The sequence below is a fragment of the Salmo salar genome, chromosome 03, assembly GCF_965601325.2.
Source record: "Salmo salar chromosome 03, fSalSal1, whole genome shotgun sequence".
Classification (NCBI taxonomy): Eukaryota; Metazoa; Chordata; class Actinopteri; order Salmoniformes; family Salmonidae; genus Salmo; species Salmo salar.
In genome coordinates, this window is record NC_138293.1 from 60,538,129 (window position 1) to 61,114,844 (window position 576,716).

Below are 576,716 nucleotides of genomic sequence, written 5' to 3' on the forward strand. Positions count from 1 at the left end.
CTATATCCACAGTAAAACGAGTCCTATATCGACATAACCTGAAAGGCTGCTCAGCAAGGAAGAAGTCACTGCTCCAAAACCGCCATAAATAGCCAGACTACGGTTTGCAACTGCACATGGGGACAAAGATTGTACTTTTTGGAGAAATATCCTCTGGTCTGATAAAACAAAAATAGAACTGTTTGGCCATAATGACCATCGTTATGTTTGGAGGAAAAAGGGGGAGTGTCACGATTCCTACCAAAGGTAGCTCCCCTTCCTGCTCGGGTGGTGCTCGGCGGTCATCTTCACCGGCCTACTAGCTGCCACTGATTCCCTTTTCCCCCTTTCTGTTTATTGTTTGCACCTGTTTTGTGTTTGGCTGATTAGCTGGGTTATTTTAGCCCGTAGGCCCGCCTGCTCTGTGTGCGGGATTGTTTTGTGTATTTTGCTTCTGTGCACACTCATGTTTGAGGTGCTTGAACGTGGGTTTCCTCGGACTGTTTCAGTCCCCAGTGTTTGGGGCACTTTGTTTTTGTGTGCGCCCTGTATCTCCGTGGGGTGGCTTGTGTTTGCCGTTGTGTAACATTAAAGCACTACCCTGTACTCTCTGCTTCCTGCGCCTGACTTCGCACCCACTACGCCCAGAGCCTTACAGGGAGGCTTGCAAGCCGAAGAACACCATCCCAACTGTGAAGCATGTGGGTGGCAGCATCATGTTGTGGGGGTGCTTTGCTGCAAGAGGGTCTGGTGCACTTCTCAAAATCGATGACATCATGAGGCAGTAAAATTATGTAGATGCATTGAAGCAATATCTCAAGACATCATTTAGGAAGTTAAAGCTTGGTCACAAATGGGTCTTCCAAATGGACACTGACCCCAAGCACACTTCCAAAGTTGTGGCAAAATGGCTTAAGGACAACAAAGTCAAGGTATTGGAGTGGCCATCACAAAGCCCTGACCTCAATCCTATAGAAAATGTGTGGGCAGAACTGAAAAAGCGTGTGCGAGCAAGGAGGCCTACCAACCTGACTCAGTTACACCAGCTCTGTCAGGAGGAATGGGCCAAAATTCACCCAACTTATTGTGGGAAGCTTGTGGAAGGCTAACTGAAACGTTTGATCGAAGTTAAACAATTTAAAGGCAATGCTACCAAATACTAATTCAGTGTATGTGAAATTCTGACCAACTGGGAATGTGATGAAATAAATAAAATCTAAAGTTAATAATCCTCGCTACTATTATTCTGACATTTCACATTCTTAAAATAAAGTGATGATCCTAACTGACCTAAGCCAGGGAATTTTTATTAAGATTAAATGTCAGGAATTGTGAAAAACTGAGTTTACATGTATTTGGCTAAGGTGTATGTAAACTTCCGACTTCAATTGTATCTATCTACAGCGAGAATTCCTATCATAGTCTTCTCTTTAAAGCTACAGTCTGGGATTTGGGAATCTGTTCAATGGTAATCTCAATTCTTGATATACCCGTTGATTCTTTGAAGAATATAACAAAAAAATGACTCATGACCGTACCACAACTGTCTGTCTTTATCATATTACTCCATTGTTTACAAAAAACACTGTAAACAAATCTATCATGTGGTTAAATCTATCATGTGGAAGTTGGTCCTTGCATCTAGAACACTGTCTATGAATTTGAGAAGAGTTGAATTTCCCTAGCCCTCTACCTCAGCTGTTTACCAAAAACAAGTGGCGGGGACCCCATTTAATTGTATTCCAAATCACATACTGTAGCTTTAACACTCACTGGTCCAAGATGTCTTCTGTTACACTTGTATGGCCACTCCCATGACCAACCTTAGAAATAATCCACTCTTTATGCTGACCTGTTAACACATTGAACTGGTTTTCTGACCCATTTTTTCCAAACATAGAAGTCAAGTCCTTTACAAAAAATCTGATGTTCAATGCAAGTTTTGCATTGACCATCCTTTTTAGTCCAGAACTAGGTTTCATTTTGGATACATTTTGATCTAACATCAATTAATAATAGAGGGTTTCATAGTATGTCAAATCTAGGCCTATACATAGCAAGGAAACTATGTCAAAGAAAGATTTGCCTAAATGAAAAACCAATACACGCAGCAAATAACAGATTTGTGTGACAGTGAAGTTAGTGAAGTGCCCTGAAGGGAGTTACATTATATTTTGATTTATACCAGTGAGATAAGGACCATGTTAAGGACCATAAGGACCATGTTACAAAGATGTGACAAGACAGCTGAAAATGCCTTCAGGCCCAACAAACACAAAGTTGATGATGATGAGGAATATTTCAAGAGAGCAGATAATCTGTTGAAAGGATTCATATTACATCTGATTGATTTATCTTGAATATGGGTGTTGGTAATTAAAGTTGTTGTTCAGACTGAGGCGTAGGTCATGCCAAGCAACACCACTTAAGAATGTTCACAAAATACCACCATGCCCCATTGGGCCTTATTGCTTGTATAGTCATGACAATGACCTTTTCATTTCCTGGCTGCCATCCATTTTAAAGGAACCTTTCTTCTGAGCATTGACAACGCAGGACTGGCCCATGATGACTTCAGGGAGAAGGAGGTTTTCAAACCTTATGTCACCCATGTGATCAGTACATTCATGTAAACGCATGCAGGTATTAATAAAATATAAACTATGGACAAATCAACAACAACAAAAAATCCTATTATCATGACATTGAACACTTTTAATAAAATCATATGCATATGATGATGTGCTTGATGTTATGTTTTGGATGGTATATTATATGGTTATTGATAATAATAACAACAACCTTGGCTTCTGAAAAGATGAAGAGGACCCTGAAAAATATGATACGCGGTAGGTCTCATATGATTTTGTTGACTTTTATCTTACATGTTAAAATCTATTGAAGTGCTATGTACATGCTAATAAAGCTCAATTCGATTTGATGAGTTGTATGCAGTAAGGGGAAGCAGCACTCCCTCTGCTGGCTTTCAGACACTAGATCTAGCTTTCAGACACTAGATCAACTCCAGTCCCAGTTTCTCAAGTACAAGATCTTTTCATATACAGTACAGTGCATTCGGAAGTTATTTTGTTACGTCACAGCCTTATTCTAAAAACAATTCTATCAATCTACGTACAATACCCCATACTGAGAAAGCACTAACAAGTTTTGAAATTGTATTATTTTTGTATTTTTTTTAAAATGAAATATTACAGAAGTATTCAGACCCTTTACTCAGTATTTTGTTGGAGCACCTTTGGCAGCGATTACAGCCTCAAGACTTCTTGGGTATGATGCTACAAGCTTGGCACACCTGTATTTGTGGAGTTTCTCCCATTCTTCTCTGCAGATCTTCTCAAGCTCTGTCAAGTTGCATGGGGAGCATCGCTGCAGAGCTATTTTCAGGTCTCTCCAGAGATGTTCATTTCGGATCAAGTCCGGGCTCTGGCTGGACCACTCAAGGACATTGAGACTTTTCCCAAAGCAACTTCTGCGTTGTCTTGGCAGAGCGCTTAGGGTCGTTGTGCTGTTGGAAGGTGAACCTTCGTCCCAGTCTGAGGTCCTGAGCAGGTTTTTCATCAAGAATCTCTCTGTACTTTGCTCCGTTCATCTTTCCCTCGATCCTGACTAGTCTCCTAGTCGATGCTGCTGAAAAACATCCCCACGGCCTGTTACTGCCACCATCATGTTTCACCATAGGGACGGTGCCAGGTTTCCTCCAGACGTGACACTTGTCATTCAGGCAGAAGACTTCAATCTTGGTTTCATCAGAACAGAGAATCTTGTTTCTCATAGTCTGACAGTCCTTTAGGTGCCTTTTGGCAAATTCCAAGTGGGCTGTCATGTGTCTTTTACTGAGGAATCGCTTCCGTCTGGCCACTCTACCAAAAAGGCCTGATTGGTGGAGTGCTGTAGAGATGGTTGTCATTCTGGAAGGTTCTCCCATCTCCACAGAGGAATTCTGAAGCTCTGTCAGAGCAACCATCAGGTTTTTGGTCACCTCCCTGACCAAGGCCCTTCTCCCCCGATTGCTCAGTTTGGCCAGGCGGCCAGCTCTAGGGCGAGTCTTCGTGGTTCCAAGCTTCTTCCATTTAAGAATGATGGAGGCCACTGTGTTCTTGGGGACCTTCAATGCTGCAGACATTTTTTGGTACTCTTCCCCAGATCTGTGCCTCAACACAATCCTGTCTTGAAGCTATACGGACAATTCCTTCGACCTCATGGCTTGGTTTTTGCTCTGACATGTATTGTCAACTGTGGGACCTTATATAGACAGGTGTGTGCCTTTCCAAATCATGTCCAATCAATTGAATTTACCACAGGTGGACTCCAATCAAGTAGTAGAAACATCTCAAGGATGATCAATGGAAACAGTCTGCATACGTATGTAAATAAGGTATTTCAGTTGTATTTTTTTTTAAATAAATTTGCAAAACTGTCTAAAAACCTGTTTCACTTTGTCATTATGGGGTATTGTGTAGATTGATGAGGACATTTTTTTTATTCCATTTTAGAATAAGGCTGTAACGTAACAAATATAGAAAAATGGAAGGGGTCTGAATACTTTCCGAATGCACTGTATATACAGGTAACTGCCAAAATAAAGTTACACCAGGGCCAGGCACAGGGGCATGGTGCCGGTGCGCGGGGCACGTGTGGAAGAATGCACACTACCGCAGCGACAGCCGCAGGACCCAAACGGCCCCCCCCAGGAAAAACAGGCTGCCTAAGTATGGTTCCTAATCAGAGACAATGATAGACAGCTGCCTCTGGTTAGGAACCATACTCGGCCCAACACAAAGAAATACAAAAACATAGAATGCAAAACATAGAATGCCCACCCACCTATCACACCCTGGCCTAGCTAAACAGAGAAAACACAGCTCTCCTAGGTCAGAGCGTGACGCCATGGCTGAATACCCGTACCTGCATTTTAAATAGTAGGCATTTGGGGTATGCAAAATAATTACATTTTATAGCATGTGAAATATCAAAAATGTTGTATGCTTTAAATGCCAGGAAGTCATACTCATTTCGGCTTTTCATTTAGTAGAATTCGCAGCATACTATCGAGGAAGAGAATTGCCTTTTGAAACCCAGGTGTGTTTGACAACAGCTCTTAATCAGCTGAGGGGACCAGCTGTACCAAAATGAATGAATGGCGAGAATCAACGTAATTGCACATTAGATGACGCGTTGCAGTAGGATGAGCCTAGCATGCTGATATTTGTTGTTTACTGCATTCGTTTTTTACTAAACAGTACATTCTAAATAGTATGCAGTACAATAACTACACATTATGCAGTTTAAGTAAGTAGTAGGCAAGCCAGACTTTGGACACAGCCAGTGTCTAAAGGCGCCTGCATACTATGTTTGGTTTGCTCGTAGCAGAACTTGGCTAGGTGAAGCGACCATCTGTGCCTCGCATACTCCCTTAACTAAAAATCTAAGCCGTTGCGGGGAATTGTTTTAAGATGGTCATACCATGGATCATTTAGCTATTTGAATTTTAGGCCCGCTTTAGGTATTAAAAAAATTAATTTAACAATTATTTGATAAAATATAGAATTTGCCCTTTACCACTACAGCCCATAGAAACACATTGAATAACACATTAACTTCTTTGGGATAGGGGGCAGTATTTTCACGGCCGGATAAAAAACGTACCCGATTTAATCTGGTTACTACTCCTTCCCAGAAACTAGAATATGCATATAATAAGTGGATTTGGATAGAAAACACTCTAAAGTTTCTAAAACTGTTTGAATGGTGTCTGTGAGTATAACATAACTCATATGGCAGGCCAAAACCTGAGAAGATTCCATACAGGAAGTGCCCTGTCTGACAATTTGTTGTCCTTCTGCAGCCTCTCTATTGACATTACAGCATCTGTGCTGTAACGTGACACTTTCTAAGGCTTCCATTGGCTCTCTAAAGCCGCCAGAAAGTGGAATGGGGTGTCTGCTGTCTCTGGGCAAAGTACAGCAGCAGAGTTTGTAAGTGGTCAGCCTGGGGACAGTGAGACTGGAGATGCGCGTTCACGAGAACTCGCCATGTTTTTCTTTCAGTCTTTGAATGACTACAACGTTGCCCGGTTGGAACATTATTAGCAAAATAGCATAAAAATTGGTTTTAAACAGCGTTTGACATGCTTCTAAGTACGGTAATGGAATATTTTGAAAAAAAATTGTCACGAAATGCGCTCGCGCATTACGCTTCGGATAGTGACCTGAACGCACGAACAAAACGGAGGTATTTGGATATAACTATGGATTATTTGGAACCAAAACAACATTTGTTGTTGAAGTAGAAGTCCTGGGAGTGCATTCTGACAAAGAACAGCAAAGGTAATCCAATTTTTTTAATAGTAATTCTGAGTTTAGGTTACCCCGAAGTTGGCGGATGTCAAAATAGCTAGCCTGTGATGGCTAGCTATTTTTAATATTGCAAAATGTGCTTTCGCCGAAAAGCTATTTTAAAATCGGACATAACGATTGCATAAAGGAGTTCTGTATCTATAATTCTTAAAATAATTGTTATGTATTTTGTCAACGTTTATCATGAGTAATTTAGTAAATTCACCGGAAGTTTTCGGTGGGTATGCTAGTTCTGAACATCACATGCTAATGTAAAAAGCTGTTTTTTGATATAAATATGAACTTGATTGAACAAAACATGCATGTATTGTATAACATAATGTCCTAGGAGTGTCATCTGATGAAGATCATCAAACGTTAGTGCTGTATTTAGCTGTGGTTTGGGTTTATGTGACATATATGCTTGCTTTGAAAATGGCTGTGTGATTATTTGTGTCTATGTACTCTCCTAACATAATCTAATGTTTTGCTTTCGCTGTAAAGCCTTTTTGAAATCGGACAATGTGGTTAGATTAACGAGAGTCCAATCTTTAAAATGGTGTAAAATAGTTGATGTTTGAGAAAACTGAATTGTGGTATTTTAGTTGGTTTTGTATTTCGCGCCGTGCGATGCCATTGGCTGTTGGCTAGGGGTTCCGCAGGCGGAACGGGGTTCCGCTAGCGGAACGTCTGTCCTCAACAGGTTAATAAATGTAAAAAATAAATCAGAAGGAATAAGGTTCTGAAGTGTCTGTACTATATTTTAGAGATATAAGAAAGCTCAGGAAACATTTGTGTCTTTTTTACACGTATTTACCCCCTCATTTTTGTTGGCACAAAACTACCTCCATACTTCCATTAATTTGTATGGGTTACCTTCAGACAAGTCATGTGACACTTCTGGGGGTCGTAGAGCAAAACAGAGAAAACATTACGTTCGCGAGAGTCTCCCTTTTCCATAGAGGGGTCATAATAGCTCATAATAGGTCAGATGCTACAAATGTTTTCGTGAGAAGACTGGTTTTTGTGATGACTCTTAAGGATTAAAAGACCGTCGCTTGAAAAACTAGATATATATTCTATCGTTAATGCTGTCTTTGGTGTGCTTAGGCGTGCTTATCAAAACACAATTACCTTTTTCCCACTCCTATCAAAATATTTTTTTTATTGAGTCATACAAAAGTAATACATTACATGAAGTTTAAAATGCATTCTGTGTAATGTAATATATTTTAATATGACTAATTTTTATAAAATAATTACATTTGATTAACCTGTTTGGGATAGGGGGCAGTATTTTCACGGCCGGATAAAAAACGTACCCGTTTTAATCTGGTTACTACTCCTGCCCAGAAACTATAATATGCATATAATTCATAGATTTGGATAGAAAACACTCTAAAGGTTCTAAAACTGTTTGAATGGTGTCTGTGAGTATAACAGAACTCATATGGCAGGCCAAAACCTGAGAAGATTCTATACAGGAAGTGCCCTGTCTGACAATTTGTTGTCCTTCTGTTGCATCTCTATCAAAAATACAGTATCTGTGCTGTAACATGACATTTTCTAAGGCTTCCATGGGCTCTCAGAAGGCGCCAGAAAGTGGAACGAGGTGTCTGCAGACTCTGGGCGAAGAACAGCAGGAGATTTTGTTACTGGTCAGCCTGGGAACAGTGACACTGGAGATGCGCGTTCATGAGGATTCTCCATTTTTTTCTTTCAGCCTTTGAATGAATAAAACGTTGCCCGGTTGGAATATTATCGCTATTTTACGAAAAATAGCATAAAAATTGATTTTAAACAGCGTTTGACATGCTTCGAAGTACGGTAATGGAATATTTAGATTTTTTTTGTCACGAAATGGATTGTGACCTGAACGCACGAACAAAACGGAGCTATTTCAATATAACTATGGATTATTTGGAACCAAAACAGCATTTGTTGTTGAAGTAGAAGTCCTGGGAGTGCATTCTGACGAAGAACAGCAAAGGTAATCCAATTTTTCTAATAGTAAATCTGAGTTTGTTGGTTTGGTTTGGTTCCAAATAATCCATAGTTATATCCAAATAGCGGCGTTTTGTTTGTGCGTTCAAGACACTAAAGAAGGGTGATGCGCCCGGCGCGTTTCGTGACAAAAAAAAATCTAAATATTCCATTACCGTACTTCGAAGCATGTCAAACGCTGTTTAAAATCAATTTTTATGCGATTTTTCTCGTAAAAAAGCGATAATATTCCGACTGGGAAACCCTGTTTTCGTTCAAAGACGAAAAAATAAAAACATGGAGTCGTCTCGTGCACGCGACCCCAGTCTCATTGTTCTCAGATTGACCACTATCCAAATGCGCTACTGTTTTTCGCCATGGCCTGCAAAGTCATCATTCAACGTTCTGGCGCCTTCTGAGAGCCTATGGGAGCCTTAGCAAATGTCACGTTACAGCAGAGATCCCCTGTTTTGGATAGAGATGATCAAGAAGGCCAAGAAATAGTCAGAGAGGGTGCTTCCTGTTTGGAATCTTCTCAGGTTTTGGCCTGCCAAATGAGTTCTGTTATACTCACAGACACCATTCAAACAGTTTTAGAAACTTTGGAGTGTTTTCTATCCAAAGCTAATTATTCTATGCATATTCTAGTTTCTGGTAATAATCAGATCAAATCGGGTACATTTTTTATCCGGCCGTGAAAATACTGCCCCCCTATCCATAACAAGTTAACAAGGCACGCCTGTTAATTGAAACCCAATTGAGATGGTTTAGGATGAGTTGGACCACAGAGTGAAGGGAAAGCAGCCAACGAGTGCTCAGCATATGTGGGAACTCCTTCAAGATTGTTGGAAAAGCATTCCTCATTAAGCTGGTTGAGAGAATGCCAAGAGTGTGCAAAGCTATCAACAAGGGTGGCTACTTTGAAGAATCTCAAAGACAAAATATATTTTGATTTGTTTAACACTTTTTTGGTTACAACATGATTCCATATGTGTTACTTCATAGTTTTGATGTCTTCACTATTATTCTACAATGTAGAAAATAGTAAAAATAAAGAAAAACCCTGGAATGAGTAGGTGTGTCCAAACTTTTGACTGGCACTGTATATATATACATATATATATATATATGTTTTTTTATATATTTTTATCAGTCGTCTTCCTCAAATGAAGGGGATGATGACACAATCTTTGCAAGATGGAGGAATCTGATTTCATTGGTCCTCAACTTGCGGTTTAGTCATTTAATTTATGGTAAGTGAAGTTAGCCGTGAGTTAGTCTGCCCCTGAGCAGGTTGGTTCTGAAGTATTCATTGCCATAAAAATGTACCTGGCTAAAAGGTGAGCCACTTTCGTATGACCGGTTATTACCTCGCTAACTCCTCAAACATGCTTCGTAGGATACCCCTCTGATAACTGAAACACACACACATTAAGCCCCTTAAAAACCCCTATGCTCCTTTGAGACCCCTCTTCAAAGTCACTGAGATCTATTCTTCTAGCCCTGGTAGCCAGAATAATGGCAACTGGGCATTTTTATACATGACCCTAAGCATGATGGGATGTTAATTGCTTAATTAGGTCAGGAACCACACCTTTTCGGAAGCACCTGCTTTCAATACACTTTGTATCCCTCATTTTCTCAAGTGTTTCGTTTATTTGGGCAGTTACCAGTAAATATATATATACTACATGACCAAAAAGTATGTGGACACCTGCTCATCAAACATCTCATTCCAAAATCATGAGCATTAATATAGAGTTGGTCCCTCCTTTGCTGCTTTAACAGCCTCCACTCTTCTGGGAAGGGTTTCCTATAGATGTGGGAACATTATTGAGGGGACATGCTCTGTTCAGCCACAAGAGCATTAGTGAGGTCATGCACTGATGTTGGGTGACTAGGCCTGGCTCGGAGTCAGCATTCCAATTCATCCCAAAGGTGTTCGATGGGGTTGAGGTCAGGGCTCTGTGCAGGCCAGTCAAGTTCTTCTACACCAATCTCGACCAAATATTTCTGTATGGATGTTCGCTTTGGGTACGGGGGAATTTTCATGATGAAACAGGAAAGGGCCTTCCCCAAACTGTTGCCATGAAGTTGGAAGTACAGAATCCTCTAGAATGTCATTGTATGCAGTGGTGTTCAGATTTCCCTTCACTAAAACTAAGGGGCCTAGCTGGAACCATGAAAAACAGCCCCAGATCACTATTCCTCCTCCACCAAACTTTACAGTTGGCATTATTTATTGGGGCAGGTAACGTTCTCCTGGCATCTGCCAAACGCAGATTCGTCTGTCAGCCTGCCAAATGGTGAAGTGTGATTTATCATTCCAGAGAACGCATTTCCACTGCTATAGAGTCCAATGATGGCGAGTTTTACACCACTTCAGCCGACGCTTGGCATTGCGCATGGTGATCTTAGGCTTGTGTGCGGCTGCTCGGCCATGGAAAACCATTTCATTAAGCTCCCGGCAAACAGTTATTGTGCTGATGTTGCTTCCAGAGGCAGTTTGGAACTCGGTAGTGAGTGTTGCAACTGAAGACAGATGATTTTACGCGCTGTGCGCTTCAGCACTCGGCGGGCCCATTCTGTGAGCTTGTGTGGCCTACCACTTCGCAGCTGAGCCGTTGTTGCTCCTAGATGTTTCCACTTCACAATAACAGCACTTACAGTTGACCACGGGAGCTCTAGCAGGGAAGACATTTGAAGGACTGACTTGTTGGTCATCCTATGATGGTGCCACGTTGAAAGTCACTGAGCTCTTCAGTAAGGCCAGTCTACTGCCAATGTTTGTCTATGGAGATTACATGGCTGTGTGCTCAATTTTATACACCTGTTAGTAACGGGTGTGGCTGAAATAGCTGAAATGTCCACATACTTTTGTATAAACAGTGTATATATAAATATATATACTGCTCAAAAAAATAAAGGGAACACTTAAACAACACATCCTAGATCTGAATGAAAGAAATAATCTTATTAAATACTTTTTTCTTTACATAGTTGAATGTGCTGACAACAAAATCACACAAAAATAATCAATGGAAATCCAATTTATCAACCCATGGAGGTCTGGATTTGGAGTCACACTCAAAATTAAAGTGGAAAACCACACTACAGCTTGATCCAACTTTGATGTAATGTCCTTAAAACAAGTCAAAATGAGGCTCAGTAGTGTGTGTGGCCTCCACGTGCCTGTATGACCTCCCAACAATGCCTGGGCATGCTCCTGATGAGGTGGCGGATGGTCTCCTGAGGGATCTCCTCCCAGACCTGGACTAAAGCATCCGCCAACTCCTGGACAGTCTGTGGTGCAACGTGGCGTTGGTGGATGGAGCGAGACATGATGTCCCAGATGTGCTCAATTGGATTCAGGTCTGGGAAACGGACGGGCCAGTCCATAGCATCAATGCCTTCCTCTGGCAGGAACTGCTGACACACTCCAGCCACATGAGGTCTAGCATTGTCTTGCATTAGGAGGAACCCAGGGCCAACCGCACCAGCATATGGTCTCACAAGGGGTCTGAGGATCTCATCTCGGTACCTAATGGCAGTCAGGCTACCTCTGGCGAGCACATGGAGGGCTGTGCGGCCCCCCAAAGAAATGCCACCCCACACCATGACTGACCCACTGCCAAACCGGTCATGCTGGAGGATGTTGCAGGCAGCAGAACGTTCTCCACGGCGTCTCCAGACTCTGTCACGTCTGTCACGTGCTCAGTGTGAACCTGCTTGCATCTGTGAAGAGCACAGGGCGCCAGTGGCGAATTTGCCAATCTTGGTGTTCTCTGGCAAATGCCAAACGTCCTGCACGGTGTTGGGCTGTAAGCACAACCCCCACCTGTGGACGTCGGGCCCTCATAACACCCTCATGGAGTCTGTTTCTGACCGTTTGAGCAGACACATGCACATTTGTGGCCTGCTGGAGGTCATTTTGCAGGGTTCTGGCAGTGCTTCTCCTGCTCCTCCTTGCACAAAGGCGGAGGTAGCGGTCCTGCTGCTGGGTTGTTGCCCTCCTACAGCTTCCTCCACGCCTCCTGATGTACTGGCCTGTCTCCTGGTAGCGCCTCCATGCTCTGGACACTACGCTGACAGACACAGCAAACCTTCTTGCCACAGCTCGCATTGATGTGCCATCCTGGATGAGCTGCACTACCTGAGCCACTTGTGTGGGTTGTAGACTCCGTCTCATGCTACCACTAGAGTGAAAGCACCACCAGCATTCAAAAGTGACCAAAACATCAGCCAGGAAGCATAGGAACTGAGAAGTGGTCTGTGGTCCCCACCTGCAGAACCACTCCTTTATTGGGGGTGTCTTGCTAATTGCCTATAATTTCCACCTGTTGTCTATTCCATTTGCACAACAGCATGTGAAATGTATTGTCAATCAGTGTTGCTTCCTAAGTGGACAGTTTGATTTCACAGAAGTGTGATTGACTTCGAGTTACATTGTGTTGTTTAAGTGTTCCCTTTATTTTTTTGAGCAGTGTATATATATAAACAATGTCTACACTGTATTTCTGATCAATTTTATCTTATTTTAAAGGACAAGAAATGTGCTTTTCTTTCAAAAACAAGGACATTTCTAAGTGACCCCAAACTTTTTAACAGTAGTGTATATACAGTTGAAGTCGGAAGTTTACTTACACTTAGGTTGGAGTCATTAAAACTTGTTTTTCAAACACTCCACAAATTTCTTGTTAACAAGCTATAGTTTTGGCAAGTCGGATAGGACATCTACTTTGTGAATGACACAAGTCATTTTTCCAACAATTGTTTACAGACAGACTATTTCACTTATAATTCACTGTATCACAATTCCAGTGGGTCAGAAGTTTACATACACTAAGTTGACTGTGCCTTTAAACAGCTTGGAAAATTCCAGAAAATGATGTCATGGCTTTAGAAGCTTCTGATAGGCTAATTGACATCATTTGAGTCAATTGGCGGTTTGCCTGTGGATGTATTTCAAGGCCTACCTTCAAACTCAGTGCCTCTTTGCTTGACATCATGGGAAAATCCAAAGAAATCAGCCAAGACCCCAGAAAAAAATTGTAGACCCCCTCAAGTCTGGTTCATCCTTGGGAGCAATTTCCAAATGCCTGAAGGTACCACGTTCATTTGTACAAACAATACACGCAAGTATAAACACCATGGGACCACGCAGCCGTCATACCGCCCAGGAAGGTGACGTGTTCTGTCTCCTAGAGATTAACGCACTTTGGTGCGAAAAGTGCAAATCAATCCCAGAACAACAGCAAAGGACCTTGTGAAGATGCTGGAGGAAACAGATACAAAAGTATCTATATCCACAGTAAAACGAGTCATATATCGACATAACCTGAAAGGCCACTCAGCAAGGAAGAAGTCACTGCTCCAAAACCGCCAAAAAAAAGCCAGACTATGGTTTGCAACTGCACATGGGGACAAAGATCGTACTTGTTGGAGAAATGTCCTCTGGTCTGATGAAACAAAAATAGAACCGTTTGACCATAATGACCTTCGTTATGTTTGGAGGAAAAAGGGGGAGACTTGCAAGCCGAAGACCACCATCTCAACTGTGAAGAACGGGGGTGGCAGCATCATATTGTGGGGGTGCTTTGCTGCAGGAGGGACTGATGCACTTCACAAAATAGATGGCATCATGGGGAAGGAAAAGTATGTGGATATATTGAAGTAACATCTCAAGACATCAGTCAGGAAGTTAAAGCTTGGTCACAAATGGGACTTCCAAATGGACAATGACCCCAAGCATACTTCCAAAGTTGTGACAAAATGGCTTAAGGACAACAAAGTCAAGGTATTGGAGAGGCCATCACAAAGCCCTGACCTCAATCCTATAGAAAATGTGTGGGCAGAACTGAAAAAGTGTGTGTGAGCAAGGCCTAGAAACCTGACTCAGTTACACCAGCTCTGTCAGGAGGAATGGGCCAAAATTCACCCAACTTATTGTGGGAAGCTTGTGGAAGGCTATCCTAAATGTTTGACCCAAGTTAAACAATTTAAAGGCAATGCTACCAAATACTAATTGAGTGTATGTAAACTTCTGACCCACTGAGAATGTGATGAAAGAAATAAAAGCTGAAATAAGTAATTCTCTACTATTATTCGGACATTTCACATTCTTAAAATAAAGTGGTGATCCTAACTGACCTAAAACAGGGGATTTTTTACTAGAATTAAATGTCAGGAATTGTGAAAAACTGAGTTTAAATGTATTTAGCTAAGGTGTATGTAAACTTCCAAATTCAACGTGTGTATATATATATATATATATATATATATATATATATATATATACACAAACCCTGTGTTTACTGTTCGGTAATTCATAAAACTAGAATAATTGGATAGATTCTATTTATATGATCCAACTCCTAACAGTCCTATCTTGTCATTCGATTTTTGATTGATGTTCACACTTTTCTACACAGAGTGAGGTACTATCGAAGGAGGTGATGAAAATGTTTGGTGGGAAAATGTTTGAAGTGAAATTACATTACAGTAATGAAGGTTTTGATGCCCTGTGGTATTTTAATTTCATTTACTTACTTTTCTCTTATATGTTTTGCAGTAACAGCAGAATGTCGTCATCCTCCACCAGAACCACGACCGTGATCACTACGATGGAGGATGGAGAGGCTAGTCTGGACCTGAAGTGGGAAAACTGTTTGGACTTAAAATTGATGATATGCTGTAGGTTGTGTAGCGGTGCAATCTTATTTGTCTTGCAGTAACATCGGTGGAAGTTCCTCCACCACAACGCAAGACAGTGACCATGGTGGATGGAGGAGAATCAATGTGGTGGGAAAATATTTTAAAATAAATAATGAAACTTTTTTTTAAAAATGAAAAATACAAGATATAGGTTTGTGACTCACCTTCTCTCCTGTTTGTCTTGCAGCAGTAGCAGCTCCACGGTGGTATCTGTGATAAAGGAGATGGCGAGGTGGTCTCATGCCATACCTAGTCACACACCGAATGAGGTTCTAGTCATGGCAAGGGTCAACCCAACTAAATTAACTAATCAAGCTATTCTTTCTCTAAAAAAATGAATTCCCTTCATTTTCAAGATAAACCTGTTACATCTTAAACATAAGTGTGAGTTCTAGTGAATCTATTATAAAGGTATAATACTCAGGAAGTGTGATATATGTGTGTAAAAGTCCATTTAATTTGTTCCAATGATATTGTGAACCTAACAGTGCTGCTGGTGGTTGGAGGATTAAAATGATCAATGATAGTGTGAACCTAACAGTGCTGCTGGTGGTTGGAGGATTAAAATGATCAATGATATTGTGAACCTAACAGTGCTGCTGGTGGTTGGAGGATTAAAATGATCAATGATATTGTGAACCTAACAGTGCTGCTGGTGGTTGGAGGATTAAACTGATCAATGATATTGTGAACCTAACAGTGCTGCTGGTGGTTGGAGGATTAAAATGATCAATGATATTGTGAACCTAACAGTGCTGCTGGTGGTTGAAGGATTAAAATGATCAATGATATTGTGAACCTAACAGTGCTGCTGGTGGTTGGAGGATTAAAATGATCAATGATAGTGTGAACCTAACAGTGCTGCTGGTGGTTGGAGGATTAAAATGATCAACTGACCTTGTCTGTGGTTACTGGTATCTTAATTCTGTATCTCAGAGCAAACATATCTATAGTGCCATAGTACTAGTGTGCAATAAAGTGTCTGTTACAACTAAGAATTGTAAAAACAACCATGAAATCACATACCTAGCAAGCAGTGGCATAAAGTACCAAAGTCATTTGTGTTATCTATACTTTACTGTACTTTACTGTCCCGTGTGGCTCAGTTGGTAGAGCATGGTGTTTGCAACGCCAGGGTTGTGGGTTTGATTCCCACGGGGAACCAGTACGGGGGAAAAAATGTGTGAAATGTATGCATTCACTACTGTAAGTTGCTCTGGATAAGAGCGTCTGCTAAATGACTAAAATGTAATGTAAAATGTTACTATCTATATTTTAGAGAGCTTTGACCTCACCACATTCCTAAAGAAAATAAGGTACTTTTTACTCCATATGTTTTCCCTGACACCTAAAAATACTGATTACATTTTGAATGCTTAGCAGGACTGGAAAATGGTCCAATTCACACATTTATCAAGAGAACATCCCTACTGCCTCTGATCTGGCAGACTCATGAAGCACACATGGTTCGTTTGTAAATTATGTCAGTGTTGGAGTGTGCCTCTAGCTATCCATAAATGTAAAATATATTAAAATTGTGCCCTCTGATTTGCTTAATATTAGCAATTTGAAATAATTTATACTTAAGTATATTTAAAACCCCAAACTTTTACTCAAGTAGTATTTTACTGAGTGACTTTCACTTTAGTCATTTTCTACTAAGATATCTTTACTTGTACTCAAGTACAAAAATTGGGTACTTTTTCCACCACTGCTAGCAGGGAAGTGATGGTGATCACAAACATATGGGAGTGTGTGTGAGTCAGCTTTTTTACAATGAAAATACTACAGTACCCATTTTTACTACAGTGCTACCAGTATCTATACTACTTTCTCAGCTCTGTATACGTCAATAATAATGAGCATAGTGGCGATAGAGTAGTGTGCAATTGTGGTACAACATTCAGGGTGCAACATTCAGTCTTGAACTGTTACCAATGTTCTAGTAAAGAGATTCATTTGCCGCTCCGGTTGACAATATCATAATTCAGGATCATATTTCAGGACGAGACAAAAGAAAGGTGAGATTTGGTGTTGCATTAGTTTCTTTAATAATGAATTCCAGTACATGGTTTAGGAATTACATGTTATCAATAAGTGATTTTTCTGGTTGGAAAGAAACTGGAATGGCACTCACTACAACACAGACCAGACGAGATACAAAGTTTTCTATAAGTCCCTCAGTAACTTCACTGATCCCAACATACAGACATTTGCATAATAGCAAATCAGTCAAGTTCACCCCCAAAGAACATAACTCAAAAAGCACAAAAGGTATGAAAAACGTAAGAAAAGTGTAAGGAAAAACATATATATATATATAGTATTTATATAAAAAAAGGAATAATACTTAAGAGGTTAAAGGTATTTAGCTACTATCAGTACTGCGGCTGCTGCTGCCACCACTGCTGCTGCTGCTGATGCTGGAGCTGCTGCTGCTCATGTCTGATCTCTCTCTTTTGTGAATTTGCTCATGTGCTTTGAGATGGCCTGACTGGCTGAAGTTCTTCCCACACTGGAGGCAGGCGAAAGGTCGCTCCCCAGTGTGGATTTGCTGGTGTGCTTTAAGATGTCCCAAACGGCCAAAGCTCTTACCGCACTGTGTGCAGCCGAATGGCCTCACCCCGGAATGTATCTTCTCGTGTGTTTTAAGGACCCCCGAGTTGCTGAATGTCTTCCCGCACTGAGAGCAGCAGTACGGTTTCTCGCCGGTATGAATCTGCAGGTGATTGTGGTAGCTCATTTCCTTGGTGAAGCTCTTCCCACAGTGTTGGCAGCAGAAAGGCCTCTCTCCGGTGTGGCTTAGCTGGTGGGCTTTGAGCTCCTTGGACTGCCCAAAGCTCTTCCCACACTGAAGGCAACAGAAGGGCTTCTCGCCGGTGTGTAGCCGCTGGTGTGAGCGGAGGTCATCTGCTTTGGTGAAGCCCTTGGGGCAGTGGGCACAGATGTAGGGTTTCTGACCTGTGTGAATGAGCTGGTGCCTCTTCAGGTTCCCTGCCTGGCCGAAGCTTTTGCCGCACTGCGAGCAGGTATACGGCCTCTCTCCTGTGTGAATGCGCTGGTGTGTTTTGAGGTTCCCCAGAGTGCTGAAATTCTTCCCACACTGGGTGCAAGAGAAAGGCTTCTCCCCACTGAGGTTACGAGGTTTGCGTGGAGTTGTGCTATGCCCTTTCGTGCTTGTGTGACCTGGGCCTTTGCCAGCATGGGTGGACTGCAGCTCGTAGAGGCCTCCTGCACCAGGGAACTCGTTGTCCAGCCTATGGCCTTCCATGACCCCGTCATGGCTGAGCTTGTTTAGCTCGGTCCGGAGCTCTGCCATGTGGATGGACTCTAGGCTCATCTCGGTCTTGATGTGGCTGGACATCAGGTTGGGCTCGTACTCAGTCTTGATGGCCCCGAGCTCGGTGGTGTAATAACACTGCAGGTCAGCGTGCTGCTCCGACCTGATGTAGTCCAGGCTGTCGGACACGTGGGTGATGTAGTCGAACACCAGGCTGGGCTCGTAGTGAGACTTCATAGAATACGAGTCGCTCTCGTACTCGGAGCTGTGGAAGCAGTGGAGGTCGTGGACGTGGTGCTCAGACTTGATGTAGTCCAACCCACTGATCTCCATCTTGATCTGTTCGTGGCCCAGCTCCGCCGTACTCAGTGGCTGGATCTCTGACAGGTCCACGGTGCGGATGGGGTCCAGGTCGTCTGCGGGCTCAGTCTTCACGCAGGGCAGCATGACCATGGGCTCTGCAATCTCTGCCGCCAGCGTGCCGAGCGTGGGTGTACTGCAGTCGGACGAGAGCAGGTGGAGGGTTGGCGAGGTGCACTCAGGCCGAAGTGGATCCAGCGGTGGCGAGCCACACTCTGATGCATGCAGCGTGTCGAGTCCTAGCGTAATGCACTCTGTCTCTAACTCTGCCATGGCTGCAGAGTCCTTAAGCACCCGTCTCCAGTTAGTCCCGTAATGGATCAGAGAATAGTACTACTTTGCCCTGAAAAGAGCCTTGGTCCACTTCAGTGTCCCTCTGACAGTACAGCTTGTTCTGATGCCAAGCCTTCTTCCTTGGGTTAGGAGCAAAACCTATCTTTGAAGCCCCTGGAATGAAAGAAGACAAGGGATATGAAATAATTCAGTTTAAAAATATAACCCATTGTCTTCTACAGGCCTCACTTCAATTAGAATATAGCAGTGGTAATGTAACTGATAGGCCTAGTTGGGAAAGTAATAAAAAAATAACAGGTCTGTCAACTCATAACATTGGCTTATAATTACACAAATAAAACAAGCACACAGAATACTAAAAAGATAACTACACAGACTCACAATAACTAGTGACAAGCAAGCTATATGTATGAGAAAACACAAACGTGCAATGACAATAGAGATGTGCAAACTTCGAGAACTGTTTGTATTTTGTATCTCGAAAAGTTTTAATGATGGCTGGTGAGAAGTTGGCAGCCAAACGTCCTGAAATAGTTTTGGCTACTTCTTAACTTCACAACATTCATGCTCATCAATTCGATGACTATACAATAACTCGCCTTGAAATCTAAATATCACATGCTACCAAAATTAAGGACTTTAAATGTTACCTTCAACATGAGTGTTCATGCAATACCTGCATGTTCTGACCAGCTAGGTAGAATGACAAACCCGCCACGCACATCATGCACTAGTCGGCTGCAAGAATCTGGCGGTGATTTTTTTTCTCAGCCAGTTGGTTGAGGATGGCAATAAGCAAGCTATTGGGTGACATATGAAGCGCTTACAACCAGCACAAACTTTTCGGAGAGGGGATTTTTTTCACCAGCCAACTCTTTGCATAATTTTTAAAAGACATTTCAGTTTACCAGCTGACTACTATCATACAAAGACAGGGCAAGATGCCATTTCTAGCTAACTAGCTAGCCAGTGGCCATCTTGTTTATCGCTAACGTCGATGCTGCTAGCTAGCTTTACAGATGCGTCTAACTAGCTCGATGACATGTAGCTAGGAAGGAAAGAAAGTGAGACGGCTATACTGTACTGTTACTAGCTACTTTTTTTATTCACCTTGAGCGTGCATCCTGAACCCTTGCAGGTAGTACTAGGCAAGTGTCGTTAAACTAAATAAATTGTGTCGAATTACGAAACCTGTGTTGGGCCATGCACATTCACACACTGGCATATGAGGAAAGAGGTGGAAAAAGAAGGAAATCAGTATATAAAAAAAACAACAAGCTAGCAATAGCTACCTGCGGTTTCTCCGATTCATGGCTTTTTTAGCCTTCGGCTCGCTGTCGCCACAGTTGCTTGGCTTCAAACTGAACCGGACCCGCCACGTCCACCTCGACCGAGCAACCCTGCAGCCTCCGTATTGCTTTCTCCTTTCTTTTCCTTACTCCCTCTCTCCTCTCCTCCCTCTCCCCCTCTCTCTCATTGACTAATTCTGCTTCGTTTTCACTCCCTTGACGCTTTTCCTCGATGTTTCTGCTGTGCACTTCCGTCGTCTGATGGAAATGCGCGCGCAGCATGCGTTCATCTCGCTTCATATATTGCTATCATTCTCTCCACTGATCAATGGACTCGGCTCGTAAACGCAGTTGTAAATCAATCAGAGTATTGTCAAAGACCAGCCCTGTCAGAGACCACTCTTGTAAATCGTCCAGGCTACATCATAGGCCAGGCTAGTGCTTGCAAAAACATAATTACAGACATAAAGACAGTAACTGAACTGTAAAGGAACGTCTTTGATTTTATTTTTTCCAATAACGTATGTATAACATATTTCAACTATTCATGTAACTTGACATAAACTCAAAGTATAGCAGTAGTTCAATAGCGACTAACTTGCACTTTGTGTTGCAGTACCTCTCTTTATTTCTACTTCTCTCCACTATTTATTGTTCAAATTACATTTTCACTCCAGATGTATATATATACCCATGGTAAATAAAAGCAACACATGACCAAGTGTTTACATTACATAGACATTAGAGTTGGTACTAATAACTGGGTCCCTGATTTGAGTCAGAATCTGATGCAGCTTTTTTTTGTTTGAGCACCTGGACCAGCCTTAAATGTCTGCACACATCCCTGCTGAGAAGACAAGCACAAAGACCTCCACTGACGCCAGGTACCTAAAATCACGAGACTCAGACATGAGACACTTTTCATGACTTTTACCTGCTTGGCTTATATTGGCAATATAGGGTGCACAACCAATCAATTACACTATCGGATCAATTACTGTAAGTGCCAGGGAGAAAAGAAGGACCAGCAGGACTGTGGCCTTCGATGATTGCAGTTGTGCACTTCTAATTTAAACCCATTTAAATAATCTGTTTCTCTGTATCCTGACCTGACATATAGCAACACTTGATATAGCCTACAATAAAATAGCCTGCTGCCATGACACAAGGCAGTATGAGAGAAACTATCACTTTAACAAAATATAAATGTTCAATAAAGTATTGTATCATTTTTTTTTCATGGCATGATTTAAAGCAGCGATTCACAACTGGTGGGTCCCGACCCAAATTTGGGTCGCAGGAGGTTTCGAATGGGTATTGGGTGTTTTGAGTCCCCCAAAAAATATATTTCTTTTTTTAAATGAAAAATACACCAGTCTGAACATAAACGACTTACACCATGGTAGAAAGTGTGAAGAAATACGGAACTTGCATTTTTTTTATTATTTAATCTCTGAAAATGTTTTCTTCAATCACAGTATTTTAAATATAGAGCTATTAGCAGCGCTATTTTGGTTGATTTTGTGCTCTCAAACCAGTGATTTAATTATTGACAATGAAAGAGGTGGGAATGTTGTTCCCTTGTCATATAATTGCTACATTTACTATCAATATAGCATCAAAAATAGTTTTCCAGATTGTATTTTGGCAATTATTTTTTCGCAATGTGAATATTGAGACAAGCTGGATGAGAACCACTGTTTTAAAGTGATAGTCTACTCAAAATACAACAAAAACATGATTTCCCACTTACCTTGGCTGTTATTGATTCACCAAGACAGTTTTGGTACATACATGTCACATACCTGGGTTCATCATAACCATGTGTGTACACCACCTAACAGTAATGTCCCAGAGCATTTATTGGCCGTTTTTATTAACAACACTTAAGGGATTTCCAGACTGTAAGCGATTGGCTGGAGTGGAGTTCGCCCAACTAGAGTAGATTCTTATTTTCTCCGCCTCGGCTGAGCGGCTTTCACGTGCACGAGCACCGTCGACCGCTCTGCCTGGATATAATTCCGCCAATCGCCATTATAAATGAATGCTAAACTCTGCTACCGCTTCCTGTCTAAACACAATACCAGAATATTACTTTATTTTCAGGTTTACCTTAAGATGTATGAGGAAAATTGCCTCCCATCCCACATTTAGATAGTAATTGCTCACCAAATGCCTTGGAAATTATTCTGAATAACAAGAACAAATTAAATACATCTCATTGGATGACATCCAAGTTTCAAATCAAATAACATTTTATTGGTCACACACATGGTTAGCAGATGTTATTGCAAGTGTAGCAAAATGCTTGTGCTTCTAGTTCAGACAGTTCAGCAATATCTAACAAGTAATATCTAACAATTCCACAACAAATACCTAATACACACAAATCTAAGTAAAGGAACATTCTTTATATAAGAATATATAAATATATGGATGAGCAACGACAGAGCGGCATAGGCTAAGATGCAATAGATAGAATACAGTATATACAGTTGAAGTCAGAAGTTTACATACACTAAGGTCGGAGACATTAAAACTCGTTTTTCAACCACCCCACAAATTTCTTGTTAACAAACTATAGTTTTTTGCAAGTCGGTTAGGACATCTACTTTGTGCATGACACAAGTCATCTTTCCAACAATTGTTTACAGATTATTTCACTTATAATTCACTATATCACAATTCCAGTGGGTCAGAAGTTTACATACACTAAGTTGACTGTGCCTTTAAACAGCTTGGAAAATTCCATAAAATGATGTCATGGCTTTAGATGCTTCTGATAGGCTAATTGACATCATTTGAGTCAATTGGAGGTGTACCTGTGGATGTATTTCAAGGCCTACCTTCAAACTCAGTGCCTCTTTGCTTGACATCATGGGAAAATCAAAAGAAATCATCCAAGACCTCCGAAAAGAAATTGTAGACCTCCACTAGTCTGGTTCATCCTTGGGAGCAATTTCCAAATGCCTGAAGGTACTACGGTCATCTGTACAAACAATAGTACACAAGTATAAACACCATGGGACCACGCAGCCGTCATACCGCTCAGGAAGGAGACGCGTTCTGTCTCCTAGAGATGAACGTACTTTGGTGCGAAAAGTGCAAATCAATCCCAGAACAACAGCAAAGGACCTTGTGAAAATGCTGGAGGACACTGGTACAAAAGTATCTATATCCACAGCAAAACAAGACATATATCAACATAACCTGAAAGGCCACTCAGCAAGGAAGAAGCTACTACTCCAAAACCACCATAAAAAAGCCAGACTACGGTTTGCAACTGCACATGGGGACAAAGATCGTACTTTTTGGAGAAATGTCCTCTGATGAAACAAAAATAGAACTGTTTGGCCATAATGACCATATTTATGTTTGGAGGAAAAAGGGGGGAGGCTTGCAAGCCGAAGAACACCAACCCAACCATGAAGCACGGGGGTGGCAGCATCATGTTGTGGGGGTGTTTTGCTGCAGGAGGGACTGGTGCACTTCACAATATAGATGGCATCGTGAGGAAGGGAAAATTATGTGGATATATTGAAGTAACATCTCAAGACATCAGTCAGGAAGTTAAAGCTTGGTGGCAAATAGGTCTTCCAAATGGACAATGACCCCAAGCATACTTCCAAAGTTGTGGCAAAATGGCTTAAGGACAACAAAGTCAAGGTATTGGAGTGGTCATCATAAAGCCCTGACCTCAATCCTATGGAAAATGTGTGGGCAGAACTGAAAAAGCGTGTGCGAGCAAGGAGGCCTAGAAACCTGACTCAGTTACACCATCTCTGTCAGGAGGAATGGGCCAAAATTCACCCAACTTATTGTGTGAAGCTTGTGGAAGGCTACCCAAAACGTTTGACTCAAGTTAAACAATTTAAAGGCAATGCTACCAAATACTAATTGAGTGTATGTAAACTTCTGACCCACTGGGAATGTGATGAAAGCAATAAAAGCTGACATGAATAATTATCTCTACTGTTATTCTGACATTTCACATTCTTAAAATAAAGTGGTGATCCTGACTGACCTAAGACAGGGATTTTTACTAGGATTAAATGTCAGGAATTGTGAAAAACTGAGTTTAAATGTATTTGGCTAAGGTGTATGTAAAAACTTCCGACTTCAATTGCACATATGAGATGACATGTAAACATTATTAAGGTGACTAGTGTTATATTTATTAAAGTGGCCAATGACTTCAAGATTGTATATAGGCAGCAGCCTCTCTGTGCTAGTGATGGCTGTTTAACAGTCTGATGGTCTTGAGATAGAAGCTGTTTTTCAGTCTTTCGGTCCCAGCTTCGATGCACCTGCCCTGACCTCGCCTTCTGGATGGTAGCGGGGTGAACAGGCAGTGGCTCGGGTGGTTGTTGTTTCAATTATCTTCTGGGAATACCTTAGTGCCCCATGGCAAAATGAATAGAATTGTATGAAATTAGTAATACAATTGCAAAATCTTCTCTCCGCCCAATGGCAAAAATGTGAAGAATTGCCGCAAACTTGCTTTAAAACAGCAACATTTTCTCTCCGCTGTCAACAGAGGGGCCGCTAAAATGTTTTGCTCGCAAGGTGAGGGGTCCCATCAAAATTTCCCCCCAAAAGCTAGGGCCAGTTCTGATTTTATGTGTGGGTATGGACGTGGATATACAGACTGGCAAGCCACTGCGGTCCCTCATGATGAGTTCAGATTTTTTGTGGCCTCCACCCTCATCAAAGTTGCTAATCTCTGACCTAAATAATAAGGATAAACAATAAGAAACAAAAAAGGTTGATTGTTAACATTTATTCATTTATTTTTCTTACACTAAGTACCCAGTTGTTATTTTCTAATATGTATAACACAACGTCACATTGCCTACATAATTACATTATCTTGGCAGAGTTGACTTGGCATGAATGGCATTTCAGAAGTGCTCTCTTGTTTTTAAGAAATCCAGAAACCAAACTACTTTACAATTTGGCAAAATCTAGCTTCAGCATGCCAAATTATAAAAGAAATACAGATGTAGGATCTTCATTCGATCACCCTGTTGCAGGATAACTTTCTTACAATGCAGGACACTTAAAACTTGTCGATAATTTGAGGTGTAAAAAGGCTTCTGAAATTTGTCATTTCCACTTTGAAATTTCCGACTTGATTTTCCCTAATGAAAAATGTATCAACCCCTACAAAAATGTCCATTAATTATAATCCACATAATAATTCAAAATTTCCTGTTGCTGCAGGATTATTTTCCTGCTGTAGCAAACTGGCTCAAATTAATATCCTACATCTGTATGTCCTACAATCGATCACATCTTATCAGAATAGAATTGAGTAAAGAATGTCACAAATGGAACATAAAATAAATAAAATCCTTACTTGAAATAATTTTTGAATTTGGATGTCAATTTGAAATCTGCACGTTCCCTGGATTACAAACATCATTCTAATACTTCTAAGAAATAAAACATACAACCAAAATCACAAATTCGAAAAACACAAAATGTCTACTCCCTTTAATTCCCTCTTTCAAATGTAGCATCACAATTCATTTGAAGTCCCTTCTTTAATCATTTTGCGCCTCCTCCTTCACGTTTGGTTGAAATGAGGATGAGGAGGCTTTTACTCAGTTCATATTACTTTTAAAAGGGAACCACTCAACCACTTTTCAGGAAATAGCCTAAATAAATATGTCTAGAAGCAGATACACAATATTTCTTTACCATAATGCAATGCTTGAGTGAATGCACTTCTTAATGACTACCAAACTGTGTGCATGCTTTTAGTAGGCTATAACTGTATCCCTCTATTACATGCATACGGATAGAACACTATATCTGACGAAATATAAAACATATTAATAAGGCCGCCATCTTTCTGCACATCTTATATTGTGATTGTACAGTTATGCAATTGTAACAAATAGTTGTCTCTGTGACAAATGTGTATGAAATTAAAATGTCCTATATTTCTTGCCAGGTAACTAAATAAAATTAATTCTGTGGTCCCATCAATGTTTGCAACCTTACAAACAGGTAACTGCCAAAATAAAGAAAACACCAACATAAAGTGTCTTAATAGGGTGTTGGGCCACCACAACCCAGAACTAGCTTCAATGCAACTTGGCATAGATTCTACAAGTGCCGGGAACTCTATTGGAAGGATGAGACACCATTCTTCCATGAGAAATAATTGTCCAATTGGGTTGAGATCTGGTGACTAAGACAGCCAAGGCATACAGTGAGGGAAAAAAGTATTTGATCCCCTGCTGATTTTGTACGTTTGCCCACTGACAAAGAAATGATCAGTCTATAATTTTGATGGTAGGTTTATTTGAACAGTGAGAGACAGAATAACAACAAAAAAATCCAGAAAAACGCATGTCAAAAATGTTATGAATTGATTTGCATTTTAATGGAGGGAAATAAGTATTTGACCCCCTCTCAATCAGAAAGATTTCTGGCTCCCAGGTGTCTTTTATACAGGTAACGAGCTGAGATTAGGAGCACACTCTTAAAGGGAGTGCTCTTAATCTCAGCTTGTTACCTGTATAAGAGACACGTGTCCACTGAAGCAATCAATCAATCAGATTCAAAACTCTCCACCATGGCCAAGACCAAAGAGCTCTCCAAGGATGTCAGGGACAAGATTGTAGACCTACACAAGGCTGGAATGGGCTACAAGACCATCGCCAAGCAGCTTGGTGAGAAGGTACCAACAGTTGGTGCGATTATTCGCAAATGGAAGAAACACAAAAGAACTGTCAATCTCCCTCGGCTTGGGGCTCCATGTAAAATCTCACCTCGTGGAGTTGCAATGATCATGAGAACGGTGAGGAATCAGCCCAGAACTACACGTGAGGATCTTGTCAATGATCTCAAGGCAGCTGGGACCATAGTCACCAAGACAACAATTGGTAACACACTACGCCGTGAAGGACTGAAATCCTGCAGCGCCCGCAAGGTCCCCCTGCTCAAGAAAGCACATATACCTACCCGTCTGAAGTCTGCCAATGAACATCTGAATGATTCAGAGGACAACTGGGTGAAAGTGTTGTGGTCAGATGAGACCAAAATGTAGCTCTTTGGCATCAACTCAACTCGCCGTGTTTGGAGGAGGAGGAATGCCGCTTATGACCCCAAGAACACCATCAAACATGGAGGTGGAAACACTATGCTTTGGGGGTGTTTTTCTGCTAAGGGGACAGGACAACTTTACCGCATCAAAGTGACGATGGACGGGGCCATGTACCGTCAAATCTTGGGTGAGAACCTCCTTCCCTCAGCCAGGGCATTGAAAATGTGTATTCCAGCATGACAATGACCCAAAACACACAGCCAAGGCAACAAAGGAGTGGCTCAAGAAGAAGCACATTAAGGTCCTGGAGTGGCCTAGCCAGTCTCCAGACCTTAATCCCAGAGAAAATCTGTGGAGGGAGCTGAAGGTTCGAGTTGCCAAACGTCAGCCTCGAAACCTTAATTACGTGGAGAAGATCTGCAAAGAGAAGTGGGACAAAATCCCTCCTGAGATGTGTGCAAACCTGGTGGCCAACTACAAGAAACGTCTGACCTCTGATTGCCAACAAGGGTTTTGCCACCAAGTACTAAGTCATGTTTTGCAGAGGGGTCAAATACTTATTTCCCTCATTAAAATGCAAACTTTTGTTGTTATTCTGTCTCTCACTGTTCAAATAAACCTACCATTAAAATTATAGACTGATAATTTCTTTGTCAGTGCGCAAACGTACAAAATCAGCAGGGGGTCTAATACTTTTTTCCCCTCACTGTATGGTTTACATAATTTTCATGCTCTTCAAACCATTCAGTGACCATTTTTGCCCTGTGGATTGGGGCATTGCCATGGTAGCCAAAATAATATCCTGCCCAGCATTTTTATGCATTACCCTAAGCATGACGGGTTGTGAATTACCTACTTTCACTATACTTTGTATCCCTCATTTACTCAAGTGTTTCCATTATTGTGGCAGTTTACTGTATGTCCATGTGACAAGGCAAGATAACATGCTAAATAGTGAACTGTTTTGGTAGGAATCCTTAAGGTTGTGCCAGTTAATGCCAGTCAAACACTTCTACTGTCATGCAGACAAATATTAATATTTGTGATAATATTGTAATAATATTGAGGTAATGTTGTTTCAAATAACCAATTTGCTGTGTTTACTCTTTTCTGATATTCAACATGAGGTACGGAGGTCGTGTAAAGTAATGGAAAAATAAAAAATAAAACATGTCAGTAGGCATTTGAAGAAAAGTGGCTGGATGATTCATTAGCAAAAGCAAAAACAACTAAGTGAGTTACCTGTTGAACACAGTCGTCACAACTGTGTTCGAGCATTAGGAGACAAAACAGCTGAATGCGAGCGCGAAGTGCTAGATAGGAGAAAGACAGGAGTGGGTTATGGCTGTCTTTCTCCTAACATAGAAAAGCAATAAACAAATTCAGCACTGTTCAAGGTTAGCTTACTGAGGAGCACAAATGTGTTTTGAGTGGTGATGTGACTTTACAAGACACTGCTTTTAGTGGGAATGAAGTGCACTATGTGAGTTCTAGATACTAGGACAAAGCATAGGCTAATAATCAATAACAACACATTAATTGCAAGTGTGCAGCACTGGCTGCAGATACAATCAGCAACATACATTTTTTACCACTTAAAGCCTTTGAGGGTTTCTACAGTGTTTCAGTCTTAGGCTGCTTTTACACAGGCAGGCCAATTATATTTTTCCAATAATCAGTTCAGATCTTTTGCCAATAATTGGGGAAAAGATCAGAATTGGGCTGCCTTTGTAATGCAGCCTGAGAGACAAGTCTTTAAAACACTTCAAAATCATACATTTGCACATTGGTTACAACCCTAAAAGACACGGAGGGAAATTCTCTCTCCATATATTTTCCTACATTTTACCGCGTGAAAATGTAAATACGTTGCATGCAATTTCTTTAAATTGGTTACAGTTGAAGATGAGAGGTTGTGTACCAAACCATTTTTAAAATTGTACCCATGTAAACTTTGATGCTGGTTTGACCTGAATAAAAGACCCAAATCTTTTGGAATCCATTGTCTTCTCAGATTCCGATAGAAATAGAACACATGGTCCTGATACATAGCAATTAAACAATCTACACTTATATCAAGGACTTACATGAGGCAAAGCACAAGGGAATGTAAACTAAGATGTAATCTGTGGCTACAATTAACCAAAACACAAAAAGATAGCACAGGAGGAAAAATTCGAAACAGCGTAAGTACGACTACTTTAACAGAAAAAGTCAGTGGGCACGAGGGCACTTAAAAAAAAAATATATATATATTATAATGGATTGGGACATTACCATGGGTTTCCCACTCTAGTGTAGAAGTGTGACCTGATATCTTGGAAACAGAGCCACAGAAACAACCTTCCCTGAGGAAGACAAAAAAGAATCCTGTGGATTACAGAACCGATTTGAGGATATCTTTCCATCGATTGTTGTTTGAAGTACAGGTACATCTTCAACAATAGGTTACTGGCTTTGCCACAAATAGGTAACATTACCATGTTCTCAATGGTACACAGTATTGCTTGCTTTTACATTAATGCCTTGTGCAGAGCGATTAACCATCATTTCAGTTATTTTGACCGATGGTAAAAAAAAAATTGAATTCCATTTTCTTCCTTTGAGCTCAATGTGCACATTGCAACGTTTCTCTGCAGATAAATTAGATCAAGCCTAAACTGTGCGATATAGTAGGGAGTTGCAGTTACAAACAAGCCAATATTCTACATTGTTTAGGTGCAGAAAACAATGGTAATTAACTACTATGACCATAATCCATTGTGTGCCTACTTGTCCCACATGTGTGTTTATTTTACACCTGCTAAGGTCAGGTTAGTGTGGGGCAGACAGAGAGAATGCGCGATCAAGAGGGATAGAGAGCAGTTGCTTCGCGAGGTATCTCTACCTGAAAATACATGATCTAAGTGATTGATAGTTGGTATTTAGCAGTCATAAAATTATACCTTACTTAGAAGAACTACTAAAATAGTAATTTTGTCAAACAGCTTAGGCAGCAGCTCTATAGAGATTTGAGATGACTTGGAATTAAATAAAGCCATCAAATAAAACATGTAATATACACAACTGAAATATTTTATTAAAGTAATGTGAATAAATTATGGTTAAGTGATAAATGGGCAGTCGCTACCATCATGGGAATTGTATTAATCATTTTATTATGTGTTACAGCAATCAACCTACATAATGCATGTAACGTTATTTTTTTCCAACTTAAAACCGTGATTATTTTTTCATAATCGAACCAAAACCATCCTCAAAAAGCACTAAATCACTCAGCACTACAAACTGCAGACGCATCTACAAGAGACAAAGCACAATCAAAATGGGAAGACGTTACGATACTTAAGGAATCTGGCAGAGGGGCTTAAACAGTGTTTGCCTTTCTACAGATATCTTTTCGGAGGCAAAGAGCAGTCCTGCAAACACCTGTAAGTCTCTACAACCCTGCCCCTCAACCCCCCACCCCATCCATCCCTTATTTGAATGACCCATCCCTTCAATATTTTTTTTATGTTCCAACAAAGTATTCTGTTAGGCATGGCCATATGAGCAGAAACAATATTCCCGATGTCCAATCAGATGCTCCACATCCATTTGACTCATCCGGAGGTCAGACAAGACAAAGCAAACCAAAAAGTGTTTCTCATCAATGTGGTATTTCTCTACTTCCCATGACACTTCAGAATCCAGCCTTCCACAATTAGCACGAGGGCAAGATTCCATTCTTCACCTCAGTTTCTTCTTAGACTTGTGTCAGGAATGGTCCTTCCAGGGCAGACAGGATATAGAAAAGCCCAAGAGGGACCACTGTGATGTCATCACACAGCTTGTGCTAGTCATCAACTATAGGTCTACAGACTCTGAATCTGTTGTTCTTTATGAAAACAAAAAAAGGGCTACCAACGTAACAATACCTTTATCAAACATATTAGAGTGTTTTTAAGGAGGTATTTATGTTGAGTGAAAAATAAAAATACTGTCAAGTGAGGACTGTAAATAGTGAATTGCATGAAGAAGGTAAAGAGAAATACCAGGTTATTTCCATCTGTACAGAGATTCACATTCAGAGGTAAGCAAAACAAAGGTATTACATCTGCTATTGACTCCAGCAGTCCGTCTCTCTCCCCCTTTACCCTGGGCACATAAGCCCTTTGAAAGTGAGTCACTGCTTGTAGCACCGGAAAAAAGACGAGTTGCGATTCACATTCGACTTGAGACAACGCCTCTGCCACTGAAAGATAATTCTCACAAATCAGTGTAATGTTTATTGAAATTGCAGTCCACAAAAGCCAAGATTATGGCCTCTGGTATAGCAAATAACCTTGATGTGAAATAATAAAGCACAAAGAGACCAGTTTGATATTCCCAAAAAATTTAGAAAAGTATACTGAGAAAACTAAAAACAGCACTTAAAAAGGTCACTTCATTGCTTGTTGTGAGCGCCACTGTCCCATGTTATACATAATGTAAAATGGTGATACTAACCACAACTTCCAGCCAGATCCAATCCCAAATGATTACAAAGTCTTTACCTTGTCGCCACATGTAAGGAATCAAAATGGTGGTAACAATTAAGAAACATACAGCAGTCAGCAAAACTGTACCTTCAAATCAGCAACATGAAAAAAATGCCTCTGATTCCCAACTTGTAAGGTACTTAAAGTGAACTCAAATGTATGAACTCGAATACCGGTGACCATCCTGCTACTAATATGGCTATTTGTGAGATATGGACTGAAGAGCGACTGATTCCAATTCTCTTTTTTTTTCTTCTTCTTCAATCTTCCAATTCCCTTCTCAGGACTTTTTCCCGGTGTGAGTTCGTAGGTGCGCCTGTAGCCGGGATGCCTGGGAGAAGCGTTTCCCGCACTCTGAGCAGCAAATTGCTGGCGTCGTCGCCATTGCTGTGGTGATATGAGTCTGCTGGTGAGCTTTCAGGAGCGGCGCCCGGCTGAACTTCTTGCCGCATTCTTTACACTCGTGAGCCTTCCTGCCTTTGAGAGACACGGTCTTCACCTTTGAGTCCAGCGTCGTCGTCCCTTTGTCTTCCTTCTCTTCATCTTCCTCCTCTTCCTCCTCCTCCTCCTCCTCCTCCAGTAAAGCAGCAACCTTTTTCTTGGGAGGAGATGGGCAGCTCTGGTAAGGCGATTCTGTGTTTTGCCGTCGCACAGCTGCTCTGCCAGTGGAAGCGTCGGCGAGCAGGGGGATGGTTTCCATGGCGTTCTCGTCCTCGTCTTCCTCTAGGAGCTGGGCGGGGAGTGTGAGGAGCCGGTGAAGCATCGACGGAGACCTGAGGGACTCCTCAACTGAAACACAGACGGAGGGATAGAAATAAAAGAGAGCAAGTGAAATAAAGATTAAAGGCAATAAAGGCTGACAGAGTTTTTAATAATAGGGAAGGATATCCAATTGGTCCAGGAGGATGTGACAAGGAAGCTACAGCTGTCTTGTTTTGTACTAGACTAAGAGAATACACATTAAGGAGAACACATATCTGAATATAATACAAAATGAAGCATAAAGAGTCATGGGACTTAAGAGTAAGCGTGCACGCAACTGGCCATGTCACGTAGGGACATCAGTTCAGTTGTTCCCATGCGCACCTGTAGTGCTTATGGAAGCAGGAGGGTCTTGCGGAGTGTCCAAGGTCGAGGAGAGGACCTCCATGTCCTCCAGAGGCATCCACTGGGGGTCCTGCAGGGGGCTGGTGGGGGAGGGCTCCAGGTTCTCACGGATCAGGGCGTTCAGACTGGGGAAGGAGCCCACAATCCCCAGCCCAGATCCCCCAGTCCTCTCCTCACCCCCCTTCCCTGAAGCCAGCTCTTTGATCTGCCACAGGTCGCTGCACCACTTCTGCCCAAACACCTTGTCCAGGATGGGGACCCAGTCCTGGGCAACGGTCAGTACAGCCTGCTTGTCACCGTCTACACACAGAGAGAGGGAGAGAGAGCAACAAATCTGAGAAGACAAACCTGAACTGGAAAACAAGTACAATTCATATGGGCTGTGGTCATGACAGATTTCTTGTCACTGTCTGCACAGAGAGAGAGGGAGAAAGAGACGAAACAAACTTGAGAACAAGACAACTGAACTGGAATAAAAGTGCAAAACCTATCCACGATGTGGATACAAACATTGACAAATATTTATAAAAACAGCACGCGGGCATGTTTGTGTTCATACATCATTGCACCTGAGGAAGCAGTTAACACATTCAGTGATTATTTCCATCATTATAGCAGTCATTTCTAACGCAGTACATTTTAATATTGATCCATTTTACAAAAATGCTTACATTAAAAGACCCAAGGCAATACACACATAGCAAGTGTTTGCTTATAGTGACCCGGCTTAATAATATCTAAGCAGTATTACCAGCACAAGTATAAGACTGGACCCTTAAGAGTAGAGGGAAACCTATATCTACTGTACATGGCATACCTAACATGGCACCATATATTCGTAACAGATTGCAGTGGTTTAACTGGAGCAACTATTTGGCACTGACACGGTTAATAGTTAACTATAACAGGGGAGCTTCAGCTCCCATTTTGACAGCTACTAAATAGGTCAATTGACCAGTTCAACTGATTCAAAGGACTGGTGTGTGAAAGCCATGGCTTATAACATGGTTATGAAACACATGAACATTTTCATTTAGAAAGATGGGACCTCGGTGCTCTGGTTTGGCCATATTGACTCCTATTCATGTTTCCCCCCCCCCCAGTCTGACTACTTAGACACAAGCTTATTTTCAGCACCAGAAATGAAGGGAACACTTTATGTGCTTCAACTGATATTTGCCAAGTGTTTAATCAGACATAACATGGTAATTATGTGTACTTTCTGGCAATTCAAAGAATTCCACACAATTGGTAACCAACTGGTATGTACCGGCGCTTGTTTCAATGTAGAATGACTCCCAAAATAACCTTCATTATTAGGTCATTACTAATCTATCGATCAAGAAAAATAGCAGCTCGTAAAATGAAGTGTGCCCTTGATTAACAATACTCTTGTATTCATTTTACTATGTTGTGCAAATCCATTTGAATTCAATCACTTTTTGACAGCATCCCTTTTAATTTAAATAAAACTTTCCATTCATGTTTGCCCATGGAAGAAGTGGTCAGAAAGTAACTTTTCGGACGTGAATGCCAAAACATTCATAAGATAAAGGTGCTCAAAGTTGACCCATTTTGCATACCATGAGACATCCATGTCTTCATCACTGGAAAAGATAAATGGTTGAGTTTGATATGATTTAAAAGCTTACAAAAAAAACAGCGTTGTCAAACTATTTTACAATTTCTCGATAAATGTCAACAACAAAAGAGTTTTAAAAATGTACCTTTAACGTCAATTATATAAAAGCGTGTGCCAATTTTTTTCTTCATATTAGCATATGTTGTAACTTAGACCTGACTTTACATTATCTGGAGGTTTTTATGTTGTGCCCGCCATCAGTTGAGTCACAACATGCTCTTAAATACAGGTTGGGTGAAATTTCAATCATGGAAATCAGAATGGACATGTCCCTTCAGATTACTGCAATTTAGCTGCTACACCATTCACCTTTAAATTCAATGTTTTACTTCTAATTAGTACCAGAAAGACTGCCATCGGTCCATCCACTGTCAACTTAAATGGTTGTCTATTATCTAGATTTCTATGATTTCAATAGGTTTCCTATGAAGGATTGACAGTATATTTTAAAACAGATATTCCCATTCAAGTCAACATTCTCTGAGGTGTGGACCTCCAACCATCTTTGTGGTACATTTATCAGCTAAAACATGACACCCATGCTGTATTCAAGAGCATGCTGTGTCTCAAACGATGTCAGGCACACTACAAAAACCTCAGATTATGTAAAATAGGGTCTAAGATACAACACGAGAATTTGAAGAAAAAATATATATATTTATGTTTAAAGTTTAAAAAAAATATAAAAACTTTTCCCCCCAGGAAATTATCAAATTGTTTGACAACCCTGTTTGTAAGCTTTTAAATGAAACTCAACCGTTTATATTTTCCAGTGATGAAGACATGGAGGCCTCATGGTATTTTCTTAGCACATCTACAATGAGCAAATATGTATGGAAGGTTTCATTCAAATCAAAAGAGGTGCTGTCAAAAAGTGATTGAATTGAAAATGGATTTACCCTGTGGCATTGCGTTGCAACTTGAAAACATATGAACAGGAAGTTAGTGGCCTCTCATGAGTAATTGAATGTATAGGCTGAGGAGGTGCCGAGACCTGGCACTTTCCATCCCTATATTTTCCATAACAAAGCATAACCTCCAGTGCTGTGGGATTTGACTGGTATCATAGCAAGCATCCCCAGTTTCTGTGTGTGTGTTACATTTGGGACTGTAAATAAAGCATGGAGATAATTACCATGTTGACTAGAACATCATGTTAAGGTTAAAACACAGACCATTTGTTGTCTCAGTTTGCTCTCTTTGTCCTCGGACAATTTTGACTGTGACGTTTCTGGATTCCTGCCGGGTGTCCTCTGAGCCGCTGGGGAACGCCGTGTTGTTTTCCGACCCACTCCTCCTCGACACCCCGCCCTTCCTGTTCTCCTGATGCGCCAAGCGGCGCAACTGCTCCTCCAGAGCGATGTGCTCCCGCTCTTTCCTGGTCAGCTCCAGGAGCAGGTCATCGAAACTGGCCTCCACAATTTTGGTCAGCTCGCACACAGCAAACTCCAGCACATGCTCCATGACCATCTTGAGCTGACCTACAGAGAAGGACATGGAGACAAAAATAGTCATCAGAATTAGTCTACTGTCTTTAATGATAAGGAAATAGTTATGTAAATAATGGACAGGAAAGTAGAAATAAAAACCTGTTGTGTGTAAAGAGGAAATAATGAGGCATAGGTCAATAGCTGGTACGCTTGTAGATAAATAGTGACACATTTGAAAGCTGCCACTGATCAAGGCTAAAAAAATTAATAAATGCGTTGCTCACAATGCTGTCATTCCAGGATATTTGTTGAACACAGTAGGCAAAAACAACCCTGCATCCGTACAAGGAAACTTCTCGCCAAACGACTCTTTTTACTATACAAATGACTAAGGCTGCAATTATTTGTGCAGCGGTTTTAATCAAATAACACAAAAGTGCATTGTGCAATGAAATTACAAACCACACTATTTCCAAATTCGAGTCCTTTTGAATGTCCATGCCTGCTTTACACAAATTAGACTTGAGAGCCTTTGGTTGTACAGCATTGTTATTGTAAGCATTTCTCAAGCCTACATATGTTACCCACACACACACACACACACCACACACAGTGACCCTTTTTGGGGGGGGCCCAAAACAAAGAAAACATTGTCATCCCATAATGAGTTTTACTTGGCATCCTTTGAGATTAACCGTTTTTTAGCGACCAGCAACGTGCATTAATTTTCGCCTATGCAATACAACGACTCAAAAGTTACAGATTTCAGCCATGTTAAATGGCTCTTGATTGAATTGTTGTGGCACTGCCAGACTGTGAAAATCACTTGATTGATAACAACCATATAAGACCCAGAAAAGGCATGTGTCTAGGGGACAGATTTGAGCTTTCCTTATAAATGCCAATTTCTCAGTTTTAGATTGGTGTATTTGTAACAGTAACCAATCAAAACAGTTTAAATGTGAGGCAGGTTTTATTGGGCATTTCATCCATGGTGGCAATGCCAATAAATTAGTTATATTCAATATGAGTGCATTACTATAATTAAATCTACTTATAAAGAGCAGTAAAATATTGAAAGGAATTATTTATAATACCATGAGAAGGCTTTATTGCTCAGATAGCTAAGTCACGTCCTCATTTGCAATAGGTATAATTTGGGAGTGGTAAACATTCCCTGAAGTAGTCGAGAAATCTCTCACCGATCCCATAATGGTTTTGAAGCTAAATCAATTACCACACTTGATATTTTCAAACATCTCCAATCAGAGAAAATGATCAGCTTTTCATCGCATACACTGTAGTGCAAATATCTCCATGACGATATCTGACAAATGAGCAAGGCTACTCTAAGAATTAACACCCGTGTAGTAGAAAGCCTAGCCGACATGCTGAATCACACAATGGCCTACACACACACACACACGATGACTCTCACCCCCTGTTCGTAACCACAAGTTGTAAATGTAAAACAAGTCGTCCAAAACATGGTGAGGAAACATTTCACATATCCATCACCACACATAGATGGTGTTAGGTCTTAGTTACAGATGAAGCTGAGAATAAACTGAACTAAACTACTTAGTCATTGATCACAGTTTCATGCACACAATAATAAGATTGTGGATAGTCAGATTAATAGAAGCGATTGTTTAAAGAGGCACTATGCAGAAATCGCTCTGCCATTACCTGGGTGCTAAAAAAAAAAAAAAAAAACGAATAGTTTGTGACAAAATAAGCAACCATAGTGTAGAGAATAATTGTATCATCCAAAACGCTGTGAAAGACATCTTCCATAATCCAAAAATATTGTATTTTCAGCTTTTTGAAGATGTTGTGCAAAACCGAAAGTAAGACAAAATAACGAAATTTAAGAATGGGATGCATAGAAATAATGCACATGGAACAGATCTACGCTTTCAATATGAATGACAGATCAGTAGCTCATATTTCTATGCGAATTTGGTCGGGACGCCCAAGAGGTTAAATATTGCAGCTTTAAAATGTTTACACGCTTTGCAAGAAGAACAATTTCACTAATAATGTTATTTCCATGACATCTGAAAATCAGGCTTCTGATGGGACTTTTGCTGATTTCTTTGCATTTATCAATCAAAATAAAAGTTCTTCCACAGTGACCATGTTACTTTTGCAAAGACTTGTTCTAAGTTTGGACATATAAAGTTTGTGTGTGAAAACAATTTCTAAGATGCATACATTCAGCTTTCCCAAACTCAATTCACTTGCGCATAAAAAGGAGGCTTGCGCTACCGGTGCTGGCAAATGTGTAGACCAAATACCCTGCTGGAATGCCGATTACATGTCCTAAATATTCAGATTGCTCAGAAAACCAGGCGTTTTAATCAAACGCATGCTTACTTCGATTATGACCGTACACCGATTAAGATAAGCAAAGTAAGGTGTTTACATGATTAATGCCATACTCGGCCTTCTGCCATAAATCAGTTTAATATGAAATGATTTGTGTGCATGTAAACGTACTCATTGATGTGATTTAACTAAAGTAGGAGTGGGATGGCAACTGCTTTTAAGCTGTGGTGAGCAGCAGAGCACTAAGCTGCTGCAGACAATGACAGCATAGGCCTAGTTGGTTTCTGGCAAACTTGGGTCATCTACAATGCCGTTTTGACAAAGCAAACAGGGTTCTACACAGACACCTGGTTTGTTTTACAAACACACAGGGATTGATAATAATAAATAAGCATTTGTTCTTAAATGACTTGCCTAGTTAAAGGTTAAATAAAAATGTAACTTACATAACTAGAAAAGAGAATGGATTACATGTCCAAATCCCTGAGGAAGAAAACAAATCAAGTTGGAAATCAACAGTGAAAACTGTGTGCAGCATGGTCTCTACAAATGCCCCTTTTGTTAAAACCACAGAATATAAATAGTAATTGAGCTGAGTCAGAGGAAGACGCCTACTAGCCTAATTGTTGTGTTGCATTGTGTAAGTGTGACATCATGCTCTGTATGAGGACCTACCTGTGTGGGTGTCTGAAGTATGAATGTTGCTGCCAGGATTCATTTACCTATATCAAAATGGCATCCCTGGCCATCGCAACCTAAACAAGAGCCATGGCTATATGCTAAGTGGTGAGGTACAGCTCCAGCCTCAGCTTTGTCCAAAATGTGCAAATTGAGTTGAAGGCCTGCCAATCACCTCAGCATTTTAGGGCACAATGACACAGCTTGCCCAGTGTCTCCTCTTGCCCCCTTTTATATCCCACACACCTCCTCTCCCTAAATGTATCCCCTCTAAGAACTGAGTGGGTGTGGTTTGCACTTGTGACTTTCATTGGAGAATTATTGGGGGGGGGGGGGGGCATCCGTTCCTTTGCCGCCAGCGCTAAGGAGAGGCTCAACAACAATAGCATCAGTGATAGCCCTCTCATCACAACCCATCTTCAATTACAGAGAATAATGTTTTATGGGGTAGTCAATAAGTAGGCCTGTCATTTTCACTGATAGGAAAAATGAATGAGGATGGATGTGCTGCCTCTCAGTGAACCGTTTGCTCGACATAACCAGTGACAAGGTTGGTGATGTTGTCACTGGTTGTCATTCCACAACGGTACATTGTAACAATCGCAATGGCAACAATGTCACCACAGATAACAATGATTAAGTGTCAGGAGGCCAATTTTGGCAAGTGTACACCTCTTGAGACAAGAGACCCTTGTTCACAAGGACACATGCCTGAGTCAAACAGAACCCAAGTGAAACAGAGACACCAAGGTAATAGAACCAAAATGAAAAACCACCGTTTTTCATATCCTGAAGATTTTACCACACGTCATTGATTCTCAGTGTGCTACAGGCTACTACTGCACGTCATCTTAACAAATCAACTCTGCTTATTATCATAATCAAGACTTTCCGCTCTAGGCGGAAACCCATACCAAGATACTGGTGCTTTGTCCTTTTTGTTGTTGACTTCAACACTATGTACACGGAGTGTGTGGATACGTTGTGCCACAGAAACATAAACAAACGGTCTACGATCAAACAGACTGTAGGGCTACATAATGGTGTTATTGTCTTGTGTTTCAAACGTATAAGATGAAACCTCTAGGTGCCACGGTAGTAACCTTACCCACTACTCGACATTTTTGATCCAGTCTTAGAGTGTTTGCGTGCATGCTGCGCTCTGCGCTGTGGCTGAGGGTGTGTGTCTCGGGCTTTGTTTGATCCGTGGCCGCGTTGTCTTCCCTGCCACCGTTGAATTCGGCTCCATTTTCTACCCCATTACATTCAAACTCCAGTGATTGAAGCTTTAACTTAAGTCGTTGGTTTTCTTGTTCTTTGACGGCCGTTTTCATTAACATAGAAGTCAAGCTTGACCCAACAGTCTTTGTTATTTCCTGTACTGCGACGTGCACTACTTCCTCAAGTGCAGATTCCAGCTGACCTTGAAAAAACGAAATGTATACGGCGCCGTTCATGATTTCGTCCGTTTTGGTGGAAGACCTCTTTCATTCTTCCCTCAACGCCCCAAATATTTAAAATAGAAGTCAGCACACAACTGATTTACACGAGAAGTAGCTACCTCTATCAACACATCGTGTGTACGCCCCTTTGATGCTACCGTAGTATCACGAGTGCAAACGCAATGAAGTTCCCCCATCTCACTAATGCCAATTGTGTTTCCAGTCAGGAGAGGCTATAGGGACACGCCTGGTGCCCACATTTATGACGTAGGATATGTCGTGCACGTGAGAGTGCAGTGTGGAGACGATTCGGTTCAGTCAGTCGTCCTGATAACTCTTCCCAGCTAGTTTATGCTGGCTAGCTGGCAACTGCAGCTATACTGAACAAAAATATAAACGCAACATGTAAGTGTTAGTCTCATGTTTCGTGAGCTGAAATAAAATATCCCAGAAATGTTTCATATGCACAAAAAGCTTATTTCTCTCAAATTTTGTGCACAAATGTTTCATATGCACAAAAAACTTATTTCGCTCAAATGTTGTGCACAAATGTTGTTTACATCCCTGTTAGTGAGCATTTCTCATTTGCCAAGATAGTCCATCCAGCTGACAGGTGTGGCATATCAAGAAGCTGATTAAACAGCATGATCATTAAACAGATGCACCTTGTGCTGGGGACAATAAAAGGCCACTAAAATGTGCAGTTTTGTCACACAACACAATGCCACAGATGTCAAGTTTTGAGGGAGTGTGCAATTGGCATGATGAATGCAGTTATGTCCACCAGAGCTGTTGCCAGATAATTTAATGTTAATTTCTCTACCATAAGACGCCGCCAATGTCATTTTAGAGAATTTGACAGTATGCTCAACCAGCCTCACAACCTCAGACATCGTGTAACCATGCCAGCCCAGGACCTCCATATCCGGCTTCTTCAACTGTGGGATCGTCTGAGACATGCCAACCGGACAGCTGATGAAACTGAGGAGTATTTCTATCTGTAATAAAGCCCTTTTTTGGGGAAAAAATATTCTGATCGGCTGAGCCTGGCTCCCCCAGTGGGTGGGCCTGGCTCCCAAGTGAGTGGGCCTATACCCACCCATGGCTGTGCCCCTGCTCAGTCATGTGAAATCCAGGGCCATTAGGGTCTAATGAATAATTTCCTTATATGAGCTGTAACAGTAAAATCGTTGAAATTGTTGCATGTTGCGTATATATTTTTGTTCAGTATAGTTAAGAAACTAAAATAAAGTCATGTTTATTTCGATGGGCAAGGATAAATAACATGTCGAAACGTCACAATCTCCAATTTGGTCCATCCCACTTGATTTTATTTCGAGTAGTAGGATAGCAGCCTCCACAACAAATAACTTGTAATATTGGTCGTAACCATTTGGATGCCACGGTCATACAGTCTACACTGCTCAAATGTGAGAGTTTGCTCTGCAAGCCAACAGACAACACAACTACACCGGGCAGAGTGTCCTTCGCTCCCGCAGTAAGGAGACGGAAAAAGCTAGATAGTGTACGCAATATCAGGCCAGGGTGACGGCTGAACCTCATTTATTGTTGTTTTCAATGAAAAAAATATACATCTGTGGGATTAACGTCTAATGTTACATTTTTGTAAAAAAAAAAAAAATACTCTGATCTTAAATGAATGATTCGGAACACTCCCAAGTTCTAACTTCGGCTGACAAGTTAAACGTTCTCTCTAGAGTTTCTAGCCACAATCATTATTTAATATTTTTTTATAAACTAGAAGGGCTCATCAGAACTACTGACTGAAGTGGACCAAATAGTCACATCCAGCTCGAGACAATTCCGATATAGTGTTATTTTCTTCTCAAAGCTGACGGGATGTCACGTGTCCTACTTATATCAGTACACTAGTGAAACCTGAAGCATTACGAATTTTCATTCGATCAAATAAACCTCATGTAGCAAATAAACCATCAATGTATATGTTGACCTAATTCCAGACTCTCATTGACGTCCATACAAAAACACCTCGCTTGATGGGCGAAACAACGAAAAAATGCCACCTGCTGGAGGGAGACAGATTTTCCGCCGAGTTGGGCCTCACAATTCAATTTAGTTCAATGGGCTTTATTGACATGAGAAACATATGTTAACATTGCCAAAGCAAGTGAAGTAGATAATATACAAAAGTGAAATAAACAATAAAATGAAAAGTAAACATTACACTCACAGAAGTTCCAAAATAATAAAGACATTACAAATGTCATCATGTGTCGTTACAACACATGACATACAGTGTTGTAACGATGTGCAAATGGTTAAAATACAAAAGGGAAAATAAATAAGCATAAATATGGGTTTTATTTACAATGGTGTTTGTTCTTCACTGGTTGCCCTTTTCTTGTGGCAACAGGTCACAAATCTTGCTGCTGTGATGGCACACTGTGGTATTTCACCCAGTAGATATGGGAGTTTATCAAAATTGGGTTTGTTTTCAAATTCTTTGTGGATCTGTGTAATCTGAGGGAAATGTTTCTCTAATGTGGTCATACATTTGGCAGGAGGTTAGGAAGTGCAGCTCAGTTTCCACCTCATTCTGTGGGCAGTGTGCACATAGCCTGCCTTCTCTTGAGAGCCAGATCTGCCTACGGCGGCCTTTCTCAATAGCAAGGCTATGCTCACTGAGTCTGTACATAGTCAAAGCTTTCCTTAAGTTTGGGTCAGTCACAGTGGTCAGGTATTCTGCCACTGTGTACTCTCTGTTTAGGGCAAAATAGCATTCTAGTTTGCTCTGTTTTTCTGTTAATTCTTTCCAATGTGTCAAGTAATTATCTTTTTGTTTTCTCATGATTTGGTTGGGTCTAATTGTGTTAATTTGGATAGCAGACCCTCATGCCAAATTGAGTCGAAGGCTTTTTTGAAATCAACAAAGCATGAGAAGACTTTGCCTTTGTTTTGTTTTGTTAGTTTGTCAATTGGGGTGTGCAGGGTGAATACGTGGTCTGTTGTACGATAATTTGGTAAAAAGCCAATTTGACATTTGCTCAGTACATTGTTTTCACTGAGGAAATGTACGAGTCTGCTGTTGATGATAATGCATTGGATTTTCCCAAAGTTGCTGTTGACGCATATCCCACGGTAGTTATTGGGGTCAAATTTGTCTCCACTTTTGTGGATTGGGGTGGATCAGTCCTTGGTTCCAAATATTGGGAAAGATGTCAGAGCTAAGGATGATGTTAAAGAGTTTTAGAATAGCCAATTGGAATTTGTTGTCTGTATATTTTATCATTTCATTGAGGATAGCATCAACACCACAGGCCTTTTTGGGTTGGAGGGTTTTTATTTTGTCCTGTAGTTCATTAAAGGTAATTGGATAATCCAGTGGGTTCTGGTAGTCTTTAATAGTTGAAATCTAAGATTTGTATTTGATCATGTATATGTTTTTGCTGTTTGTTCTTTGTTATAGAGCCAAACAGATTGGAGAAATGGTTTACCCATACATCTCCATTTTGGATAGATAATTATTTGTGTTGTTGTTTGTTTATTGTTTTCCAATTTTCCCAGAAGTGGTCAGAGTCTATGGATTCTTCAGTTACATTGAGCTGATTTCTGACGTGCTGTTCGTTTTTTCCCTGTAGTGTATTTCTGTATTGTTTTAGTGATTCACCATAGTGAAGACTCAGGTTTTCCGGGTCTCTATGTTTTTGGTTGGACAGGTTTCTCAATTTCTTTCTTAGGTTTTTGCATTCTTCATCAAACCATTTGTCATTGTTGTTCATTTTCTTTGGTTTTCTGATAGAAAATGTTTGATTTGATAGGGAAGCTGAGAGGTCAAATATACTGTTAAGATTTTCTCCTACCAAGTTTACACCTTCACTATTACAGTGGAATGTTTTGTCCAGGAAGTTGTCTAAAAGGGATTCAATTTGTTGTTGCCTAATTGTTTTTTGGTAGGTTTCAACACTACATTCCTTCCATCTATAGCATTTCTTAATATTACTCAGTTCCTTTGGATTTGATGCCTCATGATTGAGTATTGCTCTGTTCAGGTAGACTGTGATTTTGCTGTGGTCTGATAGTGGTGTCAGTGGGCTGACTGTGAACGCTCTGAGAGACTCTGGGTTGAGGTCAATGATAAAGTAGTCTACAGTACTACTGCCAAGAGATGAGCTATAGGTGTACCTACCATAGCAGTCCCCTCGAAGCCTACCATTGACTATGTACATACCCAGCATGCGACAGCACTGCAGGAGTTGTGACTCGTTTTTGTTGGTTATGTTGTCATAGTTGTGCCTAGGGGGGAATATGGGGAAGGGAATTCTGTCACCTCCAGGCAGATGTTTGTCCCCCTGTGTGCTGAGGGTGTCAGGTTCTTGTCCGGTTTTGGCATTTATGTCGCCTCAGACTATAAGTAGCACACAGGAGGACATTTTTCTCTGTTAAGATAATTTCCTTTTGAATTTCAAGCCAAATGTCAAATGTTCCTGTTTTGATTAATTTAATGGAGTGAGTTAGGTCTGCTCTATATCAAATTAGCATACCCCCTGAGTCCCTTCCCTGTTTCACACCTGGTAGTTTGGTGGATGGGACTACCAGCACTCTGTAACCTAGAGGGCAACCAGTGGGTCCGTCTCCTCTATACCAGGTTTCTTGTAGGATGACAATGTCTGTATTTCTGATTTCAGGTTCCTGCTTTTTAGGCCAAAGGCAGATGACCTCAGGCCTTGGATATTCCAGGATGAGATAGTGAAGGCTTTGTGTTCCATAAAGTGTCCAATGTTGTTGGTCGTGTGGTTTGGCCTCAGGCCAGTAAGTGTGAGCAGAGGCTGCTGAGCATCTGGTACATATCATCGGCTTGGGCTAGTGTAAGAGTGGGTGATGGGCCTGTTTGCCTGCTCACGGCCTGGGCGTATTTTTTAGTTTTTATTTATTTCACCTTTATTTGACCAGGTAGGCAAGTTGAGAACAAGTTCTCATTTACAATTGCGACCTGGCCAAGATAAAGCAAGCAGTTTGACACATACAACAACACAGAGTTACACATGGAGTAAAACAAACATACAGTCAATAATATAGTAGAAAAATAAGTCTATATACAAAGTGAGCAAATGAGGTGAGATAAGGGAGGTAAAGGCAAAAAAGGCCATGGTGGCGAAGTAAATACAATATAGCAAGTAAAACACTGGAATGGTAGATTTGCAGTGGAAGAAAGTGCAAAGTAGAAATATTAATAATGGGGTGCAAAGGAGCTAAATAAATAAATAAATACAGTAGGGGAAGAGGTAGTTGTTTGGGCTAAATTATAGATGGGCTATGTACAGGTGCAGTAATCTGTGAGCTGCTCTGACAGCTGATGCTTAAAGCTAATGAGGGAGATAAGTGTTTCCAGTTTTATAGATTTTTGTAGTTCGTTCCAGTCATTGCAGCAGAGAACTGATAGGAGAGGCGGCCGAAGGAGGAATTGGCTTTGGGGGTGACCAGAGAGATATACCTGCTGGAGCGCGTGCTACAGGTGGGTGCTGCTATGGTGACCAGCGAGCTGAGATAAGGGGGAACTTTAACTAACAGGGTCTCGTAGATAACCTGGAGCCAGTGGGTTTGGCGACGAGTATGAAGCGAGGGCCAGCCAACAAGAGCGTACAGGTCGCAGTGGTGGGTAGTATATGGGGCTTTGGTGACAAAACAGATGGCACTGTGATAGACAGCATCCAATTTATTGAGTAGGGTATTGGAGGCTATTTTGTAAATGACATCGCCGAAGTCGAGGATCGGTAGGATGGTCAGTTTTACGAGGGTATGTTTGGCAGCATGAGTGAAAGATGCTTTGTTGCGAAATAGGAAGCCAATTCTAGATTTAACTTTGGATTGGAGATGTTTGATGTGAGTCTGGAAGGAGAGTTTACAGTCTAACCAGACACCTAGGTATTTGTAGTTGTCCACATATTCTAAGTCAGAACCGTCCAGAGTAGTGATGCTGGACGGGCAGGCAGCGATCGGTTGAAGAGCATGCATTTAGTTTTACTTGTATTTAAGAGCAGTTGGAGGCCACGGAAGGAGAGTTCTATGGCATTGAAGCTCGTCTGGAGGGTAGTTAACACAGTGTCCAAAGAAGGGCCAGAAGTATACAGAATGGTGCCGTCTGCGTAGAGGTGGATCAGAGACTCACCAGCAGCAAGAGCGACATCATTGATGTATACAGAGATAAGAGTCGGCCCAAGAATTGAACCCTGTGGCACCCCCATAGAGACTGCCAGAGGCCCGGACAACAGGCCCTCCGATTTGACACACTGAACTCTATCAGAGAAGTAGTTGGTGAAACAGGCGAGGCAATCATTTGAGAAACCAAGGCTGTTGAGTCTGCTGATGAGGATGTGATGATTGACAGAGTCGAAAGCCTTGGCCAGGTCAATGAATACGGCTGCACAGTATTGTTTCTTATTGACGGCGGTTAAGATATCGTTTAAGACCTTGAGCGTGGCTGAGGTGCACCCATGACCAGCTCTGAAACCAGATTGCATAGCGGAGAAGGTGTGGTGGGATTCGAAATGGTCAGTAATCTGTTTGTTGACTTGGCTTTCGAAGACTTTAGAGAGACAGGGTAGGATAGTATGTGTATGTGTGACTTCCATGTTGAGGCCCTCTTTGCCAGGGTGGGGTGCATGGGGTGGGCAGGAGGGGCATAGGTCTGATCTGAGGGGGCCTAAATGGGGTGTGGGCATGGTTGACTTGGGGGGGTGTTGATTGGTTGGGGTGTGGATGTGGCTGGTGATGTTGTGGTCTGGATGTAGGTCCTCTTGGCGTGGGTCCTCTATGTGTAGGTCCGGGGGGGTCCCGCAGGTCTGGGAGAGTGTCTCGCTGGTCTGGGCGGGGTGTCTATTGATCTGTTTCTCCTGTGTGAAGTTTTGGGGCTGTGTTTGAGAGCGATGTCCTTTAGGGTCCGGGCGAAGGTGGGCACTGCTGCCTTGTATAGGTGGACCTGGTCATAAAGGCTGTTCAAGTCCAGGGTGGAGTGGTGGGCCAGGTAAACATTTGGTTTTGAGGCACAGTCACAGGAAATACTTGCGTTTTCCCACTGTATGGTAGCAGGGTGGAAGTCTTTTCGTGGTAGCAGGGTGGATATATCCACTTGTGCATTGGGGAAAGTAGAAGAAGCTTTTTCAATCACTCCCTTCAGTGCTGTGGCCACCCTTTCCTGCTGTGTTCTCAGGTCGTTTGTTCCTGTGTGTATTATTATGTGGCTAGGTGAACCTAGTTGGTCCTCAGACAGAAGGACTAGGGCACGCTGGGTGTTTGGACACCAGAGTTTAGACACACTGTTTGGGAAAAAGGGTTTTTTTTCGTATATATTTCCCGTTTGAGTCCATAAGGAGTACAATCTGTGTACTCTGTGTCAGGAGGGCTATCAGGGTGGCTGACAGGGGGGGTGCTCAAAGGGGGTGAGATCCCCTGGGCTTGGGGTTCTTCATTTGTCTGTCCCGCTGTGATGTCGACGCTATGGTCAGGGTCTGGGGTGGACTGTTCTGCAGTGATGTAGACGCTATGGTCAGGGTCTGGGGTGGACTGTTCTGCTGTGATGTAGACACTATGGTCAGGGTCTGGGGTGGACTGTTCTGCTGTGATGTAGACGCTATGGTCAGGGTCTGGGGTGGACTGTTCTGCTGTGATGTAGACGCTATGGTCAGGGTCTGGGGTGGACTGTTCTGCTGTGATGTAGACACTATGGTCAGGGTCTGGGGTGGACTGTTCTGCTGTGATGTAGACGCTATGGTCAGGGTCTGGTGTGGACTGTTCTGCTGTGATGTAGACGCTATGGTCAGGGTCTGGGGTGGACTGTTCTGCTGTGATGTCGACGCTATGGTCAGGGTCTGGGGTGGACTGTTCTGCTGTGATGTAGACGCTATGGTCAGGGTCTGGTGTGGACTGTTCTGCTGTGGTGTTGAGACTTTTGTCGGGAGCTGAGGTGGGCTGTTCTGCTGGCTTCTCTGCGGGGGTGGCCACCTTTCTAGTAGGTTGTTCTCTCTCACACGCCATCCCCTCACCCTCTCCTCCAGCACTCTGATCCTCTCCTCTAGTGCTCCGTTCTTCTCCTGCTCCTGCTTTCTCTCCTGTTGAAGTTGTCTCACCACAGTCCAGAGTGCAGATATGTCTCTCTCCACCTCCAGCTCTCCGGGTCTGGTTAAGGGGGTGTTGTTGTGCTGGACTGTTGTATGAGTCTGTGCTGACTGGAGTGTAATCACCTGATGTTTCAGCTCCACCTGCCTTACCTCCAGCTGGGTGAATGTATCCTTCATTTCAATAAGGGAGTAGTACTCTGTGCTGGGAGGTTGACTTTCAGCTTGGGGTTGCTCGTCTGTGGCGTTACATAATGAAGAGGTCTGGTCTGACCCGCTCGGGGTAGGGGTATCTTTCTCAAGGGAGAGCTTCTCCTGCTGAGCTAATTCTTTGATTAGGTGAAAGTCCAGCTGAAACTGTTTGGGGGGGTTGCCCTGTACCAATACTGTTCCAGACTTATAGAGATTTATATTAGCTGACTCAGAGTCCTCATTGTTTCCACCCCTCGGTAACACCCCCCCTTTTAACAGAGAGGTAGTGTGCTAATATAGCCATGCCAGGGGATGGTCTGTGTGGAAGATGAGGTCACTGATGTTCCCATTTTTATAATAGTCAGCAAAAAGCTTCATTTTGTGCTCTTTTCGTGTCTTATCATTCTTTACATACACAGGTTACTGTATTTTAATTACCTCTGAACAGCGGGAGCTAGCTTCTAAGGCCTCTCTATTTGGTTGGAGTAGACTGTGTGACTCTCCTGCCATCGTTGGGCTAAAGGGCTTTGACACCTCTCACTTGACACGTCAGTGCTAATTGAAGTTGTATCAAGCTTGGCAGCCTTAACTTAGCATTCAGTCCTTATAAGGTAATGTAATGTATTTTTATTCTTGGCTTTTGGAAATAAAATATACTGTATCTTCAGACTAAACATTACTCACTCAGTTCCAGGTTGGATGGTGTTTTCAGGTTTCTGTTGTTTTCCAGAACATTTGCTGTATAGCTTTGGAATAATTATATTTGGTAGTTGTAAGCCAAAATCAGTTTGTAGGTTTTGAGTTTTGATTTGGAGTGAAGGTTATGTTGTAGAGGGTAGCATCCTGTATATGTCCCTGACAAAAAAATCCAAGTTTATCTAACTCTAAATCTATCTTTTTTTAAGAACATGCTGAAAAATGCAGGAGCTCATCTGCTCATGACCTCTCTTCCTCTGACTAAACTAACTGAACCCAATGCGTTTGTCTCAGCTCGACTTTCGCTGCACAACAAACAACATCAATTTTGGCACCAGGCGTATCCATATAACCACAAAATTGGGGAGAAAAAGGGGTAAAAAAAAAGAAAGAAAACAAAGTATTAAAATATGAATAACATTTTTTAAATATAGCCTTTTCCTTTACGATCGGCCACGTGTGCATGCCATTTTGCTTAAGTAGACTCAGTCAGAGAGACAATCCCTGTCATATACGTACCATAACATACATTTCCCACTATTGAAAATTGTAGTAGATTTTAATATATATATATATATATATATATATATATATATATATATATATATATATATATATATAAAATAAGGCTGTATTACACAACACTTTACATTATGGTATACTTACAATAATGTAAAGGCATGTTTAAGTAGTTTATAAACTGTTAATATTTGATATATTATTAGTTTATAAATAATGTATAAATATGTAATAATCTATAACCCATATGCCTAATATATTTATCAACTAATAATTAACAGTTTAATTAACTAATATGATTTAACTTATTTAACCAGTTATCAACTACTTAACTGGGTTAATTAATAAAATAAAGTTCAATCAATATAAAGCAACTCAGTCAATATTATCGATCATACCCCAGACTACATTCCAGTCACTCAACTTTGTCTCCAACTATGAAGCATTAACGATGACATTCACCATTACTAAAGATGACTTGTATGTTAATTGTTGTTGTTGATCATAATAAAGTTATACATTTTTAACTATTAAAACTATTCTTTTCACATTAACCCCTTCTTTACATTGTTTGCTATGCTTGACCAGGGTTTCCCCTCAGCTTTGCCCCCCCAAAAAACATTTCCTAGAATGCATGTAATGCATTGTCACAACCAAACTAAACATAAATTGCTATGGTAGCAAAATGCACACTGCTGCTTTGTTATGAAGTGGTGGGGTTTGGGAGTCAGTTGTAAGGACTGTCTGCAATTTTGAGCATGTTAGAGGTAATTGTTTTTATTAGAAATCTCTTCAGCTGAGGCTTATTCTGTAAGATCTGGGTAGTTTAACGCAGGGCTCCAATAAATAAACGTCATGTCTCTTGACCCGGTGTCTGGCCTCTCCTTTAAGAAATCCTCAGATCAGCTAAAATGTTATTTTGTCATCTAATGTGTTGATGTCTGGTAGGAGGGAACACTGTTTGCAAGTGGTTGGCCGATTTATTGAACTAGCACATTGTAGTCTACATGCACGACTTAATGTAAATACCACCACAACTAACAATGTCCATTGTAATGTCCTCTGCAATGTCCTTTGTCTTTTGCGCTGTCTGTTACATTTTACATAAAGTATTGAAATATAGGTCTATCCTTTGACTTAGAAATACTTGAAATAGCAATATATTTCCTATTTACAGGGACTTGAAATATTGTTATTATTTAAGCCTACCTTTTTCTACCTCTGAGAACCAAATAGGCCTAGTAAATCTAGAAGACTGGTTTTTGTATAGGCCTACTGTTACAAAGTAAGCTGGTCTGGCCAGTCTGTAAGTAAACAAGCAGCTTTCCAGCTTCAAATAATGTAACATGTTTTTCTCTCAAGGAACTTCATTTATATGCTTTTACAGCTACAAATAATGTAAAATGTTTTTCTCTCAAGGAACTTCATTTATTTGCGTTTACATAGATGCTATGATAGATCACCTTTAACTTCTTTCCCTGTTCCTATGTCTAAAACAATAACTCAATAATGCTTTACGTCAGTGAAGAAGATATAGGCTTATAGCCTATGTTGCTATCATAATTATATCACAGTATATTATTATTATTATATGATGTCTGCACTTAAATGATTCCCTTTTTCTTATTTGAATTATAGATTCCTCATTACCCTTAAAAGTTTAATGTGCATTTAATGTGCTAAACTATGGGAATTTTGTAATTAGTCTACTACACTACAGTCCCTGGTTCAAATCCAGGCTGTATCACATCCGGCCGTGATTGGGAGTCCCATAGGGCGGCGCACTACCCCGGGTTTGGCCGGGGTAGGCCATCATTGTAAATAAGAATTTGTTCTTAACTGACTTGCTTAGTTAAATAAAGATTCAATAAAAACATTTAAAACAATTAAATACTAAAAGATCCGTGACTGCGTTACATAAGTGCGCGCCACTCCCCCTTGCAACTAGAATTTATCGCGCTCTTCTCTCTACGCTACCGTACAAAAGAAAAACGACCATTCACAACACAACCGGAAAACAGGGCTAGGATCATGGTAGATCATTACACTCCCTCGTCTTGGTTTCAATAGGATCTGGCTCCAGCAGATACCTTCTCACTCCACAGACGCTGTGAGACGTAATAGATGAGACAGGATGTCGGGTGGTGAAATTACATTCAGAATTAGAAGCTAGTGTATTAGCGCTGCACAATTAACAGTGGATAACATAACGCCCTGGACCAGAGCAAATCCGCCGACTGGTATGTGCACAGCACACTAACGCCCTGGAACAATGCTACAGACTCACTCGATACAGGAAACCAAAACGTTTACAGGTTGCGTGCGCACATACCGTTTGAGACGCATGCGCATTGTAGACCACACAGCCTCAGAGCAGACTGCAGCTGGATGCTTCTCCTTTAAAGCCGCTGCATGGTCAATCCGACCAGCATTTATGGTGATATGGCCTCTGCAGAAGTCAGGGCATTCATACTTCTTGTACTTTGTTCAGCAGCGCAGAGCTGTTGTCAAGGAAGTGTGTGTTTATACAGGACCTCCTGCTGTCAACCAGTCATATCATTGCGAAGCTATATGGAGCACTCCGCAATGTTATACAATTTGGGAGGCGCATGGCAATGCAGTACCGAGCTCAATTTGTGTGTGGTAGTATGACAAAATAACAAGTCACCCTCCCTGAATCAAATCCGTCCGAAGAAGGAGGGGCCAGTAGAGGAAAATGTTCACGCTAGTCTTAAAACAAAATCTTGGTTCTTGCAAAAAGTAGGCATCTCACGTGATGTTGAATGATTTTATTTTGGTTTTAAAATGGTGTGTTCACAATTTTTGCCATTTCAAATCAAATTGTATTGGTCACATACACGTGTTTAGCAGATATTGCAGGTGTAGCGAAATGCTTGTAAATGTATGTGGTAGTAACTGTATGCTACCAGACAGGGGCCTTTCCTCATTTGGGCAAAAGTCCTTCCTCTCTCCTCCATGACCTGGAAACCGATAAGTGGCCGAGAAGAGTAAACAAAGATAATCTATAATCTATTGTGATCTATTATAATCGAGGGACCACTCTAAGGGCTCACACACCAATAGCATTTGCTGGCCTCGAGTACTTAGCACCTCTGAACGTAATTTGCGAACCGAGTGTGCACCGATTTTACATGCAGAATCATGTTAAAAATGTCAGCAGTCAGACTTATACAATACAGTGTGTGATCACAGAGCACTGAACGATCTGCAGATGAACTCTAGATCCACATCCGGTGCGATGTGTGTGAGCCTTAATAACAATGGAACTACATGTCCTCAAAGATGGGAGGAGGCGAGATCAGGTGGGACCATTCTAGCCAATGAGAGAGTAGATATGCGTGTAACAACAGGCAAAACTCCGATATAAAGTTGTTTTTTCAAAGTTGCCGAAATGACATGTTCGTCCACCTATCAGTGCATTCATAACCTAACCATTACGAAACTTCTATTCGGTAAAATAAGCCTCACGTAGCAAATTAGCAACTACATTTTCTGTTGACCGAATTCGATACACTCATTGACCTCAATACAAAAATTCCTCACATTGTGGGCATATTATGATCATTTTTTTCTCACTTTATGGACAGATCCTGGACGGAGTAAACCCTTACGCTTTTCCACTTCCTCTCTGGTGTAATTGTGTTTGTGGGTGGACCGAAGATAGCCACATTTTATCAAGGACTGTCATGTGTATCCTACCTGAGTCCTTTGTGAAAGAATTTAGATATTTGCCACACCCCATTTGAAGCAGATATTTTCTCAAAGTAGAAAGGCATGCAAACATTTTAAAACGATATGCTACTTAACCTATCCTTTTTTCTATAAAATGTTTTTCACAACTAGCTAAATTAGTTTTATAATTGTACACATTTGTTTTGGGATACCACCCCTGTAAACGTCATTTGCCTGATGACACGTGAGTGGAGAGGTGTGTCATTTCATACTAGTGCATTTTCATCCACGTTCCTTTTAATCGTTGCCTCTCCTCGATTACCTTTGACCTTTTTCAAAAGTATGTCAGAGAGGACACAGGAGTTGAGCAAACCAATAGAGAAAAGGCCATTGTTTTTATCCCTGAACATGCCTTATCGACCAAATCTTTTACTTTCATTCAATCAACTTCACTTTAAAATGTAGCCTGCCTGCCTGTATACGGTTTGTTTTCAAGAGAAGAAACTGTCTGTTAAATTGCAGAGTGCACGCAGGCCTACCCTACACAAAAATGATTGTGCAGATGTGTTTGGCTACTCCCCAGAAATGTCACAGTTTATGTAGGCTATAGATATGGTACAGCACTCCCTCAGCTATACTTTGGAAAGTGCATGAGCATTTAACTATCCAATACAGACAATAGGGGAGGGGGGTTAACAACAAGGATTATGTAATAGCTTATTTCCTATAATCTGTATCACCAACAAAATGTTTATTACCAACACTGTAGCAAACTGATAAAGAGTCAAATCAATAGCAGTGTTGGGGATCTACATAATTTAACAACTTTTTGCAGTAGCTTGGTGGTAGTTTAACTAAATAAAAAATACTGGTAGTGTTTTCAGTAGTTAATCACTTTTTTTGTCATGTAGCTGTGTAGCTAACTACTGGAACTACACATCTTTTTTTTTCTAAAATAAAATATTGGGGAAGTAGGCAAGAATTTCTCACTTGAAACAGTTTTTATGTTTAATAGGCAAAATTCCACATTCTGTTAACATCTGACTACAGAGTGATCAGCTATTCCAAGTTGTAGTCTATGACATTTCAGATTTAGATATGATAATTTATCACAAAGTAGTTTGGATGTAGTGAACTACTTTTTCAAAAATAATGCTAGTTAAGTAAACTGTATTTTTCTAAGGGTATCTTTAGTGTAGCTTAACTTCCACCAGTCGGAAGTAATTGGTAGCTTTTTAAACTACACCGAGTGTACAAAACATTAGGCACACCTTCCTAATATTGAGTTGCACCCCTATTTGCCCTCAGAACTGCCTCAATTCGTCAGGGCATGGACTCTACAAGATGTCGAAAGCGTTCCACAGGAATGCTGGCCCATGATGACTCCAATGCATCCCACAGTTGTGTCAAGTTGGTTGGATGTCCTTTGGGTGGTAGACCATTCTTGATAATCTAGAGGCGAAAGAAACGCACACCTATTTAGGCGAGGTGCTGGATAGCGGAGTGGATCACTTAAAAAATAAAGGAGAACCGCACACTCTAGGAGCTCAGATGCAAAAATATTTATGTCCAACATTTTGACAGACAAGCTGTCTTCACCATTTTTGATACACAGGGGAAACTGTTAAGCGTGAAAAACCCAGCAGCTTTGCAGTTCTTGACACACTCAAATCGGTGTGCCTGGCACATACCCTGTTCACACATACCCTGTTCAAAGGCACTTAAAATCTTTTGTCGTGCCCATTCACCCTCTGAATGGCACACATACACAGTCCATGTCTCAATTGTCTCTAGGCTTAAAAATCCTCTTTAACCTGTCTCCTCCCCCTTCATTTACACTGATTGAAGTGGATTTAACAAGTTAAATCAATAAGGGATCATAGCTTTCACCTGGATTCACCTGGTCAGTCTATGTCAGGGAAAGAGCGTTTTGTACACAGTGTGCATATTTTCAGAGTAGCTTCCCCAACACTGATCAATACAAACTTGGAATATTTTTATATTCTCCATCAGTAACTAGAATGAAAGTATTCAGACCCGTTGACTTTTTCCACATTTTGTTACATTACAGCCATATTCTAAAATGTATTAAATGTTTTTTTCCCCTCAATCTACACACAATACTCCGGAATGGCAACGCAAAAACAGGTTTTTAGAAATGTTTGCTATTTTATAAAATCAGAAAAACGGAAATATCACATTTGCATAAGTATGCAGACCCTTTACTCAGTACTTTTACAGCATCGAGTCTCCCATTCTTCTCTGCAGATCCTCTCAAGCTCTGTTAGGTTGGATGGAGAGCATTGCTGCACAGGTATTTTCAGGTCTCTCCAGAAATGTTCGATCGTGTTCAAGTCCAGGCTCTGGCTGGGACACTCAAGGACATTCAGAGACTTGTCCCGAAGCCACCCCAAACTGAGGTCCTGAGTGCTCTGGAGCAGGTTTTCATCAATAATTTCTCTGTACTTTTATCAGTTCATCTTTGCCTGGATCCTGACTAGTCTACCAGTCACTGCCGCTGAAAAACATCCCCACAGCATGATGCTGCCACCACAATGCTTCACCGTAGGGATGGTGCCAGGTTTCCTCCAGACATGATGCTTGGCATTCAGGCCATGATCTGAGAGTCTTTAGGTGCCTTTTGTCAAACTCCAAGCCGGCTGTCATGTTCCTTTTACTGAGGAGTGGCTTCCGTCTGACCACTCTACCATAAAGGCCTGATTGGTGGAGTGCTGCATAGATGGTTGTCCTTCTGGAAGGTTCTCCCATCTCACCAACCTCATGGCTTGGTTTTTGCTCTGACATGGACTGTCAATTGTGGGACCTTATATACATTTATATATAGACAGGTGTGTGCCTTTCCAAATCATGTCCAATCAATTGAATTTACCACAGGTGGACTCCAATCAAGTTGTAGAAACATCTCAAGGATGATCAACGGAAACAGGATGCACCTGAGATCAATTTCGAGTCTCATAGCAAAGGGTCTGAATACTTATATAAGTAAGGTATTTCTTTATTTTTTTATATAGATTTGCAAACATTTCTAAAAACCTGTTTTCATTTTGTCATTGTGGGGTATTTTATGTAGATTGCTGAGAAAAAAGTAATATTTTATCAATTTTAGAATAAGGCTGTAACGCAACAAAATGTGGAAAAAGTCAAGAAGTCTGAATACTACGACCTGCAGTAGTGTTTAGCTGTTGAATGTGTCATTTATCTGTACAGTGTAGTCTACAACTTTATATGTTTGTGTAATTTAATTTGATCAAATCTGTCATTTAAGAAATTAGGAGACACATCTAATGTAGATACTATTAATATTCAAATGGTCAACTAGATTTTGATTTAATAGCATATTTCCTTCAATCAGGCTTGAGGGTTGTTTCTTTGACATACCTCTGTTAACTCTTTTGATTAATAGGGTATTACAGCCCCTCATGCAATATACCCATTCCCAATCTGGTAGCTTTTGTCTCTGTGGTGGACAGATGGCATTTGGCATTTAAATAGTCTCTCAGTAGGCTCAGTGAGAGCAGTGGAGTGACTGCTAAAGAACAATCTGTGACTCAGTGGAGGTCAGATGAGGAAGACCTATTAATATAGTCAGGTTACCTCATTTATGATAACCACATATTTACATTTTATTGGTTATCATAAAGTTTAGTCGAAAAAACCCCCAATTCAAACACAGTCACTTTTTTTCATCATGTATTTTAATGTGATTGTTATATTTTCCCCCCACCAGAAGACTTGACCCACTTAGTATTTAGTATTTTATTAGGATACACATTAGCTGTTGCCAAGGCACCAGCTACTCTTCCTGGGGTCCAAACAGAGATAAAAACATTTAATCAAACAAAGCAATGTGCATTATACAAATTTACATTATAATATTACAACACTACATTACTAAGAATAATGTTTAGGTGTGTGTTTTATAGTGTGTGTTTGTGTGTGTGTAAGTGTGTGTGTAAGTGTGTGTCTCTTCACAGTCTGCATTGTGCCGTTTTATCAGTTTTTTCAATTAAATCAGATTTTACTGCTAGCTTGAGTTACCTGAGGTGGAAGAGAGCTCCATGTAGTCATGGCTCTATATAGTACTGTGCGTTTCCTAGCCTCTGTTCTGGACTTGGGGACTGTAAAGACACCTTTGGTGGAATGTCTTAGGGGGTATGTATGACAGTTTGGTACTTAAAACACGTCAATACCTCTCACAAAGACCAGTAGTAATGCAGTCAATATCTCCTCTACTTTGAGCCAAGAGAGAGTAATATGCATGCTGTTGATATTATCCCTCTGTGTACATTTAAGGGCTAGACCTGCTCTGTTCTAGACCGACTGTAATTTGCCTATGTCCTTTTTTGCCACACTTGACCATACATACTGGGCAGTAGTCCAGGTTTGATAAAACTACGACCCGCAGGACTTGTTTGGCTGATTGTGATGTCAAGAAAGCAGAACACAGATAGACCTCTCCCCCATTTTAGCAACCGTTGAATCTATATGTTTTAACCATGTCAGCTTACAATCTAGTGTTACACCAAGCAGTTTAGTCTCCTCAACTTGCTCAATCGCCACATTTTTCACGACTAGATTTTGATGAGGTTTAGGGTTTAGCGAATGATTTGTCCCAAACACAATGTTTTTGATATATTTAGGTCTAGCATATTACTAGCCACCTATTCAAAAACTGATTGCAGCTCTTTGTTAAGGATTGCAGGGATTTCACTTGCTGGGGTAGTTGTTGTGTACAATGTTGAGTCATCAGCATACATAGACACACAGGCTTTATTCAAGGCTAGTGGTAGGTCATTAGTAAAAAAAAAAAAGATAACAGTAGCGGGCCAAGGCAGCTGCCTTGAGGTATACCACACTCTACCTGGTTTACGTTAGAGAGGCTTCCATTAAATAAACCCCTCCGTGTTATATTAGACAGGTAGCTCTCAATCATTAATATGGCAGAGGATGCAAAATCCATAACATATTCAAAAGTCTAACAATACAGCTCCCACAATCTTCTTATTATCAATATCTTTCAGCCAATCATCAGTTATTTTTGTCAGTGCCGTGCATATTGAGTACCCTTCACTATAAGCATGCTGAAAGTCTGTTGGTAATCTATTTACAGTGAAATAACATTGTATCTGGTCAAAGACAATTTCAAAAGTTTACTAAGAAGGCTGATTGGGGCTGTTTTGAACCGGTAAAGAGTGCTTTGCTACACTTATGTACACTTATGTAATGTAAGTGCAAAAAATGCAAAAAGACTAAAGGAATAAGGTAAAGTCCTATGAGGTGATGGCAACTGATGAATGGCACAACAATGGGCCTCAGGATCTCATCACAGTATCTCTGTGCATTCAAATTGCCATCAATAAAATGCAATTGTGTTCGTTGTCCTTAGCTTATGCCTGCCTGCCCTTACCAAAACCCTACCGCCACCATGGGGCACTCTGTTCACAACTTTGACATCAGGAAACCGCTCGCCCTCATGACACCATACACATGGTCTGCGGTTGTGAGGCCGGTTGGACGTACTGCCAAATTCTCTAAAATGACGTAGGAGGCGGGTTATGGTAGAGAAATTAATGTTCAATTCTCTCGCAACAGCTCTGGTGGAAATTCCTGCGTTAAGCATGCCAATTCCACACTCCCTCAAAACCTAAGACATCTGTGGCATTGTGTTGTGTGAATTTTTTTTTAGAAAGGCCTTTTATTGTCCCCAGCACAAGGTGCACCTGTGCAATGATCATGTTGTTAAATTAGCTTCTTGATATTCCACACATGTGAGGTGGATGGATTATCTTGGCAAAGGAGAAATGCTCACTACCATGGATGTAAACAACCTTTTGTGCAAAATGTTGTGCATATGGAACATTTCTGGGATCTTTTATTTCAGCTCATGAAACATGGGACCATCACTTTACGTTTATATTATTGTTCAGTTTAAATTGCAATCCACACTGCGCTCACCCACCTAGACAAGAGGGGAAATACCTATGTGAGAATGCTGTTCATTGACTACAGCTCAGTGTTCAACACTATAGTCCCCTCCAAGCTCATCACCAAGATTGGGACCCTGGGACTGAACACCTCCCTCTGCAACTGGATCCTGGACTTGCTGGAGGTCACTTCCAGGACAAAAATCTCCATCTTAACGTCAGCAAGACCAAGGAGCTGATTGTGAAAAGGGGGCACCCCCATCCACACCGACAGGGTGGAATGGAAAGGAGAGGGTCAAGCGCTATAAGTTCCTCTGTGTCCCCAACACTTGATAACTTAACATGGTCCTCTCACACCGGCACAGTCGTGAAGAAGGCGCGACACCGCCTCTTCACCCTCAGGAGGCTAAAGAGATTTGGAAAGGCCCCTCATATCTTCAAGAACTTTTACAGATGCACCATTGAGAGCATCTTGACTGGCTGCATCACTCCCTGGTATGGCAACTGCACCACCCTCGTCCGCATGGCCCTACAGAGAGTGGTGCGGATGACCCAGCACATTGAGCTCCCACCCATTCAGGACATACACACCAAGCAGTGTCTGATGAAGGCCTGACAAATGTCCAACGACTCCAGTCACTCCTGCCATAGACTGTTCTCTCTGCTTCCGTCCGGTAGGCGGAACCAAAGTATCAGGTCTCGGACCAAAAGGCTCCAAGACAGCTTCTACCCCCAAGCAATGATAATTTTAAACAGATAGACAATAGATGCCCACCCCCACCAAGGACTATATACATACTCACAGGTCTCCACCCACACACTCACACACACCTACACTGACACTCTTGCACACACACACACAGACTCACCCACTCACTCACATTAACACCCACACACATACACTCATGTGCCTTCAGAAAGTATTCACACCCCTTGACTTTTTACACATTTTGTGTTACAGCCTGAATTAAAAATTGATTACATTTAGCTTTATGTAAATGTCCTACACACAATAGCCCATAATGTCATATTGGAATGATGTTTTAGACATTTTAACAAATGAATAAAAAATGAAAAGCTTTAATGTATTGAGTCAGTAGTCAACCCCTTTGTTAAGGCCAGCTAAATAAGTTCAGGAGTAAAAAATGTGCTTAACCAGTCACGTAATAAGTTGCATCGACTCACTTTGTGTGCAATAATACTGTTGAAACATGATTTTTCAATGACAACCACATCTCTGAACCCCACACATTTCAAACACAGATTCAACCATTAACTCCAGGTAGGTTTTCCAATGCCTTGCAGAAAAGGGCACCTGTTGGTAGATGGGTAAAACTTCAAATAAAAGCAGACATTGAACATCCCTTTGAAAATGGTGAAGTTATTTATTACACTTTGGTTAGTGTATCAATACACTCAGTCACTACAACGTTACAGAGTTTAATGGGGGTAATAAGAGAAAACTGAGGATGGATCAACAGAATAAAAATATTTTAAAACATCCATCCTGTTTGCCGTAAGGCACTAAAGTAAAACTGCAAAAAGTGTGACAAAGAAATTAATACAAAGCGTTATGTTTGTGGCAAATCCAACACATCACTGAATACTACTCTTCATATTTCCAAGCATAGTGGTGGCTGCATCATGTTATGGGTATGCTTGGCAAGGACTAGGGAGTTTTTTTAATGATACAAATAAATGGAATAAAGGGTTACTCTTTCTACCACACTCCCCTTTACAAGTCCCAAAATACAACATGTTCTCATTTCTCACCCAATTTGCCATCCCAATTGCAATGCTATCTTGACAGTTTAGAATGCACCGAGGGCTGCGAGTTTGGAGAGAGCACTGCACTGTACATTGATATGATGTGGCTTCCATCATTAATGCTTGTATCGCCATTCCCAAAAATAACTAACATCAAATATATGTTGACACAATTAAAAAATCTGATATCTATAGGAAATAACAGTTTAATTATATTGAAAAGCCCCCAAAAAATCTGTAAATTCAGTAAATAAAAACTTAAGAAAATCAAATGTAGAATAATAATCTAGTGTCAATAATATATTTATTTTGAAAGTGATCTTGTAATTTTTTGTTGTTGTTGCTATATAACCTCTATTCAGCCAAGTGATACTGTGATACACGATTCGACCAGCAGGTGGTGCCGTTTGGAGGAATTGTATTGTGGAAAGTAAATTTTGTATGCATCCTGCATATAAAGCTCATTGAAATTGAGCTTTGTATGCAGTGTTTTAGAGCAAAAAGTTACAGGGCGTTTGGGAAGTTTTCTTAGGGAAGGTTTGTCCTCTCACACAGATGCCACTGGAATTCCTTAGTTCATAAGGAGCTGACACACACGCCTGCACAAACACACACACGCTGTCTGGCGCTGTCTGGCAGCCGGTCGTCTCTCTTCCTGTCTTTCAGATGTCACAGAAATGCTGGAAGACGGGAGTGATGTTTCAAGGTAAAGACCAGGCCTCTTTCTCAAGAGCCTGATCGAACATCTTCATTGATCCAGGGGGACAGACAATGACGTCATTGGCCTTAGCAAGCTCCCTTACTGTACTCTGGGTCTGTTGTTGTACCTGCAAAGAGCCGGAGGGGACATGCGCACTTAATGACAGGGATCTCCCAAACATGTCTGTCTGAGCCTCGGGTCACCTTCACCAGAGACAAACATAATGCCTCCCCAAATAGAGTTGAATAAGGATTCAATTGTATAAGAAGCCTACATTGCAACACTATTGGAATTGTATTGTATACTGTCTACCCTTGGAAACCTACTTTAATAACTGACAATTGAACAGTTTTAAGAGCTCCCATCTGATTAAATATATTTGAATATATTTAAGTAGGTGTGGGATAAATATACTTAAGTATATTTAAAATGATCTAAATTGGAACAATTTAAATATATTTAGTGCATTTAATGTCAATTGTATGTACTACAAAAGTATATCTCATATTTGAAGTATATTTAGTGTACTTGTAATATATGAAAATAAAATAAAAAGTTGCTTTGGTAGCTATCATCCCCTTACCGGCAGAGGCAAGTTGCTTTACATATGTTCCTGAATCCTTAGAAAATGGACATGGAAGTGTGACCACAAGGTCAAATAATTACCTTTGACTCTTTGTCATGCATGGAGTTACATTACATATTTAAACATTTACATAATATTATCTACACAGTTGTCCTGTCAAAGGTGTTACAGAGCCTTCTTTGAAGTTCTACTTTTAGGCTGATTTGTTTTTGCAAGACTGTGAGGCCATTATGTTGATTTCCCTATTTTCAAGCCAAATATAGGCTAAAGTTGATTATTTATAATTATTTCCGACATGTAAAACTCACAACAACAAAAAACATCTTGACCAAGTGATAGAGCTAACTATCTTGTTTAGAGCGGAGGAAGGCTTCCTCCTGCCAAACCAGCCTACACATACTGTAGCCCTCAAGGAATTGATTTAGCTGTTCCTGTCATATACTGTACTATAATTAGCTTCAGGTCACAGTTACAAAAACTCTGTAGGATGGCCTCCCTCGCATCCCAATGTAATTATTTATCTCTGTTACCTACAAACACACCGTAAGCCAATGTGTATTTAGTACAGTTATGTATGATAGGGGGATTAAGTGCAGTGGTTGATACACAAGCAATAGCATCACTGTAGCAGTGTTTTTCTAAATAGGCCCACTCTCTGTGTGAGTGAAAGAACATCGCCTACCAACAGTACATTACCAAGCCACTACCTCTGTTTTGGTTAGAGCATACAGAAAAGGACACAGCCAAAGACTGAGTGTTTTTTTTTCTTCTTTTTCATTATCTCAAATGCGCTGGATCATTCTGCTAAATGTAGCACTGGTATCTCCTTGCTGGCATCAGTTAATCCTCAACAGGGAGAGACAGGGTCATCGCGGCAATCTAAGATCCTCCACATACCCGCGGTTTTGGAAAGATTCACTTTTGAAAACCATACCACTTGTAGATATTATTATTATTTAACCTTTGTTTTGACAGAGAAGTCATACTGAGACTAAGGTCTATTTTTCAGATGAACCCTGTATAAATATATCAGACATACTGTATATACAGTGCATTCGTAGAGTATTCAGACCCCTTGACTTTTTTCACCTTTTGTTACGTTACAGACTATTTCTAAAATTGATTACATTTTTATTTTCCCTCATCAATCTACACACAATACCCCAATATGACAAAGCAAAAACAAGTTTGTAGATATTTTTGCAAATTATATTAAAACAAAAATATCACATTTACATAAGTATTCAGATGCTTTACTCACTACTTTGTTGAAGCACCTTTGGCAGCAATTACAGCCTTGTCTTCTTGGGTATGACGCTACAAGCTTGGCACACCTGTATTTGGGGAGTTTCTCCCATTCTTCTCTGCAGATCCTCTGAAGCTCTGTCAGGTTGGATGGGGAGCGTCGCTGCACAGCTATTTTCAGGTCTCTCCAGAGATGTTCGATCGGGTTCAAGTCCAGGCTCTGGTTGGGCCACTCAAGGACATTCAGAGACTTGTCCCAAAGCCACTCCTGCGTTGTCTTGGCTGTGTGCTAAGGGTTGTTGTCGTGTTGGAAGGTGAACCTTCGCCCCAGGTTAAGGTCATGAGTGCTCTGGAGCAGGGGCGGAAATCCCAGGGGGGACGGGGGGGACACGACCCCCCCATCCTGGAAAAAATATGATTTGTCCCCCCCAATATATCACTGAAACATAACTATGTAATTTAAATAATATTAATAATACGCAATGAAAGCAATTGTGCTGATTATAGACACTTAATAGCGCGTTTTTAAGTTTCAAAAGATTGCAACCCCCCCACCCTTTGCCTCACAATGGTTTGATCCACTGCCAGTTCCTTAGCTTGCTAGGTAACAGAGAGGTCGTATCTACTGTCTGAAAGGCACTCAATGAACGAAACTGATGTGAGGTTAATCCAGTCAATCGCGCACACACACTAGCTGAATATGCAGAACTAGCGCGCAAATATTAACTATTAAGCTAGCTAGTACCTATTCCATTTATGTGGCGTCGTCAAAGATGGAATCAGCATGCAGATGATGTAAGTTAGTGCTTCAAAGTCCCTGTGATAAGGTTAGCGATAAACTGAAATCCAAACTGAACAGAACTACACTCTCTTCTACCATTGTCTTAAATATATTTAATGGCCTCATTGCAAAAGCTAAATTGTCGCAAGTGAACTTTTATTTATTTATTTATTTTATTTCACCTTTATTTAACCCGGGTAGCAAAGATTATAGCAAACACCACTGAAACTGAATTGGTGCTCGCTAGCTTTACAAATTCAGCTATTGTTGGAAGCCAGCCAATATGAAACAAACTATTAAAATTACAAAAGGTTGCAGCATATGTTGTGTAAATGGTGAACTCATACAGCTGTTAACTCTTGTCATTTTAATCCGTTTCACATTTGCTAGCTACCTTTTAGATCGAAGCCCAAATAGAATGATTGAAGATGATAGAAGCCCATCTCCTACTGTAAATAACCTACACACTGTGTGTGTAGCCAGCCAGCCAGGTAGAAAAATAGCAGAAAAACAAAAGACGGACATCAGAGTATTTTTCAATACACCAAAACGCATAGTAAGAACCCTAGTAGCCTAATATCTCAAAGACTAGTTGATAAAATGTTCATAAGAAAGAAATTAAATTCTAATGGAAATGTTTCACAATGATGTCATTAGGCAGAGCAGGCAACAGATGGCACACAGACAGCAGAGTTGGGGACAGATATGCAGGGACAGACTGGCAGAGACAGGGAGTCTCAGGTAAGTTTGTTGAGTCTTTGTTTGGCAACATTATGAAAGGTTCTCAATTTTTTTGACTTGTAAAATAGGAACATAATTGGAAAATGCCATGGATACCCCCACTCTCAACTTAAACTGGTGACTGAACTAAGATTTGTTAAAGGCAATGGTATTGCTGTTGTGATTAGTTGTGTAGTTTTGGGTACCGGTAGTTAGGAGTACGGCAAACACCTTATTTCTTTGGTTCCTCAATATACATTTACCATATTACAATGGAGGCTATGTGTTACAGCACTACTTTTGGTGTCCCCCTCAGGAATTGCTCTTGAGAAAATGTCATGTAATTGTCCCCTCCAAAGTTGATATCAGATTTTCGCCCCTGCTCTGGAGCATGTTTTCATCAAGGGTCTCTCCGTACTTCGCTCCATTCATCTTTCCTCTCGATCCTGACTAGTCTCCCAGTTCTTGCGGCTAAAAAACATCCCCACTGTATTGTGCTGCCACCACCGTAGGGATGGTGCCAGGTTTCCTCCAGACATGATGTTTGGCATTCAGACCAAAGAGTTCAATCTTGGTTTCATCAGACCAGAGAATTTTTTTTCTCATGGTCTGAAAGTCCTGAGAGTCCTTTTGCCTTTTGGCAAACTCCAAACGGGCTGTCATTTGCCTTTTACTGAGGAGTGGCTTCTGTGTGGCCACACTACCATAAAGGCCTGATTGGTGGAGTGCTGCAGAGATAGTTGTCCTTCTGGAAGGTTCTCCCATCTCCACAGAGGAACTCTGGAGCTCTGTCAGAGTGACCATCTGGTTCTTGGTCACCTCCCTGACCATGGCCCTTCTCCAAACAATAAGAAAATGGTCACCCCCGCCTCTGTTTTGATAAAAAGCTGGGGGCCTGGTGAAATGTAACCACTCTTAGAAATTAAACCACTCTCAGATTAATAGACTGTAACGATCATCTGAAAGAGGGGACCAAGATGCAGCGTGGTGAGTGTTCATATTGAAGTTTTAATAATACAAAACACTTGAACATAAGAAACAAACGAACACCAACAGTTCTGTCAGGTGCAAACCACACAACAGAAACAACTACCCACAAAACCCCAAAGGAAAACAGGCTGCCTAAGTATGGCTCCCAATCAGCGACAACGATGTACAGCTGTCCCTGACGCCAACCGGTAAGTCCAAAACAGTCCAGCTCGTACACGGTAAATCCAGCCAATGTAGATTGTCTCTTTCTCTATGGTTCATAGATCCTTCCCGCCCTCTCTCTCTCTTCCTGGTTTTTCTTGACCTTTTATCTGTGGGTAGGCTCCACCTTCTGAGGGTTCCCCTTGCTTCTGGGAATTGTAGTTTTGGCAGTCGGCCATTTTGTGATCTGTAGTTCTGATCGGGGTGGCCATTTTAGTGATCGGGCAGAGCCCGTTTATTAGTTCTGCCCTCACATATCTGCCATTTATCACTCGACCCCCTTCTTTGCCACAATATATATATATATATATATATATATATATATATATATATATATATATAATTTCTAATTCCAAAAATGGATGTAGAAACTACAGATTGCCCCTTTTAAGTCTTTCAAACATGTGCGAGTTTGAATTAAATTGAGCAATAAAAGTCCCACTTTTATTTCATAGGCTGGGATCCGCACTATGCAGCTGTTGCAAGAGCGCATTTTTCACTGGCTGTCTGTAACGGCTGTCGGAAGAGAGAGTAGACCAAGGTGCAGCGGAGTTAGTGTTCATCTTGAAATTTAATTCGAACAAAGAGAACACTCCAAAAATGAACAAAACACGACAGCAAAACAGTCCTGTTAGGAAACACTCTAAACAGAAACAATCCCCCACAAAACCCAAAGGAAAAACAGGCTCCTTATGTGTGACTCCCAATCAGCAACAACGAACTACAGCTGTGCCTGATTGGGAGCCACACACGGCCCAAAACAAAGAAATACAAAAACATAGAAAAATGAACATAGAACAATGTAACACTCTGGCCTAACCAAAATAAAGAACAAAAACCCCTCTTTATGGCCAGGGCGTTACACTGTCCACTGGTTTCAAAAACAATGATTGATAGGCAGCTTAAACTTCTTGAATTCAGCCATTATTCGGTTCAAATACACATTTAGATTTGTGAACAGCCACAATCTGTAAGGCGCAAATAGCTAAATGAGAGAGCAGCTGTGTGATTCACATCAATGTGCTATGTAGATATCAATAATAAGTGATATCCGTATCACTGTAGACTACACCACTACTGTCATCCTTACCTCCAAGCGTTTATTAATGTTGGACAATCTTTGGATGCCGACAGCAGTCGCACCATTGAAAGACATAGTTTAAACTTGCACCTTTTTTCAATGCTGATTTGAATGTCAATGAGAAAACAGAGATTTTTTTTCTCGCAAACATCCTTTCTGAATTTCAAAGTAATCCAAGAGGTAATCATCTAGTTTTCAAAAGTATCTGGTATCTGATTACAATATTTTTTCTGGTAATTTAACAGATTACAGTTACCGTTTTTTTTTGTAATCCCTTACATGTAATCCGTGACTCCCCAGCCCTGACAACAAGCACGGTAGCCGTAGTGGTACTATGTTTAGGTCTGAATACGGATTGATTAACATTAAGAACACCATTTACAGATAGCTAATAATGTAGCTGTTTGTTGACAAATGATTCTAGGATTTTCGCATGACAAGGGAGATTGGAAGTGGGTCGATAATTTGCGAGATCACTACTATCCCCGACCTTATGGAGTTGAGTGGCAACACAAAAGCTGCTTTCCACACCTTTGGAATATTTCCTGATACTCAAGTTAAATAAAAAATGTGTGTTACTGAGCCAGCAATGGGGGGTGCTGCATACGTAAGCAAAGACGGATCCAAATTGTCAGCCCCTAATGACTTCTTGGTGTCAATAGCTAATAAGGCAGCGAGAATTTCTGTTTCTGTGAGTTGCCAAAAAGAAAAACCCTGATAAAAATGCCCTTGCTAATCAAACATGAGATGGAAACCACCATTTCCATCTCAAGCTATTGCCCACCCGTCCTAACCTTAAACCTTCAAACCCAAGGTGAAAATCTACATTTTTAGCACATGGAAGAGCGTGTCTTTGCCCTCTTTTGCCTCTAGGTGGAGCAGGGCCTGCAGCAGCATGATTCAGTGAACTTTTGACTTGAAGGGCCAGAGGAGCTGAGGGATGGAAAGAATGACTGTGACCAAGGAGGCGTGCCAGGGAGCTGTAATGGGACAATATAACACCATTTCACCCACACAGACAATTGGCCCGTTGGTCAGTTAAGCGTAACGTGTTGCAGTGCATTGTGGGTCCAGCTGGCCTGTGACTACACTGTGGAGAGGTGATAAGGGATTAGACAAGTATGTTGACATAGGCCCTAATTTGGTGTTTACAATCACTAATTGTTATTTGGATTTAGATGGGGAGGGCTAAAAAAATATATATCTTTAATTTCTGCTCATTCTTTTGGAGCAGTTCGCATGACAAGTATTATTTTCAAGGCACTGTTCCATCTTGCACTGTCACAAATTAACAGTTTTAAATTCTCCCATTCTCGTCCCCTTTCTGAAGACGTTTTGGAATAAATCCAATGAGACGAAGGTTTTTTTTATAGCCTCCCATTTCTGCCATGACTATGTGAAATAGTACATCATCATAGCAGTATCAGGGATTTATCTGAACGCATGTTGCAGAACTAAGAATTAAAGTCTCATTCTGGATTTTTCCATTCACTTCCTGGTTTGTTTCCTTGTCTTGGCAGCATCTTGCGCAGAGTGCTGAGGTGTCAGTAAAGTACTGCAGTGGGCACCAGGCCCTGGCCTTTATTTTGGCATTCTGTGACATTGTTTGATGGCTTTGGCTTCTACCTGAAACTGAAACAGTAAATCTATATGTCTGTCATCAGTCCTCTTACGCCTCTGCGTCCTGCCGGTTAGACTGAACATAATTTGATCTCTCAGAGGCCCTGCGTGCTTATGTGTCAGATTCGGATCTCGGTTTAATCTGTAACCAAGTACAATTCCTCACATTAAACATAGTTTACCTTTAACTATGGCACATTTAACAAAAATATGTACGTTTATAAATAGACTGTCACGTCCTGACCAGTAATAGGGGTTATTTGTTATTGTAGTTTGGTCAGGACGTGGCAGAGGGTATTTGTTTTATGTGGTTCGGGGTGGTGGTTTGTTTAGAAGGGTGTTTGATTGATTATTTCCGGGTTTTGGGTTATGTTCTATGTTTTTGTATTTCTATGTTCTTTCTAGTTTAGTATTTCTATGTTTAGGTATTAGGTGTTGGACTCTCAATTGGAGGCAGGTGTTTTCTAGTTGCCTCTGATTGAGAGTCCTATAATTAGGTATGTGTTTGTGTTTGGAGTTTGTGGGAGATTGTGCTAGGTATAGCTTAGTTGCCTTACCAGCCTGTTATGCGTCATTGTGTTTTGTGTACATGTTTATTTTGGTTTCACTTCTTTTCCTAAATAAAGAAGATGAGTACACATGATCCCGCTGCGTTTTGCTCCGACAATGATTTTTCCTTATCGTCTGACGAAGAAGAATGTGACATAGATATATTTATTGTAAATCTGCTGAGGTCATATCTCAGGCCATGTAAGCATCAGGGATTTCCTCTGGCTTCTCAGACAGTTAGAGGATTCTCCTGTGCTAAAAATGTAGCGTTAGTTAGTTCCATGACAAGGGCTGCAGTGCATATGTAGTTCATATTTTAAATTGCTTACAACATTGTGGTCTGAATTTGAATTTAGCTTATATACTGTACATTTGGAAGTCTTTGAGGTCTTCAATCATCAGTCTTGTATCATCATAGAACGTGACAAGCTTCTCCCCCCACAAATGGATTGAACAACCCATTTTACTAGGCTACATATCAATAACCACTACTGCAACAGACAGACTACAGTAGACGGACATGGAAACATGGAGACCCACACCCTCGTTCAAACCAGGCCAAGCAGACAGCAATACGCAACAGGTATTACAGCATGCTCAGCAAAAACCATGCTGGCAGGCAATTTGTCCGTTGGCCGACAACCCTTGGCCACTTGGGGTGAAGTGAGAAGTAAAGACAAGCAGATGAAGGTAATTTTGACTGAGTTGCCATAAAAAAAGGGAACTAAGGTCCTCTTTCTGTTATAAGAGAAGGTGCCGTCTCGGCAGAGCCATTTGAGAGGTGTGACTTTTCGCAACTTTTCTGCTGAGTCATGTATTTGTCTTCTTCCCTTTCAACACATCTGAGGCTGTTCTGTACACACACACACACACACATGCAAATTCTCACACACACAGTTACACTCTTACAAATATACCCAAGCAATGTGTCGACTGTAGGCATTTCTACTACTAGACCAACTAATACTACCGACCACTACTACTACTACAACTGCACTACTAGATCTACTAAATAAATGAAACAACCATTTTGGAACCTAACAATAAAACTCCTATCTCTACTGTACCAGCATCACAGCTGCTGTAATGAGCTGATGGAAACAAGTTGTACCCCATGACTAATGGTGCTTTTCCATTGAAACTTACCCCCACGCTAGTCGGCCGCCGGTGTTTCATGTTAATGTAAGCTCTAGTGTTATTTTGGTTCTATCAGGAGTGTGATCGAGCAGAATCAGCAACTGCATCATGCAAGACTGTTGCTTTGTGAGAAGGTGTTAACATTCACAGTTAGCCATTGTTATGTAATTTTTTAATTTTTTATTTAACCTTTATTTAACTAGGCAAGTCAGTTAAGAATTGTATTTTATTTACAGTGAGGGCCTACCCCGGCCAAACCCTAACAATGCTGGGCCAATTGTGCGCCGCCCTATGGGACTCCCAATCACAGCCAGTTGTGATACAGCCTGGAATTGAACCAGGGTCTTTAGTGACCCCTCTAGAACTGAGATGCAGTGCCTTAGACAGCGCCACTCGGGAGCCAATTGAAAAGTAACCAGGGCCTTGCCTTGACTCCTAGATAGAGCAGGTCCGCTGGAGCCATGGCCCGGTGAGACACGGGTAACATCACGCGTAGACGGAAACAGAAAATTCTGAGCCTTTTGGGTAAAATACTGGGGAAATGCACCATGAGTGAAAATGACTCAAGGATATATCTGCTGCTCAACAAACCCTGTTTCTGAAATCAATGTTAAGAGCCATATTCAATACATTTTCTGTATATTAGTTGCGTAATTCATGTAACACATTTATAATAGTAACACATTATAATAGTAACACATTTTAATACAAAGTTGTATTACATGTTTGTGTGTGCGTACTAAACAATGTGCCGGAATACATTTGTCACACATACAGGACAATCTGTATAAAATGTCTACAGTATTTACGCAAGTTCACTACAGACACAACATTAAAGTGCCAATATGCAACTTTTTGGGTGACCCAACAAAATTCACATAGATATGTGCGTTATAGATCTATCATTCTACTTGAAAGCAAGTCTAAGAAGCTGTGGATCTGTTCTATGTGCACTATTTCTATGCTTCCTGTTCTTAAGTTTGGTTTTTGTTACTTGTTTTGTACATCAGCTTCAAACAGCAGAAATAACAATATTTTGGGTTTCAGAAAATATATTTTAGATAGTACAATGATTCTCTACACTATACCAGCTTATTTTGTCACATAAACTGAAATTAGGCGAACTATTAGAGGTTTAGCATCCAGGAAATGGTGGAGCGATCGTGCATAGTGCAATGAATTGGAAAGCAACAGTTACTGATGTGCACACTCCAAAGGTATCTTGAAGGATGCAACATTAATGAAAATTTGGCACGTCTGGTTTTATACTCCTGACCATTAATTGTTCATTAGATAAAAAACCGAGGGCCTGATCAAACTCTCAATGTTCAGGGCTGGGACTGTCATAAAATATGCAGTTAGAGGGAACAAGAAAGAGTGTGTGTCAGAACTATTTTACTGGTCTGTCAATGGGAAATCGTCAAACTAAATAAGGCTAAATAAAGCAGTGAAGTTAATTTTTTATTTTTTAAGTATGCCTGTCCCCTTGTATCTGTGTTGTGTTTATGGGTGTATTTGGGTGTTAGAGAGGTTGTGATAAAGTGTGTGTGTGTGTGTGTGTGTGTGTGTGTGTGTGTGTGTGTGTGTGTGTGTGTGTGTGTGTGTGTGTGTGTGTGTGTGTGTGTGTGTGTGTGTGTGTGTGTGTGTGTGTGTGTGTGTGTGTGTGTGTGCTTAGCTGGTTGTTTGGTTTGTCACAGGCTACTCCATAAATGGGTATATCTCTGTTAGCCACTCCCCATTCACCAATCTGTATGTTGGTATATAAAGATATAGGTTGGTTTACTGTGCAATATATTTCACCTCAAAATACCAACGTCTCTGTGTAAGGTGAGTCCAAATAATTTGATTGCATTCCTCTTGTAGAGAACTCACTATTGTTGTTTCATTGCCAGTCAATGTACATATTTTATGAATCATCACACTTGATATAAAGTACTAGAAATGAAGTCATGTTATTCTGAATTTCAGTTCTATTTTCGTTATCTACATGTTTGTCATATAGTCACTATTGTGAACCCTTGAACTATTGTTAACTCACTTGACTATTTCGAACAGAAAATATGAGAAATACTCACAATCCAAAGAATTTAAAGAGCTTGATTGTCCAAAAGGCCATACTGCCTAATATAAGGTTTAGTTATTTGGATTCTCGAAGACAGTTCAAATGAGAGAGCCATTCAGTCAGTGAAGAGTATGAATACTGTAATCATTGTTGCACAGTACGGAGAAATTGAGAGATAGAACACCATTGTTAGTACTAAATCGTTATTTATTTATTTTTTACTAGAAAGTCCACTTTAGGATATGATGGAGGCTCAGTAAATCAAGTATCAATCCATTTGCTCCTCAAATTAACATGAGTTCTAAAATAACTTATATTCACTATGAAACTGATTTTAATAAGATATACTTTATGAAAATGATTCTCTCATAGGTACAGCAACTCTTCCCATTAAATGTCAACCTTTGCATGGCTTTAGATCTGAATCCAAGATGTTTGCATCAGTAACTCCTCTTATATCCAATGTATGATCTATGTTATATTGTTTTCCAGTTCATTAACTTTAGTGACCTTTTAAAGGCAATGTGGGAAATACATATCTTGGAATGCCTGAACCTCCGTGTGGTTTTCACAGTGACCTGAGACGTTTTATAGATTTTGTCCTATAATAATACACCCAAATGTAGTAAATACACCCGTTTTTGTGATGTTGATAAGACGTCTTTGCCCAGTGGGATGGCAATTGCAAAATCTTATAATAACTTTATTTCTAAAATCCCTCATGATATTCTTTCTGTCTATTCCCTGCCTTTGTCACACCACATTTGCCAATTTTCTCTCTTCCCAGCACCTGCCATGCCTGTCAACCTTCTACTTTTCCTCCTCTTCCTCCCTGTGTGTCACGGCTGCCAAACTGGCTCCTTCACCGACTGCCAGAATGCTCCGTTCGTCCCCGGCCACAACCTGGCCGGAGAGGGTTTCGACATTGTCAAGATGCAGACCTCCGGCGCCTTTGTGGTGGATGTGCGGAAGTTCATGGTGGGTGGGCACGACGGTAACTGCACCCTGTGCACCAACACTCTGATGAACAACCAGGTCCAGAAGTTACCGCTGTCCGTACTGGACTGGCGCACAAAAGTGAGGTGTCGTCGGAGCCTCAGCAGCCAGATATATGAGTCGAGCAGCTCCGTTCTGAAGGAGACCGCTAACTCTGCCAGCGTCAGCTGGAAGGTTGGCCTGGGATTCAAGGGCATTGCTGGGGTTGCTGTTGGAGGCACACACTCCAAAACTGCCATGTTCGCCAAAGGCCACTCCACCAAAGACAAGTTCTCTTTCACCAGCCATGAATTCAAATGCGAATATTACACGTGAGTCGAGATTTTGATTTTAGTGCCATAGGATGTAAATTAAGGCGGTCTAAAGCAACAAAAAAAAGCCAACAGCTATTTATATAAATTGTGTACGGAAAAAAACTGTGTTCTCCATGTTGTTGAAGTTGTTTTTATTCATCATACCTCTCTCCCTGTCCTTAGCTTTCGCCTCCGAACCCAACCTCCCCTGAGCCAGGAGTTTCAGGACTCCCTAAAAAAACTCCCCAGCACGTACACTCACAAGACCGACCGTGCCTACAGCCACTTCATCTCCATCTATGGCACCCACTACATCCGCAAGGTGCACCTGGGGGGCCGGGTGCACTCCACCACAGCCATACGCACCTGTAAGATGGCCATGAGCGGCCTCTCCCTCCATTCTGTCAGCAACTGTCTGGGGGTGGAAGCCAGTGGCACCATCAAGGGTGTCACGATCAGCGCCGAGACCAAGTTCTGCAAGTCCCAGAGCAAAAAACTGAAGACAGGCGTAAGCTTCGGAGCCACCTTCTCGGACCGCGTCACCGAAGTGCAGGGCGGCAACGTCCAGGTTGAGGACATCCTCTTCAACCCTGACAAGAAGTCTGGCTATAAAACCTGGCTGAAGTCCCTGAATAAGGCCCCTGGTGTGGTCTCCTACCAGCTCAGCTCCCTGCACTTCCTGGCCAGAGACAACCCCATCCTTAAGTCCAACCTGCGCAATGCCATCAGAGACTACATCCAGAAGTACGCTGTGTCCACCTCCTGCCCTTCTGCTTGCAAGACAGGGAGACGCGACAAAGACTGCGCCTGTAAGTGTAGCGGTCACAGGAACGTGGACTCCAACTGCTGCCCCGGTAAACCGGGCGTGGCCAGGATGAATGTGACGGTGGTCCGAGCTACGGGGCTCTGGGGCGACTACTTCTCTAAGACAGACGGCTACGTCAAGGTCTTCTACGGAAAGCAAGGCGGTTCCACTCCTGTGATCTGGAACAATGACTTCCCCTACTGGAACTATAGGATTCAGTTTGGAACGGTGGATTTGAAAAGTAAACAGTGAGTTTTTTTCAATTTTTATGTTAAATAGTCAGCTCCGTCTCTTGAGAGTTACTATGTATAGTCTTCCTGTACAAAAGAACATGTGGAGCAACAAGACATATGATAAGGGTGTTTTGGGCTCTCTGTGTCTTTGTCGGTGGGATCTCCAGGGTAGTTTCCAGTTTTCTAATTATGCTCCCTATTCTATAAAACCTTGTAAGAGTAAAAAAAAGAATTTAGAAAAGAAATTACATTTAGCCAGCATTGTGAATATTTTGTGTATTACCACTGCTCTTACTTAGAGTGCTCTCTCTCATTCACCCACTCTCTGTGTTCCCTAACAGAGCCTTGAACTTTGAGGTGTGGGACCGCGACAACAGATGGAACGATAACCTGCTAGGAAAGGGCTCCATAACCCCTCAAAGGGGCATGAGCGTCACTCAAATGTTCAAGTTGAAACACGGCACGCTTTATGCCTCCCTGTCTGTGGTTTGTGGCCCCAGCCTTAAAGGAGCCTTCTGTGATCAGTATGCCCCCTCGCCTGGGTCCCAGGGTAGGCTGAGTTACGCCCATGACTGGGACAGAGAAACAGAGACGTTACCCACCCTCTTCCAGGGTTCTCACAGTACCCGGAACAGGACCTTCCTGTGAACGGTGCCCCTCATGTTAAATAACTTACTTAATTATAATAATATAATAACATATGCCCTTTAGCAGATGCATATATCTTTTGGATATGTGACCCCAAGCGGGAATCAAACCCACAACCCTCTAACCAATGTTCTTACCATCTGAGCCTCATAGGACTATTTACTCCTCTTCACTCTCTGTGGAGCATAAGGACGCAACAACACACGCCATGCCAGACAGTCCTTTGCCGTTTTCTCTCTGCTTCACCTTTGTTACATGAAGCTAATGGTAAATCAGTTTTAAAAATGCATTAAATCGATAGGTCAACCAATTAGCTTGCGTTGAGAAGCTCGGTCTTTCCTTTCCAGGGCGATAAAATGATTCATTGCCTCAGGGTTGCCTCTACATTCATATCTTTTTTCTTTCTGTCACAAAACTAAATTATTTCTCAATATTGACCTTTTTTTGTGTATTTTTTGTTGTACAATTCTATGTAATGTCTGATACATCCAAATAGTTGGGGTTTCAGTATTACTCGTATAACTGTGACACACAAAAAAAACTTATTGAAAGTAATGTGAAAGGAGGGATTTTAGATCTACTTGAGGCCTGCTTGAAGAGGAACATTACCCAAGTGCTTTTGCTGATTCATTACCACTCAGATGAAGTGGGTGAGACCACTGACTCTGGATGCGTCGCAAATGGCATCCTATTCCATTTATAGTGCATTACCTTTGACCAGGGCCCATAGGGCTCTGGTCAAATGTAGTGCACTATATAGGGAATATGGTTCCATTTGGGACTCATGCTCTGCATTAGACCAAGGTAACAGGAACATGACCACATTCCTCAACTGACATGACACTTGGCAATAGCTGAGAAAGCGAATGTGGCTTACGTACGTCACTTACATTTAGTTTTCACTGTATTTTTTTGTTGTTGGTGTAATTATGTTCCTTTCCTTTCACATTTGTTTAAACATTTTATCATTGAATTTTCTATTTTCTGCTTGTACTGTCATTCAATAAACTGGCCTAGTCAAAAGGCCTATCATGGTGCCAGTGATTATTTAACTACTCAATAATTTCATACCTGTGGGGTGAATCCTATCTGTGGGCTGAATTTACACACGTTAACCCCCAATAGATGGTTTACATGAAAGTATGGTAGGTGTGTCTGTATATGGTATGTATGTATGTTTGAATGTATGTGTATATATACAGTGTGTATGTATGCACAGTGGCACGGAAAAGTATGTGAACCCTTTGGAATGTGAACCCTTTACCTGGATGTGAACCCTTTACCTGGATTTCTGCATACATTTTACATGAAATTTGATCTGATCTTCATCCAAGTCACAACAATAGACAAACACAGTGTGCTTAAACTAATAACACACACATTATTGTATTTTTTATTGAATACATAATTTAAACATTCACAGTGTAGGTTGGGAAAAGTATGCGAACCCCTAGGCTAATGACTCCAAAAGCTAATTGGAGACAGGAGTCAACTAACCTGGAGTCCAATCAATGAGATGAGATTGGAGAGGTTGGTTAGAGCCACCCTGCCCCATAAAAAACACTCACAAACTTTGAGTTTTCTATTCACAAGAAGCATTGCCTGATGTGAACCATGCCTCGAACAAAAGAGATGTCAGAAGACATAAGATTAAGAATTGTTGCCTTGCATAAAGCTGAAAAGGGTAACAAAAGTTTCTCTAAAAGTCAGTCCACGGTAAGATAAATTGTCTATAAATGGAGAAATTTCAGCACTGTTGCTACTCTCCCTAGGAGTGGCCGTCCTTCAAAGTTGACTGCAAGAGCACAGCGCAGAATGCTCAATGAGGCTAAGAAGAATCCTACAGTGTCAGCTAAAGACTTACAGAAATCTCTGAAAGATGCTAATATCTCTGTTGACGAGTCTACAATACGTAAAACACTAAACAAGAATGGTGTTCATGGGAGGACACCATGGAAGAAGCCACTGCTGTCCATAAAAAAACATTTCTGCACGTCTGAAATTCGCAAAAGAGCACCTGGATGTTCCACAGCTCTACTGGCAAAATATTCTGTGGACAGATGAAATTACAGTTGAGTTGTTTGGAAGGAACACACAACACTATGTGTGGGGAAAAAAAGGCACAGCACACCAACCTCATAACCTCATAACCTCATCCCAACTGTAAACTATGGTGGAGGGAGCATCTTGGTTTGGGGCTGCTTTGCTGTCTCAGGGCCTGGACAGCTTACTATCATCGCCGGAAAAATGTATTCCCAAGTTTATCAAGACATTTTGCAGGAGAATGTAAGGCTATCTGTCCGCCAATTGAAGCTCAACAGAGGTTAAATTATGCAACAGAACAACCCAAAAGACAGAAGTAAATCAACAGAATGGCTTGAACAGAAGAAAATACGCCTCCTGGAGTGGCCCAGTCAGTCCTGACCTCAACCCGATTGAGATGCTGTAGCATGACCTCAAGAGAGCGGTTCACACCAGACATCCCTAGAATATTGTGGAACTAAAACAGTTTTGTAAAGAGAAATGGTCCAAAATTCCTCCTGACTGTTGTGCAGGTCTGCAACTACAGAAAACATTTGGTTGAGGTTATTGCTGCCAAAGGAGGGTCAACCTGTTATTAAATCCAAGGGTTCACATAGTTTTCCCACCCTGCACTGTGAATGTTTACACGGTGTGTTCAATAAAGACATGAACAATTATAATTGTTTGTGTGTTATTAGTTTAAGCAGACTGTGTGTGTCTATTGTTGTGACTTAGATGAAGATCAGATAACATTTTATGACCAATTTATGCAGAAATCCAGGTAATTCTAAAGGATTCAGATACACTTTTTCTTTTTCTTCCCACTGTATATATGTTTGTATATTATTTTACTGCTCTAGGGATGTAGTTATTGTTTGGATAACCTTATTTACTAATATGTATTGATTTTCTTTCTTTCTTTTTTCACTCTTTATGCAATGCACAGTGAGTGCAGAGAACACCAGAAGAAGAATTATCATTTAATTACCATAGTAAATTATTGTAATGTTTATATATATATACTGCTCAAAAAAATAAAGGGAACACTTAAACAACACATCCTAGATCTGAATGAAAGAAATAATCTTATTAAATACTTTTTTCTTTACATAGTTGAATGTGCTGACAACAAAATCACACAAAAATAATCAATGGAAATCCAATTTATCAACCCATGGAGGTCTGGATTTGGAGTCACACTCAAAATTAAAGTGGAAAACCACACTACAGGCTGATCCAACTTTGATGTAATGTCCTTAAAACAAGTCAAAATGAGGCTCAGTAGTGTGTGTGGCCTCCACGTGCCTGTATGACCTCCCTACAACGCTTGGGCATGCTCCTGATGAGGTGGCGGATGGTCTCCTGAGGGATCTCCTCCCAGACCTGGACTAAAGCATCCGTCAACTCCTGGACAGTCTGTGGTGCAACGTGGCGTTGGTGGATGGAGCGAGACATGATGTCCCAGATGTGCTCAATTGGATTCAGGTCTGGGGAATGGGCGGGCCAGTCCATAGCATCAATGCCTTCCTCTTGCAGGAACTGCTGACACACTCCAGCCACATGAGGTCTAGCATTGTCTTGCATTAGGAGGAACCCAGGGCCAACCGCACCAGCATATGGTCTCACAAGGGGTCTGAGGATCTCATCTCGGTACCTAATGGCAGTCAGGCAACCTCTGGCGAGCACATGGAGGGCTGTGCGGCCCCCCAAAGAAATGCCACCCCACACCATGACTGACCCACCGCCAAACCGGACATGCTGGAGGATGTTGCAGGCAGCAGAACGTTCTCCACGGCATCTCCAGACTCTGTCACGTCTGTCACGCGCTCAGTGTGAACCTGCTTTCATCTGTGAAGAGCACAGGGCGCCAGTGGCGAATTTGCCAATCTTGGTGTTCTCTGGCAAATGCCAAACGTCCTGCACGGTGTTGGGCTGTAAGCACAACCCCCACCTGTGGACGTCGGGCCCTCATACCACCCTCATGGAGTCTGTTTCTGACCATTTGAGCAGACACATGCACATTTGTGGCCTGCTGGAAGTCATTTTGCAGGGCTCTGGCAGTGCTTCTCCTGCTCCCCCTTGCACAAAGGCGGAGGTAGCGGTCCTGCTGCTGGGTTGTTGCCCTCCTACGGCCTCCTCCACGTCTCCTGATGTACTGGCCTGTCTCCTGGTAGCGCCTCCATGCTCTGGACACTACGCTGACAGACACAACAAACCTTCTTGCCACAGCTCGCATTGATGTGCCATCCTGGATGAGCTGCACTACCTGAGCCACTTGTGTGGGTTGTATACTCCGTCTCATGCTACCACTAGAGTGAAAGCACCGCCAGCATTCAAAAGTGACCAAAACATCAGCCAGGAAGCATAGGAACTGAGAAGTGGTCTGTGGTCCCCACCTGCAGAACCACTCCTTTATTGGGGGTGTCTTGCTAATTGCCTATAATTTCCACCTGTTGTCTATTCCATTTGCACAACAGCATGTGCAATTTATTGTCAATCAGTGTTGCTTCCTAAGTGGACAGTTTGATTTCACAGAAGTGTGATTGACTTGGAGTTACATTGTGTTGTTTAAGTGTTCCCTTTATTTTTTTGAGCAGTGTATATATAACTTTCCTTTCGGCAGCCATGAGAATTCAAGTTATTCATGGATACCAAGTTACAGTAGGATTTGGCCCTGTATTCCTTTACAGAGAAACTCAAATATTTCACATGTGGAAAATCACATGATTTCACCTGAAATTTCACATGTGAAATCATGTGAAAACATGTTTTTGGAAAACTTCACATGTGATCACGTTTTCACATGTGCAGTTTCATGATGCTTTACATGTTGTCACATGTTATGACATTAACTTCACATAAGATCATGTGTTCACATGAAATTCATGTTGTTTTTCCATAAGGGTTTTGTGATGACAGTTTAAAATTCTAATTATAACGGCTGATTATTTGGAAAAGGATGATCACCTCTAAAGATGAATTCCTGGAGTGAAATGTTTTTACGACTTTTTGAAGGGAGCACTTAAACTGCCAGAGATATTTGGGGTGTATACGACAGGTTTTATCTCTGACTTAACTACTTCCAGATCATGGGTTTTTATTTCAACTGTAGGCCTTAACTCCGAGTCCTTTTCAGCAGGCCTGGTTTTGTGAGGACAGATGGGAACTTGTTAGAAGTGAAAAGAACAGGTTACCCAGTTACCCAGTTAAAACAGAGCAACGTGCACAATGGATTTCATTACTGTATCTATTTCAGCCTACTCAGACAAACTGAGCTGAGCCAAACTGTGCCTAGCCAAGCCAAACTGTACTGGGCTGAACTGGTTACACATCCACCATAGTGTGTATCAGGCATATGTGACATGTAATGACTGTCAGGGTCTCCTTCAGGATATACCCCTTTTAGTGAGATGGACCCCCACTCTGTCGGCTATGTTTTAACCCTGCCTCATCTCTGCTTTTTTCTTTCTACTCGTTGCCAGCTAAATGGAAGACATTAAGGTGGGTTATTGTTACGTGAATTAAGTTATCAATGTTCTTAAACCGAACTTCAATTAAACTACTCAGTCTGCCCCCCAGAGTGTGTAAGATTCTGGTTGAATGAAGCAGACGGAGAACCAGCCTACGAGGGTCAAAACGTTTATTTATGAGAGCTCTGAAATCCTTACAATGTACAAAGCCTTTTATATTAACACACACACACACACACACCAGTAGAGAACTCCACCCAGCTTTAGGCGGCTGTATTTTTCCACAGTACCCAGACCACCTGTCTCCTTATCTTTTGCCAGCCGTTCCCAGGCCGTTGTTTCTCTCCCTAACTTAAGGAGGCCTCTTCTCCTGTTCCTTTCCCAAGGTCGTCTTATCAACTCTGCCCTGCTCATTTTTTGAAGTGGTTACAGTGTCTTACTCACACACAGTATTGGAATATAGTTTTTAACCCATTATTATAGCCTTATTTCGAATACATTTCAACAGGTTATAAGGTTTCTGAGTGAAATCATTTAGTCAAACCTTTAATCATATCATTTCCCTTACAGTTATACAGTACAAGACTGTTTGTCACTGGGCATGCTGCCACTTCCAAGGAAATTAGAGTAGAGCGTGAGTTCATCACGATCATAAAAGCCTTATTTGAAATGACTCTGCACCTTGGCCCAATTTATTAGTGATCTTACTGGATATAAGACGGCACTGCATAACATAGGTACTGATCAATTGGTAGATAGTATATGTTTATCCTTTGAATTTCTCCCATGTAATATTGGTAGCCTAACAACTTCGGTCTAACCTCAGTACCTGTTACTGTAATTAAAACTGAGAAGTATTTCAGATAGTACTGGACCATGCCAAGCCACAGGTTGGGTCATCTGGGCTAGACTAATGATTCCACTGAATGACGATATCGTGTGCATTATAAGGACATGAAGTCCATACATTGCCTTGAATACAGGCATTGAATAATGTTAGGAGCTCTTATTGATTCTTCTTTGCAGTAGGCTATGCTCAAACAGTCAGGGGCCATTCAGGGATACTGTCAATATGGAATGTGAGGGCACAACTCTGATCAATTGAGTCAACATGTGAGGAAATGGAATTGTAACACAAGGTTGGAGACAATATTCATGTTATGTTTAGTAATATGACCCCTTCTGTTGGTTTGGGGGGAAAGGCCACTGAATACGGTATACAATAAGATAACTTTGACACAAGATTTAGACTTATAAAGAAATCTAACATGGTAGCCTATTGTAATTTAATTAAACAAAGATGTCTGAAATGTTGAAACAACTTTGATGTCATTTGCCTCGGTTATAGGCTATTAGAATGCAGGTCTAGATGTATAACAATCTAATAACTTATATTTTTTCACCGTATACAACTATGTTAAGGTTTACAAAATCTGCCTATCAGTAAAATAGTCTGCTGTAGCCTAATATTAAAACAGAAAGTAAAGTCTGATATTGAATTCTCTAAATCAGTAGGCTACATTGCCTTTTAGCCTACAGCTGACTTCTATTCCAGTCATTATGATGGCGTTTGCCAGTTAGTGGTGGACAGCTCATAAATAGAGCTCTTGTGCATTGAAGTGGGTGGCTTCCGATAAAAAAAAAGTGTTTAATGGGGGTAGCATCACCTCATCCTCTGATTATCTCACTTCCTTCTGCCTGCCACTATAGACCACCCTGAGCCCCTTGAGGAAACCGCTCCTTTGGGAAGGGAGGCTGGGGTTTCCGTTGCCCTACCCAGTCTCCATGCGCGTGGCTGGAATTCCACCAAATTATTTTAATTCACCTAAAACAAACTACAGTTCACTGGTTGGCTTGGAGCGCCGACCGATTACGCGCTGCGGATAGACACCGAAGGGAAAAAAGGGCGGAGGGGGAGGGGTAGCAGGTAAAGTGATAGAGATGGAGAGAGGGAGACCGCGCGTGCGCACAGAGTTCCATCCCTCCGCATCGCTTCTTTTTTCATCCTTTTTTTTTTTGCAGCATCAGTACCGCGCTCGTATCGCATTCGTTTGCTGGAGTCGGAGCGCGCTGCGGGGCGACACTGCACCGCCAAGGAGGACGCACAAGCACGGTAGAGGGGGGACTAGAGAAAAGGAAAAAAGACAGAGAAGGTAGCGCACAGGGGAGACTCATAAGCTACCCCCTCATTTGAATACTGGAAGAAAATATCAAATTGTCGGACCTTTGGACATAAGAAGACAACGAGGCGGAAAAACCCAGGCGATTATATTTCAGCCAGCACGGCGGGGAAACAATGAAGGATCGTACACAAGAACTACGAAGTGTAAGCTTATATATCTATACTATTCCTGCCCCCTTCCCTTGGTTCCACTCTCTCTTCCCTTCCGATTCCTCACCGCAATCGGGCGTCAGCGTCTGACATCTCCTTGCTGAGCGCTACTTCACGGCAAACATAACAAATATGTGAGGTTTCGGTTCTTACCAAAAATACAGAGGCGGGTATCTTTAGGCTATTCATTTATATTTTACGCATTCGAATGTGTCTTCCCATCAGTGTCAATAGCCTAGTGGTGCCCGCATGCGTGCACTGATGATCATACACGTAATATGAGCAGGATAAAATATGACTTCTCTATTAAATGGTCCGTTAAAATGCAGTGATTTGAGAAAATAGTATAGGGCTATTAGCATTGCAGGCAGGCAGGCAGGCAAGAATATAAAACAAACACATCTACCATAGATAGTCTACTGCTAGAAATCACCCAAATCAATATAAGCTTATGAATTCTTATTGCTGGCTAATAAGGATGGACAGCTACCCTTAACAGTGGTAAAATACAGTGGATGAAAGCTATCCTAGCCTATAGTCCTCATAGCCAAGCAATCCCTGAAAACACCGTTAAAGATTGTTCTTCAACCCTTGGTAGAACGAAATATTTGTTCAGAATTGCCTCAGCCCATCGGATGTATCTTTTTCTAGATAGTTGATGGAGAGAGCGTTTTATAGGAGTGGGATGGGGCCGAATAAGGTGGGGGTGGGGGGTCATATTATGAGATTGTACATTTTGTTATAACTGGCCTCTACAATGGGGTATGGTTTACATTATTCCTTGTATTAGACCCAAATTCGATCAAGGAGGACCGAATTGTAGCTCTCTCCCAACTATGCGTCTGTAGGGTTCAATTGGGTTTGCTTTGGCGACACCATGCTATGGCAGGATCTGCACCACGGTTTCATTTTTTCCCTGCATTGGAAAACCCCATTCATACCGGTTTACAACACATTCGGTGACTAGTTATATGCCATGAGGATAGCCACTGTCATATGTTTGTGCAATTTGTCTGTGTAAGGTTTAATTGAAAAACAAGGCAATAAAATCGATATGAGGCCCGAAGCATGCGTGGCTTTTTCTGGCGTAGCCCAACCTCCAACGTCTGGAGATCAATAAAAATCAGAGGAAACGCCTGGACTCACTGCCGCTCTGCACCTATATCTAAAGCGTGTGTGCGTGCGTGCCTGTGTGTGATTGTTATATCCAAATGTAGAGCCAATACAGGCTATACTGCTGTGAACATTATAGCACATGATTGTGATTGTGCCACCGTTCCCGAGATAGCCCGTGGTCAGCGGATTCACCTTGCATGAATTCTGTGCCTACTCCAGTGTCTTCCCACTGAAACGCTGAGCACAGCTAGATCCATACTCAGTCAGACACTAGGCACTTGCCTCACTGCCCATTGTAGATTCAACGAGACTAGGCTACAGAAATCTCTCGGCTGTGATGCTTTCGTGTCCAAACGAACCATACGAGCGTTTATTAGACGTGTTCATTTTGTCGATTATCTTTCTCTCTGAGACGGATTTTCGTTCTTTCTTTACCTGTGATTTATGGTTTTGTATCCCCAACCCAACCCCCTCACGTTCCCGATATAATGGATGCCATCTGAAGTGAAATGGATAAATAATCGCTACCGTCAGTCTAAATTCTATGAAAATAATATTGTTGGTGTTATATTATAATGATAGAATATCACGTAATTCTGGCAACAGATGTTATATGATTGGGTAATAATTACATTTTATGTAATCGTCAACATCACAGTGACGTATACGTCGCGCGCTCCATCGTCCTACTCTGAGCAAGCCGTGTCTGCACGGGTTTTACCGAATGTGCTACGTGTGTGAGTGAGCAAAAGATTGGCCGGCTATATTTACTATGTCTATACCGACTGTTCCGGTGTAATCCAAAGAGACTGCTGATAGACCTTCGATTGAGGGTGCGCGCGTGCGTTGCTGCACAATATCTGTACCAATTTTATTGATTATGAACTGGGGTAGGGGTTGCTGAGAAGGGACATAATCGAAGCTCAATCGCACTATATATCATATACCTAAGATGAAACTGAAACCTTGAGCCAAATTCTGGGGGTTGAAAAGGCACAGGCATAGTTTTGTTATTCTAAAACATATTTCTAAGCATTATAGGCTACAGATGTCATAAAATGACTATTGCTCTCTGTCATTGACACACACACACACACACACACACACATATTATTGATTTGTTCTCCCAAGACCAAAATATATCACTCACTCAATGTCCTTAACATTTCTGCATGATGACACAATACATTTATTATGTGCAAAATTGTGTGTGTGCATTTTTATTTTAATTGGTTATATGCTGCATTTCAACAGGCAACCCAATTCTGATTAAAAAAAACATTTTCACCACTTATTGGTCTTCTGACCAATCACATCATATCTTTTCATGTTAGATCTTTCTCAGAGCTGATCTGATTGGTCAAAAGACCAATTAGTGAAATATCAGAATTGGGCTGCCTTTCTAAATGCAGCCAGAGTGTCATTTTAGTTGCAACGTGGATACTCTTCTGGACTGTTTTATGTATAGGCCTATAGCATTGCCAACCTCTCACATATTGGTAGTCTATAAGAGCATTATGTAATTCATACTGTCTTGAATATCAGTAACAATACTTATGGCCTTGACTGGCAAAGCCATAAATTCAATACATGCATCCAATTTGTACCTACTTGGTAAGGTAGTGAGCTTATTTAGAACAGTTTTAAATCATATCAAATCAAATTTATTTATATAGCCCTTCTTACATCAGCTGATATCACAAAGTGCTGTACAGAAACCCAGCCTAAAACCCCAAACAGCAAGCAATGCAGGTGTAGAAGCACAGTGGCTAGGAAAAACTCCCTAGAAAGGCCAAAAACCTAGGAAGAAACCTAGAGAGGAACCAGGCTATGAGGGGTGGCCAGTCCTCTTCTGGCTGTGCCGGGTGGAGATTATAACAGCACATGGCCTATCAGTGACATATTTGTGTCAGAATTAGCAAAACATTCTGTTATTCCAGTTACTGTATATTTTGTGTCGTTTTGCTTAAAGCTTTGTGTGCCTCGATTCCCTGTGTTGCTTTATTTAGCCCCACATGTATTTAGCGTTCATATTCACCACATGTATGCCATGACGGAAGTTTAAGAGTGAGAAAAACAGCTTTCACCTCCCTACCATGCAATGTGTCCCACATAAACAGAGATTTTAGTAAGACACAAGCTGGAACTCCCTGATTGTGTCAGAGGAAAGGACTGTTTGACTTCTGTGTCCAACCTAGACAGCACACCTTTATTTACATTGAGGGGCTTATTCATGTAGAGGTCTGTGGTACTGTATATAAAGTGCTGTCAGAAAGCATTCACACCCTTTTACTTTTTCCACATTTAGTTGTTTTACAGTCTAAATTTAAAATTGATTACATTTAGATTTTGTGTCACTGATCTACACATAATACCCCATAATGTCAAAGTGGAATTTTGTTTGTAGAACATTTTAGAAATGTATAAAAAAAATAAAAAGCTGAAATGTCTGGAGTCAATAAGTATTCACACATACAATTATCTGTAAGGTCCTTCAATCGAGAAGTGAATTTCAAGCACAGATTTTCAATGCCACGCAAAGAAGGGCACCGAATGGTAGTGTAAAAAAACCCATCTGAGCTGAATATCCCTTTGAGTATGGTGAAGTAATTTATTAGGCTTTGGATGGTGTATCAATACACCCAGTCACTACAAAGATACAGGCGTCCTTCCTAACTCAGTTGCCGGAGATGAAGTAAACTGCTCAGGGATTTCACCATGAGGCCAATGGTGATTTTAAAACAGCTACAGTGTTTAATGGTTATGATATGAGAAAAAATGAGGATGGATCAACAACATTGTTGTTACTGTACTCCCCAATACTAGCCTAAATGACAAAGTGAAAAGAAGGAAGCCTGTACAGAATACAAATATTTCAAAACATGCATTGTTTGCAACAAGGTACTTAAGTAATACTGCAAAAAATGTGGCAAAGAAATGAGCTTTTTGTCCTGAATTCAATGTTTGGTGCAAATTCAACACAACACATCACTGAGTACCATTCTTCATATTTTCAAGCATGGTGGTGGCTGCATCATGTTATGGGTATGCTTGTCATCGACAAGCACTACAGAGTTTTTTAGGATAAAAATAAATGGAATACAGCTAAGCACAGGCAAAATCTTAGAGGAAAATCTGGTTCAGTCTTCTTTCCAACAGACAATGGGAGACGAATCCACCTTTCAGTAGGACAATTACCTAAAACACAAGGCCAAATCTACACTGGAGTTGCTTACCAAGATGACATTGAATGTTCCTGAGTGGCCTAGTTACAATTTTGACTTAAATCGTCTTGAAAATCTATGGCAAGACTTGAAAATGACTTTCTAGCAATGATCAACAACCAACTTGACAGAGCTTGAAGAATTAAAAAATTATAATGTGCAAATATTGTACAACCCAGGTGTGCAAAGCTCTTAGAGACTTACCCAGAAGGACTCACACTGTCAAAGGTGGTTCTAACATGTATTGTCTCAGGGGGATGAATACTTATCTAATTCAGATATGTTAGTGTTTTATTTTTCATACATTTTTCGTAAATGCTAGAATCTTTCTTCCACTTTGACATTACAGAGTATTTTGTGTAGATCGTTGACCAAAAATGACAACTATATCAATTTTAATTCCACTTTCTAACACAACAAACTATGGAAAAAGTCAAAGGGGGTGTGAATACTTCTTAAAGGAACTGTATATTGAAACATTCACTTGTACAAACATGTCCCACACGTCTCCGTTAGCAACACGGTTAGCTCAGATTATACAGTATCATACTTAAATGTTGCAAAACATTGTTATTGCAATGATATAACAATGAAACAACTTTAAGATTATATTGTTCATATTTTTATCAAGGCTGTTGAGAATTAGGCTGGAAGAGGAGACATTTATAGCCATCTATTCTGAATCAAAAGCCTATGTTTTATGACAATCCATCATCGAAATGGATACAATCAAACACAGATAGCGGTTGATGAATGAGTGAACCTTCTATAACCTTTTGACCTTTAACAACAAGGGTTAATTAAGGCTCCCTCAGCACAAAATGATACTAAAGCTAATAGGGCTAACATGGTGTAATGACAGTAGAATACAAATGATAGCAAAGCACAATTTGCCAGCTGTAATAAAGATTATGCCACATGAAATTTGCAATATATCTTGCCTCTATTGTGCCTTAAGCTGTCCTTGAGTCATTGAAGGGCATGGCACAAACCACCACTTAAAAAACACAGAGCAAAACAGTGTACAGAGGAGTGGAGGGAGACACTAACGTATTATACATGCTGAATGAGGTTTGGTCAAAGTGTATGACTGAATTCTGTTGGATGTACTTCAGAAATGATCATATTTAGGTAAATAACAGCATGTTAAAATCTGTGTGAGGGAAGTTCTGTCTCTAAGCCATGGCCTAGCATTTCTGCTGTACTGAATGCATTTGACATATTTGCATCTATTTGTAGCGGCTTTTGTAAAGGATTGTATTGGCATATTTGAAGTTGAAATGTTCATCTACTTTTTATGTTGTCTTTTATTTGAAGTATGCATCTTTTATGTTACACAATTCCATATTAGGATATTTCTATAAAGTTTCTAGGAGACAGTAATCCTACCTGACCCTAAAATGTCAACATGCTCACTGCTAAACAAATGATATCAGAGACCACAGTGGCGATTTGCATTTGATGCAGTTAGTAGATGTATAGGCTATCACTACCCCCCTAACACACTGTTTGAAAGGATTCTTATCCTTTAGTGGATTTTTTTCCAAAAGGAATGGGGTCATAAAATGTATAACAGAGCATCTCCATTTGACGGCCCTCCAATAGTCACTCCCCATGAGTGATTACCGCAGCTAGTAATACATTATGTATGAGCACCATCCCTGACTACATGCCACATCAATGTAATAGCGGATTGCACCAGAGAATACTGGTCGCTCCGTGTTGAGTATTTTCCTTAAGGCATGATGCTTTGTGGATGGAGAGTAGATTCCAGGAGAGGTCAAGGATGTGCATTATCTTTTCTAAAGATGTGTTTGTATCAAATGGTGAGTCATAACGGCAGCCATGTTGGAAATTAATAACCCAGGAAAAGCCACAGTTTCCTGGTTTAGCCTAAAGTCTGGCGCGTCTGTGGTAGAGTGGGGGATGATGTGGGACGGGCGCAGTGTTCTGTGAGGTCATATGCAACCAAGGGCAGAGACAGCCACTATATTTAAAACCCCAGTGCTTTTCAGTGGTACACACAATACAAACACAAACCTAGAACTACCGGTAGATAGGTCCTAAATTGTATTTATTTCCCAATAAACAAGGTTGCGCAGACCCAAGCTGAATGAGTTGTGTGTTTTGAGTCCTCCTCCACAAAGTCATTTAAGCAGAGGGATCTCATTTGCACTCTGTCAACCCAAAAAGTAATTAAGCCTGAAATTGTAGTCGTAGAGACACAAAAGTTCAACAATGAAGTAAAAAAATGCTCATCAGGATTAAATAGCAGGAGGGAATGTGACGGATTTCTTCCAGCTAGACGTCTTTCATCTGACCTAGGGATCTGTTTGCCCACTGGTACTTACAGACTGGTACACGTGCCCTTGACGTGGTGGACACATTAGACAGTAGAAATACCCCTCCAGGGCATGTTTTAGCATCTATATTCCTCTCAATGGCAATGAACTGGACAATGGAGGGACAATCCCTTGAGGTGGGCAACAAATAGCTTTTGTTTTCGAGTGTAGTATGTATTTTGTGTGGATTGGTTTTGGGGGTATTGTTAAAGGCTAACCCTAGTCTAGTAGGCCTAGGGTACTCAGGAACAGTCTCTGTCTCTGTCTTTGAGTCTTACTCACCTCACACTGCTGAATCTGTCACATGTTGTTTATCCCCACATATTTGGACTGAAGTATTTTTTATTATATAGAAACTACCTGGATGTCTGCCCCGCCTTTTTGTGATATAGTTAAGTTTATCTCAATACAGCAAGTCATTTCTCCTAGGAGTTATAACTTCAAATGAGTTCTAGAAAGTCCTTAAACCATCTGATAATTCCTACTCCACTTTTACTCAATTGTTTTTACTATGTGCTATATAAAGAATAGCTTGCATTTTTTAAATGTCAACGTAGGTTAAAGAAAGACATGCTGACTGGCCATTCCAGGCCGGACCACTTCCTCCCGTCAACAATTTTAGCCACTAAATGAACACGCTGAAGAAATACTTTCGCTCTGGCATCCATCCTACTTTTCGGAGAATTGTGTGTCCGACTGTGCCCATACAAGTCAGAGAGGATCGGGTTGATCAGTCAGATGACATCATGTGGCTATCTAGCGTAATTCTGTTCATAGCCTACCTCACATCCCCTTTCACTCAGACGGAGCTAAACACAGGTGGAGCAGTGAGATCACCACCAACCACACGGAGCCGTCTCAGGATGTCGTACCGTTGGAATTTATTGTGAATCACACTGCTTTAAGTAATAAGATGTTCCAAGGACTATCATCTTATCGTTCAAGCTCTGTAGAATTTAAATCTCTTTGGATATTGAATGCCCATGATCATTCAAGTCCGTTTTTGTACGTTTTGAAACACGGAATCCGAAGTGTTGTGTATGCCATCTCTTTGCCACAAATGCAGACTTTAATTTAACCATTTACACTTGTGAAAAGGGACCTATATGAATAAGGAGGCATTGAAATGTTTCTTACGGAAGAAATATGAAAAGCATATGTATAAGCATGGCTGCCATTCAAAGGGTTTGGAAAATGTAATTATGGGAAAATTATAAGACCAAAGTTTAGGACACAACAGTTCACCTGACACAAGACTGAATCCAAACATTACACTATTGATGTTATGTACATTTTACATTTGCTGTACTTTTTGCCGCATTTGTTGATAACAATATCATAAAATAGTCTGAATACATTGTCACATGATAAGAATGTTCTTGGAGAATGTGGGGTAGGTGCAACATAAGATTACAAGGGTTCGAGTGAGAGGACTAACTTGTGTATTCAAGTGGCCACACACCTCTCCAAAGTGTGCACAGTTACTTTGTCATTTCAATGCACTTTAATGACTCAAAGAAGAGTTGTCAACTATAAGGTTCTTTTTTTGAGCTCTCCTAGCTGTGCCGTTGAGGAACTAGAGCAAGTACAAGTGTAGTTGTTTTGGTTGGAACACAACCCTGCATCCCCGCCATCAAACAATTACTGTTGTTTATGCAATCCAAACCCGCCCATTATAAATCACAATCTGGGTCAGGTGGGCATCATTTGAAAGCTTGTTCTATTGCCAAGCTAGACTAGATATGTTATAAAATACAATCTTACCGTGTAGGGCTTTCATAAGGCAATTCAGCGAAACAGACTGTAATTCTGGTGCGCATACGCTCTTGAAATAAAAGGGTTCTTCGGTTGTCCCAATAGGAGACCCTTTGAAGAACCCTTTTTGGTTCCAGGTAGAACCCTATTGGGTTCCATGTATAATCCTTTCCCCAGAGGGTTCTACATGGAACCCAAAATAGTTCTACATAGAACCAAAAAGGGTTCTACCTGGAACAAAAAAGGGTTCTCCTATGGGGACAGCCAAATAACCCTTTTGGAACCTTTTTTTCTTAGAGTGTAGAAAGGAGTCATGAGTGCATTCAGGTGCGTGTTCCGCCTTAAATGTTCTTTACAATAGACAAACATAGGCTCATTCTGTTCAGAACAACCTAGGGTATAACATCACGTCATCTTGTAACTGTACATCAAACATAGTGATCAAAAACGTTGACACTGCGTATGACATGAGTTTTATGATTATGGAAATGTGAAGTGCACATTTGGACTCACAGGTGTTTGGCTTGCTTGTATGACATCAAAGCGGTATTCATTATAATCCTCATTGTCTCATCTTTCAAAATACACAGAGTCCTCTTAATTTAAAGCATTTCCCTTACTCAGACAAACAAGCATCTGCAAAAGTTTCAAATAGCGGGAGAGATGGGGGCAACTTCTTGTCACGTGCTGTGCTTCAGTTCAGAACGGCTGTCAGTCATAACCCTCACAGCGCTGTGAAGCTTAGAGCGAGAGCTCCGATGTCATTTATAGCATGTTACTGTACAGCTACTTTGTTCCAATTTAGGAGCTTATCAGTGCCCAAATCTGCCATTTTCAACCTGAGTATGATTGTAAAGGACTACATCTCGTGATATGGTTTTAATCTAACATCTTTAAATGACTCAGCACAATGATAGGACAAAGGAAGGACAAGAGTTCAGCAGCAACATGTCCCTTATTAAGGGAGGGGAGATGTTATTGAAGTTTGATTATCACCTGCTCTCTCAGTTTGCATGATCACCATGTTATCGGTGCGGAATATTATTTTGGAAATTGCTAGTTGGGGAAATTGTCTTGGAAATTGTCTTGGAAACAATCTAGGAATGTCAGATGGTCTGATTGTGTTGTATCTTTTAGAGGTCAGAGTTTAGCCACTTTTGGGGCGAGGAGATACAATGTCTGTTTGGATTGTGAAGGATAAATGTCAGATCTATTTACTGTGGAGCAATCATACACCCTGATGACAAACACATTTAAAAGGTGTTCCCAGGTATATCAATCCAACCACTAAAGTGAGTAAAATAGTTTTACAATAGAGGGACAAAACGTTTATATTATGACCGATTTAGATTGATGTACTGTATATTTGACATCCTCAAGAACCAATGCCTGCAGGTAGCCTAACTATCAATAAAGCTACAGACGTATGACCCCAATACATAATCAATCTCTCTCTCGACTACAGTACATGAATAAGTTAAGCACTTAAAGCATTTTGATGGGTGAGAAGCTACTTATGGCTGATGTTAAGTCCTCAGAAAGTTGCAAAGAAGGGTGACCCTTCTGTAGTACTACCCTTTACGTAGAAACTATACTATAACAACATTGTAATTGCTGACAATGAAATAATCAAACAACCATTGAATCCTGCATTTAGGGAGGAAATCCAGGGTTGAGAGTACCATTATAACTGTACAATCAAATCCTGATACGAGAAACAGCTTTGAATTTATTTGTCCCATACTGTCACTTTCATTCCGAATATCCATCCTCATTTGTGTGTTTATTTTTCTAAAAGGTGGCATCACTGGTTCTATCAGCATAATGCCCCTCGCGTCCTTAAATGACCTAGTTTCTAAGTATTGCTGATCTCACATTGGTATGATGGTAGTAGCAGTACGCGTGGAATATCCCACATTACATAATAAGTTGTAGCCGTTGAATTTTAGTCTGAACATCACTAAGTAAATTACAATGAAACAGCCTTCAGATGCTATACTTAAGTGGGTAAGCTCATTTACATATAGTTCAGACTGTTCTTTTTTGTGTAAGTTGAATATGTAATTGATCACCCACTTCCTGTTGCATTCATGAGGCGAGGGATGGAAGGAGGGAGGGGAGGTGAAGAAATATGCAGCTCACTGCTCCCTATAACGTCTTCTGCAAGGGGATTTGGCAAGGCAGCAGAAAACCAATCAATCAATAAGTCAATACAGCTTAATCTTCCTAATTGGGTATTTGCTTTTAACACAAGGGAACAATTGGTGACACTTTACTGTAGGTGTCCTTATGTATACATTCATAAAGCCTTTATAACAACTATATAACACATTATAACATTAGTCATAATCTGTAATAAGTAGTTTTAAATAGTTATGAGTAATGAAATAAAATGTTATAAAACTAGGTATAATGGGCGTTATATAGATGACTGTTCATCCTGTTGTCATATGCGCTCATGTCACTGTTAATAACAACTGCTATTACACAGTCTGCATGACAACTTATGTCATATATTATTACATGCTACACAAGAGTCTACATACCAGATGATATTACAGGGTGTTAACTCATTTACCAACCTCTGTGCCACATTATTACATTGAATGGAATGATGGGTGTCATAACCATGTCATTTACCGTTATAGAGTGTGTACAGACACCTTAAGTAATGTGACATTCATTTGAGGTCTCATAAAACAGTTATGAATGTGCTTATACCACAGGATGAGTTGAGAGTATCACAACGTTGTACCATTCAAAGGATTAAAAAAACATGGGCAAATGGGAGCACAGATGTACTTAGGATTTTTTTATTTGGACGAGACAATAAACTGCTCTGAGTTGAACAAATTGGACCGCGTCCATATATAAAAAAGGAAACATTATAATAGCAACAACTTGCCCAAAAAACACACACCATTTTTTTAAAACAAAACAGAATCTATAAAACATTACAACAAAATCAAGGTTGCTGGGCACAACAGGATTTGTGACAGCTGTGAAAAAAGGAAGATGAGCAGGCTACAATAAAAATGACAGCTATATTATAAAGGAGATGTGTAATTAGTCAGGTTGCCAGCTAGCTAACTAAGTAGTTGATGGTGCAATTGCAACATGTAGCTCTCCAGGAGCAGAGTTGGAGAGCCATGCTTCTCACAATCCAAATATTGCCTGTAGCTAGCTAGCCACAGACGTAGGGCCACGACATGAGAACAAACAGCCCCACTGTGCCCCCATCTATGCATATCTAGATAGTTAGCTAGCTACCGGAGGAATTTCAAATTATAAAGCAAATTTTGCAGCACATCACACAATACATTCTCTTTCAGTATACTTTAAACACAATTACTTTTTAATTTAATAATTTCTCATGCGTTGTTGTTCTGTTATTAAGTCTTCCGATTTCAGCGATATGATACGCTGACACAAGAGCTGAAGCTAAATAACTTTTCATAGGATCTGCAAACTGTCTTCTTCTTCATGTGGTTTTCCGGCAGACTAGACGCTTTGCTGTGTATTGCTGCTTTTCACAGTTCAGAAAGTGCTTTGACCATTTGTTCACAAAAAAAGAAAAAAGGAAATTGCACCACCATCTAACCCTACATACATACCACTATCCCCACCACACCTTTCCACTACAATTGCCCTAACAGATCATACACCAGGCCGTTGGCCTGGGAGGCTGGAATCCCTTCTCTCAAAACCCCCTGTAGTTCTTCTGCATTAAAATCTATGACATCCAAAAACGCTGCTGCTGCTACTACCAATTCAATCTTCTGGGATTCCTTTTCCATCTGTGCAGTACAATTAATGACCATAGCAATAAACGCCAAGAAGCCAACCTTACTAAAGCGCAAACTGTTTGGGTCACTCTGTACTGGCCTACTACTTAATACTCTCAGGCTCCCTCACCCTTTTCCCACAATCCTCTACTTTCCTCACTGCCTCAGCATATAACACTTTCTGCACTACCCTCACCCTGGAAACTTAAAAACGGTCTCACTCGCACAGGACATTTCTAATCCCCAGCTACATGGCCACCCCCACAATTGAAGCACTCCACTTTGTCTCATGTCCACCTGCACACTTCTCACACCTCGGAATCTCCCTCCTACATACTGCTGCATCATGACCATAAACTTGGCATCGAAACACTGTGGTGTGTTCAGAACAAAAGTTCTCATGGGATAACTTATATACCCTAGCATGACTTTATCCTGCAAACACTCTGCATCTAAACAGACAGTCTCCTCAGTCTCATGCTCGCCACTGGGTCTGTGTTGTACCAAACGGCGTGCATCGCAGACACAGGGGATCCTCAACTTCAGTGGATCTACCTCAACACTCAGGAAGATCACTCCTTTCAGCGGCACTCTGTTCCGGAGCGCAAAGCAGGACACAGCTACGAAACGCGTATTGCCCTCTCCCTCTGGACAGCAAACACAAAAAAATCAACACAAGTCCACTTCTGGATACTTTGACCGAATTTACAGAACCCAACTCCTTCTTCACCCAGCCTGATACTATCACATTTCAGGTATGACCTAAATGCAGACAGTGTCGTCGAAACAAAAGTTTATTTCTAATACAGGGGCAGGCAAACGACAGGTCAAGGCAGGCAGGGGTCAATAATCCATAAAGGGTGCAAAGGGTCCAGAATGACAGGCAGTCTCAGGGTCAGGACAGGCAGGGGTCAATAATCCAGTTAGGTGGGGCAAGGTACAGAACGGCAGGCCGGCTCAGGGTCAGGGCAGGCAGAACGGTCAAAACAGGGAAGGACTAGAAAACAAGAGCAAGAAACAGGCAGGAGCAGGGGAACAATCGCTGGTAGATTTCACAAACAAAACGAACTGGCAACAGGAGACAAAGGGCTGTGAGACATGGATTATCTCTGAAAGGTGGGATGTATACGAAGGGTACGGGGCAACAGAAGACAAACAGCAGAGGGGCTAATGACTTTGGAGATGGGAAACGGGCTGGCCGCTGGACTGGGGGTGGAACCCGGAGGACAGGCTGGCCGACGACCCAATGAGGGTGCAGAACGCCTTCCAAAACCAGGATGAAAACTGAGGACACCGGTCGGAGACCATGTCAACTGGCAGTCCATGGATCCGGAAGACATGCTGCACCATGAGCTGGGCCATCTCTTTGGCAGAGGGTAGCTTGGGGAGAGGAATGAAGTGAGCGGCTTTGGAAAACCAATCCACAACGGTCAGGATGGCGGTGTTGCCATCCGACGGGGGGAGACCTATGACAAAGTCCAGGGAGATGTGAGACCAAGGACAGTGAGGGACCGGCAGAGGTTGGAGGAGACCAGCCGGAACTTGCAGAGGAGTCTTGTTCTGTGCACAGACCGTGCAAGCGGCGACAAATGCGGAGACATCAGGAACCATGGTAGGCAACCAAAAACGTTGTCACACAAAAGCCAGGGTCCGACGGGAGCCCGTGTGGCAGGCAAGCCTGGAGGAGTGGGCCCACTCCAGGACCACAGAGCGGACCGTGTCAGGCACAAACATCCGGTTATCTGGACCCCCCCCCCCCCCCCCAGCTGAGTGTCTTCGCCAGGCACGAGGTGGGAGGATGGTCTCAGGTTCCAAGGTAGTAGTCGTGGGGCTATAGCAATAAAAACACAATGACAGCAACTGTAAGTGCTGTTATTGTGAAGTGGAAACATTTAGGAGCAACAACGGCTCAGCCGTGAAGTGGTAGACCACACAAGTTCACAGAACGGGACCGCCGACTGAAGCGCGTAGCGCATAAACATCATCTGTCCTTAGTTGCAACACTACCGAATTCCAAACTGTTCGTCAGGAGCTTCATGAAATGGGTTTCCATGGCCGAGCAGCCACACACAAGCCTAAGATCACCATGCGGAATGCCAAGCGTCAGCTGGAGTGGTGTAAAGCTTGCCGCCATTGGACTCTGGAGCAGTGGAAACGTGTTCTCTGGAGTAATGAATCACGCTTCACCATCTGGCTGTCCGACGGACGAATCTGGGTTTGGTGCATACCAGGTGAACTCTACCTGCCCCAACGCATAGTGCCAACTGTAAAGTTTGGTGGAGGTGGAATAATAGTCTATGGCTGTTATTCATGGTTCGGGCTAGGCCCCTTAGCCCCAGTGAAGGGAAATAAAAATGCTACAGCGTACAATGACATTCTAGATAATTCTGTGGCAACAGTTTGAGGAAGGCCCTTTCCTGTTTCAGCATGACAATGCCCTCATGCACAAAGCGAGGTCCATACAGAAATGGTTTGTTGAGATCGGTGTGGAAGAACTTGACTGGCTTGCACAGAGCCCTGACCTCAACCCCATCTAACACCTTTGGGATGAGTTGGAACACTGACTGCGAGCCAGGCTTAGTCACTCAACATCAGTGCCCGACCTCACTAATGTTCTTGTGGCTGAATGGAAGCAAGTCCCTGCAGCAATGTTCCAACATCTAGTGGAAAGCCGTCCCATAAGAGTAGGGACCATCTCCGTTATAATGCCAGGATAGGGAGCAGCCCCCTATCCACATCGACGGGACAGTAGTGAAGAAGGTGGAAAGTTTTAACTTCCTCGGCGTACACATCACGGACAAACTGAAATGGTCCACCCACACAGACAGTGTGGTGAGGAAGGTGCAGCAACGCCTCTTCAACCTCAGGAGGCTTGTCACCAAAAACACTCACAAACTTTTACAGATGCACAATCGAGAGCATCCTGTCGGGCTGTATCACCGCCTGGTACGGCAACTGCTCCGCCCACAACCGTAAGGCTCTCCAGAGTGTAGTGAGGCCTGCACAACGCATCACCGGGGGCAAACTACCTGTCCTCCAGGACACCTACACCACCCGATGTCACAGGAAGGCCAAAAAGATCATCAAGGACAACAACCACCCGAGCCACTGCCTGTTCACCCTGCTATCATCCAGAAGGTCAGTACAGGTGCATCAAAGCTGGGACCGAGAAACTGAAAAACAGCTTCTATCTCAAGACCATCAGATTGTTAAACAGCCATCACTAACATTGAGTGGCCAACATACTGACTCATCTCTAGCCACTTTAAACAATGCCACTTTATTTAATGTTTACATACCCTACATTATTCATCTCATATGTATATACTGTACTCTATACCATCTACTGAATCTTGCCTATGCCGTTCGGCCATCGCTCATCCATATATTTATATGTACATATTCTTATTCATTCCTTTACACTTGAATGTATAAGGTAGTTGTTGTGAAATTGTTAGGTTAGATTACTTGTTAGATATTACTGCATGGTCGGAACTAGTAACACAAGCATTTCGCTACACTCGCATTAACATCTGCTAACCATGTCTATGTGACAAATACAATTTGATTTGATTTGATTTGCTCATGATTTTGAATGAGATGTTCGACGAGCATGTCCACATACTTTTGGTCATGTAGTGTAGCATCCGCAATCCAGGCTTCATATAATCATTGGGCAAATCTAGCAGGAAACGGAATCCTTGGGATGTCCTAACTCTGATGTCACCCCACTGAAATATACATTTTAAACGGTTAAAGTAAGGGTTAAGGTTAAGGTTAGGTTTGAGGTAAGGGTAGGGGTTAAGGTTAAGGTTAGGGTTTAGGGTAGGGATGTCCCAAGGATACTTGATATCACTAACCCTAATCTAGCCACAGCACATAACATTGTTAATAGCTAATGACATTAATTAGATTGTGTAAAATAATGTGTATTAAGATGAAAATGTTATTGCGTTTAAATTGTGAAAGAGGGTGTTAATGTGCAATGTGCTACAGAGTATGTTTTTTATTTCCACCAGTAGCTAGTGAAGTTAACTTGCTAGTGCTAGTAGATTGCTAGATAGTAAGCTATCTAGCCATCGGTGTAGTAAGCTATCTAGCCATCAGTAGTAGTAAGCTATCTAGCCATCAGTAGTAGTAAGCTATCTAGCCATCGGTAGTAGTAAGCTATCTAGCCATCGGTGTAGTAAGCTATCTAGCCATCAGTGGTAGTAAGCTATCTAGCCATCGGTGGGTCAACGAAATGTTGCAGTTGCAACATCAACTAATTAGCTAGCTAGATACCTGACTAACTAGCCATTGTTACTGTAGCCTGCACATCTTCCTTTTTTCACACCTGTCACAAATCCTGGTGTGCTCCAGCAACCTTGATGTTGTAAAATTCAATTTGCTTCCGTTTTATTATAACATTTTTGTGTTTTGGCAAGTTGTTGGTATTATAATGTTTCTTTTTTATATCTATATATAACAAATATTTATAATCCTAAATACATCTGTGCTCCCATTTGTCATAGTTTCTTGAAGATCCTTCGAATGGTAACGTTTTGTGATTCTCAGTTTATCCTGTGGAGCAACCACATGCATAACTGATTCATAACGCCTCAAATGACGCTCACGTTACTTAAGGTGTCTGTGCACACTTTATAACGGCATATGACATGGTTATGACGCCCATCATTCCATTCAATGTAACAATGTGACACAGAGGTTAGTAAATGACATAACACCCTGCAATATCATCTGGTATGTACTCTTATGAAGCATGTAACAGCATATGACAGAAGTGGTCATGCAGTTGTTATTAACAGTTGACATAAGAGCATATGACAACAGGATGAAGTATAATCTAGGTAGACACTCCTATAGGTTCCTAGGCTACGTGATGTAAAGATAATTTAAAACACGCAATCATAGATTTGTTAAACCCTCCCATCATGTCGAACTGCTTTGCTTTATCTTGGCCAGGTCGCAATTGTAAATGAGAACTTGTTCTCAACTTGCCTACCTGGTTAAATAAAGTTGAAATAAAAAAATAAAAATAAAAAAAAAATTCACCGTTTTATATATTGATTACATGGCTCATTGAATTCTGGGAATTGGTCATGTACAATGCCCCAAAAAACGTCCTGGCAGCCTCACGAACCTGTTTCCATTTCTCAGCTGTGATTCCATGAGGGAGACCACAGACTTGGTTAAATGGTGATGAAGTGAATTTAAGTAAGTCTAAATGAATTTTGGGGGCTTTGCGTGCAGTTCAGAGAGGGTCTAAATTGAGTTTGAACTTAGCACCGTGCCACATGTTTCCAAAAACACCTCTGGCAATACTTCTACTCCTCTTATCATACTTGTTGATAACACACAAACTTCTGATAAAAAAACTGATAGTGATAGTCATTAAGGTTTTATAAATTAATTTAAAGGGGAATTAGAAGATTGTCATTTTGTGTTAGGGTTTTAGAGATATGGCTCAGCCGACACTCAACCTTTCGATTAGCCCTCTTTCATTAGTTACTTTAACCCCTAACCCGTTCCACAAAGCAAATCATAAACTGGGTGGTACAAGCCCTGAATGCTGATTGGTTGACAGCCGTGGTATATCAGACCGTATACCACGTGTATGACAAAACATTTATTTTTACTGCTCTAATTACGTTGGTAACCAGTTTATACTAGCAATAAGGCACCTTTGGGGTTTGTGGTACACTACATGACCAAAAGTATGTGGACACATGCTCGTCGAACATCTCATTCCAAAATAATGGGCATTAAACGGAGTTGGTCCCCACATTGCTGCTACAACAGCCTCCACTCTTCTGGGAAGGCTTTCCACTAGATGTTTGAACATTGCTGCAGGGACTTAATTCCATTCAGTCACAAGAGCATTAGCGAGGTTGGGCACTGATGTTGGGCGATTAGGCCTGGCTTGCAGTCGGCATTCCAATTCATCCCAAAGGTGTTCGATGGGGTTGAGGTCAGGACTCTGTGCAGGCCAGTCAAGTTATTCCACACCGATCTCAACAAACCATTTCTGTATGGACCTCGATTTGTGCATGGTGGCATTGTCATGGAAACAGGAAAGGGGCTCCCCAAACTGTTGCCACAGCGTAAAGATTTCCCTTCACTGGAACTAAGGGGCCTGGCCAGAACCATGAAAAACAGCCACATACCATTGTTCCTCCTCCACCAAACTTTACAGTTGGCACTATGCCTAGGGGCAGGTAGCATTCTCCTGGAATCCGCCAAACCCAGATTCGTCGGTCAGACAGCCAGATGGTGAAGCTTGATACACCACTCCAGCCAGAGCTTTGCATTGCGCATGGTGATTCTTAGGCTTGTGTGTGGCTGCTCGGCCACAGAAATTTGACGAACTGACTTGTTGAAAGTCACTGAGCTCTTCAGTAAGGCCATTCTACTGTCAATGTTTGTATATGGAGATTGCAGGGCTGTGTGCAAGACTTTATACACTTGTCAAAAACGGGTGTGGCTGAAATAGCCCAATCCCCTAATTTGAAGGGCTGTCCACATACTTTTGTATATATAGTGTGTATTGCCAATATACCATGGCTAAGGGCTATATCCAGGCACTCCACGTTGCGTCGTGCTAAGAACAGCCCTTAGCCATGATATATTGGCTATATACCACACCCCCTCAAGCATTATTGCTTAAATATAAGATTAATACTTTCCCATTTGTCACTAATTATATTTCAGGATTTTGGGGGGATGCGCAGTACAGTGGATCTTACAGTGCAAAATACTCTGGGAAGAGCGGTTGATATGACTGTGCATAGTATTGATGGATTAGTGATGTGCGTCCCGATTCTCCACACTTCTCCCAAAGTGTGCACTTCCTGTCATGGATTTAAAAGCATTGGAGTGGTGTAAACGTAGACTGGCGGGAGTTTCTACCGTGGTGAGTGTGAAGTGCACACTTTGGGAGAAGGGTGGAGAATCGGGACGAAACCTGTGTCTCTCTACTGGAGCCTCCCTCTCTCTCTCTGTGAGCCTGTGGGTGCTGCCTGTAGCCCAGGTTTGGCAGCCAGTGCAGCTCGCACATCACATCCTGACCTTGTTTGTTACTTCACTTAAGACACTCCCCTGAGTTTTCGCTGAGTCAGTCTGGAAGCCACAGCATCTATTTCTATCTAAACATCCCTTCCTCCATCCTCCATCCTTCCCCCCTCCATTATGAGCCATAAAAAAGACAGCTCGCTTCCATTTTCTCCCTTGGCCCCCTCAAAGCATCAGAATGACGGTTGATAAAGGAACATGGACACTGACAATCAATGCTTTTTATAGCCCTGGAAGTGGAAAAGCGAACATGGATTGACAAAAGATGGACATGAAGTGGATGAGGGTTGACGTGTGTATACATCAGGGCTCTTTATTTAATCTCTCTCCTCTCCATGCCCTCTACCTCTCCTGCCACCACTCAAACCCCCCAAGTCTAACCCTAACCCCTGTGTACTACATTGGGACATTAGTTAATGTTGTTACCAGGCCCAAAAGACATGGGCAGTAACGGCGGACAGGGGGCGTCTCTCTCTCTCTCTACGATGGCTTCTTCCTCTCCCAGTACAGATGGACTAAGGGTTGGGCAAGGCGCTCGTGGCATTTGTATTCACCCCCACACCTGAGGTCGCCCAGGCTTATGTAATTCTCCCTGACAGGGAGTTGTGTGTCGTGGATGCAGAGGGATGGCGTTGTGGGTGGGATGACGTATGGAATGGGCGACCCCTGGTTGGGTCACAATGGCTGTTTGATCCCCTGTGCTGGGAGCAATGAGATTTTTTGTAGGTAACAGATGCTGTTTAACCTGCATCATGTGTGTTAGCTAGCTACAGACGCTCTCCTCTCTTCCCCTCCCCCACATTTTCCAATTTCTCTCCCTCCCTCTTTCTATCTCCCTCTCCTTCTCTCTCCCTGGATCTCTTCCGCCCTCTTCCTCCCATCCCCCACTCTCTCCCTCTCTCTCTCTCTCTCTCCTCTGTCCCCTCCCCCACAGCCGCTCTCTCTTTTCTCTTGACCCTTTCTCTCTATCTCTCTCTCACATTCTGCCTCACTCTATCTTTCTCATCCCATCCCCTCTGCTCCTCCTCCTCCTCCTCCACACTCACCATAGCTCCATCTTTGTCGCAGGGCTTTAGCTGTCAAAGTGCAGTCAGTCAAATGAATCCAATTAATATGCACATAAGCACACTCATATACATATATGTGTACACATTTACACAAATAGGTTTATAAGCTGTATGACCAAGCATCTGCACATACATGGGCCCTATCAATCCATCCATCCTCCCAGCAGCCCATTTGTTATAGCATCAGCAGCAGGGATCGCAGCAGTATGCATCCTTCCTCTGTGGTTGAACTGATACACTCACTGCCTCTGTTTGGTAGCTGTCCGGATGCTACTCACATTATTCCTGGTGGATCCAATGCTGTCCGCAGGCTAGCAGGCGATCACGGATGATGTTTGCTGCAATATCTCCCATTGTCACGTCCTGGCCAGTATAAGGATTAATTGTTATTGTAGTTTGGTCAGGACGTGGCAGAGGGTATTTGGTTTATGTGGTTCGGGGTGGTGGTTTTTCTAAAAAGGGCATTTGATTTATGTATTCCGGGGTTTTTGGGCACTGTTCCTTGTTTATGTAATTCTATGTTTAGTCTAGGTAATCTGTTTCTATGTTGAGTTAATTGGGGTGGACTTCCAATTGAAGGCAGCTGTGTGGTGTTGCCTTTGATTGGAAGTCCTATATTAGTTGGGTGTGTTTGTCTGTGTATTTGTGGGAGATTGTTTCTTGTTTTGCCGAGTGAGCCTTTCAAGACTGTTTCGTTGTTTGTAAGTTCGTTTTGGTGTGTTCATTCTGAGTTAATAAATGTCAAGATGAGCGTACACATACCGGCTGCGTTTTGGTCCTCCATTACCAACGACAACCGTGACACCCATAAAAGTCTCAGTTGTTGTTTTTTAAGCTGCTGAGTTTGATTTACTCAATATGATCGTTTTGCGAGCCTTCAGTTTCAAATGGTTTTCAAGAACGTTGCAAGAATATAATTCTGCATTTCAAATGTGCTTGGGCTGTTTTCTAGGGTGTGTGTTTTTAGGAGATAATCAATACTTGTGTGTTTAGGCTATCTCAGAGATCCAGACTGCAGTGGCGGTTCAAGACCATTTCAACTGGGGGGGTTCAAGCTGGGGCCAGTTGTATTGTTAGAGGGGCCAGTTACATTGGACGTTATTGTTGTCATATCGTTTTCTTCACTGCATTGCAGGCATTAGCAGGCAAAAGACCATGTTCATAATCATTAGTGTTCCGCATTGCCACTGTCTAATAACGGATGTAAAAAAAGAACGATAGCAAAAATGTGTTATGTAAAAATTATTTCATACTCCACATTTGGGGGGCCACAAATGCCAGACTGGAGTTTTGTGAATAACACTTCCACATCCACATAAATATACACTTGCAATGTTACACATATAGACACGTACATACACATGAAATGTACACATATACACACATACGTAATACTCACGTTCTATGCATCCATCCTCTCTTCCCCCATCCATGCACTCATCCATCCACTCATTAATCCACTAATCCATCCACTCACAAAAGCAAAGCAGAGAGTGGTATTGCATGTTATATTTTATGTAGACATTTGTACTACAGGGCCAATGTCATAGCTTCATGTGATTCCATGGACAACGGCATTGTAACTTCCCTTCTCCCCCACCAATAAAACAATATAAATAGACGGATGCTCCCTTGCCACTAGATCAAAAACAGCTGGTTAGGCTGTCAACGGCTTGATGAATAAGCGATAAGTTAAATATTTGCTTATGTAATAGCGAGTGAGATGGTGTACATTTTTCCGCGTTTACGTACAACCAAAATGTGTAGTGGTGTTCTAATGAGGCGAGGATCATTTATTACACAGACGTATTGGAGGTAATTAACTGATGATTTAGTATACATTTCAGATTATTTGCCTTTAGTATCACTAAAGTGCTCCATAAGGGTAACATTGCCTGTAGTACAACATACTGTACAGTACATAGTCATTTCTCTGGTGGGAGGGATAGGCCTATTGAAGGTTTTTAAATTACTACATTTTCATTGAAGGCTAGCTTTTTATTTTTTACACAACATCCAGAGATACAACATTGGAATTCATGCTTCCTGCCTGGCATTTTATCTCCATGAATATAATGAATGAACTACTTGAAAAGGCGTGCTACAGTCTGCGAGCAGATAACCCCCACGGCTAGCTTTGTGGTCGCTAAAAGTTTCATTGTGTCACAAGTCGCTGGCATGCATCTGGACGGGGCTGGCTATTTAAAGGGGGTGAGGGGGACACAGACAGGGCTTCTTCATGTGGGTTACCCAGTTGAAATGCGATTGTGTATGTCTTTGGATCACATGAAGAGTACACACACTTTTAACTAGGGCAACTTTATAGATCCCTAAACAGTTTACTGAGACTCACATGGCAGGTGTATTAGGCCTGCCCTACATTGCTCAGAGCGACACACCAGCATTTCCCTGTGGTGCCCTCAAGAGGCCTATCTCCCAGATGTGCAATGTTTTATGTACTGCTTTGTACACTATGAGGTTGCATTCACACCTAGCAATGAATGTGTTTTTGAATGTTCTGGTAAATCTGAAGGGAGGGCAATGGTGGAAGTACTGTGCATCCATTACATTACTATCAAATCCTTTTTGCTGCTTGTTGTAACTCAGAATAATGTGTACAGTGAAGATTAGGTTGTCTGGAGTTAGCTTCAGCTATTGGGTCTACATTAGCTATAGGCCCTACTTAACATTAGATTAAATATGATCTGGTTCAAGCCCTGATTAGCCAGTCTAGCCATTTAGCCTGTTCAGTGTAACCTGAATGCTAGCGTGATGGTTTGTTTAGTCCAGCTGTTACAGCAATCCATTGCCACAAGCAAGTGAGCGGTACACTTGGTGCAGTAGGTACATTGGTTATGCTAAACTGTGTATGACTGCATTTATGTGGATCGTTCTGGAACCCCATCTGATTCCACCAACCATGTCTAACCGTATTCAACCATATCTTACCTCACAGCATCTTTTGATGTCTATTCTCTGCTAAATAATTAGCATTTCATTTCCTCAAAAACCCTTCAAACAAACCAGTGTCTACATTGTACCATTGTTGTCCATATGAATTTGAATACTAGATTGATCAATCTAGTACCAGTTGCAACACAATCTAAAGATATTAATTCTTTATATAGATCCTGTTGCTGATGTTACTGCAGCAAACCTCTCTCAAAACTTATCTCTGCAGCCCAGACATGTTATTACATTTACATTTAAGTCATTTAGCAGACGCTCTTATCCAGAGCGACTTACAAATTGGTGGATTCACCTTATGATATCCAGTGGAACAACCACTTTACAATAGTGCATCTAAATCTTTTAAGGGGGGGGGGGGGGGGGGGGTTAGAAGGATTACTTTATCCTATCCTAGGTATTCCTTAAAGAGGTGGGGTTTCAGGTGTCTCTGGAAGGTGGTGATTGACTCCACTGTCCTGGCGTCGTGAGGGAGCTTGTTCCACCATTGGGGTGCCAGAGCAGCGAACAGTTTTGACTGGGCTGAGCGGGAACTGTGCTTCCTCAGAGGTAGGGAGGCGAGCAGGCCAGAGGTGGATGAACGCAGTGCCCTTGTTTGGGTGTAGGGCCTGATCAGAGCCTGAAGGTACGGAGGTGCCGTTCCCCTCACAGCTCCGTAGGCAAGCACCATGGTCTTGTAGCGGATGCGAGCTTCAACAGGAAGCCAGTGGAGAGAGCGGAGGAAAGGGGTGACGTGAGAGAACTTGGGAAGGTTGAACACCAGACGGGCTGCGGCGTTCTGGATGAGTTGTAGGGGTTTAATGTTATGCACTATTGTAGTCACATTCCTATCGTCAGTTGAATTCCATCTAAACTCCATTCCATTAAACATAGTCTTAGCAGATTTACCTGCTCATATATGCAACTATTCATACCATACCCACCTACGTGCTCTCTCTCCTCACGAATATCTGTTGTCATGGAATGTTTTGCCCCTTGGCCACTTATCATTAGTATGCGCATACCTCTCATATGGAAGATAGGAGCTGTGAACTAGCTTATCTGCCCATTGGCAAGCAAGAGCTAGAGAGGCTGCCATTCCCCCGTCGGGTGAAACAGGATGCAGGTGGAGTGCTGGGAGGGCCTGGGAGGAGTAAAGGAAGAAAACAGCCAAATATAGCTACATTGAGTAGACAACACACACAAAAGTGGAAATGTAAAAATGCCGACCAGTTCAAGATGAGATAGCTGTAGCCTAGCCGACATAGCTGCCGCTTGTGATGAGGATCCCCCCCAGAGGCATCTGGCAACAGAGCTAGCAATGAGTTAGCATTAGCCCTGCTGCTCGTTTCACTACACATTTTAATACACATTTCACTACACATTTTAATACACATTTTAATACACAAGTTGGGTGCTTTCTGTCTGACTTTAGGTAGGCGCCAAGAGTAGTGATTGCAGATTATATCTACCTTGTAGTGACACCAGGGGGTGAATGAGGTACATATGCTACTCACATCGTAACATAATACTTCTGCATAACATTTGCCATATTTAATTAATAATTGTTACGGGGTCAAACACAGGTGCTGCCTGACCTCGAGTCATGAAGGGCTGCTGGTTTTCATTCTTACTTTTTTTAATCAGTGGCTGATTTAGACCTGTGTTACTAGGTGTGTGGACTCTCCGGGAAATCAGTGACATTAACTGATCAATTAGGGGCAAGGGCAAAATGGAAAACCTGCAGCACTGCTGTCCTAGAGGACTGTTCTACACCCCTGGGTGAAAAGCTTGATTGGTATCCTTCTCTTTTCTTGGCTAAACACATAGTTCAAAGCCACCACTAATGCACACACACATACGCAAACAATGCATAGTGTTGTAGTGTGATCGCTAGCAAACAAATGCAGCTATTCAAGCGCAGCTATTTATGGCTGTATTGATTTAGCAGGGGTCTGTGTTAGTGTGTAGGTAGGATGCTAATGTGATAAGAGATGGTGAAAAGACTCCAAGTTGTAATACAACCCTGACATTGTGAAATATGAGAAGACATTGCCTCTCTGAAGAGATCTGTTATCTTGGACATTCTGAATATCTTTGTTGTTACCTGACTCTTTTACAATCAAAGCTACTTGTCATATAAACATTTTCTGCAATCACAATTTCACAAGCCTTTTCAAATAAAGCCAACATGCTTTTGTGTGATGCTGCAAGTGTGTGTGCATATGCATATTTGTTTGTGGCTTACCATATACAGCACATTCGGAAAGTATTCAGACCCCTTCCCTTTTTCCACATTTTGTTTTGTTACAGCCTTATTCTATGTTTGACTAAATAAAAAATGTCCTCGTCAATCTACACACAATACCCCATAATGACAAAGTAAAAACAAGTTTTTAGAAATTGTGGTCGCTAAAATAAAAAACAGAAATACCTTATTTACTTATTCAGACCCTTTGCTATGAGACTCAAAATTGAGCTGCTGTGCATCCTGTTTCCATTGATGATGCTTGAGATGTTTCTACAACTTGATTTGAGTCCACCTGTGGTAAATTCAATTGAGTGGACATGATTTGGTAAGGCACACACCTGTCTATATAAGGTCTCACAGTTGACAGTACATGTCAGAGCAAAAACCAAGCCATGAGGTTGAAGGAATTGTCTATACAGCTCTGAGAAAGGATTGTGTCGAGGCACAGATCTGGGGAAGGGTACCAAAACATTTCTGCCGCATTGAAGGTCCCCAAGAACACAGTGCCCTCATTCTAAAATTGAAGAAGTTCGGAACCACCAAGACTCTTCCTAGAGCTGACCAAACTGAGCAATCGGGGGAGAAGAGCCTTGGTCAGGGAGGTGACCAAGTACCCGATGGTCGCTCTGACAGAGCTCTAGAGATGCTCTGTGGAGATAGGAGAACCTTCCAGAAGGACAACTATCTCTGCAGCACTCCACCAATCAAGTATTTCTGGTAGAGTGGCCAGACGGAAGCCACTCCTCAGTAAAAGGCACATGACAGCCCACTTGGTGTTTGCCAAAAGGCACCTAAAGGACTCTCAGACCATGAGAAACAAGATTCTCTGGTCTGATGAAACCAAGATTGAACTCTTTGACCTGAATGCCAAGCGTTACGTATGGAGGAAACCTGGCACCATCCATGCGGTGAAGCCTGGTGGTGGCAGCATCATGCTGTGGGGATGTTTTTCAGCGGCAAGGACTGGGAGACTAGTCAGGATCGAGGGAAAGATGATTGGAGCAAAGTACAGAGAGATCCTTGATGAAAACCTGCTCCAGAGCACTCAGGACCTCAGACTGGGGCAAAGGTTCACCTTCCAACAGGACAACGATCCTAAGCACACAGCCAAGACAATGCAGGAGTGGCTTCGGGACAAGTCTCTGAATGTCCTTGAGTGGCCCAGCCAGAGCCCGGACTTGAACCCGATCGGACATCTCTGGAGAGACCTGAAAATGCCCGTGAAGCGACGCTCCCCATCCAACCTGACAGAGCATGAGAGGATCTGCAGAGAAGAATGGGAGAAACTCCCCAAATACAGGTGTGCCAAGCTTGTAGTGTCATACCCAAGAAAACTCGAGGCTGTAATTGCTGCCAAAGGTGCTTCAACAAAGTAGTGAGTGAAGCGTCTGAATACTTATGTAAATGTGATATTTCAGGTTTTTTGCAAAAATGTGCACAATTTCGAAAAAATAGTTTTTTCTTTGACATTATGGGGTATTGTGTGTAGATTTATGAGTTTAAAAACGTTCACCTTTTGTGCAATACGTAGGTGTAGGCTATAAGCTTAGGATTTAACATACATTGATACCTCTTACAACATCATGATCTATATAAAATAAGCCCAGCTAAGATTGTGTGCATCTGTGCAGTGTAACAGTCAGGTAGCCATGAAGATGGTGGGCTGGGCAATATGCAGCAGAAGCTGCTCCATCATCCCATGAATAATACATAGAAAATGGACTGAATATTTCAGCTCTGGGAAGGAGGAAATTTGAGCAGTTCATTGTGAACAAACCATTGGGGGGATCCCTGAAAGTAATGGTAGAGTTTTTGGTAGTTTCAACATGGATTAAATGTTAAATCTGCATCAGCTATCTTAATTGGAAATGATCTAGGAATAGGCCACTGTCTCTTATCAAATGAATTATTTACTTGCAACACTGCAAGCATAGTATATTACTATGTCTGCTATATGGTTTTTACTTGCTACTTTACACCTATAAAAAAATCTACCTCATATCCAGTTTGGTGGAAATCTGAAGGCCTATTATAATCAATACTTTGATTGATTGTATATTGTAACCATACCCTTTTACGTTGAAGGCTTGGAGGACAACACAATGCACATATGAACACAGTCACTTGATTGTACACAATCAGTCATGTTCATCTTACTCCAACATGCTCCAGTCCAAGGCCTTTTGAATGAAACGGACCACACAGATGAACCACAGTTCCAGATCTGTGGCCTTTGATAAAAACCAAGGGAACCTAAACTGATTCAGGCGAGACTGTCAGAATCGTGGTTCTCTGTGGAAGCCTGTCGGTTGTTTATTCTGATTGAACATATCTTTCTCTTCGATGATCATATGGAGATGTGAAACCAATTACTCATTAACCCAAATTTGAGCAACATCTCATTCAATCAAATAATCGCAGCATTTTTTTTTTTGCATAGCAATGGCCATTTAAATTGAGCTGGTACTAAATGCTTCAGAAAATAATTGCTAGAAATTGATACGAATATGGTAGGTCATTGATATTGCCTGTGTGAATGTTAGCACGAATGTGAGTCACCGCTCATTAGCCTGAAAGCTACTGTGAAAACTCAACACATTATAGTCTCTATTATGTGCTTAAATGGAGCAAAAAATTAACAAAAGGTCCATTTGTCATGGCATGTTTTTCAGAAAAGTATTTAAATGACAAAAAATCTATACAATGAGGTGAAAAAAAAAAAGTGGCTAAATGGTGCTGTGTCCTCCAAGAACTGCAGCAAGTATCAATATCAAAGCTCCGTGCACTGAAGTCATATTAATCCTTTGTCACACACTCCATATACACTAGCATCACATTACATTGGACAGTGAGTGATCTAACCAGGAACCGTCTCTCATCATACCATACAAGGCAGAGTGGGGGACTGTCATCCGAGGGCACAGAGGGCAGGAACCTGAACTGCACATCCTCGATGTGGAGCTAGCTAGTTAGAGGTGGGCACTGGAGGGAAATGTTTCAAACCCTAACCAAGGCAAAGCCAGTCCCAACCGCTGGAGTCCCAACCACCAGTCCCAACGCATCCAGCCTCTTCCTTGGAGCTATTTTTCCCTCCCATATGCCCTTATGAAAAAACATTGTCTCCCTGACACACTTGTCTGCTGCTGTATCTTTTGGCATGAGATGCGATTTAGAGGAATTAACTCTCCTGTATTTTTCTGGCCAAAAGACACACAGGAAGCAATGAAGAGTGAAGGGAAAATGTTGACTAGAGTGTGCCCAAGTAGATGGCTGCCATTTTGTACATTTCTCTGTTTGCCAACAGTTATAGATAGGTGTCCACTAGCTGTGTTTACGACTAAGCTATTCAGCAATGACTGTTCTTGTGGTGTGGACTTAGTAGACAACACTGTAGAGGTCTTGTCGATTTGTTGTTTTGTTGTTTTTCTCCAGGTGAACTGGATTTGTCAACCCCTCTCCCCCTCACAATGTGATTCAACATAACTGTCATTAGGTTACAAAACACTCTAGGGGCTCGATTTAATCCGTATCGTTGAGGTTTAGCGTTATAGCGTGATTGAAATGTAAAGGTAATTTCAGATTGAGCCGACATATGTAGCGTTTTCTGTGAATGCAGTCTCCGCTAACGCGGGAACATTGCCTTTAAATGTCTATCGCGCTATAGTGCAGCTCTTCAGCGCTACGGATTAAATAGAGCCCTAGATCTAACTGTTGCTTGTCTGTTAATTGAACATAAGTACTATGCCCTTCTCTGGCGCAAATAAGCAAAATACCCATCAAGCTATTGCCTAAACAGTTCATCAATTTGACCATACACCATACACACGCGGTGATCTATCTCTGCCCTATCTATTGCCCGGTGTCACATTTTTCGTTGGGTGTGTAATTTGTAGTGCCCATAATACTGTATCAGCAACAGAATGAGCTGTGTGCTGCCCTATGGCAGACGGCCCACGCTCCACCTTGCCAACACTGCACACCTCAGGCCCTCTCCATGGGCCTCTGGCAATTCATCAACGCTAAGCGCGACAAGAATCCGAGGACACATCTTTATTATTTTAGTGCAAATGTAAGGTGTTCCATCGATTCTCCTGCCATTTTCAACAGCTTCGTATACAGCCTCTCTTTCTCACTGTCTCTTAGTCCTTGACCCCTTTGAGGTCAGGTCACACAGCTCACATCACATTAAGTCGAAGAGGGTTTATGTAAGGGTTTGTGTTATTTAAAAAAATATATATATAATTTAGAATTTAACCTTTATTTAACTAGGCAAGTCAGTTAAGAACAAATTCTTATTTACAATGACGGCCTACCCCGGCCAAACCAAGACGAGGCTGGGCCAATTGTGCGCCGCCCTATGGGACTCCCAATCACGGCCGGATGTGATACAGCCTGGATTCGAACCAGGTACTTAGACTGCTACGCCACTCGGGAGCCCCTGAGGGTCACTCCCTTCACTCTCTTCAAGGGTCTCTCCCTTCAAGGGTCACTCCCTTCATATCATGAACTGTTTGAAGTGACAGCGCAAATATAGTACATATTTCAAATACTTTTTTGTGGCTTTATCTAAAATGGTTGCCATGCATGTCACCAAGCAGTATGGATACAAGGGTTTTCCTTTTTATTCTCTACTCCTTACCCCCTTCCATCCTTACTCCTTACCCTTCCAACAGTTAGGAGAGATCTATAGCCAAGTGTGGTACTGTGTTATCTGCAGTTTGCACAGGTCACAAATACACAATCAACAATAAATAGCAATATGCCAGTGCAGTGCATGGGGGACTGATTTTGTGTTTCGCCTCTTCTGTTTCAGGCTAAGGACAGCGATGATGATGAAGAAGTTGTCCAGGTTGACCGGGATCACTTCATGGATGAGTTTTTCGAACAGGTCAGTGCAACAATCAACTGTAATACATGCCGTTGAATGGCATAAGAAATATCCTAATTATCGTTATTACAAACTTAACCTGGTAGTTCCTGTATCCACACATCTACAGGTCATGTTCAATTAAAGGGGGCAAATGGCTAATTAAGGTCTATGCATAGTGTCATAATTGCCGATTAACTGGTAGTAAATGCCTTAATAGTGCCATATCTCTAAAGTTAAGGTATTACTGTTTTATGTGTTCCCCATTTAATAGTGTTTCCAAGAGGAGCACATATTAATGCCATATCATTAAGGGTGAAATCAAGCCACATAATGTAAAAACAAGAAAATAAAATAGGCCTTCTGGCTACATTATCTCCAGGTCATGTTCCCTTCAGCTTTATCTTTCAAAATTGAAAGTGATTAAGAATCATTTCTTTCCACATTCATCCTATGCAACCAGGAACATGCTATGAGAGGAAAAGGAGGAGGGGAAGGATATGCAAATAGAGCAACATTATGTTTGGTGTGTTCAAACACAAGAAATTAGAACGATTTGCATACTAATTGCTGATCCAATGGCGGGGGAAAGCTAATAAAAGACCAGGGTGTGGAGGAAGTAACAGCTTTTATTTCCCTCCCCCTGGGTTTCATGTGATTTATTTTGAGTAGTATGCCAAAATCGAGTGACCTTACTCTTCTTCCTACCATAATAAGACTGCAATGAATCAATCAACTCTATCAGCGGAGGTATATTTTATACGTTGGAGATGCTGCCAGAACTCTTTATCGCTGTGTGTTAAGTCTTAACGAAGACATTAACACACTGGATGTCTGACAATATGGCTACAGAATGTCCCAGCATTTATGGGAGTACAGACAATCTGGGGCTTAACATTTCCAGTAGTTGATTTTCTTGTGCAAGACGCTCAGAACGCGGCCTCCATTTTTTTACACAGAGGAATTGTTTTCTCTCTTTGAAAAGGCTGTTAAAGCAAAAATCTTGAACAGATACACAGTTATCTGCAATACAGCACCAGGAATCGCAAAAAAAATCCACAACTCTGGTCCTTGTCTTTTGATCAGCATCTTATCAAGCCTGGAAGACCAGGTAAGCAGACTCTCTGGCCCATCAAGAAGCAGTAGACACTGTTAGTGGGGCCCTGAGGGGCTAGCTGGGATTGAGGACACCTGCCTTTGAAGAGCTCTGCTGCTGGTGCAGGCAGGGTGCAGTTATTGAGCCTGGCTTAGCTGTGCTCCTCACTGCCTTATGGGCCGTGGCTCAACGCCTCCGTCCTAACGGAGACAAATCTGTCTGCTTTACAAAGCTCTCCTCTAAAACTATTACGTGAACACTATAGGGGAAGGGGAATTGGCTCAATCTGGGCTAAACAATGATTCACTATAAAGAATGAGTTGATTCGGGATGCCTTAGCTTCGTTGAGGAAGTAGCTCACAAGCTGTTGTCATTGAACTCTCTGTCCCCTAGAAAGAAAAACAGGAAGAGCTTTTAATAATTGAGTAGAGAATGAATAGCAATGCAAAGCACATATATGCTCATATCCATACAGTCAATGCAAAAGTATCCGCATATCCACAAACAGGGCCAAGACACATCTGTATTGGGAATTGGATTACATAACACATTCAGATGGAGAAGTGGGATGAATGCAGAATGTGTGGTTAGTCTGACTTTGCACAGGCTTTCAGGGGATAGTCAGAAGTTCTTGGAAATGTATTATCTGCAGGCGCCTCTGCACATTCTGTGGGGTTGGAGGAGTTTGAACACCCACCATTAAAACAGCGGCCATCTTGTATCATACCAATGTTCGATAGAGATATTGATCCACAACGAGTGACGATATATAGCTAGTACTGTAATAAGGCATTAACAATCAAATCAAATCAAATGTTACTTGTCACATACACGTGTTTAGCAGATGTTATTGCGGGTGTATGTATGTAAACAGGTCACGCTGTGACGTCTCAGTGTGAAAACCATTTAGACTAAATAACATACAATTCCCCCAACGATGGCTAAGAAACAAGCCTCCAAACCCTAAGGCAGCAGAGATTATAATTATCAGTCAGTAATTGACTTATGTGGCCTTATGGAGAGTCCCTGCTCTCCCACCCATCAGAAAGTGCTTCCATTGGGCCATCATGTCAGTCGATGATTGAGTATGTGAGGTAATCCTGTCCATGATGAGGTTCAGAGGCCTCAGCTCTCCCATGCTGTACACACATGCTTTCCATGTGGTTGGTCGATACCATAGAAATATAATTACTAGAACGGAAAAGCTCCTTAGACCACGGCCATTTGACAGTACACTCATTTAAAGAGTACAGGAATGAAGCCCTCATGTATATTGCCTCTGCCCCCTCCTTCTCATTCCCTGTGCAGGTGGAAGAGATCCGAGTCTGTATAGATAAGCTGTCAGAAGATGTGGAGCAGGTCAAGAAGCAGCATAGCGCCATCCTGGCAGCGCCCAACCCTGACGAAAGTAAGTCTCGGTGCCGACGAGCCACATCCATGAGCCCGAATGGATACTTTTAAGATGGGGCCCAATTCCATACCAGTTCCATACTGCTTTCCCTCAGTCCTTATGGACTCCACCTTGCAGCACTGACAGGACTGGATAGGTAGAAGTGATATGCCAGAAAATTCAACATTGCTTTCCAGTTTACTATCTGTATCAAATCCTTTCAGGTCTGTGTGAGGGGGAGTCAGTAAGGGCCTGAGGATAGCGGAGACAGATTGGTTTAAGTGTGTGCGTGACCCTGGCTATATACCTGTGGGAGACACTCCACCCACGCACCCAGTGAATGTGACCCCACCCCCGCATCTCTTACTGAGTCACACCCGGCCCACGCACCCACACCCAGCCAACACACACGACTCAACAAATTCATTTGCAAGGGTGGGACTCCACCCACTGGTTGACGAGGGTTCACCACCACACTCACTGAATACTCAACGAAAGTTTTTTTGTGTTTATTGTGACAATACTATCACTATTATAACATATTTTAATCTAACGGTCAATGAAGACAGCACTTACATTTGCCCTAATATGAAATGAAGTTGTTTTGAGGCAGGCTTTCAAAAAAAGAAGAGCACTAAGGTATTACCTTGCATAGCACTTATAAGTGTGCAATAAAACAGACATGAAGATATGTGTATAAATATTTAAATAATATTGTATTTTCTCCAATAATTTGATTGATATCCAATCTTGTTAACCTTCAACCACTGCTTTTAGGCCCTGATGACTGTCTGGCATTTTGTCAAAACCTCAATAGGGCCCAAAATATGCCACAATCAATCAGTCAAAAACCTACAGTGGAAGATGTTTCAGAAAATGGCCCCTTCATTGTTGCCGTGCTGCTGTAGGGCCGTGCGGTTGTTAGGAGATGAGTGTAGTATGTTCTTTAGAGTTCACAGTGACCCAGGCTGCTAGTGACTCAACTGGAGAGAATGAATGTTTAATTGCTAATATTAGGCCTTGTCAGACAACCTCTAGTCTGGGTTAACCCAGAGTCTCAGGGCAGGCAGTGGCACAATACCGACTGTACCCTCATCACGGAATCCTTCAGATTTCACTTCCTTTTCTCACACATCCCTTTTATTGCCCAATCACTTTTATTGTAGCTCCTCAATGTGTTTTTGCACGCAATTCTTTTTTGCCTTATGATTTCAATATTTGATTTGAATTTCTACACATGCATGTTTTATCTTCTGTAATGTTGTTGGACTGCTTCTGTCTTTTTCTGTCTGTCTTTTGTTCCTTCTTTCCCCCCTTTCCCTTCCTTTTTTTCTTGTCATGCATGCTTCATGAAGGACTTGCTCCAGGGGACTAGTTGTCGGAGTTCAGTTTTTGTGAGTGAGCTAGCTGGTTACTAGTTATCTACCCAGGTGGTTTAACTAGTAAGTATGTGGTTGCTATGCTATGTGTGTGTGTGTTGTGTGATTTCTTTATTTGATAAATGTGGGGAATCTGGCCATTTGAAACATTTCTTTGTGACTGAAGTGTCTGAGTAGGAAGGTCATTGCTTATATATACAGTTGAAGTCGGAAGTTTACATACATCTTAGCCAAATACATTTAAACCCAGTTTTTCATAATTCCTGACATTTAATCCTAGTAAAAATTCCATGTCTTAGGTCAGTCAGGATCACCACTTTATTTTAAGAATGTGAAATGTCAAAATAATTGTAGAGATAATTATTTATTTCAGCTTTTATTGCTTTCATCACATTCCCAGTGGGTCAGAAGTTTACATACACTCAATTAGTATTTGGTAGCATTGCCTTTAAATTGTTTAACTTGGGTCAAACGTTTCGCGTAGCCTTCCACAAGCTTCCCACAATAAGTTGGGTGAATTTTGGCCCATTCCTCCTGACAGAGCTGGTGTAACTGAGTCAGATTTGTAGGCATCCTAGCTCGCACACGCTTTTTCAGTTCTGCCCACAAATTTTCTATAGGATTGAGGTAAGGGTTTTGTGATGGCCACTCCAATACTTTGACTTTGTTGTCCTTAAGCCATTTTGCAACAACTTTGGAAGTATGCTTGGGGTCATTGTCCATTTGGAAGACCCATTTGCAACCAAGCTTTAACTTCCTGACTGATGTCTTGAGATGTTGCTTCAATATATCCACATAATTTTCCCTTCCTCATGATGACATCTATTTTGTGAAGTGCACCAGTCACTCCTGCAGCAAAGCACCCCCACAACATGATGCTGCCACCCCCATGCTTCACAGTTGGGATGGTGTTCTTTGGCTTGGAAGCATCCCCCTTTTTCCTCCAAACATAACGATGGTCATTATGGCCAAACAGTTCTATTTTTGTTTCATCAGACCTGAGGACATTTCTCCAAAATGTACAATCTTTGTTCCCATGTGCAGTTGCAAACCGTAGTCTGGCTTTTTTATGGTGGTTTTTGAGCGGTGGCTTCTTCCTTTGCTGAGCGGCCTTTCAGGTTATGTCGATATAGGACTCATTTTACTCTGGATATAGATACTTTTGTACCTGTTTCCTCCAGCATCTTCACAAGGTCCTTTGTTGTTGTTATGGGATTGATGTGCACTTTTCGCACCAAAGCACGTTCATCTCTCAGAGACAGAACACGTCTCCTTCCTGAGCGGTATGATGGCTGCGTGGTCCCATGGTTTTTATACTTGCGTACTATTGTTTGTAAAGATGAACGTGGTACCTTCAGGCGTTTGGAAATTGCTCCCAAGGATGAATCAGACTTGTGGAGGTCTACAATTGTTTTTCTGCGGTCTTGGCTGATTTCTTTTGATTTTCCTAGGATATCAAGCAAAGAGGCACTGAGTTTGAAGGTAGGCCTTGAAATACATCAACAGGTACACATCCAATAGACTCAAATGATGTCAATTAGCCTATCAGAAGCTTCTAAAGCCATGACATGATTTTCTGGAATTTCCCAAGATGTTTAAAGGCACAGTCAACTTAGTGTATGTAAACTTCTGACCCACTGGAATTGTGATACAGTGAATGATAAGTGAAATAATCTGTCTGTAAACAATTGTTGGAAAAATGACTTGTGTCATGCACAAAGTAGTTGTCCTAACCGACTTGCCAAAACTATAGTTTGTTAACAAGAAATGTGTGGAGTGGTTGAAAAACGTGTTTTAATGACTCCAACCTAAGTGTATGTAAACTTCCGACTTCAACTGTATTCACATAAACATAATATCTTGAGATTCACTGTAATTATTGATTATATTAAATATTCCAAATCAGACAGTCAGTATGTTGTCCCTACAGAATTGCTGGCATATTTCTGTTTCTGTTATGTTTTTTTATTATATTCATGTGTTCTAGCTTAATCTTACATGTTTGTCCTCAAAATGAATCAAAAGCTTAAATTTTGCCTCCCCTCTATGTCAAGCCATTCCAAATAATGTTTGGCAGTCAGTGGATGATACAAAATGCATTCCAGTGTACTCCCTTGAATAATGCATGCTGGGAAGTGTAGTTGCTTACTGAAGAAATCCGTGTAGAGAAATCATCTTAATTTTTCATCAGTTGGAAACCCAATGCTGTAGCCTGTAATTATTCAGATTGCACTGTCACACTTTGCTATTTTCAAATGAATTGTGAATCGTACAGTGAAGAATCATTCTTGGACTTGGCAACGGGACATGTTTAAATCTCATGCCTCTCTCCAATCATGGCCGAAGGGCATCTCCATAATGTATAGTGAAATCCCGAGGAATCACTCCATTTGAGTTGAGCACAGAATTCACTTATCATGTCACACACAGGGTGTACACAAGGACAGGGCGGACCCGTCAACAGAAGGCAATACACAGCAGCCAAAATATTTAGTAAGCTATTTAGTTGTAGTCTATATCCAGTTACACTTACACACATAAAATGCCTTATAGGTAAGGGTTCAGGGTTTTTTCTTAGAGGGAAAAAGCTAAATCTTTCAACTGAAATGGCTGTGTGTTGTAGCTAGCTCATATGCTTTGAAATATAAATTGCGGATGCTAGTCCCAGACAACAGTATTGACCCACAAGGAGGTGTCGTTGTGTGCAAATATGAGTTCCAGTTCAGTAACATAGGACACTTTTTGCTTTTGGACAATCGATAGACAGGGAAAGTGCAGAGGCATAGAGTAGCTACAGGACACATGTAATACACAAACATTTTGTTAAAAAACAGCACAGGATTCAAAACAAAACCCAGCAAGCAAGGCTCCCAGTGTTTACCTACTGTATGAAGTACCAGACAGGAGCTTGTTAGCGTCTGATTGGTTTGTTGATATCACCTAAACATTGCCCAGTAATTACAGGCTAATTGGCACTAACTAACTCTAAATATACCCCAATCAAATATCACAAAACTACAATGGCTTTCCTTGCTGATACCGTACTTTGAAAGGTAATTGACCTATCTGTGTTTTCTGTATACAAATGACTGGTTATCTTAATTTTCCTGTAAATATATAATTGACTTACTTGTGATGGACAGAACAGTCCCTACATTTCAATGCACATAATAATGCTGTAGAGCAGTGGTAGAATACTGTATGACTGTAGCAGCCTACTGTTGTCTATATGATGAATATCCTTTTCTACCACAAAAATGTGATTTTAAATTATATTATTTTAGCGTGTTGAATGATTTATTGTAAACATTTCCAATTTCCGACTCATTTCCAACTTTTTTGGTTACAGGTAGAACACTTTTGGGTTCCATGTAGAACCCTCTACATGGAACCAAAAAGGTTCTACCTGGAACCAAAAAGGGTTCTTCAAAGGGTTATCCTATGGGGACAGCCGAAGAACCCTTTTAGGTTCTAGATGGCACCTTTTTTTCTAAGAGTGTACTTCCTGGCTTCACATAATTAGATATGTTGTTTCTTTATGGTTCATGAGGTACGAGGCTACAAGGCCCATGTTTTAAGATTAACCAGAGGATTGAGGTGCTGCACTCTTGTGAAAACTCTTAGCTTAGGTAAAGCGCAAACTATCTTATTCAGCCAACAGCCAGAGAAACATGCCGGTAATTAACTCATTAGTTATGTATAATCATGGGTAGACGTTATACATTTGTTGTAGATAAACAAATGATGCATATGAGTTTCTATTACCAGTTAATTATGTGTTAGGAGATAGTCTTCTTGTTAGTGGAGTGTTCTGGAAAACAGACTTTTGCACTAGACTAGATGAGTGTTGGGGTGTTTGCGGAGGTGGGCGATAGAGAAGGGAGTGATTGAGGGAATTACGGGTGCGAAGGAAGGAGAGGATGAGGTACTGTAGGAAGTGAAGTGTGTGGGAGGGAGGGAGGGAGGCGAGGAAGAGAGGAGAGAGAAAGGGCTGAGCTGGTTTCCAGTGACTGAATGAATGGCACTGCAGCGGTAATAAATCAGCCCAAACACTGCAGCTGAGTCGTCGTCCCCCCCCCCCCCCCCCCCCACACACACACACACGCACACAGTATGCACTGTTGCATGCATGAGTGCATTCTCATATAGACGCTAACACGCACACACACAGGCTGATTAACACACTGACTTTAAAACACTGTCACACACACTCATCCACTCCAACCTACACAATCCCATATTCTTAGTCAAGATAATAAAACTGATGAATAAACTGATTTACACATACAATATCTCTTCTCAATTCGCCCACTTGTATCTTTGCATACTGTTACATACATGAGAGCATTTGCAATAATCACTCACATATGGTACATTCATTTACTGACAACCTAAGTTGTTTTATAAGTGGTACTGTAATTGACACAGGTTGTGAAATGCGATAACTGAATATTGTTGCCATAATGTTATAACATGAAACACAATGCTGAGCGTGGCATAATTCTGTCTCTCTTTCTGTATCTCAGAGACCAAGCAGGAGTTGGAGGACCTCACAGCTGACATCAAGAAGACAGCCAATAAAGTTCGCTCAAAATTAAAAGGTAAGTATAAAATGAAAATGGAAAATGTTGTGTGAAACACTGGAAAACATTGCGTCTGAAAAACACCATGTCAACCAATACCGCACGGTGTTAAGTTGTCCACGCCTCAGCTAGATGTTGAACACAAGATTAGAACCTCTTGGCTATGAAGGAAATTATGTCAACCCGACCCTATATATTTTTTCCATTTTCAATCTGAACTCGCTACTAAAACACTTGCTCAGAGCCAGAACACTTGCTTCATTAGATTACCTGACTATAACGCTGATGGTCAGATAAAGCCATTTATGTAACGGCAACACAGCAGATTTCTATAGCGCAAATAAAAACACAAGCCAATGTTTAGTCTTTATCAGCTCCTTAAATCAAAGACTGTTTGTCCTCAAGGGAGTCCCCATGATTTCAGGCCCAACATACTAAAACAAAATGGTTACGATGGACAAAAATAAAGATATTTGCTACATCTAGTGGCCCCCTGCAATAACGTCGAATGAGCGTCTCAGGGACTTTTGTTAAGGACAAGATTCAACTGGGGTCAGAGTATCATTTCCAACAATTGTATTTTTAATGAGGGGAGAATTATAGCTAAGAGCAAAGCTGAGGCGGCTAAATGTTAACTGCATTGAGAGTTAACAGTTCAAGGACATTGCTGCATTAATGTGTGGCGGTCGAGCAGTGAATTCATCTATCTGGGAGTTCCAACCAACCATTCGCCCCAACACACATCCCATTCACACTTGCACATGCACACTGAAAACAGCTTTGATGGTGCATATCGGTCTATAATTTCTATCCCCACAATGTCTTTCTGTTTTTGTCCTTTAACGAACATGGATCTGCTTTTCATGTTTTCATTTTCCATATGTATCTCGAACGTACAGACAAATATTTGCATACGTTGAGTATACAGAACATTCTGCAGTCTTGCAAGTGTGTGTTTGTTCGAACCTTATCCGTGATATCGTTTGTAAATACAATAGTCTCTCTCATGTGGTATATTTATAATATAAGTGAGTAGGAAGTAAAGGTCAAAACAGAGAGCATACAAAAATCTTGGATACTCTTTGATTTGACGCTATACATTAAAAAAAAAAAACAGAATTTGTCAGTTAACTCTCAAATTATGTCTTTTTTTTACAGTATCATTACTGTACATTTCAACCCTACCCACTGTGAACATGTGAATATATGCAAATCATTTGGCAATTACATCAGCTCGTCAGCTGCCTAGTTATACATACAGTAGAGAACAGAGAATATACTTCGGGGGTTTTGCTGTAGAAAATAGGTCGTCTCTGGTGATCCCCCCCAAAGGGGCATATTGTAAAAAGCAAAGCCGCAATGGAGCAGACATCAGTCTTGTCATCCAAACACCTTCTGCCTCCAGCCTCTGTCCTCAGACTGCCAGCATGTCAGGTCGCATATCAGTTCACACCGGGATCTAGGAGCAATATGTTGCTTTGCTCACCATTTCTTAATAACTAATAAAGTGAGAATTGACAAATGTCCTTTACAAACTGTAATAGGACTTGATGGTGTAGCAATTTATATTTTAGGCTTTGGGTTCTTCTTAGGAATACTGTCTTGTGCCTCATAACATTTTATTGAAAATGCTTTTTTTTTTTTACAAATGTAAGAACTACCATTTACAGTTGCTCACCAGTCTAGTCTGTAAATTAAGAAGCAACCTTTTTAGACTCCCAATACACTGAATAGAGCATTCAACCACCATCAGTACAGCAAAGGTAATAACATTTAGATGAATTGAATGCCAAGCTGCATTATACACTGCGCTCCAAAAAGGCACCATTTTCCATCAGACCTCGTGTGAAAGATCAACTTAGGTTGACAGTGACCGCTACACTAGGCTACCACTCTGCTTCCTTATAGAGTATGTCATGCGGTAGCTTTGCAGTCCAGGAGAGAGAAGCAGCTCCTGTCTCATCCAGTCAGACAAAGTGTTTAACCAACAAAACAACAATGATCAATGACCTTTCAACCAGCCAAGTAGTGTTGATATTTACTGAAAGACAGGTAAACCCCTTGTTTAAGACCACGTTAAGGAGATCCCCCCCCCCTTGGCATTATTATGCAAATCAGCTGAGTCATGACACAGTGAAAAATGAAAAGGCAGCAAGCCAGAGGAAGTGCCTCACCGGGGAGCTCTGCTGTACTGTAGCTAGGTAGCCGACCAACCGTAGATCCACCACTAAAGATAGATGCTCAACTATACTGTAGCTTCTCTGGATTGGTCAGGATGTTATGCAACGATAAGGAAACCATCATAGAGAGATACTGTATGACCTCATAGATGCTGTGGGTAAGTACGCTATAGATTCCCCGCGTTATCCACATTACCACAGGTGCACTACACAAGATACAAGACCAAAGATAGGTCAAGAATACGTAACCTAAAATCAATCATTTCAGAGACACAAACTAAAACAAATCATACTTATTATATGTAGTTGATACCAATATACCTGATGCACCACGAGGCAAACATCTCAAACATCTCAAACATCTCAGTGTCCAACCCACTCGCTGCTGATAGACCACTACTAAGATACTATACAAACGTGCACAGAGGTCTGATTTTGGGACGTGAATTCAAATACCGGTAGGCGTTTTAGACTAATCTCCTTTGATGTATAAGCTCCCTCTGAAGCCAGATAGGAAACCGCTCACTCAAAGGTGCTGAGTCGCATTCCTCTAGCTTCGTTCTTTATTTTAGTCCAATAATCTAGAAGACTCCCACTCATCTGGTTGTTTCTTCTAAATTGCATCACAAAATACTTTGATGCTGAGAGAGAGCTTCCTCTATCAAAAGTAATGAACGGTGATGGGACATTGGCATCTGGGCACCATGCAGCAGCAACAAAGCATCCAATCAGCAATATGGAAATCTCCTTTGTTATTGATCTAAGGTGGGTTCAAAATCAGCCTAGCTTATAGAGACACCAGCGGAGCACTGTGTCTTTGACCAGGGCGCACAGTAGTCATAAAGACAAATTACAGGAAGAGTATGCGCCATATGGTGAGACAATTCATCTGGAATATAACAGGGGAACTCTTTGTTATTTATTTTAATTTTATTTATTTAACATTTATTTAACTAGGCAAGTCAGTTAAGAACAAATTCTTATTTTACAATGACGGCCTACCTCTAACCCTCCCCTAACCCGGATGACACTGGGCCAATTGAGCGCCGCCCTATGGCACTCCTGATCACGGCCGGTTGTGATACAGCCGGGATCGAACCAGGGTCTGTAGTGACGCCTCTGGCACTGAGATGCATTGCCTTCGACTGCTGCACCACTCGGGATCCTAAAAGAGATTAAGAGGTGGAGATATTGTGAGGTGGGTTGAGCAGTTATATTGACAGCTTCTTATGAAGCTTAATGAAGCCTTTATAAATCCTACATAGATGATTCACAAATGCAAATGTTATACTATGGGTGATATAATAGGTCCTTACATCTGGTGCTTTCGTTTGACATTCTTTTATTTCTCCATTTTCTCTTTATTGTTTTTGGAAATGCTCTTGGGGAAGGTCACACAGAGAGAGAGAGAAAACCAATGTTAAACGATGGTGCACAAAAGATGTTTGAGTAATCACATACAGTACACAATAGATTATATTGGGAATCACATTATCTGGTAGTTGTGAGAAACCCAACATTTGCCCATAAATATGCATCAGGAATGACCTGTTTTTTCCACAAGCTTTTTAAGGACACTGCCTCTATTTAAAAGGGTCTTGGCAGGATCCCCCAAATGTGTTGTTTGGGATCAATATTTAATATTTTTGGGAACATTGCATTTGTTCAAAAGGAGATGGTATGTCATAAACTGACAGTTTGACATCCCAAAATCCTGCTATTTCTCTGTTTTGTTGATCCAAATTAAATGCACCAAGGGCATTTTACACAGTTACATCACATTTAGAACACAACTGGAAAATAATGTTTGGTTTGTGGTCAGCAACACTATGGGCCCGATTCACACAAAGGAAATCTATTCCTTTTTGACACATTTTGATTTAAAGAGCAACTGCCCCTAAAAAGCAACTTCTCGTTTTGAAAATGGCCTACAGTGCCTTCAGAAAGTATTCACACCCCTTGAATTGTTCCACATTTTGTTGTGTTACAGTCTGAATTTGAAATGGACTACATTCAGATTTTGTGTCACTGATCTACACACAATACCCATAATGTCAAAGTGGAATTATGTTTTTAGAAATGTTTACAAATTAATAACATTTTAAGTTGAAATATCTTGAGTCAATAAGCATTCAATCCTTTTGTTATGGCAAGCCTAAATAAGTTCAGGACTAAAAATGTGCTTAACAAGTCACATAACATGACATTAAGTATCCAGACATTGAGTATCCCTTTGAGCATGGTGCAGTTGTTAATTACACTTTGGATGGGGTTTCAATATACCCACTCACTACAAAGATACAGGCGCCCTTCCTAAATCAGTTGCCGGAGAAGGAGGAAACCGCTCACGGATTTCACTATGAAGCCAATGGTGATTTTAAAACAGTTACAGAGTTTAATTGCCGTGAAAAGAGATAACTGATAATGGATCAACAACATTGTAGTTACTCCACAATACTAACATAAATTACAGAGTGAAAAGAAGGAAGCCTGTACAGGACAAAAATATTCCAAAACATGCATCCTGTTTGCAATAAGGCACTAAAGTAATAGTGTAAAAAATGTGGCAAAGAAATGAACTTTTTGTCCTCAATACAAAGTGTTATGTTTGGGGCAAATCTGAGTACCACTCTTCATATTTTCAAGAATGGTGGTGGCTGCTTCACGTAATGGGTATGTTGGTCATCTGCAAGGACTATGGATTTTTTGGGGGATAAAAAGAAACAGAATAGAGCTAAGCACATGCAAAATCATTGAGGAAACCAAGTTCAGTCTGCTTTCCAACAGACACTGGGAGATAAATGCACCTTTCAGCAGGATAATAACCTAAAACATAATGCCAAATACACACTAGAGTTGCTTATCAAGAGGCCCTAACCACATAAAGTGAAGTGCTACAAAAAAGGTTTTCATGTGATCATATGTGAAGTTAATGTGATAACGTGACGACATGTAAAGCAACCTGTGATAACATGAAACTATACGTGAAAATGTAATCACAGGTGAAGTGTTCCATGAACACAGGTTTTCACATATTACATTTTATATAAAATCATGTGATTTTCCACATGTGAAATCATGTGTTTTTTTCTGTAAGGGCGACATTGAATGTTCCTCAGTTGCATAGTTACAGTTTTGACTTAAATCGGCTTGAAAATCTATGGCAAGACTTGAAAATGGTTGTCTAGCAATGATCAACAACCAATTTGACAGAGCTTGAAGAATTTTGAAAATAATAATGTGCAAATGTTGCACAATCCAGCTGTGAATTCAGGCTGTAAAACAACAAAATGTGGAATAATTCAAGGGGTGTGAATACTTTCTGAAGGTATTGTATATTTATAATCCCCTCATCCAAACTGATTATTCATTTACCTAGGTCTTATCAATAGCTCTTATCAGTTTATGAATTACAGTGCATGGAGATGGTGTTATTTCTATCGTAAAGAAGATATTTTTCCACTTGGAACCGACAGGTTCCTCGACCTTATTAATGATTTCCTTGCGCGTAAAGGTGGTGGAATTATGAGGGAATTAAGTCAAGGTCAGAATAAAGCGTATCGGTAAACACACCTCTGCCACACCTCTAGTTCCCCCCCCCCCCCCCCCCCAACCGAACAGGTGGTTTAAGTTCAAGGTCAGAATACGCTTAGAGAGAAAAGTGCATAAAAAGGGAATTAAGTTCCATTTACGCCATAACTCGGGTCAGAATCCTCCCTATCAGGTTTGGTATTGTATTAAGTAAAACACCTATATCTGTTGTAAAATAGCATACTTTTATCATTAGGCCTAGGCCTATTTGTAATTCTAGCATTAGCACATTGCCCATGACATACTAATTGCTCCACCCAAGATGGCGAAATGTTAGCATATTAGCATGCTAGCTATAGTACCTGACTGTGATGGGGAGGTAACTGACTGAAGTTCAGTGGAAGATGAGCAATCTCCTTTCCGTTTGGCGGTTCCATTGTTTATTTCTCACAATTTCTTGCCTCTTTCCCAGCAATCGAGCAGAGCATTGAGCAGGAGGAGGGGCTGAACAGATCATCTGCAGACCTGCGAATTCGTAAGACACAGGTGAGTCACTCACTCTATCTGCTGCACATCCACTGAGGAGATGCCAAGTACCAAAAATGTGTTGATCAAACATAAAGCTTCTGGTGTATCATAAAGAAAGAGAATACACGGCTTCACCACAACTTTAGCCTTCTGCCAATGTAACCGATGTGAAATGGCTAGTTAGTTAGCGGTGGTGCGACCTGAAGGAGTTGTTCCCCTTGCACTGCAACGGCCGTGGCTTTTGTGGCGCGATGGTAACGATGCTTCGTGGGTGTCAGTTGTTGATGTGTGCAGAGGGTCCCTGGTTCAAGCCCAGGTTGGGGCGAGGAGAGGGACGGAAGTTTTACTGTTACACCAACTACACTTTTGCAGACCTGGCTTTGAAAAAGAAACGAAAAAAAAATACTATTTGAATACAGGTCTGGATTTAAAGCCTTATTGTTATTGTACCATGTGGCCTGATGCCTACCCATAACACCACTACTTAGGCCTAGAGTATAAATCTTCATATAGTAGGAGACTTAAGGGATACCTCTATGAAGCGGGAATTCCAAAGGCCTTCATGAGCATGGACTGTCATGCACCACTGAATGTAAACGCTCATTGACATCCATTTATCTTTTGACATGATAGAAAAGGTGTTAAATTGATCATGTCATTTCAATGACTGATGAACTAAGTGATTATATAGCACATAAGAAAGGCCCTATGAAAGATATATTCAAATGTACTTTTAAGATTAAACAACTTGGCATATATCAAGTGTTTCAGAGTCGAAATGTGCTAAAAGAACGAATGATTAAAGATTAGGATAAATGTTCCGCTGGCTTGGGGTAGGTCCTCCCCCTTGAGTTGTAACCTGTTCTCAAATTAACCGGTGATGGTGAATGAAGCTTCATTCTCAAATTATGATTCATTAGGTTATGACGTCTGCATGAGGACTAATTATCTTTCACATAAAAACACATTTAAAAGTCTTTGTTTAGAGTAACACAAAAACCAAAGGTATGTTCTTTGAATATGAAGTGAAATTATGATGGCACCACATTCTCTGAATGGAATTGTGAAAGATTGTCTGACTGCTCAATGACAAACAGTTATCAATTGTGGTAGGAGGGAGAGTCCTTTTTACCTTTTACCGCGGTGGGCTAAATCAGGGTCACAGAGTGTTTCTTGGTAGTTTAAACAAATCTACTTTGAAATCAAATTATACACCTCACACACACATGTTATGGGCTTTAAAAAAGAAGACACCTGTGCCATGTTAGATATAGAGTTGAAATGTATTCAATTTTGAGTTTACACCCCAATATTACACATTTTATATACTGAACAAAAATATAAACGCAACATGCAACAATTTCAAAGATTTTGCTGAGTTACAGTTCATATAAGGAAATCTGTCATTTGAAATAAATTCATTAGGCCCTAATCTATGGATTTCACATGACTGGGCAGGGGCCACCCGCTTGGGAGCCAGGCCCACCCAATGGGGAGCCAGGCCCAGCCAATCAGAATGAGTTTTTCCCCACAAAAGGGCTTTATCACAGACAGAAATACTCCTCAGTACCGGTGCCACTCCCCTCAGACGCTCCGACTTGTGTAGGACCCCAATGTGGAGGCCCTGGGCTGGCGTGATTACACGTGGTCTGCAGTTGAGACCTGTTAGACATACTGCCCAATTCTCTAAAACAACGTGGTAGAGCAATGAACATTGAATTCTCTAGCAACAGCTCTGGTGGACATTCCTGCAGTCATCATGACAATTGCACGCTCCCTCCAAACTTGAGACATCTGTGGCATTGTGTTGTGTGACAAAAGTGCACATTTTAGAGTGGTCTTTTATTGTCCCCTGCACAAGGTGCACCTGTGTAATGATCATGCTGTTTAATCAGCTTCTTGATATGTCACACCTGTCAGGTGGATGGATTATCTTGACAAACGCAACAATGCTCACTAACAGGGGTGTAAACAAGCATGTTAGAGAAATACACTTTTTGTGCATATCGAACATTTCTAGGATCTTTTATTTCAGCTCATGAAACATGAGACCAACACTTTGCATGTTGCGTTTATATTTTTGTTCAGTGTACATCACAGAAGGCGGAACTACAACAAAACCATTTGACATAGAAACACCAGATTTTCAGCAGGTTAAAAAAAAGACATGTTTAGGAATGATGAATTAATGAAAAATAGTATTAGCATTTCACCCAGGAGACCACTAGTCATTTGACTGCAGGAACGGGCTATGAGACCTTTGAATAAGCCGCACCACTACCCTGCAGTATGAAAAGGAGGAGGTATAAAAAGGAGCGACACAGCGACACTGCCAACATTATTCACATACAGTGGGGTCTGAAATTATTGACACCCTTGATAAAGATGAGCAATAATAACTGTATAAAATAAATTATTCAAATACTAAGCTATACTGTGTGTTCGAAACATTTGGAAAATATGTTATTTTATACTAATACAATTGCTCTAAAAGGTAAGGGTTAAAATTATTGACACCCCCTAAAGATTCTTATAAATAAAGTAGTCAAAAGTTTAGTATTTGGTCCAATATTCCTAGCACGCAATAACTACATCAAACTTGTGACTCTACAAACTTGTTGGATGCATTTGAAGTTCCTTTTGGTTGTGTTTCAGATCATTTTGTGCCCAATAGAAATTAATGGTAAATAATGTATTGTGTCATTTTGGAGTCACTTTTTTAAATAAATAAGAATAGAGTATGTTTCTAAACACTTCTTCATTAATGTGGATGCTACCATGATTATGGATAATCCTGAATGAATTGGGAATAGCGATGAGTGAGAAAGTCACAAGAGGGTCAAAAATCATACCCCTAAGACATCTCACCGTTACCAATAACAGAGGAGTAGGATTTTTGACCCTCTGTGACATCATTATCCACGATTCATTCGGGATTATCCATAATGTAGTCGTTGCGCGCTAGGAATATGGGACCATATACTACACGTTTGACTACTATATTTATAAGAATCTTTAGGGGTGTCAATAATTTTGACCCCTACCTTTTTGAGAAACAATACTGTTACTTGTTAAACAAAATCATCTCTTTCTCTGAGCAATTGTATTAGTATAAAATAATATCATTCCCCCTATTTTTGAGCATCTAATATAGTTCAGTATTTGAATTATTATCAAGGGGTGTCAATCATTTCAGAACCCACAGTGTACCAATACAAGTACAATGGCAAAGGTGACATTTGCCATATCAAATCACATGAACAACTCTAGATACTCAGTATTACCCACCTAAACATTCAATCAAGCTGTGCACTGAATTGTGCCTTTTTCAAAACAACACCACTTTCCTTTAAACCACCCAAATGTTTATTCATTTGAAATTCAGATCATCTCACTGTGAACCAATGTTCTTCAGAGGTGGCCAGAAAGGACATCTGTCATTGTAGGCTCTTGACTCTCTCAACCACCTGATCCTCTGACTCACTGCCACTAATCCAGCCTCTCTTCCATCCTCACCATAGCTACACTTAGACAAAACGGGTTCCGAAAGGGTTCTTCGGCTGTCCCATTAGGATAGCCCTTTTTGGTTTGAGGTAGAACCCTTTTTTGTTCCAGGTAGAACTATTTTGGGTACCTTGTAGAACCATCTGTGTAAAGGGTTCTACCTGGAACCAAAAAGGGTTCTTCAGAGAGTTCTACTGTGGGGACAGCCGAAATAACCCTTTTAGGTTCTAGATAGCACCTTTTTTTCTAAGAGTGTACCTCGCCCTTATTCTCTGCCTTGCATTGTTAGTGGGTTATTCAGGCAAGCGGAGAAGGAGACACTGCTAGGCTGAATCTCAGGCCTTCCCTCCAGCACACAGTATTGAGCCATCCTTGCTTTGACCCCTGCCTGTATTATTTTCAGCAGTAATTCAATGCACAAGGCTCAGTGATACTCAATGATCCCCTCTGGTGGTCGGAACGTTCAACTGCCACTGTCATTGACTTTGCAGCATCAGCAAAATCTCTAACGCAGCAGCCATTATTTGAATGGAGGTGCATGTGTGCATACATATGAAGGCGTTTCTGCCATTTTCATCAAGGGTATGATTGATGTGCACTGCAAATGGCCAATTAGGCATCATCACAGTATCAGATGGTGTTGATTTACCTTATTTGTGATTTTCTTTGCTCCAGTGGCCACTCCCTAACCCCCCCTCTCATCTGATCTCCCTGTGTCTGACCTTTTAGCACTCGACGCTGTCACGCAAGTTTGTAGAGGTGATGACCGAGTACAACACCACGCAGTCCAAATACAGGGACCGCTGCAAGGACCGTATCCAGAGACAGCTGGAGATCAGTGAGTATCTGTAGCCCACCATCCTCATAGGGCACAGTTAATACACCCCTGACATTAGATACTATACTCTACATCAGGGATCATCAACGAGATTCAGCTACGGGCCGATTTTCTGTTGAGCGGATGGTCGGGGAGCCGGAACATAATTACAAATCATTTGTGGACTGCAGATTAATCTCATGAAGCCCAAACCGATATAATGTTTGACTAAAACATTATAATTTCAAGCCTTGCTTACACTTGTATACAATCACGTGTCTCTCTATTATGCGTGGGAATATTTGGGAATATCCAAATATTTGGGAATATCTTTTATATCCAACAATTATTTATTTTTTATGTAAACTTTTTGTGGGGGCGGGGAGGGGGGCAGAAAAATTGGGGGGGACAAATGATTCCACCCGCGGGCCAAATTCGGTCCGTGGGCCGCCAGTTGGGGAATCCTGCTCTATATAGTATCTATGTATGGAGATACTATACAAGTACAGTTCATAGTGAATAAAACCATACACAGACATTACAGTATATTGACATTATCAACCTAGATTCTCTCTTTTAGGGTGGATTAGGCCTAGATTTTGTTTAGCATTCTTTGTCAATTACTTTGTTAAAATGGCTGCACAAATACAACACAATTGATTGGTTGATTGATTTTGTGATTGGTAATAAATCAACAAGACTAATGCCATACACACACATGCTGACAGCAGACAGGGTAACACCGACTGACAAGGAGGTACATTAGTATCTTACACAAGAAATAGCCAGAGTTCTTACTAAATATACACTGGTACCCAACAGTGCAGACACAAAAATGGGCTTTGCAGACGTAAGGATATTTTCAAGGCAGCCCCACTGACCTGCATATGAGACAGACTGGAAATCACAGACAGTGAGTATCCTTTTAATACTGAAGTACACAGATACAGACACTGGCAAGCGTTTCATACACAACTCACAGCCATAGTGACATCTGAGATCCAGACATCATCTACTATTATGCCTAGACACAGTATTTTTCAAAGACTGGGACAGATTTAACAGAATAGATGCATTTGAAGTTTATTGAGACGATACTAAGTAGACAAGAGATTTGAATGGCCACATATGACCACATATTAGCCAATGATAAGTTGTATAGTCATGCAGATTGCAAAAACAGAAGACCTTCCTTATAGTACAGTGATAACTTCATTGTAATTCAGCTCGCACATTTTATTTAAAAGCTGTATTTTCTTTCATATTATTTCATTTTGAATAATATTTTTCGGATACCTTAGAGCTTTAAATTGATCTAGATTATTCTAGACATCTGGTTAGAGATACATGCTCTTTTTTAATTACTGCCCAGAATCTGTGCTGTGCCTCAAATTGGCACTAAAACGGTGGAAATGTGTTGATTTAAATAACTAAACTGTAAGTGCATCAGGCAAAGCATTATGATAATTTGTTGGCAATATATTTCATTGTGTGTGTGTGCGTGCGTGTGACTGTGTGTGCTCGGCAGCTGGGAGAACAACCACCAACGAGGAGCTGGAGGATATGCTGGAGAGTGGCAAGCTTGCCATTTTCACCGATGATGTGAGTACAACACCTGAGCCTGGCCATTCCCCATGGCAGACATATATCCACAGTGAAGGCCTGGGGACCACAGACACTAATAACCTGTGTTGCTAGTCATAGCTAACTCGCTACACCTGTCACGTTTGCATTCAATAAACTACTGCTATGTTGACTAGTATTAGTCCTCATATGAATTTTAACAGAAGAAGAATGTTGATTATTACAGGTGGCAAAAGAACACATTCGAATCCTCTTCTCTCCTCATCCTCGGTCTCCTTCTCAACCCTCTGTTTTGGGTCCTTAGATCAAGATGGACTCTCAGATAGACAAGCAGGCCCTGAATGAGATTGAGACCCGACACACCGAGATCATCAAGCTGGAGAACAGCATCCGCGAGCTGCACGACATGTTTGTGGACATGGCCATGCTGGTCGAGAGCCAGGTAAAGTTTTGTTTTTATTTGAAATGTCTTTAAAAGATGAATGAATGAATAAAAGCCCAGTTTTATGCCATTAGCCTTATGTTGAGCACAGAATAGATTTGAATTGGCCTAACTCACACCAATATCAAGGGTGTGGTTGAATTCTGCACCAATGGTATCAGAGTCATTTTGTGATGTTAAAATGAAAACATTGGGGCATCTATGTATCTTCAAACTGAGCCTTACATCTTTCATAATGAAATTCGTCCAACTGTGATTTGGTTTTTGCCACGATTGACTGAGAACGGGGCAGATATTTGGAGCTGAGAGTTGAACATATGACATTTAGCCTCGGGCGTGTGGGTTCACAGGCATATTTGAGTAATTGTGCTTTGAGACTAGAGAAGTGTTGCATGTTATTATTCTATATTTAGATGGAGACTGTGAGTAAACACACTGTTGCCTAAACTAGTTCCACACCAATAGGCAATGCTGTGTAGCCATTCAGATAAGCCCTGGCTACAACTGTAGCGTTTTTACATCCTGGTTTCATCAGTGTAGCCAGCTCTCTGCTGCTAGTGTTCAGTTATCTTAATGAATGGGTTCTTACAGTATGTTCAGGGTTGTGGCTGTACGCAGTGGTTGCACTTAAGTTGAAATGGTATAGCAAAGACAGAATACCTCACATGAATACTGGATGATATTCTAGATTTTTTGTCTTAAATGTGTTAGTAACATACTACAGTTTATTCCCAAAATTATGACAACTTAATTAAGTTACATTTTCAAATATTGTCATATTTACAGAACATTTGTTAATATTACATAGAATCTCTATATGTGAGATACAATATGAGAATAGTATGCTGCCAATTTCGATTCTCACTGTGAAGAAATGACCGTTGACTTCCACTAAGAGCCTATGAATATCATCTGGACGACCTAAATTAGAAAATTGCTTCTGGGTAACAGGGAAATATGGTTTCTAAGTTTAGCTCATGCACTATAAACCGTTGGTGAGTTGGATTATTTCATCCAAACTACAATAGGGAGGAAAAATGCTTTTGAGTGATAATTCTTCTCTTTCTCTGGGGGCTTTTCCTCATGGACAATATGCAATTGTGTATGATGAATAAACATAGGTACTTAGCTACGCTCATCTCATTTATGTATCAATACCGTTGTTTCCTTTGGCAACATTATGCAGCACACAATATTAAAAATCCATCGTTAGACGGAAGACAACATGTAGATGAGAATTGGCTTTATCAATATCACTTACAGTACTTTGTAACTGGAATAAAAATGAATAGAAAACGTATATTTGTGCTAGAAGCTTTGTTTTGGATTCGAAAGAACAGAAATACGATACCACACATGAGCCTTAAAAAAACATGGGGCGGAAACATATGCGCACAACGTGGTTGAGGCTAACTTCAAGTGGTAATAGGTATTCTCCTCAGTCCGCTTGCATTTTGATGACGGTGCTTTTTGCTGTTTACAGGGAGAGATGATTGACAGAATTGAGTACAACGTGGAACACTCCGTGGACTTTGTGGAGCGGGCGGTGTCTGACACCAAGAAGGCTGTCAAATACCAGAGCCAGGCTCGCAAGGTAAGTCACAGGCTCTCCGTATAACATGGCTAACGCATATATTGTGTATACGCATAAATACAGCCACATGTTTTATCACTGTTACGTTGCTGTAACCCACATCCCATACTCTCATGAGGATGTATACATACTGTACATTGTAATATACATACTATACGTATGACATCATATAAACACACACACACATACTAAAAGAGGCACAGCATCCTCCTACAGTCAATCATATCACAAAAGGTTCATGCCCACCACCCCCTCATACTATATTATTAAAGAGTACACACACACTCACACACACACACACTCGAATAATAATAATATCCGCCACCGCTTCATGTACAGCGCATTCCACCCTCACTCACACAGTACCTCAGTGATTACCAAGCGACCAACCTCCACAGACACATGATAGCTCCAACCTCCACAGACAATGTACACACTAATGTGTTGTATAGATAAATGATATTGTACCTTACCGTAAAACTGTCCCGTAGCATGTATACAATCACAAGTGTGTCTCCCTGTGTCTTGCTAACACCATCACCGCCTTGTCGTCCCCCCCCATGCAGAAGAAGCTCATGATCATCGTCTGCTGTACTATTTTGGGAGTCGTCTTGGCATCCACTATCGGCGGATACCTGGGCTTTTAATGACGACAACGACGAAAGGCGGCCACAAGAGAAAGAAAAAAACACACAGAGAGAAAAATATCATATACAATATCAGATAAGGAAAATGTTCTAAAAGGGGTGGGGTTGAAAAAACAAAGACAAAAAAACAAAACCGACATTATAGCTGACTAAATACATAACATATACAAAAAAAGAGGGTACAAATAAACAAACAATTTGCAATGTACATGTAAATGTATTGAACATAAGAAACAGCACATGGGTTAGCTACCTGGAAAGAAATATGACGTAAAACATTTGTTTTTTAACATTTGTTTTTTTTTTGGGGGGGGGGGGGCTCCAGGACAGTGCCAATGACTGCTAAATTGTGTGTTGTTCCAGCAAAGGTAGTTCACTTGGATGCGATTTTAGAACATAATGCACAAAACTGGAGAAGGATTAGGAGGATCGGTGTAGTTTATTTCATAGATACAATAATCCCGTTACGTTGGGAGAGACTGACTTTGGTTTTGCTTGAACAGTGTCTTTTAGAGACTTCTCATGGGTTGATTATTCCTGTCAATCACGTTAATCAGCCAGACAAATTAGTGTAGTCAACTTGAGTAACCCGGCAATAGGCTGATCAAATCTCCTAGATAGGCAACAATGTCTTTACTTCGACCAATAGGGACAAGAGCTTACACCCATGGAGCTGTTACTACGGCAGATGAAAGGCCCTGGCTGACAGACAGATGGAGGCGTGTACTTTAGGGCGTGGCACTGCAGTAGCAGGTTTGAAAAACAACTGACAGTTTGCAGGTGCTCCATCAAGGCCCTTCTCTGCTCTTATCCATACAGTAGGAGCTTGGAGAGAGGAACGTCTCTGGGCCTTCAGCTAATTCCATATGCCTGCGGCAGAAACCAAATTCAGAGAGAGATTAGAGAGGTGAGACGGGAGGGGTGAGGTAAACCGACGGTCGAACTATGCAGTTTTGACAAAGAAAGCCGACCAGCTCGAGTTTTCCCAAGGATGTTAAGAGAGAACAGACAGAGAGAAAAAAATGATATTATAAAAGGTTGCAAGATACACCAGAGAGGGAAGGAATAGAGGGAGGTGAAAGAAAGAGAGACCTATAGCCGTCATGCCTGTTCTACAGATTAGGAACATATTAAAAAGTAAAGATGAAAATTGAACAACGGAATCTCAAAACTTGAAATGCTGGCAAGCCCTGGTGCAGAGTGTCATGTCTTACTTTGGAAGTGGTTAGTTCTACTGTGGTCGTGTAGTGTGTGACGTGTCCTGTGACAAATAGTCTGGCCTCATATTTCCTTTATGGATCTTTAGCTATATTTTGCATTTTGCCGTTTTGCTTTATTTTATTTTCAAAGATACAAAACATATAAGCAAATGGGTACTGTGAATGGAACACGTTTGTGTGCCCCTCTTGTGAAATTGTATTTTTACTAAGCAGAGATATAATCTTAAAAAACACGCAACTATAGAATCTATTCATAAAACATGTTAGGTATTAATAATTGATCAATCGGTCGGTCATGTTGAGTTTTTAGGGAACCTATTCAACCCTCCGCTTGAGTTGTTTGGGTGCTATTTCACGAAGATGGGCGTTTCCCTCTTAATTTCCATTGATGGTGCTAACCTATTACCAGTTCAGAATGGCAAGGTCAGGAGAGAATACTGGGCTCTACGATTGCACATTCTACAAACTAATGCCATTTGAATTCAGGCCCACGAACAAATATGAATGCTGCTACATTTATCTGAAGGAGACAGCTCTACCTTGCCAAGGAAATATGCATGGCAACATGATACGGATGTCATGGTGACTCTGTTGAAGCCAGCACTGTAATGTCGCAGATTAAAATCCAATTGCGGGAATAACTGAATCAAAATCATGACTCACGAGCCTCTTGCCCTCAAAGTCCCAATTCCCTGGCTTGCGTTGACGGTGTTGGCCCCGACTAGATGAACTAAAGCGTTCTGACTGTTTGGGGTCACCTTCATGGAGTAGTGTCCCAGTTTAGTTCATATGACAAGGCCTTACCCCCTGTGATCTAGATTGGACATGGACCTAATCAGAATGTAGAATATACTCTACGATCAATAGATGTTGAGAAAGCAATAACTTTATTGCTGGTGTATTGATTTGATTTGAATATAGTCAATTTAAAGATGAACCCAATTATCCTTTGACGTTAGCTTCCTATATGTAGGAACTTCATAGGATATAAGTTGTAGCCTAGAGGTTAAGAGCGTTGGGACAGTAACTGAAAGGTTGCTGGTTTGAATACCTGAGCTGACTAGGTGAATAATCTGTTTATGTGCTCTTGAGCATGGCACTTAACCCTAGTTGCGACTGTACTACGTTCTGGATAAGATTTTCTTAATTTCAAGTGCCCAAACAGACTATGCTAGTCCCCGCAAGATGAAACTGTGTTTTCTTGTAATTGATACTTTGACTGTATAATTGTAATAATTGTAAGGAAAAAAACAATGTTGTCAAATGTTTTCGGGAAAATACTCATTTTGTGTTGAAAATGTCCTTAATATTGTAAATTCAAAGGGAGGAGACAGCTCTCAGTTTTCTGAACTTGGATTTTAAGATGGAAATGTAGCTAAATTCAACATTTCCAAGTGCCAAAAGTGACTCTGTTCAGTGTAAAACCAAAGGCGCATGAGTTTACTCCATGAGTGCCCCAACACAGAGAATCACGTTAGTTTAACCTTTGGACACTGAATTGTCCATTAATGCACATCTCACAGGACATTGGATAGGAATTAGCATACCTAATTCATCTTACCTATTGGCGGCTACAAAATCAATACACACCCACCCACCCTTCACAGTTAAATGGTCATTCCCCTGTCATTGTCATCAGCAAGGAACATTATTTTCTAAGTCATCGGTTTCTTGGTGAATTTCTAAGTCAAGTGGCCCAATGATGGTCATCCCTGACTGACTGTCTGTCATTGAACTGTCTCTGTTGTTGTCCAAACTTTAAACTATAGTAACTACATTCAAGTTATGTTCCACTTTCAGCTCGGTGGCCAACCAAATCATGGCCCTTTCCAGTGCTAAGTAGTAGTTAGCTGATGCTTTGTGCTAAAGCCTGCCATTTCATCATAAGGACAATACTTGCAATAAATAGGAAGCTGAAACCTTAAATGAAATGTTCAGTCATTTCACATATCCATGCAAAAGGCTCTTTGGTTCTGAGTGTGAAACAGTGGCCTTTGATAGTGGGCTGTCCTTTCAGAATGGGAGTTTGCATTGCTGACTTTTTTCATGAACAACCACATAACTTTGGGAGATTGGCACTCACACCTTGGAACACAGTGAGCAAGAAACAACAAAAAAGGGCCTCTATTTAAACATGATTTAACTTCAGGACTAACCCATGTCACTGTTTTCTACGTGCATACCGGTAACCACTTTTGAGTTCTGTACAATCTCGATCACCACGAGACGTGATATTTCAGTCCCACCATGACTTAAAGGCTCTAATATTACTTTGGTGAGCCTCTGAAGTCCAATTTGTATCTTTCCATGGCAAGAATGTCTTGCTGCAGCAAGAGACATTGAGGGCAGAGGAATGGCGAACGGGAAATGTAGGTTCGTTCGACCAACATCTCCAGCCACAGATCCAGGAGGGAATCTGACTGTAGTCCTCAAGTCATTCCAGCACTGGCCAGCATGTTCTTTTTAAAGCTTCTGTGTATTTAATTGTGTCCAACCACTTACATGTACAGTTAAAATGGGGTTATATTGATGTCGTTGTTGTTTTTTTAAAAGGAATATGGCTAGGGAGCCCTTATTCTTATTAAGGCATGCAACTTTCGGCTTTGTGAGTTTGCATGGTAATTTCTGCTCTCAATCATGTGCGCACTTTACACTCTTAAGAAAACACTGTCTATCACGTTCACGGTTTATTTATCGATCGATTATTTATAGTTACTCACTGGGGACGGGGTGAGGGGTTGTAGTTATATCGCTGCTGGTGTCTGTTTTATCGCAAGTCTACAGAGACACCATATTGACAGTGGTACGTCCAGGGGGGTGATCTACGTATGTACGAGTGTTTGTAAACCTCTGGGTACTGTTTGGTGCAAAATGTCGTCCCTCCCTTCCTGCAGAGTACTGTAGTGTGCGGTTTTCCCCCACCATGGCAGAACCCCGAGTAGTAATTCTGATACATTCCATCCTGTAGCCCTCTTTCTCTCCCATGGCATCTATCCCACTTTGCTTCGTGTGCTTCTATGGTGGCGTATGCGTCCTTTGTGAGGAAACGTTAATCGTGAGTCTTTAAGCTGCGACTGCAACTTGTGAGCTCCTAGGCCTTGTGTGCATGCCCCTCGTCCCTGGCAACAACAAAAAGATGGTGCGTGTGTGTGTTTGTGTGTGAGCATGAACGTTTGTTTGTGTACAGTATGTGTGTGTACGTCTGCGATCGACGCAGGCCAGTTGCATCACACTCTGAGCACGCGACTAGGCATAAGGGCTGTTCGGGTTTAGCAGGTCCATGGGTTGTAGCTGTTGAGTTCCAGTTTTATGTTGAAAACAGAACAACAACAAAAAATACACTATTTTAATATGTAACCAAATTCAAACCAAAGCATTTTGCCCCACGTGTTCTCAGTCACCTGATCAAAGAGCACAAAGAAAGTCAAGTTTACAAAAAAATGCTTATAATATAATAAGAGTAATCTAGAGTTATCATCCAGATTATCTCCCCCCCCCCTTCAAATCATTGTATGTTGTTCTGTCAGCTAATTGATTCAAACTTCTGAGTTGACTTGTTGAAAAGACTTCACAAATTGTCCTTTAATCATTTGTAGTTTGTAGTCTTTGTGGTTGTAATAGTGAGAAGAGATGCATAGTCATGTGATGTACAAGGAGTCCTCTTACACGTGGGTCCAAAGGAGACAACAGTGACGATTATTATTTGGTGAGACACATATCCCTATCCAAACTTCTGTGTCGTCTATACACCTGTCTTTATGCACACAATATATACATGTTTTTTGTTATGGCCTCTTTAACACCCAATTCAACGCTCACTTGCTTTGCTTTCTCTGTGCTGGCAACACACCTGAGCTGAGTGTACCCAGATCAACTTTGGTGAATATAAGGGCACTGACCTGGATGAACCAAAGTATTCTGTTTTTATTCCTGTATTGTTTTGAACTTAAAAGATGTATCGGGTGTGCGGAACATCGGAATGACCTCCAAACGTAGTGAGCATAGAGAAAGCATTCTGTAAATGAGTGGAGAATAAATGACGGTAATGACCTTGCCATCTAGCTTCTGTCAGTGCAAAGCCTTATCAGTGCAGCCAATGGAAAGGAAAACCTCTTCTGGAAAGGGTTTGAATATGGTCTTGAACTGCAAATATAACCAGTTCGATCTTTCAAAATGAATTACCTGTTTTATATTATCATGGTTCATATTTGGGGTTTCCCTGGCTATATATGGGCACCCTTACATATTTGCTTGTTGTAGCCACAAGAAATTCAAGGCCCTATGCAATGGCCACTGGCTTTATCCTCACCGTTATGTCAATATTCAAACTGCTTTCACAGAAGAGGTTGCTCAACCAACTAAATCCTCTTCGGAGATGCTACTTTCTATTGTGGTTTACTAATGTGCTACTGTTATTTGCCACAATGAAAGCGTTTGTTGTTTTCTTTGCTTTATGGTCCTATTCTGGAACATACTCACCATATCTCACAACAGTATTCCTTTGTATCAGTGTTCTAATTGGGAGTGGGGTTGGCGGTGTAGGAATGATGCCCCCGAAATTGTGACTTCAGAAAGTTGATTATTATCTGAATGGTCATAACAGTAGGTTAACAGAAAACTGAATAGATATTACATATATTATTATAATGAAAAGAAAGTGCAGTAACATTTGCAAACTGAGGGAGATGGCAAAATGATCAAATGCTAAACTCAAAAAGTGAGTGATTATATTATAGCAATGATTTAAAGAAATAAAGGAGTTATGTTAACAAAAATAATAGTAGTAATATTGAATGCTCGCAATTTTGTTAAACTGAACTGGATCTTTGTGTCTTGTAATTATTGTAAATACTTCAAAGAGAGAAAAAATGACTTGCATGTCCATGTATAAAACTACTGAGAAACTTGTTCCTGTCAAAGTTGTGAAGTGGTTCGATCTCTGCCCTATCCCCACTGTCCCCCCTCTTTGGACTGACCGTCTGTACATATATGTTCTTTCAGTTTTAATGCGTGTTTGGAGAGTGTTTGGACAAAAGAAAGAATAATTTGTGTGACCAACCATATCAGTCAAAAACCAACCAGTTTGATTTCATTCAGAGGTATCCGTCTCTGATGAATAGTGCTTCCCTCCATCCGTAGTAAGAAGGGAGTGGCAATGTACATATTGCCATGTTGTCTCAGTTTCCTGCTTCCAGGCCAAATATGAACTCAAACACTTTCTTTGTCTCCAATTATTAGCTGGAAGTCAGCCAAAAAGAGCCCTGTCATTATGATTGGTATTGTCTTGTATAATGACAATGTCAACCTTGTCACTTGGCTTTGGGCTTCTTCTCATGGGCCCAGGGTCTCTCATCGCTGTGGAAAGTATACTGTGGTGAAAAAAGAAGTCCTTCTCTTAATTGAACCTGCCATTATGTAGTGGTCATGACATTTAGAGTCATTAAGTACTAATTTGTGTGATCTTTAATGTCTGGCAAGTGTTGCAACTCTCCTATATTCGTGTGCATAGGAGAGAAAATGATTTCCATTGTCAAAATTGTAAGAAGAATTTTTGAAATGAGTTAGGCTCTGCGTTGAGTTTTGTCCTCTTTTGTATTGATATCTTAGCGCGTCAGATGCGAACAACTGAATCACCTTCTTAGGAGTTTGAGAGGATTTGTCCCAATTGTGAGGCAACCCAAGGAGGTCTGATCCTCAAAGGGAAAATTGTGGCTCATACTGAAAGATTGGCCTGTGACAATACAGAAATCCACTTTTATGTGCAATACAAAAGAAAAAGGGCTTTCTCTAACATGCAGAAGTGAGACAAAATTATTTCAGACCTCGGTCGACCACAACACAGTTTTGGTTGCAGATTGAAAGCCACAGTTGGTGGAAGTGATTTGAAATGTGTAACAACACAGGCAGAAGAGAACAACTCCATCTTGTTCAGTGAAAGTCAGTTAGAGGGGGTTGTCAGGGTGGGAGAGATCGAAGTGAAACAAGAAAATGATACTGAGAGAGACTGAAAAAAAGAGGACAGTTGGATCGCTTGCTGCAACTTTGACTGGAAATGCAACTTGTGTCCCGTTTTTTTTGTGTGTGTGTGTGTATGTGTGCGTACCGTAATGTAAAAAACTATCTGTCCCTCTCTCTCCCTCTCTTGTACTGCTGTTTGCTGTTCTGTTTAGTTAGTGTGATGTGCCAGTATCTCCCCTCCTCTCGCTCCCTTTTCTCCATGGATCTTTAAGATGACAACTCTATGCAGATGCTGTCTTTTATAAGTGTGTCAAATTTTAATTTAAAATAAAAACTATTAAAAAAAAAAAACTAACCCGACAGACATATTGAAATGATAATAAAAAAATGAATAAAGAAAAGGATTGTTCAGTGTACCCTCGCAGTGGTTGGTCTTCATTACTGTTGTCAGTCTCCATTGCTATAGTACACAATGGCTCAAATTCAATTGTATTATTTGCCAATTATGTTCTTAGATCATAATCTACCAAACATATGGCAATGTAATGTTATTTCATGTTATTTTGAATTAGGAATATGGGATATTAGTTTGTGTTAAGCATCCTCATGTTATCCTATCAACACCTTGTCATGAAGCATTAAGTGGGTCTGAAGTCCCTGGGGCATATTCACTGGGTTTTGAATGAAGTCACAGTGAGTATCTCTGTAGACCCTGATCGCCCTCCACTGGATTAGCAACATCTCAGACAACTCTTCACTGTGATATGCGAGACTTGGCAAGCATTCGGACACAAAAATGGCTGCTGTGCGTCACTCCGGTAAGTCAAGTGTTACAAATTGGTTGTGGGTGAGGTGACTGAGTTCGCTCCTTACAATTTAACATGTTTTGACACCTAGTGAAACGCACAATATAAATGTCATCCATCATTATTGTATTATGTCAGTGTTTTTCCTTGCCATCCAGTGTGTTTTTAAAGGTGGACTAGGCCATATTGAGGAAGCATCTCAGAGCAGATCTATGATCCGGCCCTGTCCATATTATTCATTAATATCCAATAGACAAAACTGATCCTATATCAGCACTCCTGCTCAGACCCTTTGAACAAAGTACTTTGAACAGCTGCTCAGCCATGTTGTGTGGGTTAGCTCCTCCAGCACACTGCCCATCTGGTTCCCAGCCTCCCAAAAGGACCATTAGGAATCCATGACTCACGGTCCAGTCTACACATTATGACCTCATCATTAAGGCATGCAAAGACATCCCCACTTTGATCACTCACCCTGGTGCAAATTCTATCCCCATCACCTCATGATGGCTACTTACCATTGAGGAGGGATGAATGTTATGTACAGTACACTGCTGTTCATCTGTCCTCTATGTGCTGATTCTAATTAGTTAGTATGGGCATCTGTTAAATGACACGGCGCATACTTTAACATTTGAATGTACGATACTTTACACAAGGTTTTGGTGAAAGACTGACACAAAACCACAATGAAATGAGCTGAATGGGGAATTCAAGATGGGGATAAAAGGAAATGCAAATAAAAAGGCCTGTTTTTGATTAACTAAACCATTCCCATCTGTGTCAACCACACTAATCTAGCTCCACCAATCAACAAAGGAAAACGGCAACAACCAATTTGAACATTACTGAAAAGAACACCTAAATAAATACAGTACTCCATTTTGTGCAGGGATTCAATAGTCTGTTACCTCCACATCCACATGCTGTACTCCCCCACTACCCTCTCATGGCTGCACACCCAGACTCTGTCTATATCCCAAATGGCACCTTATTCCCTACACACTGGGCAAAATCTGGTTGAATCAATGTTGTTTCCACATCATTGAATTCACGTTAGTTGACAACTCAACCAAATGTAAATTAAAACTGGATGTTGAACTGATGTCTGTGCCCAGTGGGATCGACCCTCGTCAAAAGTAGTGCACTGTAGGGAATAGGGTGCCATTTGGGAATCTGTAGTGCCTCCTTCATGGAATCAACAAAACACCAGGGACACAAGGCCCCAGACAGTGATGAATGGCTTCCTCTGACTGAACTCTCAGGACAGTCACAGTCCTTGTTCCCCAGGGGGATTTGCCTTGATGCTAGACTCCTCTACTCTCCCATGGTACATGGGGTTTGGGTCACATCCATCATTCCGAATGGGCATGGACATTGGGAAACGGATGTGGGATTCACTGCAGACCGCTCAGGTAAACTGACTGAGAGAGCACAAATGAACAAAGCCTTAAGTGATCATGATGGTGAATATATGTGTTCTTTATTCTATGACGGGCCTTCCTGACTGAAGGGAATGCACTGTCATAGAATAGAGCCCCCAAAACAGGCCTACTTTAACCCTGCTTTTAACAGTTCATGATTATATCAATTAAATACTATAGGAGTTTTGGAAATATTGAAGCAACCTTCAAAGACATTGTGACTGTTATTAAAAACTTAAATACATAAAGTGTGAGGAGCTGAAGGACAATTGTAATTCACAACACATTTTTCCAGCTATTTATTTTCAGTACTCAGCATTAGGGATAATAATATGGACAAGTTTTGTTAAGAAATTAATTATCAAAACATAGTTTATAAAAGTGTATAGTAAGCATTACATATATACTTGAAACAAAAAGTAAGAACTTGAAATGAATACTTGTTCAAAGCAATTCTATCTAAACTAGGTTCAAAAATTTCCATTTTGTATATATTTTTTTTTAGGTTTAACTAAAATATAAATGTGGTCTAGTTATCACATTACTACTAAATCAATTCACTGTGACTTTATTTCACTTACTAGCAGTTCTCCTAGTAAAATATGTACACAGAGCTTTGAATAGTTGAATATAACACAATTGTATAAGGAAATACTCACTAATGAATGAATTCAAAGGTTACAATACAAGAGTAACAAACTAAACATAATAAATGTGCTAAACTTTCACAAAGTTATGTTTGTAAGTGTGGTTTCTTTTATTTTGTGTGTGTGTGTGAGAAACAGAAGTGTCCGGTCTGAGTTGAGGGAAGACAGTCACATCACTCAAAAGGCAAACATGTCAACAATAATCCTTAATCTTCATACCACAATCAAAACACACATAGCAGCTCCCTGTTCGTTGTACAAAGGAAACTTAAGGAAGTACAGTCAATTTAAAGTGTCAGAGTCCTTCATCCTTGACTCCATGTCAATTATACATACATGATGAATAGTCAGGGATATGTGTAAGGACAAGGGGTGGTTACAACACTTCTCCTAAACTGAGAGATCACTAAAACTAGCATTTCTGTTACAAGTGCTGCTACAAATAAGCATACTATAATGATTTATAAAAGCTGTACTGTTAATAATACAGTCAGAAGTATAATTACGATACATGATAAAAACCAAATGCCGGCACCGGCCTAACAATATACATTTCTTTACTTTTATCCATGTTTTTTTTTTTTTAAATCATCTATACGCGCTTGCTGGTTAGGCGTAGTGTTTAAAATATTGGGGCCAAGAGCCATTTTGAAATAATGGGAGGAATACAGAAATGTCAGAGTAGCAACCCATTAAGAGCATTGTCGTCATCTGCAGAATAATAAGGTTTGAAGTTCATCTTCGTGCTGCCAGAAACACACAAGTTAGAAAACGATTAGAACCTCACAAGAGAGCGATACACCCTCAGGTCAGTTCTATATTACAGAAATGTGACGTCTCCAACCACTACATTAACCGTTAAAACTACATTTTTACAATGTCAAAGTACATCTACTCTTTAATCCAACATATTGCGCATGTTTAAAATCCATTATTTACTCTTCAATACTGTATGACACAACAAAAGCTGCACATTTTTTTTTGTACATTTCTTTTTTTAAATGTATCTAGGCAAGTCAGTTAAGCACAAATTCTTATTTGCAAGCAAAGGCTTCATTGAAGATTAACAGATGGGATGTTATGATGTGTTTCAGTCAAAAAGGATATTGAAGGTTTTTTACCAGTAATCCTGGTGTACCGTTGCTTAATATTGAAGGTTTTTTACCAGTAATCCTGGTGTACCGTTGCTGGCGGAAGGGTTGCTGTCCCCTAGCAAAGGCCATCGAGTGAATGCAGAAAGCACAGCTAACTGATTGGGTGGGATGAAGGCAGACGGGTGAAGATTTTGCAACCCGTGTCCTAACCAGTGTAGATATCGTCCATGTCAAGTCCACTTTTTCCCCTTGTCTGGGGTTGCATGCAGGGCCTTGAGTGTCTAGACCACATAACCTGCTCTATGAAAATCACAGTCTATAACAAGAGGGAGATGGTGGTGAAGGAGGAGGGTGAAGAAACGTTTTGGCACCTCCAGAACCTTGGCATTTCAATGCTTCCCCTTTCCCCACCCCCACCCATACTTTGTACAGATATGGGTCTGAGGTAGAGCCAAGAGGGTGGAACTGGTAGCAGCCACAGACACATTGGTGCGCACAGGGCGCGCTGAGCTGCCCCAATGCAACTTCATGTGGTGGCGCAGGTTGGACTTGCTGGAGAAGCGTTTGTCGCACTGCTGGCAGGAGAAGGGTTTCTCCTTGGTGTGGATGCGCCGGTGGATTATGAGCTGGGTGGACACACGGAAGGACTTTCCGCACTCCGGGCACTCGTAGCGCTTGGTCTCCGTATGGATGCGCCGGTGGTTCTTGAGGGCGTTCAGATTGTGAAACTCCTTTTGACAGGAAGTGCAGAAATAAGCGCCAGTCTTGTGGATGGTCTTGTGGTTGAGGAGGGAGCTGGCGTGGCGGTAGGCACGGCCACACTGGTCACAGACGTGCGATTTGGCCCCCCCACCAATTACCGATTTACCTGAAAATGTAAACGTTGAACTTGTATTAAACCAAACCTCCAGAAACCTTGGCTTTTCAATGTAAATCACAGCAGCACTTTCCCTTCCCCCACCTATAGAAATGGGACTGAGCGCATACCCAGGAAACTGGAAGGTGCTGAGCCGCTCCAGTGCAACTTCATGTGGTGGCGTAGGTTGGACTTGCTAGAGAAGCGTTTGGTGCATTGCTGGCAGGAGAAGGGCTTCTCCTGGGTGTGAATGCGCCGGTGGACGATGAGTTGGCTAGGCGCACGGAAGGCCTTTCCACAATCTGAGCACCGGTGGCGTTTGACCTCAGTGTGGATGCGCCGATGGGTCTTGAGAGCCATCAGGTTGGAGAACTTCTTCTGACAAGAGCTGCAGAAATAGGCGCCTGTCTTGTGGATGTTCTTGTGGTTCTGGAGGGATCCGGCATGGCGGTAACCACGGCCGCACTGGTCGCAGACATGCGACTTGGGTGGTCTTCCTGCGCCAATTGGTGGATGACCTGAAAATGTAAAATGTAGGAATTGTGTCATGCCATAATTCTGATATTTCGTTTGTATACACATTAATGCTGGCTTCACATGCTCGTGGTATATGGGGAAACTGGGGAGTCATAAGCTCGACATGGTTGTGTTCAAGCAAGTGCTTTTGAACTTGGAACAATTCTTAATGAAGTAAGCTAGCTTGCTTAACATCAACAATATGGTCAGACTAGCTACATTATACATACTGATAAGGTTGTAATTGTCATAAACAGATTTGCTGTCAAAGGGAAAAGGTCAGTGGTGAAACGTCACAACTTGGGTAACAAAAATGTCTCTGAGTTTTCCCTCTTGTAATTCCGACATTGACAGTCCTTCAAGTGAAACTAAAAGCTTCTGATAACTCCGACAGCATATGAACGTTGCATTAGAAACAGCTTCAGCCATGGGGGGAAAAAAGTAATTCTTCAACAATTCAAAGTGCATTCCGTAACATTTCCACATGGACATAGATCTTGATATGTATCGGTAGTAATAAATGAATACTATTAATTGAGACATAAACAAAAAGAACTGTCAGAGAGGCACATCCTGGCCAGCCTCGGTGTATACAAAATGCAGCGTCGTCTTGATTCAATATTGGATCTAGTTTTCTGAAGTTGAAATAGTCTCTACAAAATAATATTTTGGAATTAATAATATTCTTCAAAATCAGAGGGGGGGTCAAAAATATTACTGAAATGTTAAAGATGGTACATTTAGCAATAAATTGTTTATTTCGGGCAATTCACCAGAGCCTTTTCAATATGTCAATCAAACCATTGGGCAAATCAAATGGGCCTTCCCTACACTGATGGTGTACTGAGCCTTGAGCCAAATGATAAGGCTACATGTGGTGTAAATGTCACTCTCCCACTGTACACTGCAGGCATATGGGTTTATTATGCATTTCCACTAGCTAGCAGTATTTAATATGGTCGTTTACATAGTTTGGTAACCGTACCTTGAATTTGGTAGAACAAAACTGATGCCTCAATTTGGGAACAAATGTATAGCTACAGTTAATTATATTCAACACGGATGGATCTTTATTAAGCACAAACTATCATGCATATATAAAAGACGAAATGTACATGAAAACAAAACAAATATGGCATAGGCTGGCAGAGTTACATGTGTAGGATTAAGGGTGAGAGATTTGTATCTTCAATATCTGCGCTAATTTCATCTTCATGGTGACAAATACACACAAATTGGGAGACAGCCATATTGCAATGTTGATTCTACAGCCCTTAGGACAATTTACTCAAAAAACTATTTTCTTTGGTTTCTGCCAGTACTTGAGTGTTTCTTAAATCAACCCAAACAAAAATATTTTATTTATTTAGTTATTTTGAGCAGCCACTTGTTAGTTTAGCATGCTAATCCAAGAGTCCACAGGAATCTTAACCACCATGCAGAACCTCCATTCCAACGTGTATAGTGACCATATCACTCTTGAACAATGCATTATAATAGAAAGGCCATTGTGGTTGCTAGACGTTGGCATCAGCTCAGATTCCATATGGACACTGATGTTAGCGTGCTAAGCTAACTAGCAGAAAATATGCACTCTCTGGGTTGACAAAACAAAATATCTATCTATCTTATCTATATATATATATATTTATTTTTTTAAAGCTACGTGGAACAATGAAGTTGGTCTAAATATCACTGGAAAAACTAAAGAAAGGAGTTTTGGGAGGATATTCTTCTTCTTCCAAGGATGAAAGAACTCCAAACCTATTTGGCTGGTTATAAAATAAAAGGTATATTTTCAACAACCACATTATAAACTTGATATCATTTAGTGATTTTTACGTGTTGCATAAAACTCAATATTCTAGCATCAGGATAATGGAATGCATATCAAACATTGCACCTTATAGATTACATATAGATGCATTACAGTGTCCATTTGTCTTATTGTTTGGACTAACATGAGTAAATGACATTTTCAGAGGTCTAATCCTCTAGGGCTGTTTATACAGGCAGCATTATTCTGATATTTTTTTCACTAATTAGATCAGCTCTGAATAAGATCTGATGTGAAAAGATCTGATGTGATTGGTCAAAATAATATCAGCATTGGGCTGCCTGTGTGTACACAGCCGAGGTGTATGATATGAGGGCACCCGCCTTTCTAGAGGCAACAAGGTAAATCACATTATCAAACTTCATCCTCAGTCTGCATCATTTGCTTAAAGCTCTGCAATTGTATACCCCCCTTCCTTACATTCCTCCAACAGGTCAATTATTTGGCCCCTCAACTAGACATTTTAATTTGACCAAATCACTGAAGTGAAAATGTTCAAGCCAAGTCTTTAACAAGGTTGAGTTAACGAAGTTGATTTCACCTTCATCACAGATTAAAAATTGCCTGTGTGAAAACGTGTTGATTATTAAAACACTTAACACTTTCAAAAGTACATTAAAAGTGTGGAGTGAAAGGACAATGGATTCACAACAATGTTCTTCACTAGTTTTCCAGCTATTTATTTTCAAATACTCAGCATTAGGGGTTATAATATGGACAGGTTTTGTTAAGAAATTAATTATCAAAACAGCTTATAAAACTGTATAGTAAGCATTACATATATGTATGAAACAAAAAGTTAGAACTGAAAATTACTCATTATAGTCCTTTCTAATCTAGCCATAATGATGGTTGGAAGTGTCCACTTTTAACCAATTCAGGAGAAAAACGCAAGAGTTCAATTAAAATATAGTTAGTTGTCCTGTGGTCTAGTCATCACATTACTCTTAAGTCACTTCACTGTCACTTTATATTTCACTTACTAGCACCAGCTCTCCCAGTAAAAAGGTGTTCACACAGAGCTTTGAATAGTCAAAACGCAATTAAATTAAAAAAAATACTAATAAATACAAGGGTTACGATAAGGTGTAACAAAATCTTAAGAGAATGAGGACTGAACGCACAAACAATTCACAAAGTCGTCCCTTTGAGTGTGAGTTTTTTGGGAAACAGAAGGAAGTCCAGTCTGACTTGAGGGGAGACGGTCACAACATCACTTGTAAAAGGCAAACATTTCAGAAATATTTCCTTCATCTTTGTACTGCAATCAAAAACACACATTTTACAAGTTCCCTGTTTATTGTACAAGGAACTGATTATTGTTATTTTTTAAACCATAACAAATTGAGACAACATGGAGGAGTACTGTCACAAGTGTTCTTTGGGAGTCCTTCATACTCGACTCCATGCCAATTATACATACATGATGAATAGTCAGGGGTAAGTGTAAGGAAAGGGGGGTGGTTACAACAAAGCTCCGAAAGTGTTAATATAAATAAATGCATTCTACAATGATCTGTTTTATAAAAGTTGAACTGCAAATAATACAGTCAGAAGTACGATTACGATACACGATAAAACCAAATGCCGGCATGGGCCTAATAATATACAATTTTTTTTTTTTTTTTTAAAACACAACTTTTTGTCTATACATGTTAACTAGCTGGGCGCAGTGTTGAAAATATGGGTGCCCAGAAACATATATTTTTTATATTAAGAGGAATACACAAATGTGATGCCAGAAAGAAGCAACCGATAAAGAGCATGGCTGTCATCTGCAGAAAAATAAGGTTTGAAGCTCATCTTCGTGCTGCAAGAAACACACAAGTTAGAAAACGATTAGAACCTCACAAGAGAGCGATACACCCTCAGGTCAGTTCTATATTACAGAAATGTGACGTCTCCAACCACTACATTCATCGTTAAAACTACATTTTTACAATGTCAAAGTACATCTCAACTATTTGTTCCAACATATTGCTCACTTCAGAGATACTGTTTGAAATCCATTTTCTTACTGGTTAAGATGTTTTGTATAAACATGGCAAAGGCCGCATGCAAAGGCTTTATCCAAAAATCAACAGATACGGAATGGGATGTCATGATGTGCAATGCATTCAAACTGCAAAGATGCCACAAGAAAAAACCTTGAACATTGGTCAAATTCATCAATGTGGTTGACTTGGTGAGCTTCGCGCCACACTCTTGGCATGGCATCAGGATGATGTTCCTATTGTGCCCCGTTTGTTATGACTTCTTTGACACTGGGCTTAACTGTCAATAAAACACTGAGAAAGCTAGAATGGTCTACTGTGTAACATGCAACAGGGAGCTATGACAACAGTATATCATTAAGGTTTCTAAAGGGCCGAACAGAGAAGTCTAGCACACATCCTACACTGAGTGAGCAGTAATCCATGTGTACCATTACAGACTAATGGGTTCTCGTCCCCTAGCAAAGGCCATCGAGTGAATGCAAGCAAGAGTAGCCATGCTGGTTGGGATGAAGAGGATTGGGGACGCTTTTGCAACCCGACTGTCTTAACCAGTGTAGAGGTCGTCCATGCCAAGTCAGTCCTCTCCCCCCTCCCTTGTCTAAGGTTGCATGCAGGGCCTGTGTGTCTAAAACACATAACCTGCTCTGTGAAAATCTAAAAGACATAAACCTCACACTCTACAACAAGAGGGAGATGGTGGTGAATGAGAAGGGGACTAAGTTTTGGCACCTCTAAAACCTTGGCATTTCAATGCATCTCACACTAGCACCCCCCCTTCCCCCATCCCCACCCATACTTATAGAAATGGGCCCGAGGGCATACCCAAGAAGCTGGCAGCGCCCATGGCCATGGTAGGGGGCGCTGAGCTGCTCCAGTGCACCTTCTGGTGGTGGCGCAGGTTGGACTTGCTGGAGAAGCGCTTGTCGCACTGCTGGCAGGAAAAGGGCTTTTCCTTGGTGTGGATGCGTCTGTGGCAGATGAGCTGGGTGGAAACACGGAAGGACTTTCCGCAGTCGGGGCACTGGAAACGTTTGGGCTCAGTGTGAATGCGCCGGTGGTTCTTGAGGGACATCAGGTTGGGAAACTCCTTCTGACAGGAGTTACAGAAGTAGGCGCCTGTTTTGTGACTGTTTTTGTGGTTAAGGAGGGAGCTGGCGTGGAGGTAGGCGCGGCCGCACTGGTTGCAGATGTGCGACTTGGTCTCCGTCGCCCCACGGCTCCTGCTGCCACTGGGGCCTTGGAAGGACAGGGGGTTCATTTTGGGTAGTCCATTGGGGTCCAGTCCTTGGGCCTGCAACAACGTGAGATCCAGGCCGGAGCCCCAGCTAAGGCCTGAGCTCCCGCCCCCGGATGTGCCCCCAGAGGCTCCCCCAGCCCTGGCCTGTGTCTGCTGGGGGGGCCTGGGGGCTTGGCCGTGGGAGATCTCCTGGTGGAGCCGGAAGCTGGCCTGGCTGGGGAAGCTGCGCTGGCAGGGGCCACAAGTTAGCTCCCTCTCCTTTAGGTGGACGCGACGGTGGCTGCTGAGCTGGGAGGAGACACGGAAAGCCTTGCCGCATTCTGGGCAGCGGTGACGCCGTATCTCTGAATGGATACGCCGGTGGTTCTTGAGGGCCAGGAGGTTGGAATAAGTCTTGAGGCACACGGCACAATGGTAAATGCCGACGGTGTGGGTGTTTTTGTGGTTGAGGAGGGAGCTGGCATGGGCGTAGGAGCGGCCACACTGGTCACATCTGTGGAGAGACAGAAGAGAAGAAGAAATTAGTAACTGCTTGCGGTCCTTTTTCACTAATCTAATTGGCTGGTTACCACTTTTCCATTACATACAACTTTAACTAATATATTTATATATATCTATCCATCTCAAAATAATTTGTACAGGTATATGATCTGGAATCCGGCTTAAAGCTTTGGAGATGACTATAAGTGGTTTACCATGTCCTGCAAGAAGAAATAGTCAATTTATACACATAATAAAAGGGGAACACATTTTGGTGGAAACAGGGGGAAAAACAGACTGTACTTAATCAAATAATTGAAAACTAATTTGAGTCTTGGAAGGTATGTGTGGCTCCCTGCACATTTGGATACAACAATTCCATATCACACTTTTCATAGAATAATTTCATGAAAACTGTCTTTCTTACTGGCCGCAACTGTGGTGAAATATGTTGGCTTAGTGCAGATTACCCCACCCCCCAAAAATAACTAAATTACAACAAAGCATGTGCAGTGTAGCAAGCTCCAAATACTTACTGTGGATCTAAGTCTAAGGATAGGCCCATGCCCTTTATCAATGTAGTCTTCACTGTAATATCAGCAAAAAACAAACAAGAACCTTTTCACTTCTACGGTCTTTTACCATTTTAACCAGCTTTTGTGCCTTGACTTTGTCAAACAAAGAAGCCCACTAAACTAGGTTTACACTATCAACAACCTAAATGTACAATGCACCTATAAAAAGAGACAGGGAAGCACAAACAAAGGAGCACTACAATTCATAACAAGTACAAGGAACACACAAATCATAAATCTTACTTATTATACTACGTCAGCTACTTTGAATTGGTATCAATTAATGTCCGTATTCTTTGTAAAAGCAGAAAATAAAACATCCAACTGAACAATCAAATCAATTCTGATGCATTGTAGCCTACGAAACGAATGTATATCTAACTGAAAGCAAAAGGGGGGACTTATCTGGTCTCCACTAATCAATCTGTCCAAACTTCAGAAATATCCGAATTCCGGTGCACGTATGGTCCCAAGGAAGCCGGATTGGAGATCATATACCTGTAATAGACATGTAGAAACCTATGATCTTCACTATTTTCACTTCAAGAATCACAAACAACAGACGAAAACTCACGTGTACCGGCACTCTTCTCCCCCTGTCGTGCTTGCAGTGGCCATCCTCCTGCCCTCCTTGCCTACCTGGTTCTCCCCGCAGCGGTGCCTCGCCAGGCCTGACCTCCCCTGGAAGCTCTTCCCGCAGCTGGTGCAGCCAAAGCGTGTGTGGCCCTCCTCATGGACCTTCTGGTGATTGCGGAGGAATCTGGCTAGCCGGAACGCTTTCCCGCAGTGGTGGCAGATGTGCCTCTTCTTCTGCGTGTGGATGCGCATGTGGTTGCGCAGCGCCATGTAGTTGGAGTACGGCTTGTCGCAGTAGGTGCAAGTAAAAGTGCCAGTCTTGTGTGTGTGCTTGTGGTTCAGCAGGCTGCTGGCATGTTTGTAAGAGCAGTTGCAGATGTCACAGCTGTAGGGGCGTTCATCTGGCACAAGGTCAGCCCCATCGATGCTGAGGCTTGAGCTGTTGAGGGAGGCCGAGGACGAAGGGAGCTGCTGAGCAGGACAGTCATGTGCAGCGAGCTCGTCTGCAGTAGCAAAACCCTCGCAGCACCCATCACACTCGTAATCCATTTGAGCAACAGCTCCTGCAGGACCCTTGCAGAGCTGTGCAGAGTGGTGGGTGGTCAGCTGCTTTTGGGTACGGAATCCTTTGCCACATTCCTGGCAAGTGTGCTTCTTGAGGGCAAAATGAAGACGCAGATGGTTTTTCATGGCCAGGCGGTTGGGGTAAGTGGAGTTGCAGACATTGCAGTGATACTCGCCAATTTTGTGAAGATTCTTGTGATTGGCCAAGCTGCCTGCGTGACGATAGCTCCGTCCGCACTCATCACAGGCGAAGGGTCGTCGTCCCCCTTCTTGTAGATCAAAATTCTGAGCCCTTGAAGTACCAGCCTCTGAGTAGGGTTGCTTGAAGCCTTGTTGTTGTTGTCCATACTTGACTTCCCCCATGCCAGGGTTCTGGGATTTGGACGATTCTCCTCTCATGGCCTGCATGCCAGAAGGTCCTCCTTGATACCTTCCATTGCCTAGTTTTGCGAGCTGGGCGTGAGCCTTTGCTCTGTGTTCTTCATGGAGCCGAAGGTGGTTTTCCAGCTGCTTCTGGATCTTGAAGGCCTTCCCACACTCCTCACACTTATGCCTGCAAAAGAAAGTGAGGACCAAATTAAAAGATGGGTTAGGAAGTGGTAAACACTCCTTTTGCCTATTCCACGATCTGCCAGCCATTCAACTCGCTCCTGACATCATGAATGGACAGCCTACTGGCTGAATGGGCACTAGCTACGTTTAGTAATGATGATAAAAGCACATTTGGGGAAGGTTATTTACCATTCAAGTAAAGCCATCGTTTCGGAATCGGGTGCCACTTGGGGACCGCTTCTCCCTGTGCCAGCGGCAGCCTTGCTGTGCAAGCCAATAAAGGGAAATCACCAGTCAGAAATACATTTTACGTTTAGAATGGATTCAAAGATGTCATGGCCTGGCCATTTATTGGGTTCCTCAGGGTTGCTTAAGGGGTATTTTGTTTTTAATTAGCTTTACAGATTGGACTGTAGCACAGAGTAGACTCTTACATTCAATGACAATGTTCGTTTTCCAGCTGTGCCGCTGTACAGTGAGGGAAAAGCGGTGTGTTTTCTTCAATAAAATCGAATGCCTATTTTTTACATCAATGTGGAGGCCCTCGATAAGAAAATTGATTATTCTTACTCATATCTAGTATTATTACAATGAAAAATAATGCATCTCATTATTTCTGAGAAAATAAAGACCAATCCATGAAGGTACTGTAAAATCCAGATTTTTGTGTAAAATGTCCTATTGATGTCAATTTGGACCAAACCGATCTTATGTTATTAATAGGCCCACAAAGACAAACAAGTCTCAATGGGGAAAAGCATCAAACAATAGCTTACCTTTTTAAATCAAAGTGGGTCCTCTGGTGGTTCTTAAGGGCCAGCAGGTTGTAGTAGCGCTTCTGGCAGACAAGGCATCTGAAGACTCCGGTCTTGTGAGATTTCTTGTGGTTGAGCAGGGAGCAGGGGTGCCTGTAGCCCCTACCACACTGGTCACATTTGTGGGGTCGATCCTCCGAATCTGGCATCTGTTGTCTACGGTCTTGTCCTCCCATATCACGACTGCCTCCAGGTCCTCCAACTCCGCCGCCACTAACTCCATCTCCGCCAGTCATCCCTTTAGCTCCATTCAATCCTTCTTTGCTCAGCACTCCTCCTCTTCCCTTTCCAGGACACAGGTGAGTGATCAGGTGATGGCGATCAGCGAAGAACATGCCACAGTCAACGCAAATGTGATTCCTCCCATCACCATCCATTTTGCCATTAGTATTGGTGGGATCGGCCCCCATGCTCTGCGCTGCTGCATCTGACCTTTGTGGCCCATGAATCAGTTGGTGGTTTAACAAGTCTTGCTTTCTGGAGAAGCTCTGGCCACAGGTGCTGCAGATAATCCTCCAGTCTGCCTCACCGTTAGGAGAAAGTGCTGAAGTCCCAGGCCCTGTGGGATTGTTAGCATGGCTGCGCAGATGGCTCCTCAGGGCCCTGAGGCTGGCATAATGGTTCCCACAAACCGAGCACTGGTACACTTCACCATCATCTTCATCTTCTTTATTCATCCTTTTTCCCCCTCCTTGGGCATGGGACTGAGAACCATACTGAGAGCGCTGTCCATTGCTCTCTTTCACATTTCCTCCACCTGAAGGGAGAGCAGCGCCTCCAGGACTGTTGTAGCCACTCATGTTTCCCATGAATCCATTGGACATCCCCTGGTTCTGTCGCCGTTGGGGACACATGTGAGACTTGATGCCAGAGATGTCCCCATACATTTCTCCACAGTCAGTGCACATGTGTCTATCAGCCTGGCGGTGGTTCTGGGGAAGAGGGGAGTGCCCAGAGTTGCTCTGGGCAAGGGAGCCATCAAATCGATCATGGAACTCCAGTGAATCCAAACCACTGCTGTGGCCACCATCAGGTACAAAGTGAGCAGCGTCACCAAGATTTCCAGGGAGGGAGATAGGGGTGGTTGCGCCACTCCCCTCCTGCACATAACTATTCTGAGAGTCAAGTGTCAGGGGTTCCGAGGAGAGCCAGTCGCCTTCAGTGTTGAGGGATGATTGGTTGGATGTTCTTCCCTTATGGCTGCGGAGGTGGCTATGCAAGGCAGCCAAATGCGGATATTGCTTGCAGCAGATGGTGCACTGGTAGAGGCCAGTCTGGTGGGAGCGCTTGTGGTTGACCAGGCTTCCAGCATGGCGGTAGCTCTTCCCACAATCCTGACACTTGAAACGACGTTCACCATCATCAGAAGAAGATTGCACTCTCTCTCCAGATGGTGATGGGTTAGAGTTAGAGCCAATCCCATCAGAGTTCAGGATACCATCCTGACCATGGGAGCCTGGGTGGGGGTCATGGGTCAGGTAATGAACTTTGAGACTCTCCAGATCAGGATGCCCAGCCCCACAGTACGCACAAGTGTAAATGGGGTTATTGACAGGAGGGCCAAGCATTGGGTCAAAGGGGCCCCGTTTATCATTTGGCAAAGGAGGAAGCGGCAGAGGGTCACCCAGGGCAGGTGTGTACGCTGGGGAGCGGACAGCGCTGAGATTGTGCGGCATTATCCCAGGGAAACTACGGGCAAGACCCAGTGAAGAGGAGGCTGCATTATGCAACAGGATGTGCTCCTGGAAGTCACTCTTGTTGGGCAAAGCTACCTGGCACAGGTGGCAGAAGCAGTTAGCCGCATCATCGGTTTGGGGCGCAGACGAACGCTGATCAGTCACAGAATCATGTATGTTGTTGTTAACCATCGATGCTCCAGGAGTCTTAAACTTTGAGTGGGTTCGCTCATGGCCGTTGAGAGCAGCCAGGTTGTTGAACTGCTTGTAACAGACGGTGCACTTGAACGCCCCCTCCTGGTGACATTTCTTGTGATTAACCAGGCTGCCATGGTGGCGGTAGGTCCGATCACACTGATCGCATTTGAATGGACGATCCCAGGCATCATCAGTTACAGGTGACTTCTTATGATCATCTGGGTCATGTGACATCACACCATGACCCATTCCACTGTTGTTCAGGTGATTGCGGGCAAAGCCATCAGACAGGTCCTGCGCAAGACCATAGTTCCTCTCATCATGTCCGTCTTCAGCGCCTTCGTCACCGCCGTCTTCCTCTGCCTGAGCACTGCTTGGAGATAGTGTGTGGATACGGAGGTGGTTCTTCAGAGCCACAGCATTGGGCAGGGTTCTGGTGCAGACTGGGCACTGAAAGGAACCCACTTCATGGGATTTCTTATGGTTGGCCAGGCTGCCAGCATGCTTGTAGATGCGGCCACATTGCTCACACTCAAACCTGCCATTCTCTTCTTGCTGGTAGTGAGCCTTCATGTGTTCTAACAGACTAGGGGTACTGGGGCAAACCATATCACACTCTTTACAGGGGAAACCCTTGACACGGCTCATATCATGCATTGCCATAGTAGGCGTATACATTTAAGGAAGGGGAAATCAAGTCTCAAGATAATCAACAAAGTAGACAAGGGGAAAAGAGAGAGTCTTAGCTCTTGGATTCTGTGGTGTCAGCCATTTCCTTCCCAGAGCTGAAGAAAGTCTTCTCTTTTAGCCATTCAATGCCACCTCGTCAGGGCAGCACTGGAAGGATCTGGACACGGAGCAGGCAATGGAAGAGCACTGTTGAAATAGAAAAAACATTAAAAAAGGGGGAATTTAATAATTTAGAAGAGACTCATACCAGAAATGATTATAAATACTGAAAGTCTAGCCATTTGCACAGTCAATGTGGAAAGGTTATCTATTCTATACTGCAAGAAATATGACAAAGAACACCTTCATTGGAATAATAATGGTCTGGCAAAAGCAAACACAGGCTCCAAATCCCCCACATCAGACATTCAGACCAATTAAATATTCCCAACATTGAAACTCTACCTATCAAGGGTGCTGGGCAGGGTAAATCAAGCACACCTACATGTAACAGCAGGAACACACACAGGATTGTTTACCGTTTGCCAGCCGAGAGTAATTTGCACTTCTTAACAGTGTCGGCAGTCAATCTCTGTGTTCACAGAGCAAAAACCTTGAAGTCATCAGCCACAAAGCCTTAAAATACTACAAACCAGAAGAAGGCAGTAGCTTTGTTTGGCAATGCATGTCTGTGTGTGTTGCTTAGTTTATGGACTAGATTCCAATGTTAGCTAGCTAGCTGCGCTGATGTTGCTATTTTGTAGAATGCCCTTGTTGATACTAGCCAGATGGCCACAGCTAGATAACTACCTAACAATATGAAACAATTAAATTCACTCTCCATAATCCCATACGGCCTGTGCCAGCTCATAGCCAAATGTTTAGCTAACTAGCACATTCGCTAGCTAGCACAACATAGCTAGCTTGCTCAGGACACTGTGTTAACTCGGCAGCTAACACAGGAAGCTGTTTCATGGAAACTATTCCATTGTGATTTAATTAGAATATCAATACTAGCTATACTGGTTAGCTAGCTTGGAGGAAGTATTTAGTGTTTTGTGCATTGCATCTGTGTACTTAACTAGCTACCATCCCATAGCCTACAATGCAAATTAAGAGTGACTGGCTCATCCATGTATGTACAGAGAAATTGCTATTTTTTCCCCCTTTTTGTCATCACTCCTGTTGACTCCATGTGGGGGTTCGTGCTCTCTGATTGGCTCAAAGTCAAGTCAAATTTTATTGGTCACATACACGTGTTTAGCAGATGTTATTGCGGGTGTAGCGAAATGCTTGTGCTTCTAGTTCCGACAGTGCAGCAATATCTAACAAGTAAAATCTAACAATTTCACAACATATACACAATACAAACAAATCTAAGTAAAGGAATGGAATTAAGACAATATAAATATATGGACGAGCAATGTCAGAGCAGCATAGACTAAGATACAGTAGAATAGTATAGAATACAGTATATACATGAGATGAGTAATGCAAGATATGTAAACATTATTAAAAGTGACATTATTAAAGTGGCCAATGACTTCAAGTCTGTATATAGGCAGCAGACTTTGCTAGTGATGGCTATTTAACAGTCTGATGGCCTTGAGATAGAAGCAGTTTTTCATTCGCTCGGTCACTGCTTTGATTCACCTGTAATGACCTCACCAAATTTCTTCAGCCTCCTGAGGTTGAAGAGGCGCTTCAATGCCTCTTCAGCCATTTCAGTTTGTCTGTGATGTGTACGCCGAGGAACTTAAAACTTTCCACCTTCTCCACTGTCCCGTCGATGTAGATATGGGGTGCTCCCTCTGCTGTTTCCTGAAGTCCACAATCATATCCTTTGTTTTGTTGACGTTGAGTGAGAGGATATTTTCCTGGCACCACACTCGAGTGCCCTCACCTCCTCCCTATAGGCTGTCTCGTCGTCGTTGGCAATCAAGCCTACTACTGTTGTGAATTGGAGGTGTGCTTGCCCATGCAGTCATGGGTGAACATGGAGTACAGGAGGGGGCTGAGCATGCACCCTTGCGGGGCCCCAGGGTTGAGGACCAGCGAAGTAGAGGCGTTGTTTCCTACCTTCACCACCTGGGGGTGGCCTGTCAGGAAGTCCAGGACCCAAATGCACAAGGCGGGGTTCAGACCCAGGGCCTCGAGCTTAATGATGAGCTTGGAGGGTGCTATGGTGTTGAATGCTGAGCTATAGTCAATGAACAGCATTCTTACATAGATATTCCTCTTGTCCGGATGGGATAGTGCAGTGTGATGGCGATTGCATCGTCTGTGGACCTATTGGGGCGGTAAGCAAATTGAAGTGGGTCTAGGGTGACAGGTAAAGTGGAGGTGATATGATCCTTGACTAGTCTCTCAAAGCACTTCATGACGACAGAAGCGAGTGCAATGGGGCGATAGTCATTTAGTTCAGTTACCTTTGCATTCTTGGGTACAGGAACAATGGTGGCCATCTTGAAGCATGTGGGGACAGCAGTCTGGGACAGGGAGAGATTGAATATGTCCGTAAACACACCAGCTAGCTGGTCTGCGCATGCTCTGAGGATGCGGCTAGGGATGACATCTGGGCTGGCAGCCTGGCGAGGGTTAACACGTTTAAAATGTCTTACGTCGGCCAGGGAGGAGAGCCCTCAGTCCTCAGTAGCGGGCTGCGTCGGTGGCGCTGTGTTATCCTCAAAGTGGGCAAAGAACCTGTTTAGCTTGTCCGGAAGCAAGACGTCAGTGTCCGTGACGTGGCTGGTTTTCTTTTTGTAGTCCGTGATTATCTGTAGACCCTACCACATGCGTCTCCTGTCTGAGCCGTTGAATTGTGACTCCACTTTGTCCCTATACTGAAGTTTTGCCTGTTTGATTGCCTTACAGAGGGAATGACTACACTGTTTGTATTCTGACATATTCCCAGTCACCTTGCCATAGTTAAATGCGGTGGTTCGTGCTTTCAGTGTTGTGCGAATGCTGCCATCTATCCACGGTTCCTGGTTAGGGTAGGTTTTAAAAGTTGTTGGCCACTGACAAGCATTGCGATTCTACAAGTAGAAACGGCAGGTCCGTTGCTACCGGGTCAGCATGCAGCAGGTACCGCTTTTGTTCTAGCAAGAGAAGGAACGGCCTATCACTGTGGTAAGTACCTATTGGCAGTCTGATTCTCTGCATTTCAAGCTTAATGGTCCTGAAATTTAGGCTCTGTCCAGAAACAACAGCCCAATCCCAAATTGGCCCCTATACCATATACACTTGTAGAGATCTGATTTGATAGGTGTACTGTAAGTAACATGGCAATAGCTCCACTTTGCCCTCTGATCGACCAGGGGGCAGTTTCCCCATATTGCTTATGCCAATCAAATCTTCTCAGATCTTCACAAGTGCATTGGGCGAAGGGTTTAGGGTTCAATTTGGGATTGGGCCAACCGCTAGCCCCATTTCCCCTAGACCAGGGCCACACGCCTACAGGGTCCAGAGGCTGCTGGTTCTTTTCTACCTGATAATTACACACACCCAGTGTCCCAGGTCGAAATCAGTCCCTTACTAGAGGGGAACAATGGCTTTGAAGGTCCAGAGCTTAGTTTGAGGGCCCTAGATCCAGTACCGCTGCTTTTGTAAATTATTCCCTTCTAATCAGGGACTGATTTAGACCTGGTACACCATGTGTGTGCAATGAATTATCAGGAGATATATATATCTGCCCTAGACAAAGGTCTAAGAGGCAATATCTACTAAGAGATAGCCATATTTCCTCCACCTGTTCAATACTCTCAGATCATGTGTCCAGGATAGGGGTCGAAAACAGGTGGCCCACAGGCCAATATCAGCCCACTAGTTATTTATTTATTTTTGGGGGGGGGGGTGTCTAAGTTGTGTTCAACTTGCATTAAATTATTATGATCCGTCACCCCGACAATCTGCTCTAGGACGAACAGGCAAAGCGAGAGGCTCCAGTCCCATTACTTGGTCCACAGGCGAATACAGAGATAAGCAGACCAAGTGGGGAGTTTTTGTATCGAGATCTACGAGAGTGTGGATTTGGTCAACAAAAAATGTGATTGCTAATTTGCTAAGTGAGGCTTATTTGATTGAATAGAAGTTTCATTATGTTTAGGTTGTTACAATTTCATTCAGTTATCACTACATTCGTATCTAGTTGTTTGTTTTGATCACGCATATCTGCCCTCTCATTGGCTAGAATGGTCCCACCTGATCGCCCCCCCTCCCGCCTTTCTGAAAACAACTCCCATTGTTAGGGCAGAAACAAGACTCATCATTGTATCGAGTATCTCTTACAGGGCTTTAGAGATTTCAATTCCACCAGGAAATCAATCATTATTCTTAAAGGCCTATTGCAGTCTTTGGAATTGTATTTTTAAATCACCACTGTAGGTCTCGAAATCCTCAGTCTGATCATGTAGGCGTTGGGAAACAAGTTGGAGGACTTTTACCTACACAGCCCTGAAAGGCTGATAAGATGGTCTAGAGCCCACCCACATCAGATTAACAGTCATTGGTCTATTATACTCAGATCACATTGTGACGTCATGTTGTGGGCCAAAAGTTCCATCCCACCTGAACAGGCTGAAATTCCAGGCTTTTGAATTTTTTTTAAACAGCTCTTAAACAAAAGGGCATTATCACAATTTCAGTGTTATTTTGACCTGTGTGGAAATATAATGGGGGAAAAAAGATGAGAATCTCATCTTCAACTGCACTACCCTTTTAACATTCAACACTTACGCTTTGTGGGGTGAAAATACATGATCAGTTCAAACCTTCAAAAAAAATATACACTGCTCAAAAAAATAAAGGGAACACTTAAACAACACAATGTAACTCCAAGTCAATCACACTTCTGTGAAATCAAACTGTCCACTTAGGAAGCAACACTAATTGACAATAAATTTCACATGCTGTTGTGCAAATGGAATAGACAACAGGTGGAAATTATAGGCAATTAGCAAGACACCCCCAATAAAGGAGTGGTTCTGCAGGTGGGGACCACTTCTCAGTTCCTATGCTTCCTGGCTGATGTTTTGGTCACTTTTGAATGCTGGCGGTGCTTTCACTCTAGTGGTAGCATGAGACGGAGTCTACAACCCACACAAGTGGCTCAGGTAGGTGCAGCTCATCCAGGATGGCACATCAATGCGAGCTGTGGCAAGAAGGTTTGCTGTGTCTGTCAGCGTAGTGTCCAGAGCATGGAGGCGCTACCAGGAGACAGGCCAGTACATCAGGAGACGTGGAGGAGGCCGTAGGAGGGCAACAACCCAGCAGCAGGACCGCTACCTCCGCCTTTGTGTAAGGAGGAGCAGGAGGAGCATTTGCCAGAGAACACCAAGATTGGCAAATTCGCCACTGGCGCCCTGTGCTCTTCACAGATGAAAACAGGTTCACACTGAGCACATGTGACAGAGTCTGGAAACGCCGTGGAGAATGTTCTGCTGCCTGCAACATCCTCCAGCATGACCGGTTTGGCAGTGGGTCAGTCATGGTGTGGGGTGGCATTTCTTTGGGGGGCCTCACAGCCCTCCATGTGCTTGCCAGAGGTAGCCTGACTGCCATTAGGTACCGAGATGAGATCCTCAGACCCCTTGTGAGACCATATGCTGGTGCGGTTGGCCCTGGGTTCCTCCTAATGCAAGACAATGCTAGACCTCATGTGGCTGGAGTGTGTCCGCAGTTCCTGCAAGAGGAAGGCATTAATGCTATGGACTGGCCCGCCCGTTCCCCAGACCTGAATCCAATTGAGCACATCTGGGACATCATGTCTCGCTCCATCCACCAACGCCACGTTGCACCACAGACTGTCCAGGAGTTGGCGGATGCTTTAGTCCAGGTCTGGGAGGAGATCCCTCAGGAGACCATCCGCCACCTCATCAGGAGCATGCCGAGGCGCTGTAGGGAGGTCATACAGGCACGTGGAGGCCACACACACTACTGAGCCTCATTTTGACTTGTTTTAAGGACATTACATCAAAGTTGGATCAGCCTGTAGTGTGGTTTTCCACTTTAATTTTGAGTGTGACTCCAAATCCAGACCTCCATGGGTTGATAAATTGGATTTCCATTGATTATTTTTGTGTGATTTTGTTGTCAGCACATTCAACTATGTAAAGAAAAAAGTATTAAATAAGATTATTTCATTCATTCAGATCTAGGATGTGTTATTTTAGTGTTCCCTTATTTTTTTGAGCAGTGTATATTTTGTCTTACATTTATAGAATTTATTGCTTTATGTTTTGCCAATGTTTGTTTTAAGACATTTGTTCAAATTAACCTATATTTTATGGGTACATATGATTTATCATCTGACAATTGTCAGTGCGTATTCAAAGTCTTAGTATTTAGGCATATGTGCTAAATAAAGGCTTGTGTTGTGACAACTTTTAGACATGGCTTTTGTTTTATTAGATGTGGCACGTTTGCAGCTTGTGTAGGCTTCCAGGCTGTCCAATATGTCGTGTGCCAAGTTCTTCCTGCAGAATCTTGAGAACCACACACCTATAGTTTGCACATTTATAGCACAAAAGACAATAGAAAGGTTTGTGGAATGTTCATAAGCTCTGTGATAATTCTTCCAAATTTGAGAAGTTGGCTTAAAATAAGCTAATGCAAATTGATATTGCAGTTGCACACACAATTCTAAAAAAAAATGTAAAGGGTCAAATGCCACATTGGTCATTTTCAGTAACATAGGCCTAGTAGTCTAATATTCAAATATAGGCTCAATCCACTATTCTAGAGCCTTCAACCATTTTCCCCCCAACCTATATTTGAATAAGGCATCCTATGCCAGAACGGCTTATTGACATAGGCCTACCAGTATTTGTTCCTGTAGTCAAGTGACCTCAACAGAATACACTTTATACCTGCATGGGTTAGTCTTACAACTTTAATGTTAAAGTGAAAGCGCCATAACCTCTGGGAAAGTACCCTGACCCAGGGCTCTGACACCAGGCCATCTGGATGTGCTAGGCTCATCAAGATCTGTATAGCGAAATACCAGATGGGTCTAACATCACAAAAAGCACTTCCTCTACAGTTTGGGTTGTTGGTCATCTGTTGTTTACACTTTGAAGCATATAGACTCAGCAAAAAAATAAACGTCCTCTCACTGTCAACGGTGTTTATTTTCAGCAAACTTAACATGTGTAAATATTTGTATGAACATAAGATTCAACAGACAAACTGAACAAGTACCACAGACATGACTAACAGAAATGGAATAATGTGTCCTTGAACAAAGGGGGGGTGCATATCCTTCTCATAGACTGCACCAGATTGGCCAGTTCTTGCTGTGAGATGTTACCCCAATCTTCCACCAAGGCATCTGCAAGTTCCGGGAAATTTCTGGGGGGGGTAATGGCCCTAGCCCTCACCCTCCGATCCAACAGGTCCCAGACGTGCTCAATGGGATTGAGATCCGGGCTCTTCGCTGGCCATGGCAGAACACTGACATTCCTGTCTTGCAGGAAATCACGCACAGAACGAGCAGTATGGCTGGTGGCATTGTCATGCTGGAGGGTCATGTCAGGTGGAGCCTGCAGGAAGGGTACCACATGAGGGAGGAGGATGTCTTCCCTTTAACGCACAGCATTGAGATTGCCTGCAATGACAACAAGCTCAGTCCGATGATGCTGTGACACACCGCTCCAGACCATGACGGACCCTCCACCTCCAAATCGATCCCGCTCCAGAGTACAGGCCTCGGTGTGATGCTCATTCCTTCGACAAGAAACGCGAATCTGACCATCACCCCTGGTGAGACAAAACCGCGACTCGTTAGTGAAGAGCACTTTTTGCCAGTCCTGTCTGGTCCAGCGACGGTGGGTTTGTGCCCCTCAGGCGACGTTGTTGCCAGTGATGTCTGGTGAAGACTTGCCTTACAACATGCCTACAAACCCTAAGTCCAGCCTCTTTCAGCCTATTGCGGACAGTCTGAGCACTGATGGAGGGATTGTGCATTCCTGGTGTAACTCGGGCAGTTGTTATTGCCATCCTGTACCTGTCCCGCAGGTGTGATGTTCGGATGTACCGATCCTGTGCAGGTGTCGTTACACGTGGTCTACCACTGCGAGGATGAGCAGCTATCCGCCCTGTCTCCCTGTAGCGCCGTCTTAGGCGTCTCACAGTACAGACATTGCAATATTGCCCTGGATACATTTGCAGTCCTCATGCCTCCTTGCAGCATGCCAAAGGCACGTTCCCACAGATGAGTAGGGACCTTGGGCATCTTTCTTTTGGTGTTATTCAGAGTCAGTAGAAAGGCCTCTTCAGTGTCCTAAGTTTTCATAACTGTGACCTTAATTGCCTACCGTCTGTAAGCTGTTAGTTTCTTAATGACCGTAACACAGGTGCATGTTCATTAATTGTTTATGGTTCATTGAACAAGCAAGGGAAACAGTGTTTAAACCCTTTACAATGAATATCTGTGAAGTTATTTGGATTTTTATGAATTATCTTTGAAAGAAAGGGACGTTTCTTTTTTTGCTGAGTTTATATATTCCTTGCTGAGCTGGGCCCAGGTTGGAATAAAGGCATATGTCTATTCAAATGATAGCGGGGTGGGAGGGATATAGATTTATATAGAAACATCCAGTGAGCGAGGCATGAGAAATAAAACCTTGTTTGCTTAAGTTATGGGATGAAACAACAACAAAAATCACAATGGGCCCATGGTGTAAAAAGTGAATTCATAAATCTCTGGCCTGCAGAAGCCAGGATTTCTGGTTCTCTCTGGGGAGGAAAATGTCATGTGAACGTTCACACTTCAGCTCGATTGGCCATTATCAAACGTGGTGTAAATGATGCAAGTAGAAGAATTATTAATACGTAAGAGACAGAAATGGGGAGGTGAAGCATAAACAACTTTGGAATAATTTTACCTTCACTGACTAATTCCCAGTTGCAACTAAATGCAAACAGAAAAATATATATTTACACTGTCTAATAACTGTAAAATATAATTAACTAACTAGCTTTCACAAAAGTAGTTAGCCTAGCAAACAAGCTAAACTAATTTGACAGCAGAAGAAAGGAAATCAAACTATTTTAAACAGTGAAATCAAACACCTTTACCGTGCAAAAATGGTTTGCAGAATTCTGTAAACAGCCTGAGGGCAAGGAACCACAAAGAAAAAAAACTGTATGAATATACATATTTCAGATAGTTGTACATACACCGTTTACCTAGGCTAATATCTTTACAATTCGATGACTCGATGTTTACACGTGCATTGTTTTGATTGAGAGCTCGGGGTCTGGAGCACATTTCAACAAATAACGTTTTTCTTTCATAATAGGGAGGCCCAAGAGCCTGTAATTCGAATTAATTTTAATAAAGTATAATCTGACATCGTGGTGGGAGGCAATTCTAACGCGCTCCCTGACCTTGGCTTGTCTTTCCACTGAGTTCACACAGCGTAAAATTCTCAGGACAAAAGCAGGGCATCTTTACCGCCGATCCGCGAGACATTCCGTGCTCTTTTCCATTGGACGACTCCCCAAATTAGGCAACGTCAAGGCCGGAGGACCGAGAAAGCATAAACTATAAGACATTTTAATCATAAATGCATAGTTAACTGAAAAATCGAGTTATTACATTTTAAAATATAACGTTTATACGCGTTGCCCAAAAATAACAAAAACGACTCAATTTCCATAAATTGCTTTCTAAGAAGCTATTTGCAACTAGCTAGTACACTAGCCGCATTTTAGTTAGCTGTGCAAACATTAGCCTGTTAGCTGGGTCAAGTCGTGAAAATACATTACCTCAGATCATATACATGCATCCTGTTATTTTTATACAAGTGTAGCTAAATGGGAGACATTACGTCACCTTATGGGGCATTTAATCCGGTCAACTATCAAACTAATGTAATAATCTGCACCGACCCGACAAACTAGCTAGCGCGGCCGCCTAGCTAAGTAACGTTACACCCCCCCACGATGCTAAAAAAATACAAGGAAAACGGAAGTCGTTAACTCTACATTTTGCAAGCTCAAAGAAATAGAAGATGCGCACACTGCATAAATGTATGTATATTCCCTTGTTATCTACACAGACCATATTATTTCAGGGGTAATTAATGCCTAAGCAAGCCAAATAACCGTGGCACGCAAAGGTTAGCTTGCTGGCTAACGTGCGCTAGCCTAGAACCAACAAAGATCTCGACATATACACTCTGGCCCATTGATGGAAAACATCATTTTTTTATACGTTTTACGCAGTCGACTTACCCGTTTAATGACGTTCTTTGCACCAGCGAGAATGATGCCGAATCCAAAAACCGCAGCATTTGCGTTCTCATTTAGGAGACTTGTTATTTTTTTCCAGATAAACAACCGACTTTGGTTCTTCGGTCATTTTTTTCTCCACGGATTCAACATACTTCCTGCTAGCTAGCGGTGTGAAGCGGAGACATACGTACTTTTGCGCGTCATCATGCGCAGAATAACATTTTAGTCTGCATCAAACACCTATCTTTTTTTAAACAGATTACTTTGTTACCTTCTGTACTGTATTTTGCTCTCCAGAAACTATAACTTGTCCATTTTGCTCCTGCTCGCTCAATCGTGTTGTTAATCAAAATCAGACAAACGTCCACAGTTGGTGCAGGAGCTGCTCAGAATAGATTTCCGTGAAAACAGCCTTTGCTTCGTGGATCATGAAGGAAATGACATTCTGAGGTCACTGTCTGTATGGTAATGTAAATTACTATCATCGTTTCTTTCATGGTTTGTGAGGGATAGTATAATACTCCAAAATGATTTAGTTTATTAGATTGCAACACTTGGTAACCTATAGTTGATTTTCTCAGGCTGTCCAATGTGCTTCACTGTGATCTAATCTGTTTTGTATTAGCCTGTTCCCAATTTAGTTTGAAATGATTCACATGCAAAATTATTGCATGTAAAATAGAATCACGTGTATCAGTTGACAATTCACAGCCTTCGAATACATTTTATGCCATTGTGTTAGTGAGTCTATTAGTATTTCTAAGGCATATATGTTTCTTGGCCCACAGATGTAGCCTTCCTAACCGTCATTCAAAGCTATTGCAGTCATTTATGATTGTTCAAATCAGTGACATTTCCATTTGATCCATGAGAATTCTATTTTTGCTTTGAAAATGTATAGTTACATAGGAGCCTGGAGGTAGCCACATAAGCCTGATTATAGGATACTGCATTTGAGTAAAATATTTATTATCATTTGTTTTATTATTATTATTATTATTGTATATCATTATCATTATGAATATTGAATAATCTAAACCAGTTATTTTATATACAGTACCAGTCAAAAGTTTGGACACCCCTACTCATTCAAAGATTTTTCTTTATTTTTACTATTTTCTACATTGTTGAATAATAGTGAAGACATAAACTATTAAATAACACATGGAATCATGTAGTACCTAACAATTTTTTGAACAAATCAAAAATAGATTTTAGATTCTTCAAAGTAGCAACCATTTGCCTTGATGACAGCTTTGCACACTCTTGGCATTCTCTCAACCAGCTTCATGAGGTAGTCACCTGGAATGCATTTCAATGAACAGGTGTGCCTTGTTAAAAGTTAATGCTTTTGAGCCAATCAGTTGTGTTGTGACAACGTAGGGGTGGTATAGAGAAGATAGCCCTATTTGGTAAAAGAACAGCCCAAATAAACAAAGGGAAACGACAGTCCATCATTACTTTAGGACATGAAGGTCAGTCAATCCGGAAAATTTGTGCAGTCGCAAAAACCATCAAGCACTATGATGAAACTGGCTCTCATGAGGACCGCCATAGGAAAGGAAGACCCAGAGTTACCTCTGCTGCGGAGGATAAGTTCATTAGAGTTACCAGCTTCAGAAATTGCAGCCCAAATAAATGCTTCACAGAGTTCAAGTAACAGACACATCTCAACATCAACTGTTCAGAGGAGAGTGAATCAGGCCTTCATGGTAGAATTTCTGCAAAGAAACCACTACTAAATTACACCAATAATAAGAAGAGACTTGTTTGGGCCAAGAAGCACGAGCAATGGCCATTAGACAGGTGGAAATCTGTCCTTTGGTCTGATGAGTCCAAAGATGGGATTTTTGGTTCCAACCTCCGTGTCTTTTGAGACGCAGAGTAGGTGAACGGATGATCTCCGCATGTGTGGTTCCCACCGTGAAACATGGAGGAGGAGGTGTGATGGTGTGGGGGTGCTTTGCTGGTGACACTGTCTGTGATTTATTTAGAATTCAAGACACACTTAACCAGCATGGCTACCACAGCATTCTGCAGTGATACGCAATCCTATCTAGTTTGCACTTAGTGGGACTATCATTTGTTTTTCAAAAGAACAATGACCCAACATACCTCCAGGCTATGTAAGGGCTATTTGACCAAGAAGGAGAATGATGGAGCGCTACATAAAATAAATAATTGTAATAATATTGAAAAAATAAACGTATATATAATTGTAATGAGTAAAAAAAATTTGCTAGCAACTAATACATACATACATACATACATACATACAGTGAGGGAAAAAAGTATTTGATCCCCTGCTGATTTTGTACGTTTGGCCACTGACAAAGAAATGATCAGTCTATAATTTTAATGGTAGGTTTATTTGAACAGTGAGAGACAGAATAACAAAAAAAAAAACATAACATTTTTGACATAAATTGATTTGCATTTTAATGAGGGAAATAAGTATTTGACCCCCTCTCAATCAGAAAGATTTCTGGCTCCCAGGTGTCTTTTATAAAGGTAACGAGTTGAGATTAGGAGCACACTCTTAAAGGGAGTGCTCCTAATCTCAGCTTGTTACCTGTATAAAAGACACCTGTCCACAGAAGCAATCAATCAATCAGATTCCAAACTCTCCACCATGGCCAAGACCAAAGAGCTCTCCAAGGATGTCAGGGACAAGATTGTAGAACTACAAAAGGCTGGAATGGGCTACAAGACCATCGCCAAGCAGCTTGGTGAGAAGGTGACAACAGTTGGTGCGATTATTCGCAAATGGAAGAAACACAAAAGAACTGTCAATCTCCCTCGGCCTGGGGCTCCATGCAAGATCTCACCTCGTGGAGTTGCAATGATCATGAGAACGGTGAGGAATCAGCCCAGAACTACACAGGAGGATCTTGTCAATGATCTCAAGGCAGCTGGGACCATAGTCACCAAGAAAACAATTGGTAACACACTACGCCGTGAAGGACTGAAATCCTGCAGCGCCCGCAAGGTCCCCCTGCTCAAGAATGCACATATGCATACCCGTCTGAAGTTTGCCAATTAACATCTGAATGATTCAGAGGACAACTGGGTGAAAGTGTTGTGGTCAGATGAGACCAAAATGGAGCTCTTTGGCATCAACTCAACTCGCCGTGTTTGGAGGAGGAGGAATGCTGCCTATGACCCCAAGAACACCATCCCCACCGTCAAACATGGAGGTGGAAACATTATGCTTTGGGGGTGTTTTTCTGCTAAGGGGACAGGACAACTTCACCCCATCAAAGGGACGATGGACAGGGCCATGTACCGTCAAATCTTGGGTGAGAACCTCAGTGCATTGAAAATGGGTCGTGGATGAGTATTCCAGCATGACAATGACCCAAAACACACGGCCAAGGCAACAAAGGAGTGGCTCAAGAAGAAGCACAATAAGGTCCTGGAGTGGCCTAGCCAGTCTCCAGACCTTAATCCCATAGAAAATCTGTGGAGGGAGCTGAAGATTCGAGTTGCCAAACGTCAGCCTCGAAACCTTAATGACTTGGAGAAGATCTGCAAAGAGGAGTGGGACAAAATCCCTCCTGAGATGTGTGCAAACCTGGAGGCTAACTACAAGAAACGTCTGACCTCTGTGATTGCCAACAAGGGTTTTGCCACCAAGTACTAAGTCATGTTTTGCAGAGGGGTCAAATATTTATTTCCCTCATTAAAATGCAACTCAATTTATAACATTTTTGACATGTGTTTTTCTGGATTTTTTTTCTCTCACTGTTCAGATAAACCTACCATTAAAATTATAGACTGATCATTTCTTTGTCAGTGGGCAAACGTGCAAAATCAGCAGGGGATAAAATACTTTTTCCCCCTCACTGTACACACACACACACACACACACACACACACACACACACACACACACACACACACACACACCACACACACACACACACACACACACACACACAGTGCATGAGGAAAGTATTCAGACCCCTTGACTTTTTCCACATTTTGTTATTCAAAAAAACTAACAAATGTAATCCCTCATCAGGGGCGGCAGGTAGCCTAGTAGTTAGAGCATTGGGCCAGTAACCGAAAGGTTGCTGAATCAAATCCCCGAGCTGATAAGGTAAAAATCGGTCATTCTGCCCCTGAACATGGCAGTATGTTCAGGGGGAGTTCCCTGGTAGGCCGTCATTGTAAATAAGAATTTGTTCTTAACTGACTTGCCTAGTTAAATAAAGGTTAAATAAATAAATACATCTGCACACCCCATAATGACAAGGCAAAAACAAGTTTTGAAATGTCAGAGTGGAAACCAAGCCATGAGGAAATGTCCGTAGAACTCCCAAGACAGGATTGTGTCGACGCACAGATCTGGGGAAGGCTACCAAAAAAAACAAGAACACAGAAGAACCTTTGGAAGCGACTACAGCCTCGAGTCTTCTTGTGTAGACTACAAGCTTGGCACACCTGTATTTGAGGAGTTTCTCCCATTCTTTTCTGCATATCCTCTCAAGTTCTGTCAGGTTGGATGGGGAGCGTCGCTGCACAGATATTTTCAGGTCTCTCCAGAGATGTTTGATTGGGTTCAAGTCCAGGCTCTGGCTCGGCAACTCAAGGACATTCAGAGACTTGTCCACCAGCCACTCCTGCGGTGTCTTGGCTGTGTGCTTAGGGTAGTTGTCCTGTTGGAAGGTGAACCTTCACCCCAGTCTGAGGTCCTGAGCACTCTGGAACAGGTTTTCATCAAGGATCTCTCTGTACTTTGCGCTGTTCATCTTTCCCCCGATCCTGACTAGTCTCCCAGTCCCTGCTGCTGAAAAACATCCCCACAGCATGATGCTGCCACCACCATGCTTCACCGTAGAGATGGTGCCAGGTTACCTCAAGACATGACACTTGGCATTCAGGTCAAAGAGTTCAATCTTGGTTTCGTCAGACCAGAGAATCTTGTTTCTCATGGTCTGAGAGTCTTTAGGTGCCTTTTGGCAAACTCCAAGCGGGCTGTCATGTGCCTTTTACTGAGGAGTGGCTTCGGTCTGGCCACTACCAGAAAGGCCTGATTGGTGGAGGGTTGCAGAGATGGTTGTCCTTTTGGAAGGATATGCCATCTCCAAAGAGGAACTCTGGAGCTCTGTCAGAGTGACCATCAGGTTCTTGGTCACCTCCCTGACCAAGGCCTTTCTCCCCTGATTGCTCAGTTTGGCCGGGAAGCCAGCTCTAGGAAGAGTCTTGGTAGTTCAAACTTGTTCCATTTAGGAATGATGGAGGCCACTGTGTTCTTGTGTACCTTCAATGCTGCAGACATTTTTTGGTACCCTTCCCCAGATCTGTGCCTCTACACAATCCTGTCTCGGAGCTCTACGGACAATTCCTTCGACCTCATGGCTTGGTTTTTGCTCTAAGATGCACTGTCAACTGTGGGATCTTATATAGACAGGTGTGTGTCTTTCCAAATCATGTCCAATCAATTGAATTTACCACAGGTGGACTCCAATCAAGTTGTAGAAACATTTCAAGGATGATCAATGGAAACAGGATGCACCTGAGCTCAATTTCGAGTCTCATAGCAAAGGGTCTAAATACTTATGTAAATATGGTATTTCTGTTTTTTCGTATTTTAATACATTTGCAAAAATTCATAAACCTGTTTTCGCTTTGTCATTATGGGGTATTGTGTGTAGGTTGATGAGGGAAAAAATTTATTGAATCCATTTTAGAATAAGGCTGTAACGTAACATAATGTGGAAAAAGTCAAGGGGTCTGAATACTTTCCGAGTGCACCCTAAACTAATTAGTGGTTTGCGAGTAGCCTAGTTTTATTATGGCCTGGGACATTGTTTATTTATCAAATGCTTCCTGTGAATTCGCGACAGAAAAACCCACCCAATATAGCTCCAGTAAAATGGATCATATCTTTTGAACGGTTTGGGCTTGGCATACACGGTTTTCAGTAAAGTAATGGTGAAACCATGACAGTCACAAAGCTGTTCTCTATGGCATACTACTTAGTGTGTAAGTGATGCACCGTTATGGGAACTCATTTCAGACATACAGCCTGCAATTGTGCAATTCTTAGACCATCAAAAGGTTTCGGGCCTGGACCAAAAACATTTGGGGCTGTAGCCCCGGAAGCCCAGGGCTAATGACGCCATTGCCCTGCTCCCACCATAAAGCTCCACATCCCATTAAACACACCCATGAGTTTCATTGTAAATGTAGAGGCTATCGGACAGACAATAATGGGTCAATTACCTAAAATGTATAGCTTTACATTTGAATAATTGGGAATGTTTTATTTTGATATGGTATGGCCAAATTTGGGCCACTGGTATAACATGCAAAGGGATATTTTACTCCATACATTTTCCCTGATACCCAAAAGTACTCGTTACATTTTGAATGCTTAGCAGGACAGGAAAATTGTTGAATTAACACACTTAAAGAGAAAATCCCAGGTCATCCCTACTGCGTCTTATCTGGTGGACACTCTAAACACAAATGCTTTGTTGTTTGTAAACCAGATGGCACGATTTTCTTGTTTTTTACATTTACGGATAGCCAGGTCCACACTCCAACACTCAGACATAATTATTATAATTATTATGTCTGAATGTTGGAGTGTGGCCCTGGCTATCTATGTCTGAGTGTTGGAGTGTGGCCCTGGCTATCTGAAAATTTAAAAAAAACAAGAAAATCGTGCCATCTGGTTTGCTTAATATAAGGAATTTGAAATTATTTATACTTTTACTTTTGATGCTTAAGTATATTTTAGCAATTAGATTTACTTTTGATACTTCAGTATATTCAAAACCAAATACTTTTTTACTTTTACTCAAGTAGTATTTTGCTGGGTAACTTTCACTTTTACTTGAGTCATTTTCTATTAAGTTATCTATACTCCTACTCAAGTATGACAATTGGGTACTTTTTCCATGACTGCTAATACACAGGGTATCAGTACCGAGTAGATGTGCAGGGGTACAAGGTAATTGGGGTAGATATGTACATTTAGGTAGGGATAACATGACTAGGCAACAGGATGGATAATAAAAAGTAACAGCAGCGTATGTGATGTGTCAAAAGAGTTGCAAAAAGAGTAAATGCAGATTGTCCGGATAGCTATTGGTGAACTATTTAGTAGTTTTATGGCTTGGGGGTAGAAGCTGTTCAGGGTCCTGTTGGTTACAGACGTGGTGCTTAGGTACCGCTTGCCGTGCACTAGCAGAGCGAACAGTCTATTCCCAAGATTCCCAAGATAAATACTGTAATATATACTTTTTGAAGTTATTTTAGAAATTCTATCTTTAGTATAGCTTCGGGCATTTGCTGATGTATTCATCCAGCAAGGTCAAAGGTAATCTTCTCTACAGTGGTAAGGTTTTCTTCTGTCTGGCTGACGCTGGTTAGATAGGCCTAAAGGTTTGCCAGTTCTTTGCTCCATCAAGCACTTCTTTATTACTTCACTACTCTGTTGCAAACTCAATGGAAGGTTTTGGCCACTGGGTGTTGAGCCATGCACCTCAGTGATGCTGGCCTGATCTACTGTGTCTCGGATGATAGACCATCCACTGCTTAATTCTTGACCATGCTCAAAGGGATATTTTGAGTCTTTTTCATACCCCTCTCCCAATCTCTGCCTTATTTCTTTATGAATTGATTTATAGGGTACACTGGGTAATCATTCAGAAATATATTGCATTTCATATAATGACCAACATTTCCATACTGGTACAGATATACACCTATATATACAAAAGTATGTGGACACCCTTTCAAATTAGTTGATTCAGCTATTTCAGCCACACCTGTTCCTGACAGGTATAAAATCGAGCACACTCCATAGACAAGCACTGGCTGTAGAATGGCCCGTACTGAAGGGTTCAGTGACTTTCGATGTGGCACTGTCATAAAATGCCACCTTTCCAACAAGTCAGTTTGTCAAATTTCGGCCATGCCCCGGTTAACTGTAAGTGCTGTTATTGTGAAGTGGAAACGTCTATGAGAAACAATGGCTCAGCCGTTAAGTGGAAGGCCACACAAGCGCACAGAACGGGACCTCTGAAACGCGTAGCACGTAAAAATCGTCTCCTTGGTTGCAACACTCACTACCGAGTTCCAAACTGCCTCTGGAAACAACGTCAGCACACTAACTGTTCATCGGGAGCTTCATGAAATGGTTTTCCATGGCCGAGCAGCCGCACACAAGCCTAAGATCACCATGCGCAATGCCAAGCCTCGGCTGGAGTGGTGTAAAGCGCGCCGCTATTGGACTCTGGAGCAGTGGAAACGCGTTTTCTGGAATGATGAATCACACTTCAACATCTGTCAGTCCGATAAATGAATCTGTGTTTGGCGGATGCTAGGAGAACGCTACCTGCCCGAATGCATAGTGCCAACTATAAAGTTTGGTGGAGGAGGAATAATGGTTTGGGGCTGTTTTTCAAGGTTCGGGCTAGGCCCCGTAGTTGCATTGTAGGGAAATCTTAACGCTACAGCATACAATGACATTCTAGACGATTCTGTGCTTCCAACTTTGTGGCAACAGTTTGGGGAAGGCCCATTCCTGTTTCAGCATGACAATGCCCCCATGCAAAAAGCGAGGTCCATACAGAAATTGTTTGTCGAGATTGGTTTGGAAGGACTTGACTGGCCCGTACAGAGCCCTGACCTCAACTCCATAGAAAACCTTTGGGATGAATTGGAACGCCGACTGCGAGCCAGGCCTAATCGCCCAAAATCAGTGTCCAACCTCACTAACGGTCTTGTGGCTGAATGGAAGCAAGTCCCTGCAGCAGTGTTCCCTCATCTATTGGAAAGTCATCTCAGAAGAGTGGAGGCTGTTATAGCAGCAAATGGGGGACCAACTCCATATTAATGCCCATAATTTTGGAATGAGATGTTCGACGAGCAGGTGTCATATACTTTTGGCCATGTAGTGTATTTACTTTGATGCATTTTACTGTACGTATGCGCATACAGTACAGTAGATGGCGGTAAATTACTTTTACTTGACTAAACCTGCATGCTATATAGATGAAGAAGAGTTTCTTGCCCAATCAGGAAATAGCGGCTGTATTCCGCGCCTGCGCGTTTGAAATATGATAATTTTGTTGATATGCTATGCTATGCTAGCGGAATTTATTTTTGCATATTAGGTTACCATTAACTTTCCTCTCTTCACTGTCTCGCCACTGTATCAAGTGAAAATAGAAAACGCTCTGCATGAAGGGCTGATGGAAAACGCAAGAGATTTGGTGAGCGCTATTATTGTGTTCTGTGTACATCTCTGGTGTAATCCTATTTCCCCTTTCTTTGTTGTGGTTGTCAGACTGCAGCAGCTCGTTTGGCTAGGTAGGCTAGGCAGCAGTAGTGCCATCTAGTTACTGTAGCCGCAGAAAATAAAACAGACAGCTTTATTCCAGCATTGCCTGCCTTTCAATTGTTTAATAAAGCTAGCCGTTGTTGATGGCAAGCTGTGGTACTGCTTCTTCAACAACCCTCCAACCTTCTAGGGCAGCTTGTCCGCTTGTATAACGGCGCAAGATCCAGCAGTTACCATTAACGTTACCTTAGCTGGCTAGCAAATTATTGCAAGAAGGCAGGCCCGTCATGTTATATAGACCGCACTGCAGTGATTTTTGACGCTGTATTGGGGTGTCTTGCAGACTAATTCCTGGGATATCAGGTCATGAGCCAGCGCGTGCAGCTGTCATTTCAATATTGTGCTTTGGCAACAGAGGTTCTGAATAGAAAGGGGGCAGTGCACCACCGATGACATTAGCTGTCTGTTACTGCAGTGCAAAACGTTTGGCATGTAGCTTACTTGCTGTATGTTGTCACAATATGTCGCTATTTTGATCACTGAGAACAGACTTGTTTTAGTGTAAAAATGGTAGGTGAGCTACCACCAGATATGTGGTGGTGGGTGTTACGGTTATAATTGGTTAACATGTTGAGCTTTGAGCAATTTCCATGTTGGTTCAATGCAGTGTTATTCATAGATTAGTTAATTGGTATGTAGCTATTGAATTGACATACATTCAAAGTCCCCTTCACTCTTCATCTGAATTCTGTCCGTGTTGCATGGAAACATTGCACATAGGCTACATATCCTCTTGGAACTCTATATGAACGCTTATCTAAAAAGGTTTATGGATGCAGTGATTGCTTTGCCGTTTTCAGAAAAATGATCAGCAGTAGGTTATCATGCAAAGCAACCACCTGTAGTGGCATGCGGGTAAGTGAGACAGTGACTGCACTGTGCTAGCTCTATCTGACACAATCCTCTCTCTCCTACAGGCTGAACGGACTGTTCGTTCAGAAAGGAAGAGGCGGGACTCGTTTGGGATGTTCGATGGCTATGACAGCTGCAGTGAGGATTCTAGCAGTAGCTCGAGCTCCGAGGACAGTGATGAAGAGGTGCCCTCCCTCCCTGCCAGCCTGCCCATCATCAAGACCAACGGCCAGGTCTACACCTACCCCGATGGGAAGGCAGGAATGGGTTAGTAGTACTGTGACTGCCTCTGCCTATTGAACATAACCGCTGATGATGTTATTACAAGGTTGACCTGAGATTTTAGCATTCTATTATATGGCCATTTCTGCGACTGAACAGTACTCGCACCTCGTTATCCCTCGTGTGTGTGTGTTTCACTCTCCTCAGCCACCTGTGAGATGTGTGGGATGGTGGGAGTGAGAGATGCTTTCTACTCCAAAACCAAGCGCTTCTGCAGTGTATCCTGTTCAAGGAGCTACTCATCCAACTCTAAAAAAGCCAGCATACTGGCCAGACTGCAGGTAACAGCAAACTGCACTAAGTCTACTTCTATTGTCCTTTTACCTCCCTCTATAACCACCATTTTTAAGTTGAATTGACATTGAAAAGTTGTGAAAACAGGTTGTATTTATTTCATTTGAATCCCTTCCTCTGTGTATCATCCTCTGTGTATCTTAAAGTAGCTATGTTTCCATTAACTGGTCCAGTGATTTTTTTATTTGTATTTTTTTGACATTTAGAAAGTTTTTATAGAAAATAGATGCAACAATTGCCTGCTACAGTGTGTTTCCATTTAACTATATTGTCGATTAAAAACAGCTGGACGTAATGACGTCACACCAAAAAAAGAATACAAATTAGGTAATTAAAGTGTTTCCATTAACCTTTAAGGCAAATTGAACATTAATAAATTGTTGACAGTCTGGATGCCCTCCCAACTATGTGTTTCATGTCTCGGGTAGCCCACAAAAGCCAGTATGGATATACTGCAATAATTTACTAATATTTGTCATATTCTAATAATGATCATGTTCCCACGTATTGCAACGGTCCATGCCATGGTGAAACTTGCATCCAGCCAACCAGAAAAGCAAGGCGAAGCAGTTCAGGCATTCTTGAAATTCAGGACAATCGTTATCCTGCAAAAAAAACCACAATTTTAATAGTTGAAAAAATAGATTTTGGCAGCAATAGGTATTTAGCATTAAATGTTGAGTGGATCTTTTTTGTTAGGGCTACGTGATGACATCATGTGCCCTGCGTACGTTCTAAATTATTTTGCAATCCTGTTTTTGAAAAACACAGTTTCCATCATAATTTGTCTCAATAAAGAAAGTTAGACAAAATAAATCCATCTCAGTCGAACTGATACAAATGTTGTTGATCTTCAGAAAATGTATCCTATAATCTGCCATTTTCATTACACACATCGCAATGATTTCTTTTGTCGAATAAACCTGGGACAAAGGAAACCTGCCTGGCTTGTATGATTCTTCTTCTATCTCTCTCAATAGTCGTTTATTATTATTTTCAAAGGGTAAACCACCAACGAAAAAGGCTAAAGTATTACAGAAGCAGCCTCTCATGGCGAAGTTGGCTGCCTATGCCCAGTACCAAGCCAACCAACAGAATCAAGTCAAGTCAAAAACAGGTAAGTTCCATGTAAAAGTCCATGACACGTGAAATGTATTTATTACCAATTACAAATGACAACCATTACAAATGACTACAGTATAGGTGCAACAGTCTTCAAAGATGATTCTACTAGGACTAGATTGAGATATCTTTCTCACTGTAAATAAAGAAGGTGATGATAATAAGGTAGTCGTTGATTGAGTTGTGTTATCTCTCATGACGGTACTTGTGGTGGTTGCAGTGATTCCTGTGAAAGGCTTTGATTGGGGACGCTACATAGGCACCGGCGACATTAACGGGGCACCTGTCGGCTGTTTCAAACATGTAAGCAACGCTCAGCTCAAACACTCCAAATGGTTGCTGGTGAAAAGTGACGGTGTATGGAAGTCAGAACATGTACACACAGACAATATGGTATATCTTAACTAACATTATACTTTTAAAGTAGAGATCACACTCAGTGGATAAATGATGTCAGCATCTATGGTTGCCTCTCATGACGACTACTTATTAAGGGACTGATATTACAATAAATACAAAGTAATTGAATTTCAGCTTGGGCCTTTCTTGGTTGTTATAAAGAAGTAGATTCATCTAGATATTAGAATGTGTTGATTTGTAACCTGGTAAGATGTTTTATGCTCCAGTACAACAAAACTCAACAGAGCAAGTATGTTAGAATATACCTCATCCCTATTGACCCATCAAACAGTGTGATGAATAGCTCATCTGGATGTTTTGGAAATACGGTGTCATTCTGCCTCTGGGGGGGGAACTCTGGGATGACAGGTAGCCTAGCGGGTAGAGCGTTGGACCAGTAACCGAAAGGTCGCTGGTTCAAATGCCCAAGCCGACAAGGTGAAAAATCTGTCTGGGTTCTTAAACAAGGCACATAATCCTAATTTTCTCAAGGCGCGCAATACTACTATGGCTGACCCTGTAAAACAACACATTTTACTGCACCTGTCCAGTGTATGTGACAAAAAATAAAACATATATATATATATATATATATATATATATATACAATTGAAATCGGAAGTTTACATACACTTAGGTTGGAGTCATTAAAACTCGTTTTTCAACCACTCCACAAATTTCTTGTTAACAAACTATAGTTTTGCCAAGTTGGTTAGGACATTTACTTTGCACATGACACAAGTAATTTTTCCAACAATTGTTTACAGACAGATTATTTCACTTATCATTCACTGTATCACAATTCCAGTGGGTCAGAGGTTTACATACACTAAGTTGACTGTGCCTTTAAACGGCTTGGAAAATTCAGGAAAATAATGTCATGGCTTTAGAAGCTTCTGATAGGCTAATTGACATAATTTGAGTCAATTGGAGGTGTACCTGTGGATGTATTTCAAGGCCTACCTTCAAACTCAGTGCCTCTTTGCTTGACATCATGGGAAAATCAAAAGAAATCAGCCAAGACCTCAGAAAAAAATGTGTAGACCTCCACAAGTCTGGTTCATCCTTGGGAGCACCTTCCAAATGCCTGAAGGTACCACATTCATCTGTACAAACAATAGTATGCAAGTACTAACACCATGGGACCATGCAGCCATCATACCGCTCAGGAAGGAGACGTGTTCTGTCTCCGAGAGATGAACGTGCTTTGGTGCGAAAAGTGCACATCAATCCCATAACAACAGCAAAGTACCTTGTGAAGATGCTGGAGGAAACGGGTACAAAAGTATCTATATCCACAGTAAAATGAGTCCTATATCGACATAACCTGAAAGGCCGCTCAGCAAAGGCAGAAGCCACCGCTCAAAAACCGCCATAAAATAGCCAGACTACGGTTTGCAACTGCACATGGGAACAAAGATTGTACATTTTGGAGAAATGTCCTCTGGTCTGATGAAACAAAAATAGGACTGTTTGGCCATAATTACCATTGTTATGTTTGGAGGAAAAAGGGGGAAGCTTGCAAGCCGAAGAACACCATCCCAACCATGAAGCACAGTTGTTGGGGTGCTTTGCTGCAGGAGTGACTGGTGCACTTCACAAAATAGATAGGTATCATGAGGTAGGAAATGTATGTGGATATATTGAAGCAACATCTCAAGACATCAGTCAGGAAGTTAAAGCTTGGTCGCAAATGGGTCTTCCAAATGGACAATGACCCCAAACATACTTCCAAAGTTGTTGCAAATGGCTTAAGGACAACAAAGTCAAGGTATTGGAGAGGCCATCACAAAGCCCTGACCTCAATCCTATAAATAATTTGTGGGCATAACTGAAAAAGCGTGTGCGAGCAAGGAGGCCTACGAACCTGACTCAGTTACACCAGCTCTGTCAGGAGGAATGGGCCAAAATTCACCTAACCTACTGTGAGAAGCTTGTGGAAGGCTGCCCAAAACGTTTGACCCAAGTTAAACAATTTAAAGGCAATGCTACCAAATACAAATTGAGTGCATGTAAACTTCTGACCCACTGGGAATGTGATGAAAGAAATAAAAGCTGAAAGAAATTATTCTCTCTACTATTATTCTGACATTTCACATTCTAAAAAAAAAGTGGTGATCCTAACTGACCTAAGACAGAATTTTTACTAGGATTAAATGTCAGGAATTGTGAAAAACTGAGTTCAAATGTATTTGGCTAAGGTGTATGTAAACTTCTGACTTCAACTGTGTGTGTATATGTATAAATATATACACTGCTCAAAAAAATAAAGGGAACACTTAAACAACACAATGTAACTCCAAGTCAATCACACTTCTGTGAAATCAAACTGTCCACTTAGGAAGCAACACTGATTGACAATACATTTCACATGCTGTTGTGCAAATGGAATAGACAACAGGTGGAAATTATAGGCAATAAGCAAGACACCCCCAATAAAGGAGTGGTTCTGCAAGTGGTGACCACAGACCACTTCTCAGTTCCTATGCTTCCTGGCTGATGTTTTGGTCACTTTTGAATGCTGGCGGTGCTTTCACTCTAGTGGTAGCATGAGACGGAGTCTACAACCCACACAAGTGGCTCAGATAGTGCAGCTCATCCAGGATGGCACATCAATGCGAGCTGTGGCAAGAAGGTTTGCTGTGTCTGTCAGCGTAGTGTCCAGAGTATGGAGGCGCTACCAGGAGACAGGCCAGTACATCAGGAGACGTGGATGAGGTTGTAGGAGGGCAACAACCCAGCAGCAGGACTGCTACCTCCGCCTTTGTGCAAGGAGGAGCAGGAGGAGCACTGCCAGAGCCCTGCAAAATGACCTGCAGCAGGCCACAAATGTGCATGTGTCTGCTCAAACGGTCAGAAACAGACTCCATGAGGGTGGTATGAGGGCCCGACGTCCACAGGTGGGGGTTGTGCTTACACCCCAACACCGTGCAGGACGTTTGGCATTTGCCAGAGAACACCGAGATTGGCAAATTCGCCACTGGCGCCCTGTGCTCTTCACAGATGAAAGCAGGTTCACACTGAGCACGTGACAGACGTGACAGAGTCTGGAGACGCTGTGGAGAACGTTCTGCTGCCTGCAACATCCTCCAGCATGACCGGTTTGGCGGTGGGTCAGTCATGGGGTGGGGTGGCATTTCTTTGGGGGGCCGCACAGCCCTCCATGTGCTCGCCAGAGGTAGCCTGACTGCCATTAGGTACCGAGATGAGATCCTCAGACCCCTTGTGAGACCATATGCTGGTGCGGTTGGCCCTGGGTTCCTCCTAATGTAAGACAATGCTAGACCTCATGTGGCTGGAGTGTGTCAGCAGTTCCTGCAAGAGGAAGGCATTGATGCTATGGACTGGCCCGCCCCTTCCCCAGACCTGAATCCAATTGAGCACATCTGGGACATCATGTCTCGCTCCATCCACCAACGCCACGTTGCACAACAGACTGTCCAGTAGTTGGCGGATGCTTTATTCCAGGTCTGGGAGGAGACCCCTCAGGAGACCATCCGCCACCTCATCAGGAGCATGCCCAGGCGTTATAGGGAGGTCATACAGGCACGTGGAGGCCACACACACTACTGAGCCTCATTTTGACTTGTTTTAAGGACATTACATCAAAGTTGGATCAGCCTGTAGTGTGGTTTTCCACTTTAATTTTGAGTGTGACTCCAAATCCAGACCTCCATGGGTTGATAAATTGGATTTCCATTGATTATTTTTGTGTGATTTTGTTGTCAGCACATTCAACTATGTAAAGAAAAAAGTATTTAATAAGATTATTTCTTTCATTCAGATCTAGGATGTGTTGTTTAAGTGTTCCCTTTATTTTTTGAGCAGTGTGTGTGTATATATATATATATATATATATATATATATATATATATATATATATATATATATATATATATATATATATATATATATATACACACACACGAAAACGTTTTTTTTTTTACATTGTTGAAGCTGCACTAATTGTGAAGATAGGTGACAATGAAGAGTATTAGCTTGCCATGATGCGTTTGGTTGTTTTAATTAATAGCAGTCCTTTTTGAGCGGACATATTTGTATTGTGATGATGTCATTCTCTATGTTCAGCGTGTGTTGTCTTCTCTGCCTTAGGTTCCCATGGGAACTTCTTGGGGTGACCTTGCAGAAGGGGTGAGGGTAGAGGTGCCCAATACAGACAGCGGCCTGCCAGTGAAGGTGTACTGGATAGCAGGAGTTATCAAATTAGCAGGTAACAAAGCAGCCCAGAGAATCCTTTTCACTCTGAAATGCACCTGGTTGGATTCATAGATGACAGTGTACGTTCTCTGCATTCATTGTTTTCATCAAACTCTGTTTACACATAGACATGTTACACTTAGATGTAACCTACACACAATGCTTGGAAACATAGATACTTCTCTCATCCAATAATACTCCTATGATTCATTTTTAAGGGTATTTCAGGAACAAAATTATTGGAAAATCACAAATAAGGTTCAGTGGTTTTCCTAACCTTAAAACATCCTTGTGTTTCTCTCCGCAGGCTTTAAGGCACTACTACGGTACGAGGGGTTTGATGGTGACTCTGGCAGGGATTTCTGGTGTAACATCTGTGTCCCTGACATCCACCCGGTGGGCTGGTGTGCAGCAGGAGGAAAGCCCCTGGTTCCTCCCAAATGTAAGAGTAACAGAGGGAGTCACTTAGACAACACAGCCAGGATATTTGTCGCCATAAGGTTAATAATGATAATGCCTTTATTTTTAAAAGCACCTTTCCTGAATTATGCTGAAGGTCACCAAATCAGTGCTCAGTACTCTTTTTAAACAAGGTACTGTATTTTGTTATGTATACGGCATGCGTAGCCTGTTCTCTGAAAGGCAATTAAGAACAAATTATAGTACTGTACTTTGTTTTGCCAAGATAAGGATATATGCTCTGTTACAAGCGGTGGGGCAAGTGTTAAGTCATTTCTCATTTCTGACCGGTTTGAGAGAATCATTTCTAATCTTTCCCAAACGTTGTCTGACTGTTTCACCTTAGCCATTCAGCACAAGTGCACCAACTGGAAAGCGTTTCTTGTGAAATGCCTAACAGGAGCAAAGACTCTACCTATTGATTTCTCCACCAAGGTGAGCTACAACTCTTCATCACAAGACACTCCAACACATCACTCATAGCACAAACATGCATCAAATATCAATATGCGAAGATGAATATGCGTGTATTATTTCCACAAATGCAACGCTAATAACCTTTTGGCACTACCAGTACAAACATGCATTGCATCTATTATTATATAGTGACATATTCTATAATGCCTAACTGGATTGTCAAGTAACCTTGTAGAATCTTCACCTCACCCTTCCCCAGGTGCAGCAGAGCATGCAGTTCCCCTTTAAGAAGCTGATGCGTGTGGAGGTGGTGGATAAAACTCACCTGTGCCGGACGCGGGTGGCCCTGGTAGAACAGGTGATCGGAGGTCGGCTTCGGCTCGTCTACGAGGAGTGCGAGGATGGCTCGGACGACTTCTGGTGCCACATGTACAGCCCACTGATACACAGCATCGGCTGGTCCCGCGGCATCGGACACCGCTTCAAGAGATCTGGTCAGTGACCATAGTGGGGAGGGCACGCGGGACTAAGCACTTGGGTCTTACACAAGGGTATAGATTTGCTTAGGGTTTAAGGATCCTGAAAATCTCAACATGGGTGAAACACTTAGGCACTTTAAGATTCTAGTTGTTTCTGTATGATTTATATTGACTTTTAGGGTTTGATTGTTGTCCATTAATGACAGATGCTCTTCCTTTATTTTGGGGTTTCAAACATTAATGATATTGTTTCAGATGTTTCAAAGAAACTTGATGGTCAAGTAGATGCCCCAGGACAGCTTTTTGCTAAGGTGAGTTCAAATAAATGTTTCAATCTGCCACTTGACTCAGTTGATTCAAATGTTTTTCTGGTCTCTGACATTTGTTTGATACGTGGCACAATCTCTCTCAGGTGAAGGATGTTGACCAGAGCGGGGAGTGGTTTAAAGATGGCATGAAGCTGGAGGCTATTGACCCTCTGAATCTATCAGCTATTTGTATTGCTACTGTTAGAAAGGTAAGCCCTATAATCGTGATGAGAAATATGACTGACAGAGAAATTAGGGAAATAAAGGCAAATGACATTGCATGTGTAACAGAGTTGTACACATTCACGCTCCCTTCCTTCTCTTCTTCCAGGTCTTGGCGGATGGATACCTCATGATCGGAATTGATGGTTCCGAGGCAGCTGATGGCTCTGACTGGTTCTGCTATCACTCTACATCTCCCTCTATCTTTCCTGCTGGATTCTGTGAAATCAACACAATTGAACTCACCCCTCCACGTGGTACACACTGAATTACATTACATTGTGTGGTAAAAGCATAATCACAATTGTCTATTTGAGTTTATTTGTAGTACCAAGAGAGTGCGCACCACTGATTCTCACCTCACAGTGGCTATTTCAATTGGCCAGCCAGTTGCTGTTACTTGTAGCCTCAATAAGTAAGTCTTTTCTGCAGGGTACACAAAACTCCCATTCAGATGGTTTGACTACCTCAGGGAAACGGGTTCAGTGGCAGCTCCGGTGAAGCTCTTTAACAAGGTAACCTTGTTCAGCTTTGTCTGCTAGCTATTTTGCCTGTTAGGTCATTTTGGCTCTTTACTTTTGTTCTCAGTCTGTTAGTTAGACTGAATTTGTTGTCAAAACCAACTACTTGCTGTCTGAGTAACCCTTTACATTTTTCACCTGTTGGATTTCATCTATTTGAAGTTTGATTGTTTATGCACTTTGGCTTTTTGAAATTGCTTGATTTCTGTCAGTAGTGTAGTCGTTACAGGATATTAGTCCGAAATAAGAAAGACCAAGCGCATCTGAGTGCAGTGAAGTTAAGACTAGTAGCCCACCAATGTACAACTTTGCTTGCTTGTAGTTGTAGTGTTATGAGAAATTCCCTGAGTCCACCAGCTGAATGTCCCCTTCTCTTTGTTGACTTTAAAGGAGGTTCCAAACCATGGGTTCCGCCCTGGCATGAAGCTGGAGGCTGTGGACCTGATGGAGCCCCGGCTGGTGTGTGTTGCCACAGTGACACGTATCGTACATAGACTGCTGCGCATCCATTTTGACGGCTGGGAGGACGAGTATGATCAGTGGGTGGATTGTGAATCACCTGACCTCTACCCTGTGGGTTGGTGTCAGCTGACTGGCTACCAACTACAGCCACCAGCTGTGCTAGGTGAGGTTTTTTTAAATCCTGTTTATTGGGATTTTTCAGCATTTATTTCACAAAGACAAAGATACTCATTTTCTTAGTGCAAGGTCTGAACTAGCTCTAGTCTAGCCCAAAACAACCTTTTGGAAAACAAACTCAGATTTTTCATTAGCATCATCCCCAAAATGACCTTGACTGTAATCTCCCAAATAACCAAAACTACCAATACAGGTAGAACTGCTAAATACAAAACAAAAACAACCAAGAGAGACAGTCAAAACATCAAACTTCATTTAACCAAAACACAGAAACCTTCAGATAACCAAAACACTGCGACTTTTACGCAAACCTTTAATCTGAAACTAATTCTAGTAATGTAGAAAAATTTTGCTAAAGAATTGCATTTTTTTGAATGAGTTGAGACGAGCTGTGCTGAACGAATGTATGAATGAATGAGTTGTTCTCTGGTTTGTGCTTTTTTTCAGCCTCTAGAGAGCTCCCTCCGAGTGTGACAAAGCAGAAGAAGAAATCCCAGCAGTACAAAGGCCAAAAGAAAAGTGGGTCATCCGTCCCCTTGTTTCGCCCCGTGCCTCAGCCCCCTCCCCCTGCACCCTCCCCCTTTCGTTTCTGCCCCTGTGCCTCCGCCTCCGCCTCCTCCCCTGCACCCTCCCCTTTCCCTCTTTCTTTCTCTATTTAAGGGCAAAGCTGCACTCACCACGGTTCTTGCTCTGCGGGCATCTCTATTCACACCAAAACAGCATTGAAACCAAGTCAAAACCCTCCTACACCAGATTGAATTTTCGTACCAGTGTGAAGCTGTTACTACAGGATGAGACCTCAGGCTGAAGACAAATCTTCAATGACTGCAATAATATACAAATGATTTGGTTATGTAGGCCCATAGTGTGGATCTTTTTATAGTATGCTTGGTTTTTATATGTTCCTTCAGTCTTTGTTAGGCATGCCAGACATTACATCAAGGTTTTCCTGAATAACTTACATTTCTAAGACATTTTTTACCTAGATTTGAATATTTCAATTTTACCTTATTAATGATTAATAACACATAAGTAGTCACACGTCAAAAAGAGCAAAGGTATAAGAGACATGAGAAGGTAACAGCAGAGCTGATAAACCATTTTACCTTTGTCTTGGTTTTTAGAGAGGAAGATCCCCATTGGTAAGCGGCCAGTGAGTTTGTCAGGGGTGGTATTGAGTGGAGTGCCCCAGAGGAACCTATCTGGAGACGAGAACATGACCCCGCCAGACTACCCATCTCCTCCCATGCCAGCATCTGCCCCTGGGAATACACAGCCTCCCTCGGCAGCCCAGGAACTCGGCCCCAACATAAAGCCAGGTAACCTAAGCCACCCTACCAACTGAACTCAAATTAGAAACCCATGTTAAGCCTGGTAGTTGGGTAGGGATGTCCGCTACTGAAACGGAAAAGTGTAGTAGTCCAAGTACTCTACCCATCTCAACATCAACCATATTGATAAGGCAACTTATTTTCTCCTTTATCGCCTGAGTTTTATAATTCATCCTCTCCTTCCTGTCTTTTCATTCCCCATCTTTTCTTTTTTTAAGGGGTGATGCTGCAGCTGAAGGAGGAGGTTCAGGAGACGGACGAGTTCACCTTCCCGCAGGGCACAGCCTCCGACCTAGAGAACAACGGCTCCGGCTGCAGTTACTACATCAAACAGGAGCCCTGAGCCTCCATGGGGCACTGCTGCACCCACCAACGGAGGGCCAGCCTGGGGGCAAGAAGGAGCCCGTCCACTCCCTCTCTCTCCACAGCACCAGAGACCATGGGCCCTAGGTGGCATCCCCACAACATTAACATGGAAGGTCACCAAGGGGCTCCAAGCTGTGCCCATAGAGAGATTCAGGACAGAGCGGCTGAAAGACTAGTTCCAAACAGACAGCGCAAACGGGGAGAGGAGTGTAGAAAATAAAGGAAAAAAGGTGCGTAAATGACAATATCTTTGTTTCAGTTCAGTTCAGTTTTTTGTACTTCAACAAAAAAAAAAGGTTTTATACGATTTTTTCAAATCCGAGATGTTTTTGTGCATCTCTCGTATTCGTTACTTTGAGGTAGGGTAATCTTTTGATGGATAAACTGTGTGATGTTTGAGTGTATATATAATCAGATTTTCCAAATAACAGGGTGTATGTACAGTTGAAGTCGGAAGTTTACATACACTTAGGTTGGAGTCATTAAAACTAGGTTTTCAACCACTCCACAAATTTCTTGTTAACAAACTATAGTTTTGGCAAGTCGGTTACGACATCTACTTTGTGCATGACACAAATCATTTTCCCAACAATTGTTTACAGACAGATTATTTCACTTTATAATTCACTGTATCACAATTCCAGTGGGTCAGAAGTTTACATACATTAAGTTGACTGTGCCTTTAAACAGCTTGGAAAATTCCAGAAAAATGGTGTCATGGCTTTAGAAGCTTCTGATAGGCTAATTGACATCATTTGAGTCAATTGGAGGTGTACCTGTGGATGTATTTCAAGGCCTACCTTCAAACTCAGTGCTTCTTAGCTTAACATCATTGGAAAATCAAAAGAAATCAGCCAAGACATCAGGAAAAAAATTGTAGACCTCCACAAGTCTGGTTCATCCTTAAGAGCAATTTCCAAATGCCAGAAGGTACCACGTTCATCTGTACAAATAATAGTATGCTAGTATAAACACCATGGGACCACGCAGCCGTCATACCGCTCAGGAAGGAGACATGTTCTGTCTCCTGGAGATGAACGTACTTTGGTGCGAAAAGTGCAAATCAATCCCAGAATAACAGCAAAGGACCTTGTGAAGATGCTGGAGGAGACGGGTACAAAAGTATCTATATCCACAGTAAAAACGAGTCCTATATCGACATAACCTGAAAGGCCGCTCAGCAAGGAAGAAGCCACTGCTCCAAAACCGTCATAAAATAGCCAGACTAAGGTTTGCAACTGCACATGGGGACAAAGATCTTACTTTTTGGAGAAATGTCCTCTGGTCTGATGAAACAAAAATAGAACTGTTTGGCCATAATGACCATCGTTATGTTTGGAGGAAAAAGGGGGAGACTTGCAAGCCGAAGAACACCATCCCAACCGTGAAGCACGGGGGTGCTAGCATCATGTTGTGGGGGTGCTTTGCTGCAGGAGGGACTGGTGCCCTTCACAAAATAGATGGCATCATGAAGAAGGGATATTATGTGGATATATTGAAGCAAGATCTCAAGACATCAGGAAGTTAAAGCTTGGTCGCAAATCGGTCTTCCAAATGGACAATGACCCCAAGCATACTTCCGAAGTTGTGGCAAAATGGCTTAAGGACAACAAAGTCAAGGTATTCACCCAACTTATTGTGGGAAGCTTGCGGAAGGCTACCAAAAACGTTTGACCCAAGTTAAACAATTTAAAGGCAATGCTACCAAATACTAATTGAGTGCATGTAAACTTCTTGACCCACTGGGAATGTGATGAAGGAAATAAAAGCTGAAATAAATCATTCTTTCCTCTACTATTATTCTGACATTTCACATTCATAAAATAAAGTGGTGATCCTAACTGACCTTAGATAGGGAATTTTTACTAGGATTAAATGTGAGGAATTGTGAAAAACTGAGTTTAAATGTATTTGGCTAAGCTGTATGTGAACTTTCGACTTCAACTGTATGTCGGTATTGAATGGACTAAACCTTACTGGTAAAAAACAATCACTCAGATATAAAGTAGAAACACTCCACCAATCAGCTTCATACCAGTTCCACACATTCAACTGAGATTTGAGCAGCTGACCACATTCTCTGGGTCTTGCGTTCCATTTGTGTGATAGCCAATCATGACTGACAGCTATCACTGGGACATTTACCAAGGAGAATGTGGTAGAGCCCCAAATCTCAGGTTTATCTTTTACCCACACTATATTTACCATGCCTTATTTAAAGTATGTTTACAAATATTACTCCTCTTGGCCAGTTGATTGCAGGCAAATTTGTCAAGTCAAAAAATTCTACTCTATGAAAAACAGGTCATTCACTGTGGTAACATTTAGTTCTATCACAGTTTACTACACAATGATATGCAAACCTTGACTCTTGTGTCAAATAATACAGAGATCTATCTGAAATGTTTTATATCTAATGTATGTAGCATTATTCTACATGAATTGTCATAATTCATCTGAAATGTTTTATATCTAAGGTATATAGCATTATTATACATGAATTATGTCATAATTCAGAGCGATACTATAAATGTGAATAGAGGATATATTCAAGCCACTGTAATAGTCGGGCTATTGTTCATCATTATCATCATTAGCGTTTCATCACTTCACTACCATCAACAACATGAGAACCGTTTATCTAAATAGAGAATGTACTGCCTTTTGTAAAAGAAAATCTTCAAAATAATGCTATGTTTGCTCTTCCTCTTTTAGAACTTGAATGTAGTCTCCTGTTGCAAGGTAGTCAGGTTCTGGTCAAACCACACAGGTGATTTTCATGACAATTGAAATCACTTTGTGTGCATATTTCTTAGTAAGTGATTGGTAGGCTTGGGTTAAATTGTCACACTCACTGACTCATGATCATACATTTTATTCATTGGCCATCCTTTCGTTGGGAGATATTAAATGAATGTCTATTGGTTTATAAAACAAAATATATTACATTAAATATTTATTAACAAAGCATACAGTATATAACAGAGGCAATTTACAAACATATGGTGATTTATTTTGTGCCATATGAGAAATTAAAGAGGGATTATAATCTACAATACTTTATCAAATACCAACTGCACTCCATTGTCTCACTTTATATACCAGTAAGGTTGACAATTTACTCTCAGGAAATCTTAGCGTATTTATTGTATTATAGGCTTCTTCGTCGTTATGGTTATTGAGAAAGGTGGTGTCGTTGGCTGTTGGCATGCTGAAATTAGGCTTCAGAGATTGATGTGGTCAACAGTATTAACAAAATGTGTTAGTCCAAGATCGGTCTGTAAAGTAAGTGTGTCACTTGGTTTACCATCTCACTAATGTAGAGACCTATCTGATTGTGATACAAGGCCCCATTTCAAGTGGATTTGTCATATATTTTGTCTCTAGAGGTAGGATTAACTGTCTGTCACTGTTTGATCATGTGTTGGTGTTTCTTGAACGATATATATTTTTTTTCTCCGAAAGTTAAATGTTAGCTTTGTCGATTGTCTTACTGTTGTTACTGTATGTTTCAATGTCTGGCCCTGAGTGAAACTCAAACTAGTCTCAATGAAAATGTACATTTTACGCGTTGGCTGGTGTAAACCAGCTCATGTGACCATGGTGATGCCAAAGATTGCCTAAGGTCACTGTCAAGCAATAACATCTTATCACAGTACTCTCCTAATGCAGTGAGATCCTAAGCTTTGAGCGGTACTTTCACTCAGTGCATCAAAGACCGAATGGTGGAAATATACATTACATTGTTAATATATGGTATGACTGTTTTGAGGCGACAAATCTTGTCTCCATCGTCCTTGTAACACAAATGTTAAACTCGAGAATTCATGGTATTTGAATGAAGAAAAGAAACGCACAAATGGACTCAATATAGGGCTACACTATTCTGATCATGACGTTCAAATGCATTATTTCATCAATATAAGAAAACAAGACTTAGAGGGTGTGTTTTAAAACCAAAATATGTGCATGCAGCAGTGTGAACATGTGCTTTTGGGCTTAACTAGTTGATCTTGGTTTATGTGTAACTGTTGGTCTTTGCACTAACATGGGTCTGTGTGCTTGTTTCTATTGTGAAACCCCTTCATTGTCTTTGTATTATGGTGCTATATATTTGATAGTCATAACCTTTTAAGTATGAAATGACTGTGGCCATGGTGGAGAAATTCAGTTCTCTTGTATTTTGGATACAACTATGAAAGATTTGTATTGAATTAACTGCCAAAACATTCTTTGCATGGCACTTGTAGGATAAATTCATTTTTTTCTTCATCCAAGTATATCATTTATATTCCTTGGTTTCCATAGTAATTGTGCTGTGAACATAGTTTACTAAGCTACAGTATATCAAATACAAAAGTAAATAAAAATGTATTTGAAAGATGTTTACTTTCATTTCAAATGTTACTGCTTTTTCTAAACATGCTGCAAAATTATCGTAATTAATTCAACTTTATTTACACTGCAAAATACAATATTGCGAAGCCAGCGTCTATTTTGTTACCTACACCATTAAAGGGATGATTCGGGGTTACGGCAATGAGGTCCTAGACTTGGCACCGCTTACCATGTAGTAGCAGAGAAGTCTGACAATTAGGACCTTCCTGACATGGCAGAGGTCATTACGCTAAAGCTGAGCCAATGCCAACTTCATACTGGACATTTATCGAGTTCATTGGACACTGGGTAAGTTGATAAAATGTGCCAAAATCCTGAAGCACCAGTGATGTTCTGTCTAGTTGCTGTTAAATGAACCATGGTCTCTGGATTTAAACATTGCCATTGTGCCCTCAAAAGCAATTCCACTACTCTCCCAAATCCTGATTTAGACCGGGGACACCAGGTGGGTGCAATTCAGGTAGAAAAGAAACCCTGTGAGGGCTGGAGCCTGCTGGTTAAGTGTTGTATACCCTTGTTCTCATTAAGGAAAACAAGTTGAGCCAATATAGTAGGCATATAGGGTAACATCCTGCTCTAACTGGATTGTCAAAGCAAACATCCAGAAAGGTGTAGTTGACAACTGTCACAATAAAAATCCTATAACTGCTTGGACAACATTACAGATAAGGTTGACCAAAACCTCAAGCTTTCCCCACAATGGAAAACATGTCAGAAAACTTCCTTCGCAGTGGTGAAATTGAGTAGTCAACCCACTGGTGCCCCCCCCCCGTAACAGGAGAGTAATCAGCAATACTTGAGAACACCCTGAACGGTAACACCGTAAACATGACATGTGGAAATTATTCACAATATGAACTATTTTCAACAGCATTCCTTGCCGTTTATGAATATATTGAAGCCCCTTCAATAGAGACCCACACTGAACAAAAGCCAGAGGACACTACCAAGTCATGAAACCAATGCTTTAATCAAATGTTACATCAAGTAAACTAGGCGAGCCTTGCGTATGATGTCATGATTGTGTTTGACATTATTTGTAAGTGCTTTAAAGTCACAAGGTACATGAACAATTCCAGATCAACAGCATTCAGAATGGTTTGTGATGAGAAGACAGTTCCAAGTTCGTTTTATTTACTCATACAGGAATTCATGTTGGCAGCTCTTGTACTCAACCATCTCCTCTGGCTTGAACCACAGGCCGATCTCCTTTTTGGCACTATCAAGGGAGTCACTGCCATGAATGATGTTCCTGTAATGGCAAAAGGCAAATCAGCAACTCTGCATCATGGGGATAACAGGCTTGAAGTTTATTGGAACTATAGCCACTGCAGGGGACATGTCTATGCATAGAAAATCCATTTCAGCTTGAATATTTTAAATCAGATGCCTGGCCAATGATATTCTACACATTTAGGCTGCACCCCTACTCACATTGGTTTAGCACTTTACTTCTTCCCATATCAGATTCAGTATGGACAGGCATCGGTGGACACTTACCTGCCAAGCGTGATACAGAGGTCACCGCGGATGCTACCAGGCTTGGAGTCTGCAGGGTTGGTCTCTCCCAGCATCAATCTGCCATTCTTCACAATGTTCAGGCCTTCCCAGATCTGAATGCAAGGGAGGATAAAAACTGAGGCTTAGGTGGAACACCACATTCTATCACAAATCACTGCTCAAGAGAACCTGAAGTATTGTGTTCACGGTGGCATTAGCAGTGAGCCACTATGAATTTAGCGAAGAGCGAGCATTTTGAAAAGGCCTGTGAGTAGTGTCTGGAGGATAGTTACCATGGCAACAACGGGACCGGAGTGCATGAAGGAGCAAAGGCCACCATAGAAGGGCATGTCCTTCAGGTCAATGTAGTGCTGCTTGACGAGGTCCTCAGATGCCTGCAATCACAAAGACTCAGTTCAATGCCGTTGAACACTACTAGACGCGCCTCTGAACAGATGCAGTTATTCACATACCTGGACCATCTTCATGGCCACAAGCCTGAAGCCCCTCTGCTCAAAGCGCTTAATGATCTCTCCCACAAGGCCCCTCTGGACACCATCGGGCTTGATGGCAATGAAGGTACGTTCGTTGTTAGCCATGGTGCTGCAACAGGAGGATAGAGATGGTAGTGGGCCATCAGTGAAATGCACATTAACAATGAATAAACTGCCTAATTCGTGGAGATGCAAATGGCCCCTGAATTGGCTGGAGTATGCCAGGCCACTCTGCACAACACATCAGCTCAACCTTTTATCAACGTACTGTCAGTTGACAGCTCTTCAATGTCACCTAGACTGCTATGGAGTGAACAGATGTACTGTAGCTAGTGGGAATGTGGCCAAGGCCAGTACAATTCTATTCTTATCACCATCCTGCGGAAAGTATTCCCACATGCCCATTCCATGCCTATGGGGTATGTAGTATGAATTTGTTTCATTGCCAACGCTCAACTCATGTTACATACGTGGGCAAACGAGAAGTTTGTTTTACTGGTACTGTAGCTTACTGTAGCGCAAATTGAGTTCAGGCTTTAGCTGTGTTATGTTTAGACTTATGAAAAGTACGGTTCACTACATTCGACTGCAACCAGATGCTGCAGCAGTGTGACAGTGCAGTGTTGAACTCTAGCTCAAGCATAACTTTCGCTTTTTTTAAATAGTAACATCCAAAAACCTACAGCGAATTAAGTACATAAATGAGTCAACTAATCAAATCACAACCACACGAATTGCGCACAGGTAAGCGAATTTCACAGAAGTCAACGTTAATTAGCATTTTTACATCGAGAATGTTAAATTGTTTGAAAAACACGACAAGTATCTGACGTTACCTGGCCAAATCCCGACCTAATGCAAATCCGAGTTATACTGACAACTTTCTAAGCGAGCTAAGGACGTTAAAGCAATGAACTTGAACACATCCCATTGTTGAAAGCAGCTATATTTAGTAGATAGCACATGGCCCGGCTTGCCACTGTCGTTAATCGAAATAAATTCCAAGTAGATTAAAGTCGAATTGTCAAGTACTTGCCACCTACAACTGAGCTTACTGTAACACGAATGCGACGAATAAATTGGCTTAAGGTAACCCGCAAGGATTAACTAGTTTGCCATGTAAATTACCTGATAACGCCACCCAAGCCATCACGTCCGGTGAAACTGAGATGCACATTCCCGGAGTTAACGAGTTACATTTTTAATTAACTATCGTTAAGCATGCTATGACTAATCAAAATCATTGGTTTACTATTAGGATGGGACTTAACTTTAAAGCGTCACTCAACGCATGTCAATTAGCTACCTAGTTGGGTAGAAACGGGCGAAGAACCAAGCCGTTACGTGGCATCCTAGCTAACGTTAGTCAATGCGAAAGGCAAAACACAAGCGAGAACCGATCCACCAACTTCCTAAAACCATGAAAGGAATAGATCGACAACGAGAAGACGCGTAAAACACAACGCTGTGATTTAATGCAAAATTAAGGGAGTTGTGGCGCCACCACTCAAGTAGCATACCTTTAAAGTTGAGATGAAGAGACTGACAGAAGACCCAGGAGACACCCGTTCAAGGCAGGGAAACAATCAGTAAGAACAAGAGTTGATGACAGCTAGTTTATAAAGGCTGCCGAGTGAATGGGTGGGGCTTGGATGAGGTCAAAAATGGATTGCCATGTTGCTTGCCTATTAATCACCAATGTTATTTTGTGCATTCTAGCGCCACACAACAGTTCATGGTGATATCGACATGTGCTGTCAAATATTCGAGTCAAGACAATGGGAAGTGCAAATGATGTACCATAGCAACACCAAAGGTTGATATCAGCAGACTAACCAAAATGTTATCTGTTGCAAAGGGTGGGTGTAAACAGGCTTAGGTGTAAATATATAATATATATCCTCACATTTTACAAACACACTTTGAAACAATTTTCCTTTACGCATTTTTAATTAAGTCTGCTTGTGGTGGCCGAGACATGTTATTTTTTTATGAGGCAGACTTTATTTGACTGGAATAGTGTCTAGTCTAGTATCTGTTGTTGGCATTTATGCAATTATGCTTGAGAACCCGGGAATTATTGTGAAACAACTCGCGACAATGGCTGTTCTGAGGCCAAAGGCGACGCAACGTTTTTTATGAGGCAGAATTGATTTGAGTGGAAAAGTGTGTAACGCTCAATGGTCTAGTCTGGTATCTGTTGTTTTCATTGTTGGTTTTGCTGCCACCTGTTGACTGTTGCAGTTACCGCACAATTACGTTTGTGACGTAAATCATATACGTCATAAGTGATCGTGTTTATATGGAACGCCTTCCATATGTTTGAAACAGATCAGACATTTGACCATCCATTCAATCAATTCAGTCATCAAGTTGGCGTCGTTGGTGGTCGAAAATGTATTAATCCGCATTTTATTGCAATGTAATTGCATCATAATTGTTTGGGGTGATACAACCGGTGATAATATGGAGAAGAAAGAAGTTGAGGCAGGCTTTGTTTTTCAGATTTTTTTATATCAAACATTTTGAAAGGCAAGATAAGTCTTGCCATCTGCCAAATTCAGGAATAGTGAGTAATTGGGTAAAGGTGATCGCCAAGGTGACATTATTCATAGAGGACTTTCTGATGAGATTCCGGGGTCAGAGGTCAAAGGTTATATAACCTTTTGATAAATAATGTAGGCTAATTAATGAGAGTTTGAGAAAGGTGATGTGTAAAATCTCAGTCACAGGAGACTGAAGCAGAGAGAGAGATGGAGGATGCTGATCCAGAGTCAGCCGGCCCATCTCAGTCACAGGAGACTGAAGAAGAGAGAGAGATGGAGGATGCTGATCCAGAGTCAGCCGGCCCATCTCAGTCACAGGAGACTGAAGAAGAGCAAGAGATGCAGAAGACTGATCAAGACTTAGCCAGCCCATCTAACATATGGGAGCCACATCAGACTTTTCATTGCAACCTATCCTTGGCCCAGAGAAGCTCCTCCTCAGAACTCAAATTCTTAGGGGAGGAGATGACTGAGAAGTAGGTTGCTCTTTGTCTTCCCCATACTTATCTCCTATTCTCTACACTGTATGTTCTGCAACCAGCAAAGAACCAATCAGAAGGTTTGTTTGTAGTGTACATGTACAGTACCAGTCAAAAGTTTGGACACACCTACACATTCCAGGGTTTTTCTTTATTTTTACATTTTTCTACATTGTAGAATAATAGTGAAGAAGAGCAACGGCGAAAAGCAACGCTCAGACAGGACATGAGGTTCGGGTGTCCTCACCTTGCACCTACTTCCTGTCAGCAGTGTCGGCTGAGGTGCAGAGTCTGGTGGTCCAGAGATCAGGGACCAGGATGTCAGCCAGACAGTCAGGCAGCAACCACCTGCTGAACCTGTCTCAGGCGGAGATCACCAGGTCCGGAAAGCTGCAGCCAAACTCAAGGCATCCATGTCTGAGTTTGAGCTGGAGGTGGGATCCAGATCCTCACAGGGCAGCAGTGGTCCCTCGAACCACTCACCTCTGTCTCGCTCCCACTCCGACCTGAGGATGCGCTGTGTCCAGTCAGCAGTCAGAACTGCCCTGTAAGTGTTAAAAACAGAGCTTGACAGCAACTCAGACGAGTCCTTTGATCCGTGCCAGATGGCTAGAAACCTTCTAGCACGTCTAACGTCGGGTGTCGACAGCATCGACGATCTGGAAATTGGTGAGATGCTCCAGGGCCCCTCAGCAATCATGGAGCCGGAGGCTGTGAGTGAACACCCAGACATATCTTCCACTGCCATCTACCAATCCCTGCTCATTGATTGTCCTTTCCCACCATCAGAGAGGGTTCAGGAAACAATTATCCTAAGCCATCCACTCACTGCACAGGACATGACCACACAGGGGAAAAAGCAGCATTCTGCTGACCTTCAGACCGACAGCCTAATGGCAGAATACCCTGCCAAGGCACAACGGGTAGTGACTCAGGTCATAAGAGATGCTTCTTTGACCGTGGACATCCTGTCAGCCCACGTCTCCTCAAAGAACGTTGCTGAGGCCTCAACTCGCATTCTTGAGTCCCTTCTAGTGGACTTAAACGAGGCAGTTGAGGTGAGTAGGGCAGAGGGGAGCAAGTTCTGGGAAAAGGTCCAGTTATCCTCCCAGAAACTTTACAGCACAGCTGTGGACAAGCTGAAGAGTTTGTACACTGGTTGCCTCCTCACCAACGAGCAAGACCACCAGGATACCAGGATACAAAATCCAGGACATGGAAGTGTCTACCAACAATGACCTCAAAGACCCAACAGTTGCAGTCAGCCAGGAGTCAGTCAGACGCAGCGCCAAGAAGATCCTCACAAAGGTTCTGAATGTGATTAAGGCCAGAGTAGCTGGCTCAGAGCACTCATCTGTGGGCGAGCAGATGACCGAAGAGTGCCAAGTTGCCACAGAGATGTTGGACTCCATTCTGAACAGACTAGAAGATGATGAGCCTGATGTGGGTGAAGAGGATCATCTTCATGTGATGTCTGTCCGTGACATCTACCAGGATGTCTCATCTAAAACCTCTCAGGTTTGTATGGTGGTTAGTAGCCAGGCGATGGGCGCGTTGACCGATGATGTGTCTGCCGCGACCTTTGTGCATGGTAAGTGAAATTAACACTTTTCATTTATTTTCTTTTGTAATATGCACTAAATTGATTAACTCCTGTTGAATGTAGGATTCACTCATTTTGAGCTTAATAGTTTTATTGCAATTGTGTTCATTGGATTTTCAAGATTGTGTATTATTGTAAAATATGCACAACATAATCCTGAGCTTAATTATTTTATCTCTTCTACCCCCAGATTTTGTGCACAGGTCAGAGAGTTGTCTCTCTCAGGCCACAAGTACCCACAGGTCAGGCACTAGCCAGGCCTCCAGTGACCTTGTTGTTGAATACATGTCTGAGCTCCATACCAACTGCCTCGACACCGCATTGCCTGTGAGGTGCACTTCTACAGCTGTTGGCGATACAGAGACTTGTCACGTCCCCTCTGCCAGAGTGAAGAAGAAGAGTCAGGGCCGGAGGTTCAGTTGCTGCCCAAAGTTGCCAACGGTCAGCATCAAGGTATGGAGCTCCATGTTTGGTGTTTCTCCCCTTCATTACAGCTGAAATAGAATCCAAAGCTAATGGGGTCAGAGTGAGACATTGTGGGGCGTCTAATGGAAGGATGAATTTACTCTGCAACAGGTGTTCAAGAGCAGAGTGGAACCAGAGAGCCACCCTGTTCAAAAGGAGCTGCCTTCGCAGCGTTTCAGCACCTCTCGAGTTGCGCTGTGTAAGCGACACACAATGATGATCGTTTTATTTTGATGCATTGCCAAGACGTGGCCAGTGGTCAGAGTGGATGCAGCTTTACTGAGTTTAATGCTGAGGTTTATTCGTCTCTGGTCCCATAATGATTTCTCTGATCAAGGCCACTGAGTTTGACGAGCTGTCAGGCAAACATTGTAGCTACTCTTACATTTCCCAAAGTCAAAATTATAGATGCTGTCATTTTGATGTATTACCGTTTGTCTGGTTGGTTTAGACTGTGGTCGGAGAGAATGAAAGTACATTTGCCATGTTCAATTCTGATCCTGCAATGTTCTCTTATCACACACAGATGATGATCATGCTGTCCCATTCATTCCCCAACTTGAGGACGACCTGCCACCAGCACCTGCACAGGAGTCCCGTAAACGTCCCCTGTTGGTGAGAATGTTCCGGGCCATTTCCAGGGCCGTCTCGAAGCCATTCAAGGTGTGCTTTTTGCAAGAAGAATTAGGAAAGGGTTAGCCATCAACATCTAATAAACATGTTAGCAGCATTGATTTGTGTGTCTGCAGTCAAATTTAATAGACTCTCTTGACATGGCATTTTAGTAGACACTTATCCAGAGCAACTAGGGATCAGTGCCTAAGTCAGTTTGGAGATACAAACCAGTGACCTTTTGGTTATTGGCCCAACACTCTTAACCGCTAGGCTACCTGCATGGGTTTTACCATATTGCTTATTCTTTTTTGATTCCTTCCTATCTGCAAACACTGAAGTGATAAGGGGTTGACCCAACTGAACATTTCACGCCAGATTTGTATGTTCCATTTGCTGTTTTAAGTACATGATTTCAATATCTGTAATATACTTGCAAACTGAGAAGGCATTTCACACCAGCTTTGTTTTTATTGACCTTAGTGAAAATGTGTTTATATTACATTGCAGCACAATATTAATATAATAAGTGCCTTTTTCAACACATTTTGATGCATACATTTCCAGTGGGGTATGGTTTGTGGCCCATTAAATTCTATACAGCTCTTCCGAGGGGAGGTTGCCAAGGTCAAAGTGGAGCTATTATCATTCTGCTGATCATACAGTATTTGGAATGAAGAAGGGTCCATTAATAGGGGCTAGGGTCAGCCTGAAACTGAGAGGTTGGTTGGGGTCCAAGGGTGGGCTTGAAAATGGGCCATTGACAGTTGCTATTTAGAGCTTCTGCTTTCCCTCGCACCTTCTGACAATTTACATAATCCCTCTGTCTCTCTTGCACCCCTTTGATAGTTTGATTTGTGATCACCTCAGTAAATCTCTTGTATTTTTACAAAATAATTATCTCAACTATGGCCTATGGATGGAGGTGTACCAGGAGGGAAATGTAAGAGAATACAGATTTGTGTATTTGAAAATATAGGAAAGTTCCCATTTCCAATACTGTATATGAAGATAATATGTTCCCATTATACATAATTGTTATGCTTTTTCTCTGCATAGTCTTTTATCTTTATTGTATGTCATTTGTATCTGTCTCTTGCCTGTCTCTCACATACTTTCACACATACCCAATGATTACACTAATATGTACACTCTCAAAGAAAACATAAATAAATACTGATTGATGAAATAGTTAGGAACATTAAATTCAAAATACATTTCAACTTTTTGTCAATGTCAAAGTCAATAGCTGAATATCATTCTATAACCCATGGAGAACAGGGCTCAAGTATTTTTGTCAGACCGTTTGTTTGTAAAAGAGAAAAAAAATACAATTTATTCCGAGTTCAGGGGTCAAGAAAAAGGAATCACGTGATAGGGAATTTTGCGCTAAACCCGCGCTCAACCACTGATTAATAAAACACTTACACCGTTGGAGCGTTGCGTGGGCCATGAGTTCTTCTCGGTGCACATACTTTGCGAAATAGTGCAGCCACACTTTGACTTTGCTCACAACTAACACAGCGTTGCAGCCAGCCCATGTGGAAAACATTGGGCATGTTATTGTAAATGGGTAGCTAGCACATCTATGGGTCTACTGAATCTTGCTAAATTCTAGTGTATCCTGAGATAACTTACAATTCGTTTCATATGCTAAGGTTTAAACGATAAACATGGACAAAGTCGGTATACACTCTAGAAAGGGGAGATAGACGAAGAGAGTCTCTGAACCAGAGCCTGACTACGAGGAAAAAGTGTTAAAAAGACACAAAAATGCCCAAGCAGTGACTGTTTTAGGCGTAGAAGATGCATCTGTAAAACTTATTGAATATCTTGTTTTTGGTGCTGAAGATGATCTTGTGGAAAGGCTCGTGGAGGTAGGAATTCATTAGTTACATCTGGGGTGTATTCATTACACCGGTTCTGTAGCTTAACGTTTCGTCTGTTACAAAACGTTTTGCAACAACTCCGAACGCTCTTCAACGTGACGTGAAATCTGCTGGGTTCTTAAACCTCTTGAGGATACCGTAGGATAGGGGGCGCCACAGCGCATTTTGAAAAAAAATCGTTCCCATTTTCAACGGCCTACTAATCAAACTCAGAAGCTAGGGCATGCATATACTTATTATATATGGATAGAAAACACTCTAAAGTTTCTAAAACTGTTTGAATGGTGTGTGTGAGTATAACAGAACTCAAATGGCAGTCAAAACCCCGAGACCGATTGAAACAGGAAGTGGAATTCTGAATTGTGGACTCGACTTCTCATCTTTCCTTATTAATCACACCGTTAACAATGGTTCAGTGAGCACTTCCTATTGCTTCCACTAGATGTCGCCAGTCCTTTCACAGTGGTTTGAGCCTTATAGAGTCAAAACTCAGTGAATGAGACTAGTTTGAAATTGGTCACAGGGGATGGGCCATCACCATTATGACGCCGGCGGCCATGTCTGCCCCCACCTTTGGAAACGGGTTTAAAGGCCATGACATCATCCCCCTCGAATCTTATTGGCTCTCTTGGTGTTACAGGCCCTGAAGATTTGTTATACAACGTTTGACATGTTTGAACGAACCTACATGCGGGAGCATCGCATTTTATCAGGAACTTCAGCCCTGCGCTTGGAGAGAGCCATAGGACGCGCTACCAACATCAGGCTAATGGAACGTGAAGTATGGACTTTTTGACCGAAAATACATCTGTTGTGGACCTGGGATGCTTTCTGATGAAGACAACTAAAGGTAGGCGATTATTGACAATATTATACAAGATGAGATGTGACATGCGATTGTTTCCAAGATGGCGCCGAGCTCTGTATATTAGCTAATTTTCTGAGTATCGCATCTCCTTTTATCGCAAAGTGTGATTACCCAGTAAAGTTAATTTAAAATCTGGTATGACGGGTGTTCTCAAGAGATATTCATCTATAAATGTTAGATTGACAATATACATTTAAAAAATCGTTATAGGATAGTAATTTAGGGAAATGTAGCATTGTTTACCGGGACGCTTTTGAGGGGAAATTATGTAGTCAACCTCAGACAGAGATGTAAAATGCTGTTTTTATATATAAATATGACCTTTATTGAACAAAAGAATGCATGCATTGTATAACATGATGTCCTAGGGGTGCCATCTGATGAAGTTTGTAAAAGGTTAGTGCTGCATTTAGCTGTTTTTTGATTATATGTGATGCAAGTGGTTGGTCGGAAAATGGCTATGAAGCTGCTTTTTACGATGGACTCATCTAATATAATCTAATGATTTGCTTTTCCTGTAAAACCTTTTTGAAATCGGACGACGTGGGTCGATTCAGGAGAGGTGTATCTATAAAAAAGAAATATATAAATATTTTTTTTAAATTATCATTTTTTTTTTAATGCTAATTGGCGATATGATTTTTCGCTGGATTTTGATCCCGGTGACGGGATGAGACGCTGAAGAGGTTTTAAACGGAAGTTGGAGTTCATTTTAATTTTACGGTTGCCATTCCAATCCGAAAAGTCGGCGTAATGAATACACCTCTGATTCCATACAGAATGATTCTGCCTGCCAAGGTTCTTAAAGATTCTCAGTGGATTATGTTGTCACATTGTCAGCATGGTATAGATGTAAATCCAATATTGATTAATATTTAGTTACAACCAGGTACAGACTAATAATCTCCAGTGTCATATCCGTCTGTCACACATCATTTACTTTTAGTTTCATTGCAGTCAGTTTTTATCAAATCCATTTCTTGTCAACAGGACAGAGAGGATGGCGGTGCCACACTTCTGGATGATGACGATTCCAGCGAATCCGATGTAGAGAATGAAGCACGGCTGAAGGTTCAGACAACCAGGACTGCAGTGTGGGAGGATGAGGATGATGATCTGGAGGACGAGTTAGTACCTGGGACTGCAACGACGATGTCTTATTGTTTCTTTTCAGCATCATCATGTACAATGCGTCACACTTCATGTTACTACATTAGCTGTAGTCATGTAACCCTAATGTCAATTACATTGATATGTGAATCAAACATTGCTTGTATTGGGCAGTTACTAGGGATAGAGATCTTTCTCTTTGAAGATGAATTGATATGTATCTAGATACATGGGCTCCAGTATGATACAGAAATCAGTGATTGACTTGGACTGAAATAGGTTCCGGTACTCATTTTGGGTGCCGATACTGTTTTATATTTAGGTGCAGGAGCGCCACAATACTTTTGAGCTAATATTGTATAAGATGAACAGGAGCTCAAGCAGTAGAACATTTGAGGTGCTGGTACTCTGCTCCGGTGAATTTCTGCCCAAGTCAACCACTGACAGGAATGATACGTTTTAGTTTGCAGCGATTTGGTTTGATGAGAAGAACAAATCGGTTGCGGTAAGATTTGATGCTACAACATTTGTTGCATAAACACATTCATATTCCATTCTAAATTCAAATCTGGTGCTGATGGAGCTCATGGGCTGGGCCTCTCTTGAGCTGCATCTGTTCGACCTGGCTTCTGTGTGTAAATGTCTATGGTGTATTTTGTCACCTGAGCTGAGCCATAAGGAAGACTAGTGGGCATCTACCAACCCACTATCAGATTAGGGGGCTTTTTGTGTAGACAGATTGTTAAGCCCCGATCACACCTACAGAGTCATTGCGTAAAATGGTACGCAGCATCATCTGGATGTGTGCAACCAAAGTTCAACATTCACCTTCTGCTGTACCAAAATGCAATGACGCTATCGGTGTGATCGAGGCGTTATTGGTCAGCGTGCGAAGCAGCAGCGCACAGTTTGAGTAGGCTACTGATATTGCTTGGGGTTGTGTGGCATGCAAAATGACTTGTAGATCAATGACTGTCAACGCCGTTACATGCTTAGTTTTGACAATGAGAGGAAGCATCAGTTTTCACAAAAGATCAGAGGTATTTTCAGAAGGTAGAAAGAAAGAAAGTAACATGAGCAAAACCTCTTCCATGACCTTTCTCTCCTGTTTCTTGGAGTGGACATGACACACCGGTTCCGTAGAGACCTGACCAAGAGTGACGCAGAGGCCAAGATGTCCAAACAGAAGTTACAGCAGAGGATGAAAGAACAGTAAGTGGATATTAGTAACACAGCCATGGAGTAAATACCGCTGGGATCTGGTGGTTCAAACTCACACTTCCAACTCATTTTTGCCAGGTTCCAAAAAGCAATGGGTGGAATGCCATCTTGGGCAGAGACAAAAGTCAAGAAAAAGAATAAGAAAAAAGGTAAACTCACATTATGGTAATAAACATCTTCATGATCCATGTAATATGTTATGAGAGATGCCCCTCACTGATGATTACCTACTATATAATGATGAGAGGGTATATAGCAGGGTTCCCCCAACTGACGGCCGCGGGCCGAATTTTTGTGATTTTATTTCGCCCTCCAAGTTTTCTGAAGTATTTTTGAACATACGAATGTAAAAACCCCAAGTCAGCTCCAAGTGATTTAATTTTGGAAATCTGTTCCAAAGTATTCCCATACATAAAAGATACACACTAAGTGTACAAAACATTATGAACACCTACTCTTTTCATGGTATAGACTGTTTGAAATGATTGCTTTAATAACATTGTATATATGTTTGGGCTTCTTGCGGTCATTTTGATGTCTACAAATGATTTGTATTTTGTTCCGGCCCCCTGACCATCCGCTCCAGACGCTGCTGAATGTAGTTTATGATCCCTGGTGTATATAGTATACATTTGTGTCTTTTCAATGAAAGATGTGTCTGTTTTCAAAAACTAAAGATAACTCTGATGATGAAGATGAGGATGGAGACGACCTGATGAGGAAGACAGGCAACTTTGTGGGCTCATCCGACTGTCTTCCCAAAGGAATCATACGGGTGAGTTCAGTTCTCCTATCATCTCGCCACTACTAAATTTGATATTAAGTTGGAGTAAAATAACCAGCTCTCTCTCTCACTGCAAATGGGGACTCTAACCAGAGTTCTTTAGAGTTTTGGGAGTTACAAATCCATGACATTTTCCAGTATTAGATCATGTGGTTTTCGCAATCGATATCACAATAGTGGGCTCCCGAGTGGCGCAGCGGTCTAAGGCACTGCATCTCAGTGCAAGATGTGTCACTACAGTCCCTGGTTCGAATCCAGGCTGTATCACATCCGGCCGTGATTGGGTGTCCCATAGGGCGCCACACATTTGGCCCAGCGTTGTTCAGGTTTGGCCGGGGTAGGCCATCATTGTAAATAAGAATTTGTTCTTAACTGACTTGCATAGTTAAATAAAATGGAGTATTTTCAACGTCATGTTTACATGCGATACTAGTACATTTTATTCTGGATGTATTTAACTCTCTTGCAGATGAAGAAATGCCTACACGCCAACAACGACCGGCCGTCTGAGGACCTGCTGACCACGGTGCAGTTCCACCCCTCTGCCCAGGTTGTCATGACAGCAGGGCTCGACCAGTCCATCTCTCTGTTCCAGGTATTCATTTTACTCATCAGCTTCAGTCTTCTCTCAGGCATTCTTGTGGCTGTCATCGTTCGACATGGTATAGGGAACGTCATAAACAGGCCAGTTGGGACTATATGCTTTTAATAATATCCTCCAGGTCTTTTGTTTGACCGTACAAACTACAAGCCTCCCAAAAATACTAACTCTCAATGGACTACCAAAGTAGCCACCCTTTGCCTTGATGACAGCTTCGCACACTGACAGACAAGTTTGTACTAATATGAATTACCTTCCACCTCACTAAATGTCCCTCCTTCGTCTCCAGGTTGATGGGAAGACCAACCCTAAGGTCCAGAGTATTCACCTGGAGAAGTTCCCGGTGCACAAGGCCCAGTTCAGCGTGGACGGGGAGCAGGTGGTGGCCACCAGTTTCAGGAACAAGCTGTTTTACATCTACGACATGATGGAGGGCAAGGTCATCCCAGTCACACTGTCAGAGGTGAGGAGGAGGAAGCAATGGAGTCACTAGAACCCCAAGGCTGTTAGGTAGTAATCTAACCCGTTGGCTGTTAGGTTAGTAATCTAACCCGTTGGCTGTTAGGTTAGTAATCTAACCCGTTGGCTGTTAGGTTAGTAATCTAACCCGTTGGCTGTTAGGTAGTAATCTAACCCGTTGGCTGTTAGGTTAGTAATCTAACCCGTTGGCTGTTAGGTTAGTAATCTAACCCGTTGGCTGTTAGGTTAGTAATCTAACCCGTTGGCTGTTAGGTTAGTAATCTAACCCGTTGGCTGTTAGGTTAGTAATCTAACCCGTTGGCTGTTAGGTTAGTAATCTAACCCGTTGGCTGTTAGGTTAGTAATCTAACCCGTTGGCTGTTAGGTTAGTAATCTAACCCGTTGGCTGTTAGGTTAGTAATCTAACCCGTTGGCTGTTAGGTTAGTAATCTAACCCGTTGGCTGTTAGGTTAGTAATCTAACCCGTTGGCTGTTAGGTTAGTAATCTAACCCGTTGGCTGTTAGGTTAGTAATCTAACCCGTTGGCTGTTAGGTTAGTAATCTAACCCGTTGGCTGTTAGGTTAGTAATCTAACCCGTTGGCTGTTAGGTTAGTAATCTAACCCGTTGGCTGTTAGGTTAGTAATCTAACCCGTTGGCTGTTAGGTTAGTAATCTAACCCGTTGGCTGTTAGGTTAGTAATCTAACCCGTTGGCTGTTAGGTTAGTAATCTAACCCGTTGGCTGTTAGGTTAGTAATCTAACCCGTTGGCTGTTAGGTTAGTAATCTAACCCGTTGGCTGTTAGGTTAGTAATCTAACCCGTTGGCTGTTAGGTTAGTAATCTAACCCGTTGGCTGTTAGGTTAGTAATCTAACCCGTTGGCTGTTAGGTTAGTAATCTAACCCCAAGGCTGTTAGGTTAGTAATCTAACCCCAAGGCTGTTAGGTAGTAATCTAACCCCAAGGCTGTTAGGTAGTAATCTAACCCCAAGGCTGTTAGGTAGGGACTTAGCCTTTTATTACTAGGCTTGGGCGGTACTGAGATTGTCAAACCTTCATACCGACCTTGTGCCATCCAAGGATATAAGGCAATACTGGCACTGAACACAAATCCCACTGAGCCTCTGTAAACCGATGGTTAGCAATGCTAACAAGTACATGTACAATTTTATACAGTCTCTGACCTAAGTTATTTGCAGGACAGACATCCCAGTTCAAAGTTATACAAAAAAATACTACTCACAATTTGCTGCGCACACAAAACAAATATTAGACAGCAGGGAGGAGGGGATCCAGGAGGGGATTCTATGCTGTTACCAGGAGAAGCTTGTTTTTTTGCAAGAAGCTAACCAGCTATATAACTACTGTAAGTTGGCGAACTAAATGTACAACTGCAGAGTATTTAGCATATTTTAGACAGTACAATTAATAGTTATAAGATATATTTTAATGGAATTTAATGGCGCCGGATATATACACTGCTCAAAAAAATAAAGGGAACACTTAAACAACACAATGTAACTCCAAGTCAATCACACTTCTGTGAAATCAAACTGTCCACTTAGGAAGCAACACTGATTGACAATACATTTCACATGCTGTTGTGCAAATGGAATAGACAACAGGTGGAAATTATAGGCAATTAGCAAGACACTCCCAATAAAGGAGTGGTTCTGCAGGTGGGGACCACAGACCACTTCTCAGTTCCTATGCTTCCTGGCTGATGTTTTGGTCACTTTTGAATGCTGGCGGTGCTTTCACTCTAGTGGTAGCATGAGACGGAGTCTACAACCCACACAAGTGGCTCAGGTAGTGCAGCTCATCCAGGATGGCACATCAATGCGAGCTGTGGCAAGAAGGTTTGCTGTGTCTGTCAGCGTAGTGTCCAGAGCATGGAGGCGCTACCAGGAGACAGGCCAGTACATCAGGAGACGTGGAGGAGGCCGTAGGAGGGCAACAACCCAGCAGCAGGACCGCTACCTCCGCCTTTGTGCAAGGAGGAGCAGGAGAAGCACTGCCAGAGCCCTGCAAAATGACCTCCAGCAGGCCACAAATGTGCATGTGTCTGCTCAAACGGTCAGAAACAGACTCCATGAGGGTGGTATGAGGGCCCGACGTCCACAGGTGGGGGTTGTGCTTACAGCCCAACAACGTGCAGGACGTTTGGCATTTGCCAGAGAACACGAAGATTGGCAAATTCGCCACTGGCACCCTGTGCTCTTCACAGATGAAAGCATGTTCACACTGAGCACGTGACAGACGTGACAGAGTCTGGAGACGCTGTGGAGAACGTTCTGCTGCCTGCAACATCCTCCAGCATGACCGGTTTGGCGGTGGGTCAGTCATGGGGTGGGGTGGCATTTCTTTGGGGGGCCGCACAGCCCTCCATGTGCTCGCCAGAGGTAGCCTGACTGCCATTAGGTACCGAGATGAGATCCTCAGACCCCTTGTGAGACCATATGCTGGTGCGGTTGGCCCTGGGTTCCTCCTAATGCAAGACAATGCTAGACCTCATGTGGCTGGAGTGTGTCAGAAGTTCCTGCAAGAGGAAGGCATTGATGCTATGGACTGGCCCGCCCGTTCCCCAGACCTGAATCCAATTGAGCACATCTGGGACATCATGTCTCGCTCCATCCACCAACGCCACGTTGCACCACAGACTGTCCAGGAGTTGGCGGATGCTTTAGTCCAGGTCTGGGAGGAGATCCCTCAGGAGACCATCCGTCACCTCATCAGGAGCATGCCCAGGCGTTGTAGGGAGGTCATACAGGCACGTGGAGGCCACACACACTACTGAACCTCATTTTGACTTGTTTTAAGGACATTACATCAATGTTGGATCAGCCTGTAGTGTGGTTTTCCACTTTAATTTTGAGTGTGACTCCAAATCCAGACCTCCATGGGTTGATAAATTGGATTATTTTTGTGTGATTTTGTTGTCAGCACATTCAACTATGTAAAGAAAAAAGTATTTAATAAGATTATTTCTTTCATTCAGATCTAGGATGTGTTGTTTAAGTGTTCCCTTTATTTTTTTGAGCAGTATATTTTATATTTGAGATTCTTTGAAATAGCCACCCTTTGTCTTGATGACAGCTTTGCACACTCTTGGCATTCTCTCAACCAGCTTTGTGAGATAGTCACCTAGAATGCATTTCAATTAACAGGTGTGCCTTGTTAATTTGTGGAATTTCTTTCCTTAATCCGTTTGAGCCAATCAGTTGTGTTGTGACAAGGTAGGGGTTGTATACAGAAGAGAGACCTATTTAGTGAAAGACCAAGTCCATATTATGACAAGAATAATCAAAGAGAAATGATAGTCCATCATTACTTTAAGACGTGAAGGTCAGTCAATCCGGAAAATGTCAAGAACTTTGAATGTTTCTTCAAGTGCAGTCGCAAAAAACATCAAGCGCTATGATGAAACTGGCTCTCATGAGGACCGCCACAGGACAGGAAGACCCAGAGTTACCTCTGCTGCAGAGGATAAGTTCATTAGAGTTAACTGCACCTTAGATTGCAGCCCAATAAATTATACCTCACAGAATTCAAGTAACAGACACATCTCAACATCAACTGTTCAGAGGAGACTGTGTGAATCATGCCTTCCTGGTCAAATTACTGCAAAGAAACCACTACTAAAGGACACCAATATTAACAAGAGACTTGCTTGGGCCAAGAAACACGAGCAATGGACATTAGACCGGGGGAAATCTGTCCTTTGGTCTGAGTCCAAATTTGAGATTATTGGTTCCAACCGCTGTGTCTTTGAGTCACAGAGTAGGTGAACGGATGATCTCTGCATGTGTGGTTCCCACCGTGAAGCATGGAGGAGGTGGTGTGGCGGTGCTTTGCTGGTGATACTGTCAGTGATTTTATTTAGATTTCAAGGCACACTTAACCAGCATGGCTACCACAGCATTCTGCAGTGATACGCCATTCCCATCTGGTTGGCGCTTAGTGGGACTATCATTTGTTTTTCAACAGGACAATAACCCAACACACCTTCAGGCTGTGTCAGGGCTATTTGACCAAGAAGGAGAGTGATGGAGTGCTGGATCAGATGACCTGGCCTCCACAATTACCCGACCTCAACCCAATTGAGATGGTTTGGGATGATTTGGACCGCAGAGTGAAGGAAAAGCAGCCAACATGTGCTCAGCATATGTGGTATCTCCGTCAATACTGTTGGAAAAGCATTCCAGGTGAAGCTGGTTGAGAGAATGCCAAGAGTGTGCAAAGCTGTCAAAGGCAAAGGGTGGCTACTTTGAAGAATCGAAAATATATTTTGATTTGTTTACCATTTTTTGGTTCCTACATGATTCCATATGTTATTTTATAGTTTTGATGTCTTCTCTATTCAACTATGTTGATAATAGTAAAAATAAAGAAAAACCCTTGATTGAATAGGTGTGTCAACTTTTGACTGGTACTGTAGGTCGGGGTGCCTTGTAAGAATCAATTATTGGATAATAAACTTCGATCAAGATTATCCTACCAACGGGACATTAAAAACTGTAATATCTTATGTTTCACAAGTCGTGGCTGAACGACGACATGGATAACATACAGCTGGCTGGGTTTTCCGTGCATCGGCAAGATGGAACAGCTGCATCCGGTCAGACAAGGGGTGGTGATCACGCTCTCCGCAGCCGATGTGAGTAAGACCTTTAAACAGGTCAACATTCACAAGGCCGCAGGGCCAGACAGATTACGAGGATGTGAACTCTGAGCATGCGCTGGCCAACTGGCAAGTGTCTTCACTGATATTTTCAACCTCTCCCCGTCCGAGTCTGTAATACCAACATGTTTCAAGCAGACCACCATAGTCCCTATGCCCAAGAACAGTAAGGTAACCTGCCTAAAATGACTACCGACCCGTAGCACTCACATCTGCAGCCATGCAGTACTTTGAAAGGCTGGTCATGGCTCACATCAACAGCATCCTCCCGGATAGCCTAGACCCACTCCAATTCGCGACCGCCCTAACAGATCCACAGATGATGCAATCTCAATTGCACTCCTCACTGCCCTTTCCCACCTGGACAAAAGTAATGTGAGAATGCTATTCATTGACTACAGCTCAGCGTTCAACACCATATTGCCCTCATCACTAAACTAAGGACCCTGGGCCTAAACACCTCCCTCTGCAGCTGGATCCTGACGGGCCTCCCCCAGGTGGTAAGGGTAGGTAACAACAGATCCGCCATGCTGATCCTCGAGGGGGGCGTGCTCAGTCCCCTCGTGTACTCCCTGTTCACTCATGACTGCATGGCCAAGCACAACTCCAACACCATCATTAAATTTGCCGACGACACAACGTTAGTAGGCCTGATCACCGACAACGACGAGCCAGCCTATAGGGAGGAGGTCAGAGACCTGGCAGTGTGGTGCCAGGATAACAACCTCTCCCTCAACATGATCAAGACAAAGGAGATGATTGTGGACTACAGGAAAAGGAGGATCGAGTGTGCTTGGAAACCAAACACCAAGTGACTGGGAATTACCGGTAAGCTTCATAATGAAATATTATGTGACCGGGGGAAATGAAGAATGGGAACTGCTTTATCTCCTAACGTATTGCTCAAATGGACTGCAGGTATTTACTTAAAAAGTAGCTACAAATATTCAAATGTATAGAAAATAAAGTTGACGGTATTGAAAACCATCCCGTGGCTATTTCCAAATACCCTGTTATACGGTATACCGCCCAAGCCTAGTTGTTACCGAGCAAATTATTGTGTTCGGTTTAAAGATAAAATCACTGTATATTCTCAGCCAGACTGTTATTTTTGAAGTGGGTGAGTGACTGGTTGTGTGATTGAGTGCAGTAACAATTATGGTTGTACCTCAGGTGCGAGGGAACAGAGAGTGAAAGAGTTTGAAGTCTCCTCTGATGGAGAATCCCTCCTCCTCACTGGCACCTCCGGATACCTCCACGTGTTAACAATGAAGGTAGGTGATTGTAGATGGCAAATACCTGGTATACCATGCATCCAAAATGGATCAAAACATAGGACTCCATTTTGGGTCAGGTGCATACATGCATTGCATAAATGTCTGTATATTCTCACTGTTGTTTTTTTTTCAGACAAAGGAGGTAGTGAACAGCATGAAGATCAACGGAAACATCGCGGGAGTGGCTTTCTCCCACGACGGCAGCAAAGTCTTCACCAATTCTGGTGGGTTTTACACTGGTCTAAAAAGACACACAGCCTAGCATCCCAATCACATCCTAAAGCCTTTGTAGATGATTTTAGTTAAAGCTGCAATATGTGACTTTTTGGGCGACCTGACCAAATTCACATAGAAATGTGAGTTATAGATCTGTCATTCTCTTTGGAAGCAGTTGATTTGTTGTATGTGTGATATTTCTATGGTTCACATTAAGTTATTTTGTGTGTCTTTTACTTTTGGTTTTGTACACAAGCTTCAAACAATATTTTTGTTTAAGGAAAATATATTTAACAGAGATGGTACAATGATTCTCTACATCAGTGGTCCTAGTCGGTCACCAAACATTTCTGTAAAAAAAACAACGATAAATCCTTGTGTTCCTATTTTTTTGTTTTGTGCTGTTGGTGGTAGGTGCACTTGATTCAGCAGCCCTAACACTGGGAAGGCAAAGTGTTCCCATTTTGAAAAATGTCATGTGTCTGAAGGTAGAACTCCACTTACCCGGCAGGCCCAAAGACCAAATCAAGTGCACCTACAGGCCTACCGCTGGCCAATCAGATAGCTCAGATCACTGTGTATGCACAGTTTCCTCAAGCCATAGATGGTAAAAAGAAGCCTAGAGCTCACAGCAAAGTTGATACTGTGAGATTTCAAAACTTTTAAAACCATGACTAGAGAGACTCAACGAAATATAGCAAAGCACTGCTGTTTTTATGGGTAAGTTCATGTTGAAGTTGTTATTCAGCGCTGTCAATGCGCATTCTCCCTACATCCACTCACACTGCAAGCAGTATAGCAAAGTGTTATTAGCGGTGTGTCTCTCTTTTTATATAGAGTAATATTTCACTAACTGGCCATCGGATGAACAACATGAATTGGTGCATGAGGCAGAAAGGAGTTTCGCCATCAGCTGGAAGCCTCACCGCTGCTCTCGCCTTCCCCTCAGACTGACCATCAGATGCAGGTCATCAGTCCAGTAAAATAAATACAAGCAAATGATTATGCTCACTCAGCTGTGCCTAAGTAATACAGCAAATGATCTGTTACCAGTGTGATCATATACCTACAATTCTGAAATATAATTTCAAAATGGTCTGAGAAGAACAACATTGGCAGGGCAATTCAAGCATAGCCAATATGCAGTGATAATGTATTGGGCGTTTTTTATTTTTATTTTACCTTTTTTTTTTTAACTAGGCATGTCAGTCAAGAACAAGTTCTTATTTTCAATGACGGCCTCTTAACGGTGGGATAACTGCCTTGTTCAGGGGCAGAACGACAGGTGTCAGCTCGGGGATTTGATCTTGCGACCTTTCGGTTACTAGTCCAACGATCTAACCACTAGGCTACCTGCCGCCCCAAAATATAGCCTACTACAAACCTAATTGCTACAGAACAGTTTTTAATAGGTTAATGGTTCATACTCAGGCTTTTGTTTTTTGTCATGTTTTAAAAAAATAAAATAAAAATCTGAGCGGTAGATCTTGGCTTGTATTTTGACTCAAGGTGACCACTGCCCTGGTGATCACTGCTTGTTTTGTCACAAACTGAAATTAGGCGAACTATTAGCATTTTAGCAAAAAATAAATGGCAGATTGATTTCTGCATATTGCACCTTTTTAAAGCTGTACATGTATGTACTAAACCTTTGTGATGTTGCAGAGGAGGGTGAGTTGTACATATGGGACATGAGGAGCAGTAAATGCCTGAACAGGTTCACTGATGATGGCTGTGTGAGTGGGACCTCCATAGCTGCATCCAAGAACGGACAGTATCTGGCCTGCGGGTGAATCACCCATTTTGTTTTCAACATTTTTCGCATCGTTTTGTGACATAAGGTTGTTGGTGGGTAGCTCATTTATTCATTCGACCATTTGCTTGCTGATATAATTCAGCAGCGATTGTGATCAAACCATTGCGATGTTTGTGTATTGTCCTGTTTGTCTGGATTCAGATGTCCTTTTTTAGTTTTTATGCGTGATTCTGCCACAAAACCTTCAGGATAGTTGGGTCGTTCCACCAATTAGGTGTCTTTTTTTAAGAAGGGTAACAAATGTTAAACGTGCTCTTTATGACAGAATGTTAACTTAATAAAAAACATGTTTTCCCACTTTAAGCATTTAAATAAAACAATTATAGTAAGTGCCTATTAAATGCCAAATAAACGAACAGGGTTGACAATTTCATCTTTAATCAGCCATAAATTTCCTCGTGACAGGGGGAATGGAATCTTGTTTTGTGCAACAGGAAGTGTTAATTAAATGCAAGCTTCACAAAACAAATGTTGTTAACATTTCTAGCCTGTCTATCTATGGGTAACAGGGTTGACATGTTATGCTCGACCCGCTCCGTTTTCCACCACAAAACACTAGAAAATGACCAAAAAAAGAGTAGAACCAGCTCACCTGCTTTTATTTTGATTTGACTATTAGGTGTTCTATGTTTTTTGGGGGGGAAATACTTTAAAAGGAATACTTTAACTGAATTCTCGTTTTAATATAGTGAAACTATCATGGTTGATCTTATAAGGAAGGACAGACGTAAATTAATCACGTTAAATAAATGATCTTCAGGAAGGATAACAAAATAGTGCTGTACAATGATGGTGACACTTGAAGAAATGTTTGGGTTAAGTGGGTTAAAATCTTCCTGGAGGTGACACATGGTTGACGGAGGGACATGTCAAAATGAAGAATTTTTGGCACTTAAGCAAGTCTTTATTCATATATTAAAAAAAAAAAAAAAAAAAGATTTATTGAATTCTCCATGTGGTCTACATTAAAGGGCACCTAATTTAATATAACAGGCTTTTAAAATGTAATATTTCTGCACAATTTCTACTTAAAATATTAAAGGGATGCAAAAGGCACCCATTTCGTGGAATAACCTAATTCTATTTTTTCATATAATATACCTGTAGCAGACAAGTTTTTCACATTCTTTTTCTACCGTTTCTATTATCTCAGGTCAGCGGCAGGTGTGGTGAACGTGTACTCCCAGGAGGAGTGTATACGGCAGAACAACCCCAAGCCTCTGAAGGCCATCATGAACCTGGTGACCTCCGCCACCTCTCTGCTTCAACCCCACCTCCGAGATCCTGGCCATCGCCTCCAGGGCTGACGACGAGGCTGCCCGATTGGTCAGTCTCTCTCTCTCTCTCACACCTAATGTTGTCTTTGTCATCATTACAGCTACACCTGGTCACTTGTAAATAAGAGGTTTTATTGCAGCATGACTTGGATAGTAATAAAGTTTGAATTTATTTAAAATGAAGTAAAACCATGTCTCACTTTCACTGTCATCAAGTGCCATGTGTCTACCTTTCTCATTTCAGGTTCATATCCCCAGCTTCACAGTGTTCTCCAACTTCCCCATGTTCCAGAGGAAAACCATATACAGGGCCCACCGTCTGGACTTCTCCCCAAACAGCGGCTTCTTCTCCCTGGCCAACAACAAGGGCCATGCCCCTCTCTTCAGGTGAGCCTCTTGTTTTTCCTTATTGTTTTTGTATATATTTTTCTCGGAAAGGAGAAAAAAGAAGAAAAAAAACAACACTACAGGAGATTTTGTATTTTATTTGTATTTTTTAAAACGAATAAATATACAAAATATTAGAATAATAATTTGGTAAATTTTTCTCAACTACATTTCAGGTTGTTGCATTACAAAAACTTTTGATGAAGAGCATCCCAAGCAGGCTCGTAGTCAACATCAAGACACCAAGCTCCCTCAATACAACTACCATTGTCTTCTTGAAGACATTTTACAATGAAAAAGACTTGAATTGAGAAATCGGTTATGCTTATTACATCTATGAAAGTGTCACAGCAAGATACCATGTCTTCGTTATCCTGTTTTTTTTTTTTCCCCCTTCAAATTTGAGTCATTACATTTTTTTAAGTGTTCTGTTTTCAAAACGTACATCCTGTATATTTCTTTCTGTCTACTTTAGGGTTTTTACAAATGTTTGTATATTGGATAAAATACAACTTAATTTCCTTGATACTTGGCTATTATTATATTTTCTTCTGTTTCTAGATATCTTGGAGAACAATAACATTATAGATTGACTATAATGCTTAAACTAGTATAGAAAGCTGTCAAACTTGTATGCACTATAGCCCCATTAGTCTATTCTCTGTTGACCTGAGAATCTGTTTTCTACCAGCCACAACAATGGATTAGAACTATTCACTGTGAATTCCATCTTGACCAAAGCTGCTATTTCTATGAGGAAGGCGCCCCTCTAAATCTGATAGTGTTTAAAGTTGATCATCTTCACACAACTTTGGATTACATACTTAACATACAGTGCCTTCAGAAAGTATTCATACCCCTGGACTTATTCCACATTTTGATGTTACAGCCTATATTCAAAATGGATTATTTCTTCTTTTTTTCCCCCTCGCCAATCTACACATAATACCCCATAATGACAAAGTGAAAACATGTTTTTGAAATTTTTGCAAATGTATTGAAAATTAAATGCAGCAATATATCATTTACATAAGTACTCAAACCCCTTTGCTATGACACTCCCAATTGCGCTCAGGTGCAGCCAATTCCCTTTGATCATCCTTGATGTCGCTACAACTTGATTGGACTCCACCTGTGGTCAAATTAAATTGTTTGGACATGATTTAGAAAGAAAAACACCTGTCTATATAAGGTCTCACAGTTGACAGTGCATGTCAGAGTAGAGACTACCATGAAGTCCATGGAACTGTCTGTAGATCTCTGAGAGAGAATTGTGACAAGGCATATCTGGGGAAGGGTATAAAAAATGTCTAGAATGTTGAATGTTTCCAAGAACACAGTGGTCTCCATTGGTAAATTGATAAAGTATGGAACTACCCCGACTCTGCCTAGAGCTGGACCTCTGACCAAACTGATGAAAAAATCAAGGGGTATGAAAAGTCAATACTTTCTGAAGGCACAGCCTATCTGACCCAGTTTATCAGCAGAACAAAACCAAGGCCAGAAAGGCACATCAGAAAGTGAAGCTAATATAAACCCTTACTTTGCATTCATGCTCCCATTATGGCTCAAAGAACAGTTTGCTTGATGGTGCTATTCGCGCTGTGAAATTGACTCAGCTTTTTTTTTTACTCCACCAAAGGGACCCTGCTGAGCCACAGCTTTGAGAGAAACAACTACACATACATGTACAGACCTCAAAGGAATGACAGTCACAGCACCATGCGTTACATACTTTAGATCCTCCTTTAGGACAACAGTCAGGATAGGCAGCATTCCAACACCTACATTTCTCATTAGTGAAAGCACTGTGTCCTCCCCAAGGCGTCGTTGTCATTTGTATCTGCATTCAGCCAAATCATTTCTCTCCCCTTGTTTGAGTGTGTCTTTATCACATTTATTGTTTTGGTCTGTCCTGAGGTACTTCTGTAATATAAAAGGCTGGAGAAAATGTCTTTATGATGAATGAACCTTAACACCAAACAAACAAAAGTTTTCCCCTGTAGTCCCCCTAATGCAGAAACCAACAGAAACTAACGGGTGGGAAGTACTGAAACAAATAATGAGCCTCATCAGCATTTTACTTTGTTTTTGTTCTCATGAGGGTGTCTTGAGAGTCATTAAATATATTTGCCCTGCAGATCAGACATGGAAAATAGTTGCAATTGTGAAATGAATGGTAATTTGTGTAAATATAGGTTTAGGATCAACACAGGTTCTGTCTATTCTCTGGTCTGTCTGACTAATTTACAGATTTGCGATTTCAGCAGCAGGTTGCAGCTGTGTAGTTGGTGAACCTCTCAAAATAATCACAAACTCCTTGGTCTATCTCTTATGAATTCATGTGCTAGTAGCAAAATTATCTACAGTAATTAGCAATGTCTTCTTACACAGTATGTCTCTTTTTCACACGCATGTTGGAGAAATACAGTGCCTTCAAAAAGTATTCACACCCCTTGACTTTTTCCACATTTTGTTGTGTTACAAAGTGGGATTAAAATGGATGTAATTGTCATTTTTTGTCAATGAGCTACACAAAATACTCTCAAACTGGCATAAAAATGTTACATTTTTTATATTAATGGAAAATAAAATACTAATATATTTTGATTACGTAAGTATTCAACCCCCTGATTCAATGCACGTTAGAATCAACTTTGGCAGCAATTACAGCTCTGAGTCTTTCTGGGTAAGTCTCTAAGAGCTTTACAAAGCTTTACAAACCAGGATTGTACAATATTTGCCCATTGTTCTTTTAAAAATTATTCAAGCTCTGTCAAGTTGGTTGTTGATCATTGCTAGATTGCCATTTTCAAGTCTTGCCATAGAAGATGTTCCTAATGTTTGGTATACTCAGTGTATATTTGGCCTTGCGTTTCAGGTTGTCTTCCTGAAAGGTGGATTTGTCTCCCAGTGTCTGTTGGAAAGCAGACTGAACCAGGTTCTCCTTTAGGACTTTGCCTGTGCTTAGCCCTATTCTTTTTATTTTTATCCTTAAAAAAAACTCCCTACTCCCTGCCGATGACAAGCATACCCATAACATGATGCAGCCACCACCATGTTTGAAAATATGAAGAGTGTGACTCAGTGATGCATTGTGTTGGATTTGCCCCAAACATAACACTTGGTATTCAGGACATAAAGTTAATTTCTTTGCCAATTTTTTTTTTACAGTATTACTTTAGTGCCTTATTGAAAACAGAATACATGTGTTGTAATATGTTTATTCTGTACAGGCTTCCTTCTTTTCACTCTGTCATTTAGGTTAGTATTGTGGAGTAACCACAATGTTGTTGATCCATCCTCCAGTTTTCTCCTATCACAGCCATTTAACTCTGTAACTGCTTTAAATCACCATTGGCCTCATGGTCAAGTCCTTCATTCCTCTCTGTCAACCGAGTTAGGAAGGACGCCTTTATCTTTATCATGACTGGGTGTATTGATACACCATCCAAATTATAATTAATAACTTCACTGTGTTCAAAGGAAAATTCTATATCTTATTTTTTTTTTTTTTTTTTTTACCCATCTTCTTTGCAAACCATTGGAAAACCTCTCTGCTCGACTGAGAGACCTTACAGATAAATTGTATGTGTGGGGTACAGAGATGGGGTAGTCATTCAAAAATTGTGTTAAACGACATCATTGCACCCAGTTAGTCCATGCAACTTATCTGACTAGTTCAGCAAATGTTTACTCCTGAAGTTATTTAGGCTTGCCATAACAAAGGAGTTTAATACTTATTGACTCATGACATTTCACCTTTCCATTTTTATTAATTTGTAAACATTTCTAAAACCATAATTCCACTTTGACATTATGGGGTATTGTGTTAAGATCAGTGACACACAATCTAAATGTAATACATTTTAAATTCAGGCTGCAACAACGAAATGTGGAAAATGTCAAGGGGTGTGAATACTTTGAGGGCACGGTAGTTGTTTCACTAACTCACCTGACTGCTGTGCAAGCTGTTGTCAACCATCACAACACACACCCACGCACAATCACACATATACCTGATTAGCTGGAAGTACCTTCTTTGGCAGTGGTGACAGCAGCTTTGTAGGACAGTCACAAACTTATTTCATTCTTTCAACTCCATTGCTGAAGAAAGATATACGGTAAGTTTGTGTGTCAACAATTCTTGTAACAGGATCACGAGTAGCCTATAGCAATTTTTGTACAAATATTATTTCTAATGTGAAATATGCCTATGTATTGTATTACAATTACACCAATTGCTCATACAATGTTTTTTTTGCGTAATATTGATTGCTGTACAGTTACAGTACTATAAATACTCTTATGTTTTAATTCCAACCAATCTTCTGTCTGTTGACTGTTGATGTGGGTCAGATATGTTTCAAAATTAAACACACACAACTCAATAGTGGCATTATCATCAGAACATGTAACAGTGAACATCCCAGTTTGGCAGATACCGTTCTTCCTTGATTGACAATGGTTTAGTCACTGAGAAGTTTCCAGGTAGACCTCAGTACAGGACAACCATTGACTGTATTTTATTTTCCATTCTTCACAGCCATTTACATAGACTTGGTTACATATGACCCTCACAGCAACTTGTTGGTGAACAGGTTTGACAAGCTAGCGCCAATTGTGTAAAGTATAAAAACTAGTAACACAATGCATGTGTCATGTCATTTTGGATGGTAACATCTGTGCGACTGGATACAGTAAATTAAACCTGGGCTTTGGACAGCCATTGGCTTTGGGCCAAACTGAGAGAGGCCGCGTGAATGGGACACAAGAATCGGCCTTTTGACAGCCTGCAGTTGTCAGTAGTAGATTAGAGTAGATAAGACCTGGGATATTGTTTACCTGACTGGCAGGGAAACTTGAAAGTATGTCCCCATGTTTTTGAGGTTATTTAACTTATTTGTTGGATTCATGGATCACTTTCCAAATAAATATATTGTTAAAGGTCTTAGGGTTGAAAGAGTCATTTACTGCATCACAAAGAGGCCATTGTTGTTTTTCTTGAGGGAGGTGGTGCATTGGAGTTCACATACATTGACAGCATGTATGGTATGACATCCACATTCACTCATGTCTGAGACAATCTAAGTCACACGCAACAAAACTGACTATAGTCTACACCGAGCATACAGAGAAACACCTGTTATTTTCCATTGGCTCAGATGTGAAGTCCTGTGACATCAGTGTCTTGATCATTTCTCATGTCACCTAGAGGAAAATCACTTGCATGTCACTCAAGTAAATTAATGGTTGGATAAGGGAGTCTTCTTTTGGGACAAACTACAAAAAAAAGCAATGAGGAACCTGACAGATTGCATGTTACATTGGGTTGGAAAGCATCGGAAGTATGGAGTCCCCCGCCTCTAAGCGGAGAATGATACTATGGCAATGTTGGAAATTCAATGCCAGCCTGTCTGTCTGAAAATGTACCTGTGGTCAGAGACCTGTGTTCAAATGATAATGGAAGTACTGAAATCAGAGACTATTCTTCAGTGACTATTCGATTCTTCAAACATGGTTGGATAAAAGCCATGAGCTCACACATCAGTTTAAATTGCATGGATGATGTTTGTCTGTCTGTCAGTATCATGGCAGAATAATTATTTCAACCTCTCATGCATTTGTGCTCCCATTAGGCCTATGTGGGGTAGAACAGTCTATTGTTGTGCTTTCAGGTGCACTGTAGGAATTCTGTTGCGAAATTACACACACAGCATAGGAGTGGGAGAGAGTCTTCTGAAAATGTCATGGAATGCTGCAGGACCAGAAATATCAATGGACTCAAATAAAGAACATTCTGAAAAAACAGACACAGACTTCTGCATCATCATCATCGCATTTCCCACGGTTTATTGGTGTGAATTTTAATTTGTTTTAAAGTTAAATGGTGTGGTAAATGTACCTTTTAAAAAAGTATTTCTTGCTAATATGAAAGATACGTTCCTTATATTTAGGGTTAGGGATAGCACACAGCCATATTTCCATTACAGCGATTGCTTACTGAAAACAGACGGAAGACAGAGTGGACTACCTGTGCTAATTAGCCATCTGCATCTCTGAACACCTGTGTGTAAATGGAAGATGGACGCCACAAACATGTTGTCACTGAAAAATACTGTCTGCTGCAACTGTGTTAAAACAGTGTACAGTGAGTGTGTATTCTGCATTTGTGAAATTATTTTTTGATGCGATATGAACGTCGAGGGATTTATGTTTCTAAGAACGTACCGCAAATGAGAATCGAATCACGTTTAAATGGAGTGAGCAGAGGCAGCCACTCGGAGTGAATCAGCACTGATCGTAAACAGGTGTTAGGCCAATTCCCGGTGGAGATGGCCCACAATGCACCTGTGCATACCAGTGATTGTTTGTCCACTGTTAGACACACCTAATCTCTGATCTACAACAAACAAGTCTGAAAACAGGCAAAAAATACTACTCTGGGATCGGTTAAGGTGTGTTCATTTTACTCAAAAATATACACCTCGACAAGTTTAGTTATCTTTTAGAATGCATAGTCAAAATGCTTGATAAAAATGTTGTGTGGGAATTACTATGGCTATTTGTGATGCAACCTTTACTATTAATTGTTTATCAGCCCTTGTAATTTTGTGACCATCATTTTTTTGCCTTGTGAGGGATAATAGGCCTTGGCCCATTCTAAAACTATCCAGTTGTGATTTTCAAAGCGGTTTCTGTTGGTGAGATTTTTCCTAACCTCTTCTCTGCCAGATAATATGCTGTTGATTGAGAAGTGCCCTGAGGGATGTTAACTTGGGTCACCACCACACACACACAACAGCTTGGGCAGTCCTCAGACGGAAGGCCAAATTTTAAATCCCTAGCCAAAGTACTTGTCGGTTAACATGGACCAGCAGTAGAATTAGTAGGCCAGTTGTTGTGCTCTGTGTTGGTTATTGAACTGGTGATGGCAAAAGGTCTTCAACTTCCTTCAATACAAGTAGGGCTACAACCACAAGCCCATCTAGCCCAGTGACTATGATAGCTTAGTTATAGTTGCATGAGTCATCAGCCTCTACAACATGGCAATCTGGTTTATCGAACCTGTATAGGCCTAGTTCAATCTTTGACCTATGTGTTGACCTACGGGCCTAGTAGAAATGTTTTTATGTGACCTAGTATGTTGTCTCACCCGTAGGGCTTTTGGTAGGACAAAATGATGGCTGAGGCGGGGGTCCTGGAGATGTTTTCGGAGCAGGAGCTGACCTGCTCCATCTGCTTAGACCTGTTCAACGACCCAGTGTCGACGCCCTGCGGACACAACTTCTGCCAGGGTTGCATCGGAGGCTACTGGGCCTCCAGCACCACCTGCACCTGCCCGCTCTGCAAGCATCAGTTCCCCGAGCGGCCTCAGCTCAACATCAACCGAGTCTTCGCCCATATCGCTGAGAAATACAAAGAAGCTCGCTACGGCACAGGAAAGCTGCACGCGTCAGACGTGAAGACACCGGGAGCCATGGCCAACAGCAACCCGTTCCTGGAGGAGATGATCAAATGTGATGTGTGTACAGGGAAAAAACAAGTGGCGATCAGCTCGTGTTTGACCTGCACAGCATCCTACTGCGAGGCCCATGTGCAGCCTCACCTGAACACGCCCTTCTATGCCAACCACCAGCTCCTGGAGCCCCGGGAAGCGCTTCGCGGCCGCACCTGCCCACTGCACCACCGGCTTCTGGAGGTGTACTGCCGCACGGACCAGATCTGTATCTGTGCCATCTGTGTGCTGGAGGAGCACCGCACACACCGCACAGTGTCCGTGCAGACAGAGCGAGTCAACAAGCAGGTGAGGAGAAGGCAAAGCAGCTTTCACATCAGGCGCTTGGAGCACACACCCCTTCAGAACCTCAATGGCCCAAGCAGCTCAAAGATGCTTTTGTGCCAAGGCTATAGTCTGAAGGCTACTTAAGGGTGTGGTGTGTTTCTTGGGGTTGGATGTGTGCCTTAAAGAAATACAATTTAATTCTAGTTTTGTGGTTGGTGTGCCCTAACAGTCAAAATAGACAATGGCCAATGCATGACGAGAGGGCACTGTCAGGTATTTTATTTAGGTAACTTTATTTTATATTACATCTTGTATTTTGAACCTTTGAAAGACTGAGTATTGGCTACGAGTCTGTAGGTCATAGGGGACTCTCAGCTTCTTGCAATGCAGATGACATAGATAGATAACCCCTATGTAAACAAGCCACCGAAATCCCTTTTGCAATGCAGATTTTACTCTAAAGATTATCTGAGATGGGAGTTGGTTATGTTCTTGTCTAAGTTGCATCTACATTTCTAATGTAAACAACCTGCATATAAACAGTGACTGGCTATTTCTGGTTCGCTTTCAGATAACTGTAAAATCCTGAACCAAGAGGGTAAAAAAGGGATGGGGAACTGTGGAACTTTTCAAATTTAGTAACACATTTCTATTCAATGACTTCAATGACTGCATCACAATTTGACAGCTGCCAGTTGCACTGTATTTTAAGTCATTAAATATAACATATGATCCTCCTTTTGGCTCTGAGAAGAAAACAAAGAAACAGCTCATCGCATAAATGTACCTGAGAAAATAGGCAGCTCCATTGAGGCCATCTCGATTTTGAAGAACTGCTACTTCTATGAGCAAACGAACTGGAAGGGTGCGCACTGCGACCTGGAATGTGTTGTATGAACAGGTATAAAGCCATGGTTTGTGACTTACTGCCACCTGCAGTTATGAAATGTTTGCTCATGAGTATAAGTCATTGGCTGATCCCTCCTGATGACACGGATGAAATCATGTGATCCTTCCTTAACCTATAGGAAGTCTCATCCAGTTGACTACTTCAAAATAGATCCCCACAGTGGTGAATATATTGATAAAAGTCACCTTGTCCTAGAGAGATTTACATGGTTATCAAAAAGTCATGCCAGGGTAAGCCAACACAAAACACAGCCCTTATTTAAAGTGTTTTGAAAATCCCCTATGGGAATAATGAATTGTGGAAAAAACTGTTGGAACCATTTCCATGTTTGACTGCTAGGTTTTATGGGTATTATGACTCATACTGTGGTACTCTATGGTTAAAGTCCTCAATGGTGCTAAATGGGCTTTTGGGCACTAGAATCCTCATATCTCTATGGGTTGGGAATCTGACTAAAAACATGAGCAATTTTACATAATTTAGGTATAATCTTGTGGATAATGGGTTTGGTTCAAGGCAAATGAATAACATGCATGATTTTTTTTGAATGAATGTATTTCATTATGTTATCTGAAATGTATATGGCTATTTCAAGGGCAATGTTTTTCTATTTGCATCTAAAAAATATTTTCTAGGGTATTTCTTTGGGCACTTCAAAGCACATTTTACTTGAATGTGTTCCCTAAGAGCGCCTGTTTAAGCAGCAGCAGGCCTGCAGCATTGTCTAGTTAGGACAAGTAGTGAACAGACATGATGCCAAATCTACTTTCAATGACACTGCATTCACATAATTGGTCTCTTTGTCTCTCATCCTCCATCTCTTTACTGTCCTTTGTCTGTCACACAGAAACTCATTGGGAAGACTGAACTGGAGATTCAGAACCGGATTGAGGGGAAGAGCCTCCGTCTGATTGAGCTCAAGAGCCGACTGGAGACCGTCAGGGTAGGCAGCTGATTCACAGGCCCCGACATTGTATCAACATTGTGTTAGATCTATTTGACCCCTTCACTTAACCCCTCAACGTGTCAGGCTTCATATTCATCAGATCACGCTACCACTCTGTCTAGTGTTAGTAGACCGTACCAACAACCATTACTGCCACTGCAGTGGCTATTAGCAGTTCAAGACAGTTTGTATAGTCAACCAGTAGCTATTAGCAGGTCTAGATAGTCTGTTTAGTCCACCCAAATGATGTTTGCCATACCGCTGTTATGATACATTACAGAAAAAAACTATTCATTTTTTTTTTTTTTAAACACACGTTTTAGGCTTGATGAACCACACATTTTTCAGTTGTGTGATCTGCAATCACAATAATGACCATAACTGGAGAGAAGGAAACTGACCTTAAATCAGTGTCAAGGAGCAACTGAACCCTTCTGTTTTTTTCTAGAACTATGCACGGGGTGAGCTGTCGCAGGTGGAGCAGTTGCTGGGGGAGCTGAGTTGCTCAGTGGACAGGATCCGTGAAGAGCTGGTGGGCGGGATGGAGGAGAAGCGGGTGTCAGTGGAAACACGGGGGGAGGGGCTAGTGACCCGTTTGGAGGCGGAGCTTAGCCAGCTGCAGGTGCGGCGATCCAGACTGGAAGCCCAGGCCACGTCTGATGACCACATTGGCTTCCTCCAGGTACGGAGGGAATGTGTTTTAGCTGAGGCACCTTTTATCATTTGTGGATGCACTTCATTTAGCTTATCTGTTGTAACAGTTGGGTGGGGTTTGCACTTTGAGGGCAATGGGACATGCACCTGGTGTGCCATGTGTACGGACCAATGGCCTCTAAGTGCAAGCTATCAGAGGTATTACCAGAGTCCACTCCACGTCCATTCCACTGACGTTAAACTCTGAACTGTAAGTCTTTCAATTGAATATATCTCTCAATGCCTGCCTTCAACCCACTTTCAGAGTTTTGAGGAGGCGAGTGCCCCCCTAGAGGCAGACTCTGACACCCAGGAGTTGGATCCCGAGGCGGCGGTGTCGCTGCATTTCTCTCTGGGGGAGGTGAAGGTGGCTCTGGGGGAACTGAAGAAGAGTATGGATGAGATCCGCATGGGGGAGGTGCGCTCCCGACGCTCCCGTGAGTAGATGAATCACCATAGTCATGTCATCATTATTTATTATCCTCATTATCCTTTTCAAAATGGACATCACAGTTACCAAATATTCATAATAATGGTAATTTCATTTGATATTGATAAAAAAAAATATTTCGGGGGGGAGGGGGTAGATTATTTGCATCAGTTCCATAATGTTCATATTGTTACCAAAAATGTTGTAAATAAATAATTAGTTGTTCCCTTACTGTGGTTTTCGGGTGAAGTTTCTCATAAATTACTGAGTTGAAGGTACCGAGAAAGGTATTCTGAAAGTAGTCTGTAAGCAGTCAAAATACCATTCCTACTCAAATACCTCATGCCAATAGAACTCATTCCTTCTGTCATCCATCGCTGTGTTGAAACATCGGTCAGGTGAAGAATGAGTCATTCACAAAAGTGGGTTGTAAAAATACCAGGAGGAACGCGAACATATGAGGAAACACAACCTGCATAACTATTATCACACCTGCACTGTATGTTGTGGACCAACCTATTTGTTTGTTAATATAACCCATTATGCGTGTGTTTCAGTTACTTCTCTACGGGAGAGCGACAGTATGATGAGTGTACAGACACTACGGAACACTAAGAGTCAGTGGTCTCTACGAGGTGGGTCAATTTTAAGTTGCGTCTCATATATATATATATATATAATAGTACCAGTCAAAAGTTTGGAAACACCTCATTCAAATTATTTTATTTTTTACTATTTTCTACATCATAACTATGAAAAAACACACATGGAATCATGTAGTAACCAAAGGTGTTAAATAAATCAAAATATATTTGAGATTTTTCAAAGTAGCCATCCTTTGCCTTGATGACAGCTTTGCACAGTCTTGGCATTCTCTCAACCATATTTATTTATAGGGGACAATGCACATTAAACAACATCAATAATGCAACATGTAAATGTGCCGGGGTTAGCCACAAGCTAATTTACACCCGTCATCCCAGGGCAGCTAAGGACAATTACACAGCCACAATACAAATACTCACTAAAACAACACAAAATACAAATACATCCAATAATATATAATTCTAATGACAACTATCATCAACTGTCGTCTTGCATATGAGGAACCACAACTCATGTGTGCAGATTTGGATAGATTTTAGCCATGTTTTCAAATTCAAAGTACAATCGGGGCAGCTTCTCAAGTCCGTGGGCATTGCATTCCAGTATATTGTAGCTCTAACAGAGAAGGCCGATTTTACTGTGTCAAAGGGACAACGCAATCCCCTCTAGTTACTGCCCTTGTTATCCTGGAAAGCCCATGCAAGCCTGGTCTTCAAGATCCTGCATCTACATACTGCTTAAAGCTATCCAGGTTAAATCAATATATGATATGACAACGGTGGTAACTGATTGGTTTGTTTGTAGTGATTTCAATTGGTTTCAGAATAGTAGTTCCTGCTTGTGACCAGCATGTGAGGCAATATCTCAAAGGTGAGAAGATCATACCATGCATATATCGTTTGGTGGCCTCCAGAGGAAGGAAATGTGTTATTTAATAGTTTTGATGTCTTCACTATTATTCTACAATGTACAGTTGTGGCCAAAAGTTTTGAGAATGACACAAATATTAATTTCCAAAGTTTGCTGCTTCAGTGTCTTTCGATATTTTAGTCAGATGTTAATATGGAATACTGAAGTATAATTACAAGCATTTCATAAGTGTCAAAGGCTTTTATTGACAATTACATGAAGTTGATGCAAAGAGTCAATATTTGGAGTGTTGACCCTTCTTTTTCAAGATCTCTGAAATCCGCCCTGGTATGCTGTCAATTAACTTCTAGGCCACATACTGATGGTTGGCAGCCCATTCTTGCATAATCAATGCTTGGAGTTTGTCAGAATTTGTGGGTTTGTTTGTCCACCCGCCTTTTGATGCTGACCATAAGTTCTCAATGGGAATAAGGTCTGGGGAGTTTCCTGGCCATGGACCCAAAATATCGATGTTTTGTTCCCCGAGCCACTTGGTTATCACTTTTGCCTTATGGCAAGGTGCTCCATCATGCTGGAAAAGGCATTGTTCATCACCAAACTGTTCCTGGATGGTTGGGAGAAGTTGCTCTCGGAGGATGTGTTGGTACCATTCTTTATTCATGGCTGTGTTCTTAGGCAAAATTGTGAGAAGCCCACTCCCTTGGCTGAGAAGCAACCCCACACATGAATGGTCTCAGGATGCTTTACTGTTGGCATGACACAGGACTGATGGTAGCGCTCACCTTGTCTTCTCCGGACAAGCTTTTTTCCGGATGCCCCAAACAATCGCAAAGGGGATTCATCAGAGAAAATGACTTTACCCCAGTCCTCAGCAGTCCAATCCCTGTACCTTTTGCAGAATATCAGTCTGTCCCTGATGTTTTTCCTGGAGAGAAGTGGCTTCTTTGATGCCCTTCTTGACACCAGGCCATCCTCCAAAAGTCTTCGCCTCACTGTGCGTGCAGATGCACTCACACCTGCCTGCTGCCATTCCTGAGCAAGCTCTGTACTGGTGGTGCCCCGATCCCGCAGCTGAATCAACTTTAGGAGACGGTCCTGGCGCTTGCTGGACTTTGGGCGCCCTGAAGCCTTCTTCACAACAATTGAACCGCTCTCCTTGAAGTTCTTGATGATCCGATAAATGGTTGATTTAGGTGCAATCTTACTGGCAGCAATATCCTTGCTTGTGAAGCCATTTTTGTGCAAAGCAATGATGACGGCACGTGTTCCTTGCAGGTAACCATGGTTGAGAGGAAGAACAATGATTCCAAGCACCACCCTCCTTTTGAAGCTTCCAGTCTGTTATTCAATCTCAATCAGCATTACAGAGTGATCTCCAGCCTTGTCCTCGTCAACACTCACACCTGTGCTTACGAGAGAATCGCTGACATGTCAGCTGGTCCTTTTGTGGCAGGGTTGAATTGCAGTGGAAATGTTTTTGGGGGATTCAGTTCATTTGCATGGCAAAGAGGGACTTTGCAATTAATTGCAATTCATCTGATCACTCTTCATAACATTCTGGAGTATATGCAAATTGCCATCATACAAACTGAGGCAGTAGACTTTGAAAATTTATATTTGTGTCATTCTCAACTTTTGGCCACGACTGTAGAAAATGGTCAAAATAAAGAAAAACCCTTGAATAAGTAGGTGTCCAAACTTTTGACTGGTATTGTACATGCAGTACATTCGGAAAGTATTTAGACGCCTTGACTTTTTCCACACTTTGTTACATTTTTGCAAATGTATAATAAAAAAATAAAAATCACATGTACGTAAGTATTCAGATCCTTTACTCAGTACTTTTAAGCAGAGATTACAGCCTCGAGTCTCCTTGGGTATGATGCTACAAGCTTGGCACACATGTATTTGGAGTTTCTCCCATTCTTCTCCGCAGATCCTCAAGCGCTGTCAGGTTGGCTGGGAAGCGTCGCTGCACAGATATTTTCAGGTCTCTCCAGAGATGTTCGATCTGGTTCAAGTCCGGGCTCTGGCTGGGCCACTCAAGGATATTCAGAGACTTGTCCCAAAGCCACTCCTGCATTGTTATGGCTGTGTGCTTAGGGTTGATGTCCTGTTGGAAGACTGGTGCGAAGGTTCACCTGAGAGCTCTGGAGCAGCTTTGCCCCCTATTCATCTTTCCCTCAATCCTGACTAGTCTTCCAGCTGAAAAACACATCCCCACAGCATGATGCTGCCACCACCATGCTTGACCGTAGGGATGGTGCCAGGTTTCCTCTAGATGTGACGCTTCACATTCAAGCCAAAGAGTTCAAACTTAGTTTCATCAGAGAATCTTGTTTCTCATGGTCTGAGTCTTTGGGTGCTTTTTGGCAAACTCCAAGTGGGCTGTCATGTGCCTTTGACTGAGGAGCGACTTCTGTCTGGCCACTCTACCATAAAGACCTGATTGGTGGAGGGCTGCAGAGATGGTTGTTCTTTCTGGAAGGTTCTCAGATGTCCAGAGGAACACTGGAGTTCTGTCAGTGACCATCAGATTCTTGGTCACCTCCCTAACCAAGGTCCTTCTCCGCCGATTGCTCAGTTTGGCCGGGTGACCAGCACTAGGGAGACTCTTGGAGGTTCCAAACATCTTCAATTTAAGAATGATGTAGGCCACTGTGTTCTTGGGGACCTTCAATGCTGCAGACATTTTTATGTACCTTGCCTCAGATCTGTGCCTCGACACAATCCTGTCTCGGAGCTTTACAGACAATTCCTTCACCCCATGGCTTGGTTTTTGCTCTGACATGCACTGTCAACTGTGGGACCTTATCTAGAGAGGTGTGTGCCTTCCCAAATCATGTCCAATCAATTGAATTTACGACAGGTGGACTCCATTCAAGTTGTAGAAACATCTCAAGGATGATCAATGGAAACAGGATGCACCTGAGCTCAATTCCGAAGTTTCGTAGCAATGGGTCTGAATACTAATGTACATGCATACATTTGCACAGTTCTAAAACCTTTTTTCGCTTTGTCATTATGGGGTATTGTGTGTAGATTGCTGAGGAATTGTTTTTGTTACAGCCTTATTCTAAGAATGTATTAATACAATGTGGAAAATGTCAAGGGATCTGAACTTTACGAAGGCACTGTATTTCCACACTGGTTGGAATAATACTGTGACATTTTTAAATCTATGATAAAGCACTTTGTAAGAGCTGTTTTAAAAAGGCCTCCTGAAACCAGATTTTGCCCTACTCTCTGCCAATAATAGCTGGTTTTTAAAGTTCACATCTCTACCATTAAGCTCTTCCAATTAGGCACCTTTCTCGGACCACGCTGACAGTCTTAGCTAAATTCGTTCTTGAGAAATAGCATTTTGCTAAGAAGCCGTTTTAGTTTATTTTTGACCATTTTAATTGAAAACAAGGTACGGTACTTAATTGTTACCCAAAAATGATTTGATATTGAGATAAAAATGGCTGCATTCGTTCTCTACTCACACATACTTCCATTAAACAACATGTCTTCATGTTTCTTCTCCCCTCAGATCTAAAAAAGATCAAATCTGGATCAGGTATGTCTGTCTGCACTCTTGGAGCTCTTCACTCCAAAGATTCTCTTTTGGATTAAGGTCTAGGACCCATGTGAATGAACTATTGGGTAATGAAATGGGATATTTTGCAGAGGCTTTGTTTTAGCTCAAAGGAAATGTTAGACACAAGTCAGGAGTTTGTCTTAAAGGAAAACACTTACAAACCTAGTTTACTTAAAATGCCTTTTTTAAGAAGATTGGTGCATGGTGATTCACGATGCCTCTTCTGAAGAAGTTTTAAAATAACTAATTTGATGTAGGCCTCAATAGATTGTTGTTTTTTTCACTTTATATTTCGACAATGTATGCCATTTTTAAACCCACACATCTAATAGAACATCTTCAATGGTTCACTAATAGTTTAAAGGCCCAGTGCAGTCAAAGTTCAGTTTTTCTGTGTTTTGTATCATATTGTACAATAGCTGATGAAACGAACACTGTAAAAGTGTAAAAAATGTTGCTCACTAGCCACATTTTCATCCATAGTTTTATGCAAGTGAAGTCGTACAGTATGAAAAATAATCACGATAGCTGTGATAGAAACGGGACGTTTCAGGACAATTTGTAAAATGCTAACAGAATTTTTGTTCGACATGGTTGGATCTTTTTAGTGTCAGTAAAATTAATAAGGCAAGAAATGCTGAAATATTGACAACCATCATATTGAAGTAAACTTGGCGTCACGTGATGATATGGTGTGTGGTCCTCTTGCTACATCTTGGGGAAACCATGCAATTTATTAGGCTACAGGTGAAAGAAGTTATGAACTTCACTGTGCACTTTCAGTACCCTGTGATTTTTGACGCTCCTTTCCAATAAATATTGAGGGTCTTATTCTGGTGACGTGATGCTTGACTGCTGTCTGACATACAAATATTCTCCCTCTTATCCATAATAATCTTATCACGTAGAGTAGCCTACCTGCATGGTATCTGAGAGCTGTTGGCTAGAGTGCGCGTGCCAAGACCAGAGTAGGCACATTCGCTATTTAATACAACAGTTTGTGACGACTATGTGTAGGGATGGAAATACATTGAACATAAAAATTTTGTTCGGTACGTGAAAACTTACCCATTGAATTTTATCCGCAAAAGTGAGTTTGGTGGAAGCACACTGGTGGGAAATGCATATTTTCTTTATAGAGATTATAGAATACTTGCATAAATATCTGTCGCTAATTGGATGGAAACCTAGCTAGTGTTATTTCCTGATAGTTTCTGGTTGGAATTCATCTACACAGGACCTTCTAATCAACCTGTTTGCATGGGTGGGAGTTTTGCCTTGCCTGATGACATCACCAGGTGGTAAATTGATGAATTAACAATAACAAAGAGTTCCAAACTTCTCTGCCAATAACAGCTTGTTTTAAGTTTTCCCCTCCCCACTCAGATCACTCCCAGACAGTCCTAGCAAAATTCTTTCCTGATTAGGTTTCTTGCTAAAAAGCTATTTTTGTCAATTGTAATGGAACACAACAGTAAGGTACTTAATTGTTACCCAGAAATGATTTGATATAAAAAAAAAAAAACGGCTAGTAGTTTCTATGTATTGGAAAAGAGACTCACCGTAATTACTTTTTCGTACAGGGTTGAAGAAGATCCAGTCTTATTTAGGTGAGTTCTGATCTTAATTCTAAATACCAACCTATCCTGGTCTTATCTCTACCATTGCTCTTACTGTATTACTGGATGTAGTGATTGACTGTTGTTTACCAATAAAGCTCTCTAAATAGTCTGTTTACACAAGACACCATCTCACTGTCTTTTTGGCCATGATTCCTAACATTATTCGGCTGTGGCATTCACACCAGAGCCTTGACCTTTTTGTGTTCCTTCTCATTCGCAGAGGATGTGACGCTAAACCCAGTGACGGCGTACCCCTTCCTCATCCTCTCTGACGACAGGAAGCAGGTGAAGAGAGGAGAGAAACTGCAGTTCTACAGGAACAGCACGCAACGCTTCGACGTCTGGTCTTGTGTGCTGGCCAAAGAGGGCTTCAACTCGGGGCGACACTACTGGGAGGTGAGGCCAGGGGTCAAGGGTTAGGGAATCACATAGAAATTGGAGGGTGGAAGAAATGACTGAATAGTGGCTTCAGTTTTATTGGTTTAATCTATTTAGGCATTTGATGTTAGAAGTGTAGGACATGCAATCTAGGAGAGTAAATCACTTAGGATTCAACCTTGCATGCTCGTCCCCACTCAAACTTTTGTCGGTATCACTATCTTTGTCTCTTCATCTCAGGTGAATGTGGGTGAGAATAAAGACTGGAAGGTGGGCGTGGTGCGGGAGTCAGCCCAGAGGAAAGGGCTGTTTGACATGAGCCCTAATAGTGGTTACTACGCCCTCTGGTGGGGGGGCACCCACCTGCGCGCCCTCACTATCCCGGCCCTTACCAAGGTTAAGACATCGGTGCGCCTCCGCAGAGTGGGTGTCTACCTGGACTGTGAGGAGGGTCAGGTGACCTTCTACAATGCCAAGACTGGCTCGGAGGTGTACAGCTTCAGCGTGGCCGAGTTCTCTGAGAGGATGTTTCCTCTACTGGGCACTGGGGACAGGGAGGTTCCCCTGGCTCTCATGATCACACAGTGTGGCAGCGTGCCCGAGTGAGATGACATGAAAGTGTGTGCATGTATAGAAAATTATGAAAGTGAAAATGTGTTTCAGGGTGAATTTGCTTGAAGATTAAAGTGTGGTTAGCTTGGATGAGTCAGTGGGAAAGTGAGTGCAAGTTTGAGTGGATGATGAACATATTGGTGAAAATATTTTAGGTTGAATGTGCTTGAAGATAAGCATGAGAAGGTATGTGAGATGGAGGGAGGGGACAAAGAGAAATGGAGTCGTATGGGGTGAAAATAAGATGGCGAGAAGTCTCATCTCTACATTTTGCCTGCAACCTCCAATTCAGCTGTTGGCATTGTCCAGTACTCACTCAACATTTGACTCATTGCACACACACTGGTTCACAATGCACTGAAAGGCAGGTGATGGGGCAAAACACTTGTGTGGAATCTTGGAATTACTTCATGGTCAGAAATCAGTAAGTCAGAATTGGTATCTGAAATCACAATGGTACACTTGTATTCGAACCCTCTTCGTTGTCACAATTTTCTAATATTTGTGTCAAAATGGCTTCAGTCTAAGGTTCTTATATCTTGGTGGATAGGTCCTGTTGAGGATATCTTGTATTGTTCAAGGTTGTTTCACACTAGCTCAGGGTTTCCCCAAACTCGGTCCTCGGAACCCCAAGGGGTGCAAGTTTAGTTTTTTGCCCTAGCACTACACAGCTGATTCAACTAATCATCAAGCTTTGATCATTTGAATCAGCTGTGTAGTGTTAAACCAAAAACATGCACCCCTTGGGGTCCTGAGGACCGAGTTTGTGCAGCGTTTCCCAAACTACTTTTGTTCTATCTGGAATTGAATTCTGTCCTGTTTGCAGCATTGTGTAATGTGCACATGTTTTACAGTTGTCAGAATGGTGGACGATGATTAGACATTTGCTGAATCACTGTCCTTACACAATTCAAGTGGACGGCCGTGAAAGATGCTATTAGCTTGTGTGGCCATTTACAGCCCTTGACAGCAATGAGTTGGTAATTTATTTTGTGGCAATATTGCTTGTTATTGTCTGTTCTGTCCCATACGTATGTTTTAAGTATTTTAACAATAAAAATGTATTGGGTGGAATAAGACTGTCTCAGTTATGTTTTACAGTTGGTCATTTGAACCTTACCATTATTGTTACATGGGGCTCCTGAGTGGCACAGCAGTATAAGGCACTGCATCTCAGTTCAAGAGGTGTCACTACAGTCCCTGTTCTGAATCCAGGCTGTGATTGAGTCCCATAGGGACACAATCGGCCCAGTGTCGTTCTGGGTAGGCTGTCATTGTAAATAAAAACTTGTTCCTAGCTGGTTACATTTTTAAAAAATCACTACAGCTGCACTAGCTGCTGTTGATTCCAGCCACAAGAGGGTACTGGAGTACAAGAGCAGTCTTTCCCTCATCCCTGCTCTTGGATAGCCATTCTACGCAAACTCAAACCCAGCATTTCATGAGATGTGTCGTGCACCAAACTCCCAACATTGACAAATGCGTCACTATAGCTCAATTATAATGGAAAGTGGTATTAACCAGCAGTGTATTGCGTCGGTCCAGGGCAAGGAAATCTAATTCAACAGTAGGGGCTAACAATTGCATCTTTGTTCAGCTGATCTCATTGATTCTTCAAAAGATCCTGTCACTGAATCCTAGCCACTAAAGTGAGAATGCATGGTTCATTTCAATAATCTAAATCACCACTGGCAGCCGTGAGATTACAACTAAATCATTAACAGAGCCTTGACTGGTTAAATGGGCCTGTGAGTAAACTATCACTGTTTTATGGCCTCAACATTTCAGAACAATAACCATTCACTGCCTTGGTTTTGAGCACAGCCAAAGTGAAAAGGTACAATTAAATGTTATTGGTTGTATAACTCATGTTTCAAACCCTAAACCAAGGTTTGATTTTGGTTACAAAATAAACCTTTATTGAACTATAGTCCTATTGACATGTTGTAATTTGTATAGACGCAAGAATTATAATCGGTTCATATTTTATTTAACATAATTCATATTGCAGTCATTGTGAACAGCTGGGATTTCAATATACACAATAGAATTGTACAGGCCCCCACCCCTCTCCCTCCCTGCCCAATGAAATCTAACGCCCACCCCACCCAGAAAACCATAACAAAACTAAAAAGTTCTCCCAATACCACAACAGCCCTGCCTGCATTACTGATCCTGTCAATCTATGTCTGCATCTGTCCTGTCCGTCAGTCAGTCAGTCAGTCCTCTGCCAGTGTGGCTATGGCCTGTATTATGCATCTGGGTTGGTATGTCTACCTGTCTGAAACACGTGTGCGCATGTGATAGCATATGCCTTGCGTGTCAGTAGGCATGTTGTTGAGGCGTGTGTGCGTGTGTATATATATATATGATAGGTTTTGCCACCAAGCATGTGTGCGATCCGTCAGGTTCAGAGCTCTAGTAATCGAGAGGCGCTCGCATAGCGTTCAAAACATACAACGCAATTCTTTTGTAAAAGGGAGCAAGAGGTGTCTAAGTGCATATCTCGTCTGTATATTTTTGTCCAAGTCCGCGAGTGTGAGGATCAGTTGGCATGTCTATCTCCGCAAAATAACAACTGTGGGCATCAGCGTAGTGGCATTTACCGATTCTCTGAGCGACATTCACTGACCATCCAAACCTGTCATCTTTACCTTCGGACCCCCTCCCTTCCCCAGAGTGACCCCCCCATACTTTCCCCTCCCGGCCCCATGGATCCCTTCCCTCCCCGACCGCTCAAGTCTGTGTGTCAGTCAGTGTCTCAGCGTGTGTAAACGGTAATGCATCTTGGGGGAAAAAAAGAAAAGCGACATGGGCTAGGAGCTATTTGAGACACCGCTCAAAATACGTGGCGCCCACATAGCCCCCCCGCAGCGACCGCTGGACATTCTGCTCAAAGAGCCGTCGGTTCGTCTGCAGGACCTCCGCCGCCTCTTTGTTCAAAGGGTCCTCTGGATTTGGCTCCTGAGGAGGAGTAGAAGGGCGTGGTTATTTGCCAGGTGTTCCTACCTGCTCCAACCAGTTGACCAATCTTTCAGAATCTGAAAGTCATAGCCAAGTCATAGGGCTTTCGGAAAGTATTCAGACCCTTTGACTTTTTCTACATTTTGTTACAGCCTTGTTCAAAAGTGGATCAAATCGTTTTCCCCCTCATCAATCGACACACAATACCTCCTAATGACAAAGCAAAAACATTTTTCTTTGAATATTTTGCTAATTTACATAAGTATTCTGACCATTTACTCAGTACTTTGTTGAAGCACCTTTGGCAGCGATTACAGCCTTGACTCTTCTTGGGTATGACGCTACAAGCTTGGCACACCTGTATTTGAGGAGTTTCTCCCATTCTTCTCAGCAGATCCTCTCAAGCTCTGTCAGGTTGGATGGGGAGCGTCGCTGCACAGCTATTTTCAGGTCTCTCCAGAGATGTTCGATCTGGTTCAAGTCCGGGCTCTGGCTGGGCAACTCAAGGACATTCAGAGACTTGTCCCCGAAGCCACTCCTGCGTTGTCTTAGCTGTGTGCTAAGGGTCATTGTCCTGTTGGAAGCTGAACCTTCGCCCCAGTCTGAGGTCCTGAGAGCTCTGGAGCAGGTTTTCATCAAGGACCTCTGTACTTTGCTCCGTTCATCTTTCCCTCGATCCTGACAAGTCTCCCAGTCCCTGAAAAATATCCCCACAGGATGATGCTGCCACCACCATGCTTCACCATAGGGATGGTCCCAGATTTCCTCCAGACGTGACAATTGGCATTCAGCCCAAAGACGTCAATCTAGTTTCTCATGGTCTGAGAGTCTTTAGGTGCCTTGTGGCAAACTCTAAGTGGGCTGTCATGTGACTTTGACTGAGGAGTGGTTTCAGTCTAGCCACTCTACCATAAAGGCATGACTGGTGGAGTGCTGCAGAGATGGCTGTCCTTCTGAAAGATTCTCCCATCTCCACAGAGGAACTCTGGAGCATTGTCAGAGAGCCCATCTGGTTCTTAGTCACCTCCCTGACCAAGGTCCTTCTCCCCCGATTGCTCAGTTTGGCCTGGCGGCCGGCTCTAGGAAGAGTATTGGTGATTCCAAACTTCTTCCATTTAAGAATGATGTCGGCCACTGTGTTCTTGGGGACCTTCAATGCTGCAGAAGGTTTTAGGTATCCTTCCCCAGATCTGTGCCTCGACACAATCCTGTCTCTAAGCTCTACGGACAATTCCTTCGACCTCATGGCTTGGTTTTTGCTCTGACATGCACAGATGTGTGCATCTTCCCAAATCATGTCAAATCAATTTCATTTACTACAGGTGGACTCTAATCAAGTTGCAGAAACATCTCAAGGATGATCAATGGAAACAGGATGCACCTGAACTCAATTTCAAGTCTCACAGAAAAGGGTCTGAATACTTATGTAAATAAGTGTTTTTATTTTTAATACATTTTCTAAAATGTCTAAAAACCTGTTTTCGCTTTGTCGTTATGGGGTATTGTGTGTAGATTGATGAGGGAAAAAGATTGAATACATATTAGAATAAGGCTGTAACGTAACAAAATGTGGAAAAAGTCAAGGGATCTTAATACTTTCCGAATGCACTGTACATCCTGCTACATTCCTGATTCTAAGCATTGTGAACAAGGAAGAGTAATCAAACTATGCTAGGCAAAATTGGAAATAGGATAATCCCTGTACTCACTAGAAATAGATACTGTAGTCCATATATGATGGAGTTTACTGTCAACACAGGCTTCCAGTCCTCTCTGTAAGAGAAAAAGAGATGTTAAAAGACACTGCTCGGTATAATAGTAAAAATGTAGATTTCTGTAGTCATTCTGAATTATCAAACGAGACAACGTAAACAAAGTGACCACCATGCAGGTGGTGTACCTCAAGATATTTAGGCAGACATTGCCCTCCAGGTCAATGTTCGGGTGGTACACCATTGTCTCACACTTGACCTTCGGGGGGTCATGAGGGTAGCCCTGTCCTACCTGGAAAACAGAGCAGTCACAAGAAGTCAAAGGAAGATATTCTCTAACCTTATATCCTTTCACCTTCTTTCGACTAACAACTGAGTTATTAACAACATGCTTACCATCAAGATTCTTAAAGACATGATCGGGAACTTTGGCGACCACAAGTATTTTTAAAACCTCCCACTTAGGGCTGAATATGTCAATGTGTAGCTCATACATGCATAATCTATGATCTGAATTACTGTCTTACCTCAATTACCCATGAAATCCCTAGTTTGAAAGTAACTGTTTTTCCTGGAAGCTGTATTCTGCCATTTTCCACCACGTGAGCCAGCCCCTAGCAATTTGAGTTCTAGCCAATGAACTTCAGCCCTCGCCACCTGAGTGAGAGCTAGCAAGATGCACACACAGTCGAACCAGAGAGCAATGACGTGGTGCACATATCTTCACTTACACTGAGTGTACAAAACATGGACACCTGCCCTTTCCATGACATAGACGGCCCAAGTGAATCCAGGTAAAAGCTATGATCCCTTACTGATGTCACTTATTAAATCCACTTCAAATAATCAGTGTAGATGAAGGAGAGGAGACAGTTAAAAAAAAAATGTTTTTAAGTCGAGACAATTGAGACATGGATTGTGTATGTGTGCCATTCAGAGGTTGAATGGGCACGACAAAAGACTTAGTGCCTTCAGAAAGTATTCATACCTTACTTACTGCACATTTTGTTGTGTTACAGCCTGAATTTAGAAGAGTACTTTCCCCCCCCCCATCCATCTACGCCATAATGACGATGTAAAAATATGTTAGATATTTTTGCAAATGTATTGAAAATGAAATATCTAATTTACACAAGTATTCATACCCCTGAGTCAGTACATGTTAGAATCACCTTTGGCAGTGATTACAGCTGTGAGTCCTTCTGGGTAAGTCTCTAAGAGCTTCGCACACCTGATTTGTACAATATTTACCCATTATTATTTTCTAAATTCTTCAAGCGCTGTCAAAACTAGTCATTGCTAGACAACCATTTTCAAGTCTTGCCATAGAGTTTCAAGTAGATTTAAGTCAAAACTGTAATTCGGCAACTCGGGAACATTCACGGTCTTCTTGGTAAAGCAACTCCAGTGTATATTTGGCTTTGTGTTTGAGGTTATTTTTCTGCTGTAAGGTGAATTCATCTCCCAGTGTCTGTTGGAAAGCAGACAACCAGATTTTCCTCTAGGATTTTGCCTGTGCTTAGCTCCATTCCTTTTTTTTTATCCTGAAAAACTTTCCAGTCCCTAACGATTACAAGCATACCGAAAACATGATGCAGCCACCACTATGCTTGAAAATATGAAGAGTGGTAACTCAGTAATGTGTTGTATTGAATTTGCCCCAAACATAACACTTTCCAGGACAAAAAGTTAATTGCTTTGTCACATTTTTTAAAGTATTACCTTAGTGCCTTGTTTTGCAAACTGGATACATGTTTTGGAATATTTTTTTAAATTATGTACAGACTTCCTTCTTTACACTGTCAATTACGTTAGTATTGTGGATTAACTACAATGTTGTTGATCCATCCACAATTTTCTAATCACAGCCATTAAACTCAGTAACTGTTTTAAAGTCACCATTGGACTCATCGTGAAATCCCTGAGTGGTTTCCTTCCTCTCTGGCAACTGAGTTAGTAAGGACGCCTGTATCGGTGTAATGACTGGGTGTATTGATACACCGTCCAGAGTAATTAATAACTTCACCATGTTCAAAGGCATATTCAATGTCTGCAATTGTTTTTTATCCATTTACCAATACAGTGAGGGAAAAAAGTATTTGATCCCCTGCTGATTTTGTATGATTGCCCACTGACAAAGAAATGATTAGTCTATCATTTTAATGGTAGGTTTATTTGAACAGTGAGAGACAGAATAACAAAAAAATCCAGAAAAACGCATATCAAAAATGTTATAAATTGATTTGCATTTTAATGAGGGAAATAAGTATTTGACCCCCTCTCAATCAGAAAGATTTCTGGCTCCCAGGTGTCTTTTATACAGGTAACAAGCTGAGATTAGGAGCATACTCTTAAAGGGAGTGCTCCTAATCTCAGCTTGTTACCTGTATAAAAGACAACTGTCCACTGAAGCAATCAATCAATCAGATTCCAAACTCTCCACCATGGCCAAGACCAAAGAGCTCTCCAAGGATGTCAGGGACAAGATTGTAGACCTACACAAGGCTGGAATGGGCTACAAGACCATCGCCAAGCAGCTTGGTGAGAAGGTGACAACAGTTGGTGCGATTATTCGCAAATGGAAGAAACACAAAAGAACTGTCAATCTCCCTCAGCCTGGGGCTCCATGCAAGATCTCACCTCGTGGAGTTGCAATGATCATGAGAACGGTGAGGAATCAGCCCAGAACTACACGGGAGGATCTTGTCAATGATCTCAAGGCAGCTGGGACCACAGTCACCAAGAAAACAATTGGTAACACACTATACCGTGAAGGACTGAAATCCTGCAGCGCCCGCAAGGTCCCCCTGCTCAAGAAAGCACATATACATGCCCGTCTGAAGTTTGCCAATGAACATCTGAATGATTCAGAGGACAACTGGGGGAAAGTGTTGTGGTCATATGAGACCAAAATGGAGCTCTTTGGCATCAACTCAACTCGTCGTGTTTGGAGGAGGATGAATGCTGCCTATGACCCCAAGAACACCATCCCCACCATCAAACATGGAGGTGGAAACATTATGCTTTGGGGGTGTTTTTCTGCTAAGGGGACAGGACAACTTCACCGCATCAAAGGGACGATGGACCGGGCCATGTACTGTCAAATCTTGGGTGAGAACCTCCTTCCCTCAGCCAGGGCATTGAAAATGGGTTGTGGATGGGTATTCCAGCATGACAATGACCCAAAACACATGGCCAAGGCAACAAAGAAGTGGCTCAAAAAGAAGCACATTAAGGTCCTGGAGTGGCCTAGCCAGTCTCCAGACCTTAATCCCAGAAAATCTGTGGAGGGAGCTGAAGGTTCGAGTTGCCAAACGTCAGCCTCGAAACCTTAATGACTTGGAGAAGATCTGCAAAGAGGAGTGGGACAAAATCCCTCCTGAAATGTGTGCAAACCTGGTGGCCAACTACAAGAAACGCCTGACCTCTGTGATTGCCAACAAGGGTTTTGCCACCAAGTACTAAATCATGTTTTGCAGAGGGGTCAAATACTTATTTCCCTCATTAAATTGCAAATCATTTTATAACATTTTTTGACATGTGTTTTTCTGGATTTTTTGTTTTTATTCTCTCTCTCACTGTTCAAATAAACCTACCATTAAAATTATAGACTGATCATTTCTTTGTCAGTGGGCAAAAGTACAAAATCAGCAGGGGATCAAATACTTTTTTCCCCTCACTGTAGGTGCACTTCATAGCAAGGCATTGGAAAACCTCCCTGGTCTTTGAGGTTGAATCTGTGTTTGAAATGCACTGCTCGACTGAGTGACCTTACAGATAATTGTGTGTGTGTGTGGGGTACAGAGATGAGGTAGGCATTCAAAAAGCATATTAAAACACTATTATTGCAGTCAGTCCATACAACTTATGTTGTTTTTCTACTCCGTAACATATTTAGGCTTGCCATAAGAAAGGGGTTGAATACTTATTGACTCAAGCCGTTTCAGCTTTCCATTTATAACTCATTTGCAATCATTTCGAAAAACATAATTCCATTTTGACATTTTGGTGTAGGCCAGTGACAAAATAAATCTCAATTCAATCCATTTTAAATTCTTTAACAACTAAATGTGGAAAAAGTCAAGGGTTGTGAATGGTTTCTGAAGGCACTGTAAAGTGCATTTGAACCGGGTGCCAGGCGGACCGGTTTGTGTCAAGAACTGCAACGCTGCTGGGTTTTTCAGTTTCCTGTGTGTATCAAGAATGGTCCACCACCCAAAGAACATCCAGCCAACTTCACACAATTGTGGGAAGCATTGGAGTAAACATGGGCCAGCATCCTTGTGAAATGCATTCAACACCTTGTAGAGTCCATGTCCTGACAAATTGAGGCTTGGTGGGGTGGGGGGTACAACTCAATATTAGAAAGGTACTCTTAATTAGCGTATGTGATATAGCACACAATTTTCAGAGGCCACTTTTGGCTCGTGAGCTTTACTTTCAGAACTACTGGCTAAAAAGTATCGGAGAATCTCTGTAAGGCATTTAGAATTAAAAAAAACTAAAGAGAACAGCTTTAATCTGAAAACATGCAGCAGCACAACTTTTGTTAAAAGGTCCAGTGCAGCCATTTTTATCTGAATTTAAATGTATTTCTGGGTAACAAATAAATACCTTACTGTGATTGTTTTCAATTAAAATGGTAAACAAGAAGCCAAAACAGCTTCTTAGCAAAGAACAGTTTCTCAAGCAAGAATTTTCCTCGGACTGTCTTGGAGTGGTCTGAGTGGAGAGGGGGAAACAAAAAACTAGGTGTTATTGGAATTAAGGTTTGGAACTCTCGTTCTCATTAGTCAATGTCCATCTAGTGGATGTCACCAGGCAGGCCAAAACGCCATCCCACTAAAACAGGCTGAAATTTGAGGTGGTCTTTTCAAATCAGCTCTTACCCATAAAGGGCATTATCATAATTGTCACAGTATTATTCCATCGTCATAGTGTGGTCCATTTATTAGGCACACCACCCCGTTCATGAAAATGGTTCGCTCCTACAGACAGTGGCCTGCTATATAAAGCAGGCAGACAGGCATCAAGGCATTCTGATACTGTTTGATTGAATATTAGAATGGGTAAAATGAGTGACCTAAGTGACTGATGGTATGGTATGATCGTAAGCGCCAGGAGCGCCGGTTCCAGTATCTCAGAAACGGAAGGCCTTTCACGCACGATAGCGTCTAGGGTTTACCGAGAATGGTGAGACAAACAAAAAACATCCAGTCAGCGGCAGTCCTGTGGGTGAAAACCACTTGTTGATGAGAGAGGTCAAAGGAGAATGGCAAGAATCGTGCAAGCAAACAGGCGGGCCACAAATGGCGCAGTACAACAGCGGTGTGCAGAACGGCATCTTGGAACGCACAACTCGTCGGACCTTGTCACGGATGGGCTACTGCAGCAGACGGCCACACCGGGTTCCACTACTATCAGCTATAAACAGCAAGAAGCGCCTCCAGTGGGCACGTGATCACCATCACTGGGCAATTGAGGAGTGGAAAAATATGACCTGGTCCGACAAATCCAGGTTCCTGTTGCGTCATACTGATGGCAGAGTCAGGATTTGGCGTAAACTGCATGAGTCCTCATCCTGCCTGGTGTCAACGGTACAGGCTGGTGGTGTAGTGGCGTGGGAACTGTTTTCCTGGCACACATTAGGTCCCTTGATACCAATTGAGCAACGTTTCAACACCACACCTTATAGAATCCATACCCCGCAGAATCCAGGCTGTTCTGGAATCAAAGGGGGGTCCGACCCAGTAGTAGGTGGGTCCACCTAATAAACTGGCCACTGAGTGTATATAAAACACAGGGAAATCACGTTTGACTGCACCGGGCCTTTAACCATTCAATACTGACATTAAAATGGTCAGATACCAAATTGTGACCCTAAATATACCACAAAACAATGGCCATCAAGCAGGTGTAATGCCATTAACAACAGTTTAGTGTGAAAGTAAAGAAGGGTGTAGTGACTCATGTCGTCCCGATGTCTGTCCACCCACATTAAGCCCCCTTACCTTAAAGCTGAAGACAAACTTTCCCCCTTTGTAAAAGCCCTAAAAAGAGAGAAAATAACCTGAGAATGTGTTTACATACGGGTTTCTATGAATGCTGTTCATAGCCTGTTTGGTGGATTGGCATGAGATAATGTCAATGTACAGTGCTAAATAATACATTGTGTACAAAGTATTTATCCTTGGATATTAGTTGATAAGCCACTATGTTAGCATTACAAACCATTCATTAGTTGCAACTGTACAAGTTTGAGTACAATAGTTAAATGTTTAACAAACACATATGACATATGGAGGATTCTCTCTGACAAGTAGCAGTAGCTACAGCTTGTTTCAGGAAAGAGTGAAGACCTCGTCTGGTGAGATGATGAGTTTGAAGTTGAGCAGATCATCTTGGTCAGGGAAGACGATCTCGCACGTCTTTGGGAGGTTCAGCTCATTGATGTCTGCAAGGAGAAAATTAATGTCTCAATGAATAGCAGACTTCTTGAATCAATTTCCCTTCAGTGGCATGCATGAAACCTGCCTGGTAGAAATATGAAAACCAAAGTGTTCTTATCTGCTTCTTTTTTTTTTACGGACAAAACGTGGGGTGTAAATGGTATTGAAGGCACCCAAGCAGAGCAGTCCAATGATTCCTTCTGAAGTGCTGGGGTGATCCCACACCTGTGGTGATATTTTCCCTCTCACTCTGAGGTCTTTCAAACTGTAATGGTTGCCCTGCAGTATTTCCTATATTCTGCTTTGAATAACAACTCTGATATTTTTCTACAAGTTTAATATGCGAACAGTCAGTTCACTTCAAAAGGAGGAAAACCAATTTGTGACTATGTGGTGGTCCTCTAGCCTAAAAGCTAAACAACATTCTTTAGGTATATAGGTTCTGTTGGTTTTAGACAGCCTTCATCCACTATGAATGGAGATTAGCTTAGTCTTTCAAAATCATGGGCTTGAGTCAAAGGCCAACTGGATATCTTATATGGGGTCCATGGTGTTACAAGGATCACGAACCAAACAAGTGAGCCATTTGAACAAAATCGCCACACTCATCACAGGGGTGGTTTGAATTTCATTATCCAAGTATCTGGGAAAACATTTGTTTACATGGCTGTGGGGGGCTTTTCAAAACATGATACATATGTCTTTTCACAGCATTTCCTCATTTTGGATGGCTGGAAATGTCACGTTCTCTTTTGAATCAATGTTATTAGCTAAAGACCTGGCTTAACAATTATGTAACTACTTCATAAGGCTGAGGTTATAAAACAATATTCATATTTCTTGCCATCCAACTCCCAGTCAGTCTTTCACTGTTCCAATTGTCATGTGTTGTGTCATGAAATGTATGACACGTTTCAATGTCTCACATGCATCTTTTGTATTGATAACATGAACTATCCTATCTACATGCTGTACACAGTTACTTTGTGACATACAGTGAACTGCAGCACATTGGCCAAAAACTGTTTGTAACCTAGGTAAGCGTGGCAAACATCCTGGCTAGTGATAGCTGTACTAACTAGAAGTAGCTAACTAGCATAGTTTAAGTTGCTGACTAATGAAAATCAAAGGTTACTTTTACGTTACTCAATAACATCAATAGTGATATCCACAATAGTTTAAGACACGTTTGTGATATTCTGTTGAATAATGAACAACTATACCCACGTTTTTGAGCTAGTTAGCATCAGACAGAAGTAGCAAGCTAACTAACTTTATCGGCTTAATGGGTGTAGTTACTGGTAGCTTGTGTTCTCTTTTGCACAAACTGCTTAGTGACACATCTAAATTGAAACACTGAAAACATGGCTAGTTACTGAACAAATATCATTATACAGTTATTTGTTCAGCTAGCTAACGTTATCTAAGTCACTGAACTAGCAGGGCAAATGAACCAACAAGGGTGCTAACTAACAAGTGTTGTAAATATGAGTTGACTCCCTGGCTTCACCATCTTCTGGCTGCGACGTTTGAGTTTTGTTTTCATAATAGCTAGCTAGCTAACGTTAGCCAGATGGCTAGCTAGCTAATTAGCCAACTAGCTAGTTCAGCCTCCTATGGCAATACAGACCCGTTTTTGTTGTTTCTTATTTATTAAACATGTGGACAGACACGTTAATTAAACAAACATGTTCATGGTTCAAAAATAAACCATCTGCTTTTAAAGAAGCCAGTTAGCCTACCTTTCTGTATTCGAAGCTGGGCCGCGCTTGCTTTTTTACCCCCGGCTCCTGTTCTGTTTCCTCCAGCAGATTCCTCGTCTTTCTTCTGCTGCTTCAGAGAAAAGAGCTTAATCATCTTCAATTAGTTTATTGAAGATCTATATTTCAGTTCCTTCAATTATAAACAGCTCTTTGTCTTAAATTTATGGAGAGAGTTATGACTCAGTACAGCACCGTAATGTTGTTGGAGCCGGTGCGTCTCAGCTACAATATCGGAAGACTAGCTGATAGCCTAGCTCGGTAGCACTGGTGCGTGAGACAGTAACGTTACGATGCCAAGGTAGCGAGTGTGAAAGAAGGGGGAGTTCTGAAAGAACAGTGGCGGTACACAAACTGGACCAGTTTGTTTCTGTTGATATGAAATCATTGGATATTGCCTAGTTGGGCTACTCATATTCATAAGCTTTATTTAACTTACACTCATGTTGGAGGGTTAAAGACTGCACGTTCATATTTTATGGTTGAGAAACAGCACCCTGAAGTATACAAGTATAAAGCAAAACAGAAACTATTTCATTCAGATGTACAATGTTAAATCAATGTTGTACATAGCTTACACAAAATAATCATGCAGGATACACATAGCTATGTATTTGCAGCACCACACTGGACAGTATTTTGTCTCTCAGACAAAAACAATATGCTTCGAAAATAAGTTAAAAAAAATATTTCTCACATTTAATTATTACTATCTCAGTACAGAGTAACCACGGTATGAGTCATAATACCCATAAAACCTAGCGGTGAAACAAGGAAATCGTTCCAATAACTTTTCCATCATTCATTTTTCCCCATAGGGGATTTTAGAAACACTTAAAACAAGGGCTGTGTTTTGTGTAGGCTTACTCTGGAGTGACATTTTGATAACTGTAATTCACTCTAGGACAAGGAGACGTATCAATATATTCACCTGTATTTACCTGCCAAAAAATGGAATGCTAATTAGCTGATAATGTGACTATCATAAAGAATACAAATGCCATGATGATCTGGACGAGACTGCCAAATCAAAGCAAAGGTAAGAATCTCTGGATTAACTATCTAATGTTAGCTACATTTAGTAATGAATAAAGTGGCTTCATTTCTTTAAATTGACAATTTTGTGAACTGTCTTTTGCAAGTTTTAAGTTGACACAATACCTGTTACCAAAGGTGTCAGCTAGAGATGATGTGCAGGAGCATGCAGGGATTTGTAGTCTTGCATGATGTCTACTTTGATATTAATTAGCATTTTTTTTATCTGAGTAATAGAGCTGAAAATATTGTTAAGTTGACCTGGCCAGGGTATCCTGGACCTGGCTTCCGAGCTGGTCACGGGTGCACCTCAGCCACGCTCAAGGTACTAAACGATATCATAACTGCCATCGATAAAAGACAGTACTGTGCAGCCATCTTAATCGACCTGGCCAAGGCTTTCGACTCTGTCAATCACCTTATTCTTATCGGCAGACTCAACAGCCTTGGTTTCTCAAATGACTGCCTCGCCTGGTTCACCAACTACTTCTCAGACAGTGTGTCAAATCGGGGGGCCTGTTGTCCGGACCTCTGGCAGTCTCTATGGGGGTGTCATAGGGTTCAATTCTCGGGCCGACTCTTTTCTCTGTATATATCAACGATGTCGCAGACAACACCATTCTGTATACATCTGGCCCTTCTTTGCACACTGTGTTAACTAACCTCCAAACGAGCTTCAATGCCTCCAACTGCTCTTAAACGTTAGTAAAACCAAATGCATGCTATTCAACCGTTCGCTGCCCGCACCCGCCCGCCCGACTAGCATCACTACTCTGGACGGTTCTGACTTAGAATATGTGGACAACTACAAATACCTAGGTGTCTGGCTAGACTGTAAACTCTCCTTCCAGACTCATATTAAACATCTCCAATCCAAAATGAAATCTAGAATCGGCTTCCTATTTCACAACAATGCCTGCTTCACTAACGCCGCCAAACATACCCTCGTAAAACTGACTATCCTACCGATCCTCGACGATGTCATTTACAAAATAGCTTCCAATACTCTACTCAGAAAACTGGATGCAGTCTATCACAGTGCCATCTGTTTTGTCACCAAAGCCCCTTATACTACCCACCACTGCGACCTGTATGCTCTAGTCGGCTGGCCCTCGCTACATATTCGTCGCTAGACCCACTGGCTCCAGGTCATCTATAAGTCTATGCTAGGTAAAGCTCCGCCTTATCTCAGCTCACTGGTCACGATAACAACACCCACCCGTAGCACGCGCTCCAGCAGGTATATCTCACTGGTCATCTCCAAAGCCAACACCAGCTTTGGCTGCCTTTCCTTCCAGTTCTCTGCTGCCAATGACTGGAACAAATTGCAAAAATCGCTGAAGCTGGAGACTTATATTTCCCTCACTAACTTTAAAAATCAGCTATCTGAGCAGCTAACCGATCGCTGCAGCTGTACATAGCCCATCTGTAAATAGCCCATCCAATCTACCTACCTCATCCCCATATTGTTGTTTACTTTTCTGCTCTTTTGCACACCAGTATTTCTACTTGCACATCACCATCTGCTCATCTATCACTCCAGTGTTAATTTGCTAAATTGTAATTACCTCGCTACTATGGCCTATTTATTGCCTTACCTCCTCATGCCATTTGCACACACTGCATATAGACTTTCTTTTTTTCTATTGTGTTATTGAGACTGTACGCTTGTTTATTCCATGTGTAACTCTGTTGTTGTTTGTGTCGCACTGCTTTGCTTTATCTTGGCCGCAGTTGTAAATGAGAACTTGTTCTCAACTAGCTTACCTGGTTCAATAAAGGTGAAATAATAAAAAATAAGTCACCTTGTCCGAGAGTTTTACATGCTTATCAAAACGTCATGCCAGGATAAGCCTGCATGAAACATAGCCCATATTAAGTGTTTATAAAATTCCCTGTGGAAAAACAATTGGAACCATTTCCCTGTGACTGCTAGGTTTTATGGGTATTATGACAACCACTGTGGGGCTCTATAACTTTGTCATCCTACAAAAAACATGGTATAGAGGAGACAGACCCACTGGTTGCCCTCTAGGATACAGAGAGCTGGTAGTACCATCCACCAAACATCCAGGTGTGAAACAGGAAAGGGACTCAGGGGGTAGGCTAATTTGTTATAGAGCTGACCTAACCCACTCTTAAATGAGTCAAAACAGGAACATTTTACATCTGGCTAGAAATTAATAAGGAAATGATCTCAACAGAGAAATGTCCTCATGTGTGCTACCTATATCATCCCAATAGAATCCCCATACTTTAACGATGACAGCTTTTCCATCCTACAGGTGGAGATCAGCCATTTCAAGACCCAGGGACATGTACTAGTCTGTGGCGACCTAAATGCCAGAACTGGACAAAAACCTGACACTCAGCACACAGGGGGACAAACACCTACCTGGAGGTGACAATATTCCCTCCCAAATACGCCCCCCCTAGACACAACAATGACAAAACCACCAACAAAAATGGATCATAACTCCTGCAGCTCTGTCGTACGCTGGGTCTGTACATAGTCAATGTTAGGCTTCGAAGAGACTCCTATGGTAGGTACACCTACAGCTCATCCCTTGGCAGTAGTACTGGAGATTACTTGATCATTGACCTCAACCCAGAATCTCTCAGGGTGTTCAGTCAGCTGACTAACACCCCTATCAGATCACAACAAAATCACAGTCTACTTGAACAGAGCGATACTCAATCATGAGCCAAAGGAACTGCGCAATATTAAGAAATAACTGTAAGGAAAGTAGTGTATTAGGCAACAACAAATTCAATCCCCTTTAGACAACTTCTTGGACAAAACATTTCACTGTAATAGTGAAGGTGTAAACTTGGCAGTAGAAAGCCTAAACAGTATATTTGACCTTTCAGCTTGCCTATCAAATCTAAACATTTCAAAACAGACAACCAAAGAAAATTAACAGCAATGACAAATGGTTTGATGAAGAATGCAAAAACCTAAGAAAGAAACCTGTCCAACCAAAAACATAGAGACCCAGAAAACCTGGGTCTACACCTTCACTATGGTGAATCACTAAAACAATACATAAATACACTACGGAAACAGAAGGAATAGCACTTCAGAAATCAGCTCAATGCAATTTAAGAATCCATAGAATCTAACCACTTCTGAGAAAATTGGAACACAGTAAACAAACAACCACACGAAGAGATAACTATCCCAAAGAGAGATGTGTGGATAAACCACTTCTCCAATCTTTTTGGGTCTTTAACAAATAACAAACAGCAAAAACATATACATGATCAATTACGAATCTTAGAATCAGCTATTAAAGACTACCAGAACCCACTGGGTTCTCCAATTACATTGAATGAACTACAGGACAAAATACAAACCCTTCAACCCAAAAAGGCCTGTGGTGCTGATGGTATCTTACATGAAATTATGAAATATACAGACCACAAATTCCAATTGGCTATACTTAAACTCTTTAACATAATCCTTAGCTCTGGCATCTTGGAACCAAGGACTAATAACCCCAATCCACAAAAGTGGAGACAAATTTGACCCCAATAACTACCATGGGATATGCATCAACAGCAATCTTGGGAAAATCCTCTGCATTATCATTAACAGCAGACTTAAATTGGCTTTTTACCAAATTACCGTACGACAGACCACGTATTCACCCTGCAGATCCTAATTGACAAACAAACAAACCAATACAAAGGCAGTCTTCTCATGCTTTGTTGACTTCAAAAAAGCTTTTGGCTCAATTTGGCATGACGGTTTGCTATTCAAATTGCTGGAAAGGAGTTGGGGGAAAAACATACATTATAAAATCCATGTACACAAACAACAAGTGTGCGGTTAAAATTGCCAATAAACGCACACATTTCTTTCCACAGGGACGTGGGGTGAGACAGGGATGCAGCTTAAGCCCTCTTCAACATATATATCAATGAATTGGCGAGGGCACTAGAACAGTCTGCAGCACCCGGCCTCACCCTACTAGAATCTGAAGTAAAATGTCTACTGTTTGCTGATGATCTGGTGCTTCTGTCCCCAACCAAGGAGGGTCTACAGCAGCACCTAGATGTTCTGCACAGATTCTGTCAGATCTGGACCCTGCCAGTAAATCTCAGTAAGACAAAAAATAATGGTGTTCCAAAAAAGGTCCAGTCGCCATGACCACGAAGATAAATTCCATCTAGACACTGTTGCCCTAGAGCACACAAAAAATGATACATACCTTGGCCTAAACATCAGCGTCACAGGTAAGTTCCACAAAGCTGTGAACGATCTGAGAGACAAGGCAAGAAGGGCCTTTTATGCCATCAAAAGGAACATAAAATTTGACATACCAATTAGGATCTGACTAAAAATACTTGAATCATTTATAAAACCCATTGCCCTTTTATGGTTGTGAGGTCTGGGGTCCGCTCACCAACCAAGAATTCACAAAATGGGACAAACACCAAATTGAGACTGCATGCAGAATTCTGCAAAAATATCCTCTGTGTACAACGTAAAATAATGCATGCAGAGGAGAGTTAGGCCGATACCCGCTAATTATCAAAATCCAGAAAAGAGATGTTAAATTCTACAACCACCTAAAAGGAAGCGATTCCCAAACCTTTCATAACAAAGCCATCACATACAGAGAAATTAACCTGGAGAGAGTCCCCTAAGCAAGCTGGTCCTGGGGCTCTGTTCACAAACAGACCCCACAGAGCCCCAGGACAGCAACACAATAAGACCCAACCAAATCATGAGAAAACAAAAAGATAATTACTTGACACATTGGAAAGAATTAACAAAACAGTGCAAACTAGAATACTATTTGGCCGTAAACAGAGAGTACACAGTGAAAATACCTGACCACTGTGACGGACCCAAATTAAGGAAATCTTAATGTACAGACTCCAATTTTTTTTACTCTTTCTTGAACTGCATTGTTGGTTAGGGGCTTGTAAGTAAACATTTCACGGGAAAGGGTGCACATGTTGTATTCGGCACATGTGACAAATAACATTTGATTTGACTCCGTGAGCATTGCTATTGAGAAAGGTCGCCGTAGGCAGACCTGGCTCTCAAGAGAATGCAGGCTATGCGCACACTTCCCACAAAATGAGGTGGAAACTGAGTTGCACTTTCTAACCTCCTGCCAAATGTATGACCATATTAGAGACACATATTTCCCTCAGATTATACAAACCAACAAAGAATTCAAAAACAAATCCAATTTTACTAAACTCCCATATCTATTGGGTGAAATACCAGTGTGCAAACACAGCAGCAAGTTGTGTGACCTGTTGCCACAAGAAAAGGGCAACCAGTAAAGAACAAACACAATTGTAAATACAACCCATATTTATTTATTTTCTTTTTCGACTTAAACTATTTGCACATCGCTACAACACTGTATATAGACATAATGACATTTGAAATGTCTTTATTCTTTTGGAACTTGTGTGAGTGTATTTACTTTGTTTATCCATTTCACTTGCCTAGGCAATGTAAACATATTTCCCATGCTAATAAAGCCCCTTGAATAGAGAGAGAAAAGCCACAATAAGTCTTACTTTAGACAGAATTTAAGTTTAGGGACCTCATTCCGAAACACATAATCTTATGTTGTCCCATAAACATACCTATATGTTCTATGTTGTCCCATACCTAATGTTGTCTCCAGGCTCAATTGCTACCGCATATAGACAGGTTGACCGAGAGCCAGGTGGTGGATGACATTATCCCATACCTATATGTTGTCCTAAGGGCATCATACCTATTTGTCCAAGGAACATCAACCTGGTGTTGGGTAACCTAGGGTTTCCCAAACTCTGTCCTGGGGCCCCCTCTGGGTGCATGTTCTGGTTTTTACCCTAGCACGACATAAGCTGATTCAAATAATCAAAGCATGATGTAGTGCTTGGACAGGATCAAATTTGGGAAACCCTGGGGTAACATACACTAATGTCTCTTCACCTTTTTTTAATGTAGTTTCATCACATACTTTTGTTTGTGGATATTGTAGACACAAAGTACATGCCCACTGCTCTCCACAATCCTCCATCCATCACAGAATACATAGATGTTAACTGACTATTTGAATGTCCAACAAGGCTTCCTTTGCAGCCTTTCAGTGAGACAATTAGAGCTTGGTTCTACACTCTTTATACTACAAATCCCACAACTCCATAGGCTTAGCTTCTGACGTCTTGAAGGGGAGGCGCGGCAATATTTTTCCTTCCCATATTTTATTTACTATATTTATTTATTTATGATTTTTTTTTCTAGACAGAAATGGAGAACGATGGCCTCATATCTTACCAAGAGCACACGGACGATTAAACGTGTCTTTGATTCGGTAGCAAGGTAGCTGACGAGTTAATAAAAAACCCACAAAACAAGAATCACACAATAGAAACGAGAACAATAGCCACGTTCACCCGTCTATTCAGATTGTCTCTTTCATTTTGACTGGAATTATAGGGAATACCGCAGCAGACATTTAAACTGCGAAATAAGATTTTTTTTTTAAATACGCTTTGTCTCGAAATCCTGTGCCATTTTGCATGTTTTGAAGACCTCAAGAACACGTTGGATGACGTTTGAGAGACCAAGAAACAGGGATAGGGGTCAAAGAAAGAAGTGAATGGCACCAAAAACGCTGTGTTGCGTCTTGAAATGTATTGTTACATACCCATTCGGCAACCCTTTACATCTCTGCCTAATCTAGAGTAGAGAGAACACTGGCAAGAAGGAAAAATCTAGCTATCTTTCTAGCGACAATCATCACTGTAACAACATGGAACGCATGTGAACGTGCCACACGGGACCCAGAATCAGCAAGAAAGGCTGCAGGAGAAAGAAACAAGGAAGCGATCCCTAACAGCTAATATCAAAGCTAGCTAGCTAACTGTTGGCTAATAATATTATTTCTAATGCGCGACCAAGGAGTATGCGACTCGATACCAAGAGGTTAGTAATTATAACAGTTTACCACTAAACTCACATCTTCAATGTGATCAGGTATCTACTACATTGTTTTTGCAAGATGCTGATCAATATGAAAGAGGAAGAGCATAGTGCAGGGAAACGAATTTAGGAGAGATGACGGAGGACTTTGTGTGTAATTAATTGATAATTTTCTGAATTTATATAACAAACCTTTTTTTTCAATGTTATTCATGTACAGCATGTTCACTACACAACATGTAGTGAACTAACTACGTACAGTAGCTAGTAAAGCAGCCACACTAGTTAGCTAGCTAAGGTTAGCTGCTAAGTTATTGGCTGCGCATCTTCATTGTAGCTAGTTAGCTAACATTAGTCATCCAACTCAATCTTGCGCTACAGGCCATAATATGTGCAGACATGTATTCTTACAGAAGTCCCTCCCAACAAACAACATTGCTATGAAAATTTCAAGCATGTTTTATCAATACATGATTTGTGTGCTAAGTAAATGCTTGTTGTGATTGTTAGCAAGCAGGCTAACAAGCTTGCTTGCCACAGCAGCTAGCAACGCCAATACTTCGTTGAATGATTTGTTTCCATCTAATGAAGCAAACCCCAGTATTTACTGAATTACTTCCTATAAAACATGTCACTGGATGTAAGTTTACTGCGCTATAACACACCCATTTAATGCCTTGGCTTGATTGGCAAAGGTTCCTCTGGTGAGGCACACATTGAAATTACTGTTTTGATTTCACGAGTGCCTGGCTGGTACTAACATCTATCTCAGTTCAGTTTCTGCAATATCATGCCTCTGTCCTTCCTTAGCCTCTGTCCTTCCTTAGCCCCGCTTTGTGTGAGATGGAAAGAGACCGATTTTGGCTCTAATTTATAACATCCTATATTATCATCATCTATACTTTTAACCCCCCCCCCCCCCCCTAAGCCAGCAAGGTGTCATTGCATTAATGTCTCATTATATTCCACACGTATCTGTTTATCTACATTGATTCATGCAAAGTATAGCCTACAAATTAGGGTTGGGCTGATATATGACTAAATTGAATATTGTGATATTTGACATTGATGATATATCGGGAAGTGCACGACTATACTCTGTTTGATCGTTACAAATCCAAACTGTGCAGTTTTATCAGTTAGGCTGTATCAATATGTTGTAAATTAAGTCCAAATGAATTAACTAAAATTATTTAATGAGAATGCAACTAATATTGTAAATAAGCACACATTTTACAGTCTTATGATTTAGTCATTAACAGCGCAAAACGATTTTTGAATATCGCGGTATTTGGAGTAGCATATTGTAGAAGAGGTCTTCTCAAATGTGGCCCAACCCTACTACACATCTGACATGATATCAAATGTATTTTTATTCATCACATGCTTTGTAAACAACAGGTGTAGACTAACAGTGGCAATGCAGATGCAAAGAAAATAGAGAAATAATGGAAAAGTAATAATAGATACCCAATGAGTAACGATAACTGGGCTGTATACATGGGGTACCAGTAACGAGTCGCTGTGCAAGGGTACAAAGTAATTGAGATATGTGTTCATAAAACTAGGGATAGAGTGACTAGGCAACAGGATAGATAATAAACAGTAGCAAATGGATATGTTATGAGAAAAAACAAAAAAATTGGGTTAAAAGGGTCAATGCAGATAGTCCGGGTAGCTATTTGGTCAACTATTTAGCAGCCTTATGGCTTGTGGTAGAAGCTGTTCAGGGTCCTGTTGGTTCCAGACTTGGTGAGTCGGTACCGCTTGCTGTGCGGTAGCAGAGAGAACAGTCAATGAATCGGGTGGCTGGAGTCTTTGAGAATTTGTAGGGCCTTCCTCTGACATCGCCTGGTATAGAGGTCCTCGATGGCTGGGAGCTTGGCCCCAGTCATGTACTAGGCCGGATGCACCATCCTCTGTAGCGCCTTGCAGTTGCTATACCAAGCGGTGATTCAGCCAGTCAAGATGCTCTCAATGGTGCAGCTGTAGAACTTTTTGAGGATCTTAACGCCCACGCCATCTGAGGGCCCATCTTTTCAGCCTCCTGAGGGGAAGAGGCATTGTCGATCCCTCTTTGCGACTGTTCGTGTGTGTCGACCATGATAGATCCTTAGTGATGTGGAAACCGAGGACCTTGAAACTCTCAACCCGTTCCTCTACAGCCCTGTTGATGTGAATGGGGGCGTGCTTGGCCCTCCGTTTCCTGTAGTCCACAATCAGCTCTTTTATCTTGCTGACTTTGAGGGAGAGGTTGTTGTCCAGGCACCACACTGACAGGTCTCGGACCTCCTCCCTATAAGCGTTCGCATTGCCGTCGGTGATCAGGCTTACCACCGTCATGTTGTCAGCATACTTAATGATGTTGTTGAAGTCGTGCGGCCACACAGTTGTGGGTAAACGGGGAGTACAGAAGGGGACTAAGCATGCACCCCTGAGGGGCCCCTGTGTGGCGGGTATGTTGTTGCCTACCCTCACCAACTGGGGGTGGCCCGTCAGGAATTTCAGGATTCAGTTGCAGAGGGAGGTGTTTAGTCCCAGGGTCCTTAGCTTAATGATGAGTTTGGTGGGCACTACGGTGTTGAACGCTGAGCTGTAATCAATGAACAGCATTCTCACATAGGTGTTCCTCTTGTCCAGGTGGGAGAGGGCAGTGTGGATTGCTATAGAGATTGTCGTCTCTGGATCTGTTGGGGCGGTATGCGAATTGGAGTGGGTCCAGGGTGTCTGGGGTGATGGTGTTGATGTTTCATGGCTACAGATGTGAGTACTACGGGAGATAGTCATTTAGAGATTACCTTGGCGTTCTTTTGCACGGCAACTATGGTGGTGAGCTTGAAACATGTAGGTATAACAGACTGGGTCAGGGAGAGGCTGAACATTTCAGTGATGACACTTGCCAGCTGGGCCTTGAATGTTAACCTGTTTTAAATGTCTAACTCACGTCGGCTACGGAGAGAGTGATCACACAGTCATTTGGAACGGCTGGTGCTCTCGTGCATGGTTCAGTGTTGCTTGCTTCAACGTGAGTTTACAAGGAATTTAGCTTGTCTGGTAGGCTGGCTGGGCAGCTCACGGCTGCGTTTCCCTTTGTAATCCGTGATAGTTCGCAAGCCCTGCCACATCTGACGAGCGTCAGAGCTGGTGTCATAGGATTCACTCTTAGTCCTGTATTGATGCTTTGCCTGTTTCATGGTTCGTCGGAGGTTGTAGCGGGATTTCCTATAAGCATCCGGATTAGTGTTCCTCTCCTTGAAAGCAGCAGCTGTAGCCTTTAGCTCAGTGTGGATGTTGCCTGTTATCCATGGCTTCTGGTTGGAAATGTACGTACTGTCACTGTGGGGACGTCGTCGTCGATGCACTTATTAATGAAGCCGGTGACTGATGTGGTAAACTCCTAAATGACATCAGATGAATCCCGGAACATATTCCAGTCTGTGCAAGCAGATGACATGCACGCATTGAATAGCTGGTCCTTCAAATCCAGACACTGCACGCCACAATGCCCCTGTAGGTAAAATTATTTTTTAAGTATCCACTGAAGTCCAAAAAAGCCTTTTGAATTCTATCTGAAAGGAATCAGTTGTCGTTGTGTATTACCTGTTAACAGGCAAAATATGCCTAACCCTCATGCAATTGTGCAGTAGATAGGCTTGTACAGTTGTTTCCTATAGGTTTTTAAATAAGCACTATGCCTTAAAAGTACCATCCAGAGATTGTGGCACCAACATTAAACTTGGCCTCTTTTTAAAGGTTCTGTAAACAGAAGAAATGGATCCTAATGCAGTTCATCCACTGGCTGAAGGTCCACAGAGACAACAGTTGTGCCATCAGTGAGCACTTAATTTGAAACGCAGTTACTCAAAATGTCAGAGAGTGTAAACAAATGTCCAAGATCTAATGATGAATCATGGGACCGTTAGACATTTCAAAGCCTATTATTCCCTCAGCCTAAAATATATCTGTTTAGTTGCCCACGCAATGCAATTTGAACCTCCCAAAACCCCTCAACATCCTCAGTCACTCATGATGCAATAATGATCTTCCTGACCAGTCTCTCGTTCTAGGCAGGAACCACATTCTTCTTTACAGAAGAGAAGACCCAGGGCTTCAGTGCCTTCGCCACGGGCTCTTTGATACTGGCTGTTTTAAAGAAATGTAGGCTCACCTGTGATAGTTCCTAGAGTGAAGGGGCGAGGCAGGATTTGTTGTTACAAGAAACAATATCTGTTAAGTTCCCGAGGCGTTGTGTTCCAAGTTAAGCGAGCTTCAATGCCATACAACTCTCCTTCCGCGGCCTCCAACTGCTCTTAAATACAAGTAAAACTAAATGCATGCTCTTCAACCGATCGCTGCCTGCACCTGCCCGCCTGTCCAGCATCACTACTCTGGACGGTTCTGACTTAGAATATGTGGACAACTACAAATACCTAGGTGTCTGGTTAGACTGTAAACTCTCCTTCCAGACTCACATTAAACATCTCCAATCCAAAATTAAATCTAGAATCGGCTTCCTATTTCGCATCAAAGCATCCTTCACTCATGCTGCCAAACATACCCTCGTAAAACTGACCATTCTACCGATCCTCAACTTCGGCTATGTCATTTACAAAATAGCCTCCAATACCCTACTCAACAAACTGGATGCAGTCTATCACAGTGCCATCCGTTTTGTCACCAAAGCCCCATATACTACCCACCACTGTGACCTGTACACTCTCGTTGGCTGGCCCTCGCTTCATACTTGTCGCCAAACCCACTGGCTCCAGGTCATCTACAAGACCCTGCAAGTTAAAGTCCCCCCTTAACTCCGCTCACTGGTCACCATAGCAGCACCCACCTGTAGCACGCGCTCCAGCTGGTATATCTCTCTGGTCACCCCCAAAGCCAATTCCTCCTTCGGCCGCCTCTCCTATCAGTTCTCTGCTGCCAATGACTGGAACGAACTACAAAAATCTCTATAACTGGAAACACTTATCTCCCTCATTAGCTTTAAGCACCAGCTGTCAGAGCAGCTCACAGATTACTGTACCTGTACATAGCCCATCTATAATTTAGCCCAAACAAACTTCCCCTACTGTATTTATTTATTTATTATGCTCCTTTGCACCCCATTATTTCTATATCTACTTTGCACTTTCTTCTACTACAAATCTACCATTCCAGTGTTTTACTTGGTATATTGTATTTACTTTGCCACCATGGCCTTTTTGCCTTTACCTCCCTTATCTCAACTCATTTGCTCACATTGTATATAGACTTATTTTTCTACTGTATTTTGACTATGTTTGTTTTTACTCCATGTGTAACTCTGTGTTGTTGTATGTTGTCAAACTGCTTTGCTTTATCTTGGCCAGGTCGCAACTGTAAATGAGAACTTGTTCTCAACTTGCCTACCTGGTTAAATAAAGGTGAAATAAAAATAAATAAATAAATAAGCAACTAGCTTTGGGGCCTGTCACGTGGGCTAAGAGTAAACCAACCCTATTTTTATTAGAGGGCATGGAATGTGGAGATTCCATACACTCCCTACAGTATGTGCCCTGTTGTATTTGTTAACATGGGGGCAAGGAGCATAGCCTGTCAGCACTTATGGTGTCTGTCTGAGGAGTAGTCTAGAGAGCAGACTGGCCTCCTGTTGCCCACTAGTGTTTGCACTGTCAGTCTTTCTCTCGGTCTCTTATATGGGTCTATGAATGCACTGGCATGCGTGTTCAGTCTGTTCACTGAATAAGCCCTTGTCCTTTCTCCTCTTTCCTTCTCTTTATCTATCCTGCTCTCTTTGGCGCACACCCCAGTTTGTGTATGTTCCTGAACTGTTTGTCCTCCCTCCCATATGACATGAGGAGATATTCCGATTGGGGTGCTTATCTGTATTTGCAGTGCGTATTTGTGCTAACCTGTCTAATTTTCTTCAGTTATTGCAGAGTGGATGTCCGGATGTTAACCTGTCTCCGTTTTCCAGTTGACTGTCGTGTATGTAAAGTTTGTTGACCTCTCTCCTCAGTTGACTGCAGACGGGATGTCAGACAGTATGTGCATGTGGTATAGTCTTATACACTGCATATACAGTTACAGCCTATCTGTTATGTACAGTGCATTTGGAAAGAATTCAGACCCCTTCACTTTGTTAATTACAGCCTTACTCTAAAATGTATCAAATTGTTTTTTCACCCTCATCAATCTACACACAATACCCCTAATGACAAAGCAAAAACAAGTTTTAGACATTTTTGCTAATTTATTAAAAAGAAACTGAAGTATTACATTTTACAGTACTTTGTTGAAGCTCCTTTGGCAGCGATTACAGCCTCGAGTCTTCTTGGGTATGACGCTACAAGCTTGGCACACCTGTGTTTGGGGAGTTTCTCCCATTCTTCTCTGTAGATCCTCTCAATCTCGTGTCAGGTTGGTTGGGGAGCGTCACTGCACAGCTATTTTCAAGTCTCTCCAGAGATGTTCGATCTGGTTCAAGTCTTGGTTCTGGCTGGGCCACTCAAAAACATTCAAAGACTTGTCCCAAAGCCACTCCTGCGTTGTCTTGGCTGTGTGCTTAGGGTCGTTGTCCTGTTGGAAGGTGAACATTCACCCCAGTCTAAGGTCCTGAGCACTCTGGAGCAGGTTTTCATTAAGGATCTCTGTACTTTGCTCCATTCATCTTTCCCTCGATCCTGACTATTCCAGTCCCTGCCGCTGAAAAACATCTCCATAGGATGATGCTGCCACCACCATACTTCGCCGTAAGGATGGTGCCAGATTTCCTCCAGAAGTGACACTTGGCATTCAGGTCAAAGAGTTCAATGTAGTTTCTCATGGTCAGTCTTTAGATGCCTTTTGACAAACTCCAAGTGGGCTGTCATGTGCCTTTTACTGAGGAGTGGCATCAGTCTGGCCACTCAACCATAAAGGCTTGAATGGTGGAGTGTTGCAGAGATGGCTGTCCTTCTGGAAGGTTCTCCCATCTCCACAGCGGAACTCTGGAGCTCTGTCAGAGTGACCATCAGGTTCTTGGTCACCTCCCTGACCAAGGCCCTTCTCCCCCGATTGCTCAGTTTGGCCTGGTGGCCGGCTCTAGGAAGAGTCTTGGTGGTTCCATACTTCTTCCATTTAAGAATGATGGAGGCCACTGTGTTCTTGGGGACCTTCAATGCTGCAGAAAGTTGTAGGTACCCTTCGCCAGATCTGTGCTTAGAGACAATCCTGTCTTGGAGCTTTACGAATAATTTCTTTGACCTCATGGCTTGGTTTCTGCTCTAACATGCACTGTCAACTGTGGGACCTTTATAGAGATAGGCAGGTGTGCCTTTCCAAATCATGGCCAATCAATTGAATTTACCACAGATGGACTCCATTCAAGTTGTAGAAATGTCTCAAGGATGATCAATGGAAACAGGATGCACCTGAGCTCAATTTTGAGTTTCATAGCAAAGAGACTGAATACTTATGTAAATAAGGTATCTGTTTTTTGTGTAGATAAAACATTTTTTTTTTAATAAGGCTGTAATGTAACAAAACGGTGGTCTGAATACTTTCTGAATGCACTGTATACATTTGTGCTTACCTGTATCTTCTCTCCAGAGGGGAGGTCTGGCTGCTGCATCTAGTATATGTAGTTTATGTTTGCATTGACCTGTGTGTCTCTCCTCTCCCCAGTTGACTGCAGAGGGGATGTCAGGCAGTAAGGCTCTGGGAGGGGCACGGCGGCGGCGGACGCGGTGCCGACGCTGTCAGGCCTGCATGCGGACCGAGTGCGGCGAGTGCCACTTCTGCAAGGACATGAAAAAGTTTGGCGGGCCCGGAAGGATGAAGCAGTCCTGTCTGCTCCGACAGTGCACAGCGGTAAGTTAGAACACACACACACACACACACACACACACACACACACACACACTAGTGATGGGGGGAGAAATCAATACAGTTACATATCAGGATATTATTTTTGAGATGGTATCATTTTTGCAATATTGTTTTTTTTCCTGCTAGTTGGCTGTACCTGCACCAAAACTCCAGTATTTTTCCTTCATAGCTTGTTCTCCATCTTTTTAAATAGACAGGCTATTTGTTTTCAGCAACTTACGCTCTTTCTTGTCCCTCTGCAGTAGACATATGGTGAGCAATATATATGAACTTTGAATCGCAATAAAATCACAGTATCGAATTGCAATACATATAGAATTGAGAATTGCGATTCATATCGTATCAGCACCAAATATTGTATTGTGAGGCCCCTGGCAATTCCCAGCCCCAACACTGCTCATTCTTGCCTCGTTACCAATATTTTTCTACTCTCACTAGGAAAAGTGCCACTGCTCTATTGCATCCAAAAGTGAATGCATTAGTAAATGTATCAATTGTACAACTGATGCCATTTTCTAGATAGGATGTAACATCTGACACTAACTTTTGTTAAATGCACAGTACATGCAGTGCATTCGGAAAGTATTCAATCCCTTTTCCACATTTTGTTACGTTACAGCCTTATTCTAAATTGGATTAAAGAAAAAGAATCGTGCCCCATAATGACAAAGCGATAACAGGTTTTTAGACATTTTTGCAAATGTATTAATTAAAAAAACAGATACCTTACTTAGGTATTCTGACCCATTGCTATGACACTCGAAATTGAGCTCCGGTGCATCCTGTTTCCATTGATCATCCTTGAGATGTTTCTACAACTTGATTGGAGTCCACCTGTCGTAAATTCAATTGATTGGACATGATTTGGAAAGGCACACACCTGTTTTATATAAGGTCCCACAGTTGACAGTGCATGTCAGAGCAAAAACCAAGTCATGAAGTTGAAGGAATTGTCCGTAAAGCTCTGAGACAGGATTGTGTCGAGGCACAGATCTGGGGAAGGGTTACAAAACATTTCTGCAGCATTGAAGGTCCCCAAGAACACAGTTGCCTCCATCATTCTGAAATGGAAGAAGTTTGGAATCACCAAGGCTCTTCCTAGAGCTGGCCGCCCGGCCAAAGTGAGCAATCGAGGGAGAAGGGCCTTGGTCAGGGAGGTGATCGAGGACCTGATATTCACTCTGACAGCACCAGAGTTCCTATACGGCGATGGGAGAACCTTCCAGAAGGACAACCATCTTTGCAGCACTCCACCAATCAAGCCTTTGTGGTAGAGTGGCCAGACGGATGCCACTCCTCAGAAAAAGGCAAATGACAGCATTCTTGGAGTTTGCCTGAAGGACTCTCAGACCATGAGAAACAAGATTTTCTGGTGAAACCAAGATTGAACTCTGGCCTGAATGCCAAGTGTCATGTCTGGAGGAAACCTGGCAAGATCCCTACGGTGAGGCATGCTGGTGGCAGCATCATGCTGTGGGGATGTTTTTCAGCGGCAGGGACTGGGAGACTAGTCAGGAACGATGGAAAGATGAACAGAGTAAAGTACAGAGGTCCTTTATGGAAACCTGCTCCAGAGTGCTCAGGATCTCAGACTGGGGCAAAGGTTCACCTTCCAACAGGACAACAAGCTTAGGCACACAGCCAAGACAATGCAGGAGTGGCTTCGGGACAAGTCTCTGAATGTCCTTGTGTGACCTGGACTAGAACCCGATCGAACATCTCTGGAGAGACCTGAAAATAGCTGTGCAGCGACGCTACCCATCCAACCTGACAGAGCTTGAGAGGATCTGCAGAGAAGAATGGGAGAAACTCCCCAAATACAGGTGTGCCAAGCTTGTAGCTTGCCAAAGGTGCTTCAACAAAGTACTGAGTAAAGGGGCAGAATACTTATGTAAATGTTATTTTTTTATACACTTGCAAAAAATTCTTAACCTCTATTTGCTTTATCAATATGGGGTATTGTGTGTAGATTGGGGGGGGGGGGGGGGGGACAATTTAATACATTTTAGAATAAGGCTGTAATGTAACAAAGTGGAAAAAGTCAAGGAGTCTGAACTTTCCGAATGCACTGAAAACGACAAAAGTATACAATGTGTAATGAGATTTGATTGGCATCTGGTATATAGAGCACATTACCTAACCTATAACTTCTACACCTGCATTGCTTGCTGTTTGGGGTTTTAGGCTGGGTTTCTGTACAGCACTTTGAGATATCAGCTGATGTAAGAAGGGCTATATAAATACATTTGATTTGAATTAACCCCAGAATCAAATATTGTAATTTATCCACGCAAGACTGAAGTTAAGGTTGTTTTTCCTGTTACACAAACCTTCCACCCTGCCAAACAATAAACATGAAGAAGGGAGTCTCCACATACACTGCTAACATGTTGTGACCCGCGTCTTTTCCCGAACGTGAAAGGACGAGCTTTAAGAGCTTTTGGCATATCCTTCACACTCATTGAGATCCCGTCTAAACAGAAACCACTGTTTAGACTGGAATATAAACTCATGTTGTTTATGATACACAATTGATTGACAACGCATTGACTACGGTTACCAGTGCCTTCAGAAAATATTCATACTCCTTGATTTGCATAAATATGCACACCCATTTGACACTACAAATTGAGCCCAGGTGCAGCCAATTTCCTTTGATCATCCTTGATGTTTCTACAACTTGATTGGACTCCACCTGTGGCCAATTTTAAATTGTTTGGACATGATTTAGAAAGAAAAAGACCTGTCTATATAAGGTCTCACAGTTGACAGTGCATGTCAGAGCAGAAACTATACCATAAAGTCTGAGGAACTGTCTGTAGATCTCTGAGAGAGAATTGTGATGAGGCATATATCTGGGGAAGTGTATAAAACAATTTCTAGAGTGTTGAAAGTTTCCAAGAGCACATTGGTCTCAAACATATGGAACTACCCAGACTCTGCCTGGAGGTGGCTGTCCGACCAAACTGCGCAAGAAGGACATTGGTCAGGGAGGTGACCAAGAACCCAATAACTACTCTGACAGAACTACGAAGTTCCTTGGCTGAGATGGGAGAACCTGCTAGAAGGAAAGCGGTCTTATATGTGCTTTTGTATGTATGCCAGTGGGTATGCTGTGTATAGGGTTGCAAAGGGTCGGAAACTTTCTGAGAAATTTCCGGAAATTTTCCATGGGAAGTTAAGCCCGAGAATTTTGCTTAAATTCATCAAAGTCAGCTTATAACAGTGAACTTTTTTTTTGTGGGATACACAAGGCAATTCTAGGTCGTGTGGCATATTTTGGTTAAACTATCCCCAATGGAATTGCAACCCTCTGCATGCACGGTGCATTATTTTATCACATGTGCAGTGCACTTTTCTATCACATGTATGTACAGCTGATTCTCAAGATCTTGCACACTAATGAGATGCTATTGAGCCCACACTACTACACTGTCTGAGCCAAGGACTACATGCTTTCTGTTAAGTTTTGATTACAATACTGGATGGGGTGAATATATTTTATGACATACATGATTTTGTATTACCTATTAAATAGTAGCCTACAGCAAAGTGTTTAAATAATTTCTAACTTGTTAACAATTTCTGCTAGTTAGTTTATTCTACCATGTGGGTTTTAGCTTGCTTGAGCCTGCTAACTGAGTAGTGTTAATTCACTTGTTTCCATACATGTTTCATTTTAAAACATGTATCTTACAAATGAATTGTTTAATCTAACTGCTTAACTATTTATCTGTACATGGAATTTTAAACTCAGCAAATAAAGAAATGTCAGTTTTTCAGGACCCTGTCTTTCAAAGATATATTTAAGTCATTTAGCAGACGCTCTTATCCAGAGCGACTTACAATTCGTAAAAATCCAAATAACTTCACAGATCTTCATTGTAAAGGGTTTAAACACTGTTTCCCTTGCTTGTTCAATGAACCATAAACAATTAATGAACATGCACCTGTGGAACGGTCATGAAGACACTAACTGCTTACAGATGGTAGGCAATTAAGGTCACAGTTATGAAAACTTAGGATGCTGAAGAGCCCTTTCTACTGACTCTGAACAATACCAAAAGAAAGATGCCCAGGGTCCCTGTTCATCTGTGTGAACGTGCCTTAGGCATGCTGCAAGGAGGCATGAGGACTGCAGATGTGGCCAGGGCAATAAATCCCTCCAATCCCTCCAGTGCTCAGACTGTCCGCAATAGGCTGAGAGAGGCTGGACTGAGGGCTTGTAGGCCTGTTGTAAGGCAGGTCCTCACCAGACATCACCGGCAACAACGTCGCCTATGGGCACAAACCCACCATCGCTGGACCAGACAGGAATGGCAAAAAGTGCTCTTCACTGACAAGTTGCAGTTTTGTTTGACCAGGGGTGATGGGTGGATTTGCATTTATCGTCGAAGGAACGAGTGTTACACCGAGGCCTGTACCCTGGAGCGGGATCGAGGTGGAGGGTCTGTCATGGTCTGGGGCGGTGTGTCACAGCATCATCGGACTGAGCTTGTTGTCATTGCAGGCAATCTCAACGCTGTGCGTTACAGGGAAGACATCCTCCTCCCTCATGTGGTACCCTTCCAGGCTCATCCTGCCATGAGGGCTTGTGGGCCTGACAACACCACCAGCCATACTGCTCGTTCTGTGCGTGATTTCCTGCAAGACAGGAATGTCAGTGTTCTGCCATGGCCAGCGAAGAGCCCGGATCTCAATCCCATTGAACACGTCTGGGACCTGTTGGATCGGAGGGTGAGGGCTAGGGCCATTCCCCCCAGAAATGTCCGGAAACTTGCAGGTGCCTTGGTGGAAGAGTGGGGTAACATCTCACAGCAAGAACTGGTAAATCTGGTGCAGTCCATGAGGAGGTGATGCACTGCAGTACTTAATGCTACTGGTGGCCACACCAGATGCTGACAGTTACTTTTGATTTTGACCCCTCCCCCCCCCCGTTCAGGGACACATTATTCAATTTCTGTTAGTCACATGTCTGTGTAACTTGTTCAGTTTGTCTGTTGTTGAATCATATGTTCGTACAAATATTTACACATGTTAAGTTTGCTGAAAATAAACACAGTTGACAGTGAGATTACGTTTCTTTTGTAGAAGGAAAAGCTGTGTACATTTTGCAAATACTGTGCCAAATCAAATGTGAAGAATGCAACAAAGATGCAGAATCATCTGGCCAAATCCATAAGGTTTCCTCAGCGCTCACAACACGCAACGTCTGACAAAAGTCCCTCTACTTCTATTCGATGTGAACATGATGAATCAGACACCTTATCGATAGCAACAGCTCATGGTCCTCCTGGAATCAGGTTTTTTGACTCAATGGAGGAACGTAGTCAGAGAAATGCTGATGAATGTCTTGTTCGAGCTGTGTATGCAACTGGTTCACCTCTGATGCTCACAGGCAATGTGTATTGGAAGAGATTTCTGAATGTTCTTTGCCCAGCATACACCCCTTCAACCTGTTAAACTCTGAGATGCAGAGTTCAAGTGGAGGTCAAGCAAATCCTAGAGAAAGCGGACTGTATTGCTGTCAACATGAAGGCAGCTTGGTCTAAAGTGGAAGAGTCCTACCCTCACATCACACCCATTGGCTATGCTGCTCATGCATTAAATCTTCCCCTCAAGGACATCTTGGCACTGAAAACAATGGATACATTCTACAAGAGAGCCAAGGAAATGGTTAGGTATGTGATCAAGGTCCTCAAGTTAGAGCAGCAATCTACCTCACCAAGCAAAGTGAGAAGAATAAGAGCACCACATTGAAGCTGCCCAGCAACACACGTTGGGGTGGTGTTGTCATCATGTTTGACAGTCTCCTGGAGGGGAAGGAGTCTCTCCAAGAAATGGCCATATCACAGTCTGCCGATATGGACAGCCCCATCAAGAGGAACTTCCTGGATGATGTATTTTGGGAGAGAGCGGTAAGCAGCCTGAAACTCCTGAAATCAGTAGCAGTAGCCATTGCATGCGTTGAGGGAGACAATGCCACCCTGTCTGATGTTCAGACTCTGCTTGCAGATGTAATAGGAGAAATCCGTACCGTCCTGCCCACTTCACTGTTGCTCCAAGCAAAGGAAACTGCAGTTCTGAAATGCATCAAAAAGTGTTAAGACTTCTGCCTTAAGCCCATACACGCCGCAGCGTACAAGTTGGACCCCAAGTATGCTGGCAAGAGCATCCTGTCTGTTACAGAGATCAACAAGGCCTATGGTGTCTCGCCACCTTGGCCTGGATGAGGGCAAGGTTCTTGGCAGTCTGGCGAAGTACACTCCGAAGCAAGGTCTTTGGGATGGAGATGCAAACACATCTCATCAGCCATCTAGTGGAAGGGACTTTGTGGATCTGAGGCTCTTTCCCCTATTGCCTCCATCATTCTCCAAATCCCACCAACATCAGCTGCCTCAGAGCACAAATTGTCCTTGTTTGGGAACACACACACCAAAGCATGCAACAGGCTGACCAATGCAAGGGTTGAAAAATTGGTGGCCATCCGGGAAAGTTTGAGGCTTTTTGAGCCTGACAACGAGCCATCCTCAACAAGGTTGGAAAGTGACAGTGAAGACGAGGCCTCTGATCAAGAGGTGGACATTGAGGAGGTCCAGGGAGAAGACATGGAAGCCTGAGAGGAAGACAACTGAAGTTTCTAGACTAAAGCTATCATTTTACAGATGTATGTTGAAAATGTTTTTGGGAGATGCGATGGATCATTGGGGATCATTCAATATTCCCTTTTGTTGTTCAGTGAAATCATCCCAGTTCCAATTTGTAATTCAATTTGTTTCTTTTATTTCTATTGGAACGATTTAATCATTTGCAATTGTCTTAAGGTAAAAGGTTTGTCTCCATATGATATGGTAAATATATCCAACGCAAAAAACATCTACATTTAAATGGTATTCTTTTGCATATATTTCTGTTAATTCCAATATTTTACCATATTCCTGTTAATTCCCACAAAGTTCCCACCTCTGAATATTCCCCAAAATGTGCAACCCTAGCTGTATATATTTGTTTATGGATTCTATGGAACCCAGGACTCCCTGGAAAACAGTGGCAATTGTTAGTGAGTGGACTATCCTGGCTAAATAAATCAAATGGAGGGGGAAAAAATGAGTTTCTACAGCACTTCACCAATCTGGGCTTTATGGGAGAGTGGCCAGACGGAAGCCACTCCTGAGAAATAGGCAAATTACGGCATACCTGGAGTTTGCAAAAAGGCTGAGATCATAAGGCAAAAGATTCTGTGGTCTGATGAGACAAACATTTTACTCTTTGGCCTGAATGCAAAGCGCTATGTCTGGAGAAAACCAGTCACCGCTCATCACCTGTCTAACACCATCCCTACCGTGAAGCATGGTGGTGGCAGCCCATGGTATGTGCAAATGACCTGAGACTTGGGCGAAGATTAACGTTCCAACGGGACAATGACCCCAAGCATACGGCCAGGGCAACGCTGGAATGGCTTCAGAACAAGAATGTAAAAGTCCTTGAGTGGTCCAGCCAAAGCCCAGACTTGAATCCCATTTGAAAAACTGTGGAAAGACTTGAAGATTGCTGTTCACCAGCGATATGTATCTAATTTAACAGAGCTTCAGAAAATCTGCAAGGAAGAATGAGAAAATCCCCAAATACAGATGTGCAAAGCTGATAGACACCCAAGACGACTCAGTTGTAATCACCGACAAATTTGCTTCTATTGACTCTGGTGTGAATACTTATGTCAATTAGATTTCTGTATAAAATGTTCAATAAAGTAGCAACATTTTTTTTTTAAACATGCTTTCACTTTTTCATTATTGTGTAGTTGGGTGAGAGATCACTAATCAATTTTGAATTCTGTCTGTAACAACAAAATGTGCAATAAATCAAGGGGAATGAATACTTTCTGAAGGCACTGTATGACATACTATATGTCAACTGTTTTTTTGCTGCTTACATTCTGCAAATCGGCCTCTGGTTTAGCAAAGCTATTTCAGAGAGCGAATGCCATCAAAATAGAGTAGTCATCCCCTGCATGAAAATGGATAAGCTTGTTCGAACACCTTTAATGATTTAGGGTGGGATTTCTTTTTTTTTTATCGATTGGTTTGCGAATGCCTCAAATGGCATAGAGGGCTGGTTGCTGAGACGTGGGAAATGTGATGTGTTTCCTTGGTAACTGAGCACATTGTTACTTGGGTGTTCTTTTTTTGTGAGGGCAGCAATTTGCTTTGATCAGTTATGTTTTCTCGACAGATAGCTGGGAGACTGGTCTTGTGGCAAAGGAAGGAAATTAGGTTGGATGTATACAGAGATACTAATCCACAGAATCTGTGCAGATTAGGTCTTCAATCTCATTAATTTCTAGTCAATGGATCTTGGCCAGATTCTGTTGGCCTCAAATTTGTTTGGCTTGATAAGTGAGTAATTTTCACCTCAGTGCAGTTTTTATTTTTTTGATAGTCAAAATTCCACTGTTGGCAGGTTCATGAAAATGTTGAGCTGGACAACTGGGGTAACGTGTCAAAGAAAATAAACCTAATAAATACAGTGCTCTGTCCCTGTGCTTCTGAAAAAGCAGTCCTCCCTTTACCTCTTTTTTAGTTTTTTTACGTGGCCGGCAAATATCTCTATATTAATGCATTTGCTTTCATCCACGCACTCTCAATTAGCTAGGTCCTCCTAAGAGCAGCAGGTATCAAATTCTTTTAATTTATTCCTGAGCTTCAATTTAGATGCATAATAAATGTACCATCCATAATGAATACATGGTTACAGCTCCACCTCTGAGCCCTCTATCCTGAATGGACCCACATACAATATTTGATTTATGTACAAATACACATTTATATTGGATACGCACATACAATATTTGATTTGTATTGAATAAATATTATATTGTGTAACATGGTTATATAACGTGTTATGTTATTTTCTTCCTTGCAGCCTGTGTTGCCCCACACAGCAGTGTGCTTCTCGTGTGGGGAGGCGGGGAAGGAGGACACGGTAGACACAGAAGAAGAGAAGTTCAGCCTCTCTCTGATGGAGTGTACCATCTGCAACGAGATAATCCACCCCAGCTGCCTCAAGGTGGGGCCAGATCCTCTGTGTATGGCCGGCTGTCATAGACTCTCTCTCACACACACACACTTCTCTAGCTATCTTCCATTAATACGGTCTTAAGTAAAATGTCTGCTCTATCTAGTTTTGGTTATATACATTTATTGATTGAATGATTATTGTGATTTCATTGTTTTATTTTCTCCAACCAACAGATGGGTAAAGCAGAAGGCATCATAAATGATGAAATCCCGAATTGTTGGGAGTGTCCTAAATGCCACAAGGAAGGCAAGACCAGTAAGGTGAGAACTGTGACTGGGAACACTGGTCTGTCAGGCTCTGCTGATAAAACTAAACCAGAGAGGGTGACAAAGGACATCTATGATGTATGGATTAATCAGTGGTTGATAAGGTAGGAGGATTGATTTGGAATGGAACACGTTAGTCCTTTATAGAGAATTTGTGTAAATAAGCTCTTAAATTGGAATATCATTTTGTTTCATTGACCCGATCCCCATTTCATATACTGTAGTAGGCTATTACATATACAGTGCATTTGGAAAGTATTCAGACGCCTTGACTTTTTACACATTTCGTTATGTCACAGCCTCATTCTAAAATGGATTAAATAGTTTTTTTCCCCCCTCAGTCTACACACATTATCCCGTAATGACAAAGCAAAAACAGGTTTTTAGAAATCTTTGAATAAAATAAACGGAAATATCGCATTTACGTAAGCATTTAGACCTTTTACTCAGTACTTTGTTGAAACACCTTTGGCGGCGATTATAGCCTCGTCTTCTTGGGTATGACGCTACAGGTTTGGCACACCTGTATTTGGGGAGTTTCTCCCATTCCTCTCTGCAGATCCTCTCAAGCTCTGTCAGTTGGATAGGAAGCTGTTAGATCGGTTTCAAGTCTGGGCTCTGGCTGGGCCACTCAAGTACATTCAAAGACTTGTCCTGAAGCCACTCCTGCATTGTCTTGGCTGTGCGCTGAGGGTTGTTGTCCTGTTGGAAGGAGAACCTTCGCCCTAGTCTGAGGTCCTGAGCACTCTAGAGCAGGTTTTCATCAAGGATCTCTCTGTACTTTGCTCTGTTCATCTTTCCCTTTATCCTGACTAGTCTCCCAGTCCCTGATGCTGAAAAACATCCCACAGCAAGATGCTGCCACCATGCTGGCACCCCAATGGTGGAACAAGCTCCCTCACGACGCCAGGACAGCGGAGTCAATCACCACCTTCCGGAGACACCTGAAACCCCACCTCTTTAAGGAATACCTAGGATAGGATAAAGTAATCCTTCTAACCCCCCCCCCCCCCCCCCCCCCTTAAAAGATTTAGATGCACTATTGTAAAGTGGTTGTTCTACTGGATATCATAAGGTGAATGCACCATTTTGTAAGTCGCTCTGGATAAGAGCGTCTGCTAAATGACTTAAATGGAAATGTAATGTAATGCTTCAACCTAGGGATGGTGCCAGGTTTCCTCCAGACGTGACGCTTGGCATTCAGGCCCATGAGTTCAATATTGGTTTCATCAGACCAGGGAATCTTGTTTCTCATGGTCTGAGAGTCCTTTAGGTGCATTTTGGCAAACTCCAAGGAGCTGTCATGTTAATTCCTTTTACTCAGGAGTGGCTTCTGTCTGGCCACTGTACGATAAAGGCCTGATTGGTGGAGTGCCGCAGAGATGGTTGTCCTTCTGGAAGGTTCTCCCATCTCCACAGATGAGCTCTGGAGCTCTGTCAGAGTGACCATCGGGTTCTTGGTCACCTCCCTGACTAAGGCCCTTCTACCACAATTGCTCAGTTTGGCCGGGCGGCCAGTATTGGTGGTTCCAAACTTCTTCCATTTAAGAATGATGGCCACTGTGTGTTCTTGGGGACCTTCAATGCTGCAGTATTTTTTGGGGTCTGTTCCTCAGATCTGTGTCTTGACACAATCTTGTCTTGAAGCTCTACGGACAATTCCTTAAACCTCATGGCTTGGTTTTTGCTCTGACATGCACTGTCAACTGTGGGACCTTTTATATAGACGGGTGTGTGCCTTTTCCAAACCATGTCCAATGAATTGAATTTGTAGAAACATCTCAAGCATGATCAATGGAAACAGGATGCACCGGAGCTCAATTTCGAGTCTTATAGGAAAGGGTCTGAATACTTATTTAAATAAGGTATTTCGGTTAAAAATAAAAAAGGGGGGGGAAATGTCTAAACCTGTTTTTGGTTTGTCATTATGGGGTATTGTGTGTAAATTGGGGGGGTAATTTAATCAATTTTAGAATAAGACTAACCTAACAAAGTGGAAAAAGGGAAGGGGTCTGAATACATTCCCGAATGTACTGTACATATTCTTCAATTCTCCTCCCCTTTCTCCACACATCAGGACGGGGGTGATGGCTCAGGGAAGAGACGGATGGACAACGGGGAGGTGGGCCGATGGAAGCTGACCGACGATCCACCGCCCACCAAAAAGAAACCCCCCTCTTTAGATGACGGGGGGAGGCAGGACGGTCACAAGAGGAAGAAGGAGAAGGAGCTTCCCCAGGACAGCGGCCCCAAAAAGAAGGTAGGACAATCTTTGAAGTGTTGCAGTATGCAGACATTTAGCATGCACACCGAGTATACCTAACATTAGGAACACCTTCCTAGTACTGTGTTGCATCCCTCCCCTTTTGCCCTCAGAACAGCCTCAATTCATCGGGCATGGACTCTAGAAGGGGCAGAAAGCGGTCCACAGGGATGCTGGCCCATGTTGACCCCAATGCTTCCCACAGTTGTGTCAAGTTGGATGTCAAGCTGGATGTCTTTTGGGTGGTGGACCATTCTTGATACACACGGGAAACTGTGTATCAACGCTGCTGTGAAAAACCCAGCAGCGTTGCAGTTCTTGACACAAACCGGTGTGCCTGGCACCTAGTACCATACCTCGTTCAAAGGCACTTAATAACCTCTGGTCCCACCTCGCCAACAGCCAGTGAAATTGCAGGGCGCCAAATTCAAACAACAGAAATCTCAAAAAAAAAATCCTCAAACATACAAGTATTATACACCATTTTAAAGATAAACTTCTTGTTAATCCAGCCACAGTGTCTGATTTCAAAAAGGCTTTACGGCAAAAGCACACCATGCAATTGTTAGGTCAGCACCTTGCCACAGAAAACCATAGAGCCATTTTCCAAAGAAGAAGTGTCACAAAAGACAGAAATAGCGTTACAATTAATCACTAACCTTTGATGATCTTCACCGGATGGCACTCCCAGGACTCCATGTTAGACAATAAATGTGTGTTTTGTTCGATAAAGTTCATCTTTATGTCCAAAAACCTCATTAGAAATTGGCGTGTTATGTTCAGAAGTGCATTGTCTCAAACAAACATCCGGTGAAAGTGCAGAGAGCCACATCAAATTACAGAAATACTCATCATAAACATTGAAGATACAAGTGTTTAACATACGATTAAAGATAAACTTCTCCTTAATGCAATCGCTGTGTCAGATTTCAAAAAGGCTTTACGGCAAAAGCACACCATGCGATTATGTTAGGTCAGCGCCTAGCCACAGAAAACCATACAGCCATTTTCCAACCAAGGAGAGGTGTCACAAAAGTCAGAAACAGCATTAAAATGAATCACTTACCTTTGATGATCTTCATCTGATGGCACTCCCAGGTCTCCATGTTAGACAATAAATGTTTGTTTTGTTCGATAAAGTTCATCTTTGTCCAAATACCTCCTTTTTGTTCGCGCGTTTAGTCCAGTAATCCAAATGCACAAGGCGCGCTCAAAGTCCAGACGAAAAGTAAAAAAAGTTCCATTATAGTTCGTAGAAACATGTCAAACGATGTATATAATCAATCTTTAGAATGTTTTTATCATAAATCTTCAATAATATTCCAACCGGACAATTCCTCTTTCTTAAGAAAGGAAAGGGAACGGAGCTCGCGCTCACGATAAACAACTCAAGGCTTTCAGCCAGACCCCTGGTTCAAACAGCTCTTATTCGCTCCCCTTTCACAGTACAAGCCTGAAACAACGTTCTAAAGACTGTTGACATCTAGTGGAAGCCTTAGGAAGTGCAATCTGACCCCATAGACACAGTATATTGGATAGGCAATCACTTAAACGACAAACCTCAGATTTCCCACTTCATGGTTGGATTCTTCTCAGGTTTTTGCCTGCCATATGAGTTCTGTTATACTCACAGACATTATTTTAACAGTTATGGAAACTTTAGTGTTTTCTATCCAAATATACTAATTATATGCATATTCTAGCTTCTGGGCCTGAGTAGCAGGCAGTTTACTCTGGGCACCTTATTCATCCAAGCTACTCAATACAGCCTCCCGTTCCCAAAGAAGTTAAATCTTTTGTCTTGCCCATTCACCCTCTGAATGGTACACATACACAATCCATGTCTCAATTGTCTAAAGGCTTAAAAATACTTATTTAACCTCTCTCCTCCCCTTCATCTACACTGATTTTTGAAGTGGATTTAACAAGTGACATCAAAAAGGGATCATAGCTTTCGCCTGGTCAGTCTGTCATGGAAAGTGCAGGTGTCCTTAATGTTTTGTATGCTCAGTGTATAGTTGCTAAGAGGCCTACAAGTTGTGACCAGTTGTATGAACGCAGCTTGCCAACTCTTGTCTCTGTCTGACCTTTTACCTCAGATGAAAGGGGCGCATGAAAAACGCTTGAAAAAGGTAATTTCATAGGAATAACATTTTAAGCTCTGTCATAAAGCATATGGTAACTACGAACTGGATTCAATCTGTATCGCTGAAGATCCTCGTACATTTCCGATTGAGCCGACATCTGCAGTGTTTACTGTTGAAGGCAGTCTTTACGAATGCGCAAACATTGCCTTTGAATCGAGGTATAACGCAAATCTTCCGGGATATGGACTGAATCCAGCTCTTAGTTGAGTTCAAGTTATATTTCTCAATGGTAAAGGTTAGGGTTTATGCTCCTCTGTCACTCTCTTTACTAACGTTACCCCTCCCATGACAGAAACAGAAGCCTAACGTGTCAGAGACTGCGGAGTCCAATGGGCCCAACTCCTCCACCGGAGGCGGCCAGGGTTCCGGAGGGGGTTCCAACTCCACGCAGTCCCCCACCTCTACGGCCAGCCAGGACCAGCGCTCGCACCACCGTGAGAAATTGGAGCGCTTCAAGCGCATGTGCCAGCTCCTTGAGCGTGTCCGCGAGTCCAGCTCATCGAGCTCGTCTAGTTCTGAGTCCGACTCGGAGTCCGACTCTGACTCGCCTTCCGGTTCAGATGGCCGCCGCGGCTCTGAACCCTCCTCCCCCGTACCCGTCACTTATAGCAACAGTGCAAGGGAGCGCAACCAGGAACGGGACAGGGAGAGGGACAGGAGACTGGCGGAGCTGGGCTTCAGTGCCAGTGAGGACTCTGAGGGAGAGGGAAGTGTTAAGGAGGAGGAGGAGGCGGTAGAGGAGCAGGTTGTGGGAGACAAGCCTCGGCGTAGAGGGGAGGGACCTCCACGGGGCCGCAAGGGGCTCACGACGGACGGGAACGACGAGGAGAGTGGGGAGAGGAGTCGGAAGTCTACCCCATTGCCTCCACCCTCTCCTCTCTCCTCCACCCAGCCTCCACCTTCCTCTGGCCACGGCCCCTCGTCAGGTTCCGAGGGCTTCTCCGGTAAGCGCAGCAACGGCTCTGAGACGCGCAATGGACGGACACGGGCGGGGGTGAGGGACCGGGAGACTCAGGAGAAGGAGAACGCCAACAACAGCAGCGGAGGCTCGGTGGCCAACCACCGACACGGAACTGGCAAGGGCAACAAGGGCAACAAGATCCGTAGCAACAAGCAAACAGGGTCCCAACCAACGTCGAGGAACAGTAGCAACTCTTCCGCTTCTACTGCCACTACCACATCCAATGGGGGAGGGGGGGGGCTGCTGAGCCCAGGCAGCAACTCCTCAGGGGGCATGTCAGCCCTCGCCGCCTCACCCCGGTCACAGCCGTCCCGGATGGCTCCACGTTCGCAGATGATGAAACGCAGCCCCCCTGCTGTGCCCTCGCCTCCCCGGCCTGTTCAGATGGAGCGGCACTTGGTGCGGCCACCGCCCGCCTGCCCTGAGCCCCACTGCCTGCCCCTGGACAGCGGCTCCTCCCACGTGATGCCCCGCGACGTCTGGCTCCACGTCTTCCAGCACCTCAGCCAGAGGGAGCTGTGCGTCTGCATGAGGGTCTGTCGGACATGGAGCCGGTGGTAAGTCTAGACAAAAGGTTCAGATGTGGTCAGCATCCGGTTGGGCTGGAAGGGGGTGGTTCAACACAAACTAGTTTGGACTACTGAGAAATGCATCTTTGATGTTGAGAACAATAGAAAACCATCCCTGAAAGGATATTCATTGACTGCAGTGGCTCAAATTTTGTGGCGTACAGTAGACCAGACTTTCTTTTGTTCTCATCCCAGTCTTTTATTTTCTGTCGTGCTCTCTCAGGTGCTGTGATAAGAGATTGTGGACTCAGATTGACCTCAGCCGGCAGCGCTCTATCACCCCTCCTATGCTGAGTGGTATAATCCGCAGGCAACCAGTCTCCCTTAACCTGGGCTATACCAACATCTCGAAGAAGCAGCTCATGTGGCTTATCAACCGTCTACAAGGTATCTTGTGTTCATTCAACACCTCTGCCTCCCTACCACATCTTTTTTCCATCAATATAGCCTGATCATCTCCTATTGTAGTTGGGCTGTCGTCCCCTCATTGCTGTATTGCTAGTCTGCCTCAGGGATTACGCTAACTCCTGGCCTCTTTCTCTCCCAGGTCTACTGGAGCTGAATGTGTCGGGGTGTCCCTGGTCCTCTGTGTCGGCCCTGTGTCAGGCTGCTTGTCCCTGCCTGCGTCTGCTCGACCTCAGCCGGGTAGAAGACATGAAGGACTCGCACTTGAGGGAGCTACTGGCGCCCCCTGCTGACACAAGGACAGGTTAGTGACAAGTCACTCACATGATTGATTAGCCATCCATAACCTGCAATACGAGGTGAACGCTATATAGGTGCAAACGAAATACAGTTGCAAATGCAGAGAATTTGTCTGTGTTAACACAGCCCTGGCTTCCTGAATATTTATTTGAAATCCAGTTTGTTGTGGTTTTGTTTAATTCATTTCGTTTTACCAGTTTCTCCAATCAAACTACTTGTTTACCGGTGAATACAGACAAGGGCATTAGTAGTGGTAGATTTCCGAGGAAGCGGGCTGGTGTGAATTGTATTGGAAGGTCAGGAGGCCCAGCTTCGTTGTTATAGGCACGTTATTGGGGACATGAGCACAACTCTGGAAGGAGAAATGGAGTCCCTTGAGAAAGCAAGTACAAAATGGGTGTCGGGGATGAAGCGGCAGTATTTATCATACTTGGAAAATGGAGAAGGAATGGAGAGGAAGAAGAGGTCTAAGAGAGTGAGGGAAGAAGAGGGTGAACTTGAGTCGGATAAAAATGGTGGAATAAAAGGAGATGGTTTGTTAAAGAATGGTAGAAAGTGTAAGCAGAGGGAGCTGAAGACGAGGAGAAATAGAAGTGAATGAGGGTGAAGTATCGGAGGTGGTAGGTGCGGTAAAGTTATCGGAGACTGAGGTATGCACCAAGGATCAGGATAAAAAAAGAGTCTGACAGTAGGCGTGAAGTTTATGGAAAAAGGGGACTCTTGAATTTTGGCTGATCCATTTGTGGTTTCATGGTGGGTGGAAAAAGTGTTGGTTAAGGTGGAATCGGTGAGGGTAAAGTGGTCTAGTGATAATTGTTTGTTTCTGTTGGGCAGAGGAAGAATGCGCTCAAAGTAAAACGAATGGGGGCAAGTAAAGTGAATTGTTTCGTTCTCATGAAAAGGGCACCCATGAAAGGAGTGATAACTGGGGTAGCAGTAGATATACAATTGAAATCGGACGTTTACATGCACTTAGGTTGGAGTCATTAAAACTCGTTTTTCAACCACTCCACAAATGTATTGTTAACAAACTATAGTTTTGGCAAGTCGGTTAGGACATCTACTTGGGCATGACACAAGTTATTTTTCCAACAATTGTTTACAGACAGATTATTTCACTTATAATTCACTGTAACACTAAGTTGACTGTGCCTTTTTAAACAGCTTGGAAAACTCCAGAAAAGGATGTCATGGCTTAAGAAGCTTCTGATAGGCTAATTGACATAATTTGAGTCAATTGGAGGTGTACCTGTGGATGTATTTCAAGGCCTACCTTCAAACTCGTGCCTCTTTGCCTGATATCATGGGAAAGTCAAAAGAAATCAGCCAAGAATGTGATAAAAGAAATAAAAGCTGAAATAAAAAATTCTCTTTACTATTATTCTGACATTTCACATTCTTAAAATAAAGTGGTAACCCTAACTGACCTAAGACAGGAACTTTTTACTAGGATTAAATGTCAGGAATTGTGAAACTGATTTTAAATGTATTTGGCTAAGGTGTATGTAAACTTCTGACTTCAACTGTAAACATTGACCAGCTGAGGGCAAAGATTGCCAGTGTATGTGATGCTCGTCGTTTGATTCGACGCAGACCAGGTGGACAGAGTGGGGAAACAGTCATTGTCTGTTCTTTTGAGTATTGAAGTTGAGTCTTTGCCTGACAAAGTGAAGTTAGTATATAGAAGTCATTCTGTACAAGTGTATGTGCCGAATACATTAAGATGTTACAGGTGTCAAGCTTATGGGCGTGTGGCAGTAGTGTGTAGGAGGGAGGGTCCAAGGTGTGAGAAATGTGAAGAAGGGCATGAGACAAAGGAATGTGTAATATTGGGGAGAGTAGTGGAATGTGTTAATTATAGGGGTGCCCATGGAGCTGGGGATCAGAAATGTCCTGTGCGAGAGAGGCAGGTTGAGGTTTCTAGGGTTAGAGTAGTGCAGAAGTTGGCATATGCTGAGGCATTGAAGAAAGTAGAGGAAGATGGGTTAAGGGAGAGGAGTGGTGAGAGTAGTAGAGATATACCAGTACAGAGGGATAGGCCAAAAAGTGAAACAAGTTTCAGTAAGATTGGATTTTTAGCATTTATAGCAATGGTTATTAATTGTACTGCAGGGATGGATCGGAAGTCTCAGTGAATTGAGGTTGTTGTGGCAGCTGCAGAGGTTTTTGGGTGTGCGAGACTTGGCAGCAGAAGAGTTACAGGATGTGTTAAGTTGTGATGTGCCATCCTTTCAGGGTGATGTCATGAGGTAGGAACAAATACATTTAATTCGTGGAGTAGGGGGGTGTTCATTTTATTTTGTGTAATTTTGAAATTAGTGAGTATAGTGTTAGATAGTAGGGTATTTTTCTTTTTCAAGTAAAGTATAAGGGAGTTGTACTCCAATCTAGTAGGTGGCGGTAATGCAACAAATTGGATGCCAACCGCTGTTAAACCTCATAGAAGAAGTAACCTGCACTACACTATGGAAGGGAAGATGCCATGCTGTGTTCATTGGCATTTGTGACATCGTCTATCCAATCTATAAAATGTACTGTTTAATTTCACTGTACTGTCATGCTTGTTTCCAGTGAATATTGTTGCAAGTGAACAACCACTCCCTTTTCATAGTGCAGTAGTTCCCACACTTTTTATAGTCCCATACTCTTTCAAACATTCAACCTCCAGCTGCGTACCCCCTCCAGCACCAGGGTCAGGGCACTCTCAAATGTTGTTTTTTTGCCATCATTGTAAGCCTGCCACACACACTATACGATACATTTATTAAACATCAGAATGAGTGTTAGTTTTTGCCACAAACCAGCTCGTGGGAAGTGACAAAGAGCTCTTATAGGACCAGGGCACAAATAATAATAACCAATAATTTTGCTATTTTTATTTAACCATCTTACATATAAAACCATATTTGTTCATCAAAAATTGTGAATAACTCACCACAGGTTAATGAGGGGTGTGCTTGAAAGGATGCACATAACTCTGCAATGTTGGGTTGTATTGGAGAGTCTCGGTCTTAAATCATTTTCCACACACAGTCTGTGCCTGTATTTAGTTTTCATGCTAGTGAGGGCCGATAATCCACTCTCGCATAGGTACATGGTTGCAAAGGGCATCAGTGTCTTAACAGTGCGATTTGCCAAGGCAGGATACTCTGCAATTCACAGAACCGCTTGTTACAATTTCTATGAGGCTCTCTTGTTCAGATATCGGTAAGTGGACTGGAGGCAGGGCATGAAAGGGATAACGAATCCAGTTTGTCATCCGTTTGGGGAAAGTACCTGCGTAATTGCGCACCCAACTCACTGCAGTGCTTCGCTATATCACAATTGACATTTTCCGTAAGCTTGAGTTAATTTGCACCCAAAAAATCATACAATGATGGAAAGGCCTGTGTGTTGTCCTTGTTAATGCAGACCGAGAAGAGCTCCAACTTCTTAATCATAGCCTCAATTTTGTCCCGCACATTGAATATAGTTGCGGAGAGTCCCTGTAATCTTAGATTCAGATCATTCAGGCGGGAAAAACATCACCCAGATAGGCCAGTCGTGTGAGAAACTCATCATCATGCAAGCGGTCAGACAAGTGAAAATGGTTTAGTAAAAAATGTAAGCTTGTCTCTCAAAAAAAGTGTGAATACTTTGCCCCTTGATAACAGCTCATTTTTTGTATGTGAATCACATTTTTATTTGGCGTACCCCAATTTGGGAATGCCTGTCATTGTGTGTTTATCATTGTAATGCACTGACTGTGAATCTTAAAAGTCCTGTAACATGTTTTGCTTTGTTCTTGGTCGAAAAGCTCATGGCGAGAGCAGAGGGGGGCGGTTCCAGAACGTAACGGAGCTGCGATTGGCCGGGCTGGACTTGACAGATGTCACGTCCCGCCTGTTGGTGCGCTACCTGCCCCACTTGACCAAGCTGGACCTGAGTCAGTGTGGCAACATCACGGACCAGACCATCCACACACTGACCTCCCCCATGTCTCCACTGAAAGACAGCCTCATCCACCTCAACCTGGCAGGTAAAGACAACACGGTAGACTCACTAGCCCCAAATACACCGAGGTAGGTACCGTTTTTTGTTTGTTTGTGTATTTGAGTATTGCAGGTTCAGACTACTGATCTGCTCCAAATACTGACCTCTTCTTCCCTCTGAGATGTTTAATCATGCTAAAGTAGCAAGTAACAACATACAGAGATACTTGTTCTCTTATTTCCCAACGATATCAACCTGGCTCCTGGTTGAAATATTTAAACCAGGTTTACTGATTGAAGTGTTGCAGTCATTGTGGTTATATAGGTTGACCGTTGGTTGTTAACCTCCTGTTGTTTTCTCCTGTCCGCAGGCTGTGTGAAGGTGACTGAGCAGTGCCTGCCCCTGTTGCGCCGCTGTGCCTCCCTGCAGAGCGCTGACCTGCGCTCCTGCACCTTGCTCACCCCCGATGCCTGTCAGCTCCTCTCCTTCCCTTGCCCTGACGATAGAGTGCTGCTCAAGAACAGCTAAGGGCCTGCGACGCCCTCCTCCCACCAACCCCCCCCACATCAACCCCCGCCACACTACAGAGAGAGAGAGAAGAGAACGAGAGGGACCCTGCGATGTGGGCAGTGAGCCAGCCACTGAGGGAAAAGGACTTGGAGTGGGAGCCACGAAAGAGAAAAGTGGGATTAGAGAATGAGAGAACCATAGACCTTTGCCTACATTTCTCTGGATCGACTTGTTTGTGAACGGACATCATTGAAAATGTTTTAGCATGTACATATTCAATATCTGTACAATGGGTGTGTGTATATAAATGTAGTTTACTGTAAATTACCCAATCCGTCCCTTCCCTCTCTCCTTCTACCCTCACACCAACCATTATCCAGCTGACATGTGTAAAGGCACTGCACTGCGCCACTGTCTTGAACTAGCATCATTTGCACTCCATAATCAAAAGCTCCTGACGAACTAATCAATTTCCTCTTTCGTGGCGTCAGACTACGAAGAATGTACCCAATGCCAGAGGCTGCGCCCCATCGGAAGCCGTTTAATGTACAGACGGATGCTGGGCTCCTGTTAGTGTGTGTATGTGTGTCTTTGTAAGTATGTGTGAGATGTAAACGGTGTTAATGTGACAGTTGGAGCGAGAAAGAAACGGAAACATGACCCGTGTACGTCGCCTTCACCACTAAGCTCTCTGCTGCCCTCAATCTTTCTGGGGGTTAAGGACATTCAAGGCCCTACATATCCTGTTCAACGGCCGGAGAGCCACTAGAGCCCATAACTCCTAGCCCCGACCACAACCCCTTATTTTCCTCTCTCTTCCTGCCCAACGTGCCGTTCTTATGGGGTCTGTCCATCTTGTGTATCTGATTGTCCTACTCTGTACCCTGGACTGCCCTTCCCATCACACTCTGTCTCTCTGCTGCCATGGCCCTTTTGCAGCTTGTGCTACCCACCGTCTGTGCTGTGTGTGTACATTATGCAGAGAGCTGGACCTTGCTGTGTCCGACTGCAATGAACCATGCTTACCGTACTGTTTCATACCAGACCTGGAATTTGCCAAGGCCCCTTTCTTCACTGCTTCACGATGCCTGGCTGATGTAACATTATCTTGTATATGTGCAGACGGGTTCAGTCTAGATCACGACCGCACGAACTTCCAGTGAATGACTGACACGTTTTGAGTATGACTTGGGAAAACTGTGTCGATAACAGAGACCGTCCGTTGCACTGCGCTCGCTGCGCCACGTGGCAGGGGGGATTAAAACTAAGGCTGACCCTGGTTGGACTTCTGCCTCAGATGTGAGGGACTTTGAAGATTTCCCCAGAATTGGGTTGTCATGTCAGTGTCCACATGCTGCTTATCTTCCAAAGCCAGGAACATTCCAGCCCATCCAACCTGCCTCGCAGTGTCATTACCTTAAAGGTCTTGTAGGATGAGGGTTTGATTGAATCAGTTGTAGCAATTCCCCAAATCATTTCTCCATTAGGGTACCCCTGTGCATGCTGGGTTTGGACTCTAATCACAAATCCAGTGCAGTATTTTTATTCAGGCTCAACTTTTTTAACCAATCAACTCTCAATCCAGTTCAGAGGCCAACGTCAACAGTCAGATGTTCCTTTTCCTGCTCACCCTATCATTATTAATAATGGATGTTATCGGTTGAAACCAGCATGTACGGGAGGTGGCTCAGACCAGGGCCCAAGCTGTATTTTATTTGGTTGAGCTGTATTGAATTAACATGAGCAGTATTTGACATGAGTAAACGGTATTCAGCTGAATGGGACTGCATTGGACCAGTCCAGACAGTAGCTATTGGACTGAACGGGCCAGTTCATTCAGTATTGGACTGGACATCACTTTGTCGTGCAATGCTGGTCAAGTGTTTCCCTTGTCTGTCTCTCCTCCTTCAATAGCGGTTGTCCACTTCCTGAGCCATGTTGATCTGTATTTGTGCTTCAGTGCCACAGTGGATCTTGCTGCTGTGTGCTATCTGGAACTAAAACCCACCAACTCTAGGTGGGTTGGTGGACGGTCTTGAACCTCAATCTGTAATTCTCATCTAAATCACGTGTTTCCGTATCCTTTCAACTATTCTGTTTGACTTTGTGGTTCCATCCTCATCGTTTCAATTCCCAATACCATTATTAGAACTCAAATCAGCTTCCTTTGGGTATAACATGTAGGGCTAGAGACCTGCCAAGTTACTATAGAGCCACTAGACAAATGGTAGTTGTCCCAATCCCTAAAAGGTTGGTTTGAAAGGTCACATGCCCAGCTTGGACGACAGTGATTTCATCTTTACCCAGTTGTGTATTCTAAATCGCTTCCAGTGTTCCTGTGTGAATTTATTGACTTGCGTACAAAGCATTGGTACCAAGATTGCACTAACTGATTGATCAGAAGACAATTTAGGAGGGAACACTGAGCTATAGTGTGCTTTATTACCCTGAAAGATTATCTATTAAAACAGGTCAAATTAAAACACAGCCAAATCATGAACCTTAAAAAAAAGAACTTGATTCAGAAGTAGAACTAATTAGCTATCCATGCTAGTTACCATTTAGCTGGGTAGTCCAGCGTGTTTCAATGTTAGCTCAGGTTGAGTCCTACTTTAGATCATAGATGAGTCATTGTTGTTTGCCACTAAGCTATGCTGCTTACGGAGCTGAGCTTACCACGTAGCAAATGTAATTGTGGTGGGCTGAGGCTTACAGCAAAGCAAATGTCCAATATATGGTGGAAAATTGCCTTGTGCCATACACTCATCCAAATCAATATTTAACTTTTCATAGACTGAATGGGTCAGTTTTCCAAAAATGTTTACTTCCATCAGTAATGTGGGGTTGTTACTACTCCTCGTCATCCAGTATGTTCACCAGAGCACAATCTAGCAAGCGAAAGCATATCAAAAGTTAAACTGACAACCACTTTCAGAGAGAAAATAAATGGGTAGCGGTTCATGGGAATTGATCCGGTAGTCCGATAAGGAAATGATTCCAGACTCAAATCTGTCATCTTTTTCACTTCCAACCTCCCAGCCTAGTCAAGTTGACTCAGATTTGACCCCTAGATCATACAGTCTTGTCTCTACCAAACTGTATTGCACCAGAGACGCACTGGATCAACATTGTCATCACCTCTTGCCAAAATTCCTGCTTTCTTTGATAAGGGGCATTTTATCCATTTGTTTTGCTCTTGTTTATTTGTTCATTGTTTCTTCCATTGTGTTGATCAAAATGAGAAAGAAAAGTAGAACAATGTGAAAAAGAGACAAAAAGAAACTCAAGGCAGCTACTTTTGAGTGACTACTGTAAAATGACTAACTAAATAAAGACAGTGGGGTGTTTTTTACACTGTGTGGCCTCTGCTGATTTCTCAGATTTTACATTAAGTGATGTTGCCTACATAGCAGCTCACTCTTAGTCCACTTTCAATGTAGCTGCTGGCAGTTTGTGAACTGGTGCATAAAACAACTGGCCAGCCCTGGAGGGCAGCTGTGACGGATCAACCAAGACTATCACTGACCAAATCAATAGTGCCCCCTATGGACCTGGATGGCAGGGTAAGGGACGATTTATTTTAACTGTCCAAATATTATGATTATTATTGTTATGCAGGTGGACCTCCAAGTTCGGTGTCCTCGTTGCACTCTTCCATGGCTTATTTCACCACGTTCATTGGAAATTAAAATATATAGGCAGTACATTAAAGTATAGGGGGATTACTTACATGAGTCGTACCAACTGAAATGATGGTTAAATGTCATTACATTAGGCGAGCTAGCCATTTTGTCCACTCCACCTTTGGTTTAGAATTTACTGAGAAGTCAGATAATTGTATGGTTGATTAAGTACAGGACATCAAAGTTACAACTTCGACAACAATTATACAACAGTTGGCTAATACCTTACCTGTTTTGGTGAAAAATGAATATATTTATCTCTAGAGAAGGCGCGCGCACATGCTTGCGCGGGAGATAGGGAGGAGTTTTTTTTGTTTTTGCCATAGCAGCGGCGTGTGATATCCTTCCGCGGGAGTCAAGCGATGCTCTTTCCCTCGCGACAACAGAATGAACAAGCAGCATTGCTGCGTAAACACATTTTTTAAGGTTCCGCGTTTGGAAATAGCGCATATCCAGAGTAAACTAATCGGCTGGGGGATACCGTGCGTGTATGTTTTTCTCCACCGGCTTTCATTGTTTTATCCACGGTCCTGTTACATTGGTTGAACACTGAATAAATAAAATCCGGGGTTGTGCGCGGCAAGCTAACTAGCGACTTTTGTTAAAAGTGGTTGGGACAGAATGGAGCTGATAACAATCCTCGAAAAAACTGTCTCTCCAGGTGATTATACAGCTCCATATACTTATATTTAACATTTGTTATGTGAAGAGTTTAGGCCCAGCAACTTGACATATCTGTATTTGATAACGATTACGAGTGAAAGTTAAATCAGAAAAAGGGACTAGTGAAATGCCTTGATAGCTAGGCTGCTAATGTTACGGCCTATTCGGCTTCTGTTATGAACTCGCTAACATGCTAACTTTTAGTACTGTTAATAGTTCAATCTGGGCGGCATTGACAGAGCTGCCAGTTGTAAAAATGTATTATCTATTGAAAAAGTTGTCACCCACATAGTTTGTCATTTTGATGTTATGTTTTTACTGGGTTGATACGTTTAGTTACCTATCGATTAACTTGGCTAACTAGCCACTCATGTGCAATTAAGTCGGCCCTGTTTGCACGCCAGCTAACTTTACAGTCTAGATTACTAGCTAAGTAATGTAGGTAGTATGTGCCGATGTGGGGGAAAAAATAGAATAGGCCTGTACTCAATCATGTAAACCTTTATTAGGTCGTATACGCTAGTTACGTTAGCTAAAGTTGGATATGAGTTGGTTAGCTCGATGGCTAACTCAATCTTTGGCATCATGTAGCTACCCGCTAGTGAGCAAAGCATCCCTGGGAGCCAGCATGTTACCTGACGTGGGTCACCTTTCTAACGAGTAAGGTTTGATAAATTGGCTGTTTCATTTAGCTAGTTAACGAACTAATATCTCATCAGGAAATGAACCCCCAATTTCCCAAATAGATTATCGCAGTAGCATTGAATGTGATCACTGCTAATCGTGGTAGCCTAGCTAGCTAGGAATTGTAGATGTATGCTAACATAACTTTGCTGCTTCATGTTGTGGCTAACTAGCAAGTACACTAGCTATTCACATAGTATAACGCTAACATTTCCCTCCTCGCCCCCTCAGATCGAAATGAACTGGAGGCGGCACAGAAGTTTCTGGAGCAGGCGGCAATTGAGAATTTGGTTTGTATAACTACACATTTATCAGTCAGACGGATAATTTATTCCAATCACATTCAGGTCTGGCGCCAGAAACACAGGGCATTGAATATCCGGCGTTTTCAACTGGGCCGTTCCTTCTCCCATTTTAACATTATGGCAGCGAATGAATGGAGACCTAGCATTAACCCACGTTAGCTAGCTAGCTAGCACACCAGCTACACCCATGTAGGCATCCAGCACCTTTGCATGATCACTTGGCACAAACTAAATTACGACAAATTCTCGTTTTAAGGGATTTTTAAATTCATTCAGTTGAATATCACTTGAGCAATATAACCCCGGCATCGAAAACGAGTTCACTGCTTGTGATAGATCAGGATAACCCTGCTTTGATATGAACACATGTGGCTAACATGTTGTAATCCTATAGCTGGATTTGATTAAGTATGATATTCATGTACCTAATAGTTAACCGGAAAGCTGCCTAATAGGCGTTTAGTAGTGAACAAGAGCACTCGTCCCCCCTGACAGATGGCCATTGCATTTTTGTAGTAGGAAGCAAGAGGGTGTAGCTAGCTGGCTACATTTTTGCATAGCAATATAGCTTTGCTATATGAGTGCTTGTGTGTATGCACTCTGCCTTTTGAGACCATTTATGCTATGATATTGTTTACTGTTTTGGGCCCCGCAGAAAAAGCTAGGTTATGTAAGGTGTGCAGGGCACATTTGAACCGACATTGACATGCTACTTACATTTGACACTTACCCTTTCTCCTGCTCACTCTATTGTCCATGTGTTACATACAAGTTACATGTTTTGTATATTCTGCAGGGTACTCAAGCTACACATGTATTGTGTAATCTGTTTGGCCATACATCCGTATGTAGCTTATGTGTCAAAGCAATATAATAACATTTTGGTCATTTAGCAACGCTCTTATCCAGAGTGACTTACAGGAGCAGTTTGTGTTATGTGTATTGCTCAATGGCACATTGGTCGAATTTTATTTGTATTTTTTTTATTACATAGTTGGCTCAGGGATTTGAACCAGTGACCTTTCGGTTACTGGCCCTACACTCTTAACCGCTAAGCACCTCAAAGGTCTATGCGCTGTTTGCTGGACTGTGCAGCTCTGTTAATGAAAGGTCACATAATTAGCTAGGCAGATCAAAAACTGTTAAGGGAGTTTTACCCAAATCAGTAGTCAGAAGATGCCATGGTACAAGTCTTGCTAAATGGTCTTTTGTGGTGCCCTCCTGTCTTTCATTATCATTGAAGACCACGTTGTGATTAAACCCAGTCTGTCTTTTAGTCCATCAGCTAAAGGGACATAGAGATTTCCTCTCATCTAAATATTTGGACATACTTTTTTAATCTCCAGGAAGCCTAGTTAGTGACACCAAGCTAGACACTTGATACCTCATAGGCCCCACTAGTGGGATCTGGAATATGGGTCACAGGTGGTATCCACAGATGAACTCTTATAGTTAAAATTGGTCGGAAAGTATTCAGACCCCTTGACTTTATCCACATTCTGTTACAGCTTTATTTTAAATGTGATTAAATTGTTTTTTTCTCTTAGCAATCTACATACACTACCCCATAATGACAAAGCAAAAACGGGTTTAGAAATTCTAGCTACTTTATATTAAAAAAAAAAATTGAAATCACGTTTATAGGTATTCAGACCCTTTACTCAGTACTTTGTTGAAGCACCTTTAGTAGCGATTACAGCATCGTGCCTTCTTGGGTATGACGCTACAAGCTTGCCACACTTGTATTTGGGCAGTTTCTCCCATTCTTTGCAAATCCTCTCAAGCTCTGTCAGGTTGGATGGGCTGTGTTGCTGTACAGATATTTACAGGTCTCTCCAGAGATGTTCGTGCTCTGGCTGTGCTACTCAAGGATATTCAGAGACTTGTCCCGAAGTCGCTTTCGCTTGGCTGTGTGCTTAGGGTCGTTGTCCTGTTGGAAGTTGAACCTTCGCCCCAGTCTCAGGTCTGATCTCTCTATTCTTTGCTCCATTAATCTATCCCTCGATCCTGACTAGTCTCCCAGTCCCTGCCACAGCAAAACATCCCCACAGCATGATGCTGCCACCACCATGCTTCACTGTAGGAATGGTGCCAAACCTCTTGGTTTCATCAGACCAGAGAATCTTTTATCATGGTCTGAGAGTCTTTAGGTGCCTTTTGGCAAACTCCAAGTGGGCTGTCATGTGCCTTTATCTGTGAGGTGGCTTCCGTCTGGCCACTTTACCATAAAGGCCTGATTGGTGGAGTGCTGCAGAGATGGTTGTCCTTCTGGAAGTATCTCCCATCTCCACTCTGGAGCTCTGTCAGAGTGACTGTCGGGTTCTTGGTCACCTCCCTGACCAAGGCTCTTCTCCCCCGATTGCTCAGTTTGGCCGGGCGGCCAGCTTTAGGAAGAGTCTTGGTGGTTCCAAACTTCTTCCATTTAAGAATGATGTTGGCCACTGTGTTGGGGACCTTCAATGCTGCAGACATTTTTCGGTACCCTTCCCCAGATCTGTGCTTTGACACAATCCTGTCTCAGAGCTCTACAAACAATTCCTTCGACCTCATGGCTTGGTTTTTGCTCTGACATGCACTGTCAACTGTGGGACCTCTTATATAGACAGGTGTGTGCCTTTCCAAATCATGTCCAATCAATTGAGTTTACCACAGGTGGACTCCAATCAAGTTGTGGAAACATCTTAAGGATGATCAATGGGAACAGGATGCACCTGAGATCAATTTCGAGTTTCATAGCAAAGGTTCATGAATACTTATGTAAATAAGGTATTTTGGTTAATTTCTTTAAATTTGCCAAAATGTCTAAACCTGTTTTCGTTTTGTCATTATGGGGGTATTGTGTGTAGATTGCTGAGGATTTTTATTTACTTAATCCAGTCTAGAATAAAGCTGTAATATAAGAAAATGTGGAAAAAGTCAAGGGTCTGAATACTTGCCGAAGGCATTGTATATGTAAAACAGACCTAAACAACTCACCAGGACTTGTATGAATTTAGCAGTTTGTTGTTTTGGTTACACAGACGCATTACAGATCTGATTTAAAACAACCACATATGGATCATTAGTGTTTTGTGGAGCCCACTGCTGCCACTCACTGACTGCAGCATGAATGGAATTTAGTGTCTAAATTGTTTTGCTGTTGCATCCGTACCTGCTCCGTCATGTCTGTTGATTACTAGCCTCCTACATCCTTCAGTTGCTGAATGTAACTGTTGAACACTTCAGTGTCACTGCAGTGAAATATTACTCATGCCAAGGCCTGAAAGACTGTGGTGATGACATTTTTTTCTTACCTGTGTTTTACTAAACCACTACCATCTTATGGCCTGGTTTGTAAAAATACATTTTAAAATCTCTCCCTTTCTTTCGCCAGCCCACGTTCTTGGTGGAGCTCTCCAAGGTGCTCGCCAACCCTGGCAACACCCAGGTGGCTCGCGTGGCCGCAGGGCTGCAGGTGAAGAACTCGCTCACCTCCAAAGACCCGGATGTGAAGACGCGTTACCAGCAGAGATGGCTGGCCATCGACGCCAATGCCCGGAGGGAGATCAAGAACTTTGTAAGGAGAAACTCATCTTCCACCTCTTAGTACAGGTTTATTTATACTTTCTTTCTTTTGTGGCCTCCTGGCTCCCCACCACCCCTTCCTTATTTTGTGGGGTTGAAGTATAGTAAAGCCTATTAAGTTTTTAAGTGACAGTGTGGGTTACACAGTGACAAACATTTAATTCAAATATCCCCTGGGGGAAAGAGGATCCAGGTGCTGAAGTTGATTACTCTTCGACCCCCCCCCCCCCCAAAATAATTTAACCTCAAGAAACCTACCCAGCCTAATTACTTATTCTTCTTAAGCCCTTGGCTCCTATAAGAACCAATGTCCTCCGTCTCACTCGGCCTCACCCAGCCAAATGCACCAGTTGGTTCACCTTCCTTTCACTCCCCTCCAGGTTCTGCAGACCCTGGGCACGGAGACGTACCGGCCCAGCTCGGCCTCCCAGTGCGTGGCCGGCATCGCCTGCGCAGAGATCCCTGTCACGCAGTGGCCCGAGCTCATTCCTCAGCTGGTGGCCAACGTGACGGACCCCAGCAGCACCGAGCACATGAAGGAGTCCACCTTGGAGGCCATTGGATACATCTGCCAGGATATAGTGAGTGCTCCTGACACACACACACACACACACTTGCGCACGTGAGGGACACAGGGGTTATAACCTAAAAATCCAACTACTGTAATATGAAACGTGTGACATTGTCCTCAATTACAATTGCACAAAGACAAGATTTCAAAATCAAACCTAGACTCACTCTATGTCTTTGTTTTCATGTGCATGTTCCACTGCAGAGCAGACGTAGCTTCCATGAACAACTGTCTTCTCTCCTCCCCCTGTGCCGTAGGACCCTGAGCAGCTGCAGGACAACGCCAACCAGATCCTGACAGCCATCATCCAGGGCATGAGGAAGGAGGAGCCCAGCAACAACGTCAAGCTGGCTGCCACCAACGCGCTGCTCAACTCACTGGAGTTCACCAAAGCCAACTTCGACAAAGAGGTGTGTTTGTGCCTACTGCCCCGCCCTGCCCGAGTCCCACTATATTAGTGTTTAAGTTCCTCCTTTGTCACATGCTGTGACCCCGAAAATGGAAAGATGAAATGGACAAATCTGAGCTTGTTTATCGACTTAACTGTCTGGTCTGTGATGAGGAATCGTGCACCACGATTGAACGTGTGATGGATAAACCCCTACCACAATATCGGAGACCTTCACACAAGGCTGGGTTTTGATTGCTTTGTCTATGTGCCTGTCGTAACAGTGAACGGGTTTGTGTTTTCCAGACGGAGAGGCACTTTATAATGCAGGTCGTCTGCGAGGCCACACAGTGCCCAGACACCAGAGTGAGTATCGTGAGTTTCTCTTTTCTATTTAAAACCTTTTTTTGGCACATTTTATTCCATGCTTTCAGCCAATAATCATATTCTTAACCGATGTTGGTGAAATGCGACGTCTGTCTCCCACAGGTACGAGTGGCTGCCTTACAGAACTTGGTGAAGATTATGTCTTTGTATTATCAGTACATGGAAACGTACATGGGCCCAGCACTGTTTGCGGTAAGCACCCCCCATGCAGCAACTTGGTCTTTAGATGTGCTTCTTCTTTCTGAAGAACGTAAAGCGGAGAACTCCAAACGAGGTCTTGATGGACCTTATCAGTTAGTGATATTGTAGCGTCGCTTGTCTGGTCTCTGGTGAGAAATCATGCACCACGCTGAAAAAGCCTGATGTGTAAGTCCTACCGCAGTATCTGAGACCTGCACCAACACCAGTAGTCCGTATCAAGGACGCTCCTTTTAAAATGAACATCCTGACAACCCTTTTGGTTTCTCCCCTCTCCCTCCCCTACCCCGAACAGATCACAATAGAAGCCATGAAAAGTGACATTGATGAAGTTGCCTTACAAGGAATCGAGTTCTGGTCGAACGTGTGCGACGAGGAGATGGACTTGGCCATCGAAGCGACTGAGGTGAGCCCCCCCCCAAACACACACTTTCAAACGTGTTTCAACTCTATAAATAAACACAAGGCAACACTCCAGCCCACGAATGTAAACGTACATATGTTTTATGTATTATAACACCAGAAAGGGTCCCAGTTAGCCATGTTGCTGAGTGACGATATAGCTCACCTGTCTGGTCTGTGATGAGAAATCATGCACCACGCTGAACGCCTGATGGATAACCCATACCACTATCTGAGACCTGCATGTACCTTGTTATTTTGTTAACACTCTATTATTCAGCCATTAAGCTGACACCCTTGAGGGTGTTTATGTTCGATGCAAAATGTATTCAATGGACAGCAAAAAGGTAAATATTCTTCTAAGCTTGGTACCTCTCCCCAGGCATCGGAGCAGGGCCGGCCACCGGAGCACACCAGCAAGTTCTACGCCAAAGGAGCCTTGCAATACCTGGTGCCCATCCTCACCCAGACGCTCACCAAGCAGGTACGCAGGATAAGAGCACGCGGCAGACATTTTACACCTCGTTAACCTCTTCATTACACGTTAGGGATGATTGATAAGGATGAATCATTTACTGGTATTAAAATCTCTATTTAAACACCACAGCTGGCAGAATAGCTGGCAGAATTCTCAATCTTTAGATTAAATGAAGATTCTGACTCCTAGGAAAACCTGTCTGGTCTGTGATGAGAAATCATGCACCACGCTGAACATGTGATGGATAACCTCTACCACAATGTCGGAGACCTACATAGACATGTAACCAGTCAGAATTAAGGGGGGGGGCTCACCCATCCGGACACATGTGAAGTCCAGCAGGGAGGTGTGAGGGTTTCTGTACGTGCCATCCCAGTCTATCTATTAGGGACTTTAATGAGAGGCACTGGACTTGTCTACCTGAGTTTGTCTGTCCTTTGTGTTGGTATCTGTTCTTTTGTTTGTGTCCTTTGCTACTCAATGTCCTTGTTGATATGCAATTGGTACCTGTTCATGTAAATATATGCCATTTTCCTCTGGATCTCCTTCCCCTGTGTGTACGATCAGGTCATCTCTATGTAAATGCCTGTCTTTCCTCTCACCTCTCGTATGTGCAAGTTCAGTATAGATTCCTTTCATACTTCTCCTTCCCTCCACCCCCCCCCTTTATGTTCCTCTGTCATGTGACATTGGTTTTATCCCTCCTTTCTCGACGTCATAACGTTTCATGTAAGTACGTCTCCTCTCATTCAGCCCTCTCGCTTCCTCCTCAGGACGAGAACAACGACGATGACGACTGGAACCCGTGCAAGGCGGCGGGCGTGTGCCTGATGCTGCTGGCCACGTGTTGCGAGGACGACGTGGTGCCTCACGTGTTGCCCTTCATCAAGGAGCACATCAAGCACCCCGACTGGCGCTACCGCGACGCCTCCGTCATGGCCTTCGGCTCCATCCTGGAGGGGCCCGAGCTCAGCCAGCTCAAACCCCTCGTCATCCAGGTGACTAACTTCACCACATGAAGACACACATTCAACATGCTGTAAACTATTCTTTTAACGGTTTCCCTCAATTCATTCTAATTAACCTAATAATTATGATACAGCCCCTCACTAATGTCATTGGTTGCAGTCTTTCTCCACATAACCTGGTTCAAGCATTCATGTCATTACCCCGAAGGAGGCCCAGTGATGCTGAAACGTAGGTTTACCCAATAAATTACTGGGAGTTTTATTTATCTCATTTTATTCGCCATTAGTCAGCACCTCGACGCAAAATAATTTTCTCTGTGAAGACATGCCATGAACAGAACACCACCATATTAGGATCTCAACCAGCAGCCTGCTATAAGCTAACATATCAGAGTCAAGTCTCCTTTATATCTGCTAGGAAATTATCTTTGCATTTTATGCATAGTAGTGATGGGATGTTCGGGCTCTTTTGACTGACTCAGATATGTTTCGCTCGTTCAGTCAAAGGAACGACTCGTTAGACGCCTTTTTGTTCGTTTGAGTAGGTAATACCCCGCGCACGCAGGACCCCTACCGGTGAACGATGAACTGAAAACTCAACTCAAGTCAAGATTCTACAAGCGTCTCGTTCACCATAGGGGGGGCTAATTGGAGCTGTCATTTGTGATTGAGACATGTGAAACTGCTTTAAACAATGTACGCTGGTTGATTGCTAGGCACACAGCTGAGATTTGTTTCTTTATACATTTGAAACGAGGTATAGTTGTGGCTGCAACCGGACTAGATTGTGAACGACTCTTGGTGTAATGCATTGCTTCAATGTCTCCTGTGAGGGTGATGAACACAATGTTCAAACTGCAGCCCCCAGAACGATTAATTCTCCAGTTTGAGTTTGTTGAGCAGTTTCTTTTGGTTAAAAAAATAAAAAAGCTGTGTCAATGACATTCAATAATCATTTAATTGCGGTCGTTCTTGCACCATGCGATCAATTATCAGTTCTAAACATGTATTTTTCTTCTCGACGCTTATGATCTATTTCCCCGTGCGCGTATGACCGAACGTTGGTGCACGTCTCTGGAGCCGCTGAGCCAGGGTGTATTTATCCTGCTGTAAGTAGGACTCACTGCGGCCAGTACTAGCAGGTCAAAACGAAAGACTAAAATGAACCGGTCACTCAGGGAAAAACCAATCATGCGTCTCGAGTCAGTAAAAAGATTTGTTCAAGAAGAGCGATGTGCAGTTTGCGAACGATTCGTTAAGGCACGGCCCAACCAGCTCAAACCCCTTGTCATGCAGGTAACTACACCAGCTACCGCTGTATAAGGATACCTACTTACTGATGCTACTGATTTTCCCCAAGGGGATGTTTCGGGGGAGTTTCACAGCAGTGTAGACTAACATGCATACTAACAATCCACCGTCTGATGGGTGTGGCGAGCAAGGAAGAGGATAGCTTGTGGCCAAGTAGAAATGTATCTGTGGTAAAGGTCATCTCTAGGTTGCAAGGATTTCTCCGTTTCCTTGTGTTGCATGCCCATCAGGTAATACGTTCTTTTCTTTCTGCTCTAAAACTCCCCTATGGTTTATAATGAAACTATCTACAAGTTGAATAGATTTTAAGTTCATCTTTAGATGAACCACAGTCTACCCTAAGTTGTTGCAAGGGCGATCGGGTATTTACAGATGTGTTCACTCACAAGTAGGGTGGACTGGCTGGAGAGGCTGTGAATAGGGTGGTATCAGCTGAACCATCATGTTATTTCATGGCTGTGTGTGTGTGTGGCTGCGTTTCAAATGGCTCTCTATTTAGTGCATTGCTTTCTACCAGGGCACATAAGTAATGCACCATGTCGGGAATAGGTTGCCTCTTGGGACACGGACTATGCCCAAATCCTTGACCCCCCCCCCCCCCCAAGCCCTATTGAACTGATAACTGAATTGGGTGCTTGTCTCAGAGTGAGCTGGTGATAAGCTTGTGCAAGTGTCTATAATCACACTGCTAAAACCTGTCATTCACTAGGCACCAAATTCAAGACAACTGACAAACGGGACGACCTGACGTTGTCCAATAAAATACTCTTGTTTGCGTTGTAAAACGGAAATATGTGAATCTAATGAAGCAAAAAAATGTAGGCAGTGGAACCTTGTATCTGGTCTGTGATGATAAAATCTTGTACTCAAGACCCTGACAACCCTGATGTGTAATAGGATTTATCTGAGACCTGCACAGACAAGTTCAGTAAGGCTGGATTTAGACATTTTATGTAGTAGTGATGCGGGGGGGAAATCGATAGTTGCGTATTGGAATGTTATTTTTGATAACTCATATCGTTTTGACAGTGGCAATATTTTTGTGCTAGTTGGCTGTACCTGCACCAAACTCTTGTATCTTTCCTTCATAGCTTGTTCATCTTTTTAAGTATGGAGACAATTTGTCATCACTTCATTCCATGACTGATCAAAACCTATTTTCTCATGGCTCTCTATTGTGCCTCTGCAGCAGACATATGGTGAACAATATGTTTGGAACACCGAATCGCAATAAAATCCCACTATCAAATTCCCAGCCCTACTCTGTAGAACAGGGGTGGGCAACTCCAGTCCTCGGGGGCCTGATTGGTGTCAGTTTTCTCCATCCCTAGCAAACACAGCTGATTTGAATCAAATTGCATTCTAAAATGAAAATCATGATTAGGTGATTATTGGAGTCAGGTGTGTTAGCTGTGACGGGGGCAAAACTTGGACACCAATCGGGCCCCGAGGACTGGAATTGCCCACCCCTGCTGTAGAGGCTGAGACAATCCCTGGTGGCCCTTTCCCCGTTTCTGTAGTCTGACGCACTACTGCTGTAAAATCTCGCCCACTGCCCTCCCTCTCCTTCCAGCCCATGCCTCTCTCGCCACACCTGAATACTGCTGTTATATAAACAGTACCGGTCTTTCTCTGCCCATCCATGCTTGTCTTTTTACTCTTGAACACTGGTTAACAGTACTTAATTATGCATAAATTCTACTTTTCTTTTGCGCTTTTCATAGAATCTCAAAGCTCTTAAATGGGGAGACTTCCATGTATCTCTGCTCCCCTCTGCTTATTGACTCTACTGTGGTTAACGACCAGTCTGCTCTTGTTTCTCCCCTCCCAGGCGATGCCCACGCTGATTGAGCTGATGAAGGACCCCAGTGTTGTGGTGAGGGACACCACGGCCTGGACGGTGGGCAGGATCTGTGAGCTGCTGCCGGAGGCGGCCATCAACGAGGTGTACCTGGCCCCTCTGCTGCAGTGCCTCATCGAGGGCCTCGGGGCCGAGCCACGCGTGGCATCCAACGTCTGCTGGGTGAGACCCAAGCTGGAGCCGCTAATTCATTTATTTGACCTTTTTTTTTTTTTAAACCCAATTCAACAACCCGTGGATATACAATGCATTTAAAATCATTGAGGATAATGCCAGAAGTTGAACAGCTTATTTCCGTTGTGGTCCTCTTGTGGGCCTCCACCACACACTTAGCAGTAGTTCTTTGTTAATCCCACAGATAACGATTTTATCACCACAAGCATCAACGATATACTGCACAGTACAAGGACACTTGCTCAATTACAACAATTGATCTCAGTCTACCCCACTCGAGTGGAATATGTTGCATCAAAGTTTCTGTAGTTGAGAGAAATACCTGTCAGGTCTGTGATGAGGAATCATGCACCACGCTGAACATGTGATGGATAACCCCTACCACAATATCTGAGACCCGCTAAAGATGTATTTATTTATTATTATTTAAAAAAAAAATTAAGGACAAAATAATGATGATTCGTGGTTTTCATTTGAATTCCCTCATTACTTCTCCCTACATCCCTCTCCCTCCTTTCCCTCCCTCAGGCCTTCTCCAGCCTGGCGGAAGCCGCGTACGAAGGCACAGATGCAGCGGAGGAACAGGAGGAGCCTGCCACGTACTGCCTCTCTTCCTCCTTCGAACTCATCGTCCAGAAACTCCTAGAAACCACAGACAGGTAGGCAGGACTGTCCAGAAACCGCAGGCAGGACTGTCCAGAAACCGCAGGAAAGACTGTCCAGAATCCGCAGGCGGGTAAGCAGGACAGTGGGTTGGAACGGCACCTTCTTTTGTCAGGACTGTAGAGGTTTTAGAAACCTCTCAACTTGGCTAGTCAAACTAGACATTTTGTATGGAGGAGTTCTAGAGTTGGCGAGAGACTTAACTCTCTCTGGTCTGTGATGAGGAATCATGCACCACGCTGAACGTGTGATGGATAACCCCTACCACAATATCTGAGACCAAAAATGCATTTGGAGATGTAGAATGGCGTTAAAATCTACTTCCTCACGAATTCCTTTTTGAAGCCCTTAGCTGTACATACCCATTTTGGAGGCTGTGAGTTTCTTATCCAGTCTTGTCATCCTAGATCGATCAGGTTTAAGTGCACCAAAATTTTTGCTAAGAATTGTACACATTTCTATATATTGTTTTGCTGCTGCATAGTAATGATTGAAGTGAAATAAATCAATGTTCTGCCTCTGTGTCCACCAGGCCGGACGGTCACCAGAACAACTTGCGCAGCGCGGCCTACGAGGCCCTGATGGAGATTGTGAAGAACAGCGCCAAGGACTGCTACCCAGCCGTGCAGAAGACCACCCTGGTCATCATGGAGCGCCTGCAGCAGGTTCTGCAGATGGAGGTGGGTTCCAACCGAGAGAGGAGGGATGGGAGAGAGCGAAAGAAAGGGGGATGGCAAAGAAAGGGGGGGGGGGGACTTTTTTTGGTCTGTGATGAGAAATCATGTACTCACTACTCTGAAAACCTCTGATGTTTACTTAAGGATTTATCTGAGACCTACTTTAAACTATGATACATTTTGCTTGGAGTCTTTTCTATATTGAGTAAACTCCCACTGTTTTTCATGCGTTCCCTCTCTCCTCAGTCTCACATCCAGAGCACGTCGGACAGAATTCAGTTCAACGACCTCCAGTCTCTGCTGTGTGCCACCCTGCAGGTGAGACGAGCTGACTTCATTCAGTTTGACCCTCAAACTATTTCCACCTCCTCGAACAAGAGGTAGAGGAAGGATACCTAGGGCGTTCCGTTAATATATTTTGCTGTCTTGAGTATTTTAAAGCCTTGGAAAAGTTTGATACACATTTTAGTACCTGTCTGGTCTGTGACGAGAAATCGTGTACTGAAAACCCTGATGACACTAATAGGAAGATCTAAAACATACTAGGGAAGGAGAAGGCTTTATGAGGAAAGGTCCCGGCAAGGAAACAACTTTTGGGTTGGACTTATCCTCTTTCCCGCTTCTCCTCACAGTAGCTAAACGACGTTCAAGTTAGCCTGTGCTATGTTAGGTTAACCCTTTCCCTCCCCACTTCTCTGTAGAATGTGCTGAGGAAGGTGCAGCACCAGGACGCGTTGCAGATCTCAGACGTGGTGATGGCCTCTCTGCTCAGAATGTTCCAGAACACCGCCGGCTCCGGGGGCGTACAGGAGGATGCACTCATGGCCGTCTCAACCTTGGTGGAAGGTGAGCCGTTTAAAACTGTCACTCTATAGTGGATGGGTTAATTTAACGTTTTTTTTTGTTTTTTTTTTACATAAGTCAAACACACTAGGGTTTTCTACCGACACGCTCCACCCATTTTAGTGGGATGAAATATGTTTGTGAATCTACGCTGTAAAATCTCGTATCTGGTCTGTGATGAAAAATCTTGTACTCAAAACGCTGAAAACCCTGATGTTTAATAGGATTTATCTGAGACCTGTTTCCAGCCACTTGGTCAATGTTAAACTGATTTCCACGCTTCTTACAGTATGTATATGGTGTGTCGCATGTCCAGTGTCACATGCCTCACTGAGCACGTTTTACATGCACCCTAAACATGTGGTGTTATGGCTTTGGTCATATAAACACCTTACTCTGCTGATCTTAATCGCTCTATGGTCACGATCAAAGTAAACATAAGCCAATTAAAACAGCTCAGAAAACCCAGCTATCTCTCGAAAGATTTAGGCTATCGAAACGGCTGTCGGTGTTCCAGCTGTGTATTTGATCTGTGCCTATACTAGCACCAGCAACTCAAGCCTCGCTCGAATGACTGAGTTTGGACAAACTAAAAGTATCAATCTTAGAACTAGTTTTCACGTCTAAACTTTGTCCGATCTCCGAATCAAATAGTTTTCCCTAAAATGACATGGTCGCCATGGGAGAACGCTTATTTTGATTGAAGATTTTCTACATTTATCAAAGTGCCGTCAGCTAGACTGATTTTAGATATGTCCATGTGTACAGGATTATTAGGGATATTCTTCTTGCAAAGCATGTTAACATTTTAAATTTGAATTGTCATATTAATCCTACTATTCACAATCGTGTTGTGTGCATTTAACCATACACAATGTTGTTCTGTAATGTCTTCTATGTTTCCTCAGTATTGGGTGCTGACTTTCAGAAATACATGGATGCCTTTAAACCCTTCCTGGGAATTGGATTGAAGAATTACGCAGAATATCAAGTGCGTTCTATGATTTTTCAAGGATTATATTCATATTAATCTCTTAAAGTAGAAAAACAAACATTGTCCTCCCTTCCCCTGACGCCTGTTCCTCTCGCTGCTCTGAGCTGTGGCAGTTGGGATTTTAGGTCGTCACAGAGTAAAGCAGGGTCTATTTCACCCAGTGTTCATGAGGTAGCAGGGCTGCCATTATACACACTGGACTTTGCTGGACCCCACACTTGAACTGCACTGATTTAGTAGCTAAGTTACTTCTAGTAATAATTGAGTGTTGACTCTTACAGCAACCATTTCACCTAGTTACACCGCTCGCTCACCCTTCCCTCTCTCTCCCTCGCTTGTCAGGTGTGTCTGGCCGCGGTGGGCCTGGTGTGTGACCTGTGCCGAGCCCTGATGTCCAACATCCTGCCTTACTGCGACGAGATCATGCAGCTCCTGCTGGAGAACCTGGGGGTGAGTTGCACTTTAGTTTTTGCCAAATGCCTTGGTAATGACAAGGCTACCATCATCAATCCTGGAATGTGCAGGACCATACATTTTGAGTCTTATTGCAGTTTTACAGCCTCCGTTTTATTGATCGGCTACTTTGTAGAGACATGTAAATGCCTTCATGTCAAGCTGACCGTGGACACCAAAAAATAGGTTTCATCAGAAAGAAAATGTTTATGACTCCAGCTGTAAGTCTTGTGGACACCAATGCAGTTTGTCACCAGTACTGACTAAGGGCGTGTGTGTTGCCCCTGCAGAATGAGAATGTGCACCGGTCAGTGAAGCCTCAGATCCTGTCAGTGTTCGGCGACATTGCCCTGGCCATCGGAGGAGAGTTCAAGAAGTACCTGGAGATCGTCCTGGACACGCTGCAGCAGGCGTCGCAGGCACAAGTCGACAAGGTAGAACAGATGGACACGCACTGTACCACATTGGCATCCCCTTGTTTCGTTTGACCCTGACGCCTGTTCCTCTCGCTGCTCTGAGCTGTGGCAGTTGGGATTTTAGGTCGTCACAGAGTAAAGCAGGGTCTATTTCACCCAGTGTTCATGAGGTAGCAGGGCTGCCATTATACACACTGGACTTTGCTGGACCCCACAAGTTTATTCCTTGAGCAACCTTGTTAAGCTTGCCTCTTCCAGAGTTTGTTAGTGATATTAGTAATATGCTAGTCAATAGATAACGATGGTTCATTCTAGCAAAATTGTTAATTGACCAGTTACTCTTATGAAGCCCTTTTGGATTCCTCAAATGACCTTTGCGCTCCTCGATGCGGTCTGTCCTCCGTCCCTCTAACCTGCTGTGTGTGTTTTGGTTTCTTCCCCCTGGCAGACAGACTATGACATGGTGGACTATCTGAATGAGCTGCGGGAGGGCTGCCTGGAGGCCTACACTGGCATCATCCAGGGCCTGAAGGGAGACAAGGAGAACGTGCACCGTGAGTCCCCTAGCCACCATCCTCCCAGCATCATAACGAATCTACAGATTTTGTGGATCTAGTATTTTGGCGTATTGCTGACTATGGTATTGATATTGTCTTTAATTGTCTTGAGATGCCAATTGTAGGATTTTCCTGCACTTGTGTTTACAGTGGACACTGAGTCCTTCCCCTGACGCCTGTTCCTCTCGCTGCTCTGAGCTGTGGCAGCTGGGATTTTAGGTCGTCACAGAGTAAAGCAGGGTCTATTTCACCCAGTGTTCATGAGGTAGCAGGGCTGCCATTGTCTACACTGGACTTTGCCGGACCCCACACTTGCACATTGGCATTTGCTGATTTTCGGTCTTTGCAGTGTGCCACATTTTCCTAACAATCATCCTTAATCACCTCTTCGCCAGAATTATGGCAACTGAGTGAATATTGGGCATCTGTCCCCTCTGTCTTAATTCTCATGATTGTGCTGAACATTGTCTTCATTGTATCTTTCTGTCCTGCTCTCTGTTCTACCTGTAGCTGACGTGATGCTGGTGCAGCCTAGAGTGGAGTTCATCCTGTCCTTCATCCATCACATCGCTGAAGACGAGGACCACTCTAATGGCGTGGTGGCAAACGCCGCCGGACTTATAGGGTAAAGCAACAAGGATTATCTCAGTGGTGGTGACGCTTGCTTTGTGGATCACAATAATATTGAAGATGCTTTTGGGTCTGACACAGCCCAGGCTGCCCCTAACATTTTTATGCTAAGATGCATGAAAAACACTGAATTCTTATCATTTAAAATATTTTTTTTAATCTAAGGAAAACCTGTCTGGTCTGTGAGATCTTGTACTCTTAAACCCTGATGTTTAATAGCATTTATCTGAAACCTGCACAGACACTGTCAGTAAGAGGCCTGAGAAGGAGTTGAGGTAGCAGGCATCTAGATCAGAGTCGTGTTTCCAGCGACTTGGTCAATGTTAAACTGGTTCCTCTGCTTCTCCTTACAGTATGTAAATGGTGTGGTTCCTGTGACGTGCTTAGTTAACCCTTTCCCTCCCCTCTCCTCAGAGACCTGTGCACGGCCTTTGGGAAGGATGTGTTGAAGCTGGTGGAGCTGCGGCCCCTCATCAATGACCTGCTGACGGAGGGCCGGAGGTCCAAGGTCACCATAACCAAGATGCTGGCCACATGGGCCACCAAGGAGCTGCGCAAGCTCAAAAGCCAGGCCTGGTGAGTGACTGACTCTCACCCCTACAGCACCTCTAGGGCACCACAAAACCGCCAAGGGAGATTTATTTTTTATTTTTTTAAACAATGTACATTTTGAAAGTTAATGTTGCATTGGGAGATACTTATGCAGGAAATGCTAGTCTTGTCCATTTTATTTTATTTCGGAGATGGTGTGAAATTGTAACCATTAGTGATTTCATGAAAGGGCATGTATCGTGTAAATTGGTGACCAATTCTGATATCTATAAAGCCACCAGAATTTCACTGGAGCAGCCTAATGAGAGAGATCACTTTACATGCATTGAGCGCTTGAACACAGGACTTTGGCTCCTACAGCTAATAACCTTTTCTTCTTTTCCCTCTACAGATTTCATGCTTGTTGGGGATAAGCTTGACAACAATGAAAACGCCGAACTGGAGTTTCTTCTGTCTTTTGCGTCGTGTCCGAGTTAAAGCAGAAGTGAAGCGTGCGCTGAGATGAGTGTCTGAGAATGTGAGTGAGAGCGAGAGTGAGCGAGGATTGACGTCACACCACCTTCTGAGTACAATTCCAGCAGTCGCCGGCAGACCAGCAGCGCCCCACCCCTGAACCCCCACCACCACTTCGTTAGCCCCCTCCCCCAAAACCCTCATCTTCTTCGGCCACCTGTGGACAGATTCTGACTTGACAACAAGGACTCCACACAAAAACGTGAATCGCTGTAGCCGGCTAGTTATAGAACTCTTCTGAAAAACTAATATTAGTCTACAACAGGATCACCAGAGTAGAGAGAAATGAACTGCCAAAATGTGGTTTTCTTTTGAGGGGAAATTACAAACAAAACATGATATGAAAGAACTCAACTATTTTGCTCTTTGACCGATCTGTGGAAGACTTTTTCCCTTGTCTTTTTTTTTTTGGTTCCTTCAAGCACTATATGGTTGTGGACTTCGAAAATGGTGATGGTCAATTTTACGCAAACGTGAACTGAACCGGAATCAGAAAAATGCTCACTTTTGGGGTGTTGGAAATGCGCCCAAAGGATCACTGCTGGAGTTGAAAGAAGATGAAACGAGAGGGACGAGCGGGCGGTCTCCACCCCCCTCGTCTCCTACCTCTAGCCTCTCTGATATCCTCCAGCCTGCCCCTGCACGGAGCCCCCACGGAGCCCCCACAGTGCGGCAGGGGTAGAGCTGACCAGCCTGGATGATGGCGTGTGTCTGTGAGGGAGGGGATTCACCCTCTACCCCCCCCCCCGTTATTTCATATAAATAATAAAGCTTGAAGCAAATTCAGTAAGATATATTTCTGATGCTGTTTGGGAGAGGGCTGTGGGGGCTTGGTAGATGACTTATTGGCAGCACTTGAATGAATTGGCAAGAAGGTTTTCTTTATTTCCTGCAAGAGAATCAGTGACAAATGTTCACCTTTTCCTTTTAATGGCATCAGTTGTTTCTCTTCATCTTCAGTGTGGGCATCTAGATAAAGACCCTTTCTTGCCAGCCCTGTTAATAAGAATCGGTGAGGACTTATGCGTTGAGTGCATCAGGATCAATCAAGGCTAGGGAACACTCCCAAAATAACTACATTTGAAATGTAACACTGACATCTTAATGTTAAGATGAGCAAGGAGTAGAAAACGAGTGCCAAATTTAGACTACTTGTCATAGGGTAAAATACAACAAGCAAACACACACTTGCCTACAGCATGCAGTTCAGAAATAAATCTATAATTGAACTACATGAACTAGTGAATTGGGCTTGTTTCAGTTCCCATTTGTTGGTTTCTCACTGCATTTAGTTGGAAAAGGGTCACTCGCCAAGCTGTTAAAATGAGAATCGAAGACGTTTGTACAAGGTTATATTTTTCCATTGCTATGAAAAACAATAAAATGATATCAAACATTCCCCAAGCAGTTCTGGTACTTTGGTCTGTATTTTGATTCTTGCAAATGTCTGTAATGCACTGTGATGACTTCAGTTTCCATGGCAACACTTGGTTGGTGAGATCTCTAAACTTCCAAAAAATGTATCTTTCTATACAGTGGCGGTTCTAGACCATTTCAACTGGGGGGGCCAAGCTGGGGCCAGTTGTACTGTTAGAGGGGCCAGTTACGTTAGACGCTATTGTTGTCATATCGTTTTCTTCACTGCATTGCAGGCATTAGCAGGCAAAAGACCATGTTCATAATCATCATCGTTACCACTGTCTAACGGATGTAAAAAAAAAAAGAACGATAGCAAAAATTTGTTTTGTAAAAATGATTTCATACTCCACATTTAGGGGGGCCACAAGGGGGTCCAAAAATTGTCACAGGCGCCCCCCCCCCCGACCCGCTAGTGTTTCTATATTGACATAATCAATCAGGTTCAATTTCACTTGTCTTCACTGTTTTGTACTGTTTACGTTCTCCAATACATAAGTGTTGGATATGAGCGGTTTTCTATTTGATTTGAGACTGGATATTTTTTGCAGTGACTTTGGTTCTCACATGACTTTGGATTGTGTAACGTTGTCCCCACGGGCTTGGCTGTTTACATCATGTCATGTGTTGAGGTTATAAGAATTGCAACTTGAATATAGAATTGTGAACATTAACCTGCTTGTTTTTCTTAATTTCCAACCTAGTAAACTAATAAAAATCTATATTGTACTTAATACTGTAACCTTTCCATTCAATGTTCTTCTGTAAATGGCTGTCACTTGTGCCTGCTGACCTTATACCCTTGCATTGAGTGTGTGTAGAATAATGATCCCTCTTGGTTAAAAGGAAAGTCAGCAAACCATAATTAAACATGACAGGTTGATCATGTTTGCAAGTGACAGTAATACAACATTTTGGGTGTCCCCAATGGCACTTCGTTCACCACGTAGTGCACTACTCTGAACAGGGACCATAGACAAAGTAAATTTGACATGTACAGAATTTGGAATTGCTGCTATGTTTCATGTTAGAAGTTAACAAACACAGATGTATGATATTACTTGATCCAATCCTAAGGATAAAGGGAAAGAAACATGGAAGTGCAGTACACTTTCAACTACCATATACAATCTATTATCAGGTATCAGGTCACGTGTAGTGCCTAGCTGACTGAACTACAAGTGTTTGTTTTATTTCCCCACAACTTAATTTAAATGTTGAAATGATACAGTGCTGTCTCGTAAACCTGCCATACTGATTTAGCCTGAAATGTGACTCCTTATAAACGAGTCAAATGCAGAACTCGACTCATTGTGGAGGCTACATTTTCTGAGAGAGAGACAATGCATCTAAATAGCACCTAGTGTAATAAGAAACTGGGTGGTTAATTTACAATTGACCATGAAGAGAGCGATAACATCTGGGTTGAGCAGAGCAGCAACTGATGACGTTGCACACAGTCACTTAAAAGGCTCGAGGACCAGGGTCAAAGAGCACACACTAAGTAAAAATCTTTAAGTAGTGCGTTGTTCCAAAGAGAGAGCAGGAAGTGGAAGAGGTTTTGTTTTTTATATGTAACCTTTAACTAGGCAAGTCAGTTTAGGACAATCCTTATTTACAATGACGGAACTGTGGGTTGACTGCCTTGTTCAGGGGCAGAACGACCGATTTTTACCTTGTCAGCTCGGGGATTCGAACCAGCAATCTTTCGGTTACTGGCACAACGCCCTAACCAATAGGCTACCTGCCCTGGGGTTTATGTGTGACGGAAGCAGAATCTATGGGCTTTTGGGGTCCTTTCTACATCAGGAAGTGATCAGTGCATGGGCAGAGACAAAGATTATCTATTATATTAACCAGATACTCAAGTGGCCGCTCCAACAATGGAAAGTTATGTCTTCAAAAACGGAAGGCAGAGGAGGCAAACTCAGGTGGGACCATTCTAGCCAATGAGAGGGCAGATACGCGTGAGAACAAGAGGCACAACTCATATATATATATATATATATATATATATATATATATATATGTGTGTTTTATTCTCTCAAAGTTGTCGGGAAGTCACGTGTCCTACTTTTATCAGTACGCTCGTAACAACCTAAGCATTAAGACACTCATATTCGACAAATAAGCCATTACATTTTGGTTAACCAAATTCGACACTCGTTGACCTCCATATAAAAACCCCTGGCTTGGTGAGCAAAAAAATACATAAAACGCCACTTACTGGAGAATACATATTTTGGGCCCAGTTATCACTCGCTTCGAGGCATAAATCGGCCCAAAATCAGATTTTTCCAGCAGGTGGCGGTTTTTCGTTTTTTTTCGCTCTCCAAGCGATTAGTTTTTGTAGGGGTATGGGCCTCCTTTATTACCAGAAGAAGTAGATTATTGATGTCGCCTCTGCGCAGCCGCCCCGTGAGCCCTAGTGTGCGAGCCACCCATTACATCCATGTTGTCTACGAAGAGGGAATCGGCGTCAGCGATACTGACGGAACGTTTTAGATGTGTTTTTGTTTATTCGCATACATTTATCAGATTTTTTCCCACGAAGAATATGGAACTTCAAATGGCTCTCGTTAGGTAGAATGATGTGTTTGCAGTCAGCAACCGCGCTATTTATTTTTCTTAATGTTATGTAAGAACAGAGACGGTACGCGGCGCCTCTTGTACCGAATTGAGGCGTAATAATGAATAACGCGCAAGATATGTCTCCTGATTTTGTCTTGATGCGCTTGGTTTCTGCGGCTGAATATGACCGATTGGACGAGGAGAATTTGACGTCGGGCGGTGGAGTGGTTTCCGGATTCGGGAAAGCTGTCTTGGGTAATCATGGCAACAATATCAACAATGGGTTTGAATTTGATCCGAACAACCCCACAGCAGGCCCGGCGATTCAGAGCAATCCCTCCCCGCACTATAGTTCACAGGTCGAGAGCCGGACGGGAGCCCTTGACAGCCGCTTGATGCTGACTCGACCCTTAGTTTCTGATGCGCCTCAACCTCCCGAGTTCGCCGTGGCTCAGCGCTTCAATTTCCCTCATGGCGCGGGCAGAGGCTCGCGGGCTCAGCTCATGGTGTTTCAGAACGTCCTTAGGACAAGAGACGGTATTTTGGAATGCGGCCTCGAGCAACCTTCTGGCTTCCAGGTAAGTGAGGCTGATAAACAGGAAGCCAGTTCTGCCTGTGTCATGATGACCAGTGACAACAATATGGATGTGCAACATCAGAGGCTTCAGTGGCACCCCATTATTAAGCTGTCCAAGGTGGTCGCAGATGCAGGTGACCTGGCTGGAGAGGGAGATGGGCTCTGCCACCGGCACCGCCTGGTCACTGATGCCATGGACTGGCCTCCGCTCCAGGACAAGTCCCTCCGCTTCTGCATCCTGGACCCCAAGAAGACCTGTTCAACGGGGAACACGAACTACCACCACCTGGACGACACGGTGCTCAACCTGGCCCGGAGGCTGGGGGAGCTGGGCCAGGCCTCAGAGATGCTGCTGAAGGAGGGTGGAGAGATGCCTCGCTGTTCCTGTCAGAGCATCCTGGCTTCGGCAACGGGGGGAATAGGCCCCGGAGAGGACCCTAGTGAAACCAGTGACGCCCTCCTGGTGCTGGAGGGCCTGGACTCTGAGGAAGTGGGGGAGCTGGGGATGGGCGGGGAGGAGTTTAAAGGTGGTGTCCCCGGGCAGGAGGGTGAGACGGACATGGGGCAGGACGGGCGGGGGGCTTTCTCAAGCGGTTCCCTCACGGGGCTAATGAGGCAGGTACACAGGCTTGCCGGGGAGTCCTGTGCCTGTGACCCCCAGGTGTGTCCCTCCCCGTTGGATGCCATGGGCTCTGCTGCAGCCTTAACATCTTCGTCCCTGTCTCTGACCTCCTCTAACATCACGGGGCGGCCGGCAGCAGAAGCCTCCGCCACCCTATCTGGCACCTTACCTTCACAGGACCCTCCCAGCCAAACCTCCCAGCCCCAAAGCAGGGCCACCACGCCGAAGTTAGGGGTGATGTTGCGAGCCGCCTCACCCTTAGTAGTAGAGGGGGCGGCAGGGGGCGAGAAGACAACCAGAGGGAAGTCCAGGAAAGGCTCTCTGAAGATCCGTCTGAGCAAACTATTCCGGACCAAGAGCAGCAGCGGCTCCAGTCACCTACTGGACAAGAGGCCCTCGCTGGCCTCCTCCACCTCTTCCGGGGGCAGCCTGATGGATGTGTGGGGCTCTGGATCCACCAGCGCAGACCAGGACACAGGGAGGTGAGGTTAAGGGAAGGGAAGGGAAGGGGACAGCCCTGTGTCTCTGACTGGGTCAATAGTGTTGGTCTAGCTGGGGGAACTGGGAGAGGACAGGGTGGTAAGGTTGAGGGCGGGCGACAGCTCTGCGGTCTCAGCTGGTGTTGGTCTAGTACAGTTATCATTATAAGCTATTAGTGGCTTTACAGGGGATTATTATAGTGCTAGAGGCACTCAAACAATGTGGGCGTAGTAGAGTTATTATTATAATAGAAGTTAAGCTATTAGTAGCCAAATGAAGGATATTTATAGTGCCACAGGCACTAAAGGTAGACTAGTGGTTAGTGGAACTGCAGTCAATTTTCCCAGTGAGAGACAAACATTTTAGATATGAGAGCTTTTAGCTCACCTCGTCAACAAAATCACGTTACTCCTCTTATCCAGCTGTTTCATGATTAGCGCTGAAAACAGCACAAGAAAGGTGATTAACTTATCATCTTCTTAAAGAAACATGCTGGAACTTGGGCCTATTGAGTAGACCATATGCTATAGTACGATAGCGTGATGACTCCAAGTAATTCAACTTTGGTTACTAACTTCATCTCCCTTCTTAGGCATAATGGCTTTATCATGTTCTAAACTCCCAAATCAATGAAGATTCAAAATGTCAACCAATGTTGCCATAGTTGTGTTTGTTCACAGATAAATGCCGTTTAGAACTGTTACCTGTAAACGCCTGACATCATGCTCCATAGTTACTGAGATATTCTGGCATCCAAAATACAGTGCATGTTGCATTTCACCTCCTGGTATTATTTGGCATACCTCGGCACCATCCTGGTTCTATACTGTGTGTGGTGAATGTGGCTAAAAGCACAAGCAGACAGGAGCAGCAGGCAAAGGCGACCTCACCACATCGTGGTTTATGTGTAGCCTAGGCTATCCACTCCATTCGGTTATCAACAGAAGCCTCTGGGGACATCTTATGGGCTTGCCACACCATCCCTCATGCCATACTAATGCCTTGTTTTCATCCTCATGCTGTTGGAGGCCTTTGTGTCGGAGGGATCATGGTAAGATTAGGCCTAATGTATCTAGAGAGTGGCCCATGTTGGCTTATCGGCTACAGCTTTAGCAGGAATCCACCACAGTATAACTGTTCCCATTTGGTTGCCAGTTGCCACCTTAGACATGTGGTTCACGCCATTCACCATGCAGATTTGGCCAAACTAATTTGTCATGAGGTACAGTATGTTGCTGTACCTTTTGAAAGCAAAGAAAGCACCTGGCCATAGCAAGGACATGAACGTAGTTTAGCATTATAGCCTTTTTCATTTTGTAGATGCCCTCAGTGCATTGTTTTGCTTTATGTTGTCAAAAATCAGGGGAAACAGTTGGAGCTAGTTTTAATGAGTTCAGCCCGTGGATGTCGGACCAACTGCCAGTACAGCATGTGCATTCATTCAACATGTCATTTGAGAAATGTTAATATCTAATTTCATTCATGTTTTGGTTTTATATCTTTTTTTTTCTGCTTTTTTTTACTGTTAGGACAACTGGCGTCTTATCTGACCCTTCAAACGCTCACTGGCTGACTTGCTGTAGTCAAATATAGGCCAGGTTCATGATCTAACCCACCCAGCCAGTCATCATCATGTCTGTCTGTCTGAGCACTGCTCCCACCAGTTCCTATAGTCTCAACTGTGTTCTCATGTTTCCTTTGATTCAGTATGCACAAACCTGAGGTGTGCCGTTACTGAACATGATGGGGGAAACCAGTGTTCCACTCCAGGCAGTTTCCTCTTTCCCTGCTCTCGGCGAACATGGCTCCTCTTTTAAGTGAGGGAAAGGGTGTGGGGAGGGAGGTAGGATTGTGGGAAGGAGTTTGTAGGTAGCGGGGGGTGAGTTTCAGCTGCTTTTTACCCTACTGTGCATCAGGCTTAGCTCAAGCGGCATGCTGGGTTTTCCCCACTAGCACTGTCTCTCTCTCTCACTCACACACACACACACACACACACACACACACACACACACACACACACACACACACACACACACACACACACACACAAGCTGGCCCCCGCTGAACAGAGCAAAGGAATCTGGCAGCCAGCAAAGCACAGCTATCACCCAGTCAGGCCTTCCAGAAGCTTCCCAAAAAAATCCCCAAATGTGAAAAACTGTGGAGTGGTGCTGTGTTTTAGGGGGGAAGAGTTAAGCTAAAGATGGCTATCCAAACAAGAAGTTACAGCACAGAAATGCTCCAATCAACGAAGGATCGTGTAATCGGAGGAGCTCGTTGTGCTTCTTCATATCAGTTTAATAGCGTAAATCTTAAGTATGACTTCTTGCTTCAGAAAATAGCCTATATTTTAAGTCCAATGCTGTTTAAATAAACTGATGCTCAAATAATAACAAAACTGAAAATGCAAAACCATCAAGAAGGCACAACTGACTTCATTTCTAACCAATCAAGTCTGTTGGAATAGACAACACCCTCAATGATAATTTTGCATCGCTGGCTGCTGACTTCACAGGGTCAGTGTAAGTGACTCTGCTTAAAAAAGAAACAAGCCGATTCGAGGGCAGTCCGGGAGATCATGGCTGGTCAGGTCCACTATCCAGAGGTAAGCGTCTGACCCACTACATCCCAGAGATGGCTCTCAGTCCTTGGTGTTGAGGCACAGTGTACCCTTGAGAAATAGGCCACTGGTTTCATACAGTAGAAGGGTTAAAAAGGCATGAGGCTGAGCGAGATGGTTCAAAATGAATGTTGTGGGATTGAAGTCTAGCGGATAATACTGGTTCTTAGGACTATAGAAGGGCTTCTCTTAAGGTTTGACCCTCTCTCTGTCTCTCCACAGCAAACTCCAGCTCTCCAGGCCCCAAAGTGCCTTATCTCCGTTGGCCTTCGGTCCTGCCTTCACCGGTAATTGTGTGTACTTGAGTGTTTGTGCGCTTCTATTTCTGAATGTGGCGTTAGCTTTATGTCGACGTATATGGGTTGGTAATGGGTTGCTTGTGCTCGGGAGAGTGTGCGACTCACATACGCATGTACACTTACGTGCCATATAGGATCTCTTCATCTTTTTTTCTCTCTCTCTCTCTCTCTGTTTCTCATTTTCTGTCCCTGGATCTCTCCCTCCAGGTGAGACTGTGTCCCTGGTAGACGTGGATATTTCTCGTAGAGGGGTGAACTCTCTGCAACCCCCGACACCTCCACCTCCGCCCAGACGAAGCCTCAGTCTGCTGGGTACTTTCCTCTCTTACTTGCTTACGTTTCCTTGGTGTTCCTTCTGTCACGTCACCCTCTTCTTCTGCATGTGCTGCCGGGCTGCCCCTTTTCACTGTCTTTTCTCGTTTTCCACAAAAACATTGATGCAAAAGTACATTGGGGATTTGTGTAAGGGTCAGACGTTTAAAAGGAATATCTTAGGAGGGTTAGAAAAGGTGACCAGGAGTTAAGCATGGTTTGTTTCTCCAATCTCAGTTGCAGTAGTTGCTGCCTCAATGTTTTATAGTTGGCATGTGTGTAACGGTTCACTGTGTAAACCAATTTCAGAAACTCAATGGGAATATACGCGATCGGACAGACAGTAAAACATGAATGGTTCGGTGCCACTTGGGTTTGCAGTACAACAATGACTCGTTGGTTTTCTGTGACTTCAAATGCATTAGGCCTTGTGACTTATGGTACAGGGTCAGAATTGCGGAACTGAATTTGTTTTAAGAAGCACTCAGTTGTCTGTCTGTGTGTGTGTGTGTGTGTGTGTGTTGCTCCAAACGTTCCTGTCTGTATTGCAACTGAGTCCTCCTCTCTGTTCCTCTTTCTGTTGGCTGTGTTGGCCTCAGACGACGTGTGGGATTCTTTCTTTAGACCGTGTTCTAGTAGGTTAGCACCCAATTAGCATTAGTAATGTGGTCGACGCCAAGGCTGAGACCGTCATCAGACTGAAGATGCACACAAGTCGCGACGCAGTCAGGATCGGACGACGGTCTGGAGAGCGCTTGCGTTGCTGAGGTACAGGTCGTTTTCGTATGACTAAAGATACCACGTTTCCCCTGTTAGCCTACTTCATACCTCTAGCAACTAAAGCCATTTCTGGTTCCTCTACCTGGGCATCCGGGCACACTTCCTCAACACGCGACAATCATTAGGGGCTTAACATCCAGGTTGTGGTAGAGGTTTTGTCCATTTTAATGTAGGATGATGATACTGGAGCTCCAGCAACATTTTGGAGGACAAATGAGACTAAGGGAATGGGGGTTACAGATGGGTATTTGCTCGATGCCTTGCTATGCCAATGTCTGTCCAGCTTGGTGATCTGTCACTGCTTTCTTCGTATGCTCTGCCTGGTGTCATTTTCGCTCTGTGGCCTGATTGTAACATCACTGTGTCGGGATCCCACTTCTGATACCAACAGTACCCAGTTTGGATGTGAGACAAACAATGAATATCCATTGGTTCTTTTGAGGCAAAATGCTACCTATATAATGTGACCACCACCAGTCCTTTATCTTATAGTGTGACATTCAGCCATCAGTATGATCAACTTGAAAGGAAGCCAGAGGAAGAGGAAGCCCACATTGCCATTTTGATCTGCGTAAAGTTCAGGGTGGTGGCTGGCCTCTTAAAAGCCTGTGCCTCCCGCTGTGCTCTGTTCCAGATGACTTTGGTGGGCCGCAGCCTGGGCCTTTCCTAGAGAGTGGCGTTCATCCCTCCCATGCCTTCATCCAGCATAGCCTCAGCCTCAATGGTAAGAGCAAAGCTGGGGCAAGAGAGGTCAAGGGGGCTTACCAGTGGGGCACAGAGAGAGACTCTTAAAGACATAGTCTATGATTTTCTCAATTCTCCAGCCTATGTACCATTCTAAAACATTTTTCTATTTTACTGTGATATGGCTAACTCCTTTCAGTTGGTAGGCTGTTTTTACATTGTTATAAAGTATGTGGTAATTGCGTTGGTGCAAAGCCAGTATTGTTTCTGGACACTTTAATAAGTTTGGTTAACAGATATTCTGCTACAGTAAGGTTCATGTTTGGGATATTATTGCTTTCCCTGACAGGGTTTCTTCTTCCTTCTGTAACCATTTGCATATGCACATACAGACTACTAGCATTGGTATTGTATTATCTACTGAGCTACGTTATATAATCAGAAGTTATAGTGTGTAGGTAGAGCTGACGCATTTCCGTATTCTGACGCAGAATCAGATATTTTTCTACATTGGGTATCTGAACATTGTGGAACATTGCAACCTCCTGAATAAGCCCCTGCAGCTTTACAGGACCATTTCTCTTGCTTTAATAGGGTCGGCTCAAAGAAAGGCCTTGGCAAAGTGGTGTGATCAGAGGCAGCAGGGAAGGAAAAGTAACATGGGGATCCCTAATGAAGAACGAGATTTAGAAAGAGGCAGATAATGATACTCATTACCATTTCAGGAAAAGGGTTGCGTTAATGACCATCTCCTGAAAATGGCGAAATTATAGTTTAATCGTAGATATCACATTGTGCACACGGAACGTATGATTGTGCCCAGTTAAGCCTGGTCAATTTGCATTATGTTAAAAACGTGTCTGGTTGAATGATTTGGTGATTATATTCAGACAGACTGGTGAGATTGTCAGAGACCGAGGCAGATGAAGTGACTGTAACCGTTTGATGGCCATCTGTACCTGAGAGAGAGATTAACTGATAGGCTACTTCAGTACATGCATGATACAGACGTATTTGTTATATTATCACAGATGTGTTATTTCACACACTAATTTAATCTATAACGGTGGCTCCAATTTTTTTGTTTGTTAGGTCACATAGTCAGGACAATGACGCACAAGTGCTTACCCTGAGGTACACCACTTGCTCATGTTTCTTTTTAAGCAGGGTGAATTTATGGCTAATTTGGCAACAATTTCTGTAAATACCATGTGTTTCTAATGCCTATTTTTATTGAAACAATTTTTTTTTTTACCGAATGTTCTCCTATCCACCAGTAAGAGTGAATGATGAACCCTGGATCTGAGTGTGTGTGGCCCTGTGTTTCAGATGCGTTCCTACGGGTCCTCCCGCGGCCCATCCCTCTGCCTGGCGACGCCCAGAACCCGTCTCGGGTGGACCAGCGCCCACTGCTGTGCCCACTGAGCCGCCCCGATGCCAGCAGCTTTGCCAGCAGCTTTGCCACCAGCCTCCGAGAACTGGAAAAAGTAGGACTTGTCACGTGTACATAGGCACATTGACATTCTTACAGACGCAGTACAAGGTTCAGACAACTCCCCCGGGACTGCCGCGCATAAGAAATATCAGCCCGCGCAGAGAAGTACGAGATTGAACTTGAATTGCCAATATTAACCACTTTCAATTCAACATACCGAAACAAAGTGAACTATGCAAGACTTAGTATGCTAAACTAATAACTATGCAAGATATTTTCTTGTAGGCAGAACACACCGGAGTAGCATTCTATTTCATTGACAGGCACGACTCAGCCTGTACTCTACAGACCGGTGCGGCAAAACCAATCAGAGCTGCAGTATCCCAATGTGCAAATAGACCTTTGCCATATATGGATCTGTGTCATTCACTTTGAATTGGACTGTGTTTACACCATGAGTGGTCGCAAGTAGATATGCACATAGATGTGCACATTTGTTCATAATCTTTGCTAGTAAGTAAGTTATTAGCCCATATATAGCTAGTCAGCAATGGGGCGGTGGTTGCTTCCTACAAGAGCACAAAAGTGAGTCAGGTAAAGGCCTTTTTGTTTTCTGTCTTAAAGGGGTAGTGTTGTATTTTGAGACTGTCTTGAATAAGCTAAGTAGCTAATAGGCAGAAGGTAGCATAATTTGTCTGATTCTCTGTAATAATGGTATGGGAATAATTCATTTTATTTTGTAAAGTGGTTTCTTGCATCAAATGACACATTTTCAGTCACCTCCGGATCTGAAGGACAAGTGGATAAACAGGTTAATGTCAAGCCCCGCATATTTTTTCCAAAAGTCTCATGGAATGTAGGTCTTCATTGAACACCACACATTGGCTACTACTGTAGGCTGAATGATGGAACAGCTATTTCCATGTTAAAATGTTATGGCATGCATTTTCACCATTGTTTTTTATGGCAGGCCACTCTGATAGGCCTACATTATGATCAAATAACCACAGTTACACAGAATGTTCACAGGTTTGCGCTCAGCAGGCCCTAAAAATGTGTTCAGTACCGAAAACAAAATAGAGAGCAGGACACGGGCAGGTTCGCCGGCACACGCGTGCTAGGTTCAGACACGGTGCTACAGTAGGTTCAGATACAGTGCTAGATTCAGACACGGTGCTACAGTAGGTTCAGATACAGTGCTAGGTTCAGACACGGTGCTACAGTAGGTTCAGGACACTGTGCTAGGTTCAGACACGGTGCTACAGTAGGTTCAGATACAGTGCTAGGTTCAGACACGGGTGCTACAGTAGGTTCAGATACAGTGCTAGGTTCAGACACGGTGCTACAGTAGGTTCAGATACAGTGCTAGGTTCAGACACGGTGCTACAGTAGGTTCAGATACAGTGCTAGGTTCAGACACGGTGCTACAGTAGGTTCAGATACAGTGCTAGATTCAGACACGGTGCTACAGTAGGTTCAGATACAGTGCTAGATTCAGACACGGTGCTACAGTAGGTTCAGATACAGTGCTAGGTTCAGACACGGTGCTACAGTAGGTTCAGACACTGTGCTAGGTTCAGACACGGTGCTACAGTAGGTTCAGATACAGTGCTAGGTTCAGACACGGTGCTACAGTAGGTTCAGATACAGTGCTAGGTTCAGACACGGTGCTACAGTAGGTTCAGATACAGTGCTAGGTTCAGACACGGTGCTACAGTAGGTTCAGATACAGTGCTAGGTTCAGACACGGTGCTACAGTAGGTTCAGACACTGTGCTAGGTTCAGACACGGTGTTACAGTAGGTTCAGACACTGTGCTAGGTTCAGACACGGTGCTACAGTAGGTTCAGACACAGTGCTAGGTTCAGACACGGTGTTACAGTAGGTTCAGATACAGTGCTAGGTTCAGACACGGTGTTACAGTAGGTTCAGACACAGTGCTAGGTTCAGACACGGTGCTACAGTAGGTTCAGATACAGTGCTAGGTTCAGACACGGTGTTACAGTAGGTTCAGACACAGTGCTAGGTTCAGACACGGTGCTACAGTAGGTTCAGACACTGTGCTAGGTTCAGACACGGTGTTACAGTAGGTTCAGATACAGTGCTAGGTTGACACGGTGCTACAGTAGGTTCAGATACAGTACTACATTCAGACAAATCAAATGTATTTATAAAGCCCTTTTTACATCAGCAGAAACCCAGCCTAAAACCCCAAACAGAAAGCAATGCAGATGTAGAAGCACGGTGGCTAGGAAAAACTCCCTAGAAAGGCAGGAACCTAGGAAGAAACCTAGAGAGGAACCAGGTTCCGAGGGGTGGCCAGTCCTCTTCTGGCTGTGCCGGGTGGGAGATTATAAGAGTACATGGCCATTAAGGTCAGATCATTCTTCAAGATGTTCAAATATTCATAGATGACCAGCACGGTCAAATAATAATCACAGTGGTTGTAGAGGGTGCAACAGGTCAGCACCTCAGGAGTAAATGTCAGTTGGCTTTTCATAGCCGAGCATTCAGAGGAAATTGTAGAATTAGAGGGAGCATACATAAGATCACACAGGACACCAGATAAGACAGGAGAATTTCACCAGATAGGACCGACTGACCTTAGCCCCCCAGCACATAGACTATTGCAGCATAGATAATGGAGGCTGAGACATGGGTCGGGACACTGTGGCCCCGTCCGACGATATCCCCGGACAGGGTCAACCAGGCAGGATATAACCCAACCCACTTTGCCAAAGCACAGCCCCCACACCACTAGAGGGATATCAACAGACCACCAACTTACTACCCAGAGACAAGACTGAGTATAGACACAGAGCTAGGTTGAGAGGTCGACCGTTTATGATTTTTCAACACTGATGCCTATTATTGGAGGACCAAAAAAGGCGATACCGATTAATCGGCCTATTTTTATATATATATTTGTAATAATGACAATTACAACAATACTGAATGAACAATAAACACTTTCATTTTAACTTAATATAATACATAAATAAAATCTATTTAGTCTCAAATAAATAATGAAACATGCTCAATTTGGTTTAAATAATGCAAAAACACTGTTGGAGAAGAAGCTAAAAGTGCAATATGTGCCATGTAAAAAAGCTAACGTTTAAGTTCCTTGCTCAAACATATGAAAGCTGGTGGTTCAATATTCCCAGTTCTTCAATATTCCCAGTTAAGAAGTTTTAGGTTGTAGTTATTATAGGATTTTATAGGACTATTTCTCTCTATACCATTTGTATTTCATATAGCTTTGACTATTGGATGTTTTTATCGGCACTTTAGTATTGCCAGCCTAATCTCAGGAGTTGATAGGCTTGAAGTCATAAACAGCGCTGTGCTTCAAACATTGCTAAGAGCTGCTGGCAAACGCAGTAATGTTTGAATGAATGCTTATGAGCCTGCTGCTGCCTACCACCGCTCAGTCAAACTGCTCTATCAAATATCAAATCATAGACTTAATTATAATAAACACACAGAAATACGAGCCTTTGGTCATTAATATGGTCAAATCCGGAAACTATAATTTCGAAAACAAAATGTTTATTCTTTCAGTGAAATACGGAACCGTTCCGTATTTTATCTAACAGATGGCATCCCTAAGTCTAAATATTGCTGTTACATTGCACAACCTTCAATGTTATGTCATAATTATGTAAAAATCTGCCAAATTAGTTCCCAACGAGCCAGGCGGCCCAAACTGTTGCATATACCCTGACTCTGCTTACAATGAACGCAAGAGAAGTGACACAATATCCCTAGTTAATATTGCCTGCTAACATGAATTTATTTTAACTAAATATGCAGGTTTAAAAAATATATACTTCTGTGTATTGATTTTAAGAAAGGCACCGATGTTTAGGTACATTTGTGCAACGATTGTGCTTTTTTTCGACAATGCGCTTTTGTTAAATCATCACCTGTTTGGCGAAGTTGAAGTAGGCTGTGATTCGATGATAAATTAACAGCCACCGCATTGATTATATGCAACGCAGGACAAGCTAGTTAACCTAGTAATATCATCAACCATGTGTAGTTAATTAGTGATTATGTGAAGATTGATTGTTTTTTTTAGAAGATAAGTTTAATGCAAGCTAGCAACTTACCTTGGCTCCTTGCTGCACTCGCGTAACAGGTGGTCAGCCTGCCACGCAGTCTCCTCATGGATTGCAATGTAATCGGGCCATAATCGGGGTCCAAAAATGCAGATTACCGATTGTTATGAAAACTTTAAATCGGCCCTAATTAATCGGTCATTCCGATTTAAATGGTCGACCTCTAGTTGAGACACGCGCGGAGCTAGGTTGAGACACAGAGGGTGTGTTCGTAAATCACAACGGCAGTCAAGTTCTGACTTAAACGGCAGTCAAGCACCCAAGCTAACAGGCTAAGGTTGGCTAGCTTGCTAGCTACTTCCAGACACAAATGAGAGAATACCTCACTCTGAGCAGTTTACTTGCCCTAACAAAGCTGGTTAGGCTGTTTTCATGTTATCCAGAACATTGCTGACTAACTGTGATGTTGGCAACAATTTAATTAAGCTTTTTTCCCCAACGTTTACTGGCACCGGCCATATTCAACAGGTGTTGGGCGTTCGTAAATTCATCAGTTATTCTGCGCTCTGGCACACTCAGACGAGAGTGCTCTGAAATCGGAGTAGATAGCCAGAGTGAATTTACGAATGCGCCCAGAGCTCGATTCAGTTAGATAATACTAAGATGATAACAAACACATCCCGTAACACAGGCAGATACTTATAATACTTCTAGTCTTTAGATATGCGTGTAAAAAAAGATCGGACACACCTACTCAATCAAGGGTTTTTCTTTATTTATACTATTTTCTACATTGTAAAATAATAGTGGAGACATGAAAAGAATGAAATAACACATATGGAATCGTGTAGTAACCCAAAAAGTGTTAAACAAATCAAAATATATTTGAGATTCTTCAAAGTAGCCACCCTTTGCCTTGATGACAGCTTTGCACACTCTTGGCATTCTGTCAACCAGCTTCACGAGGAATGCTTTTCCAACAGTCTTGAAGGAGTCCCCACATATGCTGCTTTTCCTTCACTCTGTGGTCCAATTCATCCCAAACCATCTCAATTGGGTTGAGGTCGGGTGATTGTGGAGGCCAGGTCATCTGATGCAGCACTCCATCACTCTCCTTCTTGGTCAAATAGCCCTTACACAGCCTGGAGGTGTGTTGGGTCATTGTCCTGTTGAAAAACAAATGATAGTCCCACTAAGAGCAAACCAGATGGGATGGCGTCTCGCTGCAGAATGCTGTGGTAGCCATGCTGGTTAAGTGTGCCTTGAATTCTAAATAAATCACAGACTATGTGACCAGCAGGGCACCTCCACACCATCACACCTCCTCTGTGTTTCACGGTGGGAACCACACATGTGGAGATCATTTGTTCACCTACTCTGCGTCTCACAAAGACATGGCGGTTGGAACCAAAAATCACATTTTTCAACTCATCAGACCAAAGGACAGATTTCCACCAGTCTAATGTCCATTGCTCGTGTTTCTTGGCCCAAGCAAGTCTCTCCTCCTCATTGGTGTCCTTTAGTAGTGGTTTCTTTGCAGCAATTCGACCATGAAGGCCTGATTTACGCAGGCTCCTCTGAACAGTTGATGTTGAGATGTGTCTGTTACTTCTGAAGCCTTTATTTGGGCTGCAATCTGAGGTGCAGTTAACTCTAATGAACTTATCCTCTGCAGCAGAGGTAACTGGGTCTTCCTTTCCTGTGGCGGTCATCATGAGAGCCAGTTTCATCATAGTGCTTTATGGTTTTTGCGACTGCGCTTGAAGAAACATTCAAAGTTCTTGAAATGTTCTGTATTGACTGACCTTCATGTCTTAAAGTAATGATGGACTGTCATTTCTCTTTGCTTATTTGAGCTGTTCTTGCCATAATATGGACTTGGTCTTTTACCAAATAGGGCTATCTTCTGTATACCACCCCTACCTTCTCACAACACAACTGATTGGCTCAAACCCATTAAGAAGGATAGAAATTCCACAAATTAAGTTTTAAGAAGGCACACCTGTTAATTGAAATGCATTCCAGATGACTACCTCATGAAGCTAGTTGAGAGAATGCCAAGAGTGTGCAAAGCTGTCATCAAGGCAAAGGGTGGCTACTTTGAAGAATCGCAAATATAAAATATATTTTGATTTGTTTAACACTTTTTTTTTTTTGGTTACTACATGATTCCATATGTGCTATTTCATTGTTTTGATATCTTCACTATTATTCTACAATGTAGTAGAAATAAAGAAAAACCCTGGAATGAGCAGGTGTCTAAACTTATATTTGATGTGAATTTGCCTATATCTGTGTGATCATAGTGTGGCTGGTACTGGGGTCCTATGAACTGGGAGGATGCGGAGATGAAGCTGAAGGCCAAGCCAGACGGGGCGTTCCTGGTGAGGGACAGCTCTGACCCCCGCTACATCCTCAGCCTGAGCTTCCGCTCCCAGGGAGTCACACACCACACACGCATGGAGCACTACAGAGGTGAATTACACACACAACACACACACACACAAGCAGGCATGCACATACACACACGCTATATGTACTCTACGTTAGGGGTGTTCCAATCTGGCTTTACTCTAATCGTATCTGTAAATTGACAGTTGATGTTCCAATTAGATGATACTCGTGATCAGAAAAACGTGGAAGTGTTTAATATGCCTAAGTAGATGTTGGCAAAATGCCCATCTCCCTGCACGTTTAAAGACCAAACTAGCTGCAGATAAGGAGCAGCGCACGGAGGGGTGTCTTGTCTGTTTCTGTGTGCAGCGGCCAGACAAGTTTGCTGTCACTCAGAGTGCGCATCGGCGGGTCATCTTTTTAACCTACCCTAGCCCCGCTTGTTAGCAATGTGCATAGTATCTAACAGGAGGCAGTAGCAATCTAAATGGTCAGACTGAAACATGCGGGGAGAAGTGATCGGGTGAAATTATGAAGTGAAGCGGGTGGACGGAGAAACGCAGCTTCACTCGATCCAATCAGAGAGGCAGGATCGAGGTAGAACCCGCCCATTTCTTTACAGACAGGCAAACTAACCGCTTGAGTTATTTAGACCACGTAGCACCTCACACTTTATTTAAAGATGCACGCTGGCACCCGAGAATGTTTTTTTTGTTCTGTTCACTGATAATAAAAAAAATTGCATTGGTGTCAGAGCAATTGCCCATATCTGTTACGTTCCTGTTCTGTCAGACTACTCTGCACGCCCCTACTCTACATGTACTCTCATGCAGCACTTTTTACTGAAGATGTAACCCATGTACACACGTTGGATGGTTTCATGTCGGGTCTTGCCATTGGATGTTTCATGTCGGGTCTTGCAATTGGATGGTTTCATGTCGTGTCTGGATGGTTTCATGTCCTGTCAAAAACATGAGCTGTCGCACACCCAGAGACAATTATTTTATGTAGAGGTGCTGACTAATGGCGAATGAACTATAAGCTTCAGAAGAAGGCACCGTGATGCCGAAACATTGGTGATTTACCCAATAAATGACTGTGTATATATAGCGTGTGTAACTCTCTTTATTATTTGTGTAGCTTATAGTTCATGTTGTGTCTTGCCATTGGATGATTTCATGTCGTGTCTTATTGATTGGTCTTTTTCTCTCTTTCTTCACAGGAACCTTCAGCCTCTGGTGTCACCCAAAGTTTGAGGACCGCTGTCATTCTGTGGTGGAGTTTATCGAACGGGCCATCATGCACTCCAAGAATGGAAAATTCCTCTACTTCCTGCGCTCACGGGTCCCAGGTAAGAACCTACCAATCAGAGTGGGACCAGGCTAAATGACAGCTCTGTCACTGTATATGGATCTGAATCATAGGTTACATACAGCACCATTTTAAAGTTGCTATTACTAACACCTATTTAGCACTGGGTTGTCATAATTAATTAGGCCTTAGGTTTGTTTTGACTTTACTATATTTTCACATTTAGTGTTGTATTTATATATGGTGGAGGATGTAGTTCACTATCTAGGGTAGAATTTAGTATGCTTATGATGTGTGTTCCTGCCAATGATGTACATTAATATGTGTGTGACCATGGTTCCTCCTCCAGGCCTCCCCCCGACCCCGGTCCAGCTACTGTACCCAGTGTCCCGCTTCAGCAGTGTCAAGTCCCTGCAGCACCTCTGTCGCTTCTGCATTCGCCAGCTGGTCCGCATAGACCACATCCAGGAGCTCCCGCTGCCCACGTACGTAGAAACACAACACATAGATCTGCCCACATTATAGAAACGCAACATATAGACCACATCCAAGAGCTCCTGGCTGCCCATGTACATGCACTGCCCTGCCTGTAAAGACCAGTGACCCAGGATATAGTGCAACATATAGTGCCCTCTAGTGTACAAAATAAGTGAAACATCCAAAGAGACTAAATATAATCAACACAACAAATAACCACATAGGCAGGCCAAAATGGCTCCACAAGATGTTGGTATTTGTGTACACTGGTGGGAGTGTTTAAGATATTGACATAATGGAAGATTTTGATAGTGTGTATTGGGATGGTTATATTTTCTATCCATTAATACACACAGGCAGACAGTTTTGTATTGGAAGGGCTTGTGTAAAATGTACCCCGTCTCTTCCCGTAGGCCCCTCATAGTCTACCTGCGAAAGTTCTACTACTACGATCCTGAGGAGGAGATGTACATGTCAATCAAGGAGATGGGGCGGGACACGACCACCCAACCGGCGACTGGCCAGCCGGAGTCTCAAACGTAGCACTTGGAAGATCATTGGATCAAGTGAGTGATGGACGCTTGGGCCACCAATTGAGCAGTGTTGTTAAATACGTTTATACTGAAATACTGTATTCGGTACATTATACAATTGACTTTTACATATATTTTCAATGAAAATAGTGTGGTGTGCATTGTTTAGTGTGGTCAGTGTATATAATGTCCTTATCCTTTGTTGTTGCAGGGTTTTTATACACGTGGACAGCTTTACTGAGACTGATGGTGACTGTGATTGGGGACAGTCTCGCTCAAACCCTCTTGTGCCAGACTGCACTAATCAGCGCTCTTGGTTGACTCGGTATCTGGACGTCTGGGGGCAGGCTTTTTGATCCACCCTCCTCCCTTTTTGATTGGCCCACAGAAACTGGAGGAGGTGCAAGGGATGAGGAAACTCCACCCACCCGGCCAGTGAGGAAGATATCTGACCCCGGGACTGAACTGGAAGAGCTAGCTGACTACTTGCCATTGTGCTAACTACAGTAAGCCCCCCAGCTAAGACAGGACATCACTGCAACGTTGTGGAAATGTCACATGTACTTAAGTGGGAAGAACATTTCAACCGAAACGAGCGCACCCTTGAGCCTGGAGGCTAAGACGATAGGTTGAGGGTCGAAGTATATGGAACCAAATCAGTTTGGAAAACGATGCACTTGACCTTTTTTTATGTACTCCTGCTCTGAAAAGGTCTGGGAAAAGGGACAGCTCGTTGTTTGGACCAGAGTATAAAAAGTTGTCTACTGTATGTCAGCCAAGGAGGAGAAACTGTACCCACCTTTCTGATATGATGCATTCTCAACTACAGAGAAATCAAATTTTGTTGTTTCATCTTAAAATATTTGGTTGCCACTGATTTGATCTGCAACTTTTGAATTGACTGCCTGAGCTGTGTGTGTGTCTGCGTGCCTGTATGTGTGTGTAAATACTGTGCGTTGGCATTAGCGGTTGGTGGCTAACCAGAGTTATTTGGTGGTGTAACATCACTGGAGGATATCATGGTTGTCTCTCAGCTCTGGAATCCAACTGGAATTCTCTTGCTATACTGTTATTGAGCAAATGCGTTACCAGAACAAATAATAATAAAACTGTTGATGGAATTTAAAACATGACAAATGCGCCTTACTTTATGTCTATGGCCGAGATTCAATCCAAGGCTCCCAATAGAAAAGGCACATTGTTGGCGGTTCAGTGCGCTGCTATATAACGTACCTTGGATTGAGTATTGACCTGTCTGTCTGTGCGTGTGATTGTCTCTCCAACCAAATACACCCTACCACAAATATACAGTTAAAGTCGGAAGTTTACATACATTTAGGTTGGAGTCATTAAAACTCGTTTTTCAACTACTCCACACATTTCTTGTTAAAACAAACTATAATTTTGACAAGTCGGTTAGGACATCTACTTTGTGCATGACACAGGTCATTTTTCCAGCAATTGTTTACAAACAGATTATTTCACTTATAGTTCACTGTATCACAATTCCAGTGGGTCAGAGGTTTACATACACTAAGTTGACTGCTTTTAAACCGCTTGGAAAATTCCAGAAAATGATGTCATGGCTTTAGAAGCTTCTGATAGGGTAATTGACATAATTTTAGTCAAATGGAGGTATACCTGTTGATGTATTTCAAGGCCTACCTTCAAACTCAGTGCCTCTTTGCTTGACATCATGGGAAAATCTAAATAAATCAGACAAGGCATCAGAAAAAAAATTGTAGACCTCCACAAGTCTGGTTCATCCTTGGGAGCAATTTCCAAATGCCTGAAGGTACCACGTTCATCTGAAAAAACAATAGTACGCAAGTATAAACACCATGGGACCACGCAACCATCATACCGCTCAGGAAGGAGATGCGTTCTGTCTCCTAGAGATGAATGTACTTTGGTGCGAAAAGTGCAAATCAATCCCAGAACAACAGCAAAGGTCCTTGTGAAGATGCTGCAGGAAACAGGTACAAAAGTATCTATATCCACCGTAAAACGAGTCCTATATCGACATAACCTGAAAGGCCGCTCAGCAAGGAAGAAGCCACTGCTCCAAAACCGCCATAAAAAAAACAGACTACGGTTTGTAACTGCACATGGGGACAAAGATCGTACTTTTTGGAGAAATGTCCTCTAGTCTGATGAAACAAAAATAGAACTGTTTGACCATAATGACCATTGTTATGTTTGGAGGAAAAAGGGGGAGGCTTGCAAGCCGAAGAACACCATCCCATCCGTGAAGCACGGGGGTGGCAACATCATGTTGTTGGGGTGCTTTGCTGCAGGAGGGACTGGTGCACTTCACAAAATAGATGGCATCATGAAGAAGGGAAATTATGTGGATATATTGAAGCAAGATCTCAAGACATCAGGAAGTTAAAGCTTGGTCGCAAATGGGTCTTCCAAATGGACAATGACCCCAAGCATACTTCCGAAGTTGTGGCAAAATGGCTTAAGGACAACAAAGTCAAGGTATTGGAGTGGCCATCACAAAGCCCTGACCTCAATCCTATAGACAATTTGTGGGCATAACTGAAAAAGCGTATGCGAGCAAGTTGGCCTACAAACCTGACTCAGTTACACCAGCTCTGTCAGGAGGAATGGGCCAAAATTCACCCAACTTATTGTGGGAAGCTTGTGGAAGGCTTCCCAAAACATTTGACCCAAGTTAAACAGTTTAAAAGCAATGCTACCAAATACTAATTGAGTGTATGTAAACTTCTGACCCACTGGAAATGTGATGAAAGAAATAAAAGCTGAAATAAATAATTCTCTCTTCTATTATTCTGACATTTCACATTCTTAAAATAAAGTGGTGATCCTAACTGACCTAAGAAAGGATTTTTACTAGGATTAAATGTCAGGAATTGTGAAAAACTGTATGTCAACTTCCGACTTCAACTGTCTAGCTGTCTGAATCGCCGTGCCTCCAGCCAGCTTAACTACTCACTGGACCCCTACGATCACTCGGCTACGCATGTCTCTCCCTAATGTCAATATGCCTTGTCCATTGCTAGTGATTATTGTCTTATTTCACTGTAGAGCCTCTAGCCCTGCTCAATATGCCTTTGCTAACCCTTCAGTTCCACCTCCCACACATGCGGTGTCATCACCTGGTTTAAATGATATTTCTAGAGACAATATCTCTCTCATCGTCGCTCGATGCCTAGGTTTACTTCCACTGTATTCACATCCTACTATACCTTTATCTGTACATTATGCCTTGAATCTATTCTATCGCCCCCAAAAACCTGCTCCTTTTACTCTCTGTTCCGAACGTACTAGACGACCAGTTCTTATAGCCTTTAGCCGTACCCTTATCCTACTCCCCTTCTGTTCCTCTGGTGACGTAGAGGTTAATCCAGGGCTAGCCCCACTTCCATTCTCCAGGTGCTCCAGGGGTGGCAGGTAGCCTAGTGGTTAGAGCGTTGGACTAGTAACCAAAAGGTTGCAAGATCGAATCCCCGAGTTGACAAGGTAAAAATCTGTCGTTCTGCCCCTGAACAAGGTAGTTAACCCACTGTTCCTAGGCTGTCATTGAAAATAAGAATTTGTTATTAACTGACTTGCCTAGTTAAATGAAGGTAAAATAAAAAAAATACAAATAATTGTTGACTTCTGTAACTGTAAAAGTCTTGGTTTCATGCATGTTAACATTAGAAGCCTCCTCCCCAATTTTGTTTTCTTCACTGCCTTAGCACACTCTGCCAACCCGGATGTCCTAGCCGTGTCTGCATCCTGGCTGAGGAAGACCACCAAAAACCCTGACATTTCCATCCCTAACTACAACATTTTCCGACATGATAGAACTGCCAAAGGGGGCGGAGTGGCAATCTACTGCAGAGATAGCCTGCAGAGTTCTGTCATACTTTCCAGGTCTGTGCCCAAACAATTCAACCTTCTACTTCTAAAAATCCACCTTTCCAGAAACAAGTCTCTCACCGTTACCGCTTGCTATAGACCACCCTCTGCCCCCAGCTGTGCCCTGGACACCATATGTGAATTGATTGCCCCCCATCTATCTTCAGAGCTCAGGCTGCTAGGTGACCTAAACTGGCACATGCTTAACAACCCGGCCATCCTACAATCTAAGCTTGATGCCCTCAATCTCACACAAATGATCAATGAACCTACCAGGTACAACCCCAAATCCATAAACACAGGCACCCTCATAGATATCATCTTAACCAACTTGCCCTCCAAATACACCTCTGCTGTCTTCAACCACGATCTCAGCAATCACTGCCTCATTGCCTGCATCCGTAATGGGTCTGCGGTCAAACGACCACCCCTCATCACTGTAAAACGTACGCATCACCTAAAACACTTCAGCGAGGAGGCCTTTCTAATCGACCTGGCCCGGGTATCCTGGAAGGATATTGACAACATCCCGTCAGTAGAGGATGCCTGGTTATTCTTTAAAAGTGCCTTCCTCACCATCTTAAATAAGCATGCCCCTTTCAAAAAATGTAGAACCAGGAACAGATATAGCCCTTGGTTCACTCCAGACCTGACTGCCCTTGACCAGCACAAAAACATCCTGTGGCGTATTGCATTAGCATCAAATAGCCCCCGTGATATGCAACTTTTCAGGGAAGTTAGGAACCTGTAGCACAAACTAAAAAAAGTTCTGGGACACTGTAAAGTCCATGGAGAATAAGAGCACCTCCTCCCAGCTGCCCACTGCACTGAGGCTAGGAAACACTGTCACCGCCGATAAATCCACAATAATTGAGAATTTCAATAAGTATTTTTCCACGGCTGGCTATGCTTTCCACCTGGCTACCCCTACCCCGGTCAACTGCCCTGCACCCCACACAGCAACTCGCCCAAGCCTCCCCCATTTCTCCTTCACCCAAATCCTTATAGCTGATGTTCTGAAAGAGCTGCAAAATCTGGACCCCTACAAATCAGCTGGGCTAGACAATCTGGAGCCTCTCTTTCTAAAATGATCTGCCGAAATTGTTGCGACCCCTATTACTAGCCTGTTCAACCTCTCTTTCGTATCATCTGAGATCTCCAAAGATGGCCAAGGCTTTCGACTCAGTCAATCACCACATTCTTATCGGCAGACTCGACAGCCTTGGTTTCTCAAATGACTGCCTCTCCTGGTTCACCAACTACTTCTCTGATAGAGTTCAGTGTGTCAAATCGGAGGGCCTGTTGTCCGGACCTCTGGCAGTCTCTATGGGGGTGCCACAGAGTTAAATTCTCGGGCCGACTCTCTTCTCTGTATACATCAATGATGTCGCTCTTGCTGCTGGTGATTCTCTGATCCACCTCTATGCAGACGACACCATTCTGTATACTTCTGGCCCTTCTTTGGACACTGTGCTACCTAACCTCCAGACGAGCTTCAATGCCATACAGCTCTCCTTCTGTGGCCTCTATCTGCTTTTAAATGCTAAACTAAATGCATGCTCTTCAACCGATCACTGCCCGCACCTGCCCGCCCGTCTAGCATCACTACTGTGGACGGTTCTGACCTAGAATATGTGGACAACTAGAAATACCTAGGTGTCTGGTTAGACAATTAACTCTCCTTCCAGACCCACATTAAGCATCTCCAATCAAAAATTAAATCTAGAATCGGCTTCCTATTTCGCAACAAAGCAACCTTCACTCATGCTGCCAAACATACCCTCGTAAAACTGGCTATCCTACCGATCCTCGACTTTGGCGATGTCATTTACAAAATAGCCTCCAACACTCTACTCAACAAATTGGATGCAGTCTATCACAGTGCCATCCGTTTTGTCACCAAAGCCCCATATACTACCCACCACTGCGACCTGTACACTCTCGTTAGCTGGCCCTCGCTTCATACTCGTCACCAAACCCACTGGTTCCAGGTCATCTACAAGTCTTTGCTAGGTAAAGCCCCGCCTTATCTCAGTTGACTGGTCACCATAGCAGCACCCACCCGCAGCACGCGCTCCAGCAGGTATATTCACTGGTCACCCCCAAAGCCAATTCCTACTTTGGCCGCGTTTCCTTCCAGTTCTCTGCTGCCAATGACTGGAACAAACTGCAAAAATCGCTGAAGCTGGAGACTCTTATCTCCCTCACTAACTTCAAGCACCAGCTGTCAGAGCAGCTCACAGATCATTGCACCTGTACATAGCCCATCTGTAAATAGCCCATTCAACTACCTCATCCCCATACTGTATTTATTTATTTTGCTCCTTTGCACCCCAGTATCTCTACTTGCCCATTCATCTTCTGCACATCTATCACTCCATTGTTAACTTGCTATATTGTAATTACCCTGTCACTATGGCCTATTTTATTGCCTTACCTCCTTTATCTTACCTCATTTGCACACACTGTATATATACTTTGTTTTCTACTGTATTATTGACTGTATGTTTGTTTATTCCATGTGTAACTCTGTGTTGTTGTATGTGTCGAACTGCTTTGCTTTATCTTGGCCAGGTCGCAGTTGTCAACTAGCCTACCTGGTTAAATAAAGGTGAAATGAAAAAAATAAAAAACTGTACATGTTGTTCTTCTTCACTACAGTAATGTTGGTAAGTAGACACTAGTTGGCGCCAGAACCTTGAGGACCAAATTATACCATCCTGCAGTCTACACTCCCAGCTCCTCCCCACACCCCCGACAGTAGCTAACAATATTAGGGTGGTTGCAGCATCTCATTTACATCTCATCAGGATCTCCCCCTTGTGTAGGTAAGACTGGTTGGAAACAATGGCATGTGAAGAGGTATACAAACCATATCCGTATGTTCTATATGATAAAGCTTTACATCTTAGAGATATTCCTGGTATCAGTTAGATGTAACCAACCTTATTTTGTAGATATTTTCAAGGTTATATTTTAGTGTGTGTATGTGCTCTGTTGCTCCCCCACGTCCCTCTGATAACTTGAATTCTCTGGCAATATCACCGCAGGTGAACAGTATGCTGATGTGTAAATTGACAAAGCAGTGAGGGTGGGCGGGTGTGCATGTATTTAGTGTTGGTGTGCGCATGTGTTCGTGCGTATGTGTATGTGTGCACTGAATGCGTCGATGTATCTACCTGGTGGAGTGTGTACTAATACAGTATGCACGCATGTCCTTTATGTAGGCTGATGTGTGAGATACAGCACATAAATAGACAACTTGACTAAAATAATAGTTGATGATTATAGACGGTTAGGGTGTGTGCAATGACTTTGTGTGAGGATGACATGAGTTAGTATAACAAGACCCGAGCTGAGAAAGAGGAAGGGCCAGAATTTGAATAGAGCTTTATGAGAGATCAGCAGCAACGCCTGGGGAGTGATTCACTAATATCATCAGGGGCATATTTATGCTCTTGTGTTACACCGAGCCCTCCCCCACCACACACACACACACACACACCCACACACACACACACACACACACACACACACACACACACACACACACACACACACACACCAGTGGAGGCTGCTGAGGGGAGGACGGCTCATAATAATGGCTGGAACAGAGTAAACGGAATGTTATGAAGCACATTTGATGCCATTCCATTTACTCCACTCCAGTCATTATTATGAGCCATCCTCCCCTCAGCAGCCTCCACTGATGCACACACACAGTTAAGTGCTAAACAGCTAGGCGGGTATTAACGACCCAGGAATGCCTGTAGGATAGACAGGACTGGTGAAAATGGATGCTTACAAATTCACAGCACATCATGGTACTGTGAGAAAACATCAGACTACCATCGAGAAGCAAGCATTTGTCAAAAGATCATGTGCATGCATCAATGTACTTAGTTCTTGTATAATGGCCTTGGGCATACGAATATCTGCTGATGGTCATGTGGATGCATGCATGTCTAAAGCCAATTGAACTGTCTACGTTTAGCTAACTATGCAACCAAGTGAGGGCACCCGAGTCATATGTAGAGATACTTGCTAACGTCAGACATTCCATAAAGCAGGGCTAGGCAACAACATTCAGGTGCAGGCCAATTATTTTCGGACTGGATATAGGGGGGCAGGAATATATTTCTAATAATTTGTACACTGCAAATTGACCACAACCAAGCCCAAAAAGAGATTGTATTTGAAAATGTAACATTTATTTCATACCTTGATTACATTGAGACACGATCACATATGCCCCTTTTTTTATTCATGGGGAATACTTTTAAGGTGAATTCCTGGACACAGATTCCCAAAACACTTCTTATGCAAAAAGCTGCTCAAGAAGAAAAATATGTTGATATTCCTCAACAATATCTTAAGATTGAATGATTTTCTCACGAAATCCTCAAATATCTTCTTACAAATTTTGCTCGCTATCTAGCTAGCAATGGCAATGATAGCATATTTCCTGCTGTTCTAAAACATGTTCTTGGGTTCAAAATAATCAATACTGAAACTTTCAGATGAAGTTTGTGAGTGAATGTTAAATTGCTTTCATGAGTTTATTCTCTCACTGCTCTGAGTTTAAGGCAAGGTTTTAGCTAGCTTGGAATTAAGAACAAAAACCCCAAACTTTATTTTTTAAGATTCTATTTCTTCTTAACTTTTCGCTTAAGGAGAAACATAATAGTGCAAGAACATTTTCAATAACCTTTTTGAGGAATATCAACTTTGCTTAACTTTCTTCATAAGTCTGTAGTTAGGGAAAACATTTCACTTAAGAAGGTTTTGTGAATCTGGGCCCTGGTCTTCTGGAGAAAACAAAAATGCTTGTTGCCGAGCCCTGCCGTAATGTATCTCACCAGAGCTCCACCTTAATGGCCAGTCGCAACTGACATCTCTATTGGAGGACCGTAGTAGATGCACCTGTCTTGAGAAGTGCATCTCCTTTATCCTCCCTCCATCCCCTTTTAAACCTCCTCCTCTTCCTCGTTTTCAGTGTCTCCCCAGGCAGACAAGAGAGGCATCTCACATCTCCTTGAGTGGCCTGATAATAAGCTGAGTGGAGTGCTGCTGACGGACACCCCCCTCCTTCCCTCCTCCCCCTCCCCATCACTTCTTCCTCCTCCCCTTAGGCTCTTACTGCCCTCATCCTACACACACACACACACACACACACACACACACACACACACACACACACACACACACACACACACACACACACACACACACACACACACACACACACACACACACACACACACACACACACACACACACACCAGGGCTGAATCACCAGGACCTGCTTCAGAGCGCTGCCGTCTCCATCATACCAGACAGCTGTGCTTGAGTGTGTGCTTGTGTGTCCCTACCTCAGCCTGCCTCTCTCTCTTTCTCTCTCTTGATTTTTCTCCAGCCCCTCTCTCTCTTTACCCCATCCTTCTCGCTTTCCTTTCGCTCTGCCTTAGACACTGTCATCCACTTCTCTCTCTACCCTCCCTCTCTCTTTCAGCCCTCTTCCCTCTCTACCCTCCCTCTCTCTCTCCTACCCACCCTCCCCTTCTCCCTCTCTTTCTCTCTCTCTCTCTCTCTCTCTCTCTCTCTCTCTCTCTCTCTCTCGGCTGTCCTTGACGGTGCTCTGTGGCAGAGCAGAGCACTGTAGTGCTGGGTTGTGCAGGAGGAAGCAGGCAGCCAGCCTTTGCCCAGTGGATACTGTTCTGTCGCTTCCAACGCTGCTGCCGTTACCCAGGATACGCAGTCGGCCTGCCGTGCTGCCAGTGGAGCCGAGGGCCGATGCCAGTCTGCCATGTCGACTGAGTGCCAACCTAAGGGGAACGCATTTTAAGGTGAGCTGCACTGCCTTTACCGCCCGGACTGTGTACCTTGTTGTTGTCTCGATTTCGATCTTGTTTTCTAGTCTTTTCCTCTCTCCGCCCTGCTCTGTTCTCATCTCTATTTCTGCTTATCTCTTATCATCTCTGTTCTCCTCGCTTGTCCTCTCTCTATCTCTCGCTCCTCTCTCTCTCCCTCTTCCTCTCTCTCTCCCTCTCTGAGCCTGCCAGCCCTATCCCCCGACAATGCTTTTTGTTGTTGTGAACAAACCCCCTCTTTTGGGAACAAGCTGTGCTTGCTTTGGGATGTGTTTGTCTCATTTGGTGCGGTCACTCAAGCCAGGGCATCCTCACTCTGACTGAATAGAGAGCTTATTAGATATTCAGCTGCATTGACCCATGTAGTTCTGTCTGGGTTGTTGTCAGGCTATTAAAGCTACTGTTCACTGTTTTCCTTCACTCCCCTCATTTGATTTCTCCTGAGGTATATACCCTCCTGAAGTCTGCTGCAACATTTAGCAATCCTCTGAAAGTGAGATATTTTAACTCTAAAATGTAGGAGCTTAATGTGTTCTATGCATTTCTTTTTCTACTGGGTATCTTTCTAAATATCTGCCTCTCCATCTCTCTTTCCCTCTCCCCTCTCCCCCTCTTTTTTCACTCTCTTCCTCCATCTCTCCTTCGTCCTCCTCTTCCTTCTATCTCTCTCTTGCCGCCATGTGAGAGAGTGTCTGTCTTCCCCCAGGGTTGTTTGTGTTGTTGTTAACACACAGATGGGACACGCCGTGTTCACACAGCCTAACGAGCAAGCCCCTCTCATCATGTCCAGTGGTAAAAAACGGCAACTAATGGGGAAAGATACACTGTCCTTATAAACCATGACACCCCATAGGACTGTGTCATTGCAGTCTGAAATGACTTCCTTTCCTCGTTTCCTTTCCTTCATGGGCACTGACCTGTGAGGACTCGATTTGTTATAATGGTACATGAAGTTGTCTTGGACTGAGCTCTTGCTATAGGCCACTTTCCTCCAACTGTCTGGCCCCATGGCCATCACTCAGCCTCTAAACCTGTCTCTGTCTGCAGGAAGTGATCAGGCCATATTTCCTGCCCCTCCCTTCATCCATCATCCCTACCTTCTCTGACCCCGTTGAATCCTCCTCAAGAGGGTGACTGGTTGTACGGCTTCATCGAACCTCTGAGAAGCTGGCTGTTCTCATTCTTGTTATATCACACAGGGTTAGTGTGTGTGTGTGTGTGTGTGTGTGTGTGTGTGTGTGTGTGTGTGTGTGTGTGTGTGTGTGTGTGTGTGTGTGTGTGTGTGTGTGTGTGTGTGTGTGTGTGTGTGTGTGTGTGTGTGTGTGTGTGTGTGTGTGTGTGTGTGTGTGTGTGTGTGTGTGTGTGTGTGTGTGTGTAATTTCTTTATCATCAAGGTATAGTGTGTGTGCACATGTGAAATCCCATTTGTCAAATATATAGAGACCATTCCCTGGAGGCAGAGACAGTATATTGCCTCAACACTCATTCTCTCCACTCCCTAGTTTTATGCGTCTGTAAGTTATCCATGGTGGGACGCTCGGTCTTGGGACCTGGGTATGAACGCGTGCTGTGTGTGTTGAGTGTGTGAGAGCATGTATCTCAATATCTGTGTGTGTGGCAATCTGTGTCCTGTCCACACCTCATGCATGTTTTAAGGAACCATGTTCTGGCAAAGAGGCCACCCCATAGATTTGTTGGAATAGGGGTCATGAGAGGGAAGTGGGGGGGTTGGGTTGAGGCCTGCGCTGCCTAAATTGCATCCCCCAGAATCGACTGTTGCCCCCACTCCTTTCCCACATAGCGTCAGAGTGGGGCAAAGCGAGACTCAATTCTGCTGCTAATACTATGAGACATTCCCTCAGACATCCTGCCAAGGAGGAAAGGCTGGGACATTATTTTTCCCAAACAAACTATGCGACGTGAATAGTTTGAACCAAAATCACAGATTTAAGCAGATTGCATATCAAGTATCTTTCACCTTTAAAGGTGGACTTCAGGATTTTGGCAAATAAGTATTTATCTACTTCCCTAGAGTCAGATGAACTTGTGAAGAAAAATGTTATGTCTCTGTGTGCAGTTTGTATCCCTTTAAACCATCAGTACAGCACGTCCTACTATTCAATCATCTGCTGTCTGTACTGCTACGGCTCACTAGCTAGTTGGTTTATGGAGGATGATGCTCTGCTCATCACTGTCTTTCTCCTCATCTCAGTCATCTGCTGCACTACACAACAGACAGGAAGTTCCCTCCTTTGAACCACCCATCCATTTGTGCTCTCTCTCTCTCTCTCTATCTCTGTGTTTCTCTCTCTCTCTGTTTCTCTCTCTCTGTGTTTCTCTCAATCTCTCACACACATTCTCTCTCTCTCTCTCTCTCTCTCTCTCTCTCCTCTCTCTCTCTCTCTCTCTCTCTCTCTCTCCCCCTTCTCCCTCTCTCTCCCCACTGGGTTTGTGTGTGACTGTTGTATCTGCCACAAACACAGCTCTATCTCTGGGCGTTTCCTCTACGTGATGTACTGCAACACCCTGCTCTGTCAGGAATCTCTGTGTGTGTCCCTCTTCTCTCCCCAACAAGTGGATAGATTGATACACTAACTTCTTACTAGAAGAGGTTATGGAATGGATGACTCATTCAGGCTGTATCACAACCGGTCGTGATTAGGAGTCCCACAGGGCGACACACAATGGCCCCAGCGTCATCTGGGTTTGGCCGGTGTAGGCCGTCCTTGTAAATAAGAATTTGTTCTTAACTGACTTGCCTAGTTAAATAAAAAATGCAATAAAATGCACTTTATGATATATTTATTTCCAGACAATATTAGTCATCTCATTAAGTGAGTTATTATGGAGCTGTAAAATGATTCCTTCATTAAGCTAACATTGATGCTTTCATCCCACTTTTGTACGTGTTTTTCTTGCCCTTTTTGTCTGTTTATCGATGTCTGTCTTTTCTAATACGGGACTTATCTTTGCATTCCGTATGTTTTCTGTCTCTTACCAGGACTCACACCTACATGCAGGCACAGAGAGCATTCATCCCCCTCCCACACACACATATTCCTGTGCTGCGCTAACCATGCTGCTGTGTCCTGCACCTATCTACGGTGTCCCCTCCTCCAGTCCAGGTCCATATGGAGACCAGGGCAGCCCTGCCAGGGATACAGGACCACGGGCAGTAGGCAGCAGATGGCCTCTCTCTCCTGGGCCCCCTGCCCACTCACCTCTCCTCATCCCCTCTTCTCCTCTGGGCCTGGTAGCTGGTGCAGTCAGCACACTGTTAGTGGCTTCTTCATCTACAAACCAGGGGAGATTTAGGCTGAGTCCCATTACTATCGAAAGGCCTCCTTTCCTCATCTCCTTCCTCTCTGATGATCATTGATTTAAATTACTGGCTGTCCATTACTATCAGATGGTCTCCGTTTCTATCCGTTTTGACCATGGCTCTAAGACTGGATAGGTGGAACCAAGGGGTTGCTTGGCTTTCATGTGGGAAACGATAGGAGCATGGAGCTATCTCATGTCACATATTCAACGAGTCCTTCCATGAGACTCTTGATAGTGTCGTAAAGGGGATGCTATGTTGCCTAGCACTCGCTGTATTAACAGATGAGTAACAGAATGTCTAAAAACAGACGGGGTATCATTTATGATGACGCTGCACTTTTGGATAATACTTTCTTTGTCCGAAGTTGTGCAGAAGTGTCTTGAGGCAGTTTCTCACAGATGTGATGTTTGTTGCAAACTCAAATGCGGTAAGTTTATTATCAGTTGTGGTAGAAGTGGATTTTGAGGAGAAAAACAAAAGCCCAGCTATGTTTTTAAAGAAAATAATCGCCCACTGTTCTCACAGACTGCAGCAAACTACTCTATCCAATGCTTACGACTGTTACTGTAGCAATATAATGACCAGTACTGTGTTCCCCAAGCATCCATTACAGCACAGAGCAACCATCCATTAGAGTTGTCTGATAAGGTAGAATACAGTGCCTTGCAAAAGAATTCATCCCCCTTGGCATTTTTCCTATTTTGTTGCATTACATCCTGTAATTTAAATAGATTTTTATTTGGATTTCATGTAATGGACATACACAAAATAGGCCAAATTGGTGAAGTAAAAAATAAACCTTATTAAAAAAATTCTCAAAACTAATAAACAGAAAAGTGGTGCATGCATATGTATTCACCCCTTTGCTATGACGCCCCTAAATAAGATCTAGTGCAACCAATTACCTTCAGAAGTCACAAAATTAGTTAAATAAAGTCAACATGTGGAATCTAAGTGTCACATGATCTGAGTATATATACACCTGTTCTGAAAGGCCCAGAGTCTGCAACACCACTATGCAAGGGGCACCACCAAACAAGCGGCACCATGAAGACCAAGGAGCTCTCCAAACAGGCCAGGGACAAAGTTGTGAAGAAGTAAAGATCAGGGTTGGGTTATAAAAAAATATCTGAAACTTTGAACATCCCACAGAGCACCATTAAATCCATTATTAATAAATGGAAAGAATATGGCACCACAACAAACCTGCCAAGAGAGGGCCGCCCACCAAAACTCACGAACCAGGCAAGGAGGGCATTAATCAAAGAGGCAACAAAGAGACCAAAGGTAACCCTGAAGGAGCTGCAAAGCTCTACAGCGGAGATTGGAGTATCTGTCCATAGGACCACTTTAAGTCGTACACTCCACAGAGCTGGGATTTATGGAAGAGTGGCCAGAAAAAAAGCCATTGCTTAAAGAAAAAAATAAGCAAACACGTTTGGTGTTCGCCAAAAGGCATGTGGGAGACTCCTCAAACATATGGAAGAAGGTACTCTGGTCAGATTAAACAAAAATGTAGCTTTTTGGCCATCAAGGAAAACTCTATGTCTGGCGCAAACCAACACCTCTCATCACCTCTAGAACACTTCCCCACAGTGAAGCATGGCGGTGGCAGCATCATGCTCTCGGTATGTTTTTCATCGGCAGGGACTGGGAAACTGGTCAGAATTGAAGAAGTAATGGCGCTAAATACAGGGAAATTCTTGAGGGAAACCTGCTTCACTCTTCCAGAGATTTGAGACTGGGACGGAGGTTCACCTTCCAGCAGGACAATGACCTTAAGCATACTACTAAAGCAATACTCGAGTGGTTCAACAAAGCCCAGACCTCAATCCAATTGAGAATCTGTGGTATGAAGATTGCTATACAACAGCGGAACCCATCCAACTTGAAGAAGCTGGAGCAGTTTTGCATTGAAGAATGGGCAAAAATCCCATTGGCTGGATGTGCCAAGCTTATAGAGACATACCACAAGAGACTTGCAGCTGTAACTGCTGCAAAAGGTGTCTCTACAAAGTATTGACTTTGGGAGGGTGAATAGTTATGCACGCTCAAGTTTTCCGTTTTTTTGTCTTATTTCTTATTTGTTTCACAAGAAAAAATATTTTGCATCTTCAAAGTGGTAGGCATGTTGTGTAAATCAAATGAAACAAACCCCCCCAAAAAAATCAATTTTAATTCCAGATTGTAAGGCAACAAAATAGGAAGAATGCCAAGCGGGGTGAATACTTTTACAAACCACTGTAGAAAGGATACTGTCCAGAGTGTCGATTGGAGTTAACAGATAAGATAGGGGGGTTAACGGGCACAAGATTGGGTGATTCACAGGACAACCAAAGCTAGCTTGGAGCAACTTTAATCATCTTCATTTGCAACAACCTTATGTGTCTTCATTTGATCCTGAATGTTCTATTCATTTTATTTGTGTTGTTAGGCCTAAGATATATTTCCAATTTGATCCACTAAAATGTCTATACTTTATAAAACAGTGTAACGCTCTCCATTTGAGATGTAATGCATTAACCCACCTTCAAACCCCTTTCCAGCCCAAATACACACATCATCCATCTTTATCATGCAGCCATTCCTTTAGGAAAGTGTGGAACCCCCTGTGTGTGTTTGTGCTCTCCTCTCATCCCTCCATTCTCTCTTCTTTAGCTGCATGTTTAATTACCTGGCTCGCAGGGAAATGGGTCAGCAGTGTGATGATCAGCTCAGCCCTCGCGATCAATCACCCTGATGTCTATGCTCCCGGGCATAAAAACACACTCACACTCATTAGCGCATTAGTGTGTTTTTATGTGTGTGTGAGTGAGTAGAAATGGGGGTCGCTGCTCATTTTCTGGTAAATTCCTAATGTGATTTCCTTGAGGGTTCTTCCAGGGAGAAAAAGCCACAGGGATAAGCTTTGCAGCAGACAGACGAGACGAGGAGGCTTGTTAGATGATGGGGTGGTGAAGCTAAGCTAAGGGCTGCAGGCTGGTCACACGGCTGACTAAACTTGTCCATATACATAAATGCAGCAACTGATTGCACTCTCTGTCTCTCTCTCTATCTCTCTCTCACTCTCTCTCTCTGTTAGGTTTTTGTTTCTACAGTACCTAATCTAGAATTCTATCCCCCTCGCCCTCTCCGTTTCTCTCTCTCTTTCTCTCTCTACCCCCTCTCTCTTCACAGTGCCCATTGCGCCATGTCTGCCACACAGCTGGAGGAGACAGAAAATGTTTTTGGTGAGTGTTTCTCTCTCTCTGTGTTTGTGTGTGTTTGTGTCTCGCACGTTTAATGAGTGTTGTATATGTGATGCACGAATGAAGATTGTGTGTTTGTGTGCGCACATCTCTCAAAGAAAGATACACGACATGAGGCACACAGAAATAAAGGGCTTGTGTGGTGTGTGTCTGACATAAACTACAGTATGTGTGTGCTGTGCGCTGGACCTATAACTTTCTGAATACCATGGGTCAGGGAAATCTGTGGAACATGAGGGCGTCTGTTATTGTAATGATACATGGGAAGGCCTATGCTACGAAATCTCATGACTGCTCTTCTCAGCTTAAAGGGCAGTCTAGTCAGGCTACACATGCAAGCAGACACACACATACACACACAAACACTCCATGTCCTATTTTAAGAAAATCAATTCCTAAAGAGGCTATGACTCAGACTTCTACATCACAGCACCTTTGTATTTAATGTTGTAACCAGCAAGTGACCAAGCTACCTCTCGGTCAGAGTCCTATAAATACTCCCTATTCCCCTTCGGAACAGCTCCCAGGTCACCTCTCTCTCCCTGAATAGGACACCCCAGCACTAATGTGGAACATCACCCTTTGTGTGGACTCAGCCGTTTGGGTCTCAGCGGTGACAAGTCCAATTCCCCAATGTGCCGACTTCTGCATACCCGCCCCCCTCTGACCCTCTGACACTGTCTTATTGGCCCAGACGCCCCAAATCTGCTCAACTCCTCTGATAACCATATATTTCAATGGTATTATGGATTCACATAGCTAACATTGAAGCGTGCATCTACCTGCCTGTCATTCGCTGGCTCGGATGTGAGGTATTTTTAGAATGTGTTTGCATACATGTGTGTGTGTCTCCACAGAACATCTTTCAGATATCCAGTCACTAAATTAGACAAAACAATACAGCCGGTGGATCAGCCTGACAGCCTCGAAATGTGGCAGTGGGCGACACCTAATAGACATTTTTGAACTGACCGTATCTTGTTTGCTTCGCCAGCTCTCTGGCGTTTTCTTAATATACTGTGCACACTTTCCTCTAGTGATGCGGGCTGTGAGATTGACCTTCATACCTCTCTAGAAAGGCCCACAGGGAAATATAGAGTCGGGGGTAGTGCGCTCAGTAGACCTATAGTGGGGGTGGGCTGTAGTATATCTGTCTCCTACCTACTCTATGTGCGGTCTGTGTAGAATCCAATAAGGCGTGGGAGGATGGCTTATGGGGGATGACGGGGGTCTTGCTTGGTTTGGTCAATATTTAATGGTGCCTCTTAGCACAGAGACTTGGTCTAATAAGAGCAGGGCGGATAATGTGCACCGCTGGGGCTAACAGAATGGGGGGGGAAAATGAAGAGGTGATTCACCCTCCTCCTTCACCCAGCTTTACTCCTCCTTGTTGTGTCGTATAATGTTGTCAACAATGTGAACAGGAGGGTTGAGATACTGGAGCTAAGAAATGTTGTTGTTTAACGTGAGGGATTCACCCTGTAAAATAGCTTGTTGCGGTTGTTGTCTGTTGTCTTTGGGGTCGCTGTGCTTGGTCTCCCTTGACTCGCTCAGTGGAAACGTGGTAGAGAACGTAGGCGGGGGCGAGCAGAACAGTTTCCCTCTGCGGCAGTTCGGCCTGTCTGCCTTCATTACTGGCTGTGTACATCCTAATACTGAACCACGGAGCCAGCCAATACACAGCTCATCCAATGAACCACAAAGACAATGTCATACTGAACTAGCAGTCACACTGCTATCGTAGCACACAGCCCATAACACACTGAACCCAACCTAACGCAATATAGTTTCAATCTTATAGGCTGAGAATTTATATCCACTCAAACCTTACACTGATATTCTTGATATAAAGCTGGTTTAAGGCTTCAGTTATACTGAACCAAACCTTGCTTCCGGATACAAGGCATGTATCATATAGTAAACCAACCTTTACATTACCACCCAGGGAGCTAAACCAAATATGTACAACCCAAAACAGGGTTTGTCTGTCAAGGAGGGGTGTAAACAAAACCCCTTAAAAATTTTGCAAGACAAGAAGTTGGGGTATGGGGGAGACAAAATACTGATACCTACATATAAAAACATTTTTGGTTTACCCAACCTAACCTACCCATACTCCAACCTAACTCCTCTCCAACAGAGATAGAAAATGACCTGTTTTAGGGCTGAATCAGGGCCTGTAGTATGGATGATTATCAGTCAGACCGCTACAGACAGAGATGGTTTGGTTGGCCTGCATCCCACAGGGAACTCACTCTGCTGCTGCTGTAGCTGTAGCATTGATTGCTAGCTTTACCTCAGCCACCACCACCTAACCAGCTTGAGGAACGCAGCACCAATCCGAAACGGCAAAGCGCTCAATTCCATTCACCCCCAGATTGCGGAAAATTGAATTTAATGAACCTTACACTCTACCACACTGAGTGTTGTGGTTTTGGACTCGATAGCCCAAGCTAGACCCAGTGGTGTATATCTATACAAATTAGCTTTGAGTGCTGCTTGAGTTTTAGCCTGCTGTGCAAGGATGTACCACTCGACAACACTACTAGAGCAATTAACTTCCGTGTTCAATTCTATTTGTGGAGGGAAGTGTGACATGCAGGGGTTGGAACCAATTTTTTTCCCCCAGAACCAATATTTTTTTTGTTCAGTTCCACTGTTCCGACCGGCAAAAGAAAGTTCTGAACCGGTTTGAACCAAAAGAAAGTAACCATTAATAATCAGAATTATACCTCTGGAGGAGCAGCTTCTATGAAGGAACATTGAATGTCTTTGAACTTCAGAGAGATGGTTTCACGTTAGACCAAAACTAGCTAGCTAGCTTGTGTGTGCAGAGCTGCACCAGAATCGAAATAAAACATTTGTAGTTAATAAATCCAATGTCAGACGTGATAACTATTTAGTATCCTTAACTAGCATTGAAAAAGTTAATCCATTCTTCTCTAATAAAAAAATCTCTCTCCCTAATTTCTGAATCATACTTGTACCAGTAGTAGGCTAGCAGGCAGGCAGACACTGGAAAAAGAGTGAGGGCTTTGCATAGAAGCTTTGTTGCATTTTTTTGTTGCAAATGGATGCCCGGAACATAAAATAATGTTATTAACCGGTTCCCATGGTTCTGTTCCAGAATAGTATAGATCACTTTTGTTCCAGGTTTTGATTCTGTTCCTTGAAAAATGACGTTCTTTCCGGTTTTCGGTTCTGTTCCCTGAATTGGTTCCGACCCCTGGTGATATGTACTGTGTGCTGTTTTTAATTTGGACCGATTACAATGATTCTGTAAGATAGCAGATGGCTACTGTTGAGTCGTGATTTCCGAAGCAAAGGAGGTTCCCTTTCGTCGACTGTGAGGTGCATGAAAAGGTTTTGGAGACAGGTCTCCTCCATCTCTGAGCATGTAACGCTTAACATGCACAGAGCGGGCGAAAGGCCAGTTGGGTGTTCAACCTTCCTTGTCAGTAGGCTGATGACAGAACTACGAGTGGAAAATGTCACTCTGCCTCCATTTGACCCTGCTGGGTCACTGAGCAGCACAAACATTGATTTACAGAGTGCACCCCAAATGGCACCTTATTCCCTAGGGCCCGTAGAGCTCTAGTCAAAAGTAGTGCAAAAGTAAGGATCAGGGTGCCATTTGGGATGCAACCACAATTTGAATGGATGAACAACAGGGATTTGAATATAACCATAGTGAGTCATATAGACATTATACTGTCATTCTCAAATTCAACTCCTCATGTTAAGACAATGTCGTAAGCTAGGACAGAGTAGAGAGAGCGAGGTCCAAATTTGCCCAACCACAGTCAAGTGGAGTCCAATGGAAGTGCTGCAGTATTTTGGAGCTCATTGTGCATTGTGGTCTTCTGAGATGAGAATGGATCTCTGGTCATTTAGTGTGATCTGCCACACCTGCCCTTTTATTCAGACTGCTCAATAAATCAAATCAAATTGTATTTGTCACATGCGCCGAATGCAACAGGTGTAGACCTTACAGTGAAATGCTTTCTTACAAACCCTTAACCAACAACCCACCCCCCCCAAAAAATAACAATAAGAAATAAAAATAAGAAATAATTAAAAAGTAACAGTAAATAACAATAGCGAGGCTATATACAGGGGGTACCAGTAGAGAGTCAATGTGCGGAGACACTGGTTAGTCGAGGTAGTTGAGGTAATATGTACATGTAGTTAGAGTTATTAAAGTGACTATGCATATATAATAACAGAGAGTAGCAGCAGCGTAAAAGAGGGAGGGGGGGCAATGTAAATAGTCTGGGACTATGGTCGTCTGCCTGAAACTAGTTGGTATTACAGACAGGGAGAGGTTGAAAATGTCAGTGAAGACATTTACCAGTTAGTCAGCGCATGCTCGGAGTACAGTACACGTCCTGGTAATCCGTCTGGCCCTGCGGCCTTGTGAATATTGACCTGTTTAATAAAGGTCTTACTCACACCGGCTGCGGAGAGCGTGATCACACAGTCGTTCGGAACAGCTGATGCTCTCATGCATGCTTCAGTATTACTTGCCTCAAAGCGAGCATAGAAGTAGTTTAGCTCGTCTGGTAGGCTCGTGTCACTGGGCAGCTCTCGACTGTGCTTCCCTTTGTAGTCTGTAATAGTTTGCAAGCCCTGCCACATCTGATGAGTGTCAGAGCTGGTGTAGTACAATTCGATCTTAGTCCTGTATTGACCCTTTGCCTGTTTGATGGTTCATCGGAGGGCATAGAGGGATTTCTTATAAGCTTCTGGGTTAGACTCCCACTCCTTGAAAGCGGCAGCTCTACCCTTTAGCTCAGTGCGGATGTTCCCTGTAATCCATGGCTTCTGGTTGGGGTATGTACGTACAGTCACTGTGGGGATGACGTCATCAATGCACTTATTGATGAAGCCAGTGACTGATGTGGTGTACTCCTCAATGCCATCGGAAGAATCCCAGAACATATTCCAGTCTGTGCTAGCAAAACAGTCCTGTAGCTTAGCATCTGCTTCATCTGACCACTTTTTTATTGACTGAGTCACTGGTGCTTCCTGCTTTAATTATTGCAGGAATCAGGAGGATAGAGTTATGGTCAGATTTGCCAAATGGAGGGTGAGTTTTGTATGCATCTCTGTGTGTGATGTAAAGGTGGTTGCACATTTAACATGCTGGTAGAGATTTGGTAAAATGGATGTAAGATTCCCTGCATTAAAGTCCCCGGCCACTAGGAGCGCCGCCTCTGGATGAGCATTTTCCTGTTTGCTTATGGCGGTATACAGCTCATTGAGTGTGGTCTTAGTGCCAGCATCGGTCTATGGTGGTATGTAGACAGCTACGAAAAATACAGATGAAAACTCTCTAGGTAGATAGTGTGGTCTACAGCTTATCATGATATACTCTACCTCAGGTGAGCAAAACTTTGAGACTTCCTTAGATATTGTGCACCAGCTGATGTTTACAACTATACATAGACCGGCAACCCTCGTCTTACCAGAGGCTGCTGTTCTATCCTGCCGATACAGTGTAAAACCCGCCAGCTGTATATTCTTCATGTCGTCGTTCAGCCACTACTCGGTGAAACATAAGATATTACAGTTTTGAATGTCCCGTTGGTAGTTTAATCTTGCTCGTAGGTCATCGATTTCATTTTCCAATGATTGCACATTGGCCAATAGAACGGATGGCAGTGGGGGTTTACTCGCTCACCTACGAATTCTCAGAAGGCAGCCCGACCTCCGCCCCATTTTTGTCTGTCTTCTCTTCTGGCAAGTGACGGGGATTTGGGCCTGTTCCCAGGAAAGTATATCCTTCACGTCGGACTCGTTAAAGGAAAAAGCTTCTTTCCAGCTTGTGGTGAGTAATCGCTGTTCTGATGTCCAGAAGTTATTTTCGGTCATAAGAGACAGTAGCAGCAACATAATGTACAAAATAAGTTATAAAAATATAACAGTTGGTTAGGAGCACGTAAGATGTCAACCATCCTCTCCGGCGCCATTCTACAGATAGGTGTCATGACAGTACAGTAATGTGTCATTACCAATGCTATGAGTCATATGCAGAATCCTATACCGCATAAGGTTTACATGAAGAGTCCTTCTTGATGTTAGGTGCAATGACCATTAACTGTAATACTGTTGAAATTGTTTGTCTGCATTCAATTAAAAACAGTAGAAGTCGTCTGCACCACAATTCAGTTCAGGGAAACGCTTCCTCACATTCTGACTCAGAATATTTAAAAAAAAACTATTCTAAAACAATGTATTTTAATGAGCTGTAGATAAATTGGCCACATTTGTGTTGCTAAGGAGTAGAAATCGATACTTCATTGAACCTCATGTCCTTGGTGTCTGGGGGTGCTCATCAACACTCCCTTATCGTTATCCCAGTGTCTCTGAACCTCACTGAGTGCCTGCATGGACAGTGTGCTGCCTGCGCATTTCTACATGATTAAAGACCAATTATATTAGAGTGAACACTCAGCCATGGGAGAGAGGGAAGAGGATATGCTCGTCAAGAAATATGAGTCGATCTTTAGATTTCCTCTTAATTCTCACACAAATCACAAACACTTGAGTCCTATTTTCTCTCTCTCTCTTATTTTTTCTGAGTATTACTACTTTTGGTGTCGGTGGTGGGATCCTTTGAAAATAGGTTCTTAGCTATTTAGCCTAATATTGTCCAGGACATGATAGTAATTACTATATACTGTATATTTCAAAAATCTTGCCCAAACCTGAATGGCTGCAGTGAGCATCAGAGAGGAGAACTTCAGTGATAATGTGTGGTTCATAGCTGATGAAAGGTCTCATCCCTTTCCTCTGGTGTATCTTATTTTTAGTCTGTCTCGGCAGACTGGCTGGTTTTAGATCCTCTATTATAGACTAGTCAGTGCTGTTCTGTGCATTACAGTATAGTACAGTATGTGATGAGATCTGAGCGTCAGCATGGTGAGAGAGAGGTATCAGATTAATCCTGTTAGTTGGCGCTTTCACTGCAGCGTGGCCGACAATGAATCATCACTGGCCTCCATTCTGAACCAACAACAGTAACAAGAGCACTTAGCTGTTGACTCACTCACATCTGGACCCTCTGTGTCTCTCCATAACTGTACTGATGCCCCTGTTCCTGAAGCGGGAGAGGGAAAGAAAAAAAACACTAATACAATTTAATTAGATATTTCTCACAAGTAATAGATCAATTGTATTATGTCAATTGCTTTGACTTTTATACATGTTTGATTAGGTAAATGTTGTACATGAATCCCCACTACAGTGCCAATGCTTCCCAAGCAAAAAGCTAATGTTTAGTAGAGGGATTGAGGCACCGTGTTTATGGATTGATACAGTGCCTTCAGAAAGTACTCAAACCCCTTGACTTATTCCACATTTTGTTGTGTTATAGCCTGAATAAAATAAACAATTCTCACCCATCTACGCACAATACCCCATAATAACAACGTTTTTAGAAATGTTTGCAAATGTATTGAACATGAAACACAGAAATATCTAATTATGGGTATGCTTGATGCATGCTTGAAAATATGAAGAGTGGTACTCAATGATGTGTTGTGTTGGATTTTCCCCAAACATAACGTTTTGTATTCAGGACATAAAGTTCATTTCTTTGCCACATTTTTTGCAGTGTTACTTTAGTGCCTTGTTGCAAACAGGATGCATGTTTTGGAATACTTGTATTCTGTACAGGCTTCCTTCTTTTCACTCTGTCAATTAGGTTAGTATTGTGGAGTAACTACAATGTCGTTGATCTATCCTCAGTTTTCTCTTATCACAGCCATTAAACTCTGTAACTGTTTTAAAGTCATGGTGAAATCCCTGAGTGGTTTTCTTCCTTTCCGGGAACTGAGTTAGGAAGGACACCTGTATCTTTGTAGTGACTGAGTGTATTGCCTCACCATCCAAAATGTAATGAATAACTTCACCATGTTCAAAGGGATATTCAATGTTAGCTTTTTTTTTACCCATCTACCAATAGGTGCCCTTCATTGCGAGGCATTGGAAAATCTCCCTGGTCTTTGTGGTTGAATCTGTGTTTGAAATTCACTGCTCGACTGAGGGGCCTTACGGATAATTGTATGAGTCGTGTACAGAGATGAGGTAGTCATTCCAAAATCATGAAAGGATCTGCCCCTTTTTTTCAATTTCCCCCTTAAATGACATACCCAGATCTAACTGCCTGTAGGTCAGGCCCTGAAGCAAGGATATGCATATTCTTGATACCATTTGAAAGCAAACACTTTGAAGTTTGTGGAAATGTGAAAGGAATGTAGGAGAATATAACACATTACATCTGGTAAAAGATAATACAAAAACATACAAAGTTTTTTTGTATTTTTTTTTAATCATCATCTTTGAAATGCAAGAGAAAGGCCATAATGTATTATTCCAGCCCAGGTGCAATTTAGATTTTGGCCACTAGATGGCAGCAGTGTATGTGCAGACTTTTAGACTGATCCAATGAATCATTGCATTTCTGTTCAAAACCTTTGTATCAAGACTGCCCAAATTTGCCTAATTTGTTTATTAATAACTTTTATAGTTCAAGACTGTGCACTCTCCTCAAACAATAGCATGGTGTTTTTTCACTGTAATAGCTACTGTAAATTGGACAGTGCAGTTGGATGAACAAGAATTTAAGCTTTCTGCCACTGTCAGATATGTCTATGTCCTGGGAAATGTTCTTGTTACTTACAACCTCATGCTAATCGCATTAGCCTACGTTAGCTCAACTGTCCCGTGAGGGACCCACCGATCCTGAAGAAGTTTTAAGCACTATTATTGCACACAGAGTGAGCCCATGCAACGTATTATGTGACTTGTTAAGCAACATTTTACTCCAGAAGTTACTACGGCTTGCCATAACAAATGGGTTGAAATGCTTATTGACTCATACATATCAGCTTATTATTTTTAATTAATTTGTCAACATTTCTAAAATATAATTCCCCCTTGACATTATGGGGTATTGTCTGTAGGCCAATGACACAAAATCTAAATTTCATGAATTTTAAATTCAGGCTGTAACATAACAAAATGTGGAAAAAGTCTAGGGGTGTGAATACTTTCTGAAGACACTGTAAGAGAGGACCAGGTCATAGGTCAATGTTCATCCCCCACAATCCTCTGCTGACTCAGTCACAGGGGAACGTCCAATGTGATTAAATAGATTAATTGTCATGTATCTGGGGGCTGGATAAATGGAGTGAAGGATGGAGGGATGAGGGGAGGAGAGGGAGAGATAATTGATGGAAACGCTGAAGGGCTCTCAGATTGGGGTCAAGAGGTCAAAGGCAAAAGGATCGTTCCTCTGGGGTCACCACAGATAGAGGATGTTACAGCAGGGGGAGGATCAGATAAACATATTTCATCTGATCAATTAAACTCCTCAGTTTGACATGAAAAAGGTGGTATAACGGTATCATGTACCTTCTTGTAACACAGACATTGGAGGATTTATTTTACATGCAGGGAATTAGCTTTTGCCCAGTAGTTTATCTTTCTAGGTCCCAGGTGAAATTAATATATTATAATAGCTGTAGCCTAATGTTTAGGTCTGGGCTTTCCTTGTAACACATTCTGCATCAAATGGATCTGTTGAAAGCACTTCTCAAATCTGTGTCCAGTACTTATTTGAGTTTTTCTCTGTGATCTTCCCTCAGACCTGAATGATCTGAATATCATAATTTTCTCTGTGATCTTCCCTCAGACCTGAATGATCTGAATATCATAATTTTCTCTGTGATCTTCCCTCAGACCTGAACGAGGCCATCCCAGAGACAGAGCTGCTGGACAACAGCATACAGAAGGGGCGTGCCCAGCTGTCCGTCAAAGCCAGGCGGCACCGCCCCTCTCGCTCTCGCTTCCGAGACAGCGTCAGCTCCACAGAGGGAGATGACAGTCTGGAGAGGAAGGTGAGTGACAGGCGTGAGAGCCAATCAATCGATGACATGGACTCTCAAAGGGACAGGCACACCCACAGGACACATTCCTTTGTAGTCTGATGATGACCTTGTAGCATGTGATAAAAAAAGACAAGGGCCTTGTCTTGTCTTGGTAATACAGTATAGATAGACATCTTTGTATAGACAGCACCAAGGGAGATTTTAGGTATTTATTGCGCATTTTATATAGTCACTATACCATAATACTGCACACATGTAGCTAAGTAACATAGCAACTATAGCCCTATAACTAACAGCACTGTGCATGCCTATACTCGTGAGTAGATCCTGATTGGTGAAAAACAAAGCTTGACTCAATCAGGCATTGAATCATGTTTCACTGCTTCATTTGACAATCAGATTTTATGGTTGAATTCTTTAGATTCAAACCCATTTAGTTGTAGATGGTAAAAGACCATGCAACCATCCATATGAAATCCGTTTCTTAGTCCTAGAACTCATTTCAGATGATATGGAGATTATCAGATGGGAAAATGTCTCTATGGCCTAGGCTATATTGGAGGGCATTGGAGAGTGTGTCTCGCTCTCTTCATATCTGTTGTTTGGTCGTTTTGAGTATTTTCTCTCACTAGAGTTACGGTCAATTCAAATTGCATTCCAGCCCATTCAGGCATTTCATTGGACTAGCACTTAATTTGAAAAGTACCATACTACAGTTATTAGCATTTTCCCATTCAAATGTCATGTCCAATTATTCCTTACTATACAAGAGGTGGAATGGAATTGACCCAAATTCATATGTCCCTAATTGTGTTCATGAGTGGGTGCGTGCATGTGTATATATGCGTAAGTGCGTGCTTGAGTGCGTGTATGTGTGTCTGTCTGTCTGTCTCTCTGTGTGTGTGGGTGGGTGTGTTGGTGTGTGGTTGTGTGTGTCAGTCAGTTCCCATATAAACATCTTGTGGTGTTTCTGAATCTTTGTGCCATAGTGTTTGGACAGCCCTCTGCACTCCGTCCGTTCCCCCCTCCACTCCACCCTGCGAGGAGGCTCCTCCCCTTCGCCTGATTCGCTCCTCTCCTCGTCCTCCCCTTGTCCCACCTTACGGAGCCCCGTCTTCTCCTTCGACACCTCCTCCTTACGGCGCTCCCCGGAGGAGGGCGGGACCGGGTCGCCAGCCCCTCGGGGGCGGTACCGCCAGCTGACAAATGCCACGTCTCAGGAGGCCCTGGTGACCACGCCCAACAGCTCTCCCTCCAAGTCGTGTCCCAGTTCGGACTGCTCGCCTGTTTACATTCGACGGGCACGACGCCCAGACAGTGAGGGTACGAGAGGCAGACATCCGCATTGGGCAAGAAAATCCTCATCCTAGTTATTACAGTTCAAATCCCCACACTAAGAATTAAATTCCCTGTGATATTAACTGTGGTATATTAAGCCTAAAGAGGCAAAGCACACACACACACACACACACACACACACACACACACACACACACACACACACACACACACACACACACACACACACACACACACACACACACACAGCCATAAATGTATTGATACACAACCACCATTAATGCCATATCATTAAGGCCATACCAAAATGTTGGTAATGGTGGGTTAATGTGTACAAAAATGCTTTGATGAATCAATAATGTGCTAATTACCATTTTTCATTATTTCACAGTGTTAGTTTCAGAAGACAGTCGAGACACCAGCCCGGCTGACCCCGGCAACAACAGCCTTATCTTCGACAAGAAGACCAAGAGGAGATTCTTGGACCTGGGGTAAGTGCTCAATATTCAGACATTTAAACGGTTTACATTGTAAACACATTGCAAATTTGTCAGTTTCAAAACTGGTGCTTTCTGTTGATTTTAACCCACAATTTTTTTGTTCATCTGAAGGGTCACGTTGAGACGCTCCTATGTGAGAGTCAGAAAAGACAAGTCAAACAGACTGTCAATGGGAAGCCGGTGAGTCCATGAGAAGCCATTTTGGCTATGTCCCTCTGTTTCAATACAGGAGGCAACATTTTGGCTCCATTAGACCTAGTTAGTATATGAGAGGCACCATTTTGGCTCTTTCAGTTAGGATATTGAATATCTCTCTTTCTCTGCACAGGGAGCCATCTGAGAGCCCGTCCAGGTCCTCTGGCTCTTTCGTGCCTTTCTCCTGGTTCACTGACAGCACCAGGGGCTCCGTGTCATCCGGGGCAACTCCGCCCTGCTCCCCCAAACTGGTCTCTCAGGACTGCAGCCCCCGCAAGTCCAACTCCCAGGTAACTCACATCCACAATAACATATTCTGATATCTTCTGATATCATATTTAGGTCAGACTGCACTATTGTGTTACTCCTACCATTGTCCACTTTGTGTTTTTATCATTATCAGAGGCCTCATGTGTTGATGTTAGCATTAGTGTATAGGCTAGTCTTCATTTCATGTCTGTCATTAAGATTTCTGCCACATCTGACAACGTCACAAAAATGATGCTAGTGCTTCAAAGGGACAGAAGGCCATGTGTTGTTATGGTTCTGGATGGGCAGATAGCTAGCAACAATTTTAAGAAACTGTCATATGGTGAATTGTAAGTGGCTCGTTTCAGCTCATTTAAACTTGTTCTTGATATCAGGTCTTGTTTTGAGGTGTTTTGACTGTCACCTCTATGCTAACATGGAGAAAAAAATGGCTAGATATCTAGCTAACCAATAACTGTAATGATGTATTTGAGAGATAAGTGCTCATTGTGCAACTGTATTTTTGTTTTCAATAAACATTGGAGCCGAAATATAGTTTACATGTTGTCAACAATCTAGGCCGACCCTTGTTTTGCCCCATACTGTAGTTGCACATGCGTCGGTTTTGTTGCTAAACAACCAAACCGTCTATACATTCCACAGTTTAAAACACCGAGAAACGGATGCTGCTGTTACCCTTGGAGATATGCCAAATGCTTTTTACAAATTGTCAAGAAGGAGAAAACTTTCTCCTACTGGGTCTGAGCTTTAATGAAAACAGTCACCAGATGAGAGAAGCAGACACCAGAGATGTAAAGCTGCTACACTGCTATAAACACTTGTGCGTAGACGCGACTAGCATCTCTCCCTCTTTCTTCTTCTCCTTCCATCTCACGCGACTAGCATCTCTCCCTCTTTCTTCTTCTCCTTCCATCTCACGCGACTAGCATTTCTCCCTCTTTCTTCTTCTCCTTCCATCTCACGCGACTAGCATCTCTCCCTCTTTCTTCTTCTCCTTCCATCTCACGCGACTAGCATCTCTCCCTCTTTCTTCTTCTCCTTCCATCTCACGCGACTAGCATCTCTCCCTCTTTCTTCTTCTCCTTCCATCTCACGCGACTAGCATCTCTCCCTCTCTTCTCTCTCTCCCTCTTTCTTCTTCTCCTTTCATCTCACTCCCACCCTCTCTCTCTCCATCCATCCATCCATCCATCCATCCATCCATCCATCCATCTCTCTCTCTCCTCTCTCTCCCTCTTTCTTCTTCTCCTTCCATCTCACTCCCACCCTCTCTCTCCATCCATCCATCCATCTCTCTCTCTCTCTCTCTTCTCTCTCTCCCTCTTTCTTCTTCTCCTTCCATCTCACTCCCACCCTCTCTCTCTCTCCATCCATCCATCCATCCATCCATCCATCCATCCATCCATCCATCCATCCATCCATCCATCCATCCATCCCTCCTCTCTCTCTCTTCTCCCTCTTTCTTCTCCTTCCATCTCACTCTCTCCTCTCCTCCTCTTTCTTCTTCTCCTTCCATCTCACTCCCACCCTCTCTATCCATCCATCCATCCATCCATCCATCCATCTCTCTCTCTCTCTCTCTCTCTCTCTCTCTCTCTCTCTCTCTCTCTCTCTCTCTCTCTCTCTCTCTCTCTCTCTCTCTCTCTCTACGCAAGAAGCAACCTATTATCACACAGTCAAACTCAAAAATTTACGCAAGAAGCAACCTATTATCACACAGTCAAACTCTCATTTCATTTAGTAAGTTCACCATTCTGCCGTTCTCACTGTTAAACATCGCAGTGTTCAATACAACAGCTCTTCACACCATGGGCCTCTCCAGATCAATTATATATATATATATATATATATATATATATATATATATATATATATATAAATATATATATATATATATATATATATATATATATAATTGATCTGGAGAGGCCCATGGTGTGACTCAGCTCCTGTGGAGAGTCTGAGGGATTGAAACTCAATTAGGAAACAGGGCGCGTTTTCCTCTGTGTCCAAGAGGGTGCTGCTATTCGACGTTTATCGACAAGCATGGCTACATTTACACAGAGGGGAAATCGATGGCCCTTTGTGCGGCACATTGTCACATGCTCGTGTCAAATGTAACCTGTTTCAGAAAAGATATTGACGGATGACTTCGGGAGTTAAAACAAGAACATGGCACCGATGCAAGAGACTCTTCCGGTGTTAGATCCGATTGACCACATTGAGGGATTTTGGTGTTGCTGTCGTCCTCTTACATGGTTTGGTATATGCGCATCTATTGGATGGAAAACATAGCTTAATATACAGAAGAAAGAAGCTGAGGTACAGGGTTATAGGAAGAAGATAGGCTGTCCGTTCAAAATACCCAAGAAGGCAGACATATGCCTCCCACTGACTTTGCACCAGCTAATTAAAGTCTCTGCCAAAGGCCTGAGTATTTCTAAGGGAAATAGATTATATTTCAGAAGCTTGTTGGCCAATGGCTGTTTAGCTAAGAGGCACAGAAAGGACTGATAGGAAATATACAGCTGTCCAATCACACCGTTGATGTAACAACACAAGGTGTGTGTTCCGTATATCAAAGTGCTTTTATTTCACTGTCAAACGTATAGTTAAGAGCATGTCTGGCTCTTGGAGCTTTATAGTTTTTCTGCTTATGTGGACAAATTGCTTTTGTCGTGTCTTTGGGGGTACCATTAAACTGAAGATATGTTTATCAATTAGCTCCCTGTAATTATTATCACGCGATTAAACTGATTAATCGTTTAATTGTAATTAACTAGGAGGTCGGGGCACCAAGGAGAATATTCAGATTACAAAGCTATAATTTTCTTAATATAACTTTCCTGTACTATAATATTATATTCTATTATAGTATAGGTCGATTATCTTCTAAGTTTAAAATGGTGTATTTACCTCTAGCCCAGTCTCATTCCAAACGTCGTAAATTGTTGTATCTGCACGAACCCAGTCTTTACTAAAATCATCCATACATCAATTGTCTTAAAATCATTTATTTACTACACTAAGTAATTAACAGAAAAACATACAAACAGTAATTATCGTCAACAAAGGATTGGTATTGGAATGTGCCCTTGTGGGCTAAACAGGCTGGTCGGCCTGTTGAACAATGGGTCATAAATGGTCAGCTGAGAAGTTTACACAGAGTTCATTAACAATTGACAATTGAAGGCTCACTCATTCGGGAACAATTGCAATCAATATATATATTTACGCTCAGTGTGTCGTTCTGATTCTTGTTGGAGAGTAGTTCTGTTGGGGAGTTTTGTCCACGTTCTCTCTCTCTCTCTCTCGGTTAGAATGGATCTTTCAGAGCGACATTCATTAATGTCGTCATCGAATGGTTGTTTCGTTGGTCTTCGCGTTCGATGATATAATTTACTTAGCTGCAGACTAATAATTAATATCAAAGACTTGTTCTTATTCTGTCGGTATCAATAGTCTAAAAGTTAACTACGTGGTATGGTTCACTTTCAGTAGAGTACTTGGATGGTCAAACCTCTGGCCATAGAGTGTAGGCCTGGTCTGGAGAAATGTAAATCAGGGAGTGTTTTATAGTGCCCATCGAACAGGCTGGTCAAATGACGCCTGGTCCTGTATATGTCCCTGGGGCGTGCCTATGACTGAGTTAGATTTGGTTACAGAAATACAATTCTATCACATTACATCAGTACATAGCATCTCAATGTCTTACAAAAGCTTTATCCTTATCAATACATTCCATACACCCATATGAGGCAAGTCTTAAACTGAGTCTATTATATAAACAGTTTTATGGTAATATGGCTATATTGTCTCTTCTGAGTATCACAAAATGGTACCAGCGGATCAGTTCGTAGCTGGATTCTTCAATTCTATGAGTTGGAAGAATTTCCTTTGTCTCTCTATGGGCCATGTGGCCAGAGACTTTCCTGGAATTTTAGAGTTTTTCTACCCTTTACACACAGGGTGGATTGTGTGCAAAAGGGAGAGGCCAACGTCATGACACTTTATAGATCAAAGGTGTTATAAGCCCTTGTCAGCACAACAAATATGGTATGTTACATATTGAGATATATCTCTGCCATAGATGATATATCTTTCTGCTAATATGTTCATGTGTAGCCTGTCCATATCCTTGCCATGAAAACATATAACCAGTAGGTACACCCACAGGACACCTAACAATACATATATGTCTTGTTGGATGTCTCTCTTTGCACACATTTGCTGTCGTAGGCAGAAATCCCATGATGCGATCGATGCTGTTGATTTACTCACCTTGGTGACTTGACCGCTGCGATGCTTTTAGCTAACCACAACATCAATGTCAAGACAACTAGATTACCGTTTAACAAAAGAAGGAAAGCAACATAGCAGAGCATATTTCCACTTGGTGGTTAATAAATATTTGAATGCCCTTGTTTACATACGCTTTAAAAAACAACAGCTTTTGAATTAACCATTGGCAGGCTAAGTTCGGTGAGTTCATCAATATAGCCCTCTATGGGAGAAAATACCCATTCACCCCTCTCAGCTTCACTTGGTTTGATCCATTCTGAGTCAAAACCCTACCAAATATTGGGGTGGGGGGAGTGTTTATACATACTCTCTAACACCTGCCACATGACACATCTAAAAACCCCAGGAGCAACATGTTGGGAGCATGGGCCTATCCCAAACAGAACCTTTATTTCCCGTAAAGTGCAATACTTTAGACTACAGGGCAAATGTAGTGAACTTTATAGGGACTAGAGTGCAATTTAGAACTGAGCTCCATGGGGTTTAATAGTGAGGAGTATGCAAAGCATCCCAGATGCACTTAGTCATCAGCATGGAGGCCGGGGTCCTTTGCTCTGCATAGCAATTAAAGCTGCAGCTTCCCATTGAAAGCAGAGGGCCGTTAAATCCCTTTCTACCACTGTGTGCCTGTCCAGCTGGGTTAATAGCTCTTGCATGCATCCCAAATGGCACCCTATTCCCTACATAGTGCACTACTTTTGAAAAGAGCCCTATGGGCCCTGGTCAAAATCAGTGGTATAAAGTACTTAAGGAAAAATACTTGAAAGTACTACTTGAGTGGTTTTTGGGGTATCTGTACCGACTCACTAAACACTTTGTAAATGACGGCTGAGTGTTGGAGTGTGCCCCTGGCTAACCGTAAAAAAACATATACAAAAAAATGGTGCTTTCTGCTTTGCTTAATATAAGGACTTTTAAATGATTTATACTTTTACATTTGATACTTAAGTATATTTGAGCAATTACATTTACTTTTGAAACCAAAGACTTTTAGACTTTTGCTCAAGTAGTATTTTACTGGGTGACTTCCAATTTTATTTGAGTCATTTTCTATTAAGGTATATTTACTTTTACCCAAGTATGACAATTAGGTACTTTTTTCACCATTGTCAAAAGTAGTGCACTATATACACTACCGGTCAAACGTTTTAGAATACCTACTCATTCAAGGGTTTTTCTTTATTTTTACTATGACAGCTTTGCACACTCTTAGCATTCTCTCAACCAGTTTCACTAGGTAGTCACCTGGAATGCATTTCAATTAACAGGTGTGATTTGTTAAAAGTTAACTTGTGGAATTTCTTTCCTGATTGCGTTTGAGCCAATCAGTTGTGTTGTGACAAGTTACGGGGGGTATACAGAAGATAGCCCTATTTGGTAAAAGACCAAGTCCATATTATGGCAAGAACAGCTCAAATAAGCAAAGAGAAATGACAGTCCATCAGTACTTTATGACATGAAGGTCAGTCAATATGGAACATTTCAAGAACTTTGAAAGTTTCTTCAAGTGCAGTTGCAGAAACGATCAAGCGCTATGATGAAACTGGCTCTCATGAGGACTGCCACAGGAATGGAAGACCCAACCAGAGTTACCTCTGCTGCAGAGGATAAGTTCATTAGCATTACCAGCCTCAGAAATTGCAGCCCAAATAAATTATTCACAGAGTTCAAGTAACAGACACATCTCAACATCAACTGTTCAGAGGAAACTGTGATTCAGGCCTTTGTGGTCGAATTGCTGCAAAGAAACCACTACTAAAGGACACTAATAAGAAGGAGAGACTTGCTTGGGCCAAGAAACACAAGCAATGGACATTAGACTGTGGAAATCTGTCCTTTGGTCTGGAGTCCAAATTGGAGATTTTTGGTTCCAACCACCGTGTTTTCGTGAGACGTGGCTTGTGGGTATTACGTATGATCTCTGCATGCGTATTTCCCACCGTAAAGCATGGAGGAGAAGGGGTTATGGTGTGGGTGTGCTTTGCTGGTGACACTGTCAGTGATTTATTTAGAATTCAAGGCATACTTAACCAGCATGGCTACCACAGCATTCTACAGCGATACACCATCCCATCTGGTTTGGGCTTAGTGGGACTATCATTTGTTTTCAACAGGAGTATGACCCAACACACCTCCAGGCTGTGTAAGGGCTATTTGACCAAGAAGGAGAGTGATGGAGTGCTGCATCAGATGACCTGACCTCCACAATCACCCGACCTCAACCCAATTGAGTGAAGGACCGCAGAGTGAAGGAAAAGAAGCCAACAAGTGCTCATTATATATGGGAACTCCTTCAAGACTGTTGGAAAAGCATTCCAGATGAAGCTGGTTGAGAGAATGCCAAGAGTGTGCAAAGCTGTCCAAGGCAAAGGGTGGCTACTTTGAACAATCTCAAATATAAAATATATTTTGATTTGTTTAACCCTTTTTTGGTTACTATATAATTCCATATGTGTTATTTCATAGTTTTGATGTGTTCGTTATTATTCTACAGTGTAGAAAATAGTCAAAATAAAGAAAAACCCTTGAATGAGTAGGTGTTCTAAAACTTTGGACCGGTAGTGTAGGGAACAGGGTGCCCTTTGGGACGCAGCCCTAATAAGCCTGGTGTCTGGAGAGGAGGCAGATACCCATGACTTTGCCTTCCTCCTCTGCACTGGAGATTTGGGCCTCTGCACTGTGGCTCTCAAGGGGACGGTCAATGGCTGTTATAGGGCTGTGTGTCTGTGTGAGTTTTTGTTGTGTGTGTGTGCATGCATATGTGTTTGCGGGGGCATCACAGCCCTATATCAAAATATGATGCTTATGTATTATTTTTCAGTGTTACTGCTGTGACCAAACATTTTATATTTCTAAGCTACAACTGTTTGAAAGTAAGGTTTACAAACAATGCATTAATATCCTACTAATGCCAGATGTAATTGATCTTGAACTGGACAAATCAATCGATCCAATACTGTTTGACCACAGTGGTCACACTCAATAAAAATATCACTATGCACTTGTACTTAATCCCAAAGGGTCATAGAATACTGGAAACAATGTGGAGAAAACAGTATTCATTTATCATGATTGGATCATCTCCCTCCCTCCCTCCCTCCCTCCCTCCCTCCCTCCCTCCCTCCCTCCCTCCCTCCCTCCCTCCCTCAGGAGTCTGCCCTGAGTGATGAGTTCTCACCGCCCCCCGGTAGTCCCCCCCACGCCTCCAGTGGGACCACAGCCGACTCGTCATCCCGCTCCTCACAACGCTACCAGACCCTCTCCCAGTCCTCAGACGAGGTAAGGGGCTTCCTAATGCAGTTGTGGTAGTGGGCATTGTCTGCCTAGGACTAAATGGATCTAAACTCTATTTCATTTAGATACAGTATATGAGACAGAGGGTTTGCCTGAGGCCTGGATCACTGTTCAGAGAGAGAATGCAAGATACTGTTTTTGATTACAGCAGCGTTCCACTCAAATCTCTAATAGTGTACCAACAAAACTCTGAATTCTTCTTTAGTAAAATGTGTACCATTACCTGAAATAACCCCAACTGGACATCCTGTAGTTATGTCTTCTTGGTTACTTGTGGCAACTAGCTTACACTATTCATACTATAGCACACACTGCATTCAGTTAGAAGTTCCAAGCAGTTCACTTAGATCCATAACAGTAGGAGTGCAGAGTGTGTAGTCCTGGTGTTTTTAAAGCCTGAGTCTGGTGAGTGCTCTGCTCTCTCAAAAACACTCTCTGGCCAGAGGCTGTCAGACACGGCTGCACAGTGATTAGGGAATCAATTACCTCCGGTAAACTAGCTCTCTCTCTCCCGTCACATCTGATTTAGCTCAGCTTGTTGGAGGGGATATTGGGTTTTCAGAGGGGCGTACCACGTCAGACCTAGGTACAGATAGTATTTGCTTTTTTTCTCGAATACTTTAACTGCACTTGATTGTGTGGCGCATGTCTGGCACAAAGGAACCAATGGAATAGTCTCAAAAGTGCGAACCCTGCCCATCTGCCACTCCAGAGGTGCGCTCAACTGGGTTTCCATTTGTGCTGAACATCTTCCATTAGTTGCAATTTCAGTGGGATGATTTCAATGAACATTCTAAAATGTTACAGTGAAACGTCAAACAGCACATTTTTGTAAAGATTACTATGCCATTTCAGCGGCAATAATCAAACTGCAAATAACTGCTATTCCTGCTACATGTACAATAATAGAAAGCCGCATTATTATTTGTAGTGGCAGTTTAGACCCAAAACAAACCGCCTTCTCAGACATAAGATAATGTTACCTTATGTTCTCGGCTAACACTAAGTTAACATTAGCTAACAATCAACATCTATTCCCCTCGTTAAACACACCTCAGGTTCACTCAATGAAACACTCAAAGTATTTAAAAGAAAAATAAATTGTATTTGAACCCAGGACTTAATCACATCTGGTTGAGTAAGCGTGTGAGAGTCTGTGTGTGTCCCAGTTGTTGGTGAGATGGAAAATCCCAATGGGGAATGTGCTGTTTTGCCTTCCAGCAGAGCACATTACCTGAATTAGCATGGTTGAAGTAATGGAACAGTGTTTGTATATGGTAGCCTAGGTTATGTAATCCACTTTCTATAAAACCTTTGGCTAATAATGTAAAATAGAGGGGCTCTCAAACCAACCACGTCCCATAGGAATTGTCTGCCTGTATGTTGATATCATGTTTATTCAATGCTAATAACATGAGGGAAAAGGGAGAATATGCAGAAAGAGAAGATGCAGAGAGAGAGAGACTTCTCAACCGGCTGCCTCTTCCATCACCCTGAGTTAATTTTAGCAGCGCTTCGCTTGTTCCTGTGCTTCACCGCCGGTGGAGAGACATTCTGAGAACACCTCAGTGTCTGGCAGACAGCCAACCTGGCAGGACCCTGCTAGCCACCAGGCTAACAATACCAGACCAGCGGTTAGATCAGTTAAACAATGTTGATTGTGTGCGCGTGCGTACGTGTGTGTGACTCAAGGGGGTCTAGACTATAGAGGCAGCTTTGTAATTCAGTCACTGCAACCTAAAGAGCCATATCAGTGGGTGTAATGAGGCAGAACGTTAGCTGTATGTTGCTGCACTAAGGGGCAAGGCTAAATTGTTTTGTGTTGTGTTATTCATGACCACCAGGGGGCAGATTAACATGCTCTTCAGACTGCTAACTCACAAAAAGCTATTTTTCATATTAGGGAGCTGAAGCAATGCAATTGTACTCAATAACTGAATATCTTGGGCAACCTTCCTTCCAGCCTATAGACGAGCCGCTGTGCCTAGTGTCGTCGTGGAGCACCCAGCAGGTGTGCCAGTGGCTGAAGGGGTTGAACATGGAGCAGTACATCCCAGAGTTCACTGCCAGGGACATCGACGGGGAGCAGCTCCTCCTGATGGACGGCACCAAGCTCAAGGTGAGAGGATGGTTCAGGGAAGGAGAGGAGGAGAGTGAGGAGGATAGAAGGAAGGGAACTAAGTTCAAGGTGGGAGGAGAGGAAAGGAAGGTGAGCAGAGGAGATGTGGGTAAATGGATGGAGAGGGTCAGCGAATAGAGGAGAGGAGAGGAGAGGAGAGGCGAGGAGAGGAAGAAAAGCAGATGGATGGAGAGGATGGTACAGATGGTGAAAGGGGAGAAGCGGCCATGAGAGTGGAAGAGAAGTGACAACAAGATTAGAGGTGAGGGTAAGGTACAGGAGAGGGATGAGAGTAGGTGAGAAGATTAGAGGAGAGGGTAAGTTACAGGAGAGGGATGAGAGGAGGTGAGTGCATGTAGGATCAAAGTAAAACATAGAGTATCTCTGACTCTCTGATCCACTCAAAAACACTCAAAACAAACATGTAAACACCCACCAACAACAACATACAGGTAATCATTCTCTTTCAGTAGGATCTCACTGCCCTCTGCTGTTGAGAGGGACCACTTTCATGTTATCTGTGAACTACGCTGAACAAAAACATAAACGCAACATGCAACAATTTCAAAGATTTTACTGAGTTACAGTCCATATAAGGAAATCAGTCAATTGAAATAAATTCATTAGGCCCTAATCTATGGATTTCACATGCCTGGGAATACAGATATGCATCTGTTGGTCACAGTTAAAAAAGGTAGCGACATGGATCAGAAAACCAGTCAGTATCTGGTGTGACCATCAATTTACCTCATGCAGCGCGACACATCTTCTTCGCATAGAGTTGATCAGGCTGTTGATTGTGGCCTTTGGAATGTTGTCCCACTTCTCTTCAATGTCTGAGCAAAGTTGCTGGATATTGGCGGGAGCTAAAACACGCTAAAACACGCTAAAGCACAAGTTGATCCGGAGCATCCCAAACGTGGTCAATGGGTGACATGTCTGGTGAGTATGCAGGCCATGGAATGAGTCGGAAATTATCAGCTTGCAGGAATTGTTTATAAATCCTTGCGATATGGGACAGTACATTATCATTCTGAAACATGAGGTGATGGCGGTGGATGAATGGCATGGTAATCACGGTATCTCTGTTCATTCAAATTACCATCTATAAAATGCAATTGTGTTTATTGTCTGTAGCTTATGCCTGCCCATACCATAACCCCACCGCCACCATGGGGCAGTCTGCTCACAATGTTGACATCCACAAACTGCTCGCCCACACGACGCCATACACACTGTCGGCCATCTGCCCGGTACAGTCTAAACCCGGGATTAATCCATGAAGAGCACACTTCTCCAGCGTGCCAGTGGCCATCGAAGGTGAGCATTTGCCTACTGAAGTTGGTTACGATGCCAAACTGCAGTCAGGTCAAGACCCTGGGGAGGATGAAGAGCATGCAGATGAGCTTCCCTGAGACGGTTTCTAACAGTTTGTGCAGAAATTCTTTGGTTGTGCAAACCCACAGTTTCATCAGCTCTCCAGGTGTCTGGTCTCAGAGGATCCCGCAGGTGAAGAAGCCAGATGTAGAGGTCCTGGGCTGGCTTGGTTACACATGGTCTGAGGTTGTGAGGCTGGTTGGATGTACTGCCAAATTCTCTAAAACAACATTGGAAGTGGCTTATGGTAGAGAAATGAACATTCAATTCTCTGGCAATAGCTCTGGTGGACATTCCTGCATGCCAATTGCACACTCCCTCAACATTTTAGACATCTGTGGCATTGTGCTGTGTGACAAAACTTCTAATTTTAGAGTGGCCTTGTATTTCTCCTAGCACAAGGTGCACATGTGTAATAATTATGTTGTTTAATCAGCTTATTGATATGCCACACCTGTCAGGTGGATGGATTATCTTGGCAAAGGAGAAATGCTGTCAACAAATGTCAACAAATTTGTGCACAAAATTTGAGAGAAATAAGCTTTTAGTGCACACGGAAGATTTCTGAGATATTTTTTTTCAGCTTGTTGACACGTGTTGCACATGTTGCATTTATATTTTTATTCACTGTAAGTACCTAAGGCCTAGATGGCGCCAGAGAACAAGGCTGACGTGTTAGCTATTCCTAACCAATTGTGTTTTTTTGTTAATTTCTTTGCGTTGTTTATAACTTATTTTTTAACTTGTTTTGTACATAATGATGCTGCTACCATCTCTTACGACCGAAAATAACTTCTGGACATCAGAACTGTGATTACTCGATTACTCACCACGGACTGGCTGAATCCTTTTTTACCTTTAACGAGACCGACGAGCCCGATGTGAATGATATACTGCTTTCCCGTGAACAGGCCCAGATCCCCGTCATTTGCGTGAAGAGAAGGCGGAGAAAAAGGGGCCAGAGGGCGGGCTGCCTTCTGAGAATTTGTAGGTGATTGAATAAACCCCCACTTCCTTCCATTCTGCTAGCAAACGTGCAATTTTTGGAAAATAAAATCGATGACCTACGCAGAAGATTAAACTACCAACGGGACATTCAAAACTGTAATATCTTATGCTTCACGGAGTCGTGGCTGACCGACAACATTATCAACATACAGTTGGCTGGTTATACGCTGTATCGGCAGGATAGAACAGCGGCGTCTGGTAAGACAAGGGGCGGTGGACTGTGTATTTTTGTAAATAACAGCAGGTGCATAATATCTAAGGAAGTCTTGAGGTTTTGCTCGCCTGTGGTAGAGTATCTCATGATAAGCTGTAGACCACGCTATCTACCTAGAGAGTTTTCATCTGTATTTTTCGTAGCATGCCACCACAGACCGATGCTGGCACTAAGACCGCACTCAATGCGCTGAATACCGCCATAAGCAAACAGGAAAACGCTCACCCAGAGGCAACGCTCCTAGTAGCCGGGGACTTTAACCTCTTACATCTAGACGTTCCGCTAGCGGAACACCTGCTCCAATATCCAATGATGGGCGTGGCGCGAAATACAAACTCCTCTAAAATCCGAAAACTTCCATTTTTCAAACATATGACTATTTTACAGCATTTTAAAGACAAGACTCTCGTTAATCTAACCACACTGTCCGATTTCAAAAAGGCTTTACAGCGAAAGCAAAACATTAGATTATGTCAGCAGAGTACCCAGCCAGAAATAATCAGACACCCATTTTTAAAGCTAGCATATAATGTCACAAAAAACAAAACCACAGCTAAATGCAGCACTAACCTTTGATGATCTTCATCAGATGACAACCCTAGGACATTATGTTATACAATGCATGCATGTTTTGTTCAATCAAGTTCATATTTATATCAAAAACCAGCTTTTTTACATTAGCATGTGACGTTCAGAACTAGCATACCCCCCGCAAACATCCGGTGAATTTACTAAATTACTCACGATAAACGTTCACAAAAAACATAACAATTATTTTAAGAATTATAGATACAGAACTCCTCTATGCACTCGATATGTCCGATTTTAAAATAGCTTTTCGGTGAAAGCACATTTTGCAATATTCTCAGTAGATAGCCCAGCCATCACGGCTAGCCATTCAGACACCGACCAAGTTTAGCCCTGACCAAACTCCGATTTACTATTACAAAAGTTTGATTACCTTTGGTGTTCTTCGTCAGAATGCACTCCCAGGACTGCTACTTCAATAACAAATGTTGGTTTGGTTCAAAATAATCCATAGTTATATCCAAACAGCGGCGTTTTGTTCGTGCGTTCAAGACACTATCCGAAGTGTAAATAAGGGTCACGAGCATGGCGCATTTCGTGACAAAAGATTTCTAAATATTCCATTACCGTACTTCGAAGCATGTCAACCGCTGTTTAAAATCAATTTTTATGCCATTTTTCTCCTAAAAAAGCGATAATATTCCGACCGGGAATCTGCGTTTAGGTAAACAGACGAAAGAAAACAAAGCATGGGGTCGACGCGGGCACGAGCCTGAGTCTCACAGTACTGTAACCAGCCACTACCCAAACGCGCTACTTTTTTTCAACCAGAGCCTGCAAAGCCACGATTCAGCTTTTTGCCGCCTTCTGAGAGCCCATGGGAGCCGTAGGAAGTGTCACGTAACAGCAGAGATCCTCTGTAATGGATAGAGATAATCAAGAAGGGCAAGAAATTGTCAGACAGGGCACTTCCTGCATGGAATCTTCTCAGGTTTTGGCCTGCCAAATGAGTTCTGTTATACTCACAGACACCATTCAAACAGTTTTAGAAACTTTGGAGTGTTTTCTATCCAAAGCTAATAATTATATGCATATTCTAGTTTCTGGGCAGGAGTAATAATCAGATTAAATCGGGTACGTTTTTTTATCCGGCTGTGAAAATACTGCCCCCTAGCCATAACAGGTTAATGCAGGAAAACTTAAATCCGTCTTATCAAATTTCTAGCAGCATGTTAAATGTGCAACCAGAGGGGAAAAAAACTCTGGACCACCTTTACTCCACACACAGAGACGCATACAAAGCTCTCCCTCACCCTCCATTTGGCAAATCTGACCAAAATTCTATACTCCTGATTCCTGCTTACAAGCAAAAATTAAAGCAGGAAGCACTAGTGACTTGCTCAATAAAAAAGTGGACACATGAAGTAGATGCTAAGCTACAGGTCTGTTTTGGTAGCACAAATTGGAATATGTTCCGGGATTCCTCCGATGGCAAGAGGAATACCTATGTAAGAATGCTGTTCATCGATTACAGCTCAGCATTTAACACCATAGTGCCCTCCAAACTCGTCATTAAGCTCGAGACCCTTGGTCTCGACCCCTGCCCTGTGCAACTGGGTCCTGGACTTTCTGACAGGCCGCCCCCAGGTGGTGAGGGTAGGAAACAACATCTCCACCTCACTGATCTTCAACACTGGGGCCCCACAAGGGTGCGTTCTCAGCCCTCTCCTGTACTCCCTGTTCACCCATGACCGTGTGGCCATGCACGCCTCCAACTCAATCATCAAGTTTGCAGACGACACTACAGTGGTAGGCTTGATTACCAACAACAACGAGACGGCCTATGGGGAGGAGGTAAGGGCCCTCTGAGTGTGGTGTCAGGGAAATAACCTCACACTCAACGTCAACAAAACAAAGGAGATGATCGTGGACTTTAGGAAACAGCAGAGGGAGCACCCCCCTATCCACATCGACGGGACAGTAGTGGAGAAGGTGTAAAGTTTTAAGTTCCTCGGCATACACATCACGGACAAACTGAAATGGTCCACCCACATAGACAGCGTGGTGAAGAAGGTGCAACAGCGCCTCTTCAACCTCAGGAGACTGAAAAAATGTGGCTTTTCACCAAAAACACTCAGAAACTTTTACAGATGCACAATCGAGAGCATCCTGTCGGGCTGTATCACCGGTATGGCAACTGCTCCGCCCACAACTGTAAGGCTCTCTAGAGGGTAGTGAGGTCTGCACAACCCATCACCGGGGGCAAACTACCTGCCCTCCAGGACACCTACACTAACCGATGTCACAGGAAGGCCAAAAAGATCATCAAGGACAACAACCACCCGAGCTACTGCCTGTTCATTTGGAAGACCCATTTGCGACCAAGCTTTAACTTCCTGACTTTCTGAATGTCTTGAGATGTTGCTTCAATATATCCACATAATTTCCCTCCCTCTTGATGCCATCTATTTTGTGAAGTGCACCAGTCCCTCCTGCAGCAAAGCACCCCCACAACATGATGCTGCCACCCCCGTGCTTCACTGTTGGGATGGTGTTCTTCGGCTTGCAAGCCTCCCCCTTTTTCCTCCAAACATAACAATGGTCATTATGGCCAAACAGTTCTGTTTTTGTTTCATCAGACCAGAGGACATTTCTCCAAAAAGTATGATCTTTGTCCCCATGTGCAGTTGCAAACCGTAGTATGGCTTTTTTATGGGGCTTTGGAGCATTGGCTTCTTCCTTGCTGAGCGGCCTTTCAGCTTATGTTGATATAGGACACGTTTTACTGTGGATATAGATACTTTTGTACCTGTTTCCTCCAGTATCTTCACAAGGTCCTTTGCTGTTGTTCTGGGATTGATTTGCACTTTTCGCACCAAAGTATGTTCATCTCTAGGAGACAGAACACGTCTCATTCCTCAGAGGTATGACGGCTGCGTGGTTCCATGGTGAATATACTTGTGTACTATTGTTTGTACAGATGAACATGGTATCTTCAGGCGTTTGGAAATTGCTCCCAAGGATGAACCAGACTTGTGGAGGTCTACAATTTTTGTATGATGTCATTTTTCCAATGATGTCAAGCAAAGAGGCTCTGAGTTTGAAGGTAGGCCTTGAAATACATCCACAGGTACACCTCCATTTGACTCAAATGATGTCAATTAGCCTATCAAAAGCTTCTAAAGCCATGACATAATTTTCTGGAATTTTCCAAGCTGTTTAAAGGCACAGTCAACTTAGTGTATGTAAACCTCTGACCCACTGGAGTTGTGATACAGTGAATTATAAGTGAAATAATCTGTCTGTAAACAATTGTTGGAAAAATGACTTGTGTCATGCACAAAGTAGATGTCGTAACCGACTTGCCAAAACTAGAGTTTGTTAACAAGAAATTTGTGGAGTGGTTGAAAAACGCATTTTAACGTATTTTAATGACTCCAAACTAAGTGTATATAAACTTCTGACTTCAACTGTATTTGTCACATGCACCGAAGAAAACAGGTGCAGACCTTACCGTGAAATGCTTACTTACAAACCCTTAATCAACAATGCTCAAAAATCGAGTTAAGAAAATATTGACTAAATAAATTAAAGTAACATAATAAAATAACAATAACGAGGCTACAGTGTATATATATGGTGCTCCAATCCTCGTTATACCTTTTTTTATTAAAACAAATATTTTTCATGTTTAACTCTGCATTGTTGGGAAAGGGCTCGTAAGTAAGCATTTAATGGTAAAGTCTACACCTTTTTTATTCGGCACATGTGACAAATAAAATTTGATTTGATATTTTATTATATTTTATTCTCAGGGTTTGGGAGTAAACAGTTCGACGGACCGTAGTGCACTGAAAAGGCGGATCAAAGACATTCACGCAGCAGCGGAAAAGGAGCGCAAGGCCCTGGACAAACTGGAACGCCAGAAAGAGAAGCAGCGCAAAAAGGAACAGGAGCTACGCAAGCTAAACACAAGCTAAACATAACCACCAGATGGCGCTAAATGACCACAGAAATACTCCTGACTAGAAACTGGTGCTGGTGCACAATCTCCAACTTTCACATTATCATGATAGCATTGATGCTAAGTGGAGTTTTGTGCAAAAAGTTGGAATTTGCACATAGACTTTCGTACTGTACCTCTGGTTTGGATGTGAGGCTTTGAACCCTGCGATGGGCGGGACAGTGTGTTGTCTATCACTGACACATGACAAATAACAGAATGAAAGCTCCATGCTCTTCTTGTCAAATGGCTTTATTTTAGACCAAGATCGGAAACTCAAAGTGGGCATGTGAGAGGTGGGTCGCGTGTGATGAGAATACATCTACAGTCACACACTATTTATTCTTAATTTGGGTAGTTGGAGGACAATTGGGTCACGGCAGGACTGTCAATTTGTAATTTGGGTCCCGAGGTGAAAAAGCTTAAGAACCCCTGCTTTGGACCATTCAATCAGTGGTTGACGCAACATGATAGGTCCCGCCCATATTGGGGTTCAGACGTCTAATCCTTCTAGCTATGAGAAATGTGTTGTTCTTTGTCAATCAGTAAGGTTATCCACCCTTGTGGAAAAAATCTGACTAATATTTTGTTACTGGAATTGAGTATGTGTTATAAACTCAGCAAAATAATAAACGTCCTCTCACTGTCAACTGCGTTTATTTTCAGCAAACTTAAAATGTGTAAATATTTGTATGAACATAAGGTTCAACAGACATAAAATGAACAAGTTCCACAGACATGTGACTAACAGAAATGGAATAATGTCTCCCTGAACAAAGGGGGGGTCAAAATCAAAAGTAACAGTCAGTATCTGGCGTGGCCACCAGCAGCATTAAGTACTGCAGTGCATCTCCTCCTCATAGACTGCACCAGATTTGCCAGTTCTTGCTGTGAGATGTTACCCCACTCTTCCACCAAGGTACCTGCAAGTTTCCGGACATTTCTGGGGGGAATGGCCCTAGCCATCACCCTCTGATCCAACAGGTCCCAGACGTGCTTAATGGGATTGAGATCCGGGCTCTTTGCTGGCCATGGCAGAACACTGACATTCCTGTCTTGCAGGAAATCACGCACAGAATGAGCAGTATGGTTGGTGGCATTGTCAGGCCCACAAGCCCTCATGTCAGGATGAGCCTGGAAGGGTACCACATGAGGGAGGAGGATGTCTTCCCTGTAATGCACAGCACTGAGATTGCCCGCAATGACAACAAGCTCAGTCCGATGATGCTGTGACACACTGCCCCAGACCATGACGGACCCTCCACCTCCAAATCGATCCTGCTCCAGAGTACAGGCCTTGGTGTAACGCTCATACCTTTGATGATAAACGTGAATCCGACCATCACCCATGGTGAGACAAAACCACGACTCGTCGTTGAAGAGCACTTTTTGCCAGTCCTGTCTGGTCCAGCGACGGTGGGTTTGTGCCCATAGGCAACGTTGTTGCTGGTGATGTCTGGTGAGGACCTGCCTTACAACAGGCCTACAAGCCCTCAGTCCAGCCTCTCAGCCTATTGCGGACAGTCTGAGCACTGATGGAGGGATTGTGCGTTCCTGGTGTAATTCGGGCAGTTGTTGCCATCCTGTACCTGTCCCGCAGGTGTGATGTTTGGATGTACCGATCCTGTGCAGGTGTTGTTACACGTGGTCTGCCACTGCGAGGACGATCAGCTGTCTGTCCTGTCTCCCTGTAGCGCTGTCTTAGGCGTCTTACAGTACGGACATTGCAATTTATTGCCCTGGCCACATCTGCAGTCCTCATGCCTCCTTGCAGCATGCCTAAGGCATGTTCACGCAGATGAGCAGGGACCCTGGGCATCTTTCTTTTGGTGTTTTGTAGAGTCAATAGAAAGGCCTCTTTAGTGTCCTAAGTTTTCATATCTGTGACCTTAATTGCCTACCGTCTGTAAGCAGTGTTTAAACCCTTTACAATGAAGATCTGTGAAGTTATTTGAATTTTTACGAATTATCTTTGAAAGACAGGGTCCTGAAAAAGGGACGTTTCTTTTTTTGCTGAGTTTGTGACTTCTACACACGTTCAATGCATTGACAAAGTCATACTTTTCCCATAGCTTTTGACCATACACACATACAGTACATTCTAGCAAATTACACACTATCGAAACCTAACCGTGGTCTGAGTTATTATAGAAAGAATATAATTACAGAAATTAGCATTTATTTATTTTTACAAAGAAGATAATCACAGAATTAAGCTTTTTTTTTTACTCATAACCACAAGCCAGTAACACCCTACCACGTTCATATTGTAGTATGCATCAATACTCTGTCAGTGGACAGCAGTTAAACTTGAAGTAACATGAAGATTTGTCCAAGACATTGTCAAGATAAGATGCTGATGAAACAGATGTGATTTTTGAGCATATTTGTATATACTGTATGTTTGTGGAGTACGTGCATGTTTGTGGCGTATGATATACTGTCTGTTTATGTGTGTGTAAGTGTGCATATGTGCTATCTGAGGTAATTTCCTTGGTAACGTCTGTATGGGGATGGGACTGGCTCTCCTGAAAGGAGTCTTCTGAGGTGGCCACTTTAGAATTCTGGGTGTTGTCAATCTTCTGTCTACTCTCACGTTACACCAATCGTCATGTTAGATGTTTTTGTCTTGTGAGTCTCCAACTTTTTGGATCCTCCTGGAACAAGACAAGAAAGGCACCGATCATCTTTGGAGGATTCAGGGCCCTGTATAAGGACTGATGCTGGGACATGCTATCCAAACCGTATCCCCATTTTGCCCAGTTTTCACACTGAATTCTTGGACTGGTTTGTGGTCAGAAGAACCAGTGACATGGATATTAGCTCCAGGTTTTACACATACATGGTCCTTAGGACTCGTTTCTTGATTTCCATCCTCCCATGATGCGGTGACTTCATTTATTTTCAACTCCTGTGTCAAATGGAAATAAAAAATAAATATGGTTTAAAATGCAGAATGCATGTCAGCACTTCTGCTGCTACTGGTCTCTCATCTCTGGTCTCTCATCTCTGGTCTCTCAGTTCAACATGTGACCTGATTCACACTCGGTTTGTACAACTGATATGCAACACATCTGACACATCGGGGATATGGTTAGAAACCAAACCCAACTCAAAATAACAATTTAGTCCAACTCAAAACTGGTAGGATTTGACGATAACAAAACGTACACAATGTAGCACTTGCTTCATCTGGTTTTACTATGGCACTTTATACATGTCACGTTACAAAGTCAACATTCTGGGTTTCTTGGTTTACATAGCACAGTAAAAGATTAAGAACACATTACATTGTTAAAAAGAGAACAGGATGACAAAGGAGGATCTGGAAGTTCCTGTTGATAGTTTATCAGTTCTCCGCAATGAAACAAGACTTGAAATCCACGCACCCACACCCACACCCACACACAAAGAAAGAGCACAGAGCTTTGATGCCTCTACTCAAAGATCACCAGTAGCTCAGAGCGACAGAGCCAATATACAGACTGAGAACAGGTGGAGTTTCACAAAACCTTTCTGATTGCTTCAGTCAAGTAACAACAGTTTGACTAGCGCGAGTCATTGTTTTTTGTCTTGTGTATTACCTTGTAACCTTGAAATGGCTTTTAACATTGTTTCTGTAAACACCAAGATAACATAAAAGAAACACGTCACGTCTGTGTGTATTTATAATGACGGCTTGAACCCACAATCACACTTGGAGCAGACCAACCCACAATCACACTTGGATGAGTCCATGTCCCACTAATCCCAGAGTCCTCACTTGTAGATAAATACTCATACAGAACAATTTAACAAGGACCCTGATTATCAAGATGGACCATAGAACACCCCCCCCCCCCCCCACCTCCCCAAAACCCTATTACCCACACTGCACCTGCATCTTAAAAGTGTCTGACGTCAGCTATATAAAGGACATTCCTATGTACACAAAAAGGAGCATAGCATGTTTTAGTGCACTTGTACATGACATCCACACATCCAGAGTCTCAGAACTGAAGTAATTCACACCAACTGTAGATTAGACAGGATTAGACACTTAGGGTCGAAGTTCAACAGGTTGCATTGAAGTGCTATGAGATCGTTCGTTGGCACGGTAGGATTTGCATGTGCAATATTTACATCTGCGATTAAATAATTCAACTGTCGTGCACTTCCTTAAAACACATCCAAGTCATAAAATAATTTATAAAAAAAAAGCATTATGAAATAATATTCTATTTCACATTCCAAATTTCTGTACCATTAGATCTATCCTACTGTACTATTTACAGAGTGTGTTGGTTAATAATACTACGTATGTATTTATACTAATTCTCCAGGTATAATGGAAGCAGGTGGATTGGATTTTGGATAACATTTCAATAACATTATAATATCAATGGCTAGGCCTCACTCAGAATGCATTGTATCAACGAGCAACGGAAATAGGCGAGGAAACACTAAGTGAGGAAACCTTACAAAATAGTAATGTCTTTGTGAAGGAATTGTGTTGGATTTCCTGCAGGATTCCTGTACAATTGTTTTGACTTGAAGTCGCTTTGGATAAAAGTGTGTGTTAAATGGCATATATTATTATATTAAGGGGAACTCAAGTACTAGACACTGCGGGCCAAAGAAAGCTACAGATGACACTCCATATGGAGCCACAATAAAGATGTCTGTCTGTCTGACATAAATAATATGACATAAATAATAATAACAAAAGTTTAATAAATATATGAAAAACCTGAATTTGAACAATGGATTGCATGTACTGTACGTGTGTGTGTGTGGGGGGGGGTGGGACACAACAGTCTTTCCCTCTGAACATCCCAAACACAGAAATGTTCCAAAGGGTTTTGCCGCATGCCCTTCTCCCATAGTGCCAGTGTGTGGCTGGCCCAGCATCAGGTATTAGGCCAGGTTTTGGGGCAGTATCTTCCACACCCCACAGGCTGGCCCATGGAGCCAAGGGGAAGGGATCCAGGAGATCAGGAAAGGGATGAGGGGGTAGGGTAGGGGTCCTGCTGGAGGAAGGGCTTGGGGGGCTGTGATCCCCCCTCTGGAGGGTGGTGGTTGGGGAAAGGTTGGTTAGGTCCGCACCCAGCAGAGGGGCACCCAGAAGGTCTCACGCTCCAGCCGCTCCAGAATGCCTCGGAGTTCTGTGCAGGCGCTGGCTGAGTCCTCCTTTATTAGGACCCGGTCAACCAGGTGGCCGTACTGCTGGTCCATCTGCTGGGCTGACTGACGCATTTCTTGCAGGTCCTCATCCTAACACACACACACACACACACACACACACACACACACACACACACACATACATACATACATACATACATACATACATACATACATACATACATGAAAATGAGGAAGAAGCATAAGAGTGAGTAAGGATATAAAGGTGATATCAGATTAAGGAGAGGAGAAAATAGGAAAGGAGAAAGCATGCCACCCAAAATAAAAGATTGAGTAACAGAAAAAAGGTTAAATAACTCATTGATACATTCATATGAGCACATTTCAGACTCAGCTCACTGTAATAAAAAGAGACAGCAGGTCTCACCGTCACTCGCCCATGATCTCCCCCTGCTGGTGAGGTGGCAGCACTACGACGGCGCCTGCTCTCCGGGACGCGTGGCTTGACGAAGATGACATAGGGCTTGAACTCAGATGTCCGCAGCGTCTTCAAAGCCTGAGGGGCCAGGACACAGTCAGACACAATATCACACAGTCTGCGTTGGTTGTCACACAAGAGTGCACAGGGTTTAGAAAACAGATACTATCCGAGAAATGTCCTCTTGAGATGTCAGAGATGCTACGGATAACCGTGACAAGATAATACGGCAGCCTGCCTGACTGAAACAGAAAGTACTCTCACCAAGAGACCGCAGGAGAAACGTCAGGGGCCGTCGTCATAGAATAGGGTGTGACACAGACTGCATGTGACAACCGTGGTTATATTGTACAGTGCATTATGACAGAATGGGATATGCATCACTGCAGAGGATGTGCCTTGGCCCTACCTCTGGCTGCACGTCCACTAGGCACATCTTGTTCTTGGCCTGTACAGAGCGGATGGCCTCTATACTGGTACCATACTGGTTCTCCTTGTACTCCCCATGCTCTATGAACCTGGACACACGGGACACAACTGAGCACGAAACAGACAAAACAAAGCAGAGTTCTATAGAGACGGACAGTATGGCCTTACAGATCAGCCATGTGGCATCAAAGAGAACTCACTTGTTGCTCAGAGCGTCTGCGTCAAACGCCTGTTTGGTGACAAAGTGGTACTCCACCCCCTCCTTCTCATGAGGCTTCTTGGGCCTGGTGGTATCTGGAGACACAGGTGATAGGGGAAATGGGGAAAGCTGGGATTGTTTTACTGGTGTAGCAGTTCTTTACTAGGGTGTTCGAGGGTGTCGCCGTCAGTGGAGAAACAAGAGGGCGAGGTTTAGAAGGTGTAACTCACGCGGTACGGCCACAGCGTAGCGATGTGGGTTCTCTGCTATCACCTTCTGTTTCAGCTCATTGATACGAGCTCCTAGGGAGCCTTTGTGTGAGAGATAGAGAGAGAGAGAGAGAGAGAGAGAGAGAGAGAGAGAGAGAGAGACAGAAAAAGAGAAAGAGAGAGAGTAGAGTGAGGGAGTGACATAGTCATTTAAACATAACATATCAGGGACAAATAATCTATATTTGCTGAAAAAAATCTGCATCAACATCAAGTTAAGTCCACTGATTAGTTACTGGATGTGCCATTTGTTGTGCACTTTGATGAATTAACTTAATCAGAAACATAAATAGCATTAGGTACTGTAGATAAGACCTCACAGGCCCACACAACTGGCTTGGTCAAGCAGACTGACTGCTTAAAATGAAAGAGAATATGTGCTATTGGGAGATTGGTCTGGTTCTCATGAGGCTACCACACAACTAGAGGGAGTTGCTGTTTGTAGTATTGGCCACTAGAGGGCAGTATCATCAAAGTAGAATGACCACACTGCCGTAGTCATCCTGAAGCTGCTGTCTTACCAATCAGAACCACCAGGCGGGGTCTCTCGTTGGGCCGGTGCTGGTAGCGAGTCACCTCCTCGTAGGTGGCAAAGTCTGGATCGGTGGGGTCGCGGGTGGCCCCTCCTCCGAGGGATCCTGACCGGTCCTTCCGGCTCAGACGGAAACTCCTCCTCAGACCCGCTACGAAGGACAGGCAGGTGGGAGGGGCAGGGAGGCAAAGGGTCAAAATGTCAGATATGATCATCCACGTCAGTGATTTGATACACTGCCTAACACATGCTCTTTCTACATAATTACAACTGTATTCTCGAAGGCATGTTAGATAGCGTTTGCAGTTGTTCTCACTCGGCAATTAGTGTTGTTGACAAACATTTTGAACGCACAATACCAGTATCACATCATATCAGGACATCATGCAAATCAAACCCCAACATAACCATAACATGATTCTTTGTTGGATTATTAGGTGTCGGTTATCGAATAACAAAGAATGTGCAACCCTTGATAATCATGCATTAAAACCCCAGTGAACCGTGTGACCAATACGAATGGTAAACTGGGATCCGTCATTAATCAGTGAGGGATTCTACAGGTTTGACAGCCTGACCCGTGCTTATCTCTAAGGTAAATGGGCTGCCAGCGGCATTGTGAGATATTGACTGAATCTGCTCATTTACAAGCATGTGTCCAACACATATCAATCACATGCAGCTAATATCTGACAAAGGGGTTTGGCAGCTCCACTTTGACTGTGAGAAATAAGCTCTGGGACTGAGAGTGAAGCAAACACTCTTCCGCTATCAATATCAAACTCATGCCTCTCCTTTCTCTTTTTAAAGGAGACTTGGATTCACTCAACGAACAACTATTAATACAACAGCAAGGATAAAAGAGAGAGCTTCTTGCCATGCCAAGGTAAATTAGCCTCGATAGAATTGGAAGGACAATGGTCTGGTTTGTAACACATGTAAGAGGATACAGTACAACGGAGACATGCTGCTTGACAGAGAGCTACAGGAGTGGATCAGGAGGGATAGGGCAGCCTGACTCTGGAGACCACAGTGTCGTGGGAGTGACACACACACACGCACGCACGGGCGCACGCACACGCAGACACGCGCACACAGTGTCTCCAGGCCCATGGGTGCCCATCCCCCCTGCCTGCAGGGAATACCTGAGGGAACAAGCCGGTAACAGTACCTGAATAAAATTCCCAGGAAAACACCTGACCACAGGAGGGCGCCACTGCTTTACACTTAGGAGAGACTATAACTGGCGTTAGAGCATCACACAACCCAGCCTCGCGCCTCAGTCTCCACACAGGGTGAAACAAGCAGCAAAACGTGTCTGGTTGGTTGAGTGTGCAATGCGTCCAACGCAGCAGGACCCTCGTGGGGGTGAGGGTAGGAGGGGTGTGCCAGCCATAGCATCAGAGGCAGAGGCAAGAGGGGAGTCTCAGGAGGATCCAAACACTGCTTAGTTTGGGGCAGGGCAAGGGTGCTGGGTTTAGTCTCCATATATAAGGAGTAACCTGATTGGTTGATGTCAGTATTCAGCGTCATTACGAAGGTAAACAATCATGTAGAATAATACAGTTGGTCTTATTGCCATGGGAGGGCAGTGTTTGACTGTCAGCTGTGTTCAGATCCCTCCGTGTGCTCTGCTTTTCATTCCAACAGTTTCTGGGGTATGGGGTGGGGCCTCAAGGTCATGTAGGGGTGAAGGAGGCGAGGGGAGGACAGTGGAAGGAGGGGAGGCCAGTGGGAGGGCAGCAGGGGGCTGAGGATTACGGGAAAAGCATTATATTGTCGTGCCAATGCAATTTCAGTCTGGATGCAAACTGTATTTACCACGGTCGGTAGCTTGAGGGTTAAATCCAATTGATAACACTCATTAGCAAGTAGTAACATTTTTGAATGCCCTGAAATGATTGCTACTCTGGTGTCTGGGGAACTGATACTGATCCGAACATGTGTTAATACTCTGACAGAGACGCATAGGAGTCATGTGTAAGTATCTTCTGGAGATAAAACTGTTTCTAGTCTGGTACTCGCTCTCTATCACACCCTCTTAAGCACTTTTCTCATTACACTAATTAGGCAACGAGACCGTTTTGTTATCGACACCTGAAGGAGTGAGAAACTAAACTCCAATCTTTCGACCCTCCCTCTTTCACATGAAGCTGGAAAAACTGGTGCTGGAATGCACACTCTCTCCTTCAATACTAGTCTTCCCTTTCAAATGAACTGGGATCAGTTCCGTCTCCTCTCAGCATTCTCTCCCCACCTCCTCTCTCTCCACCTCTCTCCTCCCTTCTCCATCACTTCCCACACGGACACTCCAGCCAGTCCCACCCTCAGGACATCCATACATTCCCCAACCCAAAGCGGCATTTCAGTTAGCCAGCAGCACACAGCAAGGTCCTGGCGGACACATAGACATCAGACAGCGAAAGAGGTAAAGGCGGCAAAAGGAGGAAGACGTGCAGGCTCTCACCTATGTACTGTCCATTGAAATAGCCCTCACAATCACAGTCCTCTGTAGGGAGGCAAGCAGGGAGAAGAGGGGGACAGGGGTGAGCGGAGGGTAAGTAACCTGAAGGAAGGATCAGGGGTGGGGAGGGGGGGTACAGAGGGGAGGGGGGGCTGCGGGCTCCGAAGCAGGACAGGCAGGGTCAGGCAGGCGGGCAGAGGGGTGGGCATAGGGTAGGTCACTAAGCCAGCAGGTCAGGACAGGCAGGTTTCAGCAGAACAGGCCCTCAGCCGGAGCCCGCAGCCACTGTGGCAGCCATGATGGGGGAGGTTTGACAGACACCACACAGACACACCGACCACTTCTGGAGGCAGTCGACTGGAAAAGGGAACTGGGTCTCCCTGGCCCACATACATGGCTTTGTGAAATGGACAGTTCACAAAGCTATGGTAGCTAGCATACAAAAACCTGAGCAATTCACAACTCTATAACTGCTGAATTCAATATTTAACTAAGCAAAAAACTAGTTTCAATATCTGATGTCTCTGAAACTCTGGATATGCAACAAAAGTGCTGACAATGGCAGATTCACAACTCAGAGATACTGATTAGAAAATAGCTGACAGAGAAAAACGGGGCAAGTAGAAAAGACGACAGCAGAGAAGGGAGAGGGAGAAAGAGAAATCCTCTGCAAGGAGAAGAACAGGTAGCCAAGACACAGTAGAGGAGACGAAGAGGATAGCAAACTGCAGTAGACAGAAGAAGATGAATTACAGAGGAGAAGAACGAAAGAGAGAACAAAAGAATAGAAGCTGATGATGATGGAGGGGATGGGTCATTGCTATTTTTAAGTGATTGGCTGTGCTTTCCAGTCTGCAGGCCTGCCTTAGCATCACACACATACAATAAGGTATGGGCTCTCAAAATATGGGCTCTTTAAGCATTGCCATAATATGCTTTATGTAATATTCTTATAAGGTAGGGTGGGAGCTGGTCCACGACTTAGAAAGTGAGTACCTTATGAAGGTTGGGGTGCACACCAGAACATTTCTGAGTTAAAATGCAAAAAAAATCTTGGAAAGTTAGATTTTTTTGTAGTGTGTCCAGTCCGTTATTAGAACACACGCACGTACTTACACACACACACACCCTGCAATCGCGGTGAATCTCTATTCTGGTCTCGTAGGCTGCCTACAGTGGGGGAGGATTTAAGCTGGAAGCAGAGCAGTACAAGACCCATGGGGTCTCATCCACCCCCGCAGCACGCGCGCGCACACACACACACACACACACACACACACACACACACACACACACACACACACAACACACACACACACACACACACACACACACACACACACACACACACACACACACACACACACACACACACACACACACACACACACACACACACACACACACGCACACACACACACACACACACACACACACACACACACACACACACACACACACCCCAAAAGAAAGAGAGACGGCTGAGAGCTTTGATGCCTCTACTAATATACCTTCTAGTAGGAGCCTGCAAGCAGACAGTGACCGTCCTCTCATAGTCATACCAAGGAGTTTCAAAACACGGAACGCAAATAGTCAAATGGAAGTCATGAGAAATCTAAGAGTAATGAACGGTCACCACATGTCCATGTATCTGATTATGCCTAATTGCGGATGGTTACTAGTATGTCCATGTGGAGTAATGTCCTGTCTAATCACTGACAGCGGCGATGAAACTAGTGGCACACTGCCCTCATTCCCTGATCATGGTTATGTGTGAGTGAGGGAGACAGACTGAGAGAGAGAGAGAGAGAGAGAGAGAGACAGAGAGAGAGGATTGCAGGCATCTCTGTACCAGTATACCCACCTTTGTCACATCCCTGGTCATCTGAGGTAAGCAGTGAGGAAAAAGAGGATGAGGAGACATTTTTGACAAACAGTTACTCAAAAATAAATAAACAACGGGCAATGGGATGGGGCATTGGTGTTATCTCCTCTCTCAATTCTTTGTCTGATATTCACAAACTCTAACATATACTTTTTTTCTATCAGGCGAGTCGTTGGAGAATGAGAGAAAAACGAGCGAGAGAGAGAGAGATGGGAATTATAGATTTTAAAATGCACAAACTGTCTCAGTCTCAGTCTCTGTCTCTGTTCTATGACGTCATCGAGGGGTCGAGCCTCTGACCCACATTAAAAAGGCAACCTCAGGAGCTTCACTAGGGGCATGGGAATTAATCAAAGAGAGAGGCAAAGAGAGAGAGAGAGAGAGAGAGAGAGAGAGAGAGAGAGAGAGAGCGAGAGAGAGAGAGAGAGAGAGAGAGAGAGAGAGAGAGAGAGAAAGGGAGAGAAAAGAGAGAGAGAGGTAGAGAGGTAGAGAGAGAGAGATAAAAGAGAGAGAGAGGTAGAGAGATAGAGAGAAAGGGAGAGAAAAGAGAGAGAGAGGAGTAGAGAGGTAGAGAGAGAGAGAGTAGAAGAGATAAAATAGAGAGAGAGGGTAGAGAGAGAGAGAGAAAGGGAGAGAAAAGAGAGAGAGAGGTAGAGAGGTAGAGAGAGAGAGAGAGAGAGAGTGAGAGAGAGAGAGAAAAGAGAGAGAGGTAGAGAGAGAGAGAGAGAGAGAGAGAAGAGACATGGGCCTCCATGCTAGCTGACATATTGCTAAGCTCTTGTTGTCTCCCTGGGGCTCAGACCTAATCGGATTGCCTGTGGATTATGGACCACGAAGCGCCACCGCTCGCATTAAACACTCACCTGGCCACTTCTATTCAGACATACCCAGTACTATTACCCCACAACACAGAGCAGGAGAGAGCCAGATTGGACAAAATGAACATTGTTACACACTCATCCTGTTAATTGGTTCTAGTCTGTTGTCTGTCTCTCACTATAGAGATATAGTTTGTGCTCACCGGCCAGATGGACCAGACATGAAAGATTAATTCATATCTTTGTGATCCCTCCCTCTCTTCTCCCCCCTCCCAAAGCCGTCTCTCACTTTTGTTTCTATTTGTCCCTCTCTCTCTCTCTCTCTCTCTCTCTCTCTCTCTCTCTCTCTCTCTCTCTCTCATCCCTTTTCAAAACACATTCTCATGACAGCAGAGAATACGCAGTCAATACTAATACTCCCGAGGACACCAATTACCAGCAAGAAAGGTAAATAAATGTCAACATAAACACATTTGGTGGTTAAAGCTACGTCTAATGAAAAATAACATGAACCATCACTGACAAATAAGTTATACTTCAAAAGATATCCTTCAGCTTCAGTTTGATATTGGTTACAACAGCGAACATGTTTCTGTATATCTGCACACTCTTCGAAAAAAAGGTTCCAAAAGAGTTCTTTGTCCCCATAAGAGAACTCTTTTGGTTCCAGGTAGAACCCTTTTTGGTTCCAGGTAGAACCCTTTTGGGTTCCATGTAGAACCCACTGTAGAAATTGTTTTTCATGGAATCCAAAAGGGTTCTACCTGCAACCATAAAGGGTTCTCCTATGGGGACAGCCGAAGAACCCTTTAAGGTTCTAGATAGCACCTTTTTGCGGAAACTTACAGGTAGGATTTTTAGGGGATTTAGGGTTCGGAAGTGTTCCCATTTTTATCCGGTAAGCCAGCCGTCTGAGAAAATGCACAGAGGAGGAAAGAAAGGGAGAAGAAATAAGAGAGAGAGAGGAGGGGGGAGAAAGAGAGGGACCATGACAGTGTCAGACAGATAAACGGAGGTAGGAGGAAGAGAGGCAGTGAAGGAGGGAGGCAAAGAGATTGAAAGAGGAGATTAGAACATGAGAGAGACAGAGAGATATAACACATACTGACCCCTGCCTCGTATGTGTTATCAGTGAAAGGAGTAAAGCTAGTATGAGAGATGAATTAAACCCATGGCTTGGCTGAGGTTCCCTCTCTGTATTTCAGCCACCATGATTAATCCTACACGGTGTGCGTGTTTGAGTGTGTGTGTCTGCAATCAGGCTGCAGCCGCTGGTATTGCTCCCCCCTGCTTAGCTAAGATGAATACAGAGTGGGCAGTGGGTTGGGGCTTGGGTGTGTTCATACCCCCAATGCAGAGCACCCCCACACGTTTACATATTCATCCTATTGAGGGATTATGACACTGACAAAATGGAGTGTTCCCTTTCAAGCCTATATTTAGATCCATGTGTTAAGATCCAAGCGGTTCTGATACTTGATTTAAAAACACATTTGACCCCTGAAAGTGGAGCACATGAATATGGAACAGATAGAGACAGCTCTATGGCGATATCTGCACTGTTCTGAAAGCAATTCAGTCCACATACTGCACATAATATAAGAGTCCTACAGTATATGCATAAGAGGCATAATGTGACACAGTACAGGACAACCACTAGGCTTGATCGGATCATTTTCATATTGTATTTAGACTCTTCTCTGAGCTATGAGCTAACACCTGTCCATGGACCTCTCTGCCTATGAGCTCACCTCTCCTGGAAGAGTTTGGAGGGGATGAGTCCAGCACGGAGGTTGCTGTCGCCCACTCGTTTGGCCTGCCACCAGGTGGGGTCGTCCTGGGTTACCACCTGCAGGATGTCACCTCGCTTGAAGGGAAGTCCCGCCTCCTGACAGGGCGTGGCCTTGTCATCAGCAGGGATGTAGTCAAACAGGGCCCTCATGTAGACCTGAGAGATCACACACACACACACACGCACGCGCGCACACGCACGCGCGCACACACACACGCACACACACCTGTTATACCATCTCAGAAATACATATGGTATGTATAGAAAATAATTGACAGATCACCTCAAACTAGAGAGAGGGAAAGTGATGCGTTTGAAAAAAGATTTCAGAATGACAGTCTATCTGTGCATTTTTCTGTGTGTGTGCATGAACAACATGCGTACAACACAGAAAAAAAATGTATGAAATTGTATGAAATGTATGCATTCACTACTGTAATTCGCTCTGGATAAGAGCGTCTGCTAAATGACTAAAATGTAAATGTAAGACGATTCTGTACTTCCAACTTTGTGGCAACTGTTTAGGGAAGGCCCTTTCATGTTTAAGAATGACAATGCCCCGTGCAAAAAGCAAGGGCCATACAGAAATGATTTGTCGAGATTGGTGTGGAAGAACTTGACTGGCCTGCACAGAGCCCTAACCTCAACCTCATCACACACCTTTAGGATGAATTACAACTCTGACTGCAAGCCAGGCCCAATCGCCCAAAATCACTGCCCGACCTCACTAATGCTCTTGTCCCTACAGCAATGTTCCAACATCTAGTGGAAAGCCTTCCCAGAAGTGTGAAGGCTGTTATAGCAGCAACTCCATATTAATGCCCATGATTTTGAAATGAGATGTTCGACGAGCAGGTGTCCACATACATTTGGTCATGTAGTGTATTTGAAACATGTCTTAAATTACACCTACACATCTCAATGCATGTTGGCACAAACTGTTTTATTCATCTGCCACTGACTCTGCTGCTGTATGTGTGAGCCTGAACCATGGCTGTTCAGTATTCTGACCCTTCCTCCATTCCAGAGCAGCTGTGTCTGTGTTTGACTGTACTGAGTTTGCCCAGACAGTTGTGTTGTGATCCTCACCTTGCTCTCCTTCAGATGGTCCTCCTCCTTAATGGCTGGGATTATCTTCAGGGTGATGGAGCCCTGAGACTGGGACTGAATGGCAACACACAGAGAGGGGCAGGATGTTAGCTTCACAGAAATACAATTTGAACACAATTTCAACTCCTGTATCTTCGCAGCAGAGTTGATACTGCATGTATTGCTTACATCAATCAAAGGAAAACAGTGCTGTTGGTGCTAGTGGTCTAAAATAATAGGAAGACATAAAGTACTCTACTCTAGTCTCACCAGAAGCTGACTGATCTCATCAGGTCTCTTGTGAATGATGGAGATGCCGTTGACTTCCCGTAGCTCGTCTCCTACATGGACCAGTCCTGGATGGAGGGGAGGAGGTGGTGAGGCGAGACAACAGGCGAGCTGTAGTAGAGATCTATGCCTGGGTTCCAAATGGCACCCTATTCCCTATATAGTGCACTCCTTTTTGACCGGGGCCTGTAGAATCTGGTCAAAAGTAGTGGACTTTATAGGGATTAGGGTGCCGTTTGGGTTGCACACCATATCGTGTATCGAGGAGATCTTGCACAGCACTGTATCAGTAGCAGGTGTACTATATCTATCATACCGCTATTAACTGGGATGAGATATGGACAATAAGGCTTGGGAGTGGTGGTATCACTCTCCTCAGTCATGATCTACTGCAGTCACATCTCAAACCTGACAAAGGGGGATGAGTGATAGGATCAATTAATCTCATCACTGCTCAGAGAGGGAGAGAGGAAGAGAGGGCAGAAAGGGAGAGAGGGAGGGAGGGCAGAGAGGGAGAAGGGGAGAGAGGGAGGGAGAGCAGAGAGGGAGAAGGGGAGAGAGGGAGGGAGAGCAGAGAGGGAGAAGGGGAGAGAGGGAGGGCAGAGAGGGAGAAAGGGAGAGAGGGAGAGAGGAAGAGAGGGCAGAAAGGTAGAGAGGATTTGAGGGCAGAGAGGGAGAAGGGGAGAGAGGGAGGGCAGAGGGAGAAAGGGAGAGAGGGAGAGAGGAAGAGAGGGCAGAAAGGGAGAGAGGGAGGGAGGGCAGAGAGGGAGAAGGGGAGAGAGGGAGGGAGGGCAGAGAGGGAGAAAGGGAGAGAGGAGGAGAGGGATGATATGAAGAAACAGACAAACACATAATGTACAGTACAGAGAAACAAACAGATGGTAATGACCCTTTTTTATTGACACTACCCCCCCCCCCCCCCCCCCCCCCACACACACCAAACATATTAAAGACACGCACGTCTCCCTCCCAATGTGCAGATGGTATTTCCATGGTAACAGCAGCGGTCAGCTCGTTGGAGAGAGTGTGTAATGTGTGATATGTGATTGGCTCTCAGGGGAAAGACAGCTTCAAACAGCCTGATAACCACAGAGATTCTCATCTGTCTGTCTGTCTACCACCGTTTCTCTCTCGCTATGCTGCTGCTTTAATCTCTGCAGCATCTCAGAATCATTAGTGGAGGATTCTCCCAGCTGTAGCTTCTATACAGGATGTTACCTTAACATGTATATCTACTGACATACTTTAGGCTACAGTATACCGCTGCATGGAAGGCCATATATGTTTAGACTTCTGATTATTTGTCTAAGTTACATCGTCTCGGTTAGCCTTGCCTTCAGACATATTATGTCTGGGAATTTTATCTGAGCAGTCCATAGATCTCATTTGACAGACCAACAAAAACTCCCTGTCTTGTCTGTGCAAGTTCCAGAGGAAGGGGATGATGAATCAAGACGTATCAGACAGTATGGGTTAAGACCAGACACAGCGAGGGTACAGGATGGGACTGAATCACTCACCACTCCGGTCTGCAGCCCCGCCCCTCATGATGCGGGCCACGATCACAGACCCTGTGGTCTCATCCCGTCTGATGGTGGCCCCCTGGGAACAGAGAGAGATGGACGTTTCCTCCTCCCGGGATTGTATCCTCATTCTTCCCATCTCTTTTCTCTTATTTTATTTGTTTCTTTACAATCAATCACTCAACACAGCACCAGTCCCACTTCCCACTTCCATATATATCCCCTCATCCTCTCATCCTCTACCATTTTATCTCTTTCCCCCATCCCCCTGTCATCCTCTATGTCACAATGGCTCACCAGTGGTTCCTTGTTCTTGACCAGTCTGACGATCTTCACTGACTCCTCCTCCAGCTCGTCCTCGAAGTCGTCAGGCAGCGGTGGCAACACGGGGTCAAAGTTCTTCTGAGCAACCGTGTCATGAACAGATAAAACTGCCTGATGAGAGATAGCAGAGAGAGAGGGATTAATGTTAGAATTGCAGAACTGCTTTCTGGGCAGTGGTGTAAAGTAACGTACTACTTAAGTAGTTTTTTGGGGTATCTGTATTTTAATACATTCATAAAGAAAATGATGTACTTTTTACTCCATACATTTTCCCTGACATCCAAAAGTACTCGTTACAGTTTGAATGCTTAGCAGGACAGGTAAACGTTCACACACTTCTCAAGAGAACCTCCCTGGTCATCCCTACCGCTTCTGAGCTAGGGGACTCACTAAACACATGCTTCGTTTGTTATGTCTGAGTCTGAGTTGGAGCGTGTCCCTGGCTATCTGTAACTTTAAAAAAAATAGAAAATATGGCCTTCTGCTTTGCTTAATATAAGGAATTTGAAATTATTTATACTACTACTTTTGATACTTAAGTACATTTAAAACCAAATACTTTTAGACTTTTACTCAAGTAATATTTTACTGGTAGACTTTCACTTTTACTTGAGTCATTTTCTATTAAGGCGTCTTTACTTTTACTCAAGTATGACAATTGGGTACTTTTTCCACCACTGATTCTGAGTATACCAAATATTAGGAACACCTTTGAATACTCAGTGTACATAGAGATTGACATAGATCGAGCTATCCAATACAAATGGATGCATGAATAGCCACCCCACCTTCCATAACCAGGTCTCTCTGTGTGTATGGGTGTTTTGTTTACCTTGAGATGGGGGGACGTCAACAGCTGTAGGAGTTCCTTCTCCTCAACACTCATTGGTCCACTCTGCAGCTCCTCTGCCACCTGCCAATCACAACAGTGCTGTCAGTCAGACCATGACCTCTGACCTGGAATAAACCTGTGTGTCCAACAGTGTGGGCTTGGGATATAACTGAAAAATGTAGCAGATATATACTGAAAGTGTAGCAGACTGTTAGCAGTAATAGTCTAGAATAGAATCAACAAATATAGATATATGCTGTAGAGTTGTACGGCTGTTGCCTAAAGCAGCAATATACAGTGTGGGCTTGCACACACAAATACACACACAGGAGAATAAGCAGCCAGGACTTATGGCTCAGCACTTTTCCACTTAACTGGCATGAGGAGAGAGAGGAGAGGCAGGATGTGGAGAGAGTTTCATTAGTGTTGAGATGAATCAGCACTTTCAGACCACAACACATTACCATACTGTAACTCTATAAATCTCCATACCTTACTACCTGCATCTACCGCTCCTCTGTCTCAGCAAACACACTGGGACTGACTCTATTAGACGGGTGCTTCACACTTCGGCAGTGTGTGTGGTGTGTGTGTTCCTTGTTTGTGTGTGTGTCTGGGTGTGTGCGTTGTTGTTGTTGTTGTTGTTGAACTTACATCCTCAGCCAAAGAGGCGGCGCTGTGAAGGACAGGGGTAGGACTCTGGCGCTCGTACTGTCTCAGCTTCTCATGGATCTGCAACACGTAGCCAATCACCGGAGAGGTCAGGGAGGTCAAACACACACACACACACACACACACACACACACACACACACACACACACACACACACACACACACACACACACACCACATACACACATATACAAATTAAACAACATAAGTGTACCATAAATTCCATTAACATTGGCAACATTGCCACCCAGCATGGGCCCAACTTTCACTGGGAATGGGGGGGGGGCATGCCTCCCCAAAATTCTGAATTTGCATTTTTGTCCTCCCAGTGATACAAAGCGAGGCATGTGATACAAAGCGGATAAAATGGATAAAATAAATACTGTATATATATATATATAGTACCAGTCAAAAGTTTGGACACACCTACTCATTCAAGGGTTTTTCTTTATTTTGCCTATGTTCTACATTGTAGAATAATAGTGAAGACATCAGAACTATGAAATAACACATATGAAATCATGTAGTGACCAAAAAAGTGTTAAACAAATCAAAATATATTTTATATTTGAGATTCTTCAAAGTAGCCACACTTTGCCTTGATAACAGCTTTGCACACTCTTGGCATTCTCTCAACCAATTTCATGAGGTAGTCACCTGGAATGCATTTCTATTAACATTTCTTTCCTTCTTAATGCGTTTGAGCCAATCGGTTGTGTTGTGACAGACGATAGCCCTATTTGGTAAAAGACCAAGTCCGCATTATGGCAAGAACAGCTCAAATATTCAAAGAGAAACAACAGTCCATCATTACTTTAAGACATGAAGGTCAGTCAATGCAGTCGCAAAAACCATCAAGATGAAACTGGCTCTTATGAGGACCGCCACAGGAAAGGAAGACCCAGAGAATAAGTTAATTAGAGTTAACTGCACCTCAGATTGCAGCCCAAATAAATGCTTCACAGAGTTCAAGTAACAGACACATCTCAACATCAACTGTTCAGAGGAGACTGCGTGAATCAGGCCTTCATGGTAGAATTGTTGCAAAGAAACCACTACTAAAGGACACCAATAAGAAGAAGAGACTTGCTTGGTCCAAGAAACACGAGCAATGGACATTAGACCGGTGGAAATCTGTCCTTTGGTCCGATGAGTCCAAATTTGAGATTTTTGGTTCCAACTTTGTGAGACGCAGAGTAGGTGAACGGATGATCTCCACATGTGTGGTTCCCACCGTGAAGCATGGAGGAGGAGGTGTGATGGTGTGGTGCTTTGCTTGTGACACTGTCAGTGATTTATTTATAATTCAAGGTACATTTAACCAGCATGGCTACCACAGCATTCTGCAGTGATACGCCATCATATCTGGTTTCCGCTTAGTGGGACATTTTTTTTTCAACAGGACAATCACCCTAAACACACCTCCAGGCTGTGTAAGGGCTATTTGACCAAGAGGTAGAGTGGTGGAGTGCTGCATCAGATGACTCGGCCTCCACAATCACCCGACCTCAACCCAATTGAGATGGTTTTGGATGAGTTGGACTGCAGAGTGAAGGAAAAGCAGCCAACAAGTGCTCAGCATATGTGGGAACTCCTTCAAGACTGTTGGAAAGAATTCTTCATGAAGCTGGTTGAGAGAATGCCAAGAGTGTGCAAAGCAGTCATCAAGGCAAAGGGTGGCTACCTTGAAGAATCTATATCTAATATAAAATATATTTTGATTTGTTTAACACTTTTCTGGTTACTACATGATTCCATATGTGTTATTTCATAGTTTTGATGTCCTCAATATTATTCTACAATGTAGAAAACAGTTAAAATAAAGAAAAACTCTTGAATGAGTAGGTGTGTTCAAACTTTTGACTGGTACTGTATATATATATATATATATATATATATATATATAGTTATAGTTATGACCCCCACACTTCTAAAACCAACATTTTGCCCCTGCCACCCAGTCTCATGTGTACCTTCATTAGGTAGCCCAGGCTCTTCTCACTGAAGACGTCTTTGAGGAAGACCATGTCCTCCTTGTGGTTGGCATCAGGACGCAGCTGGGACGTCAGCAGGGCCAGAGTCTCGTGCAGGCCTGTGGAGAGGAGGGAGGGTGAAGGAACTGGGATCCATCTTTGTTTACATCCTCAGATCCGACGGAGTAATGTAGTATATAATGATAGATACCATTTAGCAGACGCTTTTATCCAAAGAGATTTTCAGTCATGCATGCATACATTTTATGTAGGGGTGGTCCTGGGAATCAAACCCACTACCCTGGCCAACTAAGCCTGGGATTAGATTTTGATGCATAAAGGTTGCAGCATGTGTGGTGTATTTAATCTTACCTGTGCCTGCTGAGAGGACCGGCATGGCTTCTTTCATGGGTCAGCAAAAAGGTGAGGCCTGGCAGAGAGAAGCAAAGAAAATGGATGAATATGAGTCACATACACCCTTTAGTTGTCTTCATCTCATACACACTGTGTTATTCCTGAAGAGGATGTCACTGGGTGAAAACTGTTTAAGGGCTTTGCAGACAGTTTTAGGTGATCCTAAAAGTACTGCATACTCTAATGATGTGTGTGTGTGTGTGTGTGTGTGTGTGTGTGTGTGTGTGTGTGTGTGTGTGTGTGTGTGTGTGTGTGTGTGTGTGTGTGTGTGTGTGTGTGTGTGTGTGTGTGTGTGTGTGTGTCTGGAACAGATGTACTGGGATCTGGAGAGCGGCAGACCCTTAATGGTTCCAATACATCCTCTATAGACAGGTTCTAGCCTGCGTATTAGACTTCCTGTGCAGTAACCAGCCAACGCCTTACCTCAGGTGTGTGTGTGTGTGTGTGTGTGTGTGTGTGTGTGTGTGTGTGTGTGTGTGTGTGCGTGTGTGTGTGTGTGTGTGTGTGTGCGTGTGTGTGTGTGTTAACAAGATAGAGACGTAAAGTAGCGTGATACACTCTCAATGCGGGCACCATTCATCACATTGACTGCTAGCACCGTGTCCACTGTGCTGTGGGCTCCAGGGTATTTTGCCTTTTTATTAGGATCCCCATTAGCTGTTGCAAAAGCAGCAACTACACTTCCTGGGGTCCACACAAAACATGAAACATAATACAGAATGCCATAATACAGAACATCATTAGACAAGAACAGCTCAAGGACAGAACTACATACATTTTTTAAAAGGCACACGTACACCTACATATCAGTGCATACACACCAACTATCTAGGTCAAATAGGGGAGAGGCGTTGTGCCGTGAGGTGTTGCTTTATCTGTTTTTTTTAAACCAGGTTTGCTATTTATTTGAGCAATATGAGATGGAAGGAAGTTCCATGCAATAAGGGCTCTATATAAATAATACTGTACGTTTTCTTGAATTTGTTCTGAATTTGGGGACTATGAAAAGACCCCTGGTGGCATGTCTGGTGGGATAAGTGTGTGTGTCAGAGATGTTTGTAATTTGACTATGCAAACAATTTGGGATTTTCAACATATGAATGTTTCTTATAAAAAGAAGAAGTGATGCAGTCAGTCTCTCCTCAACTCTTAGCCAAGAGAGACTGGCACGCATAGTATTAATATTAGCCCTCTGATTACAATTAAGAGCAAAATGTGCCGCTCTGTTCTGGGCCAGCTGCAGCTTAACTAGGTCTTTCCTTGCAGCACTGGACCACACGACTGGACAATAATCAATATTAGACAAAACTAGAGCCTGCAGAACTTGCTTTTTGGAGTCTGGTGTCAAAAAAAGCAGAGCATCTCTTTAGAATGGCTAGACTTATCCCCATCTTTCCAACCATTGAATCTATATGTTTTGAACATGACAGTTTACAATCTAAGGAAACGCCAAGTAATTTAGTCTCCTCTAGTTGTTCAACAGCCACACCATTCATTACCAGATTCAGCTGAGGTCTAGCACTTAAGGAATGATTTGTACCAAATACAATGCTCTTAGTTTTAGAGATGTTCAGGACCAGTTTATCACTGGCCACCCATTCCAAAACAGACTGCAACTCTTTGTTATGTGTTTCGGTGACTTCATTAGCTATGGTTGCTGATGCGTATATGGTTGAATCATCAGCATACATGGACACACATGCTTTGTTTAATCCCAGTGGCAAGTGATTGGTAAAAATAGAAAAGAGTATAGGGCCTAGAGAGCTGCCCTGCGGTACACCACACTTTACATGTTTGACATTAGAGATGCTTCCATTATAGAAAACCCTTTGAGTTCTATTAGATAGATAGCTCTGAATCCACGATATGGCAGAGGTTGAAAAGCCATAGCACTTTTTTTCAACAACAGGTTTTGGTCAATAATGTCAAAGGCTCCCACAATCTTATTATTATCAATTTCTTCAACCAATCATCAGTCATTTGTGTCAGTGCAGTACATGTTGAGTGATCTTCTCTATAAGCATGCTGAAAGTCTGTTGTTAATTTGTTTACAGAGAAATAGCATTGTATTTGGTCGAACACAATTTTTTCCAACAGTTTGCTAAGAGCTGGCAGCAAGCTTATATGTTTGCTGTTAGAACCAGTAAAGGCTGCTTTACCACTCTTGGCAAGCGGAATTACTTTGGCTTCCCTCCAGGCCTGAGGACAAAGACTTTCTTTTAGGCTCAGATGAAAAATATGACAGATAGGAATGGCTATAGAGTCAGCTACCATCCTCAGTAGCTTTCCATCTAAGTTGTCAATGCCAGGAGGTTTGTCATTATTGATCGTTAACAATAATTTTTCCACTTCTCCCACACTAATTTTACAAAATTCAAACGTGCACTGCTTTTCTTTCATTATTAGTTTTTCTTATACATGAATATAATTGCTCACTGTTTGTCATGGGCATTTCCTGCCTAAGTTTGCCCACTTTGCCAATGAAATAATCATTAAAATAATTGGCAACATCAAATGGTTTTGTGATGAATAAGCCATCTGATTCGATTAAATATGGAGTTGAATTTGTCTTTCTGCCCATAATTTAATTTAAAGTACTCCAAAGTTTTTTCCATCATTCTTTATATCATTGATCTTGGCTTCATAATGAAGTTTCTTCTTCTTTTTGTTGAGTTTAGTCACATCATTTCTCAATTTGCAGTAAGTAAACCAGTCAGATGTACAGCCAGACTTATTAGCCACTCCCTTTGCCCCATCTCTTTCAACCATACAGTTTTTCAATTCCTCATCAATCCTTGGAGCCTTAACAGTTCTATGGCGAAGGAAGATTTGTGTGTATGTGTGTGTGTGCGTGAGTGAGTGAGTATTTGTGAGTGAATCTGTCCTTTCTGCTTCATCTGTCAACTAACACCAACAACACAACCACATCCATTACACTCAAGTCTGCTGTCAGCTGTGGGAGAATCATGACGATATACCCCTTCAAAAAAACATTCCTTCACTGTCAAACTAACAATGAATGCCCATAAAGCTCCCTGGTCTGTTGGCAGGGAGAATTACGGCATGTCCTGGACGAATCAAAATGCTTCTAAAAACGAAATAGACCCCTCAAAATATAACAAATACTACACATACTGGAACTGGAACATTCTCCCAAAACAGATGTTATATTGTGCTTAATTCTTAGATCCACAATCTGCTATTCTGAGTAAAGTATCCTCTTAGAGAAAAAGGTGCTAAGTAGAACCATCTAGTTCTCCCTAGAACCCTTCATGTAGGGTTCTTTATAGAACGCCCTGTATATGGTTCTACCTAGAACCGTCTATGAAGGGATCTACCAATAACCATTTTATCATCTAAAGGTTATTCCTAGAACCCTCTATGAAGGGTTCTACCAAGAACCCTTTTATCTTGGGCGGGTTCTTACTAGAACCCTCTATGAATGGTTTCACCAGCCTTACTAGCCTTTCAAATTAAATGATTTATGACAATACTGTACATTACATATATCATAAGGCCTTTCTTTGAGGGCCTACAGTAGTTATACCCTAACACAGTTTGTTCCCAAACTGTGGGGCGCGCCCCACTATAACTCTTGAAAATCGTAATAGTAGAATGCACAAGGCGCCATTTATAAATTGGGTAATTCATCATCAGTTTTCTTCTTGTCATGTCAGTCGTTGCATACCTTAGAGAGCTATTTATAACTTGTCTGAAATGTCCAGATCAACTAGCCCATGTCAGTTAATGTTTTTTAGCTAGGTTTTTTAATGCATAGATTTTGTTGTAGTGTTTGAGTTACTCAAATATCACATGAATTCACAGGCCTGCAAGTAACAATGTATAGAATTGCAAGAAAATTTGCTTTAAACCTGCTAACTGTGCTTGTGCCCATAGAAATAGATGTGGTGCACGTGCATGGAGGGCGCGGGATGGTCCCCAATGCTGGAATGTGTGGCACTCAAAGAACCCTTGTCTTCCAAAAAGGGGTTCTTCATATCAAAACGGTTCTTGGTAGAACCCTATCCCTCATACAAAAAAAGCACTGATTCCAGTACAGTATCAGCATATTTCTCCCAGCTCCCTCAGCCCTCTCTCTTCCCCCTCTCCTCCTGGTGTAACCCAGGCATACGGTACAATAAGGTACGGTAAGGCAGTGTAATGGACAGAGTGCAATCTTACACCAGGCCTACAGATCAATCCCCATCTTCACTCCTCTTTATGCACGCCATATTTTATCCTGCCTTCACATCACAGACAGCCACCCAGTATACACCCTCCCTGACTACTGAGTCCCAAATGGCACCTTATTCCTTATATAGTCCACTACTTCTGACCACAGCCCTATGGGCCCTGGGTGAAAGTAGTGCACTATTGGAATAGAGTGCCATTTGGAACGCATAGCTAGACTGTGGGAGGCATTGTGTCACTGTATTGTAGATGATATTCAGCCACGGATGCCAGCAAGGCCAGTGTTAACACTGATGCCACCACTACAGCCTCAGTTGATTTAATATTATTGAAATGCGATTGAAATTCAACTAACAGTTTTCAAGGCCTGATTAAACAACAATTACCACTTATGCAAGTGCATCTTACGCATTCAAATTACACCTATTACAAACATCAAAACACAGACACACACACACACAGACTCAGAAACAATGAAAACAAAGGCAGATCCACCCAGTCGCACTCACACTCACAGATGCCAAGCCGAAGGCAATTTGGAAGGCAGGCACTTCAAACAGTGAAGCTACAAAGGGCTTGACTTGTTCAAGCAAAACACAGAATCCTCAGCATCAACTCAGCCAACCAGCCAGACAGACAGAGAGAGAGTGTGAGAGAGAGAGCGAGAGAGAGAGAGAGAGAGAGAAAGAGAGAGAGGGAGAGAGAGAGAGAGCATTTGAAATGTAAGTGTAATGTTTACTGTTAATATTTTATTGTTTATTTCAATTTTGTTTATTATCTGTTTCACTTGCTTTGGCAATGTAAACATATGTTTCCCATGCCAAGAAAACCCATTAAATTGAATTGAATTGAGAGAGGGAGAGAGAGACAGAGAGGGGGCAAGAGAGAGAGTGGACGGGAGAGAGAGAGGGGACGAGAGAGAGAGAGAGAGAGAGAGAGAGAGAGAGAGAGAGAGAACACAACTAACTGTAAGAGATGGAGCTGGAGGGGAAGAGGGGGAAGAAGGAGGTAGGCGGCAGACAAAGTAGATGGAGAGATTGATGGAGGTGTTTGTCACTCACCTGCGAGGGTGTTGATGCTAAACGTCCATGTCAAACCAAATAAAACAAAGTACAGGGTTGGATAACAATGCATTGCACTGTTCTCTCTCCTGCAAAGGACTGACACATCAACGGCCCGCTTTAACATCTCTATTGGCAGAAACTGAGCCTCCACTTGTGGAAACGGTTATACAGCATAATACATGTGATATATATAAGCTGTTTGATGTATTTGATGTTTCATAGGGGCAAGTTGCATTTAGCTCTGCATGTACAATAACTAGTGAGGTGGAGAGTGCTTCATGTACGGTTTAAGCAGGCACAATAATAGCTCTTTGCAGGTGCAGTGTTGTAACCTAGAGTGCATTCTCCTATCAGAGTGTGCTTCAGATCCTTCCTCACGTTGCTGCTGCGATGCTACGCAATTACAGCAGCCTTAACTCCTACTGAGACAGCAACCAGCTCATGAATTATGAACAGAGAGAATGAAACAGTGGGAGAGGGTTGGAGAGATCAGAGAATGAGGAGGTAAGGAGGGAGGGAGGATGGATGCCTCTTTCTTGTTCTGTATCTCCTGTGAGAATAGAAACTTCTATTCCCAAGTGCCACACCACAAGGGTAGCCATTTTCACTAAGAAGCTGAAGACAAAAAGAAGAAACATAAACACAATTCTTACTTGGAGATACACTAGAATGACATTTGGTAACAATCTAACTGAAGCAGTAGGCCCTATACTGTCTTGAAAAAGCCCAGCACAAGAGCATTCTTAGAAATATGACAGTTGGCAGCAGTCTTGCTGATGCAGTATCTTTAAGCAATAAGGCACGAGGGTGTGTGGCATATGGCCAATATACCACGACTAAGGGCTGTTCTTACGCACCACGCAACGTGGAGTGCATGGATACAGCCCTTAGCCCCCAATGTGCCGTATTGCTATTATAAACTGGTACCAATCTAATTAGAGCAGTAAAAATAAATGTTTTGTCATACCTGTGGTAATCAGTCTGATATACCATGGCTGTCAGCCAATCAGCATTCAGGGCTCTGACCACCCAGTTTATAACTCCTGACAAAACCCAGCATGACAGCTACAACATCAACATTCACTTACATGTATTATACGTGCCTACTACCTACGATGGGTATGTATCCTTTTAAAAGTTCCCCTCCTCCTTCTAACCGCTCCTTTGAACAGCGGAATCAGTGGACGGGGACCAGAAATAGGGAGATCAAATGCTAATGTCTCCTTTTCTCATGTGCAGAGACTGAGGTTAATAAAGACAGGGTGTGAATGGCTAATAAATCTAACCCCAAAGACAGCCGAGAGAATGGGAGCTGCAGAGTGAAGAGAGGAAAGACAGGCTCACAGTGCCTCAACACACTTATCATGTTCTAAAATGGACATGTAAAAAAAACACGCAGTCACAAAGATACACAAAAATATGAAGTTAGAAAAACAAAGGGCTTCTAAGACATGCACACAGAAAGACAGCTGAGGACAGGACAGGGAAACACGCACACACAGAGAAACATGCACACACACAGCTCCACGCAGGCCCACATGGTGCCTATACAGGGAATAGGCATCGGTACCTTAGGTCGTGACCAGGCGATAATGAGGGTGTTGATTAAAGGCCTGGGTAGAGGCCTGGTTAGAGGCCTGGGTATACCTGACAACTCACAGGAGGCTGCTGAGGGGAGGATGGCTCATAATAATGGCTGGAATGGAGTGAATGGAATAGTATCAAACACATGGAAACCATGGAAACCATGTGCTTGATAAGTTCGATACCATTCCATTTATTCATTTCCAGCCATTACTATGAGCCTGACCTCCCCAATTAAGGTTCCACCAGCCTCCTGTGCTGACAGCAAGGTTGTAACCTTGAGCTGGGTAGCCGCCCAGCCTCGCCTCAGCCTCAGCCTCTCTCTCGGAACTGCAGGGGTCTCCTAGTCTGACTGGCACCATACTGAGTGACAGGTACCGTACTGTATGACAGGCACCATACTGAGTGTCAGGCACCATACTGTATGACAGGCACCATACTGTGTGACAGGCACTGTACTATGTGACAGGCACCATACTGTATAACAGGCACCATACTGTGTGACAGGCACCATACTGTATAACAGGCACCATACGGTGTGACAGGCACCATACTGAGTGACAGGCACCGTACTGTATGACAGGCACCATACTGAGTGTCAGGCACCATACTGTATGACAGGCACCATACTGTGTGACAGGCACTGTACTATGTGACAGGCACCATACTGTATAACAGGCACCATACTGTGTGACAGGCACCGTACTATGTGACAGGCACCATACTGTATAACAGGCACCATACTGTGTGATAGGCACCGTACGGTGTGACAGGCACCATACTGTATAACAGGCACCGTACTGTGTGACAGGCACTGTACTGTGTGACAGGCACCATACTGTATAACAGGCACCGTACTGTATAACAGGCACCATACTGTGTGACAGGCACCATACTGTCTGACAGGCACCGTACTGTGTGACAGGCACCATACTGTCTGACAGGCACCGTACTGTGTGACAGGCACCATACTGTGTGTCAGGTACCATACTGTCTGACAGGCACCGTCACTGTGTGTCAGGTACCATACTGTCTGACAGGCACCGTACTGTGTGACAGGCACCATACTGTCTGACAGGCACCGTACTGTGTGACAGGCACCATACTGTGTGTCAGGCACCATACTGTCTGACAGGCACCGTACTGTGTGACAGGCACCATACTGTGTGTCAGGTACCATACTGTCTGACAGGCACCATACTGTGTGTCAGGTACCATACTGTCTGACAGGCACCGTACTGTGCGGCCCCTGTCAGGTACCATACTGTCTGACAGGCACCGTACTGTGTGACAGGCACCATACTGTCTGACAGGCACCGTACTGTGCTGCCCACGAGGCAGGCACCATACTGTATGACAGGCACCATACTGTGTGACAGGCACTGTACTATGTGACAGGCACCATACTGTATAACAGGTACCATACTGTGTGACAGGCACCGTACTATGTGACAGGCACCATACTGTATAACAGGCACCATACTGTGTGACAGGCACCGTACAGTGTAACAGGCACCATACTGTATAACAGGCACCGTACTGTGTGACAGGCACTGTACTGTGTGACAGGCACCATACTGTATAACAGGCACCGTACTGTATAACAGGCACCATACTGTGTGACAGGCACCGTACTGTGTGACAGGTACCATACTGTCTGACAGGCACCGTACTGTGTGACAGGCACCATACTGTCTGACAGGCACCGTACTGTGTGACAGGCACCATACTGTATAACAGGCACCGTACTGTATAACAGGCACCATACTGTGTGACAGGCACCGTACTGTGTGACAGGTACCATACTGTCTGACAGGCACCGTACTGTGTGACAGGCACCATACTGTCTGATAGGCACCGTACTGTGTGTCAGGTACCATACTGCTCTTGAACCTCATCGCCCCAGGTAACAAGACACAGGGGTCATAGGCTAGAATGTGCCTCGGAAGAAACATCAGCCGGAACATTGTCATCACCTTCATCATTTTAACCACCAACCATATCAGAGACTACAATCCATACTATAGCATAGATTATTATGACTACTAGATTCGAGGGAATAAAACAGAAGCCACCATACAGGATAGGAGCAGTGTTGGCAGAGGATAAATTAGTAGAGGACCTTCCTAGGTGAATGATAAGTATGGATATATAGCATCTTTACTACATAGAGACAACATTATGTTATGCGCAGTGACGGAACAAGCTCCTCTCACTGCACATAACATAATGTTGTCTCTCTGAGTCTGCTGGGAGGATGACATCACTGCCAGGGCAGGTGGCACAGTCCCATTGTGAGGTCATCAGAGACAGAGGCACATCTAAGTAGGACCCGGGGGTGTGATGGAGACAGGGGGGCGGAGAGAAGCAATGAGGACGGGGATTCAATTTGAGACAGGTCCGTGGTTTAGGGGCAGGGGACAGGGGACAGGGGACAGGGGCCGTGTTGACGTGGGAAACAGGGAGGGGTGTCGACTGTAATAAAGCTAAGTGATCTATGGTTATGATGTGCATCCCAAATGGCACCCTATTCCCAATTGGTACACTACTTTTGACCAGTGGGCCTTGGTGAAAAGTAGTGCACTTATGTAGGGAATAGGGTGCCATTTGGGACGCACACATAGACTGACAGAGCTCCCTATCGGCCAAACCAGTCTGAGGGCTTCAGGTATCTACATATTTAACTGTAACTGGGCTGTAGCCATCAAAACTGAGCTCCTGTCAAATACACTGACACAAATATTCTAGCAGTATTCTAGCAGTATTCTAGCAGTATTCTAGCAGTATTCTAGCAGCACAGTGATACATCCTGCCAAAAGGATTCAAAGACACCACATAAACACCACGGCTTCTTATCTAACTCGCCAACGTCATATTTCCATTCCTACTGAGAAATCTTCTCGATAAAATTGGCATTTCTCCTCAAATCAAGTTAAGCTTACACACACACAAACATGCTCTTCTGCAAAACTCAGAACTCAGCCAATCAGATCCTAACCTCCAGAATGTATCCCTCGTCCACAGAGACGGCATCTATTAGTGACACCCAGTGGATTACTGCCAATATGGTGATTCATGCGTCAATGTATTGCCCTTTGGTTTACAGATGTAGATATGTTGAATGGACATTCTCATTCAGTTAGATGGACCCAAAGATTGAGATTACACCGAACAGGACTCACACAGCATTCCTGCTCTATATACTAACATATGTACATACTCATATGCCTGTCTCTATGACCCTCCCACAGAACTTCTGTCTCTTTCCAAAACAAGCATCTCTCTCTCGCTCTCTCGCTCTCTCGCTCTCTCTCTCTCTCTCTCTCTCTCTCTCTCTCTCTCTCTCTCTCTCTCGCTCTCTCTCTCTCTCTCTCTCTCTCTCTCTCTCTCACAGTCCCCAGCCATCCTTCCCTGCTCCCTGGAGTGGTCCTGCCTGACGTCAACAGGTTCAACAGCAGGAGACAGTTGCACATGCTCCAGTGGGCCTCGCCTGCCTCGCTGCTATCAACAGACCCAACAACAAGACCCAGCCGGGCCCAGCACCATTTGTTCCTTCTCTATCAAAACTGCACGCATAAGAGCCCCTCAGGCAGGCTACTACAGTACAGCCACCATATGCTACCTGCCTACCAGGCCCCTTTTTAGACTGTCCCATACTCCTCAACGTATGTAGCTATTGTTGTTCTAGTGTTGTCACGGCAAAGGTCAGCGATTGCTGAGAGCACAGATTTCCTGGCTATGTTAATGGTGTTGGGTGAGAATACAGTATGAGGAGTGACTCAGAGTGCCGCTCCAGTGGATATACTGTACATAGACTGTACTGGAAAGAAGCACAGATCTGTGACTTGCATAGCGTGATCATCATCTTCCGATGACCACTGTTTCCTGTAAAGGCTCAACGTAATGCTTGTCTGTCTGGTTCTTGGTGTGTCTCAACATTAGTGAGATGTACACCAGGTGCAAGTTGTGTGCGTCACCCTGCTTGCTTGCTTCCTCCTGATTCAGCTCATACCAAGGCTCAAACCCGGGACCTCCGCCTTGCAAACACACTTGACCGCCCTTCTGAGGAGTTTTACCAGTCACGCCAAGGGGAAAATGAAGTTATTTGGCAGCGCGCTATTTGGTAGTTAGCTTAGACAGGCACACACAAATCTGTGAGGGATGGGTGAGTCAAAACAAATGAGTGGGTTGTCAGTCATCAACATCGCCTTATAGTGGCAGGCAAGGTCGTATCAATCTCTTTCTCTCTCTCTCTCTCTCTCTCTCTCTCTCCTCTCTCTCTCTCTCTCTCTCTCTCTCTCTTCTCTCTCTTCCTGTAGTCACCTTGCTCTCTGCAGTAGTTAGTGAGACTACTAGAAATGGTACCTGAGTATGGATTGGTATACACCAATAAGTTATTCTGTTATTCTGCCATCCCAAGGAAGCGCAGCTGAAACATATCATTGATTATTGAACTGAAGCTGCCTGGAACTACATTAAATTGATGTTAAAGGATTGTAACATGAGAAAGTGCAAATTATTCGTTTCCTCATTAGGAACAAAAAGAGCTCTTTGGTCAAAAGGTCAGCCAACACATTATAAAACAGCATTGGCCACTACTCTAAAAGCAAATAAACAACACATATCTGTTTTAACAGATTACCGGTTGGAGAAGGAAGCGTTCACGGTTTGGGTCAACACTGTCTGTCCCACTTTTAGGGTCAAATGCTTCCATTCTGAGCCTGTGGGTTTATATTATACATATGGTGGGAAGTGACATTTACAAAGCAGGCACCAAATGTTATGTAGCAGGCACCAAATGTTATGTAGCAAGCACCAAATGTTATGTAGCAGGCACCAAACGTTATGTTGCAGGCACCAAATGCTGTAGACAGTGACCTGATGCCAATACCAAATATCTTCTAACTCAGTGTGTCAGCACATCAACATTCTACACAACAGTCAGTGAGTGGGTGATAACACGCAGTGCATACAAACTCTAAAATCAGCGAGTGATGACAAACCTACCACCTCCCCTCCCTGCACCCACATACACCTGCCACCACACTGACTAAGTGATGAACAGCTTCTCACTGACAGCCCTGATCAATAAGGAGGTTAGACTGTGTCTTGTCTGAAACCTCTGCTCTACTGGATACTGGCTGCACAAATACACAACGAATCCACTGTTACTAAACATCACTGACAGCAGCGGTTACCATACCTGGACAAGGTCCAAATGTGACTTTCACACGCAACACACGTTACCCTCACTACTAGCCCCTCAATCTTCCTCTAATCGACATGCATTTTACAGCAGCTGGGACATGGACCTTGGCAAACAGCCAAAACCCTGTCTCTTTTGTACAATCACACAAACAGACATGCACACACACAGAGATGCACACACATGCGCATAAACTCAAGCGCACACACACACGGACACACACACACACGCACACACGCACACGCACACACACACACACACACACACACACACACACACACACACACACACACACACACACACACACACACACACACACACACACACACACACACACACAGGGAGGTGACAACATCAGGAATTTCATGTTGAGAACACATAGCAGAAGTAGCAGTGCGGTCCAGGGAATCCAAATATCATTAATCATGAAGTAATAAGGAGGAAAACCTTCTGTGTTAACATTTCACATCCTCCTTGCTGCATGGTGTCAGTCAAACACACCCCGCCCCTCTCCTCTCCTCTACCACGCACTTAAACATCCACTCCGTTCTAATGGCCAGGCAGGCTCACTTGCTGGGAGCTCCCTCTATTTCAGCTTTTCCTCTCGTCCTCTCCCTCTCTCCATTCCTACTTCCTCTCTCTTTCTGATGCGCCCTCTCTCCCTCTTCCTCCCTCCTTCTGTCATCCTCCGCCCTCTCTCCCTCTTCCTCCCTCCTTCTGTCATCCTCCTCTCTCTGCAGTGCTACGGTGCTCTGCTTTCCTCACGTTGCTGGGCCGGCCGGCCGGCAGGCAGAGAAGCAACACAGAGCATTTTCCTCTAGCTGACGCTTCACAGAAAGACCAGAAATACAAAACATAAGGAGCATACATGACAGTAATGTACACACAGATTTCCTTACCGTTCTTTCTGTCCTTCTCTCTCTGTATGTGTCTCTCCTTCCTCACTGCAGCCACACTGTTTCTCTCGCTCCGATTCCTCCTCCGGCTTCTGCGCTCACAAACCTGCTGCTACAGAGTGTCCGCCTCCTCCCCTCTCTCTCTCTTCTCTCTCTCTCTCTCTCTTTCTCTCTTTTTCTCTCTCTCGCTCTCTCTCTCTCTCTCTCTCTCTCTCTCTTCTCTCTCTCAAATCTCCCCTCACCTCACAGTTCTCCCTCCCCTCCCCTTCCCCCAGCTCTCTCACTCCACCTCTCGCTCTCGCTCTCTCTCTCTTCTCTCTCTCTCTCTCTCTCTCTCTTTCTCTCTCTCTCTCTCTCTCTCTCTCTCAAATCTCCTCTCACCTCACAGTCCTCCCTCCCATCCCCTTCCCCCAGCTCTCTCACTCTACCGCTCGTTCTCGCTCTCTCTCTCACTCTCTCTCTCTCTCTCTCTCTCTCTCTCTCTACCCCTCTCTCTCATTCTCTCTGTCTACAGCATCAGACGGCTTTGGAGCTGTATTGGAGCTGACAGCTGGGATCTTTATATTGCTATCTGATATGATATCTCTACAGGGCATACTGTCTATGGTCAGTACCCTCCAGAACAGAGCATCTATTCTCCTCCATTAACCCTCTCCCTCTGTTTTCTCAATCCCTCTCTCCTATCCTCTCCCCTCTGCCCACCTGGTTAATTGCCTTCACCCGGCTGTCTTTGATACTCGGAGCGTTCTCTCTCTCATTCACGATCAGTCTAGAGGAGGAAAAAGAGATGGAAAAGAGACTGTCCCCTCCCCCTCTCCTCCTGTGTCGGTGCTGTGGACGCTGGCTAGGTAGCGGCTGCTTCTCCTTTGTCCGCTAACGTGTAGCTCTCTCACAGAGACACACAGCGTCTGAATAAGGGGTTCCCCCCTGTATTCTCATGGTAATACAGGAGGGCAGGTGTTGTCTGTGTGCTTTTGTGCCATGTGAGGATTTCTCCCAGGGTCCTCGGGGTAACAAGTGAGAAGCACAGAGAAACACACCAACACACACAAAGACAGTCATAATTCTCAAATAAAAAAACACATTCTCACATAAACGTACCTACACACATCAATAAAGGATAAAGATGTGGCAGACAGCCATTCCTCTGTCTTAGTGTTTATATAACGAATGACACAGCCGCTCTTATGTTTTTGTAATAACTATGTTTTGACTGGTTTATATGCAAGGCAACTGGATTTACTAAAATGCCTTCATGACATAGAATGATATGGAAATGTTCTATGTATGTTATGCCTTCGTGCACTGTGACACTGGCGCACAGACACACACACACACACACACACACACACACACACACACACACACACACACACACACACACACACACACACACACACACACACACAGACAGACAGACAGACAGACAGACAGACAGACAGACAGACAGACAGACAGACAGACAGACAGACAGACAGACAGACAGACAGACAGACAGAGAGACACACAGACAGACAGACAGACAGACAGACAGACAGACAGACAGACAGACAGACAGACAGACAGACAGACAGACAGACAGACAGACAGACAGACAGACAGACAGACAGACAGACAGACAGACAGACAGACAGACAGACAGACAGACAGACAGACACACACACACGCACACAATGTTGCTGTCGTGACCTGGAATATGTGTGTATATCAGCATCATGACACCCCTGGTCTCTGAGAGGTCACATGGTACGAGGGGCGTCCTCCTCTCTGCCAACCGGCCTCGTTAATTACAGTAGAGGTTGTTATGGGTCTCTGGTCTAACTGATTCACAGGCATCTGTTAACCTCATCCTCTCTGGGGAGAAAGGAGGGACCAATGGAGGGATTTGGGGAGTGTGTGTGTGTGTGTGTGTGTGTGTGTGTGGGGGGGGGGGGGGGGGTCAATAGAAAAAGGGGCATTACCATCTGTTTGTTTCTCTGTACTGTACATTATGTGCTTGTCTGTTTCTTCATATCATCCCTGTCTCCCTCTCTCCCTTTCTCAGCCGGCCATCCATTTCACATGTAGGTCACAGAGACATGGTCTGCAATCAACATGTGACACACTGATATCTCCGACTACAAAGACAACATAAGGGAGAAAGACAGAATAATACTACCTATCTTGTGTTGTTTCTATGATTCATATCATTCAGGTTAGAATGAGTAGGAAGGATTCAATGTCTCATGACTGGACCACCTGTCACCACATACAGTGGATTTGGAAAGAATTCAGACCCGTTCTCTTTTTCCACATTTTGTTACGTTACAGCCTTGTTCTAAAATGGACTAAATAAATACATTCTCTTCAATCTACACACAGTACACCATAACGACAAAGTGAAAACATTTTTTTTTGCAAATTTAAAATAAAAAACAGAAATACCTTATTTACATAAGTATTCAGACCCTCGAAATTGAGCTCTCCATTCATCATCATTGAGATGTTTCTACAGCTTGATTGGAGTCCACATGTGGTAAATTCAATTGATTGGACATGATTTGGAAAGGCTCACACCTGTCTATATAAGGTCTCACAGTTGGCAATGCTTGTCAGAGCAACAACTGAGCCATGAGGTCAAAGGAATTGTAAATTCAGCTCCAGACAGGATTGTGTCGAGGCACAGATCTGGGGAAGAGTAACAAAACATTTCTGCAGCATTGAAGGTCCCCAAGAACACAGTGGCCTCCATCATTCTTAAATGGAAGAAGTTTGGAACCACCAAAACTCTTCCTAGAGCTGGCCGCCCGGCCAAACTGAGAAATCGGGGGAGAAGAGCCGTGGTCAGGCAGGTGACCAAGAACCTGATGGTCACTCTGACAGAGCTCCAGAGTTCCTCTGTGGAGATGGGAGGAACCTTCCAGAAGGACAACCATCTCTGCAGCACTCCACCAATCAGACCTTTATGGTAGAGTGGCCAGACAGAAGCCACTCCTCAGTAAAAGGCACATGACATCCCGCTTGGAGATTGCTAAAAGGCACCTAAAGACTCTCAGACCATGAGAAACAAGATTCTCTGGTCTGATGAAATCAAGATTGAACTCTTTGGTCTGAATGTGAAGCGTCTGGAGGAAACCTGGCACCATCCCTATGGTGAAGCATGGTGGTGGCAGCATCTTGATGTGGGGATGTTTTTCAGCGGCAGGGACTGGGAGACTAGTCAGGATGGAGGGAAAGATGAACAGAGCAAAGTACAGAGAGATCCTTGATGAAAAACCTGCTCCAGAGCGCTCAGGACCTCAGACTGGGGCCGAAGGTTCACCTTCCAACAGAACAACAAGCTTAGGCACACAGCCATAACAATGCAGGAGTGGCTTCGGGACAAGTCTCTGAATGTCCTTGAGTGGTCCAGCCAGAGCCCGGACTTGATTGAACATATCTGGAGACTTGAAAATAGCTGTGCAGCAATGCTCCCCGTCCAACGTAACATAGCTTGAGAGGATCTGCAGAGAAGAATGGGAGAAACTCCCCAAATACAGGTGTGCCAAGCTTGTAGCGTCATACCCAAGAAGACTCGAGGCTGTAATCGCTGCCAAAGGTGCTTCAACAAAGTACTGAGTAAAGGGTCTGAATACTTATATGAATGTAATATTTCAGTTTTTCTTTTATACATTTGAAAAAATGTATAAAAAAGTTTTTGCTTTGTCATTATGTCATAATCTTTTTTTTAAATACATTTTAGAATAAGGCTGTAACGTAAAAAAATGTGGAGAAACTCAAGGGGTCTGAATATTTTTGGAATGCTCTGTATACTGTACAGCCTATCAGAATCTAACACAATATCCACAGCCAGCAGACTCAGTCCAATAAGCACATTACATAATGGATTACAACAATTACATAGAAATGATCGGACATTCCATCTATTAACAACAGCTCCTGATAACAACCTTTGAGAGGAGCCACATCGTGATCTAACCCCTGGATCAGGCGAGAGGGAGTCGTGACACATCCTAGCCTGAAACAGGCCCCCACACTGGGCATGAGTCACTTCCTCACTCGCCCCCCTCTCTCCAAGGACTGGATGACTTACAGACTGTGCCACTGCCAAGCATCAGGTTCTGTCAGGAGTTGTACTTGATTCAGTACTGATCTAAGAGGAAATGTAGTCATTCCTCTGTTATGGAAGAAGTCTGTCCTTTATAGGCACTCAATAAATGACCCTTTTCTTGTATTACACTTAGTCCATAAAAAATATGATCTCATGAGAATGGATTATTATTGATGACATTATTTGATTTTCCAGTGGGTGTAAAGGGCTTGTTGTTATTATTTGATATGTAAAAATAGGAAATGATTAATGGGGAAATCACAGCACCAAATCAATCTCTCTGGGCTAGAGCTAGCTACACGACTGTGATGAAATGTCCTGATATTAACTGCCCTCATATTTACTGCTCTCTCTCTCTCTCTCTCTCTCTCTCTTATATAAATCAGATTGCTGTCGTTTAGTTTGACTGGGGGCTTAATGCCCTTTTAGCCTAATGCCATTCGGCGCCAGGTTCTCACTGTTTTCTCTCCCTGCAGCAGCCAGGAGTGTTCGATATGATTGTCTATCTCCTCCCTCCCTACCACTCCCTGCATTAGCTCCTGGCAGACAGCCTTCTCAAGGCCATAGCTCTCAACTCAGGCCCCTCCATCTCACCTTCTCTGTCCAGGCTGCTGCAGATAACAGCTAGGAGAAAGATCCGATACGACCACTAACAGTGGAACACACTCAAGATTAAAGCTATCAGATAGATAAGTCACTTTGCCTGAGATACTGCACGTGGACTATAAAACAGGATGAACTCATAGCACCGCAAATTCGGCCCATTTTTCAGTATAACTGATACAGTATTTAAACAACAAACCACAGGTAAGACATGGAATTAATTTCATCCACGCCTGTTTTCTCCTTTACTCTACATTTGAAATGCATTTTTTTGTTCAAGTCGATATTGCAGAGCACATGAAGGGCAAGAAGAACCTCCGGATATGATGAGCGAGAAAGTAAACAGATGCCTGACGGATGGATACACGGATGGTTGCATGACTGGAGGGACAAATGACTGAAGAAGTGAAAGGAGGGGTATGATTCTCAGTGAGGTGCCTGGCCGAGGGGACCATGCTACGTTTTGGCAGCTGCCACCCGGGATGCAAGGTTGCTGGGAAATGTTTAATTGTGTTTATAGCAGCGGTTGTGCAAGAGTAGGATACATTCACTTAAGTCAATTACAGCCTGCCTGCCGCCTGTCTGCACCAAGCAGAGAGGAGAGGGAGGGAGGAAGGAGAAGAGGGAGGGAGTAGGGAGTGAGGAGACAGTGGACGGGATCCTAACCTTTAACAGCTATAAAATAATTGACCAGGCCAGGTGGATCCAGCTCTCTTTGTGGTACCAGTATTTCCTTTCATAGAAATGTACTAGATTGTATTATTATCCTAATCAGTTAAACTTAAAGTCAGAGTGACAGTGAACAATGACATCCACCATCGACCACTGTTACACCTCTTCTACTCCCATACAGCAGCCCTTCGACATCTGCTCTCCATGCAGCTGTTTGTGGTGCCTCTGCTACCTCTAGCCATACATAGGATGGAACAGGAACAACTATCTGAACATTCCAACACTCAAATCTCCTCCGGTAGGAGTTGGCATGAGGCTGTAACGTCACAAAATGTGGAAAAAGTCAAGGGGTCTGAATAATTTCCGAAGGCACTGTACACGGAGTGGACAAAACAAGCTCTTTCCATGACACAGACTGACCAGGTGAATCCAGGTGAAAGCTATGATCCCTTATTGATGTCACCTGTTACATCCACGTCAAGCAGTGTAGATGAAGGGGAGGAGACAGGTTAAAAAAATGATTTTTAAGCCTTGAGACAATTGAGACATGGATTTTGTAAGTTTGCCATTCAGAAGGTGAATGGGCAAGACAAAAGATTTAAGTGCCTTTGAATGAGGTATTGTAGTAGATGCCAGGCGCACCGGTTTCTGTCTAGAACTGCAACTCTGCTGGGTTTTTCACACTCAACAGTTTCCCGTGTGTATCAAGAATGGTCCAACACCCAAAGGACATTCAGCCAACTTGACACAAATGTGGAAAGCATTGGAGTCAACATGGGCCAGCATCCCTGTGGAACGCTTTCGACACCTTGTGGAGTTGAAGCTGTTGTGAGGGCAAAAGAGGGTGCAGCTCAATATTAGGAAGGTGTTCCTAATGTTTTGTAAACTTAGTGTAAGTAGGGATAAAGTGACTAGGCAACAGGATAGATAATAAACAGTAGCAGCAACGTATGTGATGAGTCAAAAGAGTGCAAAAAGGGTAATGCAGACAGTTCGGGTAGCTATTGGTTAACTATTTAACTAGCTATTTCGCAGTCTCATGGCTTGGGAGTAGGGTCCTGTTGGTTCCAGACTTGTCTATGACTTGGGTGGCTGGAGTCTTTGAAAATCTTTAGGGCCTTCCTTTGACACCGCCTGGTATAGAGGTCCTGCTATAGAGTTTTGAATGTAGTCCACTCTGGGGACAGTGGTGGAGTGATAAATGTTCAAACCAGAGCTCTATCGCACCGTGTGAGTCTGACTGAATGAGACAGACTGGATCTCTGGGTAATTTATCTCTTTATCGGTTCAACACATGAATAGGAAGCTATAAAGGCCTTTCAAAAGGAGCAGATGTTCCTCGAGACGACGCCCTGGAACTAGTTGCTCGAGGCTCGATAGTTGTTGGATTGGGCCCCCATTCCCACAGCTCCGGCGGGTCAAATGACTGGGATGTGTAGCGCATGGACAATAATTCAGCTGGATGTACCTATGAGTGGGATGGGCTGATCTAGGCTAAATAGCATGAGGAATCTTCCATGTACAGTGCCTTCAGAAAGTACTCATACCGCACTCATACCCCAAAACTCATTGACTTATTTCATATTGTTGTTGTGTTACAGCCTGAATTTAAAAATAAATCTCACCCGTTTACCCACAATACCCCAAAACGACAAATTGAAAACATGTTTTCAAAATCTTTGCAAGTGTATTGAAAATGAAATACAGTTTCTAAGAGCTTTGCACACCTGGATTATACAATATTTGACCATTATTCTGTTCTTCAAGCTCTGTAAAGTTGGTTGTTGATCATTGTTAGGCAGCCATGTTCAGGTCTTGTCAAAGATTTTCAAGCCTATTTAAGAAAACTGTAACTAGGCCACTCAGGAACATTCAATGTTGTGTTAGTAAGCAACCTCGTGTTTTAGGTTATTGTCCTGCTGAAAGGTGAATTTGTCTCCCAGTGTCTGTTGTAAAGCAGACTGAACCAGGTTTAGGATTTTGCTTGTGCTTAGCTCTATTCCATTTCCTTTTGTCCTGAAAAACTCCCTAGTCCTTGCCGATGACAACCATAACCATAACATGATGCAGCCACCACCATGCTTGAAAATATGAAGAGTGGTACTCAGTGATGTGTTGTGTTGGATTTTCTCCGAACATATCACCTTGTATTCAGGACATAAAGTTAATTTCTTTGCCACATGTTTTGCAGTGTTACTTTAGCGCCTTGTTGCAAACAGGATGCATGTTTTGGAATATTTGTGTTCTGTACAGGCTTCCTTCTTTTCACTCTGTCATTTAGGTTAGTATTGTGGAGTATCTACAATGTCGTTGATCCATCCTCATCCTCAACGACAACCATTAAACTATTTATTTGTTTTAAAGTCACCATTAGCCTCATGGTGAAATCCCTGAGTGGTTTCCTTCCTTTCCTGAGTTAGGAAGGACACGTATCGTTGTAGTGACTGAGTGTATTGATACACCATCCAAAGTGTAGTTAATAACTTCACCATGCTCAAGGGGATATTCAATGTTTGCTTTTATTATTTTTACCATTGAAGGTGCCCTTCTTTGCGAGGCATTGGAAAACTTCCCTGTTCTTTGAGGTCGAATCTGTGTTTGAAATTCACTGCTCAACTCAGGGACCTTACAGATCATTTGATGTGTGGGATACAGAGATGAGGTAGTCATTCAAAAATCACGTTAAACACTATTATTGCACACAGAGTCCATGCAACTTATTACGTGACTTGTTAAGCAGAATGTTTACTACTGAACATATTTAGGCTTGCCGTAGCAAAGGGATTGAACACTTATTGCCTCAAGACATTTCAGCTTTTCATTTTTTATTAATATAAATATAATAATATTTTGACATTATAGAGTATTGTGGGTAGGCCAGCGACACAAAGTTGAAATTGTATCCATTTTAAATTCAGGGATGTGAATACTTTCAGAAGGTACTGTGCTTTCTCCTATAGGACCTACTCACGAGAGCTATGGCTGCAGGACTTGTGTGGGTGTAGTTACAGACAGAAGGGTGCTAAAACCTCATACTAATACCAGTAGGGATGAACGTTAAGCTGTAGGACAGAATGATTAACACATGCACACACTGATACACACACACACACAAACACACACATGCATCACGTACATGCAAATTGAGATTTATACGCCAGCCCCTGATTTCAGCCCCCTATGTGTGGGTTTCTGGGTGTGCTCTGGTGCCCCACTAGCCAAGATTAAGACCTCTCAATGCCAGCTTTACCAGCACCAGTCTGAATCCCTGTTTGCCCTTAAGAGCATATGAGGATCTGACTCCTAAGTCCTAATGCCACAACATCCTTCTGCTTGCCAAATATTCACAGGCATCCCCCCCCCCCCCCCCCCACAGCAAGACTCTGGAGAGGTCAGACCAGGGCAGCAGATCGTCCTGGGTGACAACGGCTGTGTCCCAAATGGCACCCTATTCCCTATGAGACCCTGGTCAGAAATAGTGCGCCATGAAGGGAATATAGTGCCTTTTGGGATGCAACCTAGGTAGTACAGCCGGTGTTGTAAAGGACTGCTAGTTGAAACTCTGTGAGAATAACAATAATATGAACGGCTATGTGTAGGGAAGGATCTCCTTCACACTGCGATTAGTGTGGCGACCCAGTCAGGTTTTTATAGACTGGTGTGAAATGCAATATGTAGGCCTACATCCCTGCTGTGGCTGGTGCAGACCGCAGAGTGAAGTCATGTTGAAATTCAGTCCAAATGTATTGCTGAAAGAACTGCCGAATTCTTTTCTAGGTAGCGTCTATTAGTTGGAGCCTAAAGCTCACCACAGCAGATGTTGTTTTCACTATACTTCCTCATTTCCGTGTGAAGAAATGCAAACCATGCTGAACGAACAGAAGGTAGAAAACCGAGAAGCATTAATATCAGTGCAGGAAGTTGCTCTGCTCACGTTTGAGTGAATTGCGTGATCCTTAAAAGGGTGATCCGTCCCCCGTCCCGCTTCCTGTTCTCTATATTCCGAATCTGGATCGAGGCGAGTTGTCTCACACCAAATGAGTACAGTATCTGATAGCTTTGCTATGAAATCTCCATGAAAGCACATCTGGCATCTGCAGTGCACTCTTCCTAAACAAGGTCAGAGCAGAGCCTCTACCCTCTGATGAATTTAGTGGAGATTTATTTGGACCAGCAGGATGGGTCAATTCCAACACTGTCCATATGGTTCAATCCAAATCCACGCCACCTCCCTCTGCTACACACTGTGTTACCATGGATTATCAGCACTAACATTATCAGCACTAGCTCTGTCTTTCTGGCTATGAAATGGGTTAAACTGGATGCAGACATCATAGGATTTCCTAAATCCTCAGACTTGATTCAAGTGTAGTAGGCATGGCTCCACGGGCTCTGCACTGCGACTGACTGACCCTGTGCTCCTCTCAACAATGCGTGTCGTGTGTTTGTTGGTTGTCTAGGGAAGTTCTTGGGATCAGAGCAAAAAGACTAATTTCCTTCGTAACCTGTGGACTATATATAGATACATCCACTAATGTTTATTAACAACATTTTTTCTGCATGATAACATAAGGAAAAGGCACGTTGTGTGTTTAAATGTATTTATTTTCATCGCACTTACATTCTCTGCAGTAAGACATTTCATTTACAAAAGTTGTATATACATTTAGAAAATAGTGCACTGTCTCCATGACACACATACTCACAAATACACACAGACACATGAAAGACTTGCAGATACATCATATTTTTGCGGAACTGTATAGACATGGTAATTGGCACATCCGAGAACAAGCTTTGTCGAGAGCTTTTGTTTTGCATAATTTTCCTATTCTTCAAAAAGACCAATCATAAACAGGCACGTTTGCAGATGCAGACAGCTTCAGCAGGGAAGGTACTAATAACAGAGAATGTAGGCCTACTCAGCTCCAGGCCAGACTAGACTGTAGAGTAGGTCTACTCAGCTCCAGACCAGACTAATAGACTGTAGAGTAGGTCTACTCAGCTCCAGGCCAGCCTAATAGACTGTAGAGTAGGTCTACTCAGCTCCAGGCTAGACTAGACTGTAGAGTAGGTCTACTCAGCTCCAGGCCAGACTAGACTGTAGAGTAGGTCTACTCAGCTCCAGACCAGACTAACAGACTGCAGAGTCGGTCTACTCAGCTTCAGGCCAGACTAGACTGTAGAGTAGGTCTACTCAGCTCCAGGCCAGACTAGACTGTAGAGTAGGTCTAAGCTCCAGGCCAGACTAATAGAGTGTAGAGTAGGTCTACTCAGCTCCAGGCCAGACTAATAGACTGTAGAGTAGGTCTACTCAGCTCCAGGCCAGACTTAAAGACTGTAGAATAGGTCTAAGCTCCAGGCCAGACTAATAAGAGTGTAGAGTAGGTCTATCAGCTCCAGACAAGACTAATACAAAATATCCCTTTACTGTATAAACCCCTGAACTAGGGATCCAGCTCTTTCAGCCATTCATACACACAGCTCTCCTCATGAAAACACATTCAATCCTGAAGTAAAAATACTCAAATAAATTTGCTCTCGCTGAGAATGTGTCTATGATTCCCCCCCACCCAAACAAATCACATGTAGTGAAACGCAATACATAATTTAGTGCAATTAGCAAGGGATTAATCACTTTCAAATACTACGTTGATTGTGAGAGTGCAGACACTACAATGCAGAATGACCAATCTTCAATAAAATCTATCAGTAATCTCTTCAATAAGACATAGACATACAGGTAACTAACTGTACCAGCATACTGTGGAGAGAAAGAACATGAAAAGCTTGACCCTGAACAATGGCGACACCTATTGGCTATGACAAGCTATATTCAGCTCAGTCTTCATTCAGTAAGACTGTGTTTAAGGCAGTCCAATTCCCACTAATTGGTCTTTTGACCAACCACAGAGTTATTGCAAAATACCAATTAGTGAGAAAGAAATATAGGATTTGGGCTGCCTGTCTAAACGCAGCCTAATAGACACAAATAAAACATAATATATATATATATTTTTTTTTTACAAATCTTGTTCAGAATCCTCTCTTTGTATTGCAGAACAGGATAAAGACTATGATCAGATGAACGGAACATTTCAAAAGTAAAACAGTGAATTTATAGCGAACACAATCCTCTTTGGTGGTGTCAGTTATGGAAGTGAATCCCTGGGAAGTCAGTGAATGTTTGACCCCAGATCGTTGTGAATCATAAAGCTGATTTTGAGAATGAATTCAAGAAGAACATATTTAAAACCCTGCTGTCAAGTCCCTTGTGGTTGTGCCGTTAAACCGTGAATGATTCCAGTCCATGAAGGACTGTAAACCACAAATTACTACAGATGCCCTACACAGTACATGGCATCTATCCAAACATCCTGATGAAAAGGTATACACAGAGTTCTAGATAGTTCAACACAAATACAGTGAGAAGATGTACCTAAACCCAGAGTTACTAGAAGTCAGTGACTTCTCAATTTGATCTTCAGCCATTTTTGTCCGACCCCCCCCCCCCCCCCCCCCCCCACCATCTTCCCTGTAGCCTTCCCTCCTCTCTCTAACCCGTCCTTCTCTCCTCTCAACGGCAAATATTAACAAAGCATCTAAGAGTAGGATTGCTGATCCAGGATCAGGTCTCCCCTTTTTTTAGTCATTATGATTTAAGAAGGCAAAAATGATCCTAGATCAGCATTTCTGCTCTGAGACGCTTTGTGAATACGGGCCCTTGTCTCCAGACGTCACTGAGGTTCTCATACGGGTCTCCTGTCATCTGCAGGTATGAAGTAAGGGTTCTCATGGCCCTGCACCAGGTAGGAGTAGCGAGACTGGTTCTTTCCCCTTGAACGTGTTCATGCTGTCTGAGGTCAGGGTCATACGACCCGGTCTGAAACATTGACAGGCGGGAATGTCAGAGATCGTGCTAGACACACATGCACACACGCTGACCACACACACAGACACATGCAGGCACACACACAAAACACACATACATGAAATGGAGATGTCCAAAACTGAGCATTCATGAACGCATATATGATGGACTATTAAAAACCCAATAAGAGTTATTTTCCCTCCTAAACCAAATGGTGGATCACATAAGGTAATGGAAGCTATTGACTGTTCTACCAAGCGTTCATGAAGTTTCGGTCTTTCCCATCACCAGGTCAAAGGACAGGGTAGGTTTAGTAAAACCATCAGCAGAGGCTATAGGCTTGATTAGTAAGGAGAGGGAAAGCAAAGCATTACTAGACTTAGGACCTTACCTTCTTCTCCCGTTTAGGCAGGATGTGGAATCCCTAAAGCAACACACCAGGAGTCAGGCAAGGAAGAGAGGGAGCAAACATATATGCTAAAATGCTAACTAGCAAACATAAACACTAGCAAAACATTAACTCTCGCACTACGACAAGTACAGTTATGGCACAAAAAAAGCAAATCAAATATCACAATTACGATTTTGGCGTGTAATATAGGAGTTAAATAACAAGGAGCACACAGCATTTAAGGAGACAAAATCTCAAAACTCCTTAAATATGTTACACAAGACAGAGAAGATCTTTGAGTTAGCCCATTAGGTTTCCAGAGGACAACAGCAGGGAGTGGGAAGCAGACAGGACAATTACAATTTGGGGCAATGTACAAGCCAGGAGGTTTATCTTGTTGTAAGTCTCCATATGGTCAAAAGAACACAGGCTTAATCACAAGTGACTCACCGCTCCGTTGGTGTGGGGCTTCATGTCGACCAGGGTGTGTGTGCTGCCCCCTTCGGTCATCTCCATGGGGGTTGAGGCCCAGTTGGTGCTGGCCCGGGGGATCGGGGTGATGCCCTGGGTGGTGGACCAGGGGCCCCGGAAGTCCTCCACAGGGTACGGGCTGCTGAACTCTGCTGAAGGCTTCTTCACTGACCGTGACCGGTACCTCCGAGACACACAGATAGGACAATGTAAATGCACAGTCCTCTATCGGTAAGTTTCTCTGATGATACACTCTGGTGAGAGAAATAACGGCAATATTTTGTAGGGTCGGTGTACAGCCATGGGTGCAGCTAAGACTTGACTGAGTAATGGTTAGAGGAGGGTGGTAGGCCTCTGATGAGGGGCAGTGTGAATGGAGGTTAGGGCTTGGCAGGAGAGGAGAGGAGAGGAGAGGAGAGGAGAGGAGAGGAGAGGAGAGGAGAGGAGAGAGGAGAGGAGAGGAGAGGAGAGGAGAGGAGAGGAGAGGAGAGGAGAGGAGAGGAGAGGAGAGGAGAGGAGAGGAGAGACGGGAGAGAAGGGAGAGAAGGGAGAGAAGGGAGAGGAGAGAAGGGAGAGGAGAGAAGGGAGAGGGGAGAAATGACAGGAGAGGAGAGAAGGGAGAGGACTGAGAGGAGAGGAGGGAGAGGAGAGAAGGGAGAGGACTGAGAGGAGAGGAGAGGAGAGGAGGGAGAGGAGAGAAGGGAGAGGGGAGAAAGGACAGGAGAGGAAAGAAGGGAGAGAACTGAGAGGAGAGGAGGGACAGGAGAGGAGAGAAGGGACAGGAGAGAAGGGACAGGACAGGAGAGGAGAGAAGGGACAGGAGAGGAGAGGAGAGAAGGGACAGGAGAGAAGGGACAGGACAGGAGAGGAGAGAAGGGACAGGAGAGAAGGGACAGGACAGGAGAGGAGAGAAGGGAGAGGACTGAGAGGAGAGGAGGGAGAGGAGAGAAGGGAGAGGACTGAGAGGAGAGGAGAGGAGAGGAGGGAGAGGAGAGAAGGGAGAGGGGAGAAAGGACAGGAGAGGAAAGAAGGGAGAGAACTGAGAGGAGAGGAGGGACAGGAGAGGAGAGAAGGGACAGGAGAGAAGGGACAGGACAGGAGAGGAGAGAAGGGACAGGAGAGGAGAGGAGAGAAGGGACAGGAGAGAAGGGACAGGACAGGAGAGGAGAGAAGGGACAGGAGAGAAGGGACAGGACAGGAGAGGAGAGAAGGGAGAGGACTGAGAGGAGAGGAGGGAGAGGAGAGAAGGGAGAGGACTGAGAGGAGAGGAGAGGAGAGGAGGGAGAGGAGAGAAGGGAGAGGGGAGAAAGGACAGGAGAGGAAAGAAGGGAGAGAACTGAGAGGAGAGGAGGGACAGGAGAGGAGAGAAGGGACAGGAGAGAAGGGACAGGAGAGGAGAGAAGGGACAGGAGAGAAGGGACAGGACAGGAGAGGAGAGAAGGGACAGGAGAGAAGGGACAGGACAGGAGAGGAGAGAAGGGACAGGAGAGAAGGGACAGGAGATGAGAGGAGGGGAGAGAAGAGAAGGGAGAGGAGTGGAGGAAGAGGAGGGTGTTATATTCTTACCAGCAGCAATATGCCAGCAAGGCCAGCAGCATGATGAGAAGGACTCCCCCAGTACACAGGCGATGACCACCACTGCCAACAGAGCCGCTACACAGAGAGAGACACATGAACACACTTCAGATAACCGGGAAATACAAACACCACACTAACTTTTATCAAATCTCTGGACCCATTTGGTTAAGAAAGAGGAGCTTTAGTGCAACTTACAGTCAGTGCAGTTGAATCCAGCGTAGCCAAACGGGCATCTGGAATAGAACAAAAATAGCAAACATGATACACATTTCATATCTAACCACAATACATTGTCTTATGTGAAAGTAGTTCCTGGTGCAATTACACAGTAAGGGCACAAGGGGGCACCAGTTACTTGCAGCGATCTACAACGCTTTAATGCAATATCAAAAGGGGATCGCTGCCTGTCTCAACCAAACAAAAATATATTAAATTAAAATACTCACGGCACACATGTGTCTCCCTCTGACTTTTGACCACTGGGACAGGCTATGGAGAAAGAGGAAACATGGGTGAGAGACAGCCATTGAATTACATACGGAACCATGTGAATTATCGGATCTCTACGGAGACAGTGATGTCACAGTTTCACAGAGAGGAACTAACATGGGAACACTGTGATCTTCACAGCCACTCTGTGTATTGAAGCTCTGCTATCACAGAAGAGAACAGGTGAAGCTCACCAATGTTTGCTCAATACATTTGCACAATTAAGCCACTTAAAAAACATTTGCTTCTAAGAGAGGTTAATATATGTTGTAACATCAGTGCGTACAATTTTAGATTTGAGGAACAGGCTATACAGTATGTGTAGTTTAACATGGGGCTGCGGGGAGCAGGTTCATCTATGTTTGGTAGTTCTCCCCAACTCATAACTTCCCTGCTGGACGAAACTAATCCAGCCCCTGGCTCGGCAGATAGCCACCATGATTCTTCAACTGGTTTCCAGGGCAACGGCCCCTTTGCAGACGAATACATTAAAGAGATATATAGTGCCATTGGTCAGAGAGGAGAAATGTCTACACGGCACTTGACCCTCTCTCTCTCTCTCTGTCTCTATTCAATTTCAATTTCAATGTTCAATTCAACGGGCTTTATTGGCATGGGAAATGTATGTTAACATTGCCAAAGCAAGTGAACTAGATAATAAATAAAAGTGAAATAAACAATAAAAATGTCTATCTCTCTATTTCTCTCTCTCTCACACACACAGAAGTATTTAAATGAACGCAAATGCATTCTTTTGACGGTAACATTCCCATTTTCCTCACACTGAAGCTAAGCCAAGTGTACTTGACCTTACTCTGAGTCTGTCTGAGTCTCCTTTCATCTTTTCTCTCTAGCAAATGGAATGTATTCAGCAGCTCCATTATACAGTCGCTAAGCTGTTATCGTGTGTCTTGTGTAACATTTCAATCCACTCAGTACGTACCACCCACAAAGACTACGAAAGCAGATAATCACCCGTACTCCTATCTTGAATTACCTTTCAATGAGCATAAAACCATTAGAGACAGGTCTGTACTCACCTGTGCAGCTTTGGTTTGAGTAGAAGCTGTTGATGTAGCCAGCCTTACAGGAGCATCTGGTCACATCCATCTTCTTTGTACTCGCACGTAGTAGAGCGGACATCACACGGTAGGGGGGACTGATCACATAGGTCAGTGGCTGGGAAAAGGATAGGGGACACACCAGTCAGGATAGGGACAACACCAGTCAGGATAGGGAACACACCAGTCAGGATAGGGACACACCAGTCAGGCTAGGGACACACCAGTCAGGCCAGGGACACACCAGTCAGGATAGGGACACACCAGTCAGGATAGGGACACACCAGTCAGGCCAGGGACACACCAGTCAGGCCAGGGACACACCAGTCAGGATAGGCGGACACACCAGTCAGGATAGGGACACACCAGTCAGGATAGGGACACACCAGTCAGGATAGGGACACACCAGTCAGGATAGGGACACACCAGTCAGGATAGGGACACACCAGTCAGGATAGGGACACACCAGTCAGGATAGGGACACACCAGTCAGGCCAGGGACACACCAGTCAGGCCAGGGACACACCAGTCAGGATAGGGACACACCAGTCAGGATAGGGACACACCAGTCAGGCCAGGGACACACCAGTCAGGCCAGGGACACACCAGTCAGGATAGGGACACACCAGTCAGGATAGGGACACACCAGTCAGGATAGGGACACACCAGTCAGGATAGGGACACTTTGTAACGGTACTCCATGTTTTATGGGACTTTTTAATAGCTACAGAGTAGGAGAATGTCAGTATTTTTGTCTACTGTTGTTTGACATGACATTCTCCTCTGGTATAATAAAGTACCAATCTATCTACTATTTTCTATGAATTGAAAGTATGGTTAAAGCTCTCAGGTAGTAAGAATCACCCTGCTGGTCACTCCTTCTACACAGGTTGAAGGCGTAATACACAGTACCCACCGGTAAATGTAGCTCTTTCCAGTATAGTCCCACAGGTCGTCCCACAGGCTCGTATGGCTTTCTCTATAGCGCCATTGGTCGAAGTCTGGGTGGCACTGGAGCCTAGTTTAAACACATTGTTGACGGTCGCTATCACACTGCCTTGCCTGTAGGGTCACAAAGACCATACATAATCACCTTTACAACCAGCTGATAAAATGTATGGTCAAACCAATGTCCTGGTCATCACAACAAATCCCACTGGGCGCACACTGGTTGAATCAACGTTGTTTCCACGTTATCTCAATGAAAGTACGTTGAACCAACGTGGAAAAGATGCTGACATTACATCTGTGCCTAGTGGGATATACATTGGATAACAACCATTCTTGACAATGTAGCGTAGAGAATCTTACCTCAGCAGCACAACATCAGTTTGGTAGTATCCAGACTCATTTCCCAAGGCTCTTCTCAGCTAAAAATAAGATAAGAGAGGATTATTGTCCCACTCTGTAGCTCTGAGAGGGCAATACACTGTAATTACTGGGCTTTGTGACTCAGGGACCTACTGCCTCTGAGATCCTGGCTGCTGTTTGCTGAAATATCACTGATGACCGATTGCTCATTTCATCCTGAAATGCTCGGTTGAGATGCAGGTCTCCAGAGAACACTTGGGCTGAACATGAAGGGGAAAAAAAGGAGTCGTCATCAATATTAATATTTTCATCCTCATCATCCCCACCGCCATCATCAGCATCATCCTCAGCATCAGTACCATCATTGTCTTCATTATAACACCGACAACTAGCACTAACCTTGTACACAGCGGCCCTCTAAGAGGAAGGTCCCAGACACACACTGGCAGGTGCCATTGAGACAGATGCTATCATACGGACAGGGAGTGGAGGGACACACTATGGAGATGGGTGGAGGCAGGGATGTGGTAGCAGTGATGGCTGACTCTGGCTGGGTGGTGATTCCACCGGTAGGGGAGGTGGAGGTGTGGAAAGGAGGAAGTGGGCTCTCACTAGTTTTGCTAGTTGGTTGTCCAGGGGTTTCTGTGGTAAAAAAAAAAAAGAAGGAAAGAAGACAAAACAAAGGTGAAATTAGAAAGGAAGTTTCAACATTGATTAACATCTCACAGTGAAGATAATATCTTTGTTTTTAATCAGTTCGCTGCATTATATTTAGTCCTCCTTCAGCCGTAACACAGACACAATCATGTTTACAACATATGACATGGACAATTCCATTTCAAAGCATACCTCCTGTAGGTGTGATGGTGGGTGAGGGGGCAGGGGTGGTGGTGGAGGTGTCTACGGGGACCTCAGTGCTGCTGCCTGGGGTTTGGGTTGAGCCTGGAGAGGGTGGGCTGGAGGCAGAGCTGGAGGTGGGGGGCAAAGCTGGAGTGTCAGCTGTGGTTGTAGAATTGGTGGTCCCCTCTGCTCCAGTGGTTTTGTCTGTATGAGGGCTCCCTGTAATGGTAGCTGTGGGGGTTGAGGACGTGGCGCCATCAGTCACAGGGAGAGCGGTATCAGGGCCCTTTGTGGTGGGGACCTGGGAGCCCTCTGTATTGCTGGTGGTCGAGGTAGAGGGCGAGGTACTATGTGATACTGGGAGAGAGGTATCAGGGCCCTTTGTAGTGGAGGAGGGGCGTGTTGAAGACAGGGTACTACCCTCAGTTACTGGGAGAGAGGTATCAGTGCCCTTTGTAGTGGAGGAGGGGCGTGTTGAAGACAGGGTACTACCCTCAGTTACTGGGAGAGAGGTATCAGTGCCCTTTGTAGTGGAGGAGGGGCGTGTTGAAGACAGGGTACTACCCTCAGTTACTGGGAGAGAGGTATCAGTGCCCTTTGTAGTGGAGGAGGGGCGTGTTGAAGACAGGGTACTACCCTCAGTTACTGGGAGAGAGGTATCAGTGCCCTTTGTAGTGGAGGAGGGGCGTGTTGAAGACAGGGTACTACCCTCAGTTACTGGGAGAGAGGTATCAGTGCCCTTTGTAGTGGAGGAGGGGCGTGTTGAAGACAGGGTACTACCCTCAGTTACTGGGAGAGCGGTCTGACCAGTTGGTGGGATGGTGGACTTTGTGATCCCTGTACCTGTGGTCTCACTGTCTTTGGTACCTGTATCTGTGGTAGCTGTATTGATAGCTGTTGTTTCATGTGTGCCTGGCTCTTTGGTACTGCTGGTTGGGACAATGGAGGAGGAGGAGGAGGAGGTTCCGGCATGTTCCGTGGTAGACGGAGAGACCCCTCTGCTAAGGGCAGGTGTGGTGGTGGGTGTTGTCATGCCACTGTCTGTAGATTGACTGTCTTTTTCCGTCGCCTCAGGGGACGTGACAGTGTACGCCGAGGTCTTGTGGGAGGAAGTCCTCTCTGCTGTGCTGACCAACGAGATAGTTTTTGTTTCTGTCGCGGTGGTGCCGACTGCTCCCGTAGACTCCGTCGTATCAGAAGCTGAGGTCAGGTCTGTCGTAGTAGAGACCTCTTTCATTTTAGAGACGGCTGCTGTTGTGGGTGAGGTGCCATCAGTGCTACGGAGGACAGTTGAGGGGTCTTGGGTGGTGGTGGTGGTGGAGCTGGGTTCAGTGGAGACTGGGGTCTTTGTTGATAAGAGGGTGGTGGATCTATCTCCTGGGGTCAGGGATGTATCTGTGGGCCCAGGACTGCCATGTGTTCCAGGAGTCTGAGTGTTGGACTCTGCCCCTAAAGAAAAAGACAACACTACAAAACATGCAGTAAGTCATGAGCTCAGCTTCATGTGCCCCATACACACTCTGCAAAACACCCCAAACCTGCAATACCGAAACAGACCTGCTATGTTAAGGTCAAAGGTTAGGGAATCAAAGCCTGTGGTCTTAACCAGAAGTCTTAAACCTTGGCCAGTTACTCCTCTGGTGTTCATGTTCCCCCCTATAATCAGGGATGACGGAGACTGATGAGTGAATTTAACTACCGGGTAGAAACAAAATATCTGAGGTGTTTGGGCCCTCCAGAAAATAAACGGAATAGCTCTGATTGACAGCATGCGTTCCAATACCACTTGGGCTATCTGCAAAAGCACTGGAATCTCAACACCAAAAGTGTTCAGTGTTGGAGCTTAGCGATGAAAAGTCATTGCGGCATTTGCTTCAGCTTTAGCTGAGCTCACCATTCCAGTTGTGTCACAGAGACGTACAAAGGTGCATCACGTCACAAGCGTGACAAAAGACAAGTGCACGATCGTCCGTCTACTGACATACCGCAAATGCCCCTCACTGCATCACGTAATGTCAGTGTTGTGTCTAGCCAAGTGTATCACCAGTCTCTTCAAAGAGGACTCGGCGTCATATTGATCTTAGCGTGTTGTGGTGATGCCAGTCCACGGTGCTGTTAAACCCAATCTGCTCTGGTCTCTTTGTGTTTGGCAGCTTCACAGCAGCTTGAGGAGCGGCACACCCAGCAGGAGGCCTTTGATAGAATGCTGCCTCGGCCTGTTTACCCCGAGCCGCGGAGCTGGGTCCTCATCTGTATGCGTTGGCTGAATATGTTCAACCTTTTCTATTTCCTCCTCCAGCTAGAGCAGAGAGGGAACACACGCACTACAGGGGCCCCCGTCCCAAATGGCACCCTATTCCCTACATAGTGCACTACTTTTGGCTCTGGTCAATATAGGGTGCCATTGGGATGCGACTTAGGCAGATGGCCGATGGCAAACCCTGTGTTGCTCCTACCATACCAGGCAGCAGAGATGCAGGAGGAAGTAGGAGGGAAACAAAGACTAATATCTGATTCTGTGTGTGATTCAATTATTTTCCAGGAACACACAGTACACGCCAGAGTGTACATTGCCTCGTGTGACCTAATGGCTTTGTCGCTTGGTAACCAAAACCCATTTATAGATGAAAAATTAACAAAGAGCAAACACACACCTGTCAAGGCCGAACTTAATGGCCATCCGTATTTGAGATAGAGAAAACACTTGTATCCATACAGACTCTTTCACCACACACACACACACACACACACACCACACACACACACACACACACACACACACACACACACACACACACACACACACACACACACACACACACACACACACACACACACACACACACACACACACACACACACACACACACACACATATATGGTATGAGGGAGTGGATTGAACAAATACAGAGCTATCTGATAGGATGGGTGGTGGACTGAGAGAAAGACTTTTATGATCACAGCTGACGTGATAGAGATTATATTGGTTATGATGACAACAAGGCGAGGTGACTGAAACCAGAAAACGTCTCCCGAAACTAGAACAGTGATGGGCCAATGACACAAAAACACAGATGCAGTTAAAAGTACTGGATCAATCTGTTAGTCGCTCGTGTAGATTAAGAATGAAAGAAGATAACTAAAACCCTCGAGGCTGACTCCAAGAGATTAAACCCAACAAAGACTAATGAGAAAACACTAGATTTAATGATCCCCTTTTATTCACAGTGCAAGACACAAGAAGTCAACAGTATGTTCTTATAATGAGATTTCTGACAGTTATGCCCATCCCTCTATCTTTATATGATGATATGAAGACATAGCTATGAGTAAGAGTCTTCCCTCTTCATACTGTACATTCTGGGTGTATCACCACAGTGTGTCACAGTAGACTTTTATCTCTTGGTAACCAAATTAAAACATTCTGCCCATTGGTTAGATTCCTCCGCATAGATTTGCCAGCGGGCCTTGGCGATGCAGACATGCCTGACAGAATGTGTTGTCTTCAGACCAGCGTCTTAGCAAAAACCGGATAAATACACAATAACGAAGCCTAGCAATGTGGTTGCTAACTAAAACCTGGAAACCTAATCTATGGTCCATTGTACTGGAGAAGAAAAAAAACACACAGATTACAAACATAAGAAATCTCCCTGGCATCCTGAACTAAAAGCAGGCTGAGCATAGATCATCCAGTGTGATCCTAGACAAGGCAGGCCAATGGACTGCCTATCTAAAATTACCAATGCCAAGTGAAAACATTTACAGTAGTGTAATGTGTAAATAGATGTTAAAGCAGATGGTGGTGACAGAAATCAGGCCCTGCCCCACAACACAACTACTGGGAAGTCAAAGCCTAATTTAGCATCTACATACAGTAGGCAGTAGCCCACTACTTCCTGCTATTCTCCATCCAACACACAGACCTTTCCCTCCGTCAGGCCCATTGGTAGCTCTGAGGCGACGGTTAAACGCCACTTGATTTTACATTTTACATTTACATTTTAGTCATTTAGCAGACGCTCTTATCCAGAGCGACTTACAGTAGTGAATGCATACATTTCATACATTTTTTTCTCCGTACTTTTACACCCTCTAAGTCAGCCTTTCTTAAAGTAGGGGTCGCGACCCAAAGTGGGAGGAATTGCAGGAAATTAGCTGTAAAACTGAAATGTTTTTCTCTCTGCCCCATTGCAAAATGAGCAGAATTGCATGAAATGTTTTAGAAAATTGCTAAATGTCCTCTCTGCCCCATGGCATGATTCGTAGAATTGCAGAAAACATGCTTTAAAACCATGAAATTGTCTCTACGCCCCATGGCAACATTTGAAATGACTGAACACGAAATGTCTAATTTGGGTTCCAGGCTGAAAAAGTTTAAGAACCCCTGTTCTAAGTCATGAGCTACAAACATCTGTTGTGAGAGGTGAGAACAGTTGATAACTATTGAGAACAGTTGAGAACAGTTGAAAACAATTGAGAACAGTTGAGAACAGTTGAGAACAGTTGAGAACAATTGAGAACAGTTGAGAACAGTTGAGAATAGACTGGATGTCAAATCAACAACAAACCGATATCAAAATGATACTGGATGTGAAATCAACAGACTATGCTCTATACAACACTTTCTAAAAACACCAATAGTAAATCTAGCCACATCCCCAATACTGCTGCCATGCAAACAGCCATACACTGGACACCATGATATCCAAGGCAACAGAGTGGAAACCGAGGGAGAGGTGAGAGTATCGGCTGGTTAAAGCAATGACAGAGTTATCTGATCACTTCTCTCTCAGCACTGCAACAATGACAAAACTGCAACACAATGGTGTGTGTGTGTGTGTGTGTGTCTGTGTGTGTGTGTGTGTGTGTGTGTGTTGTGTGTGTGTTTGTGGTTGTGCGTGCGTGTTTGTGATGACCTTTCCACAGTTCCCCCCTCTCATTCAAATGCTTCCGTCCTGGAAAAGTTTAACCTTGCTTGAAAACAATCACTGACGTCTCATTTAGATCCACATCAGACAGACTGGCTTGGATCACAGAGCCGGCTCTCTACGGCTGGAGTCATTCTGCTATATCCTGACACATTTTGTGCATGACGTGGGTATACCATATACCATGAGAGTGTGGCCATGTTGGAAAATTGAAGATCCCTTCCCAGACAGGTCGACATGAACATGAGTTGACATAGCTACTGCGGAGCCTTGACTTCGTCATAAAATACCCCCTGCCTACCTGTCACTGGACTCAGGAGGAAGCTCCGGACCTCAGGCACAATTCCCCAGGCAAGAATATCACGCCTGACACACGCTCACACGCACACACACACACACACACACACACACAGAGGCTATCCTGTGTCTTACAAAGTCATCTGAGGATTGTGTCCCTCAGTACAATACTTCCACCACGGCTGATTCAGAGGGTTTACAGTAATAGTCACATGTACAGGGTTGCAGGTGTGATTGCAGGGTTCAGTGAAAATGTTAGGCTTCGAGCTCCAACATGCAGGACTAAATGAAATAAAATAATGAAAATGGTCATGAAAAAGCAGAGTAGAAATAGCATTATATACATAAATGACAACTGAGCTACAGCCTTCCCTGTAGCTCAGTTGGTAGAGCATGGTGTTTGCAACGCCAGGGTTGTGGGTTCGATTCCCAGCACAGGGGAAGAAAAAAAAAATAATGTATGAAATGAAATGTATGTATTCACTACTGTAAGTCGCTCTGGATAAGAGCGTCTGCTAAATGACTAAAATGTAAATGAGAAAAGACATGTCCATCGGTGGAGAGGCAGAGTACAGACTGTTGAAGGGGTGGGGTGGAATGACCACAGAGGGAGAAGCATGACCATAGAGGGGGACCAAGTGAAATAAAAAACAATAACAATTGTACTCAAAAAGTCATAATATACATATTCGCAACATCTCTGTATATTATTACTTCCGTATACATGTCATCATAGTTGCTGTGGTTTCATAAGCAACATAAAACTAAACTGGTGAGGAATTAAACAACTCGCAAGGGGACGTTTTGTGTGGGTTGGGACTATCCCTGCTATCAGAAGGGGTCTGGTGGGAGGAGCTACAGGAGGACGGGCTCGTTGTAATAGCTGGAATGGAATAAATGGAACGATATCAAATACATCAAACATATGGAGACCGCATGTTAGACTCTGTTCCAGTAATTCCATTCCAGCCATTACAACGAGCCCATCCTCCTATAGCTCCTCCCACCAGCCTCCTCTGACTGCTATTTCCTTTAAAGTTCCACATTCTTTTATTTTATTATTATTTGTATTATTTTTTTTTTACATTCTTAAACATCAGGACTGGCACGTAGTTCAACTACCGCTCATTTGAATCTTTATCTTCACTAACGTATTACCAGGAACTAATGTTGAACAAAGCATATCAAACCATAAGAGACACTGTATAGGTAGGGTGCAGTACAGTATAGTGTAGATTATGTAAACGGTATATTGCAGGACAGTCAGAAGCCCTCTTTTAGGTATTAACCTAGAGTTACAGTCAGATAATCTCAGGAAGACACAATGAGATAATGGGGTTAAATCAGACCACCCAGGGGTCAAAGGACACCTATAGAACTTCACCATAGGGAACCACACACTCAGGAAGAGCTCATATTTTTTGTAGTGTATTGAGACATGTGAAATGCACTGCAAATAAAACTTGACTTACAACATAGACAAAAATGGTCCAGTTTGGGTTGGACCAGATTCACATCAAGTCACTGCAACAGTGTATACATTAGTGTCATACAGTGTCACTCCCAGGGTCATACTGCACGTCACACACACAGTGAAGTAAACATCGACAGCCTCACAAACAGATATAATTAAATATGGTCACAGTCTGTCACCCAGCCACACCCACACCCTCACCCTCCCCTTCCCACACAGGAAGAAAAGGGAACAGCATCGAGCGGAGGCTGAAGGACTCGCACGCCACCGCTAAGCAGTGTGGGAGTGTGTCCGTTGCCAGGAGACATCTGTTACCAGCTGTCAAAGTTCTGATGGCCACACTACAAATCAATGAGGGAGAGAGACAAAGGGACAGAGAGAGAGAAGGGGGGAGAGAGAGAGTGGGGGAGAGAGGAGAGAGAGAAAGAGGGACAGAGAGAGAGAGAGACAGACAGAGCGAGAGACTCCACGCCGATGACGCTCGTCTGTCATCCCAGCACCACACTTTACAGGCTTTCTTTTCATGTGGCACAATGGTACTCCTGTGAACTGCCCCTTTATGAACTCAACCAACTGCCAGATAAACAATTACCTGGCTACCTGTTTCCCCCTCAGCCCCAACCCCCACAGACTCTACTCAATAATGTACTTCAAGACAACATGTGTCCCAAATTGCATCCTATCCCCTACATAGTGCACTACTACAAATTACACCCTATTCCCTACATAGTGCACTCCCTGCATAGTGCCTCAGGGGCCCTGGTCAAAAGTAGTGCACTACAAAGGGATTAAGGGTGTCATTTGGAGTCTGCAGATGACAGTGCTCGGGGAGGGAAGAAAGGGTTTAAATAGACAGGAGGAGTCATGACGGTTCTGGAAACCTGCCTCCAGTAGACACTTTCAGTCACTTGGAGTTTCCACGGAAACATGCCCAGCTTACGGGTGGGGATTAGGGAAGAGCGTTCCTGAAATAGTTCTTATCACATCTACCAGCACTGTGAGAAACACAGACCTGATTACGGAATGCTCACAGAAAAACGGAGAAAGAGAAAGAAAGAAAGAAAGAGAGAGAGAGATCGAGAGAGAGAGAGAGAGAGAGAGAGAGAAAGACAAAGAGAGAAAGAAATATGGGCCATCGGGTTAGTGACTGACCCCACAGAGACTGATAAGGAAAGGATTTTGTAATTAGCGCCATCACAGTAATGTGACGTCCCTTCAGAGTTGATTACTGTCGTCTAGTCTGTCTGTCCATGCTGTTCACTGTTTACAAATGCAATACTAATAGGAATAACAGTTACTAACAGCGCTCACAAATGACATATCAAACACTCTGAAACCATAGGGGGTGTACTAGCATGTATGACATCTCAGTACATAACAACACATGTAACTAACAACATGTACATGACATAGGACTAGTAATGTAGGATTTCAGTCCATGCTAATTAGAAGTCCCAGATACAGGCCTCAGAGCCGGCTAATGAGGTGGACATTTCTAACATACTCCTTTATGACCTGGTGGAGCAATGCTTGTAGGGGCTCTGTAGGGAATGTTCCCCTTCTTACATCAAACACACACACACACACACACAGTAGTAGCAAGCAGGTCAGTTTCCTTCAGCTTCCCCTAAGGTAGTGAGTCTATCTGTTCTTTGGGCACTGTCCATTTCTCTGTTACCACGGCTGCCACATCAAAGCAGGGCAGCTGACGCCAGTTCACCAGAGGTGACTCTATCTCACGGAAATGAGGAGGAGCTTTCATGTTCACCTCTTACAGACCAGCCACTGCCATATCCCTGTGTCTGCCTCTCTCTCTCTCTCTCTCTCTCTCTCTCTCTCTCTCTCTCTCTCTCTCTCTCTCTCTCTCTCTCTCTCTCTCTCTCTCTCTCTCTCTCTCTCTCTCTCTCTCTCTCTCTCTCTCTCTCTCCCCCCCCCCTCGGATATGGCGATATAAACCTTCTATTGAACCGTCATGTTCCTTCGTCCTTCTGCTTAGTCTGGTGTTTGTGAAGCAACTTTGGGTCCTTGAAAAGCGCTACATAAATACCATGCAATATTATTATTAAGGTTGCTGATGCCGCAAGTCTCTCTGTGACAAAGATTCCTCACATAGTAATACACGCTGCTCGGGGGAACAGATTCCTAATTAGTCTAATCAAGCTGAACATGTCCATGGTCAATGGAAGGAATGAGAATGGTCCTATCTCCCTGCATTCATCCAATATCATGACGGTGAAGTCTACTGTGCATAGTTGCTCGTGGGAAAGTCACTTGTGACAGAGTATACCGCATCTTACACTCTTCAAATCAACAGGACAATAGACATGTGCATTGTCATAACTGGGTAAAGCAGGTAGCCTGGCGGGTAGGAGCGTTGGGCCAGTAACCGAAAGGTTGCAGGATTGAATCCCCGAGCTGACAAGGTAAAAATCTGTCGTTCTACCCCTGAGCAGAACGCGCTGTTCCCCGGGTGCAAACAATGTGGATGTCGATTAAGGCAGCCCTCCGCACCTCTCTGATTCAGAGGGGTTGGGTTAAATGAGAAGACACATTTCAGTTGAATGCATTCAGTTGTACTGGTATTCCCTTTCCCTAAAGGTCTTGCATTATTTGTCTGTGAGATTACATCTAGGGAATCAACAGGTTTCCTAATTCCCGAAAGACAATTTCACACTGTTCTCAAATCAAAGTTTATTTGTCGCGTACACATATTAGCAGATGCTAAAGCAGGTGCAGCTAAATGCTTTTGTTTCTAGGTCCAACAGTGCAGTAAATGTCTAACAGTACAATACTAATACAGAATTATAAAGTGGGGATTTCGAGCCCTGAATGCTGATTGGCTGACAGCCGTGGTATATCAGACCGTATATCACGGGTATGACAAAACATGTATTTTTACTGCTCTAATTACGTTGGTAACCAGTTTATAATTGTAATAAGGCACCTCGGGGGTTTGTGGTATATGGCCAATATAACACGGCTAAGGACTGTATTCAGGCACTCCGCGATGCGTCGTGCGTATGAACAGCCCTGAGCCGCGGTATATTGGCCATATACCACACCTCCTAGGGCCTTATTGCTTAAAGAACCCCCCCCCCCCCCCCCCCAAAAAAAAAGAAGAAACAAGAGATTAAGGAATATCAGAACAAGCAATGTCAGAGTCTGGGATATACACGGGTTACGAGACGAGCAGAGGCTTGACTTTTGTTTCAGACAGGGCGTGTTTGAGATTGCTCAATTTGTTCACAATGCCTGGAGGAGAAGGAGAAATGTCCTGTTTGGCTAGATGGTAGCTGTACTGGCCATCGTCTGCCTGGGGTAGGGCCTGCCTGACACACACACACACACACACACACACACACACACACACACACACACACACACACACACACACACACACACACACACACACACACACACACACACACACACACTGACAGAAGAAAGGCAGTCACACAGCTAGAGGGTCTTGTACTGATTTGTCAACACCGGGCCCCACAGCAGGACTCATCACTATGGGTGGCACGGAAGGACACACAGAGCACAGCACTACTTTCTCTATTAGGGAAAGATCAGAAGGTTTAAGTTGCAGTCATTGTTTATTCTCTTGTCTTTTTCTTCATCGTTACCTCAGTTGATTTATTTACATGCTTATCTCCCTTGGTCTCTCTCTAACAGTGACCTCTCTACCTTCAGGTTGACCCGTGCCTTGCCCTAGTTGTAAGACTTAAGGGGAGGTGAGTTGTGTGTGTCTACGTTCCCCTCCCTATATCCTATATCAGCACAGAGGGCTCGTCCAGCCTTGACTATCTGTAAGTAACAGATGGTTCCCTAGTGCAGCTAGCGCTCCACGCTCACTGGGCCTCTGCTCTGAGCACATATCATATCCTATTAAAGCTCGGCCAGCACATGCTTTCCAATTACAGAGAGAGATTTACAGCCCCTAATCCAACTCAGCGAGAGGGAGGAAAGAGGAGTGGAGAGAGGTGATAAGATGAAAGACAAGATGAAAGAAAGAAAGAAAGAAAGAAAGAAAGAAAGAAAGAAAGAAAGAAAGAAAGAAAGAAAGAAAGAAAGAAAGAAAGAAAGAAAGAAAGAAAGAAAGAAAGAAAGAAAGAAAGAAAGAAAGAAGCAAGAGTGTCTATGAAAAGGGGAGTGCAGGCAGCAAGAGAAAGAGAGAGAGAGAGAGATTGTGGGTAAAGGCTGGGCGGTATAGTGAGGAGAAAGGAGACACTACCAAACCCATGTCACACTCACCGTACCCTATTTACCCTGACCTCGGCATAGTGATCACTCGTTGATATCTGGGCTTCATCACACTTAAAAGGGAGGACTGATGAATGTGTGTGTGTGTCGCTCTGTCCACCCCATCCATTACCTCCTGTATAGACCCTGCATGCTCTGCACATATAATGACTAACCACCAAACTATGAAGCTGCTGACATGAAGAATGTATGTGGTCAGCGAGGAAAGAGACAGGATTAAGAAGGGGAGGAGAAGAGACACTGAACATGCTCTTTCTTATCGGGGACACACACGCTGGACGATGGCGTCCATGGCGCCAGACTCAGGGGAAGTGGTGATCGACCCTCAGGAGGTCCTTCATATGTATCTTTTTACTGCTGCCTGCCTGCCTCACACACACACACACACACACACACACACACACACACACACACACACACACACACACTCAGTCATGCTTCTCATACAAGCCTCCTTAAGTTCAGAGCCAAGCTCTCTCCCGGAGTTACAGAGTCCTTAAACACAATGACAAGTGATCAAACTATAAAAACAGTCTGCAGGAACCAGGGGACCAGCAAGGACTCAGCCACATGACAGTGGCTCCTCTCAGGCCTCTGATGGTAACCTTTGACCTTAAATATGGCCTTCCCTATAGGGCAGGGATAGGCAACTTTGATGGGGGTGAGGGCCACAAAAAATCTGAACTCATCATGAGGCACTAGCCTTTTGGGGGCCCTAAGCGATTTTGCCATGGGGCGGAGAGAAGATATTACAATGTTCTAACAAGTTTCATTCAATTGTACTCATTTTGCAAAGGAACGGTGAAACAAATGAGCAGTTTTACAGCTTATTTCCTGCAATTCTGCACATTTTGCCATAGGGGGAGAGAAATGTTTGCTGTTTTTTAATATGATATCTGAGTAAGAGTGACTAACAAAATCAATTGGGGTCCCCTGGTTGGAAATTGGACCATGATACTACAGTTAAGAAAGCTGGATGCTAGACTAATTTACAAATCTAATTTATTTTGCTGACATTGGCTATTTGAGTGACTGTCAGTGACAGACATAACATAAGAGAAAAACTGCTGATGCACAACCAAATTTTGAAATTGCACCTTGTGTATTCTACTATTTTAACTCGCAACAGTACATTGAGAACCTGACTCAGGTCCTAAAAAATGTAATAATAATTGATCCGTGGGCCAACAAAAGCGGGCACGCGGGCCGCCAGTTGCCCATCCCTGCTATAGTTGGCAACGTGATGAAGCAACCCCAGAGCAGCCCTAATTAAGAGACTGCGACCAATAGAATCAACTTCCGCATAGGGCAGCAGGGCTAAGCAGCAGCATGGCTGAGCCTATAGGCTCATTAAGACTCCACAGTACACTTCACCAGTGTTGCAGGCTAAAAGAGTATAGAAGAGAGAGTACAGAAAGAGCTAAACTTCTTTGAATGGTTAAGATGTGTGTCACAACCAGCCAGAGAGCAGTGGAACCAATGACTCAGTCTTCAGTAAGTCTTGGCTTCTATTTGGAGAGTTTTGGGGAACCCCCTGCAAGAGTCTAAGATAGCCACTAGTTTTGAAGTATTAGTACTGTACATATGAAAAGAGATCTATCAGAGCCTTCTTAAATAATGGTTTCTTACCTTACATAATAATGGATAGAAAAACACTTACATTATATATACAAAAGTATGATGACACCCCTTCAAATTAGTTGATTCGGCTATTTCAGCCACACCCGTTGATGACAGGTGTATAAAATCGAGCACACAGCCATGCAATCTTCATAGGCAAACATTGGCAGTTGAATGGCCTTACTGAAGAGCTCAGTGACTTTCAACGTGGCACCGTCATAGGATGCCACCTTTCCAACAAATCAGTTAGTCACATTTCTGCCCTGCTAGAGCTCCCCGGTCAACTGAAAGTGCTGTTATTGTGAAGTGGAAACATCTAGGAGCAACCCACGCATGAGCCGCGAAGTGGTAGACCACACAAGCTCACAGAACGGGACTGCCGAGTGCTAAAGCGCATAGCGCGTAACAATTGTTTGTCCTCATTTGCAACACTCACAACCGAGTTCGAAACTGTCGAGATCAGTGTGAAAGTACTTGACTGGCCTGCACAGAACCCTGACCTCAACCCCATCGAACACCTTTGGGCTGAATTGGCACACCGACTGCGAGCCAGGACCTAATTGGCCAACATCAGTGTCCAACCTCACTAATGCTCTTGTGGCTGAATGGAAGCAAGTCCCCGCAGCAATGTTCCAACATCTAGTGGAAAGCCTTCCCAGAAGAGTGCCGGCTGTTACAGCAGCAAAGGGGGGACCAACTCCATATTAATGCCCATGACTTTGGAATGAGATGTTTGACAAACAGGTGTCCACATACTTTTTGTCATGTAGTGTATTTGAAAATGTAGCTTAAGTGGATCTAGGGTAGGCTAGTGATGGTAAATATAGCCTAGTTTGAGTCTATACACGGCGTTACTATCCATTTGGCAGCTTTAATGTTATTACATCGTTATTCCAGTGACATTGCAAACTTACGGGAACAAAAATATAAACACAGCCTATTGCAATGTTTAGGCAAGAATGGGCAACGTTTGGAGATTGATTTAAATACCCTACAGTGCTCTGCATTTTCCGTGTATATCCTACACGAAATGGCACCTGCCTTGAGATGTGAATTTTGAACAATATTCCCCCGAATGATCCATGCGTAAATGGGCGTTTAAACAAGACATTATTCTATAAAACATTTAAATCAAGCTTACCTGTGACAACAATCCATAGGAGGATGAAAAGTTGATGACAAAATAATGTCATGCTCACTCTGTGTATAACGGTTCGTCCGAGTTCAGATAATCAAGAAGAACAACAAGGTTTGTGCCCGGTAACGGTCTTGCTGGAGACGCAGTAACTTATTCCCTTCGTGCCTGACAGTGTCTGCCACAGGTGGGTCTCTCTTTGAGCCCGTTTAGAGGTCTCAGCAGTATTAAACGCTTAGTCCCTCCTCGTGGGGCGGGCCCTGCCGCCTCCCTCCAACAAGCTCGGTCACTGACAGTCCTGAGTGTCCTCTCGCCACAGGCGGGAAAGTAGATAAGGCGAGTGCGCCCAAGACCTAGGCCTGTGGTATTTTTGGCATTGTCTGATGGTGATTAATATATTAATGCTTTTATATTACGGGATTTTAACTATTCGACCAACACTCACATTTGGCCAGTGTTGGCAAGTAAAACTTCGATGACGACAAATTGTATGATGACTAATGTCCCCATCCGAAGGAAACGGTTTGATAAATTGAAGCCTGCTACATTTTTCATACAGGACTTGTTTATACAAATGGGCAATTAAGCTTTAATACATACAAAATTGCCTTTATGTCTTTAAGAGCTCTAACTGTAGGATAATGTTCCCGTTGGGGGGATTTTATGGCTGTATCTGATCAGATAACATGTCCATCACAACACGTGGCATTTGTTTGCGTCTCGCAATATCAACCCAACTTATCAACATAAATACGGTTCCTGGACCATGACATTTATAACTATGGTTTCAAATAGATGTGAATGATCCGTTTAGGCTAAATGTTGAGGCATTGTAATAGCCTACTGAAAGGTCACTACACAAAAGGTGCTATCTAGAACCTAAAAGGGCTGAATAATAATTTTTGGTTCCAGGGAGAACCCTTATGGTTACAGGTAGAACCGTTTTGAGTTCCATGTAGAACCCTTTCCACAGAGGGTTCTACATGGAACACAAACGGGTTCTACCTGGAATCAAAAAGGGTTCGCCTATGTGGACAGCCGAAGAACCGTTTTGGAGCTCTTTTTTTCTGAGTGTACCTAACCTTTTCTCTAATTGAATCAAATTAGCCCGAGCTGTTGTTGCTCTGCAGGTTTTATTGATCTGAAGACGTCAGACATTTGACAGCACAAAAACTGTCTCAAAGGGTAATGTATTCATTAATACGCACATATTTGATTTCGACACCAAACGTTCAGTTGCATTAAGTGGTTGTCTCTTATCGTCAGATATTTGAGGAGTGCCAAGGATAACATACCTGTAGGCTAGCCTATGCAGTGTCCCCACTAGATAAACAGATACATCTTGCTTAATTAATGAAAGTCACTCGATGATAGGTATATCTGTCTGATAATGTCATTTTAATCGTTCCTTAGAGTTAAGTGATTATTACAAGTGAATTGTGTCAAGGCTGTGGGTAACTGGTGAAAGGAGTCAGGCGCAGGAGAGCTGAGATGCGTGGACAAGGTATTTAATACAAGATAACACCAGTATAAACACAATATTACGGTGCGGGAAAAAATACCAGTACCACGAAATAAACGGGCGTAATAACAAAACCCGGCAACAAAATACCAGCCGTCAGTAACAGCCTGAACAATAGAACAAACACGCACACAAACATGGGGGAAACCAGAGGGTTAAATAATGAACATGTAATGGGGGAATTGAAACCAGGTGTGTAGAAAACAAAGACAAAACAAATGGAAAAAAATGAAAAGTGGATCGGCGATGGCTCGAAGGCCGGTGACGTCGACCGCCGAGCGCCGCTCGAACAAAGAGGGACCGACTCCGGCGGAAGTCGTGACAAATTGATTGGATTGAATTGAATTGAATGGATTTGATTGTTTGCGCTGGTGTTAGACAAAATAATCTCCAATCCATTGCCTAATCTCCAATCAAAATCACCAATTGGGCCATTTATACGCAGGCCTAGGCTAGCCTGCGCAAAAATCATATCCAGTCGACTAGTTTTTAAAAACCTCTCAAATTCAACATAAAGCTTGTGTTGTGTCTTATAAGGAGTTGCACCCTGGTCTCATAGACTAGACGTCAGCTGGGTTTAGGTGGCTTAGGCTTTACATTGAGTCAAATCGTGGGCACCGTCCGAGTGAACAAGAGACATCGGCGTGGCATGCCATGGTGCACTTGACTGGCGGGCCTTGGGGTAATTACGCATGCTTAGATATTCAAACTGATAAAGCAATATTGTGCAACACTCTTTTGTGTTTCTCTGACAGTCAGAGCCGGCCAGTATTATCACCGCGCGCATGTAAAGCAGCAATGGAATTCAGTCACTTGGGTGACCTGGCAGAGGTCATGGTTGGTATGAGGTAAACGCATCCAGGTTAATGATACTTCGTGCGTGGAGCGAGATTAACTGTGAACTTCTGATACAGACAAATAGACTGCTGGCATCTCTTTGGAGTTCTCTCAGTGTCCATCAGTTTTCAGTTGTTTTCTCATCAGACTGTTGCATAATGGTGTTTTTTTTCTCTCCATTTGATAGCCTACAGGACTTGTTTTCTGATGTATGTTCCACTTCTATTTTCATTGGTGGTTTTATGCAAGCATTTGTCCAGTCAGAAGTTGTATATTCTTTGTGATGAGTCAGCCTGGTCTCATAGACTAGAAGTAACATTTTAAACATAAATACGGAATACAGAAATACAGAAAATTAGTACTATATGTTACATTTGGTATGGTTACATAAGACAGATGGTTACTTAAAGTGGAACTGACAGCGTTTTAACCACTTTGCAGATATGACACAAACAACTAAATTAACCGGAAGGTTGCTGGATCTAATCCCTGAGCTGACAAGGTAAAAATCTGTTGTTCTGCCCATGAACAAGGCAGTTAACCCACTGTTCCCTGGGTGCCGAAGAGATGGATGTCGATTAAGGCAGCCCCCTTCACCCCTCTGATTCAGCGGGGTTGGGTTAAATGCGAAAGATACATTCAGTTGGACCACTGACTAGGATTCCCCTTTTCCCTTTCAATGCATATTTCATATAATTCCCCAATACATTTCTTGGTAGTCCAAAAAATATTACTCTCAGGTTGTAAGTCACAGCTGGCCTGGTACATTGCTTGCTGCCGCCACCCATTCAGTTTCAATGACTCAATAATTTGAACAAAAACAGATGACTGTCTGTAACCAAAGCTGGGAATGTCAATAAAATCAAACTAGCAAGGGCAATGATCACAAGTCAGTCAAAACATGGCTAAAAGGCTAGTGCACGTGTCAAACGCGTTATGTTAAAATTCTATATACGGCATCCTAAGTGGACATTACAAAGGGCCTAATTTTCTCTAATAAAACAATGGCCAGCATGGGTCACATTTGCACATAAAAATAAACAAAAATAAAACAGGCTATGTCTGGCCTGCGAATTCGTAGTTTTTTCGATATGGGCTAGCGTATCAATTTATGTAGTTGGCTATTTATTTAGCAAGCTAAAAACACGGAGCCTAACGTTAGCTAGCTATCTAGCTAGCTGCTGAGAGGATATCATGTCATCAAAGGTGTTCGATGGGGTTGAGGTCTGGGTTCCCCTCTTATTGGTTTCCGGTGGCGACAGAGATGCAGGTGTCATTTGGTTAGCTAGCAAGAAATGTGAATCACTTTGCTAGCTAGCTAGTTATGCTGAACTTGAACAACTGTTATCGACTGTCAATCAAATTCATTTGTCATTGATCAAATGGGCTGGCAGGCAGGCAAGTTCCCATTCAGTTGTCAAAACGTGGGTTGGGACAAGCATGCATTGGGGCAAGCTGCAGAAGGACGAGCAGGCTACTATTCCCCATAGTTTATTAGTGCAATTTTGACTGCCAACTAGCTGAAAAAGTTTGACAGGGTTTATCTAATGTTCCCTCGTTAGATTTTAGCTCATCTCGCTCTGGCTAGCATTAGTTGTTGATCTTGTTGTTGTTGGTGTGCATAGGCAACTGAGGGAGAGAGAGCCTACCTTTTTATTGTTGTATGATCAATAAAATTGTGAAGCTCCCAAATGTAAGAGGACTCCCATCGTATTTACATATTCGTAGAAATCCATTCAGGTGTATTTTGTGTCTTTTGGCGAATGCGTTCTAATGATCTAAAGTCGTGCTGTTGCTACTGCCTGTAAACACAGTCCAATTCAAAGATAATGAGGGCAGGTCTGTGTGGCAGTAGCATACAGGCCCACTGTAGCTCTGACTGGCTAAGGTGCACCGGTCTACGTAGACTCCGGTCCTGGACAAGACAGATGTTTTTATTAGGTTTTATTTACTGCAGTGTTGATTCATTGTCCAAACGCATGGCCACTTTCCCACTCTATAGTGCTGTACAATTTTCACAAATGCCTTACTATATGTCTTTCCCAAACATTCTATGAATTTATGAAAATGTGAAAATGCTTGTCAGAAAATGTGGAAAAAGGTGTCATATTCTTCCTGGGGGTGTATATGAACAGATTTTTACAAGATTTCAGGTTGCTAAAACGCTGCCACTTCCACTTTAAGGCAAAAATGAAAGTATGGCGGTTGGTGAGGGTGGATGGGTAGGAGTATAATGCTAGGAATATAGTTGGGTAGGCGTATAACCCAAATGTTGCATGTTCGAATCTCATCACGGGCAACTTTAGCATTTTAGCTAATTAGCAACTTTGTAACTACTTAGTACTTTTTAGCTACTTAGCATGTTCGCTAACCCTTCACCTAACCTTAACCCCTAACCCTTAGCCTAGCTAACGTTACCCACCTAGCCACAAATTGGAATTCGTAACATATCATACGGTTTGGAAATTTGTAACATATTGTACGAATTTGCAATTTGTAACATATCATACGAAATGGATGATGGACATCCACAAATTAATACATACCCAGGGCTGAAAGTAAGCTGAAACTGGCCTTGGTCACTTTGAATGGAGTTCAACCTCCTCTCTCATTATTGTTTACTACTCAATATCCCCTATATATGTAGCCTTTCTCCTACACAACCTAGGTCAAACACTGTTGAATGATCCAGTGCTTTGATGAGGAGAGAAACAAGCTGATAAAGTCTAAAAAAGAGAAAGAAAACTGGCAGGCCACTCTAGGCTTTCATCAAAACAGTGTTTAGAGTCCAAGGTTAAGTAAGTGCTTGGCCTCCTTGATGATCAGCCAGGAACACCTTGACATTCTGCTCAGCACAAACTGGGAGTCAACCCCATTGATTTGAGCTTTAATACAAACAGGTATGTAAACTGTATTTTTCCTTGTTGCTGCACCCCTATTGGCATTATGGGTTTCTTCCTGTACGTTTCATTTATGACAGGAAATGTGCAATGCGACTGCTTCCACGTATCAGATTGGTCAACAATGTGGGCGTATGATGGGATGACACAGCCCACTGACTAAGCCACGAATAATGTCTGATGTATTATACACAATTCATCCAAACATGCTCACACCTGATACAACTAACACAGACATACGGTAACACGAGTCAATGTCAAACCACTGGTAAATGAACAAGGCACTCTTTCATGGAGATATAAAGTAGAAAGCTTTTATCAAAGTTGGCTACATATTCTTTCATGGGAGTGTAACGAAAGACAAATACAGAGGCCAATATAGCATGGCAACATCAACACAGATATGAGATTGACTACATCACTGCTAAACACTGGTTTTGATTAAGAATTCAATAGGCAGAAGTAGGTAATTCACTCAGGTCATAGAAACACTCTAAATATGTAGGCTAAACAAAGGTCAATTATTCAACACATTCCTACATGTAAATGCATAGAAAACACATATGGGCCTCCGAGTATTGCAGTGGTGTGCTTGCTGTGCCACTAGAAGTTCTGGGTTCGAGTCCAGGCTTTGTTGCAGCCGGCCGCAACCGGGAGACCCATGGGGCGGCGCACAATTGGCCCAGCATCGTCCGGGTTAGGGGAGGGTTTGGCCAGCAGGGATGTCCTTGTCCCATCACGCACTAGCGACTCCTGTGACGGGCTGGGCACAGTGCATGCTGACACGGTCGCCAGGTCTACGGTGTTTTCTCCGACACATTGGTGCGGCTGGCTTCCGGGTTAAGTGGACATTGTGTCATGAAGCAGTGCGACTTGTCTTGCCTGGGTTGTGTTTCAGAGGACGCATGGCTCTCAACCGTCACCTCTCCTGAGTCCATACGGGAGTTGCAGCGATGAGACAAGACTGTCACTAGCAATTGGATACCACGAAAAAGGGGCAAAAAAAAAGAAGTGTAAATCAACACATACACACATGTAAATGCAGAGAAATGGAATACGTGGCAATGTTGTCTGACTAACCTGGGGAAGCACTTTAATTCCTCAAACAGTATCTGAAGAGGAACTGACAAGGTGTCAACTCACCAGTGCATAACCATGGGAGAGTGCAGCGCTTTTGAAAGTAGGCATCCTCGTGGGAACCTAACACCAACATGATTGTTATTTTGACTCATAACCCGCCCGATTAGGGTCATGGAATATTGTGTGGATGAAGGGCGGGTGGGTTCAATAAAATCAAATAAAACCATAAATGTATAGCCTAATTACTGTACGATTTATATCTATAGGCTACATTTAGGGTTTTATTGTATTCTTTTTAGGCTATCTGGCATTAGGGCCGTAAAAAAGGCTCTGCGTGCTCAATCTGAGATCTGCAGTGGCAGTACGGTATTTACTGTGATGCAGCCTATGCAGAAGTCAGAGCATTAAGAGCCAATTTATGCTCGATCCGAAAATGCGGACGGAGACTGTATGGAGGCACGCAAAGGCCAAATTGAGCTCTGCGCCTCTTAAATTTTGTAACAAAGCAGAGAGCTCTGTATAGCGACGCATTGACATGATCGGTTGACGGTAGGTGGGGGCAGGAGGTCCTAAATAAACTTCCTTCACAACAGCTCTGCGCTGCGACGGGCAAGAAGTATGAATGCCCTGACTTCTGCAGCGCCTTTAAAGGGGAGTTTGTGTTTATACAGGACCTCCCGCCCCCCACATCATGTGAATGCGAAGCTATACAAAGACCGCCGCATTGTTACAAAATTTGGGAGGCGCACAGTGATGCGGTACGGAGCTCAATTTGGCCTCTGCGTGCCTTGCATCTTGAGAATGCAAATGCGCAATTAGTACCTCTACCCCCATCTTGATCAGTATCATAAAAGCTGATAATATTTCAACCACTTAAAATATGCATCCAAGCCAAATTGAAATATCAGATAACATGTGTGGTAATTTTTCACAGCTCTCATCAAACTCAACTGGTCAAACTGATGTCATTTGGAAATTCCACGTTTTTGGGGGGAGCATTTTCTCCCCAGTGCCTAAAGGTATTTGCTTCATGAAAGAAGCAGAGATGATATTGAGAAATTTACCTATGTCGACTAGGTTGAAGCATTCATTCAGTCAATTTCTGAAATTCTGGTGAGCAAGGGTTTATTTAGTTTTCATGGGCAACTTAAAACATTAAGCCCTTTCCACTGAAGGTGAAAGCTATGATCCCTTATTGATGTCACTTGATAGATCCACTTCAAACCAGTGTAGATGCAGGGGAGGAGAGGTTAAAGGCGGCGAGACAAAAGATTAGTGCCTTTGAACGGGGTATGGTAGTAGGTACCAGGCGTACCAGTTTGTGCAGTTCGACAACGCTGCTGGGTTCACGCTCAACAGTTTCCTGTGTGTATCAAGAATGGTCCACCACCCAAAAGACATCCAGCCAACTTGACACTACTGTGAGAAGCATTGGAGACATGGGCTAGTGTCCGACACATTGCGAGTCCACTTCCCAAAGAATTGAGGCTGTTCTGAGGGCAACGAGGGGGGTGGGCGGGGGTTCAACTCAATATTAGGGAAGTGTTCTTAATATTTTGTACACTCAGTGTATAATGAGAAGCTGCATGCATCTAATTATAGACAGTTGACTAAGAAATCGATAGCTTGGGAAATACAAGGTTCTATCTTCAAAAAGATGTATTCTGAGAATTGGCTTTAAAGTTCCAAAGCCTCATCGGTTTGAATGGCATCAGCAATTTTCTTGTATTCTTTTGAACTTAACATGAAATTGGGGTATTGAGTGAACAAACAGCTGACCCGCGCACCACTACCACACAAAATGCATCTCTGACCAACACCACATAGTTTTCTTTCTGTCCCATGACTGGGACTAAGGACAGTAGGCCCTAATGATAAAGACAACTATTCCCTTAGCACCTCATGGACAACGTGTATTCACCTATTAAGTGTAAAACACCATTAGAACAAACCACTTGTCTAAGTGTCACACCAAAGTCAACAAAATCTCTCAATAACAGCATTTATTGTTTTCCCCTAATCAATTATAAATTCATTGGACAGGTACAGCCCTGCAAAGCATTACAAGAATCTGGAACAAAATAAGAGGGAGGATAACGTCAGCTACAAATTTGGTTTGCAGAGAAAAAAAAAAAGAAAAAGAAATTGAATAATATCGGGGGCAAGATTTAGACGTAGTGTTTGTAAACAATAGGCATACAATATAGGAAGTAACAAATGTTACCTTGGAGACAGTTGAACTGTAGACTGCACTGGTTGGCATGATTAGGCATTTACAGAACCCTAAAGCAATAACATACCCTGCTTAACAGGTGTTAATGACATTTATCGGACAAGGTTTAAAAATAGCCGCATACAACAGACAGCATCTCTGCTCCATACAACAAACCTTTTGTCCTTTGTCCCTGCTTGTGTGTTTACAGTGATAACGAGGTATATAAAAGGTCAATGTCTTTATTGTTCACCCCTCAGCCTCCTATCCAATAAAAACAGAGCATGGTTGTAGTGGTCAGTCATTGTTCCCTATGATATTGCAACATTGCAGTCATTCAGCCATGTTTCATGATTCTGTAAGACAAAAAAGGGGCATCAGGAAAGAAAACGATAAAATAAAAATAAGGGAGTGATAGCATTTCTGGCTCAAAAGGCCAGTCATGGCTATGAAAGAAAATGCAATTGTTTGATTTACAAAAAGTACATCAAATAAATTAGATTAATTGAAGGACTGCAAGAAATCACATAATCAAAGGATGCATTAGACACAGGCAGAGAAATGTACATTTCATTTAGACAATGTGTACGTCCACAATGGCACCCTATTCTGCTATGGGCCCTGGTCAAAAGTAGTGCACTTTATAGGGTGCCATTTGGGACGCACACAATTTATTTGTAGGCAACATTTTCCAGGACTAGACACCACATTCCTCATAAAATACCATTGTGGTAGTGCCAGCACACCAGAAATGTCTAATGCTTTGGGTTTGTTATAGGTATATGGGTTAGATTTAGTCACATGATCATTTCCTTACATGTTTCCAGGCTCTCTCAGTAACAGGGGAAGAAATATTCAGCCACTAACACACTTAACTTCAAATAGTAAAGCAAAGATGCTAAACAGAGTGGTTAATTACTTTACACATTTATTCCCAATTTAACTTAATACATTTCCATAAAACAATCCCTCCCTCCCCATGAATCTACACGTGATAACATCCAGGACATAATGCTAATAAAAAAACTCCCCAGGCCCAAACCACCCCCTCCCCTCACATACCCTCCCAAACAAGACCATGTCATCCCAACCAAAGCCCCCCCCCCCCCCCCTAACAACCCATTGCTCAAGATGCTTTCAACCCCACATCTGCATACGGAGGTAACCCCAACCCGATCAATACAAATCTTTAGAAAGCAATTCAGTTTGTTTCAAATGTCTTCCATGATCTTATGGGGTAGTTTAGTTTATTCAATGAAATAAATGGCTCAAAGTGCTAATCGGATTCTTTTAAGGAAAGTAAAGAATTGAAGAGGAAGAAGAGGGGAGAAAGATGAAGGCAATTCCACAGCTGTCCAACAGCAACCTCTATTGGCCAAAGAATATCGTCACTGTTCTCCTAAAACTAATGAGGAAAACAATTTACCCCCAAACCCAGACCCCTCTCACTTCCTCTACCTCACCTGGCAGTTCCCCAGAATGATTATAACTGTTATTATACATGTATATATTGTTATAAATATATATGGCCCTTATTGAAAGAAAACACGAGTTTCACATTGACAAGAAAGTACCATAATCTCTATATAGCTAAGTGGAAAGTGTTCTCAGTGTAAGTGAGCTGGCAGCAGCCTCCATTATTTGTTGCACTCATCAACCAAGGTAGAAAACACAAGAAATAACCAAACAAAGCATCCTCTTTGTAGTTGCAAATGTACACCTCTAAAATGAGTGCTCACTGCACTACACAATTTCCTCCGTTTACACTTTTTCCTGAGTAATACTTTTATCCTTGTAACAGACAATATCATTATTTCTTTTTTTGCTATTTCAGTTCTGGGCTATTCCCTGCCCCCATCATTGTTATTCCCATTATTATGCTAGCTACAATTGTAAAGTTGATTGCTAAAACCCTTAAGCTGATGGGAGAAAAGTTCATTGCTACTCTGTTGTTTGCTTTAAAAAGGTACTTTTCATTCTAACGATTAACGAGCAGACCAAAGATGACACAAAAAAGATGAAGAAAACGGACTAAATACATAGATATTTACTTAAAAAATATATCTTAAAAAATTGCATTTGAATAGGCCTTGAAGACCAGCCCTGGGGAGAGGGGTGGGGCACAAACATAGCGGCAGGGTAATAATAATAATTAAAACTTCACTTAATAAAAATAAAATAGGTGCACAACAAAAAAAACAAAAAAAATACTGGACAAAACATGAACCTCCAACAGAATGCTGTCCCCTCCCAGGCCCTTATCTGTAGCTTTGGCTTGTTGGGGTTTTGGAACCTGTACTTACTGCCTCATTGACGTCGGCTAACAAACTAGTATACCCTGAGAATTCGGAGACTGGCGTCCTTATCCTGTGGTCCACCTCCCCGCTAGAGTCAGCGCCGTACGACAAGGCGCTGCGGCTGGCCGACTTGAACTGAGATCCAAAGGCCTGGGCAAAGTTCTCGATTGTGTAGGAGCCCTTGGAGGGGTCCAGAGAAGCCAGGTTCTGCGAGTCCTTCTGGCTGCCCAGGTCAGAGGGGCTGATCTGATAGGAGGAGGGGGAAGAGGAGTGTTGCTTCTCCATCTGGTCAGTGAGCTCCTGAGAAGGGGTAAGCTGCTGGTGGGTGGCAGGCTCCAGGCTGTTTAGGTGGAAGCCGTGCTGCGGAGAGGAGCCCGACAGCATCACAAAGTGGGACTTTGGCATGGAGGAGGGCAGGGTGGGAGAGGCCACAGGCTGGCCGAAGCCACACTCCAGAGGGGACGTAGTGTACATGTGCTTGTCTGAAAAGAGCGGGTTGCGTTGGTGGGAGCTGGTGAAGGGCCCTGTAGCTGGAGGCCCGGGGCCCAGGGGGAAGCCTGTGTTGTGGCTGGTGCGCTCCAGGGCCTGCAGCAGGAAGCGAGAGTACTCGTGCATAATGACCGTCTTATCTCCAGACGGGCTGGGGGAGTCTGCATCGTGGCTCAGGTCAGAGCCGTCTGCTGAGACAGGGTGCAGCGCCACGTGCTGGTCACCGAGGTCAAAGTGCACGTCGTGGTGCGAGCCGTCTGGTTTCTGAGTGTAGTGGTCCAGCAGGCTCTGCAGCACCTCGTCAGGGATCCCCGACCTGTCGTGCTTATCCACGCCCGTTGGGGAGGAGTCTAGCAGACTGAGGGGTGAGTCGCCGTCCATCACGCCCGAGACCACCCCCTGGATAACCGACTGCTGGGACGACAGGTGACCAACGTTGACCTCATAATCGTTGGTGCTGCCCCCTGCCACCCCGGCCCCTGATGCTGCACTGTTGGTCGCGTTAAGGTAGCGCCTCTTCTTGAGGAACTGCATGGCGTCGTCGTAGTTACTGCTGGTGGGACCCGATTTTGCCTCAGAGCCCTGCATGAGGCCCATCGCGACCATCCCCACACCCTGCTCCATAGTGCCCTGCTTGGCCTGCCCCAAGCCCGCCTGGTCCAGGGCCTTGCGGTTAGCCTTCTTGAAGGCCATCTTAGGGGCTTGGCCGTGATGCTCGTGGTGCATACTGGGTCCTGGCGGAGTGGACGAGGACACAGTGTGATTCTCCACACTGTAGTCATGGAGACTGTAGCCTCCCGACGGTGCCCCGTGGACGTGTGCTCCGCCCAGCCCTCCTGCTTCCGCCGGCCCTGCCGCTTTCTTCCTCTTGCGCTCCCCTCCCTCAGAGTTTTTGGACTTGCCCCTCTTCCGGCCCGAGGCCCCAGCGTTTCCCTGAGTGATTCCGTAGCTGCCCTGCCCAATGTCCTCACAGCCCAGGTCCAACATCCCGGGCTCCAGATCCTTCTTTATGGCTTCTCCACAGGTTCGCTTGTGCTTGAGTAATCGGTCTGTCCTGGAAAAAAACTGCAGGGCAGAGAGACCACAAGTAGGGTAAACAGCAGAATGGGATAGACACGAAGACATTTTCATTACGAGAAATATAACTTGTCAGGTCATGCCATAATGGAAGTGGGCATATTAAGATGTATTGTCCTTGAGGGGACATTTGTCTTGGCCATTCAAAAGTGCTGCTGCTTCCACAGGTTAAAAGCAGACATTCATCATAACCACCCCCCTCCCAACACACATCATCCTATTTCAGTAGATTTTCCATGTCGAGGTCACTACCTGTTGGCAGGTCTCACATCTATATGGCTTTTCTCCACTGTGGGTCCTCTTGTGTCTCTCCATGTGGTATTTCTGAATGAAGCGCATGTTACACTGGTCACAGCAAAAAGGCTTCTCTCCTGTCAGGGGAAACATCACAGAAAATCTAAAGAAAAATAACCATCTACAAAAAATAGTTGGATGACACAATGAGCAAAACTATTGGTGCACAAAGGTAATTGATTGTTTGTCTCACATGTCATTAGTGTGCTTGACGTGTGTGTGGGATTTGACATTCCACTCACCGCTGTGGATCTTCTCGTGCCGCTGTAGTAGGTATTTCTGGATGAAACTCATGTTACACTGGCTGCACCTGAACGGCCTCTCACCTAAGGCAACACCACAGCCACAGTTAAATCCTCTGTGTTTGCCTACTCCATTGAAAACTAATACTGCACTGGTTTCATTTCAAAGTTTCCTACAGTGACTTTGTGAACAACCTAGTTTTTCTAACACACAAGATCTATTCCAAACATTTCTGGAGAGCTTTCAGCTTTTATAATCTAGTGAAAAACTAACCGAGACCACACAGAATGCTAGAAATGAACAGACATTTTGATCAGTGGCGTAGGTACCTGCGTGAATGAGGACCTCCCATAACAAACATATTGTCTATCTACTCAATTCAACACAAATACTCTTGTTCCTCAAGAGATCACTTTCATTAAAAAATATATATATAAAAAAATATAAAAAATTAGCATAGTTGATCAGTCAGTAGAGGCCCGTGTACCTGTGTGGATGAGGACATGTCTGCGCAGGTGATAGGAGCTCCTGAAGGATGCGCCGCAGTGCTCACAGATGTGGAGCTTCCCGTTGGGCCACAGGCTGCCTCCATCTGCATCCAGCATCATTGATTGCTGTTGGACAAAAGGAGGTCAATTCAACCACCAAATTCAATGTAACTCATTCAATGTATGATCGTTTCACTGAAGATAGAAACTAAGTTCTGGGGGAAAAAAATACTCAAATGTAATGGATCCTCAACTATTAAAAAATGAAGACCAAATTTCAGTGAATGAATCATATCTAAATCAAGATAACTTAGGATGCATATCACACACCTTAGGCTCTCCACGTTTCCTCCGGGGCTTGCCCTCCTCAAAATTTGACCTTCGACCTCTCTTTCCTGAGGACTCCTTTCCTAACCGACTCGGCAGCTGGGAGGATGACAAAAGGGAGGTGCAGAGCGAGAAAGACAGAAAATTAAATGAGCACTTGAGAGAATGGGAAGGGCCTAGTTCAGTCACACATTCACATAGCCTACATATTGCACGTGTACACAAAACAAATACAGACTCATGCAGCATTTAGTGAAAGCTCATTTGAGCCATTGCAGAGGGCTGCCTTGGGAAAGGTGCCAGAAGGTAGAGTAATAAACCACATATTTATGGCTCCCTCTGTGCATCTCTCCAGACACAGTTAAGCCGTCATTCAAAATGGAGAGCTGCTCTTCATTTAGGATGCGTACCAAATGGCCTATATAAAAAGGGAATAGGGTGTCATTTGAGAGACACTTAGTAGCCCATAGAAAAGGCCTATGCTTATTAACTAGCGGCTCAAGTCTAAATACAGACTCATTAATATTCAGCATGTTGTTCACTCACTATGAAGAGCAATCTTCAAACAAAAGGGTCTGTGGTTTGGGAAAGGGGAGGGACACTGGGATTCATTGGGACATTGATCCCCCCCCACCCACACTGCCATTTCAAATTACACTTCCCAACACCATATGGATACTACGAGCATGGCTGTCTGAAACGGCATCCTATTCCCTATATAGTGCACTACTTTTGACCAGAGGCCTATAGGCCCTGGTCAAAAGTATTGCACTATATAGGGAATAGGGTGTAATTTCAGACAGCCTGAGTGTGGATTGGTACATGTGAGAAAGATGACAGCACTCTCAAATATCAACCAATCATTGTATTAGATCAGGGGTAAGGCTAGCCAAAACAAACCTGTCTCATTTCCTCAACCAAAAGAGTGCAGGCCCAGTGGGCACAAAATGGCTGTAAGCTCACAAGCATGCCATTATCCTGAAATTAATAGCACCATTTGGGGTGCTCTGACTGCACTCCAAATGAAACTACTCATAACTTTAGTAGGGAATCGCCTTTTTGAGGGGAGAAAAATGTTTGTCTTCCACTCTCCTCAGAAAATATAATAACAGTTAAATAAAAGGTTAAATAAAAATACACAAATAATGTCAAAGTTAATGTAATATATTCTCTAAAATGTCCTTGGATAAACCTTTAAACCATATTTGGTGAGCAAGAAATGATACGTCTAGCTTTTCAATGAGCATGCAAGTGCTGCCTAGTAAACTTTGGAGCCTGGCTATTGTTAGGCAGAGAGAGAGCGTGTGTGTGTGTGTGTGTGTGTGTAAAGACAATGTGTGAGTGCAAGCTCAAACAAGACGACCGTGTCCTTGCCAAGACGTTTCCATTCACACAGAGGCCCAATCCAAATAATTTTGGGAGGGACATATTTTGCATTTGATGTCTTAGATTTAGGTCACCATTACTAAATCCTCCCTGCTGCTCCCCCCCCATTCCCCTTATCCATCAGTCTTTGGTGAGATTGGCTATTTTACAAGCCTGCTCCCCGAAAGGCAGGTGGACATCTGATCAACAAAACCTCCAGAGTAACATTTTTATTTGTAATTCTGTGGTGAATTAGACATTTCAATAGAGAAAATTTGCCTTTGTTTACCCATGTTCCTCCTTATGTCATACTTATTTTTTAACATAACAAAAGAGGGAGATTTTGTGTGGGTTAAGGCCAGGCACCATAGGATGAAATGACATTTTTGCATTTACCTATCAATTTTGAGATTTGTTGACATTTTAGTCCATTAACATTAGTATTTTCCAAAAATCTATATAAAACCATCAAACTAGTTGAAAATGTATATTTTCTTTAGTTTCTCATACTAGTCATCAACATTTTTATTAATTTGAACCACTCATTTCAAAGCTCACTAGATTGAATTACACAATTTAAAAGCCCATTTCATAGAGAATGTTACAAACTGGACTATATAGTAACTTACCTTGAAGAGATGGTGATTGGGTCTATATAAGCGTTTGATAGCCTAATTTCACAGTACTTTTCTTTAACTTCAATTTACCGAAAGTCAGACTCTTCCCACAACACAAATTCTTTTTCCTCAGCTTCAGAAGCATCTGCTTTCACCAAATGCTGTATGGTTATAATTAGATAATGATTAGATAGTCAGACTTGCCCAGAGGAAATTGTTGATATCTTGTAAACTTTTTAATCTAGGTAAGATCTTGTTGGGAAAAATATGCCAAAAATGCTTTTTACGGACGTCTATGTCTTTAGTATTTTACAGATAGGAAGACGAAAAAAGTATTTACCCACAATCTGCTCTGGACAAGTCCGGTCCTGGAGTGTCTTAAAATGAAACCAAAATATTGAGGCTGACCTCATCCAGTGTCCAGAAATATGGATTTGCTTGATATGCAATCATATGCATATTTAACAATATTTTATTTAAATATGCAAATTGGGGCAATATATGTCTGAAAATGTGTAATACCAAGAAGTTATTTGTGTCTACATTCAACTGGTAAAAAAGTCAATTGTGATACAATTAAGATTTTTTTTTAAATCCCTATTATGGTGTGGTGCCTTGCCTTGAATTCTCTGGTCTAAAGAACAACATTACAGTCTGGATTCCCAGACAAAGATTAAGCTCTGGACTAAAAAGCTCTTTCAATGGAGAATCTCTATTGAGAATGCTTTTTAGTCAACGACTAGGCTTAATGTGTGTATGGGAAACCAGCCCTAAAAGTATCAATGTGTCAGAAGGCCTTACGTTGCCTTGGCTAAGGTCATGCACCAGCAAGTTCTGGTGGTTGCCCATGGACACCTCCAGGAGCTCTGTGCTCTTCCCCGGGCCTCCAGGGTACAGCGGCAGACGGTAGTCATGTTCTGTCATCTTCTCCTGCTTGATGTCCATGGCATGGACGTAGTCCCCCACCCCTCCATACCCCCCCAGGCCGCCCATGCTGCAGTCTGGAGAGTCCCGCTCCTTCTTCAGGATCATCTCGTGGGGGCCTGGCAGGTCCTGCATAACAGACTGGGCGGCCAGCCGGGTGAAGCTGGTCACAGGGGGCAGGTGACTGAACATGATCATGCCAGGGGAGAAGTTGGAGTCCATGCTCCCATTGGAGCGCAGGAAGTCATTACCTAGTTTGTCTTGAATGATGCTCATGATGAACTTGGTGGTGATGGGCAGATTCAACTACAGGGAGCCAACCGGAACCATCCTGGGGAAGAAAGAGCAGGAGCTGAAGTAAAATGCAATCAAACTTTATTGTCCATATGTTACAGCGAACGGAAATGCGTCTTCTGCTCTAAAAATGTGTATTTCCCCAGATAGCATATGTGAAGCCACAGCGCAACACTCCTGGATGAGTGGAAAGGAAACATTAACTGGGTGGATTTTCCATCAGTGATCTATGATGGTTTATTTTTGTTTACATGTGCTGCAGACACCAACTCACAGGAAATAAATGAACTGTCCAGGCTAGAGGTCGACCGATTAATCGTAATGACCGATTATTTAGGCCCGATTTCAAGTTTTCGTAATCTGAATTTTTGGACGCCGTTTACATTGCACTCCACGAGGAGACTGCGTGGCAGGCTGTCTACCTGTTACGCAAGTGCAGCAAGGATCCAAGCTAAGTTGCTAGCTAGCATTAAACTTATCTTAACATAATCACTAGTTAAACTAGTAATATCATCAACCATGTGTAGTTATCTAGCTTCTCCTGCGTTGCATATAATCGATGCGGTGCCTGTTAATCTATCATCGAATCACAGCCTACTTCGCCAAACGGGCGATGATTTAACAAGCGCATTCGCAAAAATAGCACTGTCGTTGCACCAATGTGTACCTAACCATAAACATCAATGCTTTTCTTAAAATCAATACACAAGTATATATTTTTAAACCTGCATATTTAGTTAATATTGCCTGCTAACATGAATTTATTTTAACTAGGGAAATTGTGTCACTCTTCTTGCGTTCTGTGCAAGCAGAGTCAGGGTACATGCAGAAGTTTGGGCTGCCTGGCTCGTTGCGAACTGTGTGAAGACAATTTCTTCCCAACAAAGACCGTAATTAATTTGCCAGAATTGTACATAATCATGACATAACATTGAAGGCTGTGCAATGTAAAAGCAATATTTAGACTTAGGGATGCCACCCGTTAGATAAAATACAGAACTGTTCCATATTTCACTGAAAAAACAAAATGTTTATTCTCGAAATGATCGTTTCCAGATTTGACCATATTAATGACCTAAGGCTCGTATTTCTGTGTGTTATTATATTATAATTAAGTCTATGATGTGATATTTGATAGAGCAGTCTGACTGAGCGGTGGTAGGCAGCAGCAGGCTCGTAAGAATTCATTCAAACAGCACTTTCCTGCATTTGCCAGCAGCTCTTCGCTTTGCTTCAAGCGTTGCGCTGTTTATGACTTCAAGCCTATGAACTCCCAAGATTAGCCTGGCAATACTATAGTGCCTATAAGAACATCCAACAGTCAAAGGTATATGAAATACAAATGGTAGAGAGAGAAATAGTCCTATAAATTCCTATAATAACTACAACCTAAAAACTTCTTACCTGGGAATATTGAAGACTCATGTTAAAAGGAACCACCAGCTTTCATATCTTCTCATGTTCTGAGCAAGGAACTTAAACATGAGCTTTTTTACATGGCAAATATTGCACTTTTACCTTCTCCAACACTATGTTTTTGCATTATTTAAACCAAATTGAACATGTTTCATTATTTGAGACTAAATTGATTTATTATATTAAGTTAAAATAAGTGTTCATTCAGAATTGTTGTAATTGTCATTAATACCCATACATCGGCAGATTAATCGGTATCGGCTTATTTTGGCCCTCCAATAATCGGTATCGGCGGTGAAAAATCATAATCGGTCAACCTCTAATCCAGACAGTGACTGGAAGAGCAGCATTGTTACAATGGGCCGTCCCTGAGGAATCAGTTTCATGCCCGGCTCTGATCTCCCCATCAAGTGCTTAGCCGGATTAATAATGAGGGTGTGTGGGTCAACAACAAAACAGCCATGGTCTGGAGTCTGACTTTTGTGAATTATGGCATCCTAAAAACATGGTGAAGTAGAAGGCTACTTTTAGAAAGTCTTCAGTCAATCTCAGATGCAGCTAAATTAACCTGGGTAAAAGGTATAGCCTATAACATGTTCAACCCTGACATCCTATGAGAGTGGAATGAACCTGAAGCTGCGTGTTAATCTGTCATCCTATTTGAGGACTAGGCTAATTAACTAAAAAAAGAGGTGAGAGCCCAGTTAGGTTCTACAGGTAGTGGGAAAGTCATTTTCTGCATTTTATTCTGTGACTATGGGTTATCATCATAGGAAACCCATCAAACAAGGGCTTTAAAGTTAACGAACCAAGCAAGAGTAGCCAGTACTAGCCACCGAAATCATGAAGCAAAATAAAACTGATACCATGGGTATAATGCAAACCGTTGGCTCTGTAATATACTTGTATATAGCTACAGGAAGATTAGGTTGATCTCAAAAGATACAACTCTCATACTGTTCAAAATTAACACTTTTCTAAGCTAGCTAGCTACCTTCATACCATGAAATTTGAGATGACTGAGGTTAGTCATGTCTCTGCTGCTGTGCTATTTTACAATGCCACGAGGAATGAGAGGATTCCAAAGGCAAATCAAAATGGAGTTTTTGGAATGAGAGGAACAGCATCCAATACCAGTGCATCACCTTGAGGAAAACATCAGATGCACTGATATAGCCTAACTCGGGGTGAAATAGCCATAAACAAATATTTCAAGCAGCAATTTCATAATTGTAACATTGTCCAGACTACCATTACCATGCCAATTTATTGTATTCAGTTGAATGGCTTTTCAATAATGTGTTTTCATTCACAAAACACAGTTCATATGAATAGTTTCAGATTTATCACGAATAACTTAATCGTATCTGAACTTCATTGTCTCCACCAGCATAGCTAGCTAGCCTAGCTCTATTGCAATTGCATTGGATGCAACTTGCTAGCACGCTGATACCAAATAAAGCTAACAGCTAGCTAACAGATGTACATGTAACATGCTACAGCAAAATGGTATGTAATGTAAGTAAGCGTTAGTTAAAAGTGAAAATGTATTCAAAAATAATGAGGTACGCGACAAATCGGTTCGCAGCGCCAAGCTGTGATTTATTCATCTAGTGTCATTCACTGGAGCTAGAAATACCGATAGCTAGCTACAGGCTAACGTCTGGCTAGCCACCAAACAATTAGCCATTTGGCTAACCAGCCTGCCAGGCCCTTTGTGATGCAGGATCATGCAATTATTAGCCAATATGGCCATCAGTATAACAGTTATACTCGGTAAAATAAATTAGACCATACACTGAATTTAACATTACACCAAACATGTGAGGATCTGACGTTCTCGCCTGACGTAGTCCTACATCGATTCTAAATTATGGAATTCATTCCAAAATAATTTTGATTGACAAACTTGCGAGAAGGCGTATGCACGCGCAAGCGATTTCACACAACACGATGTGTTGTCATTCGTTAACATATTTCGAGCGCCTCATTTTCGGTTATGAAATACATAATACCTGGCTAACTAATTAAAACAGTTGATACGGTTGATATAAACAAGTTGAACCTCTAATAGGCATTGGATGAGGACTGAAAGAAACCATAACTGAGCACAATGTGCGACGTACCCATAACAAATGGCCCATGCAACTCAAGCGAACAATTGATGCTCGGCTCCAGCAACGGTATGCTATCTCTAGCGTTGCGCTTTGTTGTCTGACCCACACTCTTACCGGAGTTTCACATATTTAAACTCGCCCAAAATATATATTTCCTTTTATCTTACCAGTGCATGACCACCAATAGCTCTTTCGGCGGGTATATTTCACCTTTGGTCGTCCGTTTCAATCTTTAGAGCCCAAACATTGTTCTCCCGCAGAGGCTGTATTCCTTCATTTTGTCTCAGCGCGGGGAATTATGGGTATAGCGGACGGGTCCTGCGAAGAGTCACAGACGGACGCTTTGATCTGGGACAGGGGAGCACTGGGCCGGGAACAAACACGCAGTGCGGGGACATATGCATTTTCATTTTGAACAACACTGTTGCCTACGTACGCCAAATTCGACAGAAATATAAGTGTAATTTGGATTTCATTCATTTTATGTGCGTTAGCATAGGCCTAATGCCTTTTAACTACCTAAACCAGATTAATGATCAGATTAAAATTAGAATAAAACATTCTACATTTAGGGTAGACTATGCATCCACAATATCTAATTAGTTATTTACTGAAACCTAGGTAAACAAATAAAATAAACAATTGACAGTGTGAATAATGGTTCCAGCCTTGAGGATATTCTCCTCCCTCATTGCATACACGTTTCAAAACTGTGACTGCCCCCCTGGGCCCCAATTACTGAAGAAATAGGACACATCACCATCTCTTAAAAGTGTACATTGATAGAGCTCTGCTATCCAATGATACTGTGCTGCATGGATATTGTGGCATATTTAGCACAAAATAAATACATTCCTGAAATAGCTTTGACTAATTAGTCACAGTGGTCTGGTCTCCTGTGAACAGAGTGACCCTTAATAAAAACAAGTAGTGGCCCTGAAAATAAGAAAATAGAATAAAAGAGAGAGGGATCAAGAATAGCCTACTAACAACAAACTTCAAACTAGCGAAGGGAGGAACAATCATTAGAGACATTCTCTGAAGTGATGCGGCATCTCTGAATGTGTTTATGAATAAGAGCCCCATAGATCTACTGGCTGTGTGAATGAATGTGTAAATATCTAATCACCACTCATCAGACTCTATCCCCCTTTTCCTCTGGTCTCAGCTGCACTCCTAATTGCCTGTGTTAACAACCCAATTAATTCAGTGGAGAGCGTCATTGAAATGGAGACGTATGAGTTAATGCAGAGGGTCAGTGGGTTGCATTTTGATGTGTGCCACACTGCCCTCCCCCCGTCTTCTTAATATATTCCTGATAACAACCCATATTTCTGACAGCAGCTGTATATTTCAAATCACGTGTCATCTCAAAGCGTTTAAATATGCATTAAGACTTCTCTAATCATCAAATTCAGCCGTGTGGCACAATGCTAGGCTGGGGTGCATATGGCTGTTGTGCAGCGATCTATGGGATGATCAGAGATTAGATGGTGAGAATGTACATTCATGGGCATACATGAAACATTCCCCTCCATTAAACAGAAAGTTCATCAGGGCCACTGCTTGAAGGTATACAGGAGACTGAGGTGATCAATGTGGGCGGTTGGTTGATTTTTATCATCCGTATGCAGAGCAAGATATCTCTTTAACAGTACTACCATACGCTTCTACCACATACTGTGAGACACATTCTGGGACCAACGCCCTCACACACACTCTTAGAAAAAAGGGTTCCAAAAGGGTCCTTCGGATGTCCCAATATGGGAACCCTTTTTGGCTCCAGGTAGAACCCTCTGTGGAAATGGTTCTATGGAACCCAAAGGGGTTATCAGTGGTGTAAAGTACTTAAGTAAAAATACTTTAAACTTCTACTTATGTAGTTTTTTGAGGTAAATGTACTTTACTTTTATATATTTATATTTTATATTGTACTTTTTACTCCATACATTTTCCTTGACACCCAAAAGTACTCGTTACAATTTGAATGCTTAGCAGGACAGGAATATGGTCCAATTCACACACTCAACAGAACATCCCTGGTCATTCCTACTGCCTCTGATCTGGCGGACTCACTAAACACACATATTTCGTTTGTAAAATATGTCTGAATGTTGGAGTGTGCCTCTGGCTATCTGTAAATTTAAAAAACAAGAAAATGTTGCCATCTGTTTTGCTTAGTTTTTTTCAATTGCTAACAAGCATCAGTCAATACTGAAGCCACTTTTTCAAAACTCTTCACACAGTCTGCATTACCAACATGCATCTTGGCCAAACAGTTAATCTCACCTCCAAAACTCACTCAAACCACCATAACACTTCATACATGTCTCAAAATAAGCTCGTTTGACCATAACACTGGCAACAATTCACACTTAGAAAGCACACATTGTCACTCATAACACACTGACCTAAAAAGCACTAACAGGGAGCATTACATAAATTAACTTTTCTCTTTATAGTTTGAATGATTTCTCACATAAATAAGTATTTCATTAAAGAATAAGAATGTAATGAACACGAGGGAGACAGAGAGCTGGTTTCAAGCGCAGGGCGCAGCAGGTGTTTAATGTAAAGGACCACAGGAGGAGGCAGGTAGCTGGGTCCAGGGGCAGGCAGTAGGTCATACACAGGGGTCCAAAAGGCAACAGTACAGGCAGGGAAAAGGCTAGTAATGTCATCCGGGAGATCAGGCAATAGGTGAATAACAGGAAATCTGATAGGCTATGGTACAGGCAGGGAAAAGGGGTCATTCGTGAGGCAGGCAAAAACAATCTTACACGGGATGAGTACATGCTGGGAAACCCAGCGCTCCAAAGAGAAGTGTGTCAAAAACAAACAATATCTCACAAAGATGGGGTGCAAAGAACTTAACTAAATAGTGTGTGATAATGACATACAGGTGTGTGAACAGGTGATCAGAATTCGGGTGATTGGGATCTGGAGAGTGAGCTGTGTTCAGATCTATGTGTGAGAGTGTGAGCTGGAAAGTGGACTGGAAAGTGAGCTGCGTTCAGGGGATCTACATGTATGAGAGTGTGAGTTGGAAGCAGACGTGACAAAGAATAACACCTTTTCACTTTATTGACTGTACTAAAGTATATGTAACAATAATGAATCAGTAATGCAGCACATGTAGCCTTTATTTTTTCTATATCTTTGCATATAGTAATTTACTTGTGAAAATAAAAAGTTGAAACAAAAAAAAAAATCCTGAAATTCAGGGCTGCAATAATAATGACAAAAAAAACCTTCAACAACATGTATAGTATAATCATTCATACTGTACAGTACTGTGAGGGTTCTAGTTCTCCCTCTCTCCTGCATTTGGCCACAAGTTCTCATCAACATCACATCTTATGTCTTCTCTGGCGATGCATCTTGGAAAGTATCTTCTGGAATGTCTAATCCAACCCTGGCAGTCTTCAGGAGAAGTGTCTCTACACCGCACATTCATGGCATCCAGTAAGGACATCTGGTCATGTGGATGGTGGTCATAAACCTTCCACCTCCACGCAGAGAAAAACTCCTCTATGGGGTTTAGGAACGGGGAGTATGGAGGCAGGAATAGTACTGACATCCTGGGATGTGCAGCAAACCAGTCTGTGACTGCAGCAGTGTGGTGGAATGCCACATTATCCCACACAACAACGAAGGTAGGGGAGTTTCTCGCCCTTCTCTCCTCCGCTGGCATAAGTCGATTATGCAGGTCATCCAGAAAATAAATGAGCATCTCTGTATTGTAAGAGCCAATGAGTAGTTTGTGTAACAGAAAACCATCATTGGACAGTGCTGCACACATTGTGATGTTAGTTCCTCTCTGGCCTGGGACATCCACGGTTGCTCTCTGTCCAATTACATTTATTCCCCCGCAGTGTGTTTTTACAGGTTCCAGCTTCATCCACAAAGATGAATGTATGTGCAGTTTGCCTGGCTTCCATCTTCATTACTTTCTAAAATAGAGTAAATCCACAGTTTTACAGTACTTTACATTATGCATAGCTGTGTATGTACCCTGTTTGGTTATTGAACAGACATCTTACCTGGACATATTGATACCGGAGTTCTTTCACACGGTCACCGTTTCTCTCAAAGGGTACAGTGTACAACTGCTTCATCCTTATTTTATGTTTCTCTAGGACTCTGGCAATTGTCGTTGTGCTGACCGTATTCACATTCCTAAAAGTGATATTGTCTGCCAACACTCTGCCCTGAATTTCCAGCGGTTTTATTGCATTGTTGCCAATTACCATGTCAACAATGGCAATTTCCTGCGCATCTGATAATATTCTGCCTCTCCCTCCTGTGGGAGGCAACCTTTTGGATCCTACTGAAAAACACAAAACAATCGATATATTTCATAATGGCAGTACATGTAAGAATGTGAACATACTGTATTGTACTGTAATATGCAGTTCAATTATCATTGAAGGATGCACATCTCACCTGTTGTTTTGCTGGAAAATTCGTACTATTGATGCAACTGTTGAATGCTGCAGATTTGTTTGCACCCTTAAACCGGCCTCTCTCAAAGAGAGACCATGGTTTACAACATGGTCAATAATTGTGGCCCTTTTCTCATCAGAGACCACCGCTCTTGGTCTTCCTCTCCTTTGTCCTCCACGCATTCTCCCTCTCCCTTCCACTCTTCTTTCCCCACCAACCTGTCTTCCTTGATCCATGTTTCCAAACTAAATCATTCCGAAGCCGTCCTCTTTTGTCTGTTTGGTAACGAGACTGAAAGGGGGTAGGCTTTAAACTGAAATTGCAATCAGCTGTGTTTGGAATTATTAAATATTCTGCTGAGATTTTCTATATGTTTCAATCTGGAAAATTCAGAAATGCACGACATTTGCTGTCATTCTGTTTTGAATGTGTTTTTAACAGTTTTGGAAACAGTGTGTAGCATTTGAAAATGTTCTGCAAATATATGGTTTTGCAGGTGGTGGAGATTCTGGCAATTGAGAAAAGAGTTCATGGATTTCGGAGAATGTGGTCATTTAATGCATTTTGTGTGAAAGCGATGAACACTGATTCACAGTTTGGTCCACATACACTTCTGTTTCGCTGACTGTGTGAAGAGTTTTGACAATGTGACTTCAGTTTTGACCAATGCATGTTAGCAATTGAAAAAAACTGTAATATAAGGAATTTCTAATTATTTATACTTTTACTTTTGATACTTAAGTATATTTTAGTAATTACATTTACTTTTGATACTTAAGTATATTTTAAACCAAATACTTTTAGAATTTTACTCAAGTAGAATTTTGATGGGTACCTTTTACTTGAGTCATTTTCTATTGAGGTATCTTTACTTTTACTCAAGTATGACAATTGGGTACTTTTTCCACTACTGAGGGTTATACCTGGAACCAAAAAGGGTTCTTCATAGGGTTCTCCTGTGGGGACAGGCGAAGAACCCTTTCAGGTTCTAGATAGCACCATCTTTTCTAATAGTGCAGTTGCAGGTATTTTTTCATTGTATTGTCAGTTTGAGTGTAGATAAAGATCAGCTTTCCTTCACTGTCTCCTTCCAGCCCAGCGGTTAAGTTAAGGTTGCGGATGGGACAGAAAGGCGTCAGAGGCTTCACCACCACTGCACCCCCAGGTAAACCAATCCCCTCTCTGTGCAGAGGAGACTGAGGAGAGAGCTAGTCTGTACCTGCAAGCTGTCCTTGACTATCAAGGATGAACAGGTCTGTAGAGTGGCCTAGCTCCCCCAAGTGACTATTTACACTGTATGCAAGGATTTCCTTTGTGTTGTCTTAGGAATTCAGCCCTCTTTGTGTTGCTCTTGACATCCCCCATTCTGTCACACGTCTATGAAGCAGAGGTTCAGTTGTCTTTACATTCTCTAGGTCTAATAGCTGATTGGAGGTTAACTTTACAGTAATACTATTGGTGAACAACTCAGATTGTGAATCCAAACAACTCAGATGTTATAAAGGGTCTTGGATTCGTTGTCTCTTTTTCTTTGTTCCTGACCTGTCGCTGGTGAGATACACTTCTCTCTTTCCTCCCCAAGGACTCTTGGGGGCATGGCCTTTCAAGCTATGACTTCTCTCTCTCCCCCTCTCTGATCTTGCCTAGAATAATGCCTTGTAATGGTTGTTAATGATTTGTAACTTAAGCTTTATGCATTGTATAATGTATCGTTCATTTTACAATGATATTAAATCTATTTGCCCTTAGAATTCCATTCTCAGACATTTCTTGACCTTTCTATTACTGTAACTCATCAATAGTCTCTTGCACATTGCTAAATCATCTTTATGGAGTCAGATATTCAGTTTAATAGACTTTGTTAACATACAAATGGCACAGTTTTATCACAGGTTGCTTGTGAGGTATATATATATATATATATATATATATATATAAAATATATATAATATAATATATATATATAATATCATATGATATGATAAGTATTATCCCACTACAGGTCCGACTGAGACAGCAGGAAAACCAATCTCACATCATCTAAGTCCCAAATGACACCCTATTCGCTTGATAGTACATTACTTCTGACCAGAGCACTAGTGCATTAAATATGGAATAGGGTGCCACTTTGGGACTCAGACATCATTACCTCATCTGGTATTTAAGGCAACTTGCTGGGTCACGTGACAAACTGTTCATAGATGGCTATCAATTCTCTTTACTCATCTATAATTCAGTGCATTACATTACTATGTCTTTCCTCTGTCTCCCTTCCTCTGTTCCTTTGTCTCTCCTCCCCCCAGATCCACCCAACACGAGAGACGATCTGCACAAAATAGAATTGCTGAATATCACATTACATTCTTTGTCTATTATTGGAAGCCAAGGAGAGAGGGATGATTGACAGGCCAGACTGAGTGGCTGGCCTTGATTTGCAAAACTAAGCTCCTCATTGAGGAAAACCCCTGCCAGTCAAACAACAGGATAGGAAATCTCAACATGGCTGTTAAGGCATTTTGAAAGGCTTTGATATTTTTGTCTTGACATTTCAGAAAGTATGATTGCCATGACGATAAAAAAAAATCTGTTCAAGTATTTCATCATTAACCATCTTAGTTGTGTCTACAGTGCTGTGGTTCTGCGTTAGTTCTGATTCTACAATATAATATTCTATTGGGATTAAGAGCAGTGATCTAGTGAAGGATAACCACATGTAAATGCAGTTTACCCACTTTTTTTTTGCTCAACAGTTTACCCAACCTTCGCAGAAAAATGCATTGAAAGTATCACCCGCCTAACATTTTACCACTAAATCCCTGATGAGACTATGTTACTGGGACACATATACACCATTTCAAATATCCCAAATGCTTCTACTAATTCCATCTCTGTGTTTGTGCATTTTGTTCTACTTGATTGGGTCTAATTAGATTGTATTGATTCTAGCCTCTCTCCCTCCAGACAGAAGATCTTGGCTGGCAGCCAGGTGGACTGTCTCCTGCTCTCTGGCTGACTACTTCTGGCTAATGTTTTTACAACTCTCTCGCAATTCAATTTCAATTTATGCCATCAAAAGGAACATAAAATTCGACATACCAGTTAGGATCTGGCAAAAAATACTTGAATCAGTTATAGAACCCATTCATTGTTTGGTGTTTTACTCTGTACACAGAGGATATTTTTGCAGAATTCTGCATGCAGAGTCTCAATTTGGTGTTTGTCCCATTTTGTGAATTCTTGGTTGGTGAGCAGACCCCAGACCTCACAACCATAAAGGGCAATGGATTCTATAACTGATTCAAGTATTTTTAGCCAGATCCTAATTGGTATGTCAAATTGATGTTCTTTTTGATGGCATTGAAGCCCCTTCTTGCATTATCTCACCTCGTTCACAGCTCTCTCTCTCTCTCTCCCTCTCTCTCTCTCTCTCTCTCTCTCTCTCTCTCTCTCTCTCTCTCTCTCTCTCTCTCTCTCTCTCTCTCTCTCTCTCTCTCTCTCTCTCTCTCTCTCTCTCTCTTCCACTCAATTCAATTCAATTTAAGGATCTTTATTGGCTTGAGAAACATATGTTTACATTGCCAAAGCAAGTGAAATAGATAATAAACAAAGTGAAATAAATAATAAAAAATGAACAGTAAACATTACACTTACAAAAGTTCCAAAATAATAAAAATATTTCAAATGTCATATTATGTCTATATACAGTGTTGTAATGATGTGCAAATAGTTAAAGTACAAAAAGGAAAATACATAAACATAAATATAGGTTGTATTTACAATGGTGTTTGTTCTTCACTGGTTGCCTTTTAATATTGCTGCTGTTATGGCACACTGTGGTATTTCACCCTGTAGATATGGGAGTTTATCAAAATTGGATTTGATTTGAATTCTTTGTGGGTCTGTGTAATCTGAGCGATATATGTGTCTCTAATATGGTCATACATTTGGCAGGAGGTTAGGAAGTCCACCTAATTTCCACCTAATTTTGTCGGCAGTGTGCACATAGCCTGTCTTCTCTTGAGAGCCAGGTATTCTGCCACTGTGTACTCTCTGTTTAGGGCCAAATAGCATTCTAGTCTGATCTGTTTTTTTGTAAATTCTTTCTAATGTGTCAAGTAATTATCTTTTTGTTTTCTCATGATTTGGTTGGATATAATTGTGTTGCTGTCCTGGGGCTCTGTGGGGTCTGTTTGTGTTTGTGAACAGAGCCCCAGGACCAGCTTGCTTAGGGGACTCTTCTCCTGGTTCATCTCTCTGTAGATGATGCCTTTGTTATGGAAGGTTTGGGAATTGATTATTTTTAGGTGGTTGTAGAATTTGTAGAATTTAACGTATTTTTTCTGGATTTCTTTTGATAATTAGCGGGTATCGGCCTAATTCATGCCTTGTTTGGTGTTTTACATTGTACATGGAGGACCCCCATGTACATGACTATTTTACATCATTTTAAAGACAAGACTCTCCTTTATCTAACCACATTGTCCGATTTCAAAAAGGCTTTACAACAAGTACCCAGCCAGAAATAATCACCAGTGTCATTGTTCTCAGAACGACCACTTTCCAAAAGCCCTACTGTTTTTCGCCCAGGGACTGCAGTGTCATCATTCCCCATTCTGGCGCCTTCTGAGAGCCTATGGGAGCCTTAGAAAATGTCACGTTACAGCAGAGCTCCTCTATTTTTGATAAAGAGGCTATAGAAGGACAAGAAATGGTCAGACAGGGCACTTCCCATATAGAATCTTCTCAGGTTTTGGCCTGCCATATGAGTTCTGTTATACTCACAGACACCATTCAAACAGTTTTAGAAACTTTAGGGTGTTTTCTATCCAAATCAAATAAGTATATGCATATTCTAGTTTCTGGGCAGGAGTAATAACCAGATTAAATCGGGTACGTTTTTTATCTGGCCGTGAAAATACTGCCCCCTATCCCAAACAGGTTAACCTCTATGGGCTAGTCCCACCTACTCAACAGCCAGTGTAATCCCGTGGCGCGTTATTCAAATACCTCAAAAATGCAAAAACTTCAATTTTTCAAACATATGACTATTTTACACCATTTTAAAGACAAGACTCTCGTTAATCTAACCACACTGTCCGATTTCAAAAAGGCTTTACAACGAAAGCAAAACATTAGATTATGTCAGCAGAGTACTGAGCCAGAAATAATCAGACACCCATTTTTCAAGCTAGCATATAATGTCACATAAACCCAAACCACAGCTAAATGCAGCCTTAACCTTTGATGATCTTCATCAGATGACAACCCTAGGACATTATGTTATACAATACATGCATGTTTTGTTCAATCAAGTTCATATTTATATCAAAAACCAGCTTTTTACATTAGCATGTGACTAGCATGTGACTAGCATTCCCACCGAACACTGCCGGTGAATTTACTAAATTACTCACGATAAACGTTCACAAAAAACATAACAATTATTTTAAGAATTATAGATACAGAACTCCTCTATGCACTCGATATGTCCGATTTTAAAATAGCTTTTCGGTGAAAGCACATTTTGCAATATTCTCAGTAGATAGCCCGGCATCACAGGGCTAGCTATTTAGACACCCAGCAAGTTTAGCACTCACCAAAGTCAGATTTACTATAAGAAAAATGTTATTACCTTTGCTGTTCTTCGTCAGAATGCACTCCCAGGACTTCTACTTCAATAACAAATGTTGGTTTGGTCCCAAATAATCCATTGTTATATCCAAATAGCGGCGTTTTGTTCGTGCGTTCAAGACACTATCCGAAAGGGTAAATAAGGGTGACGAGCATGGCGCATTTCGTGACAACAAATTCTAAATATTCCATTACCGTACTTCGAAGCATGTCAACCGCTGTTTAAAATCAATTTTTATGCCATTTTTCTCGTAAAAAAGCGATAATATTCCGACCGGGAATCTGCGTTTAGGTAAACAGACGAAAGAAAATAAAGCATGGGGTCGACTCGGGCACGCGCCTAAGCCCATAGTACTCTGATCGGCCACTTGCCAAACGCGATAATGTGTTTCAGCCAGAGGCTGCCTCGATATCATTCCGCTTTTTCCCGGGCTCTGAGAACCTATGGGAGCCGTAGGAAGTGTCACGTTATAGCAAAGATCCTCAGTCTTCAATAAAAAGAGCCAAGATGAACAACAACTTGTCAGACAGGCCACTTCCTGCATGGAATCTTCTCAGGTTTTGTCCTGCCATATGAGTTCTGTTATACTCACAGACACCATTCAAACAGTTTTAGAAACTTTAGGATGTTTTCTATCCAAAGCCAATAATTATATGCATATTCTAGTTACTGGGCAGGAGTAGTAACCAGATTAAATCGGGTACGTTTTTTATCCGGCCGTGTCAATACTGCCCCCTAGCCCTAACAGGTTAACTGCTATAGCCGATATAAACACATTGAATAACACATTCATAAAAGGCAAAACAGAAAGTCAAAAAAAGAAATAATAAGCAACAAGGTTTTGAAGTGTCTGTCCTATATCTGAAAGATAAGAAAAAACTTTATGTTTTGTCACATTATTTTTGGCACATTTGACCCCCTATGCACTTTTTGTAATTTCTACAGCCCAGTACTGGGTTAAATTCAGATGACTCCCCTGAAGCTTATGTGTGTAGTTGAGCAAAACAACTGACACCTTCGTGTTTGTGAGAGTCTCCTTTCGATTTTGGTGACATATTAGTTTGTAGCTCCAACAGTTTGGTCTGGACAGTCAGTTTTGTGAGAAGACCTCTTTGAAATATTACTTTGTAGCTCACACGGTTTGGGTTCTACAGCCGATTTCGTGATGACTTTCTTATCCGGATCCTTTCATGTGTAAAAAAAAAGGCTGCTTTCACAAGCCCCATGTTATGGAATGGGCGCAAACTTTATATCTCAGCTGACAGCGGAAAGAGGGGATTGCGCTGTATCCACTACAAGACGGTCTCTAGCATAAACACACAGGTAGCTATACAATATTCAATATGACGTCACTCTAGGGGGTTATAAAGACTGGTTCAGATCAGATCAATATTCATGCACACACACACACACACACACACACACACACACACACACACACACACACACACACACACACACACACACACACACACACACACACACACACACACACACACACACACACACACACACACACACACACACACACACACACTTTGGGAGCCGGTGGAAGCAGTAATTCCCATTATATTCATCTGCAGTATAATTTCTGATGGATGCTTTTAATACAGTTTTCAACAGGCCTATCAACGAAAACCTGCAAAGAATCCATATAATTTCTTTATTTGATATCTCCCTCACTATAATTTAGAGCCAGAGGGAAAATTACACCAGTCAGTCTTGGGATATTCTTTTCCAGAGGAAAGCAATAAACATTGAATATAATAAGATCCAACTTGTTCATTTTAAACTGGCAGTTGTTGATACAGCCAGTTGCTGATACAGTATATTTGGCAATGACTCAATACTCTTATTTCAACATACAGTACCAGCCAAACGTTTGGACACACCGACTCATTCAAGGGTTTTTCATTATTTGTACTATTTTCTTAGTGAAGACATCAAAACTATGAAATAGCACATATGGAATCATGTAGTAACCAAGCAAGTGTTTTATATTTGAAAATCTTCAAAGTAGCCACCCTTTGCCTTGATGACAGCTTTGCACACTCTTGGCATTCTCTCAACCAGCTTCATGAGGTAGTCACCTGGAATGCATTTCAATTAACAGGTATGCCTTGTTAAAAGTTAATTGTGGAATTTCTTTCATTCTTAATGCGTTTGAGCCAATCAGTTGTGCTGTGACAAGGCAGGGTTGTATACAGAAGATAGTGATATTTGGTAAAAGACCAAGTCCATATTATGGAAAGAACAGCTCAAGTAAGCAAAGAGAAATGACAGTCCATCAGTCAATCCTGAAAATGTCAAGAACTTTCTAAGTTTCTTTAAGTGCAGTTACAAAAATCATCAAGCGCTATGATGAAACTGACTCTCATGAGAACCGCCACAGGAAAGGAAGACCCAGAGTTACCTCTGCTGCAGAGGACAAGTTCATTAGTTACCAGCCTCAGAAATTGCAGCCCAAATAAATGCTTTACAGAGTTCAAATAACAGACACATCTCAACATCAACTCAACTGTTCAGAGGAGACTGCGTGAATCAGGCCTTCATGGTCTAATTTCTGCAAAGAAACCACTACTAAAGGACACCAATAATAAGAAGAGACTTTCTTGGGCCAAGAAACACGAGCAATGGACATTAGACCAGTGGAAATCTGTTCTTTGGTCTGCTGAGTCAAAATTTGAGACTTTTGGTTCCAACCGGCGTGTCTTTGTGAGATGCAGAGTAGGTGAATGGATTATCTCTGCATGTGTGGTTCCCACCGTTAAGCATGGAGGAGGAGGTGTGATGGTTTGGGGGTGCTTTACTGCTGACACTGTCTGTGATTTATTTAGAATTCAAGGCACACTTAACCAGCATGTCTACCCCACCATTGTGCAACATACACCATTCCATCTGGTTATTAGTGGGACTATCATTTGTTTTTCAACAGGACAATGACCCAAAACAGACCTCCAGGCTGTGTAAGGGCTATTTGACTAAGAAGAAGGGTGATGGAGTGCTGCATCAGACGACCTGGCCTCCACAATCCCCCAACCTCAACCCAATTGAGATGATTTGGGATGATTTGGACCACAGAGTGAAGGAAAATCAGCCAACAAGTGCTCAGCATATGCGGGAACTCCTTCAAGACTGTTGGAAAAGCATTCCAGGTGAAGCTGGTTGAGAAAATGCCAAGCGTGTACAAAGCTGTCATCAAGGCAAAGGATGGTGTAATGGGTCCTATGTGTAGCTGGTGTAGAGAGTCAGGCGCAGGACTGCAGATATGAGTAATCAACGTATTTTTACTCAAAATGTAAAATATACAAAGTAACAACTACACGCACACCATGACAGACCGAAAATACAACAAACAATCACTCACAAAAAACCATGGGGGAACAGAGGGTTAAATAATGAACAAGTAATTGTGGGATTGAAATCAGGTGTGTAAAACAAAGACAAAACAAATGGAAAATGAAAAGTGGATCGGCGGTGGTTAGAAGGCTGGTGACGTCGACCGCCGAACGCCGCCCGAACAAGGAGAGGGATCGACTTCGGTGTAAGTCGTGACAGATGGCGACTTTGAAGAATCAAAAATATATTTCGATTTGTTTTATACTTTTTTGGTTACTACATGACTACATGACCATGTGTTATTTCATAGTTTTGATGTCTTCACTATTATTCTACAATGTAGAACATAGTAAAAAACAAAGAATAACCCTTGAATGAATAGGTGTGTCCAAACTTTGACTGGTACTATAGGTGGTAAAAAAAAAAGTATTCCGAAAAGATCTGTTGAGTGTCTAACCTCTGGGAACCCCTTCTCATTTCATTTGAACACAACAGCACACCCATTCATTGTCTATCTGTCTGTTAGATTACTGGGAATCTATCCATATGTGACTAATCACAGTGAAAAAGATGGTTATCTCCTTGTGGGCCTGTTAATGGCAGTAACAGACGATTGTATTACTGCAACAGAAAATGTATTTGATCCAACTGCTCTGCTGAACAGACCTATGTCATCAGCCACACTACTCTCTCTCTCTCTCTCTCTATAAACACGAGGTAAAGCCAGAATAAGTTGGGCCTATAATTAGCCTAAACTAAACAATGACACTGCCCCATGTGTGATACAGTATATAATTGTTTTGATATAAACTGATTGTACAAAATGTTAAGAACACCCCCCTTTGCCCCTCAGAACAGCCTTAATTTGTCGAGGCATGGACTCTACAGGGTGTCGAAAGCGTTCCACATGGATGCCGTCTCATGTTGACTCCAAATCTTCCCACAGTTGTGTAAAATTGGCTGGATGTCCTTTGGGTGATGGACCATTTTTGATTCACAATGGAAATTGTTGAGTGTGAAAAACCCAGTAGCGTTGCAGTTCACACAAACTGGTGTGCCTGGCACCTATTATCATACCCAATTCAAATGCACTTACTGTCGATCTTTTGTCTTTCCCATTCACCCTCTGAATGGCACACATACGCAATACATGTCTCAATTGTCTCAAGGCTTAAAAATCCTCCTTGAACCTGTCTCCTCCCCTTCAATCTACAGTAATTGAAGTGGATTGAAGTGGTCATAGCTTTCACCTGGATTCACTTGGTCAGTCTATGTTCTGGATGTTTTGTATACTCAGTGTATATAAAATGACCTGGACATCAGTGACCATGTGGAATGGACAGACAGACAGGTCTAGGAGACATATAGATGGTTATGAAGTTCAATCAATGCAGAATCGGACTAACAGGAATTAGCATTATAGCATAACTATTCACAGGATTCAGACATCTTTTACAGTTACAATACATTCCTTTGTGCTGGGCTGATTAGCAGCAAGTGCCAAGGTCGAATCTACCCACTGTTTTGAAGATGTCCTCTGGGACATGTCTGAAAAGGGCCTGGAGTATGTTTGAATCAATAACAGCCTCTCCACATGAAACTAAAGAAGAGCTACTACATTAGCAAGGGGGTTACATTTGGAGCTGTGTAGAAATAGAGTGCACATGAAAGTTGCTGCAAAGCAAATTGGAGTAAATTAATAAACACGGTTTCTTTTTGACTGTTTTCATAGACGGCCTCAAAGAAAAGTATAGGCCCACCAAATCACTGACCCCTGCGCTACGCTCATCCGACTGTACGTGCGTTTTCTGTCCGCAAGGTGGCATTACCTGACTTGAGAGCAGGTAGCGGGGAAGGCTGCATGGGGTCCAACCATCCCGAGTTTCAATAGGCTACCGTAGCCTAATCAAGTGGTTGTTTTTGGTAATGATCCTCTCCACAGGCCTACCTCTCCTCAAGGAATATAGTTTTTGAATGACATATATATATATTTAATTTTAATATAAAAAAAATCTGCTGATAAATTATATTGAATACCCCCCTCTCTCTCTCTTGCACACACACACACACACACACACACACACTGTCTCTCGCTAGCTCTCAGTGTGGGCATGTCTGTTCAGGAGACAGTCTACTCCGAGCGCAGTCTCACTTTAATCGAAAGTGGAGGGACAGCGAGTGAATAACCATTACCTCCTTATGGCACACCAACCCATCATATATTTTTTGTGTAAAATGTTCAACTAAAGCCGGTGAGAGTAGGTTAAAAGCTTTTGTAAAGAGTGCACTGTTTTGGGGAGTATACCCAGATCCTTGCGCAGCGCGTTATTGCCATGGAGACCTTTGCGCACTACAGATAACAAGTCTTTGTGAAACAAAGACAACAAAGTAATGGATCAAAACTGCAAGTGATTTTTTTTTCACACTCTGATAAAGTTATGGCCGCGCTACGGAGGAAATTTGGGGAGGACTATCAGGTGGTGAATACAAACCGAGACACCACCGCTTTTACTGCACCTGTCAAAAAGAAACGCCAGCGGTTCGTGGAGAAGAACGGTCGTTGCAACGTACAGCACGGGAACCTCGGCGGGGAGACCAGCCGATACATCTCCGACCTCTTCACCACCTTGGTGGACCTCAAGTGGCGATGGAACTTACTTATCTTTGTTCTGACCTATACAGTAGCATGGCTGGTCATGGCTTCTATGTGGTGGATCATCGCCTACATCAGAGGGGACATAAACCATGGCCACGACTCGTCCTACACCCCCTGCGTTGCCAACGTTTACAACTTCCCCTCCGCTTTCCTATTCTTCATAGAGACCGAGGCCACCATCGGCTACGGCTACCGCTACATAACGGAGAAATGTCCAGAGGGCATCATTCTCTTCTTGTTCCAGTCGCTGCTGGGGTCTATCGTGGACGCCTTTCTGATCGGCTGCATGTTCATTAAAATGTCCCAGCCCAAGAAGCGCGCAGAGACGCTTATGTTTAGCCAGGACTCAGTGATCTCGCAGCGCGACGGGAAACTGTGCCTCATGTTCCGCGTGGGCAACCTGCGAAACAGCCATATGGTGTCCGCGCAGATCAGGTGCAAACTCATAAAGGTAAGGTAAGCAAGCACCACCGGGGTATTTAGGCAACTGATCATAAAATGACCCACGGTGATAATTCTCTACTAAAAGCCTTTTAGGGGTAGGGGAAAATTAAACTCCCAGGCATAAAATGCCAAGATGTTGCGTGCTAATGTCATATTTAATGTGCGTAACTAATGATCATGTATTATATTCGCATTCATTATTTCACATAGCCTATACAGTATGTGCTTCTCCATCCCCCCGTCTGCATTTGGGGTCCTAAAATGCTGTGACAAACAATGAATTCAACCTGAAAGTGGCAAACAGCACAAGAAAATGTATTACATGTAATCACATTGAATAGAGTAAACCTACAGGAGTCTATCTGCGCTATGATAGCAGTTGCATTCATTCATCTTCTTTTTCTATGCTTAATTATAAGCAGGTCTTAGTCCACAGTGTGTGCCTTGTTAAACAAAAAAGGCTTAAGATAGTATACCATGATCCTCAGTAGTGAGATTGTATTTCGGCTGAGTGACAGACGTGTCCAAGACAGGGTCTGATAAGAGAGAGAGAGAGAGAGAGACAGAGAGGGGTTGAGAGAGAGAGAGGAAGAGAGGGGGCAGCTGAGAAAGAGAGAGAGAGAGAGAGAGAGAGAGAGAGAGAGAGTGAGAGGTCTTCAGTGGCGCAGCTACAGCGTGTCCGACATCAGTCACCCTTCAGCCAGTGACATTTAGAAGAGCAGGTGGTTTAACTGCGGGACACGGTAGTGTATCAGTGAGCTGCTCTGGCAGAGATCTGGGCTCTCAGGCTGGCGTTTGACAGTTAAAACTACAGCCATGAAAACACACAGAAACAAATCATCATCAGCCATACATACTGCTCACCCCGATCAAGCATGATATCAGGTCAGAAGTGGCCCTGGACTTAAGACCCTGGAGTAAAGGAATAAATCATATTTATAGTGCATGTGGATACATCTTTCATCTTCACTCTCATGTTGTACGGTCTGGCTTACAATGTGATGTTTGAATAGGACTTTTTAGAGACACTCCGATATGAAACCAAAGAGAAGCAAAAAACATTGGTTTCTGGGAACACACACACACGCGCACGCACACACGCACACACACACTTTGAGCTTGTTTAGGTATGTGTTCCCCCACCGCGAACACATCAGCACATTGAACATGCCGCGGGTCAACTTAATAATACATACATCCAGTGTGGCTGGGAGAGAGAGAGAGGCAGGGAGAACCCCACCACTCTACAGTCACAGTCAGGCAGTCCCCAAAGAGAACAGCCTCCTAGGCACACAGTCAGAACAGACAATAAATAGCCCCAAGCAGGGTGTTTTTCTGGGATGAACCCCGTCCTCTCGCTCAGCCTCCCAGGCAGACCATTTACAGCAGCTGGAGGGGTGCATCACACCTGTGACAGGGTGCACGGTTCTCCAAATGACTGGTCATTTACTGGAGGGCTAGTTTGATGATTGGTTTAGCGTGTGTAATAATTGAATAGGGCTCAAGCACAGACGCAGGCGCCTTCACGATATAAAGCTCCCCTAGGGTGGGTGTATTTTGACAGGAAAAAGGAGGACGGGAGAGAAAGAAAGTACCCACTGGGCACAGACGTCCATTCAACGTCCATTCAACGTCTGTGTCCAGTGGAATGACGTGGAAACAACTTTGATTCAACCAGCGTGTGCCCAGTGTTTGCCCAGCGGTTAGGCTATGAGAGGCACACACAGAGATTGCGCCATGGAATATGTGAACAGGCACTTTGAGCACGAGTAAGAAACCCACACTCACCTTTTCTTTCTGACTACAAAGGGGAAAAAATGAAAGAATAAACATCATCCCCCTCCTCCTCTCCTGCTCTCTCGTTCTCTCTTTGAGGTATCATCCATACAACCCACACTGTGCTCTGGGCTCTTTAGTATTGTTGCTCTGCTGTCAGGCTTCACAGCACAGCCCTGTGCTACTTTCACTTCAAAGATCCTTTAGCTGGCACAAAAATGTACAAATAAGCCTCCTAGTTTTGGGAAAACATATCTGAAAACAAATGAAATTAATCATATTAAAACAGTTGTAAAAGTTAACATGAATTATAGTCATGGAAAATGAAACATTTCTTCACAGGAATCATGCTATTTTGTAAATAAGTAAATGTGTATATTTTGTCAGTGCAGTATTAGTAGAGGGACGATGGTGGTGCTGTTGAATCGTGCCCCTCTTCCACCTGTTCCCCCACTCACAAATCTGTACAGGTTTTTAAATAGTCCTCTCCACCTTCCATTTAGGTATTGACTTGCCGTTTGTTCGTAAATATACACCGTAACATGACCTGGCATATTGCATAAGGTGCTAGAACCACTTGACACCAATCAGACAAATAGAGAACATATCGGTTGGCGAAAAGCAAAGTCTTGATGAACTCCTGTATTCCTTCTTCAGTTAAGTCCCATCATTCATACATACAAACATACATACATACATACATAGATGATACCTCTTCCCTGTGGCTCAGTTGGTAGAGCATGGTGTGTGCAACGCCAGGGTTGTGCGCTCGATTCCCACGGGGGGCCAGTACAAAAAAATAAAAAAATAATAATAATTAAAATGTATGAAATGTATGCATTCACTACTGTAAGTCGCTCTGGATAAGAGCATCTGCTAAAATAAAAATACATACATACATACATACATACATACTGTAGGACTGTGCAGAATGTGTGTACATAGGTGTGTGTGTCTGGCAGTGACAGCTGCTCATTTAGAAGCTCATAAAAGACAGAGGAGAAGATGGGCAGGCAGTATTGGCAGGATTACTGTTTGAGTTTACAACATGGTGTAGTTAAGGCATCTGGTCCTTGTGCCCACGTCTGTCAGTCACAGTCCACATTTCATTCCAGCCAGTGAGCGGCACTTCAATCAAACCCACCAATCGCACAGCCAACCACAGAACCCACATCGAAAAAGCAGCGGGGCCAATTCTGCAGGCAGTAACCGTGAATATAGGCCTATGCAAAGATTTCTTTTATAAGACTTTTGCTGGATGATTTGACTGGCACTGTGAGCTGGCTGAGTCAAGCGACAGTCCAGTCCTTGTCGAATGCCGGCCTGATCACTGGTAGCTAGGCTACTTGTTTGTTGTTTGGGGGAAAGTGTTGTTTTGACTAGCGTGGTGTAGCCTCGCGTAATGCAGCCCTGCTGAAGTGGCGTGGCTGATTACTAGAGGAGAGCAGAGAGCAGAAGGGCGATGCTCCATCTCACAGGGCACAGAAACAGACCAATCAGAGCTGTCACAGCTGACAGCCATCCAAACCCAGAGCTGGTGCTGGCAGTGTCAGGCAGACTCAGTAAGCCTCCGAGTGCATCCTGTTGGAACGCTCCTCGCTCTCACACCAAAATATGGGAGAGGCACAGCTGAATGGAGAAAGAGAAGAGAAAAGGCTGTAATATAAAATACAGAGAGAGAGAGAGAGAGAAATAGAGAGAGAGAGAGAGAGAGACAGGGAGAGAGAGACAGAGAGAGAGAGAGAGAGAGAGAGATAGATTGGGTGACAGGTATACAGATGTAGGATCTTAATTTGTAGTGTATTTGAGGTTTAAAAAGGCATTTGTAATTTCCACTTTGATATTTCAGAATGTATTTTTCCTTACAAAGAAATGATCAACCCCTAGAATGTCCATGAATTATAATCCACATAGTCATCTACCTTTCTTGTTGCTGCAGGATAATGTTTCTGTTGTAGCAAACTGTGTCAAGGTGGGAGATGTGGTATAGACTAGACAGGCAGGCAGCTACTAGCACTGGGAGATGCAATTCTAAGTGTGGGCTGTGAAAAGCTGTGAAAGCTACAGAGGGCTTAAGGTTGGATTTGCAGACATTGATCCTCAGAGCCTGTCATGTCTGATGTGTTAATGCTCTGTGTGTGTGTGTGTGCGTACACACACACACACACACACACACACACACACACACACACACACACACACACACACACACACACACACACACACACACACACACACACACACACACACACACACACACACACACACACACACACCACACTACATCATCCCATCCAAGGCAGTGGAAGGGTTAACACTATCACCTGGCCTCTCATCCCACATTGTTATCCGAGGCAATAAAGGAAGCCACGCGTGAAGTGTGTGTTTGAGGTGTGTGGCGGAGTGTGTTTTATTTCTTATATCGCTGCCAGAGACCATGTGACCCATGAGTGATATAGAAGTGGAACGTGGAACGCGGAACGCAGATGGACACGGTGTGTCGGTGGAGATACCCTGAAGACAAAAATAAAGCAAGAGCGTTTGACTGTAAACCATTATGTTACTCAACAGCTGGAGGTTATGGCACAGTGTACTCACAGAGCCACATTAGACTAGACTCTTGTTACCGGTGCTCCAATGTGAATCCCTCTCAGGTTTGTAGTGAACTAGTGGGTGGGCTCTGGCAGCACTGTTACATTAAGCCCTATTCTGGCCATGGCAGTTGCGAGCGGAGTCCTTTTCAACCCTTCCTGTCACAGTCTATGAGCATTACACTGCACATTAAAACACGGTTCAAGACAAGAGACAAAGAGAGCTAACACGCCTCCAGTTTAGCATTACAGAACAGCCTATTTGAATTTCAGAGTGGATTATATTATTTCCAAGAAAACAGTGATTTCCGTTTTCCCCGCGTCTCCTCCTCGTGTGAAGCGTTTCCAAACAACCTCTTTAATTTCCTCAGCAGCCAGTGAACCAGGGACCACTCCAGTACCTAATCAACACATGCACCGTCGCCTGCCTGCCGCTCGGCCTGCCCGATTAATGAGGGCTTTGGAGAGGCCCAGGCATGGAGTGTGGAGATGACTCGGATGACCAGGCCTATTTAGGCCCAATCAATTTAATTTAGTGCCTGTCGTCAGCCGTGAGTCACTCACTGTGGAGATAAGACTCAGAAGATATGGCACCAAAGAATAAAATTCACTGGGTGGACAAAAAAGGACTGAAAGGCATTTTGAAATGTGTATAAATGGGTGGTTGTTTAGAGTAGTTACTGGACACACACACACACACACACACACACACACACACACACACACACACACACACACACACACACACACACACACACACACACACACACACACACACACACACACACACACACACACACACATGTTTGTTTCGCCATCCTTTTGGGGACCAAACAATTGATTCCCATTCAAAATCCTATTTTCCCTAACCTGTACGCTTACTCTTAACCTAACATTAACTTCAAACCCTAATGCTAAATCTAATCTCTAACCCTAATTGTAACCGTAATTGTAACCCAAACCAGACAGCTTGTGGGAAAGTTGTATGCAAAATAACCATACACTGTAGCACAAGCCCGCCCTCACCAAGCTCTAAGAAACATGTGGTTCTCAGAACGTTATCTATCATACCAGCAATTTGGTGCTGCCTTCTTCTCAAAAGCATCTAGAATTGATAAGTTAAAATGTCCTGTCTGTCTGGTTATGTCATTGGGAAGGTTAGCGTGTTTGTTTGAACAGAGACAGATGGAGAGAGAAAGACTGTGCACCAACAGCTATCTCTGATTCTTCCGCTTCACAAAGAGAGTGGAGGAGAGTGCCACAGGCACAGGAAGATTTGCTTGTCAGCGTTTGCGATACAGTCATCTGTCTTTTTAATCTTAACCGTCACAGACAGCAAGTAAAAAGCAGAAGTGCCCAGAACCAATTTGGGTTAAACCACACACACAAGAACAACGGCCAACACATGTACAGTATTCACTGGGCTGTAAACACCTGACAGTAGACATGAACAATATCCCCTCTAAACACAGAGAGAGATGAGTTTATCATAACACAAACCCCACTGTGCCACTCATTGAGATTCTGTGTATAGTAAGACAGTGGTGATATTTCCTGGCATCCCAGAGGATGTTTACTGATGCATCATTCCCTGTTTGGCATCTCAGAGGACTAGACCACAGGCCAATGTCATGGGAAGGTCAGCATCAGACCAGGCTTGACATTTTTGTCATTTAGCAGATAGTCTTATCCAGAGCAACTTACAGGAGCAATTAGGGTTAAGTGCCTTGCTCAAGGGCACATCAACAGATTTTTGTATCTAATCTGCTCTGGGTTTCGAACCAGCGACCTCTTGGTTACTGATTCAACGCCCTTAATCGCTAGGCTACCTTTATTCACAGGATTGAGAAGCCTCCTGATTGGGCCAAAGACTGGAAATCATTGGAACACATTTAACCTTGAGGGCAATGAGTTTTTCCTGGCGTTGTGAACTGACTAGGAAGAACTCTGGGCCCATTGAGATTAGCCCTTTGAGAAGGAGATCTGTTTGTGTGAAGGATGTGGATTTGTTGGCTCAACCCTCATTTATGTGTTCTCTGTCACCCGGTACTGCATGGAAAATGGTCCAGAAACAAAAGGACAATGCCCAAGGACTAGTCAGCCCATCCCCCTCTGAGGGGCCAAAATGTATCTCTCTGTTACTGTATCCAGAGGACTGACTATTGAATGTGATAGAATAATATTGTCTGGTATCTATCTAAAACTTGTTCACTGAGGATAACTCTGATGCTATCTATATGGATGTATGATCTATGTGGTCACTTGTATCTGTACAGGGTGAACTCTGAATTACTCTTATGCAATTTTTTTTGTCTTCTCATGAATTCTGTCTTATTTACATTGGTCCCATCGCCCACACAAGCTCTTAGATGCTGTGACACCCTGTGGAATTTGGGCCTTGGTGGTCAGATTACATGGTTAACTTGGTATCGTTTCATTGGCCAATGGGGGTTGGTTTTGGGTTGAGAGGGTTACATCAGATGTTAAAAATTGAATTAGATGCCTTTGTTATCTCTCTTATCCTGTATCCCGTCCATGGAGGAAGGATTGTATGATCAATTCTCATTTCCTAGGTTTCTAGGCCTTTGGCCTAATGGACATCTCTTTGTTCATGCTTTGTATTCTAAGTTAACCTTATGATCTACAGTACCAGTCAAAAGTTTGGACACACCAACTCATTCAAGGGTTTTTCTTTATTTTTACTATTTTCTTAATTGTAGAATAATAGTGAAGACATCAAAACTATGAAATAACACATATGGCATCATGTAGTAACCAAAAAAGTGTAAAACAAATCAAAATATATTTTAGATTCTTCAAAGTAGCCACCCTTTGCCTTGATGACAGCTTTGATCACTCTTGGCATTCTCTCAACCAACTTCACCTGGAATGCTTTTCCAACAGTCTTGAAGGAGTTCCAACATATGCTGTGCACTTGCTGGCTGATTTTCCTTCACTCTGCGGTCCAACTCATCCCAAACCATCTCAATTGGGTTCAGGTCGGGTGATTGTGGATGCCAGGTCATCTGATGCAGCACTCCATCACTCTCCTTCTTGTCAAATAGCCCTTACACAGCCTGAAGGTGTGTTGGGTCATTGTCCTGTTGAAAAACAAATGATAGTCCCACTAAGTGCAAACCAGATGGGATGGCATATCGCTGCAGAATGCAGTGGTAGCCATGCTGGTTAAGTGTGCCTTGAATTCTAAATAAATCACAGAGAGTGTCACCTGCACAGCACCCCCATACCATCACACCTCCTCCTCCATGCTTCACGGTGGGAACCACACATGTGGAGATCATCCGTTTACCTACTCTGCGTCTCACAAAGACATGGCGTTTGGAACCAAAAATCGTATATTTGGACTCATCAGACCAAAGGACAGATTTCCACCAGTCTAATGTCCATTGCTCGTGTTTCTTGGCCAAAGCAAGTCTCTTCTTCTTATTGGTGTCCTTTAGTAGTGGTTTCTTTGCAGCAATTTGACCATGAAGGCCTGATTCAAGCAGTCTCCTCTGAACATTAGATGTTGAGATGTGTCTGTTACTTGAACTCTGTGAAATATTTATTTGTGCTGTTGTTTCTGAGGTTGCTAACTCTTATGAACTTATTCTCTGCAGCAGATGTAACTCCGGGTCTTCCTTTCCTGTGGCGGTCCTCATGAGAGCCAGTTTCATCATAGCACTTGATGGTTTTTGCAACTGCACTTGGAGAAATTTTATTTTTTCTTGAAATTTTTGGTATTGACTAACCATCATGTCTTAAAGTAATGATGGACTGTCGTTTCTCTTGGCTTATTTGAGCTGTTCTTGGACTTGGTCTTTTACCAAATAGGGCTATCTTCTGTATACCACCCCTACCTTGTCACAACACAACTGATTGTATCAAACGCATTAAGAAAATCCACAAATTAACTTTTAACAAGGCATATCTGTTAATTGAAATGCATTCCAGGTGACTACCTCATGAATGTGGTTGAGAGAATGCGTAGAGTGTGCAAAGCTGTCATCAAGGCAAAGGGTGGCTACCTTGAAGAATCTAAAATATATTTTGATTTGTTTAATACTTTTTTGGTTACTACATGATTCCATACGTGTTATTTCATAGTTTTGATGTCTTCACAATTAGTAATAGTAAAAAGTAAGAATACCCTTGAATGAGTAGGTGTGTCCAAGCTTTTGACTGGTACTATAGGTGGTAAAAAATCTGTTCTGAAAAGATCTGTTGAGTGTCTTAATAACCCCTTACCCATTCTCATTTCATTTGAATACAGCAGAACACCCATTCATTGTCTATCTGTCTGTTAGATTACTGGGAATCTATCCATAAGTGACTAATCACAGTGAAACAGCTGGTTATCTCCTTGTGGGCCTGTTAATGGCAGTAACAGACGATTGTATTACTGCAACAGAAAATGTATTTGATCCAACTGCTCTGCTGAACGGACCTATGTCATCAGCCACACTACTCTCTCTCTCTATAAACACGAGGTAAAGCCAGAATAAGTTGGGCCTATAATTAGCCTAAACTAACCTATGACACTGCCCCATGTGTGAAACAGTATATAATTGTTTGTTTACAACTTCTTTGTTTACTACATGATTCCATATGTATTACTTCATAATTTTGTCTTCATTATTATTATACAACGTAGAAAATATACTGTATCACACATGGGGCTGTGTCATAGTTTTGTTTAGGCTAGCCTAGCTGGCTTGGCGGTCTCAAATGGAGGCCGCTATTGAACTTTTCCAGCGTTGCAGCAGCTGTGTTTACTTTGCTTTGTTCCGGGACAATGTGGACGGCGCTGACTTTCAATGTAGCAACTGCTTGCTTGCGGAGGACTACAGGAGCGAATAAGCTACTCTTAGCAATCAAGTAGCAAACCTACATAAACTACTGGGGAACCCATGCCCACCTACTTTTTATTTTTCTTACACCCCAGTAGCCGGACGCCACTCTCATCTGGTGGAAGTTTTGCCGCCGTGTCAGCTCTCCACAGCCGACTGGCCAGTGCTAGGCAGGGTTCCATCCCCAAAGGGGTCTCCCCCTTCCCTGGAGAATGGAGCTGTTCTCAACCCAACCAACCAGCCATGGAGGTACGTCACTCGCCGTGGAAGTCGAAGAAGGCATCCTCTGGCAATGGGGGTCTCCATGGAGATGTTGAGCCAGGAACTGACACAGACCAGAAACAGCTTTGCCGCCCTGGAACCAGAGGTTCCGGCGCATTCGTCCTTGGTGGCTCAAGATCGGATCCGGAGGTACCTGTGTCTTTGTCCTCGGTTCTGTCTCACTCTCCGGTGGCTTCTACCTCAGGTTCAGATCCTTGAAGCTCCCAGCATCACCAGACTGTGAGGCTGCCTGAGAAACCGGCCCATTCTACATCACCAGCTGTCATCATAGGCAGCTCAATGGTGAGAAACATCTCGGTCCCCAAGGCAAAAACCCTGCGCTACCCAGGAGCACGAGTACAGGACATAACGAGGCTTCTTCCACAAGACTGTTCTACAACAGATGCCGGGAGCTGACACTGTCGTAGTCCATGTGGGGTCAAACGACATCAGGAGGGCTAGCTCGGAACATTTGAAAATGGATTTTAAAGAACTGATGTAAGCATTAAAAGACTCCAAAAAATTGCCAATAATTTCAGGTCCAGTACCATCGTTGGGCCGCGGGTGTGAAAGATTCAGCAGACTGCTGGCATTACACATCTGGCTAAAATACTACTGTAGCTCTGCTGGAGTCACTTAACTATACTCCACTTCTCAAAAAGGTTGGGGAAGAATTGGATAGATGGCGGGATTTACCAAGTTCTCTTATTGGGCGGGTCAATTTTGTAAAGATGAATATATTACCAAAATTCTTGTACCTTTTTCAAACTTTGCCCTTTCCTGTTCCCAATGTTTTTTTCAAACAACTTAATAGGAAGGTTTCTTCATTTCTGTGGAAAGGGAAACCCCTCAGAGTGAAACTCAAAACTTTATGCAAACCTTACTCAGAAGGAGGACTTACTCTACCTGACTTCCAGTTGTATTACTCGGCATCTCAGTTAAAGGCTGTGTGGGTGCGGCAAGATACAACAACAAGTTCACCTTCTTGGAGACAGATAGACAAGTGTCTGACCCCTGCTACATTGGCATCTATACCTTATGTTAGCCCACCTAAAGCTTTGCTAGGTCTCATAGACGACCCTTTCATTAAAAACACTTTAAATATACGGATTGAAGTCTGTAAACAAACAGAAGGGCTTAGATCTATATATGAACAAATACCTTCCTATAATAACCCCATCTTACCCAAAGCCCTGAGAGATGACATTACATTTTCTTGGTTCAACAAAGGAATTAAAACATTTGGTCATCTCTATAGAGAAGGTTAATTACTATCCTTTCAACAACTGGCATCTAATTTTCAGTTACCTCAAACTCATTTCTTCAAGTACCTACAGGTTAGGCATTATATTGCCACTCAGCAGGGAGGTAGGATTCAGCCCATGAGTAAACCTAAAACTGATAAACTGTAGCTGGAAAGGAAAGGGGTAAAAGGTTTAATTTCTTACATGTACTCTGGTCTTCAAACGCTGTTGGGGAATGATGAACCTCTGAAAGCTTGCATGAAGTGGCATGATGACCTTGGTCTCATTTTTGAGGATGAGAAATGGGGAAAGCTCTTTTTAGATGCTCAGCGTCTTTCATTTAACACAAGGCACAAGTCGATGCAATTCAATATTTTACATAGGTTCTACTTTACACCAGAGAGACTGTATAAGATCAATTCTAAATATTCAACATTTTGCCCAAGGTGTAAAACAGGAGTGGGCACACTTATGCATATGTTTTTGTCCTGCCCTGAACTAAGCAATTATTGGAAAGACATTATTCAGATCGTATCGCAGGTCACTAATATGACGGTACCACTAGATCCTTCCCTTATTCTTCTTGGAGATGATTCTGTTCTACCAGTTAATATTTGTAGCAAAACCATATTCATTAAATTGGCAGTCAATGCAGCCAGTAAATGCACAGCTATTATATGGAACAGTGACACTCCGCCAAGCAAGCAGATGTGGCTTAAAGAACTATCTTCCTATATTCCATCAGAATAAATAACATACAATTTACGTAATAAACCCTTTGAATTTACTGATGTCTGGGTGACTTTCAGCGGTTTCTAGAGACGTCACCTTAGCTGCCTCATAAGTACTTTCTTCATTATTGTATTATTATTATTTGTTTTTGTGTTGAATAATTTATTTTCAAGCATGGAATGTGAAGGTCATTCTGTTTCTTTTTTTGCTGTTAATCAGTGAAGCTAATACCGGTAGAGGGGAGGGAGGGGGGTGTTCCTGTGTTGGGGAGGGAAGGGTTTTGCACAATGTGCCCCCATGTAGCATGGTGTTTTGTGTAGGTAGAAGGAAAAACGGGGCATTATCTGTGTCATATTTTGCTGATTGTTAAATTATAAAAAAAGAAATGCCAATAAATATATTATCCCCCCCCCCCCCCCAAAAAAAAGAAAGGCCTGCTCGCTGAAGTGTTTTAGGGAGTGTTTGACAGTGATGAGGGGTGGTCGTTTGACCGCGGACCCATTACGGACACAGGCAATGAGGCAGTGATCGCTGAGATCCTGGTTGAAGACAGCAGAGGTGTATTTAGAGGGCAGGTTGGTCAGGATGATATCTATGAGGGTGCCTGTGTTTATGGATGTAGGGTTGTACCTGGTAGGTTCATTAATAATTTGTGTGAGATTGAGGGCATCTAGTTTAGATTGTAGGACGGCCGGGGTGTTAAGCATATCCCAGTTTAGGTCATATAACAGTACAAACTCTGAAGATATATGGGGGCAATTAATTCACATATGGTGTCCAGGGCACAGCTGGGAGCTGAGGGGGGTCTATAACAAGCGGCAACAGTGAGAGACTTATTTATGGAAAGGTGAATTTTAAAAGTAGAAGCTCGAACTGTTTGGCGACAGACCTGGATAGCATGACAGAACTCTGCAGGCTGTCTCTGCAGTAGATTGCAACTCCACCCCCTTTGGCAGTTCTATCTTGGCGGAAAATGTTGTAGTTGGGGATGGAAATGTCAGAATTTTTGGTGGCCTTCTTAAGCCAGGATTCAGACACGGCTAGGACATCAGGGTTGGCGGAGTGTGCTAAAGCAGTGAAAAAAACTAACTTAGGGAGGAGGCTTCTGATGTTAACATGCATGAAACCAAGGCTTTTATGGTTACAGAAGTCAACAAATGATAGCGCCTGGGGAATAGGAGTGGAACTGGGGGCTACAGGGCCTGGGTTAACCTCTACATCACCAGAGGAACAGAGGAGGAGTAGGATAAGAGTGCGGCTAAAGGCTATAAGGACTGGTCGTCTAGTGCGTTGGGGACAGAGAATAAAAGGAGCAGATTTCTGGGCGTGGTAGAATAGATTCAAGGCATAATGTACAGACAAGGGTATGGTAGGATGTGAGTAGAGTGGAGGTAAACCTATGCGCTGAGTGACGATGACAGAGGGTCCGTCTCTGGAGGCATCAGTAATGATCATGCTGTTTAATCAGCTTCTTCATATGCCACACCTGTCAAAATGATTTAGAGTGAGAGCTGATGCTTTTGAAGCTGCAATGTAAAGTGTTAGAAAAAGATTGTCAAGACACTAGAGCATTCAGGCACTCGTAACGTTTCAGATACCGATAATGGTGTTGGCTTTTTGCAGGCGACTGTGGAGAGTCAAGCCACACTCCAAAATGCATGTTAAGCTGCCTTCACATTCGAACTCCTAGCTGCTGTTGCACTCCTCATAGACTAGCGAGTCCATTTAGGGCAGTAGCAGCTCATATTTCAGTCATTAGGACATTTACAAACAATGCAGGCGCAGTCTCATTTTGCGCAGGTTATCATGCAGTGAGGCCATCTCTCACTTAAATGATATTGGACCATTCCCACCATGGTGAGAACGGGTGAAGACCCAGTACAAAGCATATATTCTTGAAATGCAAGATGTATGGCAATTACTTTTGCTTTCAACTCTAACATGGAACCCAAACCGGCTGCGAGCGTGCGCCATCGTGCATCAATGTATTTTGTTCCCCCACACCAAACGCGATCACGACACGCAGGTTAAAATATCAAAACAAACTCTGAACCAATTATATTAATTTGGGGACAGGTCGAAAATAATTAAACATTTATGTCAATTTAGCTAGCTAGCTTGCACTTGCTAACTCATTTTTCCTATTTAGCTAGCTTGCTGTTGCTAGCTAATTTGTCCTGGGATTTAAACATTGGGCTGTTATTTTACCTGAAATGCACAAGGTCCTCTACTCCACCAATTAATCCACACATAAAACGGTTAACCGAATCGTTTCTAGTCATCTCTCCTCCTTCCAGGCTTTTTCTTCTCTTGACTTTATATTGCAATTGGCAACTTTCATAAATTACGTGTATTACCGTCACCGACCTATTTCGTCTTTCACTGACCCACGTGGGTATAACCAATGAGGAGATGGCACGTGGGTACCTGCTTCTATAAACCAATGAGGAGATGGGAGAGGAAGGACTTGCAGCGCGATCTGCGTCAGAAATAGAACTGACTTCTATTTTAGCCCTTGGCAACGCAGACGCTTGTTGACGTGCGGGTCCTGTAGATAACACATTCCAAGGAATTATTACATGGGCCACTAATATTTAATCTATGACAGGATTGCCTAACCAGGCTTGATCTGTTGCATCTAACTATGTTATCAATAAACAGCACACTAAACATTGTACTCACTGCAAACTGGACTTGTAGTTAAAACTTGTTGGGATCTGGGGAGGGGTCTCCCCCAGACATTTCAACCAAGGTATAGGATCGAAGTGTTGGAACCTTGGATTTGGGAATCCACCTTTCTTTATGAGTCTTAAACTAGACACAGAGCAAGTGTTTCAGACTTGAATAGCACTTGTCTGTAGCCTACCTGGTGGCGGACACATCCGGGCCTCTCTCCAACAACTAAACAGGCCAAGCTACAGAGCTCAGCCATTTTTCCTATTAATTGAAACTCTAATTCGTTAAGCGTTCCTTTTTAAAAAAACATGAATAGTACGTTTTAACTGACAATGTGATCATTGGAAGGACCGCAATGTTTTTTGGAAACGTGGGAGTTTATTATGGTGTGATTGTCTTGGTTGCACATAGGACAGGTTTCAACTTTAGTAAATTACAAGGTATAGACATCGCTCAATGTATGGTGTGAGCGGGTAATTATAGAGCAAACTATTCAGCAAACCCTCTTTGATAAATATCCTGACTTGTATAAGAAATGGCTGCAGACTCTACCCCAACGTTTTAACTGTCCTGCTGTGTTCCAGTGTAAGGGGTGCGTACTGGCGGCAGAGAAGTCAGGCGCAGGAGAGCAAAAAACGGATTTACAACGGTGCAGTTTAATAATAAAAACCACCGTTAACCACCGTTAAATCAAATGGGTACAATACCCGTCACATGCCAGCATAACGTGCACAAGCACTTACAACAAACAATTCCGGACAAGGACATGTGGGGAACAGAGGGTTAAATACACAACATGTAATGAGGGAATTGAAACCAGGTGTGTGGGAAGACAAGACAAAACAAATGGAAAATGAAAAGTGGATCAATGATGGCTAGAAGACCGGCGACGCCGACCGCCGAGTGCCGCCCGAACAAGGAGAGGAACCAACATCGGCGGAAGTCGTGACAGCCAGTCGAATTGGACCGATTTACAGGTTTTCTCTCTGACAATCTGATTGTCATAAGGTTCCATGACTTTGTCCACACAGGGCCTCTGAACACACACAATACATTTGGATGATTTTCATTAAATTTGGGGTGTTTTATTTAACTTTTGTACACCTGTGGTGCTCCCGGTCAAAAATGACCGGTCATTGGAAATGAATGGGTGAGACTACAATTAGTGTTTAAAATTGAGTTCAGCCACATGCCCATTCATCAAATGGACACACTTCCTCTCCCAGACCCCCACATGCATGTGTGATGGAGCACACACACACCTCACTCCCCTTCTTGGCTTCCATGGCAACCCCCACAGGAACCTTTCCCCAATAGAATCTTTCTCCCACAGGAACCACACCTGTTGGCATTCTCACAAACAATCTCAACATTGTTTCAATAATATAAATAACTTTTCTCGCACCTCTGGTATATAAAGCTTTTTTGAGGCCTTGCTCAAAATTCATTCTGTGGCAGCACAATGACTAAACGATATACTGTATGTGAGGCTGTTGATCATATCTTTGATCATGACACTGGTGAGGAGAGAGTCCTTGTTAAACTTTGACACAAAGTAGTCTGTGATAAATAGCACAATATGTTTCATCTGAGTATTTGTTATAGTCAAAATAATCCATACATTATGCTTTTTTAACTCAAAAACAAGTTGTAGGAGCTCAGGTCAATGAGGCCTACAGGCCATAAATAGCAAATAGAAGTTCAAAACTTGTAATGTTCACAAGAACTTAAGTTGATAAAAAGATCTAACACAACATTAGGTGATAATATATGTATTATTATGGATTTATAGTCAGCTATAATGGGGCGGTCATTTTGGAACGGGAACACAGAATGAATTAACATGAAACGAACACAACAGGAGGGTTAAACTCAAAATGCGGTTGCCTGGAGTGCAGACGTTCAGATTAACTGTAATTCTGACATAGCCGGTAGACTGCTGCAATGTAGTCTCAAACATATGTTTATAATATTTCACCTTTTTAATCTTGTGTGGTAATCAGTTGTGTTAGATTTCTGACTGTGAGTTATGAGCTTGTCCCGCCCCTCCGATAGCCAGTGGCTGGCTGGGTGGCTGCTTGTTGATAGGCTACACAGGATGGTCTAAAGCAGTGGTTCCCAAACTTTTTTTGTTGTTGCCATCATTGTAAGCCTGCCACACACACACTATATGATACATTTATTAAACATCAGTTTTTGTAACAATCCGGCTCGTGGGAAGTGTCAAAGAGCTCTTATAGGACCAGGGCACAAATAATAATATAATGAAAATCAATAATTATCTCTTTATTCAGCCATCTTACATAAAAAAACATATTTGTTCATCAAAAATTGTGAATAACTCACCACAGGTTAATGAGAAGGGTATGCTTGAAAGGATGCACATAACTCTGCAATGTTGGGTTGTATTGGAGAGAGTCTCAGTCTTAAATCATTTTCCGCACACAGTCTGTGCCTGTATTTAGTTTTCATGCTAGTGAGGGCCGAGAATCCACTCTCACATAGGTACGTGGTTGCAAATGGCATCAATGTCTTAACAGCGCGATTTGCCAAGGCAAGAAACTCTGAGCGCAGCCCTATCCAGAAATCTGGCAGTGGCTTCTGATTAAATTCAATTTTCACAGAACCGCTTGTTGCAATTTTGATGAGGCTCTCTTGTTCAGATATCAGTAAGTGGACTGGAGGCAGGGCATGAAAGGGATAACAAATCCAGTTGTTTGTGTCGTCCGTTTCGGGAATGTACAGTGGCTTGCAAAAGTATTCACACCCTTGGCATTTTTTCTATTTTGTTGCCTTACAACCTGGAATTAAAATGGATTTTTTTGGAGGGGGGTTTGTATCATTTGATTTACACAACATGCCTACTACCACTTTGAAGATGCAAAATATTTCTGAAACAAACAATAAATGTGATTGGATGTTAATTATTTGACTAGGCTACCTGTATTTGACATTGTTTTGTTAAACACTACATAGTTTAATTGTATTTTCGGCAGTGAAACGAGGCTACTCAGGCGAGACAAACCTCACCGAAATGTATAGCCCCGTTGGAAAATAGAAATGTACTGTTTGAAAATGTGAAGAAAAATGTTCCTTTTTAATTTAAAAATACATACTTTTTAGAATATATACACACACAACCGTTAAAACGTTTGGGGTCACTTAGAAATGTCGTTTTTTTAAAGAAAATACTTTGTCATTAGTTTTTTCCAAATGCTTACACACGTTTTCAAAACTGTCTCCTTTTTCAAAACTCTACACACAATTCCTTAAACTGCACACACAAAATGCAAAATGCCTCACATCTCCTTCAAAATGTAACACTGCATTCAAAATGCCATAAACACATGTCAGAATGAAGCATTTGCATCAAATGGCAAACACTGCTTTCATAATAGTACATTTTTGGATATACCATGTAAACACTGTTGTTCTAAATCTAAAGCTCGTTGGTCTTTCATAGGCTTATATCTACATTTCAATACAATGTTCTACTGTGAAAGTAATCTGCTGAGAGGGGTAACAAGTACACTGTAAACACCAATGCAATGTAGAAACAGAAAATATTTATTAGGCCAAACATTACTGTTGTATACAGTACCATACAACAAAACCATAAACATATGTAAACCAAAAGTATATTCTTTATAATACAGTAAAGAACACTATTGTGTGTGTGGGGTCCCGGGGGGGGGGGGGGGGGGGGGGGGCAGTCCGGGAATTGGTATCATCTCTTCTCCGGGCTGGGTCTGGCCACAACACTTCGTCCACATCACAAGATATGTTTTCTCTTGCCAAACATCGAGGGAAGTATCTCCTAGCATGGCGTATCCAACCTTGGACAGAGGCAACCTCTATGTCCCCACATGCATCCTCCATTGCCTGGAGAAGCAGTATGCGGGCATAGGGTTGGCGATCATACACTTTCCAGCGCCAGGCTGAGAAGAATTCCTCTATGGGATTTAGAAAAGGTGAATATGGGGGTAAGTAGAAAACTACAAATTGTGGATGGGTGGCAAACCAGTTTTGGACCAGAACAGCCCGGTGAAAACTAACATTGTCCCATAAAACCACAAATCTAGCAGGCTCCTGATCTGGATCAGGGACAAGCATTGTGTAAATTGCATCCAGAAAAGTGAGCATATGGCCGGTGTTGTATGGACCCAGTGTGGCATTGTGATGGAGGACCCCATTTTGAGTGATGGCAGCACACATAGTTATATTTGCTCTCTGTCCTATATAATTGCCCTCTGTCCTATACATTTCTTCCGCGGCGCCTGGTTTTGGTGAGGTTGAAGCCAACCTCATCCACATAAATAAATTCATGGCGAATTACATGGGCATCCAGCTCCAATACTCTCTGTAACAGACAAAAGGATATACAGATGAGTAAATATGGTATGTCTGAAGTACTGGAAGTAGTGTTGCATACATACAAAGTCATGTCACATATTCTTGACTCTGTCAGAGTTTCTCTCAAATGGCACCTTGTAAAGTTATTTCATCGTCACTCGGTGCCGTTGGAGGATGCGTTGTATGGTCGACAGGCTTACAGCATTGATGTTGTTAAATATGGTGTCATTATTCAAGATATGCTCTCTTATCTCTTGAATCCTAATTGCATTGTTGGCCAAAACCATATTTATAATTGCAGTCTCTTGTACATCTGTAAACAAGCGTCCTCATCCTCCATGATGTCTTTGCCTTTCCACTCTGTACAGAATTCAAAACACAGTATGTGTTCAGCATAGGAACTGTAAACAAGGTACAAAAAAAAAGGTAGTACAGCATGATAACCAACCTCATTCATTCAATGCAGTGCAGTAAATGGATGGCTTAGAGTTACAAATGTTTATGCAATACTATGCAGTCATACGTATTTTACAGTACATTATTGTAATGCAAAAATAGTCATTAGATAGTTGCATACCTGTTCTCATTTCTGAAGGTTCGAATTATGGACGCCACTGTAAATCGACTCAAGTTGGGCTGGACTCTCTGTCCAGCCTCTCATGGTCAAACCGTGGTTGATCACATGATCAACAAGTGTTGCCCTACTCTCATCAGAGATGGCTCTCCTTCCTTCTCTTCTTTGCCCTCGTCCTCTTCTTCCTCCTACTCCTCCAACTCTTCGTCTTTGAATTTGTCCTCGTTGTTGTCCCCTGCCTCTCCCTCCTACTCCTCTTGCTCTCTGTCCATTGTTGGCATCCATTGTTCAAAACAGGTAATCTGACCTTTGACCTATTTATAGGCCTATACTACAGTAAAGCAGTGATTGGTTAGTGATCAGTTAAGCAATTAGTGTTTGCACATGTGAGGAGTGTGTGTGTGACCTGGTGAATAAGTGTAGCATTTTGATTGGTTGTGTTTGGAAAAGGAAAGCAAGTCACTTCCTGTTAGATTTTTGTGTTTTAGGTAGAGAATTGTGTGTAGTGTTTTGAAAAAAGTGTTTTATGCAATTGACAACTGAGTCAAAGGCTGAGAAATAGCTTATGGTTTTGGATATTTGGTGTGTAGTTTTGCACTTTGAGTGAGAGGTTTCAAAAATTGTGTGACATGAAAAGATTTTGTGTGTAAGCAGTTGGAAAAAATGTAAAATAACATCAAATTGATCAGAAATACAATGTAGACATTGTTTATGTTGTAAATGACTATTGTAGCTGGAAACGGCTGATTTTCTATGGAATATCTACATAGGCGTACAGATGCCCATTATCAGCAACCATCACTCCAGTGTTCCAATGGCACGTTGTGTTAGCTAATCCAAGTTTATCATTAGAAAACCCCTTTGCAATTATGTTAGCACAGCTGAAAACTGTTATACTCATTTAAGAAGCAATACATCTGGCTTTCTTTAGACGAGTTGAGTATCTGGAGCATCAGCAATTGTGGGTTCGATTACAGGCTCAAAATGGCCAGAAACAAATAACTTTCTTCTGAAACTCATCAGTCTATTCTTGTTCTGAGAAATTAAGGCTATTCCATGCGAGAAATTGCCAAGAAACTGAAGATCTCGTACACGCTGTATACTACTCCCTTCACAGAACAGCGCAAACTGGCTCTTACCATAATAGAAAGAGGAGTGGGAGGCCCCGGTGCACAACTGAGCAAGAGGACAAGTACATTAGAGTGTCTAGTTTGAGAAACAGACACCTCACAAGTCCTTAACTGGCAGCTTCATTAAATAGTACACGCAAATCACCAGTCTCAACGTCAACAGTGAAGAGGCGACTCCGGGATGCTGGCCTTCTAGGCAGAGTTCCTCTGTCCAGTGTCTGGGTTCTTTTGCCCATCTTAATCTTTTATTTTTATTGGCCAGTCTGAGATATGGCTTTTTCTTTGCAACTCTGCCAAGAAGGCCAATTTCTACTTAGGGACATTGGCACGTCAAAAGCACATTGTCAATGCTCCCATGTAAGACACTCTTGATGTCATGGGCCCAAGGACTAGAAGTGAGGTATATATAATATACTGTGCTTACACATGTCAAATATTACTGCCCACTACAGGTTCTATGGTTTGGTCTGGAAGTACTGGAAATGCTCTTGAGATTCATACAGCAGGTAGGAGGCAGGATAAGAGGATCCTAAAACAGCAACAGCAGTGTGTTGAGTGGAGGAGTGGGACTGTGTGGGGGTGCAGGGTGTGTGTGTGTGTGTGTGTGTGTGTGTGTGTGTGTGTGTGTGTGTGTGTGTGTGTGTGTGTGTGTGTGTGTGTGTGTGTGTGTGTGTGTGTGTGTGTGTGTGTGTGTGTGTGTGTGGTAGAGAAGAGTTAGAGGTGAGGTGTGTGTAGGTGGTGAGGCTGACACATCATCCCAATTATCAGGATGTTGTGATAAGAAACAGAGATGAGAAAACTGCAGTAACAATCTTTCCCTCAGTTTTGGAGACTTACTGTACAGAGAGAGAAAGAATGTAAAAAAAAAAAAGAAAAACATAAAAGAAAATTAAGATTGTGTCCTTCAATGTGAATAATAACTCTCCGAAACAGTGGGAATAGAAACAATTCTGCGACTCTCCACACTCATGTTGTCCTTCGATTTGAAACACAAAACCTCAATTTCTGACAAACAGCGTGTCTTAAATGGCCAATCAGCAGTTGCTACATCCATTTTTGGACATAAATTAATTATATATTCCCCTTGAGTCTTGAAGAATATAACTGATGAGCTTAGTTTAACTGCCGTATCCCATCAGAACTTAAAATATATGCTTGTTTTACTCCGATGTTTGTAAACCAAATAAATGTAAACAAACACTTTATAGCCTCAAAAATTGGTTAAAACTATCATTTTAATATCATGGATGGTCAGTCCCTGCATCAATAGCTCTGTGTATGAATTTGAGAATGAATCCAGCCCAATCCTTCAGCTTTTTATAGAAACAGTGGTGGGGAGCCGTCTTTGTTATGGTTTTTGCTGATTGGCCCATTCATGTTCATTAACCCTCTTATTTTCCTTACGGAAAATCCCAGCAGCTGCATTGTGCACAGACTTACAGATAGAGAGAGATATAGAGAGGGGTATAAGGAAAAGAGACAGGGGAGGCAGAGGGAGACACAGAGAGAGAGAACTATTAGAGAAGGCTTCAGAACGAGTGAGAGAGAGAGCGAAAGAGACAGAGAGAGTTAAAGAGAGGAGCCCAGCTCAGCTTAGCTCAGACAGCTGAGAGCCCAGCGCTGTTCCCTGTCTTCATCTGGGCAATGAAATGCTTCTGTACCAGTTAGCACATCGCAGGCTGGGTCTGTCTAAACAGGGTTTTCTCACCACCTCCTCATCTAACCCTCGCCAGGCCCACTGCAAATTAATGTGAAGGGTCAGGCTTGCTACTGACCTGGGTTCTGTGTCACAACCGGCCGTGGCTGGGAGTTCCATAGGGCGGTGCACAATTGGCCCAGCGTCGTCCGGGTTAGGGAAGGGTTTGGCCGGGGGGGGGCTTGACTTGGCTCATCGCGCTCTAGCGACTCCTTGTGACGGGCCGGGCGCCTGCAGGCTGACTTCAGTTGTCAGTTGAACGATGTTTCCTCCGACACATTGGTGCAGCTGGCTTGCGGGTTAAGTGGACAGGTGTTAAGAAGCGGAGTTTGGTGGGTCATGTTTCGGGGGACACATGACTCGACCTTTGCCTCTCTCGACTTTCAGCCTTGAATATTTAGAGGAAAGAATGCCCTCTTGTGCTCTCACGTGGTACGGGGCAAGAGAGAGAGACAGAGTGTGTGTATGTGTGTGTGTCTCACCTTGGAGAGCGGTGAAACTAGCAGAGTTTAGTGGCTATTTTCTTGCACAGATGTGTGGTGCTTCCCTGGGTTGGAGATAAGGGGAGGGGGATGGGATGGTGTGCTGGGTGATAAGAGAAAATAGGTACATTGTGCTGGAGGCCATGGCACCTAAAACATAAATGTTCTATCACATATCAATGTATGCACCCCCATGTCCTGAAATGTTCCTATATTACTTTTGGCTGCCTACTTTGTTTTGGTTTATGTGCTGTCCACTCACCCACCTCCTGAAGGGAAGAAAATAGGAACTGAACAACAAGACAAACAGCATGTGGTGGTGTAGAGAAGATTGATAGGCTCCAGGCTACTCTGCTCCAGTCACACTGTTATCTACAATCATCTTAATAGCACTGCAGAGTGACTCCAACAGAGGCCATGGTAGAGTGGAAAAATGCAAGTCTACAGTTTAAAGTCTAAAAAAAACCTCTCTTTCGCTCTCTTTCGCTCTCTCCCGCTATTTCTCCTTTCTCTCCTCCCCCTCCCTCTCTCTCCCACCCTCTCTCCCAGTCTCGTCAGACCCCGGAGGGAGAGTTCCTACCCCTGGACCAGTGTGAGCTGGATGTGGGTTTTGGGACGGGTGCGGACCAGCTCTTCCTAGTATCACCTCTCACCATCTGCCACGAGATCAATCCTAAGAGCCCTTTCTTTGACCTGTCCCAGCGATCCCTCATGAACGAGCAGTTTGAGATTGTTGTCATCCTGGAGGGCATTGTGGAGACCACAGGTGAAGAACCACTACCCTCTCTCCTCCTGTTAAACCTTTACTCTCTTCTTACTACCCTTCTCTCCTCGTTTTTAATTGATTATTCTTTCACTTTCTCCTCATTTTAACCCCTTACTCTCTTATTCCTAAAGAGGCTCCTCCTTTTCAAAGGCCCAATGTAGCCATTTTTATGTCAATATCAAATCATTTCTGGCTAACAATTAAGTACCTTACTGTAATAGATTTACATTCAAATTGGCAAAAATCTTTTTTGGGCAAAAACCTATTTCTAAAGCAAGTTTCATGATGGAAACCAAAACTCCCGCCCATTCAAACCTGCTGATTAAAAGGTCATAACACTGGTAAAAAAATGTCACGTATTTACAGTGTTGTACAATATGATATAAAACACAGGAAAAAACTGAATTTTGACTGCACTGGGCCTTTATTTGATTATCCTTTCACTCTGAGTCCTTTCCTGATCCTTTTCTTCTCCACTCCAATTGTTATCTCTTTCCATTCAGTGAGTTTCTCATTCCCCTTCTCCACCCTTTAGCTTGCAGTTCTGTTATTCCTCTCTCTCTCCTCTATTATCTAAACTCGAATTCAACTGTATTCTTATATGCTTATCAGTCTTACTTCTTCATGTCAACCTGCCACATATCCCCATGTAATATTTCCATCCAGATTCTGGAGATCGAGTCAGACTAACACATCTCTCTTAATCTCCAAAGCCCTGAAAGAATGTAACAGATATTAGGAATGGTAAACAGAGAGAGCAGTGGAGAGGTGGACTTTGGGTATTGAGGACAGCGCCAGGGAATGGCTTCCTGATTGAATTATGAAGGACATTTTATTACTGCGGGATGGTTTTTATCCCTACCCCATGTATAATAGATAGGGTCATAGATGCGAATGTCACTTAGATAAATAAGCTGGGGGTTCAGCTGAAGTTGTACTATATTTCTCACTGGGCCGAATGCAGGGTTAATTCTGGGATCATTCTGAAACAGTAGGAGACGTTGAACACAACAGCTGTACTGATCTACAGGCAGGCTGTGCTGGGTCACCTACGGAAACAAAAGTGTTTTTCTGTCTTCTACATCGAACAATACGATTCCTCATCCTAATTTTCATACCTAAATAACAGTCTTTGTCTTCTCTGGCATCATTTATTTATTTCTCTGCTGCCTTCTCTTTTTCCTTTCATGTCTCCTCTGTTCTTCTCCCCTCCTCTCTTCTCATTGTCCTGGGCAGAAGAATGAATAGGCTTAGAGGAGGAGGGAGGGATGAGCAGGCAGCATGGTCTGTGCTCTGTTGATAATGTCATTAAGGCAGGCTGCAGCCAAACGTTTAGCCCCTTTTAGCCCCCCCTCTCTCTCTCTCTCTCTCTCTCTCTCTCTCTCTCTCTCTCTCTCTCTCTCTCTCTCTCTCTCTCTCTCAGCAGGACTGTGGTTCTCTGAGCTGAGGAGCAAAGCAGGGGGCAGCTAAGGGGGTCTGCTCTGTATGAATGAGGTGGCCTTGGAGTCACCTGTGTGGTCCCGTGCACAATGTGACATCCCTTACTCCCCAGAGAAAGACATCCATTTCATCCACTGAGAGACAGACAGAGCATTGTCCTGCCATTTGAGAAACCTTCTGTCGCCAACTGATAGCCGTTGCAACTTTCTGGTGTCTGATTGGATGGTTATGGGGTCTCTCTACTACCACACTATGATTGTGCATCAGCTCCTGTTCAACTAGAGATGTGTGTTATGTAGGCCTAGTTGTCACAGCTTTCTAACAGGTGTGTGTGTGTGTGTGTGTGTGTGTGTGTGTGTGTGTGTGTGTGGTGTGTGTGTGTGTGTGTGTGTGTGTGTGTGTTAGATGAAGAGAACCAGTCGTAGGATTGAAAAGTCGCTAGGAGATGGTCCATTTCATTAGTGCCAGTGGAGGCTTTACATAAAGCTCTCTCCAGGGACGCGTCGCTCTCTGTCCACCAGCTGTTTGCTCACTTGCTCATCTGCTTTGATTTTCATTCAAGACCCACAGAACATAACAGACTGTCAGTGTAACTCAGGATACCTGGATGATGATGGGGCGAACTGGCAGGAACGCCGGGCCCTGAAGCCACATCACTTCCTGCTGCACCTGTATACCTTTCCAGTCATGTATCCACCATCAATGGGAAAATTATAGCAAATTATTCTATATGCAGAAATATAAAATAACTAATTCACTTCAGCTTTGGGTTGAGGATAGTCAAGGGTTTGGGTATAACCTTAGGCTTAGGTTGTGAAAACCCCTTGGTAGTGATATTACTGTGTCAGTCAAATGTCAGAGAAAGGATCAGCTCTGTTTTGGGCGACAGGTAGCCTAGTGGTTAGAGCATTGGGCCAGTAACCGAAAGGTTGCTGGATTGTATCCCTGAGCTGACAAGGTAAAAATATGTCGTTCTTCCCCTGAATAAGGCAGTTAACCCACTGTTCCCTGGTAGGCCTTCATTATAAATAAGAATTTGTTCTTAACTGACTTGCATAGTTAAATAAAGGTTCATTAAAAAAATTAACTGACCAATACAGGTCTCATAAGTGGCTATTTTACAAGAGATGAGGTCAAATAAAAACCTGGCTTGTCAAATCAAATCAAAAAATCGAATACAATTGTATTTGTCACATGCTTCGTAGATAGCAGGTGTAGACTTACAGTGAAATGCTTACTTATGGGTCCTTTTCCAACAATGCAGAGCTAAAGATCAAAATAATACACAATGGATAACGAATTAAAAAAAACGAGTAGAAATAAAATGGCTATATATAGGGAGTGGAAAATAACATGGCTAAATACAGGGAGTACCAGTACCGAGTCGATATGCAGGGGTACGAGGTAATTGCGGTAGCTATGTACTGTACACATACCGTGCCTTGGGAAAGTATTCAGACTCCTAGACTTTTTTCACATTTTGTTAGGTTACAGCCTTATTCTAAAATGTATTAAATTGTTATTTTTTTCTCATCAATCTACACACTGCTTCCATAATGCCAAAACAAAAAACACATTTCTAGAAATGTATTAATATCACATTTACATAAGTATTCAGACCCTTTACTCAGTACTTTGTTGAAGCACATTTGGCAGCGATTACAGCCTCGAGTCTTCTTGAGTATGACGTTACGAGCTTGGCACACTTACATTTGGGGAGTTTCACCCATTCTTCTCTGCAGATATTCTCAAGCTCTGTCAGGCTGGATGGGGAGCGTCACTGCACAGCTATTTTTAGGTCTCTCCAGAGATGTTCGATCGGGTTCAAGTCCGGGTTCTGGCTGGGACACTCAAGGACATTCAGAGACATTCAGTCCCGAAGCCACTCCTGCGATGTCTTGGCTGTGTGTTGTTGTCCTGTTGGAAGGTGAACCTTCGCCCCAGTCTGAGGTCCTGAGAGCTCTGGAGCAGGTTTTCATCACGGATCTCTCTGTACTTTGCTCCGTTCATCTTTGCCTCAATCTTGACAAGTCTCCCTGCCGCTGAAAAACATCTCCACAGCATGATGCTGCCACCACCATGCTTCACCGTAGGGATGGTGCCAGGTTTCTTCCAGAGGTGAAGCTTGGAATTCAGGCAAAGAGTTGAATCTTGGTTTCATCAGACCAGAGAATCTTGTTTCTCATTGTCTGAGAGTCTTTAGGTGCCTTTTGGCAAACTCCAAGCGGGCTGTCATGTGCCTTTTACTGAAGAGTGGCTTCTGTCTGGTCACTCTACCATACAGGCCTGATTGGTGGAGTGCTGCAGAGATGGTTGTCCTTCTGGAAGGTTCTCCCATCTACACAGATGAACTCTAGAGCTTTGTCAGAGTGACCATCGGGTTCTTGGTTACCTCCCTGAACAAGACCATTCTCCCCTGATTGCTCAGTTTGGTTGGGAGGACAGCTTTAGGAAGAGTCTTGGTGGTTCCAAACCTCTTCCATTTAAGAATGATGGTGGCCACTGTGTTCTGGGGGGACCTTCAATGCTGCAGACGTTTTTTGGTAACCTTCCCCAGATCTGTGCCTCGACACAATCCTCTCTCGGAGCTCTACGAACAATTCCTTCAAACTCATGGCTTAGTTTTTGCTCTGACATGCACTGTTAACTGTGGGACCTTATAGAGACAGGTGTGTGCCTTTCCAAATCCTGTCCAATCAATTGAATTTGCCACAGGTGGACTCCAATCAAGTTGTAGAAACAACTCAAGGGTGATTTCGAGTCTCATGGCAAAGGGTCTGAATACTAATGTAAATAATAATTTTTAATACATTTGCAAAAATGTCTAAAAACCTGTTTTTGCTTTGTCATTATGACGTATTGCTAACGATATTTGTTTTTTAAATCCATTTTAGTATAAGGCTGTAATGTAACAAAATGTGGAAAAAGTCAAGGGGTCTGAATACTTTTCGAATGCATTGTAATAGGCAGTAACAGCAGCGTGTGTGTGTGTGTGTGTGTGAGTGTGAGTGTGTGGGTAGAGTCCAGTGTATGTGCATTGATTCAGTGCAAGAGAGTTAGTGCAAAAAAGGGACAAGGCAGGTAGCCATTTGATTAGTTATTTATCAGTCTTGTTTAGAAGTCTTATGACTTGGGGTTAAATTCTGTTCAGGGTCCTGTTGGTTTCAGACTTGGTGCACTGGTACCGCTTGCCGTGCGTTAGCAGAGAGAACAGACTATGACTTGGGTGGCTGGAGTCTTTGACAATTCTTTGGGTCTTCCTCTGACACCAACTGGTATAGAGGTTGTGGATGGCAGGGAGCTTGGCCCCAGTGATTTACTGGGCCGTATGCATTACCCTCTGTAATGCCTTGCGGTCGTATGCCAAGCAGTTGCCATACCAAGTGGTGATGCAGCAAGTCAAGGTGCTCTTGATGGTGCAGCTGTATAACTTTTTGAGGATCTGAGGGCCCTTGCCATCTGAGGGCCCATCTTTTCACCCTCCTGAGGGGGAAGAGGTATTGTCGTACCCTCTTCACGACTGTGTTTGGACCATGATAGATCCTTTAGTGATGTGGACAAAGGAACTTGAAGCTCTCAACCTACTCCACTACAGCCCCGTCGATGTGAATGGGGCCGTGCTCAGCTCTCCGTTTCCTGTAGTCCACAATCAGCTCCTTTGTCTTACTGAAATTGAGGGAGAGGTTGTTGTCCTGGCACCACACTGCCAGGTCTCTGACTTCCTCCCTATAGGCTGTGTCATCGTCATTGGTGTCATCGTCATTGCCTTCCACCGTTGTGTCGTCTGCAAACTTAATGATGGTGTTGGAGTTGTGTGTGGCCAAGCAGTCGTTGGAGAACAGGGAGTAGAGGAGGGGACTAAGCACGCTCCCCTGTGGGGCCCCCTTGTTGCGGGTCAGCGTGGCAGATGTGTTGTTGCTACCCTCACCACCTTCTGGGGCGGCCCATCAGGAAGTCCAGGATCCATATGCAGAGCGAGGTGTTCAGTCCCAGGGACCTTAGCATAGTGATGTGCTTCGAGGGCACTATGGTGTTGAATGCTGAGCTGTAGTCAATGAACAGCATTCTCACGTAGGTGCTCCTTTTGGCCAAGTGGGAAATGGCAGTGTGGAGTGCAATAGAGATTGCGTCATCTGTGGATCTGTTGGGACGGTATGCGAATTGGAGTGGGTCCAGGGTGTCTGGGATGCGGATGTTAACATAAGCCATGACCAGCCTTTCAAAGTATTTCAAGGCTACAGATGTGAGTGTTAAAATGGCGCCGAAAAAGAGGGCTGCCTCACTTCTAGTCCTTAGGAAACTTTGCAGTATTTTTTTAATGTATTATTTCTTACATTGTTAGCCCAGAAAATCTTAGCTGTTATTACATACAGCTGGGAAGAACTATTGGATATTGGAGCAGCGTCAACTTACCAGTACTACGACCAGGAATACAACTTTCCTGAAGCAGATCCTTTGTCCATACGACCCAGGGTATTTGAACTGATTCCAGAGGCCGACCCAAAACAACGCTGCTGGAGGAGAGGGAGTCGGACTTCGGAGATGTGCACACCACCCACCGCTTCTGAGTGTATTACTCACTAATGTCCAGTCCCTAGAGACATCAGGGATTGTAACATACTCTATTTCAGGGAAACATGGCTCTTTCGGGATATGCTGTCAGAGTCGGTACAGCCACCTGGATTCTCAGTGCATGACAGCATTTGCGCAAACCTGAAAGCGTGTACCACCTCATTTAACCATGGCAAGGCGACTGGGAATATGGCAGAATACAAACAGAGTAGTCATTCACTCAAACAAGCAAAATGTCAGTATAGGGACAAAGTGGAGTTGCAATTCAACAGCTCAGACACAAGACGTATGTGGCAGGGTCTACAGACAATCACGGACTACAAAAGGAAAACCAGCCATGTCGCGAACACCAACGTCTTGCTTACAGACAAAGTAAACACCTTCTTTGCCTTCACCTTCGAGGATAATACAGTGCCACCGACGCGGCCCGCTACCAAGGATTGTGGGCTCTCCTTCTCTGTCGCCTACTTGAGTAAGATATTTAAACATGTTAATCCTCGCAAGGCTGCCGGCCTAGACAGCATCCCCAGCTGCGTCCTCAGAGCATGCGCAGACCAGCTGGCTGGTGTGTTTACAGACATATTCAATCTCTCCCTATCCCAGTCTGCTGTCCCCACATCCTTTAAGATGGCCATCATTGTTCCTGTACCCCATAATGCAAAGGTAATTGAACTAAATTACTATTGCCCCGTAGCACTCACTTCTGCCATCATGAAGTGCTTTGAGAGACTAGTCAAGGATCATATCACCTCCACCTTATCTGTCACCCTAGACCCACTTCAATTTGCTTACCGCCCCAATAGGTCCACAAACGATGCAATCGCCATCACGCTGCACACTGCTCTATTCCATCTGGACAAGAGGAATACCTACAGTGGCTTGTGAAAGTATTCTCCACCCTTGGCATTTTTCCTATTTTGTTGCCTTACAACCTGGAATGAAAATAGATTTTTTTTGGGGGGGGGGGCGGGGGGGGGTTGTATCATTTGATTTACACAACATGCCTACCACTTTGAAGATGCAAAATATTTTTTATTGTGAAACAAACAAGAAATAACACAAAAAAAATGAAAACTTGAGCGTGCATAATTATTCACCCCCCAAAGTCAATACTTTGTTAGAGCCACCTTTTGCAGCAATTACAGCTGCAAGTCTCTTGGGGTATGTCTCTATAAGCTTGGCATATCTAGCCACTGGGATTTTGGCCCATTCTTCAAGGGAAAACTGCTCCAGCTCCTTCAAGTTGGATGGATTCCGCAGGTGTACAGCATTCTTTAAGTCATACCATAGATTCTCAATTGGATTGTGGTCTGGGCTTTGACTAGGCCATTCCAAGACATTAACCTCTATGGGCTAGGTGGGACGCTAGCGTGCCACCCGTGGTGCACTCCATCAACAGAAGGTGCATTTCAAGAGCGGCAAATTTGAATCCAAATAAATGTCAAAATTCAAATTTTTCAAACATACAACTATTTTACACCCTTTGAAAGATAAACATCTCCTTAATCTAACCACGTTTTACGATTTCAAAAAGGTTTTACGGCGAAAGCATAAATTTAGAGTATGTTAGGACAGTACATTTACAAGAGTTGTGTGTAATGTTTTGTCAATTCAAAGACAGGGTCACCAAAACCATAAAACCAGCTAAAATGATGCACTAACCTTTTACAATCTCCATCAGATGACACTCCTAGGACATTATGTTAGACAATGCATGCATTTTTAGTTCTATCAAGTTCATATTTATATCCAAAAACAGCGTTTTACTATGGCATTGATGTTGAGGAAATCGTTTCCCTCCAATAACCGGCAGTCAAGTCAGCGTCACAAATTAAATAATTAAAATTAGAAAACATTGGTAAAATATTATATTGTCATTTAAAGAATTATAGATTTACATCTCTTGAACGCAATCAACTTGCCAGATTTAAAAATAACCTTACTGGGAAATCACACTTTGCAATAATCTGAGCACTGCGCCCAGAAAAATACGCGTTGCGATACAGACTAGACGTCATGTTGGGGAGATCTAAAATCGAAAATACTATGTAAATAATCCATTACCTTTGATTCTCTTCATCAGATGTCACTTCCAGGTATCACAGGTCCATAACGAATGTAGTTTTGTTCAAAAAAGCTCATCATTTATGTCCAAAAATCTCCGTCTTGTTAGCACGTGATCTAAGCCAGCCGGACTTCTCGTCATGAACAAGGGGAAAAAATATATTTACGTTCGTTCAAACATGTCAAACGTTGTATAGCATAAATCATTAGGGCCTTTTTTAACCAGAACATGAATAATATTCAAGGTGGACGAATGCATACTCTTTTATAACGTATTGGAACGAGGGTACCCAACATGAACTCGCGCGCCAGGTGTCTAATGGGCCATCATCGTTCCATGGCTCTTGTTCGGTCAGATCTCCCTCCAGAAGACTCAAAACACTTTGTAAAGGCTGGTGACATCTAGTGGAAGCAATAGGAAGTGCCAAAATATTCCTCAGCCCCTGTGTTTTTCAATGGGATAGGTTTAAAGGTAATACAACACATCAGGTATCCACTTCCTGTCAGAAAATGTCTCAGGGTTTTGCCTGCCAAATGAGTTCTGTTATACCTGATGACACCATTCAAACAGTTTTAGAAAATGTAGGGTGTTTTCTATCCATATGTAATAAGTATATGCATATTCTAGTTACTGGGTAGGAGTGGTAACCAGATTAAATCGGGTATGTTTTTTTTATCCAGCCGTGTCAATACTGCCCCCTAGCCCTAACAGGTTAAAATGTTTCCCCTTAAAGCACTCAAGTGTTGCTTTAGCAGAATGCTTAGGGTCATTGTCCTGCTGGAAGGTGAACCTACGTCCAAGTCTCAAATCTCTGGAAGACTGAAACAGGTTTCCCTCAAGATTTTCCCTGTATTTAGCGCCATTCCTTCAATTCTGACCAGTTTCCCAGTCCCTGCCGATGAAAAACATGGCCACAGCATGATGCTGCCACCACCATGCTTCACTGTGGGGAGGGTGTTCTCGGGGTGATGAGAGGTGTTGGGTTTGCGCCAGACATAGCGTTTTCCTTGATGGCCAAAAAGCTCAATTTTAGTCTCATCTGACCAGAGTACCTTTGTCCATATGTTTGGGTAGTCACCCACATGCCTTTTGGCGAACACCAAATGTGTTTGCTTATTTTTTTTTTCTTTAAGCAATGGCTTTTTTTCTGGCTACTCTTCTGTAAAAACCCAGCTCTGTGGAGTGTACGGCTTAAAGTGGTCCTATGGACAGATACTCCAATCTCCGCTTTGGAGCTTTGCAGCTCCTTCAAGGTTATCTTTGGTCTCTTTGTTGCCTCTCTGATTAATGCCCTCCTTGCCTGGTCTGTGAGTTTTGGTGGGCGGCCCTCTCTTGGCAGGTTTGTTGTGGTGCCATATTCTTTCAATTTTTTAATAATGTATTTAATGGTGCTCCGTGGGATGTTCAAAGTTTCAGATATTTTTTTATAACCCAACCCTGATCTGTATTTCTCCACAACCTTTTCCGTTACCTTTTTGGAGAGCTCCTTGGTCTTCATGGTGCTGCTTGCTTGGTGGTGCCCCTTGCTTAGTGGTGTTGCAGACTCTGGGGCTTTTCAGAACAAGTGTATATATACTGAGATGATGTGACAGATCATGTGACAATATTTTTTTTTTTAAACAAGTAATTATTTGAATTTCACTTCACCAGTTTGGACTATTTTGTGTATGTACATTACATGAAATCCAAATAAAAATCCATTTAAATTACAGGTTGTAATGCAACAAAGAGGAAAAATGCCAAGGGGGATGAGTCATTTTGCAAGGCACTGTATGTAAGAATGCAGTTTATTGACTATAGCTCAGCATTCAACACCATAGTACCCTACCATCTCATCATTAAGCTTGAGGCCCTGGGTCTCAACCCTGCCCTGTACAATTGGGTCCTGGACTTCCTGACGGGCCACCCCCAGGTGGTGAAGGCCCTACATGGGCCCTAGTGTTGAGGTGAAGTGAAGTGAAATGGTGAAGTGAAATGAAAATAATTACTTGTTTAAAAAAAAAAAAAATGTCACATGACCTGTCACATCATCTCAGTATATATAGACCTGTTCTGAAAAGCCCCAGAGTCTGCAACACCACTAAGCAAGCTCATCGACCTCCTGTACTCCCTGTTCACCTTCAACTCAATCATCAAGTTTGCAGACAACACAACAGTAGCAGGCTTGATTACCAACAACAACGAGAGTCTACAGGGAGAAGGCTCAAGATCAACAAAACAAAGGAGATGATCGTGGACTTCAGGAAACAGCAGAGGGAGCTCCCCCCTATCCACATCGACAGGACAGCAGTGGAGAAGGTGGAAAGTTTTAAGTTCCATGGCGTACATATGACTGACAAACGGAAATGGTCCACCCACACAGACAGTGTGGTGAAAAAGGTGCAACAGCGCCTCTTCAACCTCAGGAGGCTGAAGAAATTTGGCTTATCACCTAAAACCCTCACAAACCTTTACAGATGCACAACTGAGAGGATCCTGTCGGCAGGGCTCTCCAGAGGGTGGTGCGGTCTGCACAACGCATCACTGGGGGCAAACTACCTGCCCTCCAGGAGACATTACCCGATGTCACAGGAAGGCCAAAAGTATCATCAAGGACAACAACCACAAGAGCAACTGCCTGTTCACCCCGTTACCATCCAAAAGGCGAGGTCAGTACAGGTGCATCAAAGCTGGGACCAAGAGACTGAAAAACAGTTTCTATCTCAAGGCCATCAGACTGTCAAACAGCTACCACTAGCACAGAGAGGCTGCTACCTACATACAGACTTGAAATCATTGGCCACTTTAATAAATGGAACACTAATAACTTTAATAATGCCACTTTAATAATGTTTACATATCTCACATTACTCATCTCATACAGTTGAAGTTGGAAGTTTACATACACCTTAGTCAAATACATTTAAACTCCGTTTTTCACAATTCCTGATATTTAATCCCCGTGAAAATTCCTTGTTTTAGGTCAATTAGGATCACCACTTTATTTTAAGAATGTCAGAATAATAGTAGAGAGAATGATTTATTTCAGCTTTTATTTCTTTCATCATATTCCCAGTGGGTCAGAAGTTTACATACACTCAATTTGTATTTGGTAGCATTGCCTTAAAATTGTTTAACTTGGGTCAAACGTTTCGGGTAGCCTTCCACAGGCTTCCCACAATAAGTTTGGTGAATTTTGGCCCATTCGTCCTGACAGAGCTGGTGTAACTGAGTCAGGTTTGTAGGCCTCCTTGCTCACACACGCTATTTCAGTTCTGCCCACACATTTTCTATGGGATGGAGGTCAGGGCTTTGTAATGGCCACTCCAATACCTTGACTTTGTTGTCCTTAAGCCATTTTGATACAACTTTGGAAGTATGCTTGGGGTCATTGTTAATTTGGAAGACCCATTTGCGACCAAGCTTTAACTTCCTGACTGATGTCTTGAGATGTTGCTTCAATATATCCACATAATTTTCCTCCCTCATGATGCCATCAATTTTGTGAAGTGCACCAGTCCCTCCTGCAGCAAAGCACCCCCACAACATGATGCTGCCCACCCCGTGCGTCACGGTTGGGATGGTGTTCTTCGGCTTGCAAGCCTCCCTGTTTTTCCTCCAAATATAACGATGGTCATTATGACCAAAGAGTTCTATTTTTCTTTCATCAGACCAGAGGACATTTCTCCGAAAAGTACGATCTTTGTCCCCATGTGCAGTTGCAAACTGTAGTCTGGCTTTTTTATGGCGGTTTTGGAGCAGTGGCTTCTTCCTTGCTGAGTGGCCTTTCAGGTTATGTTGATATAGGACTCGATTTACTGTGGATATAGATACTTTTGTACCTGTTTCCTCCAGAATCTTCACAAGGTCCTTTGCTGTTGTTCTGGGATTGATTTACATTTTTCGCACCAAAGTCCGCTCATCTCTAGGAGACGGAATGCGTCTCCTTCCTGAGTGGTATGACGGCTGCGTGGTCCCATGGTGTTTATACTTGCATATTATTGTTTGTACAGATGAACGTGGTACCTTCAGGCATTTGGAAATTGCTCCCAAGATTGAACCAGACTTGTGGAGGTCTACATATTTTTTTTGAGGTCTTGGCTGATTTCTTTTGATTTTCCCATGAAGTCAAGCAAAGAGCCACAGATTCTTATTCCATTTTTTACTTAGATTTGTGTGTATTAGGTGTTTGTTGGGGAATTGTTAGATACGACTTGTTAGATATTGCTGCACTGGAACTAGAAGCGCAAGTATTTTGCTGCACTCGCAATTACATCTGCTAACCATGTGTATGTGACCAATAAAATTTGATTTGATTTGATTTGAGTGATACAGGGCGATAGTCATTCATAAAGTTTACCTTAGCGTTCTTGGGCACAGGAACTATGGTTATCTGCTTGAAACATGTAGGTATTACAGACTGGGTGAGGGAGAGGTGGAAAATCATCGCATGCTCGGAGTATGCATCCTGGTAATCCATCTGGCCCTGTGGCCTTATGAATGTTAACCTCTTTAAAGGTCTTTCTCACATCAGCTAAGGAGAGTTTGATCACACAGTCCTCCAGAACAGCTGGTTCTCTCACACATGGTTCAGTGTTGCTTGCCTCGAAGCGAGCAAAGTAGGCATTTAACTTGTCTGGTCGGCTCATGTCACTGGGCAGCTCGTGGCTGAGTTTCTGTTTGTAATCTATGATAGTTTGCAAGCCCTGTCACATCCGACGAGGGTCAGAGCTGATATAGTAGGCTTCGATCTTAGTCTTGTATTGACGATTTGCCTGTTGGATGGTTCGTCGAAGGGCGTAATGGGATTTCTTATAAGAGTCTGGGTTAATGTCTCGCTCCTTGAAAGTGGAAGCTCTAGCCTTTAGCTCAGTGTGTATGTTGCCTCTCATCCATGGCTTCTGGTTGGGATATGTATGTACTGTCGCTGTTGCATTTATTAATGAGGCACCCAGAGAAGGCTGTGCTCAGGATGATGCTTCGGTCATTATCTGACTGACTCTTAGACACCTTTTTAAATAGGACCAGGATGTAATGTAACCAACCACCTTTTCATATAGGACTATAGAACATCATGCAAACAGCAATACCAGACTACCCTTTCCATGGCTACAGGTGCTACATGTTTTATTTTTATTGATGCATGGATGCTGCAAATGCTGCTATAATGTTACTGCTCTTTACTTAGGATTATCATGTTTTGTTTATGGTAGACTAGATTCAACTTATTTATATGAGTAAGGCTATTAGTACCATTGATAGGAGTGATGTGAGGCGAGGACCCAAGGCTCCTGCAGCATCAAGGTATAGATCTGGTAAAGGTGGTGTTAGAAGATTCCTTATTAGCCTGAGCAGAAATAAACAACTGGTATTTATAACTAAATGCATTACAACACTGATCAAAGGGATGAGTCACCTTTGGCCTCTAGTGATTGCCATGGATACAAAAGAACAGCTGTAGAATCAGGTAGGATGTGGTTTCATTGAGACAGAGCTAGATATAGAAAAGAAAAGTATCCAGCTATGACTCTCAGCCTAGAACGACTTGCAGCCAATATGTCCTTTAGTCAGCTGTCTCCATCAAGCTCATTTGAGCCAATGGCCCCACACACTGCAGAGGCAGAGGGAGGTAAACAGTGAGTGCAATATCTGTTTGTCTCAGGGTCAGCCTCAGCCATACCTATTAGTGGAAACGGTTTGATGAGTAACAGTGCCGTGGCCATTTTTATGAGCCATCAGAGGAACGGAAAACGTCTTCCAGCTAGATTTACGGGCGCATCAGTATTTAAATCTCCCCTCTATGGCAAGAGTGAGGGAGGTCTGTGCCAAAGCAGGTCTGTGTCAGGGAAATTGCTTTTTTCTCATGCTGTCAGACAACAATTCAAAGACTGAATTGTTTCCACACATGCTGAGAGTGGAAAAGAAAGAAAGAGAAGGGGGATGGAGGGAGAGGATGAGATAAGCAGGAGGGGGTTGGTTGCTGCATCTTTTTTTCCTTTCTTTCATGCCTTACTGTTTGATGTTAACTGAACTCTACAGTATTTTCATCATATTTATAAAAAATGACAAGGCTATTTAACACCTGTGTTTGTGCTGCCTAGTCAATGCTAGAGACTGAGTTTCACTTTTTAATTCTCTCTCTTTCTCCCTCTCTCTCAGGTATGACGTGTCAGGCGCGGACATCGTACACGGAGGATGAGGTGTTGTGGGGCCACCGCTTCCTGCCCGTCATGTCTCTGGAGGAGGGATTCTTCAGGGTGGACTACTCCCAGTTCCACAGCACTTTCGAGGTCAACACCCCACCCTACAGCGTCAAGGATCACGACGAGAAGTCCTCCCTGCCTTCGCCCCTCTCCACCCCCACGCTGGGCGAGAGCCACGGGCACGCCCGACGTGCCCGGGTCTTCTCTGTGGACTGCATCAACACTACGGACCGGGAGGAGCGGGCGGGGCAGTCCAGGCTGCCCAGTAAGCTTCAGAGGATGAGCTCGTCTGGGAAGGAGGACCTACAGAGGAAGGTTCTGATGCTGAGCTCCCAGCACTCTGAGAAGGCCTGCAGTACTGGAGACCTGCCTCTCAAGCTGCAGCGTCTCAGCTCCTCCCCCGGCCCAGAGGCTGCAGCTCGGCTGCAGCTCAAGGCCTTGAAACTGGGCTTTGAACCCATGACCCAGTCCACTGGAGACCTGCAGCTGCCCCCCACCCCAGCCCCCGTCCCCGCCCGCATCCACACCCCTCTGCCCTCAGGAGGGGGCCGACCAGAGGACAACCTGCCGGCCAAATTACGCAGGATGAATGCTGACCGCTGAGGTCATCATAACCAGACTTTGCATGCATCCCAAATGGAACCCTATTTCCTATTTAGTGCACTACTTTAGAACAGTGCCCATAGGGGGCTCTGGTCAAAAGTAATGCACTTTGTAGGAAATAGGGTGTTATTTGGGACACATCCCCAGAGTCAAACTTCTCTTTGACCACACATCAAACTATGGAGAGAGGGAAAATGGAATGTGACTGAATAAACTGAAAGACAATGATATGGAAGGGAAAAAAACTATGACGGACGGTGTGTCACTATTTCTGTTTTTTCAAACACAATCTTTACTGGAATTACTGTGATTTTTGGGTGTTTTATAGCAACAGTGTTCGTACTGGTCACACACACACACACACACACACACACACACACACACACACACACACACACACACACACACACACACACACACACACACACACACACACACACACACACACACACACACACACAAATCTGTCCATCATCACACACACTCTAAAGAATTGTGCATGTATACAATCAATCCATCTGAATGCACTGCATACCCCCTCTCTTAGTTTTAAACAAATAAAATATATTTAAGATGATAATATGTGGTGTACCTGCAACTTCCTTTGTCTATAGTCTAGTTTCCATCATAGGGAACATCTACTTAGCTAAGAAATGGAGTCAAAATGCAATCTAACTTTTTTTGTTATTATTCATAATTGGGGAGGTATGTTATAGTAATCTGCTACTCATTAATTTACATAGCACCTTTGTTTTTACATTTAACAGGTTGTTGATGGCCTAATCTTAGCTGCTTGCGCGAAACACTTTCTATAACAGTTCCATAACTCCTTTGAACAGAGTGAGTCCGACACAGTGGATAATGGACTTTGCTGATACCAGAGAAAACACAGTCTTTGTCCAAATGGCACCCTACAGAGGCTTGTCCTTGGTGGTGATTGGCTGGTGTTTGGGAGTGGAGGATGGGGAGGATGGGGAGTGAAACAGTGGAGGAAGTGTCCGCCCCCATCAGACGGGCAGAGACAAGCAGCATGGCTAAACAGACAAACAGACATACAGACATACAGACACACACACACTCTTTCAATTGACTTGTAGCCCATTGTAGCTGAAAGGAATTATGATTATTATATAGATTGGGATATACATTAGTCACAAGACTTCTCTCACAGTGAAGTCTTTGGCACGCTGGTATAAATGATTCGGGAGGAATAAGTAATAGTTTTTTTTACTGTACCCAACTTACGGTGTGCCGTGTAAAGGCACGGGGACAAAGACCAAACAAACAGGTAACAAAAACACAGGGTTGAAACCCAAACAAAAGAGCGAGGAGTACATCGAATAAATACACAGGCACACCATGATTAACGCACGGGACGAGACCCGTAATCACCTGCGCAATCCACAAGGGCACGAAAGCCCAAAACACACAGCACAGGTACTCACACGCACCAATGGACATTGTAACAATAATCAACCCCCAATGGAAACCAAAGGGCACATATATACAAATACTAATCAGTGGAAATAGGGGACAGGTGTGCGTGATGAAAGTTCCGGAGGGATCCGTGACAGTCTTCATCATAAAGTCCAACGGCAGACTTTAAGGACAGAAGCTTTGAAATGGACACAACCTTTTACTCTTCCGAACAAATGGAGAGGAAAAAGTGGAGAGGGAGAGAGCAAGGGAGGAGGACAGAGAGAAAAGAATGAGTGGAGAGGGTCACCTGAGCTTAGGGACAGAGTGCAGCGTAGGCTTTGGGAGGATTAGACCATGGCTGCATCCCAAACGGCCCATAGGGCTCTGTTTAAAAATATTGCACGATGAAGGGTAATGGGGTGCTATTTGGCACGCAGCCAACACAGGCCTCAGTGGGATTTAGCATTCCTATGAGTAGAGGGTTCAGACCAACGGATGTATGATAGTTAGAGGCACCCACCCACCAAGCTCTAATTTCTCCACCAATGCCACAAAGGGAGGAGATTCGACCAGGGGAATTCGATTTTCCCTACTTGAGGAGCACGCATGAAGCGACCTGCGTGGAGGGATCTCTAGCCTCTGGTAATGAATTCCTCACTGCGTTCGCCCACTCAGAGTTTAGGCTAAAGCCTGACCTGATCCACACGATCCAACCTTTTCATTTAGCAGCATAAAGAGTCTGTAAGTGTGTGTATGTGTGTGTATCTATTTGCTCACACTCTTAAAAACTACACTTCTTCCACTGGCTCAGCAGAGGATACGTCACCCAATCATACTACAACAATGAATAGCCTCATTACAATAAGAGGGAAGGGACGAGTGACCGGAACTGAGCTCAATCGACACCTCTTCAGAAGATGATTACAATACACTCTAATATCATGGTCACACTTAACATGAATGCACTTAACAAAGATGACATACTGTATTAACGAATTGATGCACCACACAAGAGCGCATTACTCTCATATACAGATGTAGGCTCTATATTTGATCACCCTGTTCCAGGAGAACTTTCCTGCGTTGAAGAAATGTTTTAACTTGTAGTGTATTTGAGATTTAAAACTCAGGCTAGAAGATACTCTGGACCTATGGACATTACACATTCTTATCAGTCCTCAAAATACCGATTCAAAGGTCGGTCAGAACTCGCTACATGCTAATAATAAGGATATTGAAGACCTTTCTTGTGCTCCATCATTTCCTGCTCCTTATTTTGATGTCTTATTCAGGAGTGTCAGAGGTTATGTAGGTAAAGATCTGTCACAGAGATAACACCTCCACTGGGTAAAAATACCAGGAGCATGAATAATTTGTTTGCGTCGCAGATGGCACCCTCTTCCCTATTCAGAACTCTACTTTTGACCAGGGCCCATAGGGAATAGGGTGCCATTTGGGAAGCATATTTGGCATGGTGAAGTACAGCATAGTGAGATTAAAGAACAGTCTCCCTTTAGATTGTCTTGTCTGTTCTGCCCCCGAGTCTGTTTGTCTGGCTCACTGTCAATATCACTGCTTTCCTCCCACAGCTTCAGTCCTTGGCTTTGATAATGAAGAGAATACAGTGCCTAGTGAAAGTCTACACACCCCTTGCAGTCTTCACATTTTGCTGCCTTAAAATGTAATCTAAAAAGAGATTGCATTTGTTTTATTTCCTACTAATCTACACAATCTACTCCACAATTTCAGTGAAAGAAAAATTATAGAAAATGTTCCAATTTACTAAGAAATATAAAATTAGGATGTATATCTTCACACCCCAGAGTTAATACTTGGTGGAAGCACCTTTGGCAGCCATTACAGTTGTGAATCATTTTAAATAAGATTCTACCAACCTTGCACAGCATTTAAAGGCAGCAAAATGAGAAGACTGTCGAAGGGATGTGTAGACTTTTACTAGGCACTGTATGTACTTTAATTTAAAAAAAACGTAGCTGCATTTGAATTATAGTTAATTAAGTAACTTCTGAACACATCCATACACTGAATACACACGCACACGCACGCACGCACGCACGCACGCACGCACGCACGCACGCACACACACACACACACACACACACACACACACACACACACACACACACACACACACACACACACACACACACACACACTGACATTCATACATAAAAACACACTTACAAATTGCGCTTTTAAGTCACCAGGTGGGGGGGAGTTGAGTTATTCCACATCTCCTATACATTGACGTGTTGAGAGGGAGATTGAACGGCCATCACATTAGTTTGTTTACAAAGGGATGTGTGCCTGGCCGAGCAACCACATCCACAAAACCTCTACGTTTTGCAAATTTGTAACATTTAATATGAATTTTAATTTGTAACATATCATACAAAATGGGTGATGGATATTCACAAATGAATACATAACATACTAAACGTAACATACCATACTAAATAGAGTGTCCCAGATTTACGTACAGAATAACTTGAAATTCTCTGAGACCAGGTTGAGATAACTTGTAAACAGTCTAACCAGCTCTGCTACGGCAAGCAAAATGGTCAGAGTGAGACATTCTCTCATTTGTGGCTGGAAGTAACTAGCAAGCTAGTAAGCTTTAGCGAATTAGCTTTAGCCAGTGTGCGACCGTGGTTAGTTCAATGTTGGATATTGCTATGGGGATTTAGGAACCATCAATAAATTATAGAACGTACACGGGACAATACCTTTTAGTTTTCTCATTAAATGTTTTTGATGTTTTTTATATACACATTTTTACAATTGGTTTGAGGTTTTTAAGTCATTGAAATTTGGAACTTTTAAAATGTAAAAAATATTGTCCCATGTGCAGTACCAGTCAAAAGCTTGGACACACCTACTCATTCAAGGGTTTTTCTTTATTGTACTATTTTCTACATTGTAGAATGATAGTGAAGACATCAAAACTATTAAATAACACACATGGAATCATGTAGTAGCCAAATAAGTGCTAAACAATATTCTTCAAATTAGCCATAATTTGCCTTGATGACAGCTTTGCACACTCTTGGCATTCTCACAACCAGCTTCATGTGGTAGTCACCTGGAATACATTTCAATTAACAGGTGTGCCTTGTTAAAAGTTAAGCTGTGGAATTTCTTTAATTCATGTGTTTGAGCCAAACAGGTAGGGGTGGTATACAGAAGATAGCCCTATTTGGTAAAATACCAAGTCCATATTATGGCAAGAACAGCTCAAATGAGCAAAGAGAAATGACAGTCCATCATTACTTTAAGACATAAAGGTCAGTCAATCTGGAAAATGTCAAGAACTTTCAAAGTTTCTTCAAGTGCGGTCTCAAAAACCATCAAGCACTATGATGAAACTGGAAAGGAAGACCCAGAGTTACCTCTGCTGCAGAGGATAAGTTCATTAGAGTTTCCAGCTTCAGATTGCAGCCCAAATAAATGTTTCACAGAGTTCAAGTAACAGACACATCTCAACATCAACTTTTCAGGGGAGACTGTGTGAATCAGTCATTGATGGTCGAATTGCTGCAAAGAAACCCCTACTAAAGGACACAAATAATAAGAAGCGACTTGCATGGGCCAAGAAAGACGAGCAATGGACATTAGACCGGTGGAAATCTGTCCTGTGGTCTGATGAGTCCAAATTTGAGATGTTTGGTTCCAACCGCCATGTATTTGTGAGACGCAGAGTACTGTAGGTGAACGGATGATCTCCACATGTGTGGTTCCCACCGTGAAGCTTGGAGGAGGAGGTGTGATGGTGTTGGGGTGCTTTGCTGGTGACACTGTCAGTGATTTATTTAGAATTAAAAGCACACTTGACCAGCATGGCTACCACAGCATTCTGCACTGATACACCATCCCATCTGGTTTGCGCTTAGTGGGACTACCATTTGTTTTTCAGCAGGACAATGACCCAACACACCTCCAGGCTGTGTAAGGGCTATTTGACCAAGAAGGAGAGTGATGGAGTGCTGCATCAGATGACCTGGCTTCCACAATCACCTGACCTCAACCGAATTGAGATGGTTTGGGATGAGTTGGACCACAGAGTTAAGTACTGTTGTAAAAACATTCCAGGTGAAGATGGTTGAGATAATGCCAAAAGTGTGCAAAGCTGTCATCAAGGCAAAGGGTGGCTACTTTAAAAAAAAAAATACTACATGATTCCATATGTGTTATTTCATAGTTTTGATGTCTTCATTATTATTCTACAATGTAGAAAATAGTAAAAATTAAGAAAAACACTTGAATGAGTAGGTGTGTCCAGACTTTTGACTGATACTGTATGTACATTGTGTAATTTATTGATGGTCACTAACTAGCCACATAGAGATATCCAACATCCAACTAATTTTACCATGGTCAGTGTGCGTCCCAAGAGAGAATTTATGAACTAACACCCACGTGTTAGTTGGAATTACTTGCAATCAAACCCAACCCTCAAATATGCCAAGGAAGGCAGAGATATCATCAATCCCCTAAATCTCAGACATTCTAGTATTGTAAAATACTGACTTTATGACCAAAGTTATCCTATTTACACTTTTCAGTCAAGTTGGGGACTAGAATAGATTACTACCAATGCCACATAGGCTGTTTTCAACCAGGTTTTTGGTTTTCCGGTTTAGTTCCTTTTTAAACAATTGCTTGCTGAAGTGTACAATCTGTCAGTGTGAGTCTGAATGAATCACGAGTGTGAAGAAGGGGGAGGAAGAGAGAGATGTCACACATAAACATGCACTTCACACTAGTGGAGGCTCCTCAGAGGAGGAAGGGTTGGACCATCCTCCTCAGTGAAGATAAAAATACAATAAAACTATACTAAATATATTCATGTCACCAAATAATTGATTAAAACACACTTTTTTACAATGGTCTACAGTAGCCTCAGCAGCACTCTGTAGTGTAGCACCATGGTGTAATGGAGAAAAGCTAGCTTCAGTCCTCCTCTGGGTACATTGACTTCAATACAAAACCTAGGAGGCTCATGGTTCTCCCCCTTCCATAGACTTACACAGTAATTATGACAACTTCCTGCGGACGTACTCCAACCTATTAGAGTTCTTGCAGCATGAACTGACATGTCCACCCAATCAAAAGATCAGAGAACGAATCTAGTACTGAAAGCTTAAACTACAGCTCTCTAGCACTGCAGTGCATAAAATGTGGTGAGTAGTTGAGTCAAACAGAGAAAGACAATAGTTGAAAAATGTTGAACAAATTAATTTCTTCCAAAATTAAGGAGAAGCTGGAGAGAGACAGACAGAGAGAGAGTGAGAGAGCTATAGTTGGTTGAATTTTTTTAAACTTTCATTTTCACTTAGTTAGCGAATGCAACTAGCTAGTGTAGCCGACTCAAACACTCGCCTCAAACAGAGAGGGATGCAATGTTAGCTAGCTGGCTATGGCTATCCAACATTGGAACTCATTCAAGTCAAGGTTTTATTAATTTATTGCCACCTAGGCCCGCCGGTGTAACAGCAAAACTGCTTGCTGACTGTTCACTGTACTGCATGATTGTAGCGGGTTTACTAATGCGTTAGTTATAGTAGATATGTTAACATGACAATAATGTAGGCTGTGTGTAGCAGTTAGCAGTCATGACATGAAGGTTTGGCTTGGAAAGTGTTTTTCACCTGGTTACAGACAGCTGATGTGTTGTGCACTGAAGTCCACAAGCGAAGGGAAAGGGTGAGGGGAGGAGAGGACGTAGAAAGTTGCAAGAAGCAATTATATTTACAATGAGCAAAGTGATCTGGCTGTTTTTATGTGGCTGCTGTGAAATGGAACTGTGTTTGCGCGTCATCAGGGGTGTATTAATTCTGCCAATTCTGTTGAAAAACGTTTCTTAAACTGAGGCAAATGGAAAGAAATGGGGATAAACTTATCTGAATTTGTCCAATAGAAACTCACATTTGCAACTGTTGGACTAATGATTACACCCTAGATCATCTAGATGCAGGCAAGACTATGCAGGCGATATTGAATGTGTCATAGTCTGTCACCTTGATTGCTCAAAATTCTCTCGACCTGTTCACATACGTTGGCTAGGTTGTAGCAACCTCATGATGGGTACATGTAGTAGCCTAAACTTATCAATGTTACATTGAGCCAGGGCAATGGATATGAATGGCAGTCATCCAATATGCTGTAATAGAAATAAGATGTATCATCCTCCCTCATAAATGGCACCATCCGCCACTGCTTCACACACACCATATGGAGGAGGAAGGAAAATAACTTTCTCTCTCTTTCTCTCTCTCTCTCTCTCTCTCTCTCTCTCTCTCTCTCTCTCTCTCTCTCTCTCAAAATTATCCCTAATTTTGCAGTCAGTTTTAGAATGAGTGGCCAGTAATTAACTGGTCCTGAACATCTCAAAATCTAAGAGCATTGTATTTGGTACAAATCATTCCTTAAGTTCTAGACCTCAGCTGAATCTGGTAATGAATGGTGCGGCTGTTGAGCAAGTTGAGGTGACTTATTACTTGGTATTACCTTAGATTGTAAACTGTCATGGTCAAAACATATTGATTCAATGGTTGTAAAGATTTCTTTCTATTGCTCCTTTAAATTGTAGCTTGAACTTGGCGGAACCTCCCATACTTCAGCTCTGATTAGGGCTAGATGAAAATCCGAAAGCTAAGCAAAATCTAATGGAAATGATTACAAAAAACCCACATAAACCAGATCAATGCAAATCTATTCTTACAGAGAAAGTAGTAGTGCATTACTGGTCTCATTGATTAAACGTAACATAGTCAATGAAAATCTGGGAGACTGGTACGTTTGGTACATAAGACAGAAGGTTACTTAAGGCAAAAATGAAATTAGTGTGGTTGATCGAGGTGGATGGGTAGTTGTATAACGTTAACGTCTAGAAACCCAAAGGTTGGGTGTTTGAGTCTTAACTTTAGCATTTTAGCTAATTAACAAATTTGCAACCACTCTACTTATTCACTTTTAGCTACTTTGCAACTACTTAGCATGTTAGCTAACCCTTCCCCTAACCCTAACCTTAAACTTAACCCTAACCTTAACCCCTAGCCTAGCTAATGTTAGCCACTTAGCTAACGTTAGTGTTTTCCACCTAGACAACGTTAGCCACAACAGATTGTAATTCGTAATATATCATGCGAAATGGATGATGGACATCCACAAATTATACAATACATACGATACCAAACATGAGACATACCACTAATTTGAGTGTCCTGGATTTTTACTTTATTACGTCTACTCCTGAGTCCAGGCTGACATACTTGGTCAAAAGTAGATGCATTATATAGGGAATAGGGTGTCATTTGGGATGCAATCTGTGTATATCACACAGGTCTCTGGGGATGTACAGATACACTCAACATAACCAGATCACAGATCGAACTGGCCAATCAATACCTGTCTTACTGACGCACCTCAAACCCTGACTGGTACAAAACACCACCGGAGAAGAGTAATCCCTCCACTCTGCAGGGGTCTGCAGGCACCTCGGGGTTATGGAGGAGGAGGGATGTATGTGATTCTGGCAGAATTTTTATGTAAGTGAGATAGAGTTGACCATGGCCTCAGATCACCTCACATCGATTGCAGGGCACACTGTCTTTGTTTATCACACACACACACACACACACACACACACACACACACACACACACACACACACACACACACACACACACACACACACACACACACACACACACACACACACACACACACACACACACACACACACACACACACACACACACACACACACACAGACAGACAGATGAACACAACACATAAACACATCACAACACAATCCCAGCAAGATAAATGTTACATTTGAATAATGCCCTCAAGGTACTTGAGACAAACAGTAGCCATAAAAAGATATGGCTGCTTCAAAATACTTTTTACATCAAATTGACCTCTAGTCCCAATACGCTACAAATCAGTCTCAAAATCACACAGACCAATAAAACTACTGTCTCAAAACACGGCAGCTTTATACCTGTTATCTACTGGAGAGATCTCTCGACATATTTGACTTTTTCTGAGGTACATAACATCCTGCAGAGCATCCTCGACCAATGGAGTGGACGGACTCCAATGAAATGACTGGAAATCCAACAAGCCTGCAGGTAGCACCACTCAAAATGTCCACCTGGACAGCTGGCTGACTGGGGATGTGTTAAGGAAAAGGAAAACAACGCCAGAGATAGAACAGAGATGACTTGGCAGACACTCACGCACACAATCCTTCCTGCCTCACACACACACATGCGCACACACACACACACACACACACACACGTTTGTTTTACTATCCTTGTGGGGACCAAACAATTGATTCCCATTCAAAATCCTATTTTCCTTAACCTCTAACCCTAAGCCTAATTCTAACCCTTAACCTAACCCCAAACCTAACCATAAACCTAACCCTAACCCCAAACCTAACTAATTCTAACCCTAACCCTAATTATGTTACTAACCCTAAACCTAACCCCTAAGCCTAAAATGACGTTTTTCCTTGTGGGGAACAGCAACATTTTCCTTGACAACTTGAATGAGAATTGTTTGGTCCCAACAAGGATAGTAAAACTAAACACACACACACACACTTTTGTTTTACTATCCTTGCGGGGACCAAACAAGTCCCATTCAAGTTGTCATAATTACTGCGTAGGTCTATGGAAGCGGGTGAGAACCACGAGCCTCCTAGGTTTGATTTTGAAGTCAATGTACCCAGAGGTGGAGAGAAACTAGCTTTTTAATGTTTTTTTTTCTTTTTTTTTCTGAAATTCATTGAGGAGAATGGTCTTCTCCTTCCTCCTCTGAAGAGCCCTAAACTGCCCTAAACATAACCCCTAAGCTAAAAATAGCCTTTTCCCTTGTGGGGACCGACAAATTGTCCTTTTTTTACTATCCTGTGAGGACTTCAGGTCCCCACAAGGATAGTGTAACCAAACGCACACACGCACACACGCACACACACACACACACACACACACACACACACACACACACACACACACACACACACACACCACACACACACACACACACACACACACACACACACACACACACACACACACAGAATCCCTCCTGTCTCACAAACACATACACTCAAACATGTTCACAACAAACGAAATAACAAAATGTGCTGTTATCTCAAATACTGGTATTAGTAGCAGGAATTCCAACAGCACATAGAGAGACATGTATTACACTTCAGCTGTCTTACTGGAAGATACCTGGACTGTCATCAGAATACCAACCCTTACAACAACAAAAAAAAATGTGAAAAAATCATGTTAACAATGTGATTTAAAAAAAAATATATAAATTATATACACTACCGTTCTAAAGTTTGGGGTCACTTAGAAATGTCCTTGTTTTTGAAAGGAAAGCACATTTTTTGGTCCATTAAAATAACATAAAATTGATCAGAAATACAATGTAGACATTGTTCATGTTGTAAATGACTATGTAGTTGGAAACGGCAGATTTTTTATGGAATATCTACATAGGCGTACAGATGCCCTTTATCAGCAACCATCACTCTTGTGTTCCAATGGCACGTTGTGTTAGCTAATCCAAGTTTATAATTTTAAAAGGCAAATTGATCATTAGAAAACCCTTTTGTAATTATGTTAGCACAGCTGAAAACAGTTGTACTTATTAAAGAAGCAATAAAACTGGCCTTCTTTAGACTAGTTGAGTATCTGGAGCATCAGCATTTGTGCGTTCGATTACAGGCTCAAAATGGCCAGAAACAAAGACCTTTCTTCTGAAACTCGTCAGTCTATTCTTGTTCTAAGAAATTAAGGCTATTCCATGCAAGAAATTGCCAAGAAACTGAAGATCTCGTACAACGCTGTGTACTACTCCCTTCACAGAACAGCGTAAACTGGCTCTAACCATAATAGAAAGAGGAGTGGGAGGTCCCGGTGCACAACTGAGCAAGAGGACAAGTACATCAGAGTGTCTAGTTTGAGAAACAGACGCCTCACAAGTCCTTAACTGGCAGCTTCATTAAATAGTACCCGCAAAACACCAGTCTCAACGTCAACAGTGAAGAGGCGGCTCCGGAATGCCGGCCTTCTAGGCAGAGTTTCTCTGTCCAGTGTCTGTGTTCTTTTGCCCATCTTAATCTTTTCTTTTTATTGGCCAGTCTGAGATATGGCTTTTTCTTTGCAACTCTGCCTAGAAGTACAGCATCCCAGAGTCGCCTCTTCACTGTTGACATTGAGACTGGTGATTGGATTAGCTAACACAACGTGCCACTGGAACACAGGAGTGATGGTTGCCGATAATGGGCCTCTGTACGCCTATGTAGGTATTCCATAAAAAAATCTGACGTTTCCAGCTACAATAGTCATTTGCAACATTAACAATGTCTACACTGTATTTCTGATCAATTTTATGTTATTTTAATGGACGCAAAATGGCCTTTTCTTTCAAAAACAAAGACATTTCTAAGTGACCCCAAACTTTTGAACAGTAGTGTATATTCCACATATGACATTTCCACATGAGTCAGACGAGTGTTTTTTGGAAACGTGTGAAGTTTCACATGTAAAAAAAATACCCACCTTCCATTTTTTTTCACTTGACATTTTTGACAATTTCCAGCTACATCTGGTCTACCATCCAGGGACCAACCCTACTTAGCTTCAAATGCAAACCAGCAGAGGGATGCAAGGTGCTGTGTTTCCAGATTGAGTGTGCCCATACTTGCTCCTGGAATCCATAGAATACACTATGGATCCAAAGACTGACCATCCATGATATCAAAATTATAGTTTTAACCATGTGTTTAGGCATTACAGTGCTTGTTTACATTTACTTTGCTTACAAACATTGGAGTAAATGTGGAGTTTCCTTTCATGTGAAACTGCAAATTCGATTTTCACTTTAACATGTGGATTTGCAAATTCACATGTAAAAATATAATTTGCTGTTTCACATGTGAAACACTTTTAATTGTGAAAATCTCACTTTCACATGTGGAATTGCAAGTTCACATGTGAAAAACAATCACATGTGAAAGTTTTAACTGGCAATAGCAGCAACCAGCATAGCAGATGTTTTGGCGTTGTCGGACGTGGAACTGTGTTGGAGCCTTCATATCATTGAGCATCTGCTCTTGCAATCACTGTCATGAAGCCACACCCGCCACACATGCGTTAGAAGTTCAGAACGAGAAAGTGTGGGCTATGTAGAAATAATTACGCTCATATGAAAAAAATAATTCATCAAAATAATAATCCTTATCGAGGTCTCACATTCCAGTGTTCGAACTTGTAAACACGGCTGCATAGCATTTCTGGTAATGACAATGTCCGCTATAGGTATAATGCCGGGAGCCACTCGTGGAGTTGACAGCTATAATGCCGTTTCTCCCCTGACACTGTCAAAACAACTGCTATGTAGACGTAGGCTAAAGCGGATCTCATTGAATAGAACCCTTAACATGTGAACTTGATACGATTCTCACATATTGTCACGACTTCCCCCGAAGTCGGTCCCTCTCCTTGTTCGGGCGGTGCTCGTCGGTCGACGTCACCGACCTTCTAGCCATCACTGATCCATTTTTCATTTTCCATTGGTTTTGTCTGATCTTCCTTCACACCTGGTTCCAATCAAATCAATGACATGTTGTGTATTTAACCCTCTGTTTCCCCTCATGTCCTTGTCGGAGATTGTTTTATTGTATGTGATTGTGCTAGTATGTGTTTGTGTGCGACGGGTTTTGTACCCACTTTGTTATTTTTGTATATTTTGGTTTTTGGAGTTTGGTCAGCACTTATTAAACAAGTCCGTTTATACCAAGTTCGTTCTCCTGTGTCTGACTTCCCTGCCACCAACACGCCCCATTACACATATGAACATTTTTAACATGTGAAACTACAATTTACATGTGAGGTGAAAACATGTTATTCTCCTTACATGTGAAAAAGTGGTGTTAAAATAACTCTAAATGTAGTAGATGTGAAAATATGGTTTCAAATGTGAAAACATCTTTCACATGTAAAAAAGCAATTTTGCTTGTGAAATTGCAAATGTAAAATGTTTGTTGTTGTCAGGGAATACCATTTCAAATCCTCTAACTTTCCCTATCCTTGGGATATTGTCTGGGTATAAACTGTGCAACACCTTCAGACAACCAAGCACCCTCTGCACGTACATGGTCTTATCCAGGCACCAGCAATTAGGCACAGTGAGACAACTGCATTGATTTGATGTGAGCTTTGCTATTCGGTCTCTGGATCAGGAGAAAGGAGGAAAGCTAGGGAAGAGTAGAGAAAGGTAGAGGGTTGAGTGGGAGCATCTCTAAAAGGGTAATATAATAACCCAAAAACCATGTTGTTTTTGAGAGATCAGTTGTGTAAAGTACTTAAGCAAAAATACTTGAAAGTAGTTTTTTGGGGTATCTGTACTCTACTTTACTATTTATATTTTTGACTACTTTTACTTTTACTTCACTACATTCCTAAAGAAAATGATGTACTTTTTACTCCATACATTTTCCCTGACACCCAAAAGTACTCATTACATTTTGATTACTTAGCAGGAGAACACTTATCAAGAGAACCTCCCTGGTCATCCCTACAGCCTCTGATCTGGCAGACACACTAAACACATGCTTCATTTGTAAATGATGTCTGAGTGTTGGAGCATGCCCCTGGCTATCCGTAAATAACAAACAAACAAGAAAATGATGCTGTCTGGTTTGCTTTATTTAAGAAATTAGAAATGATGTATACTTTTACTTTTGATACTTAAGTATATTTTAGCAATAACATTTACTTTTGATACTTAAATATATTTAAAACCAAATACTTGTAGTATTTTACTGGGTGACTGTCACTTTATTTAAGTAATTTTCTATTAAGGTATCTTTACTTTTACTCAAGTATGACAATTGGGTACTTTTTCCACCACTGGAGAAGTTTGAGTTAAGTCAGGGCCAGACTGTTACAGTAATTGAGCAGATATTAGCAAATACTGTCTGACAGCACAACCTACTTCTGATCAACAAATGATAACAATTTACAGATCTATATATTTGCCCAGGCTACTACAAGTGGATTGTGGTTAAGACACTGTGAGACATACTGTGCAGGCTAAGAAAGTCCTCGTCATGGACTTTGGAGCCACTAAGAGGGAGGAATCTGTATTCATAGGTCTATATTTATGGGTGTCAAATTTGAATATCCAGAGGATTAGAGAAACCATGCTAATAAATTAAGCTGCGGGCGCTAGCTTCATAAGCCTGCCACGAAACACAATTAGGCTAAACACAATGAAAACAAAAACAGAGCAGTTAAGAACTCCCCATCTATTTACACAAATTAACACATGCACGTGCAAGCACATTCATTTTCAGTACACGCATGCAAGCACACGCAATCACATACAATTTAACATTGATCTTGTTTAACCCTGCCCCACTAGACTGAGTGAGACAATGATTCATGTTAGTGTGCTTGCATGTATGTGTGTGCACGCACAAGTGTGTGAGTATTCAAATCCTGTGAGTGTGTGTGTGTGTATTTGTGTGTGTGTGTGTGTGTGTGTGTGTGTGTGTGTGTGTGTGTGTGTGTGTGTGTGTGTGTGTGTGTGTGTGTGTGTGTGTGTGTGTGTGTGTGTGTGTGTGTGTGTGTGTGTGTGTGTGTGTGTGTGTGTGTGTGTGAAATGTTACATTTGTATGATGTGTAGGTGTGTGTGCAAGCACATTGCACATGTGTATGTGTACCTGTGTGTAAGTGTGTGTTAAAAGGCCTCACAGTGCCAGCCAAGTCTAATTCGATTCACTAACACACCATTACCATTGAGCCTTTCCCTGTGGTTAAGAGATAAATAAAACCCTGGTGTCACCAACCTGTAAACATGAGTAACGGCTGCTCTCCATGGTCCATTTATCTATTTACTCCTGCTCTCTTTCTCTCTCCTTACTTAATTCTGTTTCATAGCCCTCCCTTGCTTTATGGCCTCCTGCTTCAGTGCTATACTGTGCCTGATAAGCGCTTTTCTCCCCGGCCACATCGTTTGTCTGACAGTACATAAACTGTGAAATTATGCTTTTCACACACCCAAACACACATACAAGCAAACAACACACACACACACACACACAAATACATGCACACACACATCTAATATAGTGAGAATATATGGATTACCATTTCTCTTTCACATCGCAACTGGCCTTCAGCAGCAAACTTTTTGAAGCTTTATCTCAAATGTATTTATTAGTCTGTGAGAGAGCGGATGCATATTTGTAGAGAAAGAAAGAGGGCGATATATATGCATTGCTTGCTGTTTGGGGTTTTAGGCTGGGTTTCTGTACAGCACTTTGAGATATCAGCTGATGTACGAAGAGCTATATAAATACATTTGATTTGATTTGATTATATATATATAGAGAGAGAAACAAAGGGAGAACAAAGGATGAGGGGTGTTCAGTAGATAAAGACAGGAAAAAGGAGGGAGGGCCCTCTTCATTACAGAGTCCCATAAGGTCAAACAGAACAAAATGACCTTATATCATCCTGTCTTCTCTTCAAAAGCTTAATTGGGTTTCCAGGGGAACTCGTAAATGACCTCCCTTTCCCCCCTTCACTCCCTGCCCTGCCTGCCCATCCAAATGCCCAATCAGCTTCCTCTGTTTAGCATGAAGGGCATCATGGGAATGAATCACCATTCCCGTCACACACTAATAGCCATGCCAGCTCAGTTACTGTATGTACTGTAGGATTCTACCACTTGCTAATGTGATGTTGTGTGCTGTGGTGAGAGCTCATTACATGTGTGGTCAATCAACAGGATCGTATTCTCTCCTACAGGATATGTGTATATATGGGGCTCCCGAGGAGGTCTAAGGCACTGCATCTCAGTGCTAGGGGCATCACTACAGACCCTGGTTCGATTCCAGGCTGTATCACAACTGGCCGTGATTGGGAGTCCGATAGGGCTCTGGACAATTGACCCAGCGTCGTCTGGGTTAGGGTTTGGCCGGGGTAGGCCGTCACTGTAAATAAGAATTCGTTCTTAACTGACTTGCCTAGTTAAATAAAGGTTAAATAACATTTTAAATATATATATTACTCAGAGGGGAAGAGTATTATTGTATTGTTTTTGACAATCAATGTCTGTTACTCCTCTTCCCCTCAGACCACACAGTGCTCCAACCAATATACTGTAATAGAAGTAAGGCCATGCTCATGAAAAATAATAATCGTCCTCCCTCATCTTAAACGGCACTGACCGCCACTGACACCTTCCCCACCCAGTTACAGTAGCATCTTGTCTGTTAGCCCTACATTATTCTCTCTGTTTTACCTTCCTGGTAACACAGAGATAAACCAGTATCAATCAGCATAGCAAGGCTTTATGAGAGGATGGGATAACTAACACCAGCCAGCAGGCCATGGTGCTGATAACAGCACTCTTCTCATTCTCACCACCACTCTGTTCCTAACGCTCAATAAATCTGTCCTCCTCAAACATCCCCCGTCATCTCACTCTCCTCCCTGCTTGAGCCATTTGTCCTCTCTTTCATTTTACCCGAATATTCATCTTACTTAAGGGAGAACTTTTCCCATCCTCCTTCCCTCCATTCTCCCTCTTGGCAGAGAGGAGCAGAGAGCCCGGTTCTTTGTGTGTATAACACGCACACACACACACACACACACACACACACACACACACACACACACACACACACACACACACACACACACACACACACACACACACACACACACACACACACACAGCTCCTAATCGCCAAAACAGCCTTTGTTTTTAAAAACGTCCAAACACTACAGCCCCTCTCACAAAAGGAGAGAGAGCCTCACTCTCTGGTCGACTGTTTAAACAGCTGCCAGCCCTGTCTGACCGCCAGGTCACTTCTTCAAACGGCCCCATCCCATTCAGACATTTACCAAAAGTGGATTAAATCACAGACACCTCGGGTATGCATTCCAAATGGCACCCTATTCCTCATATAGTGCACTACTTTTAAACCTGGTCAAAAGTAGTGCACAACAAATAGACAAGGGTCGTAATTAGTCTTAATTCATTCCTACTTAGATTTGTGTATTATATATGTTGTGTAATTTGTTAGGTATTACTTGTTAGATATTACTGCACTGTCAGAGCTAGAAGCACAAGCATTTTGCTACACCAGCAATAACCTCTGCTAATCACGTGTATGTGATCAATACAATTTGATTTGATTTGATTTGAGTGTCATTTGGGACGGAGCCCTGGTGAAAAGGAGTGCTTTAGCTGGCGGTTTACAGAGCGGTTTTCTCCCTTTGCTAAAGGGGATGCTGGGTAAACATACTACCCAGCTACCACATGTGGTTCCTTGGAAGTTGTCTGGGACCGTAAGTTTTTGGTTTTCCATTGGTTCTGGGAACAAAGCCAGAAGTTTCCTGACCGATTAAACTGATTTATTTTTTTTCAGTTCTGAGAACGGAAGTGAAAATTTAGCCTGTCCTTGGAACGGGCATTTTAAGTTGCAGGGTGGTTCTGAGAACCTTTTACTATGGTTCCCTGAAGGTTTTCCTGGGAGGTTTTATTAACGTAAATTATAGGTTATTATTATTATTATTAAATTATAGGTTCTGAGAACATGTTTCAATAAGACTTTTGTTAAAACTGCTAGCAATAGTTTGGGTTAACTGTTTTGAACTCCAAGCACAGATAGGACACACAAATTAATTTGTTTAGGCATTAATCTTGCAAACACATAATTTGTTTTATTGTGGAATTGCATCAGTGAGATTCGAACCTATTATCTTCTGTTTTCTAATCATGGAATTAGTCCACTGCGGCACCACGATGGAGCTAACATGCCATGTTTTTTTAACTCATACAAACGTGTTCATTTTAGTCTATTCAAACAGACCTCATTTCATTAATATCAGGTGTGGCCAATTAGTGGGTACGGCCAACTCACCTGAACACACTTAACAAGATAGAGGAAAGAGAGAGTTTTGTTGATACTGAGAACAGAATGTATATGGTTTTAAATAACATTCTTATAAAGTTCTTTGAACGTTACAAATGTTTTGCTGTTTTTTTATGGAAAGTTCTCTTAATGGCCTGAGAACATGACTTTAAATAGAACCACAAGGTAACCTGTAGGAAGCGTTATGCTGAAGTACTGAAATTCCCACAGAAGAACGTTTTTTCTTAACGTTCTCTGAACAATTTGAGAACATTACTTTAAAAAGACTCAAAGAAACCTGTAGGAAATGTTATGCTGAAGTATTGAAATTCACACCTAACACATGGTGCAGGATACTCGGTATCATTCACCATTCCCAGAACATTGGAGGAATGTTTTATGCAAAATAACCATAGGACAACACACTTTCACCAAGCTCTAAGAAACATATGGTTCTCAGAACGTTATGTGCTAGCTGGGTAGTATGTCTCAGCAGGGAGCAATTGGAGAGCTTGGCTTGCCATTGAACAACCAGTATTGATTGGCTTTCTGGTCAATAGCTGAGTCATACAGGAGAGTGCTGTTGCTCAAACATCACAGCTAGGTCTGTGTTTACTCCTAACAGATAAGATATGAAACATACAGCAGACCAGGTCTGACCCATTGTGTGATGTGGGTCTATGTGATCTGAGATGGTGGTGCCAGGCTGGTAGATCAGGCTTTGATACTCCACAGCCAGAACACACAAGTAGAGAGAGAGCGAGAGACCGAGAGCGAGGGAGAAAGAGAGAGAAATGTGTCTTATCTTTTCCTCTACACAAGTCTGCCCACCAAGAACAAACAAAAGCTGTATTTGTCTCTGTGGTAATATCAATCTCTACAGGGATACACTCTTCTCTCTCTCTCTCCTCTCTCTCTCTCTCTCTCTCTCTCTCTCTCTCTCTCTCTCTCTCTCTCTCTCTCTCTCTCTCTCTCTCTCTCTCTCTCAATTCTATTCAAAACAATTCAAAGGGTTTATTGGCAAGTGAAATAGATAATAAACAAAAGTGAGATTTCTAAATATTTTTTTACAGTAAATCCACTAAATGAGCAGCAAATGTTTGTAACTAAATAGTTTAAGATGTACCCAACAGCCCGCGCATTTCGGATCTGTCATTAGTGGATATCACTCTGTCCAACACATTTATGAAAACTAGCCTTATCTTTGTGACCTCTACAGTGATACAAGTAAACAGTCATAAACAAACCTCTATGTATGTGCCCTTTTGTCTTACATTCTCTCTTTTACATCTCACACTTTTTATCCATGTGTCTTCTGTGTCAGTGCATCTCTAATGTGTCCCTCTCTCCCAACAGTACCTCAATTACTATACTCCATCGGTGTATCTTAGCCTCCTTCTCTCTATCTTCATCTCTCTCTCTCTCTCTCTCTCTCTCTCTCTCTTTCTCAGGTTGTGGATGAGAAATGGCATATTCTCAGAGAGCGCAGCATGCCGTCCACAGATGCTATTACTTTTTCTCACATTACCAGCGAAGTGTGAAAGAAGCTGAGAATGAGACTGGGAATGAAATGTTATGAGTTGGAAAATGACCCTGAATGCCAATAATCTGACATTATATTAATTATATGACACTCATAATCAATGGCCAATGGTCAATGGTCAAGGGTCAATCCCTATTCATATATTCCCCACTCAGATAGTCTATTTAAAATAGTGGTGGTTATAAGCCATCCATTTTGGTTTAATCACCAAAACACAACATAATCATATTGTCACGCCCTGACCATAAAGAACCCTCGTTTCTCTATGGTGTAGTAGGTCAGGGCGTGACGAGGGGGTGTTCTAAGTTTACAATTTCTATGTTGGTGTTTTGGTTTGGTTCCCAATTAGAGGCAGCTGGTAATAGTTGCCTCTAATTGGAGATCATATTTAAGTAGCTATTTTTCCCACCTGTGTTTGTGGGATATTGTTTTGTGTTTGTACATGTGCACCACGTAGTCACGTTTCGTTGTTCATTTATTGATTTATTTGCTTTTGCTTAAAGTTTCACTGTGTAATAAATATGTGGAACTCAAAATCCGTTGCGCCTTGGTCTCGTTCTTACGACAACCGTGACAGAATATCCCACCAAAAGAGGACCAAGCAACGTATCCACGAGGTAAAGGAGTTTTGGACATGGGAAGAAGTGATGGGTGGATGCGAAACCCTTCCTTGGCGGCAGACGGAAGGTAATAATGGAGGACTGTGACGGCACCAGGGTTCGCGGCCACAGAAAGCCCAAGGACAACCCCAAGATTTATTTTGGGGGGGGGCACAAGGGGTGGCCGGCTGAGCTGCGGGAAGAGCCAGAGCAATTGGAGCAGGCGATAGAGAAGTGGTTGGTTGACCCAAGGAGAGAGCCAGAGCCCGCCTGGGAGTCGATGGAGCAATGTGAAGAAGGATATCGGAGAATGATGTTGGCGAAGAGTAGGCTGCAGCGCAGGCGGGCTGAAGATCGGGTCATCAGTCCGGTGCCATCTGTGCCGGCTCCACGCACCAGATCTCCAGTGCGCCTCCCCAGCCCGGTACGTCATGTGCCTGCTCCCTGCACTCGCCCTGAAGAGCCAGAGACCATCAGGGAGGCAATGGGGAAGTTGGGAGAGTGAGAGAGATGTTGTGTTAGTGTGTTCTGCTCAACATCCGACCAGAGGATCCAGTTAGCAGTCTGTTGCAACCTGGGCCAGTTCCACGCTTCTGGCCTCTAGTGCGCCTCCCCAGTCCGGTACGTCCTGTGTCTCCTCCTCGCACTCGCCCTGCAGTGCGTGTCCCCAGTCCGGTACGTCCTGTGCCTCCTCCTCGCACTCGCCCCGAAGTGCGTGTCCCCAGTCCGGTACATCCTGTGCCTGCTCCTCGCACTCGCCCTGAAGTGCGTGTCCCCAGTCCGGTACGTCCTGTGCCTGCTCCTCGCACTCGCCCTGAAGAGCGTGTCACAAGTCCGGTGCAACCTGTGCCGGCCCCACGCATCAGACCTCCAGTGCGCCTCCCCAGTCCGGTATGTCCTGTGCCTGCTCCTCACACTCGCCCTGAAGAGCGTGTCACAAGTCCGGTGCAACCTGTGCTGGCTCCACGCGCTAGGCCTCCAGTGTGCATTCACAGTCCAGAGCTTCCAGCGACGGTTCCTGGTCCGGAACCTCCGGCGATGGTTCCCGGTCCAAACCTCCGGCGACGGTTCCCGGTCCGGAACCTCCGGCGACAGTCCACGGTCCGGAACCTCCGGCGACAGTCCACGGTCCGGAGCCTCCTGCGATGGTCCACGGTCCGGAACCTCCGCGAGGGTCAGAGGCGGAGCTCCGGCGGCGTCCTGTCCAGCTCCAGGGCAGGAGCCTTCCTCTGCGCCGGTGGCCAGGCACGGTGTCCAGTCCAGCTCCATGGCAGGAGCCTTCCTCTGCGCCGGTGTCCAGTCCAGACACGGCGTCCAGTCCCGCTCCTAGGCTGGAGCCTTCCTCAGCGCCGGTGCCCAGTCCAGGCACAGCTACCAGCCCAGCTCCAAGGCCGGAGCCTTCCTCTGCGCCGGTGCCCAGTCTGGGCGCGGCGTTCAACCCAGCTCCATGGCCGGATCCGGGGTCTGGGGGGGGCTAGTCATCCCCCCAAACCCTCACATTTGGCGGGCGGCCGGGTCCGCACCTGGGGGGGGGGGGGGCGTCACGCCCTGACCATAGAGAGCCCTTGTTTCTCTATGGTGTAGTAGGTCAGGGAGTGACGAGGGGGTGTTCTAAGTTTAACATTTATATGTTGGTGTTTTGGTTTGGTTCCCAATTAGAGGCAGCTGGTAATAGTTGCCTCTAATTGGGGATCATATTTAAGTAGCTATTTTTCCCACCTGTGTTTGTGGGATATTGTTTTGTGTTTGTGCATGTGCACCACGTAGTCACGTTTCGTTGTTCGTTTATTGATTTATTTGCTTTTGCTTAAAGTTTCACTTTGTAATAAATATGTGGAACTCAACATCCGCTGCGCCTTGGTCCTGTTCTTATGACAACCATGATATATCTTCTCAATTTACTCATTTTAACAACCAGTTAATCCAATAGGAGAAAAAAAGTAATTTACTGTAATCATTTATTGTATTTTACAGTATTGTATCGTACTTCTGTATTGTAGTGGTACTGTACGTTCCTCAGTTCATAAGAGCATGGCACTAGTAACTCCAGAGTTGTGGGTTCAATTCCCACTGGGGTCACATACCAAAATGTGTGGACTGTTGTCACCAAGGATATATCCTACCTGTTTGGCCCTGTCCGGGGGTTTCATCGGATGGGGCCACAGTGTCTCCTGACCCCTCCTGTCTCAGCCTCCAGTATTTATGCTGCAGTAGTTTATGTGTCGGGGGGCTAGGGTCAGTCTGTCACATCTGGAATATTTCTCTTGTCTTTTCCGGTGTCCTGTGTGAATTTAAATATGCTCTCTCTAATTCTCTCTTTCTCTTTCTTTCTTTCTCTCTCTCGGAGGACCAGAGCCCTAGGACCATGCCTCAGGACTACCTGGCTTGATGACTCCTTGCTGTCCCCAGTTCACCTGGCCGTGCTGCTGCTCCAGTTCCAACTGTTCTGCCTGCAGCTATGGAACCCTGACCTGTTCACTGGACGTGCTACCTGTCCCAGACCTGCTGGAACCCTGACCTATTCACCGGACGTGCTACCTGTCCCAGACCTGCTGTTTTCAACTCTCTAGAGACAGCAGGAGTGGTAGAGATACTCTCAAAGATCGGCTATGAAAAAGCCAACTGACACTTACTCTTGTGTTACTGACTTGTTGCACCCTCGACAACTACTATGATTATTATTATTTGACAATGCTGGTCATTTATGAACATTTGAAAATCTAGGCCATGTGCTGTTATAATCTCCACCCGGCACAGCCAGAAGAGGACTGGCCACCCCTCATAGCCTGGTTCCTCTCTAGGTTTCTTCCTAGGTTTTGGCCTTTCTAGGGAGTTTTTCCTAGCCACCGTGCTTCTACACCTGCATTGCTTGCTGTTTGGGGTTTTAGGCTGGGTTTCTGTACAGCACTTTGAGATATCAGCTGATGTAAGAAGGGCTATATAAATAAATTTGATTTGATTTGATATGTGTTTGCTATGTAAATGGCATATATTAAAGCACCGTGTTTGCCAATACAATGTTAGTAAAGCATTTTGAACTGTAGGAGCTGGAAACACAATCATTTCACTGCACCTGCAATAACATCTGAGAATTTGTGTACATGACCAATCAAATTTGATTTGTTACAAGCAGTACAACTCTGATCATGTCAACATCAGATTTGTTATAAACTTACTGTGAAGTAAAATCATCATAGCAGTACATTTGAGTATATATCATACATTTTATGTTTCTACTTTACAGACACACATTTTCATTATGTCATTTTCAAAATCTGTAGTAAACAAAACATTTTCCATGGAAAATCTATAAGTTAACCAAATGTTTAATTGGTCATTTAGTAGCAGTCAGATGAAGTAATAGTAACATTTATTTTAACAAAAGAGAAGATAATCATATTAAAAATAATGTGAGCATTGCATTGTGAAAGGTACATACTTTATATGAACATGCATTACAATGTGATACATATTTCTAGATGAGACACTGAGTAAGTTTGGTGAAAAAGTGACTATGATTTTGTGTGTACTTAGTCAATGCTAGCAGCATACCACCCTGTATCCCACTGCTTGCTTCTGAAGCTCAGCAGGGTTGGTCCTGTTCAGTCCCCGGATGGGAGACCAGATGCTGCTGGAAGTGGTGTTGGAGGGCCAGTAGGAGGCCCCCTTTCTTCTGGCCTACATTTTTTTCTTCCCAGGGCAGTGATTGGGGACATTGCCCTGTGTAGGGTGCTGTTTTTCAGATGGGATGTTCAATGGGTGTCCTGACTCTCTGTGGTCACTAAAGATCCCATGGCACTTATTGTAAGAGTAGGGGTGTTAACCCTGGTGTCCTGGCTAAATTCCAATCTTGCCTTCATACCATCATGGCCACCTAATCATCCCCAGTTTACAATTGGCTCATTCATCCCTGTAACTATTCTCCAGGTTGTTTCTGTAAATGAGAATGGGTTCTCAGTCAACTTACCTGGTAAAATAAAAAATAATAAAAAAATGTGCTTAGAGTTTTGAAACAACTGCCTCCTCTCTATCTCAGTTTCTATCTCTCTTTTTATCACGTTGGTTGTGGATGAGAAACTGAATATTCTCAGAGGGCGCAGCATGGCGTCCACAGATGCTATCACTCTGACATGTTTTCTCATATTTCCAGCGAACCGTGAAAGATGCTGTGAATGAGACTGGGAATTGGAAAATGACCCTGGAAACCAATAATCTGACATTATATTAATTATATGACACTCATAATCAATGGCCAACGGTCAATGGTCAATGGTCAAGGGTCAATCCCTATTTATATATTCTCCACTTAAAATAGTGTTGGTTCTAAGTAATCCATTTTCACCTCACAAAGAAACTCTCTAATCTCAGTTGACACTAATAGCAAATGCCTGACCCTAAAGTATTTGAATATCCTTCAGGCATACAAAGGTACATCTTATCACATCAAAACCACCGTCCGGAAGCTGAAATTCATAAATATTTTAAAGTGCTGCTTTACAGTGTTCCGGAGCAGAGATGTAAACTTTCATGCCTCATTGTCTCAGGGTCAGACAAGCAAAATATTACAGGAGCCATACTGTACTTCTGTGCTAACATCACTACCTGATTAATTCAGTCTACAGAAAATACGTGAGAATACAAAAGTGAACCAGAATCAACTTTCATCTGTCAAACTGTATATTTATACTGCATCCCTCTCGACTTTGACTGATGCTGCGGAACAGCAGCTTGTCGATAATTCTGCTGTACAACACGCTGAGACAACATCCACACGTCAGACAGTCTCTTGATGATTCATTTCTCTCCGTCTGATGTGGCGGCCTGCGTTCTCTTACCCGTGGGGGGGCGGAGAAACACACCTGTCCTGGGTTACAATGAGCCCAGTCAGGATGCACTGAGATAAACTCAGTTTAGACTGCCATTCACGTCTACAATACCCCACAGACTGAGAGAGAAAAAAATGTGCCTTGTCATAAGCACATCACATCCCTCAAGCTGTTCACTGTGAGGTTTCCTCTAGAGAAATCTCATTATCTTAGCTAGGAAAAAATGACAGTTCTTAGGCCATATAGAAGTTAGTGCAAGTTGTTCCGCATACAGCAGTGATGTCCTTTTTCCTTCTGGGCGGAAGGTAAGGGATACTGCAAAATAATTATTCTACCTCACAGTGAAACAATTTTCAAAAGTTTTGGAATTTCTGATATTCTGTACCATCAGAGGGAAGTATAATCTAGCACTTCCTTAGTGTTTGGTTTCCCTAATCCCAAAAGGGAACAAATTATGTTTTACAACATGTGAAAAAGAGCTCAAACGTACTGATCTATTCACCCACGACTTTGATTTTGAAATAAACAGACTTTCAAACAAGCGTGCAATGGGCCAGGTGAAATTCTCCTTGAGGGATGATGAAGCTGTATCTGAAACAGAAGGTTACCAACAAGACTTTTGACTTCCGAGGGAAAGGTATTATAACAGAATATGGGAGAACCACGGTGTCTTTTTTTGAACTAGAGAACTTGACAAGATGCTTTGTTCGGATGGCGAGGTAGCATAGTGCCACACTCATTTCTTCTAGACTCTCCTTTTTGAAGAGGCTTGAAAAAGAGTGTGGGCTCATTGTCCCTTCAGGTAGTCAGACTTCAATATTACAGAACAGAGGTTTCTGGGGAAATAGAGCTTTCGGGAAGAGGGGATTGAGCTGCATCCCAATGACACCCTATAACCTATATAGTGCACTACTTCTGACCAGGGCCCATGGGGAATTGGGAGCCATTTAGGACATAGCCAGGGTCCTAATACACTGAGAGCTCAGGTTGTCACGACTCAACCACAGACTGTTTCCTTTATACCCGCCTGCTGAACAAAGACAAAATTACAGTGATAGACCTATCACTTATACGTCAAATAAAGCAAATAAAGCATTTGTTGTTTTCATTCAGCTTAATATTTGTTGGATGCTAATTCATATTCAGAAAGGGAGTTAAACAGGATTTCATTTAGGTACATTTAGTGCCTAAAAGGTTCCCAAATGGCACCCTATTCTCTGTGTAGTGCATTACTTTTGACAAGGGCCCTTAAGGAATAGGGTGCCACCTGGGACACGCCTGAGAGGGACAGGTTTAGTCAGATCCATTTAACACGGTGAGGGCAACACCGACTCCAATAACAGGCTCTGTCTCACTCTCTATGCATAAACCCATTCGATATTCACCACACTGGCAAGGAACAGATTATACTAAACAACATTTTTAAATTCATCTCTTTTACAGAGGAATGCAATTTAGCGGTCCCAAATCCCTCCTTTTGGGGATATTAGTCAAATGCAGCTGCCGTATCACTGACAGCACCTCTCGTCAAAGGCGCGGAGAGAGAGAGAGAGAGAGAGAGAGAGAGAGAGAGAGAGAGAGAGAGAGAGAGAGAGAGAGAGACTCTTAGAAAATGGTGGTGGCAGGTCTGTGCAGACAGAGACAGAGCAAAGGTCCCCAGCACATAGGGGTGTCAAACACAATCTAACTTTACTCTGTGGTGACTCTACAGACACATAGCATTGTATCAGGACTGACAGAAATCAGGATATTTGCTGCTACTCAGCAGTGAGTGCACTGAAGGGTAAAATACTGTAAATCCAAAAGGATTACTAGTCTCTCAGTTTATTGAAGTTTAGAGATGGCCCAAGCATGATTTGTTATTAAAAGTTTATGCAGGAGTTGGACCATTACGGTATGGATCGTCATATTTTATTAAACAACCCTGGGTATGGTATTTTAAGGTCATACCTGAGCATGTCATAAATAATCAATAACTCACATTTGCTCTACATGTCAACAGCAGTGGAGGCTCCTCAGAGGAGGAAGGGGAGGACCATCTTCCTCAGTGAATTTCATAAAAAAATTGTGAAACATTAAAAAAGTTATCCTTTTTAGAAATAACTATCCAAACTATATTCACATGTCACCAAATAATTTATTAAAGCACACTGTTTTGCATTGTATGTGGACACCCTTTCAAATGAGTGGATCTGGCTATTTAACACAAACCCGTTGCTGACAGGTGTATAAAATAGAGCACACAGACATGCAATCTCCATAGACAAACATTGGCAGTAGAATGTCCTTACTGAAGAGCTCAACTGTAAGTGCTGTTATTGTGAAGTGGAAACGTCTAGGGGCAACAACTGGTCAGCCGCGAAGTAGTAGGCCACACAAGCTCACAAAACGGGACCGCCGAATGCTGAAGAGCATAGCGCATAAAACTCGCATGTCCTCGGTTGCAGCACTCACTAGTGATTTCCAATCTGCCTCTGGAAGCAAAGTCAGCACAAAAACTGTTTGTCAGGAGCTTCATGAAATGGGTTTCCATGGCTGCACATAAGCCTAAAATCACCAAGCGCATTGCCAAGCGTCAGCTGAATGGTGTAAACCTCGCTGCCATTGGACTCTGAAGCACTGGAAATGTGTTCTCTGGAGTGATGAAACACGCTTCACCATCTGGCAGTCCAACGGATCTGGGTTTAGCGGATGCCAGGAGAATGCTACTTTCCCCAATGCATAGTGCCAACTGTAAAGTTTGGTGGAGGAGGAATAATGGTCTGTGGCTGTTTTTCAGGGTTCGGGCTAGGCTCCTTAGTTCCAGTGAAGAAAAATCTTAACGCTACAGCATACAATGACATTCTAGATGATTCTGTGCTTCCAACTTTGTGGTAACAGTTTGGGGAAGGCCCTTTCCTGTTTCAGCATGACAATGCCCCCATGCACAAAGCGAGGTCTATACAGAAATGGTTTGTTGAGATGGGTGTGGAAAGAACCTGACTTGCCTGCACAGTGCCCTGACCTCAACCCCATCAAACTCCTTTGGGATGAATTGGAACACTGACTGCTAGCCAGGCATAATCGCCAAACATCAGTGCCCGATCTCACTAATGCTCTTGTGGCTGAATGGAAGCAAGTTCCCGCGGCAATGTTTCAACATTTAGTGGAAAGCCTTCCCAGAAGAGAACAGGCTGTTATAGCAGCAAAGGGGGTACCAACTCCATATTAATGCCCATGATTTTGGAATGAGATGTTCGACTAGCAGGTGTCCACATACTTTTAGTCATGTAGTGTAGCTAGCACTGCAGTCCATAAAATGTGGTGAGTAGTTGACTCAAAAAGAGAGAAAGACAATAATTGAACAGTTTTCAACAAATGAATTTATTAAAAAAATGAAGGAGGAGCAAGAGAGTGAGAGAGAAAGAGAGAGAGAGATATTATTTTTATTTTTTTTCACTTTCACTTCACTCAGTTTGCTAGCAAATGCGGCTAGCTAGTTTAGCCTACTCAAACACCCTGCTCAAACAGAGGGATGCTATGTTAGCTAGCTGGATATGACTTTCCAACACTGGAAATCTTCAAAGACAAGGTAAACTTTTGGTTTCACTCATTTATTGCCACCGGGGCCCGCCGGGGGTGTAACTGCTAAACTGCTTACTGACTGTAATGTTACACTGTACTGCATGATTGTAGCGGGTTTCCTAACGCGTTAGGTCTATTAGCTATGTTGACTATGATGTTACTTTAGCTAATATGGTGACAATAATGTAGGCTGTGGGTAGCGGTTATAATATGAAGGTTTGACTTGGAAAGGTTTTTTTCACCTGGTCACACACAGCTGATGTGTTGTGCATTGAAGTCCACAAGCGAAGGGAAAAGGTGAAAGAAGGAGAGTGAGTAGATGCGAGAAGGAATACAACAAGCCGTTTGTATGTGGCTATTAAAGTTAAATGTTTGCATGTGACCAGGGATGTATTCATTCCGCCAATTCTGTTGAAAACATTTTCTTAGACAGAAGCAAATGGATCAAAACAAGGATAAACATACCTGAATTTGTCCTCGTTAGAAACTTCTGGACTAATGATTACACCCTAGATCAACTAAATGCAGGCAAGAGTGTGCAAGGTGGAATTGAATGTGTCTCTTTCTGTCCATGTGTCACCTCAAATCTTTGTCTTAAATTGTTCACCTACTTTGTAAACTTTCATTTATAGGCTAGGTTGTAGCAACCTCATGATGGGTATAGAGAAAATGTGAGTATCATGTAGTAGCCTAAACCTGTCGATGTTACATTGAGCTGGGTGAATGGAATATGAATGACTGTCAACCAATATGCTGTAATAGAAATAAGGCCATGCTCATAAAAAAAATAATCGTCCTCCCTTTTCTTAAACGACACCGACCACCACTGGTCAACAGGGTATTTACCATTCCTTTGTTGACCCATTGTATCATACATTTGTGAAGCACTGCACGCGTTGGCTGACTCAAACAAGGTGACATGCGGCTATGGAGGCCCCCCTTAAACAAGATGGACATCCCGCAGTGTGGCAGGCCAGTGGGATATGACTTATTTGGGCTAAGGGCCAAAAGCCTCAGTGCTAAGTCAAGCCTGATCTGTGTCTCTCTCACCCTCCCTTTACGATTAAATCAGATGCCCTTTCATGTCTGGCCAGTAATGTGACATTAACAACCCTCAACATGGAGCAATACCAGCCTGGAAGCATCGGACACAAATCAGTGTGTGTCTCACGGATCTGCCAATTAGAACAACTCTGCTGGCCTGTTCTCGAAGTGGGCGTCATATTCAAATAACACTTCACCCAACAGATACATATTCACACAACCTAACCGTCTCTCCCTGTGTCAGTCCCTGTTTGCCACTGATCTGAACGCCACTTTTAAAGATACTTTCAAAATGGTGTCAAGGGCCGGCTCTAGCTTTTTGGGGGCCCTAAGCATGATTTGGTTGGGGGGTCCTCCCACCATGTGGGCAAATTTTGTTAGTGACCCCCCTGTTCACGGCAGAGAGGAAAATGTACATTTTACAGTTCATTTCCTGCAAATCTACACATTTTTCCATGGGCGGTTGAGTACATTTTGCAAATTTTTTTAACACATTTCATGCAATTGTACCCATTTTTTCATAGGGCAGAGATATTTTAGCAGTTTTAAAGCTAATTTCCTACAATTCTACCGATTTTTCCATGGGGTGGAGAGAATTGTTTGCAGTTTTAAAGCTAATTTCCTGCAATTCTACACAATTTGCCATGACTTATGCCATGTTAATGATATCTGAGTGAAAGTGACAAAAAAATCAAAGGGGGCACCTGGAAAAGGACCCCTGGGCACGAGATAACTGGCTAGACTAACTTACCAATCTAAAAATTGTTAGCTGACATGGCTAAAGGTTAAATAAAATAAGAATAAATTGCATATTCTACTTGTCACACCCTGATAAGTTTCACCTGTCCTCATTATTGTCTCCACCCCTTCAGGTGTCGCTTGTTTTCCCCAGTGTATTTATCCCTGTGTTTCTTGTCTCTCTGTGCCAGTTCGTCTTGTATGTTTCCAAGTCAACCAGCGGTTTTCCCATTGGCCTGCTTTTTGCATTCTCCGTTTTCTAGTCCTCCCGGTTTTGACCCTTACCTGTTTCTGGACTTTGTACCCGCCTGCCTGACCATTCTGCCTGCCTTGACCACGAGCATGTCTGCCACTCTGTACCTCCTGGACTCTGATCTGGTTTTGTCCTTTTTGCCAGTCCATGACCATTCTCTTGCCTACCATTTTAGATTAATAAATATTGTAAGACTCCAACCATCTGCCTCCTGTGTCTGCATTTGGCTCTCGCCTTCTGCCTTGATACTACGATTCTAACTCTCAACAGTAAGTTGAGACCCCGACTGAGTAAAAAAAAAGCGACCGCTTATGTCGCTTATGCCTGGAGCCAGCCCTGATGTCGTCCGTTACGTTAAACAATGAGAGTGTGGATATAAATAAAGCAGGTTGTTCATCTATCATGACCAGTCATTTCCTAACTGTGACTGGATGCTAATAGACCTGGTTAATGTTGTTGTATCTTTCTGATGTCCCTCTGAGGGAGACTGACAGTGATGCTGAACTCTCCCTCTCCTCTCCGCTCATTTACTGTCCGTATCCTCCAATCAACCAGACAGACACACACACACAGACTCACAGAAACAAATACACACAGACACACACACACGACCTGGAGCACACACTGACCCCAGTGCTAATCTCAGCCATGCAGGGCACCTCTGTCCTCTCCAACCTCCCTTCCAGTGGGTAGAGAGATCAAATCATAAGGGAGAGAGAGAGGAGGGCGGGTGAGCACAGTGAGTCAGACTTGCAGCAGAATGTGTCCTGAGTCATAGCCTGCAGCCCCAGGCACTCCAGATCCCTACAGTCACCATGACCACATGGCTCTCTGTGCCTGTGTGTGTAGATATCTGCAGGGCTGTGGGTGTCCGATAACATGTGAACATGAGTGTGCATGTACAGCATGTGTGAGTTTATTGTGCGGTTAGTTCTCCAGGCCACCTACTAAGCTTCTTGATAGTACACCATCCTCTTCCACACACTCACACAGATTGATCAACCGTCAACACTCCCCTAGTGACGGCAGGGAGATACACGCCAGGGCACTTAAAAGCAATCACTTTCCTCTCACTCCTTGAGGAGCAGTGAGATAGTGGAGCACATGGTGAGCAGGCCTGCCCTAGCGTGAGATTGGTGCCTTCGCTGTGTTTTTGCTAGACACGGATGACATGGTACGCAGGTGATGCTGGTACGCTGGTGACCACCATCAAAGTGCAGAATTATTTAATACAGTATATTACATACAGTTGAATTCGGAAGTTTACATACACCTTAGCCAAATACATTTAAACTCAGTTTTTCACAATTCCTGACATTTAATCCTAGTAAAAATTCCCTGTGTTAGGTCAGTTAGGATCACCACTTTATTTTAAGAATGTGAAATGCTAGAATAATAGTAGAGAGAATGATTTATTTCAGCTTTTATTTCTTTCATCACATTCCCAGTGGGTCAGAAGTTTACATACACTCAATTTGTATTTGGTAGCATTGCCTTTAAATTGTTTAACTTGGGTCAAACGTTTTGGGTAGCCTTCCACAAGCTTCCCACAATACGGACAAGTCCGGATGCTGGAGTGAGTAGTCGTGCTGAACCTCGCTCCGCGGATAATATTACATTTCATTACATTACATTGTATCAAGGATAAAGGTGTAGCCCTGAGGAACTAACAAGGTTAGCTAGCCAGCTGTATTCGTTTGTTCGCGCCGTTTTCGAAATGGCGTCAACACCATAACACCACAGCTAGCTAGCCAACTTTACCAATTAGCAGTACTGTAGAAACTATATACATTACAACGGAACGATTTGACTAGTGTAATGTTAGCTAGCTACATAGTTGTCTTTGTATCAAGATAAAGGCGTAGTACAGAGTAACTATCGAGGTTAGCTAGCCAGCTACATTTTCTAACATAGTCAACAACGCGCCCACTGCTAGCTAGCTAACCCTACCAGCTAGCTGTATAATTTTTTGTCAATAAGATTTTTGCAACGTAAGCTTAACTTTCTGAACATTCGAGATGTGTAGTCCACTTGTGTAGCTAGCAGGGCTAGCAGTGGGCGCATTGTTGACTATGTTAGAAAATGTAGCTGGCTAGCTAACCTCGATAGTTACTCTGTACTACGCCTTTATCTTGATACAAAGACAACTATGTAGCTAGCTAACATTACACTAGTCAAATCGTTCCGTTGTAATGTATATAGTTTCTACAGTACTGCTAATTGGTAAAGTTGGCTAGCTAGCTGTGGTGTTATGGTGTTGACGCCATTTCGAAAACGGCGCGAACAAACGAATACAGCTGGCTAGCTAACCTTGTTAGTTCCTCAGGGCTACACCTTTATCCTTGATACAATGTAATAGCAGGGTTTAATTACTTCTGCGTTATGAACTAGACACGGACACGAATGATCCATTGGTAGCTTGTTGTTACCAAGTATTGGTGCTAACCGTGTGTTAAAGGATGCTAGCATGGTAGTTAGTTACGGCGTCATAGGACACGGTGCACTAGGTGGGTTTTCACGGAAGAATACTGTACCAAGTTATCTAGCGGAATAAACTTTGAGCCTATTCCTGGAAACATTGAACCACTGTAGTTTACATCAATTTTAATTTCTAGTGGTAGCTAGAAAAGTTATATTTTAGCGTTTTAGTGTTTCAGTGAATTGTTAGTGAGGGAGGCCCTGCTCTCTCGCTTCCCCAGTTGTTTAGTTAATTTTCATGCCAATCTCCTTTGCTGACGGAAACATGGATTACCGCAGAAAACACTGCTACTCCTACTGCTCTCTCCTCGTCTGACCACGTGTTCTCGCACACCCCGAGAGCATCTGGTCAGCGGGGTGGTGGCACTGGAATCCTCATCTCTCCCAAGTGGACATTCTCTCTTTCTCCCCTGACCCATCTGTCTATCTCCTCCTTTGAATTCCATGCTGTCACAATCACTAGCCCATTCAAGCTTAACATCCTTACCATTTATCGCCCTCCAGATTCCCTTGGAGAGTTCATCAATGAGCTTGACGCCTTGATAAGTTCTTTCCTGAGGATGGCTCACCCCTCACAGTTCTGGGTGACTTTAACCTCCCTACGTCTACCTTTGACTCATTTCTCTCTGCCTCCTTCTTTCCACTCCTCTCCTCTTTTGACCTCACCCTCTCACCGTCCCCCCCTACTCACAAGGCAGGCAATACGCTTGACCTCATCTTCACTAGATGCTGTTCTTCTACTAATCTCACTGCAACTCCCCTCCAAGTCTCCGATCACTACCATGTATCCTTTTCCCTCTCGCTCTCCTCCAACACTACTCACTCTGCTCCTACTCAGATGGTATTGCGCCGTCGCAACCTTCGCTCTCTCTCTCCTGCTACTCTCTCCTCTTCCATCCTATCATCTCTTCCCTCTGCTCAATCCTTCTCCAACCCATCTCCTGATTCTGCCTCCTCAACCCTCCTCTCCTCCCTTTCTGCATCCTTTGACTCTCTATGTCCCCTATCCTCCCGACCGGCTCGGTCCTCCCCTCCTGCTCCGTGGCTTGACGACTCATTGCGCGCGCATTGAACAGGGCTCCGGGCAGCCGAGCGGAAATGGAGGAAAACTAGCCTCCCTGCGGACCTGGCATCTTTTCACTCTCTCCTCTACATTTTCCTCCTCTGTTTCTGCTGCTAAAGCCACTTTCTACCACTAACTTCCAAGCATCTGCCTCTAACCCTAGGAAGCTCTTTGCCACCTTCTCCTACCTCCTGAATCCTCCTCCCCCTCTGCGGATGACTTCGTCAGCCATTTTGAAAAGAAGGTCGACGACATCCGATCCTTGTTTGTTAAGTCAAACGACACCGCTGGTCCTGCTCACATTGCCCTACACTATGCTTTGACCTCTTTCTCCCCTCTCACTCCAGATGAAATCTTGCGTCTTGTGACGGCCGGCCGCCCAACAACCTGCCCGCTTGACCCTATCCCCTCCTCTCTTCTCCAGACCATTTCCGGAGACCTTCTCCCTTACCTCACCTCGCTCATCAACTCATCCTTGACCGCTGGCTACGTCCCTTCCGTCTTCAAGAGAGCGAGAGTTGCACCCCTTCTCAAAAAACCTACACTCGATCCCTCCGATGTCAACAACTACAGACCAGTATCCCTTCTTTCTTTTCTCTCCAAAACTCTTGAACGTGCCATCCTTGGCCAGCTCTCCTGCTATCTCTCTCAGAATGACCTTCTTGATCCAAATCAGTCAGGTTTCAAGGCTGGTCATTCAACTGAGACTGCTCTTCTCTGTGTCACGGAGGCTCTCCGCACTAGTAAAGCTAACTCTCTCTCATCTGCTCTCATCCTTCTAGACCTGTCTGCTGCCTTTGATACTGTGAACCATCAGATCCTCCTCTCCACCCTCTCCGAGTTGGGTATCTCCGGCGCGGCTCACTCTTGGATTGCGTCCTACCTGACAGGTCGCTCCTACCAGGTGGCGTGGCGAGAATCCGTCTCCGCACCACGTGCTCTCACCACTGGTGTCCCCCAGGGCTCAGTTCTAGGCCCTCTCCTATTCTCGCTATACACCAAGTTACTTGGCTCTGTCATATCCTCACATGGTGTCTCCTATCATTGCTACGCAGACGACACACAATTCATCTTCTCCTTTCCCCCTTCTGATAACCAGGTGGTGAATCGCATCTCTGCATGTCTGGCAGACATATCAGTGTGGATGACGGATCACCACCTCAAGCTGAACCTCGGCAAGACGGAGCTGCTCTTCCTCCCGGGGAAGGACTGCCCTTTCCATGATCTCGCCATCATGGTGGACAACTCCTATGTGTCCTCCTCCCAGAGTGCTAAGAGCCTCGGCGTGACCCTGGACAACACCCTGTCATTCTCCGCTAACATCAAGGCGGTGACCCGATCCTGTAGGTTCATGCTATACAACATTCGCAGAGTACGACCCTGCCTTACACAGGAAGCGGCGCATGTCCTAATCCAGGCACTTGTCATCTCCCGTCTGGATTACTGCAACTCCCTGTTGGTGGGGCTCGCTGCCTGTGCCATTAACCTCTATGGGCTAGGTGGGACGCTAGCGTCCCACCCGTGGTGCACTCCATCAACAGCAGGTGCATTTCAAGAGCGGCAAATTTGAATCCAAATAAATGTCAAAATTCAAATTTTTCAAACATACAACTATTTTACACCCTTTGAAAGATAAACATCTCCTTAATCTAACCACTTTACGATTTCAAAAAGGTTTTACGGCGAAAGCATAAATTTAGAGTATGTTAGGACAGTACATTTACAAGAGTTGTGTGTAATGTTTTGTCAATTCAAAGACAGGGTCACCAAAACCATAAAACCAGCTAAAATGATGCACTAACCTTTTACAATCTCCATCAGATGACACTCCTAGGACATTATGTTAGACAATGCATGCATTTTTAGTTCTATCAAGTTCATATTTATATCCAAAAACAGCGTTTTACTATGGCATTGATGTTGAGGAAATCGTTTCCCTCCAATAACCGGCAGTCAAGTCAGCGTCACAAATTAAATAATTAAAATTAGAAAACATTGGTAAAATATTATATTGTCATTTAAAGAATTATAGATTTACATCTCTTGAACGCAATCAACTTGCCAGATTTAAAAATAACCTTACTGGGAAATCACACTTTGCAATAATCTGAGCACTGCGCCCAGAAAAATACGCGTTGCGATACAGACTAGACGTCATGTTGGGGAGATCTAAAATCGAAAATACTATGTAAATAATCCATTACCTTTGATTCTCTTCATCAGATGTCACTTCCAGGTATCACAGGTCCATAACGAATGTAGTTTTGTTAAAAAAAGCTCATCATTTATGTCCAAAAATCTCCGTCTTGTTAGCACATGATCTAAGCCAGCCGGACTTCTCGTCATGAACGAGGGGAAAAAATATATTTACGTTCGTTCAAACATGTCAAACGTTGTATAGCATAAATCATTAGGGCCTTTTTTAACCAGAACATGAATAATATTCAAGGTGGACGAATGCATACTCTTTTATAACGTATTGGAACGAGGGTACCCAACATGAACTCGCGCGCCAGGTGTCTAATGGGCCATCATCGTTCCATGGCTCTTGTTCGGTCAGATCTCCCTCCAGAAGACTCAAAACACTTTGTAAAGGCTGGTGACATCTAGTGGAAGCAATAGGAAGTGCCAAAATATTCCTCAGCCCCTGTGTTTTTCAATGGGATAGGTTTAAAGGTAATACAACACATCAGGTATCCACTTCCTGTCAGAAAATGTCTCAGGGTTTTGCCTGCCAAATGAGTTCTGTTATACTCACAGACACCATTCAAACAGTTTTAGAAAATTTAGGGTGTTTTCTATCCATATGTAATAAGTATATGCATATTCTAGTTACTGGGTAGGAGTGGTAACCGATTAAATCGGGTATGTTTTTTATCCAGCCGTGTCAATACTGCCCCCTAGCCCTAACAGGTTAAACCCCTACAACTCATCCAGAATGCCGCAGCCCGTCTGGTGTTCAACCTTCCCAAGTTCTCTCACGTCACCCCGCTCCTCCACACACTCCACTGGCTTCCAGTGGAAGCTCACATCTGCTACAAGACCATGGTGCTTGCCTACGGAGCTGTGAGGGGAAAGGCACCTCCGTACCTTCAGGCTCTGATCAGGCCCTACACCCAAACAAGGGCACTGCGTTCATCCACCTCTGGCCTGCTGGCCCCCCTACCTCTGCGGAAGCACAGTTCCCGCTCAGCCCAGTCAAAACTGTTCGCTGCTCTGGCACCCCAATGGTGGAACAAGCTCCCTCACGACACCAGGACAGCGGAGTCAATCACCACCTTCCGGAGACACCTGAAACCCCACCTCTTTAAGGATACCTGGGATAGGATAAAGTAATCCTTGTAACCCCCCCCCCCCCCCCCTTAAAAGATATAGATGTACTATTGTAAAGTGGTTGTTCCACTGGATATCATAAGGTGAATGCACCAATTTGTAAGTCGCTCTGGATAAGAGCGTCTGCTAAATGACGTAAATGTAAATGTAAACGTAAATAAGTTGGGTGAATTTTGGCCCATTCCTCCTGACAGAGCTGGTGTAACTGAGTCAGGTTTATAGGCCTCCTTGCTCGCACACGCTTTTTCAGTTCTGCCCACACATTTTCTATAGGATTGAGGTCAGGGCTTTGTGATGGCCACTCCAATACCTTGACTTTGTTGTCCTTAAGCCATTTTGCCACAACTTTGGAAGTATGCTTGGGTCATTGTCCATTTGGAAGACCCATTTGCGACCAAGCTTTAACTTCCTGACTGATGTCTTGAGATGTTGCTTCAATATATCCACATAACTGTCCTCCCTCATGATGCCATCTATTTTGTGAAGTGCACCAGTCCCTCCTGCAGCAAAGCACCCCCACAACATGATGCTGCCACCCCCGTGCTTCACGATTGGGATGGTGTTCTTCGGCTTGCAAGCCTCCCCGTTTTTCCTCCAAACATAACAATGGTCATTATGGCCAAACAGTTCTATTTTTGTTTCATCAGACCAGAGGACATTTCTCCAAAAAGTACAATCTTTGTCCCTATGTGCAGTTGCAAACCGTAGTCTGGCTTTTTCCTTGCTGAGCAGTGGCTTCTTCCTTGCTGAGCAGCCTTTCAGGTTATGTCGATATAGGACTAGTTTTACTGTGGATATAGACACTTTTGTACCTGTTTCCTCCAGCATCTTCACAAGGTCCTTTGCTGTTGTTCTGGGATTTATTTACACTTTTCGCACCAACATACGTTCATCTCTAAGAGACAGAACGTGTCTCCTTCCTGAGTGGTATGACGGCTGTTTGGTCCCCTTGTGTTTGTACTTGCGTACTATTGTTTGTACAGATGAACGTGTTACCTTCAGGCATTTGCAAATTGCTCCCAAGGATGAACCAGACTTGTGGAGGTCTACCATTTTTTTCTGAGGTCTTGCCTGATTTCTTTTGATTTTCCCATGAAGTCAAGAAAAGAGGCACTGAATTTGAAGGTAGGATTGAAATACAGCCACAGGTACACCTCCAATTGACTCAAATGATATAAATTCAGAATCGGAAGCTTCTAAAGCCATGACATCGTTTTCTGGAATTTTCCAAGCTGGCACAGTCAACTTAGTGTATGTAAACTTCTGACCCACTGGAATTGTGATACAGTGAATTATAAGTCAAATAATCTTTCTGTAACCAATTGTTGGAAAAATTACGTGTCATGCACAAAGTAGATGTCCTAAACGACTTGCCAAAACTATAGTTTGTTAACAAGAAATTTGTGGAGTGGTTGAAAAACGAGTTTTAATGACTTCAAACTAGGTGTATGTAAACTTCCGACTTCAACTGTATATAAGAGGCTTACTTTGAGGGTGTAGTTTTTCCCTAAAACAATGGCCACATCAGGCCTGCAGGTCACATTATGTTGGCTTGCAAAGTGATGTGTAATTCCTATTGGAATCCAGCCAGAGTGGGGATTTCCAACAACTGGACATGTTATACAGCCACAATCTGCATTCAGAATGACTGCCAAAGTAAGAAAGATGAATAAACGAGATTAACTTAACCATCTAAACTGGAACAACCACTTCAGTAATGGGTGCAATAAGTCCAACTAACAGATTGGATTAGTTTCGAAACATGTATGCTCTTTATCTTTGTGTAGGAAAGATGGTTACACTTTATTTAGATTGTCCATTTGTAGATGCTCTACAGACTAGCAGTAATATGTCAACTGCATGTATGTTGACTTTTACAGGAACGTGTCTGTAGGCCATCTACAGATGTTCAACAAACTATCTGTAGATTATCGGCAGCATTTCAACAGCATATCTGTAGCCTGTCAGTACTATTTCAACAGTATGTCTCCTCATTTGCACAAATACCAAGCCCATCTATAGATGAACAACAAACAAGCAGGAGACTATCAGCAGCATCTCAACTGCATATCAGTAACAACTTATTAGCATATTTGTTGTCATTCTAGTAACTATCTGTAGATATGCTTTGGGATTATCCAAATACAGTGAAACACAAGTTGAGCTTGATGGACAGTTGACAGATCTTCTTAACATTCAAATATGTATCAACTGATGAGCATGTTCAGTACATTCACCAACACTCTAGGAACCCTCTATAGATGATCTAAATGAAGTTAAAGACTGTTTCATTAAGTTAATGTGCAATAATCCCTAAATAAATCAAAATGAGCAACTGTTGTTGAGATGACTGAAATTACCTTTTGACACTGGAGCACCTTGAGAAATAATGAATCTAATAACTAATAATAATTAATCAATCAATGTACATGCAAAAACACAATGAACAAAAAAGATACTGATAACAAACAATTCTAAAAATCTAACTGCAATAGAGCATGCTGGGAATTATGTGTATATATACACTGCTCAAAAAAATAAAGGGAACACTTAAACAACACAATGTAACTCCAAGTCAATCACACTTCTGCGAAATCAAACTGTCCACTTAGGAAGCAACACTGATTGACAATAAATTTCACATGCTGTTGTGCAAATGGAATTGACAACAGGTGGAAATTATAGGCAATTAGCAAGACACCCCCAATAAAAGAGTGGTTCTACAGGTGGGGACCACAGACCACTTCTCAGTTCCTATACTTCCTGGCTGATGTTTTGGTCACTTTTGAATGCTGGCGGTGCTTTCACTCTAGTGGTAGCATGAGACGGAGTCTACAACCCACACAAGTGGCTCAGGTAGTGCAGCTCATCCAGGATGGCACATCAATGCGAGCTGTGGCAAGAAGCTTTGCTGTGTCTGTCAGCGTAGTGTCCAGAGCATGGAGGCGCTACCAGGAGACAGGCCAGTACATCAGGAGACGTGGAGGAGGCCGTAGGAGGGCAACAACCCAGCAGCAGGACCGAAACCTTCGCCTTTGTGCAAGGAGGAGCAGGAGAAGCACTGCCAGAGCCCTGCAAAATGACCTCCAGCAGGCCACAAATGTGCATGTGTCTGCTCAAATGGTCAGAAACAGACTCCATGAGGGTGGTATGAGGGCCCGACGTCCACAGGTGGCGGTTGTGCTTACAGCCCAACAACGTGCAGGACGTTTGGCATTAGCCAGAGAACACCAAGATTGGCAAATTTGCCACTGGCGCCCTGTGCTCTTCACAGATGAAAGCAGGTTCACACTGAGCACGTGACAGAAGTGACAGAGTCTGGAGACGCCGTGGAGAATGTTCTGCTGCCTGCAACATCCTCCAGCATGACCGGTTTGGTGGTGGGTCAGTCATGGTGTGGGGTGGCATTTCTTTGGGGGGCCGCACAGCCCTCCATGTGCTCGCCAGAGGTAGCCTGACTGCCATTAGGTACCGAGATGAGATCCTCAGACCCCTTGTGAGGCCATATGCTGGTGCGGTTGGCCCTGGGTTCCTCCTAATGCAAGACAATGCTAGACCTCATGTGGCTGGAGTGTGTCAGCAGTTCCTGCAAGAGGAAGGCATTGATGCTATGGACTGGCCCGCCCATTCCCCAGACCTGAATCCAATTGAGCACATCTGGGACATCATGTCTCGCTCCATCCACCAATGCCACGTTGCACCACAGACTGTCCAGGAGTTGGCGGATGCTTTAGTCCAGGTCTGGGAGGAGATCCCTCAGGAGACCATCCGCCACCTCATCAGGAGCATGTCCAGGCGTTGTAGGGAGGTCATACAGGCACTTGGAGGCCACACACACTACTGAGCCTCATTTTGACTTGTTTTAAGGACATTACATCAAGGTTGGATCAGCCTGTAGTGTGGTTTTCCACTTTAATTTTGAGTGTGACTCCAAATCCAGACCTCCATGGGTTGATAAATTGGATTTCCATTGATTATTTTTGTGTGATTTTGTTGTCAGCACATTCAACTATGTAAAGAAAAAAGTATTGATTAAGATTATTTCTTTCATTCAGATCTAGGATGTGTTGTTTAAGTGTTCCCTTTATTTTTTTGAGCAGTATATATATATATATATATATATATATATATATATATATATATATATATATATATATATATATATATATATATATATATAATGATGGGCGTGATTTTGCTAGACCAGCTTGACCAGGTAGACCATGCTGGACCAGAATAGACAAGCAAGGACCAGCTTGGTCACCAGCATACAAGCATAAACTGGTCACCAGCATCACTAGCATAAGCTGGTGTAACGGCTGTTGCAGGAAGTAGACCAAGGCGCAGCGTGTTGAGTGCTCATCATGTATTTATTTTACTGAGAACACAATAAACAAAGAAACAAAAACAACAGCCAAACAGTTCTGTCAGGTAAGTAACACTAAACAGAAATTAACCACCCACAAAATACAAAGGAAAACAGGCTGCCTAAGTATGGCTCCCAATCAGAGACAACAATATACAGCTGTCCCTGATTGAGAACCATACCCAGCCAAAACAAAGAAATACAAAACATAGAAAAAAGGACATAGAATGCCCACAGGGCGTGACAGCTGGTCCCCAGCATACCAGCATAATCAACATACGAGCATAAGCTTGTCCCCAGCATACCAGCATCACCAACATACTGTACCAGCATAAGCTGCTCACTAGCATACCAGCTCACCAGCATACCAGCATCACCAGCATACCAGAATAAACTGGTCACCAGCATACCAGCATTAGCTGGTCACCAGCATCACCCTGCTGAAGAAAACAGCATAGACCAGTGAATGGGTTAAACCAAGACCTCATACCTTTTTAAAGGGTTAATAAATTAGGGGCGGCAGGGTAGAGTAGTGGTTAGAGTGTTGGACTAGTAACCGAAAGGTTGCAGATTGAATCCCTGAGCTGACAAGGTAAAAATATTGCCTTCTACCCCTGAACAAGGCAGTTAACCCACTGTTCCTACGCTGTCATTGAAAATAAGAATTTGTTCTTAACTGACTTGCCTAGTTTAATAAATGTTTAAAAAAAAGAGAGACCTGTGTGTGAACACCTGTTTTGAGTGATATACCCTGCAGACACTATCAGAAAGCGGAAACCGCCTACGCCCATATTCCTCCTGTCTGGGTCCCATCGTGACTGTCTGAGATTCTGAGAATATGACTTGTTTCTGAGAACACAAGGCCACCGTGGGCTTGATGGAATCCGCCACCTGGCAGAAGATGCTTAGACTTATCTGTTGTGAAATGTCACCTTGTTATGAACCTATACCTATTTAAGCTGCAGGATGTCTTAGACAACTCACAGAACCTGGGGAGAGCTATCATATACTGTACTCTGTACCAACTTCTGCCTACAATTGTATTACTAAAGGAGAATTTTAATACTTAAACAAAGCGTCTGTGTTTCCTTTCTACTACCAATATATATGTTTGATAATTATATAGACCTGATCATCTGTTGAAGAAATTGACCAACACCAGCCTACATTTCAAGCTGGTCCATTCTGGTCTATGCTGGTCCATGCTGGTCTATGCTGCATGGACCAGCTTGAAATTTAGGCTGGTCTATGCTGTTTTTTTCAGCAGGGTATTGACCAGCACCTTCGCCCAGCTGTCTCCTCTCCTGCAAAGACAATAGGCCACAGATTTTTACAAATCACACAAATATAGCTGTAGCCAGACAGCAACTTGTATAACTCTGGGAAATAAACAAGATATATCTCTTCTCCCATTTCATGTTTTCAGCTATATGATTCGCTGGCACAAGAGCTCTCAATAACATTTAATTGGATTTCCGAACTGTCCATGAAATTTCAGCTATTTGATTCGCGGACACAAATGGACAGTTGCGTGATAGAGAGTTCGTGTCAGCGAATCATATAGCTGAAATCGGAAGAAGGGTGGGACTTACCAACATAACAACAGCACAAACGCTAGATCATCAGCACATGCAAACTAACTTTAGTTAGATTGAGTTAACGTGTATTAAGATTAAAAAGTAATTGTGCTTAAAAAGTGACTGGTAGAAGGGTATACATGTAAACAGGGAAAAGTGATTGGCAGCAGGAATACGTTCAATGTTTCTCTTGAATAAAAAAAAGAGAATAGTTTCACCACATTACGCTTTAGTCATTTAGCAGATGCTGCTATACAGAGTGACCATATTAAAATGAGAGTTCATTTCACGTAACAGGTTGACCTTAAAATGAGGGACAGACGTAAATGAATCACTGATCACATGGAATAAATAATCATCTTCAGATATGACTGTCAAAGCAACATAATAACTAGGGCTTTACAATGATGGTGAAAACTTGGAGAAATATTGGGGTTAAGTGGGTTAAAATCTTCCTAGATGTCAAAATGCTGGGCTGGGCTGGATTGGGCTAGACTGGATTGGACTGAGCTGGGCTTGATTGGGCTAGACTGGCCTGGGCTGGTCAGGGCTGGGCTGGATTGGGCTGGATTGGGCCTGGCTAGGCTGGCCTGGGCTGGGAAGGCCTGGGATAGGCTACATGGGCTGGGCTGGTCTAGGATGGTCTGGCTGCAGCTGGCTACAGAGTCTGCCCTGTCCTTAATTAACAGTTAAAGGTCACTTTTGCACATTTCAGTCAGGCAAGCTGTGGGTCACCCTGAGAGACCATGGTCCATGGTATTAAGACAGTGCCAAGTTGCCCGGGTGGTGTTGGCTTGGGAACACTAAGGAGCTGCTCATTAGAACAGTAACAGTTCATATTCAAAGCCATGCATGACAATATTCAACCCATCTGACCAGTGGAAAACTCCACGTTTCCAGGGGGTTATGGGAGAGAGTTAATGCTGTAAAGTGTGACCATGTTTTCTTCCTCCTACTTTTTCTTTTTTTGGGGGCTTGCCTGTTTTGCATGTCATTTTGGCATTAATACGTGTCACATATCAGTTTGCTAACAATGTAACAAATCTATATATCATTGAGTTGATAAATCTGCATACAAACATGGTCTCTTTTTTGTTTTAAGGCAGCTCCAAAATGCAGGTGTTTCAGCCTAGCTCAGTGCTTTCTGTGGTGGTGAGGCAAGCCAGCAGAAAATACGTTGTGCCGTGATTGGCTCTGTGTTCTGTCACTCATGGGGACACTACGTCGAAGGGTAGAGCTAGAAAATTCTAGCCCCTTGGGTGCTGCTATAGAGTTTCATTGGAAGTGCCCATCCAAGAAGGCTCAAGGTCATTGGTCACAGATAAAATGACATCAAATCACGTTATATGTACAGTCGCTTTGATTGGACTGATCATGTCCAATCATTTCTCTTCGTATGAAGAGAAATAGTCCCAAATTTGGGATTAATGGGCTCTTTTCCAAGTTTAAAATTATAAACATTAAACACTGACCATGCTGTCAATGAAGCATGATTTGTGCCGCGCTCAAAACAACTGTTAACTCGCAACTGTAAAAACTTGACTTCATTGAGTTCAAGACAACTGGGAAGTTGGGAATAAACGAGCTCCGACTGGGAAAATACGTTTCGAACGGTTATCCTACTTGGAATTCTAAATCCGGCCTCTTTCTAGAGCTACACCCAGAAGATCAATGACATCATCATGATTCAACCTTGTTTTTTTCCGAGTTCCCAGTTGTTTTGAAAGCACCATAAATCCAAAGAATGCCAGACTTTAATTACAAAATTTGCCCACAAAGGACCACCACGCCACCTTCTTCTTCAGGTGAGCACAGCACAACAAGGTGAGTCCAAAAATGTATTGTATGCTGCTGCATAAATGATGTAATATGCCAGGGAGATATGTATACCGTAGCTAAGAAAGTAATACTAAGTGAATGTTGTGTAGTAAGATGTTCGTAGCCCATGTGCCTCATCCTAATAATTTAATCTATGTACCCCTCTTAATTTTGACTACTGTTCTGACTTGGTGGTGTACATGTAGCCTATAACCTGTTGTAGAGAAATGTAATCATTGAATATTGTAAGAGCTTTCATTGTCTGCTTATATGACCCCTTTATTTATCCTATGGTTCTGACTTGGTGTACAGGGAGAACATTGTAAGAACGGACCATATTCTGAATTCTGTCGCTGTACATTTCAAAAGTGCTAAACAAATAGTTATATTGACTACGTCCATCCTAGATCGCTCATTAATGCCTATATCGAAATTACGGATTGCCTCTTATCCGCTTGTCGTCCCCTTACGCCATAGTTTGTACATCTCAATTGTCATTAGAAACCACATTTGTTTAAGCAAGTCAGCCGTATCAGCTATGCTTTTTTAAAAGGCAGTAAATAAGGATGAATGAACATTTTCGCTGCCAGACAAAGCTCCGCTGATAGCCAGGTGTAGCAGTGGTAAGATGTTGGGACTGCTATTGGGACAGCTTTATGTAGGCCCTAACAGTTTGTGGGCACCGTTTGTCACCGTTATAGTGCAATTAATGCATTGTTTAGTGGTGTGTTGTGTAGTGTAATGGCTTTGCTGGTATGCATCACACTTTCATTTTATTTCTTGCCCCACCAAGACTTACATGATAAAATTGCCGCTGAGCGTAACAAAAGCCAGCAGCATTGCAGTTCTTGACAAACTCAAACCGGAGTGCCTGGCACCTACATCCATACTCTGTTCAAAGGCACTTAAATATTTTGTCTTGCCCATTCACCGTCTGAATGGCACACATACATAATCCATGTCTCAATTGTCTCAAGGCTTAAAAATCCTTCTTTAACCTGTCTCCTCCCCTTCATCTACACTGATTGAAGTGGATTTAACAGGTTACATCAATAAGGGATCATAGCTGGTGTACCTAATGTTTTGTACACTCATGATAACGTAGTATAATAGTACATTTTCATACCCGATATTTTGAATATGAAGGTACAATCATCACACACTCAAAAACCAAACCTATCATTATCATATTTCCCAGCATGCTCTATTGTAGGTAGATTTTGAGATTTGTTTGTTTCAATATGTGTGTGTTTTGCATATTGATTAATAGATCTTATGCTACACAAATATAAATAACACCTTTTATTTTTTGTATATCTTTTGGGACTATTTTGTTTCCTTTGACCATCTTAACATCTATGTTGTTTTTTTATATGACATTTTGGTATTTCAATTCATAGGATTCATACAATACATTTATATACAGTACCAGTCAAAAGTTTGGACACACCTACTCATTCCAGGGTTTTTCTTTGTTTTTACTATTTTTTACATTGTAGAATAATAGTGAAGACATCACAACTATGAAATAACACATATGAAATCATGTAGTAACCAAAAAAGTGTTAAACAAATCAAAATATATTTTATATTTGAGATTCTTCAAAGTAGCCACCCTTTGCCTTGATGACAGCTTTGCACACTCTTGGCATTCTCTAAACCAGCTTCATGAGGTAGTCATCTGGAATGCATTTCAATTAACAGGTGAGCCTTGTTAAAAGTTCATTTGTGGAATTTATTTCCTTCTTAATGCATTTGAGCGAAACAGTTGTGTTGTAACAAGGTAGGGGTGGAATACAGAAGATAGCCCTTCTTGGTAAAAGACCAAGTCCATATTATGGCAAGAACAGCTCAAATAAGCAAAGAGAAATGACAGTCCATCATTACTTTAAGACATGAAGGTCAGTCAATCTGGAAAATGTCAAGAACATTGAACGTTTCTTCAAGTGTAGTCACTAAAACAGTCGACCGCTATGATGAAACTGGCTCTCATGAGGACCACCAGAGGAAAGGAAGACCCAGAGTTGACTTTGCTGCAGAGGATAATTTAATTAGTTACCAGCCTTAGATATTGCAGCCCAAATAAATGCTTCAAAGAGTTCAAGTAACAGACACATCTCAACATCAATTGTTCAGAGGAGACTGTGTGAATCAGTCCTTCATGGTGGAATTGCTGCAAAGAAACCACTAGTAAAGGAAACCAAGAAGAAGAAGATACTTGCTTGGGCCAAGAAACACGAGCAATGTACATTAGACTGGTGGAAATCTGTCCTTTGGTCTGATGAGTCCATATTTGAGATTTTTGGTTCCAACTGCCGTGTCTTTGTGAGACGCAGAGTAGATGAACTGATGGTCTCTGCATGTGTGGTTACCACCGTGAAGCATGGAGGAGGAGGTGTGATGGTCTGGGGGTGCTTTGCTGGTGACACTGGTCAGTGATTTATTTAGAATTCAAGGCATACTTAACCAGTAAGACTACCACAGCATTCTGCACCGATACGCCATCCCATCTGGTTTGCGCTTAGTGGTACTATCATTTGTTTTTCAACAGGACAATGACCCAACACACCTCCAGGCTGTGTAAGGGCTATTTGACCAAGAAGGAGAGTGATGGAGTGCTGCATCAGATGACCTGACATCCACAATCACCTAACCCCAACCCAATTGAGATGGTTTGGGATGAGTTGGACCACAGAGTGAAGGAAAAGCAGCCAACAAGTGCTCAGCACATGTGGGAACTCCTTCAAGACTGTTGGAAAAGTAATCCTCATGAAGCTGGTTGAGAGAATGCCAAGAGTGTGCAAAGCTGTCATCAAGGCTAAGGGTGGCTACTTTGAAGAATCTAAAACATTAAACACTTTTATTGTTACTACATGATTCCATTTACTATTGTGTCGAGGGGAAGGCTACCAAAACATTTCTGGAGCATTGATGGTCCCCAAAAACACAGTGGCCTCCATCATTTACAGAGAGATCCTGCTCCAGAGCGCTCAGGACCTCAGACTGGGGCGAAGGTTTACCTTCCAACAGGACAACGACCCTAAGCACACAGCCAAGACAATGCAGGAGTGTCTTCGAGACAATTCTCTGAATGTCCTTGAGTGGCCCAGCCAGAGCCCACGGTTGAATCCGTTCGAACATCTCTGGAGAGACCTGAAAATGGCTGTGCAGCGACGCTCCCCATTCAACCTGACAGAGCTTGAGAGGATCTGCAGAGAATAATTGGAGAAACTCCCCAAATACAGGTGTGCCAAGCTTGTAGCTTCATACCGGTCCCGTGTGGCTCAGTTGGTAGAGCATGGTGTTTGCAACGCCAGGGTTGTGGGTTCGATACCCACGGGGGACCAGTACAGAGAAAAAAATGTATGAAATGTATGCATTCACTACTGTAAGTCGCTCTGGATAAGAGCGTCTGCTAAATGACTCAAATGTAAATGTAATACCCAAGAAGACTCGAGGCTTTAATTGCTGCCAAAAAATAAGAAGGTACACTGTTTGTTCTTTTAAGGTATAAACTGCAAGGCTACAATTATGTGCCCATAACTTAAGGTACAAAGGATGTAGCTTACAGGGTACCACTACAGTGACACGTGTTTGTCCCCTTTAAGAACAAATCCAAACCTTTATTTCTGAAAGTGAATGTAGTCAGAGGGGATCAACCTCTGGCAGCCACACTGGATTAGTCTACAACACCACAATAAATAAATCCATTAAAATGTGACATCCATTTCCACCCTCCACCTTCTTTTTCTCTCTGTCCCCCTCTCTCTTCTTTCCCGTTTCTCTTCTCTCCCCTCTCTCTGTTCCCTCTCTCCCTCTGTGCCTTTCTCTTTCTCTGTCTCTCAATCTGTACCCTTTCTTCCTTCCCCTCTCTCCCCTCTCTCTGTCTCTCTTCAGAACTAGCCATCTCTGACTCTCAGGGAGACATCAGAAGTGAAGCCATGGAGAATACCATGACCTGGCCTGGCCTAGCCTGGCATAGCATCCCTGAGCACCGTGTCACAGTCCAAACAGGGCCGCAAAATCTATTTCCTCCACTGCGTGACTGGGACTGCCTAGTGCCGACTCCCTAAAATGTAATTCTGCCAGCCACCCCTCAATTAAAAAAAGACTCACTAAGTATATTGCTCTGTACATTTTTTCCATCCATTTCAAAAAGAGATTAGCCACGGAAATGACTTTTCTCTCAGCAATAATAGAAATGTATTAAAAATCGCAAATAAAGAGGCTGACATTTTGCCCTGATCTCAATGGGGTAGCTGCCTTCTCTTGACAGGTAGGTACAATGGATGTAGTTGCCGCTGTGATATACCATCCTGTGCAATGAATTAACCACAATACTCCATGCAAAGGTGGTGCTCCAAACATACTGTTATTATAAAATTGTTATAACATACAGTGGGGGAAAAAAGTATTTGATCCCCTGCTGATTTTGTACGTTTGCCCACTGATAAAGAAAGGATCAGTCTATAATTTTAATGGTAGGTTTATTTGAACAGTGAGAGACAGAATAACAACAAAAATATAGAGAAAAACTGTTATAAACTAATTTGCATTTTAATGAGGGAAATAAGTATTTGACCCCCTCTCAATCAGAAAGATTTCTGGCTCCCAGGTGTCTTTTATACAGGTAACGAGCTGAGATTAGGAGCACACTCTTATACACTCTTATACAGCTTGTTACCTGTAAAAAAGACACCTGTCCACAGAAGCAATCAATCAATCAGATTCCAAACTCTCCACCATGGCCAAGACCAAAGAGCTCTCCAAGGATGTCAGGGACAAGATTGTAGACCTACACAAGGCTGGAATGGGCTACAAGACCATCGCCAAGCAGCTTGGTGAGAAGGTGACAACATTTGGTGCGATTATTCGCAAATGGAAGAAACACAAAAGAACTGTCAATATCCCTCGGCCTGGGGCTCCATGCAAGATCTCACCTCGTGGGGTTGCAATGATCATGAGAACGGTGAGGAATCAGCCCAGAATTACACGGGAGGATCTTGTCAATGATCTCAAGGCAGCTGGGACCATAGTCACCAAGAAAACAATTGGTAACACACTACGCCGTGAAGGACTGAAATCCTGCAGCGCCCGCAAGGTCCCCCTGCTCAAGAATACATATACATGCCCGTCTGAAGTTTGCCAATGAACATCTGAATGATTCAGAGGACAACTGGTGAAAGTGTTGTGGTCAGATGAGACCAAAATGGAGCTCTTTGGCATCAACTCGCCGTGTTTGGAGGAGGAGGAATGCTGCCTATGACCCCACGAACACCATCTCCACCGTCAAACATGGAGGTGGAAACATTATGCTTTGGGGGTGTTTTTCTGCTAAGGGGATTTCACCGCATCATTTGACAGGGCCATGTACTGTCAAATCTTGGGTGAGAACCTCCTTCCCTCAGCCAGGGCATTGAAAATGGGTCATGGATGGGTATTCCAGCATGACAATGACCCAAAACACACGGCCAAGGCAACAAAGGAGTGGCTCAAGAAGAAGCACATTAAGGTCCTAGGGTGGCCTAGCCAGTCTCCAGACCTTAATCCCATAGAAAATCTGTGGAGGGAGCTGAAGGTTCGAGTTGCCAAATGTCATTCTCGAAACCTTAATGACTTGGAGAAGATCTGCAAAGAGGAGTGGGACAAAATCCCTCCTGAGATGTGTGCAAACCTGGTGGCCAACTACAAGAAACGTCTGACCTCTGTGATTGCCAACAAGGGTTTTGCCACCAAGTACTAAGTCATGTTTTGCAGAGGGGTCAAATACTTATTTCCATCATTAAAATGCAAATCATTTTATAACATTTTTGACATGTGTTTTTCTCTATATTTTTGTTGTTATTCTGTCTCTCACTGTTCAAATAAACCTACCATTAAAATTATAGACTGATCATTTCTTTGTAAGTGGGCAAACGTACAAAATCAGCAGGGGATCAAATACTTTTTTCCCCAGCTGTATGTAGATGTAACATGGGAAAAAGTATTTAACAACAATATAACACAATGATACAAATCTAAACCCTTTATTTCCAAGGATGAAAAATATACATTTTAGAAGACGGAGAGTAGGGAAATCAGACTGTGACCCCTCTGGGGAAGACAGTAGTAATATAGAAAAGCCGAGCAGTGAGAGAAAAGTTCAAATGAAAGGCTGTCAGTGGCCTGTGATTCCTCCATCTCCCCAGAGAACCAGTGAGAGAAAGCCCAGTGAAAGGTAATGAGAGAGTACAGACACTTGCCTCTGATCTATTACACTGTCACACAACTCACTGGCAGACGGATAGGAGGAAAATAAGGTTGAAATGTAGGAGAGGGGAGTGAAAAGAGAGGGAGTGGGAAGAGGACAGGAGGAAAGAGGGGGAGTTGAGATAGTGGCAAGTGGGAACGGGTAGAGGGAGAGAAAGGAGACATAATTTTGAAAATCTGTGCTGATTACTGTTAGGGATGGATATTTGAAATGATTTCACTATTGGAATAATATCCAGAATTCTTTTTGGATATCTGGATAGTAGCCTACTGTTATTATTTACATTACATTTGTTTGGTGTAAGGGCATGTAGGCCTAATCTAATGCAAAGAAACCTGATTGTATTCCGTATTGCTGTGCGGTCTTTGGAAGAGTAAACTCCAAATGTGCTATTCTGTTCAATTAAAATAAATAAAACATTCACAGCATAATGTTTCTTAAGACCTGCCTAAGCGAAATTATGATTTTCTTTGTCATGGTGTATTAAATGGATTTACTACGGATTTATTAAGCATTGAGGCAATTATGTCACTGTTCTATGGACATGCTCCATGCCCCTATTTAATTTGTTCATTTAGCAAACAAGCCAGTTTATAATCCAGTGCCTTAATCACCGTCAACACATCAATTACTGAACAAAGATATAAACGCAACATGCAACTATTTCAATGATTTTACTGAGTTAAAGATCATATAAGGAAATCAGTCAATTTAAATAAATTCATTAGGCCCTAATCTATGGATTTCACATGACTGGGCAGGAGGGCAGCGATGGGTGGGTCTGGGAGGGCATAGGCCCATGCACTAGGGAGCCAGGCCCCTTCACTGGGGAGGTCCTTGGCTGGAGTGGTTACGCGTGGTCTGCGGTTGTGAGGCCAGTTGGATGTACTGCCAAATTCTCTAAAACGACATTGGAGGTAGTTTATGGTAGAGAAATTAACTTAAAATTATTTGGCAACAGCTCTGGTGGACATGCCTGCAGTCAGCATGCCAATTGCACGCTCCCTCAAAACTTGAGACATCTGTGGCATTGTGTTGTGTGACACAAATTCACATTTTAGAGTGGCCTTTTATTGTCCCCAGTACAAGGTGCACCTGTGTAATGATCATGCTGTTTAATCAACTTCTTGATATGCCACACCTAGCAGGAAACATATTATATTCTTATTTACAATAAATGTGACTCCAAAACAACACAATACCATTCATTTCTATTGGGCACAAAATAATCTCAAACACAACCAAAACAAACAGCAAATGCATCCAACAAATGTGTAGAGTTACAAGCTTGATGTAGTCATTGTGTGCTATGAATATGTGACCAAATACTGAATTGTTTACATTCTTTAATGCACATTTACGTGAATTGGGGGGGGGGGGCGTTTCTAAACGGTTCACCCGTTATGGATGAAAATACCCTCAAATTAAAGCTGACAGTCTGCACTTTAACCTCATAGTAATTATACCATTTATAATCTAAAGCGCTGGAGTACAGAATTAAAAGTTACCTTTCCTTCCATTTATTTGACACTGTTATGAATGTAGAACAGATGAAAGGAGTCTGTTTTAATGAGCACCTTCCGAGCAGCAAGGTGGTGTGTGAGGGGTTCGAAGTAGCAAACCTCACAAAATACGAACCTATCAAGCACAGTGAGTATCCACTTATTTCTGTAGATAGTTATCTTCTGAATTGTGCATCCGTGAAAGTAGCATCTCACTAATTAGCTGCTCTTCTTCACTGGTTCAGGTGAGGGTTTTATTCCCACATTGGCCATATAATACTAAATATATGTGCCACTGGTCATGTTGAAAGTTGCTTTGGATAAAAGCATCTGCTAAACTACCATATTAATTAATGAGTCTTCAGGTTTCAGCAACATGACCATAGTTTGCTTCAGTTGCATCCCATTAATGAGGAAAGAAAATGCAAAACTGGCACCTGTCGTCATTCCTGATCATCATAACTTGCTTACATTTGTACAAAAATATGTTATGCTCATTTCAGTTATATTATTTGTCCTTCATCTCTTATTAAGAGATGAAGTTCAGACAGGCTACTCTAGGAAACTTTATATAAAAAAATAGCAAATGCAGCTAGCTAGTTTAACCTACTCAAACACCTGGCTAAAACAGAGAAGGATGCTATGTTAGCTAGCTGGCTATGGCTAACCAACACTGGAACTCAAGGTAAGCTTTTGGTTTTATTAATTTATTGACACCGGGGCCTGCTGGTGTAACTGCTAAACTGCTTGCTGACTGTACACTGTACTGCATGACTGTAGCAGGTTTAATAACGTGTTAGTTCTAACATTAGTAGCTATGTTGACTATGACGTTAGCTAATATGGTGACAAATATGTAAGCTATGTGTAGTGGTTAGCGGTTATTATCTGAAGGTTTGGAGTGGAAGGGCTCTTTCGGCTGGACACAGACAGCTTGTAGACTTGTTTACGTGCTGCTGTGGGTTTGTTGCTAACGTTTCTTTGCTACCTGCTAACTTTACGGTTTTTACTTTTTAATTACCGTTTTATATTTTTTTTAATTCCCTCGTTCAACTTTTTTCATTCAACTTTTTCACCCTGGACTCTTTATTTAGACATGGTTCTTCACGATCTCCACCAGCCGAAGCTAAGTAGTAGCATTAACATTATGCCTTCTAATTGCAGTCGCTGTACTCATAATATACAGGAGAACGATCACCTTTTGGCGAGGATAGCTTCAGACGCAATCGTTAGGCAAGGGTAATTTGAGTGTAGGAAATGATGAAACAGCGTCTGTGCCACCAATAAGTACAGATAGTAGTATAAATCCCCTCGCACAGTCCCCGCAGCCGGACAAATTTCTCATAGCTTCTGGAAGGAAATGCTGTAGGAATGCTCAACCGGTGTCACTCATTCAGCCGACAGAAACTTTCAACTGGTTCTTCTACATTTTCTCTAGACCTGTGCACCTACATTGTAAACTTTCATTCATAGGCTCGGTTGTAGGAACCTCATGATGGGTATAGGGACAATTTCAGTATTGTGTAGTTGCCTAAACCTATCAATGTTACATTGAGCAGGGTGAATGAAGTATGAATGACAGTCATCCAATATGCTGTAATACAAATAAGACCATGCTCCTATAAAAATGTATTGTCGTCCCTCATCTTAAAAGATACTGAACACCACTGTATTAGGCCTATAGTATAATGCTAAAATAATGTATCATAAATAATGTAGCATATGAAATTAATTAACAAGGAAAGTTTGAAGGGGAGAGAGAGCACTATAGCGGCCTATTAGTACAGACGTTGCTTATGTCCTTATTATCCCAGCATGTGCCTTATTCCAGAAGAAGATTTGCACTGGATTCCTTTTGCAAAACTGCCAATGACAAAAGCCTGGTGATTTTTATTCTAGGCGTGAAGATATTTCAACATCACGTCTAAACGATAAAAGGCTATACTGAGTGCTTGGCTGTAAAATGTATAGGTCCCCAAAGGCCTAATATTTAAATTGAGGAAATGTGATCATAATTATGATCCACGATGTCACTCCTAATGAAAAGGCCCCCCATCCTGCTGATGTAAGCTGCTGGACAGTGGTTGCACTTGATATGGATTTATGGATGAGAAAGTGAACTTGCCATTTCCAAAAAGGAGCTCAGTGGGGAATCAGGGATTCCATTCATTGCGATCTGTCGTCAACAGCCACTGTCAGCCAAGGTTTCCTTAAATAGACCTAGGCACTATAGTTATACATTACACATTTAATTGAACTGACGCCATGTTCAACTTCAATTCATTGGCACAAAACATGCACCAGACAAAATTATGTTTTTTTGTCTCTGGCTTGCACAGATGGTAGTCGCTTAAATTCACTGAAGTAGGCTAGGTCTAATAGGGTAGCATATCAATGGTGGATTAATAGCCCAGCCTATGAATTTACTTCAAATGTACACATCTCTCTCTTCACTGTTCCCTTCTTGAGCAATTCTTGCATCTCCGCTGACATCTCCACTGGCCTCTCTCTCTCTTCCATCCCCCGTGTATTCCTCTTACAGCTCTTGAACCAGTAGCCTAACCCAATGCATGTTTCCTCATCAATCTACACACAATACCCCAGAATGACAAAGCAAAAATATTTTTTTTTTTATTGTTTGCAAATGTATTAAAATAAAACACTGACATGTCACATATTCAGATCCTTTACTCTGTTGAAGCAACTTTAGCAGCGATTACAGCCTCGATTACAGCCTTGGATACGACGCTACAAGCTTGGCACACCTGTATTTGTGGAGTTTCTCCCATTCTTCTCTGCAGATCCTCTCAAGCTCTGCCAGGTTGGATGGGGAGCGTCGCTGCACAGCTATTTTCAGGTCTCTCCAGATAGGTTCGATTGGGTTCAAGTCCAGGCTCTGGCTGGACCAATCAAGGACATTCAGAGACTTGTCACGACGCCACTCATGCGTAGTCTTGGCTGTGTGCTTCCTGTTGGAAGGTGAAACTTCGACCCAGTCTGAGGTCCTGAGTGCTCTGGAGCAGGTTTTCATCAAGGATCTCTCGGTACTTTGCTCCATTCATCTTTCCTTCAATCCTGACTAGTCTCTCAGTCCCTGCCGCTGAAAAATATCCACACATCATGATGCTGTCACCACCATGCATCACCGTAGGGATGTTGCCAAGTTTCCTCATGGTCTGAGAGTCCTTTAGGTGCCTTTTGGCAAACTCCAAGGTGGGTGTCATGTGCCTTTCACTGAGGAGTGTCTTCCGTCTGGCCACTCTACCATAACGGTCTGATTGGTGGAGTGCTGCAGAAATGGTTGTCCTTCTGGAAGGTTCTCCCATCTCCACAGAGGAACTCTGGAGCTATGTCAGAGTGACCATCGGCTTCTTGGTCACCTCCCTGACCAAGGCCCTTCTCCCCCGATTGCTCAGTTTGGCCGGACTGCCAGCTCCAGGAAGAGTCTTGGTGTTTCCAAACTTCTTCCATTTAAGAATGATGGAGGCCACTGTGTTCTTGGGGACCTTCAATGCTGTAGACATGTTTTTGTTACCCTTCCCCAGATTTGTGCCTTGTTTTGGAGCTCTACAGACAATTCCTCCAACCTCATGGCTTGGTTTTTGCTCTAAAATGCACTGTCAACTGTGGGATCTTATATAGACAGTTGTGAATTTACCACAGGTGGACTCCAATCAACTTGTAGAAACATCTCAAAAATGATCAATGGAACAGGATGTTTCTGAGCTCAATTTTGAGTGTCAGAGCAAAGGGTCTGAATACTTACAGTGCCTTGCAAAAGTATTCATCCCCCTTGGCATTTTTCCTATTTTGTTGCATTACAACCTGTAATTTAAATAGATTTTTATTGGGATTTCATGTAATGGACATACACAAAATAGTCCAAATTGGTGAAGTGAAATGGAAAAAATATTTTTTTTAATAGAAAAGTGGTGCGTGCATATGTATTCACCCCCTTTGCTATGAAGCCCCTAAATAAGATCTGGTGCGTCCAATTACCTTCAGAAGTCGCATAATTAGTTAGATTGCACACAAGTGGACTTTATTTAGTGTCACATGATCTCAGTATATATACACCTGTTCCGAAAGGCCCCAGAGTCTGCAACACCACTAAGTAAGCGGCACCAGCAAGCAAGTGGCTCCATGAAGACCACAACTAACCTGCCAAGAGAGGGCCGCCCACCAAAACTCATGGACCAGGCAAGGAGGGCGTTAATCAGAGAGGCAACAAAGAGACCAAAGATAACCCTGATAGAGCTGCAAAGTTCCACAGCGGAGATTGGATTATCTGTCCATAGAACCACTTTTAGCCGTACATGCCACAGAGCTGGGCTTTATGGAAGAGTGGCCAGAAAAAAATCTGTTGTTTAAAGAAAAAAATAAGCAAATAAGTTTGGTGTTCGCCAAAAGGCATATGGGAGACTAAAATGTAGCTTTTTGGCCATCAAGGAAAACGCTGTGTCTGACGCAAACCCAACCCCTCTCATAACCCTGAAAACACCATCCCCATGGTGGTGGCAGCATCATGCTGTGGGGATGTTTTTCATCGGCAGGGACTGGGAAACTGGTCAGAATTGAAGGAATGATGGTGCTAAATACAGGGAAAATCTTGAGGGGTAACCTGTTTCAGTCTTCCAGAGATTTGAGACTGGGATGGAGGTTCACCTTCCAGCAGGACAATGACCCTAAGCATACTACTAAAGCAACACTTGAGTGCTTTAAGGGGAAACATTTAAATGTCTTGGAATGGCCTAGTCAAAGCCCAGACCTCAATCCAATTGAGAATCTGTGGTATGACTTAAAGATTGCTGTACACCAGCGGAACCCATCCAACTTGAAGGAGCTGGAGCAGTTTTGCCTTGAAAAATGGGCAAAAATCCCAGTGGCTAGATGTGCCAAGCTTATAGAGACATACCCCAAGAGACCTGCAGCTGTAATTGCTTCAAAAGGTGGCTCTACAAAGTATTGACTTTGGGGGGGGTGAATAATTATGCACGCTCAAGTTTTCTGTTTTTTTGTCTTATTTCTTGTTTGTTTCGCAATAAAAAATGCCAAGGGGGTGAATACTTTCGCAAGCCATTGTATGTAAATTAGGTATTTCTATTTTCTGTCATTATGGGGCATTGTGTGTAGATTGATGAGGGGAAAAAAACTATTTGATCCATTTTAGAATAAGGCTGTAACATAACAAAATGTGGAAAAGTCAAGGGGTCTGAAAACTTTCTGAATGCACTGTAGTTTGGTCACTTAAACTGTACTGTAAATACAAAAGTATGTGGACACCCCTTGAAATGTGTGGATTTGGCTATTTCAGCCACACCCA

The 576,716-nt window shown here is 42.9% G+C and overlaps 19 protein-coding genes, 3 non-coding genes and 1 pseudogene across 41 annotated transcripts; 14 read left to right on the plus strand and 9 right to left on the minus strand.

Moving 5' to 3' along the window:
• Positions 1-17,059: 17,059 nt before the first annotated feature.
• On the minus strand, positions 17,060-20,558 carry LOC106600811 (uncharacterized). Its single transcript, XM_014192507.3, has 2 exons — positions 20,259-20,558; positions 17,060-19,119 (listed from the first exon to the last, which is right to left on the minus strand). Exon 2 carries the CDS (start codon positions 18,943-18,945, stop codon positions 17,401-17,403), a length of 1,545 nt encoding a protein of 514 aa, XP_014047982.1. The 5' UTR covers positions 18,946-19,119; positions 20,259-20,558; the 3' UTR covers positions 17,060-17,400.
• Positions 20,559-25,020: 4,462 nt separating this feature from the next.
• LOC106600812 (uncharacterized) lies at positions 25,021-40,679 on the minus strand. Of its 2 annotated transcripts, XM_082973640.1 has the most exons (5): positions 40,129-40,679; positions 38,789-38,825; positions 35,757-36,062; positions 32,919-33,239; positions 25,021-32,621 (listed from the first exon to the last, which is right to left on the minus strand). In XM_082973640.1, exons 3-5 carry the CDS (start codon positions 36,049-36,051, stop codon positions 32,113-32,115), a joined length of 1,125 nt encoding a protein of 374 aa, XP_082829766.1. In that variant the 5' UTR covers positions 36,052-36,062; positions 38,789-38,825; positions 40,129-40,679; the 3' UTR covers positions 25,021-32,112. The 2 variants fall into 2 exon arrangements, with proteins under 2 accessions (XP_082829766.1, XP_014047983.3); XM_014192508.3 differs by lacking the exon at positions 38,789-38,825.
• Positions 40,680-72,726: 32,047 nt separating this feature from the next.
• On the plus strand, positions 72,727-77,051 carry prf1.3 (perforin 1.3). Of its 2 annotated transcripts, none has more exons than XM_014192504.3 (4): positions 72,727-72,804; positions 73,827-74,346; positions 74,512-75,381; positions 75,708-77,051. In XM_014192504.3, exons 2-4 carry the CDS (start codon positions 73,835-73,837, stop codon positions 76,012-76,014), a joined length of 1,689 nt encoding a protein of 562 aa, XP_014047979.1. In that variant the 5' UTR covers positions 72,727-72,804; positions 73,827-73,834; the 3' UTR covers positions 76,015-77,051. The 2 variants fall into 2 exon arrangements, with proteins under 2 accessions (XP_014047979.1, XP_014047981.1); XM_014192506.3 differs by having other exon boundaries at positions 74,512-75,374; positions 75,708-75,846.
• Positions 77,052-83,511: 6,460 nt separating this feature from the next.
• LOC106600813 (syntaxin-1B) lies at positions 83,512-145,131 on the plus strand. Its single transcript, XM_014192509.3, has 10 exons — positions 83,512-83,832; positions 114,209-114,283; positions 116,667-116,766; positions 122,654-122,728; positions 128,894-128,967; positions 133,183-133,291; positions 134,799-134,872; positions 135,159-135,296; positions 136,780-136,890; positions 137,457-145,131. The coding sequence occupies exons 1-10, from the start codon at positions 83,803-83,805 to the stop codon at positions 137,535-137,537; spliced, it is 867 nt and encodes a 288-aa protein (XP_014047984.1). The 5' UTR covers positions 83,512-83,802; the 3' UTR covers positions 137,538-145,131.
• A 2,098-nt stretch (positions 145,132-147,229) lies between these two features.
• On the minus strand, positions 147,230-171,753 carry LOC106600808 (zinc finger protein 646). 4 transcript variants are annotated; one of them, XM_014192498.3, is made up of 8 exons: positions 171,474-171,607; positions 170,313-170,347; positions 158,653-161,441; positions 158,066-158,140; positions 156,759-157,877; positions 154,715-155,622; positions 149,674-150,060; positions 147,230-149,554 (listed from the first exon to the last, which is right to left on the minus strand). In XM_014192498.3, exons 3-8 carry the CDS (start codon positions 161,241-161,243, stop codon positions 149,076-149,078), a joined length of 5,559 nt encoding a protein of 1,852 aa, XP_014047973.1. In that variant the 5' UTR covers positions 161,244-161,441; positions 170,313-170,347; positions 171,474-171,607; the 3' UTR covers positions 147,230-149,075. The 4 variants fall into 4 exon arrangements, with proteins under 4 accessions (XP_014047973.1, XP_014047972.1, XP_014047974.1 ...); XM_014192497.3 differs by lacking the exon at positions 170,313-170,347 and having other exon boundaries at positions 171,474-171,753; XM_014192499.3 differs by lacking the exons at positions 158,066-158,140; positions 170,313-170,347 and having other exon boundaries at positions 171,474-171,753.
• A 48-nt stretch (positions 171,754-171,801) lies between these two features.
• On the plus strand, positions 171,802-197,128 carry LOC106600809 (MBT domain-containing protein 1). 2 transcript variants are annotated; one of them, XM_014192502.3, is made up of 17 exons: positions 171,802-171,938; positions 181,752-181,953; positions 182,116-182,249; positions 183,265-183,379; positions 183,605-183,687; positions 187,897-188,014; positions 188,309-188,443; positions 188,807-188,895; positions 189,137-189,371; positions 189,612-189,667; positions 189,769-189,873; positions 189,996-190,143; positions 190,319-190,401; positions 190,798-191,032; positions 191,494-191,565; positions 192,171-192,365; positions 192,596-197,128. In XM_014192502.3, the coding sequence occupies exons 1-17, from the start codon at positions 171,936-171,938 to the stop codon at positions 192,718-192,720; spliced, it is 2,133 nt and encodes a 710-aa protein (XP_014047977.1). In that variant the 5' UTR covers positions 171,802-171,935; the 3' UTR covers positions 192,721-197,128. The 2 variants fall into 2 exon arrangements, with proteins under 2 accessions (XP_014047977.1, XP_014047976.1); XM_014192501.3 differs by lacking the exon at positions 171,802-171,938 and adding an exon at positions 180,500-180,706.
• A 964-nt stretch (positions 197,129-198,092) lies between these two features.
• Positions 198,093-200,713, minus strand: nme1 (non-metastatic cells 1 protein). Its single transcript, NM_001139677.1, has 5 exons — positions 200,656-200,713; positions 199,115-199,244; positions 198,935-199,036; positions 198,642-198,754; positions 198,093-198,393 (listed from the first exon to the last, which is right to left on the minus strand). Exons 2-5 carry the CDS (start codon positions 199,238-199,240, stop codon positions 198,276-198,278), a joined length of 459 nt encoding a protein of 152 aa, NP_001133149.1. The 5' UTR covers positions 199,241-199,244; positions 200,656-200,713; the 3' UTR covers positions 198,093-198,275.
• Positions 200,714-200,883: 170 nt separating this feature from the next.
• On the plus strand, positions 200,884-204,962 carry LOC106600777 (uncharacterized). Its single transcript, XM_082973641.1, has 4 exons — positions 200,884-203,751; positions 203,954-204,216; positions 204,340-204,427; positions 204,755-204,962. Exons 1-4 carry the CDS (start codon positions 203,376-203,378, stop codon positions 204,925-204,927), a joined length of 900 nt encoding a protein of 299 aa, XP_082829767.1. The 5' UTR covers positions 200,884-203,375; the 3' UTR covers positions 204,928-204,962.
• A 1,230-nt stretch (positions 204,963-206,192) lies between these two features.
• LOC106600807 (U3 small nucleolar RNA-associated protein 18 homolog) lies at positions 206,193-221,951 on the plus strand (annotated as a pseudogene). Its single transcript, XR_014391928.1, has 14 exons — positions 206,193-206,717; positions 208,588-208,724; positions 209,746-209,747; positions 209,826-209,919; positions 210,007-210,077; positions 210,606-210,703; positions 211,182-211,307; positions 211,603-211,776; positions 217,626-217,726; positions 217,863-217,953; positions 219,611-219,734; positions 220,915-221,087; positions 221,283-221,425; positions 221,602-221,951. The product of XR_014391928.1 is annotated as a U3 small nucleolar RNA-associated protein 18 homolog (transcript).
• Positions 221,952-224,074: 2,123 nt separating this feature from the next.
• btr30 (bloodthirsty-related gene family, member 30) lies at positions 224,075-240,938 on the plus strand. 2 transcript variants are annotated; one of them, XM_014192496.3, is made up of 10 exons: positions 224,075-225,549; positions 228,588-229,232; positions 230,969-231,064; positions 231,516-231,749; positions 232,026-232,197; positions 232,748-232,825; positions 237,202-237,228; positions 238,833-238,859; positions 239,092-239,267; positions 239,490-240,938. In XM_014192496.3, exons 2-10 carry the CDS (start codon positions 228,606-228,608, stop codon positions 239,853-239,855), a joined length of 1,803 nt encoding a protein of 600 aa, XP_014047971.1. In that variant the 5' UTR covers positions 224,075-225,549; positions 228,588-228,605; the 3' UTR covers positions 239,856-240,938. The 2 variants fall into 2 exon arrangements, with proteins under 2 accessions (XP_014047971.1, XP_014047970.1); XM_014192495.3 differs by lacking the exon at positions 224,075-225,549 and adding an exon at positions 227,400-227,883.
• Positions 240,939-241,829: 891 nt separating this feature from the next.
• Positions 241,830-253,056, minus strand: LOC106600804 (NEDD8-conjugating enzyme Ubc12). Its single transcript, XM_014192494.3, has 6 exons — positions 252,729-253,056; positions 250,897-250,991; positions 250,549-250,587; positions 244,726-244,829; positions 244,535-244,598; positions 241,830-242,825 (listed from the first exon to the last, which is right to left on the minus strand). The coding sequence occupies exons 1-6, from the start codon at positions 252,841-252,843 to the stop codon at positions 242,685-242,687; spliced, it is 558 nt and encodes a 185-aa protein (XP_014047969.1). The 5' UTR covers positions 252,844-253,056; the 3' UTR covers positions 241,830-242,684.
• Positions 253,057-253,531: 475 nt separating this feature from the next.
• LOC106600803 (F-box/LRR-repeat protein 19) lies at positions 253,532-292,404 on the plus strand. 3 transcript variants are annotated; one of them, XM_014192492.3, is made up of 11 exons: positions 253,532-253,785; positions 268,378-268,563; positions 277,504-277,647; positions 277,833-277,919; positions 280,003-280,185; positions 282,288-282,320; positions 282,628-283,853; positions 284,089-284,252; positions 284,413-284,574; positions 288,367-288,588; positions 288,913-292,404. In XM_014192492.3, the coding sequence occupies exons 2-11, from the start codon at positions 268,393-268,395 to the stop codon at positions 289,068-289,070; spliced, it is 2,550 nt and encodes an 849-aa protein (XP_014047967.1). In that variant the 5' UTR covers positions 253,532-253,785; positions 268,378-268,392; the 3' UTR covers positions 289,071-292,404. The 3 variants fall into 3 exon arrangements, with proteins under 3 accessions (XP_014047967.1, XP_082829769.1, XP_082829768.1); XM_082973642.1 differs by lacking the exon at positions 253,532-253,785 and adding an exon at positions 260,003-260,727; XM_082973643.1 differs by lacking the exons at positions 253,532-253,785; positions 282,288-282,320 and adding an exon at positions 260,001-260,727.
• Positions 292,405-293,069: 665 nt separating this feature from the next.
• LOC106600802 (importin subunit beta-1) lies at positions 293,070-313,137 on the plus strand. Of its 3 annotated transcripts, none has more exons than XM_014192488.3 (22): positions 293,072-293,396; positions 294,314-294,372; positions 297,761-297,943; positions 298,332-298,532; positions 298,780-298,932; positions 299,217-299,285; positions 299,400-299,489; positions 299,791-299,901; positions 300,280-300,381; positions 301,149-301,373; positions 304,486-304,677; positions 305,218-305,348; positions 305,885-306,032; positions 306,276-306,347; positions 306,731-306,875; positions 307,781-307,863; positions 308,209-308,316; positions 308,610-308,753; positions 309,184-309,289; positions 309,803-309,917; positions 310,337-310,498; positions 310,866-313,137. In XM_014192488.3, coding segments are annotated over exons 1-22 (2,640 nt in total). In that variant the 5' UTR covers positions 293,072-293,356; the 3' UTR covers positions 310,867-313,137. The 3 variants fall into 3 exon arrangements, 2 of the variants coding, with proteins under 2 accessions (XP_014047963.1, XP_014047964.1); XM_014192489.3 differs by having other exon boundaries at positions 299,217-299,276; XR_006769176.2 differs by lacking the exon at positions 310,866-313,137 and having other exon boundaries at positions 293,070-293,396; positions 309,184-309,375; positions 310,337-310,493.
• On the plus strand, positions 307,943-308,086 carry LOC123741916 (small nucleolar RNA SNORA79). Its single transcript, XR_006769442.1, has one exon. It is a non-coding gene; the product is annotated as a small nucleolar RNA SNORA79 (small nucleolar RNA).
• On the plus strand, positions 308,811-308,954 carry LOC123741917 (small nucleolar RNA SNORA79). The gene has a single exon (XR_006769443.1). It is a non-coding gene; the product is annotated as a small nucleolar RNA SNORA79 (small nucleolar RNA).
• LOC123741918 (small nucleolar RNA SNORA79) lies at positions 309,463-309,606 on the plus strand. Its single transcript, XR_006769444.2, has one exon. It is a non-coding gene; the product is annotated as a small nucleolar RNA SNORA79 (small nucleolar RNA).
• Positions 313,138-314,609: 1,472 nt separating the features above from the next.
• Positions 314,610-332,698, plus strand: LOC106600801 (uncharacterized). Of its 4 annotated transcripts, XM_014192483.3 has the most exons (10): positions 314,610-316,655; positions 319,496-319,560; positions 319,780-319,884; positions 321,299-321,388; positions 322,678-322,835; positions 329,153-329,321; positions 330,463-330,591; positions 330,901-331,036; positions 331,442-331,594; positions 331,773-332,698. In XM_014192483.3, exons 1-9 carry the CDS (start codon positions 315,094-315,096, stop codon positions 331,569-331,571), a joined length of 2,544 nt encoding a protein of 847 aa, XP_014047958.3. In that variant the 5' UTR covers positions 314,610-315,093; the 3' UTR covers positions 331,572-331,594; positions 331,773-332,698. The 4 variants fall into 4 exon arrangements, with proteins under 4 accessions (XP_014047958.3, XP_014047959.3, XP_014047960.3 ...); XM_014192484.3 differs by lacking the exon at positions 321,299-321,388 and having other exon boundaries at positions 314,611-316,655; XM_014192485.3 differs by lacking the exon at positions 319,780-319,884 and having other exon boundaries at positions 314,612-316,655.
• Positions 332,699-340,705: 8,007 nt separating this feature from the next.
• On the plus strand, positions 340,706-379,874 carry LOC106600800 (sterile alpha motif domain-containing protein 14). Its single transcript, XM_014192482.3, has 10 exons — positions 340,706-341,280; positions 347,807-347,859; positions 357,625-357,782; positions 358,763-359,096; positions 359,464-359,563; positions 359,684-359,752; positions 359,901-360,057; positions 367,490-367,618; positions 369,597-369,752; positions 376,695-379,874. The coding sequence occupies exons 2-10, from the start codon at positions 347,820-347,822 to the stop codon at positions 376,857-376,859; spliced, it is 1,308 nt and encodes a 435-aa protein (XP_014047957.1). The 5' UTR covers positions 340,706-341,280; positions 347,807-347,819; the 3' UTR covers positions 376,860-379,874.
• Positions 379,875-380,059: 185 nt separating this feature from the next.
• On the minus strand, positions 380,060-411,725 carry mpp3a (MAGUK p55 scaffold protein 3a). 3 transcript variants are annotated; one of them, XM_014192479.3, is made up of 20 exons: positions 410,933-411,725; positions 397,947-398,004; positions 397,575-397,693; positions 395,583-395,660; positions 394,929-395,009; positions 394,070-394,207; positions 393,770-393,851; positions 392,232-392,317; positions 391,962-392,036; positions 390,832-391,028; positions 389,927-389,991; positions 388,242-388,262; positions 386,381-386,422; positions 385,085-385,150; positions 383,903-384,064; positions 383,343-383,423; positions 383,114-383,207; positions 382,894-383,002; positions 382,434-382,562; positions 380,060-382,135 (listed from the first exon to the last, which is right to left on the minus strand). In XM_014192479.3, the coding sequence occupies exons 2-20, from the start codon at positions 397,981-397,983 to the stop codon at positions 381,956-381,958; spliced, it is 1,842 nt and encodes a 613-aa protein (XP_014047954.1). In that variant the 5' UTR covers positions 397,984-398,004; positions 410,933-411,725; the 3' UTR covers positions 380,060-381,955. The 3 variants fall into 3 exon arrangements, with proteins under 3 accessions (XP_014047954.1, XP_014047955.1, XP_014047956.1); XM_014192480.3 differs by lacking the exon at positions 385,085-385,150 and having other exon boundaries at positions 410,933-411,721; XM_014192481.3 differs by lacking the exons at positions 385,085-385,150; positions 386,381-386,422 and having other exon boundaries at positions 410,933-411,722.
• Positions 411,726-422,822: 11,097 nt separating this feature from the next.
• On the minus strand, positions 422,823-425,838 carry LOC145877591 (uncharacterized). 2 transcript variants are annotated; one of them, XM_082973644.1, is made up of 4 exons: positions 425,801-425,838; positions 425,594-425,680; positions 424,007-424,211; positions 422,823-423,177 (listed from the first exon to the last, which is right to left on the minus strand). In XM_082973644.1, the coding sequence occupies exons 2-4, from the start codon at positions 425,623-425,625 to the stop codon at positions 422,974-422,976; spliced, it is 441 nt and encodes a 146-aa protein (XP_082829770.1). In that variant the 5' UTR covers positions 425,626-425,680; positions 425,801-425,838; the 3' UTR covers positions 422,823-422,973. The 2 variants fall into 2 exon arrangements, with proteins under 2 accessions (XP_082829770.1, XP_082829771.1); XM_082973645.1 differs by lacking the exon at positions 422,823-423,177 and adding an exon at positions 423,184-423,589.
• A 225-nt stretch (positions 425,839-426,063) lies between these two features.
• Positions 426,064-443,225, minus strand: LOC106600798 (uncharacterized). Of its 2 annotated transcripts, none has more exons than XM_014192476.3 (8): positions 443,036-443,225; positions 429,316-430,755; positions 428,866-429,108; positions 428,620-428,726; positions 428,467-428,525; positions 428,072-428,217; positions 427,135-427,273; positions 426,064-426,094 (listed from the first exon to the last, which is right to left on the minus strand). In XM_014192476.3, exons 1-7 carry the CDS (start codon positions 443,085-443,087, stop codon positions 427,179-427,181), a joined length of 2,142 nt encoding a protein of 713 aa, XP_014047951.3. In that variant the 5' UTR covers positions 443,088-443,225; the 3' UTR covers positions 426,064-426,094; positions 427,135-427,178. The 2 variants fall into 2 exon arrangements, with proteins under 2 accessions (XP_014047951.3, XP_014047952.3); XM_014192477.3 differs by having other exon boundaries at positions 429,316-430,773.
• Positions 443,226-451,356: 8,131 nt separating this feature from the next.
• On the minus strand, positions 451,357-463,860 carry znf281a (zinc finger protein 281a). The gene is made up of 7 exons (XM_014192473.3): positions 463,696-463,860; positions 459,579-460,032; positions 456,799-456,894; positions 456,468-456,594; positions 455,980-456,063; positions 455,696-455,814; positions 451,357-455,431 (listed from the first exon to the last, which is right to left on the minus strand). The coding sequence occupies exons 2-7, from the start codon at positions 459,975-459,977 to the stop codon at positions 453,839-453,841; spliced, it is 2,418 nt and encodes an 805-aa protein (XP_014047948.1). The 5' UTR covers positions 459,978-460,032; positions 463,696-463,860; the 3' UTR covers positions 451,357-453,838.
• A 15,201-nt stretch (positions 463,861-479,061) lies between these two features.
• On the plus strand, positions 479,062-518,570 carry kcnj19a (potassium inwardly rectifying channel subfamily J member 19a). Its single transcript, XM_014192471.3, has 3 exons — positions 479,062-480,052; positions 502,960-503,176; positions 517,392-518,570. The coding sequence occupies exons 1-3, from the start codon at positions 479,384-479,386 to the stop codon at positions 518,036-518,038; spliced, it is 1,533 nt and encodes a 510-aa protein (XP_014047946.1). The 5' UTR covers positions 479,062-479,383; the 3' UTR covers positions 518,039-518,570.
• The last annotated feature ends 58,146 nt before the right edge of the window (positions 518,571-576,716 follow it).

Bases quoted from the DNA above. Each gene is read 5' to 3' on its own strand.
- prf1.3 (XM_014192504.3), top strand. From the start codon at position 73,835: ATGCCTGTCAACCTTCTACTTTTCCTCCTCTTCCTCCCTGTGTGTCAC. The intron at 74,347-74,511 runs GTGAGTCGAGAT...CCCTGTCCTTAG, and splicing joins TTCAAATGCGAATATTACAC to CTTTCGCCTCCGAACCCAAC. The intron at 75,382-75,707 runs GTGAGTTTTTTT...GTTCCCTAACAG, and splicing joins GTGGATTTGAAAAGTAAACA to AGCCTTGAACTTTGAGGTGT.
- LOC145877591 (XM_082973644.1), bottom strand. From the start codon at position 425,625: ATGCTGCTGGCCTTGCTGGCATATTGCTGCTG. The intron at 424,212-425,593 runs GTAAGAATATAA...TGTGTCTCGGAG, and splicing joins TTGCTGGCATATTGCTGCTG to GTACCGGTCACGGTCAGTGA. The intron at 423,178-424,006 runs GTGAGTCACTTG...TCAATGTTTCAG, and splicing joins AGCCCCACACCAACGGAGCG to ACCGGGTCGTATGACCCTGA.
- LOC106600801 (XM_014192483.3), top strand. From the start codon at position 315,094: ATGAATAACGCGCAAGATATGTCTCCTGATTTTGTCTTGATGCGCTTG. The intron at 316,656-319,495 runs GTGAGGTTAAGG...GTCTCTCCACAG, and splicing joins GCAGACCAGGACACAGGGAG to CAAACTCCAGCTCTCCAGGC. The intron at 330,592-330,900 runs GTAAGAACCTAC...TTCCTCCTCCAG, and splicing joins CCTGCGCTCACGGGTCCCAG to GCCTCCCCCCGACCCCGGTC.
- LOC106600804 (XM_014192494.3), bottom strand. From the start codon at position 252,843: ATGATTAAGCTCTTTTCTCTGAAGCAGCAGAAGAAAGACGAGGAATCT. The intron at 244,830-250,548 runs GTAAGGGGGCTT...TCTGTTTTCCAG, and splicing joins AGTTTGTCTTCAGCTTTAAG to GTAGGACAGGGCTACCCTCA. The intron at 242,826-244,534 runs GTGAGTACAGGG...ACTCCTCCTCAG, and splicing joins GACTACAGTATCTATTTCTA to GAGCCAAATCCAGAGGACCC.
- znf281a (XM_014192473.3), bottom strand. From the start codon at position 459,977: ATGAGCATCATTCAAGACAAACTAGGTAATGACTTCCTGCGCTCCAAT. The intron at 455,815-455,979 runs GTGAGTGGAATG...TTCCCCTGACAG, and splicing joins GCACGAGAAGATCCACAGCG to GAGAGAAGCCTTTTTGCTGT. The intron at 455,432-455,695 runs GTAGTGACCTCG...TCTGCCCTGCAG, and splicing joins GATGTGAGACCTGCCAACAG to TTTTTTTCCAGGACAGACCG.
- LOC106600813 (XM_014192509.3), top strand. From the start codon at position 83,803: ATGAAGGATCGTACACAAGAACTACGAAGT. The intron at 114,284-116,666 runs GTCAGTGCAACA...TTCCCTGTGCAG, and splicing joins TGGATGAGTTTTTCGAACAG to GTGGAAGAGATCCGAGTCTG. The intron at 135,297-136,779 runs GTAAAGTTTTGT...TGCTGTTTACAG, and splicing joins CCATGCTGGTCGAGAGCCAG to GGAGAGATGATTGACAGAAT.
- LOC106600800 (XM_014192482.3), top strand. From the start codon at position 347,820: ATGTCTGCCACACAGCTGGAGGAGACAGAAAATGTTTTTG. The intron at 360,058-367,489 runs GTAACTCACATC...TCCCTCCCTCAG, and splicing joins CCCGCAAGTCCAACTCCCAG to GAGTCTGCCCTGAGTGATGA. The intron at 369,753-376,694 runs GTGAGAGGATGG...TTTTATTCTCAG, and splicing joins TGGACGGCACCAAGCTCAAG to GGTTTGGGAGTAAACAGTTC.
- kcnj19a (XM_014192471.3), top strand. From the start codon at position 479,384: ATGGCCGCGCTACGGAGGAAATTTGGGGAGGACTATCAGGTGGTGAAT. The intron at 480,053-502,959 runs GTAAGGTAAGCA...CCTCTCTCCCAG, and splicing joins TCAGGTGCAAACTCATAAAG to TCTCGTCAGACCCCGGAGGG. The intron at 503,177-517,391 runs GTGAAGAACCAC...CCTCTCTCTCAG, and splicing joins GGGCATTGTGGAGACCACAG to GTATGACGTGTCAGGCGCGG.
- mpp3a (XM_014192479.3), bottom strand. From the start codon at position 397,983: ATGAAAGAAGCCATGCCGGTCCTCTCAGCAGGCACAG. The intron at 397,694-397,946 runs GTAAGATTAAAT...TCCTCTCCACAG, and splicing joins GGTCCTCTCAGCAGGCACAG to GCCTGCACGAGACTCTGGCC. The intron at 393,852-394,069 runs GTGAGCCATTGT...CTCTGTTCCCAG, and splicing joins TCAAGAACAAGGAACCACTG to GGGGCCACCATCAGACGGGA.
- nme1 (NM_001139677.1), bottom strand. From the start codon at position 199,240: ATGGCTAACAACGAACGTACCTTCATTGCCATCAAGCCCGATGGTGTC. The intron at 198,755-198,934 runs GTAACTATCCTC...CCTTGCATTCAG, and splicing joins CCGGTCCCGTTGTTGCCATG to ATCTGGGAAGGCCTGAACAT. The intron at 198,394-198,641 runs GTAAGTGTCCAC...TTGCCATTACAG, and splicing joins CTCTGTATCACGCTTGGCAG to GAACATCATTCATGGCAGTG.
- LOC106600803 (XM_014192492.3), top strand. From the start codon at position 268,393: ATGTCAGGCAGTAAGGCTCTGGGAGGGGCACGGCGGCGGCGGACGCGG. The intron at 268,564-277,503 runs GTAAGTTAGAAC...TCTTCCTTGCAG, and splicing joins TGCTCCGACAGTGCACAGCG to CCTGTGTTGCCCCACACAGC. The intron at 277,920-280,002 runs GTGAGAACTGTG...TCCACACATCAG, and splicing joins AGGAAGGCAAGACCAGTAAG to GACGGGGGTGATGGCTCAGG.
- LOC106600808 (XM_014192497.3), bottom strand. From the start codon at position 161,243: ATGTATACGCCTACTATGGCAATGCATGATATGAGCCGTGTCAAGGGT. The intron at 158,141-158,652 runs GTAAGCTATTGT...TGGCTTGCACAG, and splicing joins ACCCACTTTGATTTAAAAAG to CAAGGCTGCCGCTGGCACAG. The intron at 157,878-158,065 runs GTAAATAACCTT...TTTCTTTTGCAG, and splicing joins ACGATGGCTTTACTTGAATG to GCATAAGTGTGAGGAGTGTG.
- LOC106600812 (XM_014192508.3), bottom strand. From the start codon at position 40,477: ATGAACGGCGCCGTATACATTTCGTTTTTTCAAGGTCAGCTGGAATCT. The intron at 36,063-40,128 runs GTAAGGTTACTA...CCTTCTCTGTAG, and splicing joins TCAAAAATGTCGAGTAGTGG to GTCAGCTCAAGATGGTCATG. The intron at 33,240-35,756 runs GTCTGTGTTTTA...CTCTGTGTGTAG, and splicing joins GCAAACTGAGACAACAAATG to ACGGTGACAAGCAGGCTGTA.
- LOC106600798 (XM_014192477.3), bottom strand. From the start codon at position 443,087: ATGACATTATTTTGTCATCAACTTTTCATCCTCCTATGGATTGTTGTC. The intron at 430,774-443,035 runs GTAAGCTTGATT...CATGTTTTGTAG, and splicing joins CCTATGGATTGTTGTCACAG to TGTTGTCTTTTTCTTTAGGG. The intron at 428,218-428,466 runs GTAAGATTCTCT...GTGACCCTACAG, and splicing joins ACTGATGTTGTGCTGCTGAG to GCAAGGCAGTGTGATAGCGA.
- LOC106600802 (XM_014192488.3), top strand. From the start codon at position 293,357: ATGGAGCTGATAACAATCCTCGAAAAAACTGTCTCTCCAG. The intron at 300,382-301,148 runs GTACGCAGGATA...CTTCCTCCTCAG, and splicing joins CCCAGACGCTCACCAAGCAG to GACGAGAACAACGACGATGA. The intron at 301,374-304,485 runs GTGACTAACTTC...CTCCCCTCCCAG, and splicing joins TCAAACCCCTCGTCATCCAG to GCGATGCCCACGCTGATTGA.
- LOC106600811 (XM_014192507.3), bottom strand. From the start codon at position 18,945: ATGGCAGAGTTAGAGACAGAGTGCATTACGCTAGGACTCGACACGCTG.
- LOC106600809 (XM_014192501.3), top strand. From the start codon at position 180,686: ATGGAAAACGCAAGAGATTTG. The intron at 180,707-181,751 runs GTGAGCGCTATT...TCTCTCCTACAG, and splicing joins TGGAAAACGCAAGAGATTTG to GCTGAACGGACTGTTCGTTC. The intron at 183,688-187,896 runs GTAAGCAACGCT...TCTCTGCCTTAG, and splicing joins CTGTCGGCTGTTTCAAACAT to GTTCCCATGGGAACTTCTTG.
- btr30 (XM_014192496.3), top strand. From the start codon at position 228,606: ATGATGGCTGAGGCGGGGGTCCTGGAGATGTTTTCGGAGCAGGAGCTG. The intron at 231,750-232,025 runs GTACGGAGGGAA...ACCCACTTTCAG, and splicing joins ACCACATTGGCTTCCTCCAG to AGTTTTGAGGAGGCGAGTGC. The intron at 238,860-239,091 runs GTGAGTTCTGAT...TCTCATTCGCAG, and splicing joins GAAGATCCAGTCTTATTTAG to AGGATGTGACGCTAAACCCA.
- LOC106600777 (XM_082973641.1), top strand. From the start codon at position 203,376: ATGGAAGTGTCTACCAACAATGACCTCAAAGACCCAACAGTTGCAGTC. The intron at 203,752-203,953 runs GTAAGTGAAATT...TTCTACCCCCAG, and splicing joins TGCCGCGACCTTTGTGCATG to ATTTTGTGCACAGGTCAGAG. The intron at 204,217-204,339 runs GTATGGAGCTCC...ACTCTGCAACAG, and splicing joins TGCCAACGGTCAGCATCAAG to GTGTTCAAGAGCAGAGTGGA.